The 538,609-nt window shown below is 36.6% G+C and overlaps 2 protein-coding genes, 1 long non-coding RNA gene and 3 other non-coding genes across 8 annotated transcripts; 3 read left to right on the top strand and 3 right to left on the bottom strand.

Moving 5' to 3' along the window:
* Nucleotides 1-74,585: 74,585 nt before the first annotated feature.
* LOC116662163 lies at nucleotides 74,586-100,519 on the top strand. The gene is made up of 3 exons (XR_004318157.1): nucleotides 74,586-74,663; nucleotides 81,505-81,512; nucleotides 100,507-100,519. It is a non-coding gene; the product is annotated as an uncharacterized LOC116662163 (long non-coding RNA).
* Nucleotides 75,567-301,434, bottom strand: XRCC4 (X-ray repair cross complementing 4). 3 transcript variants are annotated; one of them, XM_014554096.2, is made up of 8 exons: nucleotides 301,316-301,434; nucleotides 278,735-278,883; nucleotides 272,514-272,689; nucleotides 207,146-207,312; nucleotides 200,888-201,040; nucleotides 199,713-199,819; nucleotides 160,364-160,511; nucleotides 75,567-76,209 (listed from the first exon to the last, which is right to left on the bottom strand). In XM_014554096.2, the coding sequence occupies exons 2-7, from the start codon at nucleotides 278,871-278,873 to the stop codon at nucleotides 160,381-160,383; spliced, it is 873 nt and encodes a 290-aa protein (XP_014409582.1). In that variant the 5' UTR covers nucleotides 278,874-278,883; nucleotides 301,316-301,434; the 3' UTR covers nucleotides 75,567-76,209; nucleotides 160,364-160,380. The 3 variants fall into 3 exon arrangements, with proteins under 3 accessions (XP_014409582.1, XP_014409584.1, XP_032331428.1); XM_014554098.2 differs by lacking the exon at nucleotides 75,567-76,209 and adding an exon at nucleotides 139,384-139,404; XM_032475537.1 differs by lacking the exons at nucleotides 75,567-76,209; nucleotides 160,364-160,511 and adding an exon at nucleotides 168,939-170,480.
* LOC116662881 lies at nucleotides 103,415-103,521 on the bottom strand. The gene has a single exon (XR_004318964.1). It is a non-coding gene; the product is annotated as a U6 spliceosomal RNA (small nuclear RNA).
* Nucleotides 301,435-301,496: 62 nt separating the features above from the next.
* TMEM167A (transmembrane protein 167A) lies at nucleotides 301,497-325,506 on the top strand. The gene is made up of 4 exons (XM_014554095.2): nucleotides 301,497-301,638; nucleotides 316,523-316,632; nucleotides 320,654-320,688; nucleotides 324,518-325,506. Exons 1-4 carry the CDS (start codon nucleotides 301,636-301,638, stop codon nucleotides 324,586-324,588), a joined length of 219 nt encoding a protein of 72 aa, XP_014409581.1. The 5' UTR covers nucleotides 301,497-301,635; the 3' UTR covers nucleotides 324,589-325,506.
* Nucleotides 318,189-318,323, top strand: LOC116662869. Its single transcript, XR_004318957.1, has one exon. It is a non-coding gene; the product is annotated as a small nucleolar RNA U109 (small nucleolar RNA).
* A 111,392-nt stretch (nucleotides 325,507-436,898) lies between the features above and the next one.
* Nucleotides 436,899-437,006, bottom strand: LOC116662902. Its single transcript, XR_004318985.1, has one exon. It is a non-coding gene; the product is annotated as a U6 spliceosomal RNA (small nuclear RNA).
* Nucleotides 437,007-538,609: the final 101,603 nt, after the last annotated feature.

The raw sequence follows: 538,609 nt of genomic DNA, 5'->3' as shown, positions 1-538,609 counted from the left end.
TCCCTCCCACAGTCTTAGTTTGACTCCCTCAGACATCTCAACTCCCAGGAAGAACTAGCCAGATGAGACTTGAAAGCTGTTGTCCTGGGAATCATAAATGAATCTTAAATTCATAGAGTAAGGTCTTGAAGGGCTGTAAATTTACCTACAGCAAAGTCCTCTTACTTCAGACATGCAGGCACTGGTAGAAGCTCTGTGAGAACAGGGTATTGATAGTTCAAGTTCACACTGTACATACAGTTCCTTAGCCCAGTGCCTGGCCCACAGTAGGTGCTCAGCATATATGCACTGAATAGATGTGGAATGAACACACCTGTTGAGTGTGTTCTATACCCTGAGAAACAAGGAAGGCTGGGACCAAAATGTAGCAGGCAGGAAAGATTCCCCATCCCCAACCCAGCTCCCCTTCTTGGGTCATCTGTCATCACCATGTGCCATCAGAAGCCCCTGAACCAGTTCCATTGGCCATGAGGGTCCCCTTTCCTCTTGCAGTTGAGGGATCCAAATCCCCAGGAACCCAAGTGGAAACAGTGGCTACATTTTCCTAAGGGGGTTGTAAATGTAAATCAGTAGGTTCCACATGATTTTATATCTTTGAGACAATGTTAGTCTGAGATCTAAAAGAATAATTTTATACTGTTCATAAACAGAGGACTGGCACATCAGGCTGCCAAATAAAATAGAAGAACACCTACTGTGGAAATGACAATTGCATCATTAGAGGAGGAAGAAGTGGGGAAGCAGACATCAAGAGTATAAGCCCAGACAATTAACAGAAAATGCAAATTAAAACTACAATGAGGTATCATCTCACACTGGTCAGAACGATAAATGCCGGAGAGGCTGTGGAGAAAAGGGAACTCTCTTACGCTGTTGGTGGGAATGTAGTTTGGTGCAGCCATTGTGGAAAACAGTATGGAGATTCCTCAAAAAACTGAAAATTGACTTACCGTATGATCTAGCAATCCCACTCCTGGGCATATAACCAGAAGAAATTCTAATTCGAAAGATACATGCACCCCAGTGTTCATAGAAACACTATTTACAATAGCCAAGACATGGAAGCCACCTAAATGTCCATCAACCAATGACTGGATAAAGAAGTTTGTGGTACATATACACAATGGAATATTACTCAGCCATAAAGAGAATGAAATACTGTCATTTGCAGCAACATGGATGGACTTGGAGAATGTCATACTAAGTGAAGTAAACAAGAAGAAGAAAAATACCATAAGATATCACTCATATGTGGAATCTAAAAAATGACACAAATGAACTTATTTACAAACAGAAACAGACTCATAGACACAGAAAACAAACTTATGGTTACTGGAGGGAAAGGGAAGGGGTGGAGGGATAAACAGGGAGTTCAGGATTTGCAGATGCTAACTACTATACATAAAATAGATAAATAGCAAGGTCCTACTACATAGCCCAGGGAATTATATTCAATACTTTTTAATAGCTTATAATGAAAAAGAATATGAAAGGAATAATATATATATAACTGAACCACTGTGCTGTATACCAGAAATTAACACAACTGTACACTGACCATACTTCAATTAAAAAAAGAAAAAATTGAATCAAATACCCTGAACACTGAAAAAAAATAAAGTTCTTCACCCAGCTGGTCATTTTAGCAGGTGCTTTCTTCCCATGGTCCCACGGGCTGACAACACTCCTTTTCAGTCTCCCCTGCTCTTCCTCCCTTCTTTTGTCCTTCCACTAGCTACTGGCAATGCAAAAGGCAAAAGCAAAAAACAAAAAGGAGTATAAGCCAGAAACTGGATTATAATGGGAGTTATTTTCTAAGATGACCCAGAGATGCCTAATGAAGACAGAAAAGGTATGGATGGCAACAGAAGAACCTGAGAGAGGACACTGTTAATTCAGGAACAGATTAGGAGATGACGTCTGGAAAACAGTGGGAGAGTGAGGAGCAAAGAACATAGGTGAGTAAAAAAATTAGGTTGCTTGAAACCAATTTATTTGGCAGATTCTACTCACTGAGGTTAAAAAATAAAAACCTAGAAGTTATTGGTTTCTTTTTCTAGTCACTACCCAAACTCCTGTATCAAATGTCCCCTTCCCATTGGGAATCAACTGCTTGAATCTTGGGCAGATTCCATAACTACCTGTACACTTTTCATTAATACATGCCTGTTTTTACATAGTTCAAAATGCTAATCTCATATATGAAGGTTTCCTTCTACCAAAGCTTCTATTTCTGTGGCTCAGGGGACATGGACTGGGGAAGGGAGGATGTCTTTTTGTTTTTTTTTTTTTTTTTTTTTTTTCACCCTCTTCCAGCTCCCCCCTGATGCAGGGGTGGGACAGGGCTGGGCAGGCTGCCTCTGGGACCCTGTTCTTGCTCTTCCAGGCTTCAGCGCCTCCGTTATGAAGTGGAAGAAGTAGGGATGAAGGAAAGGGATAAGACCCTCTTACTAACTGGTTGCTGTTATAAACCTCTTTGGGATCATTAAGGCTTCCCTGGATGACGGTGACTGACAGCTGACACCCCTGGTGTGGCAGGTGTCCCAACACTGGCCACTGAGAGGACACATGTACACTTCCCAAGAGTCTTTACAGGACACCCCCTGTGCAGTTTCCTGCCCTAGGAGAGGCAACTGTGTGTCTTTCACCTTCCTTGACTCCATCTCAATTGATATGCACCTTGTGCCCTGCTGCTGTGGTTCCCCAAGTCTGACAGGCCACCCTTGGGACACCAGCAAGGCAACTTAATGCAGCTATTTTCTACTCTATCACTTAGCCCATCAAAATACTCAAAGCCTGATTCTTGCCAGACCACATAGTGGGAACAAGGCTACCCATGCCCTCTGTCTTTCTAGTCACTTCTCTCCAAATACCCTTGCTCCTGTGCAGGTAGGTACAAGGATGATCAACAAATCGACTTCCTAGGTGGCTATGCTGAGCTCCACTTCTCACAGACATCCTCAGCTTCTGTGAGTTATTCTCTTTAGCCTCCGTTTTTCTTCTCCCTTGAGGAGAACAGAGAAAACAGGCAGCTCTCTCCACATACTCAAAAAGTAGTGAAATATAGTTGTAGGTGGAAGGCAATACGAAAGAGACTGGTGACGGAAAAACCAGGTTGTCACGTTGTCTGCAAGTGCAGCAGTAAGTATCTCACTGGTGAAAAAAAGAAAGGAATTATAAAAGCCTTTCCTCCAGTCTCCTCTGCCATGGCCCCCCCTGGCTTTCTCTCTGTGCCCTTGGGTATCTGTATGTGTGCACGAGTTTCATATCTGAGACCTTTATGTCTTCTTGAATAAAAAGCTTCCAGGCATTCCAGTGATTACACAATCCCCTACCAAATTCCAGAATTCCTTCTGATTCACAGCATGTGGCAACTTCATGAAAGTAGGAGAGATCTCGCTATGGTTCAGCAGTAAGGGAAGAGGAACATTGCCAAAGCCCCTGAAAGGTTCTGTATTGAAAGGGCAGGTGTTTGATGTGGGGAAGCAATGGGAAGTGAGCAGTAATCTGAGCGCAGACTCAGGCAAGATAAATAGGTTCCCAACATGTCAGGTAGTTCCTGCTCTGGTTTCAGATGGAGGAATTTAATAAGCTTTCAAGTCTTAAAACTCAAGTGACACACAGGATACAAGAAAGAGGCACGGGGGGAGGGTATAGCTCAAGTGGTAGGGTGCACGCTTAGCATGCACGAGGTCCTGGAGGTCCTCACTTAAAATCCCCAGTACCTCCATTAAAAATAAATAAGTAAACCCAATTACATACCCCCACCCCTACAAAAACAAGAAAGTGGCATAATGGAAAGTCTGTTAGAACTGAAGTAACAGGAAGGGGGCACAAATCTCAGTTTCTACTACATACAAATCTCATGAACTTGAAGCCAACTGACCTGCCTGAGTTTCCTCACTGGCCATATGGGGATAACAAGATCTACACAACAGAGGCGTTAACACCAGGCTTTGATGAGATAACAAAATAAAGCACCCAATAAAGTAGCCAGGCCACCACGTACAGCTGTGTAATCTGTGCACAACATGAATGTCCAGCCAAGCGAATGAGCAGAAGTTGAAAAATTACCCAAGGTCTATTAGTTAAGTCATCGACCTAGCACAGGGCTCCACTGCGTCGGAGGAAGGGACACACTGTCTTCCAGTTCTGACACAGACCTACCACTGAGACTTGTACTGAAGACTCTTATCTTCTCACAGCTGGCCCCTCTTTCTAATTTTCACAATGTGTGTAACACTTTAATAGCCACTAGATAAGTGACTAAATGGAAGACGGTCTTATAACTGGGGCATTTAGGCTACTCTTCCTATGGAGGATAGTTTTCAAGGCAACCACAAGAGCAGGCTCCAAAAGGATGAACTGGTTCAAGTCAAGGACCATCTGCAACTAGACTGGCATTTCTCAGTGTAGATCTTGTGCCACTGCAAAAAATCACTTAGAATTTGTAGCTCTGATACCAATATCACAAGCAATAGCATAAAAATAAAAATATGGGGTTTCATCAGAATTAAAAACTTGTCCTCAAAGGACACCATCAAGAAAATGAAAAGACAACTCACAAAATAAGAGACAATTTGGCAAATCACCTATATGATAAGGAACTTGTGTCTAGAATATATCAAGAACTTTTATAACTCCAATAATGAAAAGACAATCTAATTTTTAAAATGAACAGAGAGTCTGAATGGATATTTCTCCAAAGGAGATATATAAGTAACCAGTGAACACAGGAAAAGATCCTCCATATTATTAACCATGAGGAAATGAGATTCAAACCCACAATGAGATAATACTTCACACCCACTAAGGTGGCTGGAATCAAAGTGTCAGATACCAAATGTCGGTGAGATATGCAGGATTCAGAGCCCCAGACTCTGGTGTTGGGAATGTGAGATGGTGCAGCCACTTTGGGGAAACAAAAGGTTGAACATCAAGTTACCCCTTTGCCCCAGCAATTTCACTCCTAGGTATATGCTAGAGAGAAATGAAAACAGATATCCACACAAAAAACTTGTATATAAATGTTCACAGAAGCATTATTCAAGACAGCCCAAAGTGGAAATAACCTATATGCCCATCAACTGATGAATAAATAAATAAAATATGGGACCTCCATATAAAAGAATATTATTCAGCAATAAAAAGGACTGAAGTACTGATACATGTATGCTACAACATGGTTGAACCTTGAAAACATTGTGCTAAGGAAAAAGCCTGACACAAAAGACCACATAATGTATAATTCCACTTACACAAAATATCCAGAAGAGGCAAATATATAGAGACAGAGGATAAACTAGTGCTTTGCCTGGGGCTGAGGAGCATGGGGAAATGGGGTTGACTGCTAACAGGTATGGTGTTTCTTTCTCTGGTAATGAAATGTTCTGGATTATGTTAGTGCTGAGGGATACATAACCCTGTGAATATAATTAAAAGTATTTAATTGTACACTTTAAATAGGTGAACTGTATGGTATATGAATTATATCTCAAAAGATGTTCCCCCCCAAAAAAGTTAAGGTATATTAAAAAAATTACTTGGGATGCTTGTAAAATTGCAGGTGCCTGGGCCCTTCTTCAAACTCATGAAAGTGGAATGTCTGTGACTGAAATCCAGGAATATGCAATCTAAACAAGTACACTGGGTCATTCCCACATGTATTAAGTTTGTCAACCACACAAACAGTTTGTCCTACAAATGAATTGTATATATTTGTGTTGCAGTTTCGGCTGGGAGATTTTTCATTGTAATATATGTGCATTTGAAATCCAACAGTTGAGAAATGGTTTGAATAAAAAAATTCTTTTCTCAGTGTTAATAATTAAAGGCAACTAAGTGGAAGATTGTGCCTTTCTAGTGTTCTCATTAGTGTGCTCAATGTTAAAAGTAAAGGTAGTGAAAGAAAAACCAAGTCAAAATTCATGGTAGAAATTTCTATTAACACTTGTCCCCACAATCAAGAAGGATCTCTGGAAAGAGTCTAAAACTTGGGTGATCTAATTTCTACTTGCCCCACGACTATCCACCATTGGGATGAGATTTCGTGTTCCACATCTCAAGTCTAACCATTCTTTTTACAGTGTTTGCTAAATCAGAACAGAAGTTGGTGATGACGGAATGCTAATTTCAACTGCAGGACACAATAGATATTAAAATATAAAATTTTCATATGAAAGGTCTTTTACTCTTGGATTGCATAACTGTCTTTATATTTGTATAGAATGTTTGTATTTATAGTGTCAGTATTTATGAAGTTACAAGTTAGCATTCACCAGTCACTTAATCCTTGAACTATCCCTGTGTAGTATACATGGAAGACAGTAAGAGGCCCTCTGGCAGAGACTTCTAGGTGCTCCCTATGTTAAAAATGTAGCCAGGATTTGTTTTCATCAGGTATTGTTAAGACAGTAGGCATGGAAATGATTGTCATGAAAGAAGAAGTTTGTACTCACAGATCCCTAGAAATAGATGCAGGCCATGCCACACAGAGCCGCATGGGAAGGACCAGGGATGCTCAAAAGCCAGAAAAGGAATGAGAGAAGAATATGGCCCAAAGCCCTTTTTTGAGGGGTGGGGAGTAGGGGAAGGTATGAAGCAAGACTGGGTAGGTACACTGAAGTAAATTGGGATGGATAGTTTAAATAGTTTTGGGTGGCTCTGGGCTGTAGAGGTGGTCCCTAGTTGTCTGGTCTTTGTGGGAAGATTTAGGGTAGGTGTTAGCTTGGTGTGTGAGAGTTTGATAAAGGAGATGGCTTGGGGGTGTGGGCTCTGAATTGGTTGATTTCTGAGTTGAACGTGTGCTCATCTCTAGGAATTACCTACCTCCAGGAGGGGCATTCTCTCCAGGATCAAGGCCCAGACTGCCTGAGCATCAAGAATGTAGAAGATAAGGAAACACAGTCAGTGCACTTCCCCCAATGAATCGTCTGTCCTTCTTTCATAGTGTACTTGGACCATCACTGCTGGAAATATGACATTTCCCAGATTCTCTTGCAATCAGGAAGGGCCGCAGGACCAAATTTTGGCCAATGTTGACACGAGGGGAAATGATGTGAGCAACGTCTAGGCTGTGTCCTTCAAGGATGGCAACCTGGCCCCTCTTCCCTCCTTCCTTTGTCCTGCTGCCTGAAATGTAGATGTGGCACTTAGCCTTCTTGGATCATGTGCGTAAGGACAACAGCTGAGGGGTGGCAGAGAGGCAAGAGAGAAGGAGCTGGGTCCTGCAGCTCTGCCATGCTAGCGTTCACCTGCTTACATTCAAAGAATCAGATTGTCCCACGAGACAGGAATCAACTTACGGCGTGTTAAATCACTCGAATTTTGAGCCTTCGTTACAAAGATTCAACCTACATCCCAACCCAGAAAGTCGAGCTGCCATGTACAGTTGTGCAAGCATCTTTCACACTGCACCGTGCATAGCCTCTGTGCTGCACATGGCAGCCCTCAACACAGTCCCATTTCTCCAGTGAGGACAGGCTCAAAGAGGTCAGGCCACACCTTCAGTAAACACTAGATCCAAAGCTCTGTAGGGATTATAGAATTTACAGAGGATAATATGCCAGTTTCATTACAAAATCAAATAGAGTAACACATCAACCTTCCTTAGGCAAAAGATAAAATATACGTTAAGTACTAGAATTCAATATTTACGTACTTAGAAACGGAGAGCATTCTGCTGAATGTTGTTCAATGTATTCCGAAGAAGAGGCTGTCTCCTTAAATTCCATAGCTGAAGTGACAGGCTGTGCACAGGGGCAGTTAACGACGCCTGGATGCGCAAGTCTATCATTTGCATGCCTTAAGATGGAAATGGGGCTTCCGTATTTTACTTATATGTGCCCGTGAAGTGATTGCACTTCCCAAGATCCCTTTGTACTCATGATTACTTGATTTGTGAACCAAATGAGTGGTTTGAGGATGGAAATAGGTATACAGTGACTCCATTTGGGAGGTCCAATTTTGACATGAATGACTAGAGGCTTTTTTTTATGAAAGAAAGAGTAGATACTGGATTCAAATGAAGTTTCTTTAGAAGATTTGATACTTGGGGATTCGTTCATTTGAAATGTCCAGTCTGATTTTTGGTACTTAGAATTGCACTTTAATTGGGAGATGTAGTTAAGTGATGATTGACATAATTAATTTGTAATAAGAAAACCAGTACAGGGCTGGGTCAAGATGGCTGAGTAGTAGGACGCCTAGCTCACCCTCTCCCACAAATATAGCAAAATCTACACCTACAAATCACACAGAATACCTATGGAGCTTTGGCAGCATATCTCTTATATTGGAAATACAAGGAAACCCTCACAAAATCAATAAACAACAAGTTTATACAGCACAGGCAACTATATTCAGTATCTTGTGTAATCTATAATGAAAAAGAATATGAAAAGGAATATACATGTATGACTGAAACACTATACTGTACACCAGAAATTGACATAATATTGTAAACTGACTATACTTTAGTTAAAAAAAAAAAAAGAAAACAAGTATAAATATCATTTTTATCAGTAGGATATATCATCAACTCTGCAGCAGTAAGAAAAATACTGTCAAAAATTTTATATTTAAACGGATTCTAACAACACCCAGCAATTATCTGCCAGTTGCTCTAAAAACACACGTGCCTAATAGTAGCAATCGCAAAATTGAATTTTGCCTCCACAGACCTGAGAGATACTTTTCTAAAAAAGACCCTAAAATTTGCACTTTAATTCACAAATGTTCCCCTTTCTTGAAAAGTCACATTTTTTTTCCTCTTGTGCAAGTGTGTTCCATTGGAGATGAAATGGTTTTAAAAGCAAGCATTCTTTATTGATTCAGAAGTTTTCCTACCCTAACTAGTGCTGCCTTACTGTAACAAAATACTACCATATCTACTATACCACAAGTTATAATTAGTAGGAGTGCTTTCAAATGCTCTCATATTGCTGGAAAATGAGCTTTTTGTTTGCAAGGCTGAGATGGTCTCCGGTCTCCCTGAGAGCAAGAAGGGAAGCGAGAGGACTTGTGACCTGAGGTGAAAGTCCCGGGTGGTGCTGGGTTCACGTGGCTGCTGGTGGCCGGCACGGGCCAGTGTCATTAGCCATCTTGAAATAATTATTTTGGAACAACTGTAACCTAAAATGTTGGATAAAGTAACATTCAAAAAGTTTGCAGCCAGCAGTAGTTTTTACGTTGAATGGGACAACTACCATTGGGTTTTAGAAAGGATGTTCTTGGTTAAAGTAAATGCACAAGGCTGGCATTGATTTCTAACTTCTATCCTGGTGACAAATCTAATACTTACACTATCTTCCTGTCATGGAACCAAAATACTTTGTTTCCAGAGGAGTTTCTGTTTAAAAGATACAAAAGATGCTACAGTCTTAGGTGAGCTCTAAATTTCTTTCATTCCAAATATGATTATGATAGTAATAAAAATAATAATACAATAATAAAAATAATAGTCATAAGGGCCACCAATGGTTGAGTATTTAATATAAGCCAAACAAACCTTCATAATAATCTTGAAAAGTAGGTATTATTATTCTAGCTTTACAGAAGAGAAAACTGACTTCAGGCAGCCAAGATATGACTGATTCCCTCTGCTACTTCCATGTACAACCTACCATATACGTCTCTATACAGTTTTTGGAAGAGACAGAGAAAGGGGATGAGGGCAGAGAGAGGCAGAGTGAGATTACAGGAAGCAAACTCATATCTGTCTTATGAGAGACTGGCAGTGTGGATTTATTGTGCCATATTTTGTTTTTATTCTCAGACCTGAGATACTATGCGGTTCAAAGCAAAACTTGCTCTAGGGAAAAGTTGCACTGAATTTCCGAAGAATAAGTACACTTTAACTTTCCTAGGAAGTTCTGAACTGTTGAGATAGGGGGCCGCTAGTTTTTCCTTCTTTTTCTGTTCTAAACTGAAGCTGAACAGAACAGGGAATGCTCTACTCCCACCCTCTTAAAAAAAAAAAAAGGAGGGAAGCGTGTGGCAAAACTACTTATCACATTTAAGTGGCCTCAGACTTAGCTGAGTGCTCTGTAAATCCTTACCATCCCGGACATGATGATAACTCTGTTCTGGGGACATATTATTTTGATTTTGATAATTTGTCTTCTACCTCATTCAGTTTTACGCAAGAACACAGAAACATCAATTGGTGTTTTGTTCCATTGCTTTTACTGAATTAAATGCTTCTTTTTACCTTTTTTTTTTTTTCCTTTACCATGCTTCAAAGTAACACGACTTGATAGCATCAGCCTTGGGTACTAGCCCTTACAGATAGAAATGTTCTTGAAGTAAGCTCAATAGGACTTTTTGTAATAACTTACCCATGTTCTCAGACTCCTATCAGTCCCCGAGGTAGTCATAATAAACACGAACTGAAGCTTCAAAATCTTCAGGAAATTCTTGCCTTAAAAAAAAAACAACAACTGTCTTTGGAGGTTTCTCTAAAGTTAATGCAATGTTTACAAATTGAGTCTATAATCTATAAAATAAAACCAGAAATTATTTTAAAAGATAACTAAGAAACCTCTGTTTATATGGCACTAACAATTAGACTTAAAGTTGTCCAACAAAAGAAAGAGTGATTTCATAAGAAAAAGATTCCGTAGGGAAAAATGACCATTGTAAGTTTTGGCATTTCAAATGCTCCATTTTCCTAATTAAAGAGAAAGTGAGATTTAGAAAAGCAATTTATGACGTTTTCATAAAAGTATAAAGTTTGTAAAGCACGTTTAATAGACGTCAGTTTATTTATGAAAATATCTTTAAGGTTATCTTTTTGCCATGTAAAATTTAGTTTACCAGGAAAAGTTTAGTCCAGACCCAGATTTATTTTGTTTTACTGATATACCACTTAGAGATACCACGCACTTAGCAATCCTAGGTCACACATTGTGACCTAAAGTGTCTGCTGGAGCTAACCTCCTCAAGTTCATCTACTTTTTTTTAACCTCTTGGTCACAAAGCACAATGGGTTTCATGTTTAATTCTGGACATTATAATGGCCTAATGGACATTTTTCCTGTCCCAGAAATTTCCAACTCTAGTATAGATGATTTTTCTTACAACAAATTAACTTAAAAGGTAATTTCCTTGTGGCTTCTACCTTTGAAAACATTTGTTTTTTCATAACATCCTGCTTGTCATCATATATGTTGTTTCTACAGCATGTAAACTTATTTCCTGATTTCTCATCTCGGTTTATCTGGAAAATCTGACCAAATTTTCAAGACCTTGATTAAGCTTTAGTACTCCATGAAGTTTTTCTGAAGTAGTCCCTCTGCTCAACCCACCTCATCCTCCTACTGCCTGTTACAAGAGGTAGCTACCATCAATTGTACACACTTCCATTATTACATTGATCCCAGAATGCTACAATTCATACGTTACATAAGGCTGTAAAGCAAGGATCATGGTTTTTGTTGTTTTGTACTTGTATCCCAGATTTCTGGAACAGTGCTTGATATCTAGATAGCCTGAAAAATTATTTGGTGAAAAAGTAATGATGAGAAAGAACACGTCTGATTTCTATTTCAGAGGTATTTTGATTTTCTTCTCAGTCCTCAAAATGAAGTAAGATCATTAGTGCACCTATTTTGTCACCACTGAAAAATTATTCATAGACATATAAAAGTTGAAATAGCAATAGATTGCCTGGGTTTGAAACATGACCTCACCATTTTACTAGCCAAATAAACTTGGGAAAGCTTAATGATACCCTATCCCCAAAAAAGAAGTCTTCAATCTACTCACCTGCAAAATAGGGATTATTGTACTATCTACCTCACAGAGTTCTTGTGGGTGTTGAAGGATAATAATGCACACAGAGGATTTTGCTCGAGTCCCAGCACATGGGAACATTTCTTATAAACGACCAATTATCAGGCTAGTGTCTAACAATCTATTTTCATTTTTTAAAGCTGAGGAATAAATCCTTACTTTGTGATGGTTCCTCCCCCTCCTCCTTCCTCATCTTTTCCTCCTCTTCCTCCCCCTCCTCCAACAGCTTTATTGAAATATGAGTGATAAACATTCTAATGGGTCCAGAGTTGCAAGATGAAAAAGCAGTGTACCCAGTCAATTGTAAGAACTTAATTAGTGAAGATGGTGGTCAATTCAGTTTGGGTAGCTGAGAAACCCAGTTATACATCAGCTGAACTGCAAGCGAGATTTCTAAGGACTTTTCACTTTATTATACCTTACTTCTGATGCGGTTTATCAAGCAGTTCTTATTAAACAGGGTTTGTAAAGAATGTGCTTGCCCTAGGCACTCTGGTGGCTGATTAACAGATGCCACATTATGTTTTCTGGTGTCAATAGGGTGGTTGTCTGTTCAGAGTATATTTCCTGGCTTTGGGGAGTTAGTGCAAGTTAAATGCAGCCCTCCAATAACTCAAAAGGAAGGTCAAACCTGAGACACTCTGATCTGGGCCACTGGCTATCCTCTTCTGGGAAGTCACAGAGAGATGAGTTCATGGACTTCTGGAACTGAGGGTTCTAATTAGTGCACATTTTAGTATCCATTCCTCTCATGGTATCCTTCCATATTTATATTGTTTCAAATGAAAGTCAATTCAGATGAGAAAATTATTCTAGCCTTTGGGTCAAACAACTGACACACACACACATCTGAGGTCGTGGGGGTGGAAAATGGCAGCCCCTCAGGGGAACTGAAGTGGTTCCCAGAAGGTTGAGCAATCTCTTAGGTGAGCCTGTCACAGGTGGCGGGTGTCCTGAGGCAAAGAGAAGGCCCTGACTACAAGGTGATCATTTCTGATAAATCCCTGCAGTGCAGGTTCAGACTGGGCATGGACCTGGGCAAGTGAAATACCCTCACTATGTGTAAAAGGCCTGTAAATAAATGTGCCCACATTTCAAGAGTTTTGAACATTAATTTTTTGGATCCAAAGGTCCTGAAGTGAGGCAAAATAAAAGCAACAGTAAAGGGTGAAGAGTGAGAAAGAGAAAGCTCAGGGATGTAGGCTGAAGTCTTTCAAAACTACGAAGTCAATGTTTCAACATAATTATTGAAAAGTCAATTATTTTTTCCCTACTTTTGTATTGTAATAAAATACACATACCATAAAATTTACTTTTTAAATAAGCACTTTAAGTGTACAGTTCAGTGGTATTAAGTACATTCACATTATTGTGCAACCATCACCACCATCCATCCCTAGAGCTCTTTTTTATTCTACAAAACGGAAATTCTATACCCATTAAACAGTAACTCCTTATTTTTGTGTTCCCTAGCCCCCTGCTCCCAGGCCCTGGCAACCACCATTTCTGTCTCTATAAATTTGACAATTCTATGTACCTCACATAAGTAAAATGTCTATCTTTATGCCAGCAACATACTGTTTCAATTACTGTAGCTTTGTAATAAGTTTTGAGATCAGGAAATATGATTCCTCAAGCTTTGTCCTTCTTCAAGATTTTCTGGCTATATGGAACCCCTTGAGATTTCATACGAATTTTAGAATGGATTTTTCTATTTCTGCCAAAAAAAGGTATTGGAATTTTGATAGGGATTGCATTAAAGCTGTAGATTTCTTTGGGTAGACTGACACCTTAACAATATTATGTTTTCCAATCTATGAACATGGGATGTCTTTCCATTTATCTATGTTTTCTTTACTTCAGCAATGTTTTGTAGATATCATTGTACAAGTCCTTCACCTCCTTGGTTAAATTAATTCTTAAGTATTTTATTATTTTTGATGCTATTGTAAATAGAATAATTTTCTTAATTTTTTTTCAGATTGTTGTTAGTTTAAACACCAATATTAATACTTAATATAGAAACAAAATGGGTATCTATGGCCACAGAAATAACTTGTATCTAAAATAAGAGTCAATTCACAGAGCATGAACTAAAGCCAAGTGGAAGAAAATACACTATTAGCTTACTTAGGTACCTCAGGTTGAAATAATCCAAAGTGATTAGACTGTGTGTTGAGTGCCTCCTCCCTCTTCTTTCTTTTTTTTAATTGAAGTGTAGTCAATTTACAGTGTTGTGTTAATTTTTGGTGTACAGCATAGTGATTCAGTTATACACACACACACACACACGTATATGTTATATATGTACATATACATATATATATTCCTTTTCATACTCTTTTTCATTATAGGCTATTACAAGGTAATGAATATAGTTTCCTGTGCTCCTCTTTTACTTCTGAGGGTTATAATACTGGCTGGCTGGCTGGCTAGCTGAATGGCTGGATGGAATCAAGATACAAGAAAAAAATATCTCTACATTTAGTAGCTATGACTCCTCCAAGTTTTTTTCCTAAGACTGCTTTATCAACTTGAAATTGACCAAATTAACCTAATCATTTCCCCTAAAGATTTTAAGTAGTGTAAGCAGAGGTGGTTTACCATTAGAGATACATGTGTGGTAGATAACAGTAAGAAAAGCAAACTTTAGGTTCATAACCCACTTGGATATAACTAGTACTGTGATGGTAAGTGTTTAACAACGGGCTCTCTGGATAGGAGGTGCAGGATCCCTGATTTATAGGGATTCCCAGTTTTCATGGCTTAAATATTCTCACCATGGCCAATTAATGTGGTGTTACTGAAAGAGTTCCTGGGAAGAGGCGCACACAATTGTCCCCATGCTGGCGGAACAAGCCTGGTCCAGCTCATCAGCGGATACAACTGAACCACTGTTCCAATGTGAACCAGGTACACATTTTCTGCAAGAAATACAGCTTCCCCCTCTGACATCCTCATATGAAGATGCCTGCTTTCCCAATGCCCTCTACCTTGTTCGTATGGGTCTCCTAGATGCTCTGCTCTAAATCCCAAGTTTAAGCCCATACTTCTTATCTTTCTAATATAGGCTATTTAAAAAGCACAAAAAATAAATTCTTGTCTCAATACATACACTTTACAGGAAAATATTCATATAATAAAAGAAATATTACTAGCCATGCCACTCTTCAGAGATAACCACTGCAAATTTTTGATGCATAGCTTCTTAGATATTTTTATTTACATATTTCGATATATATATATATACATTTTTAATATATTTCATATATTTATAAGTGCATAAAATAACAAAAATACTATACGCATATAATGTTTTCTGTTCATTTTTAGCTTAAAAATATAATTTTAAAAATGTTGAAATAACTGAGGGCTATGAAATTAAAAGGGGAGGTTATGTAGTAGAATGCAGAGAATCCAGACTAGTTTCTTAGGACACTAATTCCATTAACTATGTCTTGGAAAAAGGATTCCTTGATCCCATAAACATTAAATACTAACCTTCCTTTTGAAAATCCATAATGTTTTTGTGTCTTAAAGACTCTAAGTGGTCCTATAGTATGTTTTATTCTGTGTTCACTGAGTAAAACTATTTAAATACTAATGTCATTAATATAATAATAATAAAGGAAAAATCATTTGAAAAGGACTTACATTTCATGAAATATTTTTCAATGAACATTTTTAAAAAAATGCTTTAGCTTGTGTCTGGATGTACGATGACTCAGTAATCCAGTCCCCTGCTATTGGTTGTTTAGGTGCGGTCTGCTGAAGCCAAAGCTGGGACAGACATTTCAGTCGCAGGTAGCACAGGTGTGCACATTTTACATTTCCCTCTAGAAGTTTACTTGTTTAGTGCAACCGCTTCTCTGTACCCTCAGAAATGTCAGATAGAATATTACTTTTAGTCTACATGAATCTGCCATGTGATAAATAGTGTTTATTTTCCTCTTAATAAGTATGTCTTTGACTGATAATCTGACACTCCATCTTCAGGCTCAACAGGTGAAAACTTCGTTATTGTTTTTGTTTAGGTTTGGTTTGATTTGTAGATTTGTTTGTTTTATGTATTTATTTATGTATTGGCCATTGCCATTGTTACTACTAGCATTGGTTAAGTGGGAATAAAAACCTGCTGGTTGAATTGCTAGAAACATATGTCATTGATATGGAGATAGAGCAAAGAGCTTGCCGTTACAGGAAAAAGCAGAGACAAAAATGACCGTATGCTTGCATTCTGCTTTCAAACATGACAGTTTCTTAAAGGCACTTAAATGGTTGGAAAGTAGCTGAAATTACTGAAGAAATAGTAAAGCTTGCTATTATTTAAATATAAATTATTAAAAATTTAAATTAAAAATGTAACGCATTTAGTAACCTAAATTCAATTAATATGTGTGTTAATGAATAAAGATTAGTGAATAAAAAGCAGCTGAATTTCACCTTAAATGTTGTAATACATAATTTATCTTCAAGAAACCTAGAAGCCTTTTGGAAAACTTGGAAATTTTTTGTCAGGAAACAGTTCTGCTTGAAAAGCACTGGTTCATGCTGCTTATGTTTTATGCTTATTTTCTGTATTTTTCCTGAGGGTTTGTTTTTCTTAAACCTATCTTACTTTTCTACTTTGAAAAACATTATAATTTAAATGCTCCTTCATTTAATTCCCTCAAAAATGGATAGCTCCTTCATATTTTTAAAATTAAAAACTAAATCATGAAGTTGAAATTAGAGGAAACACATAGAAAGTTTATTTAAAAGTGCATGGTCAATATTGAAATAAAGCTACCTTGAACTTCAGCACTCTTCGCACATTACTAGGAACTTGTTTATTTGTAACAGCATGGAATAATGAATAAACTATAGATATAGAGGAGAATGAAATAGTAATTTCATTGAAAATCGCACAAATCCCATGTTCCAAAATTGAAGTTATTGGTAAGATAAAAACCTGCCGCTGTAGTCAGCCTTGTCTGAGACCACTAGTTTTTCAAATAACTTTCGAAGCTCCTAAATTGAGGTTTTAGTTTAGTAAGAAAACAATAGAGCAAAATAGTTGAACTACACAAGTATTATCATGTGTCTGTAAGATTGTTAGTAATGTGTGTTGGAGAATACTTTTCTAAAATAAAATTTTAAAATTGAGCACAACTGCATGGTAGACATTCTAAAAATTGATAAAGTATGTGGTAACAATATGACTGAACAATTTTTAATGATGTTATATTTTTTGTTGACCACAGTGGTCATACATCTGTAAAAGCCCTATTAACCAGTAAGACTAGATGAGTTCTTGGATACTTTCAAATATCTCTGTAATCTACAAACTGGCTATTATTATACATGCAGGAAACAGAAGATAAATTTCTGTTTAAACAGTCAAATGATATACAAATGATATACACAATATTTTTTCTTCAGCCTCTAGATAATTTTTCAGGGGTCTAAACATTGTGTCCAATTGCTAATCTGTAAAATAACTCTCAATACACAATTTTCTATATATTTTCAGACTCAAGGATGTCAAAAGATCTGAAAACCCTTCAGTTAAACACACATATATACACATACACATACATACAATAACCCCACCCGAGAAGGTTTTCTTTTGATTAACCTAGCATTTTCCAAATTTAACTTCTTGATGCTAAGACCCCTGAAGGCATAGCGTGTTCCTAGTGCCTATCAAAGTATCTGGCACATAGAGATGTTAATAAGTATCAGCTGAATGAATGAATGGATGGATGGATGAACAAATGAAGTTTGGGAAACCAACAACTAAATCTGTTTGGTGTTTCACATAGGATATATTCATAAATGTAATTCTAAAGTGAAATGTGTTTTGACATCTGAAACAACCCAATAATATGAGTATCCTTTGCAGCCTTCAAAGTCTAGTATAAGTCTCATTCCCTCCGAGATTCTTTCTCTTATTACTCTAGTTGTCATCAGTCTTCTTCTTCTTTGAAATTTTATGGCACTTTTAGTCTCTATCACATAATTTAGCACTGAATCATATACTGTCCTATAGAATTCACTATAGCATCCTTAATTTATGACTATTTGACTTCTGGCTATGCACATGTCTGGTGCTCTGTGATTATAAGTTTCATATGATAACACATGCAGCACAAAAAGAAGCCTCTCACTATTAGTAATCATTGTATGATTAATAACTGTAAGGCCCTTTAAATTCATGAGGTTCATTTAAAACTATTCTCTCATTTGGTTTCACAATAATGGTGGGTTGATATGAGTGCAATTATCCCCATTTTATAGATGGAGAAACTGAGAACTAAAGAAGTTAAGTAATGTTCCAATGATTTAGGTATTCATTAGATTAAGGACAAAACCTTAGCATTTAATGACATCCAAAGCCCATTTACTTGCTTCCTGGTCTGTTTTCTGACTTGTACGAGGCAAGGCAAGACTTCTTCCTTCATTCAGAAATTATCCAGTTCTCCAGTCTTTTTGCCCTGAACAACCTTTTCCCCAGACTCTAGTTTCTAGACAATTAGTGGTTCAAGAGGCTGAGGAGAGAGAGAGGAAGAAAGAGGAAACAGAGAGAAACCTGAGAGAAGCATAGAGAGGGAAAGATGCTGGGAAGCAGAGGCCCAGACTGGAGGATGTGAGCCCTGTCTGGCCAGCAGATGTGTTTTGTTTGGCCATCACAGAGCATTTTATAAAAAAGTGAATTCATTGCCAACTTTTAAAATGGCAAGTGCTCTCATCTATATTTTGGCTTCTCTTGAAAATACAAGACGAATGGCCAATTAGGTTCAAATTTCTGCATGGTGACAATTGCCTACAGCTGAGTAGTAGCTGCTCCCTTAAGTTGGAGTGTGTGCCCTCTAGCGTACCCCAGTCCCAACCCTTTCCTATCTGACTCCAGGCAGCGTCACTCTTCCAGCCTCTTCAGGGATTTGTTTGGCGTCTGTCTCATCTACATAAGGAAATAAGACAGGTTTTATTGTATCGCTGTCTCCGACTTTCTATCAGTATCCTCAGCTTTAATGGGTTTAACTATGCAAATCCTAATCAGAGGGCTACTTGAAGTCAAAATCTTTTTTAGACAAATAAATTCATTCATTGGACAAATATTTATTGAGTGCCTACTATATACCTAGCATTGTTTAGGAATCAATCTCATTGCTTCAGAGGTACAACTTAGATTTCCCTTAAGATGACTAATGATTATGATTACAAACAATATCTGATAAAGTGTGAGTCTTATGTCTAGGACACAAATGCTTTCAATTACACACATTCAGAATCAAATTTCAACAACAATTTGATCATCAAATCCAAGCATAGCTTTAGGGATTCCAAAATGATGAAGTAACATTGTGGTAGATCAAAGGATTGGTTTGAATATTTTAAAGATTTGTGAACTTGTTTTCTCATTTGTGTTACATATAGGAGAAACAGTACAATTTTTAAATTAGGTTTGCCTCAAGAAGCCAGACACACTTCAGTCTGAGAGTAACAGATGAACCAAAGCTTATCCCCTAATTCCTTTAGGTGTTACCCAGAACTTGGAAAAAGGGGGGGAAAAAAAGTAAGAGCAAAGCAGACACACCTGGATAAATTCCTGTAAATCTTTTTATTATCCCCAGACATCTCTTTGAACTTGCTATCACACTCCCCATAGAAACTCTACTGAATTTCATTAATCCTGTGTGGCTATACCTTTAATTTCTGATTCATTACAGTAGAGGTAAGGCAGAAATTATGGTAAGTAAAACGAGACCATCAAAAGGTTTTATGTTAATTGGTTACCACATGTATTAATATCTTGTGGCTGTCACAACAAATTACTACAAACTTAATGGTTTAAAACAATAGAAATTTATTTTCTCACAGTTACGGACTACAAGTCTGAAATTGAGTTGCTAGCAGGGCTGCTCTCCCTCTGAAGACTCTAGGGTTGGACCTTCCTTGCCTCTTCCAGCTTCTTGTGGTACCAGGGGTTCCTTGGTTTGTGGCTGCAAATTTTAAATACCTGCTTCTGTGTTCACACAGCCTTTTTTTCTGTGTGTGTATCTTCTCTTCTGTCTCATAAGGATACTTGTCATAGGATTTAAGGCCCACCAGGGTAATCCAGGATAATCTCACTTTAAGATCCTTAAGTTAATTACATGTGCAAAGACTCTTTTTTCCAAATAAGGTCACATTCCCAGGTTCTGGGGGTTAAGATGTGAACACATTTTTTTTTTTTTTTTTGTCAGTGCACGATTTAACAGAGTATACCACATATCACTGTTTGAGATTTTGATACACCTGTTAGAAACATTTTTACAGATGTACTATTTATACTTAATGTGGTGCTCATGATTAATTCCATAAACGGTTTAGCATCAAGTCCTCGGTCAACAACACAAGCCTTAATTCTGCCATTATTTCTATAGAAAAAAGTAGATTGATTTATGACATGGCTTTATTTAAACGTTAGTTTTGCCATTCATATAATGTTGTAAGCTCCGAGAATCCAAGAACTGTGCCTTATATTTTTTTCTATTTTCTACTCAACACCTAAGGTAGCCTAGTGCATATAGACAGATATTTATTGCATGCCTGTTGATTAGTACATTCATTTTGAAATTAATCTTTGTCCCTGATCTCTGTAGTGATTTTGCTAAGGCTATGAATGTACCAGAGGAACAGAGCAGCTTTTGTATGATAACAGTATATTTTCCTTTGGAGGCGGGGGGTGAAATCTTGACCAAGGCTAGCTCTAGGCTTGTAATTTCTCATTCCTCTCCCCACACCCTACTGAGTCCTTTTTATTTGGCTGTTTAGATTGACCTACATACCTGCTCCTAGAAGGTACAGGTAAAAAGAGAAAGCCTGAAAAGTCTGTTCAAGAGCGAGGTTCAAGAATATGGCTTAGAAATCTTGACAAAATCCTTTTGAGTGATTTAGTTAGGACTGAGGCTCTACAGGATTGCCACCAGGGAATAGGTCTGTAGAACTCGGGGAGACTGCATTAATACCTTGGTCAGAACTGTTTTGTTTTGTCTTGTTTTTATTTATTTATCTTTAGTGAAGTACAGTCGGTTTACAATGTGTTAATTTCTGGTGCAGAGCATGGTGATTCAGTTATATATATATAACTTTATATATATAATTCCTTTTCATATACTTTTCATTCTAGGCTATTACAAGGTATTGAATATAGTTCCCTGTGCTATAAAGTAGGACCTTGCTGTTTAGGTTAGAACAGTTTCGAACAATTATCTTGAAAGGAAGGAAGGGAGTCAGGAGGGAAGATGGGAGAGAGCTTTAGTTTGAATAGATATTAGGATCAATAGAAAAGTAATTTTTAGGCTCAGAGAACTTCCAAAGCTTTTTTTGAGACACAGTAAGAGATGTCAGAGAGAGAAATTAAAAGTCTGTAGAGAAGTGAAGAAATGTTGCACTGGGTTGTTGGTTGTACGAAACAGAAATTAAATGATCAGAGTGTCATGAGCTGGCTGGAGGCACTTAGTGGCAGTGGAAAACTAATGAAAAGGGGGAAAAAGTGTAGAGAAGGCTGTAGAAATACAGAGCCTAGTGTTGCAATTATAGTATGAATAGCTGGGCAATCTGGGGTCGCTGGAAGGAATCATTAGCGCTGGTTAAAGGAATACGTTTCTGCTGCTAAAATAATAAAATTCCTTAGAGGCATCAGAAGCTGTGTTGAATATTGGTAGCAATCCTCTTGATATTTCATTAATTAACCAACATCACCTTCTCCTAAGCTTCTTTGAACCTCCACTGCCAGAACTCACAGATATTTTTTCCCGGAGAAAGAAAACCAAGTGTAATCATATCCTTTTGTTCATTCTAAGTAGAGGTCACTTAGATTTCCTTCAACTCAGTGAAAACATTAACCAGGCGAAGATTCCACTTCACACTGAAATAACTACTAACTCAAATCCCTAAATTAGCCTCAAAACAGTTTACCTTTAAACACACACACACAAATCGCAAAACTCTGAGCCTTTGGTCAGGTTCTGGGCGAAAGACTGGGCTCTGTACAGACCGTCTGCTTGGGAGACGTGTGAACTCTACTACCCCTTTTCTGTGTGTCTGGCCACGGCGTCTCTGAACGCTCAAGGACTGTTTTCAAACCGAACTGATAAGAGACTAAAAAAGATCCAGTCTGAGTTTGCTGGACCTTATCTTTTTCCCCTAAAATGCCTACCACACTCTAAATAAGAAACACAAATAGGTAGAAATTCAATCAAATGGGGTCAAAATAAATACACTTTTTCTTACCAAAATGAGTATTTCTGTTATTGTTTTAGAAAGCAAAAGCAGTTCCAAGGTTGAGATGTTGTCAGGTGGAGGAAGGAGAAACTACGGGTAGGATCCATCAGCCAGAGAGAACAAAGCTCCCTCTTGTTCCGGTGGGAAGGGCACCGGTGAGGAACATGTCCACTAGGTGGCGATTCATCTCCTACATTAGTCCTAAGATCGAAGAACCCATCTGCTAAAGCATTGTGATGGGTGTGAGAAAGGTACATATGGATCCTTTGCCTTAAAAATGGCTTTTCTAGGAAAATCAGTTTTGAATAATGGTGAGAACAATGCAGATCTCCATTTTAGGGTGAAAACTGGGCTCTGTCATTATGGAACATTTCATAATTAACTTTCGGAGTATCAAGCAGAGTTGAAGAATTTTGAAGCTGAAAGTAATCTTTGAGATCATCCCAATGATCAGCCTTGCCTTGCAAGTGAAGATACTGAGAACCAAGGATAGCAAATCACTTGCCTAAGTTTATAGTATTAGTGATAGATCCAGAATTAGACTCCATGTCACTTGAGTCATCCTGGTCCAGGTTAAAAGCTTTCATCAATAAATGTACGTATAGGCATGTTAAGTTCTAGGCACAAATCTGGATGTTGTGGGTGCAGAAAAAGGCACCTGTCTTAAATCAGCCCTTAGAGTTGGAGAAACAAATGATCTCATGATTATAACAACACAGACAGTGACTTAAACAATGACCAGTGATGAGGCCTGCCTGGTGCTCAGAGCAGAACATGTCATATGACGAGGCAGGGGTAGGCCTGAGAAAAGTGAGGCAAGGCTGAGTGTGTGGGAGAGGAGATCAGTTCAGAAGTTGGTCACGGACTCCAACGCAGGCAAAGGGGAGATAGTATGAGCCAGGAGTTTGGTTACAAATGGAACACATAAGTGCCAGAAGTTAAGAGCAAGCCTGTGCCGTCACCAGACTAGCTGCAGGGCCCATGCTGGAGGCAGATGCTGCACAAGTCAAAGCCCGGGACAGTGGGGAGAGACCAGGAGGACAGCACCAGGCAATCATGAGGGATGCCAGAGGCCAGGCAAAGTGATAGGGAAAACACCTTAGCAGGGAAGACCACAGCATTTGATCAGTGAACCAGTAAGCATACAAGAATCTGGTGTGCAAATCAGTTTTGTCCTAGTCAAGAAGCTTCTAATGTGCTTTCTGCTGCGACAAGAAATAGTCCCAAGACATGAGCAGCCTAGAATTTGCTGGAAAGCACACACAAGTAGGACTCAATTCTCTCTCCTTTCTTTCTCTCTCTTTCTTTCTTTCTCTCTCTTTCTTTCTTTCTTTTCTTTCTTTCTTTTTCTTCCTTCCTTCCTTCCTTTTCTTTCTTTCTTTCTTTTTCTTTTCTTTTCTTTTCTTTTCTTTCTTTCTTTTCTTTTTTCTTTCTTTCTGTCTTTCTTCCTTCCTTTTCTTTTCTTTTTCCCTTTCTTCCCTTTTCCTTTCTTTCTTTCTGTTTTACTTGATAAAGCTACATATATAGAAAGAGATTTAGACTGTTGCACCCAGCTATGGTGTTTTCCTTATCAAAAGTTTTATAAAATCAGTACATAAAAGTTCAAAAATCAATGCTCATCTCAAAAACATACTGAAGAAGATTTGGTGAAAGGATGGTGAGGAAAAGGTATTTTAGTAAGCACATGGCCCCTTCTGAAAAGAAGCTATCTTGGAATCTATCTGCAAAGAATTTCTAGCTGGGCATGACCCACTACATATGTGCTGCCAGAAACAAGTTCCAATGAAGAGGAAGCATTGGGTCTGAGAAAGACAGAAGCAAAACCACCAAATCAACTGTCTGTGATAAAGACAAGTTTTTCCTTTATTCCAGAAAGTGAAGGCAAGATCAGGCCAATATTAATCTACTCCTACACAAATTTTGCTTCTAGACCTTATGATAATTTGCCTATTTTCTCTGACAGGAAACTGGCTTTTTGGGTCACAAAGAAAAGCCGTAGGCAGGTCTCAGATCCTAACAGCATAATTTCATCATGATGCAAGGTACCAAAAGGGTGGAGCTGAGTTTTCTGTTGGATGCTGACTGTATTCATTATCTCTAACTCCTAATTTGCCATGTTTCACTCAAACCAAATACAAATCTTGACTTATTGTTGGTTTGAATTTACCAGAACTGTTCAAATATGTCTGGAATATGCCTCTTATCTGGCATATGAATTTCTGAATATATGATTTATGATGTTTTTATCCTCTAAAAACATTATGGGATTATTTTAATGAACAATTCAGTATGTCACAAACTTGGGGAAAAACTTGTGGGTTGCTAACATTGTTTTATTTCTTGACATGTGTGATGGTTCTATGATATTTGTTTTATAATAGTTTGTTATTTTATGCTATACTTTATGTGTATTACATTTCACATTAAAAAAAAAAGTTTTTTAAAAGGTCATGGTCTATATTTTTGAATCTGTGAGGCCCTTTAAGAAACACAGTGAAATGCTAATGAACTCAACATCGGTATTCCCTGAGATCCAATGGCAATGAAAAACTAGTTTCCAGCTATAGAACAACAATGTCTTTTAAAAGTGTGCTTTAAAAGTAAAGTATTTTAATGTATGTTGACTCAAAAAATCTTCGCAAATATCTTTCTGCCTCTCCTAGACTTTTGATCCGTGGGTGAGGGGATGTTGCTCCAGTTAACCACATCATGTAAATTAAGAAAATGAGAATTTTGAAATTAATTTTTTTATGTTTAACCTCTATCTTTTAAACTCTCATTTCTTACTTCTGCACTTTCTCTCTGAGGAGAAATGTTGTGTACTTGGCATAGTGCTGTATGTCATTCATTCACATCTAGCTGGTGTCTCCAGAAGCACTTGTCCATTAACTTACTCTAGGTGTGTTAGTGACAGAACATGAGACTCGGGGGCTCCAGGTATGTGCTCACTACAGCAGACTTCAGTTTGAAATCCTCTCCTAAATGTTCTGGTAGTTTAAACTGGCCTTCCTGTCTCCCTTTGTTAGACTATGTGTGTATGTATATGCATATGTGTGTGTGTATGTGTGTTTGTGTGTATCTCTATACAATACTTACACTGCCAAGTTTGGATCCAATCAAAATTTGTGTTTTCTGTTTCAAACTGACCTGGAACCTTTCGTGTTTGGGCTTGTTTCACCTTGGCAAAGTTTTTCTTCCTGTTTCTAAGAATGAACTATTATTAGGCTCACAGGCTTCTTGCCCATCTTATAGTTCTTAGAAAGCGGATTATCATTGTGGGAGTGAATTTAGTAGATTAAACATTCATTTTTAATGAAATAAAGCTTGGAAGAATCCAAAAAGAAATGCAAAGAAAATGTACTTGACAAAAATCATCTGTATTTAACAAAAGTCAAAACATTCAAAAATAGTTTATAATTTTATATACTTAAAATACTAAAAAGAAAACTCTAGTCCCTAAAATTTACCTCTAAAGTGTTTTATTGTCATGAAGCTCTATGAAATAAATTTTATTTAGTTTATATTAAAAAAGCTTAGACTGGAAATCAGGATATATTTATCAAATTTTCTTCTGCCAATAACCAACTACTATGTAAAAGTTGTTAACCTCTGCTACTAATTTGTTTAACATTTTTTCCTGAGTAAGTTGGTACTTTTTTTTGGTACCAAAATATGTTATTGAAAGGAATGGTCCAATTTTTCCAATTTCTTCCAATGTAGGAAGAAAGCAGAGGTGGATTTTTGGTAGAGCCTACAGAGAGTGTAAAGGTGACACAAATACGAATCACTGCATTATTTACCAGGGGAAGTCGTCCCCATTGGCCACAGGAAGCAAGCCTGTGCCTTCACTCTCTTTGTCACTGTCTCTTGGGGTGTGCTTGTCAAAGCTACATATTGTGATGCCAGATTTTAGAACCCCCGTCTTGCACAAGTTTATTACATAATTATACATTCTTTTTAAAAAAATTATTTTTTTTTAGTTGAACAAAATCATACATTCTTAAAATGGATTTCATCTGCTTGAAATGAGTCTGAAGGAAGTCAAACAAACGGGAGCCATTCTTGTCAGGAGCTAGTTTCATAGTGCTAGCAATTCACACACTGTCTAGTTGTTATGCACACTCTGTTGTGATCAGCCTGCTCTCCCATCATCACGGTCAGCTTTATTGATATCCTGAGGCAAATGTGTCCACCCATTTGGTTCTGCAGTCCTGGCAGTGGTTTGGGGGCGCCTGCAAGGAGGATGTGGTCATAATGGCAGGTAACTGAGAAGAGGTGGCTGCCACATAATCTGGGAGGGGTGGGGCCCTTGGGGCAGTTTGGGCAGAGAATATGGTAGTGACCTGGGGGCATGGTTCTGAGTGGCTGATCAGGAGCAAGCTCTAGGTTCCAGCCAAGCACACCTGAAGAAGGAAACTACAGTCATTCTCTGAATTTAGCATCTGTCAACTCACTACATTTTTATGCTGTAGTTTCAATTGTCAGAAGACAGTTATAGGCTTTTGCTTCTGGTCATGATAGGGTACCAGGACCATATAAATCCTTTCATTTAAACAATCAGAAAATGTGACAAAATATATGAAACAATAACTTTAAGACATTGGACAACAGGAATCACAACTCCATTATCCCGGAGAAGGGCAAGAAAGGGGAGAGCTTATTGCCTGGAGGGAGTTTACAGGTTACAGCGTGGTACAATATGCAATGTACAAAGCATGTTGGTTTCACTGAGTTAAGGAGATAGAGATCAGAGTTTAGGAAAGCCAAGGGAGTTAGAATTCATGGGACAAAGTTACCAGAGGAAGGAACTGCACAAAGAGTGAGTGAGCTCTAGATCTGCACAAGGGTCCCCTTGCGTTGAGGGCTGAATACCAATCTACACAGCCATGGAAGGAAAATAATCAAGATTCTAATCATAAGGAAACATGAGACAATTGAAATTAGGAAACGTTCTACAAAATAACAGGCCTATACTTTTCAAAAAGTCCAGGTCAAGCAAATGAAAGGAAGACTGAAGAACTGTTATAGATTAAAGAAGTATAAAGAGACATAACACCTACATGCACTGAGTGATCTTGAATTGGGTCCTGGAGCTCTGTGATGGCACAACAAGGAAAAGTGGTAGGTGATATAGTCTTATGGCATAAAAAGCCAGCCATTCACCCTAGATTATAAATGACCAAAGGCAGGAGACATGCCAACCTTGCTCACTACTCTATGACCGGCACCCAAAACGCTTCCCAGATACATACAGGCACTCAAGAAATATTTTCTAAAATAAGGAATAGATGAATGAATAGTGTGTTGCTGGTGGATTTTTAGGTCTCTTGGTTGCTCTTCCCATTTTCCGAACTTGGTTGATCGTTCAGAGAGTTTTCATTTCCATTTCTTGAGCTTCTTGGTTCCTGTAGTTTTACCAGTGGGGAGAGAGTGTCCTTGACCACTGCTCCTCCTCCCACAGCCCTCTGCTTCCTCTCCCCTTTATGACTAAGCTTTTGACTTTCATGCTGATAGTCACCCATGGATACACCCATAAGATTAATTAAGAAATTCAATATAGTTGAGGACCAGGAGAAAGTTCACTATCCCCAAAATAGCTGTTTGTTTTTTTTCTTTTCCATTGAGCTACTATTGTTGCCATTCCTCCAAATTCCAACACCGGCACTTTTCACAGCCTTAGCCTGGAGAGCTGCATGATAACTTACTGTTGAAAAAATAAGACTGCTTATCGGTACCTGATAAGAGCTACTGCTTCCTATAGGCGGTGGGACCATTTTGATTAATCTTAGTGTCCCCCATCAGCCCTGAACATAATGTCTTACACATGATAGACTTTTTTTTTCATGTTTTAAAATAGACTTTATTTTTTAGAGCGGTTTTTGGTTCACAACAAAATTGAGCGGAATGTACAAAAAAGAGTTCCTTTATACTCCCTGCATCTGTACATGCACAGCCTCCCCAACGTCCCTCACCAGAGTGGTACATTTGTTATGGTAGACTCTTGATTATAAACAGAGGGAAAGAGAGAAAGAGAGAGAGAATTCATTTACTGTCCATGCATCACGCTTCACAAAAAAGACATTAATTGATCTTGTAGGTTTGCTGTCTGCAAAGCAGAAGGTGCTTGGGGTTGATTAATAGAAGCCTCCACTATGTTTTACTTAATTGTGCCACAGTAAAGGAGTCTGTGTCTCCAACTGAGCAGACAATTTATGCTTCATTAAATTCCCCTCTCGTCTTTGCACTTCAGGTACTTCGATTAGATGGCAGCTCTATTTTGAATGGCTCATTCAAGCATGACAAGATGCCAGTGAGTATCTGGAGAAGCAATAGAATTAAAAGCACCCTTTACGTCTGGAAGACACTACCTCTCACTTCTTATAACACTCAATTGAACCCAGTGGTTCATAAATATTCATGAGTCTGAAAAAAAGTATCTTAGATAAACGAACAAACAGCACAGAATTCCTTGATGGGAGGCTCAACTAATGCTTCAAAATTAGAAATTTATTTTTATAGGAGTGAAATGTTTGCCTCATCTAGCACCTTTGAGAACTAGGTGGCTTAGAGATCTATTTATTTTTAATTACAATATGCATGGTATATTAACTCTTCAGTGATTAAATATGACCCACCATTACATAAAGCCTGCAAGATGTAAAGCTTGCAGACTTTTTATTTTCTGAAATTGAATGATACGTTGTATATTTGAATATTTTCTTTAAAATAAGTTTAATTTCAGTCCAAATATGAGCTATGTTTTTACATTCATATATTGACTTAAATTTATACCAATAAGAAACGTTTAAATATGTGAGGATAAGATTTTATATGTCTCTTTGCCATTATCATAACTCACAGAGAATCAGACAGCCTGTAATTTCATCAGTGAAAAGTTGAGAATCTTAAACTTGTTTCTCTTTGAAGACAAATAATAAAATTATTACTGGCACCTTTTAAAGTAAGAGTTTATAATACTTTAAAGTTGTTTACATTCATGAGCCAACGAAGTCCTATAAAATGATTCTTCCACCTCTTATCATTTCAGCAGACATAATCTTTAACCAAAGTGTAGCCTTTATGACTGGATGTTCATACTCCTTTAAAAAAAAGTCGCCATTTTCTCTGAGAGTTCTGCATTGCTTTCCATACTGTCTGATAAAATGCCTTCCTCACCTTATTTTCCAACCTGCTGACGATCAGATGCCTTGGAAACTTAGCTAGGAGCTATGGCAGTCTCTTTGCACTTATATTTTCTCTTTCAAGATGGAAATCAGGAACTTTCTAAAGCAGTTTAATCACATTTCTCAGTGGGACAGGGTGATTCCAGAAGAAATTCAATGGAAACATGGACACTTTCAGAGAAAAAAATGGAAAAACTCAGAGAAGCCAACTGAGATGGATATCAGTGATGATCATGAATTGAGCCCTAGCTGATGGATTTAATTATTCAGCAGCAATATTACAATTTCACTGTCTCTCCTCTATGGCTGGGCAAATGCTTTTTATGAAAATTGCCTCTTTGGTTGATATATTATTTTGCATGTCCAGAAGTCCTTTGAACGACTGCTGGTATTTGTTTCATCAAGTTCCCTCTCTTTCACCAGCACCATGGCTCTCTCCAGGCCTATCCCTAAACATACGTTCCTTAAATAAACATTCTTTTTTCAAAAAAAAAAAAAAAAAAAGCAAAGAAAATCTCTGCTCTCCATTTTTGTTTGACTTCCTGCTCATTGCTGTTAACCGTTCCCCAAACACAGACAGAGACCTACTTGGACCCTTGTGGCTTTTTCACAAGATCTCTTCTCTTTAAATATTGTGATTTATTCTTCTGAAAAGAAATTACCCCTTTGAGAGTTTTTTTCCCCCTTGCCAGGAATTGGGTGTTTGTAAATCTTGCCATTTTGGCAGTAACACCTCTCTAGTGACAGAGCACACACGGATGGAATGGCTAAGTGTACAGTTAAGAAACCTCACAACTGATGTTTCTCCCACTCGGCATCTCATAAATAACGGGAGAAGGTTGAAGATGGAAGGAGACAAAAAAGCAAATACCCCAATAATCTCTGGTTGAAGGAAGGATGCCTACATGCGGAGAGAAAAACAGGATTCCTTCACTTCTTTATCATCCGAAATTTTCTTGCTTTGCCACTGCACCAGAAAGGGTGTGGCCATTGTGCCGTCAGGTGTGGGATTATTTCAGAGCACCGGTCGTGAGCATGCAGGTGTGTAGTAAAGACACTGTCAGTTCACAGTGCCTCTTGGAGACCAAAAAGAGTGTCTTCACTGTGTGTGGGGGGAGGGCGGGGATCTAGGCAGACTTCTCTTTGTCACACAGAGCAACTGCTTCCAATGCAAGATCATATAAAAATCTATCTAGCATGATTTCAAAGAGATATAGGGCTTATGCTTAGAAAAGAAGAATTTTAATGTAGAGAAAGAAGAACATGATCCAGAGATTATCCAGAACCTAAAAATTTATAAGAATCTTGTACTTTGAATCTGTCACTATTAACCTCACCTATCTTTATCTATAAAATTAAAGAAGTTTCCTTAGAACCAACTGTAGGTTTCATTCTAATGCTAATATTTGTCAACAGATAGATCTATATATAAAGAGACAACTATTATATGTTGATGTGTATTCTTATCCTCTTTATAAGATAAGAATTCATATGTACTTTTACTTATTCACCTAAAAAAAGTGGATCATGACCTTTCTCCCTCAACCTGTTGTACGGGTACTTACAGATAATGTATATGAAGGTTCCTACATTGTGACTGGCATGTGTTACATTTTGTGCTTAATAAATACAGAAAGGAATCTGGGTCAGTTCCTACGTTTGAACCAAATTATCAATGATTCAAAATGCACAAATCCTAACTGCCCCTTTAAAACCAGGACTAGAGGGCAGGTGCTGAGGGGTGAAAATGTGTTTCCCTGCTGTGCCTGAGCTGCAAAATTGAACAGAAAGCCAGACTTAAACAAGCTTAAACTGATAAAAATACATTTTTTCCTTCCACAGGAAGTTCAAAGTAGTGTGGCCTTCAACGCTGGTTGATTCAGCAACTCAAGAATGTCCTCAAACATCTAGTTCTTCCCTGTTCTTGTATGTTGCCCACAGTGTTAACTTCAATCCACATCTCTTTCTCTAGTGGGAGTGAAGGTAGCTCCTTCCAACCGTAAGTCCCTCCACTGAGTCTGATTGGGCCAACTTAGGTCACATGTTCTTGAGCAAATGACAGCCAAGAGAATGCTGTATTCTGATTGGCTTAGCATTGGTTCCTCAAGCAAGGAAGATGGATTATAATTGGCTTAGTCAAATCAGAACCTGCCTCTGGAATCAGGTCACCTCCCAAGCCACACAGCTGCTTTGTGTTAGTGGGTCAGCCATACTGTCCTTGTAACCAGCTCTTTCTAGAAGAACTACAGAGCTTTTTTAAATTAGCTTGATACAGTCACCATGTTGCTTTCAAATGCCAGTAACCCACCCAATTTTGAGTCAGGAATTTATATGTGTTTTAAGAATTATCTTCTCTTCCTTGCTTTATCGAAAGTAGTCATGAAATTAGCCCAGACCATGTAAACAGGAAAGAAATTTAGCTTAGTTTGAGAGAAACCAGACCATAGGAAAGAATGGATTTTTTTTTCCTAGTTAGGAATTATATACCAGTACTGCATCAAAGGGGCCTTCATCACCAACTGACATATTGTAAGTTTGATGTTGATTAATAAGTTTTGACCACTTAACAGTTTTAGCCAGATGATAATTTAGGGCAAAAAAAAAAAAAAATCTGATTTTTGAGTCCTGGTTGTTTCACTTTTTATCTGTGTGACCTTCAGCAAGGTCACCAAGGTATTTCACTCCTCTCCAGCTCTCTTTTCTTCAATGTAAAATGGAGTTGAAAATAGTACCTATCTCAGAGGGTTGATATGAGGATTAAATGACCTAATATGTGTAAAAGGCTTAGTACATGGCAGGATGTGGAAATAGGATAGAAGTACTTGCTATTATTATCATATTACTATTATCTTCTTCCACTTTAAGGTGGTGAAAATTGAGTATATTTCAGTCTAGACAAGAAAAATAAAAGTGGCAATAACTTGCTATATGTGTTTTCAAGGTTGTTATTAAGAATTTGCTTTTAACCAAATTATGTTGCATTTTGGAAAACTATAATAAGATTCATGGGGAACACAAACCTGGGAAGACATATTTCACACAAAATAATGGGAACTCAACATCTCATTTTGTATGCACCATGCGGATATAAAACTCCTCAGGACATACTCATGCCAAGTCCCAAAGTGTAAGAAAGAATCTGGTTTGTTTTAAATAACATTTGGGTGCAATTTTAATTGCCAGTTGTTCATGAATTTAGCGTGACTCTGAAAATTTAGCCAATTCTGAGATTTGGATCTCTTCTTCAACCTTTACTATGTTATAGAATAATTGTGCTTATGTGATTGCTATTTTTGGATATCCTTTTAATTCCAATAGTTTTGAAAATCTGTCAGTGGTTTATGCTGTTCACCAATCATATGAATCCAAGTGTTATTTTAAAAATTGTTAAAATAGCACTTAATCCAGTTAATGATATAATAATAAAGCAACTAGGACATTAGCATAGGCTACTTTGTATAGTTTGCTATAAGGTTGAGTAAATGAGGCCAAAATTACAGATTCTATTTAAGTATGACATGGTCTAGTTTGAAAAGCTCTGTTCTATAACCAGTGCCCTTCCAGGCAGCCTCCTGGGACTGGGGGCCTTTGAGGACATGAGACAGATGAGACAAGGGTGGAGAGGGGAGAGCCTACACCTATACAACTGCTAGGAAGTCAGAACTGTTCTTACAAATGATAAGTCAGTGGCAACATGAGTACAAATAATCATGATGACTGCAGGCTATTGAACACTTACAACTGCTAGACACACTGACAGATGTTTTACAAAGTTTATTTAATTTGATTTGATCTTCAAAACAACACAATAGAGGTATTATTATCCCCTTTTCAAAGAAGAAGAACATGAAGCTTGGAGAGTTAAAGAAGCTTGCTCATAAATCACACATAATAACTGGTAGAGCCATAGCACTGCATGGAAGAAATACTCTTCTTCAGAGAAAGATGCTGGAGGATGGACCAGCAGGGCAACTGATGGGGCCACCAAGCTCACTACAGCATTGATGTTGCTTTTCAGTATTTTCTAAGCTACACTCTATAGTTGCAGTTTTCTGACAACTGCATCAAAAGAAAAAAAATTTTAAAGTAACTTAAAAATAATTTCTTTTTGATTTTTTTCTTTAGAGGAAGAAGACTGGATAATGATAATAATAATAGATACTATTCAGTACTTACTGTGGGCCAAGCACTGTTTAAATACATTTAATCCTCTTAATGACCTCAGGTATAGGATAGTTATTATTTTACTCTAATTCTACAGATGAAGTAAATGAGGATAAAAAAGCTAAATGGCTTTCTCTAAAATTACACAACCACCAAAAGAAAGAGCCAGGACTTAAGTAGCCTCCATATAAGGTCGAAGCCCGTGCTCTAACTGAGATACTACATTGACTTAAAAAAAAAAAAGGCAGAGAAATATTTATACAATTTGATGAATTTGTGATTAAAAATTGCACCAACTCCCTATTACTCCATCTAAATTTACCCTCCCCAACTTAGCTATCAGAATGATTATCAGTGGTCTCATGACAGAATATATTACGCCTATGATAAAAGCCTCTTGCAAAAACATAAATATTTCCTAGAGACAAAAATGCAGGGGATGGGGTATAAAGCTCCCCACACATTCTGAATGGGATGCAGATTCTCATCTAACCTGTTTTCCACTAATTGGTGAAAAGTCATAATTGTGTTGATACTTCCCTAAGGTACGGATGATCTGTGTAAAATGCTTACATTTACTTACAGCACGTGTGCACTCAGCCATAAAAACAAAATGGTGAATAACTCAAATTAACTCTCATCATTTGTTCAAATATATGTCTCTTTGGTCGCACCTTCTTAATGAATAGGAGCGGCCAAGGCACACAGCTAATCGGTTATTTGAATGGGGTGATGTAACAGCGTATGAACTCTTACCTCCTGGGAGAGTGAGTGACAGATTCCAGTTCTCATTACTGTGTAGATTAGTCTCAGAGAATTCATTAGTGCCCAGTGTGGCAGCTCTGTTGAGTGCCCTTAATTTGAAAAAGAGACAGGAGGCCTCTGTGCCCAAGAAACTCTAAAGACGGGTGATCTGGAACTGAAGGCTCTGAGGGCAAAGGGCTCTCCTGAGAAGACGGCAATTATTCACCTAGTATTTCAGGCGATTGGTGACAGCTCTCTTCCCTTTAGTCTATGTGGCTGAACACACTAGAAACAACGGAGAACTGCTGGATTTGCCCTCAGCTCTGAGGAGGCAGGTTTAATGCAGAATGTTTCAAAAGTCCCATACATCCATATGACTTATCTCCATTATAAATGACTTTTTTATTTTACAGAATGACAGTGAGCAGAAGTACCATATAAAAATGCAATTTATCAGTGATCCTGATATTTCATTTTTAGGTAATGGTTTTAATCTTCTCCACTAAACCAAGAAAGCTCGATACTGACTGATTTAAATATTATATATGTGCTATTTCTGCCATATGCTGGTAAAGATATTTCTTCGAACTAGCTTCATAACAAACACAATCTTCTGACTCCTGGGCAACTAAAGGTGCCAACTCTTACATGCTAAAAAGCTTTCAAAGTTTCTTGACTGTAACCCATAGTAAGAAATATGTTTTATACACAATCAATACTTATATACATGTAGGCATTTTATAGGTAAAATGAATGTCTTCAGTACATGTGATGCACTCTTATCTGTATTGTCCTATTTTAATCTCTTCCTTTCATGTATACTATTCTATTGTAGCCTAGTCTACTTTTTGAAGTAGCGCTGGCTTTTAAAAGTGTTGATTTTACTCCAAAAATTGATTTTACCATCTATCAGTGAATCAAGATTTGCAGTTTGAAAAACTGTATGAAAGAACCATGACTCAGGACAAAGACCTTTTCCTATTTATTTTTATAACAGTAACAATTTATTTATTGAGTGCTTATTATAGGCCAGACACTATGCCAGTGCTTCACCAAGTTTCTAACTTAATTTACTATCTACAACAGAGATAAAAGTAGATATTACTCTTTCATTTCTCAGATGAAGAAAATCAAGCTCAGAGAGGTAAAGAAAGTTGCTCCAGGGCACACAGCTTGTAAGGGGTGGAGCTACAACATTGACACACTGTAGTAATGCAATAACTATGGAGTGAATAAATAAACTATGGTTGGGAATGAGGGCTCAAGCTGGTTGACTTTTGACTATTGGGTGTATTAACAACTAATCCTCATTGCAGTGTTTCTTCCAGACCACAGTCTAACACTATGGCTTTCAACTATCTCAAAACAAAAATAAAGTTTTATTTAAAAATGCAAAATTTCTTTCTTGATTGGGAGAGGTAATAATAATAACAATAATAATAATACTGATGATGAGTGTGGCTAATATTTATTGATTACTTAATATGTGCCAAGCACTACTCTGTTTTCACATATCGATACTGAATTTATTTAATTCTTACATCAATCCAATGATGTAAGTATTATTCTTCTGTTTTATAGTTTAGGAGACTGAGGCATGGAAAGGTTGTGACTTGCCCCAAAACACACACCTAACAAAACTTAAGAAGTCTGTCCACCAGAGCCTAAGCTCTTGAACCTTTACTCCCTCCTGTAATCATTGGAGATCAGCTAAGTTCTTTTCTCACTAAAGCAAGGTTGACACTTTCCCAAGCAAATACAATAAGAAATGCTAAGTGCTTTGATGGAATGAGCCATCCATTGAGTCGTGTAGCTCTCCTAACATATTCATGGTTTCTTAATTTCAGAGAATTTTTCTGAAGGCTTGGATGTAGCCCATATCACTCAACACAAAGATTAAAAATTATAACTTCAGAATATCTTATATTGTCATGTCTTGGTATTTTATACAGTTAGTGATAAAATATACCTTTTAAGAAGTTAGTCATTCTATTTTTAGTAAAATCAAAATAAGAAGTAATTGTGTAGTTAATAGAAATTCACTCAAAGACAATTCTGGGGAGACAACCAGACACACTCTCAATTATAATCATGAGTACCTTACTGGTAGAGAAAACTGTGGTGGGATAGTTCACTGACAGAATTTAAGGGATTAACATGAGCTTGATGAGTAAGCCAATTTAAAGCCACAAACCAGGTTCACAAGCTGATCCCACAAGCAAGCAAGAGAACATAACAAAGAAGGTTGGTCAGAAGACAGGTGTGCACTACAGATCCTCCTAGCTGCTTTGTAATGAGACTTTCTTCCTTTGGTCCCAGATTATCTCCTAGATTAGTTGACTCCTGTAAGACCTATCACATAAATACAGTGGTGAAATCAGTTAGAGTTTTTGTAGCAGAGGTGGCCAGTTCCTGTAGAAACACACCACCTTCCTCTTCTACCTGAGACTAACACTAAACCACATTTCTAAGCCTCTTGACATTCTGATCAATGGAAAAGTGGGTAGAAGCCATGTGGCTGGTCTCCACCAACCTCTCTTGGGATCTTCCATTCTCTTTCTCTTTCCTCATCCACCTGCTAGAAAATACTAGGCAATCTTGTGTTGAAGAAGGAGGCAAATTAGGTCCCTGATCAAGTGGGTGGGTCTGACAATCTGCATCAGAGTGATAAGAGCGAGAAATAAACTTGACTTTGTTAGGTCACTAAGACTTTTACAGCAGCTAACATGACTCATCCTAATTAAAACAGTTCTGGAGTATGAACACTGGTGCAAATGTTATGTTTTAAATAAAAATTATGGTTGGTATTTAGTGTCATGAATTGGGAAAATGTGTGTCTTTTGCACATGTAGCCTCATGTGCAAAGGCCTGGCTGATCTTGTTCAGAGTCATGACTGATCCCAGCAACCACTCTGGTCCAGCAGAACCTGTAGTCAGATTGGTTCTCTCTCCACTAAATCTTCTGGAACCTACTGAGGGGCCTGTTGCCCTCCTCTCAACTAATCAGATGGACTTGGGACTCCTTAAAGACTCACATGGTGGAGTCTGGGTAAACCACCTGAGTTCAAATCCTGCCTTCACCTCTTAGAAGCTGTATCACTTGGCAATTTGGTTAAAATCTCTGTGCTCCTCTTTCTTCTCTGTGAAGTCATTATAATAATAGTATCTATAATATAGAGTAGTTTTGAGGATTAAACAAAGCAATCAATATAAAGCATTTAAAAGAATGTCTGGCATATGGTATATGCTCAATCAATTTTAGCTGTTGTTATTGTTAGCATTTTTATCACAATACATGGGTCACTATCTCCCTCTTGCTTGGAATATTAAGCCTTATAACTCTTATGTCTTTTCTAGGATTGGGACCTTCTCTCTCCTTTCTCTCCATGTCTAGGGATGCTGGGAAGCAGTAATGAAGCTTTTCTTTATTACAATTCTATTCTTTGAGTTCACTTTTCTAGGTTCTCACATTGTCAGAAGGAAGAATCTTCTTTTGGTTTTACTTTCAGACTTAAGAAAAAAAGAAAACGTCTAAATTAGAATTGGCCTAAACACTCATAGGCAATAATAACTTGGAGCTGAGGCCTGGGTCCAGATGGATGTGTCTGCCTTCTTCCCGCAGCTGAAAGGGCCCTTGTACAAGGCATGGATCAGAGTTCAGCTTTCTGTTGCTCAAGCCTACCCAGTCTTTGCCATATCTTTCAGTATGGCTAAGTTACAATGGCAAGTTCAAGACCACTCTTCCTAGCATGGTTGTAAGGAACAGGGCACTCCATCATGGGCCAAGATTTTGGTTGAGAGGGGGATTTTATAATGAATTTTCACACATTAAGACATTCTTAATGTTTTTTTTTCCCCCCAAATCCCTGGCAACAGGTAATGATTAATGCTTAAAAGGACATCATTGCCCTTTCTCTTTCATTGGACACTTTATCATGGTGGCAGCCAGACTCTCTTATGAAGGTTAAAAAGTAATTATTGGCCAGAGTATATCAGTTCCATTTCTCTCCATTTCAAAAGACAGTTAACTGTACATAAGTTTAAAAAGAGAACAGATGGGGTAGAAGCAGAGACCATGAATGTGACCGAAGTTACATGGTAACAACAAAAGGAAACTTGTTGATATTAGATGATGATAATTGCTCAGACTTGCCCACACTCTGTCTGCATTGAGTTCATTGCTCACAGAAGGGGGAAAAAAAAAGAAAAGAAAAGAAAGAAAGAATAGGTGCTCACTTTATTTTTAAGGCTTGAGTACGAATAAATATCTATTTCGTTTGTTTTGTACATTAAATCATTAAAGCATTTTATTAGCAATTCACAAGTGATGTGTATTTCAAAATTAAGAACTTCCGTGACAACAAATTGTCTTCAATGAGAGAGGAAGAAATATTTTTACTTGGAAACAAACAGTGCAATGCTTTTTGTTTGTATTTTCTTTCTTTTCTCTCTCTCTCTCTCTTTCTCTTTCTTTCTTTCTTTCTTTCTTTCTTTCTTTCTTTCTTTCTTTCTATTTTTTGTGAAGAGGCAGGATTGACAATAAAGAAAAATAATGAATTGTAAGAGAGTGAATACTAGGAAATAAAGTTAAATCAAAATGCATATCCTTCAAAGCTTAAACAAAGCTGTCTTTCTACCTTGTGTTTCTATCTAGTTTTCTGTTATATACAGACATGCTGAATTGAACTGCTCTAAGACTTCTTCTAAATTAGTTTGAATGTTCTAACTGTACCAATATTACAGTCACAAAATATAGCAGGTATTTTTTCAATATTCTTGGCTGCCAAGGACCTGAACTCCATTCATATATTCAGGATCTCCTCCCATCAGAGAAATTGAAAAAAGGCTGGACACTCACCTTCCCAATTTCTCTAAAGCAAGACATAGGCATAAGACCTGACATCCACTAATCACATACATACTCCATATTTTGAATAGAAGGCTACTGATACAAAGCAGGAGCTTCAGGGAATTCTTTCTAGAGTCAGTGACTATTGAAATAAGAGCCCATCTCCAGGGCAGCAGTGACCAGGGCTCCCTGTGACTAAATCAGTGCCAGCGGTGTTGGCAGTTCAAGCAGCAGAGACAGCAATATACTGGGGAAGTCAAGTTCACTAAATTGTTTGGGACATTGCTTCTGGTGTGTGGCCGTAGAGCCTGATAATCCTATGATCGCAGCAAATCAATGAACAATCTGGCATCCTTTTTTTTTTTTCCTTCATTTTTTAACTCCTTTGAATAATCTTAGATTTATAAAAGAGTTGCAAAAACAGTACAGGGAGCTCCCATAGACCCTGCAGCCAGCTTCCTCAAAAATTAACACCTCACACAACAAAGGCACTTTATCAAAAGTAAAAACCAACATTGGTGCAAATACTATTAACTAACCTCATTCAGGTTGCCTTAATTTTTCTACCAATGCCTTCTTCTGTTTCAGGACACAATTCATGATACCACACTACACTCACTTGTCCTGTCTTCTCAGTATCCTTCAATCTGTCGGTCTCTCATGGCTGTGACACATTTGTGGCTGTGACACATTTGTGGTCAGGTATTTTGTAATATGACCCTTGGTTTGGATTTGTCTAGTGTTTTCTCATGATTAGACTGTTATAGATTTGGGGGTAGAAACCCACAGAAGTGATGTGGCTTCTCAATACACCACATCAAGAGGCAGAGGGTTTTGATTGGTCTCATCACTGGTGATGTTAACTATGATCTGCTGGTTAACTTGGTGTCTGCCAGGTTTCTCGAATGCAAAGTGGACTATTTTTCTCCTTCTATATTCTATTTTTTAGGAGTAAGTCACCAAGTTCAGCCCACACGCAAGGGGAGGATATTAAATTCCATCTTCTTGAATTTATGGACTACAGTAATTAATAAACATTTTGAAGGAGATACTCTGAAACTAGACAAACATCCTTAGGTGTTTCTACCCACTAATTTTAGCGTTTGTCACTAAATCCTGCCTGCAGCGCATGGTACTGTGGTGTTCTATTAGTGATTTTCTCTTTCCTTAATTCCTTCTACATGTATTAATTGGAATTCTTCCATAAGGAGTATTTGTCCTATCTCTCCCGTCTACTTATTTGTTTATTTATGTAGTAATTTCTTTGTATCTGTGTGGATATACAGATCTCTATTTCATTCCTTGACTTAGAATCCAATACAATTGCTATGTATTTTGTAGCTTAAATTGTTACAGCTTTGGCTACTGGCAGCTTTCAGGTTGTCTCATATTTTTTTGACAAGCCTGTATCTTAGTTTTTAAAAATTATTATTACTTCCTTACCTTCTGGTACAATAAGACACGCTATTCATCTTGTATTTTTTCCCACCACGTTCCTAGAATCAAAATTTCTCCAAGGAGACCTAGTTCCTTAAAGGAGAGAATGAGCTTGTTTCAGCTGGGATGCCACTACTTCTAGGCCCTTTCAGCAGAAAGGGTCAGGACAAATAAATGTATCACACACACACATATATGCATTTGTGTATCTGTATGTAGATATATAATACACATATAAAAATACATGTTATATAATTATTTTTATCTCTGTATACATGCAAATATCTATCTTTAAATAAACATGAGTTCATTCTGATCTCTCTGACTCTAACTCAGCATGGCAGTTTTCATTCCAGCATTCACTCCTTTTTTACTTTTAACTTCTCTGACAGTGAGAAACCAGGCTCTCAGTATCACTAAGTATTTACTCATTTGTTTGACCCTAATAATATACATGTACTAAGAATTGTGAAACTACACCCTATGAGAAAGAAATTTACCAACTAGAGCACAGTCTTCATGTACAGTTCCTTTTACATCTAATCTTACAGTTTCAGTCAAAACTCTGCTTTCCAACATTACTTAGGTCAGCTTCTTTCTTCCCCACATGCTTCAATGAAGTTATTTTATACATTCATAATACAGTTAGATTCATTTGTCACACTCTGCATCCCATCCAGGTTTCTCTCGACATCCTGGTTAATTTTTCTTACACTTGCACACAGGTTGCACGTTGTAAAGGACTACGATTTTTGACAAATGCAGAGAGTCATGTATCCAACCCCACAGTGCCATTCCGACCAACTCTATGACCCTAAATTTCCCTGGGCTGCCACTCTGTAGTCAATTTCCCCATCCCTCCACCCAGAACCCCTGGAGGTGGCTGATCTTTTTCCAGAATGACATATAAATGGAATCACACTGCATGCAGTCTTTTACGTATAGCTTCTTTCATTTAACAAAATGCAATTAAAATTCATACATGCTGTTGTGTGATTCGATAGTTTACACAGGAATTCTGCTTTTCAACAGCAACCTGTCATGTTTCTCTTGCATGTGTGGAGGAGAGGCATATTTTATATGCTCCTAGAAAATTCAGTATTTATTTGTTTACCCGATAAACTCCTCCCTTGGGCTCAACACTCTGTGCTAAGACCTGAGAGCTCATCAGTGAACAAGAAAGACTACAATATACTGTGATAACTGTGTGGAGACAGAAAAACTATTCAGAACCATGGAAGCACACTGAAGAGCTACCTTAACCAGTCAGCAGCTCAACAGACTTCACCAAGGAAGTGACATCTTGGCTGAAGGATAAAGAAAGAGTCAGAAGGAGGAGTTAAGAAGAGAAGTCACCCAGAACAGGTAAGGGTGCAAACAGTTCCAGGCAATAGGAACTGCACTTGGAAAGACCTGTTAGCATGTGAAGAAATGAAGTGTGTTCAGCAAAGACAAAATCTGAAGTCAGAAGCCAGAATAAAGTGGAGAATGTAGCAGGACCCATCAGGAATAGCTGTGAACACCCTGTTCAAGTATGTGGACTTTATCCTAAGAGAAACTGCCTACAGCAAGGCCTCAGGGTTCAAGCAGCCTTTGCCTCACAAGCTTTCAATTTCACCTCCTATTTAGCTCCCAGTTTTTTAGTGTGAACCACAGGGAAGTAAAATAGTCAACTTTGGAAAACACAGTAATTTTAATTTTCCTATTTTGAGGTTGAAGTGAATGTAGGAAGTTCCTTTGAAGCTTTGCTTTACTTCTATAGACGCCTACTCGCTTGTCCTAAGGGAGGAGATGACCAAGCATTTGGATTCAGAATTGAAAACATGTTTTTCTTTAGGAAGGAAAATAAACAAAAAACATAATGACAAAAGGTAAAACTCTGAATAAGATTAATGAGTTCATTGTGCTTCTAATAATAAGATTGGCTCAGAAAGTTGGCTTGTTTAGCAGATTTATTTTTCTCCTGAAGCCAGTCGACAACTCTATGGTCAAACTATGGATGTTTTCCCTGTACGTTGACAGGCAAAGCGGTACAACTGAGAACGGAGTTTAAGATGCAGAGAGTTGATCTTGTTGTGCCTAAAATATTTGCCTCTCTCCTTTTGTTTACTGACATATAATTAACAGTATTAATGATTTAAAAGCAGAAAAATAGCATTATCAGACATCTCTTTTTTCCTTGAAAAAAGCATTTGATGAACATTTCAAATGTTCGAAAAAAGAATCTGACTGGAGGTCCACTGAATACGCCATACAAAGAAGCACTTGGACTGGTAAGTAACAAACAGTTAATAAAATTTAAAATTTCTATCAGAAACAGTTTTTCAAAAAAGGAATTTGGAAATGTTGTAACTCTGGCTAGCAATTTAGCCATCTTTCCTTACCCCTGCCATGAGTAATTAGCTAGTGATGCAAATCCAGACACTTACAATACTGTGACACCAAGCAGAAAAATATAGGCTGAATCAGCATTTAAAGTCTGCCACCCACACCTTCACCAACACCATTTACAACTCCATATGGTAGGTACTATTAGCGTCCACATTTTACAGATGAGGGAAATGAGGCCTACAAAGGTTAGGTCATTGCTTAGGGTCACACATCTGGTAAGTGGGCATGAGCTGGGATTGAACAAGATCCACTTGACTCCAAGTCTGTGGTTCCCATGTGCTGTTTGCTATTTTCTTTTTCAAATTTAGAATTTCATTTGCCAATCTTTTTATAACTGTGTGGCCATCCACTACACATTCCTAATTTGCTTAACCATACTTCTACTCAGTTGCATTAAAGCTGTTGTCAGTTTTCTGTTACCATGAAAAAAATGCAATCATTAAATCCTTATACCTATTTCTTTTCCCATTTGTGCAAGTGTATTCATAGGATACATTCCTACGTACTATGAAGAAAAGCACAATATGATTGATCGATTTAAAAATTTCTACATACTATAATAATGGAAACATTTAATCTGTTGATATAAAACTTAATGCTTCATGAGAGCCTTAATTCTTCTAGAGGTAGTAAAATGTAGTTTTTCTTTTCTTTGTAGCTATAGTCTATGACTGATCCTAGAGAACATAAAGTCATCAGGAAACCACAGTATGTGGAGAGTGGTACCTACCTGTTAAAAAAAATATATGTATGCTCTAGAGCCAGGATGGCATGAATTTTAACTTAGGTTCCATTTATTAGCTGTTAGCTTTGAACACATTATTACTATTTTCTAAGCCAGTTTTTCATGTGAGACAGCCTAACCACTAGTTTATACAAGGCTTTTTTGATCATTTAAGAGAACGCATGTAGAGCACTTAGTATCATACCTGTCACGTAAAAAGTGGTCAATAGACATCCATTACTATTATGTGTCTATTAATTCTGTACATTTGTCTTTTGTATGTGTGCAAACATTTTTAGTATCCAAATCTCCAGGAGTTAGCATATTATTCATATTCTGTCCTTCAAAAATATTTTTTGAACACTTACTATGTACCAGGCACTGTTCTAGGTGTTGGGGACACCATGGGCCCACAGAAAAATGATTCATATTTAACAGCCATCCAAATTCTGTAGAAATCAGAATGTTTTAATGTATTTTTAACTTAAAAAAATTAGTTAAAATAATATCCTCTGAAGCAGAATTTAGGATGTTTAATTATAACTCTAAAGATCTGGTGTTACTTTAAATTGATTTTGATACTTGGCTAAAAATGAAAAATGACACCACTGCTTATGGTTCAATGGCTAGTGGGAATTCTTTTTACAGCTGCCTTGTGTCATTTGTCTTGATTAGACACTTAAACAAGCCATTTTTTAAATAATTTACAAGATCATTGTGTTTTATACCCTGGCTCCTGGATCACCAAAGAATACAGCTTAACCTTTACTTTCAACTATCCATGGAGAAAAAGAATATGTGACAGGGTTTTTGAATCCTACATTTCAATTCACCTGCTTTAAAAATATCGGCTGAACTAAAATATTAACTGGTAACAATTGTGGGAAAAGGGAACTTAAATGTATATTTCATTAGAGATATATTTTTGAAAGTTCAATAATACATACATATATATACATTTTTTTTACATAGCCAGCAGTAGTATTTAGTGGATAAGTAGCAATCTTCTTATTGTTACTTAAGTCAATGTGTACGGTTTGGAAAAGTTAGTAAGGGATCAAAGTCTGTCCAGGATGATGTCATAACAAGGTAACATGAAGTCTGATTATGTGAAAAGCTGGATATTTACACAAAGAGGTCAGAAACCAGCTGGCTACATATAAACTAAAGAAAAACCAACAAATGTCCTAAGACAGTTCTTACTCTTGATCTGCTATGGACTTGCAAACTTAGCACAATTTTGTAAGACCCAGATATTGAGAATGTTTTCTAAGTCAGCACAAAACACACTAAAAAATTTTGTGTGGCTTGCTACCCAGATTATCCTGGAGGCAATAAGAAATTGTGTTTATTTTCCCTTTGCATGATATTTTAAAATTATAATGTTGTTTTGAAAAACTGTAGCAACATTTTACCTTTAGGATTTAGAACAAAAATCCTCTTAGATTCAATAAAACAACTTGTGGCTATTTTTATACATGTTTTATTTTGATTCTACAGATCTGAACATTTGTTCAAATTTGGTTTGGTGTGGAAATTCAATTGATTTGTCTGGACTATCGTCAGTATGGGAAGAAACACTGAAAAGTCGGCTCTGTTCACCTCCCTCCCTCACTCTCTCCTTCCTTCTTTCCTTTACTTTGCTTCTTTCCTCCTCATTTCCCTCCTTTCTTTCCTTCTGTGTGCCCTCATTTACTTTTATCCCCCTTCCCTTCTTTTTTCATGACTCTGAACTATCAACAACCAATATCATGGAGGACTACATAAATATATAAAAACTTGGGTCACTTATAGTGCAAAAACCATTACTGGATTGTTGAAACTATTTTATCTTCAACAACTATATTCATTCTCTTCAAAAGACTGAAGCTGTATTCTAAACTGAGTAATGGATTATAGGAAGGAAAAGCTGAGCCAGAAATGTGAGGTCTCAGGGTTACTTCTTAAAGAGAGAGAAAACCCCAGAGTGAGAAAAAAAAAGATGATGACAAATCAAAGCTGTATATTCAGGCCTAATAACGAGACCTGAAGTAGGCTAGGATCACAATTCTGGCATTAGATTGAAGATAAGATTCATTAAGTTCTTTGAAGAACTAAGAATAACTAACTGCTATGCTCATTCTACAATATCCTTATCAATTTTTCTGTTTTTTTTTTAAACTCTTGATTGCCAAGATCATTGCAATACCGTCTGATTTTTATGAAGTTAAAAAGCATTCAATGTTGGCATATGGAGCCATTATACAAATTAGTATATTTAAATGCCACTAAAGAAGTCCCACATGGGTATAATCCATGGATTTTGTGGATCAAGATATATATTGTCTTATTGGTAAATGTTAATGTCTAGTAGAATATAAAAGCATTACAGAGCCGCAGAGGCTGACATTCACCGAGAAACTCCTTTTCTGAACATTTGGTTTTAATAATCTTGAACTCTTTAACTCTTCCTTTAAATCTTTAACTCTTTCTTATACTTTCATAGACACTTCATCTGGCCAGTCTTTTAAAATAAAAGAAAAATGGTTAATGATACCCTTTCAGCACAATATACTGTAGCGATGGACCACAGCCTCAAGCACCGAAAGGGCAAACATAAATGGTCGTAAAACAATTGTAATGTAATGAGCCACTTGTTTGTCACAATGACTCAGGGTACACAGGCAGGGTCAAGATAAAACAGTTGTAACACAAAGCTACAATGTCAACTTACAGTTGGGCTGGGCCATTTTGTCTAAAACAATTAATCTCTCCCTTAGACCCCACCTCTTATTTTGCCCAATGTCTACCTCTGCTTCATGGTGCCTTGAAGTTAAAAGAATTTATGAAATAAAATTTGTTCTTTGAAGAGAACTTGTTTTTCTACTTCACATAAAAAGAGTGCTACGTAGCTTTTGCTTTTTCTTCCCAAGACTAGACAGGAGCTGCAGAAGTCTCAGAAAATCCAGACACTATTCAAAGATCTCCTACAGGGTTATGAAGCCTTGACTTTCTCAGGAGAATGGAATTGCTTCCTTGGCAAATAAGGGATTGCTGTATATGAGTCATTCACTTATGGTAAGCCCTGATGGAGGTTTTGTTTTATATTTTCAAAGTGGAAAGAGCTTCTTTTTTTCCCCTCATAATTATAACAATATTTTGTGCTTACTCTGTACATATTAGGGAATCTAGAAAGTTAAGAGGTCTTAATCGTAGCTGTGCTAGCCATTACAACCATTTTGTTGCATTTTTCTGGTAATTTTTAATACGCATTCAAACAGAGTTGTTTACCAAAACACTTTTTTGTAATTGTTGTGAAAAAGATAACAAAATCTTACAACCTTTACAATCTTAGCCATTTTAAGGATAGAGTTTATTCACATTGCTTTGAAACAGATCTCCAGGACTTTCACATCTTATACAACTAAAACTCTATGTCCATGAAGCATCAGGTATCCCCACAGCCCATGGTAAGAACCACTCTGTTTCTACAAATTTGACTATTTTAGATACCTTATATAAATGGAATCATACAGTCTTCGTCTTTTTGTGAATGTCTTCAAGTTTCATCCATGTTACAGCCTGTGAAGGGATTTCCTCCCTTTATAAGGCTGAATTATACTCCCATTGTATGCATACACCACATCAAGTTTATCCATTCATCCATCAATAGACATTTGGGTTGCTTCTGCTTCCCAGCTATCAAGAATAGTGCTGCTATTAACATGGGTATGCAGTATTCATATTCTTTATATTTTTAAAAATTATGAACATTATAATGAACTTCTATGAACATAAATATTTGTATCATTAAGAAAATTCCTAGAAGTAGAATTGCTGAGTCAAAGGCTATATGCATGAAAGATTAACCTATATTTCAGAGTTATACATTCACAGGATACAGACCAAACATTATAAAATTCCTTATGATCAAAATAACCATCTTTTCCATGCTTCCTCTTCCTCAGCCCAATGACTGACTTCATAAATCCAGAAGCAAATTTTGAAGTTGTTTTTTGTTTCATTCTCTTGATCACTTACCACGGCAATTCCAGATTACTGGTTCTCAACCATGACTACACATTACAACCACCTCAGAAGCTGTTACAAAAGATGTGGATTTCTGAACTCCATCCCAGACCATTTAAAGCGTAATCGCCTAAGGTGGGGTCTGCCCCTTTTTAAACAATATTTTTTCAATCTCCCCAGGTGATTCTAATAACGCGTAGCCAAACCTGAGAATCACTGTTTTAGAAGAGTGCTATTCAAACTCTAATGTGCATATGAAACATTGATGGATCTTGTTAAAATGCAGATTCCTTTTCAGTAGTTCTGGGGGGTGGGGGGGGGGGTGCCGAGATTCGGCCTTTCTAACAGGTGATGTCAGTACTTTGGTGTGTACACTTCGGTGTATCAAGGAGCTAGATAACACAGGTATTCTTCTATGTAACTACTTTAGAAAATAGGCAGTGACTCCCTGAGATAAAAACAGGGATTTGCTTACTTTCCTTACCTCCTCTCTCCTCTTTCTTTCAGTGTTTGTTATATCACTACTTTCAGTTTTACAACTGGTTACTTTTGTAATTTTAGATAATACAACAAAATTCCAGTTTCTTTCTATTTTGACACTATTTCTTGATACTTAACCCCCAAAAAAGATGAGATAATTAGTATCTCATTTTTAATTCCATCTTTCCTCTCAGAAAATTTTGTTCCATCTTTTGTGAGCTTTGCTTTGACATGTAGATAATCCAGGTAGTTACTCTTCTCTCCTGCAACCACTGATAAATCTGCCATGTTATGTCCTGGGGTTGTCTCTTAAGGTAGAAAGCCCACAAACTGATTTCCCAGGGTTATGCTTTAGTGCAGAAACAGATCTATGCCATGACAAGGGAGGCACTAGGCTCCCAGTGCCTTCTCCGTGGGCCCTTGTATAGGAATCCAGGCCACCCAAAGACTAGTGTTCCTAGCATGAGGGTCCATGAATTCCTTAAACTCACAGCATTTAGTTTGCTTCCTATTTTGATCAAGATTTTCTAGGACAACTTTTCCTCTGGTATTTCTATTCCTTCCCACCTGCACCCCTTTTGTTATTTGTCCTTTAGTTTTTCTACAATCTAAGCCATGTACGCTATTTCACAAGCCACAGATTGTCCCAGAGGCCTATCCCTGGGGCTTGTGGTCTCACTCCCAGAGGCCTGCATGACCTAGGACATCTCTTTACTCCTTTCCTGGGTTGGATCTACTGGTCTCCCCTGCCTAGGTTACTGATCTGTTTTGTCCAAGCACTCAAGTAGCTTCGTAGAGATGACAAATAGGTATAGATGTACAAAGTGTTGGTGTCTTTGAAATTACAGTTATAGAAAATTCTAGGTAGAAAATCATTTTACTTCAGAACTCTGAAGTTATCCTAGTCTCTCTTTTTTGGTGATTTGTGACTTTTTTCTTCCAAGGAGCTTTTAGTTTCTTCCTAAGAATTATTTTATTCTGAAATTTCACCACAATGTGGCTAGGCAGGGGTCTTTTTTCATTCGTTGGGTTAAACATTCAGTGGGCCATTTCAAACCAAAGATTCTTGTCCCTCTTTGGCTCCAGCACATATCTTTCTATTATTTGCTCGAATAATTTCAGCACTTCTTTGCCTCTCTCTCTCTTTCTCAGGCTTTTATTAGTTGAATGTAAGTCCTCTCAATTTGTTCCTCACATTTTCCCTCTTCTGCTTGTTGTTTAAAATTTTGGAAAATTTCTTTGATTTTTATTTTTCTAGTATCTCTACTAAATTTTTAATTTTGGCAATTATATTTTAAATCTCTAATATCTCTTCTCATTATCTCATTGTTCTATTTATTGTTTTGTAGACATAATATTTCCATGAATATTTTTGAGAACAGAAGGATAGTTTTCAAAGTTCCTTTTTGTTCCCTAAATCATTTCAGTTTACTCTAAGGATGCTTTTCTGTTTGCTTCAGAATTTGGTATTTCTCTTTTCATATTGCTAGCTCTACTCACATTCTGGTGATTTCTCTGTTATTAAAACAGGGGGCCTGGGTAGACGGTGTAGGTGTTTCTGCTTTTGTGTGAATAAGTCTGTTTTCCTAGTAGGCCTCTTCCCTTCTTCTAGAATTTCTTCCCAGGGTGGGTCAGGCAGTGCTGACTGGTGAACTCTGACTAAGGATCAATGAAGGGGGAGCTGCCCGTCAGGCGGAGTGCCTGCAAAATGTCCCTACGATAATGGCTTCCCTCCGAGGCACCAACAAGTTTAAAAATGCCGTCTTTTCCCAGTTTGTTCAATTGCTTTAGAAAGGAGTTATCATGCTTTGCCTGGGGTTAAAATACCGGCTGCCTGCTCACTGCGTACATGCTGGCGATGGGATGCTGACTGGAAGAATTTAGAACATATTCAGACCTTTAAATAATCTCTTTTTAGCTCCATCTTTCACTCCCTGCTCCATTATGTCTGCTGACTCTGCACCCAAGCCATCTCTGGGGTTTCACAGGGCAGATTAGCTTTCTTCCCCTACAGAGCTATTCCAGGCTGACGATTTCTCTGCCCTTTCTTCCAATGGCTCCTGTCTACTTTTTGAAGTCCAGAAATTAATAAACATCTCACCCTTTAGTCACACACCACCCACTCCCCCGCCACATTCTCTCCTGTCTGTTGTGCCAGGCTGCTGCCTTTTTTACTTTGCTTTTAGCCATTACTCACCATTCCTTTGCTCTGCTCTCCATCGCAGGGAAGCAAATGATGTGTCTGTGCCAACTGGCTTCCATCTAGGTTCGGCCAGTGGGAAACATGGGTGGGATTTTGAAGGGAAGGAAGAAAGGAGATGGCAGGATTTTTCTCTCTGCTCTTTCTCCCTTGGGCAGCATCTGTAGAAGTGGCTGCATTTCTTCCAACTTGACTAACATCTCCTGACCCCTTTTCCATGGTTCCAGCTCCTGGCACATAGTCCTGGCTCCTGGGCTCCGGCAGTAATGCCTTTTCCCAAGGTCCGTCTAGTTCCAGTGGTCATAGGAGCACCTGGTTTTTTTTTTTTTTTTTTTTTTTTTTGGTGTTCCTACACCTTCATAAATAGTACCCAAGGTTGAGTTCTCTTTATTGAACTATTTGGCTCAATTTTCCTGACTGAACTCTGAGAGATACAGATACCAAGAGGATATTCTATTCCACATTTCCAACTTTTAATTCAATGAGGTCTTTGAAGAAATGGAAGGCCAGTGTATTGTGTTCAATCTGCCATCTTGAATTAGAAAATACATGCATTTTGAGGTTTTGGAGACATACTGCTAATTTGCCTACTAAAGTGTTTGTATCAAGTTACATTTCAACCAACAGTGTTATGGTACCTGTATCCTGTCACCCTCAAAATGCAGGGGACTGACACTGCTTTTTAATCACTGCATCTGATCTCTGCAGGGGGACCCAAAGAAATTGTCAGGTTTTCCCGGTTCAGAAGGCCTCATGTTTGTGTTGTGCTAACAGCTGGAAACGGTCTCTGAGGAGACAGAGCCAACAGTACTTGCCTAACATCTGATTCAAGATGGCCGGCCAAGGTAGCAAGGAACCCAGAATCCCAGCAGCATGAGAAAGACACAGAAAGCAGCTTTTCCAGTGTCTGCTTCTGATATCTAAAAGAGAGGAATTTTTCTGGCTCTCCAGAAAAATAAAAGTCCCCAAGATAAGTAAGATCGTTGCTGAGATCCAAATTATTAATGCATGACTCAGAGAAGAGAGTGTCTCACAAAAGACTGAGTCAAAGTCAAGTCCTAATGTCCCTGCATCCTAGCTTAGACATTGATCGGAAAAAGTTGCCACCTCTGTCCATGGGGATCTCACACAGATCCCAACCAGAGGTCTAAAAGCAGAAGAAGAGGATGAGAAATATGGAACTTCCGAGTTCACCTTATGAAGTCCTGCATAACTGCAGCATTTACCAGCATCAAATGGAAATTTCAATCTGGAGTCTTGATTAGCCACATCTGGCCATGACTCAGTCCATTTTATGGTGCCTTTGCCCGATATTTATTTTCCCATCAATTGCTAGTAGTCATTCCACTCACCCCAGACCCTCTCTGTGTCTTCCATGTGCTTCGACCTGCACACAAAGCACACTGAAATATGCTTTTTCATCAACTAACTGGCTGTGTTACACTCTTTGGCCTTAGTTTTCTTATCTATTAAGTGAGGCGAAATGATCATGGAACTTCCATCCAGATTTGAGCAGAAGCCATGATGGCTGGGAAACAGGGGTCTTCAGGACAGCAGTTTGGCCAGGGCTTTATATATGTTCAGGGCCTCAAATTTGGCCATTTGATCTGCATTCCATAAAGGCTATTTTATTTTTTGTTTAAAGCACGATTTTAAGTGCTTAAAATGTGATACAATTTCTACTATCCTGTTCTGGCATTTCTCCTTTTTAAAAAAAAATGTTCTAGGAGAAAAAAAATGCAAACTCAAAAAAAGTGTCTCAGATCTCTCTTGATGTCTCAGAGGGTGGGGCTCTATTATTCAATGAGTCTATTCACATCTCTCATTCTTCCTATGGTCTATGAACGGGTTATTGAAGGATGGAGAAGAGATCTGGATTTAGGAAGTGACGAATTGGTGTTCCGACTAAACCCAAATGTTTTGGTGACTGCTGGGGTGGAACCCCATAATTCTGCCAAGTTGGGATTAGCACCAGTGCTGCTTCCTTTGGTGGAGATTCAGCCCAAAATCACGGTTAAGGAGAAATACAGGGAATCCAGTGTACAAGTGGACTTCAATTATTATAATCACCACAAATTGTTTTCAAGGTTTCAAAGAAAGAGAAATGAAAAATCTCATCAAACACATTAACACACCATTTGTAACTGGCCTAATGGACATCTTTGTTGAAAACTATTCCTAATGAGACACATGAAAAGTGGCCCATAGATTGGGCCAAACTAGGCACAAAGATTGTCTCTGAGGCTTCTTGTATGTCATTTCACCACCATCTTCCACACACTTGGTTTCTCATCAGTCTTGTCCATCATAAGCTGTTCCTGTGAACCCTTGGCATCAAGGTAAGGTTCACAAATTATTGTACAAAATAACCATTTATCACTTTCTATAGTCACAAAAGTTGTAAAAATATACTACGTAGATGCTTCATTTTATACCTCAGAGATTTAAATTTCATCCAGTTAGGTCCTTATTAAAGATTAGACACAAAAACATTTAGTGTGACTAGAACATTCCATGTATGTTGTGCTTTTATTTAAACCTAGGTTAAGTTTTGGAAGTCAATTTACTTTTTCAGGCCACTAGAGCATCATGTAGCAAGTAACAAGCAGAAGTCAACGAGGTATGGGGCAGGGTTCTGGAAAACTGGGTGCCTCTCGCTCTCTGCTAACTTTTTGGCTCAAGCACACAAACTAATTTGTCCACACAAGACACCACTTTGAGTTTGCCACTATTAAATGAAGTCTGTTCTCTCAGTGTTCCTTCCTGCTCAGCAATTACCTATTCCAACCCAATCCAATTCTTTGGTAAAGGCTGAAGCAAAAGATAGCAGTGTCACCTTTATGTATTTCCAAGATCAAGTTTGGCTCTGGTATTTCAGCCCACGTAGATGCATGAGTACATTTTCTCAACATTGCAGGTGATGCCAAAAGGCAAAGCATGTTTTGTGGGTAACAAATGACATCTCTGTTTTATAAAAACAACTTCTCTGAGAAGTAAGGCAGATTTTTCAAGGTTTCTGCAGATATCTAGAAATTCAGTCTCAAAGCAAAAATAAAAACCAAGACAAACAATGCAACAAACAAAAGCAAATACAAAACCCCCCAAAATTTTCCATTAAGATGATATCCACAAACATAGAAATATCAAGAAAAGCAAGTATATCGCACTACATGGATAATGAGCCCACAACCAGGCAAGGGGCTTTTGGTCTGGCTGGAGTCTCTGATATTGGTGGAGAGTAAATGAAGTTAAGTGACCTACAAAATCCTGTGGGGGAAAAATAAGAACTTCTGGAAAGCACTTCTGCACTGTGGGTTAGGCTGTGGCTACCACCTTCTGTACAGCATCTGCCTTATCTGGTGCTCAGACAAGAAGTACATGGGAGCAGGGCTCATTCTGGAGGAAGCTGACTTCCAAAAAGAGGTTAAGTGGCTGGCTTGAGAGAAGAATGCTCAGCAGCAGGAGATCCAGGATCTGAACGTCAGAGTTAGTGACTTCAGCCTGTTTCATCCCACTGTGACGTGATCTCCTCTCTGCCAAAAGAAAGTGCTGCTGAAATTATCTGCCAACAGAGCAGGCACTCGTGCTATCTGCAATCACTAGGGGGAACTGTGCCCAGTTAGCAGTAAGAAAGAGTTACTTCTCCTGTTGCGGAGGACATAATGAATGGGGTGGGTATGGGATTAATTCTCTTTGGCAGCCATATCCTGGAGGGGAAGGGAGAGCCAGAATTATCTCACAGACAAACAGAAAGGAAAGCAAGTTGTACACCCACTGGATTTAAAATGATAGCCAGTTTCCTTTGTGACGTCTAACTTGAGCTGAGTAATGCACTGGAGAAGTATTTTGCCAGCCTCTCAGAATGTAATATTTAACTCCTTATATTAATGGAGCCTGTGGCATTGTGGCATGGGAAAAATGATACACTGCCAGGTTAAAAACCTAACGAAATTTAAACTGCTTTTATTCTTCTTCACTTTAAAAAAGGCTGGGGCCAAAGCGAGTGGTAACTCCATCTGCTAGTGTGGCAGAAGGAGGTCAAGTCAGAGCTCACCTCCCTGTGGCCATAACATTCACCTGTCCCCCGTCCTCTTATTAAGGATGCTAGGTGATGAATGGCTTTTCACCTTGGTAAACTACGTCGTGCTCACTGGTTAATATTCTGTGTCTCCCAGTAATCTATTTGCTTTGTGGTAGGGCAGGACCTCACTGTGTTCTTGAATAAATAACAAGGCTTTTTACTGTGCTGTGAAACCTCCAATAACGATATAATAGTTCTCTTTAAATTGACTCACTTTTTCTATTGTTTTAAAAGATTATATCACTATTGTAACGGGATAGACTATATTATTTGCCTTAAATAAAGGAGGTAGGTATAAAAAATATATATACAATGAATATAAAATAATGCTTTAAAGTTTAGGTAAATATTGTTTCCTTGTACTAACAACACTGAATGTGTAGTGTAGATACTCTCTCTGTGGAAAAAGAAAAAAGAAAAATGGAGAAAGGGCAGGAGACACTGTAAGAAGGGTCAAATACATGCCAACACTAACTTAAGATCTTCTCTTTTGTGTGATCAGAGGATTGAAAGAAAATTGATTTTAAAAAATCAATTTTTCATTGTGGGATTCAAAGCAGGTCACTGCCATCTCGTGTGCTGTCTCACCTTGGGAAATACTGCAGTGAAGAGTTTTTGTAAACCAGGCCTCAATTTGAAAGAGCATTTCTTGGTGAGATGCTAGTGAGAAAGACAACTTGAGACAGGGGTGGGTGTCGCCTTTCCTCCACAGTCAATCCCACTGAACACAGTATGAATTTTGCACTCAGGTATCTCGAGTGGCTTGGTCTTACTGGTGAGGAGGGATGAATAATTTGAAACAAGTAACTACTAAACAAACCAATGCTCAGTTAAGGGTGTGGGATATCTGAGTCCCTGGGCACACAAGGAGCTTCTGGGCTCCTCTGCATGAATAACACACACAACGATGCTCCTTCTAGGCAAATTAGAAACGAGCCACGTCTGATGGAAGCAGCCCCACAGGGCCCAGGGCATGGCAAGCAGAAGGCAAGTAGAAGGGAAGCGGGATTTCTGCAACTCTTTCTCCGCCCTGCGGAAGCACTATCCGTGATCAAAGGAGGGAGGGAAACCCCACTCAGACTCGCCAAGTATTGGCCCTTGATGCTCTATTTTCCAAGATCTGATGGTGTTTGTTGTGTTGAGTAGGGACTAAGGAGGGCATTAGCACAAAAGCATCCTGCTGTAACAAAGAGTGAAGAAAACCCATTTATGTGTTGAAATATATTGCAAGTGTTCTAAAGAACAGATTTTTATAATGCAAATAATTATTAACATATGAAAGAAAATGTTTAGCTTCTTGTTTAAATCATCATCCACTGGCTTTATACATGTTTTCTAGCAAATCAGAATAGCAACCACCCAATCTTTTGGAGTATGAGGATTGTATCATGCTATACATTCTACTTTCAATGTCTCTAGTTTGAGAAAACACACAATGATCAAAGGCTGCTATTGATACAGCACAGCAAGTAAGCCAATTTGGATTTTATTCATCACTTCATCCATAGACATTTAAAAAATAGTAGTGTGTGTGTATATGACACATTATTTATTTAGTCTACCATACTAAATGTGCATGTGGATTTACAGGCTCCTTACAATAAATACTGCTACCCCCAGGGGCCTAAGACCTACTGGTTGGGAACCACAGGGTAGGACAGGCTTATGATTGATGACAACAAGGAGGGCCTGGGGCACATCTGCTGGTCTTCCATTGCTTTTGTCATCATGACCCTCAGACTTTCTTTCTGACACTCCGCACTCTGATTTGTTTACTGAAAATATTTTCTGTATAAACTTCAACAAGTTGGTTATGACTTTCCACAGTGGAAAGATTTTTTTCCATGCTAAAAAATGAATTCTGTTTTGAATAGAGACTTGAACAACTGGGAGAAAAGTTGTTTTAAATTCAAGATGCACCAGGGCTACTACTGCATTTAATGCTACGTTCTTCTTTAAGCCAGGTGGCGATACGTGGTTGTTGGCTGCATGGCTCTCCATACCTTGGTGACCTACATATTTAATAATAAATGAAAGCACAAGGATTTCCTGCAGCTCAAGTTACAGCGGTTTCCCTTGACATTGTTCTCACAACAGGCCAACAAAATCTACCAATAAAGTTATTGTTTGTTGCACAAAGCAGAGCAAAGCAACACTGTACACTTCTTTCTGAGTGCCTCCTGGAATTTCAACTCATTTGTCCTAGCAAATGTTGTCAGAACTTGTGATTCAAAACATGCTTGTGGACTTCAGCCCCATGGCACTTCCCTTCTCTTGGGTCTGCCTCATGTGTGACCCAAAGGACGGTTCTGACCTATTCACAAGTGTTCTCCAGCCTCTCCTGTGTCTGTTCCTGCAGGCATGCCCCCCGTTCCCCCCATCAGCAGCGCCCTCCTCTTATCAGGGCACAACTTTCCAATAAATGAGTCTAGACTTGTCTACATGGACTCAGAGCCTAGCCAGTTTCAACCCCACTGTACCCTGGCTTCTGCCCTGGTTACCCCATTGAAAGTGCTCATGTCGTGGTCACATGCCACTTCCATATGAGCCCAAAGGTCACTTTTTGGTTCTCAGCTCACTTGGCTCTCTCAGATGCATCTGACATGTTGACACTCCTCCTTTGAACACTTTCTTAAGTCTGTTTCCATTGTATGGGTTTATTTATTCATTCAGGAAGACTTGTTCCAAGTACAAAGACTAGAACAGTGAAATAGAAAGACTGAGTTCTTGTCTTTATGAATGACAGTGTGAGAGGAACAGAGAGGCAAACACGCAGTTACAACAGAGTGTGCTAAATATTACGGTGGGGAAAACTCGACGTAAAGAAAGGACTTCCGAGGAATGCCTATCAGGATGTAGCAGGGCAGGGAAACTTTCCGGAGGAGGTGAATCTAACTCAAGACTTGAAAGATGAATAGGAGGGGAAGAGAATGGAGGGAATGTAGTGAGAAAGGGGACCCAAGACAAAGGGAAGAGCAGATGCAGGGGCTTGGAAGTGAAGAGAGAACACGGAGAGGTGGATTAATTCAGTGCCAGTGAAACATAGGGTGTCTCGGGGGAAAGGATAACAAAGGAGAAAATGATAACAATGTCACTGGAGGGAGGAGGAATCATATGACAGGCCCTGTAACACAATCTAAGAAGACTGGACTCTTTTAGGCAGTGGGGAGCCATTGAAGAATGTGGAGCTGGAAAATGATTAAGTGGAAGAAAGGACTGAACTAGGGCAAGGTTAGAGGAAGGAAGACTTCTTAGGGATCTGTGGACTGACCCAGGCAACAGATGGTGGTAGTGTCGGTGGAGATAGAAAGAACTGGTCATTACACAGGAAGGAACAGTATAATTTGGTGATTGGTTGGGAGCTAGGACGGGGAACAACATCTGTCAGGGAGACAGAAGAGTCAACAATAATTGTGATAAAGTTGGTGCCTTTCACCAATTTGGAAAACATCCAAGTAGGAACAAGATGTGGCTAAAGCAAGAAGGGAGAGGATGAGTTCTGTTGAGCTAGCTGACACTCTTCCCAAGCAGAGACACACTTAGACAGGCAGGCAGTGGGGATCCTGAAAGGTACTGGCTCTCCTCTGTCTCTTTCATGTTTAAGCAAAGGAAGGAGGGAATAATGATGCTGTCTCTGTTCCTGGGACCTGTCTCAGGGAGCATGCCTGAGTGACCCATGATGCAAGATGTGCAGAGTGGGCATGACATGTTTCTAGGGGGTCTCTTCCTTTCTTCTAAGTGGGAGGACGACAATGCCCACAACAGACAGACAGACAGACAGAAGCCACCGCTCAAGAGCCATGACTCTGAGAAATGGGGTATCAGGGACTCTGCAACAAGAATCCGATACTTAGTGCCAAAGATCACATAACCTCATTGCAACACTCTCAGCAGTATCCTTTAAGAGGCCTCAGTGGTCACAGAGGGTAAGTTTAGGGGAAGCTGAAGCAGCTCTGAAATAGGTAAAACCTGAGCTGGGGGCTCTTGTCTTTACTCAGGCTCCTGGCAAGGTCTTGGTGATATATCCAGGTTTGAGATCAGCAAATCAGACCAAACTGAAATGAGTCAGATTAAATGTAAAGGAAGGAAAATATTAGCTTTCTCATCTTTGTTGGCTTGTGCATTTTCTTTTGTATTTTAGTGGTGCATACCATTTGCAGTGGAGGTCTTATTTCTTGCAAGATCATTGCTTTTGCAATCCTATCTGGAGTAATTTGTAAAATTGAAAAAAAAATGAGGAAACATAGTTCAGTCACTTCTAAGAAACCATTCAAATTTCTATATATTTGTTTAATGCTGATACCTTTCTAACACACTTAGTTGAAATATTGTGCCTCTCTGTGCTGTGAGCAGGACAAAAATGAAAGAATTCAAATGTTGCGGTGCAAGGGGACCATTTTTCTGTTTTCAGCATGAGTTTTCCAGTTCATATTCACATTGCTTCTCATCTATCACGTCCTCTGTCTCTCTCCACGCTAATATTTTATATACCCACACAACCTGCCTCGTCAAAAAGCTATCAGTACACTATCAGTGGAGGAGTCTGTTAGGAACGTCCAGAAAATCAATGAGTTCTTTTTTAATGGAGGTACTGGAGGTTGAACCGAGGACCTTGTGCACGCTAAGCATGTGCTCTACCACTGAGCTATACCCTCCCCCCAGAATTAATGAGATTTTTTTAAATGGAGTGCCCAGAAAATTCTATTTAGTGTATGTTTAGGGTTGAAATTTCTTCTACAAATGAGTAAATTTCTTCTAAGATAAGGACAATGGCAGGAGCTGTGGGATTATAGCTCTTTGGTGACCTGGATTTCTATATGCAGAGTCGGCTCAGCTTCACAACAGGGCTTTGCACAAGGATGGCCAACTCCCTTCTGCGGTATTAGTCATCGTTGGCCACATCAGGGAGTGTGCAACTCAGTTTACAGGATTGTTCCACGAACCTCAGGGGAGTGTTTAGTTAGTCACCAGCAACCAGCTTTTTGTTGCCTCCTGCATCACACAGTCCCCATCCTTCTTCTGTGACCGTTTTGGCAAAGATGGAAGCGGCATTTTAACACTAACTATTTAACACTAGCTATTCTTGTGCACCAGGCACTGTGCTCAACGCTGTTTTGCATGATCTCATTTCATCCTCAGAACCACCTGCAATGTGGGATTATTGGCTGCATTTTTGAAATGAAAAAACTGAAGTTCAGGGAGAGGAAGGCATTTCCCAGGGGTCACCCAGAACTAGGGTTTGAACTCAACTGTTTGATTCTTGAATCTGTTTTCTCAATCACTGGATCAATGATTTGCATATTTTGTTCCCAAAGGATGAGGGGGCCAAGTTCCAGGATCCTACCCTAACCAAGCAGCTCTTTTTTTGTTGCTTTATATACTAAGGTTCAATGCAGAGCTCATTGAAATAAGAGTCCACAGACATGTTTAAAAAAACAGTTAGAAGCTCCTGCATTTGCTCTGTTGTCTCTGGGCAGCATCTGAAGCAGCCCTACTGCACAGAGAACCCAGAAGTGCCCGTGCTGTGCAGTCTAGGGCCACTAAATGATGGACCAAAAACAAGTCCCACTGATGGATTACCAAGTCTAAAATCTTATGTCAGTAACTCTAAGTTAGATCAGTGTCAAACTGACCATATGACAAGACAAAGGGTAGCCTAGTACAAGTTAACTCCCTCTATCTTGGACATCAATTTATTAGCTACCTTGTCATTCAGGAATGTCCCAGAACAAGAGACATGGGCAGGTATATTTTGTTAGTGAGGAGGACAGAAACAGTGGGGACTCAATGAAGAGCTCAGGAGAGATCAAGTGGGACAGATGGAGGAAAAAGCTGTCTTTTTTTCCCCCCCAAAATGGGCTAGTCCTACATAGTAGAAATTAAAACAGAGAGAGAAAGAGAGAGAGAGCAGAGTTTATTTCATTGCAGAGTTTATTTTAAAGGAAATTAATGAAGTTTAATTTTTTATAGGCCACACTAAGAAAACACATTATGAGTCTCTTTATAATTTTTCCTATACAGTTCGACAGCTAGAAAAATATTACTGTCTTCCTTCTAGAGACAACTTTCATTTCACAATTCAGAAAAGATGTGAGAATTTACTGTACGGCATGAAAACGTTTCGGAATCAAAACATCACTATTATCTACCAGATAAACGAAGCCCACATCACAGAGAAGTAATGTACATAAACCACAAACACTCACCAAATCTTATGCAATGGGATTTGCTGCATGAGACTGTGCTTCAAAGTTCTGGGACACCAAAAGGCAGAAGCTGAGGAATCTACTACTTTGATGCTGCAAGTAAATTTTTATACCCCAAGAAGTGAGACCTAGAGCAGATGTATTTTTCATTCTGAGAAAACCAACCCAATTCTACAAAATAAAGTAAATACCCTCTGTTCTTGGGAAAGAGGTAATAACCTGGATTCAGACACTTTAGACCCAGAGGTCCATTTAGTCACAGAAATCAAATTTGATCTAACAGACTTCTCTTTCTCTGCAGACACTTTTTGGGGTGGGAGAGGGCAGATCCAGGACAGAAAACTTTTCTTTTGAAAACTTTTCTTTTTTCTTTATATGGATTTTTGCTGCTTTACAAGAGCATATCATTGTTTATTGTTAAGATCCTCTCAGAGCAAGCAGGTGTGTGAGTGCGTGTGTGTGTGTGTGTATGTGTGTGTGTCTATACAAAATGCATGTGTTTATATGTTATTGTTCCCAAATGACAAGATCTTAGTATCAGAGAATCTGAAGACTGCAGGAAAGCTGGGTATGTCTGAACTTGACGTTTTGTAAAAGGTTCTTGACTGGGCCATACTTAGTGCAATGAATGACTTAAGAGCCACAATTTGGGTGAAATATGCTGATACTGAACCATTGGCCTGCTGAAGTATATACATTAAGGCTGATTTTGAGGCAGGGCTTGGAGCTTCCCTTGGAGAATTAACACAATCATCCTGAAAAGAGAGGTCCTGGGAAATACAGTGAAGGGCCAGGAAGGTGACTTTAGGATGGGGGGGGACTTCTTTTTCTCTCTGAGCCTCATGATGATTGGGCCAGGAGGGGAGACCTGTTAGAGGAGACTCCCACGGAGGGGCGTGCATACGTGTGTGCTGGAGGCTATGTGTTGATAAGCTGGTTAAGCAACGTTACTGGTGACTTCCTAGAGGTCTGGCTATGTTAATTAAATTAGCCAATGTGGTGCATTTTCCTTGTATAACTGCCAACTTTTCAGGCTTTCAGGTAATCAGTATTGCAGTGTGGAGTGACCACTGAATTTACCAATATGGAGTTCACTGGAGAGCTTGACAAAGACTTATTTAAAGTAACAGCCTGGTCTCTGCTGGGCTGTGGGGAATCAAAGAAGGTCTGATGCCACTTTTTGGGGTAGAGCAATATGGTGGGGCAGCAGCAGCTTAAGGAAAGTCATTCTAGGGAGATAAATGAATGAGCAGTGGCCCACAGACCACATAAGGAGCAGAGATGTAAGGCCTGAGCCAGATAGTTGGCTGCCATGATAAATGATGACCAGGGTGGACCTGTAGAGAGAAGAGCCCAACAGTCACATGAAGTGAAGGCTCAGATCTTTATTCTGGATATTTAAAGTTAATATCAACATGAGAGTGCAACTATCTCTTCAAGAGAGTGATTTAATTTCCTTTGGATATGTACACAAGTGCGATCTCTGGATCATTAGGTATTTATAATTTTTTGAAGAACCTCCACACTGTTTTCCATAGTGGCTGAACTAATTCACATTCTCACCAACAGTGCACAAGGTTTTCCTTTTCTCCACATCCTCACCAACACTTATCTTTCACTTTTTGAGGAAAGCCACCCTAATTGGTATCTTATTATGGTTTTGAGTTGCATTTCCCTGGTGCCTAGTGATATTGAGCATCTTTTCATAACCTGTTGGGATTTGTATGTCTTCTTTGGAAAGATGTCTATTTAGGTTCTTTGCACAATTTTAAATATGGTTATTTAGGGTTTTTTTTTTTTTTTTTGCTATTGAGTCATAGAAATTCCTTAAATATTTTGCATATTAATCCCTTATCAGACATATGACTTGCAAATATTTCCTCCTATTCCATAGGTCGCCTTTTCATTATCTTGATCATTTCTTTTGCTGTGAAGAAACTTTTTAGTTTGATGCAGTCCCACTTGTTTATGCTTTCTTTTGCAATCTGTGCTTTGATGTCAATTCCAAAAATTTGTTTCCAAGTCCAACATCAAGGAGCTTACCCCCTATGTTTTCTCCTAGGAGTTTTATGGTTTCAGGGCTTACATTTAAGTCTTTAATCCATTTTGAGTTGATATTTGTCTATGGTGTAAGAAAAGAGTCCTATTTCATTCTTTTGCTATGTGGTAATCCAGTTTCCCCAACACCATTTATTGAAGAGACTATCGTTTCCCTATTATGTATTCTTGGTACTTTTGTTGAAAATTAGTTCATTGTAGCATTATTATTTATAGTAGCCAAAATGGATATACACTATAGGTCAAAAGATGAATGAATAAAGAAAATACACACATATACACACACACAGACAATGGACTATTATTCAGCTTTTGAAAACAAGGAAATCCTGCCATTTGCATCAATTTGGATGAGCCTGGAGGACATTATGCTAAGTGAAATAAGTCAGACACAGAAAGATAAATATCATATGATTTCACTTATATGTAGAAATAAAAAAAGAAGCCAAACTCATAGTAAAATGGTGGTTATAATAGGCTGGAGGGTGAGGGAAAATGGGAGATACTGATCAAAGGGCATACGTTTTCAGCTTATAAGATGAATACATCTAGAGACCTAATATACAGCTTAGTGATTAGAGTTAATAATAATGTTTTGCATACTTGAAATTTGCTAAGAGAATTGATCTCAAGAGTTCTCACTCAAGTTATTTTTTCTTAGGTTGAATTTATCTAATCACTCAGTTTTATTCTATTCATATTTTTGTTTTTATCTTGGCACTTTTGGATATTTCTGAACAATGCAACTGGCAGTGAGTCTAGGAGATGGAGTTTATTGTTTCTTAATGGACACATGTCTCTAGTTTGTGAATTATGGGCCCAAAATGCAATGATAGCTCTGAAAATAAAAGCCAGGCACAAAGAAGTTCGCTTTTAATCTTCACATAGGGCCCTAAAACAGTATATGTGCCTTAGCCTTCTGGGACTAAAGACATCATGCTTTCCCACGACCCAAAATAGAAAATCATTCCACTGTTCCTGGGACAGCATGGAACACACACTATGTGAAGGAGTCATAAAATATTTCACTTGTTTTATCTTACTGTTTCCTCTAGCTAGTTCCCTTTATTTTGGCAGGAGGTGGGATGTGATGGCCTACATTAGTCTCTTCTATGTCTAATTCCCAGATTCTGGGACACTAGTTTTACTTTCCTACTTAGAAACATATAAACTTTCGAAAGTTACCCTGAAAACGTTGCACTGAAGGCAAATATCCTGTCAGTTATAATGTGGTCTGGAACTATTTCTTTGAATAAGATTTCCATTGCCTTTTAAGCAGATCAGTCACATGAAGCAAACTTACAGTATAGTAAGTGGTATTTCCTGAGGTGATGGATCTCCCGCCTAATGGCCTCTGAGCACAAGTCTCATGAACCTTAATGTTTTTTGCACACAAGCCTGCAAATGCCCACTGCAGATTTTACCAAATCAGCTTCCTTCTGTGTACAGGGTTTGAAAAGTCTAGGCAGGCAATTCAAACAAAATTGTGTTTGCCTCTCTTCACTTTTTTTTTTTTTCCAAGCTTATACCCCTGGGTTTCTGTTAACACTAAAAAAAAAAAAAGATATTTAAAGCCGCACTTCAGCCACCTTGTAAAATGAAAGAGTACATTGTACAGGCACCAAAGGTACACGTCAGTGCTTTTATCAAATTCAAGGTCCTGCTTGGCTGCACTAATTGGAAACATGTGTTGAAAATGCAAGACAGGATTTTCAGCTGTTCTCTAATTAAATGGAATAAAATGAGGACTAAACCTCACCTTTCTTTATAAGACAAGGCTTATAAAAAAATGATCTTGAGTAGGGATGCCCGCTCCTGTTTCAGGGCTCCCGGGACTTGGCAGTTGTTTTAATGTAGAAAACAGTTTCAGTGATTCTATGATATGATTTAGCCATATTCATAGAAGGGCTGGTTGCTTCTCTGATAAGGAGATGAAGGGAAGTGATAGAAAACCTAATTATTTTCAAGTGCATTGGAAGATAGACTCATGAAGATTTTTAGATATCCTTATAAAGTTCAGTTACACAAAAATCATGAGTGAGGTGGAAAAAGTACCTCCTCATGCACTTGCCCCTGAAATCTGTGAAGAAACAGTGGCTAATATGTGTATTTACTAGAAAGACAGTGAGAAATACTGTCTCACGTTTTGTGTTGAAACTTGAAAACAGAATATAATTTGATTTTTTTAAAAAGCGCGAGTTCTGCTACTTTATATTTGGGGAAAAAATAGTCTGTAGCTTTAACTGTCCTGGGATCAAACTCCCAGGGAATAAAAGGTTAGTTCACAATGTCTCCTTTCAGGATTTAAGCCCCTCTTTCATGATGCTTTATGTTATTTAGCATCCTTCGAATGGCACCAGTGTATTGAAATGCACTCCATCCCTCCCCCAACAAGGTTTGGATCCAGAACTGGTACCTTTGTACAAAGTGCTGAAGCCTTAGGAAATAAATGTGAACATTGCTTCCAACAGCTTAGTCGCAGCTACAGCCACCAGAAAGAGGTGCAAGAAGTGAATTAATGAGGACAGTGGCAGCAATTCCTCCAAAGGTGTATACAAGCAGCATTCTCCAGAAAACAGGAATGTCAAAGCACGGCTGAGAATGTTCAAGAAAGGACGATAGTTGCACAAGAGGCTTAAAAATATCCTGAAATCACGCTGAGAGGAAATGATGAAACCACTCCTGCTTGTACCAAAGCCCCGGCCCAGGCATCAGAGTGGGGGCTCTGTTTGTTGTGGGCGGGTTGTCACTCTATCAGGAGTCTCTCAACTTCCCGAGACTGTTGGAAAACTTGAATCGGTGGCAGTATGAAGTGGATTTTGACAATTTTCCAGACAGGCTGGGAAGAGCATCAGGGAGTTACATAAACTGCAAAGAAATGGGAGACCTCTGGGTGCCTGTGGTTATGCCCTTATGCTGCCCTCCGATTCCCTTTCAAAAGCACAGATCGAATCAGGTCACCCCTTACTTCCCTTACAGCTGTTCATTCAGGTTAAAGCCAGTAGGTAGCCTGCCCTACCTTCTCAGCCTCGTGGTTCATCTTTTCTCCCCCTCCCTCCACTCCAGCCACAAGGCGCTGAAGATGCCACGCTCCCCCATTCCGGGTACGTTAACCACCTGGCAATCCCGTAGCCATCCTAGAATCCAGTTCAAACTTCTGTCTCCTCTCTCAAGTTCCCTTGGCCACAGACTCTTCTCCCCGTACTCTCCCGACAAAATAAGAGCAGGCTGATTGTCCTTATGTCCTCTGAGCATCCTGGGCTCAGCTCTTTTACAGCACTTATCACCCATCCTGATTGTGTACAGCTTTGCCCTCTCCTTAGTGTAGACTTCCGGACGCTGTGAAACAAGAGTGATATCTTACTCGCTTTCATATCCCCAGTGCCTGGCAGGGTGCTTAGCACAAGGTGTTGAGTAAACATTTGATGAATGAATGAACACACACACGTCAGGACTTGCGTACTTCCAACCACAATTTTGTGTAACCTTAAGGTCCCATGTCCCTGTACTTAATCTGAATTTCAGAATCTTGGGATTTTTAAGATTACTGATGCAAAGGATAGTGAAAGCAAAAACACCACTGGGTTACTATCAATGAAAAACTTCAAAGTTTGCTGATTGTAGGCAATTATGAAAGTTACTGATGTTATATACCATAGGTTAGGGCTGTAATGGAAAAATCAAATGAAGATAGAAATGCCCTTCAGAAATGTCAATATTTTATACAGAATTCCTCAAGAAAATACTAGTATTTGTTTTATTACATATTTTCTCTCTCTCTCACCTGCCTCAAATATCATAATTCTTACAGAACACAGAATTCTTACTAAACAAACACAGCCTTTGGATGATAGATTGTTGCGTACAAAAATCTGTCTCCAAGTCAGAAGTTTGAGATCCCAAATCATAAGGAAAGATAACCAGTGATGGTCAATACAGAAGACCTGCAATTTTATCTTTTGAGGGAGAATATGAATAAAGGAACTAATGAGTGAATATATGAACTTATTTAAAGCTCTGGGATAGATTTTCTCTTCCCTAGATAGGCACTTGAACACGCACTTAAAATGTTTTTCTCTGGAGTTCTTCATTTTTTATACCTCAATGGCAAATTCACCCTCTTCTGATAGTCACATTATTTCTTTACATAGTTCAATACCTTCAGTCAGGTCTTGGTTTGCCGAGAAGTCATTCCATTTTAAAAAAATGACATTGCAGGTATGGTGTCGGAGGGTAGGTAGTATTATTTTAACATTCAACAGTAGGGAAATGTTACATGAAAATATGTTACATGACTAGGAACAATTAAAAGACAGAGAAAATAGCTGAGTGGCTCTGTATGAGAAAATGAGGGACACGGGGAAACTGAGTGGAGAGGAGGGAAGGAAAGAGGAAGGCATAGACAGCATGGCAGGAGGCTGGACCCTATGGAGACAAGTTGTCAATGGGAAACTCATGAGCAGAAAAGCCAGAAGACTTTAAAGAACCGAGTTATGGTAAAATCAAACTAAACTGCTCATTTTGCCTCTCTTTGACCCAAACCTGCAATTAATTCTGCTATACACAGTGATTTCTCAGTGCTTTTGTCATGCAAATCAAGGAAAAGTAGGCGAGTCCCATGGTGGAGTTGGCAGGGAGTAGGGAAGGAAGAAAATTGGGGTCAATAAAATGTGAGACAGCCCAGTAGAAGCAGGAATTCAGAGCAGAGGTAGTTGTGAAAATAAATCCTACAGGAATTCACAAAAATCTTGCAAAGATCACCTGACTTTAGAAAGGATGAGGGACAAGTAGCCTGAGCTAATATTTCAAAGATGGTCAGGTTAACTGTTTAACTTAAGTCTCAGTGTATGGATAAGAAAATTCAAGTTCATTTGTTTATTTTTGCCTTGATTTCTATTGCCTGGGTAGACTGACCTAGGAGAACATTGCTAAGATTTATGTCAGCGAATGTTTTGCCTGTGTTTTCTTCTAGGAAATTTATAGTGTCTTGCCTTATGTTTAAGGCTTTAAGCCATTTTGAGCTTATTTTTGGGTATCATGTGAGGGAGTGTTCTAACTTCAATTTACACGTGGCTGTCCAGCTTTCTCAACACCACTTGCCGAAGAGGTTGTCTTTTTTCCATTTTCTCCTTTGTCAAAGATTAATTGATCATAGGTGTGTGGGTTTATTTCTAGGCTCTGTATTCTGTTCCATTGATCCATATGTCTGTTTTTGTGCCAATATCATGCAGTTTTGATTACTGTAGTTCTGTAGTATAATTAAACTTATAACCTTTTGCACAGTAAAGGACACTATAAACAAAAAGTCAATCTACGGAATGGGAGAAAATATTTGCAAATACTGTCAATGACAAGGGCTTAATTTCCAGAATATACAAATAGTTTATACAACTGAATAACAAAAAAACCCAACCCAATCCAAAAACAGGCAAGAGATCTAAATAAAAATTTCTCCAGTGAAGATACACAAACGGCCAATAGGCACATGAAAAAATGCTCAATATCACTAGCTATTAGAGGAATGCAAATCAAAACTACAATGAGGTATCACTTCACACCAGTCAGAATGGCCATGATTCAAAAGATCACCAATGATAAATGCTGGAGAAAGTGTGGAGAAAAGGGAACCCTCCTACACTGTTGGTGGGAATGTAGTTTGGTGCAGCCACTATAGAAAACAGTATGGAAATTTCTCAAAAAAGTAAAAATAGACTACCATATAATCCAGCAATCCCACTCCTGGGCATATATCTGGAGGAAACTCTAATTCAAAAAGATACATACATCCCAATGTTCAAAGCAGCAGTATTTACAATGCCCAAGCCATGGAAACAACCTAAATGCCCAACAATAGATGACTAGATAAAGATGTGGTATGTATATCTGTATACACACACACACACACACACACACACACACACACACAATGGGATACTACTCAGCCATAAAATGAATGAAATATTGACATCTGCAGCAACATGGATGGACCTGGAGATATCACTTATATGTGGAATCTAAAAAAAAAAAAGAGACACAAGTGAATTTATTTACAAAACAGAAACAGACTCACAGACACAGAAAACAAACTTACGGTTATCAGCGGGGAAAGTGGGTTAAAGGGATAAGTTGGGAGTTTGAGATTTGCAGATATTAATTACTATATATAAAACATAAAAAACAAGGTTCTACTGTGTAGCACAGGGAAATATATTAAATACATTGTAATAGCTTATAATGAAAAAGGATATGAAAAGGAATATATATATATACACATATGTATAAGTGAATCACTATGCTGTATACCAGAAATTAACACATTATAAACTGACTATACTTCACTTTAAAAAAAAAAGAAAAAGAAAACTCAGGTTCACAGAATCTGCCCAGAGTTAGACAGGTAACAGCTGGCAGACACAGAGTAGAAATTTGGCTTAATCTGGTCCCCAAACCCACATTCTTAATTCCTATTTATTCTATTCTCAGGCTCCAGCCAGAAGACACCAGACTTTTGTGCCATGTATACTCTAAAAGGTATTACAAATGTAAAATTTTCTCTGTATGCTATTTATGTGAATGGTTTTGGTCAGCTATTGTCAAAATATGGTTATACAGCAAACTATCCTAAATCTCAGTGGCTTTAAGTAGCAAGCAATTATTCTCAAGCTCACAGTCAGCATGGTTGACTATAGTTCAGTTTATCTAGACCAGGTGGCTCTTGTAAAGATTTCAGGGTATTAGTGAGTTGGCTCCATTGGGATTCAGTTCTACTCTGTATCTCATCAGGGCCCCAGGCAGGAAGGGCAGCAGCTACCTGGGGCATGTTCCTCTCATGCCAGAGATCAGAAGCTCCCAAAGGGAAAAAAAGAAACATGTAATGCCTATTAACTCCTAGGCTCAAAATGTGTATAGTGTTAGTTCATCCACATTTTATCAGCCAAAACAGATCAACTGAGTGGTGGTGGTGGACAGCAAATATTTATTGACAATAACTTAATCTTCTATAGTAATCTAATTACTCCTCTTTAAACTTAGTTCCTTGGAGAGATATACTCTATTATCTCTCTTAAGGAAGTGGAACAAGATTGTTTCCACTATTACTCAATAGGGGCTCTGGAAAATTTCACATACTTGAATTCCCTAAGTGTTTGCAAAGCATAATGACAAAACCACCACTTTTAAGCCAACTTCTCCCATCATCACTACCACCATCTTGTCCCAATAGGGATTCTAGAAGTCTCATAAAGTTTTCAATCAGATCATATACGAGAAAGAGAGAATGACAGAGAGAAACCCTTTTCATTGCCTAAAAATGCTGTAAATTGAAAGTAGCCTCTTGACTATTTGATAAGACTAAGAAAAAAATTATGCTGCTTGGTATTCTTTAAAAGATAAATATACATATTATTAACCAATGGTGGCACCTTTGTAACATTTCACATATAAAATTCATTTTTAAATAAAATTCATAATACTGTCTTATGTTGCCATAGACCACAGACATACTACTACTAAAACCTGTCAATGATTTAAAGACACATTTAACGTGGATAAGACCTTAGTGGTACATAATGGCAATTCAAGGAATTTTAAAACTTATAGTATAAAAATTATACAAATTTTAATTATGAAAGTGGTTTTGCTTTCCCATCATATTCAAGTTTGTCCAAACCAATCTAGATTAAAGGTCTCTTGAAATTAATGGTAGTGATAACTAGTGACAACTTGTTAATTGAAGATAATGAGAATTAATTGAAATCTTCTCTGGAGAATGTATTTAATTTCCCTATTAGTTGGCTATTTTCTGGTTGTTTTAAAGAATCGTTCCACTAACAAACCTCAGAAAAGGGAGCAGTGGCTTTTAAAGATATGCATGTACAGGAACTGGCTCTGAACTACTTAAGGACCCGAGGCTACTGCGGGCACTGGCTACTTCCCCGTCAGTCTCAAGGGCTGCAGGGCACCTGCTGTGTATTCACACAGGGGCGTGTGAAGCATATAGGAGCAGTGCTTCCAGGCATCTCTTGACCAATGAGAAAGAGAAACCTGCGGATAAACGCTTTTTGCCCCATATGTATAGTTCTGAGATACCTTTCACAAGATGCCTCAGAAGATCTTGGTGGGGTGGGGCATAGGCATTTGTGCAATAGTTTTTCCTTCTTTCCTTTTTTATGCATCTGGTCTCGTACTCCTGCTCTCCTGGATGACACTTCCCAAATAAACTGCCTGTGTGCAAGCCCTTGTCCAAGGCTTGGCTTTCAGGAGAGAAAAGTAAGATTCCTAAAAGTGTCTTATACGAGCAGGTTCCAGAAAAATTATTTAATCTACCTTCATTTATTTGACTGGTTGTGTTACACCTAGGATAGTAATTAAGTTGGAGACAATCTCTAAACCAAAAGTAAGTGGTTCAGGACTAGCCTATATTCCATTTACTGAAACGGTGGCCACCAAAATTGCTCCTGCCCTTAACAGGATCATTCACTATCAACATGGGTGTGGGCTCTAATCTCTCCCTCTTTTTTCTAAAGAACCAAGTGACTCCAGAGGGACAAAGAGACCTCACTCAGAAAGTGTAGTTCTCAGTGAGATTGTGAGATGAGAGTTTTGGATGAATGACCTCCAAAAGAGAAGAAAAACCAACATATGAAAAGTAAAATTCATATTCAATTTTATTTAAATAGAGGAGAGGAAAATCAGAAAGCAAGAATAATAGTTGGTAATGAGACAATATGTGAGACAATATGTGGATGTTTGAAAGGGAGAAAATGAGTAGAAAGAGGCTGGAGAGTATTTCAGGTTGAGTAGGTAAAAAAGACTTGGGAGTCAGGACAGAAAATGGTAGATGGTCAGATATGAAGCAGCCATGAAATGCTTGCTGTCATGTATTTTTCAAGGTATCATTTTCCAGTTATTAAAATAGAGAAAATCATTTCAAGGTTGTGCACAGAACACTTGCAAATGAAATCTGCGTTCCTGAAAAGCATTTATTAGATGCTGTCAGATCAGCCGTGAAAATTTTTAATTCAGACAATAGTTACCCATGGATGCATGAATAGTTCTTTTGTGACTATATCATTCTCCCTTACAAAATGTGTTAACTACCTATTTTTAAAATATCTTGACTTATAGGTAAATTCATGAAGACTTTCATGAATTTAGATGTCAGCTAGTTAATTTCACTTTATTAAAAATGGATTCTACTTAAATAATTCAGAGCACAAGAATGAGAGAGACATGAAAGGATGAGGGTGGTCTTCTCCTCTGAGAAATATCAGCTAAGGAGCCTACTGACTGGTCCTTCCCATTCCCAGATGTCCAGGAAGGGCCCCAGGACCTGAAGTTTTCTGGCAGCCCATATCTGCCCAAGGAGGTGCCAGTTAGATCTGTGGAGTTCAATTCTTGCCATATCTTTATTATACAATTTAGCTTCATACCCCTGAGCACCCCTGGCCAACATTCCTCCTGAGATACCTTCTAACTTGTCTTCTCATTCCAATGATTCACAATTACAAACCTGGAAATTAACTCCATAAATTGACTCCCTGGACCCTCTAAATGCTCCTCGGATCTGGAAGACTGCTTCGTCCTCAGCTCACTCTCCCCAACCCCTACCAATTTCTCTTAACCTCCAGCGGGATCCTGTATCTTCTGTGGAGTCTCATCCACAACCTTCTTCCCTTTAAGCCATTTATCCTACTGCTCCTTGATATCAGTTCATTATATAGTGGTTTCGAGCCCCAGTCTCAACCCCACTCTCATGTACTCCACTCTTTGAGAGCAGACACCATATTTCCCTTGCTAGAATATAAACTCCACAGCAACAGAGCACTTGTATTATTCACTGCCTCATCTAGTGCCCAGAACAGAGACTGACACAAATGCTCAACAAATATCTGGTAAATGGATGGATTTACCCTTAAATTCGTCACATGGCCCAGTTCTGTATTTTGTGTATAACTAATCCTTTATAAAATTTGTTGAACCAAACTTACCTAGTAAAGAGCTGCTTGGCTCCAAAACATGGGATCTAGTATTTTATAAATGTGAATTATGCGCTACTAAGAAAAACTTTTCTAAAGTAATTTCCTGACCTTTTAAAACTACATAATAAAGACATTTCCTGAGATGGGATTTTTTTTTTTCCTCTCATGAACTTCCCTAATGAGGCCTGAGCCATACCATCTGATGCCAGGCCAATAATTATAAATCTTAAGCTGAAAAAATTCTCTGAAATGCAATCACCTTGTTTTAGAAGTAAGGGGACCAAAACTAAAAAAGCCATGCTGCATTATAACTCAATTCTTGTGCCTTCCATTTCATTGTCATCCACAACAACCTATTTTAGCGTATAGACAATGGAAAAATATTAGAAAAAAATCACGGTATGGAATGAGAGTCTGGACCTCTAAACCAAATCTACAACTCTCTATTCATGGAGGACAAGAACAATAAAAGCATCCCTTCAATTTCTGCACACTAGATATAAGAGAGGAAACCATGATTGTGGGCTTATCATGCTCTGTTCTAACCAATTGAATCAATCTGACACACAGCTATGGTTGAAAAGATCCACTGCCCTGAAAAAATGCAATACAGTTGACCCGTGAATAATGTGGGGGTTAAGGGTGCTGACCTTCTGGGTAGTTGAAAATCTGAGTATAATTTATCTTCAGCCCTCCATATCTGCAGTTCTGCATTTGAAGATTTAAGCAACTGCAGATCATCAAGTACTATAGTGTTTACTATTGAAAAAAATTCATGTATAAGTGGACCTGAGCAGTTCAAACCCACATTGTTCAACGGTCCACTGTATCATGACCTTTACAGATTCTATTCTTACGATTACTTAGGAAACACTTTCCGTACATCCCCCTCTCACCACTAGAGAGTTAACAGTCAGAATTATGTTTTCTTCTTCTTCTCTTTCACTAAAAAAATTATACATATATACACACATACACATATATAAAATATACACATACATACATACATTTATACGCTCACAGATGTATACTAATTTTGGTTAGTCATTTGTGGTCTATTCAGGTGAGATAGCGTTATTTTGAGATTCTGGTACTTTATGTACAAAATCCCATTGGAAAGATCCAAGGTAAATCTTGGATTCTATAACTTCATTACTGCAGTGAATTTCCATGTGACAGAGTAGAATTTTATAATTATATTTCACATATTTATATTTACATTTAATGAAAAATTTTCCTCCTAAATGGAAGCCACTATAGAAATAAAAATACAATAAAATTTCTATTTAAAATATTTCATTGTTCCCTTGACTTTGTAAAATCCTATTTCTGATATAAACAATAATGTATAATTTCTTTTTCATTCTCTCTGTAGTCAAGCCTAGGGGCATACATATATGTATATTTTTTCATAATTAATCACAAAAAGTACTTGAACTTTCTGAACAATTATTTCTTTGAATCAAATCACCCAGATAAATTTTAATCTTTTAATGAGTTTGTTTTCAAAATAATCTAGTAACTTAAAGAAAGCAGCTCACTTGTGTGCCTGCTATGCGACAGACATGCATTTATTCCTTCAACAAACACATACTAAGCGTCTATCAATCCAGCCCTGTCCTAGGTACTGGGAAATAGAGAGCGCAGATGGCCATGCCTCTGCTATGATGGGGCTTCCTTTCCACAGGGAGACAGAGAGACGGAAGTGGGGTGGGGAGAGGGGAGGGTGGAGAGAGAGGAGAAGAGGGAAGAGGGAAAGGAAAGGAAGGAAAGAGAGGTGAGAAAAAATAATTTCACACTGTGATATGGAGAGAAAAAAAAATTCCAGTGGGATAGAGTGACTGGGAGTGTGCACATCTTTTTTAAAGGGTATTTCAAAGGAAGGGTGTTTCACCTCTGAGGAGGTGACATTTGATTCTAGATTTGAAAGATGAGAAGAAACCATCTGTATGAAGATGAACATTCTAGGCAGTGGGACCAACAGTACAATAGTTCTGAGATCTGGCTTACTAAAGGGGCAGTCAGGGGCAAGACAAGTAAAGAGAAAGGACCAGGAAATCAGGGAAAAGAAAGGCAGAGACCAGATCATAACAGACCTTGAAGGCTGTGGTAAGTGGTGTAGACTTTATTCAAAGGGGCAATGGAATATTACTGGAGGATTTTAATCCTGGTGGTGAAATAATCTTATCTAAGACTTTAAAGCTCAGTTTGTCTAGGTTGTAGAGGAGCAGAAGATTAGCAGGGAGACTAGTCAGGAGGCAGATGCAGGAGACAGAAAAAGAGAAGTAGAGTCAAGTTGTATTTTGCAGGCAGAAACAGGATGTAGGAGAGAGAAGCACCAGGGAGGATTCCTGGATTTTTGGCTTGAAGCAAATAAGTAAGTGGTAGTGCAATTTGCTGAATGTGGAAGACTGGGGAAGAAAGAGAACTGTCCTAATTTTGGAGATCTTAGCATATAGATGGTATTTAAAACCACAGATAAGTTAAGGAGACAATGTAGGTAATGAAAAGAAAAGGTTAATGATTAAGCCCAGGGCACTCAAACATTTAATGGTTGGACAAGGAGGATTCAGCCAAGAAGTCTGAAAAATCAGTGGCCAGAAAGAAAGAGGAATATCAACAGCATATGTTATTGCAAAACAAGTGAAGAAAAAGTTTACTGAGGGGAAGTGACTGACTATGTCAAATGTGTTGCTAAGAGGCTTACTAAGATAAAGACTGAGAATGGACCAACTATTGGATTTAGCAACATGGTGGTCATTGTTCCACCACAGAGGGAATGGATGTTCAACTGGAGAGAAGCGAATGAGAGGTCAGGAAGCAGGAACAGTGAATATTTTTTAAAAATTGGGGATAGATAAGTGAATACAACAAGGTCCTTGTCTTCACAGAGGGCCCTTGTATGTGTAAGATAAATCTTTTATCAACAATCTCGGAAAAACATGCTTTGGTAAAAAAGGGGATTACATATACATTAATACATACTTTATAAAGACCTGTTACTATAGAAAAGGAAAAAAGTTAAACTATTTTATTAAGAACGCAAAATCTTCAATGCATCAAAAATTTTATCATCAGATTTTCAGGTTGTTTGTATATAAACTAAAAATAGACTTGATACATCATGCCACAAATTAAAATGTTCCAATATCATTGTTCAGAATATGTACTCAAAAAAGAACTCACAGACATTTTCTTTGTCCTATTTCCAAAATCTTCCTAGACAGGACATTAGACAGCAACCACATACATAATACATGGGGACTGAAAAAGGTAAATGTGAACTTTGCAACAAAAAGTCTGAGATTTTATGTAATTATAGGCAAGCTGAATGAATAGTTTAGAATAATGTACCACTGTCATCAAATCATATCTTCACATGCATGTGTAATCCATTTTGCACAATGATTTCATCTCAGTGTGTGTGTAATTAAATTGTAAGGTGCGGCAATAGCTGCTTCTCAGTTGAAATTTTGCTTTTCCAGTTTAAGGAAATGAATAGAAAACATAGTCTGGTGAACATCAAAGTATTTTTTTTTTGAGACACTTAAATCTCATCAAAGAGGTCTCCTGGACTACTGTTTCTTAGAGTTTCTAAAGACATGTTTTCAGCTGGGCTGTGATCCTTTTTCATCATCTCAGGTAGTAGAGGATCAAGCCTAGAGTAAAAAGAAAAATCAAGATAATTTTACTTTGAAAACTACATATAGAGTAGAAGAAAATTAAGAAATACATAAGTGAAATAAAAGTTAAGCCCTGTTTCAAAACTGCTGCATTAACATAAAGAGAGATGAAAGGAATTTAATTTTTTTAACTGCTTTGGAATTAATCTGCCTCTATTTCGAGCCAATGAAAATTCAAGGGCCTACACCAATATTCATAATTCAGGTCAAGAAATAAAATATCCTCTGTGTTGTAAGTATTTTTATGTCAAGATATAGAAGGTTTCTCAAGCCATTTCTTTAATAATTCCATCACAATTTACATTTTCCTTCACCTCCCTTAAATTCTAATATGCATGTTAATCTCAACTGCAGAAAGTTCTGAACACATAAAGTATTTTGAGCAGTCATTTGATTCTAAGTGTGTACATAACTAATAATGACTTCACATTTTAGCAGCTGTTGAGGAAATGCTGTTGGTTCATTCATTTACTGAATCTACATATCTTCATTTAGTAGCTGTATTTATTCAGTTTCAGTACTGCAGTTACTACATCAATGGACTGACCTCTATATTTATGTAAATGTTCTCTTTGAGTCCTGGGATGAAAGGCATGATCACTGACTATTAACTGGTCTTACAAATGGTGGGCTGGAGGGTAGCAGAGCTCAACCAGGAGAGCTTAGGAGTGTATGTTTATACCCTTATATAAACTTTGTCTGAATCCACCCAGTAATACTCAGTAAAATCCCCGTATTTCCAACTATAAAGGCAAGAATATCGTAGCAGCTTGGTATAGCTGAAAAAGAACAGGACTAGAGCAAGACACACAGATTTGAATCCAGGTCTATTTCTCACTAGCTATATGACTTTAGGCAAGTCATCTAGCCTAACTGGACTTCTGTTCTCTCACCTGCAAAACAGAGATAATAATTCTGCCTCAGAGGCAGTCTGAAGATTAGGTGAGATGTTGTAAATGAAAATGCTTGTAAATCCTCACAAAACATTTAGAAACTATTATTATTTAGCTCCTAATATTGCATAAGCTACAAAAGAACTCTTGCTAATAGCTTCTTTAATTTAAAAGAATAACCAATTAAAATGCCCAAGTGTTCAGCATGTTTATATTTTAAGTGTTCTAAAAAGAAAGCTTGCACCCATATTTAGTTGCACAGATTATTAAAAATGAATCCACCACAGGGTCCTCCTTGGCTTCATGACTGCACACAATTAACCACGGCTGGCTTCCACTAGACCTGGGACGTGTTCTGTCTTATCCCCACGCAAGCCGAGATCAGACAACATAACCCTCACAGGAATGCTGAGATGCTAGGCATTAATGCATTGTCAAGATGACAAGTACTACCCTCTGGGACTTTCAGTGTTAAAATTAACAATAAATACTGACATAATTGCCGTGACATGTAATTAAATATCTAAAAATATATTCCACAGAAGGAGAAAATGATACAGAACAGAATAAAAGTATAATCACTACATGTGTAAGTCCTCAATGTCAACTCAAAACACATTAGACATTTTTCTCTATCCCTAAATGTCTTAAGAGTTGCTTTTTATCCTCCTAGCAAAACAGAGAATTGAATTATTTCAATTAAAAAGTCAGGCATGGGAAAACCTCTAATTTTGTTCACAGCCTAGACATTGTACAACCAGAATGCAGAGATCTACCAATCCAGTTTTTAAAAAAATCAGCATAGGACAAAAGGATCACTCTGAAGAGTCAAGTCTGAAGGAAATAGATCCCTGGTGCTCCATGTATGATTCCCATCTCTTTCTAAGGTCAAGAGGAACCTAAGAAATAGCTTTTGACTCTTCAGTTCTCAGTGCCTAGTACATAATAGGTGCTCAGTGAAAGCTGTTCAGTGAATGGAGATCACTGTTCTACAGCTTTCATATTCATGGTAAGTTAGAAGAGTAAATTTAGAACTCTTCCCACAGTCAAAAAGCTAGTCTAAGTATTTTTATAAGTAATACATGTTTATTGTAAGACTTTATAAAAATTATGAAAAGCATGAAGAAAATTAAAACATCCATCATCCTATTTTGTATTATTTGTATTTACAAATGTTTTTTCTTTACAAATATGGGATCATTCTATATATAAGTATATATGTATGCATATACATGGAACTTTGCAGCTTGATGTTTTTACCCTATATTTGCGATGTCTTTGAATGTTGAAAAATATAGATTTCATTCATCATTAATTTTAATTTGTTCGTACTAACCATTAATCCATTGATGAAAATTTAGGTTAGTTCTATTTTAAAATCCATTATAAACAACACAAGAAATATTATCCTTATACATGTATTTTAGCATATTTATCACATCATTTTCCCATGAACATGCTTATTCCAAGAATTCATGCTTAGGTGAAATTCAAAAGCAAATAACTCAGAGAACTTGTATCTAAAGTCTTAGTAAAAAGTGAGCTAAATAAGTAATTTGAAACTTAGAACTTGGGAGTTCCTTTCTTTCTAATTAAATTTTAACCATTAGTTACTATGGTCCACTTTAAATTCTAAATCTTCCATGAAGACTTTTTTTTTACTTTCTACATTCAGGCTGATTTTTATTTTTTCTAATCACTCAAAGTACCTAACATCTGCATCCAATATTTCAATATATAGTTTAATTCATTTAATATTTTACTATGATTAGCTCACTGTGTTAGGAAAATATAACAAATCTGATAAAAGTAACACAGGATTCCTGCCCTCAGGAAGCTTTCAGTTAAACTTTTTAGTTTCTCTATTTTTTCTTCAAAGACTTTTTTCATCCTAAATACTTTAAAAGTAGCTTGAAGGCAAGGACTATGTGATATAATTTGTTCACAAACAGTGATTTATTCTGTCAGGAATTCTATAAACATATCAATTTAGGATTCAAGTAGACTTTTCAGACAGTTTTTATGGACAACATGATTCACAGGAAGAATTCCGAATTCAAGGTTAGGAGATTTTTATTTATGCTTCCCCACATTAAGATTTTGGTCAGGTGGCTGCACTTTTCTGGATTTGTTTCTTAACTTAAGTTGTGGAAAGTTAGGATTACTACAAATGGTCTTGGAGTTCTTTCAGTCTCTGAATTCTAAGACATTTTTGCTCAAATAGTTGAGTATAGACTACTTTGCAAAACACAGATTCTCAACAAATATCTGTGGAATAAATGAAAAATGTGAATAAAAAGGAAAGATTAATGACAGAAGAAGAAACTATCTTTGTAGAGTTAAAGGTTAACATATAAGGATTTTTCAAATAAAGTGAATCAATGAAACTTCTCCAAATGATGACAGCCTTACTAAAAACGGCTTAGGTTCTTAATACTATAGTTACAGAGAGTTCTATGTTTTATTACTTGACTTCACATTGCATTAAAACACACACACATTGTAACATGAATCAAAGTTGCAATACCACCACCTAATTAACAATAAATCGTGTAGATCAAAAGTCAGATTTGTCAAAAGAAATATCTCATCCTGGGAAAGCTTCTCTGAAATGTTAGAATGAATGACTGACTTCTCTTTTACCTTTCTGGGAGTTAAATTACCAACATTTAAAAAAATCATATATCCAGTTATTGGCTCATTTTGTAAAGACATTTTCTCAGCCAAGTTTAACATTGGTATTACCATGACTGGAATATCAATCTTATTCAAATGAGAAGCATTAGTATTGTTTGGAGTTAATTACTTGCATTTTGTAACATATTCTGAGAATATTCCTGAAACATCAAGGTGCCAATGTGAGCAAACTGAGAGATCCAGAAAAACGTGTAATGACTGATGGCACTGTGACACTTGAAAAATCATTCTTATTTGAGTATGACACAGTGGTTCTGAAGTCAAAAACCAAAAGTCAATTTGTATGTGGCTTAATTATATCTCTACCTTCACAATACAAATAGGATTCAATTCCAGTTGAATTAAGCATTTAAATGAGAAAAGGTAAGACTTGAAAGCATTTAGAAGAAAATAAAGGAGCGTATCTTTAGGATACAGACGTTCTTTTTTAAGGCAGACAGTGAAACCATAAAGGTAAAGATTGATAAATTCAATCATATTAGAAGCAACTGAAGTAAGTAGTATTGTTCATCAAAAGATACCTTGAAGAGAATGAAAAGACAAGCCACAAACTAGGAGGAAATACTGCAACATATGCTACTAACAAAGGATTATTATCCAAAGAATTCCTACAAACAATTATAAAAAACCTAACATACTTAAAATATATATAGCAAAGAAAATAGGAACTTCCAAGAAGAGGGAACAGCAGGGGGAAGTAAGCATACGATAATAAACTCAACTTCACCAGTAACCAAGAGGTGCAAATGAAAACCAGTATGAAATATTTTACACCAGATTAGCAAAAATGAAAATGTCCAACAACAGCAAAAATCACAGAGAACATGAAATAACAGGATAAATTACTACTGGCTGGAGTGTAAACATTTGAAACCACTTTGGATAACAATTTGAAAACAACTGCTCAGGTGTATAAGAATTCCTCTCCTAGAATACATACTCTGGAAAACATTTGCATATGTGTGTCAGGAGATACATGCACAAATGCTCATAGGTGGATTATTTATAATAGTGAAAAACTGAAAATTACCCAATGTCTCCACAGGAAAATAGGCAAGTCAGAATTTTCATACAATTAGTTATGATATGTCTACACCTATGCATAAATCTCAAACATAATGTTGAGCAAAAAAGCAAGGCACAAAATAATACCTACAATATGATTCTATTTACACAAAGTCAAAAACATGCAAAACTATGCAATATTTGAACACTGGTGTGTGTGTGTGTGTGCGTCTGTGTATGTGCATAATTGTTCTGGATTTTATTTGCTCTTCAGTGACAACACTCTCAAGAGTTCTGAGTCTTATAACTCTGGCTATCGTGAAGATGATGACACAGAAGGGGCAGTGCTATGCATAAAGGGTTCCATGTAGACATGAGTAAGTCTGAAGTGACTGCAGGATACCTAAATGGAGACAGATGCTGAGTTTGTAAACGCTTCTATAGATGCAGACCACAAGAGAGATGATTGGACTACATGTACAGAGACAGCCGTCACTGCCCTATCACTGGCCACTAAAGGCAAACGAGTTGAAGAGATCACCCAGAGTCTACCAGAGGGAAAACATTTAGTATAGAGTCCTGGGAAATACTAAAACTGCAGGGGCAGAAGGCGAGTGAAAGAAATGAGTAAGAGGAGGCTGAAATAGAATGATTCAAGAGATATGGGGAGAACCAGGGAAGAGAGTTGTTGCAGAAGTCAAGAACCAAGTTTATTTTGCGTGCCCACAGCTTGTGCTATTCCCATTTGCCATCCAAATGCTGGCTTTCTATATATCTTTGACCGCTTGAATCTGTAAACACATGTTAGGCAAATTATTTTCACCCACTGTGAATTATCTGGAGTTGAGAAGAATAACCTGGAAGGATGCTGCTATGCTTGTGATTCATCATAGACAGGAAGAAGAGGCACTGTTTTGTTTTGGAAAGAAGAAAGTCTTAATCTCTTGGACTGCAGCGGTCAGAGAAAAATCTAGCAAAAAGGCCAACTAGTCAACTCCCGTCTGGCCACCAAAGCAGAGCATTCTTAAGCAGCTGTTTCTCTCACGTTTTGATAAAGAGAGAGAGAGAGAGAAACAGAAGGAGATCTTTGTTTTACTACCAACTTCCCTGGCATCCACCCATCTCATCTCTGACTCTCCCCTGGGATGGAGGTAAAGGTCAGATGTGAGGCAAGGGATGAAGATGAGAGATGAGGTAAGGGCAATGTATTAGGAGAGAAACAGACCGAGCGTTGGCTGGAACATACATTATTCGGTAATAATAAAAGCCAAATATCTAATGGTTTGTTTTTTAGGATGTAATAAATCAAACCTTCATCAAAATGACCACAAAAAACAGCCAAGTCAAAGTATTAGGTCTTTGCTACTATTTAACAAGAAGGCAACTATCGTACTGGCTTTAACAGAGTTAACATTATGGAATAAACTCAATTAGAGAAACATCTCTTAAGTGGAATACTTGTAAGTAATGAGCTTAAAGATTTGATATCACCAATACCACTGTATTTTCAAATTAAATTTTAGTATTTTAAAAACCATTTGAACTTAAAATAAATGGGAAAATAGCTACACATTTCTAGTTGACCTTATAAAAACCAAAAGCGTCTCCTAAATAAATTAACAGACTGAAATCATCAGGATTCAGTAAGACAAATGCTAAACATTGTCTGGAATTCAATAAGCCTAGACAGCATTTCACTGGTCTGAGAAAACGAAGAGAAGCTGAAACTTTCTTTCTGGTAGCCAAAATGGCAAATAAAAGAAATTGTGTTAGTTATCATCAATTAATTTCCTAAATATTTTTTTCTAATGAATATTCGTTTGCTGTTTAGCTTTATCAAGAATACGAAGAAAATAGAAATATGCTTTTGAAATAAGTAATTTTGAATGAAGCAAAGAGAATTATGAAGAATACACAATGCTAAGATGTACTGATATGCTTTATAGGTCTGGGGAAAGAATAATTATAAAATTTCCCTGTAAAATATTCATGTGGCGGATTTGAAAATAAGATTCTCTAGTTCTATATAATTGAATATTTAAAGTCACAACCATTAAGGTAAATATGTCCACAATCCATAAGGATGTCAAAACTTACATAGGAATTTCATAATAATAAATTGAAAGACTTTTGTCATTCTTATCCTATAGATAAATAACATTATTTTGGTATTTCATTAGGTGAGCAATATCAAAATCCATATGTACTTCAAAAAATCAATACCTGAAAAAGCCTATATTAAACTTCCTGTATACTTTGCAAATTTTGAAGTAGTATAGATGACATTTGCTACTGCCGATCTGCCTTTTATAAAAGTAGAAAACTGTCATCTGAATAGGAAATGATTCTTCACAACAGGTCATTGCTTTTTGCTGCCTGGTGTGCTACAAATGAAGCCTCTCTCACCAGACTAGAAGCTTCTCAAGTAGAACGGCTCTGCTTTATTTGACCTGACTCATAAATGTTCCAGTAACTGCATGTATTAATTAATGAACAAATGCTTGAATAAAAGAGGCAGACAGTATTGACAGGAGGGCTCAGTAATGTTAAGCAACCTGCCCAAACCCACATAGCCAGTAAACGTGGATATGAACAGGCAGACAAGTTAACAATGGAGCCAGGATAGGAACCTAGGCTTCCCTCACTCTAAAATCCATATCCTTAGTGCTGCATCAGTGTATGGGGTCACGAATTCTTATTTCTACTCCAGATGAAGGCAGCTTGGTATTGTGGAGTGTATCTCAAACAGAAGTTCCATAGGACACTCAAAAAAATAAAATCTGTGGTCTTAAATATATGGAAAATATTTATTTTTCACCATTAAGTCCCCTAAGTCTTTCATGTGCATATTGCACATTTAGAGCTATGAAAGTTCTTCCATAAATGTGTTAATTAAGTTATTAGGTAAAATAAAAGCAAGGACAAAAGAGTTGTGTAGAAAATCAGGGTGACACACACATTTACAGCTGTATGTGTGTGTTTATACGTATATGGACTATCAGAATATCTCTGGAAGGATTCACAGGAAACTAGCAGTGGCCAACCCTGGAGAGAGGAACTTGGGCAGAAGGACAGGGCTACTTTTTGCTGGATATTCTCTTAAACTGTTGAGATTTAAAAAAAGAAAAACTTATATATAGATTATATCTTTTTACAGTGTTTTAGGGAAAAAAAGTAGTTTGTTTAACCTGGGTTTTACAAATGAATTTGACAGCCACAGCCTCTTTTCTCACTATCTCTCAACTACTAATATCCCAAGAAACTAGTGTTTCTGGAACAGCTGGCATTACTTGCTTCCCTGTGAATACATCTTAGAGCCTGAACCCCGAAACGTAGTGTTCTAGTGAAGCAAAATAAAAACACCAAAGAGGAAGACAGAATTCTGCATCTGGCTCCCAAAAGAAATGGAGAAAACATGGGCAGACAAGAATACCCAGCCATGGAGGTTAGTGATTTCTAATGAAACAGGGACCAGGAGTGATCGTTTCACCACAATGTGGAACCAGCTGTTGCAGTTTCCTGCTGCTGCTGTAACAAATTACCATAACATACTGGCTTAAAACAACACAAATTCATTATCTCACAGTTCTGGAGGTCGGCAATCTGACCCACATCTCACTGGGCTAAAAGGAAGGTGTTGGCAGAGCTCCGTTCCTCTCTGGAAGCTCTAGCGGAGAATCTGTTCCAGCTTCCAGAGGCTCCTCCCTTCCTCCATCTTCAAAGCCAGCAATGGCAGGTGGACTCCTTCTCACATCACTGCATCTGACCCTGCCTCCTCTGACACATCTCCTTCTCTGACACTCCTTCTGCCTCTCTCTTCCTTAAGAGCCTTTATTTTACATTCAACCTACCTGGATAATCCAGGATAATTTATCTACTTTTAATGTTAGGTGATTAGCAGCCTTAATCCATCTGCAACCTTAATTTCCTTTTGCCATGTGCTCTTAACATAGTTTCAGATTCCGGGAATTAAGATGTTGATGTATTCTTTTTTTCTTTTCTTTTCTTTTCTTTTCTTTTCTTTTCTTTTCTTTTTTTTTTTTTTTTTTTTTTTTGCAGTGGGGGGCTCACATTATTCTGCCACCACTCCAGCTTTAACTTGGTCAGGGCTCAACTGTTATTCTAACCTATCAGCTTAAATGTGTTTCAGGATCACTTAATAGAGAAACAGGTTGAGAAAGAGCAGGACACACAAGGCCCAGGGCTAAAAGAAACCCTCAAGCTGGCTGGAGGGGGCCTCTTCAAGTTCTGTGCAATATGACCTGAAGCTCATAAGAACCCACCTTAGGGCTTCTTATCTATAGATGAACTGAACCAGAATCACTGAGATAGGCTGACAACCACATCATCCATCACTTAGTCATCCACTATTTACAGAGTGCTTACTGTGGGTCAGAGATTGTGTGAGATGCTTAGGATACGAGGGAAACAAACATCCAAAGCAGAAGTAACACTGAGTGGTGAGCTCCCCGAACAGATACAGCCGCCCTTGTCTGGGGGTTAACACAACAGAAGCTGTCTTTCACTGTGGCAGCTCTCAATAGTAAGACAGTTAAAAAACCACAGACAACGCCACCCTCACGCATGTGTGACTTGTGCTGTCAGTCACACAGGGCCACAAGCTTAGAGGGGCCTCATCCCTGCTTTTAATGTTCTGCTGTCACTATCTTGAAATTCTTCACAATTTTGAACAAAAGGGGTCTGCATTTCATTTTGTACCAGGCCTGCAAATTATTGCAGTCTGTCCTGACAACGTGCTCTGAATGACCTTTGTGCATCAGACCCAAACTGAATTTAACCAATTGCTCAGACTTATTCCGGACGAACAAATGGTGGGAGTTTTTTTTTTTTTTTTTTTTTTTTTTAAAGCCAATTATGTCCTGATGTATAGACTCATTCTGTCCTACTCATAATCTAGTTTTGATCCTTAATTAGCTTAACCACCAGTAAACCTCCTTTATAACACTTAAGAACCACTTGCTTTTTCTCTTCAAGGAAATACTTGGTGAATTTTTTCACTGGTATTTTTTTTTAATGCCTGCAAAGAAGGATGTATCTTTTGGCAAATAAATACCCCACTTTGTTACGTTTCTCCTCCTCCCTTGCCTTCTCTCTCTCTTCTTAAAGCTCCATTGTCTTTTGTTTTACAGTTAGAGAATGCAATTTCTATTTTAATTAACAGATTTTCCCATCTTTCTAGTTCTTGCTAGTGGACTTGATTCTTAGTGTTCTCAAAATTACCTACTCTAATTAATTCCTTAGCTCACAAAGCAACAAGCCTGTCACCCGTGCCGTGGCCTACCTATCTCCTTCCATTTTGATTTGTTGAGTATCAGTCTGCTCCAAATCCTGCCTGAATATTTTCCAAAGTTTTTCATGAAATGAGTGACTAAGAATGATTTGATAGCCAGACATTTTAAAGAAGACAGACTATTTTGTAACATCACCAACATCATCATATAACTTTTAGACAAAATGAGTATCCTACAACCAATATATAAAATGAACAAACTCAAAACTCATTTCTTTGCAAGTCTACAAATTCATTGTGGTCTTATGGGTGAATATACAGAGAGGCTCCACTCAAATTCTGGGAAATGGTCTTTCTGTCTTAAAGAGACATGCTGCAAAGGGTTCAGAACACTGCAAGAAGGCAGATGGAAACAATCTACAAAAATCTGTAGCTTTTGATTTTGAATTAAAAAGATTAAACTTTTCAGCTGACTTTAAAAATATAACTAAAGTGTAAAGTAAAACCAAGTGGTATAGACAGGCAGAATATATATATATATTTTTTAAAAAACAAACCACTATACCTCACAACTGGCTGCAATTCACCATGAGATAAAGTGGTACAAGCCATGGGGGACTCTGTCCATGTGCTCAGAATGTCTGGCTAAAGACCAATCTAACCTTTTTGCCCTGGAAAAGCTTATTACATGTACGGTATTATGATGCCAATAAAAGTTCAAATGTCACTACTAAACTTCAATCAAATCCACACAGAAAGCAGTTGACTACAGTTGTGGGTTAACTATATTTACTAACTGCACCATATACATTTTCTTATTGTGATATCTTCATGATTATGTAAATTGCCAATTTTTTTTTTTACCAGAATTTTCACTAAACTGTCACGTATTTTGAAGAGGCAGAGTGTCACATATGGTTCCACTAGTGTCTTAACTGGTACAGTTTGGTCTAATTTCTTTAAATGTCCCACCATTGCAATCAATGCCTTAAAAATATAAAAGTAGTATTATTTCATCGTAAGTATCCAAAATTCATAGCAGAGGAAGCTTTTACATGGCATTCAGAAATATCATTAACAAATGTAATGAAATCAATGTTTCATAAAGGCATTGGTGTGACTTGCCAAAATGCAGGAACTGGCTGTAGCATTTAATTATTCAGGCTTGAACAAACTCAGTAAATTATCAATTAACAATTTAAATAACTATTGTTACCTAACTGATCTTATTTTGCTACTATAAAAAAGCTATATATCTTAGCTTTAATCATCTGCCATCTGAACTATACAATTATTAACTTTTCTCCTTGCCTTTTATTGCTTTCTCCTTCAGCCCATTTTCCAACTGCTACAAATGAATTATCTTTCTACAACACAAGTCTGATTATTACTTTGTACTCCTACAAGGTTATAATGGAAAATCTCTTGACATAGCAAAAGAAGAAAAAGTTACTGCATAATTTCTAGCTTATTGCCTGTCTTTCTGGCTCTAACTATCCAATGCTCTTCCATACCAAATTTCTCATCTACCATACATGTCATTCTGGCTTGATTGCCATACTTTTCCGTATAGTTCCCTCAGTTTGAGGACTCTTTCTCCTACCTTCTTCCTTAGCAGGCTCCTACTCATTAAAAGCCAAGTTCAGATGTCACTGCTTCTGGGAAGTGTTCCATATACTCCTAGGCAGAGGAATTAATTATCTCCTGTTCTCCCATAATACATCTTAAATCAAGTAGGTCTTTGTTCCTGTAACCACTGCTGTGTAACACACCACCATAAACTTAAGGGCGCAAACCAATGACAATTTTAGTATTTTCATACTTTCTGTAAATCAGGAATATGCACAGGGCACAGTGAGGATGGACTGATGCTGTGAATTCTGGAAAACTGGGGCTGACACAATGGTTGGGAGCTGGAATCCTCTGAAAGCTCATTCACTCCTATCTGGTGCTTGGCTGGGAGCCCTGAAAGACTAGGACTGGCTCCTGGAGACTTCTGTGGCTTGGCTTCCTTGCAGCACGGCGGCCTAGGATAGTCAGACTTCTCACATGAAAGCATAAGACTGTAAGCATGAGGTGCCTTTACCTGACTTAGCCTCTGCAAATCGCATAGCATCACTTCTCCTGAATTCTCCTGAGTCAAAAGCCCACCCAGATTCAAGGGGAGGAGACACTGAAACCACCTCTCAGTGGAAGGAATATCAGCCATAAACTTTAATTCTGTACATGCTTGTCACATTGTAAGCAACTGGAGAACAGGGACTATGATTAGAATCACTGTTTATTTCAGAATTTGGCACAATTCCTAAAATAAAGAACTTTGTGTGTTGAAACTGACTAAGAAGTGTCTTGTTGAGGGTGTTTGCCTTTTTTTTCTCTTAGAGTGTGAAAAAACTATAGCTCGTTTTACATACAATTTACACAGAATAAAAACCATTCCAGATCAGAAGGGCAACTATACATAGTTTTAGAAATGCCATCACATGAAATACATAGTTCAGCAAGGAAATTTTAATTTCATTTTTTAAAATTAACATTTATTAATGAATATAGCATGAAAGTAGTCCAAATAGTCAAATATTGCTAAAAGAAGACTGGCTACTCCCCTCCACCAATTTTCCACAAAAACAAACAAAAAGCTTGCTGGGATTTTTGTTCAGAATGTTGCTCAATCTACACATCGGTTTGTGAGAACTGACATTTTAACAATATTGAAATATCCACTCTGAGAACATGGTGTATCTCTCTTTTATGTAGGTCTTTAATTTCTACCATTTAAGTTTTGTAGTTAGTAGAGTAGAGGTCTTACACATTTTTCATTACCTTTTTAAACTAGATATTTGATGTTTTTATGCTGGTGTACATGACATCTTTTAAATTATATTTTCTAACTCTTGTTTCTAGTATATGGAAATACAATTGATTTTGTGCATATTGATTGCATGCTATGATCTTGCTAGATTCACTTGTTAGTTGTAGCAGTTTCCTTGTAGTCTTTTGGATTTTTTGTGCACATAATCATCATTTGCAAATAAAAATAATTATATTTTACACTTTCCAATGTTTATGGATTTTCTTTTTTTTTCTTGCTTTTTTGAACTGGATAGGACATCCAGTATAATAATGAATAAAAGTATTGGCAGTAGAGGAAATTTTCATTTCTGACAATTGCCAGCCACTAGTTAGATCACTTTCCTTTATGACGTAACTTAAATTACTTATTTGTCCAAGTAGTTTTGTATGTTTATGAGTGTATATGATTATAAGTTCACAGTAATACCATTAGTATGGTTATACTCCACTTGACTGGAATGTGTGGGAAGAGAGACCTGTGGTTAAATGAATGGCATTTCAATTCTCATGGCTAAAAGCCGCATAGCAAATGATGGTCAATTTCTAAGTAAACACACACTCAGAACCCAACTACTGGAAGATTCTAGTCAGTTGGACTTTCTATTAACTTAAATTTCATTAAATTGTTGTTGTTGCTGTTATTGTTATTATTATTATTACTTAGGCTTTAGGAATATTAGTCAATTTAAACCTCTTCTGTCTGGCTATTGAGAAACAATAAGGAAAAATGAGAAGCAATCATACTTTCAAGTAAAAAACAGAAGTGAAATAAAACCTTCAACTCCATACATTCTTTATTCTGAGAAGAAATGTGACCCCTGTTAGCAACAGGGAATTATCACCATCAATCTCACTATCAGTGACCAATGAAGAAGAAGAATCAGATTTCAAAAATCAGAAACCATAAACAGAAATTAAAATGTTAAACCAAGAAATTCTAACACTTGTTTGGAATTAGAAAAGCTGTCATCCATAAATTCACATGCAGCCCCAAAAGACAACCATGAAAATTGAATAGGTTATAAACATGCGTGGAAAATATTCAGCTGGTTCTAGTCTGATCATAATTTCCCTTAAAAAAAAAAAAAATATATATATATATTCCCTTAATTATATATTTAAGGGACTCCCAAATCCCCTCTGAATGTCACTGGGCCTCTATGGATGGATAAAAAGAGAAAATCTTAAAACTTTATTTTAAATTGCTGTCTATTATAGTGCATTCTTTTATTGCTTTTTGTAAAAATAGACCCCTTCATCATACTGCAAAAGAAGAAAGATGTTTGATATTTTCTACTCTACTACTGGACACTTTTCTAAAGCTGAGAAATTTGGAAGTGATTAGAAGGAACACTTAAAAATCCCATTTGTAAGAATATTAAGTTTCCAGAAGTCAGGAACCACGGTTATCTTTGTATAGTTTAACCAGGTACAAGAGATTTACAACTTAGGAAAGAAATATTCTTAATAGAATTTGTTTTCAAACAAACTCAGGACACATTTTTAAAGAAATGTTACAAATAATAGATTTTCTCAGATCATTCCACTAAGACTACTTAGCCTATGATATAAACACTCTATTAGAAAGTATTAATGATGAGAACCAGTGGTCAACATAATCATAAAAATCTGTTTTTCATACACTTCTTACTTCAACTATTATTTTCTCACTATAAGGCACTGTGCTAGCCTCTGAGATGAACACGTAAAACATAATCCCAGACTTTGAAAATCTCACAATCTCGTTGAGACTAGAAAAACAATATATTTAAACAATTAAATATAACATGCAATGATGAAGTACAAAGTATTGATTTATAAGATTAAAAAATACTTTAAGTTCCGAATCTAGATGTCAGGAACACATTGGTGCTTATAGATGGCTTATTTGTATTTGTAGTTATAACACGTTACACATAAAATGCTATTTGATGTTTCCTACAAGGTAATTTCCCACAACTCTTGAAGAGATACTTAGCTGTTAATGATCACAAGTAATTTTAAAACATGAAATAAAATTAAACGAAAAAATAAGGGGGTCTATAGCTAAGTGGTAGAGCATGTGCTTAGCATGTATGAAATCCTGGATTAAATCCCCAGTACCTCCACTAACAAAAAAATAAATAAATAAAATAAAATAAAATAAAATAAAATAAAATAAAATAAAATAAAATAAAATAAAATAAAATAAAAAATAAAACAAAACTAATTTTTATTCATAACAGCAATAACTTGTTTCCTTTCCTTAAGCAACTTTTCTCATAAAGAAAATGGAACTGATTGTTGCATCAGAACACTAAATATTTAAGGGAAATATTTATTTATATTCATGGCAAGTTTATTAAAATAATGATAGATACTATCCAGACAAACCTAATCCAAATATTCAGCATTTAGATGGGATGGGATTAAAAGGCTATTTCCACGTCTGAATGTCCCTTCTAGATCCAAAACTCTAGTATTACATTTTCAGGGTAGAAGAGAACAGTGCAACTTTTGGACTTCATTCAAAGTTATAAATCTAAATTTCCTGTATTACCTCCTCTCCTTAACTTATTCTAGGTGTTGAATCAAAATAAAAAAAAAATTTTCTTAGGGTAAAAGAGTTACTTCTTAAACATTTGCTGAAAATAAATAATGAATTTCCCTATATAGAAATTCTATAGAATTTCCCTATAGAAATTCTAAAATCTTGTAACAATTCTAGTGGATGCAAGCAAAAATAATTATTTATTTTTTGGTATGTAAAGTAATATATGCATATTACAAACACTTCAAAAACTTCATTAAAATAGAATAAACATTATCCTATCCATTCACCTGTTGATATTTTAGTGTATATCTTTTCTGAATTTATATACATATAACATAAATCTTTTAAAAATAATTATGCTATAAAAAGTGCTTTTTATTATATTCTCCTTAATAATTCACTAGAGAAAACCTTTCTTTGTCAATAAATGGGTCTACATGATCATTTTGAATGGCCTCATAGTATTCCATCATATTGGGCTACCTTAAAAATATAACTGATCTCGATTCATAGTCAAAAATTGGAAAAATTTTAAATACTTATTATAAATCACAACTCAGTGAACATCCCTGAATATACTCTTTCTAAGTAATGTTATTAAGACACAGGTCTATTTAATTCTAATTGAAAATGGCTAGGAGTAAGACTATAGTTCCTGAAATTTCTTACTCTTAGGAATGCTAAAGGGAGAAATACAGTTTACGAACAAGAAAGTAGGATATATACATTTTAATTACTTGTTCTAAATTACTGTGAACAACCACAGTAACTATCCATATAAACCTAGGGAAAAAAGTGATTAAAACCTGGGAAATTGAAGAAAGTATTCATTAAAATACTTATATATTATCAATATAGAAAATAATAAAATAATTCTTTACATTTCTCATTAAAAACCATCCCAACTTTGCTTCCAGGCCATAAAAGATTCTGCCACTGTACTTTAGAAGTGGATCGCAGGAGAAGGGTATAGCTCAAGTGGTAGAGCACATGCTTATTAGCATGTACAAGATCCTGGGTTCAATTCCCAGTACCTCCTCTAAAATAAATAAATAAATAAACCTAATTACCACCCCCCTCAAACAAATGAACAACAACAAAAAACTATTGCAGAAGTGAATCTCATAAATATTAGATACTGACAGCTATTTTTATTTATTTTTCTTGGAAAAATTAGATTAGATCATCTGACTTATTACAAAAGATAATTGTTTTGTGTCTGCTAGTGGAAGTGTAGGCCAAAGTCTCTTTCTTATACATGAAATAAATAGTTATTATTAATTTGGAAATAAGGCAGTGGGATAGTTCACAGGATTCAAGAAGAGTTAAGAGTAGACAACACTTCTAGCCTCGAGGACAGAGAATAAGTAAAAGGACAAAACAAAACAAAACTAAACAAAAAACCCAAAGGTGACTTACTCATTGAAAAAAGTTTCTTACTCATTAAGATACTGATACTTTAATTCAAGTACATGATTATGCTCTGATGTCACTCTGCCACGTACATAATTGAAGAGAATAATTTAAGAGGGAAAAAGATGACTTTTTTAGAGGAGGACCTTGATCTTTCTTGGTACAAATAAGAATCCCAACTAGAAGTTGTAGATCTTCAAACAGGGCCAGGAGCTGTCGTCCATGGTTTTTTTTTTTTTTTCAAATTCAATTTTCAAAATTCTGTTGAAAGTCTCTTTAACAATGCTAATCTATCACCGAGAATAACAGCTAACATGTATTAAATGTTCTCTGAAGGCCAAGTATGTGTTAAACTCTTTATTCATGTAATTGTCACAATAACCCTGTGTCCTGTTATGGTCCTCTATTTTCCAGATGAGAAACCAAAATCTTATATATTTGAGTGACTCAACAAGTTCTCACAATTCATAAATGGCCAGTGCAAGACTTGAACCCAGGTCTGCTGACCTCTGCCATGCTTTTAACCAACAACATCTTTCTCTTTTTAACTTTGTCTCGAATGTCTCTCCCTTCATTATTACATGCCCAAATTCTACTGACTCTTGAAGGCTCAGCTAAAATGCTACATCCTCACAACACCTGCCTTGAACTCTGCCTCTTTAAAATCTCGTATCACACATCACTAGAGAATTATTCTAAAATAAAGTACACTAATTCTGCTCAAAACAACACAGCTTTATGTGTTATCTGGCTAATTATAATATCTGAAATTGAAAGCAGGGCCATTTACAGCAAATATTTCTTGAAGTGCAAAAAGGTGTTTACAGTCATATTATAAACTCTGTTTTTCGTTAAAGTCATTAACATCACCATCTTAATGGAAGAATACTTACCAAACATTTGAACGTGAATTATGCTTTACTGGACATTGTCTGCATAATATTAAACTGACATGGTCACTGCCCTCTTTGAGCTTACAATCTAAAACAGATGTCATGTTATAAACAAACATAAAAAGAGATAAAGGTGCCTATATACATCTGTTCAACAACTGAAACACATTGCATGAAATATTTATATTACATCCTAGTTACAGTGCAAGTAGGGTGTGTGTGTGTGTCTAGAAGATTGAAACATTCATATTCAGGGTCAAGGTAAGGATTTTTCAAATGCAGGTTTTGTCTGTATGAGAAAGAAAGCAACAGCTCACATCTGGGCAACCGAGACTTTATTAGAAGAATACAGATGTCAATCACCACAGAATAACCACTGTACACATGTGAACCAGATGCTTCCATGTAAAATAACCCAGGGTGTTTCACAGATGAATCACTGAAAACGTAATTACACATCAGTCCTAGTTTATTAGTAACAGGTCCACTTATGTGGAAGCCATATGGCACTAGCCATCCTAGAGTAGTGGAAAATACAAAAATGGGTACTTTGAGATGTTCAAATATAAACTCTTCTTCTGCGCCTTTGCTACATTATCCTTGTGGCGAGGTAAGTGATGATTATATGTGTTCAGTCAAATGTCTTTGGGACAGATGTCTATTGCTGCATTTTATCAGTAAAGATTGTGCCAATAAAGTTTACATTATATCCTCTCCTTTTCAAAGGATTTTACTTCAATAGAAAATAAAATGTTTAGGGGCCATGCAACTCCTATATATCTAATTAATGACTGTTAGGGTAAACATCCATTTACAATACTTTAGAATGTGAGCTCAGCGTTAAATTATTACGAATGTTTTCTTTTGCATATACTTTAAACATTGATTCAATATATATGGATTCATTGCAGATAAACAAAGCCCATGTAAAAGCTGTCAGGGATCATCTATGTTTTACAACATTGATTCTCTAAGCTCCAAGGGTCACTAGTCTGTGTTTCATAAAGCTGTCTACCTATTTACATAATCGATCTGCTTGTTTTCTTCACATGTCGGAGCAGTCTGACAAGTAGAGACGGACCTCTTTAGTTAACAGCGAGGCCTTTTAAGAGTTTAATTTTCTGCTTCAAAGAAGCTCTTTAAAACAAAGAAAATTACATGCCAAAGTCTACTTCTATGTAACGCTTTGGTTAGGAAACTATATACCAGGAGGGCACACAGCATCAAAGGTGTCCAGAGTATCGTGTCCAACTATCTCTGCTGGACTTTAAGACTGAGGTTGAAACAGTTGTAAGTATTTCAAATAACCTGGGCCCTTGGGACAGAATACTGAGCAGAATTTTAGCGTGTTAGTCCCAGGGTTTTCTTTTGTTTATTGTTTGACTACACAGTCAAAAATGTCCTGGCAGGTTGATTTGCTATGTTTTCCACTTTCTATCCAGCATAAAAAGGGAAAACCCAAACCTATTACCTTAAATTACTCCTCAGTATTTTCAGTAATTTCAAAATAGTTTTATGTAATATTGGATACATACTATATACATATACTATGTAAATGTACATAAAATATAAAGCATAATAATGAATCAAATGAACGCACTGCTATCACTTAGGAATACAAAATTACCACTATGGTTACATCCAACAAGCTCCTCCTCCAATCTTCTCCTCTTGCCTCCCTACAGAGGTATAACCCTATCCTACACTGTGTGTTAACCATTCCTTTGCCTTAAAGGGAAGGTTTTATTACACATATACAGATTCCTAAATAATGTATAAATGTTGCTTTATTTTTGAGTTTTATAAAAATGGAATTACAGCATAGCTAGTCTTCTGTGACTTGCTTCTTTCACTCAACATTAAGTAACTATGATTGAGTCATTTCATTCATTTTCACTGCTGTGTATTATGTGATTTTATATACACGTATACATTTTATACTTGTATATATTTATATAACTAATACAACACTGCTATGAACATTCTTATATGAAATTTTAGAGCATATACACTAGAATTTTTCTTTGGTAATAGATCTAGGATCTAAATTTTCAGGTCATACTGTATGTGAATGTTTTAATATTTTTACAGAACAATGTCAAATTGCTTTTCAAAATGTTTGAACTAATTTCCCCTTCCATTAGCAGTGTTTAAGAGTTCCTGTTGATCAGTTCCTCTCCAACACTTGATACTGTCAGAATTTTTAAATTTTTGCTAAAATGATGTTAAATGGTATCTCTCTGTACTTTTATTTTTAATTTTTAAAAAATTTTATTGAAGTGTATTGATTTACAATGTTAGTTTCAAGTGTACAGCAAAGTGATTCAGTTCTACATATACATACATATTTTTTTCTTTTCAGATACTTTTCCATTATATGTTATTACAAGAAATTCAATATAGTTCCCTGTGCTGTACAGTAGGTCCTTGTTGCTAATCTATTGTACATATAGCAATGTGTGTCTCTGTAGCATTTTAAAGGAATTTTACTTTTTACGTTGAAAGGAAAAGTTGTAGGAATGTATTATTTGAAAGTAAGTTGCCAAGGTGATGGCCCTGCTAACTCACTACTTTAGTGAGTCTTTGGTGAGAACAATTGTCCTTATAAACCTTCTCCTACTTGACCACAATACAACCATCAAAATAAAAAAATTAACACTGACACATTAGTGCCATCTTATTCTCAGCCTCCATTCAGATTCCAAGAGTCCCAGTAATATCCTTTCAACATAAAGATCCAGTTCAAAGTCATCCATTACTTTAGTAAAGTCACTTCTCTTCAGTCTTCTTTCTCAGTTCCTCAGTCATTCCTTGAGGTAATTTGGAGGGTTATGGACCAGTTATTTTGTAGAGTGTACTTAATTTGAGTCTGCCTGATTTTCTCTCCTGGTTTGATAAAAGTTATGCAGCTTTGACAGGGCTATGACAGAAGTGCTGCTGTGGTCTTCTTATCACATCCCATCATGTGGGGTAAGATTTCAGTCTGCACCATTACTGATGCTGTTCACTTTGATCACAAGCTAGTGTCTGCCATGCTTCTCTACTACAAAGTTTCTCCTTCCTCTTTTGTAATCTTATAAAGAATGAATGAAGTTGACCATCTTTTCCTGTTTGCAAGCTATTTGTGTATCTCTTCTCTGACATGCCTGCCAAAGTCTTTGGCCCATTTTTCTATTGTTGCTTGCCTTTTACTTTATTGATTTAGGAAGAGAATACAAATTCTTTTTTGGTTCTATAGGTTACAAATATTTTATCTCAGTATGTAGCTTGTCATTGTCTTTATGGTATCTTTTGGTGAACACAGGCTCCTTATTTTAATGTGGTCAATTAATGTCTTCTTCTATGGGTTGCACTCCTTCAGCCTTGTTTACAAAACTTTTCCTCAAAACCTTAAAAATATTCCCCTGTGTTTTCCAGCATTTTAAACTACTGCCCTTTATCTTCACATTATTAATCCATTTGAAATTTATTTTCATGGAAGTGTGAGGAGGGAATAAAACTTCATCATTTTTCAAAGAGAAAATCAACTGTCCTAGTAAACAGTTGATCTTTTCCCTAGTGAACTGTCCTTCCACTTTGTTACATATAAAATCTGCATGGGTGTACTGCTAGACTCTTATTTAGTTTACCTAGCTGTCTATGTCAGTGTCAACACCATACTTTACTGCTTACGATTCCTTTACAATAAATAATGATATTTGGTAAAGAAAGTTCCCCCATTTAAATCTTCTTCAGAACTACTTTTGGCTATTCTTAGCCTTTTATTTTTCTATGTAAATTTCAGAAACAACTTGCTAAAGTCTTGTTGGGATGCTGATTATAAATGGAGTGATTCTACAGACAATTTGAAGAGAACTGAAATTTTTTATGAGACTGAACTTCCCATCCTTCAAAGTTTAAAATTTACTCTACCTTTTTCTAATTTAATCCTTATATGTTCTGAATTATATTTTCTAATTGTTTGATGCTAGTATATAAAAATTCAATTGAGTTTTGTATTTTTATCATGTATTGAGCCACTCTGATAAATCTCTTATTAATTCAAAATATTTATCTGTAAATTCTTTTGGACTTTCTATATAGTCAATCATATGAACTATAAGTACTGAAAACTGTCTTTTCGCCCCCAAGATTTATACATTTTATTTCTTTTCATTCTCTGTGCATTGGCTAGACCCTCCAATACAATACTGAATAGAACTAGTGATCATGGGAATCTTGATTTGAAGAAATGTTTCTATTTCTCATGATTTTTTGTTAAGTACATAAGGATATTTCTATAAGTCCTAATTTTCAAAGAAATTTTCTTATTTTTGGGTGGTGAATTTTATTCAATTTCTATGCACCAATTGAGTTGATCATATGTTTTACCTCCTTTTGTCTATTAATGTTGTATGTTATAATTATTCCTTCCTGAAATAAACCCAATTTTTTCATCAAAATTTTTTATGCTTAAAAATACACTGCTAGATTTAGTTTTCTAAAACTATTCAGGATTTTCCCACCTATGTTCAGGAATAACGTTGGTCTGTAATTTTCTTTGTCAAGCTCTTGGTTTTTTTTGTTTGTTTTTGATTCTGGAATTGAAGTTATGTTAGTCTCACAGAATGAGTTGGGAGTGTTCTTCCATTTACTCTGCCAGAAAAGTTTGATAGAACTGAAATAACTTGTTCCTGGAAAAATCTAAGGCCTTTCCTTCAGAGAGGATTTGTGTTTATATCTACTGAGAGCAGGGGGCACTACCCAAGGGGGCTCAGGGCTTACTGTAGTCTCCCAGTGGCTGTACTTAATCAGCATTTTTATCTCAGGGCAGCCCTAGTTTTCAGTTTGTTTACTGCTTATGGCAAGGAGCCTGCTTTGGCTTCAGCTTGCTGTTGTTTTGGTCTTAAAGATTCTCATAACTTTAATCTCATTTTTGTGTACACTAGTAAAATATGTATGTTTGTAATTCAAGCATTTTATATTTTGGTGGAAGGATCTTTCAGGATGTCACATTTGCCATAATGTCAGAGGACGAATCAGTGGTTTTAATTTAATAATAATCAGTGTCTTGTTATGGAAGAGGTACCCAATTTGGAGTCAAATAAACTGGATCAAAATCTTGTATCCATTACTTTAGTTATCACATGATCTTGAGGAAGTCTAAACTTTTCTGAGCTTGATTCCTCTTCAAATTGGGGATATTAATCCCTATTTTATATGGCTGTTCAAAAGTATATAACAAAATATAACTGATACTTACTGAATACTAAGAACTGGACACTCTTATAAGTACCTATAGATATTAACTCTTTTAATCTTTACAACAGCCCTATAAGGTAGTATTATTATCATCTCATTTGCATAGTTGTATAGAATTAAAAGGTGTTAACTTGCCTAAAGCCATGAAACTAATAAGTGAAAGAGATGAGATTCAAACCTAAAGTCTGCTTCTGTTGTTAAAAAAATACTGTATTATAATTTGGAGCATTAAATCATTCAAATGATATAAAAAGTTTGCCATAGTACCTGGTAAGTATTGTAAAGTAATAGCTAAACATTAATAATAATAATAAAATTAATAGTGAAAGAATTATAAGGTGCATAAATAAATATGCTACATCCACACATAGAGTCTTACTCATTAAAAGCAATGAAATACTGACACAGTTCTACATGGAAGAATCTCAAGGGCATTATGCTACATAAATCACATCAGACTCAAAATGGCTACATACTGCATGATTTTATATGATATTCTGGAAAAAGCAAAACTATTGGGACAGATCAGTGTTGCCAGCGCTGGGTGTGGGAAGATAGGTCTGACTACTAATAGTCGTGAAAAAACTTCTGGGGAGGATGGAAATATTTCCTAGCCTGATTGTATGTTTGTCAAAATTCATAGCACTATACAACTCAGAATAATGAATTTTACTTTATGGTAATTATACCTCCATAAGCAAAACATACAAGTAAAAAACAGGTAGCAATCTTTCCCTTGAAAGAGTATTTTCAAGCTATATTCATGATGAGCTTTTCATCTCTGATTAACATACAGAATTATGTCATTAATTATTTTAAAAATCTACTGATTAAAAATATAGTATACTGTTAATTGTGAAATATATATCCATGGAACAGCAATAAGAATTCCTTAGCAATCTTCTGGGAATGGAGGAAAGTAGTTAAGAAGGGGGCCTGTTAGTTTCAAACTGTCAAGGGATGTTTAATATGCTTCTCAAGATTTTCTATTTCTTTCTATACTCTTGAAGAAATAGATTACAAGATGCTTTCTGGCAAGAATTACTTGCTGTAAGACCAAAAGAAATGTAACTGTACAGTACTAAAAACTCATGTTTTATAATGACAAAATTACACTTGTCAAAGCAAAACTTCAGGAAATAAACCACATTGCAGTTGAAAAAGTAAAAGTGGAAAATGTGATGTTAGTAGAATATATAGATCCAAAATGGATTTTCCTGTAAAGAATATTAAATGTGAAATGGCTCAAGCTTGGGTAGAAGGATTACTTAATTTATTTCAATTATACTTAAAAATTAGAGACAGATTCTATTATGAATAAATAAAATGGAATTTGGAGGAAGACTACTTAATAGTAATAAGAGAATCTGGCTGAAAGCAGGTAAATTCACAATTTCTAAAAGCACAATAAGCTCAACTATGTGATAGCTTCGATTATGAGGCAGAAACTCTTCCAGCCTCACTGCAAAAAGGGAATGTTGACTTTGGAATTAGGTCGTAGTAGGGAGTAGAATAGAAAATGTCTACATGCCAAGAAAGACTGTTCTGTTCTACATTGTTCTAGGAAGCAACTTCATTTTAAAAAATCACTTAAAACATTCCCATTTTATTTGTGAAAGTAGCAAAAAGTGGGGAGAGATCCCATTGTAAATGCCTACCCGGGACCCAAATCAGTCTATTTTCAAATGATTTTTAGCCTGCTTTTACAGACTGGGTTTAAAAAAAGTTTTTTTTTAAATTTATTTTTATTGAATCATAGTCAGTTTACAATGTTGGTTTCTGGTGTACAGCACAATAATTCAGTTATATATATACATTTCTTTTCATATTCCTTTCATTATAGGCTATTAAAAGATATTGAATATAGTTCCCTGTGCTATACAATAGGACCTAGTTGTTTATCTATTTTATATACAATAGTTAGTATCTGCAAATCCCAAACTCCCAATTTATCCATGTTTCTGAATTTAAAGAGTGACAATAGGTATATTATCTTGAGTCATTCAAAACCTTTACTTTTCCAACGTGATTATCTAATGTCAAGTAGGTCCCAATCTTATAAAATCTTATGGCTAATTACTAGACCACCCTGTATTATTTCTAGAATAATAAAAGCTGTATTTTCCTTCTTTCAGCTGCACAAAAGGCTGCAGGAATAGCAAAAGCCAATCCCACTTTACATACTTAAAAAAAAAAAGAGTACTAATGCAGACATTCTGCAGTTTCCCTTATATCTGTTAGGCTGGGGCAAGGATAAGACCCGTTAAAATTCTAAATAAATTAACACAGTATCCCAAGCACAACTGTGATTTTTGTAAAATTCACAATGGTATATTGGGCTGATTAAACTGGTAGTTGCTTTTCAGCCTAGTTTCCCTATTATTGTCAAATGGTGACAAACAAATAATTTGTTGTCTAGAGATTAGAAGACAAAAAAATTTGGGAATAACTGGTTTCCAGGCTTACACTGGTATAGTTAAAAATCAGAGAGATAGAGCATAAGACTGTATTTTTTGTTAATAGAATTGCCAATGGATACAACTTACAAAAAAATCCTTGAAAATTAATGGAAAGGTATGTTTCTGTAAATGGATGATACTACCAATGTACAAGAAATGCTTGAATACCTCATTACAAAACTAAGGGCTAAGCATATTTTTAGGATAATCATAGAAATCTTTTGTTTTGCAGTAAAATGAGAAATAGAAATTGTAAACTATTTAAAATAGATCTGTAAGTGAATATTAACACATGTACTGCTCCTATAGGTTATCATACTATTATATTATTATCTTATTTTTATAGGTATATACCAGAAAAAGGTGATATACACAGGGAAAAAATGAAACTACACTCATAGAAATAAGCAGAGAGAGAGGGGATTTCCCAGACTATGCACCATCCATCATTTAAGCATAATTACGGCGTCTATGAATGAAGTATTTTTAAAGTTTTATGATTAGGAAACCTCTCTTGGACCATTGATTAAAACAAGACAAAACAGAATATTACCATCTGTCTAAATGAATTCTAATTTCCTTCTCAGTTCTACTTCAATTTGCATTAAGAGGAACGTACTGAAGACAATTATCCCAGAAAACCCTCTTCCAAAGTAAAAGGTGAAGTGAGATGTCTCTGACTGGCTGAGTGTACAGACCTGTTTTTAACTGAGAGGTAGACATAGTTCAACTGACCAAGGATTTGGGCCAGACTCCCAGAAGGTGTGGGAAGGAGCTGTGAGCTCCAGGTCTCGGGTGAGCTAAAGATGCTGAGGAGGAGAGCTGGCGTCAGGCTTCCACGGGAAGCCCAATGAACATGACTAAAACATTCTTAAAAACTCCTTATTCCCTAGTGTTTTGGGAAGTGCCTGAATTTGGCCTCTTTCCCTACATAACTGAAAAGTTTGATAGTGCCTAATGCTGTGAAGGATGTGGGAATGAAATTCTCACTATCTACTGATCAGCTAATCCGGTTTCTTGGCTCTGGGAAGAGAACTAAAATCAACAGCTGCCTTTTTACTTTTACTTTTCTTGACATCCCTGGATAATCTAATTGTCCCTTGTATTATAATTTATTTGTCTTTCCCTTCTTGTTCTCACAGCCCAACCACTGATACCTGGTGCCTGTCCTAGTAAATCTCCATTTGATTTGTAACATCTTTTCATTACCCTTCTCTCTCTCAAGTACTTAAATCAACTTCGAAAATAGATTTTAAAACTCATCCAGGTTCTGTCCAGTCTGCAAAATTTCTAGGGGTCCCCAGCACAGTATCAGATATTTTGTTCAGGCATCCTCACTACTTCTATTATTTAATTTTGACAAGAGAATATGGAGAAATGACCTTTCTCTACTTTTTACTTGGCCAAACACTTCTAGGCAAAATTCTTGGTAATCCAAATAAAATAAAAGAAGAGAAGAGAAATCTGTAATTAAAATTGTTGCCTTATTTTTATTACCATTTAAAGGGCTAGTGATTATTTGTATAACTGGAATAAATGATATCTCTTTCTACCTGATTAAACTACAACACTGTTGAGATGACTTTAATCAAAATTTCCATGTAATAACTTCTCTAAAACCCCCAGTGACTAGCAATGACAGGAAATAATAATTATTCTTTTCTTTTGTAATGCTGAATTATTCTTTTATCTTATTTGTAGTGTAAAGGATATTACTCTTTCCAAGAATTCTTCATAAAGACTTACACTCTTCTTTGATATATATGACTAATCAAAATATTAAAAATCAATGAAAATTATTTTAGGGCTTAATATTTCCTGAAATGAAATAGGCATTGCAAAATACAGTTTTGTATTCTAAAACTCACCACATTTTTTTTTGCTGTTTTTATTTATTTTATTAGTATTTTTTAAACTTTTTTAAATTGAGTTATAGTCATTTTAAAAATATGGAATGCTTCATGAATTTGCGTGTCATCCTTGTGCAGGGGCCATGCTAATCTTCTCTGTATCGTTCCAATTTTAGTATATGTGCTGCCTAAGCGAGCACCTCACCACACTTTTTTGTTTCTGCATTTTGGCACTCTTTTCCTTCCTTGGAAAAACCTTATTTTTACTTCAGGTCTCAGTTCGGATCTTCTAAGTAGCTTTATAGAACTTGATCTGCCAGAGTTGGTGCTCCACGCCTGCCATCCCACTTCCTCTCCCACATCGCTCTGACAGGGCTCTCACTGCACCATAATCATTAGTTTTTGTGTTTGTCTCTTTCACTCAGTATATTCATTTCTGGTGACTGCTGCAACAAATTATCACAAACTTGGTGATTATCACAACACACGTCTCTCACAGTTCTGGAGTCCAGAAGTCCAAAATCAGTATCACTGGACCAAAATCAAGGTCAGCAGGGCTAGGCTCCCTCTACATCCACTAATGAAGAATCTGTTCCTTGCTTCTTCCAGCTTATAGGGGTTGCAGTATACCCCGGCTTGAAGCCACAGCACTCCAATCTCTGCTTCCGTTGTTACCCTGCCTTCTCTTCCTCTTTCTGTGTCAAATCTCCTTGTACTTCCATCTTAAAAGAACATATGTAATTGCATTTGGGTCCACTTCAATATGCTAGGATAATCGTAGGATAACTCCAAGATCCTTATTTTGACCACATCTACAAGTCTGTGCTATGCTGTATGTGGTAACATTCACATGTTCCAGGGATTAGGATATGGACATTTTAGGGGGCAACTAGGGAGGTGAGAGGTATCTCATTCGTGTTACACCTTCAGTCTTTAGTATATATACGTTTATATAGATTAAATAAACAAATACATATAATTTCACCGAGGTTTTAACTGTATACAAAGTCATGCAAAACTGTGAGTTTACAGTGTTTAGTAGAATTCAGTATTGAGAAAAACTGACTAGAGGCTTTAACAGGCTAATAGTAATGTTATTAGTGGCCATATATAGTGAATAGCTGAATTTGTTTTATAATTAGGTTCCCATTCAATGACTCACAACAATCAAAAGTTATGCAGATATCAAAAAAGGAAAAAAAAGCCTTCAGCCAGAACAATTTACAAATAGTAAAATAACTGTTAAGTGTGAAAGTACTGACCATATAATAATAAATAGCTTACCAGTATAAGCTCATTACTTTCCTAACTAAAAATACAATTCACATATTTGTAATTATTATCTTTAAAAGGGTTGTTTTATTTAAAAATCATACATACTAGGTAATGAATTATTCACTAGCTCATAGAAATAAGTTGAATCTCACAGAGACTGAATATGAATGCTTCTGGTGAACATCTAAGCTGGTTTCCTGGTCTTTGTGCCACTTTAATTTGACTTAATCATGAGTAATAAGGGACAATATCACAACACATTACATTGGTTGACATCTTGATCATGGATGATGATGAGGCCATTCTTCAGGGATCACTACACCTCTGCAATTATATTATGTTTCTATCCACATTCCATGATTCCATTTAATGCCATGAAATAAGCCCTCCATACCTGTGCCTGTAAGGTAGACAGATCTAACTCACCCACATACTTTATATTATAAAGTATCAAGCTGTTTGTATGTTTGATTTCCAAAGTGTACTTGAGATTAACAGCAATTTGGAAAAAAAAAAGTTAACATATTAACCTTATTAACAAATATTTGCTATGGATTTATAGAACATACAAGGCTACCAAGTAAAATAATTTAATCTAAGTTTTTCTATGTTAATAATATAAATATTTCCACGAAGGAGGGGGATCTAAAAATCTCTGATAGCACTTATTGTCAAAAGATTTGGAAATTTTCTTGATGCACTTTGCTATATGTCATTTCAAAAAATCTGATGAAATTTGTGGCAAATTTTGCAACTCTAAAAAAATGAAGTGAAACTGATAAATTTATAGTGGCCATAATGCTCAAAACTATTGTTTACTGAACATTGGAATGACAGTGTCTACTGAAAGCTGTTATCAGCTACATCATTTAAATTACTATCTCTTTCCATTTTGGGTACAGAGAATCCAAAAACTTTACTTACTTGTCTACCATGTGCAAAGATCATGCTTTTTAAAGGAATATATATTAAAGTAACATTTACTCAAAGCAAAAGTCCACAGTGCTAGGAGACATTTGAAAATCAAAAGAGAGAGATCTGGAGCAAGGATGTGCTTAGACAATAATTAAATAATACTGATGGAGAAGAACATTTTATTTAAGATTATATTCTTGTCTGGACATCAGATGTCCAGCAATTCTTAACTCATAGGTATTAATAACATTTAAATGACACATAAAATTACTCTCCTTATGAAACATATTTTAGTGAAAAAGGAGACAAATAAAATAAATTAGCATATAATATTTTAGAGAGTGAAATGTTCTTTAGTGAAACGTTCACCAGAGAAAATTTTAAAAAGGAAGTGGAGTGGGACGGGATTACAATATTATATAGTGTGGTCAAAGATGGTCTCACTGAGAAGTTGAAATATGAGCTAAGGTGTGAAGGAGGGAGCAAGTCGAAATCTAAAGGAAAAGCATTGCAGGCAGAGGAATGCTTGTGCAAAAGCAGGGCTACAACTGATGTGTCTGAAGATTAAGCAGGAGCCTGGTGTGACTGGAATACAGTAAGCATGAGGGAGAAGAGAAGATGAGCTCAGAGAGGGAAACGGGCAGATGGGTAAAAGCTGGGAGGCAGGTGGGTACCAACATAAATTTCCTGCAGCCACAGACTGAACACATCTATCATGAGAAATCTGTACAGTGAGATACTTTTGGAGCCATAGCAAGAATAGGTTAGATCTAAATGGGTTGGTATTAAAAGATCTCCATGGATAGGGTAAGCACTGTGTATATCCCATGATCCCATTTGTGTATATTGATATGTGATCTTTATGTCAGAAAAATGCTTTCCAAAAAGAAACACAAGAAACAGTTAATAGCAGGAAGCTTTAGATAGAAGATCCAGAGGTGGGTTGAAGTATGAGAGAGGTTCTTACTTTTCATTTTATACTTTTCTATACTTATAAAAAAAAACATCTCATACTACTTTTACTTCAAAAAGACAAGAAAAAGAGCTATTTGTCTAGCTGCAGCATGGTCTCCTTTCAGTCAAACCTCATCAGCAGTTGACGTAAGAGTTTTGCCTTTTGCCCTTTGGATGCCATCTCAGCATCCTCACATGAATTTTGCAAATGTTCTGTTTCCTAACTTCCTTTCTCAGAGCTTATTCCAATGATTTTACCAAGTCCTAACAGTTTCACTAAGAAGAGTCAGTTCCTCAATTTGCTCTCGGCTAGTTAGCAACTATGTCAATCTTAGCACTTTCATTTATGTAACTTCTCCATGCTGACTTCTGCACCAACCAACTAGAATCACACATCTGACTACGCTCCCTCCTGCAGAAGTGGTGACATCTTGTGTCCTGATGACAGCCTGAGGTAGAACATTCCTAGAAGCCCACTAGAGCCCAGTCTGTGTTTACCCATTGACTTTATGAAGTAGCTAATGCCTTACATGTATTAATTTTCTGTGGCTAAATTCTAACAGACCTGGGGGCAAACAGAAGAGAAATTTACTCTCTTACAGTTCTGGAGGCCAGAAGTCTGAAGTGAGTCTCATGGGGCTCAGACTAAGGTACTGGTAAGGACTCCAGAGGCTCTAGAGTAAACCCATATCCCTGCTTTTTCCAGCATCTAGAAATGCCTTTCTTGCATTCCTTGGCTCATGTCCCCTGCAAGAGCACCTTAGTATCTCCTCTCTCTGCCTCTGCTTCTATCACATGGCCTCCTTCTTTTCTGCCTGAAATCTCCCTCCTCTTCCTTCTAAATAAGTAATCTTGTAATGACATTTAGGGTTCATCGGGATAATCCAGGATAATTTCTGCATCTCATTATCCTTAATTTAATCACAGCTGCAAAATGCCTTTGCCATTTAAGGTAACTAACATTCATGGGTTCCAGGGATTAGGACTTGGATGTCTTTGGGGGATGCCTTCCTCTTTCACAGGTCACCACATGGGGAAACATGGTCACAGGTTCCAGCATTAGGAAGCTGACATCTTGGGGAGGGGGCTGGGAAGACGCATTATTCTACCTGCCACAGAAACGGTATAGAATACATGTGAAACCATGATACAAAAATAATGAAAATAATGAAACTTTTGGTGCTGCCAGGAGGACTTTTTTCTTTGATCACCTTCCCTATGTCTGGCCTGTCCTTCCTATTTAGCTCTGACTCCTGCTCCTCTCCCAGAGCAACCTCCTGCTAGAGCCAATCAAATCTCAACAAGAGATCAAACGGTCTCCCTCCATCTTGCTCACCCAGATGGAACGGCCCCTTCCTTCCTCTCCCTACAGCTCAATTCTCCCTCTTGACTGCAGTGATCAACAGAAATCTTTCCCACTCCCTAAAATCTAACCCCATCACTTCAGCTTAAAGGGAGTTTGGGGATCTTGTAGCGTTCACTTTACCACCATGAGATTTATGACCATGTGCAGTTACCTCCACATAAGACCACATCTCTATCCCCAGAAGGAATGTAAGCTCCTGCGTATCAGCTACTCTGATTTGCATTCACAAGTAGTTAATGATTTGTCATTTCTGAATGTACCAAAAAGAAATTCAGGCTACTAAGCTTAAAGAATGTATCTACTTTTTTTAAACAGTGATTTTTAAAATTCAGGTATAATTGACATATAACATTGTATAAGTTTGAGGTATACAACATGTTGGTTTGATATATTTATTAGCATATATCTATTTTTCTATGTCTAGAATATGTGTATTTTTCCCTAAACTTCCCATAACATAAACACTAGTTTTGAAATTTATTAATTTCCTATGCTTTCACTTTACACTTAGACTAGTTACTAATTGCAAAGAGATGACAGTGGATGGTGTGTAAAAATTCCTTTTTTCCTAAATCCTTAATCCATTTGTGAGAAGATCCCCAAATAATTCTTCCCATTCCAAAAGCACAGAAAAATCACAGTCCTCTATATATTAATAAAAGTAGCTTAACAGAGCCCAGAGAAAATTTCAGTTTTGATATTTCAATGTTTCTTAATTTAATGTGATTGCCATGAATAGCCATCTCAAAATGGCTAATATTCTCTAAAGAGTTGATCCTTGCTCTGCAACAAATAAAAAAGAAGGTTCTCATATCATGAATTCCCACATATGGAACTATGGAAAACTCAAATCAAATTTAGGTATTGGGATAAAAATATTAACTGAAATAATTATGACTCAAGACTAAATTGCACAAAGCTTTTGATTATGCAATCTAAAATTTAGTGAATGACTTGTGGCTTATACAAGGAGTAAATGTCAGTTTGAAACATTTCATTTAAAAATATGTCTAGGATTCTATCTACTGTTATTTTAAGTTAAGGAGATACTACTTAAAAAGACTCTTTTTTCTATTAAGGTAAGAAACACGCCAAATGTTACAAGTACTTTCATTTTCTCAGAATGTAAAAAGTAAATACTTGCAAAGGGAACTTTTAAATTAAGGATAAAAAAACATGTTCAAAAGTGTGGAGGGCCTTTGGCATTGACCCTTCTAAGGAATCCAGGTAACTGTTTTATAAATGCCTATATCCATGTATTAGATAAGATTCCCACGTTCTCCAAAGTATAAATGTTTAAAAGTGGTCTATTTCCATAATACGATACTGACTTCTTCCCACACACATATTTTTTCATTCAAATATCCCATACCATGTTCTACGACTTCCATCCTCATGCCTATGCATCTGTGCATTCATTTATCCATGACATTTCAGTTTATTACATTAAAGGAAATAGACTGCTCACAATAAGTCAATGCTTTCTTAGTAATTTGACCACGTAAGAGTTTCTCGCTGGACTCAAACTTCATTTCATAGGTGGAACTCCTTCAAATGCAATCTTGTAGAAGCAGTATAATAAGCAAAGCAGTAAGAAGTTGAACTGCTTGGGAATGATGGACAGGAGGTAGGAGAAAGGCCCTTTCATTTGCCACCAGCTCCCTCGCTTCTTCAAAATACACTTGACAATTCTTTAGGGCTTCATGAAACATAGTTGGAAAAAGAGGAATATATAATATGCTTTAGTAAGACTTACAGTATACTGCACGCTTTATAAAGACTTTCTTCACAAAAGTTAAAATACAAGGTTCAGTCACTTAGTTATTTGATCTGGAATTTTCTATCTGGAATACCACATGGTTCTAAACAGCCAATCTTTTAGAGTGTGTACATGTAGTAAAAAGCTGAATCCATAACCACAAGATGCCTCCTCGCTGTCATCTTATTTTTCTAATTCTCTCTTTCAATCTTCTGCTACACACCACATTTCAACTGAAAAAGAACTGCTTTCTGTTCCTCACACATATTTTGTGTTTTCAAATTTCTGTGCTTCTGAATCTGTCATTCTCTGATAGGATTCTGCCTTGTCTCCACTGTTCACCAACCCAGCTCTTCATTGCTTTCACATGAAGCTTCCTGACAGTCATGACTGAGTATGCCCTCCACCCTGGTCTATGACACTCTGCTTATGATTCTCTTAAAACAAATAAAAACATTCTTTTAAAGTTTTCTTAAGATATGTATCCAATTTTGCCTTAAAATATAGACTTTGTTCATTTGTTCATCCCTCAGCTAAATTATAAGTACGTTCAGGGAGCTACACTAAGGACAGCTGGTAACCCCTCAATGTTGGAAATAGTGTGAATCTTTCAGAATTGCTTATCAAAAGGCCATAGACAGAAAAATGGATCTATTCTATACAACTCTTCCCCTGACCCCAAACCCCAAACAACTGGCAGAAACAAAGTATAAATACTTTTTAGAAAAAAAGGAGTAAATATTACTAGTTTGAATTAGTAAAATTAAAAATTCCGTAAGAATTCCTTGAGCACGTTTAGAATTCTTCTATTAGCAAGAAAGTGTGCTGCATCGAAATACTCCGGGAAAAAGTCTTGTACCTCTGTTTAGTATTTGGCCAGGGTTGGGCTAGAATACATAGCAGGGGGGCAGAGAATGGAGGAAACAATGCTCTCCCTTGGGCATGGTAGAAACCTTGAATCCCTAACATGAGCAATACTGGCAACTTACTCCCACGGAAGTTAAGGTCTGCCAAGAGTTGAACGTTGAAATATTTTAGAGAGTTACAAAATTTCCCTTTCTCCTTTCGCCCACTTTTTGTTGTTCTGTTCTCTGCTCTGTATTTTGTGCCTCATGAGGGAAGAAAAGAAGCCGCAAAGATGAGTCAGGGTTTCCAGTACCTCTGATGGAGACATTGGCCGGGCTGAAGCATTTCAGTGATGCAGATGCCTGTTGCCTAATCAGCCCTTTCACTGCAACTGGGGAGGGAGGCTGCCACTGTGGCTTTTCTCGTATCATCCACTCTCCAGTAGCGCTAGATATTGCTTTTTTTTTTTTTTTTAACTTTTTAAAAATTGAATTATGGTCATTTTACAATGTTGTGTCAAATTCCACTGTAGAGCAAAATTTTTCAGTTATATATGAACATACATACATTCATCGTTACATTCTTTTCCGCTGTGAGCCATCACAAGATCCTGTATGTATTTCCCTGTGTAATCAGTACAATCTTGTTTATCTATTCTACAATTTTGAAATCCCAGTCCCTTCCCACCCCCCATACCCCTGGCAACCACAAGTTTGTATTCTATGTCTATGAGTCTGTTTCTGTTTTGTATTTATGTTTTGTTTTTTTTTTTTTTTTTTTAGATTCCACATATGAGCGATCTCATATGGTATTTTTCTTTCTCTTTCTGGCTTACTTCACTTAGAATGACATTCTCCAGGCGCATCCATGTTGCTGCAAATGGCATTATGTTGTCAGTTTTTATGGCTGAATAGTATTCCACTGTATAAATATACAACCCCTTCTTTATCCAGTCATCTGTCGATGGGCATTTAGGCTGTTTCCATGTCTTGGCTATTGTAAATATTGCTGCTATGAACCTTGGGGTGCATGTGTCATTTTGAAGTAGGGTTCCTTCTAGATATATGCCCAGGAGCAGGATTCCTGGGTCGTATGTTAAGTCTATTTCTAGTCTTTTGAGTAATCTCCATGCTGTTTTCCACAGTGGCTGCACCAAACTGCATTCCCACAGCAGTGTAGGAGGGTTCCCTTTTCTCCACAGCGTCTCCAGCATTTGTCATTTGTGGATTTTTGAATGATGGCCATTCTGACTGGTGTGAGGTGATATCTCATTGTAGTTTTGATTTGCATTTCCCTGATAATTAGTGATATTGAGCATTTTTTCATGTGCCTATTGATTATTTTGTATGTCTTCCTTGGAGAATTGCTTTTTTAGGTCTTCTGCCCATTTTTGGATTGGGTTGTTTGTTTTTTTCTTATTAAGTCGTATGAGCTGCTTATATATTCTGGAGATCAAGCCTTTGTCGGTTTCATTTGCAAAAATTTTTTCCCATTCTGTAGGTTGTCTTTTTGTTTTACTTATGGTTTCCTTTGCCGTGCAGAAGCTTGTAAGTTTCATTAGGTCCCATTTGTTTATTCTTGCTTTTATTTCTTCTAGGAGAAAATTTTTGAGATGTATGTCACAAAAATTTTATTGAAACAAAACAAAAGGAAATTTCTCTAGAGATTATCTAAATGACTACATATTTGGGAGGGCACTCAACCCTTGATTATCTGGTAGAAAATAAACTAAAGTAATAATTAACCATAAAGAGGGTATTTGTAAAGAAATGAAAATTATTATGAGCAAAATATCTACATACAAAAAGTTATTTGTAGTAATGAGTAGGATGGCACAGAGCCTAAGATAAGATAACCTGATAGGCCAGTCCCTATTCCTCAGCTCATACAACAGGACTTGTGGGATACAGGCAGGCCTCAGAGATATCATGGGTTGGGGTCCAAGACCTACCGCAATAAAGTGAATATCACAATAAAGTGAGTCACACTATTTTTTTGGTTTCCCAGTAAATATGAAAGTATACTGTAGTCTACTGTACTGTAGTCTACTAAATGTGTAATGGCAATGTCCAAAAAAATGATTATGTCTTATTTAAAAATGCTTTCTTGCTAAAAACCAGGATCAACACTTTCTTTGCTCATCCATAGGAAGGAACTCCTCATTCATTCAAGTTTTATCATGTGATTGTAGCAACCCAGTCACATCTCTCACTTCTAATTCTAGTTCTCTTGCTATTTCACCACATTTGCAGCTGCTTCATCTACTGAAGTCTTGAACTGCATAAAGTCGTCTATGAGGGTTGGAATCAACCTCTTCCAAACTCCTGTGAATGCTGATATTTTGACAGCTTCCCATGAAACATAATGTACTTAACAACATCTAGTACGCTGAATCCTTTCTAGAAGGTATGCAACCTACTTTGCCCAGAGCCACCAGACGAATCACTATCTTTGGCAGCTATGTCCTTATGAAATGTATTCCTTAAATAATAAGACTTGAAAGTCAAAATGACTTCTTGATATAGGCTGCAGAATGGAGGCTGTGTTTGCAGGCATGAAAGTGACATTAATCTTCTTGTACGTCTCCGTAAGAGCTCCTGGAATACCAGGCACATTGTCAATGAACAGTAATATTTTGAAAGGAATCTTTCTGAGAGGTAGGTCTCAACAATGGGCTTAAAATATTCGTAAACTAGATGGTAGATGTGTTACCATTCCAGACTTTACTGCTCCATTTACAGACACAGGCAGAAGTAGATTTAGCATAATTCTTAAATGTCCTAGTTTTTTCGGAATTGTAATTGAGCACTGGTTTCAAGTTAAAGTCACCAGTTGCATCAGCCCTTACCTAACAAGAGAGTCAACCTGTCCTTTGAAGCCTTGACGCCAGGTATTGACTTCTCCTCTCTAGCTATGAAAGTCCAAATAGTATATACTTCCAGTATAAGGCTGTTTTGTCTACATTAAAAATCTGTTGTGTAGTGTAGCCACCTTCATTAATGATCTCAGCTAGATCTTCTGGCTAACCTGCTGCAGATGCCACATCAGTACTTGCTGCTTCACCTTGTAACTTCACGTTTGTAGACGGCTTCTTTTCTTCAACCTCATGAACCAACCTCTGCTAGCTTCACACTTTCCTTCTGCATCTTTCACATCTCTCTCAGACTTCACAGAATTGAAGAGAGTTAGGTCCTTAGTCTGGATTAGGTTTTGGCTTCATGGACTGTTGTGGCTGGTTTGATCTTCTATCCAGACCATGAAAACTTTCTTTTTATCAGCAATGAGGCTGTTTTGCTTTCTTACCTTTTGTGTGTTCACTGGAGTAGTGATTTTAATTTCCTTCAGGAACTTTTCACTTTTACGTTCACAGTGTAGCTGTTTGGTGCAAGAAGCTCAGCTTTCAGCCTACTTCTGCTTTTGACATGCATTCCTCACTAAACTTAATCATTTCTAGCTTCTAATTTAAAGTGAGAGATATAAGACTCTTCCTTTCACTTGAACACTTAGAGGCCATTGTGGGGTTATTTATTGGCCGAATTTCAACAGTATTGTTTCTCAGGAAATAGAGAGGCACAAGGAGAGAGAGAGAGATGGGGGAACGGCTGGCCAGTAGAGCAGTGAAAACACACACATTTATTGATGAAGTCTGCAGTCTTAAATGGACCTGGTGTATAGCATCCCAAAACAACTACTATTGCCTCAAAGATCACTGATCATAGATCACCATAACAAATATAGGAACAATGAAAATGTTTGAAATATTGTGAGAATTACCGAAATGTGACTCAGCGTCATGAAGTGAGCAAATGTGATTGAAAAATAACTTGCTTTACACAGGGTTGTCACAAACTTTCAATTTGTTTAAAAAAAAAAAAAAAAGCAATACCTCAGAAGCACAGTAAAATGAAGCTCAATAAAACAAGATATGTCTGTATTCTAATACCATAGAGCAAGGACTCTGGTTGAACCTCATTACGGGTAGCAATGAAAGAGAAAGGAAGCACGCGTCTGCTTAATTCAAGTCTGGTGAATACAAGGATCTTTACTAAGAAGTTGTTTAGCACCCCAGTACTTTCTGGCTGACAATTTATATGGTCTTAAACCAAAGTACTTGTATTACTTTTACAATTTTGGGTAGTATCTGTGGATTGTCTTCTGAACTACTAGATTATTAATAAATTTATTTTGTGTTAAACTGTTAGTTTTATAGTTTTGTTTTAGTCACAATTCTGGCTAATCTGCTGTTTCTTTTCTATCTATTCATCACCCCGTTTATGCCAGTTAATCAAGGGTTGACTGTAGTTGAATTCAAAGTAATTAGTTTCACTATATTCTCAGATTACTTCCTGATTTGCCATGCGTCATCTGCAAGTATCACCAAAGTTTTCCCTAATTACGTTTGTAACCACTTTTTTGAACTTGAAATTGCACTCATTTGAATCATTACTTCAAATCCTTCATTCTCAAATTGTTTACTCCACATAATATTAACTAAATATAAGTATGAAGGTGCTGTTCTTTGTCTCTCTAATTGTATTTTCTGTTATGTTATTTGTAGGGTATTTTGGTAGATTATACTTGATTTTTACAAGTTATTGCAGTATAAAATTAAAATAATTTTAATTGATCTATTTAAGATTTGCCATGAAAGTAATCTCTCTTTTTTACAATTTGGAAGTATTGTAAATCATTGCTGTTATTGTTTTCCTTCCACTTTGTTATTATATTAACATAATTATAATCAAAGCTTTCTCAGAACATTTAGTCATAACCAACATTTATATGACGTCACCTATACTATATAATACCTGTTCTTACAAATGCACGTTTTGCTTTAATTTTATCCACAGTGAAATATAGTTGATATCTTTCTCTACATACAAATTAAAAAAAAAATCCTTCATTTTCCTTTACTGCTAAGGCAGTAATATAGATAAAGCATAGACTTTAGATTGTTACTACCCAGTTTTGATTCCCTTTTATACCACTTATTATTATCTGTGATTCTCTGTGTCTCAGTCTTCTCATATATAAAATGAGAGTAAAAATACTAGCTATCGCATAGACTGAGTGGAAGTGTTAGGTAGTTAGATAAGTGGGGGCATCGGGCAGATAAAAGGTGGAGGAGAGGGAGGATGGTCTGGAAGATGACGTTGTGCCCACCTCCAGCATAAAGGGACTTTACTTCTTCTAAATGAGTGCCAGCAAGAAACTGGTTAAAACCCAACAGCCAGGATTGTGAGGTAGCAGAAAGGACTTAACCTGACATGACCCAACAGTTCATTGTATTATAATTAACATTATGGTGTAGCCCCCCTCCCACCAACATGGGTTTTCCTGTATACACCATGGGTGAGGACATGCGCAAAAAGGGCCAAACGTGTCTAAGCATTCCAGGAACAAGAGCCGTCAATCAATCAAAAAACCACCTCTAAACACGGATATGAGAGAGAAAGGGGAGGCAAAAAGCGCCACTTTTCCTCCCTTGGATCAGCCCACCTCTGGTTCTTGGAGGGGTACTTTTCCTTTTCAAAATAAATTTTAAAATCTTTTGCTATACAATGCACCATCTCCTGACTGTAAACTTATCTTTTTGGTATGACAAGAACTGGGGTCTTTACCTTTTGGGGTAACAGAAGGATTAACTAAGGTAATGTGTGTAAAGCACACAAACCTATCCTTTGTTATATTTGCAGCTCAAACTAATGTGATTTTGGTAGTTAAAAACAAACACACAAAACAAACCTGAATGATGAATGTGTTAACTGAACTATGGTAATCCTTTTACAATGTATGGGTATCATCATGTTGTACACTTAAAATATATTACACTTTTATTTGTCAGTTATACTGCAACAAAACTGAAAAACAAACAAACAAAGAGAAAACCTCAAACCAGGTAGTTTAAAGTGGTTGAAGACTATTAGTGCTCCTTGGTGGCAGAAGGAATGACAAATATTTTTTCAAGGAAAACACCTCCCTACTAGATCTCAAAGAATTCTCACAAGTAATTTTCTAACAAAAATGAGTATCACACAGTAAAAACTGTCTTCAATCTTAAGGAAACAGTTTCTACTGAAATAAGAAAAACAAACTGGTTGTGAAAATATCAGATATTGTAACTAACAGATCAATAAAATAACAATGCTTACTACATTTCTAAAAGATACTGTTAAGAAGAATAATGGAAATTATAAACAATGATAAAGCAAATTTGAAAGGGAACCACATACAATTTCTAGAAATAAAAAATATAAAAATATAATATCTGAAATTCAAATTCAACGGCCAGACATGACAGAGATTAGGCTCTCATATCTGAAGAGAGAATTAGTAACCTGAAACATAGACTAGAAGGAATATGCAGAATTCAGCATAGAAAGTCAAAAAGAAAAGAAAGGTTGAGAGACATAGAAAAGAGAGTAAGGTAGTCTAACCTAAGCATAAATTGAGCTTCAAAAGGAAGGGACAGAGTAAGACAGAAGAGAGAGTTGAAGAAATAATGACAGAGAAATTTTCAGAACCAATGAAAGTAACAAATCATTCTCCTTAAAATTATAAATAACAAGCAAAATCACCAAAAAGAAATCCACACTTGGATGTATCATCATGGAACTTCAGAACACCAAAGACAAAGAGGCAGTCTTAAAAGCAGCCAGTGAAAAAAGGCAGATCAACCTCCCAAGGAATAATTTTGAGACTGTCAGCAAATGCTCAATTTCCCATGAATTTAATCTTTAGCATGTTGAAAGAAAATAACTGCTAACCCAAATTCTAGCTCCAGTAGAATTTTCTCAAGAGCAAAACTTAAATAAGGGTATTTTTCAACCCACTAAAAATTGAGAAATTTGCCTCTAGTAGAGTTTCATTTAAGGAAATTCTAAAGAATGTATTTCAAATAAATGGAAAATAATCCCAAATGGTAGTTTTAAGATGCACGTAGTTTTAAATGCAAGAAGGAAAAAAAAAAAACAATGAAAGTTATAAATTTGTAGATAAATTTAAATATGAACTGGTTATACATACAAAATAATAAGAAGAATGTCTTTTTTAAAAAGACAGAATTAAACTATCCCCAAATACACAAAAATAACACATAACTTTGTGGGATTTGGGGAATTTAAGGAATTAAAGTTTAAATGAATTAAAGCCATCCAAATATTGTGTTCTCTGAGAGGAACAAATGGGTACTTGATTGACTTTTATGCTTTCTTAAGTTAAGAAAACATGTTGGAATTTTAGAGTAGCCACTAAAAGAGAAACAGTATATTTCCTCCAAAGTAGTAAAAAGACAAAAGTTGAACAACAAAAACTATCAGAGGAGATTTTAAAAAAACAGTTAAATGAAATATACCAGAGAGATTTCCAAAATGTGAAGATATATAAAGGTAGAAATTAACAAATATGGACATTTAAAAGGCAATCTTTAAGGCACAAGTCTCTATGACTTAAAAGGAAAAGAAACTGAGTTATGGTATCTTTTATTTGAGTGTGTATGTATCTATATTAGATATAGATAATAGGCATATTTTTAAAGTATGTCTATGTTTAAAGTATTCTTGATCTCATGCTTTAATACCATCTAGAAGTTTAATAATCCTCGCTGGTAGATATTTCTTCACAACCAACCCTCAAAAGCAAAACCCTCAAAAGCAAAAACCCTGCATATTTCTGTTACCTGCGATTAACAGATACTTAAAATACTTACATATTGGTATATTCACTCAGAAGACTCAAAAGAAAATATTCCTATGCCTAGACTTTTGAGGAAATTCAGTTCATAAATGCAAATGAAGCTTAAAATACTGGATGAAACTCTATTTTCTTTATAATTCTCATTTACATGGAACTTGGCTAACACATCAAAGTACATGTAATTTAAACTTGAAAAAGTGAAGGCAAAGTTAATCTGTATAATTCTTCGGTGTAGTACAAGCATTCTATATGGAAGAGGTTTCTCCGTAACATAGCTTTCTCTCTGTTTTTGATCATGGACTCAAAACCCACAGGTGGTATGAAGCATGATTTAAATTTAGGGGGGCTAACACCTGGCTAGTGTAAATGAAGGTGATAAGAACAGCTATCACAGAGAATGCCATGGAGCCATGTTCTTGCCCAAAGAGTTCTTATTTCTTATAGTACCAATTTACTTTTCATTTGCATGACTTATAAAACAGGGTCATAATTAAGATGAAAGAAAATGAGGTTCATGCAAAGTCAAAGAGCATGCTGAAATACAGTGTCAGATAAGATGTATAGAACAGGCAAAGGGGTAAACATGGCTCCAAGGGACTTTATAAATTGTTTCTGTCAATCATTCTGGAAATCTCCCAAGCATTACATCAAATAAAGTCAAACTCAAGAGAGAGATGTAATGGATATAATTTATACTTCTGGCAGAAAGCAATGCTAAATCTCACTGGTGCTGCTACTTGGAAAGAAGAGCAGAAGAGGAAAAAGGAGATCAAGGTTACCCTTATTTGCTACTTCTCTCTTATCTCTCACTGGAAAGTATCAAACTGTTTCTTGAAGCTGACATCATATCATCCCTTTCATCTCTCATCTGGATTACAGCAGCCTCTTAACTGGTTTTCCAGAATTCCACTCTGGCCCACTTTCAATCAATCTACCATAGAGCAGAAAATGTGATCTTCTCACTATGTAAATCAAATAACGAAATTCACTGTTTAAAACCCTGAAAAAAATTTCCCAAAGCACATAGAATAAAATCCAAACTTCCTTATTTTGGCCTCTAGGCGCTGTATGATTTGACTGCTGCCTACCTCTCCAAGCTACACTCACCTCCACACCCACGGGGTGGGTGTCTGTGTGTGTTACTTCCTGTGCATGTTACTACCCAACCACGCCAAGTTTCTTCCCACCTTAGAGCCTCTGCAAATATCATTTCTTCCTCATGGAATATCTCACTTCTAGAAGCCTAGCTCCTTCTGTTTACATGCAGCTTAAATATTACTTGCCTGGAGACCTGCCTGACCACCTATCTCAACTCCTTGTTTATCTCCTTCTCAGCATATATCACAGTGTACAGTTATTTTATATACTTCTTAACATTATGTAAAGTTACTCACCTAACATGTAAGCTCTATGATGACAGAGAGGTGTCTGTCTTTTCTGATGGTGTCTTTTTTGTGTATAACTTGTTATGACAGACATGGAAGGTAGATTATTCTACTGCACATAATTGTTTTTCACTTTGAAACAATAGGATGGTGTTAAAAAAATATTGGATACTAATGCATGATGTTTGATGAAAAAGTGGTCCTATGGTCAAATGATTCTTTGCGAGTGCTACTAACTATATATGTTCTTACTGAGGATCCACAATGCACATCAGGATAATGAAAGCTTCCAGAAGTAAAGAAACCCTTTTAGTTTTATTCAACCAATTGATTCCTGTATCTGTAGATTCTGCAAACTCCTTTATTTCCTTTCTTAACATTTAACTTCTTGAGGTACTAGTGTTCAACATAAAAAACTTTTAGAAATGATCCTATAGAGTTGCAGGGAAGAACTATCTGTGTATCGACTTTTCTCTCTACCTACCTAAATGGATTCAAGGATTTCACCACAGCACCAAACAGTGCTCCCTGCAAATCTCCTGCTCTATAAAAATATCTTTTGAAATGTTCCAAAAATATCTTAAACTGTCTAAAATGTTCTAAAACTGCCTGAGGTATTCTAAAAAGTTTCAAAGAAATGTCAGTAGTGGAAGAAAAGCATTATCATTAAAGTTAAGTAAATTTACATGAGCTAATAATAAATCACTAATAACTGACGCATACCTAAAATTTAGCCCTAGACCTAGATTTTCTATTTTGTGTGTTTTATTTTTGATACATAGCCCTTTAACCATAACTATGCTAGTTTTATTGTTATTGTTGTCATGCTTATTATTATTTTATTTGTTTATTTTTTGGCTTGTGACTTAATAAGGCAACCAGAAATCTTCTCAATTAATTCCTACAAACCTTTTCAGGCAGAGTTTGCTGCTAATGGTAATCTCTGCCTATGGTTTTTATAGGCCACACATATTCTTTGAAATAATGTATTACTTGGGTGTCCATTGCTCCTAAAACTTTTGTTTAGCCAGTTTACCGGAAATTTCACTGATAATCATAAAATATTTGGAGTACATGACTTTTTATAGCACCATATGATGGAGATAAATTTCCATTGACAAAGCTACTTTAATTACTCTGTTTTTGAAACATTTCCTAACTTCACATTTTTGGTTCAAACACTAAAAATTTAAACTGAAATCCAACAATACTGATTTCTTTCATTGCCCCCATTATCCTTTGATTATAATCCTTTGGCACAAAATACCATTTGAGCAGAAAAAGGTCTCTAAGTTCCTCCCGTGTACTCAGGGACTTCTATAGATACACATGCCACTGGTTAGAGAACAAGTGCATCTGCGTGCCTGCCAGCAGATGTGACTAATTGTTAGCTGTGGTCATTTTCTTCTTGTCTCGTTTTATTCTTTAGTTCACAGTGTTTAAAGTCCTATGTATATCCGTTTATGACAAAAGGAGAAAAAGATGAAAGTGAAACATCTTTGAACATTTTGGAAAAAAGATTTAAAGAATCAAACAGATATTAATGACATTATTAATATCTGCAAATTTTATCAATAAAACCAACTTTAAAATACCTACATACTGGTTGTTTTTATAGTGTTAATTTAAAAGAAACTTTTGTAACCTAGTGTCTGTTCAAAACCAGAATTGCTTCTGTAGTTATATATTCCTGTATATTCTGGCTGTTTTCTCAGGAAATCTGCTGTAAAAACACATTCACTCACTCATTTCTTAATTCAACAACTATCTCATGTATATCTAACACTCAGTGTACAAGTATCCTGCTAAGTGCCATGGAATACAGAAGGTGCGGGTGTCCTACGTCAGCATTCAAGCAGCTTAAAAACTGAGCATGGAGGTCAGACACATACATAAATACCAGGCAAAGTGGGTTAAAAATTAGATGATGTGCTCAATAGCCTACAAGCTCAAAGAGGAAAGACAGTGCGTGTGATTTCCAGGAACGTCTGGTAGAAGAGGTGACTTTTGAAGGTGAGGGCGACAAGTGGGAAATAAGAAATTTCAACCAGAGAGAAGAGTTTGGGCAAAACAAAAACAAAAGTGAAGAGATGAGAAATCTTTGCAGAATTTGTCTAATTTGAGAAATTTGGTAGGATTAGGAGATAGGGTTGTGGAGGTCTGGTCATGGAAAAAGACATCGTTTTCTTTGGGAAGGGAGGGGAGAAGCGATGGTGACACAGAAAGGAACATGACTGGTGACAAATAGCAAGGAGTGGAGAATGTCTTCTACTGGGTCCATGACAAGAGACAGTCTCTGGTGTGGCGGCCCAGGAATGGAGCCAAGGAAAGAACAGCTCAGCCAGCCTACAAAAAGGGAGTTCCATATCCTCATTTACATTTTAAATTATAATTGTTAAATTACATTGAGCAAGAAATGAGCCTATAATAAATCTCATTGTTATTTCTATTATTTATGACAACTGAAACTAGTTCTACCTACATTACTAAATATTGAGTTTAAAAAGATCATTTTATTCTGTTATTAAACTTACAGTAAATAAAGGTTTAATTTCCTTGTGAACTAAGAGAAAACCAAAATATATTTTTGTCAGTTAGTCCAGAAAATAAAAGACACACATTTGATAAAATTGTGAATTTATGAAAGTATAAATCTGCTAATGTGCCATTGATCAAACAACTAAGCCAAAAAAAAGGGGGGAGAGGTGGGCGGAGAATTGCTTGTGCAGTCAGTTCAGTGGGATGTAGAAAGAGACTAAGAAAAGTGTACTGCTGTGTTTAACTTGCAGTATTCTAAATTAACTTTATTTACAAAAAGAAATTAAATCATTTCATTAATTTTGGAAATATGGAACGATTCAAAATGTCATTTATATAAGTAAAATAATGCCATTTCATTACCATAAAGCAAACAGTGGGAAAGTTATATGAATACTTAAAGGTTTACTTCAGATTAGGTACTGGAGCTTAAGTTTGTGGGTAATGAATATTATGAAACCCTCTGAATTCCTCAGCAGAAAAACATTCAGTCAATCCCAATTATTCTGCGGGATACTTACTAGAATTAGTAATAATTGTAAACAGAAAGTGCTCTCTGCAAGTGTTTTCCAAAGTCCCATGAGACACTCCAGTAAAACGTGTTCTAAATTCAAAAACATTTGGGAAATGTTGGTTCAATAAGGCTAACATGCAAAGGTTCACTGTAAATCTCAGGGAAGGGCTACAGCCTGCAAAGTTTCCCCAAAGCACATGGCTAGGGAATCTGTTATTTGCCAGACACTTTTTACCACTTCAAGGAACAAACCCTGAGATGCTGCTCTATGAGAAATGATGGAATTCACCTTTTCCTACATACTTCGGTAGTTTCGCTTCGCCTTTATCTTCTTCACAGGATGTCCTCAAGTCTCACATCTTGCCCTATACCTCATATATATAAATTATATATATACACATATATAGTGTTGCATTTACATAAATATAAAAATTTAAATATGTATATATCTTTCATATCTACTGATCAAAATTTACCCTCCCTGAGCAACGCCCCAGGTTCCAGCTGTTTTCTCCTTTTCTTTCTACCAAGTCAAAAGTCTCAACACTCAGCACCTCCAAAACCGTAGTCACAGGAGAGCACCTAATAAATTCAGATGGCTTGGCAGATAGAGTTGGTAAGTAATCAGGTGTATACAAAATTTAAAGAATACGTCTAGCTGTCTTAACCGAAAGAAATAAACCATAAACAGTATTGTGGCACAAGGGTGGATGAAGGTTGAGGGTGGGTAAAGTATGAGGGAAAATGTTCTATTCTGCAGACCCAAAAACTATTCTATATAAGCATCTATCCATCTTGCTTGCATGTTAAGTCCAGTAATACATTTTTATCCAAGGAAAGCATTACTATTCTACTTTGGGGAAAATATTTACATTTTTCATTGTTCTTCTTCAACCTTCCCAACACCAAATAAAGAAAAAACAATAAAGAAAGGAACCTCAGGCAAAAGTCATTACAGGAAAAAGACAAATCTCTTAAAAAATATACATTTAATAAATTTTACAACTGCATAATCTTAGTGTGCACTATGACATGGAATTATATAATTAATGAGCTGAGACTACTCTTAATAAGGACCTCATCCAATATTCTCATTTATGGATGAAATTTTAAAACGAAGAAAGAGTAATAAATGCATTTAAAGTCACAAAAACCTATAGCCTAACCAGGGCTTAAAACCCAGATCTTTCAACATTTTGTCCCTTAGGCTTTCCAACTCATCAGAGTGCCTCCCTCATTTCTGCTTTGTTTTTTGAAAACCTTCATACATTGCAGAAAAAAAAAAAAGATACACTAATATACTCTGTGTTTGTGTTCTACATACTTAAATGTGTAGAGATTAAAAGCTACCGGCAATGTTTATTTTCTATCTATCTGGATTTATTCATATTCATCTGCTGACTTTGAAGTCTTGACAACACACGTATAATCTACCTAAACTGAATGAACACAAAACACAACAAAGTAATAATTTTGTGAGTGTACTACATTTCCCCTTCAAAAGTGACACTGTTATTATCATGCCTAAGGAAGAGAACATCTTTACCTGCCAACATTCATGAGGGGCGGTAATTTTGCAGCATTTTACAAATCTCTAAATAGTGAATGTTGACAAAAGGATAAAAATGCAATTTATTTAGATTAGGGAACAGAAAACTGCAGAACTTAGACTTCTTTGTACTAATTCAAAAAATCTCTGCACTCTCTGAATTACTACACGAGTTCTTAAACAAGAAGTCACAAATTAATGAAAATTTTCCTTTTATGCAAGTAATAAAGTGAAACAGATTCTTTCCAATTATTTTTCAATCAAGAAACTGCCAGCTTGAGCCTTAATAATGTGCTTTTTAAGTGTCCTAGTAATAAAGATTAATTTTTAGCAGAAAATCTTTGTAAATCACGTGGTACAGAATATAATCAGAGTACTTGGAATGTAGTAATCATGCAATAAATATTTACAAAATGAACAAAATATAGATAGACATTTCAGTCTGTATTTTCTTAAGTAGAATTAATAAAAGTATCCACTTTATATCATTCTACATAATGTATACAGAATTCCAATTTTATAAATTCTCAATTGTGCAAACTGAATTTAGTCAAGAATATTTCAGTTCTCCATTTGTTTATAGGTTAGTAAACTTAATGTCCTACATGAGGCAAATGTCCAGTTTCACTCCTGATATGTAAAGAGCTTGGAAGTCATCACTGCCATCCTTACAAGTAAAGCTGAACAAACTGAAAATCAATAACTTTTCTTGGACCAATCAGATAATTGAGGCTAAAGGGCTAACTACCACCCCAAAATCTGGAAAGACAGGCTGATCCCGAGTATCACAGCTGAGATCTGCTTACCTAAAGTAGAGGCCCCTGGAGCCATAAACTGGTTAAATGGGAATTTTAACGGTTTGCTGAAAGCTGAAGTAGACTAGCCTGAGAGCAAGAAATTTCGGGGGTGCAGAAAGCTCTACCCTTTCCTGGACTTTGCCTCCAATTATCCTACCAGGTTCATATGGTGAAGATCCAAGAGAGATCCTCTCCTGATTCTAGCAGTCTAGCAGTCGGGAGGGAAAGAGCCATCTTTGTGAAACATGCCCAGAGCCTCTCCATAACAGAGGCCTACTCTCCAGGGAAAAAGACTTGATCTGCACTTCTTCTCAAGTTGGGTAAGAATATTTCTCATACTCCAGCCCCCTCTCTCCTTCTTATTTCACTTAAGAGGGGAGGAAAAAAAGCCATAACACCAGAGAAACACTTGTGAAAGTCACAGCCCCCGATACAGACCCCCTAAAAGACTGAGATTTAATCATAAACATATAGACTGTTCTTCTCCTACACCATACCATCACACCAATAGGTCAGTAAAATACCAGGAGGTTCCAGTTGAAAGAGCTGGAAGATGCAGACTCTTGGAGAAGTACTCAGGAAAGCCCAAAGATAAGAGCAGAGATAAAAACAAGAGGCCCAGGGGGACTTGAAGCTTCTGACACCTACAGCTGCAATAAACATTAAATACAGCACAGCTTGTAGCCTTAGTAACATAAATCCTCACATTAAAGTGCTCTTCTTTTCAGTTCCCTATTACTCAATACATGTCCAGCTTTCAACGCAAAATTATACGTCATGCTGGACAGCAAGCAAAAAACAGTCTTGAGAGTAAAAGCAAGAATCAGAACCTGACTCAGACATGGGATAGATGTTGAAATCATCACATAGGGAATATAAAATAATTACAATGAATATGTTGAGGGTGATCATGGAAAAAGTAGACAATTTACAAGGACAGATAAATAATGTAAGCAGAGAGATGAAGACTCCAAGAAAAAAATCAAAATGAAATGCTAGAAATCAAATGCACTATATACCACAAGGATAAAGAAGAGAGAACAGAGTAGAAAAAACACTTGAAGTAATAATGTTTCAGAATTTTTCAAAATTAAAGACAGACAACAAGCCACATATCCAGGAAGGTCAGAAAACACCAGGCCAGAAAAACATCAGGAAAAAACAAACAAAAAACATACACCTCATCATGTCATGTTCAAACTGCAGAAAACTAAAGACAAAAAAACTTGAAAGAGACAAGAGTGGGTAAGATATTTACTTATAAAGGAACAAGTAAAGAATTACAGCGGACTTCTCATCAGAAACCACGCAAACAAAAAGAAAGTGGAGTGAAATATTTAAAGTGTTGAAGCAAATGCCTACCAACCTAAAAGTCTTGACCTAGTGAAATTATCCTTCAAAATCAAAGCAGAAATAATGCTTTTCTCAAACAAAAAGATGTAATAGACAATAAAACATAATAATACTAAGTGTGTATGCAACTAGTAACTGTGTCAAAAAATAAGAAGCAAAATTGATAGAAATGAAAGGTTAAATAGACAAATCTGCTGTTAGAGCTGGAGACTTCAATACCCATATTTAAGTAACTGACAGATCAAGCAGGTAGAAAAGCAGTAAGGATACAGTGGGCCTGAATAGCACTATCGATCACCTTGAGTGACATTTACAGAATCCTGCATCCAACAACAGCAGGATACACACTCTTCTCAAGCTCACAGGTAACATTCACAAAGATAGACTTTTCTTTTTTTTTTAACTGGGCCATAAAACATACCTTAACACAGGTAAACCCACAGAAATCATACAAAGTATATTCTTAAACCATAATAAAAATAAACTAGAAGTCAATAACAGAAACTCTATAGCTGGAAAATTCCAAAGTATTTGGAGGTTAAACAACATACTTCTTTAAAAAAAAGAAAAAAAATACATATCTAGTTGAAGTATAGTCAGCTTACAATGTTGCGTCATTTTCTGGTGTACAGCATAATGCTTCAGTCATACATGAACATACATTTATTCGTTTTCACATTCTTTTTCACCATAAGTTATTACAAGATATTGAATATAGTTCCCTGTGCTATACTTCTAAACACTTCCAAACAACATACTTCTAAACGTATGGGTCAAATAAGAAACTGAGAGAAATTAAAAAATTTCAAAGTAAATGAAAATGAAAATACAGCTTATTAAAATTTGTGGGATGAATGAAAAGTAGTACTTAGAGGGAAATTTATAGCCTTAAAGAAAGATCTAAAATCAATAACCTAAGCCTCCATTTGAGGAAATTAGATATGAAAGAGTAATTTAAGCTTAAAGCAAGAAGAGGAAAAGAAATAGTAAATATTAGAGAAGAAATCAATGAAACTGGAAACAAAATAACAGAGAAAATCAATAAACCAAAAGCTGTTTTATGAAAAGATGAATAAAAATTAGAATATTAGACAATATATATGGAAGTACCTTGAAAACTATAAATATTTTATGTAATACTGAATTTTTTCATTCACTTAAATTTTGCTCAAATAAGAAAATTAAACATTTGAGGGAGGAACTTAACAAAGTACAGATGGTCAAAACACTAATAACAGTCCACAGTCTTTTGACTATTTTATGGATGAGATTATATCATGATTTTATGATTAGACTCTAGATGCCTGTCTGATTCCATTCTGAGTCATCTATAAGGAGAGCAAAGAAGACTGTGCATTATAAAATGGAATTATAAACTGTCAGGCTGAAATAATCAAACATCAACATTAATCAAATTTAAGTCAGCTTTATTTTTGAACCCCTTGAGTGAATATTTGTAGAATAAGGTCCAGACAGCTATGCTGTTCTCCCCCTTTTGCTCCAGGATCTTGAGTTGGACATTGTCTGAAAACAGATTTCCTTGTCAGATGGATAAGATTCTGCAAATAATTTTGCACAGAAGATTTTTCTCCTTCTTTCTCATATTGTCCCTGAAACCTTGTGAATGGGCAGAATACCAAGTCTTCTGACAGATCTAATATGTATGCAGTTCTTTCCAATTTCTTATCTAAGAATATGTTGACTGGAACATATTGTGTGTATGTGTGTGTATGTATACATACACATATGTACATAATGCATATATATAATATATACACATATACATATGTGTGTATATATGTATGAATGAATGTGTGTATGTGTATGTATGGGTACACACACACACACACAGACCCCTCTCCTATTGGTTCTCAACTCTGTATTTGTTCATTTCTGCCTTAGGTTTCCCAGTGACACTAATGCAAAGCTGAGGTCTTTGGCATTTAGGACCAAGAAGATGATTCAAATTACTGGATTAATGATGTTCAATAATTTTTCATTTTCATCTGATCTAAGCAGCAATGGGAAGAAACCATGAGTTCTTTGCTTAATTCAATTTGACTATCAATTAAGAAATTTTTAAGGAAGACTTTTTATAAGGGTTTCAAGATATACACTGCACATTAGTATGCATTTGAAATCTAGCTAAGAATAAAAAAAAAACTTTCACCAAAACCTTATAAAGTTTTATGATCTATATCACAAATGTTCACAGTTTATCATATCAAGTGTGTTAAGTCACTATACTACAAAATTACAAATTTTAAACAGTTAGTTTCAAATAAAAATTACATAAGAAAGAGAAGTATTTGTTACCATATGTAGTATGCTATGTGTTTACGTGGATTATCTCATTCAACACAAAAACAGAAGGAAACAAACAAACAACAAACTATCAGCTATGACCTCTTATGTCCTTTAACAAAGGAGAAAAATGAAGTTTAGTGACATGAATTAATTTGCCTGAGGTCAAAAAAGCTGGTAGGTAGTAGAGCTAATGATTCTAAAGCCTGTGTTCTTAACTGTTATTTAACCAAGACATGATTTTGAATGGATAGAACTCAATCCACTTTTTAAAATCAGTGTTGTTGACTTTGTGTTGACACTATTGTAGCTACTGAAGAACAGAGGTCAGTGATGGACAATTTTTCTGAACGATTTCTAGGATAGAAATGTGACTAGCAGCTAATCAGACTAGTATAAATATCTGAAAATAGCATTTAATATAGTCTTTGAAGCAGAAAAACACCAGGAAAAATAATATCAACTACCTTTCAATAATTTGAAAACTGTTTAATTTACAGCAAACATTAAAATTAACAGGAAACTGTGAGGCTCGGCAAAACTGACTTTGGTAGAAATGTGTTCATTGGAATTTCACTGTTAACACTACAGATTGAGATTTGCTGTTAGGCAGGCTTGTTTTGGAGTATACTATTTAGACACGGGTCTATATCCTTTCTTTGCCATATCTTCAGGAAAGCTCCCTGTATCTCAGTTTCTTCATGAGCCCAATAAGGATAATTAGAGTTGCACAACTGTTTCAATGACTAGAGAGAATCTATGTGATGAATGGTGAAAACATAGTAGGTGCTAACTAAATAATGGCTGCTGTTATTATTGCTCACATTACTACCGTTCTCACAAATGTAGAGGGTTGCCTATATTATAAAGAGCAGATCCTAGAGAATCACTTCAGAGAGCCGCTAAGTGAGGGAGAGAACCACTGTGGCTTGCTTTGGGTAAGGAGTAAAGGTGACAAACTGTCAGACAGAAAAGCGAATGTGTGAATCAAAAAGGTCAGAGAAGAACTGTAACAGGGAGCTTCTTTCAGAGACTTTAGACATGAAGTTGATTAGTTGCGAAAGGACATTGAAATTCACACAGACAGACCAATTCATAGTCCATTGGTCCCAAGAGCCACATTTAGATTCCAGTCAGAGATGTGTTGTGCCAAATTATTCCATCTCTAGAGCCTCACCCAGCTATGGATATTATCTTAGTAACCAGGAATTAAGGGCTGGATCCTCTGGTTTTTCTAAAGAAACACACGCCAAGGGCAGGGGATATTATACACTAATCTCACTTCTGATTCAAACTTTGAAAAAAAGTAATAATGAGCTCCTGTGAAAAGTCATGTTTTTCGTTTTTGTAAATCAGATGCTACATTCCAGGAGGGTGGAGTGAAAGCGGAGGTAATCATAGTCCCTGCCGCCGCCCCTCGGAATAAAGCCCAAAGGAATTACCAACAGGACCAGGAAAAATTATACAATGCAGAATTACAAGAACAGACTCATGGTTTTCAACTAAATTTATTACTTTTAATTTACCAAGGCTATTGTGATGAAACAAACATTCCCCCCCTACTTTGACTGATATTAATTTGTTGCACAATATAGCACCACAGCCAATTTCTCTTTGATTGCAGAGTATTTCCCAAAACTACGAACAAATTAGAATAATTCTGAAAAAGATGCTTACTTTCAACTCTGTTGTTTCCGTCAGCCAGTAGGTCAAAATAAGCTACGAAACTATTACAAAGAGATTCCAAAGACAGTGTAATGACCTGTTTTTATTCACAAAACCACAGCAACTCCCCCATTTACCTATCTGTTCCTTCTACTTCCTGGTATAGTCCAATAACTCCCAGAATCCACCTGTACGTTCTTTACAGTTTAAAAAATTTATTTTATTTTAACTCTACAAGTCATACATGAATGTATTTAGACTGTACTTCAGATAAGGCTAAAATCTCCTTTGAGATACTTACCCCCAGCCTCTAATTCCAACCCTCACCATAATTAGAGGTAGCCATTATTAACCAGTGTTTCAAAACCTTTACGTACCAATAGAAAATACTTCTACTTTCTGTTCTGTTTTTTCCTAGTTGCCATTATAATGTACGAACAATCTTTCAACTTGCTTTTACTAAGTGGTAAGAAATTCTGGGGTACACATATTCATTTATAGAGGCTAAAGATTAGTGAAAATAATGACACAGCAGGTTGTATGAACCTGTGCATAGCCATGAAATTTGGGGTATGTCATTAACTTCACTAACCTCATTTCTGAATAATCTTCCATCTCCCTCTCTCATAGGTTTTGTGTAAAAACTAAATGAAGTAGTAAGTGTGTGTGCTTTCAAAGCTATACTGTTTTATATATAACTACAATATTATTTCTTAACTATTATCTGAAAAATAAAATCAGGTAGTGCTACTATTCTAGAAATATATACTATAGGTGTTTAACTTGAAATTTTAACCAAGCAGTGCCACAAGAATATTTCAATAGTGAAATTTTTAGTTAGTGGCATAGTCTTTCCTAGCTTTGAATTCTTCATTGGAAGCGCAAAGATGTAATCATGAGAAAATAAATTTGCATGTAAGTTCAAGTTATTAAACTGATTGTTTACAAATCTGATTTGGTTTTTAATTCTGTGAGCTTCTGTGCCTGATTCTAGAGTAAATGAGCAGCAGTCTTAATGTATTAAAACAATGAGAATGACTAAATCTGAAGAGATTGCAAAACTATGACATTTTAAAACATTTTAATATTTATCCCAAATCTACTTCTTGTGGTATTCAAAGGAATTAGTTTAGTAAAAACAACTGTATAAATTATTTCCAGGAATCTGGAAAACTCATATCCTAGGATTAACTTCCCAAGGGATTTTTTTTTAAGTTAATTTGGGAAATTAGCAGCATTTTACTTTACCACAAGTCTTTGCCACACCTGACCGAATATAGTTGTCATTTGTACATTGAAAGCATTTTGGGGGGGGTATGTTGAGTCATGTGTTATATAAGCACAACAGGGTTTGCACTAAAAATTGTCATTGTAATAACACTATTTGGTAGTCTAACTTCATACGTGTATCCTTAATTGCACAGTCAATAATTTCTCACACTGGAGTTTTGAATGTTTGCTTAAAGTGTTAGCTATTCCTATGTTTTATAAACCAAAACAGAATTTCCAGAAACAATGAAGGAAACCAAAATAAATATTTCTGAATTTCAAAGAAAAATTTTAGTTTAAGTTACAATTCTTTTAAGCAAAATGTTCTTTAGAAAATACAAGCCTAAAAGGTCCGTATTTTAAATATTTTCAGACATTAAGATTCTTGGAAGAAACAGTTTTAAAAGAATGCTCTCCAAAGCCCCCTTCATTTCTAGTTTTTTTTTTAAAAATAACAAACAATATGACCTTCACTCAAACTAAAAACTGCTATTGTATTTGTTCTGATTGCTTTTCATCATAAATTACTCACATTTTGGGGGGCCGGGGTGGAGATTTTGGGGGAAAGACTGATGTTTCTCAACCTTTCCAATTTCCTTGATTTGAAACACATTACCTCACATTATTTCTTCAACATCTCCAAGTTCAAAGGGCTACCCAATTTTCACTTCTCAACATTAAAACAAGAAAGAAATGTGGGAAAATACTGACATACATACATGTAAGTAAAATATATTACAAAAAGCCATTACATCTTGGGGGGTATCAGTGTAATCACAGCAAGATAACTCAGAGATGAGTTAAGATCCCAAAATACAACTAAGTCAGAGGGCTTTCCGAGTACACTCATGTCTGAGAAGGAAGGTGGGGCAGATGGAACATGTATCTAATGTCTACCTTTCAGATGCCAAATGTGAAGGCAAACTGTAAGAATTATTTGAGGTCAATTTTGTCCAACTCCAGATTATAAATCTGAGTAAACATACGTATTTAATGAATTAGTAGAATAACGTAGATTATAAAATTCTAATTGTATAAATCAGAACAATGAGTCATATGACAGTTTTAGGACCCATTTTAATGTCCTATAGTTCGTGCCAATTTTTCTAAAAAGAGAAATTCTGACCACTGGTACTTCAAAAAAATTAGTTTTCACTCAGAGGAAAAAGTAAGAAATAATACAATCATAGATGCTCCCATTAAGCAGACAAAATGAGAGAAATGAACATTATAACTATCCATTCTACAAATCAGGTGAACAGCAGAAAAAGTCACATGGTATCAGAAGACCACAGGCTCCCAGCTCTAGTTTCAGTATCCTGAAACATTTTGGATCATAGTTTCTCCAAATACAAAATGAGGAGGTTGAACTGTCACTTCAGTGTTCTCTACAACTTATGATATATTTCATGGGAAAAATTTCATAATGTTAGCAGATTTACAAATGAATTGATATGATTTGAATGCCAAAAATGGTAACCTGGGAAATTTCAGTGACTTGTGGACTATTTATTGCTGTCAAGTAATTCTTTTTTTCAAAGACTATTTTTTCGTTTGGTTACATAAATAATTACATGTTACCTGAAGACAATGTAGAAAACAGAGACAAACTCAAGTAAGAAAAAGAATGATTTATAGTCACTATGCAAAGATAACCTGAGCTGTTAACATACCTGTTTCCTATCTGTTGTTACATCAATTACTATAATTTATTGAATCCAGTGGTTTTCAAACTTTTATGAGCAGAATCTTTTTTTTCCCTAAAGAAAATCTTACATATAACCTTAATATGTACAAGGACTAAAAATGAGAATTCTCTGACTGAAATGGTGATGAAGAGCCAGGGTTATTCTGATGTGGTTATCAACATAATCCCATGGAGCCCTGGACTCTAAGAAGTATCCTTTTAAATTATTTTTTTTTCTTTGAGGGGGGAAGGTAATTAGGTTTATCTTTTAACAGAAGTACTGGGGATTGAATCCAGGACCCTGTGAATGCTTAAGCACACACTCTACCACTGAACTATGCCCTACACCCAGAAGTATCCTTTTAAAACCATTGACTTAAACAATTTCCTAATGTTAGACATTTAAATTCTTTCCATGGGTTTTTTGTTTATTTGTTTTGACTTTGCTATTACAAATAACATTCAGATATTTGTATATGTTCGTGGTTATTTCCATTGGATAAATTCCTGGAGGCTAAATTTCTGAGTCAAATGGTTTTAAGGCATTCATTGTCACACCAACTCCTTTAAGGATTGTCTTGTCCCAAACCATTTGACACCATCAGGAGGTACCCATTTTCTGTGCTGCTTTTAACAGTAACTAGCCCCATTTGTAACATTTGAATCAAATGTTCTATTTCTCTATGACATTTTTCCTCATCTTCCCTTTCTCTTCCTCGTGATGCCAAATAGGTTGCTGCTAAGGGGAAATAAATGTCCTCTTTGAAGTACCAATAAATCCTTCCTATTAAATGTCACCAAATGCCTAATGGATTAGCCTTTTGCTGTCTTTGGACAATGATCTGTCAAGCAGTCAGCTTCTATATAGGACTGACCAACCAAAGCATACAGTCACCTTCAGAGGGAATTACCTTTGTTACTTGGTGCCCCAGGACACCATACGCCTTACCCTAAGTCTTGTTTATTATGTATCTGAGCTTTGGTTAAAGTCTATTCAAAGCAGCTTCTGACCCCAGATTCCCAACAATGAACAGGATAGAGCAGACTTTCAAATAAGAAGAGACCCTGGAGATGATCTAATGTATGCTCATCATTTTATAGATGTTGATACTGAGACCCACAGTGGCTTCTCAAGAGCTCAAATGGTAACAAAGACAAATTACAATTGTTTCTGTCCCAGTGAATTTATAGCCTAGTGAGGATACTGACAAATAAATCAACAAATACCATGCTTTGTGATAGATGTTATAGGGAATAAGGCAGAGAAGGAGAAGAGCAGGTTGGATGATTTTTCTGAAGACAAGTTGTACTGTACTTTGAAGGAAATGAATAGGTCAGTGAGATATAGAAATGGAAAGGCAGTAATGCATTCCAGGTAAGGATAAGCATGAAACTTTGGAAGACCTTGGCATAATTCAGTGCCATAAACGATAAAGCTTAAAATGTGGCTAGAGAGAAGGCCACTGGGGGATTAAAACTCAAATGCCCCTGAGCTACATAAACAGGTGAAAGTTCACGAGTGAAATCTGTGGTAAATTAAAGAGTGACTGTCCTCTCTGAAAAGAAAATGTCAGTATAGCCAATTGTCACCATGTGAAGGGATAATTTTACAATATGAAGGGAAGCCAGAAATCTCTCCATTTTTAAATCAGTGTTGGCACCAAGTTCTTAAGAAACCATGGTACAAACAAGAGCAAACACATATGTAAGCTGAATTTTGCTAACATCCTGGCAGTTTACACCCTCAGGGCGAAGGAGTTAGGCTGGGGGCAGCTCATGAAAGGCTCTGTGTACGAAGCGAAGGGGTTTGGACTTTATCCTGAAAACTGTAGGGACTCATTAAAAGACTTGAAGTGATTAACATCTCAGAAGGGTCACTCTGGCAGCTGTGTGAAGTCTGGAAGGGAGCTATGTAACACGGGCTTAAACCAAGGCAGTGACAGGGATGTGGAAAGGAAAAGACAGATTTGAAAGATGTTAAAGAAGGCAAACAGTTTAGTACATTACAGTTGAAACTTGAACCCAGGTCTCCTACCTCCTTGCTTTATATTTTTATAACTGTATCAGCACTGCAGAATGCCTTTTCGAGTGGAATATTATTTAGTTTGCAATTAATAAGGAACAGGGGATTCTTTGCAAACATTACCTTGAAACACTAGAATTTTTTTCCTATGGGTATTATTTATGTAATGTAGGCAAACAATACACTAAAATAAACTGCAGGAAAGAGGATATACAGAGAAATCATGAGGAGATAGACAGTGGGCATGGACACTGATCATGAATAAATAAACCCATCTACCATGAATCATTTGGCTAACATTCTATGTCAGTTTACAGCTAAATAATGGCTGAAGATATCATGGAGTATTTGGCCAAGGAACAGAAAGGACTATCTTACTCTAGTCCTACCTCAAAAATTCTATGACTGAAAATTACTCAATTTATATGTTTCTGGATCATCTGCGTGTGGTTAATCTCCCAGTACTTAGTGCAAGTGAAGACCATAGCTTTAATTTGTTTAGTACATTTTTTTAGTTCAGTGTATAACTGAGCCAGACAACAAGCAAGTCAAATGGAAAGTGAAATCATTAGGTGGGGTGAAGTGATGTCAAATCTCTGAGTGTTTTTTCTCTTAACCTTCTGGATGGGCGCTGGACTCTACTTGCCTGACTGGCACAAGATGAATTTATAAAAGAGCATTTGTTAAATAGCTCTGTGAATAATAAAATCTACCCCTACTACCGGCTTGAGAAAAAGCTGAAAATGCTATATTTTTCTTTATTAAACAAGATATTAATTTGTTTGCAAAATTGTGGAAGAATCTGTAGTTGTCTTAAAGTTTCTCTATTACACGATTACATTGGTACTGAGAGGAAACAGAACTTCCAAATAGTAACATCCAGAACTATGTTATATATTTGTGAGTTTGTAATAATGTAGCTAAACAGTGGTTTATTCTGAGCTTCTACTCTGCTTATGGTAAAGGTACCAATGTTCACTTCATGGTAGCAGTACATTGAACTTTCAACCACTGTTGTCTTGTGGTTATTTTTTATACAATAATGTGATGGTACTAAGAATATGCTATATGTGGACAAGTCCCTGTATTCTGTCGATTGGAATAGGTTAGGTTATACTGCAGTAGCAAACACGCCAATAAATCAGTGACTTGAAACAACAAAGCTTTAATTTCTCATTAGTGCCATATGCTCATCAGCAGTGGCTTGGGGGCTCCACTCTGTGGTATCCTTCTTCTAGGACCTTGGATGACAGGACAGCTACCAACATTGCCAGTCACCATGGCAGAGGGGAAGAAAGCTCTCTGGCTCGGAAATTATACGATGCATTTAATCAAAACTGGCTAGTGAGAACTAGAATCACAGCCTTACTCAGCTACAGCTATGAAGTTCAATTTTACCATGGCCCAGATGGCAGAGAGCTGGAAATATTTAGTGAATAGAACTAATGACAATCACAGTCACCCAAATAATTGCTCTATTATAGTTTCATGTATCTTTTGTTTTCTCTACCTGGCTGGACGGTGAAGTTAGAATCTATGACTTAAGAGGATCCTAACAAATTCTTTTGATTCAATACATGAATTAATTAGCTCGATTAAAGTGTGATTTCAATGAAATAATTATGTCTTTTTGGAACTTTTGCCTCAATACTATATATATTTTAAAATCCAGTTCTGATATAATACTAAAGTTGCCAGAAATAAATAACAAAATTGTTCAAATGAATTGAGAGACCAGAAAATAATTACTTGGCTGTTACATACAGGCATAATTAAAACAGATAACCAAAAACGGAATGAATTCATTTTTCCATGGATGTTATAATCTCTTAATGAATAAAGCCTGGAACTCTGACACTACAATCCTATCTATCTATCTATCTTTACGTTTACTGAATTTACTGTTTAAAGCTCCACATTAGGAACCACTCAAGCACCGCTGAAGAGAAACACTCACCCATTCTGACTGTTCTCACTTTAAGATCATAGCCATAAATCCCAAATGTTTAGGACTCTCAAATCTTTATCTCCAGACCTCACTTCTTCCAGGAACTCCAGAATCATATATCTTGATATCTCTGCTTTGATGTCTGCTAAGTATTGTAAACATAACCTAGCCAAAACAGAACTTTTTATTTTTCTGCTCTGCAAACCAGCTTCTTTCCTAGTCCTTCCTGTGTCTGAAAACAGCACTACTCACCTAGTTTCTCAAGCAAAAAACATAGGAATCCTCCCCATTCCCTTCTGTCCCTTATTCTCCTAAGTCGAACCTAGAAGCAAGTCCTGGCAACCTCACTGCTAAAACATACCCAAGATCCAGGAACTCTCACTATCCCCCTCAGATAGCCTAAGTCACAATTGACTTTTGCCTGGATGAATGTGAACCCCCCTGATTTTCTGTTTTCATTAACCCACACATCCACATCCATTGTCCACATAGTGGTCATAGCAGTCTTTTAAAACAAATGTCAGACCATGTCATTTCCCTCCTTAAAATCTACCCTAATACCATGAATAAAATTCAAAGAATATTAGCCCTCAAAGCCCTGCAGGGTCTGACTGGATCCATTTCATTGACCACATATTTATGTTACATACCACTCCTTCGCTCTCCCACTACAAGGGCCATTTTTCTATTCCTTCAATATGCCAGGTTTGACTCACCTTAGGGCCTTTGCATTACTTATTTTATCCTAGTCTTTGCAGGGATGTCTGCTTGCCATTTAGTTCCATTTTAAATATCAGTTCCTCAGAGAGACCTTCCATGATCACTTTATATAAAGGGGAACCATCTCATCACTATCTTTTACTTCATCCTCTTTTAATTATCTGCATATCTCTTGTTTATTATCTGATGCAATTTGTTCATTTGTACATTTTTTGTTTATTTCATACCACTAGAATGTAACTACAGCTATTCTGTTCAGCGCCATATCCTTTGTGCCTAGATCAGGGCCTGGCTTGTGCAAGTTACTGAGCAAATATTTGTTGAAAAGATGTTTATGATTTGACTATGCTCAAGGTACATAGTACCAGCAAGCAAGGTACCAACGTTACACAACATAACACTTCTAAATTTATCTTTGGTCACTCTACAATTATTCAAGAATTTCCAATGATAAAAATTATTAGACTATAAATTATTAAACATAATAAAACAAATATGCTTTCATAGTATAATTTTACCATAAGTAATTAACTTGGAAGACAACTTGCCTTCAAACCGAAACAACTGGAAGGGGAAAATAAAATGAACAAGAACAGAGCAGCAGTAGTAACCAATATTGAGCATTACCAGTGCCTAGCACATTACATTTCTCACCTCATAAATTTTAATGAAATGGGCATTACTACCCCCATTTTAAAAATTAGAATATTGAGGCTCAGAGTGATTAAACAGCTTGTCCCCTAACACAGCAACTGAGTTAGGGTGCTAGTCTATAGCTAACGATTTAATCTACGGCATGCTCTTAGAAGGAAGCTACGTGGCGAATCCTGACTGCGAAGCAACAACAGCTACTACAGCTGTAAAATCAGTGCTCTCTCTCTCAAGAAGCTGATGGCGGGTAGGCCTTTTACCAGAGAGAGAGAACTATACTGAGGTGCAGAGTGTTCGGGTAACAAATCGTATTTTATTGTATTCATTAACTTTATATTAAATTTTACATTTATGTTCAAGTGATACTGGTTTTCCCTTTAAGGAGGTATCACCTCACACCAGTCAGAGTCGCCATCATTCAAAAATCCACAAATGACAAATGCTGGAGAGGCTGTGGAGAAAAAGGAACCCTCCTTCACTGCTGTGGGAATGCAGTTCGGTGCAGCCACTGTGGAAAACGGTATGGAGATTCCTCAAAAGACTAGGAATAGATTTACCATATGACCCAGGAATCCCGCTCCTGGACACATATCCAGAAGGAACCCTACTTCAAAAAGACACCTGCACCCCAGTGTTCATAGAAGCACTATTTACAATAGCCAAGACATGGAAACAGCCTAAATGTCCATCAACAGATGACTGGATAAAGAAGATGTGGTATATTTATACAATGGAATACTACTCAGCCATAAAAACCGACAACATAACACCATTTGCAGCAACATAGATGCTCCTGGAGAATGTCATTCTAAGTGAAGTAAGCCAGAAAGAGAAAGAAAAATACCATATGAGATCGCTTATATGTGGAATCTAAAAACAAACAAACAAACAAAGAAAGCATAAATACAAAACAGAAATAGACTCATAGACATAGAATACAAACTTGTGGTTGCCAAGGGGGCGGAGGGTGGGAAGGGATAGATGGGATTTCAAAATTGTAGAATAGATATACAAGATTATACTGTATAGCACAGGGAAATATACACAAGATCTTATGATAGCTCACAGAGAAAAAAATGTGACAATGAATATGCATATGTTCATGTATAACTGAAAAATTGTGCTCGACACTGGAATTTGACACAACATTGTAAAATGATTATAAATCAATAAAAAATGTTAAAAAAAAAAAAAGAAAGTAGAGCTTCTTTAAATAAGCTTCTTTAATGTAAAAAGTAAAGGGTCTTAATAGGTAGTTAACTCACAGCGCAAGTATTACCAAGAAGTGGTAAAAATCATGGTAGGAGGTGGCAAAACTTAGATACAATGCAAATCAATATGGTGGCCTACGCACAGCTGAAGTTTAGGAAATTCTGGACCATATTGTACTTATCTTTTAAGTAGGTTTTCAAAAACAAAATGGGGAATTTTTCATTCTCAGGAGTGAAAGGTGTAACAGCAATTTCATATTCACAGAGTGAAGTGTCCCATTATTCTCTGTAGATATCACACCACATCTGAGATACAAGCAGGTTTTGGGAACATGACTTTAATGAAACACTGCCAAATTACATGCATTCAATGTAAAGCAACCCCAACCAAGAGACTGATAGTGTGAAACCATGTTACACTTGGGGGCTGTTGATAAATTTAGGCTCTTCTAGCCTGAAGAAGTGAAAACTCAGAGGATGAAATGGTCTCCAAATTAAATGGAGTGATATTTTGTTTAGGGGTTGGGTTCTGATGGTAGGCCTTGATGTGAAAATCAAATTATCCTTAAAAATCCTTAGAAATATATTATACTCCATCATGATGTACTAATTTCAATTGGTGAAGCATCTTGGGGTTTTCCTCCTATTTTGATAAATGGTTATTTGTTTTCCATCGAGCAGTAGAAAATATAGTTACCTTATGTTTAGTGTCCAGTTGTTTGGAAAAAGTTTATTTAAATGTGCTGTTCATCTCATGGAAGAATACTAGGAACTCGGGGAAAGGAGGTATGTTTCCTACTTGATATTCACTCCTGGGCGTGTTTGAGTAGAATGCCCATCACTCTTTAAATTGTTCTTTTTTCCCTCTCTCTCCTCTGCCCCTTTTCATAGTGAAAGAGGGGGATGAAGTGTGTGGTGAAAGTGCGTAAGTTGTTTGCACTTATAACACAAATCCACTCTATCGGAGCGACTTTATCTGATATGACACAGAGACAGAACTAGAGTTAAAGGGTGGACATCACTGTGTGAAATGAGCTTTCAATTAAAGTGGTAAGACTTCTGCCCCACAAAATATTTATGTAAAGGTTACATGGCCATATATTTTGGATTAGATAATCAATAAATTCCATTCTAATACTAACACAATAATTATCTGAAACAAGTGAATGAAATGACAAGGAAACAGGAAGAAAAGAATTGTTGTCTGCTACTTTAGATGATCCACATTAATGCTCCCTTTATTGCTTGGAATCCAAATAGGAGTGTAATAAGTAATAAATGTAAGATTCTAGAGTAAATTAGTGATCTACGATATCCCTAAATTTCAGACTGAATGAGTCACTGGATTGGATATCCTATTATTATAAATTATTTGAAATACAGAATAGAATTACAACAATTACAAAGAAGGTTTAAAGAAAAATGCTAAAGACAGTAGAAAATTAAGTAATACAATATAATTGCCAAGAGAAATCAGTTTTCAAGCTTTCAGCAGACTTTAACAAAAAGAAAATTTCAATTGGGTTCACTGAAAAGACAAGCTACGAGAGCGTCTCTGAAATACAATCCAGGAATGCATTTGAGTCAGCAGATGATTATAAAGAGCTAAATAAAATCCCTTCTGCTTTCCTCTATGCAGCCTGTGCATATTTGTATTTTCAAAGTTATTACATTATATAGAAATTCTCTTTTTACATATCCGATTTAGCTGCTAGCTTCTTGAGAACAAGGAATGGTACAGTGCCTCGTACTTGATCATTGTGGGCCCAAATTCTGAGATGAGTTGTAGATGACATATCATCAAACACCACTGACTTGGATAACCTTCAGATTAAAGTTAGGAGGTGATTTTTCAAAATACAATAGCAAGTTTAAATCATGAAAAATAATTAATAGTAACCCTCCCAAGGAGGATTTGGCAAATATTCATAAGACCCCACCAGACAACCAGAAAAATAAACTTTTAACCTTTGGATATCACAATACTGAGACTCTTTCCTTCCCTCCCTCCCTCCCTCCCTCCCTTTCTTCTTTTCTTCTTTTTCTCCTCCTTCCTCTTACTTTTGCCTCCTTCCAAAAATACTTCCTTTTTTTTTAAACATGTTTTTCTAAACTTCCAAAGATACATGCTACAGGACTCTGAAAAGGAATTGAAATTTGTGATGAGATCAAGATCTCTCTTTTTTGACTAAGACTTCAGTTCTTAGTCAAAAATTTGTTTGTTTGCTGTTGTAACACTTAAGACAGTGCCTGGCAAATATGAGGCCTTCAAATTATTTGCTGAATAAATTTTGTATTAGAAAACCTGTCTCCTCCAAACAGCCCTATTTTAAATATGGGACTTTCTACTGGCTCACTGATAAATATTATCATTGTTTATAAAAGTATTATAGAAAATGATAGAAGGTATTTCTACACCCTGTGTAATACAGAGTATGTACAAAGAGTTCAAACAACATATGATAGAAACATAGAATTCACAGATACTAGCGTCTTACAGCAGCATCTCTGTCCTTATTGATTTCTCAGCAGTGTTTGAGAGTTGACCCTCCTTCTTGAAACATAATTTTAGTTTCTATTAAATCATAATCACCTCATTTTCCTCCTGTGTAATAGAGCTTGGCCTCTCATTGGTGATGTATGTAGAACCTAACCCCCAAATCCTGAAGCAACAATCCTAGGGCTCAACCTTGGGTATCATTTATTTAGAATTTTCTCTGATTCCATGGCTTTAAATACTAACTACAGTCAATCCTCATTATTTGTGAATTCTGTATTTTCAAATTCATCTACTTGCTAAAATTTATTTCCAACTCCCAAATCAATACTTAAGGTGTTTTCTCAGTCACCTTCAGACATGCACATGCACAGAGCAGCAAAAAAAAAAAAAAAAAAAAAAGAGTCCATTAAGTGCATGTGCCCAACCAAGGTGGTACAATGTTGTGCCTTCCAGTTTCATCTCTCACACTTTAAAGAAGTGTCCTTTTTGCAGTGTATTTAGTGCCTTTTTTTTTTCATTTTTGTACTTTTTATTGGTGATTTTGCTTTTTTAAATGGCCTCCAAGTATAGAACTAATGTGCTGCCTAATGTTCCCAAGAACAAGAAGGCTATGATGTACCTTACAGGAGAAAATAAGTGTGTTTGATAAGCTTCGTTCAGGTATGAATTATAGTGCTATTGGGCATGAGTTCAATGTTAATGAATCAACAATATGTATCAAACACAGTGTCTTTAAACAGAAACATACATAACACCAGGTTATGTATTGACTGGCTGAGAAAAATGTGACGAAAGGCTCCAGAAATCTAACTCTTTATTTCCCCTAGGGACAACGAGTCAGTATTTGTTAATTCCACATTCACAGTGACTTTATAGAATGTAACTGCTGTGGTGAGAATTGACTGTATGTGTCTATGTCCCCCAAATCTTTCTTAAGCAAACGAATAAATCACACAATCAGTTTCAAGAGGCAGGGGTAAGGTCATTCAGAGCACAGTGGTGATTCAGATTCGAAGTACAGTGGGAAGTCACTGGAATATTTTAGGGAAAGTATAGGAAGTTGGGAGAGATGGGGAGAACTATAAAGATATAATCTAATTTCTGTTTTCCAAAGTTTACTACATGGAGAATGGATCAGAGGTTGGAGAAGTGAAATGGGGAAACCAAAAAGGAGCAGGTTGCAGTGCTTAGGTAAACTATGATTGTGGTTTCACTGGCAGGAGAAGCAGGCAACAAGTGATTAGGGTCTAAGAGCTATTTTAAAAGGCAGGAAGTATTAGATGAGCAGTTGGCCTGGGTGTGGGGATGAGGGAAGGGAGGAGTTAAGGATGACTCTTAATTTCAGGCATTTGTTACTGTGTAGATGATAGAACCATTTACCAAGAAGGGGAAGATTTGACCATGTGAGATCTACTTAATATTTCCTTTACCTCATTATAGATATGATCTGTTTATTACTTCATTTACTTAATGATTATACAGTACCTACTATGTGCCAGGTATCATGCTTGTTATAGAATATTTTCTTTTTTGTAACTGTTGATTTACATTAATTCCCAATTTTGGAGGTTAATTTTTTAACTCTATTAAATGTAATGTATTTTCTCATTTGCAAGTCACTTATCTGTGTGTCTATCCAGGGTTAACAAAAAATAGGTAATAATTTTTACTTTGTTTCTTTTGTGCATACCTCTAGTATTCATTTCTGTTAGACATTCCAAGTGCATCTGAACCTTTCATATCATATGGCGTCATGATCACACTGTATATCACTATGCATTGACTGGTTTCTACCTCCCAGAGGGGAAGTGCATGGTCTATCTTGTTTGGTGATGTAGCCGCAGCATCAAGCACAGTGCTTGGCACACAGTATGTATTCCATTATTACATTAAAGGGGAAATAAAAGGCAGAGGGCTGTAGCTATGTCTAATGATAATCTGTAGTGCTCAATTTTCTTTCCTACACTGGGTTATTTTCCTCTTTAGAAGTTCCTGGTGTATGCTCTTAACAGTTTATATGGAAGATTCCAAAAGCATACTTTAGACATTAAAGACCATCTTATTATTCAGTAAGAATACTGAGATTTTCATTTGTCTTATTTGCACACATAGTACTGAAGAACAGATGATGTATATTCTTTAAGTTTCTATGCTTTATATGGTGCCATTTATTGCTTAACCAAAAATAAACTTCCATAAATAAAAAAATATTATTTTCATGGTTTCCTTGAAATAGGGATATAGATGTCCGTTTGGTTTTATATCATTATTTCATAACTTTATTAGTTTGCCGAATTCATTTGTGAATAGAATTCCTATTTTACCCCCATAGTCTGGAAATTTCTACAAAGTCTTATATTTCGGCCCTAGGCAAAACACTTTTTAAAATCAGCATCATATCCGTAACAGATTATGACAGTGAGAAAGCTGATTTTCTCTGTAGTCCATAAGTAGAATATCACGTACCTCCAGGTGAGAAAAATCTCTTAACTTTAGACAGAAATGCAAATATATGTCCAAAAGGAATATTTCCTGTGTTTGGACCTAACAAGAACTCCGCCTGCATCAAGGAAGGCTTTCAGAGGCTATAGCACTCCTTCCAGAATGACAATCTTTCTTAAAATGTGATTTGGACATAGCTTACTGATTAAAATACTTTCCAAATGCTAAATTAAGTTTAAAAAATTGAATAGATGAAGTACAATAATATAAAATTAACAGAGTATATATCTGTATACTTGCGTGTATAAATACGCCAGCCTGACAGAGGACACTTTCCCAGTCTTTTGGGAAGTCGATGCCCACGACCACCAAGTTTTGTTTACCCAGCTTTTGTGGTAGGCTGACTTCTAAAGCAAGACAGATGACTTACTTTTATAAAGACAATGTTTAACAAACAGCTTTTAATAACTTTTGAGGCTTCCCAGTTCTTTGGTAGTAAGAGGACAGCAACCTTAAGTGTTACTCAATCCAACCCTTCCTTTTTTTTCAATCACACTCACACTTATAATCACTGTTCTTCTTCAGATAACTCTTCTTGGACTACTGTAATATCCACCCAGTTTCAATGCCAATCTATAAACATTCCCTCCATCAGATATATGGTTTCCAGAGAGATTTTCCTAAAGCACTGTTCATTATGGTATTCGTTGGCTCAAAGTGTTTAACAGTTCCTTGTTGCATTCATAAAAGAAGTCCAAATAAATCAGCTTAGCACTTAAGTCCTGAGTTCCATCTACCTTGCCAGTTTTATTTACATTTCTACACATCTCATGATATAGTCACTGGTCCCCTATCTTCCAGGCTCTTCCTCCGAACATTTACTTATACGCTCTGTTCTGTTGACAGGAAAGCTCTTCTTAGTTAGGAGATTATTTCATTTCTGTAACAAAGAGCTCCAAAAATCACTGTGGCTCCGTCAAACTAGACATTTATTTCTCTTTCACATAATAGTCTAGAGGTAGCTGGGTAGTCCTTGGTGGACATGCTGCCCTGTCTCATCAGATTGTCCAGACGATGATTCTTTCTCTTTTCTACTCTGCCACCTCCTAGGATGTTTTCCTTAAATGCTTGGTAGAAGATGGGCTAAGAAGGGAGAAAGATATAGGGGAATGTATGCCCAATAATTTTATGGGCAAGATCCCCAAACTGTACATATCATGCTCATTCATATCCTACTGGCCCAGACTTTGTCACATGACAATAACTCACTGTAAATGAGGCTGAGAAACATGGCCTCTAGGCTGGCAGCATCATGCCTTGTTAAAACTGTGGGATGCACGAGGTGCTGGAAGGGGTTCTATTACTAAAAGAAAGAAGGTGTAGTCAGGTGCCTGGGTCCAGTCTCTGCATTATCTTTCTTCAGTTTATGCTTCTAGAAACCCTCATTTCCTTTACAAATCTAAACTTAAACATTACCTTCTTCTAGCCAGTCTTCTCTGATCTTATCACATCTTCTCCAAATGGAATATCAACTCTCCCTTCTCTGAAATTTCAAAGTTTTCTACCTATTATGGAGTTAGGTACATTTTAGTCATATACATATTAAAGATAGCTTTTCAAGAAATATAATGTGGCCAAAAAGGAAAAGATAAGTGTGTGCTACTGATTAATCTTCCTTCATTGTTTTATTTCATACACAAAGATTGTTGAAGAGACAATCTTTATTCTCTATTTCTATAAGTGGTGTATGCAGAAGATAGCACTCAATAATGCTGGTAATGAAAATCCTGCTTTATTCAATGTATTGATAAATTATAATTTAAGGAATTATTTAGAAACAAAATTATTGTAAAAAATTTTCAAGTAGAGTATACATACTAAAATTTTTCTGAAAACTCTTTTATTAATGATGTTTAAATAAAGCATGTTTGCATTCTTTGTCCTTTAGTAATGATTTACCAAAAACCTAGCAAAATCCTTGAATAATACTTATGAATAGTTATATATTATTTATTTATTTATTTAGGATTTTTGTTTGTTCATTTCTTGTTTATTCTCCCGTTTGATTTCTTTATTTGCGAAGATGTCAGTTACATGTGGGTTTATATCTTGTTTTGACATAAGTAGCTTATACTTTCACACAAGCTTAGAACATGAAACAGCTTTCAGTCCTATTTTGATAAAACATTTTATTTCATTTCATGATGTTTTAACACAAAATACTTAACATCTAGTAATATATCATAGTAGATGATTTAAGTTAAAGAATTTCACTGTTAAAATGTAAATTTTGAATATAGTGTGACAAATAATGAAAAAAAAGTACCTATATTTCTTTCAATATTGAACTATAAATTGTGAGCAGGGAGTCATTTCCTCTGATTAATAACCCCTTTGACCAGGTATAGTGAATATTTATACATTATTCTATGTTGGTAGAGTACTTAAAATGTTTGAAACAATAATGATTACCAAGCCAAATTAAGAGAAATTTTATGTAAGAAAGTCTCTCAAGTGATTGAAACATAATATCTATGAAATATGTGATATGTTCCCTTTACCTAAAACGTAGAAAGATTATAACAGCTCCCTATTAAAACATTTAAAAAACAGAAATACAAGTCTGTCAGTAATTTGAAATCTAAATGCATGTAATAGCCTGAGGGAATTGTGTAGTAAAGCTTATTCCCAGGGTGAGTTACAAACATGGAAATACTTTATTTAAACATCTATGTAATCTCCATTTAAACACATTATTTGTGCATGTGTGTGTGTGTGTTTTAACATTTTTTTATTGATTTATAATCATTTTACAATGTTGTGTCAAATTAAACAATATTTTGAAATTACAAAAAAACAGAATTTAAAATACATATACTTATAAAACTAAGCTTCTGATACATTTAATAATCATGCTTTAAAAGGCCATAAAGCTGTATTTGATACTGAATATGTTTTTTAATATTAATTTTTTGTCCTTTTTGTATAACCAAAAAATCAACTCAGGCAACATTTATCTTAAAATGTAACTGCTGATTTTATTGGCAAACTTATAATAATGCGTATGATCAATCTTTACTTAATTATTTTGAGTTGCAAACACAATTAATAAATCATCTTTGAAATGCACTGACCATAATCAGTATATTCTGGAACAAGTCCAGGGGGCCATTAATCAAAACATGCAGCAAGGAAAGTGAGAGTCGCAGCCTGAACAGTTAGGTAAACACACAGTGAAGCTAATAAAAACCTATCCCTTTTTAAAACCACCACTGTGTTTACTTTTGCAACTAAGATAAACATTATGATAAAATTAAAGTTGTGTGAAAAATGAGGTTTGCTAATGATGACCAAAGTAAATACACAGCAACTGCACATACATTTTATGTCCCTAATTTGACACTAAAGAAGTTTAAAGTTCAGTTACCAAAAACCTTAAAGAATTAAATATTTGAACATACACACACACATACACACACACACACATATATAGACACGTTTCAAACATGTTGAGGTATAAAAAGCTCAATAAATTGTTAGGTATTTTTAAGAATCAAGGTATAAATATGAAAGCAAGTCTTTGTTCAAAAAAATAGTATAGTCAACTACTGTGTTGTAAATTGGCAGATGCAAATGAATAAACTGTAAAAAAAATGAGTGAATGTTTAAATGAGTTAGAAATTAAAGTGAAATATACAATGATAGAATACAAATGCGTATATAAAATGCAAATATATGTAAATATTTATTACCATCAACTAATTTTAAAACCTGGTCTTCTAACTGTGTCATTTTCCTTCAATATTATCTTACTGATAAATGGAAGGAAAGAAGATTTGCTGAGTTAACACATAGAAGGGTGTGGGTAATCCTCATTTCCATAAGAATTATGAGGAAAGGAAACACTCCAGGTTTAAAAATTCCATAAACATAATTTCCTTTCTAGGAATAGATTTCCAAGAGTTAGCCAAAAACCTAGGGAAAATAGTGCCAGGAAAAATAACAGTATATCATACTCCTAAAGCATCCTACTTAGAGACTGCTTTCACACACTTTATCTCACCGGGCCCTCATATCCATGTTCAAGGGAGGCAGGAGGTATTATTAACCCAGTCTTTGTACTCACAGAACTGTAGTTCTGTCTCTACTGGGTTACTGTAGAAATTTTGAACAAGTAGTTTAAAGTCACTGAATCTCACATTTACTCATCTCTTAATAAATACTGATATAAACAGAGCCCTAATTCACTGAGTTGTTGTAAGAATTAAATGAATTAATGCAATTTAAGGGCTTAACACAACCCCTGGCACACAGTAATCATATTAAATAGTAGTTATTATTGAAGCAGTATAATAAAGTAGCTAAAAAGGATGGTCTTTGGAATAAGATGGTCCTGGATTCAAAATCACAGATGTAGTACTTGTCTTTGGACAAGTTATCTAATCTCTATAGGTGTGAGTTTCCTAAACTATAAAATGGGTATAGTTAAGTGAGATATATATAAAGGGCATTTAAAGGCTTAGCACAGTGTCTAGGACATAAGTATTCAATGAATGTTACATATTACCATTATTACCAATGGATGAATTTAACTAACTAGTAACTCACATAAATATAAAATATCATTAACAAAGTTTAAAAGGCAAATGACAACCTGGGTAAAACAAAGATTAGTATTTTAGATACAAGGAGCTCTTATAAAGCAATAGGGGACAAAAACCTCCATTGAAAACTCAGCTGAAGTTATGGATAGGTAATAAAAAGTGAAATGCCAATAATCAATAAATATCAGGAAAAATATATCTCTGATGGCTAAATATAAAAATTAAACAGTGAGATAACTTAATTGAGTAAATAATTAAAATGATCTGGCAATGATCAAAATGAATCAGAAAACAAAAGAACAAAAGGCCAACATTACTTGTGGGAGTACAAATTGTTACAGCCTTCTGGAGGAATTCTGGCAAAACAACAAAGGACTAATAAGTACATATGCCCTCTGATCTAGTAATTCCACTTTTGGGAATTCATAATAAGGAAATAATCAGTCATACGTGCAAACTTATGTACAACATTCTTTGTAATAATACAAATGTGGATAAGGCCTAACTGTACAGTAGAGGAATTGGTTTAAAAAATTGATATATTTATACCATGGAATACTATAAATATAAAATGATGTTGAAGCTATGTATCCATTAAAGTAGAAAAATGCTTATTATATTTAAATTTAAAAGTAGCAGGCTACATCATAAATAGTATGAGCCTTGCTTTGCACATGAAGTGTCGAAGAAGAAGCGATCTGCAAATGTACAGAGCACCACAGTGTTAATGGTGGTTGTCTTCACAAGGGTGGGATCATGCATTTCCTGGCTATCACTTTGTATCTGTGTGCTTTCTGATTTTTCTGGGATAAGCATGCAGTGCTTTTATAATTGGGAAACAAATAAACGGATTTTGATTGAAAAATAAATGAATTCCTTCAGTAGATAAATGGGTATACTGTGGTATGTCCAGACAATGGATTACTATTCAGCACTAGAAAGAAATGAGCTATCAAGCCATCAAATGACATGTAGGAAACTTAAATGTATATCATTAAGGGAAAGAAGCCAATCTGAAAATTCTCTATACTCTATGATTCCAACTATATGACACTCAACAAAAAGAAAAAGCATGGATATATAGTTCAAAGATTAGTGGCTGCCAGAGGTTAAGGGGAGGGAGGATAAATCGGTGAAGCACAGAGGATTTTTAGGGTAGTGAAACTATTTTATATAATGGTACAATGGTGGATACTTGTCATTATACATATATGTCCAAATTCATAGAATGTACAACAACACTAAGGATGAATCCTAAGGCAAAATACGAACTTTGGGTGATAATACTGTGTCGCTATAGGTTCACCCACTTAAGTAACAAAGGTATCATTTTGGGGAGGGATGCTGACAGTTGGGTAGGTTGTGCACATGTGGGGACAGAGGTACATAGGTACTCTCTGTAATTTCCGCTCAATTTTGCTGTAAACCTAAAACTATTCTAAAAAATTAAGTAATCAAGTTAATTAATTAATTAATACTGGGTTCTTTCCTTCCTAACTCTTAGGTTTTATTTAGTTTTTTATAATGTATAACATTGGTAATAGATAAAAGGAAGAAGTATATCAGAAGGCAAATAACTTTCAACACTTCATCATAAGAAGAATCTTAGTATTTCATTTAAGACCTCTTTGATTGCACTTGGGTTACTATGGGGGAAGTGGACTCTCCAGGACCCTGAAAAGCTTTGCTAGACATAACTTTGGTTCAGAGCCAGGAGAGCAGGATGTGTGTAATTATTCCTCTAAACAAAAATGCATGTATTGTGCAATTTCATCCAGGATGATGCTTTAAGCTTCTAGTACAAAAAGGAAAGAACTGAGCTTTTCTGAGTTGAGGAAGACCATACCTTAAACAAACCATCAGTGGTGGCTGTGGGTACCCCTCCATGCCAAGGAGGTGAGGAAATACTGTGCTACCATACACTACATCTTTCCCTGTTCCATGTAGCCATATGGACTATAATAAGATTGTGTAACCTTGGCTAATCAAAACATGAACTTAACATGAGGTGTGTGTATGTGCGTGTGCATGCAGGCATGCACGCACATGCACACTGATGGACTACCTACTGCTCACCTAAAATATTGCAGCTACACAACTACTTAATGAGACCACTTAAAAGCTGATTCAGAACACAGAGTTAAAACTTCCTCACTACAGTTTAAGAAGCAACATCTGTGAAAAGTTATAACTTAATATTTTTAACGTTGTTTAAAACAATGTGTTAGAACTCTGTGTTTTAAGAAGACATCCATCGCAAAGAAGACTAAATCATGTCTGTGTGCTTCACATGAGATATGTGAATCTATATATTTTTACTTGCTAGACTCTAGAAACAAAGACTATATAAAAGTGTCTAAAGACTAGACAAGTATTTTTTTGTACTTTTGGCCCAAACTATTTTAATGGTTTTATCCTGCAGCTGAGATGATGTTGAACTCCTCCTTTTAGAGGTGTAACCAATGTGTTCCAATCACTAGAATTCTCTTAGAAAATGACCCTGCTGTGCACAGAAAGACCATTATTCAGACAAGTAGGAGGTTTTCTGAGTAATAGGATTGAGGGGAGGAGGTCTTGTATACAAACTAAAATTTTGTTCTTGAGGTACATTTAATGCCTAAAACTTTAGAATTATGGTTGAAAGGTTCTTATGTATTTAAAATCACTGATGCTTGAGAATTTTGAGATTTCATATCCCAAACTAGGGCCCTAAAGAATGCTATCTTTCAGACTGTCACCAGCTCTCTTTTGGGAGGGAAGGAGGCAGACTGCATGAGGGTGCTATACTTAAGTACTTCTGAAAATGATTAAACAAGTAAAATGAATTATTTACTATGGATTTTTTTTCAGAGCCTTTAATATGTAAATCTCCAAGTTTTGGGCGTTGGCACATAAGGGATTGTCGGGGCTACGGTACACAGCAATTTCTAAACTTAGTTTAATGTGGAAGCCTTTGTATGGTGCCTATGAAGATCTGCATGTAATTTCACAGAATGAAGTCTGTAAATGATACCACAAAGAATAGATTCTGAACTCAGTATCATTTAACTTCAAGAAACATCTGAGCTCTCTTCCTCCCACCTATCCTAATCTCAGAGCTAGAGGCATTTTGTTACTACCTATATATTTAGCAGCAATTCTGACCACAGAAACTAATGCTTTTTCTAGCTAAGGGTCATTTAAAGAGGAGCTCAAAATTAAGTTAGAGTTGCTTTGGGTTTGTGATAACCCTTGTTCCTGCTCTAATAAGAACTTCACACCCCGGTTTTGGTACCTAGGGCTGTATGGTACAGCCCTGTGTCTGGCTCCCTGTCTTGGTCCCAGGCATAATCCTGATTGGTTATAACTTTGGTTTGGCTCTCTTCTTCGCCATCTCTCCTGGGATCTGGAGCCCTGATTCTGAAACAAAGGTTTCATTTATAGGTCCCTTGTTCAGATACTAGTTTCAATACTTTTCAATACTTACCTTTATTAGTGAAAAGTAGTTTGCTTTTGAGAAAGAGAAATGAGGAACAGAACAGCTATAAAAAGGTAAAGTAGAATTTCCAGGTGGGGAGAAACAAGTGGAAACATTTGAATATGTGACAAGCATTAAAGTATTAATTAAATCATTTAAATTGAGCATTTTGTTAATTGGTTGACATCATTAACTGGTTGCTAATTTTAATAAGAGTGGGACAGTGACTCAATTTTGACAAATAAATAAATAATGATTGGATTAACCATTTTGTTAAAATAATCCAACTGGTCTAAACCTAGCCACAGTGACTTCATGTCATACCAACAAAATGGTATTAATAGACTTCGATTATATTAGCTTTTTTAGGATGTGGAAAGAATTAATAAGAGCTCTTAAATTAAAAAAAAATTGAAATGAAAATGCTGCCTTGGTTTCTTTGTCACACGATGAAGTATTAAAAATTTAAGCCATGTGCCTAATAAAGCCCAAATATAGTGCTATTTAATCTGGATACACATTGTGCCATTGTATATTTATAGAAAGTAATTTTACAATGTTCTTGCTTACCCTCAGGATTTAACCTGATGATATTAATAAAGTATACATGTATGAAAGTAATTTCACAGTTTCTGTCATCTTTGTCAGCTGGTTCATTTTGTTTAATATAAGGAATTAAAAGGACATACCAAACAACTCTGCAAATCATAATGTTAAGTGATGTAAGATAGTAAATAGCAAGGAATGTACAGCATATGGTTATGTTGAGTAATAGCTCTTAATGTTGATGCTGGTTGACAGAACAGGATGAGAGTTCCCCAAGCATAATCATATTGTGTGGATTAGTCACACTAAATTTTTTAATGAGTATTTATCAATATATACCAGATTCAAGGATTTCAGAGTCTTACTAAAAAAAGCAAGAAATCATCAAAGATCTAAAAATATTTCTGAAAAGAACATTTTTATTTACCAAAAAGAGGCAAAATGTCAGTATACTTCTGCACCTCAGGACTGCTAACACATGCCAATTTAAGCTATTATTCCTGTGAGCACTCTACATATGTTTAAGTGTGTTTTCAATTTTCTTGTTTCCTGTGTTGCAAAAGAATGAAAGTTTTATTATTGGGAATCCAAAACTGTACATTAAGCAGTTTGAAAGCAGAGTTAGAAATGAAAAAGAAACTAAGTACAATAGCTTTAGATAATTTTAAATGATTATATCTAAGAAGACACAACATGGCTAAAATATTAGAAACTTCTAGTCAATCTAATATTTTGATAACCCTTAGGAAGAGTTAAAAAAAAATATCAAAAGGGAAGAAAAACAGAAGGAAAGTTCTCTGTGATGTGAGAAATAGAAATGCTATCATACACATGAGAAAAGGCTGCATTTTTAACGGGGACCACACAGCCTGGCTGGGACTGGCCTCTGAGCAGCCCTCAGCCTCCTGGTACTCCCCAGCTTCCTGGCTCCCTCCACTCCCATCACACTCACACAGTCACCTAGGCGCATGCTCACAGGCTGCTTCCTCTGCCTACATCTCTGCCCTCTACTCCACTATTGCACTCCTCGTATCTATGTAATCATGAGTAATGCTTGTCTTCTACGTGGTAGACTAAACTTTATGCATCAGGGACTGTTTCTAGTTTGCTCAACACGTAAACACCTGTTAAAAGAACGATACATGAATGAATGACTGGGGAAAAGTCACAGTCAGGATTATTTTGTTCTCAATAAACAACAGTATCTACTACGTATTACCTTAGACAATGTGGAATCATGTGGTAGTCATACAATGAATGCAAATTCTATTGAGAGACTATTGCAGGAGATACAGAGGAAGTACCACTGAAGGACTGACAAAAACATTTGAAATCCAGCATATGCTTAGAATTGAAAACAAATACGAAGTCAGGCTTCCCACCTAAATTTAATGGGACATAATGGTTAATATGCCATGGTAATGTGACTATAAACTCAAAACTTTATGTGCAATCTTTTCACCACTAAGAGAAATATATAAAAACCATACAATACATTATTCTAGGTTAGTCTTTTCTAGTTAAACATGGCTAAGGACGCAGGGAAAATGAATATGATAGAATATCTTTGCTTACATACAAAATTCTTTACGTATTCAGAATTTTGAAAACGCTTGATAATGGTCATCTGCGAGTGCCTTCTATTCAATGTCCTTAGACCATACACTTAAGGAGATAACTATCCAAATATTTCATGTACTTTTACCAGGCAGTATAGGTTTATAAGCAAGTAGTACCTTCTTTAGTAAACTGGAAGGAAACACCATGTAGTTAAACAGCTTCATACCCAGTAATAATTGGTTAATGTGAATGAATAGTTTAATTTGATAAGATAATAACAGTAATAACAAAGTAATAATAATTAAACTGGTTTTGTGGCTATATTTGGCAAGTTGAAATAACTTATTCTCACAAAGACAGTCTCTTATTCTCTTTTATGAACAAGGGTGAATATGTCATTCATTAATCCACCGAAAAACTATCTACAATCATTCACTAGCTATATGACCTTGAATAAGTTATGTAAACTTTGTGTACCTTTATACAGCATATCATTTTTACATTATTTAACAGAATTAGGTCAGTATTTCCAAAGTAAGTAGTTTGCACTTAAGGTGGTATCATTATTTCCTAGAGACTTAGAAAATTACATTTGTCTAGAGTTATAAACTATTTTTAAGACATTAGGGCTAACACAGTTTTTTAGAACTTCCAAAAAACATACTGGAATAGTTAATTATAAACACTGTGACTATGACAAATGCACTTTTTAGCTTCCTTTTTTTTGTTAATATTTTCTTAATTTTCTTACATGGCTAAAGAATAATTGTTTTCATATAAAGATGGAATTTTACTTCATAAAGCAGATTGCCAAATAACATCTGACAATCTGTTGAGAAAGTGTCTGTATTATAGCTTTTACACTTATTTACAGAATCTAAATCATGTGCTAAATTTTGCTGTATGAAAGATACCCAGTGGTTCACAATCATGTTGTTATCTACCCATTAAATGGTGTCTTAGAGCCCAGACACTCCGGGAAGGCACCTTTGCTTTGCCTGGTTCTTTACATCTGTCTGAGGGAAAACTTGTTGTCTTTCTACTGCAGATGAACATAGGAAGGAGCTACGAAAGGGTCAGAATAAAGAAACTGGACTAACTTGGGTCATCACTATGTGGTCTCACTATTTTGTTTAATCTTAATGCCTGGAATTTTAGGCATACTTATTATCAAAAGCAAATATATGGGGCTTGACTTCACTTTTCCACCTTTAATATGACATAAAACACCTTAACAATATCTTACAGAATATGGTAAACATTTCCATAGCTTTCAGACACATTTTCTGGTGAAAACTATTTATTACTTTAATTGGTTAAAATAACTTTATTTTCTTTTATATTTGATATGCATAATTTGTCTAGAAACTTTGAAAGTTTGTTTGTTTGTTTGTTTATTTATTTATTTATTTATTTATTTATTTAATTGATTTACTTCTTTCAGCTGAAAAATAACGTAACTTTTATCATGTGCAGCTAAATTACAATTACTATTTGATAACGCCATCTTGTTAACTCAGAAGGAACTACATTATTATACTTTTTCCCATGAACACAAATTAAACGTGATGTACAAAGAACACATTCTGACCTCTAATATTGGCATGCTACTGGGATGGGACTGGAGATTCCACCAATGAGCTCCAAACATACCTCTCTAACATGTATCAAAAGTGGACTTCAGATTCAAATAAATACCCTGAAACTATTCCCACTTACCACACATTTTTTAATTAACATAATTCCAAAGATTCCAATTAAGAACCTTAAGGCTAGTGTTCCCTCATTTCATTCTTGCAATCACAAAATTATTTGTGTACATCTCTGTTTCTCAATAGATTATAAGCCCCTTGAGGCAATGGATCAAGCACAGGCTTTGAAATAAAACACTGGCTGTGCCGCTCTGAAAAAATAACTATAAACTTGGTTGTTTTTCATCTGTAAGAAGGGAAATTGAATATCTACCTTGTAGAGTTTGTGTCAGATTTAAATGAAAGATCACATATAAAACATTTATCATAATTCTTACTTATCTTTGTATCGCCCTCTTCTTCTACACCTTGTCACTATACCAGTGACATAGTATCAAAATAAATGAGTAAATTTAAAATTTTCCATGATTTTGTTTTATAGATTAGTATTACTATAGATTGGTGTATGTATAGATTAGTATAGATCAGTATTAAGTCTTTTAAAGAGTATAAAATAATCCATGATATTTAGAAACATCCTAAAAATTTTACCTTCTGAAATGCTTATAAAAACCTAAATTTAAAAGATGCATACTTTTCTCACCAGAAAACATACAGCCATATTTTATCTGCTTAATGAATTTTAACTGACAATAACTAATAAGTGTGCAATTTATTACTAAATTATATCCATGTTTTGAAAGTGGCGAATAGTTAAAAGTGTAATAGAATTTTAGATATTGGGAGAGATTTTACAGATAATCTAGTTCACTCCTTTCATTTTTTACAGAAGAGAAAATTAAATCTCAGAAAGGTAAATGGCTTGCACAAAGTCTGATAGACGAAACAGAAAAACTGAACCATAAATATCTAAGATCATCACTTTCCCCCTTCATTTTTTTCCTGAGATACGCAGCTGGAGAAGCCAAGAGAAGTGAAACAAAGAAAAATTATGGAAGATGCCCACTGAGAATGTCTGAAGAAACTAGAGGTCACAGAATTTGTTCAAAATTAGCCAAGGGAACTCTCAAGTTTAGGGTTAGGGGCCATTATCTTTTTTCACCCCTAAATGGCAAACTAACCACATCTGCATTTGTTTGGGAGGCTACAGCTAAGTGTATCAACCTAACTGCTGTACGTGTTGTTGATGAGAAGTTATCAGAGAAAAAAGGTGATTAGAAAGGCAGGAAATAGGTAGTAGTTTAAATTGAAAACATAAAATAAGTATTAATTGTTCATATTTGATCATTACTCGTCATCAACTTCTAAGGCCTTTTTCTAAGTTTTCTTTACAGTTAAGGGCTTGTTTTTGTCTTGTAAAAGCTTTGTAAATTTTTTTTAATGAAAAGAACTGGGAAAGTAGAACTAGTACTTGGAATTTTATGAGCCATAAAATTTCAGTAGGCTATATTTAAAGTGGAAAAAAATCTCAAAAGTATACAAAATAAAATATGAACAAAACATAGAATTCATCTTTTTGTTTTATTTGGGCAAAGGAAGAGAAATTGTAAAGTGGGTATCAACCATTCAGCATCTGACTGATAAACACTTAACCAAATTTTCGTTATTCTCTAAAATGCTTCCTGATATCTAACATATGCTTTTCATTTCTACTTAGAAACAGATGAGCCTAAGTCCACAATGATATAATTACCATACAATTCAAGAACAGTGAAATTGTTTATGTCAACTTTTGAAATAGTGAAAATATACGAAATAAATATTGACATGATCATCCGAACATGGAGAAGAAAAGGAGCACAATATGACCTGCATATGTGCTAGTAGAAACAAACACATTGCCTTTATTAAAGAGCCTAAATAAAATATTTTATCTTGATTTGGATCAAAACTTCTTTCATCTCTGTACCATGGATTTAAGAAACCTATTTAAGCAATATAGCATGTTCAGAAAATGCTAGCAACCTCAAACCCTTATATTTACTTCACACATAGAATGAAAAGACCTAAGATGAGCTTTCCAACTTAAAACCAACAAATTCCATCCCTTCCTCCAGACCCTGGACCAAAAATTCCCTGAGGACAAGAGTTATGTCTATTTTCTATCCTCCTGAATCTTGAACATCCAATATTAAACCTGGCACATAACTGATACTCATTACTCATCTGCTTACAGATTGACTGAATACAGTTTTCTGAATATTTCAAGCTTCTTATAATTTTATTTTTTCTCATATTAATCTATAGAAATAGTTTTGGTACTCTAATGTTTGCAAATTGGAAATATTTTTGGTTCAATATTTGAAAGAAATAATACAATACCTTGAACTCTATGAAGCCAGAGGGTTATGAGCTAAGGAATAAATTCAAGTGATAAACATAAACTAGTAAGAGTTTAGCACACACTGGATTTGCACATGTATGTATTGTCTGAAGACGTAAGGGACACAGTGTAATATACGGGCAGCATTTTCAAGTATAAGTACATAAGGCCAATTGTGGAGAGGATAAAAGCCCAATGATAAATAGACAAAAACAATTCCACTATTAACTGTTCAATGCTTATTATTACACAAGAAACTCGAAAACTCCCTCTTGTCACACTGTTAGTTTCGGAAGGCATGAGTTGTGCCTATCTTGGCATTCTCATTGTCTTCAAAAGAATCTTAAAACTTTTTGCTTTCAGGACCCCTTTACGCTTTTGGAAGTTCTTGATGATATCAAAAGCTTTTGTTCATGTGGGCTATATTTGCCATATTCAAAATTAAAACTGAGAACATTTTAATACATACATAAATGAACTTAAAAAGAGTAATAAATCCCATATATAATAACATGAATAGCATATTCTTTATAGAAATCCTTATATCTCCCAAACTAAAAATCTTATGAGGGCAGTGTTTTTTGCACATCTGTTTGATGGCAGGCTTGAATGAAAACAGATTCTCATTAGCTTCTGCATTCAAACAGATATGACAAGTTATTTTTATTGAAACATGTAAAGAAATTCTAGCTTCACACAGTTATGGAACTGAAGAAGCAATGACCTTGTGGATCACCACAAAGAGCCTTGGGAACCCCCAGCATCCTAATTCCACACTTTGAAAACCAGTGGTGTGTAATATCATCTGTCACAAGGCTATAGTTCAATTACCATTTACTAAACTAATGAAAAGTTTAGAGAAAAAGAAATACTTATGATGTATGTCTATTAAATATAAATATAAATATAAATATAAATATAAATATAAATATGTATCCAAAAGTACAAATGATTTGTACATTCATTTCGGACTCAATTGATAATGCTCTTTATAAATGCAGATTGTTTTGCTGTACTGAAATGTTAATTATCCCAACTTTTTTCAACTCACTACAACTAAATTGGGATGTAGACTGAAGGGTAATTTGAACCAAAAAATGAAAACCAGTGAAAATAGAGTATATAACTCCAAAATTTAATAGAAACAAATCGATGACTAGAAAGAGACATTTTACTTGAAAAAATACCAAGCATAACCAAACCAAGTGGCTAAGTTGAGTGCTATCAGTCTCTTTAAGGCAGTAAATTAGATTGAAATATTTTACTGAACACAAGCTGGATTTTGATATTTTTAGTTTTCTATATGTCATTTCTAATTAATCCCTAAAATATAAAAAAAAATTGTGCTCATATTTTTAGCACTTCTGCTTTAAATATTAATAGGAATTAACCAACTACCAGAGAAAATATATGGATTTAAACATTTTATGATAAATAGCCTTAAGTAAACTCAGAAATAAAAATATAATTTTAAGATTATGTATTAGATTTTTTAATGCCATCTTACTATTTGGCAAAGAATAAAATGACTTACTTTTCCTTTTCTTGAAGCTAATGCTCCTGAGAAGCCATTTTAGGTTCTGTCCCACAATTTTTTTGCATCCGCTGCCTCCTCTTTCTACTTGGCACAATATCAGTGACATCCGGACTTGAAATAATAGAGTCATCTCTTCTTAAAGTAGCTAAAATAAAATGACATAAAAATGTGACCCAGGAAAATTATGCATATAATTTTTGAGTATAGTATCAACTTGTTGCTTTAGCACTGATATAAAGTGACATCATTTAAAAAAGAGCAAAACTATTTTTTAAATTTATTCAGACTTGGTGAAGTGAGCCAGTTAGATAGTATGTAATACTTTAATACCAATATAAATCCTAAAGTATATTGTACACGTGGAACAACTTGATCAAAATGGTCTTTGCCTATCTGGAGCAACAATCTTCTCAAATGTAGAGACAGAAGTGAAGCAGAGGCATCTCTAAAAGGTGTTTGGTGGGGAGGAAACTGCTATAAAAATAACGAAACAAACTGATACTAAACCAGTAATTGTTAGCAGAAATGGGGAGTTCTGCTAGTGATCCAGAGATAATTTTCACAAACTTTCAGCCAACTGTGGGGAATAAGGACAAGAAAAATCTAAGAAAATACAAACAGATGTCTCTAACATGGCTAAACCATTAAATTACCACCAAAACGTCTGATACACATGAAACAGAAGCAACAACAGAAACATGCTTGATTTATATTTCTTTATTCTCTAGAAACATCTTAGTTGCAAAGAGTTTTAGGGGAGTTCAGAATATTCGTTCTATCATCCAATACACAATATATTCTGCTATGACATGTCTCTATAAAAGAAAAGAACTCCTTTGCTATTGGTAAATCATGAACAATGTCAATATAATTTGGACTCTGGATATCTTTTTGGTTCTTACGATTTTTTTTCAGCATGTTAATATTTTAAAGTTATCAGAGGCAAGCTTTCATCTCAATTAGAGAGAAAGCCTTAGCTACATATAAAGGCCTTAAAAAAGTGGAGATGAGTGGCTAAAAATCCTCAACAAGTCCATTCCTTTAGCACAAATAGGGTAGTTTCAGTGGCGTGAAGAACCCTATACTTTTGAAAAGATGAGCTCTCTGCTGAAGCTGCAATATACTGAAGAAGCTGCAACATAGCTGAAGGTGCTGTGAAGACATTTCTCCCTATATCTTGAACCAGATGTTTAATTCTGATGAAAATTCTGGAATCAAATGTGTTTAATAACTCCCATCTCCATCTGAGAGGAACCGTGATGACACAAAGGGTTAGCTGTCTGTGATGCGTGGTGCGTATGTTGTTAGAGATTTAACGGAGTTAACATTTTTTTTTTTTAGGACTGTAACTAGAGAACTAACAATAACAATGTAAAGCTACAGAGATTTTAAGTGGTCTGCCCAAACCTCAACTCTTTTCCCATAAGCTCTATTAATCTGAGCGTGCTATTTTGCAGAATGAGTGGTTTTTCAGGCACACACATGCCGCATTCTAGAAGAAAAGTCTGTATTTTGAGTTCTCATTCTGTGTAGTCCAGGCTTCTCTGAGTGACCTGGCATCATTAAGGCACTATTGACCACTCTCTTGAAATGCTTCTTTTGATTTGTTCTCCCTTAAAATAACTATTATTTTTGAGAAAGCATACACTGGACCCTTTGCTATGGGTTTATAAATATTATCTTATTAACCTTTAACTTTGTGTAGTACTTACTATTAATAACTTCATTTTGTTTACGAGAAGACCCGGGCTTTAGAGAGGTAAAGTAACTTACCCAAATCACACAGCTTTTGCTGTTATATTTTATCATTATGACAATTAAAAATATTTCTGCCTGGTGGGTAAATTATTTCTTGATAAAACATTAACTGAATGTCCATCAAAGCATATTTTACTTTCCAAAGCTGTTTAAGTTATTAAGACACTTCTGTTCCACTAGATTTCTTGTACATTATTTTGTTAACCCTAAAAATGTATTAGGAGTACAGAAAGGTAAATTAAAAATGGTGGTTCTCTGAATATATCCCAGCTGAATGATTTCCCTATTTTTATTAAGCTATGAGGTTACTAAAAGTTCTGGTTGCCTGATTTCTTACCCAGTCAGCTCTCACCTAGGGTTTACTGAATCATTTAAGCAATCAACAAAGTACAGTCTTGTCTATGAACAAAACTAGCAAAAATGTCAGAGTTAGAGGATGTTTCACCTGCAGATAGACTTGTAAAATGGAGAAAGCTTGCACCTAATGACATGTCCGATATCTATGAAGGAAGAATGTGAAGTTTAAATTAAAATATAAGGTGAACTTTCAAAACAGAAAGTTAAAGTTCTGCCATTCATTTCAAAACTTCAAATAATGACTTACACATTGGCACCTAATAGGATTTTTAAACTATTTGTTGCAACATCTAGAATTTACTTTAAAATGCAATGTGATTAAATGTGTGTGCTAGTAAGAGTGAGCTCTAACCCATGTGTCACACCTACTCAAGAATCACAGACCAGGAGTCATTTGTTGGGATTCTAAAAATAAAGTCTATATTCTTCAGGGGGCTACCAGACGTACTTTTGTTATTTGCATCTCAATCAATACCTGATGATTTACTAATCAGTATACCGAATGACAAAATGTGTATCTACTGGTGAAAACAAGTCATGAAAACAAGCATGATGAACACAGCACATAAGCCCTCACGAGTGAAATGAAAGACATTTAAGATACACAAATTAGCTAAAATATTTTAGAGATAGACCCCACCATTTTATGAAGAGGCTATAAGAATCCAGTGAGTTCTGTCTACTCTTAAAGATGGTGCCCTGTGCTAAATCTTCAAGTAGTTCTGTGTCTAGTTGTGAACTCTGGATGATTGTGATTGCCTGATGCCAGGAAGAATTGCTAGTCTTGCTGCAGGAATGTTTCTATTTGCCAAAAGTGAACATTTTCTATGAAGGGGTGACTGGGATACCTAAAAGGACACACATCTAGAATTTCTTCAAGCTTATAGAACAGGTTCATGAATTATTTGTACTTACTTGCTGGCAAATATTTACTTGATAATTATATGTATATGTGGGCAAACTTAATCTGATATTTCATTAAGATCATTCCTACACTTTAAACTTCTTGGTGGCTACTATTATGTATATACCACAAATAACTTAAGTTTTGTATAACCAAGTGTTTCAGGTCAGTGAAATCGTTCACTGCACCATTTTTATTCCTTTCTCTTAACAATTAAGGTAAAGCTGTCTGCAACACTGCCATAAGAAAAAGGGGTTACCACAAAGCTTAATTACTGGTTAAACAGAATGTATCTTTTTTGGTTTGTGTTTGCAACAGGAGAAATAGTTTCCCCTTCAGTTTATTACATATATGCAATAGCATATTGGACTGTAATAGACTGGATTAATTCATATATTCCTTTAGGATGAAGTTTTGATAAAAAGCATATAGGCTTTTAAAAGGGAAAACATTCTATCCTATCCTATCCTCTTCACCCTGCAAGACCAGAAACCAGGAGAATGAGGCACTACTCCAACATCTGGTACCTACATATTAAATTGCTCATCTCAAGCATTCCTCAAATTTCAGTCCATCCCACATCTATCCTGAACTTGCTGATATTTGGTCCTCTCATTCCATTTGGTCTCAGTGCTGGATACTTTATTTCTGCTCTGACACTGGAGGCCTTGAACAATGATTCTGTGTCTCTAAACAAGCAAAGCTGTACTATATACAAGAGAAGGGATCTGAATTGCACCTACAGGAAGTCAAATATGGGATTTCTAAAATGTCTATATTATTTATAACCTGACATATTTTTAAGGGTGACAAAGTTTTCACTTTCAAGTTTTGCATCTCATTTTTAAAGAAAAGAAATCAATTCATACTACGTTTACTACGTTACACATACTCAATTTAGCTCTGAGGAAGAACTTCAACAGAGTTGGAAAAGAACGGCAAATTTTCAAAGGGTAATGAGCACCTGTGTGGCCTGGCTGGAGGAGGGTTCATGGGAGAAAAAGATGCAGGAAATAAGAATGGATAAGTATGAGCAGCAAGGAAGGAAGAGAAGGAAGAAAGAGATATAGATATGTTAAATCAATTTGCAAGCTTTCAAATCCAGGCAGAAGAGTATGAATTTGATATTGACTGGGGAGTATTTTTTTGAGATTCCACATCCAGAATTCTCAGTTTTTAATACTGTCATCAGTCTCTTTGTCATAACAATATGTCTTTCACCATTTCCAAGAAATTAAAAAAAAAAAAAAAAAAAAAAAAAAAAGGAAAGGTAAGGTCCAGAAAAGCAAAGACAAGAAAAGAACAACAACAACAACAACAACAACAACAAAAAAGACAAGAAAAGACAAGACAAAACTATTGCCAATTAACTTACTACAGCTGAAATACTGACTGGCAGGGTTGTGGGATGAATTTCAAGTTCTCATTAGGTTCACTGCATCTAGAAAATGGGGAATCTTTACACAAGCCCTGTTATTGTAAAAAGTGGCTCCACAGAAAGCCACACTTCTTCTCCTCTGACAGAACTAAAGGAGCTTGGCAGCAGTAGCTCCGACCTGAGAGCAGACGAGTGTTGGCGTTCCTGGGTGCTCTCAATGTCGAAATGAAATTATAGTGTTGGTTAAACTACTGGCAAACTTAAGTCTCTGACCATTAAACACTTAAATCTCAATATTTAAAAAATCATTTTGCTGGTTTATAATGCATTTTACTAAGGCTTCATTATTATCTCCCATCTATGGATTTTTTTCCCCTCTTCATATGATACATAGCTTCATATACACAAAGAGTCTATGAAACTCCAGTGGAGATTGCTACCATTCTCTTTCTGGCCCACCTTCAAACACACACACTTACCTCCAGTCTCTGAAACCACCCCTTCCCCCTAAAAAATTAATGTTCTGAGGCATGTTACTTATGGCAACAGCTGCTCAGCTCTTAAATGACTGAATGAAGGAGACTTTGATCTTCAGGTCCCTTGACCATGAAAATATGTGTGCTGTCTGCAATATGCCATATCCAAACTGAAAACTTTCAGTGGTTCCCCGGAGCCTATAAAATAGAGTCCTAACAACCTAGCCCTGCATTCAAATCCCTCTACAGTGTGACCACTACCTGCCTCCCTGACCACACCTGCCACAAATCTACCACAGTATACAAACTATTGCAAGGGCTCCGGGGCTCCTACATCGTCATTTTTTGTCCCTTACTTTCTTTGTCTTGAATGTCCACCAATCAACTGTGTGTTCCCTTCCGCCACAGCCCATTTCAGTCATTTCAATCACCTCTAGTAAGATTTTCATCCACAGCAATCTCTCCTTTCCCTATAGGGCTTACAGTTTGAACCACCCATTTTGCAAATACTATCTTGTATTGTTAACTCTCTTTTTATGTGTATCGCCTATCCTGCAAGTAGATTACAAATGCCCAACAGCCAGAGGCCATGCCTTATACTTTGCTATATCCATAATGTATTACCCAATAGAGTTATCCACAAGAAACATGAGACTTAACTCTTATTTTGAAATGTTATCTTATTTTTTTAATCAAAACTTATTTACTTATGGACCTCCAGAGGGAGTGTGGAGAAAAATCCTCTTCAAAGTCTCTAGTTTTGCCATTTACCTGGATATATTACAGAATCTCTAAGCTCTTCTGTGAGAAAATTATTATTAACTGCAATTAAATAGGATCATAAAAACTGTTTTATAAACTATAGTGTGAGAAATATTTTATACTGCCAGAAATATTTGATATGAGCAATAAGTATTATTAACAAAGTGTGTGTGTCCTTACAAAAGGCCAAACTGCAATTCATTTTTTCTTAATTTTTAAAGTTTGTAATTGTTTTTATTATATAAGTTTCAGGTGTACAGCACTACAACATCTGTAAACTGAGATTTATTTAGGTAAATCTGAAGAACTTTCAGGCTATCTTCTACAGCTTCTTAATGTACATTTTTTTGGGGGGCAGGTAATTATATTTTTTTAAATGTTATATTATTTTAAATTTATTTTTAATTTTTTAATGGAGGTACTGGGGATTGAACCCAGGATCTCATGCATGCTAAGCACGCACTTAACCACTGAGCTATACCCTCCCCCTATAGTTTCTTAGTCACACAAAAATTAAATTTAAAAAAAAGTAAGATAAATTCATGGTTTTCCAAATTCAGAATAATCCAGTTGTCACAGAACTATCATCTGTTATGAATACAGACTAGCCAGTCTTCTATGGCTGCTTTTTGTTATTTTATTCATTTATTCATTTCACAAATGTTTATTAAGTGTTTACAATCAATAAGCCATTGTGTTTTATTTCAAAAGATATAAAACACTGAGGGGGAAAAAAAACTCCAAACCTTAAAATACTACCCGAAGTAAATATGAAACTTCAAGAAACATACTCTTTCCTTCACCAAAGAAAATAACCAACCAATATGACTCTGTAGTTTGTCTTACTGACAGGTATAAAGATAAGCAAAAAAAGCTTGGATAAGGTCAGTTACACCATACTTCAATAAACAGTATCTCAAAGTGACCTATCTTGAGGTAGTAAATTTCTAATCTGACCAAACAAGCAAACAGTATTTTCCCTCACCACTCATCAAATAGCCCTTTGGAAACCTGTAATCAGGTTCTACCCAGTTTTTACAATCTAATCTGAATAACTGATGACCATCTTACACGGAAGGTCAATGGTCTAACCTATTAATCGGCAATCACCAAATAAACTGATAATTAACATCACACTAAACACTTACAAGTGTGTGTATCCATGTGCTACACTTTTCCAAAAGTTAGGCTCCTCTTCTAGCTAGCACAGCTGGAAGTCAGATTTAATGACAAATACTTACTGACACTGGGGTAACCCAAAAGGTCATCTTTGGAAATCCAATACTTTCAATGTCAGAGGCAGGGTGGGCTACTAAAGATAAAGTACAGACTCCAGAAGTATTCACCGAGTAGAAAAAAAAAGGTAAGTTGAATATATTAAATATTGTTCTATATCTACAAAACAATCCACTTAAAAATATATTTCTAAAAAATTTAACACCAAATGAACTCAGTTCTTGAAATCTTAAGGATTCATTTACTCTTTCCCTTATTCAACAAATACTTATTGAGTGTTTTTTATGTGTCAGGCACTCTCCCAAAGACACCACCACCATGTATTGAAAAAGTTTATAACTGAGTAGGACAAAAAGACACATTATTTTTGCAAGAAAGCCAGAAGTTACAAAAGCAATTTAAAAAAAAAAACAAATTTGAAAGTTCCAAGGTAGGCACAGCTTTCCACCTTTTACTATTTTTTCCAAATTAATCTGTAAAGTTTTAATTTCTCTTTTTCATTATGAAACACTAATTATAACTTGATGTCTTACTCTGTTTTTCTTCTCCTATGGGTATTTATTTTGAATTGTCAGTATCAGACAGCTCCAAAGCAGATTTCCCAAAACAGAAAATTGTAAGACTAGCTCACTCTGAGCAAACAAGACAAGACTGGGTTTTAATGATGTTTCAGAGGGATCTCAAACAACACATCTGAATTAAAATTGTAGAATCACCTTTTGGGATAGTCCCTTATATGGCCCCACAACATCCTTAGTACACAGTTTCAATAATTTATCTAATATTTATAAAGCTCCATGAAAGCCAGGGGTGAGTTTGTCTTATTAAGACAGACTAGCATGGTCTCTAATACATAATAATTCCTCAATAAACATTAGTTGATTGACTGGTATAAATTCTGAAATACTAACAGAGTTACTAATAACCTTTTAAAAATTATTTTAAATCTATGTAAAATACTACACTATTGACTAGCTATGCCTGCTGCTGCCAGTTCAGTTACCATTAAGAAAAGAAAAATATTAGCAGGGAAAAGCAGTTTATGAAAGAGCAACATTACCCTTCCATTTATATTATTTTGTAGTTAAAAACAACAAACATTGGAAAGCAGTTTTAATGGTTAATAAGCTTTCAGAAGACAAAACTACAATTTTTCAGCTTTTACCAGCTTTATGAAGGGGCCTCTGCCTATGACCTATGTCATGCCACGTTTGGAGCCAACATAAAGCTTTCATTGTTGTTCATGAGTCAGGTATGGACTTCCGTCAACTTAAGACATATTTTTTTCAGCATTTTCTTAATAGAGATTTAAAGCTTTTTAAAATTTTCATTCTTTTTTATGTTGGTCAACTTTTAATAAAACCTAGACTTTTTACAGAGCTTTAAGAGGATTTTATTGAACTAGTATAAGTGAAAAAAATTGGACAAAAGTAAATAAAACATAAAAACTTTTTAAAGAAATGATACAGGGAAACTTTCAGTTTAGTTTTATTTTAATAATGTATCACCAGCATATTATCTGCAGTGACTCTATGTGAACTAGTTAGAACTAGGACAAGATCACTTGTTTTAGTAGCAAGTCAAAATCAGAATACGTACACACACATATATTCACTTTCATATTCTTTTTCATCAAAGGTTACTAAAAGACATTGAATATAGTTCCCTGTGCTGTACAGAAGAAATGTTTATGTGCATGACTGGGACATTATGCTGTGCACCAGAAATTGACACACTATAACTGATTATACTTCAATTTAAAAAAAAAGAAAGAAAAGCTAAAAAAAGAAAAATCAGAATACAATGAATGTGGCCAAAGTAAAGCATTGCATAATTACCCGGTGAACTGGGTGGATAAGCGTCATTAATCTAGAGCAGAAACCCTTTCTCTGAATATTAACTGGGGTGAGAAGAAGAACTTGACTGAGTTTCTGCGACATGATAACTTTCCCACTTCACTTTGCTAATATTTGCTTAATCTTAGAAAAATTGAGAATAATTTTGATACATTAAGAAGTGAATCCGATTGCACTTCTTTAAACTCCTTTACAATAAGGTAAATACCCTTACATTATAATTTAGCTAGTTTGTAGTAATTCTATGAAAAGGCAAATTTGAAGTTAAATTTCAGAGGTGTCCCTTGAAAACCGTGGAATGTTTTTCAAAAGGGAGATTCCCAGATCTGTGGTGCCAGACATGTTGTGCCAACTAGCTTCCAAACCAAATGTGATTAAAGCAATACTTTCACTAAGACGGATTAAGAAAATTATCTGCCGAATGCTCAAATAACTAAGATAATGTTTATACTTAATTAATAAAATACTTCACAAGGATTCTAAATCCAACTCTGTTAATTACTGTCTCAATGACTTAGTGCAAATCACGTAACAATTCTGTGAAAGTTTTTATTTTTAATCTATAAAGTCAGGTTTGGAGAAGTTAGACCAAATAGTTATTTCCAGTGTAAAAAAAAAATGAGTCTACAATTTGTTATTAATGCTTTTTAAAAATGATTATCTTATGTTATCCGAATTTGATACAAATAACTGTGTTTTTCAGACCATTTTGAAACACTTTTAAGTTAGTTTTGGGTTATATGTCTTGCCAAATGAGAATGTTTTTCTTCAGAAATTTCATTTCCAAACATCCACATCTCCAAATATTTCACAGTTTCATAATGCTTACAGATTTTTAACTTTTCAATAAAAATCTTGTAAATTTTTTATTTTTAAATAAATAACTTGTATCAGACTATCATTCTATCATCTTAATATTCAAAATTAAACAAGTAAGAGCAAAAAACATTTTAAGCATTCATTTAACAAGAAGAATTCCATCTGGGAAATTTATCAGTTTATTATAAGGGTATACTCTTTGCATTAGATATAATATTTAAAAAACTTGTTTAGCAATCATTTTCAGCATGCTGCTCAGGAATGTGCAGTCTCAGGACAAAGCCTTCTTACGGCCATTATCCCTACAACTCGCTGATAGTCAAACTGGGAATCATTCTTGACGCCTTCCAAAACTTCATCTTACACATACAATCAGCACCTTCTAAAAAGTTCTTAAATATGTCTAATAATTCCCTGCATCCCCATTACTTCCATAATCTCTTGTTTAGATTATTGCTATAGCTTATAAATGGCCAAAGCAGTTATAATTCTTTCCATACAAAAGGATCTAGGAGAATTCTTCAAAAAAATGCAAAGCTGATCAAGTCATGTCCTTTTCTCCTGTGCCCTGAAAACAAAGATAAAACCCCTTAATGAACTTTAACGTCTCTTCCTTTTCCTGGTTCAGCTTACTTTTACAGTTCTCCTGAATTTTGATGGTCCATTCTCTTTCTTTACTCCTGAATTTTTCACATGTGATCTTTTTCCAGAAATAGTGTTCCACCATCTACCACCCAACTGGCTAACTCTTACCCATCCTTGATATCTCAGTAAAGATATTACTCTGTCAGGAAGCCTTAAAAGTGTATAAGTGTTGATTAGATTCCCCTCCTCTGTGCCTTCTTGGTACCTTTTACTACTCCTATCACTGCAGTATAGAGGACTGGTTAAGTTCACAAAACTAAAACAATAGACAAAAATTGTTCTGGGTTTTCTTAGGGATTAGCAGATAAAGTGGAGTTAAATTTTATTGTAAAGTCAATGCATAAGGCAAACAATCAATTGAAACTACCCTTGAAAATTCCTTAAATTGCCCATTAAGTACAATAATATGTAACATATATAACTCTGTGTGGTAATATTCATGTAAAATGATTTAATGAATACCATAGCATATAGTTCCATAGAGAAATTACATTCAGAAAGAAAATTAACCAAGGTTTTCAATAATCTAAATACATTAACAATACAGAAAGATTCAACTTCCTAGTTCTTCTAGTTTAATGTCATTATCTTAGTCTTATATGAAAGATGTATCACTTCCTCTGATGTTTCCTTAGTCAGTTTTCTTTATGGTTCCAAATTAACTTTTTATTGTTTTCTTTCCAAGATGAAGACATTACCACCTCCCTTGCTTGGCTACCTAGTGAATACCATTTCTTTGTCAATAGCGCTAAACCTTAAAGTTAGTCATACTTGTTCCTAGGTCTTTCACACTGGTATTTACTCTTGTCAGGTCTAATTAAATCCACTACTGTGGACATACACTTTTTAAGTAGAATAGCAGGCAATCAGCAGAACTATTTAAATATAGAATTTTCTTCTTCATTTGTAAAATATACATTTATCTAGAAAATGTAGTTTAAAAAGGTTAAATTAAGTATATATATGATGTTACTTTACTTTAATTCATAAATGACTAGTCCAAATGTCAATCTCTCATGGTATTTTGTTCATGAAATGGGAAGTGGGCATATCATGGCATAGCAGGCCTCACAGTTATACATCTTACTCTCCCTGAAATTCATAAAATAAGCTTTTGCACAGATGCATTTACCACAATGTTTAGTCATAAATGAAAACGGACAAATTGTTACTATAAAGAGCTAGAAATTTTTAAGCAGTATAATTTTGTGTAAAATGAAAAAAGAGGTGAGACTACCAATATAAGAAACTTCTTTCCAATGATGCAAATGCTGTAGGTATCCCCACATTTTTGATACTTATAATTAATCCATAATAAACTGACATTTAGGAAAACAGTTCATCATGTTACCTACTATGTTGCAGGTGCTCAAAATATCATTGTTGACTGAAAATATCACCAAGAAAAATACTGAAGATTTTATAAATAAAATACAATCTAAAAGACAGCAACCCCCCCAAAAATAAAAACAAAACAAAAAAATAAAATAAAAGACAGCAACCCTTTTGTAGTTAAACATAAACTTAAACAAAAAAAACAAAATAAAAATCTCGTTTATCCATAAACATAACTTCTTTTTAAAAAAAGCCTGTAATATTCATTATAAAGCAAACACTGAATTCAAAACCCAATATATTAGAGTTGGCATTTAAAATGCCCTTGTGGAGAATATTCTAACCTTGTACAAAAGAGTATATTATTTGTAAATAATGGTTACCAGATATCTTAGCCAAGAAATAGTTACACAAGGGAAGTTATCATAACACAGCTGGGAAAGTGGAGAAGCAGATAAAAAAGTCTGCCTTTGTGTTGGTGTTTATGTAGATAGATAAATAGATAAATGGATCTATATCTATATAAATACATGTAGATTATATGTAAACTGGGAAATAAAAAATTACAAATGCTGTAAATACAAGTGAGAAGTATTATGCTTAACTAAGGCCAAAGACAGAAACAAAACATAACTGGGAAGAAATTCAGACAAATAACTTGATAGAGAAAATATAGAAACATGAGGGTGAAAGAAATGGAGACCTTCAAGAATAAGTATTAACAGGCAGTAACACACTTCTTGTAGGTCACATGATTGTTGTGGATAGCTGTGCAAAGAGGTCTAAACTCACTATCTAAATGTCATTGGATTTATTCTACCAATCTGAACTACAGAGGAAAAATGTAAATTTAATGAGCTCAATCACTTGACGAAAAGTTGATGACATTGTCTTAGAGTGGAATTAGCACAAAATGTTTGCTTAACCTTCTGGTTCAGGTGCTGATTCAATAGAAACATAAAAAAGAATACCTACTCTTTTGGGATATCATCTTTGATGCCAACTCTAATACTTTAGTAAAAATACTCTAGAACATTGTGTAAGAATGGTTTTTGAGGATGAGTACAGATTCAGCAGAAACAGGAGTGGAAAGGGAAATGTTTTGAGTTCCATCCTGACTCACCATGACTGATAAGAGTCAAATAATTACTCAGAAGGAGAGAGAGGGAAAGAAGATAGATCAAGGAGGAAATTTTTACTGAACCCCTGTCTAACATTAATTTGTAATTTTTTCTTCACTGATTATACAAAATATTTTTAAATATCTCTCAAAAGTTATTTATTCCATCCATGTTTTTAGGTATTCTTTTAAAATACAGATATCACACATTTTTAAACTGGATATTTAAATAAATTGGCACATTTTAACATTCATAAAAAAGCACAGTTATTCAAAAAGTAATTTGTCTAACCTTTCCTCATTTATTTTATATTTATTAATATGTTGTTTCTATGATGATGATAAAAATGGTATTCTTAGGTCTCTGGTAGCCACATGTTTCTGTTTTGTTTATGTTTTTTGACAATAAAGTATTTTAAAATCTACTAACTCTAAGTTGTTACACTAAACGTAAGTCCAAAGATCAATAGGTCACTTCCTAAACTCCCTTCTTTAAGTCTATACAGCAACAGATTAATTTCAGATTCTCTTGTTTCAGTAATTATAATAAAGAAAACAGTGTACCCTAATGATTTAAGTCACGAATAGTTTTTTACTACCAAAACACCTGTTGCTATTTCCAAACCTATTTTCATTAAATACAGAAGAATGTTGATTTTGTTACCCGAGGACATCAAAAGCTAAGAAAACAAACTTTCTTTATAGAACCATTCTCAGAACACTTTTCTCAACAGAAGTGATTTTAACATGTTGTTCCTTCTCAGGATGGGGTTCTTATAAAGTGGTTTACATTAATGTTCCAAGCTGGTGTGAGTTATCTTTGATATGTTGCTAACATATAGCCATGTTTAACTTCTTCAAAACAGCAGTAATATTGGTATGAATACATAAAATTGACCTCAGCAAAAAAAAAAAAAAAAAAAAAAAAAAAAACGACCTCTACAAAGCTGAATTTAATTTTATCAAAACTCATGTTAAAGGTTTTCACTTTCTCAGAAAGAAATGACTGATTTTTAACAACGGACAGTATTTAGTGCAGGACTATGTTTCCAGAAAAGAATAAAAAAGGAAGAAAGAAATACAAGAGGTGAGCCCAGGACCACTTTGTCTTTCTGACTGGTGACAGATACTTTCTGGACCTCAGCACAGGGAGGTAGACAGAACTCAGAGTGCAATGATTTTCAACTAAAGAGACAGAAATTAGAGTCTAATGCCACTGAAATAGCTTGAATCGGTAGGGCAAGTTACTGAAAAGAGGTAACTGCACAAAAAAAAATGAGTCCCAAGAGGGTCACCTTAAATTGATGGATGAATAATAAGCTGTACAAGCAGAGAGCAATAATGCAAGGACAGGACCAGCAGAAAACAGCTACTGGTGAGCCAGAGCTGTGAGCTGAATAGATATTCCAATTGGTACACACACTGAGAGATGTAGAACTTTTGACCGGTAGAGTAAAATACCACACTGAAAATGCTTATCATTCAATGATACCCCTAAAAGGTCTGGACCCACCCTAAGAAAGCTTGAAAAAAAAGAAAAGAAAAAGGATCCAGCTTTTCTGCCAGTAAATTAACTGCCTGCCAGAGCAAAAAGTAGCACTCTTTAAAGGAAGACAACAGATTCCAGTTTCCTCCCTTACTGTCTGTGTAACCTTGGCCAACTGCTTAATTTCACTGTGGATAATAACAGTACCTACTTCATTCCGTTGTTTTAAGTTAAGTATATGAATATTTGTAAAGCACCTAGCCTGGCGCATTAACGTTGTGTAAGTGTTTATTATTATCAAGGGAACTGATTTTTGGATGGGATTGCTAAGAGAGTATGTGTAGGGAAAAGAGCCATGTGAAAAATATTCCTACTGTGCGTCTCAATAAAAGTTACAAACCTTATTTTAGAGCATAAGGCATTTTTGAAAGAGACAGATTTTTCTTCTGAGGTGAGAAGAAAAAAGGATACATGTCCTGGGACTGGGAAAGCATTATTCTCTACCAGAACTGATTCACCTAAGCATTATACATGACAAAAGAAACAGGTTTGTTGTGCTTCTTGGATTTTCAAATAAATGACATGAATGCAATGATTTAACAAATGCATTAACTTAAAAATCTTACAAGTCAAATTTTTACTTTCTTAATTAGTTTATGTATTACTGAATTTTTAACACAGTGAGTGAATCACTCTTGGAAACTCCTGTGGGACATTAACTACATATCAAATATAAAGACTGGTTTTCACACTCCTGTATTACTTCTTTTGGGTTACATTAGAAGCCCTTCAAAAATAATCTTTGCTTCTTCTGACAGTGCCCTTAGCAGATAAATTTCGGAACTCTCAATAGCTCAGGGTACCAGCTCTCCCTGGAGATCCTGCCCACTTTCACAGCTTCAGCACCATCTGCACACAAGGGCACGAGCATCTACCCTTGTGTGCATTCCCAGTTCTGGACATAGAATTCCAACTATTGCCAAGACAATTTTTTTTTAATCTGAGGTCTCCCCAAAACAAATTCAGTATAAAAAATTTTAAATCATTAGTTTTGATTACTAGCCTTAGCATCTACCTACTAAATTAAGATAGTAACCTTAAAGTCAGAATGTTCCCTTTTGTGTGGAAGAATCAAGTTCTGTCAATTCAGTCTCCAATAGCTCGCCATCTCTGCCCTCTTTATGTTGGAGGACAATGTTTTCTCTCATTTTAATTTAATACACTTTTCATTCATCTCTGCCTTCTGGGTTTCTTCATTCTGGTCCCATCCTCCACACTCTGATCAGTTTTCTTTCTAAAGTATCAGTCTAGTTGTATTACTCTCAGACTTTCCACCCAGAGCATTTCTCACCATTTCGCCACACATGTTCTGAGCCAGTCACATACAATTTGTCACCCTTTCTTGAATTTGTCCTAGTCTTTTACTCTTCTTTTAAAAAAGCCTTTATGCCTTTGTATATGTTGTTTTCTCTGCCAGCAATGTCTTGTACTTTCTCAACCTGCGCATTCTTCAGCTCTGCTCCTTAACTCTTCAATACACAGTTCAGATCTCACCAGCTCTGTAAACCAACCTCTAACCTTCACAGCACTTTCTCCAAAGCTTTTTAAACATTTTTAATCATTCATTCACTTACCATACACTGAGTACCTTCTACAATTGTACACTTGCTACTTTACATTTATAATTAATTGTTTTGATGTTTCTTTCCTCAAATAGACGGTAGACTCCTAAAAGGCAGAGACCACTTCTTGTTTAACATGGCAACCCTGGAGCCAGACATCAGGCTCAGCACCTAACAGGCGCTTAACAAATGTTGGAGTAAATAAATTAATTTGATGCTTTCTAATTTTCTTCTACCCTACAACTGCTTCTGTTCTCCCCAACAAAATTTAAAATTCTGTGGGAACAGTATCATTAGGCATTTAATTTTTAATGACAGAGTCTAGTGTGAACAGGAATTAAACAACTTTTATAAAGAGATACAAGCCTCCTTAAGAAATGTCTGAATCTTGGAATCATTAACATTTATTTGTGGTCTCCTAGCAACTAACCATTTATTAAAGGAAAAGTTAACCGTATTTTGCTTAGTATCTTATGCTTCAAAAATTCTGTCTTAAAAACTTTTACACTTCCTAAGAAAATGGTTTAAAATTTTTTTATTACTGATGAAACTTGGAGCCATATTGTTAAAAGGTATGATTTAAGCTTGCTGCTTCTATGAAAAATAGATTGATTCATGGAAAAATCAAACTTACTTCAACATGAAGAAAACCAATTATATAAATACATTTGTCTCTTATTTGCTCATAAACACACACAGATGAATGCTTTGTGTCTATTAGCATTTATTAGTGTTTATTACTTTATTTTCCACCTTCTTCTTTAATATTTGTTTTGTTTTATTTAAAATCAAGCTGCAAATCACAGAATTTGCTCAAGAAAGGCTTGTGAGCATTTAATAACATCTACTGACCCAAATAAGCACTAAAAGAATTATTAGCACACAGCTGCTTTGTCCAAATTTTGAAAGGCTCAAGGGGATGAAGGCTTATTGTTTATCCTAACAAGTTACATTTCTCTGAAGCTTGGCAGATCCCTTCTCCAAAATCAAAAGTATTTGTTACAGAGGCAAGGGGTCCTCTTTTCTGAAGACCACCACTCTCTCTATTCACAAATCTCTTATCATATTCTAATAAGATTAAATTCCAGAAATACTTTAATAAATATATGAATTTCTAAAATGACTGTTGTTAGCATATTTTCTTTAAATATTTTTTGAAAAATTATATAAAATAGTAATATTTTATTGCATTTAACAGTGGTATTTCTTACCATCACCACCACCAATAATAATAGTGATATTAATAATGATGCTAGCTTCAGCTAATTTTTATTGTTGTGTTGACAATTATGGTATTAAATGATATATATTTATCAATATGAAATGATAATTAATATATAATATATAAATATATATTTAAAGAGGCTTAAATTTAAATGTTTTTAAATCTATAGTGGTCTCCATTAATATACCACCCCCACCTTGGGAATACAAATAAAGTAAAGCATAGATTTTCCTAGTGACATAGAAGAAATGTTCTTCTAGCTCAGGCTGATTGATTTTATAACCACTGTAAGTTTTCTCTTGATTATATTTCTAGATGATACATTCTGATGGGCAGAATTATCAAGTATCTTAGGACTTTTCAAAAATTAGATGGAGGGAAATAAAGCTGAGATTTCAGAATTACTGGGATGGCATTAGGTAGATGAAAACTTAGGAATACTCTTCCACAAATAGCATTACAAAGTTATCTCCTAGGACACCGTAGACTTTCCCTGACCTTATCATAGAACAAACTTTAATACACTGGAATGTTAACGTATTAATGAACAGACTTTAAATGCATTGGAAAACTGCAAATTTAGAACTGACTGAACTTCAGAGATTATCTAATTTTCCCCTTAAATTTTACAGATGAGAAAAATGAAATGCAAGAGGTTATCAAAAAATGCCTTAACCAGAGAAGTAGGGTATTCTAGAACTGCAGAGGAATCCTAGGTTTCCATAGTGCTGTAAAAATTGTGGTATTAATCATTCATTAATTATTGTTGATAACTAGATGCTTCAAAAGTGGTGTACAGTTGATCTTAATTTTCCACAGATTCAACCAACTGTAGATCAAAAATATTTGGGGAAAAAATTCCAGGAAGTTCCAAAACACAAACTTGTTGCACCCTGCCAACTATTTACACAGCATTTACACTGCATTAGGTATCGTAAGTAATCTAGGGATGATTTAAAGAATATGGGAGGATGTGCATAGATTATATGCAAATACTGCGCCACTTTATATACGGGATTTGAGCATCCTTAAAGTTTCGTATCCACAGGGGTCTTGGAACTAATCCCTCATGGATACCAAGTGAGTACTCTAGTCAATTATTAACAATAGCAACTTCCTCCAGAGTGTCGAAGGATAAGGAAGAGTATAGGAGGCTCTTAGTCTTTCTCAGAGAAAATCAGAATCAACTGGGTATTTCCATTTGCCTTTTGCACAGACAGACACAGGAAAACATAGTTATCCAAGTCAAAGTCAGTGAAATAAGTAAGATTTATACTGTCATTGGACTTCTTAAACTATGAAGGGTTCTTTACAGATTGATCCTTTCTATGCATACAATTACATTATAATGTCTCAATAATTTTATTTTCCAGTATAGTAAATGTCAAAATAGCTGTCTGACTTCAATATTCTTTACATTAAATCTTGTCAGTTCACTTGTGTAAAATAAGTTAAGAGTTAACAACCAAATCTAGTTATTGATAGTAAAAAGCTTAAAGAACAGAGTGAGTAATTAAATAACAGGGACTTTATTGTCAGCCACAAGTGAGTTCAAATTTTGGCTGTTTCTCTTACTAGTTGAGTGACCTTGGACAAATTACTTAACCTCTTTTGAACTGAGAGCTATAAGGTCTATTATTGATTGTGGTCAAGATGCAAAGAGATCAATTATGTAAAGCACCTAGCATGGCATCCCAACAGGGCAGCATAAAATCAATGTTAGTTCACTTTCCCGTTACTCTTTTGACCAGAAACTTACCAGACTCATGACCTTGCTCTTAAACAAGATTTGATTACAATAATCCTAATTTAGATACTAGGATGAAAGAGGGGTAAGAGGTTATCTAAATGGATTTGGACAAAACTGTACATATTCAGTTCTCAGTCTCAAACTGTACAAGTAGCAGACGAAAGTCCTAATGCTCTAATGCCTAATGCCCTAATTTTTTTGCCCAGCCACCTGAGAAACTTGACAACTCAGCTACTGTTAGATTTTTTGACTTGAGGCAATAGTTTGTGGAGCGTTTCCTAGTAAGGTTTTTTCACAGACCCGTTATAAAACTATTAGGACAATTCAATGTGACAAAAATGTTGGCTACCTATGAGATACAAACCATGGTGCTGATGCTGGAAAGCAAGGGTAAACCAAGGTATTATCCCTTCTCTTTAGGAGCTCACAATCAGGCACGTCAACAACTAACTAAATGGGTGGCATTTGTTGAACATTTTAAAATTGACAGAGTACAGAAAATGTAGAAGCTGATTTTCACGAAAAGGCTGAAATATCCATTGCAACTTTTTTCGTGAAACTATCTTACGGAAGCACAATTAATTGGCACTGTGTTAAAGTATTTTAGGATATGGTCTCACAGAAAGAAAAGAATAATGAGGAATAAAAGTTAGCTTTGGGGTGGTGTCCAACAAAATAGAGATTTAAACCAGGCTGACCTGCAGATGAAAGAAGTGTATTTTGTAGGGAAAGTCATTAAAAACACCTTATTACATGTTGTAAAGTCCAACAGCAGAGGGAATTGTGACTCATTCAAACTCTAAAAAATGACGAATCTACGTAAGTGGGTCTCACAGGCACTTTATAATCATAGTCAATGAATCTGTGAGTAAGTGGCACAGCAGCCAAAGAATAGAGAATGAATGGAGTCTTTTAGGCTAATTTGGTTATGGCACCATGTTTAAATAAGTGTTATGAAGCTTAGAGAAAAACAACTGAATAAACCATACTTTATCCTTCTGAAATAGGTAGGAAATTGCATCAAATATAAGTCATATAACTGCTGGCCTTTGTTTAGCAATATTACGATGCTAAAATAAACTCTGAGGCAGCCCTGATGTTATGCTGTATAATAATGATAGAAGACCAAATCTGTCAAATTTTACTAATGATGCTTAAACAACATGGCAGGTAACATGAATTAAAAATAATAATCCAATGTAAATTGCACTTATTGTGTCCATCTCAAATATATTCAATTATACTGCAAAGGATTCATTCACCACTTTAAAAAAATGTGAAAAATCCTTTATTGTGTGCAAGGCACTGTGCTAGGTGATAAAGGAGTAACACTGAATTAACTCAACTACCTCTTAGAACACAGAGAACAAAGAGAATGGGAAACAAAGACAACTGTATTTTAGAAGTTCTTTAGAATCAATAAATTCCTACATGAAAGAGTAACATCGATAAGAATAATACTAGTCCACATGCTCTACAGAGTGCAAATACTTTCATATCTATTATTGATAAATGGCTTCCAGAAACCCTGCCTGATGTAGAGGTAAGGGACACATATCCTTCTCCACAATAATAAAGGGAAGATTAGACATGAGCTCTCGGCTCACGGTTTAAATCTTTTCCATTAAAATAGGCTATGCCTCTCCTTATGAACACTGTATTTTGTTTTCATGATGCTGACATTCAAACAAGGAAGTAGCACTAGACTGCGGTACCACCTAAAACATGTGGATTGGTACAATTTATATATTTAAGCGAGCAGATAGAATGATACACAAGCAACTCTACGCAAAAAAAGGAATTCTTGTAAGAGGGTAACTTTTCTTTAGAATTACAAAAACCTGGTGATTCAAGAGATGTCAATTTTTCCTTCTAAGAGAGCTACACAGATTAATTCTTGAAGTATTTAATTTTTTGTTTTTAATTTTCTGTTCCTAAATAAGCATGAAGTGAAGCAACAGAAAGATGCTAATAAAGTGGCGGCATCTTCATCTCATGTTTTTAAAGTAACACACTTCTTATTCTGAGTTACCAGTGACTGAGCAGCCAATCACACTCTTTATAATATCAGCTATGAAAAACTGGCTTTGAAATAAAGGCTTTCCAACTAACAGCATGACTATGGGAGGCTCTCCATTTAACTATCAGATTCTATTTTTTGTTTGTTTTGTTTATCTTTGGGTTTAAAAGAATGTAAAAGAAAAGTTGTCACTTAAAAAGTAATTAAATTTTTTAAAGAAATGATTCATTATTCCTGATCTCCTTTGTAATGGAAATTACAGCAAGTATATAATACTTTTCACACACCACGTTTTAAAGATACTATTCACATGAATCCTGACTCTAATGATAGCAAAGTCTAATTTTCTTTCATTTGGGAAAACTATACCATACTATAGCAGAGAAAGCTACTGAGAAGACTTGATATGCAGTTGAAAAATCATGAAAAGAAACCTTCAGAATTTCAAAAAAAAAAAAAAGTCACATTAATTACTCTTTGAAACTCATCTTTTTTTATTAAGGAAAGTGGCAAGAGTTTTGTCAGGGAAACGAAATCTACTTAATATTTTTTAAAATCTCTCAAAATTGATTCAATTAAAATTTTTATTTTAAAATAGAGTATCACCTAACTTCATAAATTTTGCAATTCCAAATCAAGTATACTATAAATACATCTATGAAACAGAATAACCAACAAAAGTAAACAAAGAAAAGATAGGTGAAGAAGAATATGAAAATATATATGTGTGTTCATGTATGACTGCAACATTATGCTGTACACCAGAAATTGATATTGTAAACTGACTATACTTCAATTTAAAAAAAAACCAAAAACAAGAAAAGATAAATGCACAGAGCCTCTATTTCAGTAAACATTATTTATTAAAGACTTAATTTAATATCAATGAAATTAATTCCAGTATAGAAAGGCAAATTTAAAAGTATATCAAATATTGTTATGCACTTTATTTAATTTTCAATAATCTCACATTCTGTTGAAAATAAATTAACTTTCTAATAATGAAAATGCTGAACTGTGGAAAATGGTGCATGCTGTATTTGAAAATGCATACTAATTACCATATTAAAGATGGAACAATTTAGAAGTAAAGAAACATATTTAATTTTTATTAACTCAGTGTTCTCCAAACTTTTTGGTCACAGAATTCATTTTTAGCAAAAGGTATTTTAATATTTGTCTGTTGGAATAGTTTTAATGGAGTGAAGATCATTTCTTAGAAGATATTTCTCTGGTTCAAATTTATCTTCCTGTTAGTACTCAATTTTAACTTTTTTTTTTCTAAATGAAAATAAGAAATGCATTTAAAGCAAGGCATATAGCATTTTCTTCAAAATTCATCATTGGTCTTTTGAGTTAACAATAACAGAAGCATCCCTGACACCACTGTTAACACTAATGGCCCCAGCAGTTTTAATAACCCTGGAGTCACCAAGGTGATATACTGAAGAAAGAGTCCAGGCTGACCTGTATAATCTTAGTTAATGCATCTTGTAGTCATCACAGTATTTACCAGCATAATACCTGAGAATATCATGGTATATGCCAAAGCCTCATATCTCCAGTCCAGCTTACACAATAATTGTTTTAAAAAAATTCCCAGTTATATTGCATCTTTCCCAGTTCCCTCCCAATACCATAAAACGCATCTCTGATGATAAACAGTGGAGCACTATGTCAAGAGACATGGAAAGAATGAACTATAGTGTTTAAATTCTGGAGTTGTTTCTATTGATTTTTATCACTTTTTGATGGGATTCAGTTAAGGTACTAATCTGCATTGGACAAATCCTTTGTAAATCAAGATGGTCCCTTTTTTTTTTGCATGAAGGGAGCTAGAAATATTAGGTTGAAATATACAGAATTGCCAATATTTGGCTATTATTAACATGCATACATCCCATATTGCTACTATAGGGATGGTAAGGAGCATTTCTAATTACATCTTAATCAAAAAAAGTGATGGGAAGTGTTTAAGACAGAGAGGAAAGCAGAATATCACAAAAGGCCTTATGAAAGAGAATGTAGCCAAAACTGATGACATGAGTTTGTACTTAAAATTCAGCATCTAGGACACTTTACTTCAGCTCTGGACTTTGTTGTTGTTGTTTTCACTTAACTTTTTATCAAAGTATAGTCAGTTTACAATGTTGTGTTATTTCTCGTGTAAAACATAGTGATTCAGTTATACACACACACACACACACACATATATATATGCCTTCTCATATTATTTTTCATTATAGGCTATCAAGGTATTGATGAACTTTTTTTAATGAAGGAAGTTTACCACCAAAGTTTACATGCTACGAATAAAAAAAAAAACAACAAAGATCTTTCAAAACAATGTTTTTGAAAATAGTGAAACATAGATACCTATTGTGAATGGATGATCACTAACTATTGGCCAACTTCTAAACCCTAGGTGTAGACTCAATTTTTCAACAACTGAGCACTGGTAAATTTATTATAGCAATTCTTGAACATATTAATTCCTTCTCAAGTGTTGGCTGAGATTACAAATTAGTTTTGCCTCTTTAGAGCCTTTATGCAAGTCTTACTTCAGAAAGAAACTTTGGAGGCACAAAATTTCTTGGTTTTTCTTCTCAAGTAGTAAGAGCAAGATGCTCTTATAATCAAGATGACATATTTAAAAGTAGTATCACGATGAGAAATTCAATATGAAACCAACATTCAGTCTACCATATACATTCAAAATTATGAACAATAAACATACTTCATTATAAAAATTGTTATAAATTATTTCAATGATCACAGAACTAAGACTAAATAAAGAACTTTTTAAAAAAATAGAGCAAAATGCACATTGTAAAATATAGATACCTAGTTTCTTTCCTAGGAAACTCCTTGACCAATTCACTTCACCAAGCATGAAGGATTTCTGATATTGGTATGGAAAATACAACTTTTTCAGGAGATGACTCTTAGTTTTGCTTTTTTCCAAGTCTAGCCAAAAGCCATTCTACCTCCCCTTCTTTTCTGATTACAGAGACCCTTTTTGTTACTTTCCACAGGTAAGCCTAACAGATGAAGTCTTAACTGGTTAAGCCAATCACCGAAACTATACTATTCCTCCTACAAGCGACAGTTTCAGGAAAGGGTCTGTGGCAATTCTTTAAGAAGCCCTGAAAAAAAATCTACAAAAACATATGATCAATATGATGCTGAAGCAATGGCAGCCATCTTATACTTTACCACATGAGAGAAAAAGCCTTCAGACAGCAAAGCAGAAAGATAAAGCGAACTTGAGTTCTCGATGACATTTGTAGAGATACTAAATTATGCAACCATGGAAATTCTTTATGTTCAAATTTGTTATGTGAGATAATAAACTCCTTATTGCTACCTATAATTGAATCGTTGTTACTTGTACCCAAAATCATCCCAACTGGAAAACAAGCTAATAACTATCTTTAGACAACAATTTTGAAAATGCGTGCCACAAAGCACAGTGTTAACCAGGGAAAACCATGTAGATAGTTTAAGACATCTATTTCCTAATTATGTGAACAGTTTACTACAGGTCCATTTAGTATATGACTTCAAAATGCATAACTACTAGTTTGGGCACTTCTATATATTTTGAAACATGTTATCATTGGAGTAAAAACAGTTTCAAAGTACATTATATACATTTTTCCATCAGTAAAACAGCAAGGGGCCGATACATAAATTGAATTCACTAATTAAATTATTTTTTAAAGTTAGTGCATTCCTTTTAGTTGTGAGACACTGAATGAACTAGATGCCAAGAGAGACCACCACCTTCAAGCAAATAACAACCTAACAGAGAGAAACATATCTTCACAGTAGATTAAAATGCATGCCTAATTGACTCATGATATAAAAAGGAAATAAAGAACAACTTAACAAATACTGGAAATTTTAATAAAGTAGAGCAGTTGAAAATATTTAGGCTGGAACACAGAAAGCTGAAAGGACTGAAATTATGGAAAAGGATATAAGAAATGTATGGAACATGGTGAAAACTCTAGCATAAGGGAAAGTCTAATATCCATGTAATTGGAAACTCTGAAAAGGAGAAGAGAAGGAACAGGACAGAGTCAATATTCAAAAACCTACCAGTCTATAATTTTCTCAAACTGGCATCTCAAAAGATGCTAAGCTACCAATTCAAGAAGCTGTATGATCTTAAGCAGGAAAAATACAAAAACCACACTTAGGTACATCAGAGAAAAGCTGCTACACACCAGAAACATAGGATAAAATCATCAACTATAAAAAACCCACTAACTTCAAAGGAGCATCACTATAACTAAGAGCTGATTACTTTTTTTTTTTTTTAACATTTTTTATTGATTTATAATAACTTCACAATGTTGTGTCAAATTCCAGTGCAGAGCCCAGTCTCCCAGTTATACATGAACACACACACATTCATTGCCACATTCCTTTCTCTGTGAGCTACCATAAGATCTTGTATATATTTCCCTGTGCTACACAGTATAATCTTGTTTATCTATTCTACACTTTGAAATCCCAGTCTATCCCTTCCCACTCCCCCCCGCCTTGGCAACCACGTTTGTATTCTATGTCTATGGGTGTATTTCTGTTTTGTATTTATGCTTTGTTTGTTTTTAGATTCCACATATGAGTAATCTCATATGGTATTTTACTTTCTCTTTCTGGCTTACTTCACTTAGAATGGCATTCTCCAGGATCATCCATGTTGCTGCAAATGGCGTTATGTTGTCGGTTTTTATGGCTAAATAGTATTCCACTGTATAAATATACCACACCTTCTTTGTCCAGTCATCTCTTGATAGACATTTAGGCTGTTTCCATGTCTTGGCTATTGTAAATATTGCTGCTGTGAACACTGGGGTGCAGGTGTCATGTTGAAGTAGGGTTCCTTCTGGATATATGCCCAGGAATGGGATTCCTGAGTCATATGGTAAGTCTATTTCTAGTCTTTTGAGGAATCTCCATACTGTTTCCACAGTGGTTGCACCAAACTACATTCCCACCAGCAATGTAGGAGGGTTCCCTTTTCTCCACAGCCTCTCCAGCATTTGTCATTTGTGGATTTTTGAATGATGGCTATTCTGATTAGTGTGAGGTGATACCTCATTGTAGTTTTGATTTGCATTTCTCTGATAATTAGTGATATTGAGCATTTTTTCATGTGCCTATTGATCATTTGTATGTCTTCCTTGGAGAATTGCTTGTTTAGGTCTTCTGCCCATTTTTGGATTGGGTTGTTTGTTTTTTTCTTATTAAGTCATATGAGCTGCTTATATATGCTGGAGATCAAGCCTTTGTCAGTTTCATTTGCAAAAATTTTCTCCCATTCCGTAGGTTGTCTTTTTGTTTTACTTATGGTTTACTTTGCTGTGCAGAAGTTTGTAAGTTTCATTGGGTCCCATTTGTTTATTCTTGCTTTTATTTCTATTGCTTTAGTAGACTGTTCTAGGAGAACATTTTTGAGATGTATGTCAGATAATGTTTTGCCTACATTTTCTTCTAGGAGGTTTACTGTATCTTGCCTTATGTTTAAGTCTTTGATCCACTTTGAGTTGAATTTTGTGTATGGTGTAAGGGAGTGTTCTAGCTTCATTGCTTTACATGCTGCTTCCAGTTTTCCCAACACCATTTGCTGAAGAGACTGTCTTTATTCCACTGTATATTCTTGCCTCCTTTGTCAGAGATGAGTTGACCAAAAGTTTGTGGGTTCATTTCTGGGCTCTCTATTCTGTTCCATTGGTCTATATGTCTGTTTTTGTACCAATACCATGCTGTCTTGATGACTGTAGCTCTGTAGGATTGTCTGAAGTCTGGGAGAGTTATTCCTCCAGCATCTTTCTTTTTCTTCAGTAATGCTTTGGCAATTCTAGGTCTTTGATGGTTCCATATAAATTTTATTATGACTTGTTCTAGTTCTGTGAAATATTTCCTGGGTAATTGGATAGGGAATGCATTAAATCTGTAGATTGCCTTGGGCAGTGTGACCATTTTAACAATACTGAGTCTTCCAATCCAAGAGCATGGGATATCTTTCCATTTTTTAAAGTCTTCTTTAATTTCCTTCATCAATGGTTTATAGTTTTCTGTGTATAATTCTTTCGCCTCTTTGGTTAGATTTATTCCTAGGTATTTTATTACTTTGGGTGCTATTTTAAAGGGGATTGTTTCTTTATTTTCTTTTTCTGTTGAGTCATCATTAGTGTAAAGAAATGCAACTGATTTTTGAATGTTAATCTTGTAACCTGCTACCCTGCTGAATTCTTCGATCAGCTTTAGTAGTTTTTGTGTGGACCTTTTTGGGTTTTCTATATATAGTAACATGTCGTCGGCATATAGTGACACTTTTACCTCTTCTTTTCCAATTTGGATCCCTTTTATTTCTCTCTCTTGCCTGATTGCTGTGGCTAGGACTTCCAAGACTATGTTGAATAGGAGTGGTGACAGTGGGCATCCTTGTCTTGTCCTATATTTTAGCGGGAAGCTTTTGAGTTTTTCACCGTTGAGCTCTATGCTGGCTGTAGGTTTGTCATATATAGCTTTTATTAGGTTGAGATACGTTCCCTCTATATCCACTATGGTGAGAGTTTTTATCATAAATGGGTGTTGAATTTTATCAAATGCTTTTTCTGTATCTATTGAGATGATCATGTGGTTTTTGTCCTTTCTCTTGTTGATGTGATGTATTACATTGATTGATCTGCTTATGTTGAACCATCCTTGTGTCCCTGGGATGATGTATAATCTTTTTTATGTGCTGTTGGATTCTATTTGCTAATATTTTGGTGAGGATTTTTGCATCTATGTTCATCAGTGATATTGGCCTACAATTCTCTTTTTTGGCAGTGTCTTTGCCTGGTTTTGGTATCAGGGTGATGGTGGCTTCATAGAAAGAGTTTGGGAGTATTCCCTCCTTTTCAATCTTCTGGAAGAGTTTGAGAAGGACTGGTGTGAGTTCTTCTTTGTATGTTTCGTAGAATTCCCCGGTGAAGCCATCCGGTCCTGGACTTCTATTTGTAGGGAGGTTTTTTTATTGCTAATTTGATTTCATTTCTAGTGATCGGTTTGTTCAAGTGGTCAGTTTCTTCTTGGTTCAGTCTAGGTGGACTGTATGATTCCTTAATAGGAGCAAAAGGAGCCAGTGGAATTGCACCATTAAAGTGCTGAAAGAAAACAACTATACTAGCAAAAAATCCTTTCAAACTTAAGGCTTTCCACTAAAACCAAATCCAGGAGAATTTGTCAAAAGCTCAAGTGCACTAAAAGAAATATTAAAGACAGTTCTCTAGGGTAAAGAAAAATAATCCTGAATGAAAACATTAAGTGCAAAAAGAAAAAAAGAACAAAGTAAAAGGTAAATATGTGGATAAACATAAATAAATATTAATTTTTCAAAGCTAAAATAATAATGCTTTATGAGGTCTAGAATATATGGCAAATTCAAATACATTTATAACAATGCAAAATGATGGTGGGGCTAAGTAGAATTAAAGTATCCTAAAGTCCTAGCATTATCTAGGAAGTATGAAAGTTAAAATTAACACTAGAATGTAATAGGTCACAGATATATGCTGCTAACTCTAGGGAAACCATAAAACAAATATACAAGAATGCATAATTAACAAGTTAATAAGGGGAGAAAGTTGAAATAATAATAAAAAAAATAAATAGCATCTTAGTAGATCTAAATCCTAATATATAAATAACTAAGTGAACTATAAATAAACACTCCAATCAAAAGACAAAAATTATCAGAAGCATTACTAGGCATAGAGATATTTCATAATGATAAGAAAAAGTCAATTCACCAGAAAGATATAACAATTCTAAATTTATATCTACCAAACAATATATAAATAATATATAGTATAAGTCTATATTTAAAATTACAACTGAGTGTCTATGTGGATATTTGGTAGTAGTATTTAATATTTATTTAGTACCTCTTTACCTGAGCCTTTTACTCAAGGATTGACTATAAATCACCATTCTCCTGCCTTATCTGCTTTACTACCAAATCATTAGAGAACTTCCAACAGAGAAATGAACATTCGTATTCATCTTAATGGTGCATTAAAGTCACCAAGCTCTATCTTTTCTAGTAGGATGTATACCTACTCCATTAAGTAAGAAGAAAAGGAGGCCAAATATTCCATGCTTCCTTTTATAGGAGCTTTATTTTATAAAAATGAAAGCATCAAATAAACTTGAATTTAAAATATAAAATCATACTCACAGAATTCTAAGATTTTAACAAATTAGAGTGTTCTACTTACTGAACACAAAGAACTTTAGCACAGGAAGGGTTCTCAGAAATGAGCTCTGTGGTCAGATGCCTGGGCTCAGCTCCATGACTTATTAGCCTTGTTACCTTGGGCAAGTTCTCTAATCTTTCTGTGCCTCAGTTTTGTAGGTTGTAAAATGGTGATAATCATAGTATATACTTTGTAGGATTATTGTTAGATATAAATGAAACAATACCCCTAAGTAGAATAGACTCTGGCACCCATATATAAATGCTTAAATAATTATGAGTCTGGTATAGTTGTCATGGTGGTGATGATGCTACTAGTAATAATGGTAGTGGAACCATAACAGAACAATAATAGTAATAATGGTAGACACAGAAGTCTTGGGAGTGGTGGTGGTAGTGGTGGTAGTAGCAGTAGTAATAATATCATAGTAGTAGAATTAGAAAAAGTATTGTGATAGTCTTCATTGTCAGTATAGTGATCAACTTCTAGGTGTCACACACTCAAATACTTCCAGAAATCATGCAAGTGCTATCAATGAATGAAGTAGGCTAGACCTAAGATAAAAGGAAGTGTAGAGGACTACAGAAAGCTAGGAAGCCTATGCCCCATTTAAATGCATTCAAATTTATTATTTGAAACAGTGATGTCACCAAGGAAAGGCAAAGTGTGTGACCTAGATCATGCCAAGGATCAACAGTTTACAACCTCTGATTTAGTCTGTTACACATTTAAGTTAAGAATCACTATGGTTGTTTGTATATAGCTAGCCATTGTGCTTGAAATAACCCCATTTTCTTTTTATTCTGTCATCTCCCCAATAATAGACCTTCCTCACTCCCCACAAAATCCTGAGTTTGTCAATGGGTATCTGTTTGCAGCGGCTTTATTTTTGCATTCTCAAGTTTTACAAGGCTTGAATTTGGCACTTAAGGTCTCATTTACAGTCTTTCTTTTGCTCACCCTACTTGTAACTGTTCTGTTTCACTGCATCATGCATTCAGACTCTGCTTAGCAAGCCTGCTGATATCCATCCTTCACACATCCCCAGGCCTTCTGAACTAAACTACAGCAAGTTATCATGTCAATGTTGGTGGGCTGGCAGCATTCCAGAATCTTATCACTTGTAACCTATTCTATCCTTTTGATCTTACATATGGCTTATAGGTGATATTGATGAAATGGCCAAAAGAACCAGATGAGCTGTTTGTGGTAGAGATCCCTCTCACAATCACAGAGAGACGAGAATCCTACATATTACATATGGACATTCTGCTGATTTAGAGATTGTTGATGCATTACACCCTTTTGTCTCAACAGGGTCATAGTCTACAATTTTACAGGGCCAGTGAAAAAGTTTAGCTTCATTTTCCCAGGGCAAATTGATAAATGATTCAGACTTTCTTAAGTCTGTCTTACTACAATGAATCCAAAAAACAGTGCAATGCCTTTCGTGTTTCTTAGGCATAAATATTCAATTACACCCCCCTAAACATCTCATGACCTTACATTAAGAGCTTCATGAAGACTTGGTAGTAAAGTTTGGTTTTTCACAATAATCTAAATCTATTATAAACCACAGAAACAGCTTGACATGGAACTTCTCTGAAGGCTAAGATCATATAGATCTTAAGTGTATCAAATAGAGATATAATGTGAGTCACATACAGACTTTTACATTTCCTATTAGCCACATTTTAAAGGTAAAAAAGAAATAGATAAAGTTAATATTAATAATGAATTTAATTTAGTTAAATATATCCAAAATGTTATTTTAATAAATAATTAATATAAAAGCTTATTAGACATATTACATTCTTTTCTCATATTAAATGTTTGAAGTCCAATGTGTGGTTTATCCTTACAGCACATTTCAATTTGGACTACCCACATCTCTAGTATTCAAAAGCCTCCTGTAACTGGTGGCTACCTTACTGAACAGTGCAGATCTAGACAAAACCTCCAGCTCAAAGTATTAACAGATGGTGATTCAGTTTCTGTTTGAACACTGCTATTTTCTCTTTTTTTCATCTCATTTTCTCATTTGCTCTAAGCTTAAGTTTCTTTTGAACATATCTTATTCCATTTTTCCTGGTTTAAACACTGTTCTCCTAGGTCAATGGTTCTGAATTTTTTTTGGAACACAGCCCCCATTGAAAAGCTAACAAAAATTTGGGTCCTTGCTCCAAAAAATGTACATTTTTATTGTAATGGGTTGAATTGTATCCCCCCGTCAAAAGGCATTTTGGAATCTTAATCCCCAGTCCTTAAGAATGTGACCTTATTTGAAGAGACAGTATTTAGATGTAATAAAGTAATGACTCATCTCTGTGGGCCCTAATCCAAAATGATCATTTTCCTTATTAAAAGATGAAATTTGGGTAGAGATCCACATAGAGGGAAGATGATGTGAACAGACACAGGGAGAAGATGGTCATCAACAAGCCAAGGAGAGAGACCTGGGACAGATTCTTTCCTCATGGAGCTCAGAAGGAATCAGCCCTGTTGACATTTTGATTTCAGACTTCCACCCTCCAGAACTACCTAGTTTGTGATACTTTGTTACAGCAGCCTTAGCAAATTAATAAATGCATAAATACATATAATTTACATATAATTCCAAAGGGCTCAAGGATACTCCCACTAAATGTTAAGAACCAGAGGTTAAGAATTCACTTTGAATTGAATAGACCAAATTTAAATAGCATTTATGTAGCGTTTCTGTCACCAATGATCATTAATTATATCAACCAACATTTGTCCTAAGTGCCTTCTCAGACTATTCTCCTCACCAGAACAATGGTAAAAATGTTATTTTTAAACCAATCTCAGAATTCCTACAAGTCACTGAATGTTCTGAGGTTTCATATTATGCTCATGGGTTATTTTGAAGTTCTGTCCTTTGAGATTATATCCTTAGTTATATGATCCTCTGCCATATTTAGTACATGTCCTCTTAAAGCTGGGATATACAGAGACTGTCCTGGGAAAATATTTATTTTCTTTAGATACTTCCCCTTTTCTCATCTAATTAATATACAAGTCAAGACCATCTAAAGCAGGATTTCTCACTTGAGTTCCATAGAATAATAAGATCCATTTAAAAAGTTCCTAAGGTCTTATAATTTAGAGATCTGTTTCACAGTGCATTTTACCCTTCATCATTATGCTCATTAACATCCTAAAGACTCTGAGAAATGATGCAAGAAAGAAAAAAAAATTGTTTAAGTTAAATAAGTAACCACATTTTTTTCTCATATATATATTATCCACTGAAACATCATGTAGATGACTACTTATGTCAAGCCATCATACTCTGTAAAATCCTAGCCATAGATGCTTGTAGAAAGACAATATAAACATATCCACAGAGCAGGCTAACCTCAGGTTATTAAGATAAACTGGCCCAGCCCACTTCATCACTGCTGCCAAGATCATTGCTTCTACCAACAACACTGCTGGATGATAATTAAGTGAGACCTCTTTGGTCATGGCTTAATAGTTGCCAGTCCTCATGGCCTCCAAGGTCCTGACAGAACTTTCATACCTACCAAGCTCAGGGAATGAAGGATGGAGGAACAGCAAAGAGGGCAGCCTTGGCAAGAACTCCACAGACTCCCTACTACTACCTGAATTTCAGCAATTTTTAAGCATAAACATTTCTCATATTGTTGGTTGCCTTTTGCTAATTTCCAGAGCACTGAAATGTATGTTTATTTTTTTGACAATTTTAGATTTATAATTACTTTTGGAGGAGAGAATTTGTCAACCTTCTTATTTATCTATAACCAGAGACATATATTCTTAACAAAATGTATTTTTATCTCTCCAAGAACTTATAAAGATGTAGAAATAGTTGACTAGGAGGTCATATCAAAGTTATACTTTAATAGTGGGGTATAGAGAAATTTTCATAGATTTGCTAATGACTTTTGATACATTTGAGAGTTCTCAGATGTATAAATACTAAGTCAAAATCTGAAGCAATTAATATTACAGAAGTGAGGCAAGTCAGACAGAGAAGACAAATAATGTATTATATGTGGAATCTAAAAATGCCCGAACTCATAAAAACAGAGTCGAAAAATGGTTATCAGAGGCTGGGAGTAGGGAAACTAGGGAAATGTTGTTTAAAGGTACAAACTTGCAACTGGTAGGTCAGTAAGTCCTAGAAATCTAATGTACAGTATAGTGCATATAGTCAATAATACTGTATTATAAACTTCAAAGTTGCTAAGAGACTAGATTTTAATTGTTCTCACCACAAAAAAGAAATGTCAAATATGTGATGTGATAAGAGGTGTTAGCTGACACTTCAATGATAATCACGTTGCAATACATAATATACCACATCAACACATTGTACACTTTACACAACATTATAACATAAATTATATCTAAATTTTTAAAAATATACAGAGGGATGACCTCAATAGAAATACATATATTCTGGAATTTTCTCCAGAAACTTTACAGCATAAAGTGTTGTTTGTTTAATCTGATGACACTAACTCAATGGAAAATTTACGTATAAGTAGGATCTCTCTTCTCTTTAAGAGAAAAAAAGTTCTCATTATTTTATTGCATCAATGGCAATTTCCTTACTGTTAGCAAATTCCCAAAGGTTTTTATAGTGTCTCAAAAAGAAACGTGCAAATGTAGGGATCCGATTGTTACAGAAGTCAAATACTTTCTCGTTCTTTTCTCCTGTGTTACCAACAGTAATGTACTTGATCTTTCTAGGCCTCTGTTTCCTCATCTGAAAAATGATGGGCTTGCATTAGAAGATCTAGAACTACATTAGTTAGATCTCGATTTCTCAAAAATATGATGTCATTCCTCAGCAATGCAGCTTACGTGTAAGAGCCCATGATTGCTAGGAAATACACTCAAACTGCTTCTCCGGTTTTGTGATAGGTTCTACTAAATCAAGCTTTTTATTTAGAATTTATAAATAAATGTGTCTATGATAAACAAGCTGGATAAGATTAAGGGCATAATCTGTGATTCCAAAGCTGAATTTCTGAGTAATCGCTTTGGCAGTACATGTTATCCCCTCTGTGAGTAGACATTCACTGTTCAAAGCAACGAGCTCTTTGAGACTTGGAAATTTTGGATTCTGTTCTATTTTTAAAAGCTACTATGTCAGTATTCATCAACTGCTTGACATAGCCATTCATTTATTTTCAAAAAGGCTATTCTATAGTCACACTTCCTTTCAGGAAGCCCACCAACTAAACAGAAGCCTGAATTACTGATAGCAGTTATACAGGGACCTTCCTGTTGGTTAAGAAGCAGGACTAATTAAACTAATGTGCTAAATCTCGGGCTAATAATTATGCAGAAAAGTGGTAAGAAAGCTTATTTTACTTGTTTTTACTGGTTGTGCACCTTTAATATGAAGCCAAAAAGGGTAAAACATTCTAGAATAAGTGTATTTCTTATTTGTACTTTTGGTAAGGCTGATTTAAGTGTTCTCTAATAAGAAATTTGTCAATTTCTAATAGAAGTCATTATAATGTAAAAATGTTGATTATTTAAGATAATTTTAAAATAATATAAAAATTAATTGACTAGACATTAAAATAATTCCTCTTGTAGTGGCTAATTAGGAGCCAATTAACCCTATGTTTTCAATATGCTTCACATAAAGATCTTATTTCTATAAAATAAATCCAACTTTTCTACTTAATATTCATATACATTTTCAATTATATTAAGACTAAAAAATGTTTTATAATAATGGCTAAAATTCTTAGAATATGCATATACATTTAAAATTATTTTCACATATAATTTCTACTTTTACTGCAGTATCAAAATGGTTTTGAAACAATATAGAAAACTGCATAACCTTAAGTTATTTTTTTAGGTTAAATCATATTGTTGGGGCAAATGAAAGGCCACTTGGATGCACTGCTGGCTATTTTGTCACGAAGATGCTACATCAATAAGCTTACATCTTTGTGTATTGTGGTGAGGCCCTACTATTCAGTAGACCTACTTCAACTTGAAGTTTCTCCACAGCCAAGGATAGTTTAGATGTTATCCTAAACTTCAACTAAAGAAACAGATGGTTTCCTGTAGAGAAGGTTGTTTAATAGCATCTATAGTAACTCAACAGGCTTCCACTGAATTAAAAAACAAAAAACTCTGAAGGTAGGAGCAGTCCAGACTAACCAAGAGATCCTTAAAGTCACAAGGAGCTAATACCGATTAGATGAGAGTGAAAGCGACCCATCCTCTTTTGTAATCCAGGAATTGAGCTATCAATAGGGAACACAGCAACTACCTTATCTATCATAATCCTAATCTGAAACAAAGTGAAACATCTATGAACCCTGGGGTTTTCCTGTATAGTCATGGTTTAGGAAAGAGAGTCTATAAAATCATTGTTTTCTACCTAGACATTCCAGAAGTTCAGACAGAGAGAAAGCAAATCTTAATACAGAAAAATATAAAATTTAGTTGTTCATGTTCAAGTTTCAGCACACTTTAGACATGTCCTTCTAGCTAATAAACTGTTAATGAACACTTTAAAGGTTTTTCTTAAATCTTTAAATATGGTGGAGTACATGTGAGTATGATGTATGTGTGAGAATGATGTCATTTATTAGATTGGACCACTTGTCATTAGTTATTGCCTCAATGATCCTAATGATGTGGTAAATTTTAAAACTTTGGAGGAAAAAAGTAATAAAATAGATAGATTTTTCATAAAAAATGTTACCTATCAGTTTTTCACAAACTATAATATTCCTACCCTACTTCTGGGTATATGCATAAAAATAAACAGATCTTTTCCCTGAAAGAATATTGTGGATCACTAAACAATTGTGGTTTCACTAACCCTCTTTATCAAGTAGGAATGAGGTAATGTGGAAAAACTCATGAGGAAATTTGGTGACTTTAATAATGATGAAAATTATTTACATAATGAAAATTACTATCAAGTTACACATTTAGTCACTTAAAGAAATCGTTTTCTGAAAGATAGAGTAAATGTATTAAATCACATCGATCTGTTTTCCTCTTGTTTTTATTGTAGGGAAAGCACACATGAACCTGAAATATCTAAAATATCTGAAACAAATTCACATATGTATTTGTACCATAAGAATAAGTCATTTACTATCAAGATGGCAAAATAAATTAAGGAAGAAATTTTCACTGCTCTGCCATAAAAACACAGTAATAATAAATAAAATACTAGTTCTTAATTCAATATCAAGTATTGTAGATCTGAGATTTACTTTTTTTTCTTTTTAGTAAACTTTAGTTTCACAAATACTTACTGAAGCAGAAGGAAAAGAATAGTTACAACTTCTAACAAAAATGCTCTTAATTCTTGACATCAGAAACTTGTCAAAGGCAAGTTAAATGCAAGAAAAATTAGAATCAGAGACCTATGGGTCAAGTATGTAGAGAACTAATTATGAGTTATAGAAAAAAAATGCTATGTAAAATATAGAAAAAATATGCAATGACCTAAACATTTTTGAAGAGAAGAAACATTAAGTCAAATTTTAAATAGTATAATTATAGTTTAAAGCATTGCTTAAAAGAGACTGAACACACAAAGGACCCCATTCTCCTATACCCATATTTAACCATATATTTTCTTTTCAAAAATAATTTTCATCTACATCAAAGGTTGGTGAGATTCTCTAAGAAACAAAATCAAAGCCCATTGTATTTAATAAAGATTCTCAATGTTCAAATTGGAAAGAGTAAAGATTCTCTTCCTTTGTGAGTTTTCAATTACATTTGATTATTAAGAAAAGATTTCACTTTAAATGGGCCACTAATGTAAACCAAGCATAGCCTCCAAATGAAGTTTTATATACAAAATGAGTTTGTGTGTGATTGTGTGATCCAATTCAAATCTAATTAGAATCAGATTAATCAATCAACTAATTTAATCAACACCAGTAAGTTTCCATGACTGCAATTGAATACTTTCCTGTGTCTCTGTCCATTTATTTTACCTACTTTCCTGTCATTAGGGGAAGTGCCCGTTATCCTAAGTAAACGAATCCTGCCATTTGTGCATTTAATCTCATCTTTCTTATCTATTTAGAGACAGTATTCCAGCAATTCTTACTTCTGCCTACTGCCTAGACATAGTTTATCCCTCTTTCCTTATTTACTCCCACCAGTATGCAAACATGGCATTATTTCTCTCACCTAAGAAAAAAAACAAGAACAAAAACCCTCTTGATCACACTTCTTCCTCCAGCTCCTGCCCCAGGTCCTTCCTTTTCTTTATAGTGCAACTTATTAAAAGCATTGCTTATACTTGCTGACTCTTCTCCAGTTCTCTCCAGTCATTCCTTTTGAATTTCCTATGCTCTTCTGTTGCCCACCATTCCACTGAAAATGTTTTATTAGGATCTCCAATAACATATGTGTTGCTAAAACTGGCACTCGGTGCCCAGTCCTCATCTTCCTTGCCCAATCTGTAGCATCAACTCTGCTGACCACTGTCTTCTACTCGAAATACTTTCTTGACTTGGCTTCCAGGATACCACACTTACAACATTTGCTACTCCTTCTGTCTTCTTTGGTCTCCTCGTCTTCCTTCAAGTGTATTAGGGCTGAGTCCTTGGACCACTGCTCTTTTCTGTCTTCTCTAACTCCCTTGAGAACTTAGCCAGCTCTAAACACCATCATTACTTATATGTCAGCAAGAAGCCTGCCCTCAAACTCCAAATTTGTAAATCCAACCCCCTATTCAACATCTCAGAATTAATATTTCTAAAACTGAATTCAAAACCTTCCTCTTGCAATCTCCTTCAACTCTGTAGGTCAATTGCTTGCCTTCAGTAGTTCATTCCAAAAAATGTAACCATCATCGGTATGTCTTTCTCTCATGACCCATACCTATTTCATCAGCAAATCCTGCTGCCTCTAAACGTTTCTACAATCTGCCTTTTGTTTACCATCTTCACTGAAATCTCTCTGGTCTAAGCCCCTCTCACCCTCCACTCATTGTTGAACTAGCTTTCCATTTGTTATATATCCTTCTCTGCTTATTATCCTATACCCTATTCTAAACACAACAGCCATATTTATCTTGTAAAAACTTAACTCAGATCATATCACTTGACTGTTTAAAATTCTGCAACATTTTAACTCAAAGCAAAAGTTGAAATCCTTGCAATAGCATATAAGGCCTTAAACATGATCTGGCCTCTTGGACCTCATCTCCCAATTCCAGCTGTCTTCATCTTTCCACTTTATGCATACTGCTGTCTGTGCTAATGCTTGATCACATAGGCAAAGTCTCACATCAAGGGCTTTGTATTTAACTGCTTTTCCTGCCTGGCATGCTCTTCATACAAACAGACTTGTCATCTTCTCCCTGAAGCCTTTTCTGATGCCCTAGCTAAAACCACAACCCTCATCTCTATTCCTACTCTGACATTTTTTTTTTAAAGCATCTTTCCCTGGTTTATTTTTCTCTTCAGCATTTATCCCTACCTAACATACTTTAATTTGTTCATCTTCTTATTATGTTTCCCTGGCTAGAATTTAAACTCCAGAAAAAAAGAAATTTTTGTGGTTTGCTCTCTACTGTATAGAAAAGTTCCTGGCACATAATCGACACTGAAAAATACATTTGCTAAATAAATGAATCAAATATTTGTTTTGAGAATATTGGGCCTATGTCAGAATCCTGTAAATATGAGTTCAGGAGCTCCCACCTCCAGGAAATCTATACAATTCTAGAAAAATACTCTGTGGATTTAAAAACGTGCTGGGTACTTGATCTGAGGGACTGAGCAAGGCTCAGGTACTTTAAACTGCCATTTGTTATCTTCCTCCTTAACCCATCTCACCCTATTACAATTACTTTTCTAAATAGTGAGAGAATGACTCAACCTCAGGAAAACCTAAGCATTTTATTCTAAAGCACCCTGCTCCATTCCCGACCAACAGCTCTAGCTAGATAAGATCTAAATGTTAAAGGCATCCAGCTTAGAGCCGGAAGATACCTAGTGTGAAGGCGTATCTTGCTTATTGCTTATGTATCTGTGTTTAATAAGGAATAATATACCTTGGTGTGTGTGTGTGTGTGTGTGTGCACGCTTGCTTGTTTTGTCATTGCTAATGCATTTTATAAAAAAATATTAATTTATATTTTAATATTGCTGCATTTTATAATAAATATTAATTTTTAACATTAACTATTTTGAGGTCTTAGACTCAAAACCCTAAATAATTTTTGTAGAAAAATTGTTTTCATAGCATTTTTCATTATGGTCTATTATCATAATAAGTAATAGATAATAAGCCCCAGCGAGATATTCGACAAACGAAATAGATGTCTTTAGTTTACCTGGAGCTAACACGGAGGGATTCGGTGGGGTTCCACTTTCTTCATCAGTGCTCTCATCATAGACTGCATCTCTGTCAGAAGTCACTTCGGAATGTGTTGTAGTTTCCCTAGAAACAGAGAGAGGTATAATTATACATTATGGGTTCATTCCTGGCTAGGCATCCACTTCACCAGTAAGTCATTATAGAAAATATCCCTGGAAAAACATTATAATTAAACAAATATACATTGAAATATATATGATTAAGATAAAAGCACTTCAAAGACTATATGTTAACTCTCTTAAGGACAAGTTTCTCTTTTACCTAATCTAAATGTGGCTTAGTGCTCACTATAGTTAATTCTCGAATGTTTCTTATCACTTATTATTCATCTATCAAATCAAAATACTATCCTTCCAAATCACCTTCTGTGGGTCACAAAGTGTTCAATATTTTCCTGATTTCAAAGCAGTTCTGCCTCTCATTTGGTCTCCCCAAAATTCTGAGATGCACACTTTTATTCTTATTATAAAATACCTAAGTAAGGTTTGGTTTTAAATCACAGAGAGTTTAAAGGACTTGCCCAAAGTCACGTACTACTAGATATGAGTACCAGACCAACACTTGAACTAGAATCATCTGACATCAAAGTTATATTCTTTGTATGATGTCATTAGTAAACCTGTTCCTTCTCTCAGATTCAGGGTAATAGACCCAAACCTATATCAGCTAATGCCTCAAATACTTATAACTGCCCACGCCATATCAGTCATAAGTCACCCATGATTCTTCCTTGAAAATTAAGTACATATCCATACTCAGAGCCACTTGATTCTAAAATTAATCACTGCTTAGACATCAAGATTAAAAATGTGTGTCCAGCTCTGTGGTTCCATAGAAAATGAAAGTTCTTAATTAGTATATTTCTTAGTGATGTCTAAGAATTAAACATATTTAAATCACAAAACTGGCATGAGATTTATCTATGTGTAGGTGTGACAATTGGGCAGACATAGAAAGACCATATTGAGAATTCTCCAGTCCACTTGCATCTAACACCCAGAGCATCCAACCCCAGACTATCAAATGACCTCATAATACTAAAACATTGGCATCTAACTTTCATGAACTTTGGGAAGGAATTCCCCTTAAATGTATGCATCTGCCGTCTCCAAAACACAATGGTCAAAATACCTTTCATGCTCCATGTTCTTTTCTGGTTCTTGAACTTCATTTAACAATTTATGTAAGCTTCTGATCTTTGCTTTCTTCTCATTCAGCACCAGAACAAACCGTTTATAAAGGTCAGTCTCCACAGCTTCCTTAGCACTCACACATTTTTCAAATCTAAAATGTAAATACACAAATAAATACATCATGCAGATTTTCTTGGCATTGATATTATTCAATCTAATACTGAAGATGATTTCAGAAAAATTTTTTCAAGAAAAATACAATTAAAATCACTTTACATGTCTTCATTGATTTAAAGTTTTATATAGATAATTAGATAATTAGAACTTATTATTAGCGTTTGTAGTTTACATACTGAGATAAAAATCAAATTGGAAACTGATACCAAAAAAAGCTTTTAAAACATCTGAATGCCTAAATGTAATAACTTATCCACAACCATGGTTTATTTCCAAAAGAATATCTTTATGGGAGAAATTTCAAACAAGAGAAACTATAGCCTAAGTTTCTTGTACTCTGTTAATATTACTATAATAGCAACCATGATCTTGTTTTGTGTTTAAGAGATTCACCTAATCTGTTTTCCCTAAATAAATTATAAACTGCTCCACAGCGAGAATAAGACATATCCAGTCGTATCTTATAACCCAGCAAAACACACCCAGACACACACACACACAAAATAAAGTATCTAACTTGAAAATTTCTAAGGAAAGATTAATGAAACAGCAAATGTGAAACACTATATATCTTTATTTTGGATATATAAGACAAAACACAATTCTCTATCATTTATAATTCTTTCTACAATGTTCAAATAAGCTAGCAAGAGATTGTACTAATTTTAATCTCCCAGGTATATATAAAGAAGGCAATCTAGCAGAGGCTGCATGTAGTTGATATGTGCATGCACATACACACCATGAATAAACATCTGTTTTAAAGATTCAGAAATAATTTCATGTAATATATTCATTTAAAAGTAGTCTAGCTCTGCCTGATTTTCTCTTTAGCATACTGTTTATTTATTCTTGTTCTATAAAGATATCCTAATATTTTCATTTTATATGTTTATAAATGTAAATATATTTTTTCAGCAAAATAATTGGACACGAAAATGTCAAAATTTGATACCTTTGATATTTATGCCCCTACACTTTCAACAGACTACCTATCTAGAAGGCAAAAATTAGGGCCTTTCATGGGATGAAAGGGAACATATGGCATTATATTTTCTGAAACCAATTACAGCAGTCTTACAGCATAGTCATTGCCAAGGCTGTGAACTCCATAAGGGCTGAGAGCATGTGTGTTTTTATTGGCTGCTTTATCCTCAATGCCTAGCACAGTGTTTAGCATTCAACAAATGTTGAACAGCTATTTATTAGACGAATGAAGTCAGGTTAATATGGACATCTTATAAAGAAATGGACAACCAGTGATTCTGAATATTATATTTTTCACTCCTTTAACAGCTATTTACTACTATAATAGTAATGTTTTTCATCTTCTTCAGCTTCTAAAAAATTGTGGTAAATATTAATATAGTAGTATCCCTATCATCAAGCAAAGCTGTCTGAGAAAGAAGTACACTCGAAAGGTGTAGGAAAAATACACAGCCAAAGTTGAAGAGGAACTGCCAATACTGATGGTCTATCTGAAGCATTTATATCTCAGATGCAAAGTGCTATGTGAATATTATTTTCTCACTTTCTTGTACTATTTTCCAATGCAACATAATAATAACAATTTTTAAAAGATGACTAGAACATACATATCACTAAAATGCCTGAGTATATAATAAACTATTTTAAATATATGCAAAGTAAAAATCAGTTATAAAAATTTATAATAAAAATCTTGTATAATTTAATATATAAAACTATAACAATAGTAACCAATCCAATTACTAATTTATCTGATTTAAATGCGTATTTAATTTCCATATAAATCACTTAATAATTCTTGATTGAAAGATTATGTATACTTATCAAATATCAAGCAAATTCCCAAACTTTTATTAAAATTAACTGGTATAACTCATGAATGAAAAATGAAGATATTAAAATAAAATACATTATTTTTGTCTAAAGAATATTACTAATCTAAACTTGCCTCCTGCCAACCCTCCACCTTATGAATTGGACAGGTATTAGTAGGTGAGACATGGATGCAGTGCTAAGTTTAGTGATACTAAAGGAGAGCTCACATACACCTAGATCAGACCACAACTAGTCCAAGGATCATCCCAAAGCAAAGCTTAAATCTGATGAAACCCTAAATAACACCAAACAGGAAAGGCCTAATGATGCTTCATCCTTTCAACAGTGACTGAAATAACAGAACAATAAAGTTAAGTTTAATTAGTAACCTAGGACTGAGGTATCTAGGAACTTGGACCAAAGCATAGTCGTTAAGAAAAAAAAAAACAACTAAATATGGAAAACACTGAATATTCAAAATAAAATATTTCTGGATGGGAAAACAAAGAATTTAAAAACAAATGTCAGAAACACAACAAAAACGAGAGCAGAAACAAGGTAATCTCATACAGAAATAACATTCGAAATAAAACAACAGATTAAATGATAACCAAAAATAAAAGATACATAAATGTGAACATGTGGTACTTAGAAACAGTGCAGTAATCCTTATATTTACAATCAGTTCTAGCCGAATTTATACCCAGGTTAGGGTTGTTTAGCAAAAGAAAATCTGCATAGAGTTCAGAGGACAAAGAATGCTAAAAAAAAAAACTGGAAAAGAAAGCAGTGGTAAAGAGATTTAATAAGCCTTTTAGTACTGGAGAAGATGGTAAACAGCTGTTCCTCATCCTTTCCGATGTCAGAACAAGAGGAAATGGCCTTTGAGTATACCATGAAGGACTCAGATTACCAATAGATGGAAGGAAAAGGTTTCTGACTGTGACTGTTCTTAAACAATGTAATGGGCTACCAAGGGGAGTTGAAGGTATCTCTTGAGGTCTTTAAAAATCAGACTGAATTCATCTGGCTATAATATGATCCAAGCTTGAAGGCAGAGAGATGAAGTGGAAGAGCTTTCAAGGTCTCTTCTATTCTAATGATTCCCTGAGTGTCAACCCAATTCAATCTGCTGAAAACTGCCTCCAATTATAGGTTTAATAACTTGAACTCAGAATAAAGCTGGAGAGTTTCTAACTTGATGTCTGAGTGCAAACAAAAGACCTATTCAGTAACAGGGAGCTTGAGAGTTGTTACTTGAAACTAAATAGGAAAAACCAGTGAAATAAATATAGCTAACTACCTAAGGATTCACATACAATATTTCTAAGGTTTTCTCCTAATCTAAACTATACAAAATGAAATTAATCCAGTAATGTCACTTTAAAATGGAGTTAAGACTGCAATTATTAAATGGTACATAAAAAAGAACATCAAATATATACGTTGAAAGACTACATATTACAGCTCATTCTTTTACTCATATTGTAATTCCTCATTCCTTACTCAGACATTCTTTATTCTCCACTGTCATCCCAAATGGATATAGCTTTAGAGTTGGCTCTGATCATAATAATGGTACATATTTAAATACAAAAATATATGCAAAAAATACCCCCAAAAAGAAAAGGAAAATTTAATCCACAATTCCAGACACATACTATTATCATTTAATCTTACACTTCTAGATATTCTCTATCTACAGATAAATTTTATATGAAATGAGATAGTATTCATATTTTTGGTAATTGACATTTCTCCTCTTAACATATCATAAAACATTTTCCATGGCATAAGCACATGTGTATACGATTGTTTTTTGCTTATATAATATACTATCAGGGATTAAATATATTTCAGACCTATCTACCATAGCTTCTAAGGTAATTTTCAGCACTATTTTGTGCCTCTGCCCTCTTTACTCCCCCACACATACACAGTCTAGAACAATGACAAGGAAGAAATGATTGGATCGTGGATGGACACTGGTACAAGACTTATCAGAAGCATCAGAAGCAGCCAGGGAAATGAACTGTGGCCAGGCCTAAGGAGATGGCCTCAACACTAAAGATTGTCTGCTTTCTATGCAGTCAGTTTTCTAACTCAGTATTTTCATGCCCTATTTCTAATCGCTCTGAAGACTCTTGATAAATACTACCCTTATGGAAGCTGGAGCTCTAAGTCCCTTGCTCATTTCCCAGTGTACTAAGGCTCCGGAGAGGGAACACTTCAGAAAATACTCCTTGGCCATGACCAAGATACAGCTCTTTAAAATGGCCACTTTCTCTCTCATGGGAAAGAAAATGAAATTTGGGAAATAAAGCTACCAATCTAACACCTGAAATACTATCAAGAGCCTAGAATTCTCTGGAATGGATTCTCTTTCCTCTGTTCGGAGGGTCATCCCAAGGGTGCACATCTTCAATCCCTGAAGAAGATATGTGATCCAGTATTTACAAAAACAGAAAAGCTGGAGCATAATGAGACTAGTGATAAGCTACATGGCTGTGCTTTTGATCAAACAGGAAACCTTTTGCCACAACAACAAAAGCACTTTCTGGATAGTTCAGAAATAGCAAATCAAGCATCTGTGGGCCACATATTACGTGCACCCCTCACAAACTGTTTTACAGCACAGGGTGCATTTGTTTCCTCTGTCTCATCTTTGTTCCCTGCTGCTTTCCATTCTATGGCAGTGCTGTTGAATACTGATGAGATAATACGTCTTTCAACCTCTGGCAGACATTTTAAAGCAATTTGTTCAAGTACCAAGTACCCAGTCTGCATTTTTGTGGGCAATTTGTGGATCAAATTTCCTATCATCCTGAGGATACTTTGAGTTTTAAATATAAAGGTTATCACGATCATAGTACACCTCCTTTAATTTGATTCATTTTGTATACGAAATAGAAAAGCACACCCAAACTATAGACATAGGCCCCAAAACATGCTTTCTAGAACAGATATTTGATATTAATTCATACTAACATGAATTTTAAAGAGAAAGTTAAAGAGAAATATTAACTTATTTTTCTGTCTGGCTTCCTAACAATTACATAGTTTTAATTTGGTCTAATCACGTTATATAATTGGAGACGAAAATTAACTCAGAGTTAGAAGAGAATAAGATAAATATTTTGCTAATATAATAAATGAGAACCAAATATAACCAAGTTTCAGGTAATAGGTGCTAAGTTCACATGTCTTGCATTAATTAATAAATATAATTGAATGTATAGAAACAGTTTCTTCCAGTCAACTCCGTTTTCACATACATACATTGATGGTGATAAAATCCTTCACATTTTTCATGTGCTCTATACTTACTAATGTCTATATAGAACAATCCTACTGAGTGTCCTAAAAAGAATCTAAATTGGATGTATATTCTTATGTTTTAGAACTACTGGTTTGAATGAAAGAAAAAAAAATCTACTTTATATATTGGATATAATAATAATTACTATTAATATTATTTTATGAATTCTACATAATGCTTTCAAATGTTGTAATGTATATTTGTACAAATGCATTCAGAGTATATTAATATTTCTCTGTAGAGATATAAATATTCACCACATGCATTTTATTTCTTTCAAACATCTTTTACATAATAGAGTAAAACAGGCTATCCCCTGGAATAGCCTAGATGTGATATAGTTGAGAAAATGCATAATAGAGAAGATAAGTCACTTTCTTCTTCATCATTTAAAAGGTAAGAGGCAAAATCAGGAAAAGAGAGGCTTCCAAATGTCTTATCCAATAGTAACAATAACTTCTTTTTAAAATGCTGATAGTGTGAATTTTCAATCAATCAGCAAAATAAGTATCAGGAGCCAAAACACACTTCACCTGAAAGAGATGTCACACAAAAAAAGATTCCAGATAAGGAATCAATTGTGTTTATTTACATTTCATGTCTCTTTTTTATTCATTAGTTGTACAAAACTTTGAGCTAAACTAATCCTTATAAATATCAACTTCCTAAACTTTAATATTAATGGGTTCTGATTCTCATTGTCCAGTTACTCCTTACTGTTATTAGTTTGCTGGTCCCACCAAATACTCAAAACCTAAAAGTATTAATGTGTTCCTATAATGTACAATAAGGACCAATAATTTGGTTTAATCATATCAAGTAAAGGTCCAATTAATGACAGATTTCATTTTAAATATATGTGTCTAAATACATGATGAATGCATAAATCATTACCCTATAGCTACAAAGATACAAAGAGCTTAGAGTTTTTATGATACAAGCAAATTTTGTACACACCGTCCTTGAACATCATTCCAATCTCTCAGAAGCCTTTCATTTTCTCTCTGCAGGTGCTCATTTTTGGCTTGGTTTTCTGCAATGGTGTCCAGGCAGTCACAAATAAGTTTTCTAATGACCTCAGCCGGGTTTGCAACTTTCTCTAGGTTGAAGGAACCAAGTTCAAACTAGGATGAAAGGGAAACATGATTAGTTTTGGGAGAATGTCAAGATTAAGCAGCTCAGTTTCAAACATACATAATTTCTTCTAAGGGGAAAGAGTATAAGATTCTAATACAGTGCATTTACCAGATACACATACAGTGAACAAGAAACTGGGCAACTTCCTATTTTTTCACTACAGTTTATCACATAAATCAACATACAAGCTAAGAATAAATTTTACAAGTGGTAAGTCACTCTCTCACCTCCTAGTAGAAAACAACACAAATACCATATAAGCGTACTACCATCTATTTGCTACTACCAAATTGAAGTTATTAGGCTCAGAACAAGAAAAAGAATTAAACATGAAGATTTTTAATTCTAGTTTCTGTTAATATGATGGTAAAATAAAATAACTGACATTAACTATTTGTGAAGAGCAAGCAAAATTTTGGTAATAGCAAAGTGAAATGGAGGGTTTTAGGAAACTGATAAACCTGGGGACAGTAATTACTCTTCTATCAAAAACCAGTAATTTATTACTAACTGTCACATGTCAAGTTGAGTACTTATGCATAAAGGTAAGACTTAGCAAAATATCTTAAATCCTCTATTAGAGGACACTTCAAAATAAAATAGTGCAATGCAGTTTTGTTATGGAATTCTGAAAGGAATACAGGTTCTCCTTATTTGGTAGATGAGGACACTAAAACACGGTTATTAATAATAATTATAATTATCCCTACTGTTAGAATTACTATAACAACTAAAAATGACATTTAAAAATAACAATTATAATTACATAGCTACCATGTCTTATAGTTAAAGTATAACTCAAGCAAAGCACAAATATAAACTCATCTAATCATCACCAAAATGGAACTATTATATCCATTTTATAGATTAGTAAACTGAGGTTAAGAGTAGTTATCTAACATACTGAAGGAATAAAATCAAGATACTACTATACTATCTTATTTTGCTATTTCCTGATATAAGTGGGTATGCTAAATAAACAAGTAAGAGGAAGAATTAGGCTCAGAACCTTATATATGATTCTGAAGAGATTTTCTAATGACATTAAGTAGGTGGCAAAATTGAGAGTAAAAAGGGTTTTTTTGTTTGCTTGTTTTGTGTCTTTTTTTTTTTTTTAGTCTCCTAGATCAGTAATCTCTATTATGTCATTCACTAATAGGAACATTTCTAAAATGTCTTGCTTTAAAAAGAGTATTCCTATAAATATGCTATACACAGATTGAGAAATATTTAGGAGTAATTGATAATTCTGAGACAAATCTCTATTAGTCGATTTATAAGTAAAACTAAAAGTCACTAAAGTAAAAATTCAATATTTACAATCAGAGGGGTCTTTTTTAAAAAACATTTCAGTTAATTCCTGTAACTTAACATCATTTGGGTATTTAACCCCACAGAGTAAACTTTTCTGAATGAACTGTTTACCAATTTACTTTAAATCTTCAGATAAAAAACATAGGCAGATGTCTTAATATCACAGAAACCCTGTGAAAAGACTTAAAATACTGATAATTGCTAGGTTTTGAAAAATATTAATTTATACTTGCTTAAAACATACAGGAAAACAAAGGATGTTTATATTCATTTATTATAGGCACATTTTAGAGGACTGAATAGTACTGATTTAGCCACAAGGAAATTATGTATTTGTTTGTATGTGTATTTGTTTTTTGAAATCCAAGCAGGTCATAATGTCTGCTTAATCTTCAATTTTTTTTAATTTTACCTCTTTCTGTTTCTTAACAAAAGAATGGAAATCAGACTGAGAAAAATGGTCTTTTATTTCAATGAGTATACCTAGTTCTATTAGGCTTATTTATGTAACCTAAGCAATTTGAGTATAATTCTAATTTTAAGGAGAATTATAATTATTAAATCTTTAACCAAAAAAGATTTGGAAAAATTCTAAGAATTCTGAAGTTCTTAAAAGACTATTTGTCAAGAGAAGCAAGATGGCAGAGTAGAAGGACGCTTGTAGCTCACCCTCTCCCACAAATACAACAAAACTCACATCAATGGGCCCACTCAGCCAACCTGCCGAACTCTGACAGAACATCACCCTCTTCGAAAGACAAAGACACCAAAAATCTGGTAGGAGAAAAGGAAAAAAAGAAAGAAGAAAAAGCAAAACAGTGCGGGACCAATCCCGCGGGGAGGGAGCGGCAAAGGAGGACTGGCAATCGTTCACTGGGTCTCCCCTCTCCAATGGAGAGGCCAGTGGGACGGAGGGGGAGCCTCTGAGGCTCAGATCTGCCCCGAGCACCTCCTGACTCACAGAACTGAGTTAAACGGGCACAAAGGGTCCCTGCGACACCCAGCCCATGACATGAGCTGGCAGCTGGGGGCCGGGACAGGCTGCCTGAGCCGGATGGAGGGCTGAGGCGGCTGCATTGAGGCAGCCCCGGGGGACTGCAAGGGGTTACGCACCGTGGCTGGGAGGGGATATGGAGCAGAACCACCTCAGTCCCCCATAAATTGCGAAAAAAGCAAAGCAACACGGCTGGTGTGCCCTTGGCGGAGGGGTGCCGTAGCCTCTATCTCCTCAGACCTGCGCTGCCATTACTGGCACTTCTCGCGAGAAGAGAGGCGGGGCGCAGCCGCAGCCACAGCCACCACCTCCTCTTGTGCTCAGCGCCTGGGCGGGGGCGGGGCTGAGACCTGAGTCTGCACCCAGGGGCTCGCAACCTCCTAGGCAGGACTGAGACTTGTTTACAGCCTGAGGCAGATAGGATCTTTCTGCCCTGGCACCTCAGAGAACTCAGCCACCAAGACAAACAAGGAGCTGAGATTTGGCCCAGAGCAGGGGTGGGGCCATTCCGTGGTCTTCCCTGAGGCCGAGCGGGCAGCTGCACAGAGCAGTGGCGCGACCAGCGCCGGGAGAGGGCAGGCGGCCACCCACCATCCTGGCAGGAACACAGCACCTGACCACGGTGCTGGGAGGGGGTGTGATCGGCCCACCTGCCTCACCCAAGTGCAGCATCTGACTGCGGCATTGGAACAGGGAGTGACCAGCCCACCCACCGGATAAGAGCTTAGCACCTGACCCAGTGTTGGGAGGGGGCACGATCTGCTAGCTGACAGCCCCTGGGAGCAGCACAGATGAGGGCGCCAACAGAGGGCCTCTGGAAACAGCAAGCTGAGTTCACGAAACAAGGCAAAGACACAAAGAACTCTTGATAAAATCATTAAGAGCACACCATCTCCAGGAGAACTAGATAACTGATACTCCTTAAGCCACCATGCCAGAGAGATATGAGCAATATGAAGAAGCAGAGGAACCACTCCCAATTAAAAGATCAAGAGAAATCCCCTGAAAGCACGATCAAGGAAATAGACATTGATGGCCTATTAGATCGAGATTTCAAAAAAGGAGTGATCAAAGTATTGAAGGAACTAAGAGAAAGTGTTTAGAGATATAAAATATGTCAAAAATGAAGTAGAAGCTATAAAGAAGAACCAAGTAGAATTAGTAAACTCATTTGCGGAGATGAGAGCTGACCTAAAGGCTGTGCAAAGCAGACTAGATAATGCAGAGGAACAAAAAAGTGACCTAGAAGACAGGACAACAGAAAGCACCCAATCAGAACAGCAGAGAGAAAAACAAATAAAAACACAATGAAAACAATATAAGGGACCTATGGGATAATATAAAGTGTGCCAATCTACACATAATAGGGGTTCCAGAAGGGGAAGAAAGAATAAAGGGGATTGAAAAGGTATTTGAAGAAATCATGACTGAAAACTTCCCAAACCTAAAGAAAGAATCAGATATCCAAGTACAGAAGGCTCAGATGGTCCCAAACAGGAAGAACCCGACCGGACTCACACCAAGACATATCATAATCAAGATGACCAGAGTCAAGGATAAAGAAATGATCTTAAAGGCAGCAAGAGAAAAACAAAGAGTGAGTTACAAGGGAAGCCCCATAAGGCTCTCAGCTGATTTCTCTACACAAACACTACAGGCTAGAAGGGAGTGGCAAGATATATTCAAAGTCCTGAATGAAAAAAAAGATGCAGCCTAGGATACTCTATCCAACAAGGCTATCCTTTAGAATAGAAGGAGAGAGAAAGAATTTCACAGACAAGCAAAAACTAAGAGAGTTTAGCAACACTAAACCCATGCTAAGAGAAATATTGACAGGTCTACTCTAAATAGAAAAGAAGCAGGATGCTACAAAAATGAGAAACTCATAACTGGAAAGGAGATAACTGCCATGAATTACAAAAAAAAACCCCACAAAATTGTAAAATCATTAAGAGTGGGAGAGGGAAGCAAGGAAAGCCACTGTGGAAAACAGTATGGAGATTCCTCAAAAGACTAGGAATAGACTTACATGTGACCCAGGAATCCTGCTCCTGGGCATATATCCAGAAGGAACCCTACTTCAAAATGGCACCTGCACCCCAGTGTTCATAGCAGCACTATTTACAATAGCCAAGACATGGAAACAGCCTAAATGTCCAGCAACAGATGACTGAATAAAGAAGATGTGGTATATTTATACGATGGAATAATATTCAGCCACAAAAGCCAACAACATAACGCCATTTGCAGCAACTTGGATGCTTCTGGAGAATGCCATTCTAAGTGAAGTAAGCCAGAAAGCGAAAGAAAAATACCATATGAGATCGCTCATATGAGGAATCTAAAAAAAAAAAACAAAAAACAAAAAAAAAAAACCCAAAACATAAATACAAAACAGAAATAGACTCATAGACATAGAATACAAACTTGTGGTTGCCAAAGGGACAGGGGGTGGGAAGGAACAGACTGGGATTTCAAAATGCAGAATAGATAAGCAAGATTATACTGTATAGCACAGGGAAATATATACAAGATCTTGTGGTAGCTTATAGCAAAAAAAAATTGTGACAAATATATATGTGTTCATCCACCAGGAAAAAAAAAAGACTATTTGTCACATCTGATTTATTTCTCTCAAACTTAGAATCAAATGACCAAAAACATTTGCAGTTTTCTCATATAATGAGTCCAAGTAAGTAAGTTTAAATAGCAAAGTTCTATCTATATAAAGAATATATAAATTGAAAGTAAATTTGAGCATTAACTTTTTAAAGCTTCTCTTAATGCATACAAACATACAAAAATAAAGATAAGGTCACCTGCAGAATATTACTTTTTTGAGTCAATGCAGAGAAAAATTAAGCTTATTTTATTTTTAGACAACACATTACATTATCAGTAAAGGATAAACCCACACCATGATTTTTTATTCTCTCATTATCACAATTGTCAGGCAGCTTTGACTAAGATGGACATTTTTAGAAAGGGAAGAATTCTTCATCACTTGGAAGTTTCAACAATGTCAAATGGATAATGACCTATTATCCATCTCAAAGTGTGATATTCAAGATCACACTTTGATCCTGAATAAAGTAATCAGTAAAATACAAGTGCACAGATAAGTACAAGTCTGGCTTCCAACCTTCTAGCTAAGATGGCAAAGGAAAAAGGACCAATTTTAAATCAGTAATAACAAGCAACTTCTTTTGAAATATCATTCAAATGTTTATATTCAAAATTCCCAAAGAGAATTCTTAAATCTTTTCTTGGCTATTCAGTACAGAATAAACTTAAACTGTCATTTCTTCTTAAGAGTAGGCAGTATTTTTCAGTTTCTATATTCAAATTATATTCCTAAGTTTTTGGTCCGTATCAGGTGTGAATATCTGTTATTCCAAACAATAAAAATAAATAAGAAGTATCTAGAAACTCAATGCAAGAAAAGGATTTTAATTGAAATATTCAGCTTACTTTGTAGAAAACTTCTGGAATGTATGAGACAGTAAGTCTACTGGACCATCCTGCCTCTACACACATGGTTCACAGCAAAGGCAGGAAGCACCCTTCCACTTTAACTACTGCTGTTCCAGCCTGTTCACGTCATTACAGATGCAAGGGGCCAGATGCCTATGTGCACTGGACTTCGAGAAGGGCCTCAAATCAGGCCTAATGAGTTGAGAAACATAAAATATTTCTGTGCTCTAACTCTGTATCCAACCCATCTTTACACGACCCCACAAATGAGAAGTGGTAACTTTAGGAAAGTATTGTTTTTTAAACTAGCAAATTTAGACAAAGGCTATGTTGTATGGTTGTGTCAATTTTTAAATCTTTTATTTTAGTTTTCTGTTTGACATCTAAGGGTATTATTAGCCCAGCTGTTCTCTATTTATTAGTTCAGTAATTTCAAAATAATCTGCAATATAAAATCAGAACTTCAAATGGTACACCAGAGTCAGAAATCACAAATTGAAGACATTTGAAAGCATGCCTCTTCTTTAGTGGCATGAGCAAAAATAAATTTCTTTTTGTGGTTACTTCTCAAGATCTTATGGAGAATTCAGTGCACACAGACCTATACTAAGAACCTCATTCAGTCTATAAGATTTTAAGCTATAAACATTATTTTTCCATGTTAAAAAGAAGTTGAAAATGCTAACTTTTTAAATACTCTTAATCATACTAGGTTGCACTAGTTGACTCTAAACTGTCACCATTTTTGCTAGCAAAACAAACAAACAGCATTTTTAAATCAGCTCTGCAATAAAAATTCTCAATTTCAAAAAACTTATCTATTTTCTTTCGCCAGGACTTTTATCCTGGATATCTATTCATCCATTCTTTAAATCTAAGATTAAATGCCACACCCACTTATTCATCACTTCAAAGCCCAGGTCAAATTCTAACTACTTTAGCCTACCCTGATTTCTTTATTCTTAACACTTCAGATTTTGTCTCACACAATTTTTCACCCAGTTTCATTTTCATATTTTTCTCTTGTTCTTTCAAAAATGTAGCCTTTCCTTTAAATTTCTAGCTCTTTGAGATCAGAGGTTATATCTTACTTATATTTCTTCCTTAGCCTCCACAATGTCTTACCCAGTTCTAGACATACAGTAAGTGCTCGATTAACAGTTTGAATTTTTAAATTGCAATGATTCTTATTAATAAGGGAATACAATTATAATGGAACAGATAAAGAAAATAATTGAAACAGTGATGCTCTGAATACAATAAGAAGTATTTTAAGCAGCCTAATGATATAATGGAGTTTTATTTTATTAAATAGTGTGATGTCAGCAAAAAGGGCATGGTTAAAAGATTGCATAAGAGCTCTCAACACTGTGATAATACATAGGTTGAATAAAACCAAAACAGATTTGTTTTTTAAAGAATGAATAAAGTTATATATGTTCTCTTTGAAGTGGCCAAACAGATGAAAGAGAATATGTAGTATTGGTAAAATACACAGAATAAACACTAGAACTCCTAACCAATTCCTAGGGAATTATTTACGGCCATTCCAAATGTTCCTGGGGAAAGGAAGATTATCAAGGTGCGAGTTGATATTCTGCTCAGAATATATCAATTAAAGAAGTTAAATTTTGATACATTATCAAAGTAATCTAAATAATCTTGCAGAAATAAATCTTTGTTACTGTCCTGGGAACCAAGATGTAAAACTAAAGGAAACGGAGGAATAAAGATATCTTGATGTTATTACTAGGCAAATAACGGTCAAATGAAACTTTTTATTTTCAGTATGTGTTCTTAAATTTATTAATATCAAAGAGAACTTTAGCTGTGCCTGAATATGTCTTCACTAAAAAAATGCAGAGCCTGTTCATTATAGTTTTTAATACAGGATATTCTGTCTATTATAGACAAATACACAGTTATATATATATAGTTGTTGTAATATATAGTTACAACATATACATGCTAATTATCAACTGCAAGTATTTTGAATCAACTATTTTTCACTAAGATCTTTGCGTCATAAACTCTCTGGTTTTGTGACCTGCTAAAATGTTTATTTTATTTATTTTTGTTTGTTTTTTTGGGGGGGGGAAGATAATTAGTTTCACTTACTTATTCATTTTTTTTAGAGGGGATACTGGGGATTGAACACAGGACCTTGTGTATACTAAGAATATGCTCTACCACTTGAGGTATACTCTGCCCCCCCAAATGTTTATTTTAGATTTAAATAAAAAATACTACAATTAAATCTCCTAAAGCAGTGGCATATCTAGGTTGACAACTGGTCGCATTTGTCTTCTAAGGTAGCTAGGACTGAGAAAAGAACACTGATAAGGACTCTTCCTAAACAGATAAGAGAGCTACACTGTGATACCATTCATCTTACCTTTCCGACTATTTTCTTGCCAAAATTTCTTACAGCTCATTAAAAAATGCTTAAACATCTCAAGATGATTATATGATCAAGCAAAGCTCTGCATAGTTTAGATCCTGTAGGTTCTTACAAACAAACTGCAATAATCTAAAAGTGAAAAATACACTAAGTTCTAACTACAGGGCCATAATTATTAGCTCTTTAAGGCCATGCTATATGCTTTAATATATCAAGCATCATCTAAGAATTCTTATATTGGTATTCATAATTGCAAAAATCATCGGTGGAAGTTAGAAAATCCTTGAGACGGAAAAACCCAACAGTCTATGTGATAAGGGAATCTCAGAAGTTACTTTTACTTTGAATAGTTATAAATGTTCATTCCAATATGTCCTTTTTTTTTTTAATGGAGGTACTGGGGATTGAACCCAGGACCACATGCATGCTAAGCATGCTCTCTACCACTGAGCTATACCCTCCCCCACATTATGTCTTAAAACAGAGATGATGAGCCTTTAGTTCATGGAAAATACAGTTAAATCTAGAAGATTTATCATGACCTAATTAGGAATTATAATTAACAATGAAAAATTATACTATACATTTATTTAGAAACAACTGAAAGGCTTTTCTTACAGTAACTGGGTTGGGAATGAGGGGGAAGGTCACAGGGGTTGACTATTATTTGCCTGTTACTTTATTTTTGGTAGTAGGTGCTGATAAAGAAATATTGCCTTGGATTTCCTGATACCCTACTAGATCTTGTAATACTTATCTAATCATATCTTCACAGTGTATTTCTCTTTCACTTAGTTCCTATTTGGCAGTATTTCTTGGAATGGTTCCTCAAATGCCAAAGTAGAATTCATTGTCCATTCCTCTCACTACTAAACTAGTTCTCCCTATATTTTTCACTAGACATTCACTCTTCATTTGGTTATACTTGGGTAGTCTAGCACGTGAGCATGGACATCTGTCATAGAATTACAATATTTACTATTCTTTTTCTTGTACTAGGTTAAAAACTGCAGAGGCCTAGAGGCTACTTATTACTCAGATTAGTATCCCCATTCTTACATGGTGAAGCATCAAATGTGTTCACTTATTTCACGTATGAGGCTTTTTGAGTATGTACTAGGTGCTACACATTGGAGACACTGTTATGAACAAGAAAAACAATGTGTGCACTCTCTTAGCGCTTACTTTTTAGTAGAGGTAGTTGAAAACCCATAATGATCAAACAGTAATTTCACAAAGTTGTAGAATTAATGAAGAAAATAAAATGGGTAATGAAATCATGACTAGAGGGCAGAGTATCCTACAATACGGTAGTCAGGGAAGAAGTCCTTGCAAAAACTGAGGGGAAGAACAGAGATGAGACTGGAAAGGTAGACAGGAAAATAGATCATGCAGGATTTTGCAGGCCACAGTGACAAGCTCAGAATTTATTCCAGCAAGAACCCAACAGAAGACTATAGGCAGGAGGGCTTACAGAGTATTCCGTACTTCTTCTACGATTGCCCCAATTATTCTTAACGCCTGGTACTCATACCCTGTGTAATCCCCTCTTCTGACTATGGACTTTGACTTGCTTCTAATCAAGAGACTATGACACATATCAGAATTTCAGACAAACCAAAAACAAACAAAAAAAGCAAATAAAATACACTAGGAATATGGTTTGGAATTACATTCATTTCCAAGTTATTTCATAAGGAATTAATTTATTTCCAATATGAGCTACAGTGTAATTCCTTCATTCACGACCATTATATTTCTTTATCTAATCAAGAGTTATTTTTATGTCCTTTGGTTAAGTTTCTCATTGCTTATTTTTTGCTGTTGTTTTCTTTTTGAAGTATTTTTATAATTGAAGCACAGTTGATTTACAATGCTATATTAGTTTAAGATGCACAACATAGTGAGTTGATATTTTTATAGATTATACTCCATTTAAAGTTATTATAAGATACAGATTATATTTCCTGTGCTGTATATTATATCTTTCTATCTTATTTATTTTATACCTAGTAGTTTGTAATTCTTAATCCCCTTCGTCTATCTTGCTCCTCCTCCACCCAACCCCTCTCTTCACTGGTAACCACTAGTTTGTTATCTGTATCTATGAGTCTGTTTCTGTTTTGTTATATTCATTCATCTGTTTTAGCTTTTAAATTCCACATTTAAGTGAAAACACAAAGTATTTGTTTTTCTCCGTTTGATTTACTTCACTAAGCGTAAAACCTTGCAGATCCATTCATGTTGTTTCAAATGATAAAAATTCATTCTTTTCGTGGCTGAGTAACACTCTTGTGTGTGTGTGTATACACCACATCTTCTTTATCCATTCATCTGTTGATGGACACTTAGGTTGCTTCCATGTCTTGGCTATTATAAATAATGCTGCTATGAACATGAGGTGCATGCATCTTTTTAAATCAGTGCTTTCATTTTCCTTGGATGTATACCCAGGAGTGAAGTTGCTGAATCTCATGGTAGTTCTATTTTTAGTTTATTGAAAACAGCCACACTGTTTTCCCTAGTGGCTGTACCTGTTGCTTATTTTGAATCAGATTCCTTATACTGTAGTTGATAAGACTAAAATGATCTGTACATAGAACTATGAATGTAACTGCAAACTTAGTCTTATTTTTTATTTCGGATTTCTTGGTCATATCAAACAAGATTCTGTGGTATATGGAAACCTTAGAAATCTCTATTTCAGAATCTCAGTACTGTATTTGAATCTCAGTACATTTATTTGAAGTGGAGTCCTGAACAAGCAATTATAACCACTGTATTCAAAACAGTGACTTATTCTATAAGAGATTCGTGGACAAAATCTCAGGGCTGTTCATGAAGGGTTATACAAATAAGCAATAGTAGAAATGACACTGAAGGGCACAAAAAACTCCACTCTCCAGTCAGTTTGAATTTGATTTGTCTTCTTAAAGTGGTTGATTACTTTAACACAGTAGCACTCCAGAGTGGCTAAGACAGAAAAATCTCAGTGGGGCTGGGATCACTGTTTGCTGTTGCTTAGCTTCTGAGGCCACATAGAAACAGTAAGCAAGCACACACTGGAAAAAAAACTTACCATATGATAAAATATCATTTGATGGGATACTTAAGAAATACAACTTAATAGGACATAGTAGGAAATATCATGGACTACTTATTTCCAAATTTAAACCAGTTTACCCTGTTTAGTAACAACTGCTCAGGTCTCTCATAACATTCTCCAGGAAAATTAAACTAAAACAATAGAATCACATTTTTTTTCTGATTATAATATCCAGATCTTTTGTCACTTAAAATTTGCAGAAACTTCAGGCCAGCTTCCACTCTCCTGTTCCCAAAGCACTGAACTACACTTACTTGACGGAATAGCTCGACTGGGTAAAACACATTATATTGACATTAGAAACTTTTTGGAAACAAAAAAGTTCATAAACATTTATTGTGTTAAGTATAACTTCATTTCCTTAAAACCAGTTATCGTAAACTAATAAACTCAAAACTGATAATACTAAAAAAAAATCATAGAAATACCAAGTATTTTTAAATACTAATTTAAATGAAATGATAAAATACAGAATAAAGAAAAACCATGTTCATTTTTGTATGGTTTATGAATTTCTTCCCAAAGAATTTTTGAAAGTTTAACAATTGTCTTATAAACTATGGATTAAAAATTCTTTGCCATACTTTCTCATTCAAAAATATTTACTAAGAATTCTAACAAACTTAACTTACTATAATTTCATGGCAGATCTCTAAAAACCAAATTTCTATTTAAAATATTTATAAACTAGTAATGTTTACTTTGATGTATTTCATTATTGACTTAGAGACAAGATAAAAAGAAATTACTGGTCTACAAAATATTTTTCAAGGTTTTTTTTTTTTTTTTAGGTTGCAATTACCTAAATAGGAAAGCTGTCTATAAAGTGTAAAAATTAACAATCATTTTTGAGGAGAGTGAGAAGAGCTGGGGAGTACAATGGATGGATGGTAACTATGCATTTAACTGAATTTTCTTGCAAAGAAAAAAATGTAATTAAAAGTTAACATTGAGACAGTTCCAGTTCAGGTAACAGCAAAGTAAGCTGTATTAAGCTAACATTCTCGGAGATAACAATTATAAACTCTGAATCCCCCTTCAAAAAACCCCCCCAAAACAAAATCTTAGTTCAAGGACTGGAGAATGACGGAAAGCTGGCAGCAACCAGAGAGATTCAAACTGGGTAAGACTCAAATTGGGTAAGATCCATGTTTACATGACTATTCCTCACAGGGCACTCCCCAGTCATACAGTTTGTGCAGAACAAGTAGATACCACACTCCTGACTTGAGATGTCAAAGGATGGAATTCTAGACTAAACACACACACACATAAATAACAGATGGGAAATTAGGGGAGAAAATATAAGAAAATTAGAGGATCAGTACAGTATAGGAGAAGTTAAAATCTACATAATAGAATTAGCCAAAGGAGACAGAACAAAACAGAAAAGGAATTTTAAAATGAGAAGAAGAAATGCATGAACTGAAAGATTTTAATTTCCAAATGGAAGGGGTCTACTAAGGTCCCAGCACACAGGGCAATAAACTAGGCTACATGTGAAATAATTATAAGGAATTAGAATAGCACTGGGTTTCTATAGCAATGCTTGATACCAGAAGTCAATGAATTTATGTCCAAAAAATAATAAAGATGTATTCAGAGAATATGTTTCACCAACCAATGTGATAGTATAAATCAAACTATACCATAACACTTTTATAATAATACTAATAATGATATTAATAATAAGAAGAAGAAGTAACACTTATTGAGTACTTACTATGTTTCAGGCATTATGTCAGTTAATACAGAAGTCTCTCTGGAAGTAATAGTAATAAATTCAGATTCTGAGCTCTGGATCAAAGACTAAAATAGTATAAGGAATATATGAAATGTGGTCAGTAAGTTTCTGTAGAAGCCTATATGAAAACTTGAAATTCGATTAAATTTTCTTTCTTTATTTCCTACCATGTAATGTACAAAGCAATCTACATTACAGAAAGATGAACCAGATAGAAATCTGCTTTACATAGATTTAAAGAGAGTGGTAGTGCTTTATAAGACCTACAATGTTAACAGATTAATTTCAGAAAAACCAATACCAACTATAATACCACAACCATGAATTTTCAGCTTTTAAAAGCTCAAAGTATGAATGTAGCCAGAACAAAATGTCAAAATACTACAGCACTAAAATTAGTTTTCAAAGAAATAATGTCATTACTGCATGAAATTCCAAGTGTTTTCTGGTAACTATGTAAATAAGTCATGTTACGTAGAATAGCACCTTGTTGTTAGCAAATATTAAAACCAGAAACCTAGTCAGTTAAGTCCAAAAGAAATCAAGTGTTCTGGCATTCTCTAGTTCCACTTCTGTGAACTGTTTCTTATGACGCAATCTCAAATGAGGACACTTACCCATTGCCAAAAAATGTGCAAATGGTATAGCCGTTATTGTATTCTGACAATGTAGTAATCTCTATTCATTCAATGGGGGGGTGCTAAGGGATGGAGCTCTAAAATTCAAGTGAGGGAGCATTGGAAGGGACGGTGGCATTTGGAAAAGATGGAGTATCCTGAGATATACAGTTACGTGGAAAGTCATGGCCAAAGGGGAAATAATGTCAGGCACAAAATGAATATTTCACATCATTTTTTAAAGAATATTTTTCTTTGATTGTATGACTCAAAAGGTCAGATCAAAGATTTATGTTTAACTACTGGAAATGCTTTGGTACGTATTGTCATAGTTACAACATATTAAGAGAAAAAAAAAAAGCATTCCTCTTAATAAGCCACTTCAGAAAACTACAGAATGTAGACTCTTAAAAATTAACATAATTTAATTTTATAAATCAGTGTTTGGTGATAATTTGAAGAAGGAGGACTTGCAGCCTGGTGTGCACATACAGAGTTCTTTTTTGGAAAGGCTGAAACAACAGCTTTATTTAACTTTTAAATTGGATAAGTAAACCTCTCAAGTTCATGGCAAGATTTTACAAGTTCATGCACTGGATAAACTCAAAATCTGCCACTCAAGTGTTGCTACCTGGGACAAGGAATAAGCCAAAGAAAGTTACATGGGGATGGCCAACTGCTTTTCAAATGACTTGAACTAAAGTCTTCCCAAAGGGATTCTATATATTAAGTGACAGCAATTGTCACATTCCATATTCCCTTAGAATTACCATGGAAGTATTGACTTTAAGCAAATAAACAGAAGATGTTTCTCACAAGGTTAGGCTGTTCTCCTAAACTGGACAAAGCTAATATTCCAGTTCATTGCACATTAGTTTTATAAAAAATAGAAACCAGGAATTACTGGGGGGCCAAAAGAGGCTACTTTTCATTCTGCCCTTATCCTCCCCTTAACCAAAATACTCTCATCCATATGGCTATTCCTAATATACATGCACCCTTAAAGGTCATCTGTGTAAATCTCCTCTTAATGACTTGAAGGAATCTGACCAACTTGAGTTGGTCTAGATCTAAAATCTAGAAAGATTTTTTTTTTCTGGACTTGAGTAACTACTGGAATAGCTATCTCAAAAGCAAATTCCTGCTTGTTTAGCATTTGTTTAGCTGAGATTTTTACTTTTAACAACTCCATATCTTTGCAACAAGTATGTTTAATGAGCATAAATTCAAAGTCTACTTTAAATTCTGAGATTGTCAAATGTCACAATTAAACTGGTTTTAATAGCCATTTCCTAGACCTAAATGCCATATCAAAGACTGACAATTAGATTTGAATTCTGGTTTTTCTTAACATACTTATTTCTTCCTATGTTTATCTTCCTTTTAGCTGAAGCTAAAAATATGAACTAAAACACGATGTGTTACAAAATGCCCTAAAATTTGGAATTCTCTTCATGTTATCCACCTACCTGGTACTTAAATTCCAGAACAAGATAAACAAAATACAAGTATTACAGTCTAGATGAGGCTGCCTTGCCAACAAGCTATGACCCTGCTCTTTGAATTTCAAAAACTTGACAGAATAGTATTGCCCGACCTGTTTACCCTAATTCCCAGGTGTTGTACGAGTGACATTCAAAAAGAAAAAGAAAAACTACTATATGATCTTAAAGAGTTTCCCAACCTTACACTTTCAATCCTACAAACAATTTAAAGGAATTTCTCACCAAATACCAACATATGCATGAAAGGTAAAAAGAAATAAAACAGTGAGTGCCCCTACTCGTAGAGACTCTTATAAGAAGTACCTGTTATATAGTATGAGAAGAGTTATTTTAAAAAATGCTCATTAAATTATGTTCAATATTTTTCACAAGTATATCAACCTCAGAATAGATCAGCACATTTTTAGGGATTACACTAGCAGCATGAAGTTTAATGCAGAGATCAACGTACAGGACCATAATCAGACTCTCAATACCAACAACAAGTGTGATGGTTAATTTTATGTGTTGACTTTACTTGGATGCCAAGAGAGCTGGTTAAACATTATTTCTGGGTGTGTCTGTAAGGGTGTTTCTGGAAGAGACTAACATTTGAATTAGTGGACTGAGTAAAATATTTTGACCTCCCCACTGTGGGCGGGCACCACCTAATCAGTCAAGGGTGAAAATAGAACAAAAAGGCAGAGGGAAGTTAAATTCACTCTCTGCTTGACAACTTGAACTGCAACAGCGATCTTTTCCTGCCCTTGATGCTCCTGGTTCTTAGGGCTTCAGACCTGCACCGGGATCTACAACATCAGCTCTCCTTGGACGTACACTACCAGCTTTCCTGGGTCTCCGGGTTCCAAGCGCAGAGTGTGAGACTTCTCAGCCTCCATTACTGTGTGACCCAGTAACTTATAATGGATCTGTATCTATATAGATATGGATAGATTTTTATACAGGCAATATATATACACATATATATATACACACACACACACGTATATATTTTTCTGGAAAACTCTAATACAGGTAGTATTTCAGCCTTATAGAGTCTATGATTATGTCTTAAGTTAACTCATTTCCTAAATCTCCCCACTTTGCCCTGGTCATTCTCTGGCCAATTCAATAAAAAAAAAAATGTGAAGAGGGTAGAAGGTAGGAAAAACCTTTATGCAGGTGTTTTTTTTTCTTTCCCATGAATGTGGATTGAACATTATAAATAATAAAATAAATACTGGAACAATATCTAAAAATAAAACCGGGGAATATAACAAATAATGACTATTGTTGGAACATATGCAGAAAACAATTTCTTGTAGACAATTCATGTCATCACTATGAACTACTGTTGAAAAAGAGAACAGTCCAGAATGTTTTGAACCTGTAAGATCAACACGAAAACAGGATCACAAAAAGAATTTGTTCACAATTTTACTGAGAGAAATAGCAATGATGTAAATTTTTCCATTATTTTTGTCTCATCAGTGAGTAACCTAGAGGAACCACCCTATCTTGGATTAAGCATGATTTCCCTCTCATTGCCAACAACAATCTATGATTCTTTTTAACATGAGTATCTACCTCTAGTTCCACATAAAAATGCTTCGGTAGGGTACTGGAAAGAGAGATTTTTTTTTTTAAATAGTTCAATATGATACTCCTGAAAAATAGAACTAAATCTACAGAGACAAACCCTAACAAGACAATTTAAGTACATAAAGCACCACAAACTTCATCCTTCTAGATTGATGTACGTTCAATAATCCCATTTAGATTTTCCTGTTTTATCCAGTCATAAAGAACTACAGTGGAAATTCCATTAATCACCTGTATTTAATTCTCCAATAACCAAACCCATCATTCTCAAAAACACTTTAAAGAATCATAGTTTAAAATGCTCTTTAATGACTAGCAATGGTTATGACATGTATTTAGAAAAGTTGTAAGTATTTATTGATTGATGAATGTCGGCCAAGAGAAAGCGTTTCAGTATCTTACAAAGAAAGGAACGAGAGCCAATTGGAAGCCCTATTTTCTCCATGCTCTGAACATATTAACACTGTCAGCAGAGTCCCAATTCCTATACTCATATGAAAGAATCAAAGGAACAAGACATTGATAACGTTAAAGGGTTTCCACCACCACTGCCACCATGATAGTATTACAATGGATTATTCACTGTCAATCAAAATGACATTACTGATTCATTTGGGTAAACCATAAAGTTATGCTTTAAGATTTTCAGTAGCACTGGAGAGCTGCTACCTGCTTTTGTCTGTATTGCCTTCTTAGCAATTATATGGAAACATAAAATCAGTGTATCAGTGTGAAAGTACAATCGGCACCATTCAAAGCAATTTCACTGAGTTCCTGGTACGCGTTAGAAATTGTTAGGGGCGGAGAATGAAAGCATAAACAAAGTATACTTCCTGTCCTTATGGAAATCACAATCTGGCAGGAGAAACTGAAATGTAATCAGTCATGAATGAAAAGGATGAATGGAATGAAGTTAGGAAGAGTGATAAATGCCATGCTAAGACATTTAGTCTTTATTCTCTTGTTCAGAGCTTACAAAGTCACTGTCTTCAAGGGCAATGCAGGTAAAATAAATGACTAAAGTTGATGGGCTGTCAAACTATATGTGGCATTTCCCAACTACAGAGACAGTCGCTAGTAGTAACAGTGGAAGGAGCAATTGCCTAGTAGAAATGTGGGCCAGGTTACTCAGATTTCTAATTTTTCAAGAGAAGCCAGTAATCTAAAGCTCCTGATTTTAATTCTTGGAAACCCATTTAGAATGTTTTCTGCATGTAAGGGCCAGAGATAACATGTCCATAGTCCATATCTGGTCCTCTGCTAAAGACAATAAGGTGGGACTTCCAACGATTCTTCAGCAGAATAATGTGATTAGACTTGTGTTTAAGAAATGTTCCTCTGGTAGTAGATGAGAGTAGGGAGGATCAGAGACATGAAAATCGGCTGTTTGGAAAAAGTTCCTGCAAAAAAGATAGTAGACTTAAACCTGAGTCACAGAAAAGTGCACACACACAGATTCACTCAAGTGAAAAGAATTGAGGACCAATAACATACTAGTTGAAGGAAAGGAGGAAGTAGACAGGGGAAAATGAAATTACAACAGTAGGGTTGAGTGTGAGAGTAGGAACACCTGCGGGTCTAATGGAGTGAATTCAAGGAGGGGTGAGAAAGACCAGGACAGAAGGATTTAGACTTAGAACAAAGATTCTTCTTTTTCTGAAATTAGAGGAAGAAAAGAATACAGGTACATATGAAGACAGAAAAAAGAAATGGCAGAAATACATACCTAACAGCCTCTATTATTTTAGTGGCAGGTGTAATTCTAAGATGTCCCTCAAGACTCCAGCCCTCAGGTGCACATGTCCTGTGTCATCCCCTCCTTTTGTGTGTGAGAACTTATGAATTTAATGAGAGCTACACACTCATGATTAGGTTAGGTTATATGGCACAGTTGACTTTAAAAAAGAGAGATTATTAAGGTGGGCCTGATCAAATCAAATGAGCCCTTAAAATGGACTGGGACCGCTGTGAAGAGAGAGGACTCAACTTGGAGGAAATTCTCTGTTGCTGGATTTGAAGATGGAGGGAGACATAAAGATGGCTTCCAGGAGCTGAGAACAACACTTGGCTAACAGCCAGCAAGGAAATAAAGGCTGCCCTCAACCATGTCAGTTTGGAAGAGGAATTTGAGCCCCAGGTGACAGTGCAGTCTGGCTGACGTTTTGATCTCAGCCTTGTGAGATCCTGAGCAGAGAACCCAGTTGTGCCATGGCTGGACTTCTGACCTACATAAACTGGAAGATAATGGCAGGCACTTTAAGCTGCTAAATTTGTGACAATCTGATGCATAACGATAGAAAACTAATACACTTAGTATATAGAAAATACAACATTTGAATAAACAGCAGGGATTGCTTCAAGAGAAGGTTGGTGGAACTGCCATAAATGAGAGTCCAGCTGAATTTATTTTCTAGCAACTTTGGTCTCATTAAGCTTTACCCAAATGTCACATCAAGTACAAAATGATTCAACAGAAAGAGAAGTAACTTGTGTTATAGAAAATCTTAAATTATATGCCAAAGGAGTTGGGCAGTTACAACTAGGTTTTCAGAATGTACCCCCATGAAAAGACTGTAGAAGAAAGCAGATGGATGCAGAAAACACCCCAAAGTCACTACTTCATTGGTGGTTAACAGACCTGAAAAATGCTGTCAAGTAATTCCTGAGAATTTAACACCTTCAGAAGGTTCTAGCATCATAATTGCTGAAACAGTATATCTTCAAGTTTCTCCATTCAGTAAAATAAATGACTAAGCTTCTACTAAAACTAAAAAAATCATGTATTTATGGCAAAAGATTAACAGATATATCATAAAATTATTTCTGAAAGCATTTCAATAATTGTGATAAATAAAAGTTATGAAAGAATGACAGTATTATTGCAGTCCTGTTGGCATTCAATCACTTAGTCTTTTGAAATCACTCTGTTTACCGTCATACTTACTGTCTGGTTTCCACAGTAATAAACACACAGCCTGTTTATTTTAAATATTCTGTCCTGAAATGAGGTTTGTTTTTTTTTTTTACCCCTGAAACTTATCCTGCTCACTAACCAAGATCCCAAGCCAAAAAGAACACAGGAGGCCAAATGTGTAAAAGACAAGTAAGATCCAATATGAACATTATCCAGTCTTTAGATTTAGAGAAGAAATATGTCAAACTCCAGCTGTTCTAACTTACAGCCCAGACTGGCCTAGTCTTTGTCTCTTGAGGGAGACAAGCGGCCTGTGACATGTGTCTGTTTTGTTCATTTTATGTTAGTAAGTACAGCACTTGCTTTCTCTTTCATCTTCCTATTGTAAACATTCAACTCTCTTTCCCTTTTGTTCTCTTTAGTTTAAAAATGGACATCTACTCCAAATCAAGGAATATAAGAAAAGCAATCTCTGAGAAAATAGTATTTCAAATTTGGAGTTGTCCTGAGATGAACAGTTTCAAGGAGATATTCTGTTATCCAATCAGCATATATTCTTAACAGAACAAAAGCACTTCCCTTTAAACTTAGCAAAAAAATATAAAATTATCCATAATTTTAAAAAGGAAATGAACTAGGAGAAAATGACTATTTCCCAAAAAATCAGAAAATAAATCTGAAACATATTCCTTTAAAAATGGAAGCACAAAATAGACATTAAGTGATAATGGAGAGAGTAATACAAACAATTTATGTTTGGCAAATTTCAACTTTAATTCAAAACAATCCAACACACCAAAAAAAAAAAAAAAAAAAAATCACACCCACCATCAGATCCCTCAGATTTATCCCGCCTGGCTCTCTGACCAAACCCTGCTCTAGGACAGACTGATGCTCCCTACGGCAACTGAATTGTAGTCATCCTGGATCCCCCTTCAGCATCATCAAGACGATTCTTTGTTGTACGCCCTGTTTCTTAGATCACACGGCGTAAGTTGAAAATTTGGCTCATCAATCTTCAGTCATTGCTAAAATATGCATTTAAAACTATGCTAACTCTTTAGCTTCAAGTTCTGAAGTGCAGTATTTTGTCTGCTGTACAATTCTACATATTTCACAATCTTTCTTTAAATTTCTTCTCTGACCCATGAATTTTTGTATACATGTGTGCTTTGTATTTGTGGGAAAGATAATCTTTTCATAATTAACTTATTGCAGAAAACTAGAACTGTATGTTGATTCTCTGGTTTAGAAGTCCTTTGTGGCCTAGAATGTAGATAAACACTGTCATGCTTTAGTAAGGTTGGAGATATATATATATATTTTTTTCTCTCATTGTTAGATAGAAGGATCTATCTATCATCTACCTATCTTTCCACTTATCTATCCACTCATCCATCCATCCTTCCATCCATCTGAGAAATCTTGTCAAAATAAACTGTTCAGACCTTCTGTTTTCTTGCTGTTTTCTCATGTGCTTAATATCCTGATTTTTGAAAGAGGTGTTTTAAAAACTTTCGATATGATTTTGGATTTTTTAAATGTCAACTCGTAATCAAGTCAACTATTACTTTACATACTTTGAGATTACATTGTCAGGCAAATACAGGTTGTCAGATTATATTTCCCTAGTCATTTGGTCTTCCCTATATAAGCAACACTTATTGGCTTAAAGTGTATTTGTTGTATGATAATAAAATATCTTCACAAATTATATTTTGATTAATATTTGCCTGGTGTGTTACTTTTATCTCTGCGTTTTCAATCTTTATGATCCTTAAGTTGTAGATGTGTTTCTTATAAACAGCATAAAGTTGGATTTTGCATTTTATAGAATCTAGAATCTGTCTTTTAACAGGACTGTTTATATTCACATAATTGATGTAACAATTTCTTTCAACCATCTTAATTTTGTTTCCCTATTTTCTATATATTTATTTTCCTTTGCTCCATTTTATTATGTTTCATATTCCTTTTAAATATGCTTAGTCACATAAAATATGTTTATTTTATATTACTTTACATTGTTTATATTATTTCACATTTTGTGGTAATAATTCTCCTTTTTATTGTGGCTGCTGACTGTATCATGTCAGATAATTCATGTGGGCTGGAATTTTGTATTTCGAACTTATCTTCAGTAGGGGTATTCTTTCCAGAAGATTCCCATCACGTGGGCTTTGCATTAGCTTCTAAATAGCTTAGCATTTGCTTTTGCAAGAGTTTCAGAAGTTATTTATGACAATCTCTTGGCTTGAGATCCATGTGATATGGGGACAGTATAACCTCTGATTCCATTCAAACATGTGCACAGGAGGCTCCCTCCCTCTTCACCCTCACCCTGCTTCCCACAATGAATCCCTAATATCCTATCACCACGTAGACATCAAATTCAAGCTCTTAGAACTAGTTTAAAGGCCAAATGACCTCTCTGGCCAATGCAGCATGACTCTGGATTCAAGTTATCTTTTCATTTCTGTTCCTTGAAGATTTCACTCCTCTTTTCCTGCCTCGGCATTTCTATTTACCTGGAATGGGATGGAGGATCAGTTCTAGAAATCCATGTAACACTTTTCTAATTACTCACATTACTTTCATGAATATCATTCGGTGTTTACTGAGTGCTTAGCTCAGCACAAATGTGAATGACAAGGTCATGTTCTCTGTCCCCTTAGAGTTTACAAAAGGCCTGAAGATTATTTATCATTGTCCTCAATGACTTCAATGAGCAATATTACCACTAGTCCAGTTTTCTATTCAGGACATAAAATCCTCAAATTACACAGTGTCTTCTTCATAATATTTAAAATTAAATCTAATAAAACCAATTACGTCTAATGATTATCCTAATCACAGACATGTCTATCACCTCAAGAAATGCTAAGGGATATTTCAGAAAGAATATCTTCTTACAGAAACTAATTTTACTCTCATAGGTTATGCTTATTCATATAAGAGAGGTATTTCATTATGCTCTGGATCAGGAAATTTTCACATTTGTTTTGATTTTGAATTGAAAAATGGTAACTAATTCTGCAGGTTTGTTCAAAGTTTTAAGGCTCTTAGGATGCTATTTTTTAATGGGATTATCTTAAATCCTTACCTAATCAGATAATAGTTTCCTTAACATTTCACATTATTTAGAGCTTTGGGAGAAAAAAAACACCTCAATTTTAAAAAATTAAATAAACATCAAAATAAACACATCAAATGAAAGACAATTGTGACTTATATGTCATCCATAAAGCAAATTCATATTCCTAACAAGTTTTAAATTGTCAGTTTTACTTATAAGAGTTACTCCTAATAATTTCTTAAAGTCTTTAACAAAATAAAATCAATGTGATTCAGACATATTCTTATTTAGCTTGGGAGAAGATATGAGAGATTTAAAGATTTTTTTTTAATAGTAATACTTTAATATTCTATGCTACCAGCCCAAAATATGTCCCAAGCTCTAAATTTTTTTAATTTCCTGTCTTTGATCTTAATAACATCTAAAGAGTAATGATTTTTGACTTTTCAAAAGTATGATTTACTGAAAATATTATTCTGTAAAATGTATAATAAATTTCTCTGAAGAACAACTTAAATATGTTAAAATCACTCAAAGGCTCTGCTGATAGAATAAAATTAATGATTATATATTCTATTTCAAATTTCATGGTAATGTAGAGAGTACAAAAGTGAGGGTTTTTTTTTTTTTTTTTTTGTCTGTTTAGTAAATTCTTATATAGATAGCAGAGGTCATTAGGGTGGGTAAGACTTCCTAATAGTTGGAATTTCTTCCTAAGAATCATGTAAATTTAAAAAATTATCCTTTAAGTTAATAACCAGTATTTTTATTTATTTACTTTTTTTTTTAAAGAATCTTAATGTCTTCTATTATACAATTTATTTTAAAATTCCATATAGAAGCCCTCTGACATGCAGGCTAGATTTTCTAAAACCTTAGGAATTCTGCACATTTACAAAAACATAAACTTTTCTACTAGCTCCTAACACTTTCAAAGCCACATTGCTCTCAGGAGACATGTTTCAGATGTATTTTGTTACAAGTTGAGAAAATGTTCAATAGTCACTAAATTTTCCTTCTGATTTGATGACCATTTTTCCACAAAGACACAATGTTTTGAACACTTTAAAAATTACTGTAATAAGTACAGAATAAAAACTCATATGTGAATAACTAGGCAACTCTCCCACCTAAGATTCTGTGATACAAAATTAAAATTCATAATTCTACAAAATTACTGATCATTTCTGTCACAGACTCTTAATGATTGCTCATGATTTGGATATTAAAGCTATAAATATCAGAAGTCTACTATATAATTCATGATTTAAATTTTTATGTTTGGTCTTCTCACTTGAATTAAACTAAATTACAATGTTTTATAGTGCTCTACCTATAGATATATAAGTATAGAAAGGTGTCCATTCAGATAGCTTCATTAATGAAATTCAGTTCCCAAATTCGGCAATACTGGTAAGTAAAGAGATATTAATCAACATTAATGAATCAGTTTGTACTACAGGACAATCTAAAAGAACAACCTTATTTGGGACACTTCCTAACTCTTACTTATTCAGAATTACCTTACTTTCTATCAGACTAGTAAACAATTGAGAAATCCAATTGCTTGAAAATAAGCTTCTGTAAACAGGACTTGACACCAGACCTGAGAGACTCCAAAACAGCAGAAGGGACTATCTCAAACAGTCACAGATGTCCATCATATGACAGTTAACATGCTGACCGTGATGAAACTCCTCTGTCCTGCTGTATTCGTCATAAGGTGTGAGTAGCCATCTGTTCTTTATTTATGTTTTCTAGAAACCCTTTTAGACTTTAGAGATTTAGTCACATGGAAAAAACATGTATTAAAAACAAAAAATGAGACAGTTATAAAATAACCCCATGGCAAAACCTGTGATACATTTTAGTAGATATATACTAAGTTAATCAAACGCTTTCCAAATACATTTCTTCCTTCCTTTGTCAATAAGCAAAGCAGCTGAAGAAGCAGACGAGAGTTTACCGAAATTGGTAGACTCCATAACTCCATCATTACCAACGGATTGTCATTAAAATAGAAATCCAAAGATAAGAGAGGAAATAAAATGCAATTTATTTTAATTTTTCCCCTGATCAACTAATAAGTAGCCAGTTGAAGTTCAGATAGTTCAGAGTCATTTAATTAAAAATGAACAGCAAGCCGGGTAATCCAACATGAGGAGGGGATTAGCATGATCACCACAGAAAATAAATGAAGTTTAAGCTTTACATAAGTTCAACAGCTACTCAAAAAAGATTGAATTGGTATATCCCAAACCAGAATTTAAGATAACAGTACTAAACAGTTGCTGGTATCAGTAAGCAAAAAGTACCAAATTCACATGAAATTATGAGTCCAGATTCAAGGACAAGATAGAAAATACAGTCTACTTATTAAAATTCTTCATACTTCTAATAGAAAAGATGAATGAACAAATACACTGAGTGAAGGAAAGAGTAGTACTTCATGAGTAACCTGGAGCAACTCACTGCTCTATTATTAGCACCTAATTCTACTGAAGTTTAAAAAAATGCAACTGATTTGATGTGAAATAAAATAAATGGAAGTTGAGCATATTAAAAAAATATTAAGGGATTCCTAGACTTCATCCAAATTTGGTTTTATCTCTTATCTGTTAAAAGGTATAATTTATAATCACAGGACCACTTTGCAAGGTCAAAAATTTCTTCTTATTCATCCAATAAGAATAAAAAGACTGAGAATACAGTGGTCACTTACTATCTATATGCCTCCCTGAGTATCCGTTTCCTCATCTGTGAAGTGGGGATGATAATAGTACCAATCTCATACAGTTGTTATTATTATTAAATTAGCTTATATTTGTAAAGCAATTACAACAGTCCTGAATGATACAAATGCTATATTAATAGCCTGAAACCTAACAAATAATAGAATATCATATGACAAATCGAAAAAATTATTATTTCCAAGTTATCAAATTTATATTTGGTCTCCTTCTTAAGTGGGGGAAAAAATTAAAAAAAAAAAAAAAAGGTGTAGAGGTCTGCACTATCTCTTGTGGCACTGAAGTGACAGTGGACTGTAAACAACCAGAAGATAAGTCATGAAGATACACTTGAGAAGAAAAGCAGGAAAGCTCTAATGAGAGGCAATCGTAACTGACTTCCTACATGAAAATGTTACCTGATTAGAATTCTGAAAGAACTCTCTAAAGTAAGACAAAAAGAACTTCAAAGAGTAAAAGAAAAAAAGGTTATCAGTCATCCAATATGGCACACTGATGACATCTGAATACACACACATAAAATCTCATTTTGGATTATAAAACATTTGATACCTTGGAACAGAGGCTATTACTAGAATATTTCAGGGAAAATACAAGTAAATGAAACAGAACTGATGAGACTACTTTCCAATTAGTTACTGCACATACATGAATTAATAATGATGCATCAAAGAGCCATGAAATATGATGTATGAACCTGATCATGAATTTGAAAGCTGACTGCTATAATATAACAAGTGTAGGCTACTTGAACATTTTTATTTTTGTTCCCTCAAATAATTTAATATTCTCTGATTGATACAATTCAAATAGCATTCGAAGTTAGACTTTTACAGGGGTCTCAGAAATGTAATTATATGATAAGTTTAACTTTTTAATCTCAGAAATAGGATAATATTTGGAGGATAGGATTCAGAGACACTTCCACCTCTTTTTTATTTTTAAAATTTTAGTTCATGTCATACTGAAAATGAGGAATATCAAATAGGGTTTTAAACATTAGGAACGCAAATAAATGTTTACGCTTAACAAATTATTGGTTTACCATAATATTATGAGTCTTTATAACTGTTTAATATAAAAATTTATGCATTTGTATCATAATAAAAGTATGCATTTATGATAATAAACAGAAGCTCTGACAGTGTTCATAGTGCAATATAAGTGATATGATTTGATAAGGGAATGCAAATTTTAAGAGGTGAGATAAAAGAATATATATATACTACGAGGGTGTTTCTGGAACTGTTGGTAAACTCTTATTTGAAAATAGCATCAAAAAGTCTGTTTGAAGCCTTTCACAAATGTGAATTTTGCCAGGAGGAATGTTTCAATGAATTGTTCCAGAAGATTTTATTCTATTATCATATATTTTTCATTTCAATTTTTCTGAAATTTTCTACTTTTCCTCCCCAAGTTTTCATTACCATAGAATAATTCCCATATTTTTCATACAGGAGGACATCAGTGAAATAGAAGTGATTAAACCTGTATGAAATAAGATCACAGAGGCCACTTGGTCCTTTACCTTCATCACAATAAAAAATCTTTTACATACACACATATCTTGGTAATGCTAGGACTATATTATAATTGCATCTTTACTACATTTCCTAAATTAAAATATATCTTCTTTCAGTGTGCCTATCAGTTTTAGTCACGTGGCAGTGTTCTGGAACATTCATGAATGCCTCTCAAACTGAATGCATTAGCACTCTGGGTCAAACATTTCCACTGCCCTCAAACTTTCTTATAGTCTCCAACTATCCTGTCTAAATGACTAACAGTCCTATTAGGTTATAAATCCTCCAAAGAAAGAGAATTACTTGCCTTACAAACAGATAAAAATATGATTTGGAAATATAAGAAGTGCAAAGAGCAATCATTATTGTTTCAAATAATGGAAGTATGGAAGAAGTTTAATAATTTTGAGAAGGTTCAAAACATTTTATTACCTTAAAATTGATTATTATTTTCCTATCACTCATGTTCAATACATTTCCTTCTGTTTACTAACCTCTGAATTCTGCACCAAAAGGAATTCCATAAAACTTAACAAGTTATAGAAATTTAATTTCCAGCATATTTCTTCCCTTAATTTGTATGGCTAGGGTACAGTACAATTTAGGCTGCTACTGATGTCTGATCAACTGGAGAAGTAAAGCAATTTGGTGAGCAGTGTTAAGAGGAGAACTATAAAAGGAATGAATATAACTATACCAATTAAAAAATAAATATTTTGTATTTTGTGCTCAATGTTGTACACACAAGGTTAGTTCTGTTTGATGATCATATCTTCTATTTCACAACTAAAGAAAAATGCACATTTTCTTTCAGCAAAACTGGGCACATTCCCTTCTGTCTCCTATGATTAAAATCAATATAATTCTCCTGTATAATATGCAACAGTCTTACAAAAAATATTTTAATATTTATTGTGATTCATAAAATACAAACATCAAATTGTCTTTGCCCATTCATAAATTAGTTCCCTCTACGTTCCTCTTTGGCTTCTCAAAATTCATGATGACTTTACAGTATTTCACATTACTATCATCTTTGCATAAAATAACTGTTATTTTGTGCATAGTAGGTAAATATTATTGGTTTGTTTTTAAAAATATACTCAAGATAAAGTCTCTCATAGGTTGACAATGATCTTATGTTAATTATCAATATAAAATCCTTTTATATTGTTACTGGACTACAGACAATGATTCTTTCACAATCTAGAAAGAGATCTAATCCCTATTGTAAAATGCCATATGTAGAGAGGTTGTTTTTCTTAATTTATTAAAAAGGAAACAAGAATTCTTTTTAATTAAAAAAAAAAAAACTATTAGGTTACCTAACCTGTCTCCTGTCATGGACTTCTTCCTAGTCCAGAAGTATAACAGACCATTACAGAAAATACTGTCCTAGTTCTTTACTTGGTAGAAATCCCATAGTTTCACAAATTTAAAGTTATCGAATATAGTCAGCTTTTCTCAAATTGTTTTCAAGAGATAAAAATCCCACATAAGCATTTAGATTTAGGGACTCCTTCCTCATATAATGAGATTATCCAAAGTTTGGAGGTGTTGTGTTTTACTTAACAACCTTTCATTCATACACTAGTAGCCACTATCATAACTTTCTCTTTATTAAAGATTTATGTTCTTAAATGTTCACAGTACTATTTAAGTATTTAAATCCATACTTCTCAAAGTAGGTTTAATATCCTATTAGAAGTATTAGGCTATGGGCCAAGGAAGTGGGCACAACAGTCTACATAATCAACCTGGCATATCAACTGAATACTTATTTTGAGAGTTGGAAACTTTTCTTAATATTAAAACTACCACAGGTACAATATGGAAAAGAATTTCAAAGTTATAGGTATATTTCAATATCATCTTTAACCAAAATAATGCCTATACATAGTTTAAAAAGTCAGTGTTCTACAAGATTTGTAATGAAAAAGCCCCATCCCACTCCTACACTTAGATTCCAGCCTCACAAAGGCATCACCTTTCAATGCTTTTTTTTTTTAATTGAAGTATAGTCAGTTTACAATGTGTCAATTTTCTGGTGTACAGCATTGTGTTTCAGTCGTACATAAAATACATATACTCATTTTCATATTCTTTTTCATTATAAGTTATTACTGCAAGGTATTGAATATAGTTTCCTGTGCCATAAAGAAGAAACTTGTTACCTATTTTATATATAGTAGTTAGTATCTGCAAATCTCGAACTCCCAGTTTATCCCTTCCTACTGCCTTTCCCCCCTGGTTAATACTTTTAGCAAATTCTCACAAACTGTCAATTTTAGCCATTTACTACTTATTTCCTTTAATCTTTCTTCAATCTCTTCACTATGCAAGATGTGGATTTAACTCTTACCACTCCTCACCTCTAATTCACTTTCTCTGCTTCCATTCATTCACTACAATTATATTTTTTAACAAATCATTTTAGTGTTTACATAATTATGAATGTGTAAAATTGCTCATGGCTGAACTACACACTATGTTTTATTATGTTCTTTCTTGTACAACTACACTTGACACTTGAACAACACAGGTTTGAACTTCACAGGTCTACTTAAACAGTACTACACAATCCAATGTTGGTTGTAATCTGAGGATGCATAGATGCAAATACAGAGGAACCACAAAAAATAAAATAATGCTATTTGCAGCAACATGGATGGACCTAGATCTTGTCATTCTAAGCGAAGTAAGCCAGGAAGAGAAAAATACCATATGATATCACTCGTATGTGGAATCTAAAAAAGAAAAAAAGAGGCTACTAGTGAACTCATCTACAAAACAGAAACAGACCTGCAGACATAGTAAATAGTCTTAGGGTTACCAGGGGAAAGGGAGTGGGAAGGGATAAGTTTGGGAATTTGAAATTTGCAAAGATTAGCCGCTATATACAAAAGTAGATTTTAAAAAATTTCTTCTGTATAGCACAGGTAACTATAGTCAATATCTTATAATAACCTTTAATGAAAAAGAATGTGAAAATGAATATATGTATGTATATACATGACTGGGACGTTGTGCTGTACACCAGAAATTGACACACTGTAACTGACTGTATTTCAATTAAAAAGGCAATTTCCCCTAAAAGCATTAGACTCTTTTTTTATTCCATACACTGAGTTACAAACTGTTTACTTGCCTTCCATCTTTGAAAATTGTATAGATATTTCTTAGATATCCTCTACTACTCTTCTTGGCTTTGTAAATTTATACTGAGTTTTTACCATATTAACAGAAAGCCTCATATGAAATATTTAAAGCAATATAAGACACTTAAAAGAAGTTTTGCATTTATGCTAGCTAACAGGCCATACACCCAGTTCACTCCCTCTAACGAAAAAGAATAGTTAAGTGGAGAATTTTGAGAAACAGTGTCTAAATAAATATAATCTCTGATATTCAAAAACTAATGAAAAATATCTCTGACAAAGGAGCAAAAACAATACAATGAAGCAAAGACAATTGGTTTCAAGAAATGATGCTGAAACAACTGGACACCCATATGCAAAAAAAAAAAAAAAAAGGAATCTAGATGTATAAAACCTTATATGTGTCACAAAAATTAATTCAAAACGTGGAGCATAGAACTACATGTGCAGTGCAAAACTATAAAATCCCAAAAGATAACACAGGAGAAAATTTAGATGACCCTGGGTATGGCAGTAAGTTTTTAGATACAGCACTAAAGGCACAATCCACCAAAGAAGTAACTGATATACTCAAAATTAAACAGCATTATTTATGCCTGACAGGAACCTTTCAGTATTCTGCCATAATTTCCTTGTCTTTCATGTTTGTGTTCCATGCATCAAAATAAGAAAAGTATGATTATTCCTGAATATAATCCATTAAAAGCATTCAAAAAATTAAAATTCTTACTTTATTAAAGCACAGCTGAAAGAGACCTAGTAAATACTATAAGTGTATGTAATTTTAAAACAATATTAGGTAGGCATTGTTATTAGTAGCACTGGTCTTCTAGAAACCTAAATTCATTCCCTAAGACTGACAGGTACTATGTGAATCATTCCATAAAAGACTTTTTTGCTCTCTACACAATGAATAAATCACCTTGAAACAACTGTAAATGTAGCAGTAAGGGCAAAATAGAGGAAGGGTAAAAGGAAAAAATGAGTGGTTTAAAGGGCATGACTACAATAATGGCATAAATCTGAACAAAGCAAAACATTTTCTTAAAGTGAAGTCTATCAAATGATGCAATAATCTCCCGAGGAATGCGATGAAAGCCATCACTTAAGCCCCATCACATTTGAGAACTAGCCCAGACAAAGCACTTGAGAAAATCCCATCTGGACCAGAGCCTTACTGGCAGAGAAATTGCACTGATGAATGTCTTAAATTTTCAACTATGTTTGTCATTCAAAAGGCAAAGATCTAAGATAGGTTACATTCCCTGAAGAAAATGTTTGTAAATAAATGATGCTTGAAGATCTCATGTCAAAATGAAAGGTTATATCCTTTTTAGCTTGCCCTTCTAAAAATTTAGAAATAAAATAATTAACAGCCTTTTAGTATTGAACATATTTCATTCACAACTGATTTATCAGTTATAGCAACTTGTTTTATTTACTCTTCTATTTTAAAGCTACCAACTTCCAGAAAGCATTTTAGCTAATAAGAATAAAATTAACATATAAAAAGACAGAAGATTACTAATAGTTCATATTGCGTGTGTAAAGCTAGAGGAAAAAAAGCTAAAATAACAATCATTTTAAACAAAACATCCTAGAAATTCCTCTTTAACAAATGTTTTTTGAAAGAAATAATTGTTTTAAAAAGTTTTTCTTAACTTTTATCTTGGTACCAAAATATTGACAAACTCAAATTGTGTAAATCATTTTAAAGCAGTCTACTATTAGTTAATACTATTCTAATCATGTCTATTCTTACAGATTGAACAATATTTTTAGGTGCATTTTTTGATGTACTAGAAAAATGCCTGAACTATGATCATCTAAGAGCTGCTTCCTGACTTAAACTCTAAATCATTCTAGTATAGGCTAGTCTGAAATGAATCTTCACACTGGAATTAAGTCCACTGAGGACAGAGTTAGAGACTCAGTTCATAAACATTTATTTTACACTTTACATATACCTAATTAGTTTCCAAATCCACATCACGTAAGATAACATAAAATCAATGCTTGTAAACTTCTTTTAAGCTACTGAATACAATAGGCAGGTGACTAGTATTTATAGAGCAATTAATAGTTTTGTATACTACTTGCCCAAATATAGGGACTCAGAGAAAGCTTTCTGAAGGTGCTAAAAGTAGTATTTTGTTATAGAATTTAATTATTCCCTTCTTTAGAAATATATCAAATTCCTCTTCAGAGTCTGCTGAGGACTCCCCCAAGGAGGTCTGATCAAGAATCAAATCTCAAGTGTATGTCTAGCAGGCAAGATCTGACAAGTTTTGTTTTCGGTAATTTAACTTTTAAGACTTTTTTTAGAGCATTTTTACATTCACAGTAAAATTGAGAGGAAGGTACAGAAATTCCCCATAAACCTCCACACATGTATCACCTCCCCCATTATTAACATATTCCACTGTCTGATGTACCACAGCTTCTTTCTCCATTTACCTCTTGAGGGACATTTTGGTTGCTTTCAAATTTTGGCAATTATGGATAAAGCTGCTCTAAACATCCCTGGGCATGTCTTTGTGTGGACATAAGTTTAAAGCAGCTTTATTTATAACTGCCAAAACTTGGAAGCAACCAAGATGTCCTTCAGTGGGTGACTGGATAAACTATGGTAATTTAAATTTAAAACAAATAAACTGTTACTTTTCCAAATGTGTGATCATTCTAATACTGAATATTCTTCTCTAAACTACATCCATCTTCATCCTTGTTTCTCAGTCCCAAAGCTAAGAATCTTTTGTTTGAAAGAATGAGTGAGGGGGTAAAAAAAAAAAAGAATCCTGGACAAGTTGAGAACATCAGCAAGAGTACAGAATAGAAAAAGACTGGTTTCTGGATAGAAACTAAAAACCACATGCATGTGTCTGGATATTTAAGAATCCATAAGACTGGGAATGATAAGAAATAAAGGGAGATGAAGATACAGGCCAGGAAACAATCGTATTAAAGGTTGTGTAAATAAACTTGAGCCATATCTTGTAGAGGATCAAGAAGCACTTTTTAGTTACCTCTTGACTGGTCCAGTTGATTTGTAAAGTTGATATGTAAAGAAACTACTTACATAAAGTCATCCTAAAAATAACCCAAATCGTGTCTATAATTAAATATTTAACGAATGCCTACTGTGACATGCTCAAATAATGGGCTCCCCCAAATATATTCACTTCCTAACTCCTAGAACTTGTAAAATATTAATTTTACAAGTAGTAATTAATATCACAAAAGATGTGACTAAGTTAAAGATCGTGAGAGCAAGCACTTATCCTCCTTACAAGAGAGAATTGGAAGGAGTTCTCACTCACACACACTCACACACACACACACACACACACACACACACACACACACAAAGGTGATGTGACGATGAGGCAGAAATTGCAGTGATGTGGACACAGGTCAAGAAACAGCAGGTATAAAGCTAAGAAAGGCAAACACAATAATGTAGATGATATATAAGTGTCACTGAACTGGACACTTAAAAATGTCTAAGACGGTAAATTCTATGTTATGTGTATTTCTCCACAACTTTTTTTCCATTTTTGTTAACTCTTGTAATATGGTAATTCTGAACAGCCCTATTCAGCACCCAGTGGTTTTCTCTGTGTAATTCCTTGTAAAGAATATTGGTTATCCCATGGGGAACTAAGGCAGGGGACCATGCCAATGTTGAGAAACTTCCTCTGGGATGCCGCAGGAGGGGAAGCTAGTAGGACTAAGACCTCCTGTGGTCAAGCAGGACATTTGAGAAGGGAAATGCTGGCTAGAGACATCTGAATTAACTAAGTCAGTGGTTCTCAACTGCAGCAATTTTGACCCCCAGGGAACATATGGTAACATCTAAAGACATTTTTGGTTGTTACAGCCGGGAAGTTGCTACTGGCATCTAGTGAGTAGAGGTCAAAGATACTGCTAAACATCCTGTAACAACAGCTCCCCCATCCCCACAGCAAAGAATTGTCTAGCCCAAAATGTCAACAGTGCTTAGGTTGAGAAACTCTGACCTAGATGGAAGTAGTATATGCATTTAGATGTTTATACGCAGATACAGTAAAAGCTGAATCTCAAAAACGTTAATAATGTTGATTTTAAAAGAAAAGATTGTCTGTCAAAAGACAACATAACAAGATATATTTATTGAGGGTCCAATGTGTGTCAGGTTGTCAGGTTTTGTTCTAGCTTCTGGATTCCCAGCAGCCAACAGGACAAACTTCCTGTCCTCATGGAATTTACATTCTAATTGGGAGGGCAGATACTTAAGAATCATGTGCATTTCAGATCATAATTATAATAACAGCTCATGTGAATTAATTCATTTAATTCTTCCTACTACGCTACGAGATATACGTCACTATTATCTCCATTTTATAAGACATTGAGGCATACAGAGGTAAGTAGCTCATTCAAAGTCTCATAGCTGACAGACCCAATCTGACTTCTTTGTAGCATTTAAAATTGTTCTTATGGTCAAACAGACTTTAGAGCTTAATTAGCTACATGTTTTTTTCAATACAGGTTTTTTGTTTTTGCTTCTGTTTTTATGAAAGAAAAAAAAAAACCTAAAAGAGGAAGGAACATATTCTACTCCCAGAGCCTCTGGAGGGAGGATAGCCTTGTCCACACAGACACTTTGATCTGGGGCTTCTGGCCTCCAGAACTGTGAGAGAACAACTGCCTGTTTTCAGCCATCCAGCTTGTAGTAATTTGTTATAGCAGTCACAGGGAACTAATACCTACTATATGCAAAAACCATGTATTATAAAATAGCAAGGAGACTTCTATACACCTACATCTATATACCTCTTAACTATAAATTTTAGACATATGCAAACATGGAAAAATAGGAAATGTCTTCATAAAATTAAAATATAATCATTAATGTGTATTTTACTTTTAAGAATAAATGTTGTTATTTCAAAATTAGATTCAGAACTCTATGGAAAATATGTATCATAAACATGACAAAATTTTCTTCACAAGAAAGCCTTTTATGAGAACAGTATAGCTACTGTCACAACTAGACAAAATAAGATGAAAAACCAGAATGATATTTACTATGCAGGTGGCTTTCCTCCTAGTATTCCAGGCTTATCTACTGTCAAAAAAGTGATGTATCAAGAACAAGAACTGTCACTGAACTGAATTAAGAAGTAACTAACTTTTCTTGGCAAAAAGGTTTATAGAAGATCCCACCAATGAAAAGTTTTTAAATGTATGTTATTTTATCAGACTCCAAAAGCTGATGAACAGAAATTATTTCCGTGAAAGCTATAAAATCTTTAGTTAATATAAACATGACATAAATTATTTTTCGTTTAATTATGCCTGTATTAACAATAAAACATACTTTATCTAAAACCAGAAACACACATTTTTCCATTTTGATTACCAATATTCTATGTGCATCATTATTTATGATAAACATACCCCTGCTGAAACTGTACCACTAGGAAGAGTCAGGAACTGAATGGAAGAAAAAAATCAGATAATGTCACCTGAATGTCTGGTTTAATGTGGAATGAAAATAGTTAAGTTTTTATAATATAGATTCAGTTCACCAGAAATTATTCAAAACCACATGTAATTAAAGTATTTTCTATATGTGTTACTTCCCTTGCTAAAGCAATTTGTCACTACAGACCTAGGACTGATCCCAAGGAGTACTCCAAAGTGGAGCTATGGTTAGCCAGGTATTGACAGAACTACTTATAATTCCATTAAGAATAGCTTAAAATTATTTATTATTTTCTAAATTTATATAGTACAAAACATACTAACTCATAAATATTTTATAGAAATTTTTAAAAGACACAAATGTCATTAGTTACATTCATGATGAGATAGAAAAGGAAAACAGAAATATAGTTCTTAATTTATTGTTAAACTACTTTCACACACCATCAGAGAAATATTACTGTTCCTATTACAAGTGAGCTAAGGCACAGAAATTTAATAAAATGCCCTAGGTCACACAGTGAGTGAATGGGCTGGATTTGAACCAAGAGTTATCACCAAAGCCAAAGCTCTTCTGATTACATATTGGCAACATTTTACACTTCTAGGTTCTCATTTCTGTTCCACTGATCTATGTGTCTGTTGTTTTTTTTTTTAAACCAGTACCATATTGTTTTGATTACTGTACATTTGTAGTTAAGTTTTAAATCAGAGAATGTGATACCTCCAGCTTACTTTCCTCAAGATTACTTTGGCTATTCAGAATTTTTTGCATTTCCATACAAATTTTAGGATTATTTGTTCTAGTTTTGCCAAAAAAAAAAAAAAAAAAGTCATGGGTATTTTAATGGGGATTTTGCTGAATCTTCAGACTGCTTTGGGTAGTATGAACATTTTAACAATATTAATTCATTGAATCCACAATCATGGTATACCTTTCCCTTTATCTGTGTCTTCGGCAAGTCCTTCCATTAATGTCTTATAATTGTCAGAATATAGGTCTTTCACCTTCTTGGTTAAATTTATTCCTAAGTATTTTATTCTTTTTGATGCAATGGTAAATGGGATTGTTTTCTTCATTTCTCTTTCTAATAACTCATTATTAGTATATAGAAATGCAAGTTTTCTTTATCTTAATTTTGTATCCTGCAATTTTACTGAATTAATTTTTAGTTCAAATCATTTCTTTGGTAGAACCTTTGGGGCTTTTTATATATAAAATCTTGCCATCTGAATATAGTGACATTTTATTCTTCCTCCACAATTTGAATGACTTTTACTTCTTTTTCTTGGCCTAACCACTATAGTTAGGACTTCCAATATTATACTGAATATGGTGAGAGTGGGCATCTTGGTCTTGTTTCTGATCTTAGAGGAAAACTTTTCAGCTTTTCACCATTGAGCTGAGGGTTTGTCATACATGGCCTTTATTATGTTGAGGTACATTTCCTCTTTATCTAGTCTGTTGAGAGTTTTTATCATGAATGGATGTTGAATGTTGTTAAATGCTTTCTCTGCATCTATTTAGATGATGATACAATTTTTATCTTTTGTTTTGCTAATGTGGTATATCACATTGGTTGAATTGTGGATGTTGAACCATCCTTGCCTCACTAGAATAAATTCCATTTGATCATTATAGATGATCTTTTTAACATACTGTTGAATTTGGTTTGCTGATATTTTGTTGAAGATTTTTGCATTGGTTTTCATAAGGGATATTGGCCTGTAGTTTCCTTTTTTGTATTGTCTTTGCCTGGTGTTGGTATCAGGGTAGTGCTGACCTCATAAAATTAGTTTGGAAGTTGTCCTTCCTCTTCCATTTCTGAAATAATTTGAGAATAGATACTAAGTCTTCTTTAAAGGTTTGGTAAATTCACCTGTGAAACCATGTGGATCTGGAATTTTGCTGAGAATTTATTGATTACTGATTTAATTTCACTGCTAATAATCAGTCTATTTGGATTTTTTATTTCTTCAACCTTAGAAAATTGTATGTTTCTAGGAATTTATCCAGTTATTCTAGGTTGTCCAATATGTTGACATATAATTGTTCATAGTATTCTCTTATGATCCTTTGTATTTGTGATACTGGATATAATTTCTCCTCTTTCATTTCTGATTTTATTCGCATCTCTTTTTTTCTTGATGAGTCTGGTTAAAGGTTTGTTGATTTTGTTTATCTTTTAAACAACCACCTCTTAGTTTCATTGATCCTTTTAACTGTTTATTTATTTTTAGTTTCTATTTTATTTATTCCACACTGCCACTCTGATCTTATTTCTTTCCTTCTGCTAACTTTGGGTTTTCATCGTTTTTCCTTTATCTAATTCTTTTAAATATAAAGTTAGATGATTTGAGATTTTTCTTGTTTCTTGAGGTAGGCCAGTATTGCTATGAACTTTCCTTTTAGAACTGCTTTTGTTGCATCTCACAGATTATGGAAAGTTGTGTTTCCATTTTCATTTGTCTTAAGGTATTCTTGACCTCCTCTTTGATTTTTTTGTTTATCCACTGACTCTTTAGTAGCATGTTGTTTAGTCTCCACATTTTTGTTTTTCCAGTTTTCTTCTTATAATTAATTTCTAATTTCAAACTGTTGTGGTTAGATAAGATGCCTGATATGATTTCAATCATCTTCAATTCATTGAGCCTTTTTTATGTGGCCTAACAGGTGATCAATTGCAGAGAATGCTCTACTTGCACTTGAAAAGAATGTGTATTCTGTTGTTTTTGGATGGAAAGTTCTGCATATGTTTATTAAGTTAATCCGATATAATGTGTCATTTAAGGCCAGTATTTCCTTAGTGATTTTCTGTTTGAATGATCTATCCATTGATATAAGAGAAGTATTAAATTTCCCAACTATTATTATATTGCTGTTTATTTCTTCCTTTATTTCTGTTAATACTTGCTTTATATAATTTAGTTGCTCCTATGTTGGGTACATAAATGTTTACAAATGTTACAGCCTCTAGTAATGCAGTTTTCTTTTCATTTCCATTTGCATGGAATACATTTCTCTATCCCTTTACTTTCAGTCTCTTAGTATCTTTTGATTTGAAATAAATCCTTTGTAGGCAGCAAATAGAAGTATTTTGTTGTTTTATCCATTCAGCCACCCTATGTCTTTTGCTTAGAGACTTTAGTCCATTGATATTTAAAGTAATTATTGATACCTTCATACTTACTGCCATGTTGTTAACTGTTTTCTGGCTGTTTTTGTAGTTCCTCTCTGTTCCTTTTTTCTTGGCAACTTTTTAAAATACTTACCATAGGCTATCACCACGGACAATATAGTGAAGTTATATCATATACATATTTAAGATAAGCAAAATCAACTCTATGTGCTTATGAAAAGATACAAACAAATACTATTGGTATATAGCACCTAAATTTAAAATAGCTTTTTTTTTTAAATCTGGTGGCCAGTGAAAGAAGTAGTAATATTTTTTATCACTAGAGGAAACAATTGCCTATGCTAGACTTATTGTAGATAGTGCCATGGATATTATACTTAACAGCGATTTCAAGTGTATTTTCGACTACATTCAACTATTACCTTAGGCACTGACTTTAACATTTAGCCCTCATTCAAGACTCTACTGTAACTATAATATAAATCATCATAATTTACACTAAATCATTTTCACTTAACCTACCACTCTCTGTTGAGGGTCACAGGCAAGCAAATCACTTAAAAGGTGCTATATACTTATGTTTACATAAGAATGGTTATGTAGCAATTTTGTTTTTATTTTAAATGAATCTTTTTTTAAAACTTGCTATATTAAAAAAATACACACAAGTTGTTTATATAATGACATATACTCCAATATGAAAAATCCTCTTGACTAGCATGAATTATATAAACATACAATTCCCTGAATAATTAGGGTTATCTTTATCATGAAAGAATAATTCCAGCCACAGTAAATCTTACAACTCCTTCACACTAGTTTATAGCTATGTGACAGAGCACAGAATAAATTTCCAAAATGTTAGAATATATTTTTGGAATAAATTTTACATCACACAAGTCCAATAATCTTTCTCATTGTTCATATACCATCAGTACTGTCATATACTTTTGTGTTTGTGCATATGTGTATTTATGTTGAACCCTCAGTAAGTAGTTAATACTCACAGAAGTCTTCATTGCACCTACACTTTCTGTGACCAATGCAAATATAACTTCATCTTTGAGCATGCTTTTTTTTCCCCCCTTAATTGAGCTGTTAGTTAAATTACCTGAAAAACACTTTAAACTCCAAGTGACCTCTACTATTCAAACACTATATCCTGAGACCAAACAGTTATATTACCACTCAAACCCTGATCTACCACATCGTACTTAGGAAGACTTAACACCAAGAGGCTTCCACTGCAAAGTGAAATACTTCATTATGATAGATTGCTATGAATGTGCCTCATTCAAGGATACCTAATAAAACTGATATTAGAATGATAACCACTTTTTTAATACTCTCAAAAATCTCACTGCAGTGGCACAACACAGAGACAATACAAGTATTATATTTTATGAAGAATAATAATATTGCATTGAAAGCCACACATTATTTAAAATAATTAGATGTTTTCCATGCTAACATTTAAGAGAATAATTTAGCTGCAAGTTGAAGATTCAATTTAATTATCACATTTTAAGATTATGTCAAAGAAATTTCTTCCTATTTTTTTAATACTGAATTTCAGCAGCTCAGGCACTTGGAAAGATTCATTTCTAAGTAATCACTAACTTAGGTCAAGCACTAAATAACAGAATTGACAATGCTATTTATGTAAGTGGCAACAGGTTAGGCAGCCAATCCTCAAAAGCCCTCACTGGACTCTCTGTGGGTGACCCATTTTGATATTGCAGTCAGTTTAGCACACAGTATACAAAACAAATGATAGGTTTAATAGAAACAAACAACACCCTCTGCTTTCTACTCAAAACAAAAAAAGTGCTCCCATGTAGAACATTTACCATCCAGGAGCTTAGTAGATTAGCTTATCAGTGCATTTATAAATCACTCCTAATGACACCACCTCTTTTGATGATATTACTTTGGTTGGGAGTAAATATGTCAAAATACTGAGTCCCACACAAATGCAACTTCTTTGATCACTGCTTCAAAAAACTTAAAAAACAATAATTATAATTAAGAATACTAGAAATATTTGGAGTTTTTTGTTGTATAAAATAAATTATTCATTCTTTGCTAAACCTGCTTTTAATCATTATGTTACTATTAAAATATAACATGTAACAAAGTATTACATGTAACAACATATTCATTACATATATTTCCTATATCTCAAACAAATCAAAATATTGTAGACTAAGAGTAAGGTGACATAACACATTTCAACATAGTTCAGTCATCCAAAGAATATATACCAACCCTGATTAAAGAAAACAAGAGTCCAACATAAACTCTATGAACAGCAGAATATACTATGTGAAGTGGAGACTTTTCTCCTATTTTAAGATCTACTAAAAAGAACCATCAATAAGTTGATCCAAATCTCTGCTTGGCTGCAGAAACCATGAGGAAATGAAAATGTAAATCCATATGGTCATATTGGCATACCAATTAGATGATCTGATAATTAAATATAAAATGCACTATATTTTAGTATTCTGATTTAATAATAAATTTCCTGTTTTAGATAGGGCTATTCACTGTACAATACTGCAAAAAAAAAAAAATCAAACCCTTATCTTTGCTGGTAGGAATTAAAGTTCTTTCAGTTTGTTAAATACTCTGTTAAAAAGCATATCTGTTTATTTAGAGTACATTTAATACAATTTCTTTATGATTTTTTTGGTCTTTACCATAATTTTTTATTATAATTATACTGAATGTCCTAATTAAGCTATCTATTCCAGGGAGAATCATTTATTTTTTCTGATACTTCTACCTATCACAAACCCAAAAGAAGCACCTAACATAATGCATTACATAAAGCGGGCACTCAGGATTTGTTTTGAAAAATGTAAAGTTACATAAACATATCCTTAAGGACTTTTTTTTATATTCTCATTTACTAGAAATAGTAATAGGTAAGCAATGTCCAATCTGGTTCACAGACTCGGCTCATTTACAGGATGTCTTGCAGTGAACCAGGAAAGTAGCCCCAGAGTCCTCTGAAGAATAGTGCTCCAAGAAGCTCCCATCAATCAGAGATGGCACAAGGGAGGGACTCTGAGTTAATTCAATTCCTCATTTCATAAACATTTTAACTGAGGATCAAAAGTTAAGTCTAAAAGGTTCAAGGTCATAGAGCAAGTAATTGGTCCCATGTTAAAATATAAAATTATCCAAAAAGCAAGAAGAGACTACAAAAAAGATTAAGATGAACAGGATAATCACCATAAGAGAGCAGCTATCTTTTATTGGGTGCCTACTGTGGACCTGGTATGATGTTAAATACTTTTACACACTAATCTCATTTTAAGCTTAAACCTGCCACATGAAATAGGTATTAATTAACCACACATATTAAAAATGATGAAACTGAGGTTCAGAGAGATTAAGAAAGTTTTCAAAGGTCACAAGTGAATATAATATGTAGTCAGAATTTAAGGTCAGAACTGTTTGACTTCAAATCCTTTACCATTAACCACTAGTATAAATAACTCTGATTATTTTGCTGCAGTGTATTCCAGCAAATAACTTTGGTATTCTGTTTTCCTGTAGTGTTTTTTTTCCTGTGACTGAAACTACAAAGAACACCTAAACACATTAAATTCAGGTTTCTGGATTTAGGGGGAAAAGGAAACAGAGAAGAGCGAGAGAAATAACAGAAAACATCAATTTCAATTGTCACTTTCAATAACTGGTATTCATGAGAGTGTGTCATATTTTAGTAAAGCATAATAAAATTACAAAGGATACTAATACTTATTGAATTCCTTCTATGAGCTAGGCACTATTCTGGGTGTTGGGAATACAATGATAAAAATACAGTCCAAGTCCTTGCTATCAAGAAATTTTATAAAGAACATATAAAAATAAATATCATACTAGTTCTTCCTTTCCAGGAGATCCATGTTCTCACTCCAATCTAAACATGCATATTAATAAAGTAAAACCTAAAAGGCTTTCTTGTTAATGACCACAGTCAAATAGCCACTAGGAAAGGTAACTATGAGATCATATAAACTGCCCATCTGCCAATATATGACCTGGGCTTATTACTTGTTTTTCCTCTGACTTTTCCAATTCAGTTTGAAACAGCTCAGAGAAAATCCCCTTGCCAGATTGTTTAGTCTCACAAATTTCACCATTAGATATTTTTTCCTGAGGTTCAGCCGAACTGGCCCTTTCTTTAGTTTCATTTCATAACTCTTTTGAGTGTCAATACCAGCTGCTCACTTTCCCTGGAAATTGTCCACTTTTCAAATACAGGCATGACTTTAATTAGACAAGGCATAAACTAGGACAGCAGAGAGACTGCTTCTAAGGAATTAGGCCAGAGCACCAATTTCTGAAAAAGCAGAGAGTTCAACAATATAAACATACTTCTTTTTTTTTTTTTTGAAATATGGAGAAAAGCCACAAGACCATAAGGGACTGGAGAACTCAAAAGCTAAGTACAAATCTCTGCTTCTAGTCATGGTCAAATAGTTCCCATTAATCCAACCCTAACATAGATAACAATTATAAACTCTGAATAAAATAGTTCTGTGTCTTTTTTTTTTTTTTTTAAGAAAAAGACGTGAAGGCATAGAAAAGCGAACAAAAGCAGGCTGAATTTGGAAAAAGGGTAACTGCACTGCATAAAATTCTCATTTTTATGGCCTGAGTGAGGACTCCAATCCCTGCCATGAAGAACAGTTAAAATTTAATAGAAACCAGTAGTCTTACTCTCTTCTAGAATCAGAAGACAGAGTCCAGGGAAACCACAGCAAGAAAACAAGTGGGGGGGGATGGATTCTGTAAAAGCAGAGAAACAGAGAAGGGAAGCTCTAAATTCTGTGGATAAACTGTTCAAGTCTCTTGCTAATCCTCAAACCACGTGTGTGAGACAGACTCCAAGCAGCCCTCCTAAGGTTAAAAGAACTGACCTGAAATTTCAGCTAACACCCACCACATGGGAAACAGAATTTGAAATTGGAGTACAGCCAAGTTAACTGACTTAAAAAACAAACAGACCAAAAAAAAAAAAAAAAAAAAAAAGAGTATTCTTTAAATGAATCTAAGAGAACCCTCTTTCTATAATATATCATTCACAATGTCCAGGACAAAATCTGAAAGTGCCCAACAAACGAAGAAACAAAAACATACTAAAAATACAATACATACAATTAATGGAGACTGACGTCAGTTTATCCAGATGTTGGAATTAGAAGACAAGGATTAAATCAACTAATATAACTATAATTAAACATTTAAAGTAAAATACGATTATAATAAATGAAAAAGTAGAAACTCTCAGTGGAGAAATAAAAGTTATAAAGAAGAACCAAATGAGAATTCTAGAAATTAACAAAATATATTACACTCAGAAATTACTGGATGGAGATGACAAAAGAGACAATGGACTTGAAGAAAGATCAATACAAATGATTAATCTGAAGAACAGAGAGAAAAGGATTTTTAAAGTAAAAAGACAAAGGGGACTTTAACTGAAGTCTCTGAAAAAAGAGAGTAAGTATAAAAAAGTTATTGAGAAATAATAAACAAGAATTTCTTAATTTGAGTGAAAGACATAAATTTACAGATTCAAGAAACATAGAAACCCCTGCAAAGGAAAATATTTTTAAATTCCACTCCTAGGCATATCATGGTCAAATTGTTTAAAACCAAAGATAAAGAGAAAATATCAAAAGCAGCCAGGAAAAAACATATTACATACAAAACAATAATAATTCAAATAAAGGCTAACTTCTCAGAAGAAACAACAGATGAAAAAACAGGAAATTAACACACTGAAATTCCTAAAACAATGACCAAAAAGTCAATCTAGAATTCTCTGTCCAACAAAAAGATCCTTCAAAATTGAAGGCAAAACAGAGGCAACTGCAGATAAAATAAAACTAAGAGAAATCACTGACAGCATATCTACACTGTAAGAAATGCTAGAGGAATAACTTCAGGATGAAAGAAAATGATACAGATGGGAATACAGATCAGCAGGAAGGAATAAGTAACAGAATAAATGGTAAAAATCAATCCTACAATATAATGTTTAATTTTCTGCTTTTAGTGGTCATATATTTTTTAATTAAGAGGAAAAGTTAATTAAGTTGGGTGAATACCTTTAAAATTAACAGCTGTTTTACATTACATTTCTATATTTTCATTTCATTTATAAGCACATCAGACCTTACTATACCTAAATATTTTTGGTATAATGTTAAGTTTTAAAAAAAAATGCTAATAAAACTGATTCTCCAGACATCAAAACAGCACTGGAACAGGTAAATCATTTAATTTCTAAATCACCCTAAAAAATAATCATACTTATTCCGAAGGCTTATAAGGAGTCTGTAAAGTAACATGAAAAAGGTTATCACACTTTATTAAAAAGTATTCTTTTACTGATAACTATTTGAATCTCTATATTTAAGTGGCATGAGGTGTAATCACACGATATAAGTGAAATTGTATCATATGTATCTCAAATTGACAAGGAAACCTACTGAAAAAATTTATGCTGAACATGATTTCTAAAAATTATTTGAACAAGTAATCTGAAGGAAATTTTAATGCACTTAGAAATAAAAACAAAATCACAGCTGGGATCTCTGAATGAAAATTCTGAAGCAACATACAAACAAAATGGGCATCTCTGGGATGTCATCTACCCAGTAGCCAAGTATAGAATGAGTTCCTTTCACCAATGTAATCAGAATCTGTGATAATGTCTTTAAAAATAAGAAAGCTTCCTCTGACAAAAGTTCAAACATCCTTACAAACTCGGCCACATTAGTTCAGTGTATACTGGTTGCATGCAGATGTACAATTTGTCTTGCTGTAACTCTTTCTACTTACTGCTGGTCTTTTATGAAGGCTCTCCCAACTTTACACTTGGAATATAGTGAATGCCTTAGAAGTTTAATAAATCAACTAAAAAATCTGAGCACATTAAGTGCATATAAAATTAAAAGACGTTATATATTTATATCTATATACCTATATCTATATCTATATAATGGTAATTAGCCCCACTTGCTTTGCAGTCACATCACCTGTGTTCAAGCCCAGCTGGTCCACTCACTAGCTATTTGGTTTCGGATAAGTTATATACCGCTGAATCTTTGTTTCCTCACTGTAACAGTGAGAGAATAACAGGACCTATTTCATAAAGTCATCAGGGTTGCATGTAGCATAATGTGTGATATCCAGTGGTCATTCTCATTATTAAGCACAGTAAAGGAGTAAAATAAGACAAGTACAGGGTCCCAGACCTTATGCAGTTATAATACCTGAACACAACTCAGCGTAAATTGAATTATGAAATACTGTAGAAAACCTATAGGAATATTAAGAAAGGTGATACCAATTCTGAATCAAATGAGAAGTGAAAACTTCTTGAAGAATAAGGCATTTCCACACACCCGCAAAAACTATGCACTTTTATTAACATAGTATACATAAGAGATATTTAGAGAATAACAAGAACCGTACAGAGGGGACCAAAATACCTGATTCATTTTCTGTCACAAAGAGATTAAAATAGCATTATTTTTTCAGTAAAGACTTTGTATAGAATATCTGAGATAGACCTGCTTCAGATTAATATTTGGGGAAATTTTGTGGTTGCCAAGGGGGTGGGGGTGGGAAGGGATAGACTGGGAGTTCAAAATTTGTAGATACTGACAGGCATATGCAGAATAGATAAACAAGATAATACTGTGTAGCACAGGGAAATATATACAAGATCTTGTGGTAGCTCACAGCGAAAAAAAATGTGACAATGAATGTATGTTCATGTATAACTGAAAAATTGTGCTCTACACTGGAATTTGAAACAACATTGTAAAGTGACTATAACTCAATAAAAAAATGTTTAAAAAAAAAAAAAAGAAAAAGAAAAAAACAAACAACTCAATCCAAAAATGGGCAGAAGACTTAAACAAGCAATACTCCAAGGAAGACATACAAGTGATCAATAGGCACATGAAAAAATGCTCAATATCACTAATTATCAGAGAAATGCAAATCGAAACTACAATGAGGTATCACCTCACACCAGTCAGAATGGCCATCATTCAAAAGTCCACAAATGACAAATGCTGGAGAGGCTGTGGAGAAAAGGGAACCCTCCTTCACTGCTCTGGGAATGCAGTTTGGTGCAGCCACTGTGGAAAACAGTATGGAGATTCCTCAGAAGACTAGGAATAGACTTACCATATGACCCAGTCATCCCACTCCTGAGCATATATCCAGAAGGAACCCTACTTCAAAAAGAAACCTGCACCCCAATGTTCATAGCAGCACTATTTACAATAGCCAAGACACGGAAACAGCTTAAATGTCCATCAACAGATGACTGGATAAAGAAGATGTGGTATATTTATACAACGGAATACTATTCAGCCATAAAAACCGACAACATAATGCCATTTGCAGCAACATGGATGTTCCTGGAGAATGTCATTCTAAGTGAAATAAGCCAGAAAGAGAAAGAAAAATACCATATGAGATCACTCATATGTGGAATCTAAAAAAAATTAAAAATAAAAAAAAATAAATACAAAACAGAAACAGACTCATAGACATAGAATACAAACTTGTTGGTGCCAAGGGGGAGGGGGTGGGAAGGGACAGATGGGGAGTTTGAAATTTGTAGATACTGACAGGCATATGTAGAATAGATAAACAAGATTATACTGTATAGCACAGGGAAATATATATAAGACCTTGAGGTAGTTCACAGTGAAAAAAAATGCGACAATGAATATATGTATGTTCATGTATAACTGAAAAATTGTACTCTACACTGGAATTTGACACAACACTGTAAAATGATTATAACTCAATAAAAAATGTTTAAAAAATGGGGGGAAGTTTAACACCAGAGAAGCACACTCATTGAATAAATTTCAGTGCAACACTTTAAAATAAGTAATATCTACACTAAGGGTAATGTCTCTAATATATAAAGAGCTCTTAAAATCTGAAGAACGGGGGGAAGGTATAGCTCAGTGGTAGAGTGTGTGCCTAGCATGCACAAGGTCCTTGGTGCAATCCCCAGTACGCACATTAAAAATAAATAAATAAGCAAACAAACCTAATTACCTCCCTACAAAAAAAAATTTTTTTAAAGAACTACCAAAACCCAATAAAAAAAATTCAAAATTACAAAAACAGACCATATACAAAAAAAGATATAAAAATGACCCTTACACATATAAAAAGGTGTTCAAATTCATTCAGAATTAGAGAAATGCAAATTAACACTGAGATACCTACTTTACACTTATCAGACTGGAGAAAACTTTAAAGTATAACAGCACGTTCTGTTAGTGAGACTGTGGAGGAACCAGGCAAGTTCCTATGTTGCTGGTGGTAATACAAACTGGTCCAACTCTTCTGTAGGGGAATTTGGCAATATCTAAGAAAACAATATATGCACTTATTTTCTAGCAATCACACATCTGGGAATTTACCCTGAAGAGAAAATACATAGATAATTCACTGCAGCATTGTTTGAATTGTGAAATACTGGAAACAACTTAAATACTCATACACAGGAGAGAAGTCAAAAAATGGACATATTCACACAGTGGAATATGAAATGTCTGTAGAAGTGCAAGAGAAGCTCTTTATGAATTGACATGGGATGATTTCCAGGACACGTGGTTATGTGAAAATATCAAAATGGAAAAAAAAACCCTGCTTATACTGTACTACACTTCATATAAGAAAGAACAGGATATAATAAACATGCTCATTTGTACCAAAGAACATATAAGCCAGAAACTAGTGAGCTTGGTTACCAAGAGGAGCTGGCTGGGAATGTAATGAAAAAAGGAAGGGAATGGGAAGAGGGCAGTAGGGATGAGGGAAAAGTGGCCCTTTTCTGAATATAGCTGTGTATATGGCTCTGATATGTGGCAATTGTTCATATCCTCCCAAAAATAAGTAACTAATTAACATCAACCAGAATGTGAGTTCAACCCAAAATGGAATAGAAATACTGAAAGGATGGGAAGGAACAAAGCTAATTTGGGACATCCTGGAAAATCACATTTTAAATGTATACCGTAAGGATAAGGACAAAAAGAATTATATACAAATAGCATATTATATTTAGAAAATTTGTTTTTCACCAGGATATAAGTAAACAATTCTGAAATGACTTTACATGTATACTAGGACTGAGTAAATAACTAAACATATCATGGATAATGGAAGCCAGACTTTTCACTGTCAGAGAAAGTTGCAAGTAAGAAAGAGGAGAAGGCTAGAATAAACTCTATGACACTGGATTGAACTAAACGCTTTTAACATACATTGGAGATGTATGGAGAAATGCCATGGGGTGCACATATATATGTAAGTATACATATATATTTGCTAGCTCTGCCAGTCTGCTGAGAGGACCCAGAGGCCATGGCACCTCAGGAGCAATAAGAACACCTAGTACCCAAATACTGATTACAAAATATACACTTAAATAAAAGGAGCTGTTGCTGTTTGGATACATGGCTGATTTCAGGGCTGGGTCGGGAAAGACAAGATAAGCCTGGTACATCTTGTTGTGCCAGAAAGCAAAGAGGGGTTCAATGTAATGGAGACATATTTAACCACACAAAAGTCAAGTTGAAGAAGTTCCTAGGACAATTTGAGAAAAGAAAATAAACAATGAGCATAATTTAACCCATATAATAGAATAAATGTACTCATGAGAATGCATGCTGATATAAATAACTAAATAAATGGAGAAGCAGATTTCCTTACAGCAAAATTCCAATTAATGAAGTAATGGAATGATGAAATGAGAAAATCATAATTAAATGTATCATAGTAGCTACTGGAGACAAAAATCATCAATGGGTGCTAAAATTAGTGGGTAAAAAATATGATGAAAAATAGGTATTTGTATACTTTCAAAATGTACACACAAGATACTCATTAACTACAAAAGGGGAAAAAATAGCAAGTTTACAGTAGTGGAGAGAAACCTGGCAGATACTACCTTAATCAAGTATTCAAAGCTAATGTCACCAATAATGATGCAAGTAGATAACACGTCTCACTGAGAAGGATGTATCACTTCTTTGATATTCTTATAAAAATCAATAAATTCAATCTAACCATGAGAAAACATCAGACAAACCCAAACTGAAGAACATTATACAAAATAACCAGCCAATATTCTTCAAAAGAGTCAAAGAAGTGAAAAACAAAGACAAAAACTTTCACAGACTAAAAGATAAAAGAGACCATTAAATACAATGTGAGACATTCACTTGTATTCTGGACCAGGAAAAAAATTTCAGTGAATGTGATGAACTGAATGTCTGTGTTTCCCCAGATTTGTATGTTGAAACCTGAACCCCTCCTAATGTGATAGTATTTGGAAGTGGGACCTTTGGGAGGTAATTTGGTTTAGATGAATTCACAAGGCCAGGCCCCTCATGATCAGATTAGTAACTATAAGAAGCGGAAGAGATTAGAGCTAGCTCTCACTCCACCTCATGAGAATACAGCAAAAAGGCAGATGAGTACAAGCCAGGAAGCAGGCCTTCACCAAAAACTGAATTGGACGGTAACTTGATCTTGGACTTCCGACCCTACAGAACTGTAAGAAATAAATGTGTCGGCCACCCAGTCTCTAGTAATTTGTTATGCAAGGCAGAGTAGACTAAGACAGTGGTAAAAAGATAAAAATTCAAATAAGATCGGTAGATTTTTATGTCAATGTTACCTTTCTGATGTTAATAATTGTACTATGGCTACGTAAAATGTAAATACTAGGGCATCAGTGTAGGGTAAACGGTATGCAGGAATTCTCCTTAGTATTTTTGCCACTTTTCTATAAAATTAAAATGTTAAAAAAAGATAGCCGTCAAAAGCTATAAATTGACCAAGAACCATAACAAATCAGGAAAAACATCATTATAATCCACCATTATGGTTCTAGTCACAATGGGCCTATCTCCACTATTGGACTGGTTTTGGATCATTTGTAGCCGGAAATAGCACATTGTCTCCAGGAGTTGCACAAATAATCAGTCTTTAACTGTTTTCATGGTATGTCTTTTTGAATAATTATTTTATTTGGATGCTTCCAGTTTTGAATAAAAATTATCTACTGATGGCCAGTTTTAATCAACTTATGTTGTTATTGCCAGAAAATTCAACAAAGAAAACGAAGTTCTGAATCTACCAGTAAATTTACATCTGAAAAGAGTACACATTATAATAATAACAAACATCTGTTTAAAAAGGCTTCTCTGAGGTCAAGGGAAGTCTAAGCCACTCTCAATTTTTTTAATCTCCAGATATATTAAAAGTGAAATTAAGATTACAAAAATTGCATTCACATATTTAAATTGATGTTATTTATACGGAACTTCAAAAAATATAGCTTGAAATGGGATACAACTTTAAACCAGCATAACAAAATGTCTAGACAACGTGTATAAACTCATTTACATAAGTATATGCTTGAGGCCCTTCTGATTACAAGGCATCAACCCAATGGGCTCCTGGGACAAGACTCACATTATATCAACTCACAGTTTACAAAGATTTGCACACATATCAATCTTAGTGCCCACAACCATAAACCCTGAGAGTTTGTATTATTAGCTTATTTGAACTCAGTTTTTTCATCATAAAATAAAGATAAATGACTTGATGAAACCCATATGGTTAGAATTAGATACAAGACTCAAGACAAAATCTTGAGTTCTTTCCATTATAACACATTTCCTCTCAACAAAAGACCACCCCCAAAACATCCAGGTTTGCTGGAATTTCAAACTTAGCTAAGACATGGTTACTGCCCTCAAGGACTTTACTGTATAATGGAAGAGACATCCAAGTAAATAATTAATAACAAAGATTTATAAAGTGTCTGAAAAAGAACTGTCCTAGAAAAAGTACACACACACACCCCTATACACTAATTCATTAGATCCTTACAACCACTGAGTCAGGTATTAGTATTATTTCTGAATTATAAAAGAAAAACTGAGGACAAACAACTGAATATAAGATGCCCAAAGTGTCTCACCTGAGATCCAATCAGGTCATCAGGCAGTAGGATAGCAGCATGTCCGGCATGGGTCATACGGATGCTGTAGGCTATAACTGTTTTAATAGTGATGTTTTAAACAATCTAAGTATATAGTCTTTCAAAAATGTATACTAGTTTTAATGTCATTTGAACAGTATTTCTCTCTCTGCAGCCTCCTAAATTCAACACTTTTTGTGGGGGTGCATACAACTATAATACATTGCATCTCTTTCAGTCTCACCCACTGAAACATCCTAGATGGTCTAATTATTACATTAGTTGTGATTTATTTATCAACAGTAAAGATTTCTGTTCTGAATTCATTTTTAAAATATTTAGCTTAAATATCAATTAGCAATTATTTTCCACAATTTTTCCTACTAACACAGAAGTAGGTACCATCTTCATCACCATCTGATTTTAGATGTTCCTAAAATGTTTTAGAGCCTATTTTCTCAATTGGTTATTTACTTACAATTTCAGGCTAGTAACAGTAAATGAAAATCTGATTCTTGACTGAATTTCATAATAAAACAATTTGCTTTAAGAAATAAAAAAGAAATGCCTATTTAAGAAAATAAAGAACTAAATGTAATTTAATTAAATTGATAAAGAAGACCATAGGTCTTCATAGCTTCAGAAAACCAAATTGTCAAAGTATAGCTAACTTAAACTTTTTCTATGCAATAATTAGAACAGTATTAACAATGTAGGTAACCTAAATCTACTTTGAAAATTTAACTTTCTTAAGTGAAAATGTCAAAGGCCTAGAATCACCTTAATCTCTTTATCCTAATAGATTAAAATTTTAAATGATAATAACTTAATGATTTACTTTTAATTAAAGCTGGAGAGTCATGAGAATTAAAAGAAAATCCAAATTGAAAAAAAAAAAAACTAAATAATGAAGATTATCACAACTTTTGACTCAGGTGCCCTGATAATTCTCTTCCCGAACCTTAATGTCTTAGGTACACAGAGTGAAGCAATGATATCTAGTAGACTATGCCATTTTACTCAGGAGGGAGCTATCTCAAAGTTTAAAAGTTTCCATAGGGGCAAAATAAGCAATAAACCTAAGAGACAGGTTATCACACCATGCAATCTAACTTAAGCTACTGTAATAGATAGGCAAAGCTAAAAGACTATACAGGATTACAACATTCTTGATTTTACTACCCTGTGTAGAAACAACAGCAGCCTGATAAGGGAAGCAGAAATATTTTACCTCAGGCATATAAAATTAGACCTAAAACAAATGTTCTGGTCCTCTTTAACAAAGGTTTAAAAGCAGGACCCTAAGGATTATATTGTTTCCAAGTAAACCACCTGTGTCCCAGAACAAAGCATAGGTTTAGAGAAATACAAACGTATGCAGCAGAAACAAGAAAATTCACAATGTTTGGCATCCAAACAAAGATTAATGTACATGCAACAAAAAGGGAAAATAGAACACAGGAATTATGACAGGGCAGAAAAATCTATCAAAACCTAAGCCAAAATAATACAGATTATAGAATTAATGGACAAGGTCATTAAAAGTTATTAAAATTTTATTCCATATATTCAAGGATATAAAAAAGACTGCATATGCTAAAGTGATTTATAGAAGATATTAAATAGATGTAAATCAAACTTTGATGAAAACCACAACATCTGAGATAAGAAATATACTGAATGGAATTAACAGCATATTAGACATAGAAAAGAAACAATTAATGAATATGAAAGCTGAGCAATAGAAACTATTCAAAATAAAAAATGGGGAAAATTTTAAAAAGGAAGAAAAAGAGGATAAGTGAGCTATAAGACAAATTCAAGCAACGTAATATACAGGTAACTAGAGTCTCCAAACAGGGAGGAAGGGTAACAGAAAAACTATTTGAATAATGACCAAAATTTGCCAGAATTGACCAAAAAAATATGAACTAACAGATCAAAGAGGATCAATAAAGAGAAAAGTACATTAAGGCACATTATAATCAAACTGTTCAAAAGCAGTGATAAAGAGAAAAATCTTAGAAGAAGCTGGAGAAAGAAGGCACATTGCTTAGATAGGAAAAACATGACAAGTAGCCAGAATATAGTAGAGCAACATTTTTAAAGTATTCAAAGAAAAATATCATCAACTTAGAACTTAATACCTGGTGAAAATATCTTTTAAAAAGAATTGTGAAATACAGACTTTTGCAGATACACAAAACCTGACAGAACTCATCACAAGCAGACCTGCATGAAAAGAAACATTAAAAGAAGTCCCTCTGTATACAGATAAAAACACAAAAAGAAAGAGGTAAGAAAAAATTACCATTAGACAATAATGGAGAAAATGACATTTTAGTTACAACCCTCTCCTCTAACAACACCCCCTCCTCCCCACCAATTCTGACCAGATAACTGACCAATCCAGGATGTCTGTTGCTGGTTGGGTTCCAGGTAGAATGTTGGGGTATCCCCTGGGGCTTGTTGTGGCTGGTGGGTCCACGGTAACTGGGCAGAGCTCTGTGGTGGATCAGTGCCATGGAGGGGCTGCTGTCCTCTGTGGAGCTTGGCTTTGGGCTGATCCTTAGGAAGCTGAGTGCGGTTCTGGTTTTGTTGCTGCCCAATGGCCTGTGTTCTCAGTTCATGTTCCAGAGCCTCCACTAGGAGATAGTGTTGAGTCTGCCTGTCCTCAGCTTATTGGTGGGTGTCTTATTTACTTTCAGACTTATTCAGTCTGTTAGAAGTCAACTTAATAGAAGACATGAAAAGCAACTGGCAAAAACACTGGATGCACAGATTGAGGAGAAATGCCACCTCACTGACAAGCTTTGTGTGGCTAAAAAGGAGACAACTTTAAAGAATGCCAGGCTAGAGAAGAGCCAGCAAATATACCCAGCCTCACTGACACTTACAGAAAGTTGATGACGGTCAACCTGAGTTCAAGGAAGGAAATCAAATTTCTCATCCAAGAACTGAAGAAAGAGAGATCCCTACAGTCTACACAAGAAGAGATGGAGGAGATGCTAAAAGTGCTCAAGTTCCTGGAAGAGGTCATGACAATCAGCACATCACAAGGGGCTTTTACAAACCAGCCAGGGGACCAAGCACCAAGTCCTGATGATCCCTTTCCCAGGAGTGGGCCCTCATATTAAAGCTGTGCTGTTCCCTCCCCTCCACTCAGGCCTCCCAAACGGCCAGGCTGCATTCACTCACTCAATTAGATCTTCACCTGAGCTGCACTGAGGCCAGTGGATGGAGGGCAATAGCCTCCTTTGGACCAGAGTTCCTCCAACTTTACCAGTGAGCACAGCAGTGAACTCCTTCATGGTCAACATCTCTCATCTAAAATATATTGGAATTCCCAGAACACACCACGAAGCATGGGACTTTTTTTATATTCAGAAAATGTTTGGATTATCTTTTATTAGTTGTGAAAGAAACGTTGTAATTGAGACTGATCTTCTATTTAGTTTGAATCTATATTACGCCTCATTTCTCAAGACATTTTGGGTAACTATTATACATCAGCAATGTAAGTGAAGTATATATATAATTATTCTGTGTACAAATATTGCATTATAATTGGAAAATGTATGCAATTTGTCAATATAAACTTTTAGATGGCCATAGCATTTATTTCTAGAATTTAATTCTGATGTCATAAGTTTAAGTCAAAGAGCCTTTTTTTACCTGAGTATGTATAATTTTAAAAATAGATGAACTTTTTAAAGATGAAGTTAAATTGTAATCTTAGAAGAAATTTTTATCATTTAATTTTTATATTCTGTTATAGCAATATCCATAATAAAAAAATAAATTTGATAAATTAAAAAAAAAGAAGTCCCTCTGACAGAAAATAAATAATATTATACAGAAATCTGTATCTACAAAGAATAATGAATCACTCCAGAACAGGTAACTTTGTGGGTAAATATAAAAGACTTAAAAAAAAAATAAAATCACTTAAAAGACAACTCAGAATTCTGATTCTGGGTAAGATGGAGATAGTTCATTACTTCTATTACTCTCACTAATTACAACCAAAAATCCCGACAGATACTTAGAGCAACTATTAAAAAGATTCCTTAAGGTGGAGAAAAGAAAGCATATTTAAAAGGAATCTTGGAACTTGAGGGAAGATTTGGCAAAGAGTTCCCTGATTGGTTTTGTTTTGTTGCCTTTTATACATCCAACCTGGATATTAAAGAAGTCTGAAAGATGACAACAACAGTGCGTACAAATAAACAAAAAGAAAAGCCACTTCCATCTGGCTATAGGAAGCAGAAAAGGGTTAACCAGCACAGAATCCTTTTGCCTAAAACTCTTCCCTTCCCCTCTCAGTTCAGGCAAAGAACCCAGAAGAAGCTACACTTATCCCCATCCTGATCCCCATCTTGTACAAAAGACAGGAGACTAAAGGTGGAGCCTAGTCTACTATCCTCACCCTGAACTCATGAGGTCCCTTCCTCTCCCAACTTGGTGCTGTGGACACAGAAATTGTGGGCAGAGACTTATTATCCATGCATACTCACCCTGCACTGATCAAGTGGCACTCTTCTCCCCACTAACACAGACATACACCATGATCAAGTAGATCATTCCAGGAATGCAAGGCAAAATCTCAATCTTTGTAATCAACCATATTAACAGTCTGAAAAAGAATACTCATATGACCACATCAATTGATGCAGAAAAAGCATTTAAGGCAATTCACTACCTATTCACAATAAAACCAATCATCCAACTAAGAATAGAAAGAAATTTCTATAACTTGATAAAGAGCACATGAAAAATAAACTACAGCTAAGAGCATATGTAATGATGAAAGACTGAATGTTTTCCCCCTAAAATGGGACATAAGTCAAAGATTTCTGTTCTTACCACGAAAATTCCACATAGTAGTTTCATGTCCTAGCCAGTAAAATAAGGAAAAGAGAGGAGATAAAAGGCATAAAGATTGAAAATAAATAAAACTATTCTTACTGGCAGATAACATTACTGTATACATAAAAGATCCCAAGGAATCTATACAAATACACAAAAACAACAAACCACCCTGGGACAAATAAGGGAATTTAGCAAGGTTGGGGATTACAAAGTCAACACACAAACACACACACACAAACCCTGTATTTTCATATACTAGTAAAGAACTACTGGAAACTCAAATTAAAAAACAAAACCATTAGTATTAACTTCCCAAAGACTGAAATACCTACTAATAAATCTAACAAAACTTGTGCAGAAATTCTGTGCTAAACACTACAAAATGCTGATGAAAGATATCAAAGAAAAACTAAGAAACATACTATGTTCATGGATTAGAAGACTCAATTGGGGCTTTTTTTTGTATATAAAACTGATTTTAAAATGTATTTGGAAAGGTAAAGTAGCTAAATGATCTAAAACAACATTGAAAAAAAAGAATAAAGTTGGAAGAATTACACAACCCGATTTTAAGACTTATAATGTAGCTACAATAATTAAGACAGTGCAGTATTGGTAGAGGGATAGAGGATAAATTCATGAAACAGAATACAGACTCCAGAGATAGACCCACACAAATACAGCCAATGACTTTTAATAAAGGTACAAAAGCAATTCAATGGAAAAAGGAGAGTCTTTTCAACTACTGGTTAGTTCAACTAGACATTCATATCCAAGAAAATGAACTTCAACCTACACAAAAATTAACTAAAAATAGATCATAGACTTATGAAGCCAGCAGCTGCTGCTGGCTCTGAAAATCAAAAATGCCTCCACACATTGCCAAAGGTCCCTGGAAAAGCAAAACCTCCTCCAGTTGAGAACCCAGTTGACCTGGGGACCTAAATAATTGAAGAGCTATATCTTGGTCGTAGGTCAGAAGACTCAATACTGTCAATTCTATAGGTTCAATGCATTCAGCAGACTTATTTGTAAAAAACTGACAACCTGATTCTAAACATCACCAGAAAATTTGAAATATAGAGAATATCCAGAACAACTTTGAAAAAGAACAAAGTTGAAGGACTTACATTATCCAATTTCAAATTTTATTATAAATCTAAGTTATTAAGACAGTCTGAGATTGGCACAGAGATAAGTAAATAGATCAACAGAACAAAACAGAGTCCAGGTATAGACTTATATGTATGTAGTCAAGGGATTTTTAACAGAACTCAAGAAAATTCAGTGGAGAATTCACCAAAGGATTCTAGAACAGCTGAATATCAATATGCAAAAAATGAATTTCAATCCACATCTTGCAGTATATACCAAAATTAACACAAAATGTGTCACAGACTCTAAATATAAAACCTAAAACTATAAAACTCATATATGAAAGCTTAGGAGAAAAATCTCTGTGATTTTAGACTAGGCAGAAATTCACCAGATATGACACTAAAAGCATGACTGATAAATAAAAAATATTGGACTCCGTGAAAATTAAGAATTTCTCCTCTACTCCCACAAATAGAGGCGTAATTGTATATCTGTTAATGACTTAGTGTGCAGAATATGTAAAAACCTCTTCGAAATTCAATAAGGAAACAAGTGACCCAATTAAAAATATGTAAAGGAACCAAACAAACATATCATTAAAGAAAACATACTGATGGCAAATATCATCATTAGACATTAGGGAAATGCAAATTTAAAATATAATGAAATACTAATACACAGCCACTAGACTATCTAAAATTTAAATAATAGGTGTTGACACGGATATGAAGGAACTGAAATTCTCATTTATGGCTGGTGGAAATGGAAAATACTATGGCCACTGTGGAAAACTGTTCATTGGTTTCTTAAAAAATTCAATGTTCACCAATCATTTAAGCCACCTATTCTACTCCTATGCATTATCCAAAAAAATAAAACATATTTCCATACAATGACTTGTATACAAATATTCATGGTTGCTTATCTGTTACAGTCCAAAACTGGAATGTCCATCAACAGATGAATGCATAAATATATCAGGGCATGTTCATAAAATAGAATATTTACTCAGTTGTAAAAAAAAAAAAAGGAATAAATTAATGAATCACACAACAACCTGGAGGAATCTCAAAATAGTTGTGCTGAATGAAAAAGGCCAGACCCCCTCCCGTCAAAAAGTACCTACTATAGGATTATATTTACATAAAACTCTAGAAAATATAAAATAATTTAGTGAAAAGAAAGCTGATAGGGAGTTGTCTGGGGACTAAATAGAGAGGTACAGAAGACTGGGAAACAAGATTACAAATGTATACAAAACAAATTGGTGGGGAATGAGGATTTGTTCATTATCTTGATTGTGGCAACAGTTTCATGGGTATGCACACATTTTAAAATTTATCAAATTGTACACTTCCAATATGCACATTATATCTCAATAAAGCTATTTTTAATATACCCACAAAAAGATTTATACATGAATGTATATTCATATACAATGTATATATATGTATATACTGCTTTATTAATTTCCACAACTGAAAACCATCCACATACAATGAAAGTCAATGTGGCATATCCATACAATGGAATGTTACTCAGTAATCAAAAGGAATGAACTGACACAAAACACAAAATGATAGGGGGGAAGGTATAGCTCAGTGGCAGGGCACATGCTTAGCATGCAGGAGGTCCTGGGTTCAATCCTCAGCATCTCCATTAAGATAAATAAGTAAGTAAATAAGCCTAATTACCTCCCTCCCAAAACAATAAAAAAAAAAAAAATGAAACTTGAAAAAAACACACAATGATGAATCTCAAAAACATTATACTATGTAAGTAAAGTTACATGCAAGAGTACATCATACTGTCCAGTTCCATTTATGTGAAATTCTAAAATACGTAAAGCTACTCTTTAGTGACAAAGAGCAGTTTAGTGGTTGCCTGGAGCTTGGAGAGTGAGCAGAGTTGGGGAGGAAAGAGGGTAACCAGGGACTGATTTCAAAAAGGCATGAAGTTACTGTCTGGAGTGATGAAAACTTTACATTATACATAGGTACATTTTATTGTATGCACATTACACCTAAACAAAAAGGTTATTTTAATTGATTTTAACAGAGGCCTGGGCTCTACTCTACCTAACTTACTACCTCTGCTTTCCTTAGGAATTTGTTTATGCTTTCAGCAACTGTTTCCTCACATACAGTGACAATGATGAAGTGAGAGCACAAGCTAAAGGAGATTAACTGAAAAGTAATAAGCAATACTATTAACCTTCAAAAGTTCTTTTAGAGCACAGTTTTTACATGCTACTTTCTACTTCTGTTTTACTAAGAAAGTTGTTTCTTTCCTGAAAAATCCTGGAATAACTGAAAAAATTAAAGTATAATGACTTTGAGATGTTTCTTATAAAAGAAAACATTTTAAGTCGAAGCAGAACAATATGAAACTAGAAAAAGAAAATGAGTTCTCAAAGACAAAATTGTGTAACTAAAAATTGATCATTTTTAAAGTAATAGTTCTAAAGTCTCTTCTATGGCTTATACTTTGAACAGGATTTCTGCACCACTTACATTACTGATTTGGTTCCCACATTCCAAACGGTCAAGATTGTAAAGTGTTTAATACAAATACAGCAGATGTATAGAAATACTTTTATGACAAAATACTATGATTTCTTTTTGAGGCATTCAAGCAACACATTTGCAACGCATACTCCTACAAACCTGAAAATCATTACTATTTTTGATAAAGTCTTTGGCAGAGTACCATAATAAATGCTCCAATTCTGATATTTCATCTGGAAATATCCATTTGATTTCAAAGTCCCTCAAACCACAGGGACACATGGCAATAATACAGGATTTTGGACTGCTGTTTTTAAAAACAACTTTGACTGGTTTGGGCTAACTTATTTTAGTTCGTTTTTATATATCTGAGAAATGTAAGTTAAATAAATGTAGAGAGGCTGTTCGAACTTAGAATGTATTTTCTACTTTAACAAAAAAGTTATGACATATAGTAAGCTACAAACTAACCTATACCTTATTATATGTTGTAACATATAGTTTAGTTTTTTAAACTAAAATATGACTTAAACGATTATTCGTAATGAAAATACTAGAGGAAGATCCCTGTAACAATTAAATGGAAACTTTTGACTGAATGACATTTCAATCTCTCCTAAACATAAACATGCAGAGATTGCCCACCGTCCCTCAATATCCACTTTCCCCTTTTTACACAGTAATAAAAATTTCTGGACATAAGACACAGCTTAAAAATCATATTTCACAGATTCTCTTGCAGCTAGGTGAAGCCCTGTGACTTATTCTGGACAATGGGATTCGAGCAAAAGTAAAGCATTTTTACACAAGGCCATAATATTACATAAAGGCCATATTAGTGTGATGGCCTTAAAGAAAATGCGTATGTTATTTTCTCTTTAACTCAGTCCTGTTGCTTGAAAGGTGAACGTAACAGTGATCATGAGGTAAAAACTCATTGTTAAAAGTGGCAAAACAACATGATTAAAAACAGAAACAGACTCACAGACATAGAAAACTAACTTACGGTTATCATGGGGAAAGGGATGGGAAGGGATAAATTGGGAGTTCGAGATTTGCAGATACTAACTACTATATATAAAATAGATAAATGACAAGTTCATACTGTATAGCACAGGCAACTATATTCACTATCTTGTAGTAACTTATGGTGAAAAAGAATATGAAAACGAATGTATGTACATTCATGTACGACTGAAGCATTATGCTGTACATCAGAAATTGACACAACATTGTAAATTGACTATATACTTTAAAAATATGTATATATACAAAAAAGAAAATAAAGAGAAAAAGAAGCAGCTCTAGGCCTCCATATCATAAAGTCATCGTATTAACCCAGGCCTGCCTATTTGGATCTTTACATCAGAGAAAAGCAAACCTCCATGCTATTTAAATCATCACATTTTCAGTCTAGACTGTATCTGAAGCCAATATTTGATGATGAGGTTAGGGAAAAGGAAAGAAAAGAAAATGCAAATATATTTTATTATAATTCTAAGAGACCTAAAGCCAATTCGAATGTGTTATGTTTATGTGTGTGTTTATCATGTTTAATTTTGTTTCAAACCTCATGGCTTTCCTTCATTAGGAGTATTTTTAGAAATATAAAACTACAGTATATTAGATGACCTGGAATGAATCCAAGAAATCACTTCAAAACTTTATAGATGAGAAAACAGAGGTATGAGCAAGCTAAATGATGACCCCAAAGTTACTCTTATCAAAAATAATTAGGTCTTTTTTATGTGGCTCATGAATGAAAATGTTTTCTGAACAGAGCCAATTACAAAAGCGAAAGAGGAAGAGGAATTAGTTTAATTTTTTTTTAATTTTTAATTAAGAGGTATTATTTGCATGACAAAGTGTGTACTGCAGAATCCCTATGAACTGTGAAAGGCAGAGGGAAAACAGTGACACAAAGTATGTGAATAATCTGCTGAGTGGGCGACAGTATTTATAGTAAAGAGATAATGAGTTCTTAATGCTTGCACTAGAGTATATCTTCATTCAGAACAGTCTACTGCCAACTGAAGAGTTCTAATGATGGGGCAGGAAGGGTCGCAGCAGTCTACACCTTACAGATAAAAAAGAGCACCTAGCTGGCCATTCAAGATTTATTCCAATAAGAATTAAGCTAAAATAAAAAATTTCTATGTTACTGCAAGGAAAAGCCAATGAGAGCATAAATGAAATTTTAGGTATTATGAGCTCAAAAGCAATCTCATGAAAATTATGGACTGATTCCCTCCAAACAATATATATAAATATCAACATACACACTATATATATATATATATAAAATATTTCATTGCTTTGGAAAATGACAATTCTTTCACTCTAATAAAACACAAGATACTATTTCCAAAAAATCAGGTCTTTTTGAATATAAAAATTAGTAGTTACCCCCTTTTAAAAAACAGAAAAGAAAGAAAATTTGATACGAATGTAAATTTCAAATAAGCCTTGTATGACTTAAATACTCTAAACGTTCAAATTATGGACAAATCTCCAATGCAGCATTAGACTTATAAAACTTCTTGAAGTGACAGCCAACAACTGCCCCAAAACCCTAACTCTCAGTGGTATGAAACTCACAGCAGACTGTATTTAGAACTCATGGAATATACTTTACCATGGGAGAGTAAGCTTATGTCAACAAACAACCGAATTCACTACAACTTTTTGAGTTGAATCTACATTCATTCTTTTCTTTTCTTCTAAGTGTTAGGAGGTCATTATTGGCAACAATCAGATGTGTGTGTCATCAAGGAAAGGATTACAAACTCCTTTTAAATTTTTAGGTCATCCAAAGCAAAATTAGCCTTAAAAACTATTCTGCCATGTTTCCAATTGTCTGCATATTTTTGCCAGCAGATGAATTTACAAGATACTGTCACTCTGAAATTCAACTTGCAGAAACACATCCTGAAGCACTCACCAGAAGATTCCCACGGAAGTTTAGGCAAATGAACTTGTGATTTTCATCTGCATCCATAAGGCTGACTCAAAGCACCTCAAACTGAAAGTTTTACCACATCCAAATATCCAAAAATATCTATCAAGTAAGTCAAGTCACGAACTCCTCCTCATCAAACTGTTCTAGGAGTAGCCTTTCTTTTTCTCTTAAGCAAATGAAAAAATGAATAAATAATAAGGCACCTATCTAAACTGCATTGTACTGTTTTAGGGCATATCTGTTTGGAAACCAACACTTCTGCATTGCTAGGAATCTCTTATTCTGTTTCCATTTCTTGAGAAAACCTGTTGAAAGGTGGTTCAAGGCTTTGGCTCTAATAAAGTTGATTAACTTCAGGGTAGTAAACAAGGTATCTTTTCAGGATTATTATCAGTTTTTGAGACTGATAAATGCCAAGTCGATTGTAAAAGCCTTAAGTCATGAGGAACTGAAGTTCTTTCTTCACAAAAGCAACAAGATCAGATGTATCTCCAAGCATGGCAAGTACTCCATCCATGCCTGATGTACCTAACCCTCCTTTCCACCATGCCAAAGATACCAAAAGCCTTCTAAGTTCCCAGAAGATACCTCTGAAACTTGGGATCTGTTACACACCAGGGTACACAAAATAGATGAAAACCAGAAACTGGCTGCATGAAATAATGTTAGTTATTATAAACAAATGCTTGTTGAGTGGGAAATAGCATTATTCTCAATTTGACAATGATCTGCTTCAAAATATCAGAAGAGTCAACAGTTCTGTAGTATACATTTAATTGTACTTGAATCATAGGAAAGAACATTTTGTGATAAATAACAAAATTTCAGTAGTCAGCTCAAACCTTACTTACCCTATTTTAAATTTTCATCTTAAGGACCTCAGCATATTAAAACTCATGTAAGCGGACAGCTTAGTAGAATAAGTATGTATCTTTTAAACAGATACAATTACTGAATCCAGGCTCTTTCAATTATTCTCTATAGGATAAATGAAAGCAATGATTCCATCTGTTCCTTCAAATGTTTCGCTAATTGGTGACATCCTTTTAATCATTGTGAATTAAAGAATTTTCTTAAAAAATAATTTTTAAAATTCAGTTTAGCTCCAGCACAAACTGTCTATAACAGTCTCTAAACTTAATGTAGTGAAAATTTCCCTCCTTTTCTTGTATTATAGATCTAATATCTGACTGACAAACCACTGATAAAAAGCACGTAATTCAACCTCTAAATATACCATAAACTTGAATAAAATATACAAACACTAAGTACTATACTTTTGATAAATAAATCATCTGCCGTGATTTAAATTGGTGCAAAAAATGTAGAAACTGAGCAGGACAAGTAGCAGATATTCTTGTCTTCATAGTATGCAAGTTTTGGAAAGCTTGGGTTGAAAGTTATTTCTTTTTATTTTAATAATTCTAAGTTTGATAACATAAATAAAATACCTTAATTTCTAGTCATACATCTGACTACACTTAACTATATCATTTTATAATTTCAAATACATTCTACTAAGGAAGAAAATAAGTCATAATTATTAAATATTCAGAAGAAAATATGTTATTTTCTTTATTAAAATCAGTATTTCCCCAAACTTATTTCAATAAACCTTGCCTCATGGTATAAAACTTCTGACCCCACTTTTCAGAATTGCTCATTCATGTAATTATCTCAATATTTAGTTTTAAAGCATTAAAAACAAAATACATTTTCTAATAATTATGTTCCATAATTCATTAATATAAAGCACATATAATGCCTATAACTTTGAAGGATTTTCCAACTTAGAAACCAAGTACTTTCCAACTTTTATTTCTGATGTATTCTGGGAATAATATGCTAGTGACTTAAATAATTTCTCAGTATGTGTTCTGACATCTTACCACTTACAACATTATGGAAAGTTTTACTTACTGAAACATCTTTCAGGTTTTTATCAAAGGAGAAATGACAGGAATCCTTAGAAAAATTAAACTTGTATGTGTCAGCTGGTCCTGCTCCTGACACCAATGCTTTTCTCAGTTCTTCAACATATTTCTCTTTTTCCATCGCCATGTCATCTGCTTCTTGGGAAATCTCTGCTTCACGAACTAAGAGAAACATTAATAAAAAGTTGTATTAACTTGAAAACAAATTTCTAAACATAAGAATAAAGTTGTTTACTTGTTGCTACTAATTTATTACTTATGTAACAGAAATGTAAACAAAAAGTCAAATGAATCCCCATACATTTTTAAGTCAAATTATACCCCTTAACTGAACTAGCAATTTTTGAGAAATACAGTAATTTAGTCTCAAATCTCATCTGAAAAGCATTAGACTCCTTGCATTCTTTCTCTGTCCTCAGACGAAAGAAACAACCAGCTTGTGTACCTGCTCCAAGGCCATAGCAGAGAAATTATTTCCTATAATGATTAATAAGCTCCGTATTTTACATCTTTCTTCCTTGTCTCAATTATTAAAGAGATTAAATACTCTATCATCTATTTCTCACTTACATGGGCAGAGTCAAATTTAAAGTCAAGATGGAGTTCATTCTTTTCATCCCATTAGGCGCCAACAATAAAAAAGGTGGATGAAGGGAGTTGATGAGGAAGGAAAGGGAAGGGATTAATATTTACTGAGTGTCTCCTCTCTGATAAGCATTTTATTACATATCTGGCTTCCAATTCTCTCAATACTTAAAGCTGATGTTTCACTCACCCATAGAGATTTTTACTTCAATAATTATATTTTCAATCTTAATATTCTCTTTGCTTCTTTTTCACAATATCCTGTCCTTGCCACACCCTTCTTTCAAATATCTGAAGGATTTAAACATATTTAAGATCTCGCTCAGATGATCTATGATGCATAGATCTCGCTCTATGCATGGTTCCTGGGGTATTAATTCCACTTTTCCTAGCTGCTGACATATTCTCATTCTGCTTTTTTTTCATCATGCTTTGTGATACTTGAACATAGCTCTCCTCCAGCCAGCGCATCGAGCGCTCTGGGTACCAGAGGTAGCCTTAAACGAAGGTTGCTGGTTTGCCTTTCTCGGAGTCCCTACAGGACTCACCAGTTCTGTACCAGTTGTGAAAGTCAATTTCTTAACTTGCTTTTTACACTTGAGGCAAGGAGTTCAAATTTAAACTCCCTACCCTGCAACCCCTACATAATATGGACAGGATTCTGATTCTTTTTGGGACTTTTATTTACTCACAATCCTTAGTGACTACTTTGAGTCTACGCTGTATCTCCAGCCAGAGTAGTTTGTTTGTGTGTGTGTGTGTGTGTGTGTGTGTGTGTGTGTGTGTGTGTATTTTTTAAGATGATATCATTATCAGGGTCACTTCCAGGTTCCTTTCTTTATCTTGAGAGCTCAGTTCCAGTTTCTTAAGAGGCCTGCAGTCTCCACTCCACTCAGGTACTGTTATAACCACAGTCATTTAGATGTATATGTAGTTCAGATATCCCATGTAGTTCTTTAACTCCCATTAACTGTTTTGGTTTTCAGATACCTCTTCATGCATAGCAGCTGGGGACTTCTCTTTCTTACATTCAAAGGCTGCAATGTGTCTATTTGCTTTTGAAATTACAAGATTTAATTTAACATTTGCTAAGAATGCATGTGTGGCTGGGTGATTTCCTGTGTCAACTCAGGCTACCACAATGATCAAAGACCCATATGGTTCTACACTTTCACATTTAAAAGTTACTTTTATCTATTTTATTCCTTATAACACTGAAAGATAGTTTCATTTTACAAAAGATAAAATTGAAATTAAAAAAACAAATAATAAAATTGAGGCTCAGAGAAATTAAGTAAGGGTCTAGGGTCATGGAGTCAGTAAGTGGTAAAACTGAGATTCATACTTATATCTCAAAGGTTTTTCTGTTTTGAGGTGAAGCATTAGATAAATTATTTCCTTCCATAATATTAAAAAAAATTTGTATAAAATATTATAGAAAACAATGAAATCTTGATTAAAGAATTCCTAAAAATATCACAGCTTTTCATAACTTTGGTCCATGTGCTATCAAGTGTCTGGAAGCCCCATGAAAGACAGGCAACTAGGAAGAGTCTGGGAATGTATCCATAATTTTTTCATGATCAATTTTTAATAAGTTCTGACATTGGAATATGAGTCTCAACACAGCCTTTGAGAAAAGGTAAGAATAAAAATATTCTTCTGTGATTTTACAGCTTCTAAAATTCTGCCACATATTTTTCTCTGCCTGAAGCATATGCATATTTAAGATGATCACCACTATAAAATCTACTGACCTTTCAAATACCCTATTAGCTCTCCTGAAAAAACATAAAAATAAGAAGACAAATGTTTCCTATCTGAGGAATAATTTCATATTTTGTGTTTGGAGAGTTTTTGTACCTAGAGAGAGAAATTATTTCACAGAGAAATAGTAAATAATCTGTAGAAACTATCTTTAATGTAACTATAGAAAAATTCTTAAGAAAATATACACACAAGAAGTATTGTCTACTGACAAAACGTCTAGTAAGAAGTATTCTAAATTTCATTAAAATGAAAAGAAACCATTCTGAAAATATTTAATAGAAGTTATTGATTCATTTATTCAAAAAATGCTCAATGAACATCTACTATGTGCAAGGCACTATTTAAGGCACCAGGGATACAAGTTAGATACTTGACTCAGGTGCTGACATCTTAGATATCCTTTCAGATAGCCTCTTACATATTACCTTAGATATCCTCTTATGTTACTCCCGTCTATGATTATGTTATAAAATATTTCATTCTTGGAAGGAAAAAAAACTTATGCAAAGAAATCATTTCTATTTATACTTATTCTTAGAAAATGTTTTTAAAAAAGGTATTAATTTAAGAAAAAAATTACTTGAACATTTCTTGTAACATTTAAAGTGAAATTCTGACTGCCTATTTAGAACTTCAATCCTAGAAAAACACTTTGGTCACTGGTTTTGAATTTTGTACTGGAAGAAGCACAGCTGTAAGCACTCAATGCTCCAAAAACTTCAGTGCTCAGGGTTAAAAGCCACGGAGATAATCAAACTCAGTAAGGATACAGCTGAACCACACAATATGGCATAAAAAGTGAGTAGGCCAACATGACCGAAAAACAAAGAATTGTTCTTAAACAGGTAGGGAGCCAAGAAAGCATCCCTTTAACACTGTTTGTGGGGAGGTAAAGATGTAAGTGAGGAAAGAAGATTCTTTACTTTGGATCCTATGTTTAATGCATCAAAAGACGGCATATCCTAAGTTGGTGTCAGAGTCAAGAAAGCACACAGACTTAGTAAGTCATCACATCATGGACACATATTACTACTTCATTCATTAAAAATCCTTTTTCTACTGAGCTCTGTCACATTATTTCCATATAGGTCATCAAATATATCAATGTTTAGAACAAATATAAGTGGATATAATTATTTGATAATATGTGCATTAATAAAATTTAATTTACTCTTCATTGAACTTTAAACTACTCCAAAGATGGGTGATATAAGCTTCTTACTGCTGACTGCAATTTTTATGAAAATCACATAATAGTCATCGATCATTAACCTACTTTGTTACTTAACCCTGTGATATAACCCTCTATAATGTTGAAGTGATGATAGACCACATGATAATTAGACCCCAAAACATTCATTAGATAAAACATTGCTAATGGAAAAGAAATCAGTGAGTTTAGTGTGTGGGAGATTAAAAGGAACCCCACATCCTTTTAATTTCACTCAAATGAAAAGAGAAAAAAAATTATCCAAATTGAAGGTTGCAGCAATCAAAAGTTGTACAAAAAACAGGATGAGGTATAGGAAGGAAATTCATTTTTATGTTTCAATTATTTAATTGTTTCAATGTTCTTAATCATGTTACTGTCTATCTGTAAAGTGCCAAACCAAATTGTCGTTACGTATAAGCCTTAACTAAACATGGAAACAAAATTATTTGGTTTCATATTTTGCCCCTGAAATGTACACAAGAAAACAGAAATGAATAATAAAAGCCATAAAACATTTGTGAGATTTAAAACTTTGATCTCTGAAAATAACCATATCCAGTGCACTGTAAAGATTTTCTATTTGAAAACTTACTCATTACAGCAAGCCAAAATGTTCACAAACCACCAAAGGATACAGAAGTGTGATAACACAGTTTTATCACACTAAATTTCATTAGCTGAAAAACAAATGGTAAAACATACTGCATCTACGATCAATGCTGATAATAAGTAAATATGACACTAGGGTTTTCATTAAAAAATATGCTAACTCTAAAATGAATGGTTCACTTTCCTTTTTTCCCATAACCAGTTTTATATATTTGAGGCATCCTTTCATTCTTTTTTTCCAAAGAATATCCACTGAGCATGTATGTCTTATGTACTGGTCTGGCTTCTTATGAACAGTGGCTGACAAATTGGTGTCCCTTGTTCTCAATGGTTGCAGATTAGTTAAACAATACTCATATTAATAACACTAAGAGCAACTGCTAGCACATTTTGTATGACATAAACAAAATGTTCCATAAATGTAAAGTTTACTTAAATTTCTGGTTAAATTAAGATTTGAGAGTTATTCAGAATAATCTTTTTTTCTTTTCCCAATCCTTAAGGATATACAAAATTCAAATAACATATTATTATTGTTCTTTGCCTTGGTGAATGAGGTTTACTGACTACATTAAAATTTAATCTTTTCCTTTGATAATTAAGGCTCTTAAAAAACCTCAAGGTCATCCGTCTGACCGTAACTTCTCATTATACAGAGTAAGCCATTTGCCAACTGGAAATATCTAAGTTACAAATACAGTATTCTTTACACACAACCAACCACTTCACCTAGGACCTGCCTCCTGAGCTGTGCTGTTGGAGCCCCTCTTTTCTCCCAGAAAACTGGCATTAACCTACTGCCATGATCTTCAACACTGTGCATCACTCACCATTCACCCTAAAACAGAGCTACTGTCAGTTGGGCACACCTTTACCAGCTAACCTGCCCAATTTTCCTCCATTCCTGCACTGCGACAACCAACCAACAAGCGATTTCTCTTACGTAGAAATTTACAGCTTAAATAGATATAACTAGTACAAACATTATCCTTGAAATTTCTTTATTTTACAATAATACGTATATCAATATTCCTTGCTCTCTGTCATAAAAAACTAGTAAGAAAACCCCAAAACCCTACAAGTATAAATTCAGTTTGACTATATTGTATAACACAGTTTCTAGTATTCAGGAAAGAAATAAAACTTCACAATGTATTGTGACTTTAAAAAGTGATATAATAATTACAGTAACAAATTTTAGGGAAATATTTCAAAAATTGATAAAAGATATAAATACATGTAAATTAACATGACAAAATTATTTTACCTAAAACACCATTTACAACATAACTCTAGAAATGACTGCTGTTTAACTGTAGAAATAGCTTTAAAAATCTTTGAATAAAACACTTTAGACGTGTATTAAAACTTTGCTATATGAGTAAAACATAACTGCAGATATTTTGACTTTACACCTGCAATGTTCCATAAATTAACAGGGCCATTAGCCTTTTTAAAAGATTATTGCCAAAGATTAAAAAAAAATCAAGTCTATTTCATAAAAATAATGGCCAAAATCCCACATACGGATTTGAACCTTGGTTTACAAAGTTTTAGGCTTTGAGTTCAGTTTTGTTTTGTTACAAATGTAGTACATGTTCATTGGAAAATAATTCAAACAATGTAAGTATATGAAACGAAAAAGAAAACCATCACCACCCCATCCTCCCAAGTGTTGGCCCATTCAACCCACCTTCCTATGCTCCCAGTATTTCCCTGGGGTCCTGAGAAAAGATAACATTTAAAAAGTACTATTTATGTTTTGTACAAAGAGACCATTTAAAAACCTCTGACCAACTCCGTTACTAAGACCCAAATGGTTATTTCTCTTTCTTTCTATTAATATTACTTAAAGAAAACAGCATCAATATTACAAATCAGTGTGTAAATTAGGCAATAACAAGTAAAAGCAATTATGTTCATTTTAATCAATATCTATTAAAGAAACACTATAATTTAAAGTATCACTGAAAACTGAGGAATAGCACATTATTGAAATTTTTTATTGAAAAATTTGCTTTTACTATTACCTGTGCCGATCCATGCTGACTGACCATCAGTAAGTGTAATAACAAAACCCGATCCTAGTGTTTTCTCCCAAGCAACTTGTAGAAAATGAACTACATCAGGTTCAGAAGCAAGGTAGATTCTGCTTACTTTTCTCTCCATTTCTGATCACCTGTCATAAAAGAATAAAATTAATATTTTTGCAAGAAACTGTGACTATCAAATAGTGATGTATTGGTCTCTCAGTTACATTAAGCACAAAGGAAATAAGTAAAACAAAAAGCTGTGTAACAGCCAACCATCAACTCTGTAAAGCACAGTCCTGTACAATACTGATTCACAATTTTTACCGATAAGAAAAGCAGAGGCTCATAAATGGCAAGTGATTTGCCCAGGTCATGGAACGAAATAGAAATTACTATCTCCAACAATATGAAGATTACATTTTCTCCAGAGGTCAGTAGGCTCTTTCTCTACAACAAAAGAAATGGTCACAAGAACTTGTATGAGTGATCCAGGAATAATCTCAAGACTGGAATGTGATTATAATTGGTGAGAATAAATTTGATCAAGGGTCTTAGTCTCCCATCTGGAAAAAGACTATGTGAAATGAAAAAGGAGAGTAAGCACAAAGATTAGGAAGAGAAAACCTGAGAACCCAAGAGTTGGCTGAACCCTGTCATGCCTTCTCTAAGAAAGGGGTTCCCAGGACTCACCCTGTCCACTGAGACAAAAGCACCCTGTAATAGAGATGGGTTATAACAAGCTATCATAGCCTGATGCCAATAAACTTTCTTTGAATTTTTATAACTTTATATTGAAGTATTATATACAGGGAAAAGTATATATATCTAAAATCCAACTTGGTAAGTTTCACAACTGAACAAATCCATTATCAGTGTCTAGATGAAGAAGCAGAATATTACCACCCCAGAACTCATTCTCACAACACCTCCTTTCTAGTCACTATGTCCCCAAATAACCACTCACCTAACAGAGATGAGAGTTTTCAGTATTTTTGTACTGTTACATAAATATAATCATACTGCACATTTTATCTTGTGACTGGCTTCTTTCGTTCAACATTATATTTGGGAAATTCATCTATATTGTTTCTTAGAGTTGTAGATCATGCTTATGGTTGTACAGTATTCCATTACACAGATATAGTACAATTTATTTATCCATCCTACTAGTTGACAGGCATCTGAGTACTTTTCCAGGTTGTGATGTTCACAAACAGTGCTGTCACAAACATGCTAGCAAATATCTAGGCTTTTCTGTTGGTACATGCCTTTGAGTACATACCATGAGTGGAATTTCAGGATCAGAGGAAACACGTATGTTCTGTTTTAGTATTATACAGACAAAAGTTTCCCAAAAGGTTTGTACCAATCTACATACTTGGGATATGAGAGTTCTCATCATTCCATGTCCATGCAAACATTTCTCATCTTTTTAATTTTAGCCATTTTGGTGGGTATGTAGTAATACATTGTGGTTTTAATTCACATTTCCCTGATGAGTAATGAGATTTAGTCCTTCTCATATCTTTACTGGACATTTGTATATCCTGCTTTGTGGAGTTAAATCTTGCCAATGTTTTTATTCAGTTGTATTTTTCTTATTGATGTTCCTATTGTTATGTTATTTTCTTCTTGATTTATTCTTTATACTTTGTATATGAATCCTTTATAGATATACATACTGTGAATATCTCCCTCCATTCTGTAAGTTACCTTTTCACTCTCATAATGGTATCTTTGGATAAAAAGTTCTTAATTTTCATGAAGTTAAAATTTATCAAAATTTTTATGCTATAGTTATATTTTTTATGTCCTGCTTAAGAACTGTTCAATCACTAAGACATTCTACCATGTTTATCTAACAGCTTTACAATTGTATCTCTCACATTTAGATCTGCAATCCATCTGGAATTGATTTTTGTGCATCCTGTTAGGAAGAAGTCAAAATATATTTTTTTCCACACGGAGATCTCATTGACCCAGTACCATGTATTAAAGATTATCCTTTCAACTGCAGCACTGTGTTACCATTGCCATAAATCATGTGACCAAACATGTATACAAGTTCAATTTTTATTTCTGTTTGATTTTTTGCAGGAGTGTGATTTTGTATTTTCTACTTGGCTTATCAAGGTTATACTGAATAGTGATTCTGTTACTGTGGTTCAACATACTCATAATCTCTCAGTGACCCAACCATTTAAAAATTTGATAAACTTTTCTTCTAAGTTTTAAAATCATTTGTGTAAAATACTGAGCAGGACAAGCTCAAGCATAGACTTCTGTGGCTTGCCATTGGAAACAAGCCTCTCTTAGACGTCAGTCACTACTACTAGGCGAGTGTACTGCTGATATCTCCAGTTAAATCACAAAGATATCAGTAAAGTCCTTTGCAAAACCTGCCTATTCTGCCAGTTTAGCAATATTATTAAAAAAAAAATTTAGATTTTTTTCTTAGTGACCCCACTCTCATTTCTAATGATTATGGATTCTTTTTCTTTTAATTCAAAAACTATTCTTCTGGTAATTCACTCAAGAATCTTGTTCAGATTATCCTCAAACTTACTGGACTGCAGTATGACACATATTCTTTAGTTTAAAGCAAACAACCATATTTTTTTTTCTAATACTGGAATATCCTATGGCCATGTGCACTTCATTAAGAGATGCCTAAGCTATAGAAGCTAACGAACAAAACTAAAAAAGTACCCTAAAAATTACAAATATGCAAAGAAAAAACATTATAAAAAGTCAAAATTAGGAACAAAGCACAAAGTTCAAAGATGAAAAACTAGAGAGAATTATTCTTTAATCACATAGTATGAATCTCTTACTAGATGATTCTAAAAAAGTTAAAAGAATATTCTTTAATTTTTTATTTGGGGAGGAGAGTACAAAATTGCCTCAAATTTTTATGACAAATACAAATAATATGCTATGACATTCCAAAGGTAAGTTATTCATTGACAGCTGATTAATAAGTTTCAATAGGAGCAAATTTTGAATCAACTTTTAATTTGCTTCCTCAATTTAAAAGTATTATGTTCTCACATATAAAGCATCCTATTTTTCTCAATTAACAAGTGAATGTGAAAATAAAAACAACTCACTCTGTCAGCTCTTTACAAAACAAAGTTAACTTCTCTATCTTCTGGGGGTGAGAGGTATGCTTAATTACAGAATGCTAGAGTCGTACTATCTTACAGTAAAAACTACAAGGAACCAGACAAAAGTCCAAAATGAAAGAAAATGATATCTAAAATTAAGAGTGTAAGATACCTCTAAACTGATAAATTAGCAATAATTCTAACAGCTACCTAAAGATTACTCAGGAAATTATTCTTCCCAATAAAAAAAGACAGTTATAAAACAAGCACACCTGTAGCCACATCAATTAAGCATGTTAACATTTTTTAAATATATAAATCTGTAGGTTGGACTACATCATAATCACTGAAAAAAGTAGAGTTATTTTTAAATATTTCATTTAGTCAAATTTTTTTCCTACATTGAGGTCTTCTTTGCCTAAATGTACTTAATTCTGAAATGTTTTATCCACTTGTAAATATTTTCTTTTAGATCAATTAGTGAATACACTTAACATGTAGTAAATTACCCACATTTTCTGTAATTCTTAAATTTGAAAATTAATGGAAAATGTGTGTAACTGTTTTTCTATGCCAATCATTGAAAAAGACACATACTTAGAGGCTTACATAATTCCAATGGGCCCCAAGCCCACAATTCTGGGTGGGAGTAGGGAAATAGAAACTACTGTTGAAGGTCGTTTTTTTGCCTCTTTACAATTCATACACACACACACTGAGATACATACACACTTATAGAGATTATTTCTTCTTAAATATGCCTCAGAACCATGACTATTGTTAGCATTAATATAACTGATTATTACTCTAAAATAGCAATTGGTTTCACTATTTCTTAGCATGTTTGAAACAAATGACCAATATCTAATTACAGAAGCAAATTAACTTAAAATTCAATATGGCAGATACCCATAAGTAAATCGTACTTTCACAATAATATAAAAGATTTTAATCTCAATAATGTTAAAAAGACATTTAGGGATTGATTAGTTTTAACATCTTTGAATTATTCGTGTTTCAAACATTTTCCAATTTTCTGACTAACTCTAGGTACTCATCACAAAATCTAAGTATTTTAAAGATTCTATTATTTTCATTAACTCAGATTTGAAATTTTGGGTGCTACCTACGGGCCATATTTAAGTACTTAACATATTAATAGCCCAAATGTGACAACTCAGTATCCTTTAAGTATTTTATGCCTCAATAGCCTAATAAATGTTTTCTTTGTATCAACTGAGTCAATTTCCTGATAGTATACTATTTGAACCAATTTTGAAGGCACTTCATTCTTTTACTTAGTGAGGTCACAGTCTCATTAAATACAAATACAAAATACCTAACGCTCAACCATAGAAACAGAAAAAGGATGACTTGGAATTTCTTTTAAGATTCAGTAAGAGCGAATCAAGGATCTCCTTGCTTTCACCAGCACTGTAAATGGGAATAGTCAGTCATGGGTTTTCTGCCCCAAGACTAGTACTTGAAGAAAGGGGGTGGAATCCTCTTCAGAAGGACTGATTGATTAGGGCCATAAGAAAGCCTGTGTTTTGTTTTTTAAGGGCACTAAAGGTCGGACTAGTATCAGCACCTCTCCCAGCCAAAACCAAGGATCTAAGACAAGCCTGCAGGTGGAAACAGTTGGGTCCCACCCCAATTTGTACATCAGTAGCTTTATTGAGAGCTCAGAACAGTTGAGAATTGAGAAGCTTATCTTTAGTACTTTGTGTCTTTGATACTTGGCTTCTCTCTTAGAAAAGAAGTAAGTTGTTGGCTGGTATGCAATTGATGTGATCTAGACTCTGAACAAATGCCATTCACAGTTGCTTCTGAATAAACAAGACACTTTTTAAATTAGTTTACAAAGAATTTTGTATGCCCTTTTGGATGCTGATAAGAAGGAGCGCAGAAGCCAACTCTCTTAGGTCAGCTCAAGTTAGTGACAACACTGTATCATTGATAACAGCATTTTGAACTTGAGCTTCTTTTATTTTCCCTATAGTAAGTTATGGCTTCCTTTCAAGCTCCTTGGGCTGCAGGTGTTCAAACTTCAGCAGCAATGCCAAGGAGTTGTACTTACAGAGCAGAAAGGGCTAAATGCATGTTTCTAATGAAGCAATTAACTTAAGTGCCCCCTTGTTGAAGAAAGTAGGCTGACACCTAAAGTGAGTTCCGAATAAAGATTAGCACACAGCACATGTTGTTAATAGTCTGTAATTAGATTCCTGATCACATTATTTTTTATCTTATTTTTTAATGAGGAAAAGAAAAAATATATAAATTGTAAACCAAAAGCGTAGTGATAAATTTTTTAAAGTACTATCACATTACAAAAATTAAAGGATAGGACCATATATAATTGCTAGAAAAAAAGGAAAGACATATTTATGCCACAGCCACTGGGCTATTTACTTTTGTTAAGACAAACATTACACAACAATTTCAGAAATCTGAGTATAAAGAAAAGGACTATTCTTTAGTATTTTTTAAAGCATTGCTTATTCATATTTATCTTATCAAAATTCCCACACTGAGTATTTTTTAATTAATAATTTATTCCAGTATTTTCATTATTAATAGCATGTTGACTTGCTGGTTGCTGTTATCTACCTGACCAAAGGGTAAATTAAAGTCTTTGAAAAAGGACCACAAAATCAATTTACCTTTAAATTTCCAAAGCAATTAAAATCAAAATAACCTCCTATAGAAGAAATGTTTTCCTGGAATTATGTTTTTAAGTTAGAATTTTATAAACTTTAAGGGTAGAGAATTTACAAGATTATTAAATACCTTTCTAATCATGTAAGGATTGTCTCCATTCTATTAATTTTGAAATGAAAGTAAGGTGACCATCAGTAAAGGCTTGCCTGAAATTTTCCCAGTTTTAACAATGGAAGTCCCATGCCCTAGGAAACCTCTCAACTGCCCCAGACAAACTAGGATGGGTGGTTACCCTAAGTAAGAGTAAAATGTAATACTGTCGGCATAATCTTGTTGAAAAATTTGTAATATACAGCTGATGTTCAAGGAAGACATTAACAATTTGATGCTTCAGGCGTAAAGCATTAGAACTATAAAGTAAGTGTAAAAACTAAGGCATCTTTGCCATGGTCATAGTCGATCTTCAATTATCTCTTATGAGTGTGGAATGCCAGCTGCTGGCATTCCAAATATCGTATTACTGCTCATTTCCTCTGCTTATCTTTTACAAACACCATTAATAATCACTAGTTTCAGTGATTCGTTTAAATTTCACTTCCTCTCCTTTCTTTTCTCTTACCCAATAAGTGAGTATTCAGAAATAATAAAACATCCTGAATTTCCCACATAAAATCTAACACCTAGATCCAAAATGCCATAAAATTGGGCCCAACGTTCCAAGACTTTGACTTTGTCCATATTCATCAAATGGACATTCTTGATTACAAATAACCATGGCAGAAAGAATAAGTCTATTTACCACTTTGGAAACTCTAAACTTTCACAAGAACACTTCAGCCCTAAACAGAGTTTCATGTGAAAATGACACATGACAGAAATGAAGGAACAAGATAGTACCTGAAATACAGCATTAGCTAAGCAACAGTCTTGTTTCATTAAGAATTTAGTAATTATGATTTCTTACACCTCAAAATTATTTAATTTCAGAGTGAAGAAGCTCCTATAAAAACATCACCAGTTAAGCTTATATATAGTGTTTCCTACTTGAAAATGTGCTGCTCAAAAGTGAAATATAACTAAAAGCACTTGTATGAAAAAGAAACAAGATTTGTACTGTACTTTTCCTCTACTCACAAACCCACCATTAACTTACAACTGTACCCCTTTATCTGCCTATTTTTCTAATGGCAAACAAGGGGATGAATGATAAGACCAGGGTACAAATGAGAATTAACCCTGAAAAAAAAACCACGACATACCCTCAACTGATGACCCTACCTAATTTTGTATGGCTATACAGAACTATTCAGGAACTATATGAAATTGCCAATATTTAACAATTTTTAACCTATAAAATAATGTCAATTTCATGTGGTCCAAATAATAGTAAGTTATAAACAGCACATGAGGACTTACATACCTACCTGGATGAATAATTCCATGCTTATTGCCCATGGTCTCACTCATGAGTCTAAGTCATTTGCAACCACATCCCTGAACATACTGTGGACAACTCCAGTTGGAGAAGGTTCCAAGATAAAAGATTCAATTCTGAGTCAACCCTGGGTAAAGCATTCTCAAATTGAACTGAAACTCTGTACGACCTAAAATGTAAACCAGGCCTTGTTCTTTTCAGCGAGGACAGATGCTCTAATGCCTCCAGGGGCTGCACAGGTCAGGGGCAAGCCCAGCACACTCACTGCATGACTAGCGGGGACTGAGGCAGACGGGAAACTCCCAGGGACTGTACAAAGGTGGCAGCCACTACTCAGTGCAGACTGTTAGCGTGCGTAAGTATTGGTCCTGGGTGCTCTGCCATTTTGAATATTCAAAAAGCCTACATGTCTCTAGTTTTACGCTGGAGCCACCTGACTTTCAAAGGTGGCTCATATATTTTAAAACCTCTGGGTGTGTACATGGTATAATAAGAAGTATATTTGTTCCTTGTCCCCAAGAGAGAGCCCAAACCCTTGGAGTTTCCTGAGTGACAGGAATATCTTTTATTGTTCGCAAGGACCCCCTTTCAGTCATACCAGTGTTTATGCTAATGAGTTTATCCTTAGGGTGGGGGTCGCTAGATAGCCTCAGGATGTGGCTGGTCACCAGAAAGGCCAAAAGATTAAAAGGTTGACACTTTCAGCCTCACCCCAACTCCAACTCCAGAGAGGAATGTGGAATTAAAGACTGGGCTCTATAAAAACTCTGAAACAAAGAAGCTAGGAGTGCAGGGGTGGAGGAAGAAGTCTTTTGGGTTGATGAACACATCAATGTACTGGGAGAGCGGCATGCCCAGTCAGGGCACTGAGCTCTGCACACTGACCTGCCATACTTGCCCTATGCATCTCTTCCATTTGGTTGCTCCTCAGTTGTATTCTTTGTACTAAACTGGTAAATAATGCATTTTCCTGAGTTCTGGAAGCCATTCTAGCAAATTATCAAACCTGAGATAGTCATGGGGACTCCCAATTTACAGCAGGTCAGAAGCATGGCTGACCCAGGACTTGCAACTGGCATCTGAAGTGAGGACAATCTTGTGGGACTGAGCTCCTTAACTTGTGGAAACTGACTCTAACACCAGACAGTGACAGAATTGAACTGAATTGTTGGACACCTAGTTGGTATTGGAAAATTGGAAACTGGTTTTTAGTGTTGGAAAACACCCAATATGCCAAACAAAACAGCCTTAGCCCAGCTGTTAAGGCTATTGGTGTATAACCTCCACAATCTGAAACCAATTGTTTTATCCCCAAGCCCTTGGAATAGGGAATCTTTACCTGACAAATCTGACCTTTTCTGTCACTGGGACAAAGAGGCCCAGATTGGCCTCTCACAAATACAGTGACTTTTGAAATATGGCATGTCAAGCATAAATATTTATTTAGATCCTGCCAGACGCCAGGTACTATGCTAAGTGTTAGGAACAGACCTGTGAATGAAATAGACATATTCCCTGACCTCAGAACATTTCTACTCTCAGGAAGAGAGAGTCAAATAAACATGTTACAAAACATTGTGATAAGAGCCATAAAGAGGTAGTAAGAGGAAACCTCTCCCACTCCCAACAAGGGATCCCAGATGAGACACACTCAGACTCCAAGAGTCATGAGAAGTTTTCTGGAGGAAATGGGACCTATGACCTAAAGGGTGAGTAGGAATTCTGAATCCACCATTGCCGACTGCCCTTTTGTTTATGCAGTAGTAAGAGGAAACCTCTCCCACTCCCAACAAGGGAACCCAGATGAGACACACTCAGACTCCAAGAGTCATGAGAAGTTTTCTGGAAGAAATGGGACCTATGACCTAAAGGGTGAGTAGGAATTCTGAATCCACCATTGCCGACTGCCCTTTTGTTTATGCTCTTCCCTCCTAGTCTACATGTGAGTATCAATCCATCCTTTCAAGGTCTGGGAGCACTGAAAGCAGCTGTGATCAGCCTTCAAGGATCCCAGATGTCAACCATCTTATCCCCCAACTGGAGAAAAAAGAAAGAAGGCCTAACATAGGGAGGATATGAGGATCATCATGTTCCGAGAGATCCGGCCCCATCTTGCTCCTGATGGAAGAGGCCCTGAGCTGAATTATGTCCACTGAGTCACTCAACAGTGAGTTTAGACTAAAGAGCTACTGATTCTTTGAAATTAACTTTGATGGCTTCAGAATTCTAGAATCACTCTACTGACTTCCCATGTTTTGATCTCTACAACATTTGAATAAAGCAAGCAATGAAGTTAACCTAGATTAGAAGTCATTTGTTACTAGGGTATCAGAGTATTGGAGGCTGTGCTTCTACAGTGTGAAATGGCAGTGTCTGGCAGCCACTATGTGTAGCAGGCAGCAAAAAAAATAACATGGCTAAGAAAGAGCCTCTTTGCATTACCATAATAATCAGAAAGATTAATCAATCCATCACCCTTTTATGACTATAACATAACATCAATCTTGAAATCCTGAAAAGTTAGATTTCTTCAAAAGATTCTGAAATAGCACTGAATCAGAGATGTCCATGCCTATAAAACATAATGAAGTCATCAACGATATTCAGACTACAGAATTATCAATGATGATTTTCTCATTAAGAAGAAGTTAAAAATATCACATGCTTTAGAAAAATCAAGTAAGTAGTTATTTTTAAGTTAAACACTTTCCCCAAAGAATTAATGAAATATTTAGTAACAAATGCAGTTACCTTGTGGAAAAGAAGTTTAATTTTGTAATGCAGAATTTAAAAATCTGATCTGAATAGCCATCCAAAGTTATTCTCAGAGTCACTTTGTGCACAGAACAAAACCAAAATTTTCCACTAAGTTGCAATAATGAACTGACATAAATTTGAGGGAAACCAGTTATTAAAAGTCCACTCCATAACCAGTCAAACATTCACTGAGGAAGCATTGTGTACAAACTTTGTGCTCAATAATAACTCCAGCAAATTAAAACAAACAAACAAAAAGTAATGATACCTTCCCTCAGAAGCTTTTGATCCAATTAAGAGAACATGACAAAACAGAGTTCTACAAAATTATAACTAAAATACAAGGTAGTATAATTTTGCTAGATAGGAGTTAATGTACTAATAGAAAAATAAGAAAGAGATATGTTAAATACATGGTAGATGATACATGAAGTTTCTGCATTTTCTAGTGTAAAAAAATTACATGACCAAAATAAACAGAAGTAAGAGATATTAAGAGGAATACAAAGTTCATAAAATGAAATGCCAGCAATAAACTAGTAGAGTCACTAAAAACAACAATGTAATCCCAATGCCTTGAAAATTACCACTCATTAACAAGTGAAATGCATATTAGTTAATTCAGTTTGGCCTACATGAATATTCATCTTTAACCAAGGTACAAGAATGTCCAATGAAAGATAGGAAACATAAAATATCCAGAAGGATGCCCCCTGATATGAATGCTTTTCATTATAAAATGAATATTATATATTAGAGGAGTTAGCTCCAAACTAAAGATGGGCACTAAAATAAATTATCAAATTTTCAAAACACAAAGTCACTTGAAATATTTTGTGAATTTTAACGCGATATCTTGCTTGCTCAGAAAACAAAGACAAATGTTAACTATGCTCAATTTTATAGAACTTCTGTTGTTTGGAAATGCCTAATTTTTGGTTAAACCTCATTTGGGAATTATCTATAATAGAGATATCTATTTAACTGATGGACAGTAAGATTCAGTCAGGTTAGAACATTCTAGGACATGAAGATCATGGTTAGATAGTTAGATGAAAACATTTGGTTCAGGTTTATTTGGTTTAATATCTAAGGAGGTTCTTAGCCTCAGGACAAAATGAAAGAGATGGTGGTAATAATTTGAGAATACAAACAACTAGATAAAGACAGAAAAATTAAGGTACATATTTGGCTAATTACAATGTGTGATACAGAAAGAGCCTTATTAAATCATTAATTTCTCCTAAAACCTCAAGCTATGTGGCTATCAGTGAGGGAGTAAAACAAAAATGTACTGAGCATATGTCGTGAACAGTGCTGGGAACTTTACATACATTGCTTTAATCTTCAGAATCACCCATTCTAAAAACAAGAAAACTGAAATTGAGCAAAGTGCAGTAAAGATAGAAGCATATTCAAAACTAGGTCTATCCAACATACTGCCTAAAAAGTCTCATCCCTAGACAGCCTCTTTATGAGTCTCATATTTAACCTTAAATTAAACTTCTTGGCTCTCAGCCTTTCTGAATTTTCTCCCTTTATAATTATCAAGGTACCAGAATTATAGCCACCTCTTATCTTTAAATGTTCTCTGCTTCTGCTGCTATTGAATTGCCTTTCCTTAACCTATGAACAACTTATCACAATGTATTAACACAAATCTAAATCATGAGCTCATGTATAACCCAGAATTTCCCATGTACAGACTTCAAATAGTAGAGGCAAAGTTCTTTAGACATTAGTATACCATCTCCACAAATACTCAATTTTAGATTATTCTAATAACAAATAGAATTTTCCAAGTATAAAGTCTAATCCTTCTTCTACTGAGAACTCATGAAATTCTAAAGAAAAACATTCTTTGAGTCTTTATATGGTTCAAGATATCTACAGAAACTCCTAACATCACTTGTTTTAAAATTAAAGAAGAGTTACTAGAGTATAAATTTATGGCCAGCAAACATGTCTGTATATATAAATATTCCTCTTTCTTTCCTCCACATTCTGACTTCTTTTATTTCCTAATACAAATTCTGTCTTAAAGCCAAACTTTTTGTATTTTGAGAGAGAAACAGGAAAGAACTCATAATCCATTGGCTTAACCAATACAAAAAATAACTCATAATCCATTGGTTTCTTTGGTAAAAGCCATAAATCCTCTACATAGCATTATGTATGATATATTCATGCTAAAAAATAAAAAATCCAACATGAATCTGATCAAACCTCCAATTATAGGAAACATAAAGGACGAAGGAACATGTTAAATGGAACTAAAGGGATGCAATCAGCAAAATCCAGACTGTGGGACACTTCAAAGGGCAACCTACCCAGTTTTTCCAACAAATAAACTTCAATACAAAAGGGATGGGAAGGTTGGCATATTTAAGTTAAAAGAGACTTAAAAGCCATAAGCAACTGAAAAATAAAGACCTTATTTAAATCTTGGCTCAACCAACAAACTACTAAAATTTATGAAGTAGTAACTGGAGAAAGTTAAATGACAGATTAGGTACCTGATAATAGTAGTGAATTACTGTTAATTTTTTAAGGTATGTTAATAGAATTGTGGTTATGTTTTCTAAAAGTGTCCTTACTTTTTAAAGATACATGTTAGAATATTTACAGATGAAATTATACTATGTCTGGAATTTGTTTAAAAATAATTTAGAAAGGAAAAGTGAAGTATGAGTAAGATATAAATGAAATGAGATGGGCCATAAGGTGATAATTGTTGTGCTAGGTAATAGGAATCCATTAGTCTCTCTACTTTTATATATATTTGAAATTTTCCATGATAAAATGTATAAAAAGAAAAGTTTTCAATAATTGTTCTTTGATCATCAGGATAAGTGTTTGTTACAAGTTTGTTACAGGGTATCTTTGTAAAAAGAGAAAAAGTCATCTATTAAAAATTTACTCTTAAATATATAACTTAATACTTCAAAATTTAGGAGCCTATCTAAAGAAGTATTGAACTCATTGGTTCTAGGAAATATTCCTATCTGATAAACATTACACCAGGGACATGGGTGCATAATGCATTGGTGAATTTTACATACAACAATGAATCAAAGATACTAAGGATAAAAAATATATTTTGTATAAATCAACTCAAAAGCTGATAATAAAAAAATCCGAAATTATTTCAACATTTATTGGCTACACGTTAATGATTTGTTCATAAGGCCAAAACGTGGAAAAAATTAATAGAACAAAATACGTAATACATGAGCCACTTTATATGTATATTCAAAGACTGCACAGAATATCGACAGCAAAGAAAACAGAAGCAATAATCGTACTGATACTTTCCACAGTTTCCCATCCTATGGCACATCATTAGACTCATGACATCTCAGATTTTTTAATCTAACCAATATGAGTCAAATACCTATTATAGTTCCTGGCACATAATCAATAAGCAACCTTATCTCAAATGGCTGAATTCATTTAATCTGTACCAATTTGAATGACTTTAGCTTATACTTTTCCTTCTCCACTCTCAATTAAAGAGTTCTGTATTGTTGGCTATCACTAAACATTGGTCAGAGAATGCCATCAGTGGATTGGTCCTTCCCCCCGCCCCCTAATTGAGGTTAAAAGTGTTCACTCACCCAACATTTAGAGACAATCTGTTGACTTTTGCTACCCAACACAGACTTCCTGCTTCTAGCAACAAAACTTCTACTGACCCCTACCTCTGCTATTCTCAGTCCACAGGCTTTGAGGAACCTGACTTTGGCCTTAAGCTCCAGTAGAACACAGATCTGGGCTCAACCAACATTACATTCTAATCCCCAGTAAATGATTCAAAGATGAGCACACAATTCAAATTAGGACATCTGAGACTAGTAAGGTTCAATTTCAAGACTTTAATTTGCATATAGAGAATCCTTTCCTGGATTTGATGCTGTAAGCCTAGAGCTGTTCAGAACAAAACCAACAAGCAGAAAGTAGAACTGCAGGGTGGGCAGCAGCTCAGATCTGATTCCAGCAGCACCAGAATCTAGATCTGATCGTGATTATTTTAGATATAAGGCCAAGAAATTCCTTTTCGCTTAAGCTATCATGTGTCAGGCTTTGGAATCATACATACAGAATCTTCACTATCATTTATTGGTTATGTGAACATCAGGAAATCATTTAAGTCTTTTAACCTCAATAATCTCAAAGCATCTGCAAAACAGTTGTAAGTAAGCAAATGTGTATATTCCATCAGTGGTATGAGTACCACATTTTGGGAAACACTCTATTAAACTCATAATATTCAACACCAAACAGGAAGTTTTACATTTTCAGCTTTATATGCTTACATTTTTATCAAATCTAAAACACGTGGCATTTCGAAAACACTGGGACTTTATCACTATATAATAAATAACTAGTAACAGGTGGTTCAAGAAGACAACTGGTAACTATTCTGCATAAGGCCCTAATGATTCTAGAAAAAAAAAGTATGTCTCTTCAAAACAAAAGTTCAAGTTTGGTTACATGGCAAAAAATGTTTCCCAAGTTTTAAAAATCATGAATTAGTAATTTTAATGTTTTCTTCTTAAAACTCAACATCTTACCTTAAAATATTGGCAAATTCTCTCTAAAATAAAGAGCCAATTTTTTTAAGCCATTCAATTTAAATTTTAAAACTGTGTGTTTCTGTTCTATCTTTAATACACTGAAAACAACAGGTCAAAATCCTTTTATGAACCTCTAGGCGAATTTGTTTTTTGGTGTTTATCGAGTTATTTATAGAAACAAATGTAGTTTCTGCAAGAATATAAGACTTCGATTGTACTTTGCATTCATTATTCACAATATAAACATAACATTATGATATGATAACGTAATTAGATTACTGTGTAACAGCTGTCAATCTTTGCTATCAGAAAAGAGAAGCAATAAGACGACCAGACCCAATATCCATGGTTTATGCTCTTCTAGGACTGTTTGGACTATTATTATTCTAAGAATGTTAAGTTTAAACTTTTAGAAGTCTGCAAAACACATGTAAGATTGTTCGTGTGGTTCCAATAACTCGATGTAAAGGCTTCAAATGTTTCTATTTTGAATGCTGTGTTATATTGCAGTGATACTCACTTGGGAATTAACAGTGGTGATCCGTGATATTCAACCAAACATACCAACTTTACTGGCTCATTACTCTACAGATTTTCTGAGACATAGTTTTCAGATAATAACCAGGACATATTTCCTCATCACATTTAAAGTTTAGAAACATGTTTTCTCTATTGCTAAATTCTCAAAGCACAAACTTTCGGTTCCCAAAAGTAGTATCTGAGTCATGATTTGAGCAAATTTCTGTAAGAATAATGCTTAAAATGAAGAGGTTGGTTCCTAAACACAATATTAAGATTTCTTTTATTCAATTGAGAGATGAATATCATAGCACAACTAATTTATGAAGTTACAAATTACAACTATGCTGTCATTTTAAAAAAACACTTAAGTTAAACCCACATATGGAACTATATTAATATATCATATTGTACAAGCATCTACCTACAAATTTCCAAAGAGGCATCAATAAACTTTTTAAGTTTAACTTTTTAAGTGTCCCAAAGTTTAGACAGATGTTACCCTATTTTCTCTGAGTTTTTCTCTGAGCAGCTGTTCATTTGGACATGTCCCTTATTTATTGATATACTGTGTTCAATGCTAGGGTCACATTTCTTAAACAGGAACTTGGCAACTTCCAAATTCAATGGTAAATATTGACATATCTCAGCATGTCAATATTTATACTGTCAGGACACTTTGATGAGTCTCTTCAACAATGGCTGCATCTTATTTCTTGGCAGCCACTTGTTTCTGTTTCAATTGAGCAAGATCTTTCTGTATTCCATAAAATTCTCATTAACTGTTCAGAAAAAAAATACTGTAAGCTAACAGCATCCTCTCACACAAAGACCAGATTGAAATCCTTGCTTATTTCAACATTTTGGTCACTTCTACAGGGTTAGAGAAGCTCAAAGAAACAAGGCACAAACGCAGGGGTGTACTCCAAGTAATACTCAGTCGTGATTGCTTAATCCCAAGACTAATCATCATTTTCAATCCCACTGCTAAGGTTGAAAGCTGCTGAAACCTTTTCAGAACTTATAGAATTAAAAATTATTTCCTTTTTTGTTAGTCCTAAAAGCTAGACAAATTTATAAAGGATTGGTTTACAGCCTGCTACGATGATGATCATATTCAGGGAGCAGTATGAATCCAGAATGCCTACCATCAAAGGGAGTTGGAAAGTCTGGCTCATTATATAGAATTAAAGTGTTTTAGATGCAAAATTATTTACCTAATATTTGTAAGTATCAGAAATCACTTTAACAAACTCATCATCATTCACTCAATCTTAAGAGCAAATTTTCATACCGCTGAAAGAAAATCTTTGCTAAATCTTGTAAATACCCTGGGATTTCCCAATGGCACAAAAACAAAAGTTTAGTTGATAGCTATTGGCAATACTGGCATCTAGCAAAAGCATGAATGCCTCATGAGCAGTTTGGAACTCTAACATGGATTTTTCCTTTTGGGCAACAAAAGTCTCAACACTGTTTTTCTTCCAAAAAGAGCCCAATTTCATCAATGTTAAAAATTTGCTAACTAAATAACCTTTTGTTCACTGATCAGCCAGTGTCTTAGGAAACTGCACAACTCACTTTCTCATCAGCACTGGCAGCTTCGCAAAGAACAAGGAGCAAATGGCCCAGGGCTATAAAATGCATTAACTACCTCCTACTTGTACAAAAAGATCTATCCTTCTATTACTTTAAAGACTGCCACCTTTCCCTCAAAAACAGTATTGCAAGTACAGCACTGATTTTATACTCAGAAGACCCCAACTGAGCTCAAAACTCCACAGCTTTATAGAGTAACTCTGGCCACTAATGCATTAAAATGTTCACTGACTACATTCTATATACCGGGCTTTGAGGTCCCAAAGATAATTAAGACACATCCCTAGTTCTCTAGTGAGATAAAAACACCCAGAGAGGATTATTATACAAGCTTGTGAAGTACAGAGGCAGGGTGGGAGCTCCTCTGAGAAGTAGCACATCGACCACCCTGAAATTTCAGGGGAGGCTTCCTTGCGTTATGCCTGATATGAATCTTAAAAGGTGGAAAAGGTTTAAGAGTAGAAGGAAAAAGGTAAGGAAACACATTCCAGGCAGAAGTATCTGCATGAGCAATGCCTTAGAGGCAAGAAACAGCATGCTATGTGTAAATAAACAATTCAGTGTTTCAGACTGACTGAAAATCAAGGATTACAAATTCAAAGATCCAATCGACTTCATTATTTCAACCATAACATACTGTGTACTTCTATGCCTCAGACAATGTTTTAGAACTTGGCATAAGGAAACAAAACAGATAAAAATTCCTGCCTTTGAGGAATTTACATTTTAATAGATGAACAATTTTAAAATATACATAATAAATATGTAAAACATATAATATGGTGATAAGAGCTGTAGTAAAAGAAGATGAAATAGGGCAGAGGAGACTGGGAGTGCAGAAGCCAGTTTTTTTGGGGGGGGAGGGGAAAGGGCGGGATGGCAGATAGTTGCAAAACTGCAATTTTAAGTAAGAGGTTGAGATAGGCTTTACTGAAAAAGTGACACTTGAACTACTACATAAAGGAGAAGGTACTAGTTGTGTGGATGCCTGATAAAAAGCTTTGTAAGTAGTTGAAACAGCCAGTGCAAAGGCCCTAAGGTGTAAGTGTGCCTAGTGTGTTTAAGAAACAAGGAAGCAGTATGATTGGAACAGAGTGGGGAGAGAATACAAAGACATGAGGTCACAGAGGTCATGGGAAACCAGATCATGCAGAATCCTGTAGGCCAATGTAAGGACACTGGCTTTCACTGTAAGTCAAATGAGAAGTCATAAAAGGTTTTGAAGCAATGAAGTAATTTTAGATTCTCTTTTAATAAACTTTTTATTTTTGAATAATTCTGAATTTACACAAAAGTTGCAAAGATAGTAAAAGTTCCCATATATGCTTCACTCAGTTTCCTCTAATATTAATATCTTACATTGCCATGGTGCATCTATCAAAATGAACTCCTATTAACTGAACTCCAAATTATTTGGATTTTGCCATTTTTCCCACTATTATCTTTTCTCTTTCAGGATACAATCTAGGATAACACATTGCATTTAGAATCTTACACTTTTACATTACAATTCAAGTTTTTAACTTACATCTTAAAAGTACCATTCTGGCTATTGTATGAGAATAGCCCATAGAGAGGCAAGGATTGAAGAAAGCAGGGAGACCAGCTAGAACACTACTACTATAACCCAAGTAAGAAATGACAGCAGCTATTAACAGACATCCAAGCAAGATATGATAAGTCTACCAACAGCAGAAACAGTAGGAAATGGTCAAATTCTAGATATATTTTATACAGAGAATCAACAGGATTTGCTGACAGATTTGGTGAAATATAAGAGAAAGAATTGAAGATGACTCTAAATATTTAACTTTGAGAAACTGGCTGTATAGAGTTGCCATCAAATGAGATGAGAAGGAATGGGATAGGTCTGGGGGGGAAAGAGCTCAGTTTGTGACATTTAAGTCTGAGATACTTCTAAATAAATAAGTGATGATGTAGAGATGGACAACTGTATAGGTGAGTCTGGAGTTCAGAAAGAGGGGGGACTAGGAATATGAATGTGGGAGTTTTGGGTAGACAGATGGTATTTAAAGCCATTAAACATTGATATCATCTAAAGGAAATGTAAACAGAGGAAAAGAAAAGAACCAAAGCTGGAACCCTGGAACTCTTCAACAGTAAGATATCAGGAAGAAAAGAATGAAGATTGAGAAGGAGCAACCAATGAGATAGAAAGAAAACCAAGAGAGTGTGGTGTCCTGGAAGTCAAGGGAAGAAAGTATGTCATGGAGATGGGAATGATTAACTGTGTCAAGGGTTGCTAATAGGTGAAACACAATAAGGACTGAGAATGATCAACACCTGAAGATCACTGCTAACACTAACAAGAGGATTTCAAGGGAGAGTAGGAGCAGTAGCTATCTCAAGAAAGAACAGTAAAAGAGAAATTGGGATTTGGAATTTGGAGCATAGAAAACTCCTTAGAGGATTTTTGCTTAGAGAAGCAAATAAATGGGGTAGGAAGTGAAAAAAGGTTAAGAGAAACATTTCTTAAAGTGAAAAAAAAAAAATAGCATGCAGGTCAAACAAGTTTTACGGCTCTTAATCTGACAGCCATGAGGAAAGAGAATTTAAAAAAAAAAGAGTGGGAAAAAAAGGACAAAGACAAACACTACATAACAAATAACTTCAATCTCAGACTACGGAGACTAGTTGAGGATCAAAGAAAACAAAGACTTAAGTAAGTCTTTTTTTTTTTTAATACACGTGAATATCACTGAATGAGAAAAAGGAGAAATCATAGAAAGGGAACAATCAGCACTATCAATACTGTTACTGAGTAGGACCCCATGGGGCCCTCCCTGAACAGACTCTGTCCCCCAGCCCTCAGCATGCAATGTCCTCCACCACCCTCTGGTCTATAGAAAAGCAGAAAGAAAGGACAACAGTCAATAGGACAAAATAATAATAACTTACCCATTAAACAAAGTCAAGAAATCTTAGTTATTCCTCAAGCGCTATAGATAATATTCTGAGCCATATTCTTTGAGCAGTTTTGCAGTTACCGAAACCCCCACCAGGTGGAAAAAGTTAACTGCATGCTGCCCACAAGCATGTAGACCCCAGACTATAAGGTTGATGATGTTAACTCCTGATTACCTCATCACCTATCAATCAAAAGAATGTCCATGAGCTGATCATACACCCTGCAACTCCCCCCCTCACCCTTCTTTAAAACCTTTAAAAAACCTTTCCTAAAGCCTTCAAGGAGTTTTCAGGTCTTTTAAGCACTAGCTACCTGGACTCCTTGCTTGGCACCCTGCAACAAACACTGCACTTTCTTTTACCACATCCCGATATCAGTAGATTGGCTTTACTGTGCAAGGGCAAATGAACCCAACTTTGGTCCGGTGACAATACTAGATACAAAGTAAAAAGAGAAGAGAGGAGAAAGTGGTCTGGTGGTATAAAAGCAATACCACTTTAATTTTAAAAACCTTTTAATTTAAAAAATCTTTAATTGAGTGCCTAACATGCAAGTCAATCAGCCCTCCATCATTATCCCTCCCTTAAAGGGGTTTTTAATTTAGTGAAAAAGCAAGCCAGGTACATAACAGACAACCCTTACTGAGTGCTTACTCGCAAATACTTGACTAGATGATTTACTTGTATTAACTCATTTAATCCTCACAATGCTGGGGAAGCCTGTGCATTCTCCCCACAGAAAAAATACATACTTACTATTTTTATATACCACTCTAGTGAACCCATGAAACCAAAGTTGAAAATACTCTTCTAGATGCAGGAGAGACAATAATTTTTGAACAAGGAAATGATACAGTCATTTCATTTTTAGTAAGAAAATGACCGAAGATGGCTTAAAATGAGAATCCATAGCAGAGCTGCCAGAAAGGAGACTTTTGAAATAGCGATGTAAGACAGTACTTAAATTAGCTCATTGATAGCAAAAACCAAGAGCAGGGAGCTTACATGTTTAAAGGCCATGTGGTTCAATTACGCTCCCTAGAAACCTCACTGCAAGTCAGATTGACTTTGCTGAGTTACATGAAAAATATAATTGTTATACAAATATGTATGTTCAGCCTTATTATTGCCATTTGTGTTCCTCTATGGGTAACTTAATAACTGTTTTTTATTGGGAGGGGTGGGAATTAGGTTTGTTTGTTTGTTTGTTTGTTGTTTGTTTGTTTATTTATTTATTTATTTATTTATTTATTTATTTATTTATTTATTTATTTTTAATGGAGGCAAAAGGGAGTTGAACCCAGGGCCCTGTGCATGCGAAGCACACACTCTACCACTAAGTTATACCCTCCCCCCTTTTATGGGTAACTTAAAAACAACTGGCAGTGTTCTTTCCTATTTTGAAGCTGAGGTATCTAAAAGCCCATGGCCTAAAATTAATTAAAATCCATAAATATAGTAAGTCAACTGGGATCTTTAACAACTTCAGTTCCTGGTGCTCTTCACAAGTACAACATATTACTATCAAAGGTTCATAAACACCAAGATGATCTTTACATGAAAGCAAAATGTCTACAAACACACTACTACTACTTTGGAAGCCAAGCTTGATGAGTTGCACAACATAATTTCCATAACCAAGCCAAGGTTATTTAATTTGAATGGCAAGACCTGCAAGGTACAAAATAAAGCAACTACAAGGGAGAGCATTAAATGGCTTTTTTTTTGCTAGCAGGAGGGTACAGTGCATTCTTATACATGTCTTATTCCCCTCTTTCCCATGCCCATTAAATTTCTGGAACAGATCATCTTTGTTCTTCTGCTGCACTCTCATGATCCCATAAATAAAGCTCAGTAAATACGTGCTAAATTTGTGTATTTGACCAACTCTTGACAATTCAATAGATTGAAAAGTAAAGTTAGTTGTGGTTAAAAAAACAAAAAGAAAAACAAAAACTTGGTGTGCAGTAGCAAACAATGTAACCACAGATAGCAGAAATCCAAACGTTCTAATCACTGCATTGCCCTAAAGATAGAACAGTCTCATAGTTTGGCCAAGAACAGCACATAGATCAACACCTTAAATAAGTTAGTTTCCTTCCCTTTTCTTTCCTATCCCACTTTGAGTCAAAATATTTTTTTAAAAATAACATTCTAAAAAGAATCATCCAAAAAATAAAAATAAAAAGAATCATCTGCTGCCTGAGAAAATAAATAAAACTATACACTTGGAGCCAAAGAGTTGCCGTAATTTTCTGATTCGCTTGAGACAGAGGGAAAAACCGCGCCTGCGATTTAAGAATAATCACGATAACTATGCAAACTGAACACGGTAAAGCACCTGTTTCTCCATCTAGAATATTCGAAAACAAAAATGAGGGTTAATAGTGCCTATCTAATAGGGTTGATTATTATCATTAGAAGAAGCTAAATAATCATACTACTGATTGAAAAAAAGTTGGCATGTGATTTGTCTTGCTGCACAACCACTTTTCTGGAGTACCTCATCGACTACAGAACTCAGGAAACGGCAGCGCCTTTCCACTTATTACCACAAAAGTTTTTTCCAGACCCCAACAGGCCTAGAACGTTTCAGCCCCAGGTGGAACCCATCGACAATTTACAAAAAGCTGGGAACTGGGAGAGAGCGAATGCCAGGGTTAGAGAAATGACTAAACAGCCTACTCAACACAACCCTCCGGATTCAAGAGTCCTCCTAATCCCAGAACCATTACAGGGCATTCCAAGGGCGCTTTGCATTCCAAAGAATCCCTCAGGTGCTAACGCAAATACTGGAAAGGGAGCCCAGGAGATGCGCGTCTAGCGGGTAAGGTCAGGGAACCCAGGTGTTCCCGAGAAGAGTCCACAAACAGAAGGCCCAGGGGCTTACACACAGAAGGAATCCAAGCCGGGAAAAATCTGCGCGCTGTGGAGTTCTAGAAAACTAAAAAACAACAACAAGAACAACACAGGACCACTGACTGCTATTACTTACAGAGGCAGTCCCCACTGCCGGACCCTATCTGTCTTCAACTACACTTCCGGTCTCCTACGAAAGGCCCGCTCCATCAGGCAGACGTCCGGCGGCCAATGAGAATGTCATTTACTTCCGCGCGCCGTACGACGTCATTTAAATCCCGCCTTTTCCGGTAGAGAGAAGCCTATCGTAGCGTCTGAGGAGCGCGGCTCAGGAGGAGGTGCCCTGAGAGGCCCAACCAGACGGCGCGAAGGAGCGAGAGAGGCAAGCCGGGCGTGCACGCCTCTTCCGCCCTGGGCCCGGAAGGGTGATGTGGCTGGGGCTTCGCTGGCCTCACTATGGTAAGAACCTGGGTTGGGGGTCGCGGCTGAGCTTTGTGAAGGGGCTGCGGGCCCGAACCAGGGTTGGAGGGTTGGGCGGTGGTCCCGGGTTCCCGGCCGAGGAGCCCTGTCACTAAGTTGATTTTCACGGGGCTCGTAGGATGCACAGGCCCGGGAGCCATGTGGCCCCTACACGTCCTACCGGGGAGAACCAGGGCAGACCGCCCAAGGGGGACCCTAGGGCCGCGGAGCTCCCCCTCACCTGCAGAGGCCACTTTCCTGACTTGTTTTGAAAAACTGCCGCTGGTTTGGCTTAACACGTCGGTTATATGGGCTCTTTGTGGTCATTGATCCTTTAAGACATTAGAGCTGTCTGTGTTTGTGCTTGTTATTTTGCACCTCCTTACCTTCCTGCGGCCTGACCCTGGTGTTTTATTTCGTTGGTGTCAAAGAAACTCCAAACGCCACACCTTAATTTTCACATATTGAGTTAGTGGTCTTTCAGGTCCCTCCTACTCCATTCTCTTGACTTTAAAGATGCTGCTTTACAAACTTTGTATTTTAATGACTGGAATTGCCTGCAGAGGTGGTTTCTCTTTTGGAGCTTAATGTGCTTGGAATGGTGTCTGGCCTCGGGCCTTCCTCCCCTCCCAAACATTATTAAGGTTTTATGTGTTATTTTGTCTTACTGAGAATTCCTTTAATAGTGTGAGCCTCTTAGAAAAGCTTGAAATGAGTCACAAAATTTCGCAAAAGAAATGCTTACATCTCCAGGCTGAGAAAAACAGATAAAGCCAGCATGGCCAGAGGACAGCTGTAGTAATAGCAGATTCTCTTAAGCTACGTCTGAAGGCATTTTACCTTTGTTAGGGTAAAGGCCAACAGCCTCTACAACAGGCCCTTGTAGTGAATTTATGAAGTCCATGTGCCAAATGTTGCATCTATGGGCATATTTCTGGGGAAAGGACGCATGCCTTTCTTTATAATGTCAAAAGCAACCATGAACCAAAAAGCTATTATACAATGAAAGTTGCTGAGCTTGTGTTCCCAGATGTTCCTGCAATATCCCATATAGAAGAAACCGCTAGACATTTAACCGAAAACTCATTAATTGTTGTTTGCTTTATGCCAACTACTGTGATTATAGCTGGGGCATAAGTCACACTCTTCCCTGGGGAAGTTTACCACTTACAGAAGAGATGGCATTTTATTGGCAGGTCGTTCCTTCCTTGGCCAAGGATGTTCTCCAGCTTCTTTTCCCACTACCACATGATAGGACGGATACACTTGTATCATTAGTGAGCTGTTATTTAACTTAGAAAATGTGATTCCTTTTTCAGTTAAAAAGAGAGACTGTTACTCAATTCTTGCATATCCTCCTCAAGGCTGAAGTTGAATTGTTTTATTCCGAGTACAAGTTTAAGATACATTCTTCTTTTCTTTATCTTATTGTCTTATGTACTCCCTGGAAGCAAGCTGTATATTGTGTTTTAAGATTAATAGTATTTGAACTGTCTGGCCATACTTGTTTTTTCAGAGTAACAATAATCGCTGTCATTTTATTAAAGCTTGCTCTGTGCCACTCTGCATTTGAAAAATCAGTTTTTAAGCATTCTTGTTTCAAACACCTGAGTAGATGTTTACAGGTGAAGGAAGTGAGGCACGAGAGACTGATGTGCTTGGGGTAATATACCCAGTAGATAGTAAAGCCAGGACCCAAACTTATGTTTAATGTCCAGATGCCAGAAGTCTTTGTGCTGTTGTTAATGAAAACAACATAACTGAGGATAAAATATGTTTTAGTGATTTGTTGCTCTCAAATATACAAATCAGAGATGGGTGGAAAATAGAAACAACTGCCAGGTGGATTTTCATTCCTGCTCTGTTCCTGTGAGCTTAGGATGTAAGCATTTTAGAGAAAGTACATTGTATTTGGAAGAGTTACACAATGAGGTTTCTTTTTGAGTTTGCACCTACACTTGGTATATTTGTGAGGTAACCCAGTGATAGAACTTATTACTGTATTTTGATTAATCCATTTTTTAAGATGCATTTCAAGGCCATAAAATGTTTTAAGAGCAATAATAATTTACAACTATGAGAGCATAAATGTATCATAATTATAATGTAATCATATCATTGTTGAATTAATACTTATAAGAATTTCAGAATCTCTTGTTCTTCCTAACTCATAATGTTCTTCAAGATTCATCTCTTCCCAAGAAGCCTTCCCTGTACCTTCTATTTTCTTCTACTCCTTTTAGGTATCTGTGGAAATCTGTAGTCCATGTATTTCCCCCCAGTGTCCCTCTTGCATAGAAAACAGCAGTAAGATGTTGCCTATATTTCTCTCCTCTCTAGGCAGAGTTCTTAAAGTAGAAATGAGGTCTTTAATCTCTATATCAAGGTGTAAGTTAGAGTTGGTACTCAAATAAATCAATCTGGGGATACAAAGTCATGCTCATTGTCTTCCAGGACTTTACAGTCCAGTGAAGGAGAGTATTAAATAAATTTTATATGCTATCTGCTAGGATGTAGAGAGATGACATGTGGTGGAAAGAACATGGCTTTAAACTGAGCCAAACAGGGTCAGAATCATCCCCAGTTCTCATCCTTTACTTGATTAACCTGAGGAAGTTTATCTTCATTTCTTTCTCTTTTGGAGTGTTAGGTGACTTACAGATATTCTTATTTAATGCTCACAACCCCTGCTAAGTAGGACTTATTGCCCACATTTTATAGTTAAATTGAGTATCAGAGAAAGGGTGTGAAATAGTTTCTTTCATCTTGTAGCTGAGATACATAGAAACAGAGGAAAGAGTAATTCTCCAAGTGTTACAAATGGAGAATAGAGTTGAGGTGCCTCTAACTCTGGACTGTGGCTTTATAGCCATGAAAGTTCTTAGGTTTCAGTGGAAAGTGTAAATAATGTCTCTACATTTTTGAAACAGGACCAGAGATACCAAATAACTATTTAGTCCAGCCCACTCATTTTATAAGTGAAATTAAACTGACGCATAGAGGTGCTGATTTATCTAAAGACAAAAATGTTTACTGGCTTCTGGTGCTAAGACACAGATAATGTGCTCTCAACATCGAAACTGTAAACAATCCTGGTTTTTTGGTTTCAAATTAAATCAAGATAACTTGTATATTTGGTACAATATCAGTGCTACCTTATAGTAAGCATCAAAACTTGAACTTATGTGCTAATAATGCCCAAAGAAAATGTTAATATTTCTGTATGTTAGTGGAAATCTTTTCAATCACCTGTGGTCATTTATCTTGTGCAAACAAGGTGTTGTGTGTGTTTGCACACTCACATACAGACTTACATTTATCCCTGTATTTCCATGTTTTCCATTTTAGTAGATAATAGTGGTACATAGGAATTTACAAGTAGAAACTAGTTGGAAAATGCTGACCTGACCTAGATTTGTAAAAGATAAAATGCTGACCCACTTTTCCAGTGCTGTATAATTTGTATCACAGTTAGGTCAGGAATGCCATTTCTGGGTTTCCTTCCATCTCCAGAGAGGGACTGACGGCTTTAGTTTTGTGTAAAAACAGATTAAAACAAGTAAAATCGTTTCTGTTTGGAGTTTTAAAAATTTAGGTCTTCGGTATTCAGTTAAACTGGAAGAATTAGTATGTCAATAAAAATTTACTTCCCACATAGGAGGCAGTCAACATTTGAAGCTTCCAGAGAGAGTTATGCATAAAGAAGGCCCTTGTCACCAGATTAGCTAAATAATTTGTTCTGATAATCCTAAAAATAAGTAAGTTCCATGGAATGCAAGTGATCCAGGACTAATGAATATACTGTCTGCTTAGAGTCTTTTCTGCAGATTAAGTATGATTAGCAACCAGTCATTGAGCACTCTGGGCAGAGCACTGTTTAGCATACGTATTTCTTCAGCTTTTCTCAGTGTTTCTTTGTGCCTTTGTGCTGCTTGCATACTTTCCCCCCTTTTCCTTCTATTCCTAATGTTTAGGATAGTTTCTTTTACTTAGAAGTATTTTTACTTATACATCTAAAAACAAAACTATTGAATTCTTGCCTTTATATACATACTTAATATGGTTTTAACATTCAAGAATGACTCTGAAAATAAGAAATTATATCTTTACAGATAAAAATTGAATCTAAAATATTCTTAACTTTTCAAATTGACTTGAGAATAGAGAATTTTTAAAAGATGTGTCAACATTAGAGGTAATTTCATGTTTGGACACTAAGTTTTGCGTTGACCAGTCTTCATCTTTCACTGATAAATTATTTAATACAGTGGTGACCAAATGAAAGTGAATCATTTTTATTGTTTCAATAGCCTAACAAATTACAGTTTACTTCAAAATAATTATACAAAGTGACTGACTCATCAAGTTTATTTCCTTCTGATTTGGATAAATTCATTAGCACAATGAAGCATGTCAGAAGCTCTGGTTAGCTGGGAGTAGTACGACAGGCCTGGAGCGTAGAGGGATAATAAAAGGGGCCTTTGGAGGAAAAAAAGTTTGGAATCAGTTTTTAGAACAAGTACTATTGTTCTTAAGAGTAGAATGGTCAGGGCAGGGTGGCTATATTCCAGGACCCCCAAAGGTTCCTGTTCTGACTGTATTTGAGGTTGTGCTCCAGAGGGTGCCACAGGCAGCCCTGAGTCTAGGGAATGTTTTGGATACCTCCTCATAAAAAGGAAATGTTCGTAGGTGTGGTAGACAGAATGCCCTTCTCCCCGACCCTCTTAAAAAAAAAAAACTGTGAATATCTTACTTGGCACAAGGGACTTTTCCTGTGTGAATTTTGGGGAGACTAAGCAGTTTGATCACAAAGATCATTGTAAGAGGGAGGGAGGAGGGCCGTAATCACAAAAGAAGTGGTTGTCAAGGTCAGAGTGATGAGAGCCTCACTAAGCCAAGGGATCAAGCAGCCTCTAGAAGCTGGAAAAGGCAGGAGAATAGATTCTTCCCTAGAGCCTCCAGTAGGAACTAGTTGTCTTACATTTTGTGACCACTTAGTTCCAATATGTGTTAATGTTTAATAGCTAAATTTATAAAACCGAATAGCGTATCATTCTGTAACTCCCTGGCATTGTCACATGGTGTCCTCGCTGAAAATTAGGTAGACCTTAGATTTGAGAATTATTTGAGGTTCTAGAATTTTCTGCCAGCCAGCTTGCCTACTCAGGCATCTAGAACTCTTGAGGTTGTATATCTCTTACAAATTAGGTCGACTCTGAAGAACATGCACAGCCCCATATGCAAGCACCTCAAAGCCAACTGCTTGATGGAACTTTCTCTGAATTCCAATTGATTTGAATCTTGAGAAAAGGTTACCTCAGGGCTTTATTTTACCCTTCAGCCTGGGCCTTTACAACAAACATAAGTATATTTGCTTCTTCATTCTGAACTTCCCAAAATACCATTGACAAGTAAATATAAATGCAAAGCAGTGTGTGGAGGTTTCTCCTGAATTGTTCATAAAATATTCAGCAGCCAGATCTACATTTTTTCAATAACGTGCATTGTTAATTTGGAATCTAATTGTGTTCTTGCATTTGTTAAAATCTTCATTATTTGCAATTGTTTCAAGTTCCTGTTCATTCAGCATTTTTCAGTGACTGCTGTGCACTATTTTATTTAATAGGCACAAGGGATTGATAAGAACCTTAATAAAATAGAGGAGAAAGTTACAGTACAGGTTGCGGGGGCCAGCTATGTGTGTAGCATGCAGGTGTACTGAGATCCTGACTTGCCTGGTGCTGAGAATGGGGACAGGGAAGACTTCACGGAGGAGTTGACTCTTGAGTTGAGACCAGAAGGTTGAAAGAAGTAGGAGGTGGCATGTACAAAAACACAGAGTACACTTGAAAAAGATTTCATGCTTTAAAGGACCTGAAAGAGACACAGTAAATGAATTTTACTTCCCTTCTCACCTTTTCTGCCACCTTTCCCTCATTTTGTGATCAGATACGCTTGCTTTTTTCTTAGCTTCCTCCCTTCCCTTTAATAACATTTTCCTGTTGAAAATCTCAATTATTTTTCGACAGAACAGTAACATCTGTTTCTTTTAACTCTGAGACTAAAATTTTCTATCAGCAGACAGCAGATGCTGAGCATTAAGGGGAATGCTCCGGCAGGCTATGCAGTGGCAGGCTAATGCCTGCAGTTTAAACCCTTGACCAGAGTCTGAGTACATCTGAAAGACTTTACCACCTAAGATTATTTGTTTAAATTTTAGGGTCTATAAACCCCAGGAACATAATTGTATGTATCCTATATTGCATACTTTTAAATGGTTTTCATTTGTAAATGGTTATACACACAAATGTATATATACACACCCTGCTTCTTTAATAATAGTATGGTTTTAAGTGCCTCTTAAAATCTTTTATTATGAAAAAATTCAGACATACAAAGGTTTCTCTCTTCTTTCTAGAAGAGTATAATGAATCCCCTACATTCAGCATTTCATCATCATCCCCACACCTCCTACCACACACACACTGGATTATTTAGAAACCAATCCCAGACATATCGTTTAAGCATGTTTCTTTAACAAGATGTTCAGGGAATTAAAAAGTACACATTTGCAAAATCATGAATTTAGATACTCCATTAGGAAGATGATGAAACCTACTCTGCAGATTTCTTTTCCAGCCACTTTACTGAGTGAATCCTTTGCTTAATACAGGAAGTCTGCTCATTGTTCCCTGACAGTGCAAATTCCTGATACTGTGGGAGTTTTTCCACGCCTTTGTCTCTTCTGGAGCCCGCTCTATTCTTTGCCGTGTAATTGTGCCCTTACAGGCTTGACTCAGTTCCTGCTTTCTCCTTGAACCTTCTCCTGACTTTTCTTTGTGAAAAATGGCCTTTTTTTTTTTTTTTTGTCTGTGTGGCTCAGTTTTCATTTACATTTGCTGCAAATTGCTATTTAGTTTTTAAAATGCATTTCCAGTTCCAACTAGATTATAACTGCTCAGTTATCTCATATATAAAATAAAGGTATTAACAACATCTACCACAAATATGAGAATAAATAAGATAAGCCATAACAAGCACTCAGTGAATATCGGTTATTGTTCATAGCTGTAAACTGGAGAGGAGGAACCATACTATGTACTTTTTTAATCCCATGTCTCGCATAATGCTACAGAGTAGATACTAAATACATGTTTTGCTATGTTGGCTGGAAGGAAATTGGTGCTTTATGTTTCATGAGGTTATTGTCAAATACTAATTATCAATGTATTCATATACATGTTCAAAATATGACTTTTAAAAGATAAGCATTGTGAAGTACTATTTCTATCTAGTTAATTGATCATCAGTTCATTTATTGATTTCAGTTTATAAAATGTATATTGCTTTCACAGATGCAAAGTTAAAATCCAATTCGATTGAAAACTAAGACATGTTAAACTTTACCCTTGATCTATCCATGAAGAAATGATTTGCATAGAGAACAACTTTTAAAATAATAATTACAAATCAATTTCATCTTGTTTAGACCATAATAGTAACACTTAGAATATTTGAGAAATCCAGAAAAGTTGAGAATTAGGTTAAAACTCTTCCAGAGATAAGCACTGCATTATCTCCTCTCCACTGCATAAACGTTTACATAGCCACAGATGAACTGATTGTGAAGTCTTATGTGTGTTTTTCCTATCACTTAGCATTATGGAAGCAATTTTTGTCCTTAAAATATTGGCAAATAACATGTATAATTTTTTAATGTTTTGAATGGATTTTAAATATTAAAAATCTATAAAAGGTTAAAAAATATTAAGACAATTTCTGAAAGGGCGAATTCTTTTTTCAGGATTCTCCTGGCTATTCTTGCTTACTTATTTTTCCACATGAACTTCCAAATCAGTTGTCAATTTCAAAAAAAAAAAAACAAAACTTGTTATTTTAGGGTTTGCTTTAAATTCATAGATTAGCTTTAAAATGTTACCCTTTAATGTAAGAATCTTATATACCACTCCATTCTACTTTTATGTTCTTCAGAGTGCTTTAAGGCTTTGTTAATTTTGGCCTTTGATGCTAATATTGCAGATTTCTTGTCAAGCTTATTCCTACATATTTTAGCTTTTTGTTCTAGTTGCTATTATAAGCAATTGGTTATTTCTTAATTGGTTGATATTTTAGTTATGAAGGCTGTCAATTTAAATGTTTTAATTATGTACCTAGCCACCTTATTCAGTGTTATACCCTTATGGTCTGTAATCATTTTTCACTAAATCTTTTTGGGCTTCTCAAGTAGCATTTAACATTTGCAAGTAACAGTTTCACCTTAAAAATTTGGGTTGGGTAACTCTTATTCTTAGTCTAATTCCTGACTTTATAAGAAGTACTTTTTTTTTTTAGGTTGAAGTATAGTTGATTTACAATATTGTGTTAATTTCAGGTGTACAGCAAAGTGATTTTTTTCTGATTGTTTTCCATTGGAGGTTATTACAAGATATTTAATATAGTTTCCCTGTGCTATACAGTAAATTATTGTTGCTTACCTATTTTATTTATAATATTTTATTTCTGTTAATCCCATGCTCATAATTTATCCCTCCCCACACTTGCACTTCAGTTACCATAAGTTACCTTACTTCTCTTTGAGTCTGTTTCTTTTTTGTATATAGATTCATTTGTACTGTGTTTTAGATTCCACATATATATAAGTGATATGTAGTATTTTTCTTTCTCTGTCTGACTGAATTCACTTAGTATGATATTCTCTAGGTCCATCCATGTTGCTACTAATGACAGTATTTCATTCTTTTTCATGGCTGAGTAATAATTATATATTCATACCACATCTTCTTAAACCAGTCATCTATTAATGGACACTTAGGTGGTTTCCATTTCTGGACTGTTGTAAATAGTGCTGCTATGAACACTGGGGTACACGTATCTTTACAAATTAGAGTTTTTATGTTTTCCAGATATATACCCACGACTGGGATTGCCAGATCATATGGTAGCTCTAATTTTAGTTTTTTAAGGAACCTCCATACTGTTTTCCTTAGCAGCTGCACCAGTTTACATTCCCACAAACGGAATAGGAGGGTTCCCTTTTCTGCACACACTCTCCAGTATTTGTTATTTATGTTCTTGTTGATAATAGCCATTCTGACTGCTGTGAGATGATACCTCATCATGGTTTTGATTTGCATTTCTCTTAATAATTAGCGGTGTTGATCATCTTTTCATGTGCCTGCTGGCCATCTATATGTCTTCTTTGAATAGATGTCTATTTAGGACTTCTGCCCATTTTTTGATTGGGTTGTTTATTTTTTCTGATACCAAATTTTATGAGCTGTTTGTATTTATTTTGACTATTAACCCTTGTTGGTCTTGTCATTTGCAAATATTTTCTCCCATTCCATAGGTTATCTTTTCATTTTGTTGATGGTTTCCTTTTCTGTGCAAAAGCTTTTAAGTTTGATTAGGTCCCATTTGTTTATTTTGCTTCTATTTCTTTTGCCTCGGGAAACTGATCTAAGAAAATATTGCGACGATTTATGTCTGAGAATGTTTTGCCTACATTCTCTTCTAGGAGTTTTATGGTGTCGTGTCTTAGATTTAGGTCTTTAAACTATTTTGAGTTTATTTTTACATGTAATGTGAGGGAGTGTTCTAATTTCATTGATTTACATGTAATTGTCCAGCTTTCCCAACACTACTTGTTGAAGAGACTATCTTTTCTGCATTGTATATTCTTAGCTCCTTTGTCATAGATTAACTGACCACAGGTGTGTGGGTTTATTTCTGGGCTCTCTATTCTGTTCCATTGATCTGTATGTCTGTTTTTGTGCCAGTACCATGCTGTTTTGATTACTGTAGCTTTATTTAATTATGTCTGAAGTCTGAAAGGATTATGCCTCCAGGTTTATTATTTTTCCTCAGGACCTCTTTGGCAAATCTGGGTCTTACATGGTTCTATATAAATTTTAGATTTTTTTGTTCTAGTTCTGTGAAAAATATCATGGGTATTTTGATAGGGATTGCATTGAATCTAGATTGCTTCAGGTAGTATGGCCATTCTAACAATATTAATTCTTCCAATTCAAGAACATGAGATATCTTGCAATTTCTTTGAGTCATCTTCAGTTTCCTTTATCAGTGTTCCATATTTTTTAGCACATAGGTCTTTCACCTCTCTGGTTAAATTTATTCCTAGGTTGTTTATTTGGGGGTTTTTTACATGGTTTTATTGGGTGTTTTTTTTTTTTTTTTTTTTTTTTGGTTTTTTTTGTTTGTTTGTTTGTTTTACTTTCTCTTTCTTAGAATTCTTTGTTAGTGTGAAGAAATGCAACAGATTTCTGTATATTAGTGTTGTATCCTACTACCTTGATGAATTCATTTATTAGTTATAATAGTTTTTGTGTGTAAACTTTAGGGTTCTCTAAATAGAGTATCATGTCATCTGTAAACAGTGACAGTTTAACTTCTTTCCTTCCAATTTGGATTTTCCAAAGTTGATTTCCAATTTTTATTTCTTTTTCTTTTCTGATTGCTGTGGCTAGGACTCCCAATACTGTATTGAATAGAAGTGGTGAGAGTAGGCATCCTTATCTTGTTCCTGAATTTAGCAGGTAGATTTTCACCTTTTCACAGGTGAATATTGTTGGCTGTGGGTTTGTCATAAATGGGTTTTAGTGAGTTGAGATATCTTCTCTCTATACCCACTTTTGTGAGAGTTTTTTTTTTTATCATGAATGGATGTTGAATTTTGTCAGACATTTTTTCTATGTCTACTGAAATGATCATATGATTTTTATTCTTCAGTTTGTTAATATGGTGTATCACATTGAGTGATTTGTGGATATGGAAAAATCCTTGCATCCTTGGGATAAGTCCCACTTGATCATGGTGTGTGATCCTTTTAATGTATTGTTGGATTCAGTTTGTTAATGTTTTGTTGAGTATTTTTACATCTATATTCACCAAAGATATTGGCTTATATTTTTTATGTTATTTTTGTCTGTTTTGGGTATCAAAGTGATGGTGGCCTTGTAGAATGAATTTGCGAATATTCCCTCCTCTTCAGTTTTTTTGGAATAGTTTGAAAAGGAGGTATTAGGTCTTATTTATGTGTTTTATAGAATTCCCCAGTAAAGCTGTCTGGTCCAGGGCTTGTGTTTGTAGGGAGTTTTTTAATTACAAAATCAATTTCACTACTAGTGATTGACCTGTTCAAATTTTCTGTTTCTTCTTGATTCAGTCTTGGCAGGTTATATGTTTCTGTAAATGTGTCTGTTTCTTATAGGCTGTCCAACTTGTTGGCATATTAACTGTTCATATTATTCTCTTAAGATTTCTTGTATTTTTATGGTATCAGTTATTTATCCTCTTGCATTTCTTATTTTGTTTATTTGGATTCTTCCTCTTGGTGAGCCTGGCTAGAGGTTTGTTGATGTTTTTTGTTTCCTTGTTTATCTTTTCAGAAAACCAGCTCTTGGTTTTATTGATCTTTTCTGGGTGGGTTGGTTTGTTTGTTTGTTTGTTTTGTTTTTGGATCTCTATTTTATTTGTTTTCTCTCTGATCTTTATTATTTCCTTCCTTCTGCTGACTTTGGGCTTTGTTCTTGTCTTTCCTAATTCCTTTAGATAGTAAGTTAGGTTGTTTATTTAAGATTTTTTCTTGTTTCTTGAGGATGGCCTGTATCACTAAGAACTTCCCCCTTAGAACTGGTTTTGCATTGACCTTTTTTTTTTTTAAGTATCATGTTGTTGAGTCTCCATGTGTTTGTTGTTTTCCTGTTTTTCTTTCTGTGGTTGATTTCTAGTTTCATACCGTTGTGGCTAGAAAAGATACTTGAAATAATTTCTATGTTCTTAAATTTGTTGAGACTTCTTTTGCATCTTAGTATGTGGTCTATCATAGAGAATGTTCCATGTGCACTTGAAAAGAATGTATAATCTTTTGCCATTTTAGTTGTGATTTGGCGTGGTGTGGGTCTGTTTGAGTTCATCTTTTTGAGGAGTCTCTTTGCTTCCTGTACCTGGATATTTGTTTCCTTCTTTAGGTTTAGGAAGTTTTCAGCCATGATTTCCTCAAGTATATTTTCAATTCCCTTCTCTCTCTTCTACTTCCGGAACCCCTATTATACACAGGTTGGCAAGCTTTATATTACCCTATAGATCTCATATGTTGCTTTTCATTTTTCTGTTTGCTGTTCTGATTGGGTGATTTCCATTATTCTGTCTTCCAAGTCATTTATTCATTCTGCATTATTTAGTCTGCTATTGATTGCTTCTGGATTGATTTTTAACTTGGCAGTTGTCTGATTTTGATTGATTCATCTTTATAGTTTCTAGCTCTTTGTTACAGTTATCTGTATTTCTATCAATAATTTTTCTTAATTCTTTAGCATTTTTCTTACCTCCTTTTTGAACTCAGGGTCTAGTAGACTGGTGAGGTCTGTTTCATTATTTGTCCTTTCAGGGAATTTCTTTTGTTCTTTTAATTGGGAATAGTTGCTTTGCTTTTTCATTTTACTTAACTTTTTCTGTTCCTATTAACTTAGGAGGAAGTTTTCTATTGTGGTCTTGAAGGGGTATTTTTAACATGGGAGCATCCCTGTGTGGCCTGTGTGAGTCCAGTATTTTTGTCACAAGGACTGGTTTTGGTATGGATGCCAGCCACATCTTTCCTCAGAGTGTGCTGGCCATTACCCCCTTGATAGGTGGTGTGATTGGTGTTGTGAGGTCCACAGCTTGTGCTGGATATTGGACAGGGCCTCCTGTTTGCTCCATGGCTGTCACAACCCTGTCAGGGACAGGGTCTCCTCTCCAGTCATTGGAGTAGAATTTCTGAGGGCAAGGTTCAATCAGGCTCCACTGCCCCTGAGTGTGAGCCCTCCCCCAAAGGAGGTGACCACTGAAGCAAGGGCCCATGTGATCACAACGAACCTCTGCACCCCCCCATGCAGGTGTTTACAGTTCTGCCCGTAAGCAGCCCAAGGTTGTATCCTTTTCTCCATTGTGCTCATCTCAGACACTGCTAAGCTGTGATGTGTAGTGGGCTGGTGCTGGGGGCCAGAGTGCTGTGGCTTCAGTAATCGAGGTTGTTGTGCTGCCACCTGGGACCTGGGCTCCCTCTGTGGCAGGCCTCTCCCAGGACCTGTCTGCCTAGATCCAACTCCAAATGGCAGTGTCGGGTAGGGAGAAACTGGAGTACTCCTGCAGGGAAGTGGACCACTGCATACTCCTCCCTGGGGGCTGTCCCCCTGAGAAGTGCTTTTCTGTGGCATCATCAGGTGCACAGGCTGATTAAATCCTCTGTGGCCAGACCTGCCACCACCATGTGAGTGCTGGCAGTGGGCACATGGGCTAACAAGCCTCACAGCTGTCTCCATGCAACTGGAAGAGTCGGTCCACTCCGAGGCCCTGTCTGCCTGAGATTCACTGCAGGTATCTGGCGCCCTGCCTAGTGCACACTTGAGATAGGGAAGTGGGGTGAGGCAGCAGCGCCCAGCACCAGTCTCTCTCTGCCATGACTGTTAGTAAGCCAGCATGCGCACGTGCCTCACAAGTAGTCTAGGCTTCTCCAGCCCCTCTCGCTGTCCCAGCAGATCTCCAGGGTGAGGTTGTGCCTGTTTGGACCTTTTCTCATTTACAGATGCCTCCCAGGGGCATGGGTCCCATCCTGATCCCTTTTTCCCCCTTTCTACCTGGTTATTTGAAGATCTCTCCTGCAACTTTGGTTGTATAAGAAATCTTCCTGTTTCCAGTTCGTTTTCTGAGAGAATTATTTCACATGTACTTGTATTTTTAATCTGTTTGTTGGGAGAGGTGAGGTCTATGTCCTCCTACTCCATCTTGATCCCTCTCAGGAAGTGCTTCTGAATTTACTAAATAAGCATATTGCTGGCTTCTGTGTGAAATTGGTATCCTTTAGCTACTTCTATATAATGGAATGTTATTCTTTACTTTATATACAGTAATATTGCTGCACTTTTTAAAAATCGTTTTATTTATTCAACCATCTCTTATTGGGCTCCCATTGTGTGACTGGCACATTGTCAGGTGCTAGAGGTTCAGAGTTGATAGACAGTGTCCATTCTTCAGGGATGAGTATTATAATAAATGTGTAACAATTTGCTGTGGGAACAGAAAGGAGAGAGCTATATGAAAGAGGGGAGAGAAGGCAGATGAGTTCAAGGGGACTTCCTGAAAAAGATGACCCTTGAGCTGAATTTTGAGTTCAGTAAGTCCACTTCCTTTTTACTTTGACTGGAAACCTATGATTTTCTATGATTCTCATGTTAGATTCTTTAAACAACTTTTAAAGAATCAGCAGTGAACGAGCAAGTGCTTTTCTTTCACCCAAACCTAATAGCCTAGTATTAGTCAACGCATGGAACAAGATTGCTTAAATTTGAAGCATTCTTATTCTGAAAGAATTTCACAATTGAAAGAAACTTGAGCCAACATTGACTCTATCTCCCCAGTCTCCACCTGGTTTTTCTGATGTAAAAGAGATTTAGAGAGGACAGTGTTCAACTGAGGTCATATAGCCAGCTTAGTGGCAGAGCTTGGAGACTCCATGTCCTGCCTAGTAAGTAGTCTGGGCTCCTAGAACATTTGTATTAATTACATATTGATTCAGCTTTGGTGAGCTAACTTGGATTCATGACAGTTTTGGTAGTGTTTTCAAGTTCTTGAATTTAGAGTTTTTCTTGCATCATCTGAATTTCTTAGCCCAAAGAATGGAGAAAAAAGTATACCCTCAAAATAGCTTGTGATTTTGCTTTTAAAAAAGTTGTTCTCAGGCATATCATTCTGTTTACCTTTTTGAAGAAAGAAGTATGATTCTGAATATGGAATTGTCTGACATTTTTTACCTGTGTAGTTTTTCTTGTGATATTAATTTTTCTTTTTCTTTTTCTCTTTTTAGTCTGCCATTTTCAATTTTCAGAGTCTATTGACTGTAATCTTGCTGCTTATATGTACCTGTGCTTATATCCGATCCTTGGCACCCAGCCTCCTGGACAGAAATAAAACTGGGTATGTTACTAATAATGTGTAATCACCCAAATTAGTTCTTAGAAACATGAATGTAAATTATTAAAGGTCGTTAAATAATTTAATTCCTGTATATAATTTAGTTTTGTTATAACTTTTTACATTATCTTCCCTGTTTCTAAAAATCTAAAAACTTTATAGTCATAGAATCTTAATAAATAAAAAGATAGATATCAGAAGTGACTTCAAAGACAGTGTTTGGCCTTAGTTTTTAATAGAATAATTAATAAAGTTTATTATATTTTGAAAGTATTAAACAATTTGGAAGCACTATGTTCATAAGAATAATAATATAGACATTCCTTCTCCACTCCAACACTGCTTTTTATCATATAGTCTCCCCATCTGTGTAAAGCAAACAACTTTGGAGAAATTTACTTAGCTTAATTAGAGCAATAGTAAAAATTAAGTCTTGGGCACATAACATTGCTTTTAATTATACATTCCCACACCAAAATTTTTTAGTTTAATATGATACCACACAGACTTAAAATTTTAAACTGCCATGTTCCTAACAAAGAAATACATACTGAATTCAATCAGAAGAACAAGTATATATATATAAAAAAAAAGTCCATGTGGTAAAAACTATGTAAACTTTCTTTGTCTTAATGGATTTATTAATTTCTATGAATAATTGTCTTCATCCTTTTGTGGTAAGATCCTGTACCTCACTTAATCATCATAAGAAATCAAAGGATGAAACAGTAGAATACTTCCCATAGGAATAATTATCTCCAGCGCCTTTTTTATTTTTAATGGAAGGAAAAAGGCCAAATTAGGATTCTGCAAGGCCACACTGCATTTCCACTAATAAAAAGCCCCTATAAGAGGCCAGGTAGTAGATACTCAGCTATGAGAGGAAATAATTCTCTTTCCTTCAACTCCATTATACCATTGGGGTCATAACTAACATTTATTCAAACATCCCATTATCTAAATCATTTGGCTTTTACTATTCCTTCCTTTTTATTACATAGGTTTGTTTGAACATGTATAAAGGAATAAATAAAAGCCCTAACCAGTTTTGAATAACGAAAATCAGTAATCCTGTTCCAATAAAATGTCTCTGTTGGCCTAGGGGCGTTTATTTAATGAACTAAAGGTAAAAACAGATGTTATCTGTCCATTAGTTTTTATGACAGCGTCCCACTTCCTTTGCAGACATTGTTTTCTCATCACTCCACCTTTTTCTCTGAACTCCTATTGCACTTAATCTTCATCACTCAGTTTAATACTTTGTCCCTTGGTTGAAATTATAATCTTATTTGTTGCTTAGTTGTACGTGAAACCTTTCTACTCTACCAAATAGTTTTATTTCCTACTTCCCTTTCTTTGCAACCCTGAACTATTAACTTATAGTTAAAGCATGTGGTAGAATCCAGTAAACGTTTCATTTGATCAGTTGCTTGGACTTCTAATATAATACATAATGTTTATCTAATAAGAAATTTAAGTGTTTCTTTCATTAAAGAATAATCACATAGTGGTAGAAGAGAGTATTTGTATTTTCCTGATGCTGTGATGAAGACAGTAGATTGCATGTGGAAATGTCTGCTCCTCGTTCCTTTGGAAGCAGGAATACATCCATAACATGCTACATCAAAAAAGGAGTTCTCAGGGCTGCCAACCTTACAGTAGAGGTTGAGTAGTAGTATATTTCTCCTACATAAAAACCAGAGAAATAGCATGCCTATTTTTACATTTTAAAGTATATAGTGATAATAGTCAACTGTGTTAAAGCTTTTTTAAAAACTTCGTTTCTATATATATAAATGTTAAAAGCCCCGTTTTATTTTGACTGGCACGTATGAAATATTTTCTGTAGAAGAAATTTTTACTGGTCATTTTTCTTTTGTTAGAATAGGTGCTTTTACATATTATAGACTCATAATAAACTATGAGACTCATAATAAACTTTCATTATGGTGAATATTTCATGCTTAAGTGAAGATATCTGGGCCAGTTGGATAAAATGAGTTTTTGATAACTTCGCTGTTAAAAATAACTTAGTTTTTTGCTGCTTCAAATAATATAGAACTAAAAAGCAGCAGATAAAGATTGCTACTTTGTCTTGTTTCCTATTTTCATAGATTTAGTAGTTTTATGAACGGATATACTTATTGGCTTATATCCTTAGAAACTAAGCAGCATATTTGGATTGGATTTTACCAGCCAATAAGGTTTTTTTTAGCATTTGAAGTATTACAGAAATATCTAGGTAGACAAATATGTGGAAAGGCCACAGAGGTACTGATTAATTTCTTAAATTACCAAGTTAGGAAATTTTTTTCATTTAAATAGCTTTCAATATGCTAACTGTGTCATACCAATTTCTTAATGATGCTTTAGTTATTTCTAGACTATTAGACCTGAAAAGACCTTGACTGTGATCATATGGTTTCACTGTTTTTTGGGGCCCTTAGCTTCCCATAGAGGAATGTCAGTTGTACTGCCTCTGAGTCCCTCAGTCAGAAGAGCTTTAAATCAGTAGTGCATGTTATAATCAATAGGTTTTTAGAATCAAGCATCCAGAACATTACAGATCACTAACCAGTTGTCTTCCATTTTTGTATGAAATATAAACTAATGTAAGTGATATCTGGAGTTATTGTCACATATATCTTTACCCTATGTGATACTGAGCACAGCACATGTTAGTCACTATTCTAAAGACCTTCATATAAAAACTCATTTAATCTTTATAACAACCCTATAAGGGTGCTATTAAAGAGATAAAATAACTTGTTCACCATCACAGCCAATTAAATAGGATTAAACTTAGGCATAATCTGGACCTTATCCTTTGCTTTCAAGAGTGTATATCATGTTTGTTCTTTTTTTCCTATAGTAAAATCGTTTCACCTGTCAGAATACCCATGCTTTACAATAAAGTTGTATTTTTGCCCATTTCATTTAATCTGAACTGAGAAACTTTGCTTTGAGGTCAAGAAGTTACTATGTATTTCAGAGGAGGAAAGTATATAGAACTTAGCGGAATCAGTATTTTCTTTCAGTCTTAACCATTCAAATATAATAATTCATTAACCAGCCATCTCTTTGGGGGAAAAAAAGTAATATAGATTTCCCTGGAATTTAAGTATTATGATTTTTTTGCACTAGTTCTAATTCACTACAGTAGTAATGTTAGTTGATCTTGATTTACAAATGTGTAACACTATTTGTAATTCTATTTTTGTCACACCAACAAAACAGTTGTCTACAATGTTTTTATTTTTTTAAATATCTATATTCATTGAATGATTCATTTTTTTAAAAGCTTTTTTAATCCATACCAAAGAAGTGATATAATATATATCATATAATATGTGTTAATTAATAATATATTCATTCGTAGGGTTGAAGTGGACATGTTATTTTAATTTCTCTTATTTCCAGAATATATGTCTTAAATGCTAGTTAATTCATATACAGTATGCCTAAACTAGGTTTTCTACTTATATTGAAATATAAGCACATATTTTTGTATTCCTCTTTAGTGATATAGTTATGTAAATGCTATCATTGGAATTTATGGTTATAGAACATTTCAGTATAGAAAATATATTCTACAAGAAGTGTTTACAATATGGGTTTTATTTTTTAATGTTAAAATTTATCCTAAACCAACTGTGTTCATTTACTATTTTCTCAAAATTAATGTACATTTAAATGGGCATATGTATCTTCTGCTTTTGAAAGGTAAAGCACTTGAAGTTGACTGAATTAATCCTCTAATAGTAAGCCCTTGTGTAAATTTTTGCTACTCTCACATTGATTTATTTTGGGCGTTTAAGTTTCTAACAATTTCTGTACATTGGTGGTTGGTAAGCTATTGTGTCCTACTTTTCTAGATAAATGGTGACTCAACATCAAGTAAATCTCAGTTTAAAGCAAAGCATCAGAAGTTAAAATGCTAGTATGTAATAAATTCTCTATATGGTACTGAGTGATTTATCTTTTCTAGTAATCAGTAGCTACTTTCTTTTTTTATTCCATGCAGATTATTGGGTATATTTTGGAAGTGCGCCAGAATTGGTAAGGATCTATCTGTAATTTCTCTCCACTTCTTCAGCTGTAAATTGTTGGCCAATTTACTTATGGTATATTCACACAAATTAAATGTCAGTTTTAAAAGTGCAGGCTTCCCAATTATATGCCTTTTTTCGATAGTTTGTAGAGTTCCACCAAAATCTTTCCCTTACACTATTTAAAACTTGAAGATATCTGATAATACTTTATTAGCAGGGAGATGGAAAATACAACAAAAACGTCTCTAATTCAGATATCATACACTGTGCATTTCTGGTTTTGAGATTTTGGATAAATATGTATGGTTTTATCCACACATACTTATAGAGCATGCTATTCTCTATAATGCGTACCATTTTGATAACTGAGTATTAGTTTCCCATTTAATGAAAGGCTTGCTGAGCAACCATCTAATTGCCCTATGCTAAGTCCTAGAATGTTATTTGCTGTTTTTAGAAAACATGAACTGTTTTGTCTATTGAAACCCTGTATGTGGTCATAGTTGAGCTTTGTCCTAATTGATGAAAGTTAAGATAAATGTGGATATCTTCTAACTTTTCATAACAGGATTAATAGCATCTTAAGTGTGTTTCTGGCTAATGATATATACTCTTGTTCCCTACTACTATGTATATAATAACATTTAATATAGTGCCCAGCACATAATAGACTCTCAAATGATTGGTAAGTAAATGAATTAAAATGTATTTTATTGCTGTAATTCACCAATATTCTTTTTAATTATCAAAGAATAGTTGATGTATAATATTATATGATACAGGTGTACAACATAGTGATTCACAATTTTTAAAGGTTATATTCCATTTATAGTTATTTTAAAATATTGGCAATATTCAGCAGTGCTAATTATTAGGGAAATGCAAATGAAAACCACAATGAGGTGTCACCTCACTCTAGTTAGAATGGCCGTCATTAAAAAGTCCATGAGCAATAAATGCTGGAGGTGTGCAGAAAAGGGAACCCTCCTACACTGCTGGTGAGAATGTAGTTTGCTGCAGCCATTATGGAAAACAGTATGGAGATTCTTTAAACTAAAAGTAGACTTACCATATGATCCAGCAGCCACACTCTTGTGCATATATCTGGAAAAGGTGAAAACTATTTAGAAAAGATTCATGTACCCCAGTATTCATAGCAGCACTATTTACAATAAGTATCCATTAACAGATGAAAGGTTAAAGATATGGTGTATATGTACATACATACACATACACACACAATAGATTATTACTCACCCATAAAAAAGAATGAAATAATGCCATTTACAGCAACATGGATGGACCTAGAGATTCACACTAAGTGAATTAAGTCAGAGAAAGACAAATCTCATTTAAAAACAGAAGTAAACTCACAGAAAATAAACTGATGGTTACTAAAGGGGAAAGTAGGGGGAGGGATAACTTAGGAATTTGGGATTAACAAATACACATTAATATAAATAAAATATCTAAACAATAAGAACCTACTGTATAGCACAGGGAACTATATTCAATATCTTGTAATAACCTATAATGAAAAGATCTCTAAAAGTATATATATACCTACATATATATATATATATGACTGAATCACTTTGCTGTACATCTGAAACATTGTAAATCAACTGAAAGTCAGTTTAAAAAAAAGAACACAATAGAAAAGCAAGACAATTTGAGGGAAGAGAGAATTATCACTGGATTAGCGTAATACTAACATTAAGTTGCTAACTCATGAATAAAATATTAAGGGATTTTAGATCCATTTTATGTAATAAATTAAAAAAAGGTATACAACTCCAGTAGCAAACTCAGGGGATCCTTTTGTTCACAATTGTTACTTGAAAGTATGGCTAAAATTTCAGACATCTACTTTGTATCTTTCTTAATGATTTCCTGTATTACTATCTATTTTTATGTCTAATTATAAATTCTGCCTTTTCTGTTTTTGCTTGCTCATTGATTTTCATTTTCCTTTCGACCGTATGAATACCATAGGTTAAATGATTCACTTAAAGTATTCATTCTTGCCAATTATGTGAAAAGCATTAGCTTTTCCTTTTGGCAAAGTGCTTTAGAAAATGTTGATGCTGGTGTGCCGCTTTCTCAACCACATGCTCCTCTCTTATCTTGACATAGAATACATCCACAAAGAAAGGATACCATTTTAATGGGGAAGGGCCCAGCCAAATCATCTTATCATGTTACACATCACGTTACAGCAACTGTTTCACATTCACTTAGAGTCCTAAGACCAGACAAGAAATAAAATTTTTACCCAAGTTCAACCAAAGATGTTTAGCTCTACCACATGGCAACCTCTTTTAAGAAAATTAAAAACAGGAAAATGAAACCCACATGGAAATCATAGGATTCTAATCTGGAGGATGAAGAAGAGAAGGACTTCCTCAAAAATTAATTTTCAGCAGATGGAAAATTCTTAAGACAGTATTAATTTCTTTTTTTGGTGTTTAAGAAGACTGTATTAGACAATAAGAGTATCTAATCCTAAAGACAGGGACAGGCTTCCTTATGAAATCCACCTGACATTTTTGTCTGAATGTTTTTTGTGGTGGTTATTTTATTGGATAACTTGAGTTTTTCACCCTGAAAGAATCAGCATTGCTTAAAAAAAAAAAAAAACAGAGGAACCACAGTATTTTTTGTTTCAAAAGATTTTTTTTCCAGTTGAGATAGTATTGTGAAAACACTATTGTCTCACATTCTAGATTTTCCTTTAGCTGGAAGGCAGTCCGTTAAACGTTTATGGACAGAAAACACTATAAAAACACCAAGTATTTATTTATTTTATCTGTATGTGTATAATATCTTCTGTGAATATTATCATTGAACAGATACAAAGACACAAACTTACTATATGACTTTGTGATCTCAATGAGGAACCTCCGAAAATGAAAATCACCTTAAAGATTTTAGTTGATAAGTGTGGTCAAGATTGACATTTTCCAGAAGTAGTTAACTGAATTTGCTAAGTGAAATAAGGAACTTAATTACTGGGAAAGAGATTATTGTAAACATCATAGAAAAACGGGTGAGGGGAGAGTAAACCATCTCTATAAAGGACACCAGGTACACACTCAGCATTATTTCTAGAAGTAGCACATCACTCTTCCTTATGTGCCCTCAAGGCAGCATGAAAATGCTTGGTGCTTTGTACAGCCTTGCAATTACTGAAGAAACAGGAAAGAACAAGATGAGTTTGAGCTAACTTACAATCACAGGATCTCTTTGCAAGACAGTTTCACAAGCCAACTCCGTATCTACTTCATGCAAAGAAAAGTCTCCAAGTATAAACAAACACTCCTTAAACACATGTGAAAATTGACTGATACAGAAGTGGTTGTTCTGAGTTCTACATTTCTAACCTAGAGTAATTATACTATAAAAGATTTGACACAAAAATCCCTCTCAAAAATATTTTCTCTAGTATGTTTTTATTAAGCATTTTATGTTACATTGACTTTTTAAATACAGTTTTATGGAACACTATTTTCATCCAAGAATGCTTATCCCCCCCACCTTTTTAATATCTGGATGTATAGAGTGGAACTGAAATGGCGCACTGAGAGTTTTCTAAATGCATAAAAAGGAAGTGGTCTTGGAAATAATCAGTATAGTTTAGCTCATTCTGTAGAATACTTACTTTTATGTTGCGTGTAGTTTATTTTGCCCATCCTTGCCTGCCCCCCACCGCCGCAAATGTATGGGCTTCACAGGTAAGAGTTTTATCTTCATTTTTATATGCCCCTCTCCTGTAGTGAGTTGTAACCTTATGCTAGCCATTCGTCAACATGAATATATCTACCTTTCTTCATTAGGTGAACGGAAGAGCCCTTACGTTGCAGTATGCTGTATTGTGATGGCCTTCAGCATCCTCTTCATACAGTAGCTTGGAAAAGTGCCGGAATTCAATTGTCATCAGATTGATTTCGATATGGAAAAAAGGACTTACCTGCAGAAAATAACGGAATGAATGGTTAACCCTTTTATCTCTGAACATTGAATGACAAATTTCCAGCTGCTATTCTCTATTTTTGTTATTGGACCAATGTTCTATATAAATAATTAGGATGTAACCATCTACTACTTAAAGAGTTTAAATATGTCTGTAACAGTCAACCTCAGTACTGTCACTACAATATCACATTCTGCATATGTCAGTCTGTTGTGTCAGATACCGGTTTTTGGTGAGGTGTCTTTAAGGCACATAGTAGAAAACAAAATCGGTAAATTACTCAAGTTCCTTTCACTGTGATTTGGAAATGATAAATCTTTATAGAATGAGAACTTTTTTTGGACTAGCTTTTTTGTTAAAAAAAAAAAAAGTTCAATTTGTGTGGGTAAAGACTGCATTCATATTGCATAAGGCTTGCTTTTCCCCTGGCCACACCATTTCAAGCATTAACCAGAGTACCTCTACTCTTAGCAAACTAGTTTATTACAGATGTTTAAACTATTTAAAACAAGCCTATGCAGTTCTTGAGGAAGAGAAAATGAGATGACTTAAAAGTAGTATTGAGGAAATGTTCCTATTTAACATCAAAGAATTTAGAATATCTGACTGGTGGTGTAGCCTCTGAAACCTCTCTGGTAAAGTATAGATAAATGTCTTAAGCATAAATTTGACCAGCTAACTGTCATTCTCTGAATGAGATTACATGCTTAGAGTAAAAAGAACAAAACAGGACAACTAGAGAATGATAATCCTGTATGTGTTTTCATTCCTTTTACTGTCAGGTCTTCACATTTTAATTACTGCAAAATACAAACTGTATGTGTTTTTTTTAAATATAGCACTTTAAATCTAGCTTACGTTTTGTCTATTAACTTGAACTGGAATCTTTTGTGTAACTTAGTAAATGATGATAAACAAAAATTCAAATCTACTTACCCGTATACCATGGCATAAATATCCTTGGGCTTTGATGATAGAGGAAGACCTTCAATAATTTTCTTCGAGGCAAGAGAAATGTTGGAAATGTGACTTACAAATTTTGTAGTAAAGCAGTTATTATACATTTATGGTTAACATTTCTTAAGAACCAAAATAGAACTTCTTAGCTAAAAGTTGCCCACTATAGATAGTATTAATTAGATACTGTTCTCAGCTGTTAATTTACCTATAAAGGTAAAAAGATAAAAAGAATAAACTTTGGTTTTTTTAAAGAAAAAAATTGTTTAGAATTATTTTTAAATGAGCCTGCCAGTAGCTTTTTCTGCAGAAACAAAGTATGGAACTAAAAGTTACCTATTTTTAAAGACCACTTTAAAGTACTTGGAAAGAATTTTAGGAAACATCCAAGAAGAGCTTATTGTAAGCCTGCTCTTTTTTTTTGCAGAAGATAAAAGCTGCTATAGGCTGTCAATATATTTGTTTACTGTACATTGTTGGCATATCTATAGCTGGTTAAAACTGATATATTTTGCCTTAGGCAGGTAATCAGGTTATGATCATTTTTCCTACTCTGAACTGTCTCTGGGGCTTTGCATTAGGTCAAGGACCTTCAGGGTAGCCCCAAAACAGGACTCCCTTATCAGCATATACATGCAGAGTAAGTCACCTTTCTCGGTCTAGTTTCCGAGTGGCCATCTGCTGTCCAACTCTGCTGCCAACTAGACTTCCCAAAAGCTATATCAACTCATTTTCTATATGCTAACACAAATCTAATATGAAAAAGGGAAAAGTATGTTAGTCAGTTCTAGGATAGTACTAGTAGCCGTTTCAGGAGGAGTAGATGGAAAGTAGAGGAAGAAATAACTCCTTTGGAAAATTCGTGGTAACACATGAAAAATTTTACTGTGTGTAGATGCTGAACAGAGTGGGAGGCAGCTAATTTCTGACCCAGACACTGACCTTTTGAAACACAAGTTCTCTGGGAGGTGGGGAGAGACACGGGATTCTGTGAAGAAAAGCAATTAGCATTTTCTTTACTGTATTTTTTTTTCTTAAGAGTTACCACTGCATCCTATTCTCTAACCCAAAGGGCAGTGTAGGTAGTTTTAAGCCTACAGAATATTCAGATATTCCTTTTCTGGTCTTAGTGGGGTGGTAGGATGCAGAAGGGGATTTAAATTGATCTTGACCATCTGCCTCTGTCACAGTCTTGGTGCAGGGTGGATGGCGGGCACTGAAGTCCACAGCTTGCGAGATTCAAGTATTCTCCCTTACCTCCTTCCTGGCTCCAGAATCTTGTGATTCCACCTTGCCTGGAATTTGTTTTGTGCTGATATTTAGTTCCTGATTGTCCTTGGCTGTGCCAATGGCAGGAGCATGTCTTCTTTTGAGGCAGTCTTAAAAGATGGTCAATCAAAGGGACACATAGTCTGTTGAATTCCTTCTGTTGCTTAAACTTTAAATTCAAGTTCAGTATCTGGTTAATGCCTGTGCTGCTGTGCCAGGCACTGCTATCCTGAACACTCTTACACAGTCAAATTCAAAATAGACCTTTTATGCCGGGGAAGAATAGTAATATATAATTTGTCATAGATTCCATCATCTTAATAATAATAATATGGGGGTCAGTCTGGTTCGAACCTAAGACAAAATAGAGATTTGAATGAAATAAATGTCTCCATGGTCAAAGTCAAAAATGAACAGATCTCTGCCTAGTTTTGTGGAAAAGACCTAGCACTTGTAATTAGAATATTTCTATTTCACCAGTTTTAAGAGGCATTTATAAGAGTGCATTTGATATATTATCACTGAAGATAGAAAGACAAGTACACAGTTTCTTCCCTCAAGTGATTCATAATGTAGTGGGTGAGAGGAATGAAGTTATATGAAGTGCAATGTGATAGCATTTATTACTGAGCTAATACCAGGATTCTAGATGAAAATGACAACTCAGGAGTATGAACCTCCTTCCAGAGAAGCAGTATTTAAACTGAATTAATTTAAGAGCAGTATGCAAAAAGGACTAGAGGCACATTATGGACCATCAGTACCTAGCTTGCCGTGCCACTTGAGGGGTACAGTTGAGCCTTGAATGGCATGGGTTTCAATTGCATAGGTCCACTTACATGTTGGGTTTTTTTTAATAGTAAATGCCACAGTACCACGCAATTCCAGGCTGGTTGAATCTGTGGCTGTGGAACCATGGCTATGGAGGTCTGACTAGAGGATATACATGGATTTCAGACTGCACAAATGATCAGCACTCCTAACCCCTGTGTTGTTCAAGGGTCAGTGGCCTTCAGACATAAGCCTAGAAAGGTGGAGAGGTTAGATCCTAGAGTCTATTCCCATTACTATCTATTACCTACCTCAGAATTGAAGCTGAATATGTTTCCTCCTGACCCCCCAAAAAAAAAATTCAATTAAAAAAAATCCTCCCTTGGTGTATGTATAAACAAAGTTGAATTTATCCATGCCAACTTTATTTTGGATCAAGAATACAAGAGTATCCTCTCCAAAGATGCCTGCATGGCATATAAAGCTGAGGTAACTAACCACTCAGGTCACATATTTTTAGGAACTCTTAGTAACCCATATACTGTCAGAGTAGCCAGGATCGTTAAAGTGCACATGTGCACAAGAAACAGTGGTTGCAATTGTCTACATTGCCTGGGTGCACAGAAAAGATTTCCAATAAACAAGGACATGTGCTCCTTTCAAAGCAGAAACTTTGAGAAGTTACTGAGTCATAGGAAGCTAAAAACAAGAATGGAAGATTCTTAGGGACCCCTCTCTACTTTCTTTGGTGTTCAACGGCAGCAGATGTTCAAAATGTAAGTAGCTAAGTGATGACAGCAGCATTGTGAATACTGCACAGTCTGGTTATTCCCAATCAGCAAATCACTACTAGCTTCCCCCAAAAAAAGCTTAATAATTCTGTCATTTATACACTGCCTCCCATGGTTTCTTTTACTTTGCCCTAAACCAATTCCAAAATGGTAATCTGAAACACCATTCCAATATCAGAAAAAAGAGGAGAGGGGAATGTGTATTTCCTGTGGTTTTCAGAGTACGAGTATCATCCCACTCTGGTTAGTGCACATGTCCAGTGTGTAATAAAAATCAAAATGAACTCTCAAGAGCTCCCTAGTTTTGTCTTACTGTCAGATGAGTGAAAGTTTTTTTAGGGGTTAAAAATGGAAATTGCCATCTTTTGAGTAAGATGGGAATTAGAGAAATGTTTCTCTTTGTTTTACCTGCATTTTAATTCATGGCTGGTCAAGGTTAGTTTGGGGAAGTTTTTATGTTGATATTGTTTGGCATCTTAGAGCTATTCAGTCTACTATATTGCTTTCTTTGAGCCTTCACAAGCCTAACTGACTTGCTTTAGTTAGGAAGTCTGAAACAACCACCCCCGCCCCCGAGATGGTAGAAATCTGATTCTGAGTGAAAGGGACAATTAATTGTTGACAGTGACTTTCAATCTGTCTTCAACTGAGAGCCTTCAGATGCCCAAACATTCTGGCAAGTAGCTATCACAAAAATCTGTGAGCGGTGTCCATCAGAGTCAGATTATTCAACAAGTTTGTACCATTTATTGGGAAATAAGAAAAAGCTTCTATGTGCCTTGTTTTGGATTAACAAGGTCTTTCTACTGTCATCTTCCCAGATTAAAACAGACAAACCTTTGTTAGACCTGTTACTGGAAAGAATTGACTTAACCAGATGAATTGCAGCAAATATTGGAGTTTTGAACTCAAAGTATTTCAGGTATAAATAGAAAAACAGTGTCTTAGCTATAGCCTTCAGTGTGTACTGTAAACCTCCCTCACTGCTCCATTCGGACTACCAGTTGATGTGAGACTATAATCACTGAATTTCTGATTTCTAACTCAAGTCAAAAGAATTTAAAATGCTTTGCTCGAGACCACTGAGCTTAACATAGTAGCAAAGCAAAATCTGATTTCGTTTCAGAGGGTTTGCATTAATATCCTTAATCGTAACAGATTTACTGGGGGGAAAAAAAAGAGAAACATAAACATTGGAAATAAGGGTAAGTCACTTCACACACATTTTGTGGAGGATGAGAACATTCAAGAACTAAAAACTACCCAGACACTACTACTGTTTGAGCTTTCTTTGGCAAGGGAAGTAACCTAGGAGCACTTGTGTAATAATTGAGGGTTTGTACCCAAATTGCCAAAACATATCATTTATGAGCCACTTCAACATTTTTGATCAAGTACTATGTCTAGGCTAAATGCTGGAAAAATAATGTGCAAAGATACTAAACTGCTTAAGAAATAAATACACATTTAAGGCATGAAGGATTTCAAGAAGGAATATTTGCAGTAGTGAAGTTTTAAAGAAAAGTGACCTGCAGGCCCAGGGTAACCCCAAAACCTTGGGAACTGAAAGTTAGGAAGACAGAGCCCCCTTTCAATATCATTTCATTAGGGCCCTTGAAAAACAAAAGGTAGGATTTTCCTTTTGATTTTATTTAATAAAAATATTGTTTATTCTTTGCTTACTTTTTAGCTAATGTTATTCACAAATGGAGGAACCTCTATTAAATCTTGGAAAATGATGAGAGTACTTTGACTTATAAAGTATGTTTAAGAAGTTTACAGTATGAAATTAAGAGAGCTATAGAACACAAAATATAGAGTAATAAAGTTGGATGAGTTTTTGAAAATTCAGTTTTATGACTATGTAATCTAAACCTCATTCAGATCTCCCTGTTAATGGGTCACTGCTCTGAACCCTAAGTGAATCAAAGCGAAAATAACATAGTAACATAGTTCTAAACCCATACAGGAAATTGCATTCGTACTACTGGCAACTCCAATACTAGTGGAGTTGCTTTTATTTTTTAAAATATTACCAATCACACGCATCTTTTCAAAGAGGTGTAATCGAATCTATTAATACTTAGAAATTGGACACACAAAACTATTGAGATGGTTCCTGAATCCCCAGGTAATTAGTTTTACTTGCCATGAAGAACAGAAATAAGGGTAGAATTCAGGATAATCCTTGTGCCCCCAAGGCATGGAAAATTAATTCCTGTGACATGGCTGCCTCACAAGGTCAGTTCCTCCATGTCTCCCTTTCTAATTCTAGAAGAATCCTTTGAGACCTAGCTGTGTGCCAAACACAGTGCCAGGGTCGGTGTACAATGCAGAACAAGACATACAGCTCCTGCTGTCACAGAATCTAGATTCTAGTGAAGACCAACTAACCAGAATACTTAGTTGTATGCAATCTCTAGTAAGGCCCTTCCTTGAGGAAACCAAACAAAGGATCATGTACATGGGGTGGCCACAGAAGGCCACTGCATGAATGGATGATTAGGCTACAACCTGCAGACGAAGAGATAGATAGTGAGCCAAGAGGCAGAGGGAACTCAAGGACCCAGAGATGATAAAGAGCTCGGGACTTCAAGTGGTGGGGAAATGGACAGGAAACTAGCATGAACTAGGTGAGATACAGAATGAGGTAAGTTAGATAGAAAAATGGGCCAAGCTATGCAACGGTCTGAGCCATTGAGAAGACTGGCAGACTCAGACAAAGGATGAGGTTTTATTTTTTAATTGGAGCAGATATGTTATCTATGAGGCTGTCCTCACACTTCATATTGGAACTGAAATCCACACGGCAGGAAATTGGGAAAAGAAGGCTAGAAGCTTCAGGATGGACTGAAACCCACGTCGGTTATTGTTGCTATGACCTTGGTGCTGTGGATGTCCTGCAGAAAGAAGCCAGTGCTCTTCACCTTGGAGCTAAACACACATCTGGCTCAGAAGTTAGAGAAACTGAAGGAGAAAGTGGGAATGGTTGTAGGCCCAGCCATCACCTCACATTAACAAAGTTAGCACAAGGTGACGACGTGTATCGGCTACCAAAATGGTGGCTGCTTCACTCTGCCCTCCAAATTGCACACAAGACTCTCCTGCAGCCCACTCTAACCAAACCTTACAGGAAACCACTCTAGGAAATGAAGGTCGGCCTAACCAAGTTGACACATTACAAGGGCATCAGCCCCTCTTAGACTCCCACCTGGGTCGCCTCCCAGCAAGCTGATCTTAATATACCAAGCAAAACTAGTTATCCCTTCTAAATCTGCTGTGCTCTCTGGATTTCTTTATTTTTGTCAACAGTACAACTTTAATTCTATGACCAAAACCTTCTTATCCCCTAAACTCCTCTCTTCTTGCTCATATCCCTCCCTTGCTCCCACTGATCTATAGTTTAGTTCTATCATTTTTTACCTCTGCAGCGCCTACCCCAGGCATATGAGTTCAAACTCACCAGGTGACTATACCATCCCACACACTGATTTCATATTTAGTTGTATATAAGCCTCATTCTGGAACCCCAGAAGTACAACAAGGGCATTCTCTCCAAAGACACGTACAGGAGAGTGAGTTATGGCGGAGGAGCTAGCATGCTGTTATCATTACTTAAACCAAGAAAAACACACTGTAGACAAGATGAAAGATCTAATAAAAATGTGTTCTTATTCCTGATTCTAAAACTTTTAACAGCTGGGCTTTCCCATGTGGAAGAATGTGACATAAATAACTCAGCCAGGAAGCAGAGGGGCTGTGAAGAAGTCCAACAGAATGACAGATGATCTTGGACACTCCAAATATCACACCCAATGGAGTTACAAGGAAACAAGTGGTCAGTGGAAGGTACTGATAAGCTCGTGCTGGTATGACCAGCAGACTTTACAGAACCTGAGTCATATACCACTAATTCTACAGAAGTTTTCTTTCTACTTGAACATGTTAACACTCTAATCTATTCCATCAGAACTTTCTCTGCTCCATCCAGATTTGTCATCTTTTAATTAGTCATGGAAATCTAGGGAAATTGACTCTCAGAATGAACTTGTTGAGATTTAAAACTGAAATAAACTCAATTCTTACGTTTAATTTTCTTTGAAAGGGGACAAATATCGCCGAGTACATCCTATGTAGTATCCTCGTCCACGGCATCTGGGAGTAGCTCATGTTACTGTTCCTATTCCGACTTCTTCCTTCCACTGAAGCATACATAGTCACAGGTGTGGCACAGATGCCAAGAGGCACTGTGAGAAAACAGGAGTGAGAAACAGAAAGAACTTCAGCCTAAGAAAGTGAATGCAGTTCTCCTTTTCCACTTGTATAATGGGGAAGCGGTGAGTCAAGAGCTGCCATCCGTATGATATAGAATAATAGATACAGAACTGTGGGGCAAGTCTCCTCATCTTTCTCACATTTGGGTTAGATGATCTCTCAAAGCCTTTCCAACTCTAAAAACTGATGACTGTCCTGTATTTATAGTACAAGTTGTTCTTCACTGGCCCCCACTTATATTTCTCAGCAGTTGCTTCAACATAGACAAAGAGCTCTTAGAGAGTGAAGATTCATCTGTTTTCTTTTTTTCTCCAGGCATATTCTTGGAAATCCCACTGTGGTTGGAAGTTCTACTTTGTGAAATGTACCCAGGAATTCACCTTGCCAGAAATTCTGTGAGGGCTCACTTAAATCATTGTAAAGAGTTACAGGAGACATTCTGTGATTACAACAGTGGTTATTTCAGTAGGAAATATTTAGACAGCATGTGCTTGTTACTCCTTTTTTTTTTTTTAAAGCTAATCCTGAGATTAACCTTATCTAAGAATTTTAGCAACAATCAACTCACCCATTGGCTACACCATGCAAAGGAAAATGTCCACATCAACTGGAGAGGAGAAAAAAATAGAAAGAAAATTATTTCTAGGCCTTTAATTCCCCTACTCTCTGACCGCCATATGTTTTTACTCATGATGATCCAAACATGCTAATGTAGCTGCTCCTTACCTCTGATCACCCAGCACAGTGTGAGTCACTAAACAGAGGATGCTTCTATTTTCCCCTATTGATTTTTTCCTTCTAACAGGATGGTGACCTCTGAATGGCAAGTCTTGTGCTTGAGAGATGGTGTAATGATCCCCTTCTGAATCATATGGGAGACAAAATTCCCTGGCACTTTAAGTTTCATACCTAAAAGTAATTTAAATTTTTTCTCACTACAAAATTTAAATCTTTGAATTACAGAAAAAATAGAAAATGCAAGTACATAAAAAGAAAAAAAATTTTTCCAGTAATCCCATCAGTCCAAAACAACCACTATCAACAATTCATGTAAAGATATCCATGTAAAGACAAAACATGTATTTTTATAAAATGGGATAAAATAGCACATGCTATTTTCTAGCCTCTCCATTTAATAATATATCATGAACATCTTTACACAAATGATATATTTTGGCTATTATACTATTTTTAAATAATTGGAGAGTATTCTGCTATAGAATACAACATAATTTATCTAACCTATAGTCTACTATTGGACAATTAAACTGTTTCCACTTTGGAAATGATATATTTAAAAGGACAGCATGGCACAAATCACATTAGTGCCTCTATAGTTCATTTATATTACACAGATACTTAAATTAAATGGGTATTCCAAGTTTTTACTTAGCTCTGCACAAGTAGGTCTTTTGTTCAAGACAAAGTCCATGTAGGCAAAAGAGTTGACTGCTTACTTCTATTTCGAGGGCACTTGGAAATATCTCCCCACTTCACCTCTACCTGCAAACTGAAATCACACCCTTTAAAAGCTAACATTCCTTTTTCGCCTGTTTTTCATAGAGTCAGGCACAATACATTTTAAATCATCCCCTCCCTCAATACCACGAGTCTTCAGTGAAGTACCTGCATGCATTAGATGGGGGATCAGCTGCTGAAGCACCATCTGTAAATCCAGCTCTATCAAACACTGCAGGACACTGAGCAAAACAGAGATGTTCCCCAGGCTGGGCAAAAGCAATCAGGCATCTGAGAAGTGAGAGAGACGGAATAACATCAGACACAGGAACCGGAAAAGTGAGCCACAGCTGTGGGAGGGCTGTAGCACACTCAGACTGAGCAAAGCACTCCTGGATACAGCAGCCATCCATCCGACTGATACCTGAGCTTCCACAGTTTTTCAGTCATTCAAGGTGGAGTGGGGCTATTTCTCTATTTTAATAATGGAAGTTGAGGGGGATCAATCTACAGAATATGGTGATAGAATACATTGTTTGTTCTACAAAATGGAATAATTACAGCCATTAAATGTTTATTGAAGTAGATTTTCAACATGAAAGTATGCACATAGTATATTAAGTGATAAAAATCATGTTACAGAACACTTTATGGCATGTGATCCCTTAGTGTAAAAAATCCTGTAGATGTGAATATATATGTGCGCACGCACACACGCACGCACACACACCGATTAATAGGAAAAGAGCTATAAATATACATACTGATATGCTAATAATGACTTTCTCTAGGAGATAGGAGTAACAGTGATTTTCTTTCCTTCCATTTTTTAACTCTGCATTTTTATGGTAAACATACATGATAAAATAAATGGCAATAAATATACATTTGAATTTCATGCTCTTTCTTCATGCTTATATTTTTAGGCCATCAAACTCTTCTTGCAACTTGCTTTATTGATTTTTTCCCCCTCTTAATTTCATTCCCATAAGGATATAAAAGGTCTTTGTCATTTTATCTCCAAATCTGTTGCCCTTTTTCCCACTTTCTCCTCCACGTGTTTTTTTCAAACTATATGTTTCTTGTGAATTTAAAGTATTTAAGGATGGGCGTTCCTTATTTGCTTCTCGAAATCCAGAATGTGAACAGTATTTACTAAACTTTCATCTATTATGTAAATTCTAAATTCTTTGAAGAAGCACAAATGGACTGAATTTACCTCATAATGCCCTGGCTTCAAGCATTTTCAACCATCAAGAAAAGTAAATCATTTAAATTTAGAACTGACAAGAAACAGACTCGGTTATCTCCAACATATATGCATTAAGACAAGTCTGCCAAGGGTTTTGTGTAAAGGCAAAAGATAATAAACTTAAAATGTATATACTAGTCAATGAAGGTTTTACATAAACACAGTGAGTGTGATCCAAGTTCCAGAAATAAATGCTTTGCATTGAATATAAAATTAATGCTAAGTAAATGAGGCTGTGTGTGTGTGATGAAACTCAATTCTTTTCTCTCTTAAATGAAATGCATCTATCTGGGATTACATGACCTAAAGATGTCAAATTTATTAAAATTTCCTCATTCTCTGGTTTATGACAATGGCAAACACATCTCCATTCACATTACATACCTGATACAACACCAAAGAATTTAGTATTTATTACACCATTAATTATGTATACTTTGAGTCTTTTGAGAAAAAAAAAATGAAGCATCTGACAAGTATCAGTAAGACAATCTGAGCGTGAATGATTTTATAGCAGTTATGTAGCTTTGGACTTTTAAAATGTCTTTGTGTAATTCTGTTAATTACTGAAACCAGGTTAATGAATGGCATGTTGAAGAAGTCTATTAAATAGAAGTTGTGGCTAATGACTGAAGTCTTCTTTCTCACCTAATGATTCACTCTACCTTCCTCACTAGGAGTTTTCAGCATATCAAAGGGTATCTAAGTATTAACAATTAGATAAGGAATAGAAGTGCTCACGAGGCATAATTTATTAGTTTCAGGATTGCTGATTAACATAATTTACTGAGTAACTTTTATCACTGTTTGAAAGATCGCCTACTCACTAACCCCATTACTCGTGTGCTGTGTCAAAGTAGGAATCATTGAAAGTTCTCAGAGGCATAAATTAAAAATCCTACCTGGCACAATGCAGAAATTCTTCTCCACCCCTGCCACCAGAACTGTGGACCCATGAACTTATGTCCCTGCTTCCTCTACTATTGGCTGGTGTCACTGTCTGCTTTTCCAAATCCTCCACTTCCAATGAAATCTAAGGGCTGATTCAGACATAGTTCTTATTTGTGAACAACACATACTGACCCAGACCAAATTAAGTAGAAAATTAATTTCTTGGAAGGATACTAGTTATCTTATAAAATAACCTGAAAGGCCAACAAACCAGGGAAGGCAAGCAAACAAGAAAATAGGGAAACTGGGCAGTTAAAACCTCAGCCAAGTTAATGCCACAGCAGCACACCGAACCTTGTTGTTAGCACTCTATCACTCATTCCTGAATGCGGTATCTCTGTGGATGAAACAAATTCTTCACTGTCTCTGTTCCTAAGCATCATGGACTACAGATTCAAAGTCCCAGGACTGAGTGTATTGGTCAACTGTTGCCACAGTTGAGCTGCATAACAAACCACTTCAAATTTCAGTTCTTTATAACATCCCAGGAGCAAGAGTTAAACTCCTTTAAAAAAAAAAAAAATCAGGGAAATCTTCTGCCAAACACCACTTTTATCTTAAGAATTTTAACAATCATGACTCTGATACCTCTTTGGAAACAAAACCAGGAATCTAGGGCAAACCTAGTCTGATTTTACCTCTAGTCCCTTGACTTCTGTAACTTTCTTAAATGTAACTTCAGGCATAGCTACACGTGTTCGGCAAAGAGTTTTGAGTTAACGTGAGTAGCATGACTTGGTGAAGACAAGAATGTGGAGGCAGAAAGGTGAGCTGGTCCATGTGTAATTAGTTACTCCACATCCTTCAGGGAGGCACAGTTGGGGTGATGTATAGCTAATTTATAAGGTCCTCCAAGACGAGGACCTTGACCCCTGTTGCTCTTCCTTTTCATAGGTCAGGTGTGAAAACAGCATTGGTTGGGAGGATATATGTTTTGGACTCAGCTGCCAAGTAGAATATGCCATTAGTTGTTTAGGGAAGTAATAGGAGGTCCCAGCGCCTCAGCTCCTGGAGACTTTGGGAACCTAAGTTCCCATGGTAAGTTGAGTTCTGATGTATCTTCTCCACCATCAGGATTGAGTCCACCTAGCTTGTTGCTAGAGAGTTTCAGAATCATCCACTGGAAAATATTGCTAGACTCAGAGACAGGCCACGTATTATATTGTTACTGGTATGGCAAAAGGGACTCACAGCCAGGTCAATTTCATAAATAAGTACCAGTTACTATTGGTAACCATACATTATACTGATTTCTCTAGATAGGAAACAGGCTCAAAACTTTCATTACCATCACCTAGTTCATAAGGAGCATCTTAAACAGCTTCTACCTTTCTGCCAGTTCAGCGGACATGAGGTACTGAACACCAAGGCAATCAGGCATAGGGTGTGGCCTGGCCATCAAAATGCAGATGAATGCTTAGTACTGAATTTTTCCTTAGCAAAAAACAAAACATGTTAGTCTGATTGAATTCAATAACAAAGAGACTTCTTTCTATGGAAGTTAGATCCTTGCCCTCAACTCTGACATTTTTGGGAAGATTGTGAGTTTGAGTGATGGGTACTTGGCCCAAGTTTCCTGAGCTGCACCCTTTTGAAGTGCTAGCCTAACTTAGATTTCCTGCTTCTCTGGGAACAGCCCCACATAGGGGTGATTCTTCCAGGTGTGGATGACCCCTGGCTAGTATAGACAATCAGATTCTTTCCCCCAGGTATTTGAAATCTGATCTGGAGACACAGTGAGGCTTGGAGTAAGTGGAGTTAAGGAGCAGTAATGGCAACATTCTGATGAGATACTCATGAAGACCCTCAAAACCTTTATAGAAAATTTCCTACTTCTTTTGTTAATTTTTTTTGTTTAAATTAGCTAAATTTTGTTTCTGTTGTTTGAAACTAAAATAGCTATTCCAAACAGTCCTTTTGAGGGGTGGATTGGGGTCAAGGACATGCAAGTTACCCAGAGACTCTCACAATTACACAACATTATTTTTACCCACAGAGAATCCAGAAAGAGCTCATTGTTAAGTGCCCCTTCTAATAATATCCTTCAGAATAGGTGGCTGATTGAATGCTTCCCATCTTCTTTCTAGGACAGGGACAATGAGGTGTAGGCAAGCAACAGCTCAGTGAATCTTTCAAACACTGGAAAACACAAGACATGACTGAAGTGGTATCTACTCTACTTATGATTCTAGTCATAATTATGCTTCTTACTTCTCAAGCACTTTGTATATATTCAAGGCCTTTAATAAGGAGAAGAGTTCTTAGAAGATGCCTCAAGACCTCCAGATGTTTCTAAATAAGTCATAGGTCATCCTTCTATAATGAGAAACAACATGTGAGATGGAATCAGAGGATACTTAAAATTTCTGCCAGTTTACCTAGACAATCCATCCAAACCCTCAACTAGCCTTTTGATACAAAAGTCTAGAAGAAACAATTTTATTTTGCCACACCAAAGGTTCATTAAATTAGTGGTAATTAAGACTATACAAAGGTTTAATTATTTTGCTTGTATCCCTTATTCCTGGGTGTAAGGCCTAATTGAAGTATATACCATAAGAAAAAAAGAGAAGAAAAAGATTGATGAAGTTTTTCAATGGCTGCTTAAACTGAAGAATTTTATAAAGAACCTTAATCACAGTTAACATTTGAGCACACACAGTGCCAAGCACTGTGCTGGAGACTTCCAATGCACCATTTCCTAATCCTGGAAGCCACCCAATGAGATAAGTGCTGTTATTATTCCTTTTACAGATGAGAAAATGGAAGCTTACAGAGGTTTAGTAACTTATCCAAGGTCCCATAGAGAGTGAATGCAGGAGAGCCTGGGTTGGAATCCATGTCCATTGAACACCAAACCTGTGTTCGCAAGTCTAATTACAGCTTCCAGATCACCAGTTCCAGTTATTTTCAAACTGTGATCCTCAAAGCCATAGATATCCCTTAAAGGTTCCTAGAAGTCATGGAAGGTTAACAGTCAGCACTTCAGGTCCCCATTTGGGTAGCAATTCTGCATTAGACTTCATCTGAAGAAAGGACTTCACTTTTTAAAAATGTATAAAAAGTACTAATCTAATCAAGTACCCTCATTTGACCTGAGGGCCCAGAGTATTTCAGAGATGTAGTTAATCATTGGTCAATCTGAAACAAGAATATAAGCATCCTCACCCTTTTCTTGCTTTCTTTTCCACAGAGTTATTCCAGGTAACACTAACTCCGTTTGCTAGGATGATTTCAGTTTCGGGTAAGAGAAAACATTACTCTTAATCTTTTCATCAGTAAAAGGGGATATATTGACACGAGTAACTGAATAGTCCTAAGTAATCCAATTGATTGGTTTGTGGCTTGATCCAGCAGTGTGATCTAGAACTGTGAATAGGACTCTGGTTGTTTATACAAGTTTTCTCAGCTTTAGCCTCCATATTTTTGCTTTTGCCTCACCCTTATTTCTTTCAGAATAGCATTAATGGCTACTGCAGTTATGGAATGTGCCCCCTCACTATGCAGTCCACTGGGAAAAAAGAGCCTCTTCCTTAGCTCCTGATGAAAAGCAGGTCAACTCCTTTCTCGTAATTCTCCAGCAAAAAATCTCTTCACATTTCATTGGCCTGAGTGAGGCCCTAAACCAGTGACCATGACCAGGGGCAATCAGATGCTCTGATTGGCCTAATCTACCCAAATCACAGGGCCAGTTCCAGTGGAGGAAATTAAGTATCCACCCGCTAGAAGACAAGGGGCATCAATGACAGAGACAACTGATTTCTCTCCACATACTCAAGTATATGCTCTGAGAGGCTGAAGCTGTAGCTAATAAGCGAGAAAAATAGGAGTAGCACTTTCTAGGAATGACAGCAGTAGGCAGGCTGGATCACCAGTAATCCATCCAACCTACTGAGGAGACTCCTACCGGTAGTGAGTAAACCACCAGGCTCAGGCTGAGCCAGGCAGGAAGGTGGATGGCTGTACCTCAGTCTGGCAGATGAAGAGCACTGGGTCTCCTTAGAATAGGGATTGACATACTATGGCCCACGGGCCAAAAACGGCCCCCAGCCTATTTCTATATGACCCACAGTTTAAGAATGGGTTTTTTTTTTAATGACTAAACCATTTAAGAATACTATTTCATGACAAAACTATATAAAATTCAAATACAGCCATCCGTGGTATCCATGGAGGGACTGGTTTCAGGACAGCCCCCTCCAAAATACCAAAATCCAGGGATACTCAAGTTCCTTATATGACATGCAGAGTATCCATGTGCCTCAATAAAGTTTGATCAAAATGCAGCCACTCATTTACCTACGTATTGTCCAGGGTTGCTTTTGAAACATTTACTGTCTGGCACTTTATAGGAAAAGTTTGCCAACCCAGATATAGAACATTGGTGCTTAAAGTGTGAGTCCTGACTAGCAGCATCATTACCATCTGGAAACTTGTTAGAAATGCTAAGTCTTGGGCTCACTCAGATTTTTGCATCAGAAATGCTGGGAATGGAGCCCAGCAATCTGTGTTTTTTAACAAGTTTTCTAGGTGACTCTGATGCAAGCTAAAGTTTGAGAACCACTGTTCTAGAAAGATGTTAAGATCAAAAAGATCTAAAGTTGGAACCCCAACGAGAAAGGCACTGTGGTGTGTTTTATGATACAAGGCACTGAACTTAGTAATAAAAACACCAATACTAATAATTGTAATGTTTTTGGCAAACGAGTATATCAGCCATTTTGGTTTACATTCTGATCTTATTAAAACCTCACAAAAAGTCTGGAGTAGTTACTATTATTATCCCTATTTTGAGTCTAAATATATGAAGGCTTCAGGAGATTAAATCACTAGTCACAGTCTAACAGGTGGTTTGAGGCTGAGACAGAGGGTTTGACACCAGGGTCAGACCTCTTCATGTCATATAACTCTGCATTCTGTAAGCTAGATAAATGGGAATGTCACTGAAAAAAGGTGACACAAGAATACCCTCAGTTTTCAAGTCAGTGGTAGACATTCATATAAAGTAAGAGGCACTTCTAACTCCATTTTCTTTCCAGGGAGACTAGTTTCAACTATACTAGACACATAGCCTTTTCTTGAGTAAATCTAGAGGAAACCACCACCATTTGTGACCACCTATTACAATCTATTTTTCTGTCTTTTTACCTTTCACATAAGTTTTAAAAGTAAAATTTCCCCTCTTTCATTTTCAGATGCTTGAGAGTGTTATGGAGTCCAAGCTTGTACTGCTCACCACATAACAGGACAATAAATTGAGAGATTGGGGCAAGGAATAACAACTTTATTCAGAAAGCCAGTTGACCAAGAAGATGGTGGATTAGTGCCCCAAAGAACCATCTTGCCTGAGTCAGAAGTCAGGCTCCTTTTATACTAAAAGGGGAGGAAGGAAAGTCAAACACTTCCTGGTTCCAGTCAGCCTCAGGAGGGGGGTGTGTCAATTTCTCCCTTCCTGCAATTACTCACAGGTGGGCCTGGTCATGATGTTCCCTGTGAGCTAAACAAAGGTATTTTAGCTTAAGGCTCATTACCTAGGAGGCAGGGTTCCCAGAGATAAGCCATTATATATAATTTATGCTTATAGGCAGCATCCCTTTAGTGATGAACTCGTAGCAAAAGCAACAGAATACAAAGAAACAGATCCAATAAGGAGTCAGATTTGTTGTTTCCTATTACAATTCCCCACTGTCAATGTTGACTCCACAATCTTGAGGGGAAAAGGGGTGACAACCGATCAGGCTACTTCCTGCTGAAAGGAGGCAATTAGAGGGTGATGGTGGAATGGCATCATCGGCTTCAGATGGGGAATATTGCTTAGAATCTTTAGCAAGTACTATAATCCTCTTTCCTTCTTTACTACAACTATTTGAACCTGATGAAACCTCTTAGCACTTTGTTGAACTTGGGGTTTTGGTTCCAGTTTTCAGTACTTATCTATTAATTTTACCTTTCTGACTATGCATTAATTATACTAGATTCCTGTGCTATTTATTTGGCAGAGGCCTTAGGATCTGCAGTTCTGTAATGTTTGAGGCTTAGTAAACCCTTTCCAAAAACTGAGAGGTCTTCATTTTTTTCTCTTTTTTTTTTTTGCTGGATTTCTTGAATTTTTGTTCAAACTCTCCGCTTTGGTTCCCCTTTTCAAAGCTGTGCCAAGACGCACTAATAAGTAGTGCCCTAATAAGGGCACTCCTCCTTCAGTGGGAGGGTCCCAGTTTGGTTCAGGTTTGAGTAATGTGAAGTAGGCTTCAGGTGTCAAGAATCCTCCCTGTAAGGAGGGTTGTAATCTTTCCAATTAAACAAGTCTGAGGAACCCAGCCGGCTGGTCATAGTCCTCTATGAGTTAACAGTGTAAGGGAGATTGCCCTGCTCTGGGAATGGTTTCCGCCCCAAACTGGTGCCCTGTTAGGTCTTAGATGTCTATAACCAGACCAAGCCTTGTGCCCCAGAAACTAACACAGGATTTTCTAATTGATCCCAGTTAGGGGGAAGTCTTGAGCCCCAGTGTCAGGAATTAGGACTGGATAGAAGTGGAAGGTGGTGGAAGGGGTGAATATATTGGTATAATGGCTTGGACATCCAGCTCAGCCAGAAAAGTTAAGGTTTGAAGCAACACATCCTCATTCTAGTTCCCTTCGTTTTCTAATATTCCCTGATGTAATAGCACAAGTGCTTGCATGTAAAGGATCTTATCTTCCTCAAAGAATAGCTATAAAGCCATTCCAAAGCCACTATAAACCCATAAATAGCAATTGATCATCTCTAATCATTAAAAGGGTGCCTTTTTGCCATGGCATCAACCCACTGGGCTAAATACTGGGCTGGGTCTTTTTTGTGATTTTAGAAACCAAGTGGAACCTTTCTCTTCTCCCTGGGCATGTCCTTCTCTCACACAAGAAGAAACAGTTTTTTGGGGTTTTTTTTTTTTCCTGTTTCTTTCCTCCATTTGACATCAGTAAAAGATTTAAGTGTCACAAAACTGATTTGACTGTAAATGGAGAAATAGTACCAAAACAAAATGAAATGGAAACCCAAAGGACAAACAGAAATCCCAAAATAAACCCTTAAGTTTGGTCTTGGGGTTTTATATATACCAACAACACAAGAGACCACAAACAACCTAATTAACACATCAAGAATGGTATTACATGGTACACAGGGTCCTAACCCTGCCTAAACCCCTTGTCAAGATCGTAACAGGTACTGTGGCCACACGTTGTTACAAGAAAATGCCATCTTCCTTTCAGTCATAAGTTCATAGCTATAATCGGATCACTTATCCAACATGTGTCTCAGAGGACTTTCTTTAGGGATAGTTGAAACATTCCCCATTTTTAAAGACAGAAATATAGAGCACAAACAATGCACACAAATGCTAGCATCCAAAGAAAAACAAACCAGTTCTCAAATCAGGTAAAAGTTCAGCAACTAGTTCCTCTCTCCAGCAGGGTCCCTTACTCAAATACAAAACAAATGGACATATTCTGGAAGAAAAAAGCCCCAGATGAGAGGAAACAAAGTTTCCGGCTGTACCCACTAGAGTGACTTACCCTACTGTATGGAGCCCGTCAACTCCCAGATCTCAATTCCTTGCTCCAATGGTCAAGCGCTGGGGCAGCCGGTGCCGCTTTGGGAAACCTTGAACGGAAAACCTCAGGACAACTGGTCCCAGCAGCTGCAAAGGCCTTACCGAAAAATTCCCCAACCAGGCCTCACTGGCCAGGAGCAGAAAGACAGTTGGCTGTCTTTCCAAAATTTGTTACCAGCCCAAGCTCGTACTGCTCACCACATAACAGGACAATAAATCTAGAGATGAGTTGTTGGGGCAAGGAATAGTGGCTTTATTCAGAAAGCCAGCTGACCAAGCAGGTGATGGACCAGTTCCCTTACAGCCCCCCCCCACCCCCCTCCACCCCAAGAACCATCTTGCCTGAGTCAGAAGTCAGGCTCCTTTTATACTAAAAGGGGAGGGAGGAAAGTCAAACACTTCCTGGTTCCGGTCAGCCTCGGGGGGGGGGGGGGGGGGGGGTGTCAATTTCTTCCTTCCTGCAATTACTCACAGGTGGGCCTGGTCAGGACATTCCCTTGTGAGCTAAACAAAGGTATTTTTAGCTTAAGGCTCATTACCTAGGAGGCAGGGTTCCCAGAGATAAGCCATTATGTATAATTTTAGCTTATAGGCAGCATCCCTTTAGTGATGAACTTGTAGTAAAAGCAATAGAATACAAAGGTTAAAGCAAAAGAAACAGATCCAATATGGAATCAGATTTGTTCTTTCCTATTACAGGAGTCTTTGACTTTTGCTTTACCATTATAGACAGTAATTACTCATGATTTTGTCGTTTTCCATGTAATTGTGAGGATAGTTTATTTTGGTCTACTTTTACATGACATTACAAGTTTTCTTTTTTTCTTTTTCTGGTTCATAAGGCTAAGCAAAAAGGGAAGAATATATGGGATGTGGGAGGTGGGGGACAGATGAGGACTAAACTAACACCAGGAGAAGTAGAAGTAGAAAAACAAAACAAAACAAAAAAGATTCTCGGTACTGCAGGATGTCATGTGTCAGCAAAAGACACCTAATACCAGGGATTTGACCTTTTTATATTAGAAAAACAAAACCATGTTGAGATGTGAGAGACACTTGAAAGGTACAACTTGAATTGTGAACAACGTTTTCCATATGGTGCACATGTCATCTGTAGTATTACAGGTTTCCAGTTCACTCCTCAATGAAATTCATACTTCTGGTTTAAAGTTCCACTCTTTATGATTAGAAATTATAGTTCTGCACATCTTAACAAATGCTTTGAAAAAATATGGAAATGTTCAAAAATTAATTTTTATTATATTTTATAGAGAGTTCTAGTAAGATCCAGCAATGATTTCTGAAGAATGAAAATGGTCAGGTTAATCTGTACAACCCTAATCAAGCAAGGGCAAATTAGAGAACATTTTGCTTTGTATTGCAAAGTTTCTGATTCTGTTCATTAAATATACTGAACCAACTATATGTGGAGAATGTCACACAGTATTGGCTGACTTTATGCAGGTAATCATCAATTGATGGATTGGTCTAGAACATTAGAAAAAAATACAGCCTCATTATATAGCAAGTTCTTGCAAAGATGGAGAATGAACTAGATTAATAATTTTTACATTTCCTTGGGTCATCAATCTTTTAGGAAAGCTGACAAAACCTAAGGATCCTCTTCCTAAAAGTATGCACATACCTATAAACAATTATGCTTCTATATTCAGGAGGCTATAAACTTGGGTTAACAAATTAAACACTATATAGGGTTTGGGGGTCTCTTCTGACTAAAAAATTCCTAAATGATGTGATTTCATTTTTTCAATCATCTGAACTAATACCAGTTAGGATCAGCTGATAGTTCATCTTACAGCTCACAGAATTCTGGGGAATGGGGATACAGATGACCTTGGTGGAAAGCTACTGAAATCCACTTCCCTATGGACATAATGCTGGTAATTTTCAGGACATTTTGCACTTTCAATTAATCTCATCTTTTAGTTTCTTATACAAGAGGTGGTTGATTAGAAGTAATTAATTAACTGAGCTTGGTTTTCATGTGCTCCTGTAATACTGGATTTCTGATTGTAGCTTCAGAAGATTCATTTTATGAGTTTTATCAGTTGTATCTTCAGTCCACAGAGATTTATAGCCCTGTAAAGTTATCAGACTTAAATCCCTTCTGTACTGTGCCATAGGGAAAACGTGCTTCATCAAGTACACTTCACCTTAGTAGAGAGGAAAAAACAAACAAACAAAAAAAGTGACAGTGATATTCAAGGAGATTTGGTTTATTTGGAGATGAACAGCATCCTGGCACTTGGTGCTAATTATCTGATACTTGAACTACTTTGGTTTCTGAAGGAGTGGTTTTTTTGTTTTGTTTTGTTCTTGTTGCTGCTTAGTCTTTGTTTTCTATATGAGGAGCTTTCCTTCAGAAATATTCTGAAAGGAAAAAAAAAAGGTATTGGAAAAGTGTAGAGCACGTTGGGGAAATAAATGGTGTAATTATGTATGACACTGAAGTAAATGAAGGCTTTCCTCCTTCCAGTCTTGCTTCCTTCTAATGACTCTGATAAGTGAAGTGTTGGGTTTTATTAAATAGAGCAGAACTGAACTCACTGGAGATGAAAGAAGCTATTGAGATTCATACCTGCTGGAATAGGAGTCTCCTTCCTTTTGTAGCTGGTGGATAGGCCCATAATGAGCACATTTTATAGCTGGGGAGAAAGAAAAAGAAGATGAAAGAAAAATCTTTTGAAGACTAAGGGAAAAAAAAGGGGAAATCCCACTAATATCGTGAAACCCTTAAATTGTTTTCTAAGAGACAGAAAAAATACTATTTAAAGGTCACGTAGGCCGTTTGAATTAGTTTGGCTTTAAGAAGATAAATATTGTGTATAGGAATATAAGAATGTCTGCGAGAAACCACTTTCATACAGCGAACAAAGGAATCATCCCTAATATGTGGTTAACTGATGTTCCCTGTTCACCACAAATGCTGGCTTTCAAATCCTTCAAGTGAAGGGGCTCTTTATTAATTGGCTCAAGCATCCCCTAGGACTTCTAAGAGATTAAGGCCACAGGATGCTTCAAGGTTCTTCCTTTCTTGAAAAAAAAAAAAAAATGAATACAGTGTTAAAAACATGGCGACAGCAAGAATATTGTCATCTATTTTAAATTACAGAATTAACCTATTGTTAGTATTCAAAAACTTTTCTGCAACATTCCAGATCAGCTCACTGTTGATTCAATAACAATTTTATTTTCCTCTTGTACCTTCAAAAAAAAAAAGCCAATTAAATTTGGCTTTTAAACCCAAATAGAGTCTGTGACTTTAAATGCAAATCACCAAATTGTTCCTGAGGCCAGTGAAAAGAAGGCTTGCATCCATCATGCTGTTATTGAAAATGAATTTTAACCCCTTAGGCTGACAACAAACACAAAGCCAGATTGCCACAAACAGAAGCTAGGGGCTCTGTTAGAATAAGACCTGCCATTTCCAATAAAAACAGAGTGCTGCAATCATGCCACAGTGAATGGGACTTGGTGTTGAAATTACAGATCTGATCTAGATAAGATTGAGGGTGAAAAACTAGGGAAGCTATGAATGAGACTGTTCGTTGGGTAGCAGTAATTCGAGGAGCCTCTTACACACCGCTGAGGCAGCCAGTGTTTCATAAACCCTACCTCCCACACACACTCCAATCCATTGATTATCTCAGGTTTGGAATGACTGATGCTCATTTGGCTCGAGGGAACCACCCTGAGATCTGACAGGAAATGGTGGATTGTTTATTTTTTAATTAGAAAACCAACTGAGCTCCATGAGAATCCATGTATATAAAATTGGACCTTACCTTAGAAGCCACCCTCCAAGCAAGGACTCTTAAATCGTGTCCTGCTTATTATAATGTTTCTATTTAGAACTGTATACTTTATCACTGGCTCTACAATTCTTTAAATGAATCATTCCCTGTCTCCTCTTAGTTACTGCTAATGGCTCAATTCTTCCACACTGTTAATGGTTCATAGTGGGGGCTTGTTCAGGGGGCTGTGTGTCTGCACTGTCCCAGCCATCACCAGTCCTGCTCTCTCTGAAATGTGGCTGGGTGCCCAGGGAATGAACTAGCTACTGCCTGGTAGAGAGGAGAATCAAAGACTGGCACTTGGCAGGGACCCCGCTCTTGCAGCTGCTGCCTGCTAAATTATTACTGATGTGCTTCTCCAGCCACGCACAGCAGGGCTGGCCTAACGCAGCAAGGAGCGCCCTCCACCCCCTCCTCTGGCCCTAAACACAGGACTTGGGTTTCAGAGCTGGAATAAAGGGGGCACACTGAGCTGGTTCTGCCCGAGGCACAACAGCAAGAGTGTCTGTCCTGCACGGAAGCTGAAATGCATGGGACACATTTCCTGCTCTTCACATGTGTCAGAACCTGTCTAGACTCCCACCGTGAGCCTCCTGTGATTGCTTCAGAAGCTTGGTGGGTTTTGCATGGGTATATGAGTCAATTACATTGAACTCCTGAGGCAGAGTAACACCATTCAGACAGAGCTTTCACAATGTCAAGGAAGAAAGGTCTCAGCGGGAGACACAGTGAAAGGGTAGAAGCCACTTTTCTTCCCTTTGCTTCAAGGAAAGAATCAGGGTCAATCAACGTGAGCCTCGCCAGTGGGTTTTTTTAAACTTGGCACTACGTGTTCTGTAGACTCCCTGAATACTTGTTAGATGTGTCTGCTGAGGATGATATTTGGAAAAGAGACAGGGGCGGTTCCTAGAAAGAACCCAGGGTCACAGAGCCCCAGTCCAGGACCCCCCGCATGACTGTATGTCTGCAAATGACTGGGGCTTTCTGTGCCTCTGTTTTCTCATCTGGCTCCTACATGTGTAGATACATAGATTGCTAGTCCTGGTTACTGACTACAATTTTTAGGATGAATCTCCTGTGGTGCCAATACAGATGGCATTGCATGTATAGGATAGCTATGTTATAAATTATAACATCAATTATACTTTTATGCTGTCCCCTTCCCACATCTCATGCTCAATTCTACCCATCAGAGTGGGGCAAACTCCACACTAAACCCTTTTTTCCAAGGCTCTTACATGAAAAAAACAGGGCTGCCTCCCTTTTTGGATAATTTCCTTCTAAGAGACATTTGGAGCAGAGGGCGACCATAGTTACTGGCAATTGATTTACCTTATCTTGATAAGCTTTAATTACACTTAGAAATTTTATGATCGGATCTACCTATGTTGCTGTGTCAAACTGAAACATTCTGTCTGGCTTTTCTTTCTTCTGAAGATACAATGTACTCAAGGGAGTATAATTTAAAAACCAAAATTTTGTTAAAATAAAAAAACACACAAATTTGCCTTCCGTACCAGCTGAAGCCTATTCTTCGTTCAACTTTCAAGAGGAAATTTACATTTAGCAACTAAGCCGACTCCTGTTCATTGTTTGCTCTGGTTTTCTGGTAGCCTCTGCTGTCCAAGCAACTGACATGTTAATGTCTCATTTTTTGACAGGTCACTTTTCTATAATGTGGATCCTACAGCCTTAGAATATTTTCATGCTTTTAAAAATGTTGTTGCAAATGAACTTTGAAAGAAGTTACATTTCCACCTCAAAGGTAAACCCATAAAAAACCTAGTATGAGAAGTGCTCTATACAGTGGCACGTATTTCATTTTACATTTTAATTTTCTCTCTGACAAACCTTTCAAGAGGTGAGTCTCCAGCATTCCTTTTTATGTGTAATCTTCAAGATAATAAGGGAGAAAAACCAAGAAAGCTTCTTATCTCTGTAGGTGGTTTTTCACGGTGGCAAAAACATCTCAGAGAAATGGCTTTAATGTAGTACAATTCCAGCTATTTGCGGTGGGGGCCTGGAAACCCACAATGGAGTAACACATTCTGGGACGGACTCTGTTTACCTTGGGGAAATCCATGAACTCTTTCAGGTTCCTGGGGTTCATTTAATCCAGCACCATCCAATAGAAAGGTGATGTGAGCCACAAATGTAATTTAAAATTTTCTATTTTCTATTGGCCATACTAGAATAAGTAAAAAAAAAAAAAAGTGAAATAAATTTTAATAACACCTTTAACTTAAACTGTTATATCTAAAACATCATTTCAACATATAAGCAGTATAAAAAATTATTAACGATAAATTTTCCTACTTTGTGTTGACATCAAGTCTTTAATGCTGTGTGTATTTTGCACTGACAGCACATCTCAGTTTGGACTTGCATGTCTCAAATGCTCAGTTGTCACATGTGGCTAATAGCTAAGGTACTGAACAGGGCAGATTTAATTCATTGCGTTTTACCAGAACATATAATGGTGCCTGAGGGACCAGAAGGAATTGATGTGTCTCCAAACTACGAGCAGCTTATCGCCTTTTGTTTTTACCAAATGTTCTTAAAAAGCATTTTTACCAAAATACTTCTTTGATGCATTGAACCATATAATCATTCATTCCTTCGATATTTAGTTATTACTGGGCACTGAGCTTGTCTCAGAGACACCTGATTTTGCAACTTTGAAAGGTGAATAACTGAATTTCTAATTACTTCTTACTGACAGGATTACATATTTTAATAGTTTTATTATAGAACAGTTTTAGATTTACAGTAAAATTGCAATGATAGTACAGAGTTTCCATATACCTCATACACAGTCTCTCCAAATATTTCTATCTTATACTAGTATGGTACATTTGCCACAGTTAATGGACCAATGTTGATACACTGTTATGAAGCAGAGTCCATGCTTTGTTCAGATTTCTTTAGATTTATCCTAATATCCTTTATCTGATCCAGCCTACCACATCACATTTAGACTTCATGTCACTTTAGGTTCCTTTTGGCTGTGACAGTTTCTCAAGCTTTCCTTGTTTTTAAAACCTTGACAGTTTGGAGGAGCCATGGTCACTTGGGATTTGTTTGATTTCTTTTCATAATTAGACTTGCGGTTATGAGTTTTGGGGAGGAAGAGCACGGAGGTGAAGTGCTGTCTCTGTGACTTACGACTGTGATGTTAACCTTGACCACTGGGGTCAGGCAGTATTTGTCAGACTTCTACATCTAAAGGTAAACTTTATCACCTTTTCCATCCAGTACTCCTGGGCAGGAGGTTATTCTTTATAGTCCAAACTAAAAGTAGGGAATTATGTTCCACTGCCTTGAGGGCAGAATATCTACATAAGTTATTTGGAATCCTTTTTGCATGAAAGACTCATCTATTTATGCAATTTATTCTTTTAACCAATCATATTTTCTTATTATAGCCATTTGGACTTAAGAAGATTTATTTTACTATTTTGAGTTACTATCCAGTACAACTTTACTTTGTTGCTCAAATCATTTTAGATTTGACTAGGCCCTTGGCAGAGCTTTCAGTCGGCTCCTGTGCCTCTCTGACATGCCCTCATCATTCTGGTCTTTTTAGGTTCTTTTTGTTTTGTTGTTTTGCTTTTAAAAAATAACTTCCTTACTTTCTGGCACTATGAGATGCTCCAGGATCATTTTATATACCTCCTGCCCTAGTCCTAGAATCAGATGTTCCTCCAAGGAGCCTGGTTTCTTTTATTGGAGAATGGTAAAACAAAAAACAGCAACAAGATCTAAGTGTTGGGTGCTCAACATTTTATAAAGCATTGTTAGTAATTTATGGTCAGTTTCCCCTGAAAAAAAATAAGCAACATATACTAACCTGAACATTTTCCAGGTGACACATTTACACATGGTAAAATCTGAAGAGCATCTGGGATCTTTTAGCCTAGTGCATTATGACCAAGTCTCTCCTGTCAGTGGTGATCCAGGTGTAGGACAGGAAATGTACCCAAGCCAGGCAAATAACACTACTCACAATCTTTGTGTGTGTGTGTGTGTGTGTATGATGTGAGTTAGATATGAAACACAGCAAGTGATTAGAATTTAATGTTATTTATGTTATGTGATATGATATGATATGATATGATATGATATGATATGATATGATATGATACTATATGGCACCTGAAAAAATATCACCTCAGTAAAATAGAAAAGAAAATGGGTTGGTCCCTTGCCCTACCTGCCCCAGTACTATAAAATCATTAACAATATTTTTTCTAAAAAGTCACAAAGTGATTTTTTTCTTAAGGTAAATTTGGACTAGGCCAAGTGAACCTTTCACTAAAACATTCCACTGGAGCTGGTCTCGGAGCAAAGAAGGGAAGCATTTCTTCCAGCTGTGGAAGCTCTCATGCAAACCAGTTCTGGTGTTTGGTTGTTTCCTCTGCTTCTAATTCAATAGGGCAGTGACCTCATTCTCGCCCTGCCCAATGCTGGGCTACTAGCCCTGCTACCTTCATTCTGGCCACCCCAGATCTGTCTACAGCCAGCCGCTCTCCCACCCCTTCCTTCTGTCTATACCCTGGTGGTATCCTCAGTCTTTGTGTGCACCTTGCTCCCACTTACACTTAATCCTTCAGATATAGTCCCATAAACCCTTCCGTGTTTGGTCAAGTTGGTCTGAGGAGAAGTAAATCACACATCCCGGGTGTGATCCTGAGACCATGATTTAGACCTATACTATTTCAGACTCTTATTGAACTTTTGAAACAAAACATTAAAAATGATGAATTGCTCCACTACATGTACTATATTAAACCTGTGTTTGGGAGTTCCATAATCTTGCCAAAGATTTTAAGAAAACTGCAGCCTGTCTTCTCAATTTCTCTTTCTCCCAAGACAATGTATCTGAATTAATATGTATCGCCTCTCATTCATTCGCTCTCTTTTTCATCATAGTATTATTTGACCCAAAATTTCACCCAAACTACAGACCATTTTACAAAATCCCTGAGGATTGACCTTTTACCATCTACTGTAATATCTTCATTGCCTGGAACTCACTCCTTTGTGAAGTGTACACTTTCATTTTTGGGAAGGTCAATTTACAGAAAGCTGTCCTTCAGAATGAACTGAAATTTATCTTATCATCTGCATGCATCATTCCTGGAAGCCAAAGAGATACCATATACAGAAATTTCTTGAAAGAGCAAAGCGTGGAATAAATATAGTCTATTAATATCAATTCTACCACAGAGAGTGTGCAAATTGACAAGCATACTGTCCTACCCAAGCCATTGGAATAGGTGAATATGAGACTAGGGTTTCTAAGCAGCACCCTCCAGTCTCACATTAATCCATTTAATCAGTTTTCTTGAAATAACTTAATGAAAGACAAAGACCAAGCTAAGCCAAGAGTTAGAAAATAGGAACAAAGCCAAAACAAGGGGAAAAAAAAAACCAAAAACAGAACCGAAGATTAAGGCTGATGAAAGGCCAGAAGAAGCAGGAGGAGGTGGGTGTGGCTGAACATCTTGGTTGCTTAGGACACTTCTGTATTTGAGATGAGTGGGAGCAGAGGTTTCATTTCCCGCTTCTCTCCTCATGGTCAAAGACAGCGTCAGAGTACTTGAGAAATTGTTCCAGTCTGAGTGCATCAAATGAAAAACAGCACTAGTTTGGAAAAGAGTCCTAGATGAAGGCCTGAGAAGATTCTCCAGTTTACTTTCAAACGCCGTTTTGAGAGCAGTCCTTGAGGCTTGGTTGGGTGTGATCAGCTTCCAAGCTATGCTATGGATGGACTGCCCTGCCAGCTGTCCTGGATCTGGGGGTCAAGAGAGGGCAAGAACAGAGTAGGATTGGATCCCAAGTCTACGGGTGTCCACTAGACAAATCTGACATGCACTGCCACGTCCAAACTTCCACCGATGGTTGGCAATCACTGGAAGCTATGTGGCATTTCCAAGGCTGTAAACAGAACACCTTGATCCAAGTTAACACAGAACACTTGGATACACATGAGATGACCTATGGGAGAATTTCAGGCTCATAAAACTTAACAGGCAGTTCTCACAGAGGGTGAGAAACTGGTTCAATCTATAACAGAAATGATTAAATATGAGTACCTTCTCAATCCTTTGGAATTGAAATGAATACTATATATCACTTGGAACATAAATTCAGAGTTCAAGGTAAGGTCTAGGACACTGCACATGACCTTATACCATGATAATCAGACCCTTATACCAAATGACCTTACATGTTTTACCAAGACAGAGTCTTTAAATACTTTCTAAATCTCACCATGATCCTTTCATAAATGTTAGCTTTGATAGCAATCTTAACATTCGGATAAGAGGTCCAAACTAGCTAGAAAGTTTCTAAGATATTTATCGTATACACTACTATTCAATGTAATGTATATAATATAAATCTATAAAATGCATTTGGCCCACCCAAAAGATCATACTAAGTTTTCTTTAAAGAATATTAAAAGTAAGTAGTAAAAACCCTGCTTGGAACATTTAGCCAATATGAAGAATTATCTTATATTGTGCCCTCCCCAAATTGGAATATAATACAGCAAGCAGAATTCTAAGTGGAAGTATATTAGCCATTCTTTTGATCATTATTGAGGTATAATTGACAAGTTAAAATTGTATGTACTTAGGATATACAATGTGCTGTCTTGATAAACCATAAACATTGTGAAATAATTACCACAATCAATCAAGGTAATTAACATACCTATCACCTCACATTGTTATCTTTTTTTTTTTTTGTAGGAAAGATTAAGATCTCTCTTACCTAATTTTTAGCATACAATAGAGTATTATTAACAATAGTTACCATGCTGTACATTGGATCTCCAGAATTTATTCATCCTGCATACCTGAAGCTTTATAATCTTGGACCAACATTTCCCCATTCTTCCCACCCCCATCCTCTAGGAACTACCCTTCTACTCTCTGCTTCCAAGAGTTTGACTTTTTAAAATTCCACATGTAAGTTAGATCATGCAGCATTTGTTTTTCTGTGCCTGGCTTATTTCACTTAGCATAATATCCTCCAGGTTCATCCGTATTCTTACAAACAACAGGATTTTCTTCTTTTTTAAGGCTGAATAATATTTCTAGTTTGTTGAACATTTTTATCATCAAAAGGTGATTAACTCTTATCTTGTCAGATGCTTTTTCTGCATCTACTGTGAGAGTCATATATTTCTATTAGGCATTACTGAATGCTAACTGAATGATACCATTTAGTACACAGAAAAACTGATTCAGTGTACAATTTAGAATAAAAATTAAGATCCACCCTTCACGAGAAGGTTTGACCACAAAACCAAAGTGACGGTCTGTATGTCACATTCCAAGTCCATTTTAACTATCTCTATTTTGTTTTTTAAACAACGGAAAATAGAAAGTGCTTAATGATATTCTTCTTAGCTGAGCAAAGTCCTAGAATCAACTTGATCTCTGCCTGTCACGTCTCAAGCCCTCTTCATTGTAGTATGGATTTGGTCCAAGAAGATGAACATCGTCTTTTCTCATAATACAGAGCATAATCGACACCCACCATTTAACTAGCTACTTAAAAATACTTTCCATGGAAGATGATGTAAAGAAAAACCTTTCATCATATCCACCTACTTGCAGCCTCATTTTTCTTTTTCTGTCAAATAAACCTCCCAAGAAGCTTGTCCTGAGCGCCAAAAACTCCTGAAGTACATTCATTGACTCCCAGAGACAGAATTGGAGGGCAGACTTTAAAGGTCTCATAGTTCAGCCACCCCGACAAACACTCTCGCTTCCGAGCTTCTTCTGGGTTATGTCACCTCCCTGAGTTCCCAATGGAATGAGACATTTAAATTACAACAGCTCATTCAGAAACCCAGAGCAGCTGCTGATTTGACTTGGCCTCTGCATTTGTGTTTGAGAGAGGGTCCTGGTTGTCTGGTTCACTCCAGAAAATTATTATAGATGATGTAGTTGGGTCACATGACACATAGTTTAAAAAATAAACCACCCTCTTGTTGACATATGACCTAGAACTAAGACAGAGGCTTTAGTTCATGTGATGAAATATTTGGCTCTCGGGAAATGTCAATGGCTTTGTTTTTCTTAGCATGGAAAGCCAATTTATATTTTGATATTGGGCTGATTTTCAACTGTGTCAGCATTGTGGTATCTCAATAAATTGGACTATTCAAGAGTTGCTTTCTGCTCAGCAAGAATAAGTTACAAAAGCTTTTTGAAATAAGAGACCTTAAGAGTCATTCTCTCTTCTCTCGGTGCTCTCCTTGGCTGCTGGCTTGCTGGCCTGGGGCTTTTTACCTGGTGGTCTGATGAGTCATGGCATTAAAAAAAAAAAGACGATAACAGGGATATTTGGGTGGTTAAATGTAGGGGCAATTAAAAACCTGCTGGGTGGGCTCTTTTCCTCTAAGGCCCAGATGATGATTTGGAAGATAGTAGTGGATTCTCTTTGTGGTGCCTACAAATATTCTAGAAAATGGAGTAGGAAGGGAATGTGAAGAGACACTCATCAGAACAGACTGTCTACAGGCTCTGTCTTCATGTACTTTACACTCTTCGACAGATCTCCAAGAAAGTTACTTTTTTTTCCCAGCTATAAAATTGACTTAGAAGAACGATCTGGACATGAGCAAGCTTGATCACAGAAGGAGGTATGTCTGGTAGTGGGCTGTACTACAACTCCATATCTTGCCTCTTAAACCAGCTCCTTCTGTGCTCTCTCTCTGCTGATACTGTTAGCAGCTACGAAGAGCCACCTTGGAATCTTCTTTGGCTTACCTTCCTCATCCATATACACGTGGTCAGTTGCTTCTCAAATACTTCTCATGACTTCTTCCTGCCATGGCCACCACACAAGTTGGGGGCCTCATCTTCTCACCATGGGGTCATGCAGTGGTCTTTGAACACTCTCCATTCTATCTATCCCACCCTATGCCCCCAGAATGATCTTTCTAAAATTCAAGTCTAAACACACCCCTGCTTAAAAACCTTCAATAGCTCACCTCGTCAGGATCAAATTCAGATTTTTAATGAAACATGAAATGGGGGTCGGCAAGCCAACCTGACCTGTATTTGGGAGGCATACAGCTTAAGAGTGTGGGCTCTGGAGTGTGGGTGGGTGGGAACCTAGCTGGTCTGTTTACCATTTGTGGGATTTTAGGGAATTACCGGAACCTCTCTAAACTTTAGTGACTTCGTTTGTAAAACAGGGAAAGTAATAGAATCTACCTCATGGAATTGTTGTGAGGAATAAATTATATAAAGCAAAAAATACTTGACAAGATGCCTGACAGAGAGCTACTGCTCAGTGCTTGTAAACTTGTATTGATATTGCTGTTGCTTTTATTTTCCTAGCACCAGTATTTACTGGTTTTCCCCAAATAGTTTCTAGCCATATTCAACTTTGGTCTGTCCCTGGACAACATCCTGTGATTTCCCACCATTTTTCAGGTCCTGCCCAGGAGGAAGGGGCAGACTTGCTAAAGGAGTTATGGCTCAATACAAGGTGCTATATTTTGGGTTGAATGAGGGTGGTGTAATCCATGAATTTTCCACAAATATGCCGACACATGAACCATTGCTAGGATCAAAGTATAAGACAGATTGGCTCCTTTATCAAGGCAACTGGATGGAGGCCACCTTATAATAGCAGACAGGTCATACAAAGCTGGTGAAAACTGGTATTTCAAGAAGAAAAGTTTAGCAAAATTGAGCATGCAAGCATGCAAGGGGGATATCCTGCTCTGTGGGACACATCCCATTCTGCTAGAAAGGGGAGGATTCTTAAAAGAGCCATACCAGGTTGGGCAACTCTCTTCTTTGCCTGGATTGGCTTTCTTTGCTGATTCCTTTTGGTCTTTCAATGGCTATTTCAATTGTCCATTCTCTATCAACCTTCCCTAACTCCCCGAGTATCACATGCCCACTCCTGGGAGCTCTCTGTCTTGTTGCTTCTACTAGAATACATCCCAGGATACAAATTTGGCTTACTGTAAGTCTTCCCTGTTAGGTAGTGACTTCCTCAGTCATTGTCAGATACGTGGTAGGAATCAAGTGAATGTTTGTTAAATGAAGGTACACAAAGCACATTTCTTCCTAAGGCACATTTCTGACCTGGCTCAATTTTATTTCTGTTGTTCTGATTTCTCTCAGGTACAGGGTACTTTGAAAAGAGGGAACACTTACAGGATCTTTGATTGACAGCCTAAAAAAAAAGCTGTGTAAGGATACCAACCTTGAATCTAAGGATAATGGAAAACAGAAATCTGGCTGGAATAAACTGGTCACATACAGAGAACATGCTATCACATGAGTAGAGTAGAAAAAAATTAGGATGATCCATAGGAAAGCATATAAGGATTCTTGGGAAAAAATATAGGAAGTGGAAAACTGGTGATTCTGACTGACCTGAATGCTAAATACTTCATTAATTTTTCCTGGCAAATTCTTTTCCCAGCAATCCGGCTCTCTGGGTCTTCTGTTTACTAACTGTGTGATCTTGAGGAACTTAGAGTCTCTGAGTCCCAAATTTCTCCTAGGTCAAATGGAGTGGGAATGCCTGTTCTGCCTACTTTATTCATATTAATTTTCAAAATGATGTGTTAACATAGGTTTGGCCTGGTCATAGTGTTTCCATGAATAAGAGAGGGTAGAGAAGAAATGCCAGTTTGTGGTTGTTTGTCATGTTTTAACTAATGTAACACTTTGGACCCTGTGATTACACTTGAACCCATCACTGAGGTAGTCACTTTGTGCTTTCAAATGAAAAATTAATAGTTACCTAAAAACATTGAGTGAATGCTTTCCTTATCAGAATTCTGAAGCTATTTTACTGTATAGCCCAAATCAGAAATGCAATTGTGCAGGCCATCATAGTTTGTATTTGGAGATTAGAAATCATCCTATGAGTAGAATGCATATCACATACAAAGTAGAACATTTCAGGGTAAAATTAGGGACTGAACTAAATGAATTTGTTTATACTTTCACCTTGTAGTGCTTGATGTTGTAAAACTGTAGTTTAATTGAGAATGTGATATTAATATACTTTAAGTGACTTTATAGGAACTTGATTGCTATTATAACTACAATTATAAACCATAACAAGCCAGGCTACAGAGAGCTTTTGGGGCTAGCTTTCTTTATAATAAGTAAATAAGAGTAACTGGTAATTCATTGGTTGTAATTTGGCAATAATGTAATAATGTTAATTTGTGTATAACTGGATTTAAACACCTTTTGGCTGTGCTTGCCTCATGTAATATTAATGACTGAGAAATGTCTTCTGGCTATATAATTAATATATGAAAGATATTTACTAAATTGTTGAAGGTATTTGAGGTAGTGAAATATCTTAAACTCCTTCTTTATCATCTTATTTATACCTTTTATTTTCACTAACCAGGTAGGTAAACTTTTAAATAAAGGTACACTTTCCCTTTCACTTTTAATGGAATCATATCAGGGAGGAATTCATTTAAAGTCATTTGTGGAAAGAGGTGTGAATCGCTAGTTCTATAAAGTTTATGCAAATTTTGAAATAGGATATGATGCCATCAAAAATTAAAAGAACTGTCTGGAAATGCAAGGAATTTTAAACAAGCAGTTACTTGTTGTACAAAGTTCATTCAAACACGCATCCCTTTCTTCATTCCTTTATGAATGAGCACCAGCCACCATGCAATTTTCTGTAGATCTCTTCCAGATAATATTAAATTGTAAGTGCAGAAATAATGTTGTCAACTTTGGGTACCTGATGTCATAAACCTGGAGTTCTCATTGAAAAAATATCAATATGACCTTTTTCAGAGTTTGATTATATGACTTATTTTATGAAGCAAGAACTAATAAAATTATTAGTTATCTTAATCAAGAACCATTTGAATACTCATAAATTAAAGATAGTTAGATGTCAAAGCAATAAAACCTAAGAAATGAAATGGACCAGACAGCTATTTAAAAGAATTCCCATGTGTCAAGTTGCATAAATAAGTGAGGATTAATTTTCTCCCAGATAACATGTTATCTTGTTTTATGTGATTAGAAATCCCCACTGGGTCTGATGCTAATCTCTCCTCCAAAGGTTTGGATCTTATCAAGTTTGGAGCTACTTTGGAAAAAAGAGAGTGCTCTGCAGAAGAATTCTCAAGAGCCAGTATCAGTTTTTATAATCTGTTTCTGGGCTAATGAGAGAATGGTTGAGTTTACACAGATTATCACTTGTGGCTGTCTCATCAACTTAACATTGTACAGGAAGAGTACTCAGAGCTCAAGGAGGCTCAGACAGGGTCAGACAGGTAGAAATTAGGATACCATTTTTTAGTGGTTTCTCTTAAGATGCTTTAGGCTTTGTTTTGTTTTAATTTTATCTTTTCCTTCTGATGTCCCTAAAGTTTCCCTTTTTAACCTAGGGACTTATATATAAAAAATCTTTGCTTTTTTTTTTTTTTTAATTGAAGTATAGTTGGTTTACAATGTAGTGTTAATGTCTGTGTACAGCATAGTGATTCAGTTATACAAATACATATATACATTCTTTCTCATATTCTTTTTCATTATAGGCTATTACATGGTATTGAATATAGTTCCTTGTGCTATGCAGTAGGAACTTGCTGTTTATCTATTTTATATGTAGTAGTTAGTATGTGCAAATCCAAAAATTCAATGTTTTTTTCATTCAAAAAACATTTCTTGAGTGTCTGTTACGTGCCAGTTACTGTGCTAAGGGACTGAGGATGTAGCAAGCAGTGCTTGTATCTCTGCGGCTTGCAGTGATGGTGAGGTTGGCCTTAACCAAAGAGTATACAAGAGTAAGGTGGGCCCTGCATGTGTCTCTCTTCGTTAAATACTTTTTTTCACTGCAGCCTTCTATTATGGTACTTATTGGCTATATTCAAGTCCTCCTGTCACTTTATATTTAAATACAATGAATATTTATCAACTCATTCATTATTCTTTCAACAAATATCATTTGAGTGCCTATCATCTTTCTAACAATTGAGTGGTAGAAAAATGAGCTAGTTCTGCCCTCAAGCATCTTATGTTCTAGTGTATCTATGTGTATACCCTATGGTGATGATGCCACTCAGTGAGGGTTATGGAAGTTCAGATAAAGGAGGGATTATTTCCAGCTGACAGGATCAGGAAAAGCTTCATAGATGAAGAGTCTGTAAATGAGACTTTATGATTAATGAGATTGTGAACATATGGCAAAAAGAGAAAGATACCCCAGGTAAAGGACAGGAGAACAAAGGCATAAAATTGGGAACTCAGGGAGAATCCACAAAGCAAGAGCAAGCATTCAGTTTGGCCAACTTCTTACCCCACTTTTGATGGGTCGGTTGGGAAGGGTGAAGAGGAATAAAGAGAAAAAGAGGAATGTTAAAAGCAACTCAGAGATACTTGTTGCCAAGGACCACCACAGAATCCTCACCTATTTGGAAGCATCTTTCATGAAACATGTTCTACAACACCACCCCCATGGTGCTGGTCCTCTAAGTGCCAATTCTCTTACACTATACCTAGCTACTCAGGAATGTCCAACATTAAACATGACAGATGCTAGGGCCAAATCGTCAACAATAGTTGGAAACATGTAACTTGGATAGACAGGTCCTCATTTTGAAATTGAGTCCCAGACAAAACTTCTGTGATTTTAGATTTGGTGATGAAGGATGAACTTGTATCAAGTTCACCAAAGTTCACTTCCAGGGATCCTGGAGAGAGTTAGTGTGAAGGAAAAGCCAGGCTGGTCTAACAAGATAACTCGCAAGTCTAGGAATGTGAAGGAGAGGCTGGGCTGGTCTAACAAGATAACTCACAAATCTAAGTATTGGAATACTGATCTGAGTTCTGCTAGACTAACTTGTAAATCTAGGTTAGTTAGTGTTGGTTTGCTGTTTATGTGTTCTTGCTAGCCAGCTGGATTTTCAAAGATAGATATCTGGCTTTGGAATGTTGGTTTGCTGCCTCCCCGCTTCTACTTTTGTGATGATGCTGCTGCTAAAGCTGTTCCATGCCTATTGGCCGAATACCCCAAGCTTGAAATTAACCCTATAAAACCTCATGTGCACATCTTGGAGGTGCTCAGAGCTTCGGAGCAGAAGCCCCTCTGAGCCCGCTGGTGTAATACATCTGAGTACTACAACCCTCCGAGTGGTGCTTGTTTCTTGACTGGTCTGTCGTTTCCGTAACATTTCTGGAGGCCCCAGCGAGATACAACCACGCCGGCCCCTTGAGCCGCTGGACTGGTGGCTCCGGCCGACCGGGGGATGGGATTCCAGCAGTGAATGAGGTGGCGCCGCCCGACGGTATTTCGGGTTCTCTTTCGTGACGGCAACCCGGCCCCTGGGTGGCTGGGCTACAACCAGATCCAGACTCCATGGAGGGATGGACAGACTCACCAGGTGGCCATCCGGACAAGGTAGGAACCCCCGGGAGGTATCAGGTCCTGTTCCATTGGACAGAAGAGGAGGCTGATCCCCTCCTACAGGCTCTCCGTCTGATGGTATTTCAGACGGGGAAATCAGGTCAGGTATCAGGTCCTGTCCCAGTGGACAGAAGAGGAGGCGGATCCCCTCCTACAGGAAATAGGATATTGGTATTGGTGGGATGACTGTTGTTAACGTGTGTGTGTGTGTGTGTGTGTGTGTGTGTGTGTGTGTGTGTGTGTGTGTGTGAACGAGTGGCCTGTGAAGCATGCGATCAGGCTCGAGTTTGTAGCTCCACGGCATTCTGCTACGGAGTTCGAGTGAGTCCCAACCTGCGGTTCCGTGGTGACCTTATACGGCTCAGGGCGGTATCGGTCCCTCAGGGTCCCGATCGGAGTCAGCGGCTTATACTGACCCACCAAAGCTAAGAGGCACCTTCGTCCCCACAAGGGGAGCGGCCAGGCGGACGCAACGAAAACCCTCCCTTGTCTTGTCTGTGACACCGGCACAGGGTGGCTACACTGGGAGGGAAGAGGACATAGACAGCCAATGAGTCAACGCCCCTGTGCCCTCGGAGGCTAGGATGCTATTTCTTTGAGAAAGTCTCCTATCTGATTCTGTCACAGAACACCTGAGACTTAGTGTTCCCCTACAGAACAGACCCAAGTAGTGCCCCTTTTGCCTAGCCCCAGACCCCCAGGACTCGAGTTTAGAAGATGAATTCCTTCAGGACCGGGCTCACCCGGCCTTGGAGGTCCCTTTACTAGTCCATTTGTTTTACCATCTGCCCTCAGTACCACACCCCTGATACGTTAGTTCAGGATATAGAGAGGATTTAATGAAGAAAGTCCCTGGTACTGCTTGAGGCCTTGAGTTCCAGAGACATCAGCTGTGACTGGAACCCAGAGTCCCTGACCAAGCTAGCCTTAAAACAACTCATAGACCCAGCAAGAGAGCAGTCTCTCTGGGAATTCCGGTGTTTTGAGGAGTGAAGAAAAGATATAAAGGCTACCTTCCCAAACATCTAAAAAAAAATGGGAGGCTCTAAGTCAAAACCCACCACTCTAGACTGCATGATTAAGAATTTCAAAAAGGGGTTCTCAGGAGACTGTGGAATTTGAATGACCCCTGGCAGGCTCCGCACTTTGTGTGAGCTTGAATCGCTGGCCTTTGGAGTCGGGTGGCCCTCAGGAGGAACTCTGGACCTAGCAACAGTGTGAGCAGTCTATCAAATAATCAGTGGAACCCCAGGCCACCCAGAGCAATTCCCTTACACTGACTCCTGGCTGAATATCGCCCAGACTCTACCCCCTTGGGTTTGGTTCTGCTCAAATGGACCTGGACAATGCAAGATATTAGCAGCCCAGCCGGTCCAGGCCAAAAAGACAGACAGGAAAAAGCCTATTTTCCAGGGAGACGCAGAAAACAGATATGCCTACCCCTTCCCTATGCCCCCAGGGCACCAACACCTCCCGTCTGAGGACCCAGAGGCAGAGCCCAGCCCCCAGCCTGAGCCGGTAGGAAGGAGAATCCGCTCAGCACAAGCCGGGAAGCCAGCACCACCGGCCCTCCAAATGCCGCTGCACAAGGGCCGCAGCAAGTTGGGGAAAATGGGACTTTTCATTCTGGGCACCCCGTAGTCTGCTACCAATCCTTTAGCACTACAGCCCTGCTCAATTGGCACCCTCATACTCCTTCCTGCTCTGAAAAGCCACCCAGCAATAGCAGCAGCAGCAGCAGCAGCAGCAGCAGCAACAGCCCTGGCACCCCCTCCACCTCGGCCGCCGCTGCCTCCATGGCAACTGTCGGGGAGCACCGGCCCCTGCCCAGTCCTGAAGCGATGCTGGGATTGTAATAGGGCTCTGTCGCAAAGACATGCGAATAGTTGGTCTTTGTCCAGCCCACGATGATTTCTACTTGGTGGTATGTGACAACTGTAATCAGGCTGTCAAGCCGCAGGCTATGAGTGACCTTGTAGAGTCTATCTTCCATTCTCACCAGCCCACCTGGGAAGATGTCCGCCAGCTGCTTCTGACTCTTTTCAATACAGAGGAGGGGAGATGCATTCTCACTGAAACACGAAAATGGCTGCAGGGCCGAGCCCCTGGGGACACAATGGATGTTGAGGGATGGGCCATGACACATGCCCCTGACACCAGACCAGATTGGGACTTTAACACCCAACAAGGAAGAGAAGTGCTGCGTGAGTACCGGGAGGCCATCCTACAAGGGCTAAGAGCAGGAGCCAAGAAGCCAACTAACATGCCTAAAGCGACCATGGTGACCCAGAGGCCAGATGAGGCCCCCACTGACTTCTACGAGAGACTGTGTGAAGCATTCCGAGTCTACACTCCTTTTGATCCTGAGGCCCAAGAAAACCAGCAGATGGTCAACACTGCCTTCATAGCCCACTCATACCCAGATATACGCCGGAAACTCCAGAAACTGGATGGATTTGCAGGGATGAACGCTACACAGCTGCTGGAAGTTGCAAACAAAGTTTTTGTAAACCGAGAACGGGAAGCCCAACGAGAAGCAGACCAGCGAATGAAGCAGAAAGCCACACTCCTTGCAGCAGCCCTGAGGAAAACAAGCTTCAGCCAGAATCCTGCACCACCCCGGAAGAGGGGACCCCAACCATGGATGCCCCTGGGCCGAGACCAGCGCGCATACTGCCGGGAGACAGGACACTGGAAGAACGAGTGCCCAAACAGAAAGGATGGAAAGAGAGCACCCCCCCAAAAGGCCTACTTATCAGCTGGAGCCACCAGCCAGTAATCACATCGGACTGGCTGGGGTCAACTCAGAATAGGAGAGACCGGGCTCCCTGCCCCTGGGCCCCTGGGCCCCTGGGAGGCCAAGGTCAAGATGTTTATAGGGGGCCAACCAATGACTTTTACGGTAGACACAGGAGCAGAGTATTCTGTGGTGACCCAACCTGTAGCCCCCCTGACCAAGAAAAAGGTGACTATTATAGGGGCTACTGGGGACTCAACTGCCCACCATTTCTGCCAACCACGATCCTGTCAAGTAGGGGGCTATCTAGTGACACATGCCCTTATTTACTGTAAGTGACCATATTTAGTGGTATTAACCACCCCTGCAGCTGTTAAAGTTGCAGAAATCATCCATTGGATCCACCACTCCAGGGTTAAGAGAGCGACTTCACCTCAGACAGAGGGTCCCTGGAAAACTGAGAGTGTCCCGTGAGACCCGCTCAAGATCAAGATCAAGAGGGACCAGAAAAGAATCAACAAGCCCTGCTCTAGCCACACCCAGAAGCTGGCTAGTCAACGCACGGCCGAAGCTTGAGGAAAGCTCAACGCAGTTGTTAAATGTATTTCTTTTGTGCTCCCTTGCCTCTTGTTCGCTATACTAGTCTGCGTATTAGCAGTGGGGCTAGCTAGCGCCACCACACCTAACTGGAACATAGGCCATAGAATCCTGATAGCTATTTTATATCTTGTTATAATTAGTGCCATCACTGCAGCATCATGTCTAAGATAATCATAAGGCTGATGCTACTGACGCTAATGCCCTCACTCGACTTGGTTGTACAATGCACCTGCATGGAACCGTGTGACAAATGGTCCATGTACCAACCTGTATTTTCAGCTTACAGGTGAATTCAGCCATGATCTCCAACAAATAGCAGAAACCCTGGAAACTCTGCAAAATCAGATTGACTCTCTGGCCGAGGTGGTCTTACAAAACAGGAGGGATCTGTACCTTACTCACGGCCAAAGAGGGGGGACTATGCCTCTTCCTAAAACAAAGAGTGCTGTTTTTATGCCAATCAATCAGAAATTGTCAGAGAGATGGTTCAAGAGTTACAAGACCGAGTAAAAGAGAAAACATATTTTAGATAAGAGCCCATGGACAGGCCCCTGGGGCTGGACCTCCTGGCTGGCACTGTTCATAGGTCCCTTACTCCTGATTTTTGCAGTTCTGATATTTGGGTCCTGTGTCCTAAACTTCCTGACCCACTTTGTCAGTGAGTGGATAGAGGCTATAAAACTTCAGATGTTAGCCTCCAATTATGAGCCCCTGTAATAGATAAGTGATGATGCTTACTCCAACTAGGGTTGTGAAAGCATCAAGAGGGGGGAATGTGAAGGAGAAGCCGGGCTGGTCTAACAAGATAACTCACAAATCTAAGTATTGGAATACTGATCTGAGTTCTGCTAGACTAACTTGTAAATCTAGGTTAGTTAGTGTTGGTTTGCTGTTTATGTGTTCTTGCTAGCCAGCTGGATTTTCAAAGATACATATCTGGCTTTGGAATGTTGGTTTGCTGCCTCCCCGCCTCCACTTTTGTGATGCTGCTGCTGCTAAAGCTGTTCCATGCCTATTGGCCGAATACCCCAAGCTTGTACTTTACCCTATAAAACCTCATGTGCACATCTTGAAGGTGCTCAGAGCTTCGGAGCAGAAGCCCCTCTGAGCCCGCCGGCATAATACATCTGAGTACTCCAACCCTCCAAGTGGTGCTTGTTTCTTGACTGGCCTGTTGTTTCCGTAACATTAGGAGGAAATCAGAACCAGCTGAGGTGGCAGTCTGTATACATACATTCATAGGTACAGACCAACCTGCCCCAGTCCTTTGTAGCTTCAGATGGAAACCATAGGAAATGCCATGGCGTTACACAGCTTTCTCTGGATGCCTGGCTAGTCCAGTGCCTTCTATTTGATCCTGCACTGACTGCAGGGTGCACATCCTGCCCACAGAAAGTAAGAAGCTTGAAGAATTAGGTGGGCCCGAACTATTGCACTGTCCCGACTGCCCAAACCTACATTCTGCAAAATTTCTGACGGATGTGATCACCTCACATTTCCATGTAAATGAGAGCATGAAAGGGGAAGTTTGACCTGCTGGAGCTTCCATGATTGGATTTTTCCAGTTGGCATCAACTTCTGTTTCTAGAGGGAATTATTTTAAAAAGGGGAAAAAAAGGCATGAGAGGGAGAAAATGTCTTATCTTACTTCAACAAGATCCGTTTCATTGCAGGTTATCAATTATGTTAGCATGTTGATTCACCTGTAGAATGTGTACATTTAATCACAATTCTGAATTGTTTTGTGAGTAGTATTTAACTTACAAAAGAATAAAAGCTGTGACTGCTAATGCCTTACTGCTAATGCCTTAAGTGCACTTTTCCTGGTCAAAGAAATCTTTAAAAAAAAAAAGTTCAGCATTGCCTCTCTTGGGACTTTTCTCTTTTATACAAGCCAAAGATGCAAAGAGATGCTAACAAGTTTCCTATTTGAATATGCTTGAATAACTGAGGTGATGTTTTGGTACTTTGTTTAAGGAACATTAGACAGAAAGTCATGTGTAGTGTGGTTTAATATGTGTTTATCACATCGACTGAAAATGTATCTGAGCTTCGTATCCTCACTCCCTGCACAGTACAATAAAAAGTTACTTAGGTCCTAAAATGGTAGTACATTTTTTTAAAAAAACACTTCCATTGTCACATGAATGAAAGGTACAAATGAGGGCAATGTGTTTTAATGTTGTAAAACAAGCTTGAGAGGCAGGCATCAAAATGAATCTATTTTTAAAGGTCTGCATTTCACACTGAGTGATTATGTGCATGTTATTGCTCATTTGCAAGGTCTGGGACAAAGGAGTACGATATCCCTCTCCCGCCAGGCTGCGGCCATTCAGTGTATTTCAGACATTTTGGCTCCAAAAGGAAAGAAGGAAAAAGTTCCTTGTATGTGTTCTAATACACATTATTTCAATATCTAAGATGTTTATCCCTGTAACAACAAAGTTTACTTATTTTTTTCCCAAGTGACTTGCCTTCTTAGTTTAAACCATCAGGTTAAAAAGAAAAAAGAAAAAAGTGAGGGGAAAAAAAGACCACCTATCCTCTTAAAAAAGGTGCAATCATTGATTTTCTTGCAATGTTGCACAAGAAAGTGGCACCAGTGAGTGATGTGCGCACCCCAGGGCTAGCAGCTGGAGGGCACAAACCACTTTTTATCCATGATTGACAAATAATACATAATGAGACTAGAGAGGCAATTCAAGTTTTAAATTTCACTCTCTTTTTGGCTCTTCAGGGCAGCTGGGCACTGCTGTTCTTACTCGGTAACCTTTGAGGTGCTGCCAGGAAAGTGGACGCGAGTGACAATTGTTTCGCTCCTCCCACAATCCCCCAAAGCTCTACAAATATGTGTGGCTTGCTCTTTCAAAGAGGACCCAGCTGCTAACAATTCCACCGTTTCTCTTCGGAATGAAAATCCTGGGGGTCTGGAAATGTACTGCATGGTTATAATGACCACGGTAGAATCAGACTGAGATTTAAAATCACTCCAAGTGGCGTCTCAAGGCGGGAGTCCGGGGCGAGCTGATGAGGAAGCAGATGGAGAGAGAGGAGTAGGAAGAGTCTACTAAGAAGAAAAACCCAATCAGAGCTCCATCGCTTTCATAAATGAGCTTTATGAAGTAGTGTGGTAGTCAAAATTCTTACATTTTACCAAATTAAGATGTGTTTGATGTAAATCATTTAAGAAACATGTAGGAGAAAAATCATCACATGGAAGTAAAAACTAGAGATAGCTGATGTTAACATTTCTGGTCTCTTTAGAATTTTTTTCAGCATTTCTGTACCTCTAGCTCTATATTTTTTCTATGTCAGTATTCATGTCCATCTCTTCATCTCCCTGTAACTATACCTACATATACTGCACATACATACAGTATATATCCTTATGTACCTGCATTCATCTATCAACATAAATGGCTATGCAATGAGGTCTTTCTTCCTAATCCCTCTGCCTCCAACCAAAATTGTTTTCCCTCTGGGTTTTCCGTCACAACCACAAATGACAATTCTATCCTTCCAAATAATACTGATCAGGCCTAAAGTCTTGGATCCATCCTCTGCTCCTCTTTTTCTCTCACATGCCGCTTCTAATGCATCAGCAAGATCTGCTGACTCAATCCTCAGTATTTATTCAGAATCCAACCAGTTCTCATCTCCTCCTTTCTACCACCCTGGACCAGCCATCCTCATCTTTCACATGTGTTCTTGTGACAGCCTCTTAACTGGTCTCTGTGCTTCTGCCCTGATCTCCTTCTCCTCAAACACAACGGCTAGGCTGAGCCTTAATAAATGTGTTAGATCATTCACTCTTCTGCACTGGGATCTTTAATGGCTCCCCATCTCATTAAGAGTAAAATCCAGAGTTTATATAATGGCTGAATTTACTCAGGGTCTTTCAGCGGGGGTGATGTTGGCATTTGGGCAAAACAGTTTCCTGCTACGCAAAATGTCCTACAGAGTATCTCTGCTCTCCTGAGGTGCCAGGAGGGTCCCAACTAAAAAATACCTCTCCCCCACATTTCCAAATGCATCCTGAGGGGAAATGCCCCCCATGTTGGAGAACCAAGAACCATTTTGACTTCCCTACCCACAATCCTCTCTTAAATCATTTCCACCTACTTCCCCTGTTGCAGCCTTGCTGCTCATTGGGTAGACTAAGAATTTTAGTATCAGGGTGCCTTGTACTTGCTAAAATCTTTACATAGATATCATCAGCTCATCAAGGCAGCCTTCTTGCTCACCACTTCATATCCCTTCACTCTACTCTATTTTGGTTTCTTAGCACTTACCACTATTTATTTTTTATTTTTTTATTTTTTGTGGGGGTGGTAATTGGGTATTTATTTATTTATTTAATGGAGGTACTGGGGATTGAACCCAGGACCTCGTGCATGGTAAGCATACACTCTGCCACTGAGCTATTCCCTCCCCCCTTGACTGCCTTATTAATGTTGGTCATTATGGTCTAGTGTTCTGCCTCACTAGAATGTAAACTCCATGAGGGCAGAGGTTCACATCTCTTCCTCAATATTTAGAGCTCTGCTGGCACAAAGTAGGCACTCAATAAATAATGATCATTAGAGATTTACAAAATGGAAGTATTTTAATATATTGTGTAATTTACTAAATCAGTAGTTCTTAATCTTTTTTATGTCAGGAAACTTTCTGAAGATCCAGTGGAAGCTATGGGTCCTCTCCCAGAGAAAGTGTCAATTCCTGTATATGCACGTGCACTTGAGGGAGTCAGTCTTTTTATCCCCCACAGTATTCTTCTAGACAGGTGAAAAACTAACAATAGAGTTGAGTGGATCATTGACTGATAAATGGCTATTCTCAAAAAATATTGAGGGACCAGCTTCAATATGGAAACTAGGAAGGAGGACCTGAAGTAAGGTCCTTTCCTACTCTGCTCATTTTCCAGTGGCCTGGAGGAAAGGATTAACTACAGACACAGTGGATTTGTAGAGATAGAAATCAAGAAGAGCACGTTCTAGAATCAAATTCAAAGAGACCCTGACAGGTCGGAATAATGGGCCAATATAAACCTGATGAGATTTAACAGGGATAAATAAGAAGTCTGGGAGTCCAATTGTGGAAGCACATGGTGGTGAAGATGAGGTTTAAGAGAACTTGGGAGTTCCATTCAACAGCAATGATGGTGTGAGTCAACAGAGGTTTGCAGCTGCCAAAACAACTAATTAAACTTTGAGACTGCATAAATAAAGTCATAGCAATGAAGTGACTCAGTACACTCTGCTATGCTTTGATGGACCAGACAATACCTGGAATGCCATAGCCAGTTTGGGGTGCCAAGAACTGTGGTGGAATGTAACGACCCAGAGAAGACTTAACCAGGGGATGATGAGAGTATTACTAACCAGAAACTGTAGGTGTTTCACCTGAAGAATGTTACACTTTGAGGTAACATGATCATCATCTTCAAATATTAAAAAAAAAAAAAAAAAAAAAAGACTCACGTGTGATTATTGTTACTCTGGAGGGAAAATGAAGGACCAAGGGGGGGAAATTATACTAAATCATCTTTTCCCTACAAGAAAAAACGAATGCTTTTGAAGTACAAATTGTGAAATTTTAAATGTGCTGGCCCTCATTGGAGAGCTGAGGATTTTAAAACCAACTTGGTAGGAATGTCATAAAATAATTAAAGCATTGGATTGCCTTTCTTTAGATCCCTCCTAGCTATGGAATTCAGTCACCTGCTTTGCATTCTGCTCCCCCGGCTAGTAGGTAGTTTCCCTGGTAATGTCTCAGTGTGACATCCTGTAGCTCCAGTGACAGTTTTCTTTATGTGTATAGAACTTCTCTACATTTCCATTAATAAGCCTGAATGTAATGACTGACTTAACTTCGGCTTAAGGTGTTCCTACCTGAAGAGGGTGGGTTACTCTTTCAAAGATGGTTGAGAAAATTGCTTTCCCCAGGCCATTGCTGAAATAGGTATAGAACTCTGGGTGGAGGTAATGAATCTTAGGGACTTTTTTCCTGAAGGAAAAAGGATCAATATTTCTAGTAGGAATTGCAAGTGTAAAGGTATAGCACTCAACAGGTATCACAAACCAGTATAGCACCCCTCCACCTTGCATAAGACCGCCATGAATGGTGGACTGTGGCACACCACACAGCCTGTACCTTACTGAAGATGGGCACAGTTTATCAACTCTAAATGTCACATGGTAGGGCAGAGTTCGTGTTGCTAGATTTACCCATTTTCAGGAAGAGCTAGAAATTCAGATTTTCACATAAGATCTTCTGATTTTAAATGCTGGCAAACAATTCAAATTAAAAAGTAAACCCCCAAAGAACAAGCCCCGTGCTGTCTAACGATAGACATCTGTCTTTCAGTGCGTCACAAACGACCAGTTTGTGATCGCCACTGAGTTTCTGGGTTCCCTCTAAAGTGGGCTTCATCTTACAACATACCCCTGGTGTTCCAGAAAATCAATTCTTTAACTAAATTCAACCAATATTTTTGAGCCCCTGCCTGATAAGTGAAAGTCTGCTAGATATTTGGAAAAATGAACATGGATAGCAATGATCTTTGTTCTCAACGTTTACAGTTTTGTAGTCGAGTTAAAACAAATGCCAATACAACTACAATTTAAGAACCACATGCAATTTTATGAGTAGACCAATAATGGACTGATAGGAGAAAAATTAAGAACTGGAGGGATCAGGGAAAGGTGCATTACGAGGGACTATTTGTGGTTCACTGCAGAATATTTTTGTGAATGATAAATGAAGTGGGGAGATGTTCTAAAGGGGAGAAAAGAAAAGGGCAAAAGGTACAGTGAGAGTCAGTAAGAAGGATTTAAGGAACCAGTGTTTAAATACTAGTTTACCTGGAACAAAGGATAGGTGTTGGGGATTTGCATGAGAAAATTTCTAAGGAAGGTTACAAATCAATGGTAGGCTACAGTTTTTTTTTTTTTCTTTTTCTTTTTTTTTCCCATTTTTTTCTTGATTGAAGTAGAGTTGATTTACAATGTTGTATTAGTTTCTGGTGGACAGCATAGTGATTCAGTTATATATATATATGTATATATATAATATACACACACACACACGTATATATATTTTTTCTTTTTCCATATTCTTTTTCATTACAGGTTACTACAAGCCATTGGATACAGTTCCCTGTGCTATGAATAGGACCTTGTTGTTTATTTGTTCTGTACATTGGGATGAGCAGATACAAAGAGTTTTGATTTAATTTAATATGCTATCTATAAGAGGCTGCATGATGTCTCTGAAAGTGGCAAGTGTTCCAGGCTCCAGTCTCAGCAGTATTACCCGTGAGCTGGGTACTCCTGAACAAATCTTTTAAATTTCCTACACGCCATTCTACTGCTTACCGTAGAAGGCATAACCTACTTCAAAATGTGGTGTGAAACATAAATTCTATCAGTAAACCAATTCTTGGGAACCACATGAATTAGTTATTATTAGTGATGGGCATGCACTGAAGGTTTGGGACCAGGGGCAGGATGTGTTAGAAGCTGTGCTTTGGGGAATTAGGCTGGCAGTTATGCTTTGAATGCATCATGAGAAAGGCAAATAGGCCATTGGATAACCAATTCATTTGCAATAAACATATTTTCGAATACATAATAATACATGTATAGCCTTCGAAAGTGAAAAATTCCAAGGGGTTTGGAGGGAGAAGCAAAGTAAGTCTCTTCTCTGTGAATGTGCCCCAACCACCCAGCTATCTTTCCCTGAGGCAATCGCAATGGCCAGTTTTTATGTTTTCTCCCAGAGATGATCAACTTATTTATAAACACCCATGTATGAGCTATTTAGGTTTTGGAGCGATCTCCAATTCAGTTTAGGAGGAAAACTTCATCTCTGATGCGGTGTGAGCCTGAATTTCATTTCAAACTGACTCGTTAAGGAGGCCAGACTGCAAAATGTGTGGAATGTGGAGGAGCCGCCCTGGGAGGTCACCTGGGGGCTGGGGGATTTCCAGGTCACCAGCACGTCTCTTGCTTTCTCCCTGGGGTAGGCTGACCCAGGATTTGAAAAGTATTAACCTTTTCGCTATTAAGAACACTTCCATGCTTTTGAGTTGCATCTAAAAGTCTGAAAGATGTTGGGTGGTCTCTGGTGATTCATTTTAGGTCCTTTGGAATTTGAAGATGCAGCTGAGGATGAGAAAGAGAGGAGATGAAAGAGCTCAAAGTTATTTTATGTTGAGAAATTGTTGTGTAAAACTCTTCAGTGCCTTTATTAACCTCTGTAATCCAACTCCACTGAATTTGTCCAATCTTTTCTTCCCCTTCGACCTTGTCCAAACTTCAGACTAAGTCTGGGCAGTTTCTTTTAAAGGCCTGAATATATGCCATGGGGAGTTCAGCAACTGTGCCTTCACTTGGGCTGGTCCTCTTTCCTAAAATGCCTCTCTCCATTCTTCTTGATTTAGAAGTCTTCAAAGTGCTCATCAAGTTTGTCTTATTCCATGAAGGTCGAATACCTTAGTAGCTAAGCAACATGGTAGGACCTGACAATATATGCTCACTTCCCAATTCTGCTTTTTACTAACTTTCCAACTTCGGCAAGTTAATCTCTCTAAGCCTCAATTTCTTTGTCTGTAAAATATTGATGATAATGACTGGAATTTATAGGTTTGTTGTGGGATTAAATGATAACGTTATTAAACATATCTGGTACAAGGTAAAGTTTCAATAGATGTTAGCATGATGTTAGTATGGCTTCTGTAATTTCTCTAAAGGACACAATTTTCCTCATCTGATCTTTTCTACATCAGTATGCCCTGATTCACAATTAGGTGGTTAAGTAAATGCCATCTTTTATTGTGTATTAATTGTTCCTTGTATTTTTGGATTGATGTCCTTAAATGGATTTTAAATTATTTGAGGGCAAGAACTATGGATTGTAATTCTTTCTAGGTATATAGCACTTGTTTTATAAATACTTAAATAATCAATTAATATAAACAATCATTTCTTCAAAGTTAAGTTAGTTTTGGAGAAAAGTCCAATTGCTTCTTTGGGGTAAAGATTTGTAAATGGTTTAAGAACAACTATAGGAAAGTGAATAAAAAGAAATTCTAAAATAAAAGAAATATTTCCTACTTTGATGCAGTCAATCACTGTCCAAAACACCATTTCCAGAAAGTCTGTGTTTTTCTTCTTGGCTTCATTAGACCTCTGAAAATCTTCATTTTTCATTTTTAAAAATTGTGGTAAACATTAACAGTAATATATAAATCTTTTTGTAAGTAAAATCTCATTTCCAGGGAAATAATTTTTTGGTTCTGGACAGATCATTGGCTAAAATTAATCTGCGAATCATATGAGTATCTGGCATTATATAGATCTTAATAGTATCCCATTCCTCAATGCCTGTCCCAAAGGTGAGTGCTTTCATGAGAAAACTTGTTTTTCCTCTTAAATGTTAGTTAGCATGAAATCTTCTGGTTTACATTTTTAAGAGGTGATATACACCATTATATGTGCATGAAACATATTTGCAGAGGCCTCCTTCCTTACACTTGGACTTATCCCAGCCATTAAACTTACAGTTTAATCTTGTCCATGCCTTGTGACATGGTTGCTTGCCAGCCGTTTAAGAATTTCATAGCTCAAGCCAAGTTATTTAATACTTAAAACATTTGTACTTTTTTTCCAAGGGTATATCAGAAGGAGTATTTGTGTTTCGAGATCTTAACTAACTCACTTAACACCTCTTAGAAAAATGAATGTGTAGATATTGGGAGAGATAGAGGACACAGATGGTTGTCTACACAGAAGTACATCTTCTCCACTTTTTCCTTCCCCAGGGAACCCCAATTTTGCTTTATTCATTACCCTTTTATTTTGCAGCCAAATACCTGAGGGGAAAGTTGAACTTGAGCGAGCCATAATTCCATTACTTTACCACCTCAAACACTGGTACATAAGTGAGCATACAACTCAATTTTAACCAAACACATTTCAGAGGGAATTTGCTGGGGGATTCAGAAAGAAGTTCTTTCTCTTTTATGAGAGAGTTCTGAAAGCTAATTTTTCTCTTCTCTTGGCTGTGGTCATTTGTTGTTGTGGGGCTTGTATCTTCTGAAGCTATTCTGCTCCATCCTGAGGATCACATTATGCAGAGAGTGGGATAGAGCTGGGAAAACTGTAAAGGAATCCAACCAGAACCACTGGATAATGCCTCCTCCAAAGTTCCCCTTACCTCTGAATTTCCAGCTATGAAAGCCAATAGTTTCCTTGATGTTTAATCCATTCTGAGCTTTTTATTACTTGTGACTGAGAACATGGTAAATGCTAGAGAAATATTCTTAATTTATGTACACAAGTATGTTAATGCAGTTATCATCACCTAACGCATGTATAAAGATTTTGGGGTGAATTTTCCGGTCAAGATGGCAGAGTGGTAGGACCACGAGCTTGCCTCTCCTCGCAACTACAATGAAACTACAACTGAATGCTAAACAACCATCGAAAAAAGACTGGAAGCTAGCAAAGAAGATCTTCTGCAACTGGAAACATAAAGAGGGAACTACAGCAGGTATGGTAGGAGGGGCATACTCGCGATATAATTGGGCCCCATACCCCTCAGGTGGATGACTCACAAGCTGAAGATTTATTAAATCACAGAGGCCCTCCCACAGGAGTGAGAGCTCTAAGCCCCACGTTAGGCTCCCCAGCTCAGGTTCCAGCATTGGGAAGAGAAGGAGACCCCAGGACATCTGGTTTTGAAGGCCAGGGCTAGGAGCATCATGGGACTAGGAGAAACAGAGACTCCAGTCACTTAGGAAGCGTACATGGAAACTCATGCGCACCAGGTCCAAGGGCAGAGGCAGTGATTTCATAGGAACCTGGGCCAGACCTGTCTGCTGGATTTGGAGGGTCTCCTAGGGATGTGGGGGATGGCTGTGGCTCACTCAGGGGACACAGAAGCTGGTGGTGTAAATTCTGGGAGTGTTAACCTATATGAGCTTTCCTGGAGGCTGACATCTTGACTGGATCATTAGAACCAAGACCTAGCCCCACCCAACAGTCTGTAGAGAAGCCTCACGCCAAACAACATACAGGGTGGGAATACAGCCACACCCATCATCCGACTTCCTAAGCCACAAAGGCCTCTAGACACAGCCCTATCCACCAGAGGTCCAGGACCAAGCCTCACCCAGCAGTGGGCTGGCACTGGCTCCTCCTGCCAGGAAACCTGTATAAGCCTCTAGTCCAGCCTCATCCACCAGGGGCAGATACTAAAAATAAGAACACAATAATTACAAAGCTTGTGGAAAGAATCCACAAACACATAGAAAGATAGACAATATGAGGTGGCAAAGGAAAATCTCCCAGGCCAAGGCACAAGAGAAAAACCCAGAAGAAGAAATAAATGATGAGGAGATAGGCAATATATCTGAGAAAGAGTTTAAAGTAATGATGGCCAAGATGTTCAGAGAACTCAAGAGGAGTATAGATGCACAGAGTGAAGTTTTTAGCAAAGAGTTGGAAAATATAAAGAATGCCCAAACAGAGCTAAAGAATAAAATCACTGAGATGAACAATACACTAGAAGGAACCAAGAATAGACTAAATGAGGCAGAAGAATGGATCAGTGAGCTAGAAGACAGATTAGTGGAAATCACTACTTCAGAACAGAAAAAAGAAAAAAGAATGAAAAGAAATGAGGCTAGTTTAAGAGAACTTTGGGACAACATGAAACACACTAATAGTTGCATTATAGGGGTCCCAGAAAGAGAAGAGTGAGAAAGGACCTGAGAAAATTTTTGGAGAGATAATCACTGAAAACTCCCCCAACTTGGGAAAGGAAACAGTCACCCAAATCCTGGAAGCGCAGAGAGTACCACACAGAATCAACCCAAAGAGGAACACACCAAGGCACATAGTCATCAAATTGACAATAATTAAAGATAAGGAGAAAATATTAAAATTAGCAAGAGAAAAGCAACAAATAACATACAAGGGAACTCCCATAAGGTTATCAGATGATTTTTCAGCAGAAACTCTACAGGCCAGAAGGGAGTGGCATGATACATTTAAAGTGATAAAAGGGGGAACTTACAACCAAGAATACTCTATCCAGCAAGGCTCTCATTCAGACTTTATGGAGAAATCAAAAGCTTCACAGATAAACAAAAGCTAAAAGATTTCATCACCACCAAACCAGCTTTACAACAGATGTTAAAGAACCTTCTCTATTCATCAAACCATAAGAAAAGAGAGCAAAAAGAAAGAGAAAAAAAAAAAAGAGAGAGACCTACAAAAGACTGCTTTGGCTGTTCAGGGTCTTTTGTGGTTCCTTACAAATTCTGGAATTGTTTGTTCTAGTTCTGTGAGGAATGTCGCGAGTATTTTGATGGGGGTTGTGTTGGCTCTGTGGATTGCTTTGGGTAGTGTGGCCATTTTGATACTGTTGATTCTTCCAATTCAAGAGCACAAGAAATCTTTCCATTTCTTTGTGTCATTTCGGTTTTCAGAGTATAGGTAACCTCCTTGGTTAAGTTTATTTCTAGGTATTTTGTTGTTTTTGATGTAATGGAAATGTCTCTGCCAGTTATAAAATTCTGGTTTTTGAAGTGAAAAAAAAAAAAAAAAAGATGAATGAAGGGCCAGCAAATGGCAAAATATCCTTCTTTTTTATGGTTGAGTTATATTCCATTACATATATATGCTGCATCTTCATTATCTATTCAACTATTGATGTGCACTTAGGATGCTTCCATATCTTGGCAATTATAAATAATGTTGCTCTTAATAGCAGAGTGTATGTATCTTTTTAAATTAATTCTTATTTTGTGGTTGGCTTTATTCCTTTGATATCTATGTAAGTTTAAAAAGCTAAAGCTCTAAACATTCTTAGAAACAATGAACAGTACACATATGTAAATTTAAAAATATACGTGCGGTTAAAAAAAAAAGAAAAGATCTATCAAGCCATGAAAGACATGAAAGAAACTTAAAAGACATATTACTAAATGTAAAAAGCAAGTCTGAAAAGGCTACAAACTATGATCCTAACCAAATGACATTCTGGAAAAGGCACAGCTACCGAACCAAAAAATAGATCGTGGTTGTGAGGGGTTTGGGGAGAGGGAGGGAGGGATTAATAGATGGAGCACAAAGGATTTCTAGGGCAATGAAATTATTCTGTATGATAGTACAGTGGTGACTACATGTCATTATGCATTTGTCAAAACCCATAGAATATACATCGAGTGAACCCTAATGTTGAGGGTAGGGGACTATATATGTGAGGGTGGGGAGGGCTATATTTGAATTCTCTGTATTTTCAGCTCAATTCTGTTGTGAACCTGAAACTGCTCTAAAAGAATAAAGTCTATTACAAAAAAAGATTTTGGGGTGTCTTTGAATGAATCCCTTGGAATTATAATTGAGTTTTTCACCTTTACATTTATTGCTACCATATATCAATCCTACATTTTTAGGATGATAACAGAATTAAATGGAGAAAAGAAAAAACAGGGCATTCGCTGTTGACTATGATTATTTCATGAAACATGATCTTTATTTTAGTAGTTGAGGTATATTCAAGGCAATGAATCCAACCTATAAATGAAGAAGAATCTTCTAGCCTGGAGGAATCAATATCAAACTGGACCACCTGATTTTAAAAATACTGATGAATTCATGTTGATTGAGGTTTGAAAGCTAATGGTGGTTCCCATCCCTTTTGAATAATGTCAAGAATTTTCACAAAGCAATGTTTTCCTACCCCATCTATAATTATGGGAGACTCTAACCATTTGTTGATCAAGAACATCTATAATGTAATTCATTAAAGCTTTTTAGTAAATTTTACATTTATTTATTATGAGATCAAAAACCTAAAGATAAAAGAAATGGAGTCACATAGCTCCATAAGACATACTATTTGTTCAGTTCAAAGAAATTCTTCTTATACATCTGGATTCAAGAAACTTTGCAATCATTCCAAAGTGTCCAAGAGGTACGTGCCTGGGGGAGGGGTTTCTGTGTGTGGTCAGCATTTTGTACGTGATGAAACCTATCTGAGTTTTCATAGTCTTTCCTCCAAAAAATATACGTATTATTGGGAAAAGAGAAATCAGTATACAGTGAAGTGCTAGTAGCAATGATTTACGCAGCACTTAACTGTGGCCAAGAATTTTATGTTCCTTATCTTATTTAAGTTCCATAACAATCTTCATTTTACAAATGAGGAAATTAAGGCTAGGAGGAACTAACCTGCAATGCTTCCTTGAGCTAGTAAGTGGAGGACTGGGGATGTAAAGCCAGGTCTGGGTCTGGGAGCCTCTGCAGCCCATGCCCTTAACTGTGATGTCATGTTGCCTGAGAGTACTAAATCAGGCCAGGTCAGGGGAGACAGGAATTCAGAGCTCTCGAATTTCAGACTGGTCTGCTGTCTCATCTGGCTGTTCACAGTGAATGTAGCTTCCGAATTAGAGAACTTGATAGTACAAACACTGCACATCAGCTGCAGAGAAGAGATGCTAAGATCCTTAATCCACCTCTGCCATTTACTGACCATATCAGCTTGCACACATTATTTATATTCTCTGAGCCCTCACTTCTATCTCGTTGGAATGGGAAGAACATAGATTTCACAGTCTATGCCACAGGTTTTGAGGAGTAAGCCAAATTCTATGTACTGTCAAGTACAAAAAAAAAAAACCAAACCAACCCCAAACTATCATTATTTTGTGATTTTCTTATCCCTTCTTATTGCTTTTCCACACCTGGAAACATTAAATTATACTAATGAGAGATCTCTTGTTATTGTTGTTGCTATTAATCTTATATAAAGAGATAGTATTGACTATCCAGTAATTGGGGAAGGAGTAAGAAAAAGGCAAAATGTTCTGGATTTCACTTTGGGGAACTTAACAATCTAATACTGGAATAAGACCTTGGAAGTGACCCCAACAAAATATCCAAAGGGCTGTGCCACCAATAAAACACCTATTTTAAAAAAGGAAACACTCCATTTCAATTTTCTCATTTGTAAGAGGTAGAACAAAGTTTAAAAGATGCCTTTTCATCCCCTCTCAAAAAAAGGAAAATAAATCTTACTAATGTAGCATATGCATTAGACAATTTTGTTCTCTTTCTGCACTTGGATGGACAAAGGACATATTTTATGATGTAGAATCACTTGAAATGGAAAGATTATGGAGAAACTTACATGTAAAACAATTGAAAAAGTAAAAAATAATATGATATTTCCAAAGTCAATTAGAAAAATCCATTAATAAAAATATTCTATCAAAGTGATGAGTTCCAGATTTAATGGATTCCTTGCCACATAGATATTCCAAGTGCAATGTTAATATGTTTTTCTTTTAAGATGATGTTTCACTCAGGTAGATTTTTCTAGAACTGAGTGCAGTTAAAACAGGTTTCAAATACCAGCCAATTAGGGATACAGTTTGTTGGATATTCAACATGTGGAAAGATAGTATGAAATAACAGAAACAGCTCTGATCTAAGATACAGACATTCTAGGTTCTAGTACTTATTGTCTCTATGAAAATAACTATGTAACACATTATGTTTGGAGATTTCAATTTTAACATTCTTTTCATAATAAAAATTACACTTGAAGTTAAACAAATAAAAAATAAAAATTCTAGTTGCTCTTTTATGATGGCATTCTGAATGGGATGTGTACCAACGTGCGAAACATAGCTGAATCACATTTGCTCTTTCGGTTTTTGTTTAGGAACCCATATACCATAAGTTATTTGCAAAACTGGCTTTAAAAGCAACCAAGAGTCCTTTATACTGTTTGGCTCTTGTTACTTAGAGGAAACCCTTGGCGAATCCTTTGAATGTGAATTGTAATAATGCTAACTATTATCTAAAATTTATACTAATTCTAATATTTCTTCATGTATATTCAGGGATGGTCTGGATACTTTAAAAAAGACCCATAACTACTTTGATCTTTAAAATATTTCGATTACGTCTTCAAAAACAAAACAAAAATTAAATTAGTAAACCTTTTCCTTTTCACCATTCTGGCAGACTAATCATGTGAACTGAAATACGGATAAGGAAGTATATCTGGTTCTAATTTCTGAACTCAACACCAGATGTTGTTTTCAAGGTTTGCCTTTTAAAAAAAAAAATTAACTTTCATGAAGCCATCTCAGCCCAAGGAGGGGAAATCACTGCAGACTAGAATTTTGAATTTATATTTTACTATTAAGCCATGCTTATGAGGAATATCTCCAGTGAATCACCCCTAAGGACAAAATAGATCCTTTAGATATAAATATATTATATACGATGCTCATATATTGTTAAATCTTTTTAACCTAGAATATGAGAAGTGCAGTTTTTCCCAAATAGAAACACCATGTTCCTTATGAAACCCCTAACACGCTGCAGGAGGAGAGGACCTTGGGAAAGGTTTGTGTTACATCACAGGAGCCTTGTGAGACAGTCAGTTTTGTGGTCTGTATTTGCTGTACAAGTTTGTGCTGCAGACAAATATAAGTCATGTGTTACGGCTGAGTATGGGGAAGCTCCAGACATTCATGAAATTAAAATATATTTACCTTTTAAATAATCATTTACAAGTTGTTGCCCAAAGGTCTTTTCAGGCTTTCTGGTTGAGAGGAAACGTAATTTTTGACAACTTCAAGTAGGCTATTAGCCAAATAGAATAACCAAATGTTGAAATACCTGTAGTTATTTACATAGGTATGCCTGTAGTTATTTATGTATGTTTCTTTCTTTAAAGTATTATGAATATGTGCATATATCTATTTATGTCAATATGGCATTTAGTGAGTTCTATCTTATTTGAATATAAAAAGGGGAGATAAGAATTGTGAATGGGGTTATATATCAACTAAAAGAGCATCTACTAACTTAGTAAGTCAATAAACTTGAACCATATGATCCAGCAATCCCATTCATAGGCAGATATCCAGAGGAAACTCTAATTATTCAAAAAGATACATGCACCTCAATGTTCATAGTAGCACTATTTACAATAGTCAAGACATGGAAGTAATCTAAATGTCCACTGACAGATAACTGGATAAAGAAGTTGTGGTATATATATACACACACACACACATACCACACACACAATGGAATACTACTTAGTCATAAAAAAGAATGAAATAATGCCATTTGTAGCAACATGGATAGAACTGGAGACCATCATTGTAAGTGAAGTAAGCCAGAAAGAGAAAGAAAAATACCATATGATATCACTTATATGTGGAATCTAAAAAAAAAAAAAAAAAAAAGACACAAATGAACTTATTTACAGAACAGAAACAGACTCATAGGCATAGAAAGCAAACTTATGGTTACTGGGGGAAAGGAGTGGCTAGAGGGATAAATTGAGAGTTTGGGATTTGAGATACTAACTACTATATATAAAATGGATAAATGAAAATGTTCTACTGTATAGCACAGGGAACTATATTCAATATCTTATAATAGCCTATAATGAAAAAGAATATGAAAACGAATATATGTATGTGTGTAACTGAATCACTATGCTATACACCAGAAATTAACACAACACTGTAAACTGACTATACTCCAATAAAAAAAAAAAAGAGAAACAATGTGTATCATAAGAGCTCAGAGTACTGAGCAGACTTTCATTCATTCTTCATTTATTCATCAGTGTTTATTGATCATCTATTATCTGCTGGGCTTCAGAGATACAAGGGGAAAGGTGAGCAAGACAGACACAGGCCTTTCCTCTTGGAGCTTACATTTTCAGTTGTCCACAGGACATTCTACTCCAGATGTACATCAAAAACAATGGATGGAAAATTGAGTGAATTATGTCCACCCTGAAGTGGGCTTTTCCTTCCCGCAGCCTGATTTCTGTTAATGGCACTTTAAATCCTTCAATTCCTAAGGCCTCCAACAGCAAATCATCTCTTTCCCTGTGCCTCTCATAATGGTACTGTCGATTTTGCTCTCCAAATTTTGCCATCTTCTCTTCTCTATCCTCACACTCCCCTTTTGGTTTCTCACTACCTTTAACCTGGCATATTGTAATGGCTCCAATCTGATTTCACTTGTCTTTTATTTTTTCCCTTATTTATGTGGATGAAGCTATTAGATAATTCTTCCTAAAGAAGAATACTAATCACATCACCACCTTGTTCAGGAGCCCTCAATGTCTCCCTAGTTTTTGTCTAATTAAGCAAAATCTCCCCAGTCTGTTATTTATGCCTACGTAATAGCCCTAGTCCCACTAACCAATGAATATAAATTGTATTTATGTCCAAATTACAATGGTGCTGAGTTACCCCCTGCAGAGAATATTCCTTAAACTTCTGGTTCTGATTATCTAAGTTTGCTTTGGGTTAAAAAAAAAAAAAAAAGGAAAGAAAGCAAGCTGTTTTTAGCTTGTGTGTTGCATTTTCCTGAAGATTGTTGTATTCCAAGAACAATGGCACAAGACTTCTTATGCCTCTCTGATTATGTACTCTTTTGTCTATTCCCCATTCTTGATTATGAGAACCTAAAGAATGCAACTGACAAGGCAGGGCCCTCCCAGGCGGGTGGAGAAAGGGGCAAGATAGTATAGAAAAGTAGGACTCCTCTTGAGCCAGTAGGTGGAGGAGAAAGACTGGCAGCAGTCAGACATTAATAATTTTGGTCCCAATCACTTCATTTGCCAGCTGTACTCAACACTTGACATTTTCCAACTTCTTCCTTTCTGCTTTCCACTTGTCAACACCTGCTGCATAGAAAGCTTATTGAAGGAGCCTGACCCCTGTTTCATCATGAGAACATCAACACATGTGCCAAGAGCCTGTACCTCACCCTCCAGATGAATGGGACCATTGGATCTTCCCCAAACAAATGTGACGTCTTGTCTCTGTATCTTCCCTCTTTCTAAATTGTATCTTCTCATTTCTGCCTGTTGTAGTCCTATCATTCAAGTTCCACATTTCATGCTAGCTACTCTCTGATGCTTTTTCCAATTTCTTTAACAGCAGGGCGATCATAGTCTATCTATGCCAAAGAAGCATTCCCAATTACCTTGAATAATCTGCATAATTTAAGACTAATTTCCCCAAATGAAGCAAAAAGGGTGACAAGCATTTCTATTTATCAGTCCCCATGTAGGGACTGCCACCTGGTAATAGCATACATAGAATTTATAATTTACTTCATCTTCATACTTTGAAAATATCTAATGCCTGGCAAAATTTAAGCACTTTGAGAGATGTACATTATTTTGAAATCTGTGCAAAAAAGTACACCTGAAATACCTCTATTTGTCCATAACTAATTCAGCTATAATCTAACATACTCAAAATTATAGGCGTAAGAGGTAAGTCTATATGATATAAGAATATTCAGTCCATTGACAGATGACTGGATAAAGAAGATGTGGTATATATATATATATATATATATATATATATGCATGCAGTGGAATATTACTCAGCCATAAAAAGAATAAAATAATGCCATTTGCAACAACATAGATGGACCTGGAGATTGTCATTCTAAGTGGAGTAAGTCAGAAAGAGAAAGAAAAATACCATATGATATTGCTTATATGTGGAATCCAAAAAAAGGACACAAATGAACTTATCTACAAAACAGAAATAGACTCACAGAAATGGAGAATAAACTTATGATTATCAGGGGGTAAAGGGGATAGGAAGGGATAAATTGGGAATTTGAAATTTGTACCCCTTGGGGAGTGATGGAAATGTTAGCTATCTTGATTGTGGTGTACACATCTATCAAAATTTATCAAATTGTACATCTGAAATGTGTGTAGTTTACTTATTAATCTGTGTGAGAATGTAGGAGGCTCTCACCCATCCTGAGATTTGCTTTATTTCTTAAGAGGTCCATTTAAACAATAATTTTAACCTTCTGGTAAACATTTCTTTACACGTATGCCCTTTCTTTATAATTTCATCCATTAACATTAAAATGGAAAATTTCCTTCCAGGCCAAGGGGAAGGACATATTTGGGTGTAAGTGGCTGGGCTTCCTGGCACACTTCACATGATTCTGTAAAGGATTAGTGTAAAGAGATGCTGAAAAAATGATTGAAGGTCATATCAATGACTTTGTTAGAGGATAGGCACAGGCGCCTGCTGGTCCACAACTGTCTTTTGTTGGTTTTTTAAAAAAATTTTATTGAAGTATATAGCCAGTTGAAATGTTATGTCAATTTCTGGTATACAGCATAATGTTTCATACATATACATACATATATTCCTTTTCATATTTTTTTCATTATAGATTCCTACAAGATATTGAATATAGTTCCCTATGCTGTGCAGTAGAAACTTGTTGTTTATCTATTTTATGTAAGTAGTTAGTATCTGCAAATCTCGAACTCTCAGTTTTTTCCGTCCCACCCCCTACCCACCTCCCCTACCCCTTGGATAACCGTAAGTTTGTTGGCAACACACATGTCTTCTGTAAGGTTCAGAGAGGAAGGAGCAAGGGGTTGAGGTCAAATAGACCAAGGTTACGGCCTGGCTTTACCACCCTGGGCATGTGACTCTGTCCTGGCATCTCCTTTACCTTAAAGAATTGCTTTGAAGATTAAAGGCGATATATATAAAGTGTCTAGCAAAAGCTGCCTGGCACACAGTATATATGATTGTTTTTATAGGTTCAAAAATTTCATCTTTCATGCCACTCAGGAGCAGATGATTAATACTACATGAAAGGAAAAGAACAGGAAGAACTCATTCTACAGAGTTCGGCTATAGTTCTCAGCCTTCTTTATTTATGGTTATTTTGTAGCTAGTGATCCTGTGGATATTAGAATTCTGTTCTTAATAGGGATCTCTATCAGGGAAAAAAACAGAGTAGTCCTTTTCAACTGTGCCCTTTTCCCCCGCTGGGATACTAGAGAAGTTACAATTCTCAACATTTGCTAACATTTTGAAAAGAAAGATGCTAAACATTAATTATACATAGTTATAAAACAGACTTCTCCTTGATGGAAAAGTTTCAAAAAATGAATTAGAAGGGGGAGGAAATTAACAGCAGAAAGGAAACTGTATTTTGGCAAGCTCTGAAACATGGAAACGTTATTCTTTCATGGTTTTCCATGAATTTGAATCTCTTGACAGTTTCTCAATTATAGCTTGTAACTGTGGGCTTCAAAGCAGTTCTGGAGTTGTGTTCACCTCAGCCAGTCAGTCGATAATGTTGATTGAATTCCCCTGGCAGGAAGGATGCGGAGTGAAGGGCCCATTTTCATTTTACTCAGCGTGGATGCCTTGATCCAGAGAGTCTGTCATTCAGCCCCTCAGACCTGTTAATGGTCTCTGACTTTGAATCCTCCCCGACAGTGTTTTCCCAGAGACCCTCTGAGGCTGGAGCTGACCTCCTCCCATCTCTACGTCGTGTCTCTTCCTGCCTGGACCAGATGAAAACCCTTTGGGCCGGAAGCTTTCCCAGATGAATACCAGACCCTTAATCTCCTACCACCTCCTCCCCAATGCCGCTCAATTTTATTTTATAAATATGTGTATTGTTTGGGCTGAACTGAACCAAACTATAATCTCTACAAGTTTAAGGCTTAGGCTCAATTATAGGATCATAGGGTATCCGAGTTCAAAGGGGGTTTTTCAGGTTGAGACTCAATCATCTTATTTTTCCGATTAAAATAAATCAAAACTAAAACCCGGAAGAGGAAAATTACTTGTCATAGTAGAGTGAAACAGCAGTAGGCTTTGGAGTCCAAAAAATCAGCAGTAGGCTTTGGAGTCCAAAAAATCAAATCTGCGACTAGTTCCTGACTCTGTGAACTTCTAGCTATTAGTAACTGAGCAGGTCACTGAACCTCTCTGGGCCCTATTTCATTTTAATCTATAAAATGGGGGGCTAATAATTATTGTAGCATTACTGACATTTTTAGAAGTGAATGGAAAATGCCTGAGATGTTCAGTAAATGACGACTATTATTCTCTAATAAGGTCATGACTGACACCTGGCAGACCAGAACTGGAACCCAGGGCCTCAGGGTCCAAGTTCAGTGCTGACTTTCCTGGCCTGCTGCTTATTTCCAGAGGTGCATCCCCCACTTCCCCTAGGGCATTCAATAAACATCTCTTACTGGATGGTTGTTTCCCAGACAGATTAGAATTCTTTTGAGACGGGCAGGTAGGAGGGATTTTGTTGTTTCTTGCCTTGAGGGGGAGTAAGGGGGAAGATTCCATCAGTAAAGTAGCAATAAAAAGGTTCCCTCTATTAGTGGAAATGATTAACACTCCTTTAGTTAGGCAACATGTTCCCATCCATTTCTGAATTTGGCCTCACACGAACTGAGCCACACAGATGGGGGAATCAGAAACCTAAGAAAACAGCAACAGATTGGTTTGGTGAGTGGATGTGGTTGAAATCTTTCATCTGGTTTGTCTCAACTGGTTGTGGAAGTTATATGGGTTTTGAAGAAAGTTGAAAATCCAAGCAAAATGTTATGAATATTAAGCCACAGGTATCAAAGCTTGGAGAATCTGATGAAAAATGAACCAATGTAAACCAAAACATAAGGCGATTACACACCTCTTTTCCTGAAAGCCAATTTCTGGCAGGAAGAAACACTTAACTTGCTGTAGGAGAGGAATATGCAGGCTTTCTAATTAATTATCACCTCAGTGTTTATTTTTCAATGAATCAGTGGGCTGGAATGATTAAAGCACACGTGGGTCAGAAACTCAGGCAGGAAGGAGCGAGCCGGGACTAAAAGCCGATGCTGCATGTGCCACATTGGCCGTCCCCGTGGAATCCAGCCTTGCCGTGAAGAAAGGGGTTTTCTGAAGCATAAGTACTTACACAGCCTGCCAGTTTGGCCCTCCACATATTTATGGTGATTGCTTGAAAATGGGAGTTCCAGCTGGAAAGCCGGGGAAGGGCGAGTCAGTTAGCACCGAAGTGACGTGCATTGTCCGCTGCCTTTGCAGAGTCTTCGCCATAAAGGCGCTGCTGCTCCACGGAGCCTTATTCCAGCTTGTATGAGAAGTAAGACTTTACCACCAGAACAAGTATCTGAGATACAGCGTATGACTTACTTTGCTTCCGTCAGACCAGTGGGTGAAACTGCTAGTGGGTGAGACGGTGCAGAACGAAAAAGCATCTATTCTAAGTTTCAGTGAAGTGAAGGCTTTGTTTTCCCGTGTTACAGCTATTCTTCTTCGGCCATCTTCACAGGGTCTACTTCTACAGAATATTTGACATTGAGTAAACCAACAATTTTTTAAAAATGTTGATTTGACAAAGAAATGATGGAACTCTTAAAAGTCTAGTGAAACTGTGTTTGGAATCTGTTTTGTCATAGGCAATTTTTCAAAAGCTTCTATGTGGTTAGCCAACTGCAATTTCTCAGAGCCTTAAAAAAAAAAAAAAACTGAAGTTCTTTTAGAAATTTAGAGAAGGAAGATCCAAACTGAAAATTTTCCTTGTCCTATTTAATTATAATGAATGTTTGTAATTCATAGTATAAGATGTGTCCACATAGAAAAAAGTTTGCTTTAAAATTGCTTTGCTTTAATTACAAATACCTGTGAATAAACAATGACCTGGATGCCTTAAAGCTCTTGTGTTTAGTTCAGAAGAATAAATATTCATGGGAAAACAAGAAGTTAGGCCTTGTAAAGGTCTCTAGTTAAAAAACCTCAGGCTGAACTAGTTAATGGGTAATCTTAAATCATTCTATATAAAAGAATACATAATTGCAGATTTAAACCTAAAATTTTAATTGAGAGCAAGGAGTAAATTGGGAGAGGAGCTGCTGATGGTTCTTGAAAGGAAAAGGGGCTTGGAGAAATACAGGTTGCATACAGCAGCTCCTTGGCAACTGTCTCTTCCTCACTTGCCATGAGTCAAGGACAATGCAGGGAGGAAACTCTCAATGGACAAAGAAAACACAAGAATTTTGATTTTTTGGGTTAAATAGGCAAAGGGCTTGCCAAAGAAAATAAAATATGCAGACAATTAAACACTTTTGGTGGCTGAAGCAATGTCTTCCATGCCAAGCATGACAGCACTACAATGACTCACCAAACTGCCAAACTCTGGCTGGAGTGGACATCAAAATTCCTTTGAACATAAAAATGGGTGCAGTGCAAGTTGAAAACAGTTTTTCAGGTTGCAAACATAAAAACTGAAATGAACAGTATTAGATAAATAATAATCATTGTCACTAAGGCACAATTGCAAGTCTGTTGGGAAATGGAGGACTGAGTACGGACCAGCATGGTCCCAACTGCTCTATCTAATTACTCAGCTAGGGAGTTCTGGACTTGGAACAGAAAATAGGTTCATGGTTTCCTGGATGATTCTAAACAGCACTTCAACTGTGTTCTTAAAATATATTAACATTTCTAAATGTTTGTTTTAAGATGGTTGATTGAGAATGTGCTTTGGTCTTCCGCTTTATCATTCAGGGACTGTCAAGACAACAAACCAGTCTAGGTATTTTAAATAAAAGGAATTTAGTACAGGTGATTGGTTACCACACAGTCAAAATGTAGAGAAGGAAAAGAGGAGATGATGAGAGAACTACAAGACATACAACAGCAGAAAGTCACTATTTCTAAGCTCTAGTAACAGCTCAGAGGACAGGGCCATCCAGCTATGGGTCTAGCCTTGGGTTAGGATCCTAAAAAGTAGGGGGTAAATGGGTACTGAAGCCACAGAGAAAACAGAACCGTTGTTAGAGATGTCAAAAGACGGGGGTGGGGGGGAATACCCTGACTTTTCCCCTCCTCCCACCTTCCAATCTTTTGCCAGTGTCTCTCATTTGCAAACTGACCCAGAAGTAGACCAGGGGTCCTAGAAACTATTGTTGCCTGCAATAAAAAGCAGAGAGGTGAAAAGAGAGCAAACTGACATTCGACCCTCCCTTCCTGAACCTCTAAAAACTACACATACAGCATACGCAAATATCCACCTGCTCATGAACGTAAGACATAAAACTCAGACGACTGGAACCTATGATGAGCCCATGAATGTTGGAAAACAGATGACAAGCTGAATAGAACAATTGTGGGCTAGGATGTGTGCAGGGGAGCACTAGCGGTGGGCCACAGACAGAGGGTGAGGAAGCCAAGCATAGCTGGGACATTGGATATGTTCATTATTTGGAATTCAGTAGTAAGGAGTAGAAATGAATGTTGATCTCTGTTTATGTTCCTACCTTGGACCACAAAACCTAAACAGGAAGTCTGTCTCCAATGAGGAACAATGATCATGGGCACCTTGATTGAAGGAGGAACCAGCCAAGATCATGAAAAGAGCCACTGCCCGGGGCATATCTTACCCCACCCCCTTTCTCACTAAAAACAGTGTGGCAGGCAAGGTGCAGCAGCATTTCCCATGTTATCCCAAAGAAACCACACAAATGGATGTGTTGAGACAACCTAATAAGGACTCCCAACGGTAAAGACAAATGCAAAACCCAAAAGTCTCACACACTTAAGGAAAGCCAACTCCATAAAGGGAAGCAGTCTCCTCAGTATCAAAGGAAACCAAATTAGCAGAGGAGCCAGACAGACTACTAAAATATATAACATTATTATTACAAATAAGGAAGGATATTATGTCCACGAAATCAGTATAGGTAGTTTTGAAACAAAATAAGACAGAGATAAATCCAAATGCATCATTATTTACAATGAATATGAAGAAAGAAGAGTGGAAAAGAGGTTTACTTTGGTTAGAACCTAAGTTTAGTCCATAATTTTCAGTAACTACTCACTTATTAAAACCAAAAACTTTCAATTTAAAACTCTGCTTTTCTTTTGTGAGACACACTAAAAGCATTTCCCTAGTTGGCTATGGGAACCAAGTTGAGTGCCCTAACAGGAAATACAGCTACAATTTTGGTTCTAGCAGCAATAATATGAAACTCTTTAAAATTAGATTCTCTCACCTCAGTACAAAGTAACAATTGAATACCACCCTTGTAAATAGTCATTTTTTTTCTTTAGCATGTTTTGCTTTCAATGCTTTGCTTCTCCGTGACCTCTCTGAGAAATGTGTGTGTGTGTGGTGTGAGTCAAGGTTAACCCTGCAGATGAAGAGTCCTGTCCTGCCATCAGTTTTAACCAAAGCTCCCTGATATGTCATGGGAGCTCACAGCTTATCAGGATAGATTCCTGGTTATCAGAAAAGCCTTAGAAGTTGATGCATATAAGATCCACAGAGATGTCTTAGCAGCATTGCTAAGATCATTAATACGGTCTCTCCGTCTCCTAATATCCTAGAAGTTAATGTCCCTCTTTTATCTGCCTTCATCCTGGCAGGCACCATTGTAACTCCCAATTACAAGAGTAGAACTTACTGCACTTCATCAAGTTTAAGATGCATGTTTTTATCAACTTTGAAAGCACAAGGCATATTACAATTGATGGCATGTCAGCTTAATAACATTTTTTTTTCTTCACTGGTACATAAATAACAATGCATCTTATAATCAATGGTATCTTGGAGTCTATGAAATTTGGCACTTTTTTTTTGCATGCTTATTTTCACCAATATAGAAGATGTGACTATTTATCTTGATAACTATTCCAGCCATCATCCACTGTTCACAGAATGAGTGTGTGTGTGTGTGTGTGTGTGTGTGTGCTGGAGTATTATTTTACAGTAAATTTTTTCTAGATATGTATTTATAGAATGCTGTAGGGCTGTGCTTCCTAAACTTGACCAACATCAGAGGAGCCTTTAAAACAATACAGACGTCTGAGCTCTCCTTCTGAGGTTCTGGTTCTAGAGGTACCTGAGAATCTCCAACTTTAAGAAGTCCCCTGGCTGATTTTGATGACCAAAGAAATCTCAGGAGCTGTGCTACAGATGAGAACAAAAGAGGAACGTCTATATACTCTACAGGAAACATGTGAAAAATAATTTTAATATATAAATATCACTGTCTGAAAGTAGGGGAAGGAAAGTCCACCCAATATCATGTACTTCCATATTTAAAAATTTTGTTGTTTTATAAAAAACAACGTATAGTGTATCTTCAATGATTTTTTTTAGCATTAAGAAGTTAACTTTATGCTCCAAAATGTATTAAAAATGAATCTTCAGTGATCGTCAAAGTTCAAGTAGAGTTTTAACCACAGAAGATTGTTGATTTCCACTGAGACTTGAAAATGGATTCAATTCAATTCAGTGCCTTTTTTCTGTTACTTCCATGGTTTATGGCACACTGGTTATACCAGACATTAAGAATTATACTAGTCTCTTGAAATATTGGGTTGTATTTATTTAATTTTGTTAGGCTTCATTGCACATGAGGAGGCATGATTTAATGGAAAGAGCCAGGAATCACAGGAGACCTGCTATTAACTGTGTGACCTTAGGCAGGTCATTTAATTTCTTTTGGCTCCAATCTTCTAATCTGTAAAGTAATTAAGCAGGATTAGATGACCTCTAAGATTCCTTCCACCACTATGATTATATGGCTTTTGCAGTCTGAAAAGATGCAAAGGCATATTTATTACATTTGCAGCTTATTGGCAGGAATATTTATATTTGCAACTTATTGGCAGGAACTAATCAATCTGCAATGTGAAGTTAAGAGGCACCTTTGCCATGGTGACCTTGAACTGTGATAAGTCAGTACAGTAATAAATGAGTTTCAGGGAAAGAATTTCAAGTGAATTAAGCGCCAAAGAAAAGATAAGACCCTATAGCAAATTAGAGAAATATAGAAACTAATTTAAATGAGTTTTAGAACCTGATGTTATTCCAAGGACAAAATTAAACTTAGAATGTATCCTTCAAAAGAAGAAAATTGAGAGAAACTTCTTGGTCAAGTAAAAGCAAAGAAAAATTAAATTGAGAAGTAAAAGCAAGAGTGGTTCTGTCAATTTGGACAATATCAATTCTGAGTAACAAAAAAAATCTACTCAAACAGAAGACATTTTTTTTGGCATATATAACTATTCAGCTGTACTAAGTGGGCTTCAGTCATGGTGTGACCAGAACCTGGCTCAGTTTCTCATCAGTTCACCTGGTCCTGTCTCACTCCATATATTGGTTTGTCTAGACTGGCCTCCATCATGATAGCAAAACCGTTTCAGCAATCCCAGGTCTCATTTGCATTCATGACACTACCCAGAGCCAGTGAGAGGCCTTTTCTTCCCTTCTCCAGTTCATAAATGCCTGAATTTCACCCTAAACCAATCTCTGAAATCCAATGAATGTCATGTCCTGATTGACTTTAATCTAAACAATTGCTCAACCATCAGGGATTAGATTAACAGATGGCTTGACATCAGTCAGAGTCCACACCTAGAGCAGGAAGTAGAGTCAACTGCATTCAAACCATATGCCTTCTGCACAGTGAGAGAAGATTGGTCTCTCAAAGGAAAGTCTGGTGGCTCTTAGGAAGGAGAAAGACAGGAATGGATACTTGGTGGGCAACCAACAAATGTCTTCCAAGCTGAACATGTGTTACCATACCAATCGTGGAGAAAAACAAGAACCTTCTCATCCCAAGATGTTGTCCTGAGACATAGACCAACAACAAGCACAGAAGTTAAAAATCTTAAGCCAAAAATAGTAAAGGAAAGGTAGTGTAAATAAACTCAATCTAACGTGTGACAGCAATAATGGAGTGGTTAAAAGTTTGAGTCACAACAAACAGATTCAAATCTCAGTTCAGTACAGCTATGTGCCCCATTCTCTATCTATACTGTGGCCACAATAATAATATTTATGTCATAGAGATTTTATTTAATGAGAACTACATGAGATAATGTAGGTAAAATGACTCTCAAAGTTAGCTGTAGAAGTTTCTTAGATATTAGCTTTAGTCAAATACTAAAGAAAACACAAAGACAGTCATTCTGAAAAAGCTCCAATTGAGGGTAAAAAAGGAAAGAATTCTCAGTAGCAGTTATGCCAAAATATAAAACCTCAATGCCATAAAAACTACACTTAAACAATTATTGTGTCTAAATCCAGAGAAATGAAAGTTCCCTGCAAAATGACTCAAGAGCTCACAGCTGAAACATGATGCTTTGTTTAGCACAAGGAATACACTGCAGAAAAGATACTGCACATAGGTCAGTGCAGATCAACAGAGAGGAAACTGAAGGACTGAGTTGTGAGGAAGAATAAAAAGAAAAAGAAAACATTTCATTATCAGGGAAAGCTTCCTAACTGTAAGAGCTGTTAATCTAAGAAAGTGATGAAAGTTTCAATATTTTTGGACATTAAAAATAAAATGAGATAAACTGAAAGTCTAATTCACCTAGAAACAGCCAGGCATGTAGTAGGCACATAATAACTGTGTGTTGGATAAATGAAGTTCTATGAATTATTACATATTAATTAATTTTTCCAAAGTGGATTGAGTGTCCGGCAGATGCTGCTCTAAGACATTGGGAAACTTTGGTGAACAAAACAGACGAAAGTCCCTGCCTTCCTGGAGTTTATAGCTATTAACTTTTTAAGTAAATAATTTTATAATCTCAGAGTTCTAGCCTCTTGGAAACACAGATAATTTGAGGGAATCTTAATTTCCTATAAGCCAATCAAATTCTTTGTCTTAGTGGCAATTCCCAGAGTTCAATGAATAAATACAAATTATACAAAATGTCAGCATTGAAAATAGAGATAAAAATAAAAGTCTGTCAATTGTCAACACTTAAATAGTTAGAATAATTTGGAGTTCTTAAAATTATTAATATTTTACTTTAAAATTCTTTCAGATTCATATATTCTTGGCACTCATTATTGGTACAATGAAATATGATGTTATTTCATTTGTGGTAGATTGGGTAGTAACACCTTTCTTTAAGGTCCCACCCCTGTATAATACCTTTTATGAAGAAAGGGCACAGTCTGTATCTCCTGAATGTCAGTATATAGTGGAGTCTAACACAGCATCACAGACTTAAAATATTATTTGTCTAACACCTGCAATTGAATTCCCCCATAAGGAAACTGTATTTGTTCAGAAAATATATCTTGATAATTTTACTTGAAAGTCAAAACTTCATTCCATGGGATACGTGTTCGGATTACTTGTTACTCTCTTAGAGAGTTGGAGCAAATGAAGAAGAGAGTGAGTAGGGCAGTTCTAGCAAAATAGTAGAGTGAGATGTGACCTCTTCCCATGACCTTGTGAAACTTAAGGAAACTTTTAGAATGCATGAAATTGTTGGCTCAAATTGATCTTCTGTGGAAATCAGCTAAGAAGCTGAATTTTGGATCTAGATCAGCAGAGGCTGAAACAAAGCATTACATACAGTTTTAGGGAAAATATCAGAATGAACTGTTAGAAATTGATGGAAGGCATAGGGAGGGCTCTGGATCTCCCTGGATCATAAAAATGAGGAGTTTATGCCAAGTAATCCTAAATCTTATGATGAGAGCACCTAGGTGAGGGCAGGGGGAAGTCTTGATTGGTTGATGGCTGCAGGTTGAAGTAAGAAGGCATCCAGCTGACAACTGGGTTGCAAGAAATATAAATAAAATTAGTAATATTCCTATTTCCCACTGCTTGGTAAATCTGTTCTTCAGTAATTGTACCTTTGGGTTTCTGCCTAAGCATTTTGCATTGATGTCTTAAATATGGTGATGGATATATTCTGACCGCTTCATGATTTCTTGGGGATTAATAATAGTAGCTGACATTTAATGAGTTACATGCCAAGTGTGTTAACACTTTGCAAAGAGAAGTTTTTTTTAATCCTTACATCAACCTGTGAGGTACATACTGCTTTTATCATCGTTTTACAGATGAGGAACTGAGACTTATAAAGGTTAATTAAAACAACCAGACAGAAGATCAATAAGAAAATAGAGGACTTAAACAACAGTAAAGATCAATAAGACCTAGCAGACATATACAGGAACACTTCACCCAACGACAGGGTACACATTCTTCTCCATTACACATGGGATTTTCTCGAGACAGACCACATATTCAGCCACAAACAAGTCTCAACAAATTCAAGACGATTAAAATCACATGAAGTATCTTTTCAATCACAATGGGATGAAACTAGAAGTGGAAAGGTAGTTACCAGGGGCTTGGAGGAGAAAGATGAGGATTCTGTTTAGTGAGTATGGAGTTTCAAATTTGTAAGATGAAAACGTCCTGGAGGTCTGTTTCACAATAACGTGTATGTGCATAGTACTGCGTAACTAGACCTGGGATGTGCTTTTCAACCCAGAGCTCACAGGCTCCTGGAGTGTCATAGTTTTTAAAAAGATACCCTTAGACCATCTGTGCTCTAAGCACTTCCTGTTGCCTGAATAATATGGGTGGTCACATCAATCTTAGTCATCAGATACCAAGCATCCAACATACTAGGCTGAAGGAAGTTCTGTCATAGTCATCACTGGGTTTTATTCCCCTAGGTTGCACCAGGGTTCTCAGTCTTTGTGTAGCACCAATGCATGAGGAGGCCCCTGCATTTCTCACTGGTTCCCCTGCAAAGCCTACTGCTCTCTGGCTCCCAGGCTGCCTAGATCCCCGTGGGCTCAGGACCTGCTGGAATGTGATCCTTAAGCAACTTCTGCTTTCATCTCTATAAAAATTCCTGAGACAAGGAGATTTGAATATTTTTCTTTTGTCTGACCAGTAACTTTTCCTTATTTTGGTAACAGCACCTCGGTTTCCTTGAGGAAAACACCTCTTCTCCACCATTAGTTTGTTTGGCTTAAATGGGAAACATCTTTGCTGGGCTGGACACATAACCAAATCCTGACCAATAAGAGCATTGTATCCCTTTGGTCACAGTGCTTGGTAAGAGATGCACAGAAGCCCCAAGCCAGGCCAAAGAGACTCGATCCAGGAAAGAAGGAACTATGGGGAGAGAGGGTTTCTTTCTGGAGCTGCAGGAAGCTGGGGTGAGAGCCCACAAGAGCATGGAAACAGTCCAAAGAAAAGCAGAGCTGAGATGGCCAGAGACAGGTGACAACATTTGAGCTTTGGTTCCAGCCATGCTTGGACTTTCTAGGGAAGCCAATTAACAAGTTTTTGTGGTGATTTCACATTGCGCTGTGACTAACAGTCCTTACTCATGGTCTTCACTGATACACTGTGCTTAACGCTTGCAATGCAGGGGAGGGAAAAATAAAAAAGTAAACAAAACAGACATTAAGATTTCAAAAAATCACCGTTCCACACACATCTTCCGAAGTTGAAGAGTGTTCAGACTATATGGAAATAATATGTTCCTAATTAATGACATTTCCAAAATTGATATAGGTCAATTCAAAAATTTTTCATACCCCACATTTTCCGCATATATTCTTTTGAGTTTTCTTTCTGTTATGTAGATTAAGAAAGAAGATGTATAAAAATAGGTATTTTAACCATTGCAGTTTAAATCTTGAAAACATTTGTTATTTGCCAAAAGACACAAACAACAAGACCAACATGTGGGCATTTCAGTTGTTTGAATCACACCACATGTGTCAATATTGCTCATTTGCTCTTACAGTGTGATGTCTTCATTGCATATTATACATCATAACAAATGGTTCTTCAATTATTATGATGGAGTGTTTTTTAAAAAATTAAGATCATATAGAAATATTGGAAATTTTGACTTCTGAAGCGTTCATTTAGACTCCCAGATAAATGACCTATTTATTCAAATACATGTGGATGCTTATAGAATTTTTTTAACTAGAACATTTATTTCAAAGACACAGTGAATTTCTAATAGCTCTCTTTGTCATTGTGTATTTCCTTAATCAGCCACTGTTACACAGAGTTCTGCTTTTTTTTTTTTTTAACTTTCGGTAGAATGAGTTCTTAGCCTTGAGGAGTTGGAAAACACTAATGTAAGGGATTTCGTGCTGTGCATAGTAAACCAGAAAGACTCTTATTGCCCTCAGGGTTCACCCAACACCAAATCTTTAGCAGGGTTCAAAGTCATGTCTTTGGAGATGCAAGTTGCCTCTTGTAAATTAAAGCATTTTGCTGAAGAATCTTCCCTCTTATACTAAACTGTATGCACTTCAAACCCTCAAAAGAGAAAACATTTCAGGTTCCTACCAGAGAAAAGCAACTAACTTCTGCTGAATCCATTCAACGTTCAGCATTTCAAATGATAGCATGAAGGCTGACACATCTACTGGCCTGAGCAAATGAAAAAAGAAAACAAAAACAAAAACAAAAAGTCAAAACAGACTCAACCATCACCTTCTAAGGAGAATATCTGTGACTCAGAATTAGGCATTTTAGGATTAAGTTTTGTCTGTTTCCCTTCACATCTCTCCTTAAAGGGAAAATTAATCCACAGTTGATGCACTACATGTTTATAATAAGGACTAATGTATTTTAATCCACAGACAGCAAAAGCTGCGTTAGCATACAGTTTCCTGCCTTCATCTGTTTGCGCTAAGCCAGTGGGAAGACACTTCTGTACTACTTTCCCTCCGCCTGCAGGTAACTGCTTTGGAACAAAACCCCATTTATCTGGGCTGGAAATAGAAGAGTTGAGAACACATTGAAGGCAAGATGTTTTAGGCTGCCAACAATTTATGAAAGAAATATTTTTTACATAATTCAATTTAGGTTTTTACATTTTCTATAGTTTTTGTATTCATTTTAAGAGAAAAACATACCCTCCCTCCAACTATCAAAAAATACAGCAATATATTTTTAAGAATTAAAAATTTCTAGTAATCCCAACACCCAGTGATTGTCACTGTTATATTGGCTTGTTTTCCCAAACTTTTTAAAAGCACATATACACACAAATAGAATTGCAGCAAATACTTTTAAGAAGAAAACTAATAAGTCTTGAAAAATTATTTTGCTATGATATTCTAGATCATTTTGTGATTATCCAGATAGGGTGATAAACTTCCTGAATAACAGGCATTTTATTTCGTAAAGCATGCTCAGGAAAAGACATAGAGATACCCATAGTGAACTGTGTTTTTCACCTTGAGGTCACAATAAGAAATTTGTATTTACCACATCTACCAGCCACCAGGAAGAAGCACCAGAATTGTCCGTGTGCTCATGTGCTATACTCTGTAGCTCAGCAAGGGACAAATGTGTGTCCAGCATGGTACATTGTTTCTCCTTTCCAGGTTTTTCCTACTTTTCTTCAGTGTTTTATATTGGGCACCTTTGAACTGACACAGGTGGAAAATGGCACCTTGTAGGAACTCCTTGGCTTCCATGACTACCTTATTCTGGCTTTCTTACTTCTCTGAATATTCTTTCTCTTTCTTTTTTGTTAGATCTTTTTCTTCTATGTTTCTTGTTGATGTCGCTCTTCCCTATGGTTCTGTCTGCAGCTCTTCTCTCTTTTTGGGATCCCCTCCTCCTGTCCTCTTCTCCTGCCATCTCTTCCTAAGGCCTTACATACTACTTTTAAACAATTATTTCCAACTATGCATCTCAAGTGTCTACCTCTCTCTTGAGTTCCAAAACTGTACTACTTCCAACTGCCTACTCCAACTCTTTATTTAGGTGACTATTTTAAGTTAGATTTTACTTTCCAAAGAGAATGCAAGACAGGGAAATTTATTTTGGGATATGATCTGGCGAACAGAATTTGGGGACCAGGAAGAGGGGAAAATGGAAGGAAAGAAAGCTATTTTAAGGATCTTATAGAATGCTATATTGCATTGATCTCAGGAGACTTACAAAGGTTCACAAAATGCTCCTTTTAAAAGGCTTCTCAGAATTATCTACGTAGAGTGTGAAAGGAAGAAGCTTTATCCATTGTCTGCCTTCCCCCAGTTTTTGCAGGTTGCCCCACGTGGTGTTTATTCCCTCGTGCTTTTGGTGGCTCATAACTGAATGCTGGGACGACTCCCTTGAAACTGGCATTCCACATGAGTGTCTGAGAAGCCCCTCTGGAAGGAAGCTAGTTGTTTAGCAGCGCTTAACCGAGGATGGGCACTGTTAGCAGGAAGTGGGTCCAAATCTATACTGAAATTTGCCATGACTTGGCTGGAATCAGAGGCACAGCTGAGCATTGCATATACCTGGACAAGTAACTTAATTAATTTGAGCATCAGCCTCTTGATTTGGAAAATGACGACTTGTGCTGTCTGCCTTATGAAGCTATGATGAAGACAGAAAAGGTAATATATCTCAAAGTGTTTTTCAAACTCAAAAAACACTACAGAAAGCAAATATAATATTATTATGACACCCCATTTCTCAACTACAACTTTATTTTTAAACTTTAGGAACCTAAAACCTATTTTAATTTGAATTAATTTCCCAAGATAGTATGCTTATTTCTTTTGATTCTATTATGGTTAGAAATATTTACTACTGAGACAAGATCATTCAAAATATTTTATATTTTAATAGAAATTGCTTTTAGCGGGATAGCTATTTTTAAAAATCTTATTTTACAATATTTGGTTGTGTTAGAATAGCTCAGTAAACTAAAAAACAGAACTCCCAAACTTGAGATACACACACACACACACACACACACACACACACACACGCGCGCGCGCTAAGCTACCATCAGATGTTTGACGTGTCATGAACAGCAGTGACAATTATTCATACTAACTTTGAAAAGCACTGTAGAAAGGATGGACAGAAGATAGGACAGAGCTGCACATGATGGATGCTAGTTACACACGTGAAGAGTATTTAGGACTTCCAAAGTTCTGATACAAAGGATCTGGGCTCACATATGTGAATTATCCTTTTATAGCCTATAATTAGTAAGTTCCTGGGAACTTTGACCAAGAATTTTTTTTTTTTTTACTTGTTTCCTTTGTAGCATGTAGTATGATTTTTATTAAAGTCTGTATTTTTTACAAAATCCTTCCTTTGTTGAAGAATTTTCTTCTTCCCTAACAAAACAGTAATAAACAGAATATTTTAAACAAGGAAGCTGCAGTTGCTTTGTAATGTTGAAAATAATCACCCATCTTTGCAAAAGAAAATCTATTTTCAAATGTCTTTGTGGGCTAATTTTAGGTTATACGTGTCGACAGAAAGAAAGTAAGCTCGTGGGCTCCTTCTATTACTTTGAAGACGCACAGTTTATCACTCTTTCTCTGACATGTAGTCATTATGTTGTTTATGAAAGTCAACTGTAGCTCCGTAGGAGATGTCCAAGAGATTTTGTCGTAAGGTATAAAAGCTTCTTCCTTAGGAAATTACCTCAAAAGCATGCAATTTGCTAACCCCTAGAGACATTTCATTCGGTAAATAGCTTCAAGAGAGCTCTCCTTATGTTAATTACAACAGAAACTGGACTGGAACGTATCTGGAAAATTGTGTAAAATTACTCTAGAGTTTTCTTTCTTACAAAGGCATATATATTTGATCCATTAACAATACTTACAATATACGGTATAATAAGATTACTTCAAATTCCCAGTCAAACCCAGTGAATCCACATCATGTACCAGACACAATGCCAGCTGAGAGTAATGGGCAGGTAACAATAAGAGAAGCATTTAATTTTTCCCTCTAATTGGCATATGCCTTTGCAAGACCCATTCAATTAACTTCAAGTGTAGGTTTATTATGCAGAGGCAAAATAAAAAGTTCAAGGTTAAAATATTTTTGGTTTCCATTGTCCAAACTTTGTCAACAGAGACTTTGACCTAATGAAACTGAGATCTTTTTCCAACCCCTTATTTTAAGAAATGATTACAGATACCATAAGCAGATCAGAGAGAAGCTGGGCACAGAAGTGTTGACAAAGGAGATGTCTACCCAAGTTGACAGACAGCTCAGTTCCATTTTTGAACCAGTGCCTGTGGATTCGCTGCAGTTAAAAAGACATGAAATGCATTCTTTTTTCCCCTCTTGCCCTTACTTTATCTTGCAAGAAAACAAATTTGTAACCCTAAAGACAGAGCTTATTCCAAACAATGTCTGATTCTGGGAGACAACTGACGAGTTGGGGTGACAGGCTCTCCTGCCAGAACTAGACAGTTGGCTGTGTTGTTAATCTTTTGCTCCATGACAACTTTTCTTCAGCTGATTTTTAAATTCTTTGGTCTTTGCAGATGTTGAAAGTGCTTTCAGATCAGATGCAAGTACAGATGCATTACTGCTTGACAGGCCTGTCAGTCTTCTGTTGAAAATGCGTTTTGGCACTTAGGGTTTTGATATTCATAATCAGGCCTTTTCACCTTGAATTATCAAGTTCTTTCATGGCTGTTACTGGCCTTTTAGGGGAGATCTGATGCAGCAAAGCCTGAAATTGCCGCTGCAGCTCGGAAGATAGACTGTCTTAACAAAAGGGACTCAAACGCACTGCAGAACAGATGACTTCTGCTCAGGAAATGGTCCTGGGAAGAACGTGTAGCCATCAAGACCACACTGGAGCTGACGTAGCACTTCACAAGTTAGGCTGAGCTTATCTACTCCCCAGACAGCTTTCATGGCTCTCCAGCTGTTGTCTAGTGTAATAAATCTCAGCAAGCTGTGTTGCTGAAGTTGACTCTGTCCTGGTGGAAGTAAATGAGCCTGATTTATATTTACAATTCAGATCATTGTTTTTCTGTTTTATTTATTTATTTTTTAAATTAAAATGTAGTTGGTTTACAGTGCTGTGTTCATTTCTGGTGTACAGCACAGTGATTCGGTCATACATATACATACACCTATTCCTTTTCGTGTTCTTTTTCATTATAGGCGATTACAAGGTATTGAATATAGTTCCCTGTGCTATACAGTAGGACCTTGCTGTTTATCTATTTTATATATCATAGTGTGTATCTGAAAATCCTGAACTCCCAATTCATCCCTCCACAGATTCTTGCTTTTTTAATGGAAGAAAAACTAGGATTATTTCTACTGTGCATAAAAGCTTCAGTAATTCTACAAGTAGCTACAAGGCAATTATTTACATAAGTCTTTCCTCATTGTTTGCTTCTTTTCTTATCTTGCTAATATTTATTTTGACTACTTGGTAAAAGGACTGACCTTGTTCAGGATGAGAACCAGGCTGAGTGAAGGGTGCCACCCAGGTAGTTCCTAATAACGAAACCACTGAGTGCATCTTTCAGTATTTCCCATTTGCACATAACGAACATTATGCAGCACTTAACATAATTTGAGCTATGAACTGCTAGTTTCTAAGGACACTTGTTAGGGATGCCCAAGATCAACTGCATTTATAAACACATTATTGTAGTTTCCATATATCCTAGTGTTGGGAATTAGATTTGACAATCTGTCTGGGAGTCACCTGGACTTCACCTGGGTCAAGCAACTTCGTTGAAGAGAGGCAAAGTGAAATTGCCCACGATGATTTTCTTCAGGCATTTTTTAAAAAATCCAAATCTGATTCTTGTCAAATGGTCTGTGTCAGTCTGAGGTTGCTTAGGTGTTAAGGTGTCTCTTTATACCAACAGAATGAAAAAATTCAGACTTGTGTTGGTATAAGTCAGTGGTTCTCACAATGTGCAGGACTAGCCTTTCCTGGGAACTTCTTAACAAATGAAAACTCTCTGACACCACATAGGCCCACTGAATCCGAAACTCTGGGGGTGGAGGCCTGGCAATCTGTGTTTAACAAACGCTCTCGGTGACCCTGATGCTCCCTACGTTTGAGAACCACTGGTCTAAATCAATCAGAAAGAATTCCACTATAGTGGTTTTCAAAACCTTTAACTGTGGAATACATTCTTCAAATAAAAGTTTCTAGAAATGCAAAAAAAAAAAAAAATCCCATCATAGTTGTTTTAAGCTTGTGAGTAATATTAATATTAAGCTACAATGTTGTAAATCTGAATAAAATCTGCACAATTCTTTTATTTACAGCTTCCATTAGCTATCATGGAGGTATAAAGTCAAATTTAGAAAGTAAAACTTAAAAGTTTGATGGTGATTTAAACAAAAGACTTTATGATTGGTGTTACACCATTACATCCCCTTCTTGTTCACTTGTTTTCAACTTATTCAAGGGAAAAAAGTTGACTCTAACTGGCTGAAAACAAGGTAAGTCATGTATATACTCAATATTTAGATTCCTATTTTACTTTATTTTTCTTTCTGTACAACTTCCTGGTCTCCATGTTTGTTATTATTGTCAACATCCTGCCAAGTTACACAATTGAAAGGTGAAAGGAGAATTTACCTTCACAGAGAGATATGCTAAAAGTCAGTATTTCTAGGAGAGTCATTCTCTTTCTAGAAAATTCCTAGAATTTTCTATGTGAAGAGAGTGGAAACACCGGCAGGGACAGGCACTGGTCCTCAAGTGCCCACAGGTGCAAGGAGAGGCGGGCTGGTGTTTTACACGTGGAAGACAACCTTGGGGTTAGTGTTCACGGAGAATGGTATGGTTTTGGATTCTGAGAGGGAGAAAGGCGAAGCAGTAAGGCAAAGAAAGAAATATTTTAAATGTAAATTTCAATGAGCTTAAGAGAAAAGTAAAGACTTCTAATGAGAATCAAGAAAAGAGTTCTTCAGATTTGGAAATTTCGTAAGGGAAAAGAATGTTCTATTTTCCCTTTTACATCTGGAGGCAGGTTGGTTATATCCTCCTCAAATTCAGGTGGCGGCCAGAAAGTCATTCCTCTTGGGCTCGGGCTGGGACCACAGTACACCCTCTCCTTAGTTTGGTAGAAAGTACCATAAACCAAGAGTCAGAAAAATCAAGTTCTATTCTCTGGTTTACAGACATTGGGGAAATAATTCAATAATCCTTGCCTCTGTCTCTACTCAAAATTTAATCTGTTCTCTTATCAGCCAAATGAAGGGGTTATACCAGGGAGATCCTCAGGTAGCATCCAGCACAACCATTCTCGGATTTTCCCATCGCCTGGCTTTTAGTGTGAACACTACTGATGACTTCCTAGCTTAAATGTAACTTATTGTTTTGGGGCAAAGAGGCTCATTTTGGCTATTTATCAGGAAACATGTTTTCTGAGTACTGCTTCCTGCGTTTGTGATAGATTGATATTAAGCCACCCACCCTTTCACTCTTTCCCCCTTTTGAACAACAGTACATATCGACTCTCTGGGGTTAAATGTTGAACTTTCAGTTATGAATCAGGAAAGCCCTCACTTAAACTTCACATTTATGACTTTGACCTGGCTAGCCCTGAACTTTAACCTCTAACCAGCTGAGTTAACCAGCCACAAAGACTTTGTGAGCCCAGGATAGGGAAACTTAAAATAATGAGACAGATCATATTAAAATATAAATGTAGATACAGGTATCTTTCATGTTTGCAGCTGGAAGAAATGAACCTAAAGTTACAGAAAACTGCCCATTCTTTCAAATTGTGACAAAGGAGCAGCAGAATGAAAACAGCAGCAGAATTTGTAATGAATGGATATTACATGGATCCAGATTCCTCTGCAATGTTCTGATTTCTCTGACAAAGCTGCCTGCACCGTGGTCCTGTTCGGTGGATTGACATAACCTGACAGGGCAAGTAAATCCTCTTCTTTCAAGTTGCAGCTATTGAAGGGACTGAGTCATTTGGCTTTGAAAGGAAATTTATCCTCCTGAGCTCCTTGTACCATGAAAGACAAAGACCTTCCGTGGAAGCCAAGGTCTTCAAGGCCATAGCATCTGGAACTCATTCCTGAGTGACTGCCCAGCTTCCCTGTATAAACATCACCTTTCTTCCCGATGTTAAATGCAAAATGCTGGTGAGAAATCTAATTTTGATAATCAGGGAATATTTACTTGAGAAATTTATACCACAAGCTTCTGCCATCTTTATAAAGCCCCAAAGATGGAAATAAGCCCTAAACAGAATGCTTGTTATTTGACTAATCTCAGAGGATTTCCTGTTTTTTCTCTCCTTGAAGCAATCAAATATAGATAGAAATGTTGAGAGCACAGTTAGAAGATGTGCAGGTCAATCTTCAAGACCAGAGAAAAATGGGGACATGTTTTTTTACACTTGAGGTCTCAGCACTTAAAGACTTTATTCAGTTCCTAGTAAAATGTCAAAAGATTTTTGAGGTAAAGCATATGTTCATTCAAAGAAAAATCAGGTTTTCAATTGCTGTCACTTGACGAAGAACAATTATTTTTTGGAATGATGGTGGTCATTGGCAGTTTCATTTTCAGACACAGTCTCCTGGTGCTGGGAGATTTCACTTTCTTTGATAAGACAATCTGCTTTACATTTTGTACGTTTTTCTTACACACAACTTAGACATTCCTGTTTTCAATAAGTTGCAAGACATGCAGGAAAATACTTGTGTTCAGAGATCATTTAGCACTTAATACCAACTAAGAAGTTATAGTTTCACTGAAAAAATGAGCAAATTTTGTCAGGATATTGGTAATATCTATATTAGTAATATCTATATTTTCCTTTTTCTCTAGTTAGACTGGATAGAAGTTTATCAATTTTACTGATCTTCCTAAAAAAGAACCCCCCCACCAAACCTAGCTTTTGGTTTTCATTGATTTCTACTCTCAATTTTCTTCTTTCCACTTACTTTCAGTTTCATTTGCTTTTCTTTTTTCAAGATTGACCCCCCCCCTTTTTTTTTTTCTAATCTAGGCATTTAGGGGTATATATTTTCTTTAGCAGCATCTCACATATATTAACTAGGTCACGTTGGTGTTTGGTGTTAGGTATTTTTATGTTCCTATAAATATTCTTGAAGTTTGTTCTGGGGTGCTCTTAAGTTCCTTAGGAAATTGTATGATCCTTTCGGGTCTTGATTTTAAGATTCGTTAGTCAGGATTAGATCCATGTTTAAACTAGGACTAATTGTTTATTCTTGAAGTAAGATAATTCTAAGTAATCCATGATGCCTTTTGAATTATGAGGTTTTTCTATCTGACTGGTGGGACAGACAGTATTTCTTGCCCTGTGTAAGTGCCATGTACTATATTTTTTTTCTTTTAGATATTCTTTCCTCACATGCATGCACACATCAACACTGTGGAATACTCAGAGGAGACCATCTGAAGCGCCTCCAGAATTCCGTTTTTGCACAGTTTTCTCCTGTGTTTTTCTGTCCTTCCAGCTCTTGCTGCTTTTATTTCCCCAGACTCTCATCATTATTTCCTCAACTTAGGGAACCTGCCATGCTCTGCCCACGTTTTTCTCCATCTCTGTGCTCTGGCCTGTAAGCTCTCCCCCGGCAATAAAACTGGGGCAATTTTCTCATTTTGTTTCTTTCCCATCTCTCAGGGATCACTCTTATTTTCTTGATTGATGGTCAGTGTCTTGAACACCACCGTTTCAGGTATTTTCTGATTTTCGGTTGTTTCAGGCAGGAGGGTAGATCCAGTCCCTGTTACTGCATTTTGACCCAAAGCAAAAATCCCACTCATAATTTTTAAAATGAAGAACAGATGTATCCCGATTTTCAAATAAAATAATTTACTATTTGTGAAATCAGTATGATTGCAAGGACTGTTTCTTTTGAATCTGTCATGGTCTTCACTCAGGAAGCAGTCCAAAACTTAGCCATCTCTCAATTTTTATCTCAAATGCTGTATCACGTATCCTGCAGCCAGAAGATTCTCCTCTGATGTACCATTACACTTTTTAATTTATCTACATGTTTGTTTTATCCCTTCTGCTAAAGTCTGAACAGTTACAAGGGAGGTTTTGAATTCCTACTTTTTGTTCCTGCCACAGTAACATACACAGTGCTTAGTACACTGTAGTTCTATCATTTTCAAGGGGGAAGAGTGATGTCTGATGGAGGACAAAATAAGTTGTTAATTAGAATAGAGAATTTTGTCTCCTAAAATATGAACCTAGTTAATAGATGCCCTATTAGTAAATGACTAATATATTTCTAAACACTTTATATTAATAGAAGGGGAAAAACGTTTCTTAAAGATCGAAACTTGTAAAACAAAAGTGAGATCACTGTCTTTTTTGGCCCTAGACTCTTAATTTTAATTTGCTCAATATGTTTCTATGTCTCAGTTCCCTAAGGTCAGTGATCATACTAACATACCATATGTTAGTTCTGCAAGCAAGAAGATTCAATTGCCAGTATGGAAGAATCTCCTTGGAGTTCTCTGAATTTAAATCATAAAGATCACTGAAATTTCTTCGTAGCTTAAATTTACTTTGCTTTTGCCAGCAGATCTACATTTTAATAGAATAGACTTTACTACCAATAGTAAGATACATATATCTCGTACCAATACACAAAAGTGGGTTTCTTAGTAATTAAGCCCTTTGGAACAATTTAGAGCCAATAAATATATTTTCTTGCTTTTTTCCCACAATTATTTTGGTAGTGAAGCAGATGTCAACATTACTTTCATTGAAATGGAAAATAATTTGAAGGCAGAAGTCAAACCTTATTTTTTTTCTTTTACTGACTGAATTGATTTTCTCTCTCTTTTTTTTCAATGCAAACAGAAAGAGAAGATGATTTCATTTTTTTCCCCAGCTAACAAACATTTGCTGAGTAACATAAGATTTTTTTTCTCATGCTTGGGGTTAAGCCAGAAATAAGTGTTCCCTCCTTGCTCTCAAGGAACTTGTACCTCTAGTAGGAGCATATGGACATGAAATACTAGATGGTGTTTTAAGTGTTATTGTAGAGATGCATACGATTAACAATGAGGGCAAAAAGAGGGAAGAATTATGATCCAAAGAAAGTCTCCGCAAAGGAGATGATTGAGCTGAATCTTCAAGAAGGAGTAAGACTTGATGAAAGGAGAATTCTAGGCAGAGCAAATAATCTAAACCAAATGAAGGTTGAGAAGCATAATACTTCTTGGCACTCTAAGAAAATTGCCATCAATTTGATATGGTTACGGAATGGGGCAGGGGGGAAAAGGAATTAAAGTGGGATGGGGCAGGGTGTAAAATAGGAAAGGAAGCTGGAAGAGAGATTAGAAAAATAGGCAGGGTTAGGGAGTGAGGACCTTGGATTTTATACAAAGAGGTTTAGTTTAGCAGTTTCTCAGTAGAGGGTGCAACTGACATTTGGGCAGGACAAGTCTATGTTGTTCTGGACTTTCTAAGCCTTGTGGCGTAGTCAGCCTCTCTTCTCCCACCCATTAAATGTGCTCACCAGTCCCCGGGACAACCAAAAATGTCCTCCACCCAAGTACTTCCAAACCGTGCCTAGGAGTGGTGGCATCCTTGCCGGAGAAACACTGAAGGACGGAGAGCTGACAAAAGAGAGCCGTTTCGTAACTAGGTCACTGTTCACTTTTTCTTTATTCTCACTCTCCTCTTATTTTGAATACTGGCTATGAAATTCATATCTAGAGGGCTGTACAGCATAGCCTCTACAACAATGAGAGCTGTTCTGTTTTTTAAAGAAGGATGTACAACCATATTTGTTTCCAATGCTGGGGTAACATTTATGTATTGAAAAACTTGTATCCACTAGAGTGATTCTTCAGAAGCCTAAAAAATATATTATCCAAGTGACATATGACTACTGACGACAAACTAGAGAACATAAATTACCCAATCTGGAGAAAATAAAAATCAATCATATTTGCTCAACAAGGAATAACTATTTTACATCATGCTGTGTGTTCTTTTCTGTTTCAAATCTAGTATTATACATAACTATCTTTCCAGGTCAATAAATACTCACACTGTGTGTTTAGATGGATGTTTTACATTCCATGACATGAATGTGCTATACGTTATCTGACTACTATGACACCTTAACATTATACCAATTTTCCACTAGAAACAATTTTGCTATGTGATGAACCTCTATGTACATCTGTTTTCTTAAATTCCCAGAAATGGGTCGATAGATCTTTGTATTTTAAGGCTTTTAAAATATGTATTTCCAAATTTTCTTCTGGAAGGATTTTTCACCAATCAGCAGTATCAAAGGTGACAGTTTGGTCACATCTTTAGTAAATATTGTTTTCATTTAGAAATATTTTACAACTGCTTAGCAATTGGATCAGATGGGCAATGCAGAACAGAGTCTTCCATGAACCTAGCAACTCACTCTGGGGCCACTGGGGGATAGTGGCCATTCGCAGAGGGCTGTTGGGCTGTCCCTTGTCCCCAAAGCTGTCCTCTGCTGTCAGCATAGCTCTGCCCATCCTCTTTTCTGGAAACTATGCTCTTCCCGCCACATAGCCACCAGGCCATTCCAAGGCCACATGTCTTTGTCACCTTTGCCACAGTGCAAGGTGGGTACTCTGTTCAAGCTGTGAATATCAGCTTAGTCTCCTCCCCGGAAATGCAGAATTGGGACTAAGAAATATTTTTCAGTCTCTCTCCAGGTAGCTGGACCTGCATTATATAAATCTGAGACCCTCAGTTGCTTTTATTTTCTATTACTGAGTTGGATCAGCAGAAGCTGAGAGAGAGAGAGAGGGAGACAATTATGCAGCAAAAAAGCAGAGATGAAAGACAGGGGGAACTTCCTGATGACAGTGGAGTCTCGGGTTCCAGTCTTTTCTGAGGCCAGGGTACATACCTGCCCACAGGTTCTACAGGTCATCTCCTAATCTCTGTAATAAATTTCTTTTTCTTTGCTTAAACTAACAAAGTTGGTTTCTTCTACTTAAAAAGCAATGAATGTAAACACATGTGATTCACCCTGGGGGATACGCAGAAAGGCTTGGAGCAAGGGGTCGTCTCTGTAGTGGGTTGAGGCCTATCTGCCAGGAGTATTTGGGAATTAATGTTAATGTGACTCACTTGTGCCCCTAGGCTGGTGGGGTCTAGGGACATCTACATTACACATTTTAAATAATGTAAAAACCAAAACCAGGCCTTATTGCAAAATCCACATTGTCCCTAACGTAAAAACAAATTAATTGCTTAGTTGCTTTCAACTGTTCTTGAGACCAGGAAGAAATTTCTCACTGGAGTCTTCATAAAGGAGACCCTGTGCCACGTACTGGAAAGAAGCACAATGCCAAGAAATCACACTTTTTAGTGTATTTGTCCTCACATGCAGGTCCCCAGCTGGGATCTTTACTTTAAATGAGCTCTTAGTAAGATCACAGCAAATAAACAAAGATTTCCCTCCACTGGGTCCAGGCATTCCCTCAGAATAAAAAGGAACCCAAAAACAGGCTGTAGAAATCAAACTTCTCAGGGAATTTACTGGACTTTCTGTTCACTAGAGTCATTAGTTAGGCTGGTCGCAAAAAAATGGCCTTTGGATTCGAGTTATCCCCCCTAGTCATAGAGAGCACGTGAACAGAGCAAACAAGTTCGGGCAGCTCATGATGAAAACGCGTCTCAGAGGACTAGAGGGGTGTCGATTTGGTTTGTACCACAGCCTATGTCTTGGGGGTTTGGATAAAATTTTACTGCTTATGGATTTTTCTACAAATAGCCAATGATTGAACAGATTCAATATTTGATCTTTCATTTTTTTTTTGTATAAAAATCACAATCAGGTAATCTGAGTTGTTTTTCTGCTTTACCCTTTTCAGTTTAGCCTCTCTCTTTTTTCTTTCTTGCTCACTTGCTTTTCTAGCTATCCATTATAAAAATTCCTCACGGTTATGGATGATATTTTAATCCTTTGGAAGAGAGCAACAATGGAGAATTAAAAGTCTTGGGATCATAGTCCTCATCTTTATGTTCACTTTGTAGAGCAAAGCATAGTTTATAGTTTCTTGTGTTCGTTCCAAAAACTTCTATTGCATTTATTAGCATATCTGTGTGAGTTATACATTCCTCCCTCATAAAATGACATAGAAAGTTGCCCATAATATGTTTAGTGAAAAAAAGTTGCAGAGCAACATATACTATTAGTACACCCATTCTTACAGCAGTAGCGGTAAGACAATATATACATTAAATGAATTTGAAAAAATAACCCATGCACTGTTAATAGTGCTTACCTCTCAGAGGTGGAGATAACAGGGCCCCTCCCCTAGCTTTGTTGTGTATAAATATCACAGCCTATATGTAATGTATTTTATATTTTTAAAAGGTAGGGGCCAAAGTGCAATGTACTGTCAGTCTGGGGAAAACATTTGACAGGCCACATCTATTCTTTTTTTCAAAACATAAATGTTTCCTACTTTTCACTGATTTGCTTCTTGTGACTCTAATTTCTAATTTGATTCTTTGTGACTTCTGATTTCAATTATCATAATTATCCTCTTCATCATCTAATGAAGATATATAACAACTCTTTGCCATTAATAACCATTCATTCAAATGTCTGCAGATGAAGATAAAACCCAATTAACTGTCAGAATTATGCTTTATGACAATCGAACTTTGGTCTTAATCTTCTATCATACATTGGCCTATAAATCACGTCTTTAGAGTAGCACTCCTAAATACCCCCCTTTTTTTCAGAATAATAACGAGCCATGCAAACACTTGTAAAAGAGATTGTTCCCAAAGTAATTAGCTTTTACCATCATAGAGAATCTCGCATTTTGCAGCAGAGATTTTGAGACCTGTGGATGGAAGTCTGCACTACCCTCAAAGAAGGAAAAAGTTAAATATCTCCTGCTTAGGAAGTGAAGCTCATAATTTTCTACTAGAATATAGGCCTTGGGCAAGTTCCTTAAGACCCTGCATTTCCTTTAAGGAAGCAGTGAAAGGCTAACAAATTGGCAATCCCCAAATTAAAATTAGAGCCCTCTCAAGTACACCCAGTCCCTCCCATTGTTCCAAATTGTCCCATGTAACAGCTAAATAGCAGTTTCAGCATCCACATCATGTTATTTAGGGTTCAACCATAATTCTATTCCTAATTTCAATTACCATAATAATCCTCTGGTAGAACAACTTTCTAAAAGTCAAAAATCAAAGCAGTTTCTACTGAAAGCTCTCAGGACTGGCTAATTACACAAAATCAACATTCAGCCTATTGGTCTATGGGGTTTTATCTGCATTCATAGTCTTGTGTGGCTCTTTTCTGATTCAGAGAACTAAGGAGGGAGTTGGGCTGAGATCTAGAGAGTAACCGACAAGGGCAAAACTGTTTTAGGGGAGTTTTGATTTCTCTTCTACTTCAAGATGAAACTCAAGTGGTTAATAAAGAGGAACGGAAGACTTGCATTTGTTCTTCTCTGTTTTCCTGACCTGGCTTGTCCACTGTGTCTCTTCCAGCATACTTTGATAAGGGATAGGAAGCCTACAGAGTTTACATTTTTTTGGTACTCGGAGAAGATTATTTTAGAGCATGGGTTTCTTCTTCTGACTTCAGTCAGTCTACTGAATGATTTCATCCTTGTCTTCATTACCTAGTCCCTTCCCTCTAGAACAAGTGGTCTGACTCTATCATGTTATGAAAAATTAATTATCCCAGCAAACTTTTCATTTGCACAGGAGGAGACTTTCTAGCTCTAACTTAGAGGACATTTGTTAGGACAGCGATATTATAACATCCTCATCATTACAGGTGCTTATTGGCTTGCTTTAGCTCTCCTTCCATCAGAGATCATGCTGTCAAAGTGGTCTATAGTCTCTAACCTGGATAATTTCGGTCTTCTTTGTTTTATGAAGCCATATTTTAATTTTTGGTTAGACAAAAAGATAACCACTTGAAGTAACTCCAGTCACTTATTCATTTATCCAGCTGGAGCATAGAATAGAATTATTTCTCTAATCTCTGGTATGAAAAGGGGTGATGAAGCCAGCTCTAGGCTGATTCAGCCAGCAGAGAACATCTGGGAGTGTTTGTGTCCATTATAATGTTGCTTGGAAAGACACATGACATGATATGGTACCCTGGGGTTAAGATTATACATACATGAAAAGATTTGTACTGTCTAGAGGAGAAATGTGATGCTGTTTTTTATCTATTACTGAGACACCTGCCCCTGATATCCTTAAGATTATGAACTGTTATGAGCCAAATTGTATGCCCCCAGCAATTCATGTGTTGAAGCCCTAACCCTCAGTGTGGCTATATTTGGAGATAATACAAGTAATTAAGGTTAAATGAGGTCATAAGGGTGGGGCCCTAATCTAACAGGACTGGGGTCTTTACAGAAAGAGGAAGAGACACTCGGGATGCTAATGGACAGAGAAAAGACCACGTGAGGACACAGCAGGAGGATGCCCATCTGTCAGCCAAGGAAAAAGACCTAAGGAGAACTCAATACTGCAGGCACCTTGATCTTAGACTTCCAGCCCCCAGAACTGTGAGAAAATAAATTTTTCTTGTTTAAGCCACTAAGTCTGTGGTATTTTGTTTAGCAGCCCTGGCAGGTCAATATATGAACCAAAGCGATTTCCTTAGTTAGCAAGGACCACTTCTGAGAGTAAAGTGCAAGGGGAGTCTACCATCCAGACATTTAAAAAATAGTAGGGATGAGGAAGTATATGTGTGAGTTGTGCATCTGAAAATGTCTGTGTCATACAATGTCTCCTCATCTAGAATAAGAAAAGAAGAAAATTTGCAGTTCATCATAAAATCTTAGGGCATCATGTCAAAAAAACTTAAAGTAGAACAAACGGTAACAGGATAATATCTGCCCCATGTGTGATCCATAACTATCCCAGACGCATGGTGCTGAGTTGCTACATTGCTTCAAGGACACAGCCAACAGAACTCTCTAGGGTATTAGCAGTACACCCCCAGTTATTGCTCATTCTTACGGACTGGGAGTAGCACCGAACTAAATACCATAATTTGGAAATAAAACCTATCTTTCACACACCATTAAAAAAAATGAACTAAGTTAGTGTAGAAAATTTAAGCAAATGGAGGGATAGACTGTCACTTGTGTTAGTTATAGTGCATTACTCCTAGGACGCCTAGATTCTAGGTCCGGACATCATAGTTTTGTTGAGGCTTTCTGTCAATAAACCAGGCTCACATGATAACATTTGTACAGTTAATTCACTTCTACTGTATTGGCTCTGTTTTTACTATATTTTTCTGATAAAAACAATGTTGTTTGGGGCAGTATTTTTATTTGTTCTCATTGCTTAAAAGTGCTCTCCATGACAAAGCACTGAAAGCAATGACTAACCAGTTCCTGGAACTCTTAACCTGAATACATATTTTTTTTTTCAATTTTTATTTTTAGTAGTCAGAATATGGTCAAGAACTAGTTGATTCTGCCTATAGCTCTAACTTAGTCATGGCGTACATGTTAAGTTAATTTTTTAAGAGAGACTTGGAATATTTCCCATCTAGTCTCGTGGAGAAAAACACCTGTCAAGTGCCTGTTGCTATTTATTTTCCTTTAGAAAAGACACTACTTTGTAGGGGTGTCCATGGCAGTTCTTTCCAGAACAAGTAGACAGAGAAGGGATGGGAGGTAAAGAAGAGGGCATAATTCTCATAAAGACGCATCTCTGAACACTCACTGGTGACCAGCCAGTGGTTTGCAAGTTCCTGAACCCGAGGGAACTGTCTGTGTGAGAGCGAGCACCTGGTGAAAGCCCGCAGGCCAGACAACCTCAGTGCCTGGGGTGGGGACGGTGCGACCTCGATCTCTGCAGTGACTCAGCCTATCCACTGATTATTTGCATACCTCCCTTCCTACATATATAATGTGTACTGAAAATTACACTTTATGTCTTCACAGTTCTTAATGTTCTTATTCTTTCCCACCTCCAAAGTTCTCCATCTGCCCACTGGGGTTCAGAATTTACCCCCAGCTACATATTCCAGAGTCTGGAAATCTTCTAATTGACTCCCCTTTAAATCTGCAGAATCATACCCTGAGTTTTCACCATTTAGACTTTTTATTACTCTTAGAGAAGGTAGAACATTAAGTTCCTGAGAGTCCCACACTGATGTAAGTCTTAAAACGAGGCCACAAAACAATGCTCTTGTGTACAGTGTGAGACTGGACAAGAATCATGGGATGTTATAAAGTCAGACTTGGCTCACTAAGAACGTACCAAGTCTGGTTATCTAGATATGATTATAGGGAATTTTTAGGGTTCCAAAAATTTAGAATGTTTCTCAAACAGGGGTTTGAAAGAACACTAAAAGTAATTTTCAAAATTCTGTGTTTTACATTCAACAATAAGCTAAAATAAAATTAGTTGAAGCTTAGTTTGCTATTCTGTATGACTATAGCCGAACACCACCATCTGATTTAGTGCTTGCATTACCCTTTTGTCAACTTTCTTATTGGCACCAAAAAGTACCACGTCACTGCTGTGTGCTAGTTTGAAAAAGAACAAAAGATAACTTAATTTAGAAATGATGGCTTCCCACTAAGTAAAGAACAAATTATATCATTAGGGATAATTTCAAATTGAAAAAACTTGGAAGGAAAAATGAATCTTCAAAAGGCCCACAGAGGTGTTGGCATGTGAACTCTCCATTAGTCTTATGGATGGTGATTTCATTTCTACAAAATATAATTTCTCACATAATCTGTTAATTTCAATTTAATTTTTTCATTTTAAAAATTTTGTTTACATTGATTTGTCTACTTTGATTTTATAGTGGTAGCACAATTGTGAGACAACAGAGCTTGCAATTAATTTTTTGGTATATGCACAATTAAACCATAATAAAAGTTATAGTTAATATTAATGGTTCTTGGGAGTTTTTTTTCTTCATTTAAAATGTTATATGATCGACATTCAAGAAACACTAAGCTAGGTGCACCAAATTCCCCAAAGTGATGGTAAATCAAACAGAAATGTTAACTTAAAATAATTCTCTTTGTTGGGAAAACTAAATAATCTAATGAGTAAAAAAGGTGTTTGAAAAAAATGTTTAAATGATATAAAAGAAAGGTCAGTCATTTGTTTTTCATTGTCAGAAATTTCTTTCTGCATAGTACGTTATCAGTTGGTTTGATAAAGATATATAATATATAGCTTAGAAAATAAATTACCCTGAACTATAAAACCATGGAGTTCTGAACAATTTTAAAGCAATGACGATAAAAATATGCAATCCCATGAAATTATTTAGAACTAAATTCTGTAGACACATAGTGTGAGTGAGGAGAATGTGTATTTCAATGAGAGATGCTTTATTCATCATGCTACTTCAATCTTCCACATCTTTATTATATATTTAACTAGAGGAAAAGTGTCTTAACATTGCATGTATGAATCTATAGAGAAACGAGTTACATTAAAACCAACCTTGGAAATGATTGTTTGGAAATAATTCTATTCAATATAAAAATAGAGAATTTGTTGCTTAAAATAATTTTATCTGGTGACTCCAATGATTGGAAACCATTTTGGCGAGAGCAAGAATAATTTACATGTAAAAACTAGAAGACATTATGCCTACAGAGACCATTTTCTTTGAGTTTTCTTAAAGGATAAGACAAAGTTGTTATTGCTCCTTCTTTAATAAGATTTGCTGTAGATTAATTTGGCCACATTAAAGATTGTAGCAAAAGTTTGTGGCTTTCAGATGCAGTCTCACTATACTTATACATTAAAATATTTCATTTCAGGAAAATTTACTTCAATGAGATCTATATTTCCTCTTAGGAAGGGAGAACATATGCTTATAAAAATTCTAAGGATGCCTAAGTCTTCTCTACGTAATATATAATGTAATGAAAATATCCAAAGGGCTTTGAGCATAATGTATATAACAGACAGTGTGAACTTTGAGTAGTAAAACATAGACTACAAGGAGTGAGATCTTCCAATATCTTGACAAAGCCAGTTTTTGCTAGGTATTTTCTTTCTGATTTGAAGGGAAAATAAAAAGATGATTTGAAGAAATGTTTCCTCTGGGTTTATGCTGTGGTTTGAAAGTTTGTGTCCTCCCAAACTTTATATGTTGAGATTCTAATCCCCCAAAGTGATGGAATGGCATTACCAGATGGGGCCTTTGGGAGGTGCTTGAATCAAGAGGGTAGAATCCTGACGAATGGGATTAGTGTTTTACAAAAGAGGCTGCAGAGAATCTCTCCTCCCTTCTGGCATGTGAGAATAAGTCAGCGACTCAGAAGGGGGCCCTCACCTGACCATGCTGGCACCTTCATCTCTGACTTCCAGCCTCTACAACTGTAAGAAATAAATTTCTGTTGTTTATAAGACAACCAGACTGTGGTATTTTGTTGTAGCAACTGAAACAGACTACAATAGTTTATATCTGTTAATAACCAGCTACATGGAAAATAATATTCATTCCTCTTCCAGTCATTTTCAGATATTTTGGAAAGCACGTGTACTGCAATATAGTTATTTTATAAATAATATAAAGTATAGTAAATAAATACCTAATTTATAATTTACATTGTTATGAACTGAATGTTTGTGTCACCCTCAAATTCATGTTATCAAACCCTAACCCCCAATGTGACAGTATCAGGAGGAGATGGCTTTGGGAGGTAACTAGGTCATGAGCGCAGAGGCTTTATGGATGGGATTAGTGCCCTTATCAAAGAGATGCCAGGGAAGTCTCATCTCTCTTTCCACCTCATGGGAAGCTATGAGAAGACAGACAGTCCACAATCTGGAAGACAGTTCTCACCAGAACCCACGTTGGTACCCTGATCAGTTTCCGGAAATGTGAGAACTAAATTTCTGTTGTTTACAAGCTAAAATCGTATTTATCAGACTTATGATATTTTTGTTATAGCAGCCCAGAGGACCAAAACATACATGCTTCCAAAGCAAGGTCAAATGGTATATATATTTGAGTTTTAGTAGATACAGCAAGGTTATTCTATTACAGTGTGTGAAACACCATTTTTCTTTTTGGGCTGGAGCAAACAAGTGAGGTAGAGATGAGAAGGAGATTAGATTAGGGAGAGACAGAGAAGGATCAGAGAGGGAGAGATGCCAGACCATGCAAGCCTTGTAGGCCGTTGTAAAGACTTTTATCACCTATCTTTTTAATCTTGCCAATCAGAGTAAGATTTATTACTATATATACATTTTCTGTTTATATGCAATAAAAGAGGATTTCTTATTACGTATGCATTTTCCGTTTGTATGTTTGATTATGAAAATTGCTTATTTTGCCTGTGTTTTCTATTGTGTTGTTCATCCCATTCTTTTTGATTTTTAAGATCATTTTTACAGCTATTAGAATTGTGAGCTCTTTGTCTCCTTAATGTCAACACAGTTTTATGCTTCATTTTCTTCTTTCTAAAGGATCTTAAGACGTCTCTACTCCTGAATTACATTGAAAGTGTATCTTTGCAAATTAACTGAAGAGAATTTCAGCCCTATGATTTGCTTTGCCATGTTTGTCAGTCACAGTATCCTGTATCTAGTAAATAATTATCAAAAAAATTTTTAAACAAAATTAACACATCTATTGGCTAGATTCTTAGTCACTAATGAGGTCTAGACTTTCTGGTTGTTATATGTGGTAGGCAGAATAATATCCTGCCTTCCCCACCTTCCCCGTATACTCAACATCTGTAACTATATTACCTGACACAGTAAGAGAAACGTGACATTCATGATTAAGTTAAAGACCTTGAGTTGGGAGATTATTAATCATCAGGATGGTTGGGGGAAGGATAACTCAGAGAGGGGGATGTGACAGCAGGTGCAGGGGTCAGAGAGGAAAGATATCTGATAATGCTATGCTGCTAGCTCTGAAGATGGAAAGTGAGGCCATGAGCCAAGGAAAGCCAGTAGCCTCAAGACACTCCTGTAAAGCTTCCAGAAGGAACACAACCCTGCCAACTCAGTTTAGACTTCTGACTCCCAGAACTCTAATAAAATGAGGTTATCTTTATCTCATGGCAATAGGAAGCTAATACATTATTCTACTACTGACCTGCATTAATCACATCACTAACCTCTTTGTTTATCAGTTTCTTCATTTATAGAGCGGAAATGTACGGTATTTCTTTGGTCCTTAGATTCCTTTCAGATAAAGCCCTCAGGGATTGTATATTTTGTGTAGTGAAGCAGAACTCAGACTTGTCACTCTACTGACTTTCTCTCTCACAGAGAGGGGATCGCACGTTCACTTTAACATCCTCAGGGAATTTCTGCCACCTGTTACTTTGGCTCTAGTGTAAGTTGCTTCCTCTGCTCTGCTCAGTTAATAAAAGCTGCGTAGAATCATGGTCACAGGGGAGGAGAAACTGTCATCCAAGCATAAATTCAAAAAAAGGGTGCCCAGTCCAGGCCAGGGCAGAGAAGTGGTGCAGCCAGTGAAGATGGCTCTTAGTGGAAGCTTGGGATTCACACTGATTTCGTGGTGTTCGATGGGTTTTTATTGTGAGTTCACTGGCTGTACGAAATGGGCTAATTTCAAAAGCTACACAGCCAGATGAGGAGGATACAAGGTGAAGGGAATGGAACAGAGCCACATGTAGTAAATCCCGAGAGCTCGGTTTTTACTGGAGGCAGCAGGTCTGGGAATGAACCGTCCACATTTGCCCAGTCACCTTTCTGGCCTGGGCAAGGGTGACCAAGCATTATACAAAATGCATGGCTTTTAGAGGGACTGAACATGCAACCTGGCCTTATTTGCATGATGAACTAAGATACATGAACACCTTGATACACTGTGTAGACAGATTATAACTACTGAGGCACTGAGCAAATAAGCCTGAATAGTCTTCAGACATATATGAGATGGAGAACATGAGTCCACAAACCACTGTAAATACCATCACCTCACAGCTGAAATTTTAAGCCTATAGGAATCAGAATACATTAAGAAAATTTATATGGAATGAGGACTATCGTCAAGAGAAATTATCTCCTTAAGACTAAGAACAAACTTCTGGTTAAAATGACAGATTTCACAATAAAATGACAGAAAATACATTTGCTGTCCTTTTCCACGGAAAGCCTCGTGGGATTTAGAGTAAGTTTTCCATTCTGTTGCGTAGTTACACTTCCACAGTTGGGTCCAGGATGTCTAATTGCTGTTCCTTCTAATTGGGCAGGAAGATTTGGCTCTGGCTGCCTATATGACTGCCTTGTGGGGCAGGGACCAGATGTACCTGTCTTGTTCTTTACTGGCGGTTTCATGTGGCCTGACTGACTGGTACGGGCTGAATGTTTCCATGTTCCCATAAGAGTACTGAGTGAGTAAACAACTGAGCACACTAAGCTAGCCATTAATTTATATTGAGAAGCACAACAAAATATGGTCAAAATAAAAAGTGATATTGTGCAATGTGACAATAGCAGCTGATTTATGAGAAATTTCACACTAGCATTGGGACAGTTGGATTTACTAATTTACGGGTTTGACACAGCTATGGTTTTCTGTTTCCTCTCATCTGTTGGACAAACTGCGTATTTCTCAAAGGAACAGTATCCATTTCTTTGGTGCCTCGGCTTAGAGGCCACATTTGTGGCTGGTTAACATTTTGCCAAAAGCTTCATTAAAATAAAATAGACTATTCTCTAATCTGGGTGGAAACTCTGGGGGTGGGAAGAAGGAGCCCTTTCTTACTGGGAAAAAAAACCTAATTTTTCTTTGGTTTCAATACAGTATTCAGCTTTTATTTGACGCACAAACAATTCAATGTACACAGCTTATTCTGGTGGGATAATGTTTGGTTAGGACATTGTGAATAGGAAATAACATTAATAATTCTTTGAATATATTTTTATATCATTAAAGAGCACATGTATTTAAAGAATTTGTCTTCTTTCTGTTCAGTGGTTATTTACCAAGGAGTATAACAAAGATTAAAGGACCTTCATCTAATTCTAAACCAGAGAAAACTGTGTTTCTGAGGGTAATCAGTTAACTGGTGTGTCTACAGGGTAACTTTCAGTGTGCCAACTTCCTCCTCCCTGCCATTTCATCATATTAACTACCACCTCCTTTTAGTGTTTCTGAGCAAGCTTTGTGCATGGCTTGGGTTCAAATACTGGAAGTCTTTAGCCAATTAAGCAGCGCTCTGTTCCTTACAGAAGAATCTCAACAAAGCACTCCCTGATGCCTGCCCTGAGGACTCTGGCAGGAAAGGCAGAGTGGTGCGGAGCAAAGAGTACCAAAGGAGGAGACAAAAGGGCAAGGGGCTTGTTCTCACTCTTCTGGTAGTGTGCTCCTGCCTCTCTTTCCCAGGACAGTGGCGATAACTTGTGTGGCCTGCTAACATCACAGGACGATGTGTGCCATAAATTAAATCAAGACTGTGGAAGTGCTTTGTAGGCCATCATGTGCTGAGCAGATACAAGGTGTGACTGGTATTTGATTCCACGGAGGCCTTGCCCTGGCTGATCTGAGTTTCTCCACACTGCCAACATCTGCACCTGCTCTCACCCCATCAGAGAGACAGAGCCCCTCCTTGGCAGCTGGAAGACAGAGTCATCTTCAGAACTGGTGTTTTCCATTCGAATGGTTCATTCATCCCACCTCCTCCAGCTCCCAGCTGCTGTGCACAGACGCTACCACCCTAGGGAGGAAACCGAGCTGCCTCACCACACACAGAGCTTTCCCCCCAGAGCACACATATCCAAGACATAGGAGTGTAGCTTTGCTCCCTCTTTCAGTAGAACCATCCAGCACAACTCATTGTCCTTGCTCTGCACCCACGGTTTGCTCTTTCCTGCTGCCCCTTAATAATGTTCCCATATCCTGGAGGCGTCAGGATAATTTCTCTTTCATTATCAGTGTTCTCAGGATGTAACATACTCACTATGACTTAGTATGAATTCGAGTACTTCTGACAGCGTTGTTTCCAAATTAGAAATTGGTGTTGATAATGTTGAAAAAGGATTGAGTTAATTTTTTTGCACTGTTCAGTTCCTAGTCAGGCCCCAAAGGCAAAATGAAACTGCAGAGAAGATGGAGAGGGGGATTCAGCAGAGGTCTGAGAAAATGCAATCAAGGGATAGAGAACACAGCCTTCCAGGAAGGGTTAAAACAACTGGAATCATTTTAACCTAAAGATGAAGTATGCAAAATGCTGGCCAATTACCCCCTATCTCCACCACAAAAGGAAACAAGAAAATGTTTTAAAATCTAGCAAGAGGGACTTAGGTTAGATATAAGGAAGAATTTTTTACTAATGTGGGTTGTTAAATATGGCAAGGGTTTACAAAGGAAATTTGTAAGGAATTTCCTGCTGTGGCCATCTTTCCATATTAGGGTAGATTCCACTTGTGTCAGATGGTTTAAATAAAGTACTTCATAATTTTCCTAAAATGTCTATACATTCACTTTGCCAATTAAGTGAACAGATTGGCACTGCAGTGAATATCTTGCACTCATGATTGCCTCTGTATCATTAAACATCTTTTGGGGGGACTTTCTACATTGTGGGAAAAATATACGTAACATAAAATTAAACATTTTAACCATTTTAAATGATCATTTCAGTGGCAGTAAGTACATTCACATTGTTGTGCAGCCATTACCACCACCATCCATCTCTAAAACTTTGTCATCATCCTAAACTGAAACTCTGCACCTATTAAACAAGTGTTCCCACTACTCTCTCCCTCCAGCCCCTGGTAATCTTTATTCCACTTTCTTTCTCCATCAATTTGAGCTATTCTACATTTCAATGGTTGCCCTACAGAGTGAATTCCACCTTCCCAACAAAAAGCCTAAAGTACTATGTGTCTTAGCCCCTTTTCTCTGTAAGGTGAAGAACTGGAACCTCTGTTCTGCCAACTAGGGATGCCCACGTGAGTCCAGGATCCACAAATATGGAACATGAGACGCAGGCAAGCTAGTGGCATTCGCTGGTTGGGACAGAATGGAGAAGGCTGGTGATGGCACCAGCAGCTTTCCAAGTTGGGTTGGGCTGGCATGGTTCTCCGGTTAGTAGGGTGGGAGCAACTTCCTCCCTGTCTAAGAGGAGACTTTTTTATGATACTGAGGTAAATCACGTCCTTTTCCAAGCTGCTCCACTGGTGTGATGAGGAGTTGGGGGTTATTCCTGTATGTTCTTCTCAGATTTTGTGCCTTCTGATCTTCTGGCAATTCTGAAATCTACTCAACTAGCTCTAATAAATCCTTTTTTGCTTACTAAGGGTTAAAATGGATTCTGTTGTCTCTTTTAAGAACCTCAACCACCCAGGCAATTATCTTCCTATACTGATACCTCCCATAGATGATCCTTCCCCATGGATGGGAAGGAAGTGAGTTGGATGTACCCAGGAGAGCCGGGCAGTTGATACAGCCCGGGCAACCTTCTCCTGCAGCATCTCCATGATGCCTGACCAGCTGTTTGTGTGTTGGGAGGTTGGGGTGGGGACGGGATTTTGAAGCCAGCAAACCAGAGTTGGCACAAGGTAGTTGTCACCTTCCTCACAGAGACTCTCTGAGTCGTTCTCCCTCTCAGAAACTTCGCTGTATCACATCTGTATGCACATAGCAGAGCTCCTCTGCTTGAGACTTGAAATGGTAACTCTTTTATCTGAGAAGCAACTTCCCCTTCCACTAAGCCTCACAGGGTGAGCCTGTGTTATGTGGGAAGGAGCGTGGCTTGTGAGATGGGGAGGAGGAGGGATCCCTCGGTGCTCCTGAGGAATCATTATTAGCTTTACAGAAGGGGAGCTAGTGCTCAGCTATCCCCTCCATAGCAAGCTGCCGAGGGCTGCGGGCTCCTGGAGTAGTTTGCTTGTTTTCTCCCTGTATATAGATTCAGGAGTGTCTGCAAGCTCCTCAAGGCCAGATCTTGCACACATTTCTGTAGCCCTCACTATCCCAGCATGGGAAGGTACTTACTTGATGTTCAGTTCCTGGCTAATCTATGTAAGCATGAGCTTGTAGGCATGTCTGGTTACAGTCTTCTAAATTTCAGTCTTTGTCTTTAATTAAGTATGCTTATATATTTTCTCTATTTTAGCTATTATGCTTTTCATACCTAAAATCTTTTTTGCAGCTACACTGTTCCTTTTTCATTGTGTTCCATTCTTACTACATAAATGTAATAATGTCTTCTTCCATCATGGTAGGATATCATTTAGAATTGGCAAACTGGTTAAGAGAGCAAACTCTAGGGCCAAGGTCCCCTGTTAGAATCATGGCTCTGCCAATTACCAGCTGTATGCCCTTGGGGAATTCACTGTAATTTTCTGTGCCTCAGTTTCTTTATCTATAAAATGAGGATAGTGATGATATATATATGGTAAGGTAGTTGTGAAAAATACATAAATTAATATATATAAAGTCCTTAGAACAATGCCTAACACTAAGCAAGTAATGCTAACTATTATTAAGTTCTTTTCTGTTTTCTGCAGAGTTGATTTTCCTCTTTTATTATTTTAGTCTTTTTCTTTTGTGTTTCTAGTTTTCTTTTTTTTATTTGTTTGTTTAGTTTTGTTATTCAACCACTTTTAAGAATAAAGAATAAAACTCTTTATTCTAAGTGATTAGTATAAGTTTCATCTGCTCATGTGTGAATAGGTTTTTTTCTTCAAAAAGTACCCTCCACTGCATTGAAATTTGACTGACAGTTTTATGCATGTGGGCAAAGGCCTGTCAGCTAACCTGATTCATTTCCAGGGTGAGTGATTTGGACATCAGCCAATAGGTTGCTGTTTCTCTAAATAGTAGAACAAAGAGGTTTCACACGTCTATGCCCTGTTAGAATCAAGTCATTGATCAAAGAGACTTTAGACTGCTTGACTTTCTGCTCTGATGTGAGGAAGGAGAGATGAGAGATATGCTGGGCAGCTACATGGTACAAAGAACTCCAGATAATCTTCTGTTTGCCCTATTTCTATTCTCCCCACTTTGCCTTATTGGCCACTTTCAACCTGGTGCTTCCAATAAGACTGACTCCCACCTCCACCTCCACTGGAGTCTGCAGTCAGTGGATTTAGATCTTCACTTTGCTCTGTTCTATTTCATGTTAGTTGCCTTTTATCTGACACCTTCCTGACTTTCAAAAAGTTGTTAGAATCTCTGTTCTGATTTGACTACGTCCATGCCCCCATTATCTTTTCTGTTAATAAAATTGCTTTTGTTCTACTGTATGGTATCTTAGAATCACTGAAATTCCTGTAGAGCCCTGAGATTGATGGGAAGTTTGTTGCTCATTTTGCCTTCTTGATCTGGAATTAACATCACAAGTATTATTGCTGGAATCACTGGAGATTATCAGTTAATTATTTATCCCCTCTCCTTGATTCTGAAATAACTGAAAATAAAGATACTAGTCTTCCACCTTAAACAGAAACAGCCACACATAAACAGAGAAAATTAACGCATTATCCCTTCCAAAAAAGGAACCAAGATTGATAGATATAAGACTCTCCCTAATTGCATCCAACAATTAAGTCACTTCTTCTTCGCAGGGGAAGGAAAAGTAAAATGCAGAGAAAGAAAATCATTGTGTTTGGCCTCAAAGAATTTCCTATGAGGTGAGAAGTATTGGTGAATTCCCATGTTAGGAGTTGAGGCGGGAACATATGGAATGGAATGGTAGGAAACTCTTTTACAATTATTTTATAGATGAAGTACCTGAGATTTGAGGGGACTAAATGACTTGCTCAAGGTCACAGAATTTTTAACTGATAAAGCCAGACTCTAGCATTTCTCACTTGGAGCCCTTTAAACCTGCTTCTGTGGTATATTTCTTCTCTAGAATATGCTCCAGTAACCTCAAACATCCAAACACTAAATTTTCAAAAATATATTCAATGAAATCAATAATATTTATTTAGAATTAGACTCTCTCTCACAAGTCACTATACTGTGATTCCCAAGGTAAAAAAGAAAACTTATACAGCTTAGACATTTCAAAAATATACTGGAAACAAAAGGGTTTTCAGGCTTTCATTACCCTACATTTTATTAACCAGAATTACTATTTTTTCTACTTCTTAAGCTTTCTGATATATATTTTTCTAACATAGAAAATATTGCTATTTTCTGAATTTCTCATTTCAGACTTTAGATTTCCTAGGAAATAGTTGACTTCAGCTCTATTAACTGCCCTGCAGTAAATCACAAGTGTCTGCTTTCTTAGCATCAGAAAAAGCACAAAACTACAAGGAACTACCTACTGTATAGCACAGGGAACTATATTCAGTTTTTGTAATAAGCTATAGTGAAAAAGAACCTGAAAAATATATATAGGCATGTAAATGTATAGCTGAATTGCTTTGCTGTACACCTGAAACTAACATTGTAAATCAACTATACTTCAATAAAAAATAAAATTGAAGAAAAAAAGAAAGAAAGAAGAGCACAAAACTGAAAAGGCTCCCTTGGGAGATGTAAGTACTGTGAGTCCTCATGAGGCTGCAGGTGGCTGGAATTCGACAGAAGTCCATTTTACGTGTGGATGGCTTCTGACATTGCTCCTCTCACAGAATAGCTGGTGATAACACTTGGACATTTTCATTAAGCATCTCATTTTTTCCTTTGCTCAGCTTGAGATCGGTTCCTGAATTACAATCCCTGGCAGGACAGCTGAGGCAGGAAAATATTAAGTTGCTGGCACATGGAAACTCCTTTCTTCATCCTGAGATTCCACTAACGTCTCTCTGGCCCTTTCCTGGCACTTTTTATCATAAGTATTTTCGTGTTATTTGAAAAAAAAAAAGGCGGCGGGGGGGGGGGGAAACTAGCTGAAACAGAGCTTCTGGTGTTTTCTCCTTCACAGTATAAAAATAATGAAGTAAAGGAGAATGCACTATACAGGTCATTAAGCCAACACAGCACACTGGTGACCTGATGGATGGAAGAGATTAGAAACTGTCTTTCTCCTTCATTCCAGTGTTTACAGGGCACCTACGATATGCTATTCGGTATGCTCGGAATTGGTATATAACGATGACCAGAGCAAAGCCCCTACTTTTAAGGAGCCCACAGTCTACTGAGGAAGACAGAAGAATGAAGTCACTGATTTCAGTGTTCGGTGATACACACTGGGACAGGATGTAGTTTAGGTGAGTGTATGAACGTACTGTAGGGGTGAATAGCAGCTCATCTATGCGGTGCAGAGCGTAGGGGAGGCCCAGGAGATGATCTTTGAGTGGGGCCCTAAAAACAAAGACAGACGTTCCAGAAGGACAGGGTGAGAAAGGACCATCCAGGCAGAGGAAATAGAATCTTTAGATGGGGAGGCATGAGGGAGCCATGTGTGCTCCGAACATATAAGGTCCTTATACCTGGAGTTTGGGGTGAAGGGAGAAGGGGGTAACAATTCATAAGACCAGAGATTAGACAAATGGCATTGTCGACACAAGAAGGACTTTGAACTTCATCCTCTAGACTTGTTTTCCTAATACATGTGAGTTTCTTACACATTTGCATACTGGATTTCTGGTGGACAGGAGAGATGTGAACTTGCATCCTATTTATGGCAGATCTTTTTTGATAACAGTTTGAGTCAAACTGTATCCTGCCTCAATTATATGAAGAAGGAAAAGGTCCCTCATGTTCCACAGACATGAGCTTTCCTTGGTCCGATCTGACATTTCTCTAGGCTACTTAGCAACCTGCACCCCTGCTCCATGCCTCACAGTCACATCAGTTCAGTGTTCTGAGTGGTAATGCCGCCATCACAGTGTTACCCCTGGCTAAACAACAATGCAAAACCTGTGCACGTTGCCTCCAGTTCAGCAACACATATGTGAACATTACCAGTTGGGAAAATGATTGAGAATTATTCCTAAGACTCCACTGAAATTAAGCGGGAGTGTGACAAGAACACATTTGTGCTTTAGGAACTTATTTCTTGAAGAAGGATCATTCAGATACATTGTGGTCAGAGCTTTATCTAAGAGCTGAGGGTGGAAGGCAGTGTGTATTCATAAATAAATCTGTATAAAATAATTTTAGAAGGCAGTATAGGACTAGGATGGAAAGCGTAGGCTCTGCAGTTATCGGCTTGGGTTTGAGACCCTACTCCTGTAGTTACCGGCTGTATGATGTTATATGGCAAGTTATAGAACACCTTTGTACCTCAGTTTCCTCGGCTGTAAAGTGGGGATTCTCATGGCACTTGCTTCTTAGAGTTGTTGTGAGGGACAGATGAAGTAATATATATAAAGCAGTTAGAATAGCACCCGGCACAACATAAGTGCTTAATAAGTATTAGTGTTATTATACTGGAAAATATCATTTTTACCAGGAGAAAATTGATAGGATATAGGAAATGATAAGATAAAGGGAAATGACAAAGGAACACTTGGATTGTTGATTGACTGCATGATAAAGGAGGAAAGAATCTAGAAGGGGGTGAGATTTGGGGAAAGTCATGAAAGAAGAAAGAATTTCAGTGTCTCAGGCATTAAGTTTGAGGAAGCTGTGATATATTTATTTATTGAGATGACAAGTAGCCAGTTGGATATATATGAGTTTGGGGTCCATATGAAAGACTGGGCTAAGAATATAGATTTGGGGAACCATCAACCTGTAGGTGAAAGTTGGGGCCCTGGGGGTCGAGATTGCCAAGGAGAGAGGAAAAGAGAGCAATTTATCTCTAAGACAATTACTGACCATATTCAGATAATTTTCTCTTTGTGACCCCTTAAAATTAATCCTGTTTTATTCTCCTGCTAATGCCAGTAATACATGTTTTTTGTACAAAGTTCTGAGCATTTTCTTAATGTTCCTTTTTTTAAAAAAAAAATTTTTATATGATTTTTCACCAGCAGCCTTTGCTCTGAGAAGGAAATGTTCTTGAGTCATCCCTCACTGGGGCTTCGAACACAAGACAAATGTCAAATACCTCCCACTCTGTTGTCATCAGGGAAGGCCAAACAAAAGTAATCAGCCTGAATCCACCCCTCATTAGATGAGAGCCCAGCTGTGTTGCTGTCCAGACAGGGAGCTGGGGGCCAAGCAGCAGGGGGATGCGCCGCTTACGCGGTGATGGAGGGAGAATACTGGGGCCCTTTGTGCTGCTGACACTTTGGCAGGGCAGGCTGGTATTAGAGGAGAAAGCCTATGATTACTTCAAGCACAGACATTTTCCCTTCAGTGGTCTTGCTGCTCAGCCTGGAAGTGAAGCTGCTAAGTGACCACCGTGGCACCGTCAGGGCTCCACCTCCAGCCACCCTGTCTCAGAGGCAGCAGCCCAGTCCACGCAGGGAGGAGGGCTACTTCACATCTCCCTGCCACCTAGGAGCACTGAGGACTGGGATCAGTGGCCACTTCAGAGGGAAGATGATTCCGAAGGGCTTTCCACAGTGATCCGGTGCCCAGGTCCCTCTGTGTCTGCCTTTCTCAGCCCCTGTTTGGATCTGGAAGGAGTCCAGGGGGTAGAAACCAACGACAAAGCTGAGCCACCCACCCCACACCAATAAGAGAAGTTGAGCTCCAATTCACTCATCCAGGATTCTGCAATCACAACATCTAGAAGGAAGCTGTCCTAATTTTAGTATTCCTGCAAGTTATGTTTCACTCTTTAGGAATTATTCTAAATTGCCAGCGGGGAGGATCTCATAATATTTTCAATGCTGAGAGCCTCTAAAGATACTCATTTGACCCTGAGCAAATCATCAGTGTTAGTACTCTGGGTGGTATGTGGAGAGTTGGAAATATCTATTCCTCACTTACTGCTAAAACTATGTCCATTTCTTTGCATGGGGGAGAAGGAAAGGACCCACTATTCTCTTTTCAGATCCTTAGTTGGTTGCTTTTATACATCTGGTTGACCTCCTCTGCTGAGCCAGGGATACAGATCTATGACCTGCTTCTTTTGACATTTTATCCCCTGCTGCCTGCCTTACATCCAGCATTAGATTTAGCCACTTATCTTCAGTAACTATTTTTCTGCTCCTCTGCTCTGCCATTGCTCACAGACCTAACATTTCATGGACTTTTATACTGACAACTCCTTAATACCCTATGAAGTTATCCTGGATTCTTTCGAGTGTGCTTTGTCCAATTGTTATTAAAGTCTGCAGAAGGTTACTGTTTATCACAAATCCTACTAGGCAGGGCCAACACATTGTGAACTCTCTTCTTGAACTTCCAGAAAATCTGCATGAGTGTGTAAAGTTAAAACAAAACAAAAAAGAAACATGGCCAATCTGAAAATGACTGCAAAACCCTGAAAGATTCTGGCTCTTGGCCAGAATTGATTGTATAGGAAACCTCAAATTTCCCCACCCACTGTTTCTCCTTGCCTTTCCTGGGGTTTCAGATTGCAGGACCGTTGTACACCACCACACAGAGCTCATGGTAGGTTAGTTAGAGGAAGCTACTTAAATCCTGACAATTTCACTCTATACTTACCATCCTCAATCTTAGATCCTCCTCTTTCCATACATCCCCTTCTCCTTCCTAGTTCTCTATAGTGCCTCCCCCTCCTAACACATTTCCCTTAGGGAGACCAAGAAGGAAAAAAAAAACCCCAAACACCAACCTCTAAAAAAGAGAGTTTTGGGGTTTTCTTACTCATCGACATTGAAGGGAAAAAAGAAACCAACAGGACACCTCCTCCATCCTTTTAAATCCTCCTCTGCTACAGGATTGGACTGATTTCCAACTCTGAAAATGCTTCAGAGAATACTCAGAAACTCTGTGAACATGAGTAGGAGAATTCTGGTAGATTAAGAACAAATGTTAACAGTCAAGCCATTCCAAGATTGTTCTGCTCTCTTTCTCCAGGGGTATTTCAGTCGAACTGCCTTTAAAAGACACAATTAGATGTGTAATATTTCTGACCCTTGAGCTTTGGGATTTGGGCTGTTTTAAAGGAGAGGGAGCAGTACTAAGGCTTGTAAAGTCACTTTCCAGAATAAGCTGCTTCTTTAACCAGAAAGGGGTGCCTCCTGCAGCTAACACGGGAAAACTAATCTTGGGAAAGCAAACACCTTGGAAAGAAAAGCTTTAATGCCTGTAATTAATTCATGTTGTTTGTCGTAATCTAAGCAGGAGCCGGCTGAATACTGTGTGTTTGTGTGTGTGTGTGTGTGTGTGTGTGTGTGTAAGAGAAGGACTGGGTAGAATGTAGCCCTCTCCTTTTTTAAGAGGAGTTAAAATGAATTATAGGAAGACTTGTTTCACTCCCAGAAAAGATCAATTTGGGAAACATTTCTTTTGACACATTGCTCATAATTAAAGTAATTCCTCATTTTCACCTATTTTCTTTAAGTAAAAACTTGTGACTTTATTTAACCTTCCATCAATTAACTCTCTCAAAAGAAAATAACCTTGGGCCCCATAAACACACACACTTAATCCTTTATTGACAGAGAAAAGAGAAGCAATGGCTGTCCGTCAACTGCTGGGACCCAGGATTATTGCAGCTCCAAAGTCTGTTGCCCTGTGTGCACCAACCTCCAGTTTCCTGCTCTTACTGACAGGGGTTTTGACTTTGAAATTCCCCTCCACGTTTCACCCATGCACACAGCCATATAAATCTATTAAAACCATGCTGTTAGAAATGTTTGCCCCAGAACAGTCTTCATTCAACAAATATGACTCGATCTCCTTTGTGCTAGGAACTGAGGACACAGTGGTGAGCAAAATAAACATGACTGCTTTCTTCATGGGGCTTATAAACTGGTGGGGAGGAGAGAAATTAACCAAATAACCAAAATAATTGCAAACAGTAAAAAAGATGACAGAGAAGAATACCAAGTGCTATGACAGTGCCTCATTAAGGGACCTCATTTATCTATGTATCTATCTATCTATCCATCTATCTAACTCACTATATATTTACAGGGCAAGGAGGTGTTGGGGGGAATTTGTCAGATCAGAAAAGTCCTTTCTCACACACCCACGCTCAAGGAGAGGAGATTTTCCCGCAAACAGCATGGTCTAGAGGGCCATCCATTCTGATACATGTTGTTCTTTCTCGTTTATTTTTAGCTGCTATATTGAATCCCATTGTATGAACATAACAGTCTTCCTTTGGATCTTAGTTCAAATCAGAGACTTTCCTGTTGGCCTTGAAAACACAAACTGTGGCTGTGGAGAGGCCACGTGTCAGGCCAAGTGCAGGTGGTCTCTGAAAGCCGAGAGCAATTCCCAACCTTAGCCAGCAAGGAAACAGGGCCTACAACCTCAGGGAACTCTGCCAATAACTGAGTGAGGTTGGGAGAGGACCCTGAGCCTCAGATGAGTTCACAGTCCCAAGTGACTCTTGATTTCAGCCTTGTAAGGCCCTGAAAAGGGAATCTGGTCCCATTATGCCCGAACTCCTGACCCACAGAAACCTGGATGATAATGTCATGTTGTATTAAGCCTTCAAATTTGTGGCGATTTGTTACCTAGTGATGGAAAACAAGTGAAACTCCTGATGTAAATGTTAGGCTGATGCACAGGCTCACAAGATGAGGGGCAGGAAGGGGCATGGAGGCCACTTGGGCCAACTCCCTTGCCTTGTAGAGGGAGACGGTGAAGTCTGTGAATTGCCCAGGAATGAACATCTAGTTAGAGACACAGGGTCACTAGAGTCCAGGAAGAAGACTGAGGAACAGAGTAACACATGACAAGATCCCGTAGAGGGGCAGGAAAGAAGAATAAGGTAGTGGTTCTAGATTATTCTACATCAGTGTCCAAGTTAAAAATACAAAGACCTAAGTGAAGTGATAAAGCATATCTGGTTGGCAGCACCACGTCACCTCTTAGTTGTGGTATGGGCTTAGATAATTTGTTTCACCTTTGTAAGTTTCAGTTTCTTCATCTCTAAAATAAAGCTAACTAGTGTACTTATCTCATAATTACTATGAAGTTTAAATGACATAATGAATATACAGAGCTGATATTGTAATTCAAGTCCAAAGGCTTTCAACTGCTTGGATGTGGCCCACCCACATTACTGAAGGCAATCTGCTTTACACTGATTTAAATGTTAATCTCATCCAAAAACATTTTCATAGAAACATCTAGAATAATGTTTGGCCAAATGTATGGCACCATGGGCCAGTCAAATTGACACACAAAACTGACCATCAAACCTACACTGTAGGCCCATGTCAACTATGTTTTGACCTTGTCAAGATGTCCACTGACTGTCCACTTTCAAGCTCTTGTCATCCCCTTTCTTCCACTCTTCTCTCCCGGCTCAGATAAATCTCTCACTGTGAAAACCCTGAACTCTTTTACTGCTTTCACTCTTTAAGCTCCAGAATCTACCTACTTGGTACTAGATCAATATATTCTATTGACTTTCCATCAGCAAAACTGAGTGCAAGAAAATAGTGAAATGATTTCTTCGAAATTTCTGTTGGAAAACAATTTTGAACTAAGAATACAAACTAATATTAAGACCTGTAAGGATTTATGAAGTTTACCACCCACAGACTTTCTCAGAAAGAACTCCTAGAGGATAGGTTAGAGCAAAATTTAAAAAAGAGTATAAGAAAAAGCTATGAATTAAAAAAATAATAATTGAACAAGGGAAACTTTTATGTAAAACGTGTAGTTACGTTTAAATAGTATTTGATTACTTTAAAATAGAATAATTGGCAATTAACATTTCAGATATTCTCAAGAAAGAACTGAAAAGAAGGAAGGAAATATGGTGGGCTTTGTGTGTGTGGAGAGACAAGACTTGTTAACTCATTCTAGCTGTTGTTCAACAAACATGCCTCTAAGTAGTGTTCTTTTATCTCTTACTTTAAAGACTTCATGGAAACAGAGTATGTAAAGTAGAGAAATTGATAAATTATGTTTAGATAATTCAAGCCAAAACAAAACCAAAAATCTTTACATGCATTTTCTGAATCCCTCAAATAAAAGGCAATTTGGGATATCTCTTTGTTTTCATTATCCCCATAGAATTTCCTCAGTTTCCCACATCATTTGGCAAAGGCAAAGACTTTACATTTGAAGCATATTTATAACAAGTTGCTGTGGCCCTGGTTCAAATTTAACTTTACCCTCTGGCCCACACTGCTTTGCATTTCAATCTTCACCCACCACACCCTTGCCAATTTGATTTCAAACTATTTTTAATTGAGACTGAACACTATACAAATTTGGGGTGTTGCAAATATAATTTACGGGGACCAGCTGGAGAGCCAAAAGTTTGATCAGATTGTAAATGTTAATGGGAATACCTAGAAATAAATGATTGATAGCCTCATTTACCCGTCTCATTGATGGTTTTTCACAGAATTACCTCTGCTTCTCGAAGTTCTGATACTGTCATCCATCATTTCCAGAAAAGAAGACTGTGTTAAATAGCACTTACTTTCACTGAATGGCGTGTTTTCTGTAATTTCTATTATTAATTATAATAACTCAATTTCTGATCTCCCTATTACATTATTAGTTTTATCAACTATTTATTGATGTTCTTATAATAATATCTGAAAGCAATTTGTAAAGTTGTGTTTTAATTGTGCCAGGTTTTGTCATGAGGCTTATCATATAACAGTTAGAAAATGACTTAGAAAAATAATTGATCAGCTTAGCGTCTCTCTTCATGTACAACTGTTTCTAAACCCTGTGAATCCAGAGATCAAGGGTTGCAGTCGCTCTGGATGGTTATGAAGGGCAGCACTTCCGTGAATATCCAGCCATTTTACAAGTCCTGCCTCTGACTTCATAACTGATTCTGAAATGAGTCGTGGGAACATTTTGGCCTGGGGCAGGACAGGGGAGAAGAGAGAGACAATCCTTATTCCTTCACCTCCGCCTCGTCCCTGTGTTCATGCCCTTGTTTCTGCTTAGAACTTACTCTTTGTGACAGCTGCTCACTCTTGCATCTCGAAGACTGAAGCTAAAGGATTCCATTGGGCATCCCAGAATAGATCATTATTTGCCTTTATGTCCTATAAGAAATTTCCTTTCAACAAACTATCTCTTGCTGAAGATCAGGCTATTGTAGATGGTAGTGTAAAAACATTCTATTAGGAGTCAAAATCCTAAGTATTAGTTTCAAATGTTTTATTGCTAATCTAATTCCTGAGCTACCTTTTTAAAGCCTAAATAGGCAACAGAAATTTTTAATGCTACACACATGATTTATGGATACTAGAAGGAGACAGCCCCAACTCCCCCATCCTCAAGTTTTTTAATATTAATGAAAAAGGCTAGAATTAAATCATTTATTTGACACTACTTGGTTCACTCTCCAAGGCCTAATTGCCTCATCAGTTCCTCTTCTCAGCCTCCCCTGCTGTGGTGCTTTTAGCTGTCTGTGTGGGGCAGCCTGTTTCTACTCCTGGATGCAGAAAACTCAATCATAGGGCCAACAAGAGCCCTACGATTTTTTCATTCATTAGCTGTACTGTAATTTAAAGTATTGTAAAATAAGAAAAGGTAAAATCATGTTCTGTTATAATTAAAAGAAAAAAACCAAAATCGAATGGAAATATTTAGATGATGTGTATTTTGTGTTACTGTACTTACATTGCATCTCTCTAATGCTGGCCATTAGTATCCACGAAAAAATGAGGAAATTGTTGTTGTCATTACTTATGAGGTAAAAAATTCAACTCAGGATCACAAACATGGTTACTAGGTTAGATCATCATTTTTTGATTAATCTAGCTCACCAACCAGACCTGAAGCCCCTGGATGGCAGGACCATCCCAGCGTGTACATCAACCACAGTTTGAGGGCTGATGACATTTCAACCAACACAGAAGATTCTGAAAACATAGAAAATATTATATAGCAGATAATAAAAGGCAAGAAGTGAAAAGCTTTTTTTAATTAAAATAAACTCGAATGGTGGTTATAAATTAAGATGACATTTTTTCTAAGTTTCAGTGAGATGAATATAATAATCAGTGGGACCTCTCTTTTTTTAAATATGGAATGCTTCAAAAATTTGCATATTATCCTTGCACAGTGGCCATGCTAATCTTCTTTGCATCATTCCAATTTTAGTAATATGTGCTGCCAAAGAGAGCACAGTAGGACCTTTAGTTCAACTCAGTGCCAGGTAGAATGGGCCATCAGCACACGCATGTATAATGGATGAAGATGGTTGATTCACTGATATTCACTTGGCTTAAGGCTTACTATATTCTCATCACCCCATAAAATATAAGTGAACTAGCCAAGTTTTCTTCACTTGATTTTAGTTTTATTTTTGGTCACACTGTATTATATATTATTATATTACTATTATTATATTATAGGTGAACTGATCCTATTTTTTAAAAAATGAAATCTGAATCACAAGATAAATAATGGAATGAAAAGACCTGTGCCTGTGTCCAAGCTCCATTGAAGGAGGAGGGTGAAGGGTTCACGGGCAGAACCAGTGCTGGCTCACAGCAGACATCTTCCAGGGACCCCTTCCTTTTCCCTTTACCTCCTCTATTTCCTCCTCCCTCCTGTGTGGCTAGCCTAGTGATTGAGGACATTTCTATGTACAAAAAGAAGGTGGGATCAAAGTATCTTTAAAACTGCAAAGTGAGCAGATCTGAGCTTTGCTAAATCAGCCCATAGGTCAGGCATTAAATATTGGCCACAAATTCACAGCCAGGTGAGAAAAGCAGGCTAGCAGGGACAATTTAGGGGAAAGGAAGCCAAGGGCTTTTGGTTTAACCAGTAGAGGGATAGAGTGAGTGGTGAATAGATTTGAAGCAACCCTTGTCTGTAATTGTGGAAGTGGGCAAGACAGTCATGTTTAGGGGAAATTTCACATGGCATCTGGCCATGGTTATTTTGGGTGCAATTGCACTAGGCTTTTCAATCAGAATGAGTAACCTCCCTGCAGAATTTAGTATCCGTAAAGCAATCATAACTGCTTGTCTGGCGGATATACATTAGAGGAAGATGGGCCAACCTTCTTAAGTATCTAACAAAGACTTCTGTCACCTTTACTTCCCTCACAGTTTGAATTTGCAGGTTTCTACTTGCCTACATTTACAATAACACAGTGAAAAATAGCTCACATTCTTCAAAAATGAATAACGTAGCCTGAATGTTAATACTGACTATTTGAATCCTTATATTCAACCATACAGCTCCCCTTGGTGATCTTTCCTCTGAGTGAAATAGTTGACAGCAAATCAAGTCTTCCAGTTTCAACATGTTTACCTGTTCACATTTGTCTTTGAGTCTGCAGTTTGTCCTGACACAGCGAACAAACAGACAGAAGTTCAGAGAATAAGATATTCTTGGGAAAAGACAACTATGAAAACTGCTATTTATTTGAAAAGGGCAGGTTGAGGATGGGGATCTTTTGTGTTTGGGAGAGACATGTCAAACCAGTATGCAGAAGAAACATGATTCTACTGAATTAGTATTTCACAAAGCGAATGAAAATATTGTCATTTCAAAGTTTAGCATTGTGATAATTAGAAGTTCTTTACCTGAATAAATGACTTTTTCTTAAAGAAATGAAATTAACCTGATAACATCTTCCGTATCTTTTTGGTTCATTTACATGTATAATGTGAAGAATTACCATCTATTTAACTCTAGTGGGACTCAGGTACTTTGGAGACCTTTACGTACTGATTTTCTCTGCTCTGTTTCCTCTTAAAGTATTTATCAGAAGACACTGGCTTGTTAATTAATCTGCTGCTTTCTCCTGTATGCCTTAGAGTGAGATTCTCGAAGGAAGGTCCAAGTACCTCCTGCATTTGAATAACCTCCACAATTTATTCAATGCAGATTCCCAGGCCTTCATCCACATCCACTGAATCAGATTTTCTGAGCATGAGGCCCAGAATTTGGCATTTTTAATAAACTCATCAGGTGATGCATACTAGAATTTCAAAATTCTTTCATAATGGGAAAATTTATCCTGCAGGGAATGGCAGCTTTAATGTACAGTGGGGCACAGGCAGAGGTTTTTAGCCAAGAGAATACACTCATGCTTTAAGAAGAAGTTTTATAAACTTACACATTAAAAATCCACATTTCCAATAGTATTTGGGGGGCACTTATCATAATGATAATTTACCGGCAGAATTAACTGAACTGATACCTGCTTAACACATAAATACATACTTTTCCTTATGGGAAGTTTAGAAGTGACATCACCTTACTTCATTGCATGAGCGCCCAGCGATCTGCATTCTTGTAAATGTGCGTCACAGGAGGCTTTTCTGTCCTATCAGACCATGGAAAAGCCGGCCTCAGGAACATCCTGATCCTACAACTGTTACACACACAGTTACTTGTATGTGACAACTAACAGACCTTGACGATAACACTTCAGTTGTTTGATACGGCACTCTCTAAACTTTACTTAATGACTTAGTATATTATCAAGTAAGTCTTTCAAAAATGTCTACCAAAGCAGGGAGTCTGAAATAGGTCACCGAGAGACAGATAGCAACTCTGAGATGGACTACAACGTGCCTCCTCTTACTTAATGTGCTTACAGCAAGAGCAGTCATTCCAGCCCCAGCTGCATGTGATAATCACTCACAGAGCGTCCAAAAAGACACGCGTAACTAAGCTTCACCCCAGAATGTCTGATCTAATTAAACTGTGATAGAAGAATGAGCAAAACTGGAAAGGAATATCTGCAGTCCTGGAAAGCTAAAGAGAGGTACATTGTAAGAAAAAAGGGTTGACCAAAAATGTCTAATAGCCAAACCACAACATTTAGCATGTTCTGTTAGTGAAGGGTCTGAACATTAAAAATATAAACTCCCAACAGTGAAGAGAATGGGATGGGAGCCATGATCAGAATGAAGAGCTCAACAGTTCCTGGAAGTACAAGGATGACTGGGTTTTGCTGACATGGACAAGATGAAGCCAAAGCCTGAGAGGGGAGGGGAGAGCTGCGGGAAGACGGAAATGCATCAGCTCCGCACAGCACTGGGGAGATGTGGCTCTAAGAGTTGCAGGGACCGTGGAGAGTAGGAGTGAAGCAAGGGGCACAGAATAGGGGGTTAACTGAGGTATTAAATAGAGACTACCCTGCCACTGCCTTCCCTTCCCCTGCACATAGTGCTCCTGGAAGCCAGGAGTGCACCCCTTTAACAAACAAATGTAAAAAGGAGAAGATCTTTTCTCATGGTTTTGAATGAATAGTCTAAAAACAACCAAGACAGCCAGGAAGGGCACTGGAGCAAATGCTGCTGTTCCATCATTTTCGAATCCCCTGGTGTGAGAGCTGGCTCCTGAACACTCACCCTAAAGTGCAGCTGGCCAGTTGACAAGCCCCACTCACCCCCCAGAGAGCTCACAGATTGACTCTTTTGTGGCCTTGTGCTTAAGTATAAATGAAAAACAAGCACACGGAACATGGAAAACCCTGCAACAAAAAAGACAAAGATCAAAATGAACAATTAGAAAAACATGATCTTAGAGGAGATAGGGCTAATTCAGAATTCAGGAAAAAAAACCCTTCTAATTAATATTAGAGAAATCAGAGAAGATACTGCATCCATAAAACAAAAACAGGATGCAATTAAGAAAGAAAAATTGGAGAACAAAATTGCTCTAGATACTTAAAATATGTGTTCTGAAACTAGAAAAATAGAAAAGAAAAAAGTGGAAGGGTTAGAAGAGGTTGTTGAGTAAACCTTCTAGAATAAAAATTAAAAAGCTAAAAAGACAGAAAATATGAGAGAAAATATTTAAGATATATATTCACATATATAATTATTCAAAAGTGCCACATCCTGCTCATAGGAACTTTAGAAAAATAACAGAAGAAGATAGAAAGGAGGAAACAGAAACAGATTTTCTAGAATGGAAAACAAAAGTCTCCAGGCTAAACAAGTCCAAGGATGCCCTAGTGCCTCAAGTATTAGAGCCTACTGTAATTGCCATAGAATTTTAGAATACCATGGAGAAAGATTATCCTAGTAGTTTCCAAGGAGGAGAAATAGCACACCAACAAAATTACAAGGGTGAGCTTGGCATTGGTTATCCAGTCAACCACTGTGAATGCTAGAAGGTAATGGAGCAATGCCTTCAAAGCTCTGAGTAGAAATTATTTTCAACTTAGAATCCTAAAAGCAGTCAAACCAACTGTCCAAAGAACACATTTAAGAAACCTTCAAAAATGTGGTATCCTGAAAGATAGTTTCTGCCACTATTTCTTAGGACGTTACTTGAGGATATGCTATAGCAAAATGAGACAGTAAACCAAGAAAGAGGAAAGTGTGAGATGAGGCCAACAGATGATCCAGGCCAGGAGAGAACTGTGTGGTGATCCATCCTAGGGAGAAATCAGAACAACTTGGAGCAGGATAATGGAAGGTTTGAGAAAAGGTATCAAAGGGAAAAAGAGATCTAATACCGCTCTTGAGATATTAAAACAACACAGGAGACAGAAAGGCAAGCAAAGTAAGGGAAAAAAAGCACTTAGGAATTCCAAGGAAACAAACTAGTTAAGAAACTAAGTATAATCATAGCAAACCACTTAGCATTGCCATGGATTCTATTTGCATTCTTATTAGAATGTAAATTGTGGTTAATGACTTTCCACTTTAATAGACAACATTAAGAGATAGCATTGTACCATTGTTAGAAGCACCATTTCTAAAATTCTAACTGGCTATATGAATCTAGAAATTTACTTGATTTCTATATTTCTCAAGTTCCTTTTTGTGAGGTAGAGATAATAATAGTTATCTATTTTATAGTCTAGTGAAGCTTAAATGAGTAAATTTACATGAAGCACTTGTAACAGTGCTTAACACATAGAAAATCAATAGGTGTTAGCTCATCCATAACAAACTACATATAAAGAAATGTTTCTTGACACAGAACAAAAATAAAACGTTATTAAATTTGACAATATAAATGTTTAAGTACACATGGTCAAATATGGAGAAGACTAGTAGTGAAGCAGAGTCAAGAATACTGTTTATAGTTGATGGAAACAAAAAATAAACAACAGAGGCAACTAAAAGAAAATTAGAATTTAGCAGTATAATTGTGAAAATTGATGAAATCATCATGCGTCACAGCAGGAAGCTAATAATAGATTATGACTAAAATTAACCAATCAAAAGCTAACATGTAAGTTGATAAGATAGAGATTTAGGAAGAAACAAAAGAAGAATCAAAAAATAAGTTAAAATGTTTCTATTGAGAAATCAAGAAAGGTAAATATTGTTACCTTTACAATATCTTATACTTTTATTTGTCGATTAAAACTGAAAACTCAATAAAACTTAAAAAAAAGGTAAGCTCAGGGGGTTTAGAATGAATGGTGAGAGCATAAGATTTTTAACAAGAAGTAAAATTAACACTGTGATATCTAGAATTCTTGCTAGGAATTTCAAGAAACTCTGAGCGTATGGGAAATATGGAAATCATAGGAAAAGAATGCCAATTTCTGGACAAAATTTGATCAGTTTAAAATAACCTAGTAATTGACCAGAAAAGACAGATAATGTGCAGATAATGTGTAGTTTTATTGATGAGGTCAAGGAGACATCACAGTACATCTGAAAAACAAGTGAGCCTCAATGTCAGACACTCCTCTATTGCCCACACCCCTCGAAATCATCAAGCATAGTTTGAGGAGGTGTTTAATACTGACTTCAAGCTCTTTGAGTGTAGCTTTTGCCGTCTAGTCAGCTCTTCTGGTCTCTTTCTTTCCTGGCTGCTCTATGACTATTTTTGCATCATTAGGTTTCCTTTCCTGGGTTGCCAAAGAATGAACATATTTGTAGTCAGTTCTGGAAACCTAATCTTTATCCTGAAAATCTGCTCAAAAGCCAGTAGAGATGAATCATGTGGACAGTCTTGTTTTATTAAGAAAATGTATAGTACATACTTAAAACAGCAAGGCCTGCTTTGGTGAATTTCATCAATTCTTCTTAATCTGGACCTCACAGAACACACAGTTTTTGGCTGTTTGATTTCTTTTATTCGTTGGTCAGTGTCTAAGACTTTAAAATTGGTAATCTTATTCGGTTGTTTGCCTAGGCTAGAGGTTTCAATGATGAAATATTTCTATCTGCCAAAGCTGACTGGCGTTTTCCAGAATGGAAACTGGAAGAGAAGCTACTCTGGCAGCTTTAGTTGGGTGCTTAGGAACCATAGTCTTTACACACGTATATATACACGTGTCTCTCTTCTACATGGTATAGAAAGGTTCATATGAAATTTCTAGCTTTAATGAAAGGTAAGAATATAAAATGATATGAAGTACTTTTGTAAGCAATCTCATCAGTGGCTTAAGGCTCCATTTTCCTAATGTTACAGTACCACTGGGTCTCCCACTTTCCTTTTCTTTTCTTTCCATCATGAATGATTTAGTTGTTCCTCATACTTAGAAGAAACAAATGAGTTCAAAAGAAGAATCTAAAGGAGAATGGTACGACCTGTTTTCTCCTGATGACTGTCCACTGCTAGCTTCAAGGCTGGTGGTTCTTATGCTAGGGATGCAGTTCCTATGGGGTCAGAAACAGAAAACTCAGGTTGAAGGAAAGAGTCACAGAGACTACCACTAGCACCTTCAGAACAGAAGAAGAGCAAGGAGGGCAATGTGGCTGAAGTCCAGCAGGGGAGAGAGTCCCAGGCGATGAGGTCAGAGAGGTAAACGAGATGGTGAGGGAAGGGGGCCTGGCAGCTTTGAAAGATTTTGAAGGACTTTTCCTTTGGGAGAAATGGGAGAATACTGAAAAGTTTTAAGGAGAGGAACATGAGGTTTTTAAAGGATCACTTGGCCTACTCTTTTGAGAGTACACTGTACGGAGTAAGAGTAAGGCTACTATAATAAGTAAGTCATAGATGTTGGTTGCTGGACCAGGAAGGTGGTGATGAAGAAAATGAGAAGTGATTGATGGGATTCTGGGTCTATTTTATAGAATCAATAGGACATGCTGATCATTTGAATGTTCAGATACTAGAGAGGACTCAGGAGTGACTCCAAGGTCATGGCCTGAGCAGCTGGAAGGATGCCATTGCCATTACTGAGATGGACATGTGCATCTTCAGGTAGAGCAGGTTGGTGGAGGGAGATCAGGAGTTCAGTGTAAGAAATATCAAATTTAAGAACTCTGTTGCAAAATACAAATGGGAAGTTGATATGAATAACCAAGAAATCAACTTCTAACTTTTATATTTATTTTCCAAATTGAGTTCACACAGACTAAATATCACAAAATAAGTTTATGCCTTGATGATAATCTTGGATCTTGCATATAAAAATGGCATGGCAGATCCACTTTTTGTTGTTTTTATGGAATAAGAATTATGAACATTTCTAAAAAGACCCACAAAGTAAATTATAACAGCAAAGCTTGAAGATAAAATCTTTACCCTTGCTCCCCAAACTGACACCAATGAGCCCCAAAAGCCTAAGGGCCCTTTACTATCAGATCATCCATTGTTAGAATAAAGCATGTCATGTCAAAATTCATCAGGCCTTTTCACAAAGCATATTTTACACTTGACTTGCCCCTAAGCATTGAGATATTTATTTCTCCCTGAAGCCACCTGTAAAGTTAGACTGGATAATTCTTACGAGTTTGATTTTACTCAGGTGTGCTGACAAGCACAAACAATAAATCCTTGGGAAATTTCCAGATTGCAGTTGTCCTTTGTCTGTGCAAGTTAAATGAACCACACATAAAGACTGGCAGAATTTAAACTTATTCATTTTTCTCTTTATTGAAAAATCTGTAGCCAGTTCATGTGATTCAGAGATCTTATTAGCTCTCTGATCCACGGCAAATCCACAGGGGAGAGGTTAGTATACTGGGAGAGACCTTGAAGGACTTGAAGCCTGAGAATTTTCCATGGCAGCTGTCACATGTCCTCAGTCCCTGCAGCTGTTCCTCTCCATCCCTCCTTGCAAATGACTGTATTTCCTAACTCATCTTCCCCTAACTCTTGGTATCAAAACTCCAGACTGTCCAAACAACCGGGCTCTAGGAACAGTCCCTCTATCCCCACTTCTAAAACTAGCATATGCTGCCTTTTGCTTAAGTCCCATAGAACGTTTTTCCCTCTCTCCCTCCCAAAATTCTTCATAGATTTTCATGACTGGCATTTTCAAACAAAGTTTTATGTTAACTGACCCATGAAGCCACGGTTATCCCGTGCCATGTGGAATTCTATGACTCCCATGTTAGAAACTCTCCTCCCAGCAGAGTTCAATTGTTGTTGGCAAGAAGAGAGAGATGAAGGGATGGATTGGGAGATGTGTATTCCAGGATAAAGGAAAAGCATGAGTGAGGAGACTTTTTGATGTGGCTGTAAAGGAAATAGTGCATAATTCCAGTTGTCCAATGCATAGAAAGCTTGAAGGCAAATAAATGGGAAAAATAGACAAGGGGTAGATTTGACAGGTCCTCAAATGTTCAGTCCCAGAGCTGAGAAGTGTAGGTAGTCATTGGAAACTCCTCAGCTGGAGAAGTAATATCTAACATGGAAAGAAACTAACATGAGACACTTAATAATTTACTGAGTTCTTTCCTATAGGTGATCTCAGTTAATAATGATTGGTTTTTCTTCATGAATTTTCCTCTGACACCAATATTTCATAGGATCAAACAGAGAAGAAACATTGGAAGCAAAAGGACCTGTTTAAGCCATTGCAATAATGTTTGGGATTTTAAGTTTGAGCGATGGGGTGGTGATAGCGGGACTGTAATTATCAAAAGTGGGGGACGAGGAGCAAGAAGGACACTGAAGGCAGATGGTGGTGATTCATTTTTTTAAGACATACTGAGTCTGAAGCGGTAACCAGAAACGCAGACACATTTCATGTGCCATTAGATCTATGGGACTCCACTTAATACACGAAGCTATAGATTTGGAAGTTACACACAAGGAACATTGTGTGTGATGATCAAAGGAAATCAAGTAAAAAGAGAAGTTCAAGGACAGAATTTTGACAGCAGGAGGAAGAAGAGAAGCTGGAGAATTTTATGAGCTTTATGAAGACTGGTCCTTGTCCTGACTGTTTAGCACTGTAGCTCAGCACTTGGTACCATACCTGGTACCTAGTAGGTTTCATCAAGTGTCTGTGGACTACATGGCTGAAATAGCGCCAAATTGCCCCCTGGTGGGCAGTGTTCCTCTGCCCATCAAGACAGAGCCTCTCTGCAAGTATGCATTCAAAGATGGATGAGATGGATGCTGGGGAAAGGAAAGTAAGAAGCATGTGCAGAGAGAACTGCTTCACTCAATTTTCAATAGAGCATTTTGCCTTAAAGCCATCTAAATAAGAGCAAAAGGGGAAGGGGAAGAAAATCTTGCTAGTAAGGCCAATTTTCAAAGCCAGGGTGGCTTTGGTTTCTTTTTGTATGTTTTTAATGAGTAATCATTTGTTAAATTTATCCATTGACTGTCAAAAATTCCATCCTTTTTATTAATTTACAACCAGAGGAAATTCCTGGGAGATTTCTGAAGTTTTCCTTTGTCCAATATTTGGAAGAGCCACGGACTGCACAGTGCTTACATAACCTTTAAAGTCAGAAAAAATAAAAAGGAACTCCAACGGCAGTTTTATGAGACTTCTACAGAGTGGGTTTCAGGATGAAGCTTTGATTCTGTGATTGAAATCACAGTATTTTCAGCACTGGCTATGTGGAAAACTTGTTTTACTTTCGGGCATATCACACACAATAGAAAGAGTCTGAATGTGTTTCCTCTAAGTCACTTCAAACTTCTTCGGGGGTTCAGGATCAACCAATTAACCAACAAATTCATGAAGTAAAACGTTGAATTTAATCGGATAACATCTCACAATACCAAAAAAACTTAATTACCAGTAAGTATATACAAATAAGCCTAGTTTTCCATATGCTTAAAAGGGGAAAAATCTAATCTTGGGAGTGGATGTGGGGCAGTGACCAATAAGCATATGTCAGCTCACTCACTCACATGCAGATAAGGAATATCCTTGTACCCACACAGCTAGGCCACGTTTCTCTAACGGGTATACATTATTTCCTGTCTGTGGATACCAAGCACCCTGCTCCCCCTCTTCTGGGGGACTTGTTCCTCTTCCTGCCTCTCCTCCCCAATCCAACCAGTGGTTCCCATGAAAATCACCAAATTCTTACAAGGCAGTACTGTTGATTAGTCCTTTGATTAGTCCAGGGGTGGGCACCTCCCCAGCTGAGTCATTCAAAGCTCTTCCCTGAGCAATTTTAACCACCAAGAAGAGTCTCAGTCCCTCTCTGCTACACAGGAGGCACAAAATGGGAAATGAAAAGCCATCAGTGGTTTCCTGACCCATGGAGAAGGTAAGACTTCAGTGAAAGAGAAGGAAGGTGACTCCCTGAGAAGAGCTGAGGTAAGTCATGGAGAGGGAAAGGGTGAGAGGGGGAGGGAGAGAGAGAGAGAGAATGAGAATGAGAGAGACCTTGCAAAATCCAGGTCAAGATTCCTGTTGACTCAAAACCAGATGCATTTGTATCTTTCCTGTTTTTTCATTAGTTTCCATGAACAATAACCCCCTCTTTCCTATTTTGGTTGTCTAGCTTAGTTCAAATTGATTTTCTGTTAATTGCAACTCCCCCACAAAAAAGAAACAAAACAAAAACCAGACCTTCCCAGTCCTCCAAAACAAAGTGAACAAAAACAAAAACTAATATAATTGACATTATATAGCTGCGCATGATTGAGTTAGGTTCAATAGTTATAACTGCACACAGACTTCTGGAGGGCAAGTTGACTGGCTCCCAAGAGTCCACGAGATTTAAGAGTATAGAGGTCATCAGGTCAGGGTGAGCTGAGAGCAATCTGGGAAGCTGACAGAGGCTGGCATTCACCTGTCCAAGAGTACATAGCAACACACCCATTTACAAGAAGAGAAGTGAACCACTCAGCTCCAGATTATTCTTTCAAAGTAGGTTTATATTTGGCTCATGAAAGGAATAAATGAACTAAAACTAATTTTCCCCCCAACTTTGAGTCAATCAACCGTCTTAAGTTGCTTCCCAAGTTAAAAAGAGAATAGGATCTCTTCTGGGAGAGGTGAAGGGCCAACGGATGAACTATCCTTGTGCGGAAAAGCCATAGACATTACAAGTCCAATCCCCAGCCCGACCCAAGCTCTGCTCCTTTTATAACTTGACTTGATAACTGTGCACCTCTCAGATGGAGAGGAATTCTCCCCAGTTATCAATCTCTGGAGAGTTCTTTAGGGAATTTACATACTTTTTATCTGCTTTACTGAAGAAAACAAATATACCCCCCCAAAAAAACAAAACAAAATAAAAACCCTTCAAAATTCAAGTAAAAGCAAGAATGGAAATGGGGAAATAAATTCTAGCTGCAAACCACCAAACCCGTAATTTTACACTTTACAAGCATCTAAATAAACAAAATCATGCAGTATAAACACTGCTGATAAAGGACTATCACAGTGTTGAATAGCCCTGGGGGAAATAAAAAGATGGCATAAATACTTTTTTTTTTTCACAAAAGACACATTCTCTATAGTTTCAGAAAAATTATTATTTTTAAAGAAACTAAGTGATGTCTAATTTCCCATTTAAAGTAAGTATCATATACAAGAACACGAATTTAGGGAGACAAAGATGTTTATGAATCAAGAGTGCCTGTAATTCCCAGTAAAGAGTTTAGTTTGAGTAACTTTCTAAAACTTTAAAGTAGGATATAGTCAGTAAATATAGTGTACACTTACTCAATATGATACAGAAAGCAAATTCTGCATCCAACACTAAACATGAGGGTGGATTTCTCTGCATAGTTTTCCTTTCATATATTCAGATCCATGATCATGTTTTCATTGTCAGATTATACAGTGATAAATCTCAGTTCAGAAAAGGTGGTCAGTCAAAAGTGGTTGTATATTTTCCTGTTAAAAACTAGTGTACTCTGGCACCTTTAACATCAGGACTTGCAAGAGCATCTCTGGAGGCTCAAACAAGGGACACTCTGGTAGAGTTCTCCTCAGAAGCTCATGGCTCTTGGCTGTTGTTACCCATCTTAGCAATTTTGCCACACCTGCACGCAATGCACCTTATCTCTTTCTTTGTCACTGCTGCCTTTGCCACTACTTCCTCCACCCCTCAAACTCTTCTTTCTACTTTTAGACTACTACTTTCTTGTGGTTGCGTCTTTTCTACTTTCTTTGCGTCTTTCAGCTCCTTCTCTCATTTCTAATTTTTATTTACTCTATATATCTCTTTTTCAGTTTTTCCAAGAAATGGTTCTGGTAGTTGGTATTAACTTTCTAGGGAGGGCTCTTATGTTAGCTGCCTCACTGATTATTGGCCAACCTATAGAGTGTCTCTTCTTGAGCCTGAAACTCACTCTTGGTCTGATTAGCGGTGCCTAGGGTGTCAGGGTCCTGCAGTCAATTTTCTTAAGGTATTTGTGGCATGAGGACCAGTTGGAGTGATGTAAGCTCATGCTGCATCGATTCCTTCACCCCAGCTTCTATGGAATTTGTGTAAGGAACACAGAACTTTTCAGAGCATCTGAAGACTTAGAAATGAAAGATGAGAAGAAATTCAAAAAGTTCAAGTAGCTGGGGACAGGCAAGACATGTATGTCTGATCATTCCAAAACTTAAAAAGAAAAAAAAAAACCCAACTTGATCCTCCATGCTTTCCAACTACTGCTCTGTATTCTCTCCACAGTCTTGTAAGAATCACCTGCACTCATGTGTCTCTTCTCCTACCTCTCATTTATTCTTTAACTTATCCAGTGTGCCTTCCACTCCCACCCACTATTCAACTACAGGTATTCTTGCTAAGGTCACTAGTGACCTGCATTCTGCTACGTGCAATGTACACTGCAATGTACACTATTACATGATCACTATTAAGAAAAATTATCCAAAATTTACAAATAGAAGAGATGACTGGGTGTCTTTTCAGTAAAGTGCCAGGCATTGTCTAGCTCATCTGGTATTACATATTATATGTATTATATAACATATAATTCTACAGGGGTATGCACTTTTGACTAAGGTTTTATCGGTGAGACTGTTTGACAGCTCCGTAGGGGTGGAGATTAACTTGTAGAAAAACCGGATAATAATGCAAGTCATTTTTGACTATGAGAAACACAAATGATTTCTGCTACTGCAATGAATTAAATTGGTTGAGAATAGATGCAATTGATTTTCATCAGGTAGAAAACAAACCCCTAAACATTACAGATTATTACCCTGTAGGATGCTAATCAGCTTTTTATTTATTAGGAAGTTAATTTTCATACATCTTGATTATTTAAATCTCTAGTCTTCAATTTCTCCTCTGAAACAGTCTTAATATCATATTGATTTTCTCCTCAGTTAATGAGATGAACAAATTCTTTGACTTGTGTGAATTTTACATTTTTATGAAAGTCATAATTTAACTTTCTGAAAATCACATTTTATTTTTATTACTCAGGAGCATTGTACAGCACTGACCACTCTTTCTGTGTTGAAATGGTCTCTTAAATGACTTTTCACAACACCCCATTCTTCTAGTCTTTCTTTTACCTCCCTGGGTCACTCTTCCTTGATCTTGTTTGCCACATTCATCCTTTCTTTTCAATATTTGGATATTGGAGTTCCTTGGGGCTGGGTCTCCAGCCCTATTTTCTTTTCTAAATTCTGTGTGTGTGTGTGTGTGTGTGTGTGTGTGTGTGTGTGTGTGTGTGTGTGTGTGTGTGATTTCATGTACTCTCCTGCCTTCATCTGCGTCAAAACTCATCAATTTATATCTGTAGGTCAATCTTCTCTTTTTGTATATTCAAGTATCTAAATAACATGCCCATTTGGGTGACTCACATCAACTCACATTTATTAATGCTCAATGTGAACATACTTAATAGCCCACAAGAATGTTTTGGTGAACACAGAAATAGAGCAAATACTTGAATAATCTTGAGGAAATGTTTTATTCTGGCTATTGGGGAGAAGAAGAAGAAACTTTTCATGGCAAAAAATTGGGGAAGGGTATAATTCAAGTGGTAGAGTCCATACTTAGTATCCATGAAGTCATGGGTTCAATCCCCAGTACCTTCTCCAAGAATGAACAAATAATTACCTCCCCCCACCAAAAAAAATTTTTTTATGCCAAAATAGAGTACACAGTAGTAATGACTGGGATATTTTTGTCTGCCACATTCAGTGTCTTCTTCCTCTACATGACGTTGAATAAATGTAAAAATTGCCTGCATCTTGGTCTGCCCATTTCTATAATCCAGGAAGGCCACCTCCCTTCTCTCTATTTAGACTGGGAGAATACAGCTGGTAAGATTCTAATTCTTCTTCACATCCTTTTATATTAGGATATCCTTAAATCACCTTAAACACATATTTATAGACTATCTTTTAGTCTGGGTGACCTCTAAATTACTTAATCATATAACAAGGTATAGCTAATTACTCTCAAGTGGCTAATTACGCTGCAGCTTGGGGGATGCCTGAGGCCTATCTTATTCCTAGATACATGAGGCACTAAGAAGTTTGTGGGAAAGAGCTCATTCCAAAGAAATGAGATACAGAGGAGCCAGCGAGCTGATACTGGAACGGAGGGATGATTCTGAACACAATTTATCACCTAGAGTATGCCTGGCCCAGCTCCTGTGGACTCATGACCAAGTTTTTGGATGATAAAATTTTAATGAAAGAGCAAGTGAATGTTAAAAAGCTCTTTTTCCCCTTAGATCCCTCTGGGGCATTAAGAGTGCAAGGCATCAGGCTTACAGGCAATAGGAGTGGCACCGATGGTGGTGACATTATGGACAATGAAAGCAGCAACATGAGTGGAAGCAGAGTTGGCTGCAGCTGTGGTTGGATGTCACATCTCTGAAGTTGGGCATAATTACACTGGGTGCACATCTAGTGACATCCTTTTCTGCAGGCAGGAGCAGTTTCAGCCTGGAAGGCAGGGGCAGCAGTAGCAGCAGCTGCAAGGGTGTTTTTGGCGGGAGGCACAGCTGTTACTCTTGGCATCAGCTGCAGCCAGGGTCTTCATCACGAGGAGTAGAGACAAAAGAGGGATAGAATTCAGACATGCCTTGGCAGTCGAGAGGCTTAGTTCTCTGAGCATATGGGAAAAACCCTTTGGGAAATGCAAGCTCTGTTGGTGAAAAAGCAGTTCCTTCTGAGCACCAAATGATGGACTTTGACAAATACTATTTGGATGTTGATGTTGATGTCCCATCCCCAGGCTGGTGTGACTTGGGAAATATAGGTCACGTACCATCCTCACCAACAGCTACGCCCTCCTGGCTAGAGTCACTCACTGATGTATTTGAGTGATGAAGGCCAAGAAATCTTCGCTGCCAGCATATGCTACTTTGAGCTGCATTTTGTGGTGCTCTGTCACTTCAATGACCAATGTCAAGACCTGTATTCGTGGCAGGACAAGTGTTGACCTCTTTAGTGAGTGTGAATAAAAATCTCAAACTTTCCCATACTCATCAGGCCCTTCCACTCTGAAGGCCTGCCATATGCATGACGTCTTTCTAAGAAAAGCAGCTGCAGGGGGATTCCCTGGGCTGGAGACTCATGCTTTTTGCCAGGTGACCCTGCCCTGGTCACAGTTAACTGGGCCAGGGACTGATGCATGATACAAAGGCAGGGCTACTACAAAAGCTTTTTAGTAAGGGTGGTGACAGGCTGAACTAATCAGATTCTCACTCTGGATGAATCTGAATGCCAGATATGCAGAGAGATTTGGCAGAGTACAGTGGCATGGGATGAGGGAGACAGAGAAAGAAGGCAGTAAGGAGATGCTCCGGACCAGCAGTAAGAAGATGCTCAGAAGCAAAGAGGATAAGAGTAAAGAGCTCTGGGCAGAAGTGGTGAAGTAGTCCCAGAAGACGTGAAAGCAGAGATAACTTGAGACCTACCAGGAAGACATATGAGAGTAGGAAGCATTATATTCTGATGCCATTTGAGATCCGGTTCTAGTTCCTTGAGACCCGAATGGATAGCTGCTATTAGCCAACATTAAAATAATTTATTAGTTGAATGTAACTGCATAAAACCAGGGTAAAGTCAAGAAAGAAATCAAAGTATTGAGAGGCAGATCATTTAATATACAAATGAATTCTCAGAAAAAGCACACTTTGGTTTGTTTGTTTGCTTTGCTTATGTAGCAAAATATTCATAGGTAGGACAGATAACTCACATTTAAAAATATGTCATATACACCAGTGTGAAACTTTTTTTTCTGTCACTTATTTCAGTGGGCATCCTTATATTTAACCCTCATCGCAAATCTCTCTATTCCTTGTAACATGAAAGAGCTTAAAGATACCTCATTTTGCCACTTACCTTTAAAATAAAATCCCACAACCAGAGTATTCTGAGTGGGTACCTGCTCATGCCAACCTGAAAGAACATCGGGTCAAGGAGAAGAGGAAGGGAAACGGATGATAAGTTTGTGTTGCCCCTAGAAACTGCATGTCTGGATGCATTTGAATAAAGCTTCTGAAATTACAGAAAGCAGCCTGCGGGTAAAACAGAATCCATTTGTAATAGCCCACCTCCCAGTTTGTAATGTAAAAGTTCTTCCTCTTTTTCACATCTGCTTGGCTCCTCTTTTCCCTGACCACAGCTCATACCATACGATCCCTGTTAAGAGAGCCGTTGTTGATTTATGTTCCAGTAACACCTTCATGAGGTGCTGATGGAGCAGGATGACATGCTCATAGCTTTCAGACCTTCCCTCGGGAAAAACAGGGTAAAAATGGAACGAACTACCAACTGTGTTCACAAATTCTCATTTGCAATGAGGACAAATGTTAAGCATTAGAGGTCAAGATAGGTTCTGCTGATCCTTACAGAAGCAAAACACATAAGGTATTTAATAGACTTACACTGAAAGATCATGCCTTTAGATGTTGTCATTTCTCTTAGCTGCTAAAGTCAGAATTTAATTCAATTACTGACCAAATGATTCTTAAGTGAATAATAACAAGTTAGAGTCATCACTAAAATCCTGAGGGTTTTTAAAAAAGAGCAATTAGTGGGCCTTTGACCTGGTACATATTCAATTGTATTATAAAGCTACAGCAATGAAAAATGTGTGGTTTTGCTGTAGACATCCAATCGGAGATAATTCTGCATCATCACACCAAAATGATCCTATGAAAGTACAAAATATGTTATTTTTTTTTTAATTTCCAAGAAATTTGTACCAAAGACATCCTTGGCCCTTATTTTATATCTAACTCTTACACCAAAAATGGAGAACTTTTACTTTATTCAGTGCTATACTGTTGGGGTTTTAAAAATTACATATGCATTGATTTTATAGCTATATCAATTCAATAAAGTATTTCAAAAGCCTGTTATGTCAGCCAGCCTCCAAAAATATATTCTATTCTTCCTATGTTTAATAAATTTCATATAATTCGTATATACTGTTGAGAGTATTGAATAAATGTTAGTATTAGTTCTGAATATTGCCCCTTCCCACACCTACTCCCTCGTAGTATCTACTTTATGTCAATTCAACTAGATTTAAAATAAAGAAGTCTATAAAAACAGAGGTGTATATCTTAGATCTTCAAATAAGTGCTATTAGTAAACAGTTAAATAATTGATCTGTTGAATGTACACAAATAAGACTGTAGTAAAGTCAAGAGAGAAACCAAAGTATTGAGAGGCAGACCATTAAACATACAAATGAATTCTCAGAAAATGCCCAGACCTTTGGTTTACTTTGCTTACATGATTAAATCATCATGGGTAGGACAGAATCCACACTTTAAACTATATAATATATACCAACATAAAACTTTTTTGTTATTTTCCTTGTTAGTCATGAGGGAAGGCCACATTTTGGTTGATAAAAGTAGGGGTTTTTCCTACCCAGCAAAAGTAGTTCTCGTCTCAGTAATCCTGGGACATGGTTACTCTTGGGGCAGAAATGAGTCATGGGGGGAGGTTCCAGTACTGAGTGTGGGAATGTGATGGGGGGAGGGTATGACAATAGGAATGATGATCTGTCCCTGGCCTATAAAGACCATCAAGGAGCAATCTGGGGCGCTGTGGTTTTCTGTTTCTCACGGTGGCAGTTACCATAGCGAGAAAACTAGTGTGTTAGGTGGGCAGTCTCTGGGGAGCCAGTCAGGTTCCGCCACTGTGGAGTTCCTCTAGTCTGAGGGGGTGTGTCTGAATTTCACACCACTGGGGGATGGTACAAGCAGCCAGGAATGAACGGAGACCTTGTGAGAACCCTGTTCTCTCCCTGGGATGGAGGGAGGTGTCAACAGGGGACATCAGAAAAGGACAACTGTGCCCAGGGACAGCTTAGGAATTTGCTGAGGACATCTATTTCCTACAGTACTCACGGATGAGTTCTACACAGAATGACTGCTTGTTACCCACACAGAAGCATCCTCACTTCAAAACAGTCCTATCAATGCAGTCACACCAAGATGACCGCTACAAAGAATAACACGACAATCTTCTCTTTGACCGGAAAATGAAACAGAACATGTGAAGTTTTAATTGTATTTTGTTTTTACCACACAATTCTTTATTCTAATGAAATTTCATGCACAAGCCCAGATACCTGGGGGAAAAAAACACTGGTCTATTAAGAGGACTGGGAGACCTGAAACCTCCAGCTGCCATAGCAGACAAATCTGAAGACTGTCAACTCCACACCCTCCTTCTTAAACTGCATTTCAAAGGCTCAGAAGTCTCATGAGTCCATACTAAAGAAATCACAGGGACTGAGTCCAGAAACACACCAACAAGTATTAGTGAGTTTGCTATGTAATGTAAGTGGCATTTCAAACAAGCAGGGGAAGAAAATGGACAGAGAATAAATAAATAAATAAGGAGGGGGAGGCAGGGGAAAATCTGAAAGAAGTTACATCAAAATGTTACTTGTGGGGGTTTTTTTGGTGATGAGGTTATCAATGATTTTTTTTTTTAACTTTTTGCTTTCCATCTTTCTATCTTGGAATAGGTTAGAATACATTTATTGCCTTTGTAATGAGCATAAGTAATAAAGGACTTTGAATTAAAATCTAAACAAGCAAATGAGGAGCGCAGCTGCGCCTGGCATTCCGTTTTTGCTGCACACAGAAAGGAGAAAGGAGACAGGAGAAAAGCGAGAGTGTAAAATGAGTCAATGAGGCAAATCTGAGAGCGCCTGAGCGACTCAGAAGTGAGAAAGAGGCAGCGCCCAGTGAGGACGCAAACCGCGGCATCCTTTATCTCCCACGTGCTGGTTCTCTGCTCCTGGAGCCTCCAGCATCCAGGGCAGACAAAGGCTGGTAACTGTTGGTGCTGGGCTGTTTGTCAGCCTGATCTCTGTGGAAACTAGGTGAAATGGGAATGAGCGTATTTTCCTATTTAGGTGGCAAATTCATCAGAAGTGAGAAGCCCTGTGTTGTGTCTAGCTGTTACTTTTTGTCAAGGCCTTCCTTTTGTAAGTGCTTTCTCTTCTGATGACTAAAATTTTTTGGCGTTTAATAAATTGTTTGTTTTTTTTTTTCCTCTTTGCGAACAATCCAGGGAATAAAAAGCTAAAGTACCTAGTTACTAGCCTCCTTGAGCTGGCAGCAACATATTGGGACAGTGCCAAGGAATTGTTCTGCTAGACACCACGTTATAGAATAAATGCGGGTAGTTAGAAACAGTCAAAGTGCTAATTCTTAAGTGTTCGTTAAATTTAACAGCACACTGGTGCTTTCACTGTGCTCACCATCAGATTTTCCCAGAATACCATTTTCAGAGGCAGAGGGAAGTGACGATTCACGTTGGTTTATTTTCTGTGGCTTCCACAGGATTGCATGGGAGGGATGGTTCAATGGAAGAGCTATTGGGTTGCTCCCATTGTCACTGGCTCAGTGCCACTCACAGGGACTGCTTTGGGGCAGACCCCTAGCAGGAAGTTGCTCTTCCTGCCAAAGGGAGATTTAAAATCCCCAAGTCTGTCCACCGAGATCCCATGTTGGGCTGGAGAGAAGACCTCCCTGGCTGGAGAGACAGAAGGTCTGCCTACAGTCAAGGAGGCCATCAGCATTTTGCTAAACAAAAAGGAGAGAAGCAGAGCTTTTTCTAGAAGTCTACTGGTATACTCAGTACTTAAGACGATTTTTGGTGCTGACAAAGACTACAAGCTATCTGAGTGTGATCATTCACCAGGGTATAAAGTGACAGGCGAGCATGCACCTTGGGATATACAAGAGACTCCCCAGAATTTAGACGAGACATCCTAGCTGGGCCAGCCCCCTTCTCTTGTTCGTCCTGGTTGAGAATCATCAATATTTCCTTGATGAGCAAGATCTGGGGGCTGATCTCAGAACACACTGTCCATCTTTTCAAGCCTGTTTACTAAGCTGCGTGATCTCAAACTGCTGCTTCAGGGCTTCCCAGCCAACACGTCCTTTAACAGCCACAGAATCTCTGCAGGTATTGTAAAATATGATAGCAAAGGCCACTCTTTTTAAGTACCGATTTTGTGATGCCATTTTATCACCTTTACTCCTTCAAAGTCTGTATTTTCAGGACCGGGATTAGCATGAAGCAGGTGCTGTACTCACTACAGGAGCAAAATTTAAGGGGGCATCAAAAAACTCAGTACTCAACAAAAAACATATTTAAATGTATTATTTCTAAAAATCAAAATTAATGCAAAAACTCCATGAGGAGTAAAATAAAATTTGGAACAAAAATGAGCTGTGAATCTTACAACCCTGTACTATTGTGTAAGAGGAACAGTCATTCCCAGTCAGCACGTCCCCCACCAGTCAGCTGATGAGGGTTGATAATGGTGTGTGAACAAATTGCGAAAGGCAGGGCTTTTTATAAAGGCATGTTTTTTGTTTGTTTGTTTGTTTTGCTGGAGAGCGTCTATTAATTTTTTCTACTTGATTCAAAATAGGGGAGGGTATTTTGATAAATATATATAGGAGGGTATATTTTTCTTTTTGTTTCAGGCCCCCAGGGTATTACATATTATTTTCCTAAACTGAGACATTTTCCTAAATTTAGAGATATGAGCTAACTTGCTCAGGGTCATGTAAACTGGTGAGTGCTCAGGCTAGGGTTCCATCCAGCTTGGTTTGCCTGGCTAAGCATGCCACATCACACAGACCAGAGTTAGCTCTGTAGGGACAACACTCCTTCATATGATTCTGGCTCCCCAGCAGGCGAGATCATGTAAGCAGTACATCTCAAGTGTGCAGAGCCTCCCAGGGGTATGTCTGGCTACAGGTGTGCCTTGGAAGCAGCTGGACAAGACCTGGGTGACTGGTGCCCCATTCTCTCTCTTCCAACACAAGTTCTTTTGCTTTGATGCATTGAAGAAATAAATTATGGTTTTCCTTGTAAAATATACCACGATGTGAAAAAGGCTGGAAGGGTCAGTATGCTGTCAGACCCAAGCTCATTTCTCCTTGGGAGATCTAATTCTCTCGCTCCCTCTGGACTGCTCTCCTGCCTTATCCCAGGAAAGGTTAGCACACTGATGCTATAACTTGGTTATTTGAAACTAGTCATTTCAGTAATTATGACATAATTAGGAGCTTCCTCCTTCCATCACCTCTTGTATTATCTATGTATGAGTCTATCTCTTCTATTGAAATGTATGCTTGAGTGGTTGGGCCTTGTGTCATTACAGGTTTCTCGTTTCCTTTTCCTGTTTCAACCCTAGTGCCTCGCGCAGTGCTCTGCACACATCAATGCTTAATGAATGCTAAGCAAAGCGAGAATCAGAACCCAAAAATGTCTCATTGTGTCCTCCTAAGGGGGTAAGAAGGGAAGATGCAAATATGTACAAGTCAATCTGGAATTTTTAAAAGAAGCTCTAATGATCTACTCAACTATTCTTTGTTATCATCTTTGCATTAACTACTTCAAATATAATTTTTTTTGCCATAAGCATGTATACTTAGATAATACCAAAAAACAAAACAAACAAACAAAAAAAAAACCCAGTAGAGCAATTGTAAGTCCAAAACTAAAAACTGGCTATTTTAGTTGCCAAAACTATTGTTCAGATGCCAATGGCTTTTCATTCAGGCATCCAGTTGCGGAATGAGGCACACAATCTAATTCACAATAAGAGGTTCCACTTTAAAATAAAATTTATGAGCAGTAATTACGACATTGCTTGAAGTCACTGAATAAAATTGCAGCCTGCTTTCTAACTCGATTTCCTTTTCCATGTGGTTGTGTTGTCTGGTAAAGGTAAGCTTAAGGTTTAATTTACTTAAAGGAGAAGGTGGAGAGGGGGCGGAGGAGGGTTGTATGATTAGGTCTGCTCAGCAGGGCTTTTCGGTTTTCTTTTGTTTTTAAAAGCAAGACTTTCTCTCCTCCAATGCCTCAATGGGAAACGAGTTGCTTGGTAACCCGGGCACTGACTGGGGGCTGTTCCTCTTAGAGCTGCAACCGGGAGGGAGCTGCCTGTGAAGGTGACGGCTGTCAGCAACACCGCGCTCTGTGCTCGGAGCAGTTTCCGTGCAGAGCGCTGCAGCGAGCACACCAGAACCCCAGAGCCCCTGGTCTCCTGGCTTGCCTGAATGTGTCCTCCAGCCCATTACATACTATTTTCCACACATATCATTTGTTTGCAGGCTGGAAATATAAAACCGCTCAAGAAAGGGAGGCCCAACTGTTGGTAAGAAACTTCTAATCCACATTTAATATCTCACCATGTGTGTGGTAAGCAACTGAGTGATTTATCTTGTTCTCCTCTGTCTGCTTCTCAAGTTATGTGTACTTCCCTTTGGATGGAAGTCATCTGTTGTTCTGCTTATAGTGTGTTATGAGCATCTGAAATTCAATACGAATTGAGTGGAAACACCTTTTTCATTGTTTCTCTTTTCTTTGGGTTTTTCTGCTAAGTTTTGGCCGGAGATTAGGTTTAAAACATCAAACATTAATAATTCAGGGGGAAAAAGTTGGACAATGGAGGCAAACATTGTGGGTTTATTGTGACAGAGGGAAACTATGTTACATACATTGTTTCATCTGGTGGTCACAACAATCCACTGAAGTGTGTGCGTGTGTGTGTGTGTGCGTGTGTGTGTTGGGAGTGTGGTTCTACTATTATCTCAATTTTACAGATTAGTACCTGCAACTCAGAGATGTAAAGTAACCTCCAAGGTCACAGAGCTGGTAATTTGCAGGGCTAGGAATGAAGCCAGGCAGTTTTAATCACTAGGCTACACTATATTGCTGAAATGGCTTTAAAAGAGTCAGTTCAGGGAAAGGGAAGTTGCCCACATTGTTAATGCATATCGTATAATGCTCAGATAGTAAAATCAAAGTAACTCTGATCGCCCGGAAAGATGCTCAGAATACAAGAGCCTCTGCCTAGTGTTCATCTCCAAAAGAAGGTGATTCGGCGAGAAGGTTAAAACGTCCCTGCTCTGCTGCAATAGCACGGCATTACTTTATGGCAGAATTCTGGGCCATCAAATTTTCCCTGGATAATTATAAACCTCTGCTTGTCCAGACAACCTGCATTTATTGGTCCCCAGGAGGGAGGAAAGAAAAAGGAGGGGAAAGGTCACAGAGATGGTGTGAAAGAGGACGTTGGGAAAAGGGACCAATCAGAGCTTCTCTCAGCGCTGGTGGAAATGAGCCCTGCTCCTCTTTTGTTCCTACTCCAAGTTATTTGGCAACCTTTTCTTCTCTCTTCTTGATTCTATTAAACTCCCTCGGGGCAGAATGACAGTCACAACAGCCAATTAGGGGGACACTGAAGGAAGAAGGGCCTCCGGTGACAACTCCTTCTCTGTCCACAGAGAAACAATCACCTCCCTGGAAGTGGCTGTAATTGCCCCATCCTTTCTTCTCCTTTCCGTCCTCCCCATCCCTGCCCTCTCAATCAAGCTCCTTGGCCTAAAGCTAGCGAATTACAGGGACCAGAACGCACAAATACACTCCCACCCAGGTGGTTTGAATTAACGTGCAGGCAAACCAAAGCCTTCTTCTGGGATCAGCTAGTGGCTGGTCCCCAAGTCCCGCATGTACCAGAGTGTTTCTCAAGGTGTGCGTTTAGACTGCCTGCATCAGGCTTATGTGGGAGTTTTTTAAAAAGGCAGATTCCTGGGAAGCTCTCAGATTCTCTGAGTCAGAAGCTCTTAGGGTGACCCTGGGAAATCAGCATTTTTAACCAGCTCCCTTGGTGATTCTTGAATACACAGAGTTTGAAAACCATTGCCCTGCCACTTGCAAAGAGCTGTACATAGATTGCCAGGCTCAAATCCCAGATTCTCGAGAGGTTTGTTTCCTTATGCCCCTTTTTGGGCTTTTGTTGTTTTCCTCTCCACTCAGTCTAACATCTCAAACCTGTCAGTCTTCGGTTAAGAAGACCTGGGAAACCAGAGTCAATTTCCCTGCCAAAGGTGACAGGGAAAGGAAAATCAAACAAGCTTAGAAAAAAATTAAGACAGGAAGTGAGATACTCCTGGTGGATTATGGAGAGACTTCATTTTAGCTGAATCTTTGACACCACACCTGGAACAAGACTGGGTTCCAACCCAGCTTTATCACTTTGCCTCAGTTTCCTCATCTGTAAAATAGAGGTAATGAAGTATTTACCTCATAGTGTTGTTCTGAGGATGCAATGAGTTAATACAGGTCAAGTGCTTAGAACAGAATCTGACTCAATACTGACAGCTAGTGAGCCAAGGTGGCAGAGAATGGTCGATGACCCACAATTCAATAAATTCCTCATGAGTCTCCAAGTTAGTTTGTAAAACTTAAGGATTATTGTCACCCTTTGTCATCTTTGATAAAAATGTTAAGAAAAAATATTAACAGAACTGAATGTTAAGAAATGTCACAGTGCACCTTACATGAGATTTCTCAGCTTTAGCACTCGAGACAATTTGGGCCCAATAATTATTTTCTAGGGGGTTGGGGACTGTCCTGTGCATTGCATTTTTTTTTTTTAATCAGCATTCGTGGCCACTACCGGTAACATCTTCCCAGTTGCAACAACTAGAAATGTCTCCACACATTGCCAAATAACCCTTAGTGGGGGAGGGAAGCAAAATCATTCCTCACTGGAAATTGCCTTATATTTGTCAGTTTACAGTTTCAGAAGTGTCCACAAAAGTTACACTTTCTCATTTTCTTACATCCTCTCTCCTAAGGTAGGCAGTGCAAATAATCTATCATCACTCCTAATTTACAATTTAGATGATACTGAGATTAAGTGGCTTGCCCAAGGTCCCTGAGCTGGCTCTCAGAATGGTTATGCTCCCAGTTTAGTTCTCAATTAATCAGAACCCTCTACATCTTTGTCCATGAAGTACAAAGCCATTGTATGCCAACTCAAGCCCCGTAATGTCTCATGACTTTTTATTGTTTACTTTGGTAGAAAGTGAGTAAGCAAGTATCGTAAATTCAGTCTTGCCCTTCACAGGGTAGCCCTCAATCATCTTCCTTCCAGAAACTATTCAGTAACAATGAAAGAGGGTCTATAGACTCTGATACGTCAGGAACACGGTTCCTTACTCTTTCACCGGGCATTCACAGAACATCTGCCACGCGCTCGCTACCGCGCTACCCACTGGGGAGTGTAAGGCAATTGGGAGGGGGACCATCCCTGACAGAGCTCACCGGCTGGCTGAGGATCAGTCACACACAAACACACATGATGATAATGCGGGCAAGATGAACAAGGTGGTAAAGCGTGCCTGTGTGAAATAGCTCTGAGCTGCGGAAGCTGCAAGAGTCTGGGTTGGATGGAATATTCCGTGTGAGAAGTGGTAGGATATCAGGCAAGGTAGGCAAGGGGGGACCAGATCATAAAGGGGATCTGAAGTCCCTCTGGGTGGATTTTATTCTGTGGGTGATGGGAGCCTCTGGAAAGAGAGAAACTCTCTTTTAAGACAAGTCTGGCCTAGACCAAAAAGAGGGAAAGACTAGCAAAGAGGAACACGTTGGTTTTGTATGAAATTAAAACCTCCAATATTTACTGCCAATTTCCTCCCCCCAAAAAAGCCTAAGAAAAAGAACAGATCTAAAATAAGAGAAAAGATACAGCTGCTCTGGCCTAAATGCAGAATCCTTTAATACTATCTTCTGGATGATATACATGTGTGTTTACTCAAGTCTCAGAGTTAATTGGATTTAAATAAGAACCTGAGCACAATCACCCAGAAGGCCTGACATAAATAGGAGCGTAGCAAGAGGTCAGAGAAGACACATCCTGTCTGTTCCTATAGAAAGCAGATTCAAGCCTTCCCCACCTGCGTTTTCCTCCCCTTCTAGTAAAAAGCTGCTCCTTATATTACTAAGCAACCATTATGCATTTGGAGTGTCTACATTCAACAGTCCCTATCCCCACCTCCACCCCTAAAAAAGGTCAACCCAATGCTGTAGCTTGGGTTTATTTCTTTTGTTGTCTATATCAAGCATGATAAAAGTGCTTTGTTCTACTCTTGGCTTTCACAAAGAGTTGCTTCATTCTCAATCTAACTGTAAAGCTAAAATGTGGTTTTAGCTTTGGCAGGTTTAGGTTGGCATGCATACCTGTAGAGCTTAATTCTTTTCCTTTAATTACAGTTGCCTGCCCACTCTTTCAGGTGAGTGCTTAGTGAATACTGACCAGCCATTATAGCCTCATGACCTGAGTATGAAGCCTTCATATGCTCATGATTAATGAGGTCTCTTTTAACCTTGGAAGTAAATTAAGAATTCTTATTTAAAATATTGATTTTGATATATAAAATTCTGATATATAAAGAGTCCAACCACTGTCAAGAGAGTAAAAATGAACTACATGTGGCAATAGTGAAGTTGAGGAACTATACCAGAAATGAAGAATTAAGGAAAATGGAATTGTCCTCCAAGAACTAAACTATTACATAGGTACCTTGTTGCTCAGGTGAGAGACACACAAAATCACCTTAAGAGACATAGTGTCCATGAGTAAGCAAGGGATACTCATCTGATCGAGGGTATTCATGTAGCTAAAGAAATAATGGATTTTTTTTGTTGTTGTTGTTCTTGATTGCAGAGCTTAATAAACATGGCAGTCACTGGGGTAAATACTGCCTGTACCCATTAGGAACCATCCACGAAGGAGTGTGTCTTGTCAGTCCCATCCAATATGTGCTTGTAAGGAAGGATGAATCAGTTATCACAACCTGATGCCTCTAAACATTTGAATCATACAATTAATTCCTTTGCTCTGATTCCATGCTTACCCAGCAAGCTTCTAATTATAATTTGTCTTTCCATGTCACTCACCCATGGGGGAGATACAAGTGCTTGGCTATCTTTGTCATCATTGCTTCCCACTGACAATGAACAAATATTACCCTGTGTTAGAGACTCAAGCCTCCTGGGGCTCCACATGAAGTGGGCTCCACTGATTGTCAGGGTCCAACAAGATGGGTGTCTGGGTGTGCCGGGCTGATAGCAAGAAGAGAATTCACTCAAGTACTGGCTCTTTGTGCCACCCACAGTTTCCCATGGCAACACCTTGACTGCCATCCAGGGCTTTCTTGTGACTTTTACTAGATTTCCACTCTCTAGTGACCCTTCCCCCTGATCTGCCTTCTAACTAGTCAGCAAATCCTACGGACGCTCTGTTATTTCCACTCTTCCCACTTTGCTTCCAGGATTTGTCTTTCCTTCTCTTTCCAGTCTAGCAGCTCCTAAAAGTCAGTGCAGAAACTGGCTGCATCAGAATGACCAGTCTGTGAAGAGTAGATGTATGAATGCCAGGGCCCTACTCCAAATCTCTTTACTAGAATGTGCTAGGCGGTATCCGGGAATCTGCTTTATAAACTCCCTGGATAATTCTGATAAGTAGCTACATTTCAGAATCACTCTCTAGATGAGTGGTTCTTAAATTTGGTTACAAAATAGAATTACTCTTAGAAAATAGCAGTGCCTAGCTTTTCCCTAGACTCTGTTTTAGAGTTGGAGTGTTAGTGTAGGTATTTAAAAAAACTTTCTGGGTGAGTCTAATGTATCGTGAAGTCTGAGAGCCACTGGCTCAGACCTGTGATTCTCAAAGTGTGGTGCCATGACCAGCAGTAACAGCAGCAGCATGCTGGGAACTTTTTAGGACCAGAATCTAGATTCTCAGATTCCATCCTACACCCACTGAATCAGAAACCCTGCGGTTTAACAAGTCCTCTGGTGATTCTGATGTGACGTTGGATAACACTGTTCCCCAGACCATTCTAATTAATTCCTGTGACCAGTATCTCTGTTCCTCCCTCCATCTTCTGCAATAAGCATATTTCCACCTTGCCACCCTGTGCTCCAATGAGCCCACCAATACCCTTAGCCTGGCATGCATGGCCTCCTCCAGTCCAGGCTTGTTTCACCAGTAGACTAGAAGAAAACAGACTGCTCACTGATCCACTGATAATAGATTTTCCCATTTTGCTAATGCTGCTCCTTTTGTGAAAATCCTGGAGAACATGGACCATGTTTTCAAATGCCATGATCCCTAACACAGTCTTGTTCACAGATATGCAGGTCAACAGAGATTTTCAGAATGAGTGAGTGATTTTATGCTAATCTTGAACTGTCCTCTGCTTAATTTATCACAGGTCCTCTATTCAAACTGGAGAGCAACTCACTTCAGCCCTTTTTTGTTTTTTTGTTTTTCAGCATTAAAGCCTCTCTGGGCGTGTGTAGTAGTCTCTGTTTCCACACAAAACCAGACCATCAATTCAGCATCAAGAGCCCTGTGGAGCTGGGTGACTGGAAGGGGGTGGGGGCTCCCGGGGTATGGGTGATGTTTTATTTTTGATGTAGGTGCTGATTACACGTGTTCCCTCTGTGAGAATTCACTGAAGTAAACTCTGATGATTTACGCATTTTTCTGCACATGTTTTACCTCAAGAAAAATTTCAAAAAGTCTTTTCAAGCAGTTTTTCTCTAGCTTTTCAAATTCTAATTCAACTAGAATTTACTGAGCATTGACAGTGTACCAAGGACAGGGTTGGGTGCTTTCACATTTTGTTATTTCATTTCTACTTTCATTACTCTGTAAAGCAGCAACTGTCATTATTACTTTTCGCCCATAAGGTAACTGAGGCTCTGGGAAATGAACTACCCAGTTCCCACAGGTGGTGGGTATCGGGGTCTGGACAGAAGTCCAGCTGTTGTGTCACCAAGTTCAGTGGTCTTCTCACTGCTCTCCTGTGAAGCTTCAAGAGTGGTCTTGAATTACAATGTAATTTAAAAAAAGACAATAGTTTTGGTTTTTATCAAAGAGAAAGCATTGAGCTGCCACCTTAATTTTCTACCAAACATTTTGCTTTCCTCTCTTTGCTAAAAGGAAAACGAATCAATTGTGTTAGACAGGATGAAAACATTGACCAATGGACAAGGTTGTTTAAAAGAGTACTGGAGGCCCCCTCAGTGCCAGAAGTTGCTGCCTCGCCCTGCAGGGTTGCAGGGGAGAGACTAGGAGAGCCCAAAGGTCATCTGGGGGCTTGAGGCCATGGCTACTTACTGATTACTACAGAAGTACTACAATATTGTAACTCATGGTACAGCCTGAGCTATACTCTACACCAGATGAAAATCAGCTGACTCTAAAATAGAACATATTTCTGCCCATGTGCACACCTTGAATGAAGAGAGAGGGAAAACCTTTCTCAAAGGAAGAGCATCACTTTATGATTGGGAATCTTGACCAGAACATATACTTGTTGAGAATTCACAGTGACTTTTCTCTGATAAATTTTACAGGCCTCCAGATTACTCTACAAATATGCTCATTCTTAGAACAGTTGTACTATTAGCAGTCAGAGAGAGACAGAGATAAACTCCTAGTAAGGCAAGTGGAGAAAAGAACCATCCACCTGTGGGTGTGAGAGAGAAAACAGGAGAAGAGAAAGAGAAATGGTGGAGAATGGAAAAGCAGGCAACAACATCTACTAAAGATTTTCCTATCCCCAAGGTTTTTTAATCAATTTTATGCATTTGATGCTGATGTGACATATAGCTTTAATAATAATAAGTACTGCAAATGAAACAAAATAAAATCATTCTAGGCCAAGTACTGGAAGAGAACTCAAGCCTGGGAGATGAATCCAGCTTTGTTACCAGGTATAAGTGGCTTTGCAGGAAAATGAGGCAGTATTTGAAATCTCTGCTATCTCTGAACTTCCAGACCATACAGTGACTGTAGCTTTAAAATGCTTAGAGGAAACTGCCCTTTCCCAAATGAAACCCACCTGTAGCTACAGATTCCTATATCCGCTAGCCACCAATTAGAAATTAGAATAAAAATTGCAAGAGAGTAACTAAAGAAGTAATTCTCCAGATGTGGTAGGGCATATTGTTAACTGAACACTAATTTTCCCTCTTTCTAAGAAAACCCTGAATTTTGTGTGTACCTGCCCATCCACCCCGACCCCACTCTAGGAGAAATCCCAATTAGTTAGCTAGCTCTGTCCAATAGAAATACAGAGAGTCATATATGTAATTTAAAATTTTCCAGTAGTCACAGTGTATAAAAAGTAAAAATAAACCATTAAAATTAACTTTAATAATTATTTTATTTTATCTAACATCTAAAATATTATATTGTTAATATATAATCAGTATAGAAATTATTGAGATATGCTATACAATTTTGATATTAAGTCTCTGAAACCCACTGTGTCTTTTTCACTTACAGCACATATCATCTTAGACTAGTCACATTTCAAAGTGATCAGGAGCCACTATGGCCAGCGACCACCATATTGGTCACTGAATGTCTAAGTTGACTATATTCCCTTGGCAACTCTTATTGGTCTGGGGCCCAAGATGGCCCAGGCTGACGGCAGAGACCTTGCCTGTGGGCAAAGTTTCTCTTTTCTCCCTCCTGCTGGACAAGAATAAGAAAGAGTAAAGGCTTGATTAATATTGTCAGCCTTCTTGGCACTACCAGGAGAACCAGCGTTTGGATGACACTGACATTGAATTCAGCAGAGTGGAGAGAGAGCAAGAACCTAGGGCTCTGATGACATTACTAGGCTATTGAGCAAACTTGGAATTTGCCCTGACTCTGATCTCTCTCTTTGATGAGGCAATATTTGTCCTAATGGTTTAAGCTGTCATGTGTTTACTTGCAGCCAGAGGAGTCCTAACTATACAACTAGAAGCTGGTATGTGGTCATTCTTTGGCCTATTAATGTATCCCTCCAGGTTATGAAATAGTAGAGGAAGAACTAACCCACATGGAACTGGAGGGAAAAAAAAATACATGGAGAGCACTTGAATTCACTGCATTAAATATAATGTGTAAAATGTACAACAAAATAGCCATAGGTATACGTAAGACTCATCTGCAAAGCACTCATGTTCACCTTCTGTTTCAGAGTCTGGATTCTGAATTCTGAGAGTGAACAAACCCTAGCAGGAAAAAAAACCCCAACCTTCTACTAGATTTACAAGAAAAGTTATTTTTATAAAATCTATATGAACTACAAAGTTATAAAGATGAAGGGAAAGCTATTCAATAAAGCTAAAGCCAGCCTTTCTCAAAGAGATACCTTTAGAAGGGTGGTTGTATTTTAAGTTTCCCACAAAGTGCTAATTAGAACATACATTTCAATTAGAATTAGACCACACTTCAGGAAGTGAATTATTAAATGACCTAGCACATTTTGATGTTTTCAATTGCCGAAACTCCCAGCTTCGGAGGACAGTGAGTCTTTAATGATAATTTATTCCCCTCCTGTCCCCATTACTGCTAGATAGCTGGGAGCCCTGGGTACTTACGGCTCTTGGGGACCCAGTGTGGGCGTCTTTAGAGGAGGATACCAATTAGCCAGTTTAGTTTCACAAAGAAGCAAAGATTGCCCTGGGGTGCCAAACTCTGCCTCACAGGGCACACCCTTGAACTTTAACTGTCTTTATTGTTAATCATTAGAAGCTAGTAAAGAATTTGGCCTCTCTTTCACCGTTCCATTATCTCCACTCTTCGGTCTAAAAGCACATACGTTTCCTCATTCTGAGGAAGACAATAAAAGCAGCAAATGTACCACACACATGAAAGTGAGCCACCACCTTCTACTAGTTTTAGTAGCACTTCTGTTGCTTCCAAAAATTGCCTTAGGTCACCTACAGTTCACTGGCCCTAGAGATAAACATCTGAAGATTTGACATAAGTGATGGGTGTTTTCAGGACAGCATTTTACCTCCATGAAAGTGACAAGCAGCAGCTCCAGGTTACTGAATAATATATGATTGTATATTTGACTCATACATAGATATAAAAAAGAACAAAAAGTCAATCATCTAAATCACAATTTTGTTCTTTTTCTCCTCTGTTCATTTAATTACTTCATTCAACACAATTTTGAGACCCTATTATCTGCCAAATACTGTACTAGGCACCCAGGATCTTACAAGTAAGACAGCAGCGTTCTACCCACTCAGGTGCTCCCATTAGGAGGGGCAGGGTGCATGGGGCCAGTGCAGAGGGGCATGGAGAATGGTGAATGAGCTGATGATTAATTTTCAGAAAGTGCCATCTCTATGCACCTGAGGAGGCCAAGGAAGGTCTGTCTGTTCTCTTAAAGAGTGTTTCATTTTTCTCAACATCAGGGGTCTATAACATTCAACATTTCTTTTGAATCTCTCAACACGTAACCACCTTTCTGGCTACCTGGTGAATTCAGTGACTTCAAATTGACTGGCAGAAGATGAGAAGAAACTTTTCCTTTGCTTGGGAAAAAAAAAAAGTAACCATTTTGAGTTTCAAAGGTCAATATTTAGTCATAAAAGCATTCATAGAGCACTGTAGCCTAGCCTTGTGGAAGTTGAGACTCCAGAACCAGACTCCCTGGATTTGAAACCCAAGCTCTGCTTTTACCAAATGTGTAATACTAAACCTCTCTGTTCCTCAGTTACTTCATAAGTAAAATGAAAACTTCGTAGGATATATATGCATGTATATAGGAGTGCATCTATGTAAGTTTGTAGAGTTATTATGATGATTAAATACATTAACATACTTAACTGTACCTGGAATATAGTGTTAGTAGCATTATGCTTCCATACAAATGGAATTGCATGTTACCTGGCGATAACATTTGAAAGGCAGTAAGTCATATGATATTTAAATATAATCAAATTTTCCCCAAAATTCCTTAAGAGGTACATTTTTGGAGACCCACAGTCTATCTCGCAATACGTTTAGCACTGTCAATTTTCCTTTCAGTATCGGAAAAGATCACTGTGTCTCTGACTGAACACCAAGTAGTGCAGCAGGTTTGCAAACAGGGACCATGTCTTTAAACATTAACCTCATGCTGAGAGGCACTCAAAAACTGATCTAGGAAAAGTGGACTCCTTTTTCATCCCTTCTTAGAACTATCTCCAGATATTTGCTTGGCCAACTCTCTAGTTTTCTTGTCTTTGCTCAAATGTCATCTTCTCAATGGGATCTTCTCAGTCCAACTGTCCACCACTCACTACTGTCCACTAATTAATTCTTTAGCATCTCAGAAATGAAAAGGTAAAGCTCAATTGTTTTACTTACTATGGTCAGGGAGAGCTACACAGCCCACACACAGCCTCTCCAAGCAAAGCATAGAGCTGACTGTTAGGTTGATCCTATATACAGTTTTGGGGAGCATGAAGTTCAGGGATTGGCAGAATTTCAAAGGCATGAATTCTATCAGTAGAAGCAAGATTGCTCCATGAGACTGCTGCTAATTGGTGCCTTGGTACTCAAAGGTATGTTTTTTGGGGATGAGTTCCTTTTTGATTGGCTGACTTTTTGAAGAAAGGGATTGATCCTGATTGGTTGGCTTGTAAAAGCATGGTCACAGAGGTGAGTTGTCCTGATTCATTGAAAGTTGTCTTGTTACTAGAGCTACAAAAATCAGCAGCGTGGAACTTTTTTCTCACTCTACACTCTCAATCTCCTTTATTCAGCTCTCCTGATTCCCCCTACTGTACTTACCACCTTCTAATGTAACAGTTGTTTACTTATTCTGCTTAGAGTTTATTGTCTGTCTTCCCTCACTAGATTGTAAGCTCCACAAGTCAGGCATTACTGGTTGTTTTGTCTCCTGATAAATCCCACTTCTCTGGAACACTGCCCAGCACACAGTGAATGCACAATAACTATTGATTGAATTATTCAGTGTTTAAACAGTGCCTGCCCCAAGCAGGGTAGAAAAGACCAGTTAAGTTTATTTCCATACCTTTTCCTCTCTCGCCAGACAGTCCTGTCTTGCCTGTAAATATGTTTTTTACTGGGATGCCCTGCTGATGTGATATGAATATATTTTAGTCAACATTTTTTTATTCTCAGGGGCATATACTTTTATAGTTTAAATCTCATCTGAAGGTGGATCCAGGATTTGGTGACCCTCTTCAAGAAAAAAAGAACACAAAATTACAAAGACAAAAAGCTGCCCAGAAAGAGCCAATGCAGAGGAAGCCCTGACTTCAACATCATTTCTTCCAGTTCTCCTGATGGGGTACATGACACCACTCCCTTCTCTTATCCTTGTTGAAGGAATTGCAGCAGATTGGAGAAACATCCATAAGCTATGCTGCCTAGCATAAGCTACGATGTCAACAATAGACAAGATTAAACTAAAAGGTAAAGAGAAAAACACCAAAATGGGAGTTTGACTCTGTTGACACAATACAAATTAAAGGGATTTACCTGAACCACTTAAGGTTAACACCATGAAGCATAATATGGACTATGCATGTCACTAGTTTGACAGATTAACTTTGGCTACTATCAGAACCAGCCCTGAGTTCTATCTAAGCCAAGGAGCTTCTTCAGTTTCTGACATGCAACCCAAACCTTTCCAATTTTTATTAAAAATCAAAGGAAGGCTGGAACAGAATCACAGTGTTTGAGGCCAATAACAAATCAGAGGGAAAGGAGATGCTGAAGACATTAACAGTATCCACAGCCTCAAATGACTTTCCATTCATCTCCCTCCAGCACTTTATTGTCTATTCAGTCAGGTGGTGCTTTGTTAATTACTTGTTAGATCTAAGTCTTCCCAACTAGACTGTGAGCTTCTTAAAATCACAGCCCTTTCCAACTCCTTTCTGCTCTCTCCCCAGCATTGGCACATAAAAGGGCTCAATTAATAACTGTAGTGTGGTTTTGTTTTATGAATGAATAAATGAATTGAAGAAAAGTTGGCTCTCTTTAGAATGCTTCTCCTGGCAGGGCATCCCCCTATTCTTCTTTTCTTTATTTCACTTATTTCTACATCAATAATTCCCTTTACTCCTTATGCCCGAGGCTGGAAAACTTAAATCCCTTTATGGGAAATTCCCTAATAGCAGCTGCCTTAATCAGAACCAATTTGACCATGAAGACATCTAGTCTCTATTTTGTCCTACCTATCACCTTCATTTTCATCATAATATATTAATAATAAATGTAGAGCAAGAGAAATGAAAAATATTACAACACACTCTCTTTCCCTAACTTGAGCATACATTTGGCCAAGTAACTCTAAAATATTTGATATTTTTAACAGGGAAATTGGCAGCTTATGGTCTCTGAAGTTGCTGCTTTGTTTATTTGACATGTTTTCCATAGTCATGATACCAGTAATTTTAGAGGTCCCAGGGTAAGAAACACTTCTCCTCCTTGAGCTCAGTAATTCTGTCATCCAAAGGTCTCAGAGCTATAATTCTTGTTTCTTGATTGTTTGGCAAAAGGGGGAGTTTTATGAGACGTCTTTTCTATTTTCAGAATGTATATTTAACACTAGAAAACCTGCTGGTAAGTGTGCCAACACTTAAGCTATTATTTCTTTTTAAAGAGCCTGTTTTGTTGCATGTGCCTTTTAAATGTAACTTCTTTAAAACTTGAGTTCAAAGGACCACCTCTCCTTTCACCAAATTGCAGGGACAGAAATGCTGTGAATTCATGGCCAGTTCTGCTCCCAGTAACTCTGGCCCAGGACAAGTTTCCCCTTTGACAGCCCCTGTCCTTTGTTGTCATCCATCTCCTCCATGTCCTTCTGATGCCCAGCTTGTATTTCCTGCCATGGACGTTTCCTGTGATCACCTAAGCATATGTTCCATCTCAGAGAGGAAGCTGATGAAAATTAATTATCCATAAATGTGATTATGGATGATAATAAACTCTTCTCAGTTAAGATGTTGCAGCTTAGCAGGAGATTTAAAAAAAAATTATCACTTTGCCGATACAGCATTTTAATACCCACACATATGGTTTCACTTAGTACTGACAACCCTGTGAAGGAGAAGACGTGGCTAGAAATATTATCCTGATTTTGTAGATGACAACACTATGGTTCTGAGGGGCTAAATGATTTGCTGGTGGTGACACAATAAGTAGCAAAGTCTGAACCAAAATGGGGCTGAGTTAAGATACTGTTGCATCTTTCCACCACCAGGTTGCCAGCATTTAGGATAATCAGATGATGAAATTTTCATCAACGTGGCCAGCCAATAGGAGGCACTAGCAGGCACATCAGTTTCTCAGTGCTTCCTGAATAGCCCTTCCTGATCCTTGGAATTCTCTTCTTTTGCATCTTTGACTTCACTTTTCCTGTCTCCCTCTCCCTCCCTGACAGTGTCTTGTAGTTTCCTAAGCTGATTTGGATTCCTCTTCCCCCACGTGCCCCTTGGAGCCTCCATGGTTTTTGGCCCTCTTCTATATTCACTCTAGATTCTTTATCTGTAGTATCTTACTACTTCCTTGGTTTTAGCTATTACCTTTAGGTTGATGACTTTACAAACCAAATCTTGAATCTAGGTTAAGTGTTCCCAGAGTACCATGCTTAAATACATAGTTGCCTACTGCGCTGCTCTTCTGGATATACAGTTGTTACTCTAACAAGATATAGCCAACTCATTAGCTATGTTATGGACTCAATGTTTGGAGCTATGTTTATGTCTGCCCAAAATTCATGTGTTAAACCTCCAATGTGATGGTATTAGGAGGTGGGGCCCTGGGAAATAATAAGGTTTAGATGAGGTCATAAGGATGGGGACCCCATGATGGGGTCCTCATTTTTTGTAATAAAAGGGACATCAGAGCTTCCTTTCTCTGGCATGTGAAGATATTGTGAGAAGGCAGTGGTCTGCAGGCCAGGAAGAAGGCCGTTACCAAGACCTGACTCTGTCAGCACCTTGATCCTGGATTGTCCGGCTTTCAGAACTGTGAAAAATAAATGTCAGTTAAGCCATCCAACCTATGGGATTTTGCTACGGAGATAGCTCAAGCAGATTAAGACAAGCTACATTCTCTGCCTATTACTCTCACCCAGTGTCTGCAATATGAAATTCAGACTTTCGCTATAGATAGTTTTTCAATTTCATCTTGGTAATTCTTCCCCCGACACCCAACCCTGCACCTGTGCCAACCACACTGAACTACTTGTAGTTCTCTGAGAGCACCTTGCCATCTGAGGACTGTCTGCCTTGGCAGATGTACTTCTTTCCTGGAGTGCATTTCTTCTCTTGCCTGCCTGACAAATCTATTTATCCTTTAACTTCCTCCTTAGAATCATCTACTTTGGGAAGTTTTCCTTAACTCTCCTGGGAGAGTTTAAAGTGCACCCTGAATTCCTTTATTAGAACATAATGTCTCAAAGCATCAGTGGTAAGGGACCAGTATTTTTTTTTTAACTCAGATCTATCATGGACTAATAATTTTGTAAAATACAATACAGATACATTCATAGAAAAACAAAATAAAAAGATATATACAATCTCGATTTTTAACCACTAGATTCAACAGATACAAAATTACTCTGTCAATGTGCTATAAAAGTTTTAAACTCTTTCAATTTCTGTACTTATCTTGCTGCAATAAACATCCTGTGGACTAGCAGTGGTGCTCAGATCACACTCTGGGTAGCACTATACTTGAACAGCATTAACACTATATTTGCATTTTCAGCACAGATCAGAAATTTCTTTAATAGCAGAGACCATCTTTTACTGATCTTTATGCCAAAACACATGTCAAGGCATCTAACACTCTGTAGTTGCTCACTGAATATGGGTGGAGGGACAGGCCAGGGTGAACTGACTCAAGTCTGGTCTTTTGCAGGGACTTGTGTCATTCCCTCTCTGGGACATTCTGCACATTGAATTCTTACAAGTCCTTACTCAAGATCAGACCAGAAATAATCACAATCAATCCATAGGGTAAGAAACATATAAACTTAATATTTTCAGTTTATTCTTTGTTGGCTCATAGGAGGCTCAGTTATAATCTCTCCTGAGAAGAGAGATGAACAGAACCCAGAGTGGGAAATGCGGGGTTCCTTCCAATACTGGCAGAGACATCTCCCCGTCATATTTATCCCCTGCTCTTTACGCATCTCTACTCTCTCACCTCATTATACATGCAGTTCCTTTGAAACCTACACAGCATCACCTCACCTTGTACACCGGCCATCTCTCCCCGGCCCCTGGCATTCATTCACTTCCCCAGGCACTATAGGCACAAGGTTGTGCATTTGGCAGACTTCCAGGGCAAACAAGTGGTATTCTATCGAAGCACCATTCAGAAAGTGACTCATAATTGTGTTAGATAATCCTGTTCTCAAAAAGTCCCTTCGCAGTCTCAATGGCTTATCCTCCCACAGCACTGGACATCTCACAATTTTATCGGGACCCTGTCTTTTCAATAGGTTTTTCCCACCTCCCACTCCTTAGCCTATTTTTAATTGCTTGTCTCTCACTCATGAGTTTCCTGTTTCTTTCTTATGCAAAGCAGTTTATTTCTCTCTGCATATGTGGTCTCCTCCCAAACTATTGGATACGTAACTCAACAGCTACAAATGAATACTGCAAAATGTGTTATAGAATGTCTTACAGCACGAGCTGCAGCTGAAAATGCGTCGTTTCAATAAGGTGCTGGAGAAAACCAGCAGTAGCTTCAAAGCTCTAAGGCAGAAACTGGGTGTGAGCTTTGATGACTCTTTCCTCTCCTTTTCTTTTCTTTTCTTTTTTTTTTTGTAAGAATTTTTAGTTGTAAGAATGTATTCTGGAAAGCAGATCCTTGTTAGATACGTGATTCATTTTGTGGGCTGTCTTTTCATTTTCTTGATGGTATCCTTTGAAGCACAAAAGTTTTTATTTTAATGAAGTCCAATTTATTTTTTCTTTGGAATCTTCATTGCCTTTTAAAGGTTACTTTTTCACAATTAATTTACAGAATCATAGAAATTATGATGTCCTCAAATGTTAATATGCACCAGAATCACCTGGGGGCTTATGAAAAGTGAGGATTCTCTCATCCTGTTCCAAGACATTCTGAGTCAGTAGGTATGGCTCTGGACCTCGTAATCTGCATTTTCAATAAGCAGTTCAGGAGATTCTCAAGTAAGAAGTTTAGGGGCACATTGTTTTCTAAGTAACAGACTTACTCTAGAGATCATCTAGTTTATATCCCTGAGGTGGACCCACTCATGGTGACCCAAATGATTCGTGCCTCTAGTATAATCCCCTCCTCTTGAGCAGATGAAACCTATGATTTGCTTCTAATAAACAGAATATGGCAAAGGTGATGGGAAGTCACTCCTGTGATTGTTTTGTTATATAAGAATCCATCTTAGTGCACTGGAGAGAGAGATTCTCCTGCTGGCCTGGAAGAAGCTAATGGCATGGTACAAAATGCTGATGGAGAGGCTGGGAACTGTGGGTAGCCTCCAGCTAATGACCAATAAGACATCAGGGACCTCAGTCCTACAACCACAAGGAAATAAATTCTCCCAACAATATGAATGAGCTTAGAAACAGATTCTTCCTTATTCAAATCTCCAAATCAATCCAACACATTGATTGAAGGTTGATGAGATCGTGAGTAGAAGAGCCAGCTAAACTATGCCTGGACTTCTGATCCACAGAAGCTACTACATAAAATGTGTGTTTTTTGAAGCTGTTAAATTTGTGATAACTTGTTACACAACAAATGAAACAAACGCACTGCCTAAACCTGTACTTCTCAACCTGTTTTAGTCCGTGTCCCCCATTTTACAAACATAAATATATACATTTACCACTCTTTTAATGTTACCTAAAATACAAAGTAAAAGTAAGTACTTTGACCAAAACAAAAAAATAAAAACAAGTAATGGCATAAAGGTTGCTTTGTTTTCAAAGTATATACAACTCTATTTCTAACTTTGGTATTTGCCTTAATGTCCAGATAAATTTCAAATAGATGAAGTGACTTGTCCAAAGTCACAAAGCTAGTCTGTGGCTGTCACCATCATATGTTGTCTCTTTTCCAAACAACTCCTTCAATCTTCTTGAAGAAAGAGTCCATACTTAATATTATGGAGACCACTTTTTCCAAGGAAAAATTAGAAGTGGTCTGACAAAGGAAATTTTCTAGTTGGTAAATGTATTAGTAGGAAAGGTCTTATGATAGATAAATATTAAATCACATGTAACTGTACACTTAAAATATAATCTTCACTGAAAAGATTAAAATGACCCGAAATCAGGGCCATGCAAAAACCTCTGTTTCATAGCAGCATCATTAATCTGCAGTGTTTGTGGGGTCCAGATTGTCAAGAATCACTCTGGGACGTTGGTTAAACATGCACCTTCTACAGCTTCTAGAGGGACCTGGAACTCTGTATGGTAGGAAGAGCCCAGGTAAGTCCTATGAGGAGGCACGTTTGGGAGACTGATAATATGAGCAATATTTGTTAACTGATTACTCAGTAGGTAGATTGACGTGTAGGTGTTCAGCTGTTTAATTGCTCATAAGCACACTCAGCTTCTGTGTTGGGTTTTAAGGAAAGTTTAAGTAGAGAATATCTATATCGAACATACCATCAGTTAAGTACGGAAGAAATTAAAAGTGAATGTGCTGAATTTATAATACAGTTGACTTCTAATAACTTTTTTCTTTCTGAAAATAAAAATGAAGGGGGATGGAAGCATTCATCATCAAAACACACATTTTTGAAACTTATCATTGCTAATACTGTTAATGAACATGTCCACCTATCCTGAGAGCAAGGCCAACAAAGGAAAATTGCCTCTCAGAATGGCAAAGGAGATTGAATAGGAAAAACAGAGCGAAAAGAAACATTCAGTGACTTCTCAGCCTTTCATAAACTCTCATAATCAGAGTTTCAATCCCGTCCGGATTAACTGAGTCCAAAAGGAAGGTTTAAAAATGTTTGTTTCCCCACCCCCCGGCTCCCTAGACCTTGTGGTTAGCAGATAGGTCTTTCACTTTTGATAAATTAGTTGCAAATGAATCAGACACATGTGAACTATATGTATTCTCATTTATAAATAGGGGAAAGATACTTGGCAAATACATTTGGTTAATGCTGAAGTCTAAATGTTTCAGAAATAGCCTGTGGTATTTTCAGAAAACAAAACATGTCCACTCTGTCAGCAGTCTAACTTCAATGTATTTACATAATGCTTATTTAGCCTTAAACTAAATTAACAGAAAAGTTCATATTGCAAAAGAACATTTTTACTAACTCATGGGCACTGACTTGGCTGGTCTCTACTATTCTCTGTCAATCACACACTCTTTAAAGTTCAGTCCTTTTCCCCCCACATGGTACAGTATAGGAATAACACAAAGGCAAGTGGTTCCAAGTTCAGTACATTCCCATTCTCACCTCTTCCACTGGTTGGTGGATCTTTAACAGATGCAAACACTATACAGAATTCTGCATATATTCTCCGATGTGTGTTGTTGAAAGAACAATCAGTAACACACAGAGTTAATATAATACTGAAACACAATGTGCAGCTCACATCCTATGTGTACTTATACAGCTAAGGTGACATTATATAAAGAAGAGTGGTATTTTATCTGGTGACTATCACACATGGTTTCTTCATTATTAATTTGTGATATAATGTTATTTTTATATCCCACCCAGACAATTATTAACATTAGAGCATTTCCCTGAATCATCAGTTATTTTACTCACATAACATTTTCAAAAATTGGTAAACTGATGCCAAAATAACCTAATTATTCTGAATATTTAAACACATGATAGAAACACTTGAGGAACTTCAGTTGAGGATGTTTTAAAAAATAAAGTGCAGCCCCATTTTATATGGAGATTAGGTTTTAAGTGACCACGTAAGATAAAACTTTCCTGTAGCCAAACCCACCCTCCAATACCCTTGCGAGGCCACTGAGGCTAGGCTGCACTTTGTCGTGCACGACTGCTGTATGGCAATCCTTCAGCACGTAGAATGTGTGAGCTGCCGAGCTAGGCTCCAGGAAGGAGCAAAGGAGAGTCACTGTACAGAGATTACAGCCACCGGATCCTTCTGCCTCTAAGAGACCAGTGAAATCCCCACGGACCCAAGGGGGGAATGGATTGAACATTCTAATGTGCTCCTCCATCCTGCGGGCATTTTTTCCTTTTGGCTTTTATAACTTTAACACCTGCTAACAGACCACGTTTGAGGGGAGCTCTGAGGCGATAGTGAGCCCGCATCTTAGAGAGGGTCAGTTTCTAAAGACAGAACTTCAAGTAAAGAGCATTTAAATGGGACTATGCTGATTCATTAAGTTGGGTGGTGGGGGAGATAGTCAATGAAAGGTTTTGTTTTTGCGTCACCACTTATAGTGGAAAACAAGTCCACAGAAAGAAAAGATATTGCTAGTGGGATTATCAACATTTTTACTCAACAAACATGAAATAGTTCATCCCAGAAACTGAAGTCATGTCAGGAACATAAATGCAAGAAGTAGCCATTCAGAAGATCATGAAAAAAGAGCACTTTTCAAGCTGTCAAGTGCACACAAATTACCTGGAGATCCTTTTCAGGTGCATATTGGAGCTGAGACTGCATGTCTGACAACCAGTGGACGCCGATACTGCTGGACCCCCGACCACGCTGAGTAGCAGGAATCTCAGTGACCCACGTGGAACGGTGATTCCGAAATCACACTGCGCTGCGGGTGAAGATTGAAGGATGACAATTACTAACCCTAAATCTACAAAGCAATAACAATAAATTGATCTATGATCTTAATGTTCTGTTTTCAGGCAAGTGTTACTTTCCTATTCACATTTTCAAATCCAGTGGTGCACAGAAACCATATAGAGGGTTTTCTTTAGGAATGGGGGCCAATTTCATGTCAATAGATGAAGGAGCTTGTGCCATGTTATATTTTTACGTCAGCAATGCTAATGGACAAAGAAAACAACTGGTGGGTGTGGGAGGTTTGTCAGCTGTTTACATGAAGAAGCAACTGCAATTACTGAGGTGCAATTACTGTTTAATTTTAAGCTTTACTTCTATGTTTAGTATAGTTATTTTATGATTATGGACTAGAATGAGGCAAAAACATAACAAATGAAACTTCTGTTTTGGTAAATTCATTAGGGCAGCCGCTCAATATATGAAAAGAATGACAAAACAGTTCCATAATCACCAAACTTCTTACCAGAATTCTCTGGTTACGTGATTTAATTTACTAACTCGTTTGATCAAAACAGCTCATCCCCCTCAAAGTTCTGACACCTCTCTTTTTAGAAGCTTTTCAAATGAAGTGAATCACAAACCCCAAGTAACTTGATAGAAAAGTGTCAAAACATTGCTGATTCAGTTTTTTTCTGGAAACAGAATTCTAGAGCTACTTTAGTAAAGCTTTTAAAATTGGAGGTAACTCAATAAATCTGGGAAAAAAAAAAACCAAAACGACTCTCAAGAAACGAAGGAAATAATACAAAAAAGAAAAACTATAGAAGGATTTATGTATAACAGGTATTAAATGTATAGTGCCATATAAATTTTAAAAATGAAAATCTGTTCTGACAACTTACAATGTTAGATTGATTAGAAAAGTTTTGGAACATTACCAAGCTCCATGAAAGACATGGGAAGTCATTTCAAACAAAAGGGGTAAAGTTTTTTGTTTTTTTTTTAAAGTTTTCCTCTATATTGAAGAATATTACAATACAACAGCAGACCAGGATTTTCTGGAGGGTTGCCATGTGTTCCATGGAAAAAGAAATAACATACATCAATATGGATTAATTAGAATAGATACCAGTTCAGCTAATGTCTTATTGCCAATGTCAAGTGGTTAGAAGAAAAATACCAATACAAACCAATTTATTGGATTTGCTTTTTACTTTTGTGTGAAAAGGAATGGTAAATTGTTTTTGTAACACCTGGTTAATGAACCTGATTTTTTCCCCTTTTCCACCTTGTCTGCCACGAAAATTAGTTAAAAAATGAAAAGCAATGGCTTTTATTATGAATCTCCTATCTGCATGCTTTTCTTGCAAAATGAGTATTGCTATCTTGTGTGCCTGTGTGTAAATTGCTTTGTTATACTTTTGTCCTCAAGTACCATTGTTCTAAAATTCATCCATATTACCATGTATATCTTCTAAGAGTTACACTCCACCATGTGTATCCATCACACTGTCACCGTGACAGACACCCATGTTGCTCCAGCTCATCCAAGAGATGTCCTTGTACATTTCTTCTTGGATCTGAGTGAGCACCTTTTTGGGATATAGACCAAGAATGGAATAGCTGGAGGTTTCCAGTCTAAGAGAATGTCTTCTCCAGATCAACCAAGACTACTCCAACTGTGGTTGCCACGTAAGGTTTTACATCCACAGCTTTAAAGAAGAACATGGTCTAGCATGGCTGGGACAGGGATATTTAGGAATTTATTTATTCTTCTTTCATTCATTCAGCAGTTTCCTAAATACCTACTATATGTATTTGATGGTATAAAAATTAATATCTTATCTTTCACCATAAGCCATTTTTTACAGATGGGTAAAATACAGCCTGAGGTCATGTGATTGGTATGTGACAGAGTCAGGATTTGGAAAAAAGTCTATCTAATTTCAACTTCCCTAGAGAGAACAAAATAGAGAGAATATTACCTCTAGAGGAAAAATGTCACCTTGCTCTCCCGAGAATGGGAAATGACAGAAAATAGATGTTCTTTCTCAGAAAATTCACAGATACGGTTCTTGAATTGTCAGTGGAAAATAGTTCCTTGGCAAGATGGGTCTTCGACCCAAGAGTTCTGACAGAGTGCTTCTGTGTCCAGAGAGAAGATGATGCTCTGAGGCCCAGGCTAGGGTTCTGAGTGGAGGGCAAGCAGTAGGATCTGACAGCAGAAGCTTATAGAAGGGCAAGGCTCTCCTTCCAGGCACCTTCAATCCCTTTCCTCAGTACTTTCTTTAATACAAACTCCAGCAGAACGCACACAGGGCATGGAGCAGCGTGATGAGAAGGAAATAGCCTGAATGACCCCTATGGGGAGACAAGGCACTCATGCTAGGTGAGGAGAGTGAAAGAACTAAGGGTAAAAGCAACTAAGAACTCCTCAATCAGGGGTCTCAACTTGTTCTAGGCTGACAGCTTTGAAACGTGAAAAGCATTTCAGGAAATGTGTTACAACAATGGTTGTCCATTTAGTATCAGTACTGAGTGACATATGTCATTGCCAAAAGCTACAATGCCTTTAGTATTACTTTAATTTGTACCTAACATTTTACAAACTAGTCTATGTTTTTATTTTATTGCTTTATCTTCTGTGATCTTTTATTTTACTTTTACTTTTGCTGGTTGCATAAGGAAAGCTCAGGTGTGTCTTGGGTGGTAACAGCTGGGTACTCTTGACTTCCTTTTTGGTGCTTTTATATAAAAAGAAACGCAACTGCTTTTGTGATCACTGTAGCCTACCTCATCTAGGGCTCTGAGGCATCAGCACAGAGGCTGGTGACTGTGGCTTTGCCCCGCCAGCCACCAGGCTGCTTCCTCTGGGATTCCCCAGCCAGGTCACAGATGTCCATGCTGCTAGAGGCCTGGGGAGAGTCTGAGAGCTCTGGGGACTCCAGCATCATGGCCATGAGTGAAAGAGTAGACTTCCCAAAGACAAGCTGGCTCACCAGGGCCGGCCTTTGGGGGAGCTGGGTGGTGAGGGATGGTTCCCCAGGGTACTCAGCACTTCTGCAGGAGCTATTACTGGAAGTGGAATCCAGGCAGCACTGGCACTAATCGTGGGGCTAGGAGCTGGCCGCTGGACGGCCTGGCTGCCATGATCTGCTTGTGGACTAATGGAAACCCCTGTGCGTTATTGTGTACAGTAGGGACTGAGGGCTCTGGACCACCCAACCCATTTGTAGGGGCAACTGCTGAAGGCTGCTCCACCACCAAGAAACATGAGTGTATATTTATTGTATTACATTATCACATACAGCCTATAGCCTCAGGTTAACACTTGATGAGCATTTGGATTCCTAAACTCTTGTAATGATTTACTCTTTCCACTCATCTACAAGAACTCATGCCTTGAAAACCACTATTCTAAATGCCCCAAATCCGTGACCCTACTTGAGCACTTAACCCCCTTGTATTGATATTCTTAGGTTCTATCTTTTGATATTCATATTCTTCCATCTCCTTCATGTGGATTGTAAACTTGTAAACTCTCTAGAAAGAGAAATCATATATCACATTCTAATGCCCAGAATGTTCAGGAGCAAGAACAGTGCTTTTCAGAGAGCTTTGCTAAATAGGGAGAAAAAGATATATTAAGCACCCACTTAGTGCCAGGAATTGTGGTGAGTGCTTTACTTTTATTGTGGACACTGAAGTAACTCCATCACGTCCATTCCAACACTTTCCTTTGCACAGAAACAAAGGAATGGTTTCTCAACAGTCTAATCCCCTGTTAATCCCACTCCTTCGTCTGTGGGGGCTTCTAGAACCCAGGTTTAAGCCAATCAGAGCACTGCACTCACCTAATGAGTCATTAGATTAAGGCTGGGAATCAGACCAAAACTGGGTGATCAAACTGAAAGGAAAGATTTTTTTTCTGTTTTTGAGGATGGAGCCAAAGCTGTGGGCAGTGATAAATGGAAAGATGTAGATCCCACAGGGTCATTAAATTAATCAACTGAACCTAAACTGAGCTGGGCAGAGGTCCTCTGTTTGCTCCCTGTATCCACCATCTACATTTCCCACCCTGCTCTCTGTCTGAAAGGCTGACTTGTTTGGACCTGTGAGGATGGGTTCTCTTGTCCTCTGGCTCTGACCAACGGGGAACACTGGCAGGACATGCAAAGAGGGAGTAGAAAAAGGTTGGCATATTTATTCTGAGGCAGCATCCTGTTCTGGAACTCCTTCTGTGAGATCATACAGTCCCTTACTATTTAAATTAGTTTGAACTATGTTTTTAGTTACAGTGAAACATGAACACTAACACATAGGTTAGCTGATGTAAGTCTTAGAAGTTAAGGTAGCATTATTATTTCCATGTTACTCTAAGGGAACCAAGACCCAGAGAGGTTGAATATCTTGGACAAAGAGCTGAAGAGGCTGCTTTTTCTCTTTAAGTTTAGAGACTTATTTATGCTTACTAAATGCTCTATTATAATACTGTTGCTTTGTTTTAAAAATTTATTAAATGTCTTTCAAATACTTTCTTAACCAAATATTATAATCAGAAAATAAGACTCATTTAACCTTTTATATAGGTTTCAGCTACTGCCTGGGTGCCATATATATATTCCTTCATCATTTAATCACACCTAATCTGAGAAGATTCTGTAAAAAACAAACATATAAATAGAGGAACCAATTTGCCTTTTCTTGAAGGACATCCCTGGGATACATCGTAAAAGGTTTAAAAAAGAACTATTTATTTAGAATTAGTCTCAACTTACAGAAAAGTTGCACAAACAGTATAAAGACCATCTCTACAAGCTTTGCCAAGATTGTCCTATTGTCCATATTCTGCCCCAGTTACTTTTTCCCTCCCTCTCTGCCTCTGTGTCTCTTTCCCTTTCCCTTTCTTTACTTCTTTCCTTCTTTCTCTTTCTTTTCTTTCTTTCTCTCTCCTCTTTTTTCACCTTTCTCTTTCATCTTCTCTCTCTCTCATATATGTATATTTTTCTGAACTGTTTGAGAATATATTCCATACATTGTGGATACTTCACTGTGTATCTCCTAAGAATAAGGAAGTTCTCTTACATGATCACAGTACAGTTATCAACTTCGGGGCATTTAACATTGGATACTTTACTCTCCAATAAATATTTCAGCTTTTTCAATTAGCCCAATAATGTGTTTGTAGCATTTCCCCTCCATACAGGATCCAGTCTAAGATCACACGTTATCTTTCCATTGACTTTTATCACCTTGCCATTTGTGAAACCTCCAGCCTCAGTCCTTCCTTTTAAATAAAATGCTCCAAAATTACTTTTCGGATGTTTCCTCATGATTAGACTCACTTTATGCATGTCCTGTCAGAGGACTACCTAAGTGGGGTTGTGTCCTTCTCAGGATATTACACCCAGAGGCACCCAAGTCCGTCTGCCCTTCCTGGATATTTTAATTGAGACCACCTGGTCAATATGCTGTCCAATTTCTCCACGACACAGGATGGAGGCCTGAATTTTAAAAGCAGGATTTGCCAGACTGTAAAGCACTGCTACTGGCTGCCTCCTGTTGACTTTGATTCATCCGCCCTTACTGAGAACCTTAGTGGAGCCGTTATTTGCTGAGGCTAATTGAAGAGAGTTTTCTTTCTCATGAGACCAAAGTCTGGGCAAGGGAGGTTACCATCAAAGGATTTCTACAGATTCTGAATTGTTTTCACATCCTCACAATTGGCCTCTCACTATTCAATCAAGTAACTCTTAAGGGAAAACGAATTCAATCGATTTTCCAAACCTCTTCCCTTGCTGGCTCACATTGCTTTTAGGGTATCTCACCTTCTCTGTAAAAGAAATGTGTGTTCTGTCTGCTCAGACCTGGGGTGGTTTGTTTCCAAGTAGCTGGCAAATTGCTTCGTTCTCAGAAGCGGGGTTGCGGGGAGGAGTGGGAGATGGAAGAAGGAGGGCGCTCGGGGGTGGGATGGCCATCCAAGGAGTTTCACAATAGTTGGCTCCTCTTCCTTCCACATCACTGGGCTCCCAGGGGCCTTCGCGACTTGGTCCTAGTCCACCCTGACAGTGCTAAAGGTCACATCTCCAGTATCTGTCACTTCATCTTTCCTGATGGATTTTCCCTGTCCCAGAAGGTAGTTGGGAAGACAGGAAACTTTGGGCAGGCTTTGCAGGGGGGTTCTCCTGGCTCATTCAGTTCAGTTGGTGCTGAGTCAAAATGTATCCTAGTCCTCAAAGACCTTTACAGGGAGTAAAGCCAAACTCTTTATCTGTAATTACATTCTGTTGATTCATATGAAGTCACTGCCTTTGGTCTCTTTGGGTCTGGACAAGGCTACCAGGAGACAACGATGGGCATTGTCAGAGTACATAGTGCTGGTTGGAGCAGTGGGTACAGAGAAGTGTGGTCTGTGTGTTTCACTGCAGGATGTAAATCACACAGGAGAATCTGGTAACTATTATGAGGCTGAAATAAGCACATATAGTCACAGAACAAAGCCACCAAATTATGTGTTTAACATAATAATAATTATGAAAGCTTTAGAGGCATCATTTTGAACTATATGCAGCCATGAGTCCGGAGGGCTTCCTTCGAGTATGGGGAACACTGGAAAATGAATGGTGACAGGAAGCTGGGGCGGCGAGCAGGCTCAGCCATTAGTTTTCTTTTGTGTGTGAGCCATTGTTTTAAAGTTCAAATGCAATACTCAGTGTATCATTTGTCCCCACAAATTACCCCTTGGATGGTTCACTCCGAGCGCCAGCTTCTCTGGGGTACCTTCTGGATTTTACAAGTGGGTCCTATCCAACAATGATTATTATTCTTCAAGAAATTATCCAGAGTGGGTTGTTACATGACAGACATGTGGTTTGAGTTTTGTTGGAAACGCAGAACAAAGGGATCTGAGAGTGTTTCTTTTTGCTATCTGAGCTGTGTGGCTCTGAGGAAACATGAGATCGTTCATTATTCAAATGAGAATTTTTCTTGCCTTTCATTTTCAGCTTTATTTCTGTATATCCATGACATTTCAGCAAGCAAGCTGCCTCCTCCAGAAGCACCATCTGCTTTTCTTTTCAACTGTGACACCATCTGAGAGAATACCTTCTCACTCGTAGAAATCCATGTGGGGTGAGGGGAAGGGTGTTATTATATATATGATTATGGATGAATATATACATATATAGGTATGTATCTCTCTCAGGGTGGGTGTGTGTATGTACTTTTTTGTTTGCTTTAACACTACAGCATAGATGTATAAGCAAAAAATTTGGTCTCAGTAAGACAACTAAGCAAGCATGTCCAACCCAGCTTTCTCTCATGTTTCAAGTTCTTTCTCAGGGCAATAGGTTGTAAATTCCATGAGCATGGGGATTTTTGTCTATTTGTTTATTGGTATATTCCTGGCATCTAGAAGAGTGTCTCGTATACAGTAGGTGCTAAATTAATAGTTGTTGAATGAAATGATGTGAATAACAGTGTTCCTTCTGTGCAACTGTCGTGTGCTCGGCATGTGACATTCAGAAATTTCTCTTTCTGGTTGTGGATGTTCCACACCATCCACACTGGGTGTGGCTGGGACCCTCTTTTGCTCTGCACTGTGGTAGGTGATGGTCTTGGGTGGGGATGCCTTCTCTGACTTGTTATATTTTCTTACCAGATAAAGCAAAGATCTTTGAGGTCATCTGCTATTAGCTATATGGTTGCCCTGCTAACTCTCTAGAGTAGTCTAAATTATGACCAGTGAGCATCTGGTTTGGGCCCTGGCCTTTGAAATTTTGCTGCGTGAATATATGGACAGTAGGAGAAATCAGAATCTACCATCTGTTGAGATATCTAATATTAAACTGTTATCATAACTCAGGAAGTCTGTGAAAAATACCCTTCCAGGTAGAAGTTAAGACAGTACAGTCTGACTGGCCAGGAAACAACAGCTGCCAGACTGGCCTGAGATCCTGCAACTGGAACTGGATTATCTCATTTCAGCAGAGATTTCAGAAAGAGGCAGGGAGCCAGATCAGCCGGTCCTCAGATTTCCATGGTGGAAAGGGGTCACGTTCACATATTGGACCACTTCAGCTCACTCAGAGAAAACCTGACAGCAGCAGAGATACAAAATTGATTGTTCCTGACAGAGATACAAGAAAGACAAAGAAAGAGACTGAGATCATCCATGGTATCATTAGAGTCTAACAGCTAACTGACGTGGGAGCTAGAAACACATGATAATACGTTTTAGGAGCCGTGCTAATCAGAAATTGTCAATGATTCCCCATTCCCTATGGAATGGAACGTAGAATTATAAGCAAGGTTTATAAAATCTGAGCCAAACCTATCTTCTTGGATTGAAGTCTCTCTGCCCACCCACAGCCACCCTATGCTGGAACTGAGCTGCAGAACAGTCACTACTCACTAAACACCCCCACCCTGGTGTCTCCACCATGTTGCTGTGAATGGAATGCCCTTGTTTCTGGCAGTTAAAGTTCTGTGAAGCAGCTGACGAGTTTCTCTGTGGACACATTAGATTGGAGGCACTGATGGTACAAACAGGGGGAATTACGCAGCAGAAGTTGTAAAGATAGTCTGGAGCTCTAGAGGTCTAGCTGGAGACTGAGACTGAAGCGGCTTTCTCCCCTTGCCTGTATGTGAAGGCGTGGGGACAATGAGACCATGTCAGGTGGGTGTGTAGCGCAAGCTAGACAAGGACACCGATCTTATGGGCTGGGCGAAGAAACTGGTACCCCTGAAGGGGACCATGGGACAATGATCAGAATAGAAAGAAAACTAAGAAAAACAGTGTCATGAATAATGAAGCTAATATTTATAGAGTCTACTACATGGGAGAGCTCTTTTTAAGCATTCTGCTTGAGTTAACTAATACAACCTTAAAATAAGTTCTATTATTTCCATTTTTTAAGATGGGGACACTGAGGTACAGAGAGGCCAAGCAACTTGCCTAAGAGTACCAGCTAGTAGATAGTGGGGTTGGCATCTGATTCCAGACTTGTTACCTTTGAATCTTCTACAATACCACTCCAAAGTAAAAAAAAAAAAAGTCAAGATGGAAAGAGTGGTCCACATTTTCACAATGCCACATGCTCCAAGGAGGTCAGTTAAGATAATAAATGGGAACGGCTCAGGTTTGCACTGGAATTAGTAACTTAGAAGATACTGTTCTTTGCACAAGTCACTTTGGTGAACTTGGGGCAGTAGAGGTTGGAAGTAAATGGGCTCCAAGGCATTACTTACATTCCATCTATTTCTTTATTTACCACAGAATCTAGTTCCAGGTTCCAGGGCACTTAAATAGCTATTCAAAAATTCTCTGAGTGTTGCAGGAGTAAAATTGGCCTAAGACTTCAAATCTTCATATGACTTTCAATTCCCTATTTCACTTTAGTTGTGTGGAAATAGCCTCTGTTGAAGATACAAAGCAGCACAGCCTGAGTAACAAGCAGGACTGGTCTAGCCATTTTTGTTTGGATATGGGGAGATGGCGGGGAGGGCAAGCTACACAGCTTTTAAAGATGAGGAAACTGAGGCACAGAGAGATGAAGCAACTTGCTATGGTGAGTGGGAGGGAGTGCTTGCCTAGTCATTACCTTTGGGAAATTTGAAAGGCTTCCACTCTAACCCAAACTAAAAGTTCAATCCAGCATTTAATGCTAGACTTTTAATCCCTCTTGTCAACTCTGGTGGGAAAGAGAGGGCTTAGAGGATAAGTAGGGAAGACCTCATCCCTGCCATTAGGAAACTTCTCTCCAGGTTTTTCTTAGGTTCTGGAAATTAAGGAGCCTCCGTTTCCTGCAATTATTTCTAACCTTATCCCACATTAAGAAGGATCCTCCTGACTTCTTTGGCAGCCACCACAGAAACTAGCCTGAAACACAACTGTCCCTTCTCTAATGTGCAGACTAACCTGAATGGAAGAAGATTTCCTTGAGATATCCTCAGTAATTCATAGTGCACAGTAGCATGAAATTCTTCTCACTATAGCACAAACTTAAGTCACCAACTAATCAGCAAGTAATTATGATTTTATTTTATGTGTTAAAAATATGCAACTCACTGGATGATAATAGTTGATGTTGTTTTAGTCATACAGTTCAAATGTCCTCTACTAATTGTAAACACCATCCAGGTTTTAGGAACACATTTAAAAGAGCAAAATACAAAAGCAAACAACATTAAAACCCTTTGCTAGAAAAAAAACTTGTTTCTTCTAAAAAATTATCCCAAAGGTCAGTTCTCACCTGGTTCAAAAACAGTTGCATTCACCCTATCATGTGAGAGGTTTTAGAACAGAGGAGGCAGAGAAACAAAGGGGACATGACATCATGTGTGAGTGATCACCAAAAAGCCAGCTCATTCCCGACTGAAAAACCATGCCTTGTACATAGGTCACAGAATGAATAAGATGAAACCAAAGTGCTGAGGAAAGCCACAATTTACAGAAAAATAGTACAAGAGAGAGAGGTCTTTTGCAAGTAGACAGATAAGAAAGGGTATATTTCACTCTTATGGACTGGAGCCTAGGCTGTCTGAAATAGCATGTGAATACCATTAATAATAATCACAAGATAACTCTGAAAACTATAATAAAAAGACTAGGCCAGATGGGGAGGGAAGGGACTAAATAAGAGATGGAATTATCCGCAAAGTTTGTAATAAAACGATCTGGTGCTTTGGGAGTTGATTCTTCCCACTGGAGTGAAATTCCTCTACTAGAGTTTTCTTTGGTGGCTAAATTTTCTAACACTGGAAACTATTCCTTCTGGGGAGAATAAAGTCAGTGCCACTATTGAATTTGCTTTCAAAGGTGCAAAGAGTAGGTGAGAAAAAAAGTGTTTTGTACTTGGACCACATATGAATGTGTGGAACAGAGTCTGGCCCAGTGAATTTGAATTTTTCATTTGTCATCCTCACTCACATGGTGGGGTATTTCCCATTAAACACACTTTTATGGACTGTCTCCCCCAGTGAAGTAGCCAAAGTTGCTACTATCAAAATGAATGCTTCGTGTATTGGTTTCAATTGAATTTTTGTGAGAATTTTGCATTGCCTTCCAATGTTACCAGCATGTCAGCCGACAAGTAACCCACCAGCAGCCCACAAATGATATGATCCAGGACACAAACCTGCCCCCAAATCTCCGCCCTTTCTCCCATGTAAACAGCAAAACTTCTGGCAAGGATCATGTATTTGGTTACTGATGTGTTAAGTCCCCCATTGCTTTATGCTTCCCAGGCTCTGTAACCCCTTGCAGACTGAAACACAAAGTGTGCAAGAGGATGCAGAGTGGAATGCGGCCGCGATCATTGTTGGACAACTGGAGAGGAAAAACAGGAAAACAATCATAAAAATAAATATACTGTGTTAGACATGGTAGGTAATACAAAGAAACTTAGGATGGAGCTCCTGTCATGATGAATCTCTCAGTCTAGACAGTATCTGGAGGTAGTAGAGATACAGAACCATCACTTGAAGCCTGTCATTTGAGTAAGTACATAATAAAAGGCCAAGGACTCAGCACTGAGTCCTAAATTAAGAGGCATCCTTCCACTACTTTCAGCTGGTGTGGAACATAATTTACTGGGATACATCAGAACATCCCTAAATCTGGAAGAAAAAAAAAAGAATATTTGATGAATATACACTAAGTGCCAGGCACTAAGCGCTTTACATGTATTAACTCCTTTAATCCTCACAATGGCCTCTTGACTAGTACTACTGCTGCTTCCATTTCACAGATTTGGAAACCGAGGCATCAAAGTTAATGCGACCAAAATACAGCCAGTAAGTGGCAGAGCTGGAATTATCCTGTGGTATATCTGAGTGCGCCTAGCCCCCAAATGACCCATCTGAGTGTGCCTAGCCCCCAAATGACCCCATCAACAGATGAGCACTGAGGAAGAACTGGGGATTGGCATTAGAACTTGTTGTAGAGCCTGTGAATTTTACACAAATAAATGCATCTGTAACACTCAAATACATAAACAAGGATTGTTTGTGCTTCCTGAATTAGGAGGCCAGATAATCTGCACAGATACTCCTCTTCCAGAAGATCTTTTTCTTTTCATTCTTACATGCAAAGTACTATTAGACAAATGGATAGTTGTGCTTTTGCTTCGATGCAGAGTTACTTTGCATCCACCAAAGTGTATACACTGAAAATTTTTTAAGTAGCACATTTTTGACCTAAGAGAGTTTAGAGTCAGGAAGCATCAGATGGAAAGGGCTGAGGGAAAAGCCTAGATCAAAAGAAAGGGAAGGCAGTGTTTACATAAGTGAGGTAATTCCCATTTCCAAATAAATTTTTTGTTTAGGTGAGGAGCCACAAAGAGACCAGTCGAGACGTATTTTTCAAAAACTAATTATCCATCTCAGTGCTGTTTTAGATGCTGTGGGGGGAAATGTCATCACCCCGCCTTTGTGCAGTCTACATTATTACTGGGGAAGGAAAACTAATGCACTCAAAATAATTAGCAAGAAGCTCTGACCCCAAGTCTGAAAGTTCAAGAGCATTTAAGAGAATAAACACCCTCCTGTCCTGAGTTTTCTGAGAAAGCAGAGCTGACATCTTGAGCTTGGAAACACCCCTCAAGAGCCTGAAGATGGACTTTTGGGACTTTGCCTGCAGAGTCCTGTGGAGAAAATGAGGCCCTGGGCTAGATGGCTTCTTCTCCACCAGTTTCCCTGCCCACCTCTCCTCCAAACATAGAAGGCAAATAGCTCTGTGGCCTACTTGATTAAATGCTTCGTCAGCCAGGCCTTCCCCTGGGAACTGTATGCAACATTTTATTGCCTTTCAAGGCAGTTGTTTCTCATTGTATAGATGTGCCTGAGTGAATAAATAATCTAGAGTTCCAATGCCAAAGGCTAATTTGCCCTGGCTTGGGAAATATCTGTTTTCTTGAACCCCTAAGCAGCATGAATTATATTGATAGGTTTGCGTGTTTCTGGCTGACCACCAAGGGCCCCCCTTCCAGGAGGATGGGAAAGTTGCCGGATGAAGTTTTCTCACAGAGTTTACCACTGACTCTAAAGTGAAATGGCTACAATGAATTCTCATCTTTCCCCATGTAATCTTAATTGGGTTGGCAACATGTGTAATGACCACGATGGCAGAGGAATCCTGCGATGCTGCGAGAAGGACCAGCTCTTCCGGCGATTTGCAGACAGCCTCAAAAAAAAAAAAAAAAAAAAAAAAAAAAAGGCATTTTCTGAAAGACCTGACCACCCCTGAATTCGTTTGAGTGGAGGTATGTTTTGCTTTGCTTGGCCTTACATGGCTTTCAAAATGCAGACTTTCATGCCTTGGAAATAGGAACTTTTAGAAAGTGAATGCTTGCTGGTTAAGGGGATTCTAATCTCTCTTTCAAATGTCGTTACTAGAGTTCAAAGCATATAAGTCTCTATCAATGGGTTGCAAACCACTGTAATGCCACACTTACCCAATTTGCAAGGATGTTAGTTTTTAAAAAATGTTTTTCTCTCAAGGGGGAAAAAAAGGGCTTCACTGAGAGAGCCTACCCAGGAGTAAATTATAAAGATCTCCCACGAACATCAGAGCTACATAAACTTAAGGGTAATTACCACCTTGGTAGGAAAAAAGAGTCTTTATTTTTTACCTTTTCACCAAAAAACTATCCACTCCTAGAAGTTCATGAAACGTGGTTGGCAGAATCTAACCTCTACTTTATGCAAACTACCAAAGCTAAATTATACATATTTTAAGAGCTTCTTCACAAATGCCAATTTCCAGTCCAATCATCAGTAAGACCTCAAGTCAGTGTCAAATACTTGTAAATAATATTGAGGTTCTTTAGTTGGATGCCTCTTACCCGAGATAGATTTCGTTATTTTCCCCTCCGATTCTTCATAACTAGAGAGGAGCTAAAAGAATTTGATGTTGCAAAAATACGCCTTGAAAAGTGCTTTTGCTCTTCCAAAAATCAATGAGCCAGTTTCTTTCTGGGAGTACAATACCTCATGAGAGTATCTTAAATGTATTTGCAATCTATATCAACTTATTCAGAATCCTGTGGCATCATTTAGTATGTTATGGACTCTTGGTCTACATTTTCTCTTATCTGGATTATTAGGAAATCATGACAGTACTCAGGGATTCAAGGACTCAAGGAAAGAGCTGAATGTTCCTAGACAGCAGAGGTTAAAATTGTGAAACAGAGGAATTTGCTTGTAAGACCCTTTCTAAGACTGCCCTTTCCTCAGCTAGCTCTCTTGCTAGCATGTAATTCAATACCTTCTAGGAACATTCACATGCTAAAGAAACATGTTTGTATGTATTCATCTTTGTACTCCCATTTGCTTAGTGTGCAAAAATTTTTTTTTGCTTGTTAGTTGAAAGTACCCAAGAAGACTAGGATTATTATTCAAACTGTTCAACCCCCAAGGCTAGACCTCTAGTTAGAGGGGACCTTTGGGGACCCATATGGGGACTTTTCTGATATGCTCCAAGTTACACTGTTTAGGCATCTTCTGCTTCTTTTGTGATAAGTCTGATGAGATCCAAGATATTGCTGGCTTGACTGGCATAGAGGGGTCTCCTCCCTAAGGAGACAGTTTCTGTGAAGAGGGAATAAGGAGATAGTGTGTTTAAGGGGGGAATCAGGCTCATTCTTCATGGCAGAAAATGAAAGTATATTTCAAAGCTTATGCTATAGACCTGATAATGTAAACTACTAAGAAATGCCCATCCCCTATATTTTGGATAAATGGTGGATCTGAGTCAACAGGAAATGTTTTTCTTTGTTTTTTCTCCTATCTTCTATAACATAGTACTTGGAAGTGTTAATGTGATTTTTTAAAAAATTCTATTTTAATGCCAGGAAATAATTTTTTTCCCTGGAAGCATGTAGCTCAATATTTCTTAAAAGCCAAAAAGAACAGAATATGAAAAGGCTTTTCAAAGAGGTTTCTGTCTTCGCTAAGGCAACAATGATCAGAGTAATAATCATGACCATCATTTAATTTGTATAAGATTTTACAGTTTATAATGCAATTTCATGTACATTGTCTCCTTTTTTAATATTACCAAAATCTTGCATAATCTGAAATTAGCTGTTGCTTATGTCAGGGCATCCTGTGGGTTATTAAAAGCTGGGGGCCAGATGTTATGAATGATGTAGAGAGTGTTTCTTGTCAGAACACTGAAAGGTCCAAACTTTTGTGCAGACTCCAATGGTAAGATGATGACAAGAAAACACGTGTCCTAGCTTGCCTTGCTGGATAATCCTGCCAGGCACTCTGCTTGGTATTGGAGACACAGTGAATCAGACAGACAAGTCTCTGCCCTCATGTAGTCTGTATGGTGTAGACAAAGGACAGAGAAACAGATAAGAAAAGAAGTACAGATTGAGATAAGTGTTATGGAGGAAATAAATAGGGCAATAGACAGAAAAACATTTTAAACTTATTTTTGAAAGCATGGATGCCAAGAACAAGCTCTATTAAGTTTTAAAGATTGTCTTATGGAAAAGGATATGTAACATCCCTTGGACAAAGTCTGGACTTACTTCTTCAAAAGTGTCATAGATAGCAGGATCAAACGCTCGTGGAAAACAAATGACTAGAGAAAAAGCAATAAGCATGGAAGTAAGGGTATTTTAGCAGTACATTAAATCAAATAAGATCTCCTCTTGCAGAAGAAACCAAGCACATCAGTGGTAGGAACTTGCACTGATAGATAGCCCTTCTCCTTAAACAGCTTCTTTCATTTTTGAGAAAAAATATTGCTGCTATAGATCATCTCATATATATGATACAAGATATATATATATATATAGTTTTGTTATGTAATTCTGTACCACTTTTGAAGTATTTTGAACAACCCTACACTGGCTTGAAATGTAATATATTTTGATCTCATTCTCCTTTTCTTTATTTACTTTTTGAAGTCTCAGCAAAATGCTCTGTTACTTCTGAACGTTCTCACAAAGCACATGATTCAATGCAAATTTCTCATGTTCAATCCATTTATTATAAGGCTATAATTAAAGCAAATCTCCCTTCTCTGCACCAACCAAATAGGCTACCTAGATGGTTAACAGAAGGGAACACCTATGATTATTGACACACTTCCTGTTTAATCAAACTGATCTGAATTTTATTGTGTTAAAAAACAGAGATACAAACATTTTGGAATTCAAATGGATGTATTAGGGAAGAGGTGAATCTTCCAAGAAAAATCAAGATGATGTTGGCAAACATAAACAGGGTCAGGAAATACTCAGCTTACATGTTGCAAACTTCTTACCCTGTACTCATAGCAGGCATTGCTAATCGAAAACAGAATTCTTTTCTGCTGAGTTTGGAGGTGGTCTTGGAATGCTCTTCAGCACATTACAGACAGCCTCTGCCATTTGATCAGAGATATCATATGGGCTTAGATCTATTTGCCACAGCAGGCTTAAATGGTATTGCATACCCACATATTTTCATTTTAATAATCCTCAAAGTCTTGGCATGAAGCAATAATAGAGAAATTGAGGGCACCCATTTAGGAAACATGGAAGGATGATATTTTAGGACCAGTGGCATCTTCTCTCTCGCTTCTCAAATCTAGTCATCACCTTGTTCCAAAAGCCCAGTGTGGCAGTCCGTCTGAGCACATGGTAGGGACAGGTAGGCAAGCGTGAAGAGACAGACTCTTCTTGCTCTGTCCCAAGAATACAGAAAATGTCAGCGGTTTCTTCTCTGGAAAGAATCTGCTGGCACTTAAAAAGAATAGCAGGTAGAAGACTCCTTGGACAGTAAAATCTTCTCTGTGGCTGGGACACATTCAGTCTGTTATTCGGCTGCACTGGGAATGAAGGCCCAGTTCCTATTTTGTTCAAAAGCTTTTTGAGACTTTTCAGTCTACAGTTGAATTTTGGCAAGTTTTGAGTGATGGGATTTGTAGGTATTATATATCAAATTGTTACTTATTAGCTGACTTTCTTTCAATTTCTTTCAATTCAATAAGCATGGTAAATTTATTTATTTATTTATTTATTTATTTAGGTTCTTTTTTTATTGAAGTATAGTTGATTTACAATATTGTGTTTTTTTCTGGTGTACAGCATAGTGATTCAGTTATATATGTATATTCTTTTTCATTACAGGAACTATAAGCCACTGAATACAGTTCTCTGTGCTATATAGTAGGACCTTGTTGTTTATCTGTTCTATATATAGTAGTTTGTATATGCCAATCCCAAACTCTCAGTTTATGCTCCTTTCTTCTCAAGCTTAGAAGAAACTTAAGTATCTTTAATATTGTGAAGGAGAAGACAACCACATTGGTTTATTTTCAAGTAAAGGGCTAGTGAGGTCACTCTTGAAATTTTGCCTGGCAGGGGCCATAAGTTTTTGTTATCCTTCTGTTTCCAATTGTGTATATTATAATTTTATTTTCTACAACTCTGATGGAGGACTCCATATTTTCCTCATTGCATTTGTTAAACTTCTTTCTAAGAAAATTATGCCATGAATTTAATTACCAAGATTTTTATTTGTATTTAACTTGTTAAAAAACATAGGTTGGGAATGCTGAATAGTGTATTATTTCTGATAAGATAAGAAAAACAACCACTATTTCTAATAAATAAAACCAGGAAAGAGAAGACTGCTGTGGTTCATCATATACAACATATAGTCAAGCTATCGTATAAGGAGTCATTTATTATATGTGACCATATTTACATTTTCTATATTTGTGCTGTCCAGAAGGATTTTGTTGCAGAAGAATGGTAAAGGAGGCCAATAACCGTTAATAACTAGATAAGTTGCTCGTAGAAAGGCAGAGAGACCACAGGAACATTGTATAGTAAGTTTTCCAGAAAATGTGGATAGCTGTAGATAACTGGGTTTCAGCCAATTTTTGACAGTATATAAATAATTTGATATATACCAAAAGAACTTTGGAAAAGTAAAGATGAATTTTTTCTTAGAGGCACAACTGCATAAAGCTGGGCTGCTAATTAGAGTGTGGAAAAAGTCTACTGCTTTTTCAAGTTCATTCAGTTCAAAAAGACCCCCCTTCATTCCCAGCTTTGTACCCCAACAGCAGGTATAGGGGCCCTCAGAATGGGGGTGAAAATGAGGCCTCTTTTGTACTGGGCTCTTACAATTGTTGGAGAGAAAAGAGAAGAGCATTGATTCAAGTTTGTAAAAGGGTTCACACTTTTGTTAGGCCCACCATTGTTCTTATTTTCCAATAGAATTTGGTTTGACTCTGCTCATACTTCTACTGTTGTCTCTTATTTCTGCTAGCCTTAGTGGGCTTTCTGCATATAACCCACTCAAAAGACGCTGGAGCAAGCCTGAAATGTACTTATATGATGAATACCTTGACTATGTCTATGTCTATGTCTACACCTGCAATATGAAGCATGGTCCTAGCTATTCATTGCTTGTGACAAATCACTGTGTTACAATAACCAATTATTAACTTCATTTTGCTTTATGCTTCATTATGTTTGAACTTTAATGTTCAAATTATTGGCTGAGAAAATTATCAGAACAATTGTAAAGGTTTTAATAGGGTTTATTAAGTGTCTCCCAAAGTTTATACACTAGATGCTGGAGTCTGGGGTGGGGAGGATAAAGGGTCTGATGACTAGATACCCTTAGGGAATGTTGTACATATTTGCATATGGCCATGACAAATCCAGCACTAAATAAACCTATTTGAGTTTGTTTGATGTAATCATCCTTCCATTTATTTGCCAAAGGACTACCCACCCCAACTTTTTTTATACAAAAACTACTAACATTCTAAAGAGCTAGCATTTTGCCAAACATACTTTGAGAAATGCTAATCCAGACAAACCCTTCATTTTACTGATGATGAACTGAGTTTTTGGAGATTAAATTGCACACCCAAGACCCCACAGTTACTTAGTGGCTTAGCTGGGCCCCAAATCTAGGGCTCATGATGTTCGACGCTTCAATATACTATACCCAACTTGTTTTGTTTATCTATAGTGCCTCGATTCCATAGGTAATTCTGAAACATTTACTTCTTTTCTTAAAGCTTTGTTAAAATTTGAGGTATAATTGACATTCAGTAAATTTCACCCTTTTAGTGTACAGTTTTAGTTTTGAAAAACCACCCCTCCACCCCAATCAACAGTTCTATTTATTTCTTACAAAATTAACTTCAAAAGTTTTTCAAAATGTGCACTAGAATGTACTAGAATAATTTCAATCAGAAATATATTCAAATGAGTTGAAAATCTGCTTAAGATGAAAATCCTAGGCAATCAATGCAGCTGACTGTAGAGACGTCAAGAATGACAGTAGACACAAGAATTATATTGGGGAAAAGAAATGAGAACACACAGCCTGAGGAGATGCCAGCTGACCATCTAACAAGGAGGGATCTTGAGAATGCCTAGGGGAGAAGCCCACAGAGAACTCTGAACTCAGGGCATGGCCATTTCTCATGAAAAATACAGTCATTTCAACCCACTCCATAACTTTTCCCTTCAGTTTTTCTTTTCTCCACTCTACCCTTGTTTTTTTCAGCTTCCATTCCTTGACTGAACCAGGAAATCCCCTCTCCTCTTTTTTTCTTCTGCCTCTCTGTGATACACCGTACCCAGTGGTGAGCTAAAATCATCATATTTTAGTTAAGTGCCAGCCATTGGAAGCCTCTTGGAATTACTCAGTTTTCAGAATGCAATTCTTCATTTCAGTTCCATATCTTAAGTCCATTTATGCTACTTGATTACAGTTTCCAGGTGAATTCTGTCTTTAAAATACGGTGCCCAGTTTTGTTTCCGAGACAAAATGGGCTCAGTGAAACCAGCAAATTTCACTTGCATGAACTTGATTCCCTTTGTCCAGGTTCCCTTTGTTCTTCTTGACCGTTTCAAACAGAGTAATCGGGTGAGAGGGCGTCCCTCACGCAGGACCTTCCTTTCCAGCTGCCACCCCCTGAGCAGGAACACATCCTGTTTGCCCCCACTTTGGCCTAGCCTGTTTGTTTCACCAAACAGCCAGCTTTAACCACGTGGGATGGAAACAAGAATTAGACACTCATCAGGAGGGGAGAGCATGCCTGCTGTGTGGGTATGTCTTGCCCGACTTCAACATGAAAAGGACTTGGTTAAGAAAGAAAACATGAACCTAGAAAAGAACAACAATTGCCATGTGGAGGCAAAATGAAACTGGGTTGTGTATACTGACTCTCCATAGGGACTACATGGGGGAGAGGAGCCTGCTGGGCCTCTTCTGGCCGGGCCAGTCAGATGGCTGAAAAGAGAAAGTGCAACCCTCGTGCGAACGGGCTGTTCCCCAGGTGCTGCTAAGCATGACTCCTGTCCCTCGGCTCCAGCTGAGGCCACATGGAGGCCAAATGCAAAATGATGTCTAAGAATGCAGCCATTGACTATTTGTCTGCAGGAAAACATTGTCCAAGGATGGCAAGTAGGATAGAGCTCTTCAGATCAGCGGGATGATCCCACCCCACAACTGACACTCTATGATTGGTAGTTCTTGCTCTGTGTCAGATTCTGTCAGCTCATCTGTTTGCTCTACTTCATTTAATATTCATGACCACTCTATAAAATACAGACCATTAAAAAATCCCCATTTATGATGTTGGAAACTGAGGTTCGAAGAGGTTACATAACTTTCTTAAGCTCCAGATTTAATAAGGGGCAAAGATGAGCCATGAACCTAACTAAGTCTGGTTGACTCCAAATCATGTGCCCTCAACCTCTTCACTACTCTGCAGGCTACTGAGGCAAAATGAAACTTCTGCTTTGCATTCTTTTCTGCAGTCGTATCAACTCAAAGGGGAGCAGTTCTTTTGGCTACTTAAAGGATCCCGGACAACTTGTTCTGGTCTGTCAGATGGTAACTGCTTTAGTCTGACCATTTAGCCCAGGTCAATTCTCACTATTTTTACAGATCACACTACTTCTCAAAAATGCAAATATTTCACTCCTTGGATGGTAATGACTAATCTTTTTGTAGTTAGGCAGTTAGTTAAATTAGTTAATCAATTCACAAGCAAGAGCAAACTTATAAAGTTTATGTGGCAAATTTACTTCTCACCCCTTTTGCAATAGTCAGGGAAGGGTGCTTTGAATTGCCCTATTAGTTTCTTCAATTCATTAATGAATCCCCCTACGAAAACATAACTTCGGTAAAAACTCTTAAAGAAAGCATCAGTGTTGTATGAAATACACCACACTAGACAAGGAGCTATCAGTTAGTTCAGTGTCATGGAGGAAACCACCAGGGGTTTAGCACTCTTTCTGTTTAGTCGACAGAAGCTTTCTGTGGTCTTAATTTTCTCACAGGGATTATGGGCCATTGACGTATTTGTTTCCCACATTTCATGTAGGGAGCAAAATTGTAATTTCTCTGCTGACCCAGTGCTACTTTGTAAGGTAGAGAGTAGCACATCACTGAGTGATAAACAACACAAAAGCCCTGATAACCACAGGAACATCAGGTCTTTTCCCGCCTAATTATGCTTGGTAGGCAGATGAAAAAACGTAAAAGATATTTGGAAGGTCATAGAAGACAGAATCTTCCCTCAGATATATTTTTTTGGAATGTACATATGCTATTGTTTATCATATCCTATTGGATATGGTGAAACAGTCATGATAGTCATACTTGGAATGAACACAAAGCTTTGTTTATGTGCCATACATATGGAAATAAGAATGAATTTCCAAGAAGTCCTAAGGAGAGGGCATTGACTCATTTTTATTTTACTTTTTTTCTCTCAATATAATGTGGGAACACCCATACCACATGGAAAGCAAGTTCACACTTAGAAGCATTCAGACAGATTCACTGACAAGGAAGGCTTGTAGTGTCACTGTTTGTGTTAAGTCTTAGAACCCATATTGACCTGTGGGTCTTGATGAATCTGGTGGCCTGGCTAAAAATCTGGATTTATTAGTGACTGCTAGCATAGTCTTTGATACTATTGTTATAAAAGGAATAGGAAAAATTAGACCAGCCTACCCATTACCAATAGATTTTTATGTGAATCAAATAAGATAATTTATGTAAAAGTGCTTTGAAAACTGTAGGACGTTTTCTAAAGGAGACTTTACTCAACATAGAAGAATCATAGAAGTATAATGTGAAGTGAAAAAAGCAAATGACTGAGGACTTTATACAGTATCATACCATTTTCATACAACTTACAACCAAGCAAAATGAAACAACTATAGTGTAGCCTACCTATATATGTGATAAAACTATACTAGGAAAGGAAAGGGATGCTGAGCACAAAACTCATGTAGCTGTTACTTCTTTCGAGGGGAAAGAGATGAGATAGGTCAGCAACACCTAGGTAGCTCACATTCTAGTTCCTGCGTGAGGATTAGCTTTGCGGACATTCATTGTATTATCATGCTTTAAATATTAAGTATATTTTTTAAATTTAAAAAATTTAAATAAATATTACCTATATTTTTTAGTGATCAAAATATGTTAAAAAGATAGTCTATTCCAGATGGTGCTAAATAAGAAGATAATTCAAATCCAAATTTTACCTCTGAATCGTTAATGATCTTTTTAAGGTTCACGTATTTTTAAATTGCTTCCTTGTTACTTTCCCTTCTTGTCCTCCTTTTCTCTTTTCTACTTGTTCTCTCATCCACTGACTTTTACTGAATATACAGAAGCACCAAAAGCAGGCTAGCACAGACGTATAAGCTAGCATCATAATTGTGGAAACCTGGAGCCAAGTTCTATCCTTTGCTGTCTGGAGACCTTGAGTAAGGTCACTAAACATCTTCATGCCTTAGTTTCCTGAAAATGAGGATAAAAGTCACAGATCTGGATAGCCTCGTTTCACAGGGCTGCTAGATGAGTTCATGTCAGTACAGTGCTGCATTGTGTTGTGAAGTTAGATAAACTGTGTGCTGGCCATGGAGGTATCAGGAGGAGAAAGATGTGGTTCTGGTCTGGTCAGCTTACTTGGTCAGTTCTTCAGAAGCAGAAATTGGATGCTAAATGCTCCATACCATTACATAAATAACAGAGCTTAAACAGATAACAATTCTTCTGTAAACATATTTTGAGAATAAATGTGAGAATAAATGCCTTGGGCCCGTTATCAGGATTGGATTGGACTCCTGAGGATGAAAGGATGGAACTCCTCCACCCAGCCCCTAAAACAATCCTATGTATTCACGCTTCTGTGGAGAGACAACTGGAAGACCTCACAGATGGAAATGGTGGTCCCAGGAGAGAAAACTGTCAGACTGCTCATTAATTACCTTGATGAACTGTTGACAAAATATTAGAGCAATGAAAGTTCATAGACAGAGACAAAGAGGAGCTGAACCTATGCAGTGATTTCCTTGTTATTCCAAGAACTGTTACCAACTGTGATTCCCTAGGACTAGACTGTAGACTCTGTAGACCCAAGAAAACTCAGGAATAAATCTAAGGTCTCGGTCAAAATAACATGCAACTGTGGAATGAGAATTTTGTTTGCAGGAATTAATTGTTCACATATTTTTCATTGTCTCAGGGGATAAATATGCATTTTTTGTTTACTTTGGTAAAAATACTTTTTGTTTTGTGTGTGTGTAGTTTTTGTTTTCTTTTTCTTTTGTGGGGGGTAGACAACGTGTAATTATTTACTGACCCATTAACTCTTGGGATTTTATGAAATACTATGTTTTTTTGGATTAATTTCAGAAACTGTGGTTTCACATGAGACTGATTTTATGTTGTTTTATTTTCTTAAAGACATCCAAGTTATGATGAAGTTGTTAAAAGATGAGAAAACGGCTAGCAAAGAACTATGACAATTGCAATAAACAGAAGTTATAAGAACAAATATGCAAACATGTGGTGTGGGGTAAAAACCAGATGAAAAGGTTATTATGAATGTCAAGCTAGAAGCAGGAGAAAACAAATTAGGAAAGGGATGAGAACAGAACAAGGGAGAGAAAATGGAAGGCCAAAGTATAGATTAACAAAAAGAAACAAGACTTCATGTATCTAATTCCATTTCACTCCCCCTGTAGGAAGGAAATCTGATACGAGAGCAAATGAGGAGAGTGGGAACAGATTGTCTTTGCTGTGACCTAAGCATGGCTATTGTCATTCACACTTTGCTTCCCTATAGAATTGAGGCCATTTTCCTGGTGTGCTCCCATTTAGGAAAAGGAAGGAGGGTAGAATTCAATGGTTCGTTCCAAACCTGAGTGATTTTCTGTTTCATTTTTGTTTTGCATCATTGTCTGAAGAGGAGAGCCCTGGCTAATGTCCCCTTATGTCACACACACACGCATCTACATAGGGTCTTGCTTCTGAAGACCATATATAATTCCAACATTATAAAGCGAGGTTTCTTCCAAGCCTATCACTGTTGGGTGATTGTGCCTTCTCATCACTCACCCAAGTAGAAAGCTAAGTCTTTCTTGTTTTATCAGCCTGGAATTAAGGAAGCAGGGATTCCAGAGATTTTTGACTAAGCTTTCTTTCAGAGATTCTACCAAGCATATTTGGAATCTTTTTGTTGCTTCCTTAACAAGATACAAATAACCACCCCCTCAGAGGCTGAGGGTTTGCAGTGCTCAGAGGCTAGCCTTCTGTTTCCATTTACCACTACTTGTTATTGCTGCACCCCAAAGATATTGCTGGCAGGCTGTGTCTGTGTAGCAGAAGGCATCTTTGTGGAGTCATGCATATGAGACAAGCTCTATCACACGTTTCACACATCGCTGTCTGTGAGAATGAACATGCTAAGTGCTAGCTGTGGACGTTAAAATACAGCTATGGTATTCAGAGACTTCCTCAGAACTGAAGAGATGTCATAGGTCATTCTTCCTAGGACAACACTAATAACAAAAGAGAAAGACAGAAAAGAAGATTGGAAGGGAGGAAAAGAAAAAAAAAACCTCCGAGTATTTAAAATATCTTTTTCATTTGGAAAGAAACGATTGGAACCAACAAGGACTGGATTGTTCTGCAGGTCCTCGTTGCCTGCAGTATCTGGATACAGTCATCACTCAAGTGTCTGTTTTCTACGACCTAATTTCAAATGTAATGTTAAAAAAAGAAGTGAAATGTCTCATTTGGGCTTTTTAAAATGTATTACAAGAGAGCATTTGTATATATGAGGCATCTAATGATGCAGTCACCCTACAAAGCCTAGCTAGCACTAAAAAAAGTTTTACATTACAAGTGGAAACTATGATTTTCAAAAGTCAAGAGAAGGAACAAACAGCTAATCTTCCTGTGAGTGCTAAAAATAGAAGCTGGTATAATGATATATGTTTATCCCCTTTTAATAGCAGTTAAAGCTAAATTTTTGCTAAGGGGCCAATTGGGTAGCATAACACCTACTTAATACCACAGAGGTTCAAACTCTCAAGTCCCTTGACTGATTACTGTGTTCACATTTGGCTTAAATTATTAATTTATTTTAAAGCAGTTTCAAAACAGCTGCAACATTCTGTTCCTGCATTATTAACACAGAACATACCACCATATTTATTTTAGAATGATCAACTACTTGAAACCTGCTGGCAGCCATGGAAAGTAATATAGTAAAACAAAGTAGTCACCAAACAGAGTTACTGAATTTTAAAAAATTTGCTCTATTTGCTTTAGTTTTATTTTTGTTTCAGAGATAAAGCATTACTTCTTTATTTGTTTCCTGGAGGTCTTTCCTCCATCCCATACCATTTCCTTCCTTTCCAGAGGTAACTGCTGTCCTGAATTTGGAGTTTATCATGACCACATGTATTTTACATTTTATTACTATGTAATTATTTATTCATAAGTACTATACCACTTAATTTTGCTTGTTTTTAAGCTTTATATAAGCTATGTGTAAATTACATTCCAACGATTATTCTGCAACTGCTTTCTTTCCACTCAAAATTAGAGCTTTGGGATTTAGTCATGCTGATACATGAATCACTCATTCATTTCTTTTAACTTTTGTGGCATTGTCTTTTGTTTATACAGATTGATTTATCCTCTTTTCTGTTAATAAACATTTAGGTTATTTCCTTTTATTTATTTATTTATTTATTGGCAAAGAGTGACAGCAATCTCATATGTGTATTCCCTTGTATAGGTGAAAAGGTTTTTCTGGGATAAATACAAGTGGAATTGTATCATGGAGTATCCCCATCTTCAGATCTACCAGTTATCACCAATGGTTCCCTAAAGTTGATGGGTCAGTTTATACTCCCAGGGTTCTGCATCCCTGAGAAACTGGATATTGTCAGACTTCGCTTTTTCCAATTTTCTATTTTTTTGAAGTTTTAACTTTGTAAATATTTTATGAGAAAATTTAAATGTTTTTAAAAAGTAGAAAGATAATATAATGAACCTTCATGTTCCTCTCATACGGCTTCAACAATGTTCAATGTACAGTTAGTCTCGTTTCAGGCATATACCCATCCCCTACATACCTAGTCCACTTCCACCATTGGATAGTTTGAAGCAAATCACTGACAGCATATTATTTCATATGTAACTATTTCAGTCTGTGTCTCTAAAATATGAGAATTCTTTAAAAATAACTATAAGAGCATTATTGTAACTAAAAAATTAACAATAATTTTTAGTATCATTATATATCTAGTCTTTCTTCAAGTTTTCCCAGTTGTATATCTTTACAGTTTGTCTATTTGAGTCAGGATCCAAATCAGAGCTAAATATTGCAATGCTTGATGTATGATCTCTTAATTTATATGTTCCTTTTCTATTTATTTATTTATTTATTTATTTATTTATTTATTTATTTATTTAATCAAACAGGGTTATTTGTCTTAGAGAGTTTCCTATAGTTTGAATTTTGCTACATGTTATCTTTGAGTGTCCTTTAACTACTTCTTCTTTACAATCTATATCCTATAAATTGGCAGTCAGGTCCAGAATCCTGATCAGATTAACTGTTTTTAGTATACTGTGTGTGTGCTGGTATATACCTTTCAGGTTCAATTTCAGGGCAATAATATTTCATATATGACAGTGTGTACTGTATAAATTACCTTTTTTTATTTTCTGATTTCTTGATGCTCTGATATTTGTGGCCTTGATGGGCAGAGACCATCCCTCCTAGGGTTAACCAATCCTTAGAGATAGCAAAGGACTTTCATACGTACACCAGCCAGTCTAGAGTCCATACTCAGAACCACCTCATCTCTCTGGCTGTTAATCTCAGGAGGCAAGATTCCTGCTCTAATCATCCGGGGCCAGATACCAGACAACTGAAGATGACCCCTAGAGACCAGAGTCTGCAGATACTATTCAAACTAGCCAGTCCTAAATGGTTTCTCTTGCTTTTCTTTGTCTTTCCTTCAGAAAACACACAAAAAAAGTCTGTGGCCATACTTTCACCTTGCTCCTTCTGTCTCCTGAACAAATCTGGTGATCCCCAACATGACCCTGAGTGTGTGGCATGCCCCCTCCTCCTGGGACATGTAATATAAATCTTTCAATGCCATAAGCCTCTCCATGTCCTCACTCAGTCAACCCTACATATAAAAATCCCACAGGTACATTACCAGACATGAATGAAAGCAAGCAATGTCTTTTTTTTTTTTTTTTTTTTTTTGCTTTTGATGACGTTAGTAATCATTGCCTACATTAATTATTTCTTTAAGGGTTACAAAATGGTGGGTGATATTCTAATTCTGTCATTTCCTCTTTTATCAGCAGAAAATTTCTTACAAAAAGAAATTCTCATCACCTATTTGGATCCCTTGAGTTATTGTTTTTATTGGAAAGTCAGGATACATATTTGATTCTTTACCTTTATATACTAGTTAGCAAAAGGAGTTGGTTCTCTACGTCCGCTAGAAATGATGAACGTGGTTTGTTATGGTGCTTGTTGTTGTGTGGTATCACTGTGATCTCAAGAATATGTACATATTTACCTGGATCACTTTTATTTTCATTCTTATTGATATTCAGATTATCTTTGGCCTCAGGGAATCTCTTGAAGTTGGCTCCTAGATCCTTCTGTCATGACTTTAGTGGTTTTTAGATCTTCCTTGCTTTGGAGATGACAAGATATTTCAGACCATCTTGTACATTTATTACCTCAAACCTAGAATCAGCTATTTCTCTAAGGAGCCCTGGTTCATTTTAGCAGAAAATGACATTTGGAGACCTCAATATGGACACTAGGGATGCATAAGTATCAATTTATGTATTGTTTTTTATTCTTGTTTTAATACCTCATCATCTTAACTTCTATAGCTTAAAGTCCTGAAATTTTTAGGGCAAGCTTTCTACCTTTTTTTTTTTTTTTAATTCTCTTGAATAGATTTGGCCCTTTTGAACTTATGTAAATTTTAGAATTAGCTTATTAAGTTTCACCAAAAGATGTTACATTTTGGGAGAAATTTCATTGATTTTATAAATGAATATTGGGATAAACGATATTTTTGTATTATTGTATCTTCTTATTCATGAATAGGGCATATTGTTCTTTATACTTATATATTTTTTATCTTTCAGAAACATTTTGTCATCTTCTATATGAAGTTCTTGCTTATATTTTCTTATATTTACCCTATTCTATTTGTGTCAATTGTGATTTTTTTTCTATTACACCCATATGATACATGCACTTTTCTGTACAAAAAAATATACTTTGTTAAAGTAAATGGGATATAAAGGAAAGAAAAATCTGGCCATCAACTTGAGAGTGTATGGATACAAGTAATAAGAGTAAAATTGGTCAAATCAATATTTCTCAAGTGGATAAAGCAGAAACAAAATCAATATTGGACAGTTCATGGGAAACAAACTTAAGGTTTTAGTACCAGGTCAAATAAGATGAGACACTGATGACAAATGAGTGAAACAGGATGGGTGTAAAAAGCATGGTCTAACTACCTTTCCTACCTCTGATAGAGCTAGGATATAGAAAAACATCTGTGCACTAGAAGAGAAAAAGAGCAATGCAGGGTGATAAATGTTATAGAAGTCGTGGGAGGTGGCAGGGCTGAGGACAGAGGGAGGCGAGCAGATGCAGCTACCCCTTGGCTGCTGTCAGTTACTGCTCTGCAGGACTGAGCCTGGTGTAGCCCGACTGTATGAATTTCCCAAGGACACCAGAAATTCAGATTTGTATGACTTCTCCTGAATCATAAGTTTTGGCAACTAATTAAAATGTCTTAAGAACACTGACTGTATAAAATACAAACACAGGCTCTTAATGGTTGAAAGCCACCCTATTCTGACTCCTGGATTAGAGATTTTCTAAATAATGTTAAGTGTTAAACTTCAGTATTGGGATGGTTGGAGTAAGTCAGTCAGTGGTGAAGAGGGAAGTAAAGCCTACTTGGAGGGCATTAAAGGATTAGCTTGGGGTGAGGGGATTTTTTCCAGCCACAAATTCCCCTTTCCCACCCCACCAACAATTCTGACATTCTCCAGTAGGCAGCATCTGTCCTTCTATTTGAGGATCTCTGCCCCTGCAGATGGTGGGCATGTGCTTATCTCCTTAAATTATGTGGGATAGGAAAAAAGGTGAAGCAGATAATCATGTCAGCACAGACGTTGAAACCTAGAAGAAATCTTGAAAGGAACTGGTCCTGCCCCAGGCTGTGTAGGTGAGGAAGTTCAACCTCACAAAAACTGAGTGAGTTGTTCAAGGGCACGAGTGAGTTAGTGGCATCTGCTGACTTTGTAGGTTTCTCATCAATTCTCAAGTGTGGTGCTGCTGTGTACACCAGCCCAGGGAGTCATGAGACTGCATGAACATCCCAGGACCCGAGGAAATGCTAGGCTTTTCTCTATGCAAAATGAGGGTTTAATGAGATTTAATTATTTATAATTACCCAACTAGAGATTGAACACACTATATTCTCTTCACCATGCCTGAATAAGAATTTGAAAGGTCAGCAAAGTCAGTAATTGAATAAGTATGCAGGGCTTTGAATGTGTAGTAATTACACTGTAGTTTCTTCCCATAGTTTCCAACACTGCAGACAGGGTTTGTGTAGAGATAATTCTCTCATCATTGTAGCTCTAGGTATTATAATCATTTTTAAACTGTAATCTTACTATAAAAATTACTATATATATGTGTGTTTTTTGTGTATATGTATCTAAACCAGAGATGTTGAAATTTTTAAACAGTCAGTATAAAGAATAGTAGAAAGTAAGCTTCTTCATGCCCCAAAAGTCATTAAATGCCATCTGATTTTTTGCTTTAATTTCAGAAAGATACAAATAGTAGTATATGTTATCATTTATTGAGTGTCAGAATTGACGCTAAATACTTTGCAAATTCTCTCACTTGATCTTTTTAGCAAGACTCTGAGGCAGCCAGCTTTATAGATGAGGAACCTGGGTCTTAAGTGATGAAGTGTGACCTTAGATTTGACCTCAGACCTCTGACTTCAGGGCCTGTACTGTTTATCTCCTCACTGCACTGCCTGCCCAAGCAGATGCTTCAGGTTACATTAGCATCATCTAAAATTCTAACAAAGTTCACTCATCATTGTCTTCTATGGGGTTAAAGAGAGTTTACTAGAACTGTTTGTTCTTCACTCCACATTTCTTTGAAAGTTCTGAGGCTTAATTTCCTCAAAGCAACATCTGACTGGTGGCGCTGCTCAAACCTCTGGCTTGTATTTCTGCCTTAGCAGGTACTTCATCAAATGGAGTTTGAAGTGAGACCCCTAACAGAGAAAGTGAAAACACCCAAGAAAGTAAAGTTCTCAAAATGAACAAATCCTAAAAAAGACTTGTGTTAGTGAGATTATGTGACAACGTGCCATAAATTTAGATCCCAGTTAGGCACATGATGTGCAATAGTTGCCTATAAAATGTGAACATGTTGTAGATATTTTAAAATCCCAAACTTAAGCATGCTTAATGAGAAAGAGCTGTTATATGCTGTCAAACAGAGTAATAGAGCATTTAGGAGGAATCGTATCTTCACTTGGCTTTCTCTGTGGAACTAAAATTAATCTGTGAGCAATTAGGTATTGGGATGAAAATTGTTTCCTGTTTTCTCAGATAATACTTAGACATTTAAGTGAGGGCAATTAGCTGTGGTTTACTCTCCCAGGCAGTGGAGCAGATTGCTGGGCAGGGATTGAACTAGGAAACTCCTTGACATGCAAACTTTTTTCAACCTTGGTTGAAAACTAGTATTTGCCCCCCTCCATCTTCAAGAGGCCACATCCGCTGTAGTGGCTTATACATGAAAAGAATAGTGTCGTAAGTTTTTGGTCTCATAGTTTTTTGGGATTTGTTTCATTTTCTTTTAAAAAGCTCACTTGCAGTCTCTAGGTGGTGGTATACACTTTCCTGTTTGCTACACTCCCCGTCATTCTCTATTATATTAATCCTAGCTGCTTCCTCCATTCACTCTTTTCCTGGTCATTAAGGCATTTAAGTTTGCATTAAGTCCTATTTTAGGACCTCATGAAGAGTGACACATATATAAAGACATGCAATAATGGGCTTTATGTGAGCAGAGTGATTATGACATGGTGGGCATGGTTACAGACCGAATGTTTGTGTCTCCCCAAATTCGTATGTTAAAACCTTAAGCTCCAGTGTGATGGTATTTGGAGGTTGAGCCTTTGGGAAGTGATTAGGTCACAAGGGTGGTATCTTCATGAATGGGAATAATGCCCTTATAAAAAGATACCACAGAGAGCACCCTCTCCACGTCCACCTTGTGACAGCACAGTGAGAAGACAGCCATCTATGAACTAGGAAGTAAGTTCATCAATGAAGTAAGTTCACCAATCTGCCAGCACCTTGATCCTGAACTTCCCAGCCTCCCGAACTGTGAGAAATAAATTTCTGTTGTTTGTAAGCCACCTAGTCTATGACATTCTGTTATAGCAGCCCATGTGGACTAAGACCTAGGAGGAAAGAATTCTTTACACATTCGAGGAGACTTTAGGAAGGACTGCAGTAAAGAGGTAACCCTTGAATTGCTATTAAAATATATATAGATATTTTCTAGTAATACATGGTTGAGGAGGACGATATGCTAGGAATAGGGAGCATACAAGCAAAGAGGGGAAATTAAAGAGGAGAGAGAGCCAAAATTACGGAGGAAGGTAGGAGACAAGTTATGAAGACCGTTAAATGCTACAATATTGAAAGGTAAGCAAGTATTCTTTAGGTGTACCCTGAATAATACAACCCTAATTTCTATTCCAAATATGTGTATTATTTGAAGTGGGCATTGCAGATTGTGGCTTAAGGATTAAGAAATTGATTTCTTATAATTTAAACTTAAATAGTCATCTTGAAGATGAAAACTAAGGGGCATGAGGAAACTAGGGTGAGGAAAATGTTCTATGTTGAGTGGAATATTGGTTACACGAACATGCACATGAGTCAAAACTCATCAGACTCTACATTTAGGATCTGTTCCTGTAGATAATAATACTTCAATAAAAAATAGAAAACAGGGAATATTGTTACAAAATCATGATAACAATTACAATGCTTTAATTAGTTCTAAGTGAAAAATCTCTCAGGGTTTGATGACAGTCTGTTTTTGCATGACTAGGTTATGTTTGTAACTTTCCTTGGCCAGGTATTTTCTTCTCTCTTCAATTCAAGCAGTTATTTCCAGAAAAATGGTTTCATGGGGAGGTAATCTATTTTCAGGTCTGATATTTGTATGGATGAGATTGGGCAAAAATATTATCATGAACAAATTCCTGTTTTGTTGCGTCAAGAAGCTTCTTTGATTGACTCTGCCAGAGGTTGAGGGGTTGAGAACTTAGGTTTTATAGCTGCACCGATCTGCATTTAAATCTTAAGTCTGCCAGTTACTAATTGTGTGATACTGGACTCATTGGGTACCCTGTCTTGTATTAGTTTCCTATTGCTGCTGTAACAAACTGTGACAAACTTAGTAATTTAAAACACCACCCATGTATTATCTTATAGCTCTGCAGAACAGAAGACCTAAAATAAGTCAACAGGTCTGTTTGTGCTTTTGCAGGATTGTGGTAAGGATTAGAAATAATATATGTAAGATGCCTAGAAGTACTAGGAACTCGATAAAAAGCTTTAAGAACAATGACAACCATCAATGTGAAAGGGGAAAGAATTGAGGAGAAACTTTCTTGCTAGAAAGTTTCAGTCGACTTTATTCTGCAGGTGAGTTTGTACAAAAGAGGTTTTACAAGCTTGATTATAGCTTCCTGATTATTCTTTCTTTAAAATCCTATAGGAAGGTTCAAGATATGCTTTTTTTCTCATTATTCTTCTGCATCATGCCAAAAATTGAAATCCTTTTAGGCCAAATAGCCTATTCTTTATGTTAAATTTATTTAGTAAATCCTAGAGCATAGTAAACCTATATAATTAGTCTTACTAAATCCCACAAAGTTATCTGTATCTGCTTCTGTTTAATGTGACACGTGACTAGCATGTTGTAAATCCAAACTGAGCCCCTAGTGTATCATGCTGGTATGACATTCAGACCTAGCATGTCATCCTCCACTGTGACTTTTATGGTGCAATAGAAGAAAATCACCCATGAAAGCAGACTGCTACCTTTGGTGTAGAAGTGCAAATAACTCAAATACATATATTCATGTGTTTAAATTCTGGTAAAAAGCCTTTTATCTGGTGAGAGTCTATATCCTTTTTGATTTACACATACACCTTTACACTTGGAGTCAGACTGGTTGGATTCCAATACCAGCCCTTTCGCCTATGAGCTGTGTGACCTCTAGCGGATTCGCCTCTCTTTCATCAATCTCCTTATATGTAAAATGAGGGTATAAATATAAATACAAATCCCCTAAGGACTGTCCAAAGTTAGAATGTAGGAAGGATTAGATGCATTAACACATGGGAAATCCTTAAAACTGTGCCAGGCACATATAAGGACTATATCAATATCTGTTATTATTATTGCTGTAGGCTTTTAAAAAATGACACTGTAACTCGTCACTTCATCTAAAAAGTTGTCTTCATGTTAAATGATGGATTTAGGCAAGATGGGTCTGAGTTTGTGTTCCATCATTCTATAATTTATTGAGGGTTGGAGACACACCACGCTGTATTTTCAGAACACTAAAGTTATTATTAGTTTTCTCACTACACATTCAATCCCAGAGAGAAACCCAAAAGGATGGATAACTTTACAAAAGAACAATGAGATATACTTTTGTTTCACTGACATGCTGGGCAAAATGCAGTTGAATGATAACCACTGAGCAAAATCTGTTAGCACTAAAGGGCGCATGTGGCAGGATTCTTATTCAAAGACCAGAAAACTGTTATAAAGTGACACACACACTATTACTAATTCCATGTGCTCCTCATTGTCCCAGTGCCTTGTGCTGTATAATCCATCTCTCTAGCCATAATGCAGAAAGCTTGTACTTGCAGGGTTATCTGTGACCCTTGGCACTCAGTATTAACAATGGATTAGTACTACATTTAGTATTTTATGGAGTAAAGGTATCATTCTTAACAAGTTAAAATTGTCCACATGGAAGAAAACAATGGCAGATAAAGAGCAAAAGAGGAATTTTGTATTTCTTTATTCTTTAGTTTCTGCCTGAATAGAGAATTTTTAACTTTATGAAGTTTCAAAATAGTATCTGTGCAAAATGTACTGAATAGGCAATGTATTTGAGGGAATTCAGAAGAATGTTTATCCATACACTTCGAATCCAGAATTCTAAGTGATGTGGCTGTGACTGCAAGCTGGCAAGCCCTACAGATTTTCTCAGCCAGCCCCACTGTTTTATAGGTCTGAAGATGGGGTTCTGGAGAGGTTGCATTCTTAGCCAGGGTCAAATAATTCTTTGAGGCAGAAGCTGGATGAGAACACTAGGGTTCAGTTCTTTCTACAATACTGATTTTTTTTTCTTTCTCAATTTTATGGACTTATGGAAGTCAAAGGAATCACTATGTTCACATCACCTTTTAATCTCATATCCAGACTATAATCTATAAACACATTTACTCAAATATGACCACAATTTGCTATTAAAGTCCAGGCCTCTCTTCCACACTGGTTTCCCTTGCCAGCAAGTCTGTCACAGATACGATTTCTCTCAAGGGTTCCCAGAAGAGTTGATTTGGGGAATGAATGACAGAGGGCCAGAGCCCTGAGGTGGTCATCTCATACCTATATATAGTTACAGGTATGCTTTTATTGAAATGAGGGTTTGAGGCACAGCCCAAGTATTGGCTTTTCCCACTGACCTCCGTTAGAATGAGAAAATGAATTGTTGCTAAAATTCAGAAGTTGTCACATTTCATGTCTTATAATCTGCTCTGGTGACAACAGCTGATTGGATCATGAGTCTGTGCCCTAGGAAGCAATCTTTAAGGTGTGCCCCATGGAGATGTTCTAGACCAGATGGTACAGATCAGACCTAATAAGGTTACTTTTGTTTTAGGAAAGAGAGAGAGAGAGAGAGAGAGAGAATAGAATGGAGTAGGGAGAGAAGGTGGGACTAAATCATGAGAATGGCTGACACCACGGCGAGGAACAAGGGGCTCATGCCTCTTAGAGAACAATAGTTCACCTGGGTCACTTGAACTGTAGGATTTCTGAGGCAGTAAAGCTTTATTGTGCACCTACTATGTGCTGGGTACTGTTTTAGGCGCTTGGGGCACATTGGTATATAAAATAAAGCCCTAACTTCAAGTGGTTTCATTTTAGTGGGGGAGGGGGAAAGACAGTAAGATATTGATGTAATAGATAAATAGTACATTAGAAAATGATAAAGGCACCATTGACAAAAAAGGTAGAGCTTGGTAAGCAGGATCAAGAGAGTTGATAGTGGGGGTAGATGGGATTTGCTTTGCGAGTTTTTTCCCAAATACATTTTTTGATTGTGATAAGAAAGCACACAAAATTTAAAACAGCATTCAGAGGAAGTCTCACTAAGAAGGTATTTGAGCAAATACTCAAAAGAGATGGAGTTATCTGTGCGGTATAGACGCTAATGTCCAGTAGATGATGCCCTACGGCTCCAGTTCACTTTGGGGCTTGCTACGTTGAGTTAGATTAAGGGAGACCTGTTGGGAAGTTGCCCATGGCACCAATCTACACAGGCTGTGGAAAAGAAGCACTGGACTTTTGTAACAAGACGTGCTTACCAGAACTTCTTTCACAAAGACTATTATAATGTAGTTGGAAGGAAATCTTGAAAAAAGTGTTTGAGGTGAGACCTACCTCAAGAGGCACACAGTGTATGATTCCTGAACTAACTTCTAAGAAGTTAAGTTCCATTTGCTGTATGTTTTTGTTTGGGAGATGTTTCTCATTCCTGAGTGAATTCTGCATTTTGGAGTCAGGCATAAATTTCTTGGGAAAATAGTAGAGAGTTTAAGCCCTGATACTGAAGTCTATTCTTCCTACCTTTTCTCCAGGTAATTCTTAGCATGCCTCCTAATACTGGAGAATATTGGGTTGAAGGTTGCCACCCCACCCAGCTCCTCTTGGTCTCCTTTCCCTAAGCCTGCGAGCCCATCCCCCCAGCTTCTGTGCTTTGCTCCTAACAATTGGCACCTACCACTGCCCTTGGACGTTGGAGCCATAGGACTGCCTTGCCTGAACAGAAGAAGCTGAAATGTTCTACTCTTTCCTTCCCAATCCCCTGTCCTTTAGCCAATGCTGACTGCAGCGAGGAGAGAAGCCCAGTTCCTTCACCTCAGGGAAGTACAAACTCTAAGGAGTGATTTACATCCCAGAGATGCCCTTGAGATCAGCCTCAAATCACACTCTTACTTAGTTCCTTCCCCTTCCCTGTCCTGCTCCCTTCACTCCCTTACTGGTCTTCTAAGAATGCTTTAACAAATGACTTTCACCTGAATCTTTGCTCTGACTTGTGTTCAAGGTAAACCCAAACTTTGACAACAGGGAGCTCTATTCTTGGTCAGGTTATGGCTGTATACTTTGGCCTTGGAAGTGCTAAGAATAATATGGCTGCCAAGAAGCTGACCGTATTCCTTATTTCTCTATTTACCTAAACCTTTTCTGTTCCTTGAAGTTGGAATGAGCCTAACTAACGCAAATGACAAGTCCTTTCTTATGAAACCAGTACCAGAAATCTCAGATTTTTAGATGAGTTCACAAGGAGCTATGAGTGCAGTAGTTTTTCAATTGTGACAAAATGGTTTTGTGTAGATTTTGTAAACATTTAAAGACACACTTAACCACTTTTGTTAAGTACAATAATGATTAAACTCCTTTAGAAAATAAAAGAAATTGTGAAAATCATTTTTTCCTGAGCATTAGTCATTATCAAAAATTTGATCAATTAAATTCATGAAATATGTTATAGAACTAAAATTTTGGTATTGCTGATTATTTTTCATAAATCAAATATTTAAAAATCAGACAATCGTATAAATGAATACAGTTACAAACGTATTTTCTAAGACACCAACACTATAAATTTAACACCATTTCTTTATTTGTTTTCTATACTGGTTTCTATATCTTCCTGGGGTTATAACTATACCAATTTTGATATTTTCCAATGGTTTTAATAATATAATTTTAACATCTTGCTAGGATTGCAGAAATATTTGCAGACCAAAAAAGAAGAGGAATACCTTTTCAGACAATAGAAGTCATAAGAATTTAGATGATCAATCAACTGATCTCTTGTTGGAACAGTGGAGCTTGTATGCCGCTTCTCAGTTGACTCACACACAGGTCACTAGGCTGAACTTATTTTGTCTAATTAAGTTTTGATGGTTTTGGTCAAAAGACTTTAAGCCCATTATCTCTAAAATGGGTTTTAGCTTTTACAACTTACTGTCTTCAACTTAAATGATGCATTTAAAAAGTCTCACTTGATGTTTGATACTCATATTCAATATAGAGACCTATTAAACCACCTTAGTCATCAGGTTATCAAGATACGGAATGGTTCTATTAATTCCAAAATCCCCTTGTGTATCTTGCCAATCACTCCCTCCACCCCAATACATACATTTGATCCTAGGCGACTATTAATTTGCTTCTAGTCACTATATATTAGTTTTGTTCTTTATGTACTTTCATTAATGTTTTTCCTTACATATATGGTTTTCTTGACTACAAAGACTATTTCCTACTTGGCAAACCCTTGATTGGTTGCATTTCTCTATTAAATTTTCTAACTGCTTTGTTTCATATTACAGAAGATGCTTCTTTTCATAAATATGTATAAAAAAGTATCTCATGAGCTGCCATTAACTCGAATATTCAAATCCACACAAATTTTTTACTGTGAGGGCCCATTTCTACATACTGGTATGATAACTTTTTTTTTTTTTAATTTCAGAAAAACACAAATGCTACTGATATATCCATGCAATTAAAGGGCTATCACTTATTTTATATAAAGAGAAAGAATACAATTTAATTCTTTAAAAGATACAACCTTCTAAATATTTTGCAAATAGTATATTAAGTGGTTTTAAATATATAGTGCTATATTTGTAGTAAGTAATAGAGATTTTGATTTCTTATAACTACTTCAGGTACCAGTGAGATATATTTCACCCATAAATTGCTCTGTATTATATAACACATTAAAAATGATACCAGCACAATGGGCTAACAAATTCGACTTTTACATATAAATTGATAGCTGTATTTGCTTCTGTTATAGAACAGACTGGCAATCTTTTAAAAAAACTATTTATTTATTTATGTTTTGGGGGGGTCATTAGGTCTATTTATTTATTTATTATTAGTTTGTTTTTAATGGAGGTACTGTACTGGGGATTGAACTCAGGACCTTGTGCATGCTAAGCATGCACTCTACCACTGAGCTATACCCTCCCCCAGAATGGCAACCTTTATAAATATGACAATGGCTAGCTGATAAGGGTCATTCAGTTGACCTGCACCAAAATGCCTCTCTCAGACGTTCATGGACTCAGCCATTTTTTTTAGGGCACCGTGTAATCAGGCAGTGTTTCAGTTCGGAACCTTTTAGTAGCAAGAAGCAGAAACTCACCTAAGCTGGTTCAACAATTTAGGTTATTACAAATGTATAGTAAGGGGAAGAAGTCCAGGAACTGGATCCACCAGGGAACCAGGCCTGCACTCAAAGTCATAAAGCTGTTAGGAACCAAGGCGATTTTCTCTCTCTCTGGGGAATGCAGGGTTCTGGGTCTCCACTTCTTCACTGTCTACCTCTTCCTGAGCTTATACTCAATTCAGAGGGGCTGATCCAGCTCCTGCTAGATCAAGGGAACACTTGATACTTCCATTTCTGACACCCATCTGCTAACTAGCCAAGTGTTTTAGTCTCCAACTCCCTACTTAGGATTTTTAGCCACAGTAAGTTTCTGGAAGCATATAAAGGAGCTGACAACTTTTGAGTTAATTTTCACACCTGGCCCAATCAGCTGTGGCCAAGGAGAGGGCCTAGAACCACTCAGTAGGGAGTATGGTTATTCAGGGCAGCATGGCCTGACACATAGGGTATGTGGAATGTTTGTTGAATGAATGAATGAATTAATGAATGTGGTATCTGAAGAAAGGATAAAGCACCGAGTCTTGTAGATAAAACTTGGCGAGGCTCTAGGATTAAAGGCAATAAAAAAACAGAAGAGAGGCATTAGATTTATTTACAGGCATTTTATACTGACTAGAAAGAGGCCACAGTGAAGGATGTTATGCCATCTGTTCACCACATAATTACATGGTCTAGGAGCTCTGCCTGCTTAGAGGAAGAAGACTACATGTGAAGAGCAACGGAATGATTTCATAGGCCTAATTCCCAATACCATTTCCTTCTGCTTTTTAGGTTTTTGGTGGTTATTCTGTGGATTTGAAAATATTTCCTATGATACCACGTAGCAGCAATTTCTACATGTATTGTGTTGCATTCACAGGAGGGGGAATGTAAGTGGGGTGTCAGTGGGATTTTTATTTCTTGATCCATGTGTTTGGTATCTTAATCTGAAAAATCTTCTTAGAAAATTACAGATTGTGATAGCTGTTTGCAGCCTACTTCTGAGCTTCAAGGATGATTTTCTTTGGAGCTACTCTATTCTTCTCATGGACAAGAGACAGTTTAGGGTGGGTCTACCCTTTATAAATAACTTTTTTCTTCGATTTATGTTTTCTCTTGGACTTCATCTCATACAGCAGCAAGCACTTTACTGTACGTCCCCCTTACCAGACCTGGAGTTATGCTGTTCTTAATATAGGGAGAATTGTTTCTTTTTTTTAAAAAAATTAACTAATTTCAGTTTACAATGCTGTGTCAATTTCTGGTGTACAGCATAATGTTTCAGTCATACATATACATACATATATTCCTTTTCATTATAGGTTACTACAGATATTGAATATAGTTCCCTGTGCTATACAGTAGAAACTTGTTGTTTCTCTATTGTTATAGTATAGTGGCTAGTATCTGCAAATCTCAAACTCCCAAATTTATCCCTTCCCACCCTCTTTTCCCCCTGGTAACCATAATTTTGTTTTCTATATCTGTGAGTCTATTTCTGTTTTGTAAATAAGTTCATTTGTGTCCTTTTTTTTCTTTTTAGATTCCACATATGAGTGATATATTATAATTTATTTCTTTTTCTGGCTTACATCACTTAGAATGACAATCTCCAGGTCCTTCCATGTTGCTGCAAATGGCTTTACTTTATTCTTTTTTTTTATGGCTGAGTAGTATTCCATTGTATACATATACCACAACTTCTTTATCCAGTCATCTGGGCTTATAAGAAACAATTTTCTCCCGGTTAAGAGGAAATTGTTTCTTATAAGCCCCCTTGTCTTCTTCCCTTGATGTGCTTACAGAGTGCTTAGGCATTGAATTCTCTGCTTTCTCAGCCATAACCCAGGAGTCATCTGGTGCTCTAAGGGCTGAACTTGTATGCATGCATAGCTCTCTCAGAGGCCCAAAAGGTTTGTTCCCAGGGATCATCCTGGTGAGGCCTGTACCCCAGCAGCCTGCAAAGGCACCAGATTGGTCTTGACTACATGTACCTTGTATTTATCTCTGCCTGCATCCTCTTGACCTTCACAGATTGTATCCATACCCAACAGGGTCAGAAGCAGTGCCGGTCCACAGCAGGCATGCAACGCCCACAACCATGAGCCACAGAATATTTGTCAGGGGAACCTTCACACTGTAGTTTGGAAATTCATGAGCGTAGCCCTTCTCAAATACCCTCTCTGTTGGTCACATTATCATCCTGTGACCAGGTGTGTTTACTCTTATCCTGGATCACCAAGCATTTCTGAGAATAATAATCAGTTCTACCCTCTCATCTTCTCCTACATCACGGTAGGAATCTCTGGAGGTAGGTTTTATTCTCGACTCCTTGAACAAACACCAGCTGGCCCAACAGATATCCGTGTTAGCAGCTTGGCACAGACCTGCTGGTCTAGCAGAACTCAGGGGGATAAAGTGTTAATAGGCTTTGTTTTTGTTTTTGTTTTTTTGAGTATCAGGGTTTTAAAGTAACAGGAAAATTGAACCAAAATCTCGCTACAGCCGCTTACAAGTCCCATTGCTTGTACTCAAATGTCCTTGTGACATTCAGAGACTCCTTCTCTTTAATTACAAGCAGATGTAAAGATTGGAATATCATGGTTGATAAAATAAGTAATGTGGCAAGTAATTCAGAGAATTATAGCTCATTTTCTAAGACAGGACAAAGACAGAAAATCACCCTGAGAGAGAGCTCTCTTTATTTTGCCTTGAAATATTCAGCACGGACATATTTCTTATTTAGTATACTGTAGTGAACTTGCCCTAATGCTTTCTCTTACTGATTACTCTTGAATAATAAACCAGAAATAGGAAACCACTACCAGGTTCCAGTGGGAGCTGGATGTCAAATCCACAGAGCTGAACTTCAAAGAGTTTTAACAGACTAAAACCTGGAAGACCACAGAGACCACATGGATCACAGAAGGGAAAAAAACTTGTTTATAAGGTCAATTCAAAGTGTAGTCAAGTGAATGACTTGGGATAGAATAATGCCAGAAACAGCCAGGGACACTCCTAACAGTAAGACTAGGGCAGGCTGATTAAGCTAAACACATAGTTAAGAAAGCTTCACTACCAATAGCTTTCTAAACCATGCTTTATACATAGGTATTTATGCATATGTAAGTGAGCATGTGTGGATAAGTGTGCACATGGGTGTGGTATGTGTGAGTCTATATGTACTTGAGTGTGTATGCATGTGGATGAGAAGGAATGAATGTAGGTGTGTGCACGTGATGTACATGTGAGCAGGGTCTACCCCACTATTGGTTACATTATTTGAGCTCTTTTCTGCTGTTTCTCACTGAAGTCTTTAAACAAAGTACTTTTGTTCCTTTCATGTCTGCTCCAAACTTGCATGTTCCCAACACACTGACTTCTTCCTCTGCCGTCTAGTCTGTGCCTTCCTCCATGCAATGTGCATTCACTTATCTTTCTCAAGATCACTAGCATTTATGGATGTTTTGCCATATACTGGGCATTCTGCTGAAAGCTGGACACCATTACTTCATGCAATCATTACAACACTGATGGACTGTAGGTATTACTATTATCTCAGTTCTTAAAGATGAGGAAACTGACCCTTAGAGAAGTGAGGCAGTTTGGTCAACGTCACACAGCAAGGACTTGAACCCAAACAAGTCTCATCTTAAAATGAACTTGTCTGTTGTTAGCCAAAAAAATTTTAGACATTTTTAGAATATTTAACAATTATCCTGCCAAAATGAAGAGCCATCAGAAATCACCCTCCCTTACATGAAGTGAAATGAATAAAATTCATTTATTAATTGGTCATTTACAGATTTTAAATAAAATTTAAGAGTGGTAAGACCAAGCTTTAAAAAATTTGAAAGAAAGAACTAACAAAGGGGCACAGCCAAAGAAGTTAAACTTCAAAAAATGACAGCCAGGGAAAGGGGCAAAGGGTCCTGTCCCCATGTGACTTTCCATGGCCCCTCATCCTGTCCTGCCTACCAAAGCACTAATGGCATCACCAGCAAGTATGGAAAATACTAATATCCCCAATACAGTCAGGAGAAAATGGGGCTATCATTTCCCTTTCCTGACTGAGAGGTATCTGGAACAGCTGCTGAAGAAAGAGAGGTGAAGCAGGAAAGGTGAACAACTGGGGCTGGAGGAACAGCTGGTCCCAGGGCCCCAGGCAGAGCTAGGGATGTCCCCCTAGATGGCTGTAGGAACGGGACACACCCCCTACTGCCTCCTCCTTGTGGAGGAAATCCTGGCACAGGACATTTAAGGATGACCATTTAGGACCCATGTGTTTGGCTGGAGACAGACAGGCAGGACACTGAATGTGTGACTAGGAGGAAGATGGGTGCTTAAAGGCTTTGCCTGGACTAGCCCCATCTTTAGGAAAAATTGAAGCTAGGAATGGAGTGCTGGGCAGCCTTCTTCCATTTTACTCTAAGAACTGTTTCTGATCTTGGTAATGCTTTCAAGGGATTACTAAGTAAATTTCCCAAAGACCCGTGGAGGAAGGTTTCTGAGAGTGCTTAGCACAAAGCTCCTGATCTGAAAGCCAGCCCCTAGAAGGGAGCTACTTGACACCCGCAGAGAAGCAGTCACTTCAAAGGGCAAACGGGAGGATCCCTCCCAAGGATCAGGATGTAATCCTCTCCTTGGGCAGAAAGCTCCAGCTTTTTGTGGGCAGCGTCCCAAATCCCCAAGAGGACGGATCTCACCAAGTCAAGTGGCTCTCCTGTTAATTGCTGCGAGAGCCTTCGAAATCGCCAATAAAAAGATGGGGTTGCATGCAGTTTTTCATCCTCTCTGAAGCTGGAAATCTTAGCACTTTGTCTCCAGTAATTGCTTCCCCTCACCGGGGCAGGATGTGTCCAGGTCTGCGGATTCTGTGTTTCCACAGAACACAGACCTCATCAGTACAGCATGTTTTAAATAATGATTAGGTTTTATAGCCATGGTACTAATATAGAGAAAAAGCCTAAGCATTCTAGAACCTCACCCAGAAGGCCTAACATAGGAGGAGAAAGGACAAGATACAAGTTCCTACCTTCCTCAAAACTGAATGCTTTGGCCTCCATTTACTAAGACAGATTCCTAAAAATTGCCGGAGAACCCAGGAGAATCTAGTTTCAGAGCCCCAAATCTAGACTCTGCCCTTGCAATTTCTTTTCTATATTTTCAAAACATTCCTTCCTTGGGGTTCTGTGGGTTGCTGATAAACAATGTGGTTGTACAAAGCAGAGCTCTTCTGTTGCAACAAGCCTGAGGCTCCCTGTTATCACTCATGTCAGTACACTGGGGATGGGGGAAGCTCGAATACACTTTTGTCTTAGAAATGTGCTATTGCCATTACCTGTTTGGAATTTGACTAGCATTTTTCTAACTTTCGTCAGCACGTTTCCTCCTCTGCCTTCAGATGACACTTTTTTTTTTCCTCACTCCTTTTCCCAGGAAATCTCAGAACTCAAAGGAAATTTGTCCTTTTTCAGAAGGTGAGGCCTTCAGAGGTAAAGAAAGACCTGAGGGTGGTCACACCGATGATAAGAACCGTGATCTCCCAGACATCACCCTTGTTCCACATTAGTAGTGTGTCTTCCCTTTGTGTTCACAGCATCCTCAGAGTACTTGGATGGATATGGCCAGTCAGGATAGACAGTTTCTCATAGTCTAAGACTTCCTTTCTCCCTCCCTTCCTTCCTCCTTCTTTGCCTCCCTCCTTCTCTCCCTCTATCTCTCCCTCCCTTTCTTTCACTTTCCATTTAATAAAATTCTCTTGACATGTTTTAAGCATAATTCTTGACAGTGTTTTTCTTTTGTCAAAAATGGCATATACATGTACATATATATGTATACAATTACCTAGTCAGAATGAGATTCTAACTAGAAGTGGTTGCTAAATGTCTTTTTTTAATGCCCACGGAGACTAGAAAATTAAATTCGGTGACTGTCCTGGTATAGCACACTTCATAAAGCTTATCGTGGGCCCTGACATTGTTTGGCTGCTTCAGTGGAAACAGGAGTGATCAGATTATATTCTCTCCTTCATCCCAAGAAGATCCCCATTTGATCCTATAGGAGATTTACAGCACGGCTGGTTAAAAGAGCATTCAGATCCTACAGAAACTTAAAGGGCTCTCCAGAGCACCAGAGGCAAGGAAACTACTGTGTTTTTCTTGACAGAAATAAATCCCTCCCAGAAATAATCTCTGGTATCAAAGTTTTCTCTGATCTTCCCTTCTAAGGTTAAGTCATGGGTGACATCCCTCCCTGCTGCTGGCCACGGGAAGGGAGGCCATTGTGTCGCTCCAGTCTTCGCATGTTTCTAAAGTGCTAGAGAAATGCCCCAGCCTCACAACAGACCAGCTTCTTTCTTGCCAAGTTCCATCATGAGTCGTTAGGCAGGAAAAGCAAAAATGCTGGTAACTTTTATGACATTAAATATAAAACAGCTCCCCAAAGACAGGAAAATGGATGATTCCCAAAGGTTTGCTTCCATTTGCTTCTGGCTGACAACATTCTTCAAAATTCAGCATTATGAGATTTACCAACCAAGCCGAACATGGCGCCTCCGAAGAGAATTCTCCTGTATGTGGAGCAGGTTTAGGTGGACTTGCAGTAGTAGACTTGCCTCCAACATGACCTGCGAAGTTTTGTGAAGGAGTGGCAATTCTCACTCCAAGCTTCACATTAAAATCTCTTGGCCTGGGACATGGTTTGTAAATACCATCTCTGTGCTTCGTCCTTGGGGGCTTCCTTCCCCACCTCTATAGAGGGCCCAGATATTAGGATTTTAAAAAAATCTCTCTAGGTGATTCATGTGTGGTCAGAATTGAGAATCATTAAGAGACCAGCATAAGTGGATCCAGTTCTCTGCAGAAATAATTAATTAATCAAGGGCTATTGAATCAGGAGACCTAACTATACCTGATTCAACCAAATGCCCATCAGGCGTGCATGGCATTTCTCAGGCACTGACAAAAAAGGGCTATGATCAAGGTTTTCTGAAAAAGGCTCCGAGTAAATGGATGGGTTTCTCAGCACATAAAACATTAATACCAGTGTTCAATCTCACTAACTTACAATAGAAACTGCTGTATTGATTTGTGGTACTTACAGGGGCAGAAATAGATTGTTATTTGAATCAAATTGCTCAGAAAATTCCCCTGGTAAGTCCATCTACTAGAAAAACAATCTTAGAGAATAAGGAGCATGTTATTCTACCCAGTGGGCCCGAACCCGCCTGCTCAGGCCCACACAGGAGGTAAAACAGGGGCCCCGCTGACATCCTTCTCTCTCAGAGAAACTCCCTCTCTAGGCAAGGAAGTGCCCCTCCTCCATCCTGGGGCTGTGTCCATTCAATCTTGTGGAGCAGGGAGGCAGAGGTGAGAAAGGGAGGAACTGTCAGTCCTGCTAGAGACCTAGAGGCAGGGGTTGAGATGAGAGAGAAGGGGTCTCTGGAGGGAAGGGTACAGGGGCTTTTGTTACCTATGTGAGAAAGGCTTTCAATTCTGGCTTCCCACTGTAATTACCTGCAAAGCTTTAAAAATATCCCAGTGCCCAGGTTCCGTTCGGGAACAATTCAGTCAGAATCTTTGTGGGCAGGGGCTGTGACATCAGTTATTTCTTAAAACCTCAGAGATTTAGCCTCTCAAGGCTAGCAGAATAAATTGGCTATTTCTGTAGTATGATTTCGTAGGTGATGGAAAAAAATCCTCTTTCCTTCAAGTTTCCCCTCAATCAACATATTAAGGCCTAAGATTCAGCAATTAGAGATTCATTCCTTTGACTGAATAAGAGGCTTTATTCTCTTTATAAAGCACACACTCCACTTAAACCACTATTTATGGGTGTTTTAACAGAAGAAGGCAAGACCATGAAATCAGAGAAAATCTTAGGGCACCAGGAAGGACAGCACTAGGATGGGAGCAGGACAGGGGGACTGAGGACTAAGTTAGCTGCCTTTTCACTTTCGCCTAAAGCTCGTTTCAGGGGATGATCGCTGTAGACTGCTGGTTTTAGGGAACTTGCAGGTTGGCAGTCCCACTTCTGAAACTAGGAGGACTCAAGATTCAGTGGTCACAAGATTCAGTGTAGCAAGAGGGCCACATCCAGCCACTCTCCTGACCTGTCAATATTTAAGAATCAAAGAACAAATTACTCAAGACCAATGTCACAAACTGATAAATGAGGAAACTAAGGAGACAGAGGTGGGATTATGAGTTAGGTCCCCTAACCTAATTCACATTCTCCCCTCTACCACACGTTCTTTTTCAAAAGGAGACCAACCTCTTCCTTTTTTGGATTTACTTTGTTCTATCCTACTGAATGAATCTCTTTCCCCCTAGAAGCATTGGCAATTAGGTCTTTTTGTTCCCTGAATACAGAGGTTGCCCAACTTATAAACAGATTGTGTTCCAAAAGCTTAGATATAAAGTGGTTATTTGTAATTCAGAATACACTTCCCTATTGAAATAATATTATATATGGCAGTTATTTTAGTTTCTTAGATCAATTCCGTAACAAGTTCAATCATAAATATTCTTGAAATGATATGATTATCTTAACCACCATGGAAGTAAGTGTGTATCAAGTCAGGAAGTCTAAACTTGTAAATCCAGCTCTTCCCTCTCTGCCCCCAAAATTAATCAGATGTTCTTTCCTCAAATGTCTCCCCTCCCCATCCATCCTACCATTGTAACATTTTAGAGCAAAGATATCTGGGTAAATATTCTAGGTATCAGGGCACAACGTGGCAAGTCACTAAATTTAAGTTTATTCTAAGAGTCTCAGGTGGAGAGAGAGAGATCTTTCCTCCCAGGAAGAAATCTGTAATATTTTACAGATGCGTATATTTATAAATGAGGGACATAGATAAAACCCACATATTCACTTCCTAGCAGAATTGCTTTCATCTAGAAAAAGATAATTGGGTTTTTATACTTAACATTCAGTGAAGAATATCTACTACATCAAGTCTAATCATATTTAATAATATCAACTTACACATTTTGTATCTTGAAATCATGGTGTAGGGTATGCCATCTTTGAGGATGCTTGGCTCTTAAGTAACAAACTCAGCTGACAGAGTGACTTCGCCAAGCTGTAGAACCATGTGATAGACATATTAATGGAAAGAAATGTGTTCCTCAAGATGACTTTGAAAGATGGTTGAGGAGTTTTGGCAGGATGTGTCCTCTGTAGCTGAAGACCTATGTTTATGCCTTATAAAGTGACAAAGTTGTGTTAGGCTCCTCAAAGAAATGGGGCTGTTGTCCACGTAGGGTAAAAGTAAGTAGCCCTATAGGACTTAAGACAAAAGAACCATGAATGCAGTCATCCATGGGGTAAGGAACTTACTTGCCTTTCAAGCCACATAGAGGATTTTGTCAAATAAAAGGAGAGAGAAACAACAGCTGAAGTAACAAGAAAAGAAAAATCAGGTGGGAGGTCATCAGAGCAAAACTTCAACATTTGCATCTTCTGACCGCTCGGTTATGGATTTCCTTTAAATTCTGAAGAAGCAAGAAGAGAGCAATTTTTAAACTCCCATTTTCTAACAAAAAATGTTTCTTTCTCTAGTCACCTACTGCCAGCTGATGACACAAGAGTTGTCCAAAATCTTAAATCAGTACTTAACTTTCTATATAGCCCCTCTGTTACCCTTTAACTCTGAGGCTATGTCCATCCAATCCATCCCTCTAGCCATCCATCCATCCATCCATCCACACACCCAGTGAATACATAATGAACACTCACTTAGGGCCAGGCAATGTTGTAAGCTCTGGAAATAAAGCAGTGAATAAGAATATTGCCCTTATTTTATAGGAGAAACAGATAATAAGTGAGTAAGCAAATAATTATATAATATAATATCAGGAATAAGGGATTATTAGAAAATAAAGCAATGCAAGGAAGTACAGTAAAAGGGAGGTACAGAGCTCTTTTAGATAGGATGGCCCTATTGAGATGGGCCATTGAGATGATTTTTGAGTAGAGTCCTGAGTGAAGAGAAGGAGCCAGCTATTAGAAAATGTGAGAACAAGATGCTCCAAGTGGAGAGATCTACTAGAGCAAAGGCCCTGGGGCAAGAATGAGCTTGGTATATTTGTTGAAAAGCAAGACAACCATTGAGAGTCTAGTCGGGTAAGAATGGTAGATGAGATCAGGGAGACTCTTGTGGACCATGGTAAGAAATGTTTGAGGGGAAACTATTTGGAGATTTGGAGCTAAGGGGCTGCCATAAAATAATTTTGTTTTAAGAGCCATACTGTAAAAGCTGCTTCTTATGGAAGAATAAGGATTAAATTTATCCTCTTTCCTGAAACAATTAGAAAACCAGTCAAAATGTAGGAAACAACAACTTTCAAAGCAACGGACATCATAATATGGAGAAGGATCTCTGAGAGATGGAAAACAAATCAGTTGACTTCTACAATTGTCTGGTTTACTGCCTGGAGAAAGTTTCCAGGCCACAGAAAAGGACAGGAAAACCAGGGAGGGCCCAGGAATCTCATGAGTTGAGAAGGCAGCTGTGAGTCTGGGGAAGCCAAGGTGCCTTGAGATTGCAGAGGACCAGAGAGGAGAGAGCAGCACAGAGAATTTCAGGATCTGGAGAGAAACAGTGTATGATGAAACTACCTGAAACTGGGGGCAGGGTGGGGAGGCTGTGGAACCCCCTGAAAGAATAAGAAACAGTACCAGAATTCATACAGGGCCAGGAAGAGTGACGGTTTCAACAATTAGAGGAGAGAAGCTCTTAATTAGAGTACTAACAAGAGTCTGACATAATGGAGAAAAATTAACCCTATGCTAAATGCTGCAAGCAAAGCTTAAAAACAAGACTCATTAGGAACAAATGATCTTAGAACCAGAACAAAGTTCAAGAATATTTACAAGTATACAAAATAATCCAACACCCAAAGAAGTACAATTCACAGTGTCTTGCATCTAAAGGTATGCCAAAAAACAAAACAAAAAAAACCAAAACAAACAAAAAAAACAAACCAAAAACCAAAAACCAAAAAAACAAACCCATGAAAAATAATGAGATAAATCAATCATTTGGAACTGACTTCTAGATGACACAGATGATGGAATTAGATAAGGACATTTAGGCAGTAAATATTATAATAGTATTTCATACGTTGGAGAAGCTAGAAGTAAGGTTGAACAAGTTAAGACATGGAATATATAAAAACAACCAACATTTGATTTGTAGTAATGAAAACTATAATGTCTGATTAAAAAAATTACTGGGTGAGATTAACAGAAGATTGAAAATTTCAGTAGAAAAGCTTACAAAGCTTGAAGACACAGCAATATAATGAAAAACACAGAGGAAAATGTCTAAACAACAAAAAAGAACAGAATAACAGTCGTCTGTGGGATGACTTCAAATAATCAAATATACATATAATCAGTGTTTCCGAAGGAGAGGAGAGAAGGGTAAGAAATAAGCAAATTTGAAGAAATACTTGAGGAAAATTGCTCAAATTGATCAAACTATAAACCCACAGATCCAAGATGCTCAATAAACCCTGAACACAAGAAATGAGGAAAACTATACCAAGATGCAGCATAATCAAACTGATAAGGAGAAAAGTGCTGTAAGAAAGGCAAAAATGGTCATGTTTTTAACGCTAATCTCTGTAAACCTGATCAAAACTTCAATGATTCTGATATCACAAGGAAATAGAGCTTCAGAAATATTTGTCAAAAATAATAACAATTCAACACCCATTTATGATAAAAACTCTCACCAAAGTGGGTATAGAGGGAACATATCTCAACATAATAAAAGCTATATATGACAAACCTACAGCCAGCATAGTACTCAACGGTGAAAAACTCAAAAGCTTCCCACTAAAATCTGGGACAAGGATGCCCACTATCACCACTTCTATTCAACATAGACTTGGAAGTCCCACCCACAGCAATCAGGCAAGAGAGAGAAATAAAAGGGATCCAAATTGGAAAAGAAGAGGTTAAAGTGTTACTATATGCCAACGACATGTTACTATATATAGAAAACCCTAAAATGTCCATACAAAAACTACTAGAGCTGATCGAAGAATTCAGCAAGGTAGCAGGTTACAAGATTAACGTTCAAAAATCAGTGGCATTTCTTTACACTAATGATGAATCAACAGAAAAAGAAAGTAAAGAAACAATCCCCTTTAAAATAGCACCCAAAGTAATAAAATACCTAGGAATAAATCTAACCAAGGAGGTGAAAGAATTATACACAGAAAACTATAAACCATTGATGAAGGAAATTAAAGAAGACTTTAAAAAATGGAAAGATATCCCATGCTCCCGGATTGGAAGAATCAGTATTGTTAAAATGGTCACACTGCCCAAGGCAATCTACAGATTTAATGCAATCCCTGTCAAATTACCCAGGACATGTTTCACAGAACTAGAACAAATCATAATAAAATTTATATGGAACCATCAAAGACCTAGAATTGCCAAAGCATTACTGAAGAGAAAGAAAGAGGCTGAAGGAATAACTCTCCCAGACTTCAGACAATCCTATAGAGCTACAGTCATCAAGACAGCGTGGTATTGGTACAAAAACAGACATATAGACCAATGGAACAGAATAGAGAGCCCAGAAATGAACCCACAAACTTTTGGTCAACTAATCTTCGACAAAGGAGGCTAGAATATACAATGGAATAAAGACAGTCTCTTCAGCAAATGGTGTTGGGAAAACTGGACAGCAGCATGTAAAGCAATGAAGGTAGAACACTCCCTTACACCATACACAAAAATGGATCAAAGACTTAAACATAAGACAGGATACAATAAACCTCCTAGAAGAAAATACAGGCAAAACATTATCTGACATACATCTCAAAAATGTTCTCCTAGAACAGTCTACTCAAGCAATAGAAATAAAAGCAAGAATCAACAAATGGGACCTAATGAAACTTACAAGCTTCTGCACAGCAAAGGAAACCATAAGTAAAACACAAAGACAACCTACGGAATGGGAGAAAATTTTTGCAAATGAAACCGACAAAGGCTTGATCTCCAGAATATATCAGCAGCTCATACGACTTAATAAGAAAGAAAAAAAAAAAAAACCCATCCAAAAATGGGCAGAAGACCTAAACAAGCAATTCTCCAAGGAAGACATACAAATGATCAATAGGCACATGAAAAAAATGCTCAATATCATTAATTATCAGAGAAATGCAAATCAAAACTACAATGAGGTATCACCTCACACCAGTCAGAATGGCCATCATTCAAAAATCCACAAATGACAAATGCTGGAGAGGCTGTGGAGAAAAGGGAACCCTCCTACACTGCTGGTGGGAATGCAGTTTGGTGCAGCCACTGTGGAAAACAGTATGGAGATTTCTCAAAAGACTAGGAATAGACTTACTGTATGACCCAGGAATCCCATTCCTGGGCATATATCCAGAAGGAACCCTACTTCAGGATGACACCTGCACCCCAATGTTCATAGCAGCACTATTTACAATAGCCAAGACATGGAAACAGCCTAAATGTCCATCAACAGGTGACTGGATAAAGAAGAGGTGGTATATTTATACACTGGAATACTACTCAGCCATAAAAACCGACAACATAACGCCATTTGCAGCAACATGGATGCTCCTGGAGAATGTCATTCTAAGTGAAGTAAGCCAGAAAGAGAAAGAAAAATACCATATGAGATCGCTCATATGTGGAATCTAAAAGACCAACCAACCAAACAAAGCATAAATACAAAACAGAAATAGACTCATTGACATAGAATACAGCCTTGTGGTTGCCAAGGGGGTGGAGGGTGGGAAGGGATAGACTGGGATTTCAAAATTGTAGAATAGATAAACAAGATTATACTGCACAGCACAGGGAAATATATACAAGATCTTATGGTAGCTCAAAGAGAAAAAAATGTGACAATGAATATATGTATGTTCATGTAAAACTGAAAAATTGTGCTCTACACTGGAATTTGACACAACATTGTAAAATGATTATAAATCAATAAAAAATGTTAAAAATAAAAAAAAATTTGCTTTAGATGCAGAAGATAGCTTCCTGTTTTCTAACAATACAGATCATATGAACAACAAAAATTATAATCACTAGAAAAATGTCTTTCCAGTACTGTTTAGTATCTCCCACTTTATACCAGATTTATTTATTAATTAAAAATATCTTTAAATAAACAAATGGGAGTTGGAGAAAGTGGTGCGTATTTAATGAATAAGACAGTAGACTAGCCAAATCAGGGGACCATTATTTACTTGTTAGATAAAACTCTGCATGAATATTAAAGTGTTAGGTCGTTTCATTTTGATTAGTACTTACAAATAGCTTTACAGTATTACATACTAACACTAAAACATTGCTTCATGAAGCTATATAGTAGCTGTAAAATGAGTAACAAATGATTTAGAAAACTACCATATAAAAGAGTAATGCACAAGAGAGAGTTGAGTAATTATATTTCAGATAGGAATTAAGCTCTGATTTTTAAAATGGTATTTCTGGAGGCTGAGCTCTTTTCTTTAAAATAAAATTTAAAAAAATCTAAACACATTCAAACGAGTTTCCTGCCAGTTAAACAATTGAATCAGATTTAATGTGTGGTAGAATCAATTGATGGTTTGTGCAGAAATCCTTATTTGAACTGGATAAAAAAAATTATTTGTTGAAAACAAAAGTTGTTTCTGCTTTTGTATATAAGCACACCCCTTTTCCCGCTGGCCTACTGAAAGGATTTGCCATTTTCTCAAAGGGATAAAATTCAAATAAATGGAACATAAATACTGATGAATCCTAGCCAATACATCAGTTTTTAAAGAATAGTAATCAGGTCATTGCTCTGAAGGAAGAAAGCAAATATCTTCACATATGAAGAAACCTGATGTGTGAGAAAATTGGACATGATTTTTATTTCAAGTGAGGCTAAACCCAGAACAGTGATAAAAAGGAAGACTGCTATTTTGGCCTAAAGGCAAAGAAAGCATCTATTTTACAGATAGTTGGTACAGCTGAGAAGGACTTTATAACAGTAATGTTTTAAATAAGAATTAGGCATCAAATCTTTCTAGTCTTTCTGGTAAGCAAGAGACAACGATGCAGCCTGAATCTGCAGGTTTATTTAATTTTCAAAAATCTTATAAATTCTAGTAAGCCATTATATCTTGAGGAGTGGGACCTCAAGATTCTTCCATTTATAGTTGCAGGGAAGATCTTTTCTAAAGCAATTGAACCATTAAAAGCTGAGGGAAATCCTGTAAAAGAGTAGATAGAACAATGGAGGTGCATGCCTGAGAAAGGAAGTAACCTACAGGAACAATGGGAGCCTGGAGGCAACGCTATTATGTTGTATTCCTCAGAGACTCTCCATTGACTCTAACTTAGTTGTTTTCCTCTCTTTCAGTTCTCTCTCACTTCTAATTTTTCATGATAAACCAGGAAATTAAAAAAAAAAAAAGAGAGAGAGAGAAGTGAGCCATATACTGTGTCATTTAAGAGCACTCTACTTGGAATACTCTCTTCAATGAGACAGAAAAAAAAAATTTGAAGCAGAAATGGAAAAAGAAAAAAAAACTTCAAAGATTGGAATCATTTCCATGATGAAAAAGCTCCCAAGAACTGCTTGAACCTATTTATTCTCATTAGTCAATTTATGGGACATATTTATTATGATCAGTAAATTTTTTTTTAATAAATGATGCAGTGAGAACAAAGATAAAGAAGACATGATATTGGGATTTAAAATAAGCTCAAGCATAGCAAACAAATATTTTTAGGCAGAAAGCAAACCTCATGCCCCATGGAGGTCCATGTAAATTCAAAGCCAAAATCATGTACCAATGCTCCCTGTTTGTTTCTCTTCATTTTATATGTTAGAAAAATTCCCTGGGAACCATTGGCCAAATAACTACTGAGAGAACAGAATCAACCATAAGTTGAAAAAGAATGCGATTCAGTTCAATTCAGCTCCTTTTATGATCCTTAAATTCTTCAGAGGTTAGGTGAAATGGCTCCCAGAACCAGGAAGGAAAGCTTTACTTAAAGTTATCAAAGGGACATTATAGAAAGACATGGCTTCAGAGATATGGCTGATGAGAAATTGCTTAAGAAGAAAACAAAAGAAAAATGTTAAGTAGGATGAACAAGCTTGACATGGGCATGGTGTTGTTTCCAGAAAACTAAGTCTGAGTTTACTAAAATATTTTTATAATAAATGGATTCTTTTTTCTTCTACTTAAATATTAATGTCAATAATAGCACGAATACTTGTTGCCTTATGAACAAGTGAGTAATTTATTTATTCTGATTTTGTTACTTTGGAAATCTCAAAACACCCTATTAATGTTTCCATTAAAAAAAAAAAAAAATCTCCTAAACTAAGACATGGTTGCTTTAAATTTCCAGTTAGTATTTTCTGCAGAAAAAAAAAAATACAAAAATTTTTAAAGGATTTTTTCTCTTGCGCACATAATCATAGGTCATATATCTCTCATTCTTCTTGCCCTTCTTATAGGATATACTTCATATGAATCATTATTGTCTAATGCAGACATCTCATCTGCCTGTTAAGAGAGATTCTATTTGTTATAAAGCAAAAGTGAATCTTCCCAGTTTATTTACCATATCTTTCTAAAAAAATAAAACTAAAACCAACCACCGGAAAAAAAAAGAGAGAGCTGCAGAATAAATATGCCTCCTGCGGAAGGTTCATCCCCTTTCCCTTTGCCCCCCAAGATGTGTCTGGGTTCACAGGGAACAGAGGATGCCCTATTCACCCACATGTGTTTCTCTGTGTTGTGGGACGCTCAGCACTTACTGGAGAAGCCCCAGATGTGATGATCCAACTTTCCATATGAGTGATGATGCTACAAGCCCTATCTTGCCTATCAATAACCAACCCTCTCCCCAGTCACATGAACTATAGAAAACCTCTGAAAATTTACTTTGAGCAATGTATATAAAAACACACAGTGGAGAGAAAATCCACTTCTTCCACCCACAAGCACATTTTTAAATTTATTGTGTGCCAGTACAAAACTATTCCTTCTTATTAGTGTTGGCATATGGCAGGTGTCAACAGTCAACACACTCTCCCTCTTATCTTTGAGGAGCCTAGTTTTTTTCCCCACAAAGGGGAGAGTAAGAGCTAAGTTGTTCTTAAGTTGTGGAGTGCCAATGCTTCTCAACAAAATAGGAGGTCTCTTCCCAGTATTATGATACATGGCTCAGAAGATGCTGCCTTTGGGAATCTGCCTTCTTATGGGCCAAGATAAGGGTAGGATCAGCCAGATGTATGATCAAGTAGCTTTCTCATGGTTAGACTAATAGGCAATTGAAGTGGGACAATCAGTTTGGTTGTAATTGATACACAGGTAGCCAATGTTCTTGAATCTAAAATTCAAGGTAGAACCTTGAAAGGGAGAGCCTTGAAGAGAGTTGTCCCTTCCACTCCCATAATGGGGAAGACTTCCATTCATGGTGTGGCTTATTTGAGGGATGACCATGCTATTTAATGTCACTTTTGAAGTGAAAGGAGGTGCTAATGATAGGTACACTGAAATAACAGAAGTAATCAAGACTGTCTCAGGCAAAACAGGATGTATGTTCACCCTACTTAGTTCTACGTACACCAGCTCTTATGGCAAACCATCCATTCAGCTGTAGATCATTTTCTCCTGTTTACAAAAGTCTTACATCTGTTTTCATTCTTTTGTTCTTCAATAAACTAAGTGTATTTTTGAGGTTCTTTCCACAGTGCAATGGCATTAACTTCATGCTGTACAAATTTAAGGTTTATTTTTGAGATTTTCAGGGCTGGAGAAGAGGGACCTGGTCCTCTCTAGGATGATGTATAGAGCCTAGTACATGAGTTGTGGGATCTATGGCCTTCTAATACCTTTGCTTTGTTCTCTGTTGAAAGAAGGATTTTTTTTTTCTTTTTATATTGATTATCCCCTTTGGTTGCTTTGCAATACTGATTTGGTCACTAGGTCCACTTCCAGTTCTACTATTAACTGCTGGGAAGAACTTGGGGAAACCATTTCACAGTGTGGTTTCCTCCCCAGCAATTATGGGGCTAAGCTAGATAAAGTTCTTTCAAAGGTTTCCTTTAGCTTGAATTCCCAGTTAATCAACTCTTCTCATTTTACCATACTGATGTGCAAGGTCATTTGAATAATAATTACAATATAAATCCCACAGCTGTAGGAAATTAGCAGAGGGGCCAATCAAAATGTTCTATCTTATTTTATTTTTTCTTGTCTTCCCTACTTTCCCCTCCTAATAAGTCTTCCTTGTTTCTCTTTATTCTTCATCGTTTTTAAAATTTCAATTTCTTCCTTCCATTTTATTTCTAAATCTCCTCACCATAACACTTATTCTTCTTCCAATACAAAAAGGAAAACAGTATTAATATCAAAGTGACAAAAAAAGAGAAAAGTAATATTCCTTTGAATATAATAAACCAATGTGCCTTTCCCTTGATAGTCAAATATTCACAGAAAGAGCTACAGAGGCATCATCCAACCAGATACTCATCCAGAGAAGGTGACATACAGTCATCGTGGTATTATTACTCAGATCCTTATCAATCTCACATATATGAGAACAAAAAGTTATCCATGACCAGCAGAAATGTGCTCCCTCCCAGTGAGTTGAGTCAAAGTGGTAAATGATAGCAAAGTATGAGATTGCCTTGAGGTCTTGAATGCTCTGCTAAGACCCAGAATCTGCTATGAAAGATAGATAATAATGCAGATAGCTGTGGACCCTAAACTTTTTCTTCTTTGGTATCTATTGGATTATTGCAGAAAAAAAAGCAAAAAACTTCTTAATGCTTAAATATAGATTTGCATAGAAAAACAATAAATGTTGCACACTGTAGATTTGTTATTTCAACATGTCACAATAAAATGGAGGGAACAAAGCAAGAGGGTATTTTAATGGTAGTGATTTGAAAAAACAACAAATATTTATATTTTTCTTGTTGCCCTTTTCTTCCTTCTCCTGTAAATGCATATAAGCTTTATCAATATTTTGCAACCATATTTTCCACCAGGAAACTACAATCCTAAAGTAATACTTTGACCAAAGTGGGGTAATTAAGTCTTGCACAAATGCTGAGCAGCAACTCTCTTGAACACAGAGAACTTCTTTAATATTTTTTCCCCCAGAGCTAGCTTCTCAGCATTCAGAGCTTCTAAGACTACAGAAAGAAACTCCTGTGTAGTTTCAGTGTAGATCCAAAGATTTGGTTTACTGAGAAATACAAGTTGCTTTAATTGTGGTTACTGAGAGGAATAATACCTTTTGTTTTTTTCTCTGTTGTGTTTGAATACACAGATTTCTGATTATATGCTAAAAACATCATTTCTCCCTTTTTACTATGCTTGGGAGAGCTCAAGTACATGGTAATAAAAAATCCCTTTAGTTTTCTACTGGAAAAAAATGAGTAGCATAAACTTGGCCAGACAAAAAATGTGATTCTCTAAATATACCCCAATCTCTGTATTTTCATCAACCTAATAAACCCTTTAAAAAGATGAAATCATCATCTTGTCTATCAAGCTTAAAAACCTGCTAGAAACTATTGCCAGATGGGAACAGCATTAAATTCAACTATTGATGTAGAATTCTGATAAATCTCTATATATTGTACAAATCTCAACTGACTGACTTTGGTTGCAGGCGACAAACATTAAAATAAATTTGACTATATCAAAATTAAACATTTCTGTGCATCAAAGGATGCAATCAACAGAATGAAAAGGCAATCTATATAAATGGAGAAAATATTTGCAAATTATGTATCTGATAAGGGATTAATATCCAGAATACATAAAGAACTCCTACCACTTGACAATAAAAATAACCTGATTCACAAATTGGCAAAGGACTTGAATAGACATTTCTCTAAAGATG

The sequence above is a fragment of the Camelus ferus genome, chromosome 3 (assembly GCF_009834535.1).
Source record: "Camelus ferus isolate YT-003-E chromosome 3, BCGSAC_Cfer_1.0, whole genome shotgun sequence".
In the NCBI taxonomy this organism is placed as follows: domain Eukaryota; kingdom Metazoa; phylum Chordata; class Mammalia; order Artiodactyla; family Camelidae; genus Camelus; species Camelus ferus.
The sequence above is the reverse complement of the archived record's forward strand: the minus strand, read 5'-3'. Positions and strand labels throughout refer to the sequence as shown.

Coding starts and splice junctions, on each gene's coding strand:
- XRCC4 (XM_014554096.2), bottom strand. CDS start 278,873: ATGGAGAGAAAAGTAAGCAGAATCTACCTTGCTTCTGAACCTGATGTA. Junction 207,313..272,513: donor AAAACCTGAAAGATGTTTCA/GTAAGTAAAACT, acceptor CTTTCATCCTAG/TTTGAACTTGGTTCCTTCAA. Junction 199,820..200,887: donor AAGAACATGGAGCATGAAAG/GTATTTTGACCA, acceptor CTCTGTTTCTAG/GGAAACTACAACACATTCCG.
- TMEM167A (XM_014554095.2), top strand. Junction 316,633..320,653: donor CTGGACAGAAATAAAACTGG/GTATGTTACTAA, acceptor TATTCCATGCAG/ATTATTGGGTATATTTTGGA. Junction 320,689..324,517: donor TTGGAAGTGCGCCAGAATTG/GTAAGGATCTAT, acceptor TTTCTTCATTAG/GTGAACGGAAGAGCCCTTAC.